This window comes from Abramis brama (assembly GCF_963993115.1).
Source record: "Abramis brama genome assembly, chromosome: 4".
In the NCBI taxonomy this organism is placed as follows: Eukaryota; Metazoa; Chordata; class Actinopteri; order Cypriniformes; family Leuciscidae; genus Abramis; species Abramis brama.
In genome coordinates this window covers 37,278,616-37,855,331 of record NC_139966.1, presented here as the reverse complement: position 1 = coordinate 37,855,331, position 576,716 = coordinate 37,278,616, and the positions used below count along the sequence as shown (strand labels likewise).

Genomic DNA, 576,716 nt, shown 5'->3' with positions numbered 1-576,716 from the left:
TCCTTTTTTTTAATAATTGTGTTTTTAGTGTGGCTTTTTTGTTTTGTTTTTTTGGCCTGCACATTAAATTTCAAATGTGATTATATTAAGCAGGGTTTTGTAATGCTCAAATGAACACTCAAAATGACCCGAAAAGAGGATTAAGGTCTTGTTTAAAAGGTATACAAGTATTTCAAAACCATGAAACCAAAATTACATTTCGACTTCTAAAGGCCCGTTCACACCAAGAACAATAACTATAAAGAAAACTATATTAGCATCCACACCAGCGGACGATATCGTTCTGTTTATTCTACGTGTGCTTGTCTGTAGCTTTAAATGCTCGAGCTCGTTACAGCAGGATGGATTCTGATTGGCTGTCAATGTTTTATTGTTCATCAGCTGGATAAAATCGCTCTGAAAGTGATTCTAACGTTATTGTTTCTCTGTACTGTTATCATTATAGCTGTGGTGTGAACTCAGCTATTCTTTCATTTTAAGAATGATTTTTAGAACTATATCTTTATCGTTATTTTTATAGTTTTCGACCTTGGTGTGAACGGGCCTTAAGGCACATGTGTTTTAAACTATATTATTTTATTGAGCGGATTCTTATTTGTCATTGACCCTACTACAAAAGACCTTGCAATTGTTTAATCTCATCTATAATGTTATTAGAAAATTGTAAGATTTATTTAAAGCAACTAAAGTTGATATGTTAAAGTAGACGCTTGGCCATTTTTTTTGTCACTGGACAATAAATGCAAAATCTACACACCATGAAACTCACCATATTTGAGCTAACATTAGAAATTCAAATGCCAATCAATCCTGGATTTTTGAATAGAAAAACAGTAAGCACTGAAAATAGGTCAGGATGTCTTCTGAGCTTCTTAAGAACACAAAGTCTGCCTCCACCTTCAGGGCAAGAGCGGAGTATGTAGAACTGACCTGTGCTATGCCTGGGCATGCAAGTGGAAGTGTCTCTTCCACTCACACACGTCAAGTCATCTTCATTTATATAGTGCTTTTAACAATGTAGAATGTTTCAAAGCAGCTTTACAGAGATAAGCGTATAATTTAAGGTAACGGAGATTGTTTTGGCTTTATGGCGGTTCTTTAATAAAGTTATTTTCCAGCTAAAGTTAGTTTTGATTGATTCGCTTCCATTGCAACGATCATTTGTTATTAAATTAGGGGCTGCTAAGACGACACCATTCTCATACACAGACTTTAAACGCGAACCTGTGATAAACGCTGATGGCGTTCACATGCGCATTAAGAATTAGTTCTATAGTTATGTGCGTTTGAATACTGTATATGTGCGCAGGTTTGGAATTCCCTACAAACCAAGCCTTAACAAAGTACTGGTCTTTCCATATAAATTTTGATACAGAATTTTATTTTATTTTATCACCTCGGGGTAGGTACGCGAAACAAATTTTCCGGCAACGCTTTATCTGTAGAGTGGTAAAGGGATCCTCCATAGGGAGAGACTAGTTGGCACTTCAGCACTGCGTTGTCATCGGGTCCAGGCGCAAGTCCTTCGTCAGATCTGGATACAGCCAGGATCCGGCAGGCTGCGGGAAAACCTTGGGATAAACAAAGACACTAAAATTAGCGTAGATGCCACCATATCTACAAGGACAGATTATGGTCTGACGAGGCTCCCAGTGGCACCAGCCATTACCATTTACCAGCCATTTGTAGATTCTCTCGTCACAAAAATGAGAAATAAAGCCTTGTTTGCAAAATCAAAAGTTGCAATTACAAGAATAAACACACCATGCACATTATATACATTAAAAAAAAAACAATACTATGACTAATATATAACATCAAAGCTTTAAAAAAAGGTGCGGTCACATTTACAGTTGGACAAATTTTCACAGTCAAAATCCAGTCATTTCAGTATAGCAATCCACGCGATCAGTAATTCAATGTGAATTTCAATGTGAATTTTGCAACAGGTTCAATGTTAGTCATGTGAATTCGCTGCACTGACCAACAGAAAGTTACTTGGTTTGAAAGCAACTTCTGTTTGAACTGCGCATTATGAATCGCCACATTATTGAATATAGACAATGGACTTATCCACAAAAGATGGAACTCACCCGTGTGTGCATGATGGGACACCATCAGTTTACTCCTTTAAATAATTTTCCAAACACTTGTAGAAAATTTTGGAAAAATCCATGAATTCTGCAGGTTCGCCTGATAAAAATGTGTAATGTGAAAAAACATTACTTTACTGATACAATAAACAATGGAGTTCTAATGGTGCGTAGTGCAGAGGAGTTAATCTGAGGATCAATATGTCAGTATTGCGATTCGAGTAGGCCTACTTGTCTTCTATGCAGGTCATTTCAAATTAGAAAGCTTCTGAAATGTAGCCAATGTGATTGTTTGCAGAGAAGTAAATACACATTAAATGCATTGAATTTTAGAAGCCGCATCCTGTTGTGCATCTCTTGTGCGCTCCATGCAAAAGCATGCACTTGCAAAGATCCTCTGAGTCTATGTTGTTATATATATAACTATGAATATATGTAACTATATATACTATGTTATAAGCATATAACAAAAATGTGTGCAAGCATAGCTACCTAACAATGTTGCCCGTCTGCAAATGGAAAGACACTTTTATGTGGGTGTTTAAAATTGCTTCTGCTAATTTGCATTGCAATCCTTTTACAGCACCCATTTGGCTAATTTAAAAAAAAGTCATTGACCTCACTGGAGACTCAGTGTAGCAGCAGACCTCCAACCTGAACACCCACACAAGTATGAAACGCATTATTATTCCAGAAAATAAAGCCTCACAGTTACATACATGGAACCTTAGAAACCATTATGCGTATGCTGAATGGTCATACATTTTTTTTCTCTGATTAAATGGTTACTTATGGACCAAAAATAAAGGAGAATTTTCCGGGTTCAATAGTTTTGGAAAAAAAGTTGCTTCCCAAATAACTAACTAAATAAACATTTCTCTCCCTCTTCATTTCTCTCTCTCAACAAATAACGCCTTTGGCCATCTCCAAGAAGACAGCTGGGCCCTGACCATTAAAAATGTATTGGACAGGAAATGGGTATTTAGATAGGCTGTCTGTCTTGTGAAGCACATGTACTGAAAGGAAATCCAATATTATATACAACATTTCAAGACACAAATCTAAATGAATATAGATGCAATTGACACACACTGCAGCAGATGAGTTGACAGGACGTCTTTATTGTTTGAAAGCAGTATTTGCTTACTTTTAACACAATTGTTTTTCAATATTGGCATAACTCATGTGGACCGTAAACAACGTTTAGCCCCGTTCCTGTTAGATTGTTACATGCTCAAGTACAAAAACCATTACCCAACTGCTTGAGCCAGGAATTGACATGATAGGACACATTTACAACTTAGCGGAGTAAAATGTACTTAAATACCTAAGATCCAAGCTCCCATGAGTTTCATCAGTGAATTTAAGTGAATAAAACAGTTGAGGTAAGCTCAGTTTCAGCAGGGCACACACCCTCATATGGCTCACAGGGCAAAACTTAAAATACATTAATAGTGAGTTTCTCAGTCAAAATCAGCTTCAAAAACCAATTACATATCACAGTCGTGCATGCCTACTTACAAACTACAACCTCACTCTTTCACAAAACTGAACAGCACAAAAAGGTGGAAAAAAATTAAGATAATCATCAGCTCCTGCATTTAACACTTTCCTAAGCTTCATGTACGATAAAGATGTGGTTTTATGCCAATTAAGCAATGTTAAAAAAATTACAGTAATGTACAGTATGTTGGTCCTTCAACAACCGCATGCTAAGATAATGTGAAACTTCCATCCAGGAATTTAACTTCACTCATCATAAATTATAAGTCTTTCTGCATTGTTACACATCAGCCTTGATTGAAAAATCCTAACAAAAAAACAAACAATTGAGGTTAAGTTTGAGGGAATAAAATAAATAATCCTTAGACTCAAAACTTGTCCTTGATAAAAATTATGTCCTTGGCCTTTTTTAATACTGATAAAGGCACTCATTGGCTTAAAGTGTGAACATATGGTAATGGTAATTTCTCAATACTCAAGATACTCAAATGACGGCACACATTTCCTTTGCTATCAGGGCAAACCTCAAGAAACCATTTAAAAACACTCCTCGGTCACATTCACCCCAAAATCTAAAGAAAAAAATTACCTTTTTAATGACAATTAATACTTCTGGAGGTACACATTTATGTATTTATGCAGCATTATTTGTTGTACATCCGTTCCTTTGTCATTTATTTCCCAAACACATTAAGATAATAAGAATATCAGGGAAAATTGTCAAATTGTCAGTTTCTTTTCTTTTCATTGGGGTGAAATGTGACCTGGTTGTTTTTTGGCAACGATTAAATAGCCTGCAGTAGGTCTAGGCCAACTTAGAAACATTAATGCACAAAACAGTCTACGCAAGAATGTGTACACAACCACTTCTAGCTAAAAATGTCAACACATTTCAGAATCAGGTCCAAGTCCACTTTTTTTGCCACAGAAGGCGCCATAGCGCAAGTTTTCTAATTCTACATTTAGAAAACTGACTGTAGAATTAGATGATGGAACAGTTTGAAGAAAATCTCACAAACCAAGTTCGTTAAACTGACGACATGTTTACAGCTAGCTATCTGAATGCTAACACACCTTCTTTAGATGGCAGAAACATTTAAAGGCAACTCCATTGTCAGAAAAAAAAAAAAAGTAAATGATATCATTTATATCATCATTTACACACCTTCATGTCGTTCTAAACCCTTAAGACAAACCTGAGAGATTTCGGTCTCTTCATTTAAAGTCCAAAACTTGGGCTACCAAAGTGCACCAAACTATTTAAAAAAGTTCAAGCGAGAACCAATGAGGTTTGTTCTCAGGTGTCAAGAAAGTACCATTGAGTTTCCGTTTATCATATTTGCCATGTGCTAAGCATGCATTGTTCTAAGCAATGTTCATAAATGAATAAAAGCCTAAATAAAATTATATGACGCCATCGTGCGCCTTTAGTAGACTTGGATTAAACCACTTGCTTGCTTTTATGATCTCTCTGTGAATATTTTAAAGCATCAAAGTGGAAGATTCCCTCTGAAAGTCCATTCAAGTTTTTCCTTGGACTTCATGAAATCTCTCAGGTTTCATAAAAAAAAAAAACTTCTGTGCTTTGAAGATAAACAAAAGTCTTAGGGGTAATTAATGAAAGAATATTCATTTTTGGTACTGAGGTTTCTGGCTTTATACATTATAGTGCATATTTCCTACAACTGTCTGTTAGTGATGTATATTCAGACTAACCTGGAGTGCATGCGTTACAGCTAGCACCTACAAGATTTAAACCTAATTCCCTGTGTGCAGTTTAACGCGCGCACACACACACACACACACACACACACACACACACACACACACACACACACACACACACACACACAAATGCCTATTAATAAGTCAAGGAAACATGTTACTGGGCAGACCACAAAATGGCTGCCATTACATTCAGAGAACCCATGATTCTTGTGGAAACAGTAACAAAACTGGTGATTGACTATTTACATGTTCCAAACCAGGTGTCCAGCACCTTAGCAGGCAAAAAAAACATTTATCGTATGATTGGTGCCCCTTCAACCATGTCACAATGGCTCATTCCACCACTGCGTAACATCAATGCCTGATTCCCAAACACATATAACACAAATGATAACTAAAGATGCTGCCACAGGAGTCACCCAGAAGGTTATCGCACTTTCATTGGCACGCGAACCATTCACTCCCTCTTCTATGGAATTTGTGCCTCGACGTCTTCCAAAGCCTTTCATCCATTGTTGTGGAAGTCTTCAAACTGGACGTGTTCTCTCAACCCATGACTTCCCAATCCAAACATGACAACTGTGTCATGTACAAAATCTATCTCACGACAGATCTAGACTGACAAGATGTTTCTCAGTAGAGGTCCCGTTTCACTGAACTTTAAAAATAAATAAAACCAGAAACACTTACTCACAATAATACATGAACCGGCAGCCTTCACTTTAAACCGGTTTCAAATTTATGAAATGGGTTTTTAAACGCTGGCTGTACAGCGTTTACATTCAATGTCCTTTTCCCTTTTACAGGCTAAACCTGTTTTTACACTGATTTGTATAAATTCAGACACTGCACGAACGATTTTCACATTATTCCTTTTCCCAGTTCCTCAAATCTCCAAAAGAATCAGTCCAAGACAAAAACAAAAAATATGCGATCAAAGCATTGCTCTCTTTTTCTGCTTTCCCATTTAAAGATCTTAAGACATTGTTTGAAGCAGCTCCTTCCCTAATCTATCTTTACATTAAGTGAACAAATAGCCCCTAGGTTCAAGGGTCCAACTGCTGGTAGATGCAGTTTAAATGCATATTTTAAATGCATTTAAAAGATGCATTTTATATGCGCACCCCCCCCCCCCCAATCCCCAATCACCCATCACCCCCGGTACTTCTACAGAAACACAAGCTTCCAGTGAGCGCATACATGAGGATGGGTACGCATGCAAGTCTTTTTCAACAGTCCCTTGGCAATAAGAGGGAAGGGTTTTAGTAGCAGTTGAGGGTCAAGCATATAGACACCAAAGAGAGGCCCAGATTGGGGGGGTGGGGCATCACCTCACAAGCCACAGTATTCTCATGCTAATCACAGGATGGCCGTCCTGTTCCTGTGGGGATAAATGGAGTTGCCCCTGGCAACCATTCCACTTATTTTTTGCTCTTCAGCTCCTGGGCCTCTTTCTCACAATTGCCGACCCGCATGCGCAGTGTGCCGCTCTTGTGCAAGTGCCAGAGTTGCAGGAACTCCTCAGGCATGGCGTGAAATCTCGAGGATGGGAGAATGTTGTCATAATAGTGGTGGCTGACCGGTCGCTCATTTAGCCCCACCGAAAATGGCCAAAAACCATAAGTGGTCACCTCTTCACACAAGCCAAGGGCAAGGCTCACCAAGAACAACCCTGTGGAGAGCCGTTTGCCATGGACGCCGTGGTTCTTCCAGAATCGACCGACATTTTTAAGGAAGTCTGGATTAGCAAAGAGGACGGTCTGGCTGGAGGCGGAGTCTGCAAGGGTATGGTATGCCCGCAGAGAGGGGTCAGTGCCGGGCTTCATAGAGAATGCTGGTATGTAGATGTAGCTGGAACCATATGCCTTCATGCTCTCTACAAAGGATTTGCGGGACCAAAGCAGGTTCTGAAAGCTGATGAGGAAAAAGAGGATTGATTAGATAAGTCAAAACAGTCATAGAATATAGGATAATAAGAAGATAAAAGGATCCTTATAAGATCATAATATCACTACTTTGGTACAAAACAATTGTGGATGTTGCCATTTTTGTGTAATATCCCTGCCAGTGTTTCATGTTTGAAAACTATCCTTTCTGTAACAATTGTTTCATTTTAAAGATTTTTTTTATTTTGTAATTTTCACTGTGGCCACAATGGATATTGTGAATTCTCTGATGGGATTTTATTTTTTTATATAATCTAACTGTCAGTCCATGAGCCATGGCTAACTTTAGCTCTTTATTTATACTGTATCTTCTTAGACATCCTTCTTTGGCATTGAGTGAATTTGAGTGAATAATAAAGTTATAATAAATAAAGTGCTTGAGCTGGTTTCTGAATTTCTGAAATACCTTACGAATACTTGTAATACTAGGGCTACTCGATTATGGCAAAAATTATAAATCACAATTAATTGTGGATCCAATATTGAAATCACAATTATTGGTAGGCGATGTGATCAAAGTCTTATTTCACAATACAAGTAATTTTTAATATCAGTAAAAATTCACAATTAATTCAGAAAAACTAATACTAGGTTAACTAACGTAAGAAAAAGGTCCTCAATTACATAAGGCAAGTAAACAGTCAGCAATACAATAAGAACAAAGAAACTACTTACAAACAAAACTGACAAATAAATAGGTACAACAGAACAAATACAAGTAATAGCCTACAACACAAAATGTAATAATCATATGTAAAATAACACTGCATAGTCTTACTGTACACAGTAAATATAGATTAATTCTTATTAAAGGTACTTAAGTTATTCCTTTGTTGTTTGATTATCATTAATGACAGACTGCAGCAGGTTTATTAAGCTGCTGTCACTTTAAGAGCTAATGCACGGATCCAATATACTGTTACACACGTGTTTTCTTTCTCAACCGTGTACGTTTACTTAAGACATAACCCACAGTGTTTACATAAATACTCTCCAATAAGGCATTTTGACATTTTATCCGCATTCAGCTCCAACTTGGAACGTGCACACAGAAAGCCGACCTGGGGAACAGTGTATCTTTTGTGGATTAATGCGCTTTTAATAACACTGCTTAATATCAAACGTCCCGCAGTTTGCCAAAAGCAGACTGCATTTTACAACACTAACTTGTTTGGCAGATTTGGATGTTGAGTTTGGGCTTTTAGGGTGGAACGAAAGAACACTGCTGTGAAGGAAAGGAAGATGCGCTGGATGGAATGCGGCAGTGGCGCAACAATTGTTTGACCTCAATTATCTTAATTTCATAATCGATGGAAGCCAAAAATCAATTACGATTAATCGCATAGCCCTAATTAGAACACAAGCATATTAATAAAAATAAATAATTAAATTTAAAATATTTGACCATGGTAGTACTAAAACCAATGCACTTGAGACTAGAGATCTCATGCCAGCTAATGCAAGAAGTAAAAGAGATAATCCACTAAGAAAGGTCAATATCCATCCCTCAAGACATGTAGGCTGTTTGGGGAACTGAGAGTCCTTTTCGGACAATTCTGTCATGCTGTTTGCCGCATGCTACTGACTTCCCCAGAAGCCACAAATAGCTTCTGGCGGTTTCACAAAGAAGAATTATGAACTGTCAGACAACAGAATGCACTGTAATTGTAAAATAAGTTGAACAAGACATGGAACAGTCAGAAAAAAAGTGTGTGAGAGTGAGTGAGAGAAGCATTATTTTATTGAAACAACTACAGTCTTGTGGGTGGACAAAGACAAAAATAAAGTGCCAAATCAAAACAACAACTCAATTTATCCGAGTTTGACTTTAGAGATGAAAAAATGGATTTATGTGTGCCCATTAGTGATGTCAAAAGTTTCAATACAATGTTAATACTAAAATAATAATCATAAAAAAGCTAACAAACAAAAGCTAATTCAATTAAACAATTTTAATATATGCCACTTTGGAATCCAAATCATTGTTATTGTTATCCAATATGGAATTGTTGGTATTGTGATTAAATAATCATATAAACCCTCCCAAAATAAAGTGAGGAGAAGACAACATACCTCTTTTCAATAATGCTAGGATTTGCGCTCACCAGGTGTGTTCTGGTACCAACATCAGCGGTGTACTCTTTGGACAGAGGAGGAAGGTTACATCTAGAGGTAGAGGAGATGAAGAGGGATTGAAGAAAAATGGTTGTTGGGAGTGATGTTACTCTATGTCATAAAACATGTCATTAAAACAACAAAGTCTTACATTTATTAATTAAATACAGTAATGAAAGTCTGGAAGGACCAGAGCATCTAAATAATGACAGAATCAGCAGTCTTCAGAATCTAAAAACACTGCATGAAAAGTGGCCCTCCAGTATGAAAGCTTATGAGTAGCAATATTCAATTTGAAATGCAAAATCACAATGCAATATGTAAAATGGCAATGCATTTCTGTATTTAAATTTAAATTTTCCAATACATTTGTGAAACTTTTGGTGCAAAATGAAAATGAAAATTCAATTATATAATTTACATTTGCCATTTCATACACTAGTTTTAATATGTAAATTGAATACATATTTTAACGCTTTATAAGTTGCAAAATTTAAATTGAAATGTATTACAGAAATGATTAGATGCGTTTAACATGTTCAAGCAAAAATTGTAGCAAAATTGTAATTTAAATGTAATTTTTTCTTAATTGCATTTACACTCACAGTTAAGACACTTGCAATTGCATTTCCATTAAGTGTCCCGCAATGAATGTAGCAAAATTCAATGTGCAATTTGAAAATGCATTCTGAGCCGATCACGTGCCCGTCCCGCCCTGTCAATGGCCCATAAGCAATGAAATGAAATTGCATTTTATCACAATTAGCAATGACATTTGCTACCCATAAGCTTCCATACTCCAGGAGCAGGATTGGACTCTCCTGGGTTAGCACATAGCGACACACTCTAGCCCCTGAGACACAATCTAACCCCAATGCCCAGCTTCCATCTCTGCATGCCCTTCAGACAACTTGTCCTGGATATGGAAACACTCCACTGTCTACTTGTAGCTGCCTAATACAAATTCAAGGATTTTGATTATGGCCTTGAGGACTGCCCTTTCACTCCTCTTACAGCCGTTTCACACATACTCCGTTTGCGGTGCGTATTTTTTTCTGCACCCATGTTAACAGGTTAGAGCTTTCACACTGCACACGGATGTGGTCTGGCAATGCGTTCCAGGTGCGGTGCGTATACAGCAGTGCAGCGATCGTTTCCGCACCGAGTCTATTTTTGCTGTGCTGCACGCGCTGAATTAAAGTGACAGCGCATGGTTCGTGGTCAAACTGAACACAGATAGACATGAAAATATAATAATCTCACCATAAATGCATTTAATTAAATAAAATGTAGTAATCTCACCATAAATGTATTTAATTAAATACTACTGTTTTTCACAGTCATCTTTTTACTTTAAAGGGCACCTATTATGCAAAATTCACTTTTACATGGTGTTTGAACATAAATGTGTGTTGGCAGTGTGTGAGCAAAACCACCCTAGAATGATAAAAATCCACCCAGTGGTTTTTTTTACAATCTCAATAAATCATAAGCACTCTCTCAGAATGAGCTGTTCTCAGATTCTATGCAATGTGACGTAGAATTGCACAGGCCCCTCCCACGACTGTTGATTGACACTTCAGTTTGAGCATAGACCCACCCTGAGTGAGCTGGACAAAGAGTCTGCCATTGTTTCGATGCTTGAGCAGCTGTAGACAAGAATGTCTCCTAAGCGATTGAGGTGTGTTGTTGTTGGATGTAAGAATGAACATAGCAGTCTTCATTTACTCCCGTTGTTACTCAAGGATGGATCTGTGCTGTTCGTGATCCAGCTTACAGTCTTCAGAGCGACAGGACTAACATTACTGACCACGGCAGAAATTAAAGTGAGAGCACGCTCTTTATGACAGCTCATCGAGTCATTTTACGGATATAAGGTTTACCAGTTTATTAAGCACCCACTGAAAAGGTGTGTATATATTTGTTTACTGTTAGTTGTAATGAGTGTTTATGGATAAGACTTTAATGCTCACTTCTTACACTGTGTTTATTCAGCTCTTACAGTGATTCTCTGGAGTAAAACTAACGCTTCATCTTTTGTGTGATGTACAATAAACTTCACTGAACTCGTCAGTATATTTTGGTCATCATTCGGACGGGTTTTGCTACAGCAGGCTTGTATTAATAGTGGATAAAAGCAGATGACAAATAAGTTATAACCGTAATTAAACTAAACTATACCTGTTCTATCTCCATACAGCATATATTCTCTGGCTCTGTGGGCATTATTGTGTGACTCAGAGTCGAAATGAACACCGCAACAGAGTTTCTGTTGAGATTGTCCTTCTGGTTCTGAGCGGGAGCTTGTGAGGCTCCGCCCCCTGGGCCGTGCAGCAGCAGTTAATTTGCATTTAAAGGGATACATACTAAAACAGCGCTTTTTTCTGAGCCCCAAAAAATTACAATTTAAACATGCTGTAAAAAATGATCTGTTGGGTATTTTGAGCTAAAACTTCACATACATACTCTGGGGACATCAGAGACTTATTTTACATCTTGTGAAAAGAGTCATAATAGGTGCCCTTTAAGACCGGGGTAAAGCAAGGAAAACTATACTATTTACCTCAACAAGGTGACATAATGAACAACACTCGTCTCATTCGTGGAAGTGGAAAAACAAGTTCTTTGTGACATGCAAGATTTATTATATAAAAATTTAAATGCAAAAGAAAAGGCATGAGAGTCGGCTGTTTTTGTCAATTTTAAGTTTTAATTTAAAATGTTTGCAATTTTAATATAAGTGCATGGTTAAATATTTGACCACTTGCTTGAGCAACTTCATATATATAGAAGTAATGCATGGAATAATACGTTGTTTTAATTGTGTTTAAACGTGCATACGTCCATTAAAGAGTGTGTGCAAAGAGAATCGCAATGCTGACAAAACTTTTTTTAAATAAAAGTTGCTGCATAACTTCTCGATTTGAAATAAAAATAGTGAGAATGTGTTTGTGGTACAGCCGTGGATCAGTTACACTCTGCAAATGCAGCATATGTGAAAGCACTATAGCGCGAGCTGCTCCTGCACCGCATACGCACTGCAAACAGAGTATGTGTGAAACGGGCATTAGATGGAACGAACTGCCTACCTTCACGCAATTTGCTGAAACCATCTCTACTTTCAAGAAACAGTTAAAGTCATTCCTTTTCTGCAACCACATTCATAAAGAAATTTACTATTAAAGGTAGGGTAGGTAGGATTTTTATAAAAAACTTTTTTTCAAATTTGTTTAAACTGTCTTTATATACCAATACATAATTAAAATGTAAGTGCTCTGAAAAAGAGAGTTTAAAAATCGAGTGACTGTAGACCTTTTAATCTGCAATAAACACAGCTCATTATTTCCATCCGGGACGAAACAATTGATTGGTTTGGGCGACTGTCACTCACTCTCGCAACCATGGCTACCACCACTGTTGCTAGATCTGCCCATATGCGCGCACACCCGTTTGATTTGAGGAGTGCAAGAGAGGCGCGGAACCTACGAAGAGTAAAATTATGGCAGAGAAAAAGAGCATTAAAAATTCAAAGCACCTGCATATGCAGTCAGCGAAGGCAAACAAGGCAAAAACTACTTCCTCGGACCCTGGTTGCCCGCACTCTTGAACGACCTCCTCTGCTTCGCCCTCGACCCCGGACCTGTCCTTGAACCGACGATGCGATACTTGTCACCGGAGTGTAACGTTAGTCCTCATCAGAGTCAACAATGTTTTCATCATGAAAACTCTTACATGCAAAACACCGTATATGTTATGACTCTTACACGAAATTCACCTTCATCACAGTTTAACTCAGTGGTTCTCAAACCTGTCCTGGAGGACCCCCAACACTGCACGTTTTCTTTCTCTCACTAATCAAACACACCTGATTCAACTCATCAGCTCATTAACCCATGTGATAATGAGCTGATGAGTTGAATCAGGTGTGTTTGATTAGGGAGAGAAAGAAAATGTGCAGTGTTGGGGGTCCTCCAGGACAGGTTTGAGAACCACTGGTTTAACTGATGGTAATGGAAAAACGTGTATCAGTGCAACCTGTTTTTAGCTTTGCCTTATAAATATAGCTCGTTACCTATAGCCTAAATATAGCTCGTTACCAAATCAAACAAAATATATTTTAAACTTTACCAGTATCGATATGCTAGCTTGATAGTGAGTACTAAAAGACATCTTATTTGTTTATATTTATAGTGATAAAGTTAGGTATTTTATTATGTGATTCTGACATGATGTCACTGCATGCACTGCGCTCCTTCCTCTGCACTCGTCTCAGGTAAATAAATGCGTCTTCCTGAGCCTGAGCATTTGGCGTCGCGCGTTCATGTGTTTTGGGGGCGTGGCTTTGGAAGGAGCCCAGAAGGGAGGGGGTGGGAGTGAATGGAAATAATTAGCTGTGTTTACAACAGTCGTGAGAGGTCTACAGACACTCGATTTTTATACTCTCTTTTTCAGAGTACTTATATTTTAATTATGTATTGGTATATAAAGACAGTTTAAACAAATTTGGAATGTTTTTTTTTTTAGAAAAATCCTACCCTACCCTACCTTTAAATAAAATATTTACTATTATAAGTGAGTTCTCTGCATTTCACCTTTGTTCTAGCTTGTGTACATGCAAATATGTTTATATATAAACTTGACATGTTCTGCAAATATTAGGGAAGTAACAATATATCGAAATACAAAAATGTGTATCAACAATATGCATCATGTATAGTTCGCACAAAATGAAAATTACTGAGAAAAAAATTCAAGTTTTCAGAGTTAGGCCTAGTCAGTACTACATTAAACTGCTATATATAATGTTGAATATAATGCATAATAATGCAATGGGGGAATATTTGTGGGTCCTGATAATGTCAAATGTCCTATGTTACCAGTAAAAAATGGCATTATTTTAAACATATCTAGTCAGTGACAGAGTGCAAGCATATTCGTCTAAAATAATTCTGTATTTTCAGCTTCAGAATCATGATATTTTTATTCTGGTGTCACCATTGTCCCGTGCATTGGGTTTCCAGCACCAAGTCCAAGCCTATTCATTTCCACCAAATTTAGCATTTGAACCAACAGTACATTTTTTGTTAACCTTTTACCATGTCTTAGAGTATCGCAATAATACCGTATTGTGAGTTCAGTATTGTGATATGTATCGAATCGTGACATGAGGGTATCATTACACCCCTCATTTTTTATTTAATTTGACACGCTCACCAAGTCCATAACAAGAAAATATTACCATCTTCTCACCTCATGATAAAGTCAGCTTGGTCAATTTCATTTCCACAACCACTGTGTTTCAGGACCCCTCCATTGCCCACAACCGAACACTTCTTTAGAGGAAGATGCAATGGTGTATCCTAGCAACACAAAAATCGTGGGAGTTACACAAGTGGGTCAAAGAATAAAGAGTCACACACAAATTACATTTCCATTGTTTTCTTTTGATGAATACATATTCAAATCAAGGATACTTCAATATTCACATACTTCAAAGAGTAGTGAACCTCTGAGTGAAACTGAATCAATGAAAAGACCCTTTGTAAAACCCCTGGTGATCCATTAGCATCACAGGCCAGCATTTTCATCTCACTCGCATACATAATTAAACGCTCATCATCAGACATTTGCCTTCTAAATGAGTTGTAGGATTTCCTTGGTTTAAATCTACAAATCAAAACCAGATTCTGAAAGAAAATATACTATCAAAGGCGCCCTGAGTAGTTATTCGTGTATTGCAAAGTGGCTGCTAAGGTATTCTGGGTAGTTCCTATGGTATTGCTAAGAGGTTTCTTACTGGTCCAAGCCAAAAGAGCTTAGCTTGGGTCTTTTTATTTATATGTGTGTCAATACAGAAGTAATAAGAGGTGCAGCTACATCATGCATTGGCTCTCTCACAGTTGGTATATGGTTTGAAAAGTGGCTCATTCAGTCATAATTATGATGCATTACTGTTTGGAGTCTTACCCAATACATACAATAAATCAAGTACAAAACTGGACACTTATATAATTATAATCATTCAGAGTGTAATTTTGACTGAAACGAATATCCATTTGCTCAGACACACATAATATACATATACTATATATATTATAATATTTATAGCACTATTACAATATTATATATATTTTGGAAGATAAAGAAAAGTATCCACCTGGCAGCGCAGCATGTGTACTCCTGCCATCATATGCGGGACAAAGGCTGAACACTCTTTTTCCTTTATAACTGCTCTCTGTATTCATTTACTTAGTCTTTTATGTTAATTGTGATAACATTTATGTATAATATGATTATGGACACATATGTTTTTCCTGCTTTTATTTATCTAGATGTTCGTATCTATTGCTTTGGCAATATTGTGCTATTTCACACATTCACCCCAATAAAGCTCATTTGAATTGGAAATAAATATACATGACATTACCATAAGCATATGGTACTTTGACTTAAGCGAGATAATGAGATGAATTACAACTGTAAATCCCACAATCAATCAATAAACCAACCAACCAGCCAACCAATCAATCAATAGCATTCACTTTGAAACCAGTAAGTGAACATTCATGCAAAAATCCCTCAGGAAAATTAAGCTCTTGTATGATCAAGTGCATATGCTGTGATAAACACATTACATGGTTTTTTTTCTTCTGCAGATTAAAAGGATAAATTAAATTACAGGAAGTCTGCCGTATGCTGACACTCTTGTTCTTCTGAAACCTGATACTGAGATTGACAGTGAGCATCGTGTAGGTTTTCTAGACACAAATGACCAATTTATAACACATTCTACTATAAAATTCAGAGGAAAAAAAAGACATTGAGTCCACAGTAATAAGTCCTCATTACCCATAGATCTCATTGAATAATCACAGTGTAACTAGATTAGAAAAACGTGGGGGCTTTTGAGAGTGTGTGTAGGATATTGCTTTGTGCGTTTGTGTATGCATCAATGGCCACATACACACTACACTGCAGCTAAATTCGTTAACAATTCACCCTTTTGTGCTGTAAACACACAGTTCAGTTATTTACAGAAGGAACCAAAAAATGCAGGTAGTGACAACCGCATTTACAAAAATTCTGCGCAGTGCGTACGAATTGAACTACTAATTGTTAATGACATATGATTAGAGAGATGAATAAATAGAAATACTTAGCTGAAAATAAGACCGAAATATCGCGACCCTTTCCCCGCCATGGACGGAATTTTTCCGGCTTTCCATGTTTTCACTGTTATACGGTAGGGGGCGCTATGATGCATCTTCTGAAAGAGTACTGAATCTCCTGATCAAAACGCATGCGAAGACGACGCAGAAACAAGCAATAGCATATGTAATAATATGCATATGTAAAATAACGCGATCAACAACAATAAACACTACATAAATCATAGTACATAGTCTGACAAAAAAGTGATTTTTTCAGCTTTTTGCTCAAAATGTTGCCTTTTTTTATGAAACTCACCCACATTCAACCTTTGATAAAAAAGAATGCATTATGCTAGAATAAAAATGGGTTTTTGTTTAAAAGCAGAGGGTCTGTTCTTTCTTTTGATATATTGCATGTTCAGATATTCATACAACAAAATATACCGGGGGCCATAAAAATTGTGAAAATGATCAAAAACGCTAGCCTGGTTAAAACCAGACAATTCTCAGTAGTAACTGAGTTATGGTCTGGCAAAGCTTCATTAATAACTCATTTCCAAAGGGCGTCACCAACGGACGTCGCTCAAATGCCTCTGGGCGCAACTGGATAGACCTAAAACCAATCAGAGCGATCGTCATCGTGTAAAGCCATATGCTGCGTCCCAATTCGCCTAAGTTACACTACGCCATAAAAGTATGTACTCTTTTTGTGAAGAAAAGGTATTTACTTTTGAATGTGTAGCAAAAAAGTAGGCAAGCTTTGGGACATACTACTTCGTCATCTTTATCGGACGGATCTGTCGCGTGCATCCTGTCACGTAAACTGCCCTGTCAATCATCTTGTCACAGTTAAAATCCTCTATTAAATCTAATTTAATTTCCTACCGTTTCGGAGAGAAATGTAGTAGCACGTTCATCTGCCAGTGGGTCTTTCATGGAGACTGTCCTCATGTGTTTGCAATTTGCATATAATAATGCATTTAAAAGTTGGTGCGCTTCACCAACGGACGTCGCTCAAATGCCTCTGGGCGCAATTGGATAGACCTAAAACCAATCAGAGCGATCGTCATCGTGTAAAGCCCGCCTCAACGTTTCTGATTGGTGCCTCGATTTGGACGGATTAGAAATCGGCTTGAATGGGCTCTTTGCCAGACTAACTTGCAGAGCAAATCTAAATTTGCCAGAAGTTTGTCTGGGTTATCCCAGGCTACAAAAACACACTGTTTAAAAAAAAAAAAAAGCGCTGGTGGGGAAAGCGTTAATAATTACATAAACTGAAGCTGAAACAACAACCCCAAAAAAGCTTCAGCTTTTCAGCAAAGTTCAGCACATAGAACGATAATTTAAGGGATTCACTCCTGCATTTAAATGCGTTTTTCACTCCTGAAACTTTACAGTGTGTATTTGGCCAAAAATGAGCGTGGGCTCTGAGACAGTGTAGGAGGAACATTGCGACTGAAAGGCGGCATGGTGCCCAGTACAATCAGGACCCATGCGAGTGTCTCTCCCATGCCTGTTTATTTTTAGAAGGCAGAGCGCAATGCTGAGCCTCATGGAGAGTGGGGGTGGAAAAAAAAAATACAAATCTGGACCAACTGCTTCTCTTCCAAACACTTCCACATTCATAGCTACATTTTATAGTAAATTTTATCTGAAGCAACATGGGACTTTGATTTAAAACACCACGAGTGGAAATATGCCATTGCTTTTATAAGCTAGTCATTTTTGGGGGCTCTTCTTTCTATGAAAGACGGTACCTGAACAAATAACGGGTAGGTTTCATTGTTGACCGTGTGGTAATGGTAGATCTCCCCATCATACCACAAGACTTTGCCTATTGGAGAGTTCTCCTTAGTAATCGCAAACATCTTCTTTGGATCACAGCATTCTGTCAGCAGCTTCCTGCCAAACAAGACAAAAAAACATTAGCAGAAGGGACAACAGAAAAGGGCTTGTGAAAATGTCCTTTCTAATTGACTGAGAACAAGCACACATTCTTGAAAGCATAAAGTCTTTTATTTAGCAGAACAATGGCTGTGCATTACACAAACTAATCTGAAGACCAAATTGAAAGCAAGCACAAACGGAAAGCAAAAGAATATTCAAATGAATAATTTTGGCATCCACTGTCCAAACAGGTTCCAGTAATGTTTCACAGCCGGTCTTTTCGATTGTGACCAACAGATTTATTTCTAATTTAACAAAATACTGACATGAATCATTTTGCAACTGTTAACTTGTCCCAATAAATTTCAAACCAAAATCTAATGACACGCACACAATATACCAGGTCAGAACATTACTATTTTTTATGTTTTTGAAAGAAGTCTCTTATGCTTATCAAGCCTGCATTTATTTGATCAAAAATACAGAAAAAAACAGCAATATTGTGAAATATTATTACAATTTAAAATAACTCTACCGTTCAACTGTTTGGGGTCAGTAATTTTTTTCTTTCTTTTTTTGTGAAAGAAATGAATACTTTTATTCAGCAAGGATGTGTTAAATTGATAAAAAGTGTTAGTAAAGATTTATTGTTAGAAAAGATTTCTCTTGAATGTTTTGAAATGTCACACGTTATTTTATGACATTACTTTTATGTCAATGAAGTACATTTTTTTTTCTATTAATTACCATGTCTAATGGAGTTTCTCATAACTGAAGCCTTTTTACATTTAAATAAACTATTAAATGAGTTAAATCAAACTAGGAAGCACAACAAATGTTTTATATAAAAACTTCACATTTTAAATGCGAACATTTTTTTGCATTCCATTCATGAGAATGATATTTTTGTGTTGTGCATTATGGTAATAAGAATTTGGAGGGAAAATGTGCCTAATGGTTATGAAATTAAATGCCACACCGCAAAACAACCATAACGTCCATATGTATGAAGGACTAAAAATGACAGAACGAAAAATAAATAAATAAATAAATAAAAGTAGAAATAAATAAATAAATGCAGAAATAATAGTGAAAATAAATACATTTTGGTAATATAAATGGCTATTTCTGTATTTTTACATGTATTTATTTATTTATTTATGCTTTTCTATATGTATTTATTTATGTATTTATACATTTACTTATATATTTATTTATTTATATATTTATATATGTATTTATTTATTTCTGTATTTCCACATTTCTACATTTATTTATTTCTGTATTTCCACATTTCTACATTTATTTTTTTCTGTATTTCCACATTTCTACATTTATTTTTCCCTGCGCATGTATGTTAATTGACCTATGGCTAAGCCACGCCCCCAAACGCGATGAGCCAATCACAGTACGCATAGCTAACCCAATACACGGACATTCTCTGCTTCCGCGTCCATTGCAATGCATTGCAGTTAGTCAGTTTTCATTCGTTTTTATGTTTTTTCTTGTCATTTTGGCTTTTAAACAGTGTGTGTGTGATTTTGGTTGGGTGACAGTTGTAGGTTACAGTTTGACAAGAGTTTACAGTTTGACAAAAGCACAATGTTGTGTTTTACACAAATATAAGTAGGGTAAACACTTTGCAGTTTTAATTATGTCCTGTATGAACAAAATGGAGTATGTTTTTATGTTTCCACTGTTCGATCGCGCCCGCTCTCTGACACACACACACACACACACACACACATTCCAGTATTGCAATCTTGACATCGCAGCCTGTTCATTATTCTGCGCTCACACCAAACGCGAATAGAGCGTCAAATTCGCGCGTATCGCGTCTAGTTCGACGCTTGAACATTTTGAATCCAAAGCAAATAGGACACGCGTATAAAGCGAGCGTTTGAAGCGAAATAGCACCAAACTATAACGTTTACACTGTGAACTGTAAATCTTTGTCTGGAGCTGAAGCTTATCGACCTTCTCAACAATAAAATTATTAATATAACCCTCCAATGCATAGTTAAGGCCCCTTTGGTGACTTCGAGATGATATATAATCTTTCTGTCTCCAAAAAAATCATCAATTGCCTCCTGTGAAATGTCTCCTACTGTGACTGCTGCCATAGCGCCTGTTACCGAAAGTTGACTGAGTGAGTGGAGGGGGCGTGGCTTAGCCATAGTCAATTAGCATACATGCGCAGGGAAAAATAAATGTAGAAATGTGGAAATACAGAAAGAAAGAAATGTAGAAATGTGGAAATACAGAAATAAATAAATGTAGGAATAAATAAATGTAGAAATAAATACATATATAAATATATAAATAAATAAATATATAAATACATAAATATATAAATAAATGTATAAATACATAAATACATATAGAAATGCATAAATAAATAAATAAATACATGTAAAAATACAGAAATAGCCATTTATATTACCAAAATGTATTTATTTTCACTATTATTTCTGCATTTATTTATTTATTTCTACTTTTATTTATTTATTTATTTTTCGTTCTGTCATTTTTAGTCCTTCATACATATGCTTCGCTTTCTTTGTAAAATATAACTCAATATATCAATCATGAGATTTACCAAACAGAATCAACCTATTTATGACGTCACAATGCCCACCCTTTCTGGGAGTTCAGAGCGGGGACAGATAACGTTTCAAACAAATCTTCCCCCTATGCGCATGCGCGTTCTCATAATCGGTTTTCCTGGGAGATGTCTGCACTCTGCAATACTCATATCAGCATGAAAGCCAGATTACATGTACGAGATACTTTGTGCATTCAATCCATTTACTTAATTACAGTTACAGAGACAACTGACATTAAAATGCCATTTAAAATTCCATCACAGATAAGTGGCCTTGCCCATCATAGATGATTGAATGAAATGAATGCATGAATGTGATATTAAACGAATGGAAATACCTGTACAGATCTACTCCCGTTTGGTTTCTTCTCCATGTTTGTCCCTGCCGCAGAACCTCATCCACCATTTCCTTGTCACTGGGAATCCTGTACACGGGGAAGATATAGAGCCACAACAACGCCAGCACTCCCAGAGTGGCCCATATATACCTGCTCCTGTGACATCTCAAAGACACCATTCCGTCGGTCTGATCAGACAAACGTCTAGTTCAAAAGCACGTGCTCACGACCGACAGGTTTATTTTGGTGCCACTGCCAGCAAAAAGCCGCCTGAATACCGTTATCCTCCTATTTCCATAACGCGGCGTTACAGAGGCCAACAGTGGTGCATCAGTGTCAGATTTTCATGCATGCACGCCTTAAATTCCTCCTCATTCCCTGCTGATTTGCTGAAGGATGTTCTCACAATCACGGTCAGGATGTGGTGGATGAGGTCGGCTCCGTCTGGCCAAGCGGTTGGAATCTCACGGGGTTTTATACGGGATCCAGATATCTTCTCCCCCCATCACTTCTAATGCAAACCGTCTTGAACTCCCCAACAAATCTGATGCCTGCGCTATCCGGCTTCATTTTGCCTTTATCACCGCATCACGGTCATAATTTCACTGTGCAAATGATTTTTTAAAGGCCTTCCCTCCCAATCTGGCCGAGTCTGATGTAATCTTCCGAATAAATGAGAGACAAAGCTCAGTTTGTTGCGAGTGCTTTAGCACGCATCATTGCCCTCATTATTTGTTATGGTGCTGCCCCCTTCTGGTTAATCTAGTCACATGACAACGGATGTGCAGCCTACCTAGCGTATTTACTAATAGTCCAGGCAAAGTAACTCATTTTGGAGCCAAAAATAAAACTAATAGTAAAATATTTTTTTCCGCATAGATCATTTCTATAAGGTGTCCAGAACAACATACTAAAAGTCCTAAGAAATCCTAGTTGAGGAAATATGTTTAATTCTCATCAATCCAAGATGTGTGCCAGTAAGGCCAGACAATGGGGCTATTTTTTTTTTCCCTTACTCCTATCAAAATAAAACTTTATACAATGAAAGTATCCATGAAAAGTAACATTTTTTGTATTACAAGTTTCTCTGAAAATGAATATGCAAATGAGCTATACACTAATCGAATATCTAGGCTACCCAAAATATACCCGCATAGGCTTAATTTTTTCCTTTACTCCTACCACAATAAAACTTTACACAATGAAAGTCTACATGAAAAGTAAAACATTTTGTATTAGAAGTTTCTTTGAAAATGAATTTGAATATGCAAATGAGCAATATACTAATCGAATATGCCCAAAATAAACCCTAATGGGCTTATTAGCCATAAAGTCACAAGTAGAAAAAACGGGCCAAATAACTAACACATTCATGTCCATTCAGTAAGTTAACCTATGCCGATAAGTCACTTGCCACACTTACCTGGGTCACTTGCCACAAAAAGACTTCTATTGACCTTAAGAATTGATTGCACAATCTTGCCTCCAGTTGCTTTCTAAATTCTTTTTGTTTTTGTTTTTTTTGCGAACAAGCCTTACCTAATGACATTCCCCCACAGATAACATCAGAAGAAAGTCAGAATAGCCATCTCAGTCATTAGTAACGTGGCGAGTTTACATTTTGGGCTGGTAGATTTACAAATGATTGGTATTGTTGATAAGATTACGAGATTACAGGCAGAAGTCATTCTTGCCAACTAAACGATTCACTCTCACACAGAAGCCAGATGAAAAACCAGATAGACACACTTTCCAGACATTCCAGCTCTTTAAAATAATTTTGCCAGACACCAAAACGGCTTCTCTTTTTGTAGTTAGCAAGTATTTCAGACCAGGCGGGCCACACATCAGACTTCCACCGTTTGTAAAGTAGCTTTGCAGTGTTATGAGAAGCTAGCAACAGCAATATCTATAGAAACCCAATCGGAACATTTTAAGTTACCAACTCCTTTTTAACTAGACATTTTACTGTAGACACATTTTGCTTAAGGCCAAAACTACTTTTCATCTTGAAGTAGCATCGTAATAGTCTACTGAAACGAACTAACAAATTCTATTGGGCCTCATTTCATTGCTAGACAACACTGTTTTCTTTTCTTTTTTGTTTATGCAGTGTGTAATGTATGTAAACAGGGAGAAATGGAGAAGTGTAAAATATTTAATGAGTCATTCAGTGATGAAAACACATCGGTTGTTCTACGAGCAAAAGGCAGCAATGGTGTGAACTGTGCCAGTGCTCAACATGGAAGTAGCTTAGTGACAATTCCTGGAGACAAGAGTACACATCGAATGCCACCGCAGCTATTGTAAAGTAGAAAATATTGTACGTGATAATGTAATACCATCTTTGCAACAACCATAAATCAAACAATCTCTACTCAGAACAGAACTTAAATTTTCTGTGGACAACCAACTGAAATAGATAAGAAAAATAAGCAGAGAGAGAAAATTGATATCTACCCAGTAAGAACAGGAGACTTCCAGGAAATGATTGTGCAGGTTTGCCACTTAAGGAACGATGAATGGTCTGATACAGTTTTGGGGAGAATATCATACCTTCATGACCTTCATGCAGCCGATGCAATGTACCACAACATATGTAACACTAACTTTCGAAATATGAATAATATTCCGAGTCAATTCTCCGCAAACCCTGGCAACAAACCCAAAAGATTTAAAGTCGGAAGACCTGAAGATTATGAGAGAACAACAGCATTCCTAAAGGTGGCAAACTTTTTAGAAGAATACGATGATGAACAAATTACTATTCAAGACCTTATGGTAAAGATGACAGAGTACTTGCAAGACACAGGTTGTGAACCATATTGTGCAAAGTGGATGAAAATTAAAATAAAGGAACACTTTGGAGATAGAGTAATAATGACTGGCCTGGAAAATCAATATGTGGTCACTTTGCGAGACACAGCCCACTCAATTCTTCATGAATTTCACAAGCAACAAAAATCTAAGAATCCAGAAGACGAGAAGCTGAATATAATTAAAACCGCTGCAAAGTTAATTGGAAGTGATGTCAAATTCATGGAAGTCCTAAACGATTCTTACCCAGACTCAAGTGGCATTGCAGCTGCTGCAAGCTATGTTCCAGAGTCACTACAAGTTCTACTGAGGAATATGTTTGCTGGTAAAAACATTGATACAAAGGTTGCATCAATCGGACAGTCAATCATGCAAGCAATAAGACCAAGGATGATGATTGCACCTCTTCAGCTTGGCCTAGGGGTCCAGATGCATCACCATTTTGCGTCACGCTTTTTGGTAAACACACTCCATGAGCATGGTTTTGCCTGTTCAGAGTGCAGCAGTGGCACAAGAGACTGAGATCCCTGGATTCACAGAAGAGCATCATATACAATATGTTGCAGACAATGCCGACCACAATGTGGCAACCATTGATGGTACTGGGACGTTCCATGGAATGGGTATAATAGCTTGTATTACACCAGGAATGCAACAAAACAAACCTGTTCCAAAGATCCAAGTGACTGCTGCAGATATTGCTGCGGTTGGTTGCATAAACATTCAGTACATTAAGATTCCTCCTATACGTGAACCTATTGTATATCAGCCACTGGCTCTGTTGCCAGCAGATAAAACATCACAGCTGGATGTTTTGTGGAAGACATCCCTACTCCATCACTCTCAAAGGCCATCATGGTCTGGTATGATGCAGATGCTACATCTAGGTGAACACCCTGGGAGAGCTTCAGTAACATTCCTTCCAATGATTGATCTTGATCCCAGTGATGAATCCTGCATATACTCAACATTTTGTTTGTGGCAACTCAAGCTCTGCAGTATGATGTGATCCCTGTTCTGACGTTGACCAACCCCTTTTCTGGAAAGCCTTGACCATTATCCAGTCTCAGCCAAGCAACAATGAACTCAAGCGAATAGTCCTCAGGCTTGGGGGATTTCACATGCAAATGAGCTTCTTGCATAGCATTGGACATTTCATGGCAGGGTCTGGACTGGAGGAGCTACTAGAGGTGGTGTATGCTGGAAATACAGTGTGCCACATGATGTCTGGCAAGGCTGTGTCCAGGGCAGTTCGTGGTCACATGCTAGTAGATGCCGCACTTAACACCATGTTGCTGGCTGATGCTTACAATGTGCCACTACCAACCAAAGACACAGTAGAACAACCTCCAGTTGAGATGACGCCTGCCACTGATACTGAGCCAGATGAGGAAGGTCCCGATACCCAAGAAACAGTCACAACTGACTTGAGTATTGCAAGTGAGCTATATGACCAAGTCATGTCCTCTAATATGCCGATGGAAGAACTTTGTTCTGCTGAGGTTTTGGAGAGAATCCAGAGTGCACTCAACAACAAGAAGGAAACAATGCATATGAGGACAGCACAGCTTTGGCTGCAGTAAATGGACATGATTGATATTCTGAGAAACTTCATCAAAGCTGAGAGGACAGGCAACTGGAGATTGCACCTTCAGTGTGTTCATGATATGCTACCCTACTTTGCCGCTTCTGGACACAGACCATATGCAAAGTCAGCCTATGTGTACCTGTAAATTATGACAGCCCTTCCTGAAACACATCCAGACGTCCACAAGAAATTTGAGGAGGGATTTCACGTAGTGAGGCGGAGCAACAGGTATTGGGCTGGACTGTCAACTGATCTCATTATTGAGCAGGTGCTCATGAGAAGTGTAAAAACACATGGAGGCTTAACAAGAGGAAAAGGATTTACAGAGACTCAACGCTTGGTGTGAGTCCTCTCAATGCCAGCATGTGCAAACATCAACAATGCTATGCAGTCCTTCACGGGTGTCTCATATGAGACCAGTGACCAACATAAAGACCTGTCCAAGGCAAGGCAGACTAGAGATATCAGTGACACTCTTGCCCTGGTCACCTATCTCAAAGAGAAAGATCCATTCACTGAGAACCCTTCCCTGCACAACATTGCTAATGGTATGACAGCCCAGCAGGAAGTCAATGTTGAGAAATCAAGGGAAATTGGGTGCAAGATTTTGGAGTCTATGGTAGGGAAACCAGTGGAGGAATTCACCTTCAGGAAAGCTGACCAAGCAGTGACACTTGCATCTAGATTAAATGTCAAGATCAAAGGAGAGACAGTGGTAGTGGATCCACAGCTGTTATTCCAGCGGCTTGTAGCAGTGACAGACCATTGTGAAGATTTGCCATCACTGTTCAAGTATGAACTCTACAGTCACCCGCCTGCTTTGTTTGAATCATCCTACCTCCCCCTACAGGCAAACAAGGCAATTCTTGCTGATGTCCTCTGGAAATCTATTGAGCAGCAGCAAAGACAACCCAGCAGTGATGCCCATCATGTCCTTGATGGGGGTGCATTACTACATCGTCTACCATGGCCACAAGGGTCCACTTATGACAGTGTGTGTGAAATGTATGTCAGATATGTCACACAGAAATATGGTACGGCTACTGGCATAGTCTTTGATGGCTACAAAGAAGAACCAACAAGACGCCACTCAACTGCGTCGAACAGGTGTTATTCCCGGTGTGACTGTACACTTCTCTGGTGACATGATCATCCAATCCAAAAAGGACCAGTTCTATAAGGAAAACAAACAACGGTTCTTGGTTTATCTCGGAGATTAGTAGGTGATGACACAGACTTGTTAGTACTCTTGTTGCATCATGCTGATCTGAATGCACAGGAGCTGTTTCTGGCACCAGAACAAAAGAAAGCAACAAAAACAGGACGGATATGGTGCATAAAGCAGACGAAGGAGTTACTTGGTCCCAAGGGGTGTGACAATCTCCTCTTCATCCATGCAATTAGGCTGTGATTCTACGTCTCGCCTATTTGGCAAAGGAAAGGGAATGGCACTGAAAAAAGTAAAGAATGACACTAGCTTTCTCGAACAAGCTAAGGTGTTCAGCCAGTCACAGGAAAATGTGGGAAAAGGCATCATCATTGCAGCTGGTGAAAAAGCTCTAGTATCACTGTATGGGGGCGAAAAAGATGAATCACTGGATATGGTGAGATACAGGCGATTCTGTGAAAAAGTAACTCAGAACTCATCTCCAGTGGAACCTCAAACACTCCCTCCAACGTCAACAGCTGCAAAGTTCCATAGTCTTCGGGTCTTTTACCAAATGATGGAGTGGAAAGGGGGAAGTGAATGTATGGACCCAAAAGACTGGGGGTGGCATGTTTTGGATGGGAGATTTATGCCAATAATGACCGATCAGCCTGCGGCACCACCAGAAATACTAGATGTAGTCCGCTGTAGCTGCAAGAAAAACTGCAGCACAAAGAGATGCACATGCAAAAAACATGGACTCCCTTGCACTGCCATTTGTGGAGAATGTCGTAGTACTAGCTGCACAAACTCACAGTTGCCTGATTTATCAGATTAATATGACCCAGAGGGGAAGAACTAAGCAAAGAACAAACCAGGAACTGATATGATAGGGGGTGCCAGAACCAAGAGCCACAGAGAAGGGGTCGAGGATCCAGGCTGGATTAAAAAAAATCCAATAAAAAAAAAAACATTAAATTTTTTTTTAAAAAGAACAAAAAAAAAAAATCTAATAAAATAAAAAACACCAAAAAAAAAAAAAAACCTCCCCTGTTGTTGCTATCTTGTCGTGGTGGGGAGGCTTATGTGTCTCCGTGACCCTGAAGACTATACCAGTGGGGGTTATACCCCTGGCAGGTACTACCAAGCCAGGCAGTTTTCAGGTTAGAGGCCAGTCTAAAAGCAGCATTGCCATCACCCATTGTCAGTAGGATGATTGGATGAAGATTGGATGAAGATTGGATTTGTCATACGGTATTTCTGCCTATGCAAATTAGGAACATATTCAGTACGTGTGGAGCTCATGTGCATATTCAAATTCATTTCAAAAGAAACTTGTAATACAAAAAAAGTTACTTTTAATGTATACTTTTACTATGTAAAGTTTTATTGTGGTAGGAGTAAAGGAAAAAATTAAGCCTATTTGGGTGTGTTTTGGGCATATTCGATTAGTGTATAGCTCATTTGCATATTAAAATAAATTTTCAAAGAAACTTGTAATACAAATTTTTTTACTTGTCATGGGTACTTTCATTGTGTAAAGTTTCATTTTAATAGGAGTAATGGAAAAAAATAGCCCCATCGGGGTGTATTGTTGCCTGGCCTTATTGGCACACATCTCGGATTGATGAGAATTCAACATATTTCCTCAACTAGGATTTCTTAGGACTTTTAGTATGTTGTTCTGGACACCTGGACATATTTTAAACTCTACTAATGTGAGTTTAATCCTTATAATGATATATTGTTCTATTAAGAAACCCCAAAATGGTCATCTCTTGAATATGTTGTTAATTTCTTTATTTTATATCCAAAAAATTTCTTTAAGTTTTCCACTTTTTCTTGTTGAATTTACCTCTCGTTTCATCCCTCAGGCTTATAAATAACAAAAAAAGCATTTTTTTAATGTATTATGAAGAACCTTGTCATTGTTCTTTTTTCCTGTGTATAAAATATCATATTATGATGTACACAAACCCATGATCTTTATGTTTTCTGTTTTTTTTGTCATTACGATCATTCATTGTTAAAGATACAACCATAGTATCTTTCCCTGATCTTGTATGCAACTATAAGTTCTGCAATAAAAAATTATATGAGCAAAAGGTGCACTAACATCAGTAACTTGACAACCTAGAATGGTTTTCCACAGCATTTGTAATGTCTGCACAAAGGAGACGGGCAGCTGCTCGAAGATCTCACCTTAGGAGAAAACTGTTGATTTTATACTCGAAAAATGTAAGTATCACTCCTTAAAACTTATTATTACCTCAGAATGAATTGCATTGCTAGCCCACCCCAAAACTTAAACAAAATAATAATAATAAATGCTGACCAATACTTGTTACTTTTTTTTTTATACTGAAATTTAATTTAATAAAACAAGCAAAATGTAATTTGTTTTATTATATGACATGGCTATGCATGAATACACACTAGATAAACGCAGTGAAACATCACAATTTTCAGTCAAGCAATGAATGAATGCATACATTAATTAAATAAATACATTTTATATACTGACAACAATAAGAAACATGAATAAATTAGTAAAAGAACAAATAAAAGTAACCATCACAATAAACAAATGCATATACAAGTCAACAACACATGAAACAAAGCTTTATTCAAACTACAAGCATGTATTTACAGGCGCTGAACCCCAAATCCTACTGCCATCTCAACACAGCGGTTCCCATTCTGCGGCTTTATTCTGATGAATCAGCTGACCGCCAGAGGTGAGCTGTTCCTTCGTGCCGGAGGTTGTTGCGTGCTGCGCTGTGCTTCACAATCTGAGGCAATAACAGCAGGTGGATTGATGGAGGGTCTCATCCATGGCACCATTTCCAGGATTCAGCTCTGGGCTCATCCTCAGTGCTCGCACCAGTCTGCAGAGATTTCAGATCCTACAAAAATGCACAAACAGTTATACAAAAGCAGTCATTTTAACAGCACAATGTAATTTGATTTCTGTATTAAAAGTAACATAAATGACCTTACTTTATATTTTAGTAAAATCCCTAAAACTTTTTTTTCCCAACAAATGCCGCCATCATCTTTCCTTGCAGGTCCTGCTCCACCACAAAAGATCTGCAGCAAATGCACAGAAATCTCTGTTTGAAATGACAATAATTAAAATAAACTACAACTTAATATTTAATAGATTTTGTTATCCATTTCTGTAGTATACTCACTCAAAGCCTTTGATGGCAGCATTCAGCTTCATGAGCCACTCTCCACCGGATAAACACACATCTGTTCATCTGTCCCTGTAACATCCAGACAAGATTCACATTACCTCTGTGATTTATGTGCTCAATACTACATTTACATGTTGAGGTTGTCACTTTTTATCCAATTTAAATGTTCCTCAATTTATCAACAGTACTAAGGGACAAATACAATAGATAACTTATGTTCAGTTACTTTATAGATTTGTTTATTTACTTACAGCACATTTGTCTAATGTAAACAGTGTTGACTACAGTGAATTACATAATAGAACACATTCAACCACTCAGATGTCTATTTCAAGAAGTGATGTGCTCATCTGCAATACTTGTAGAAGATTTTCCTTTCAGATGTAAATAGACATTTAAAATAAGCGTCTTTAAAATGTAACGTTATATGGTTATGTAAATCCACTTCAGAGACGTACGTGTGTTTACTGGAGCTCCCCTGTTAGCTATACATATTAAAACATGTTTTTACAGCAAAATCACAACTATACTATACGGTCTAACACCTTTACACCTTCAACAGTTAAAAAGTTTAGGCTACAGTAGTTCAGCACATGCAATTTTAACACAAGGAACCGTGTTTACTCACATTTGAAAACACGTGTGTCGCTGATCTCCGCGATGTTCGATTATGGCGTATCCTCTCCCGTGGCCTCCTGGGATAGAAAAGTATCCATCGGACGAGCACTCGAAAATCTGTCTGGAAACAGTAAAATCTTCCAGGAACTTCTCGCCTACTCTTTTATGTATACTCATGTTTCGAACGTACTACTCCTTTCACTTACTGTTTTCTCCTACTATATAGTAGGAAAGTATATTCGAACACACTATAAGTATACGTACGTCTGAATCTCACGAGAATTAGTACGTCACCCAGGTAATTCTCGCCTAGTCTTTTATGAGTACTAAGGATTCGTACATACTCATTCGCTCGCCTGCTGCTTTTCCCCTACTATATAGTTGAGCAGTATGCGGTTTCGAACGCAGCCAGTGTGTTTGTCAACGGGGGCGTTCGGAGAACATCGGGGGGTGCTGGAAGCAATACTTTTTGAAAGGGGGGCGCTGAGGTGTTCCTGGGGGGGCTTTTGTTTAATGTGAGTTTACATTAAAGATTTACAGGCTGAAACTCATGACTACTTGCTAAAGAAAATGGTCTGCAACATTCTAACACTGTGGGTGCTTCTCAATTCTTACTTGTGCATCCTCATTTCCTTTCCTCGCGTGGGGAGGCTGCAAGGAAAGAAAATGAGGACGGAGGAATCGGAGGAAAGCTTATTTGCATTTTGGAATATTCTTGATCACTCGGGCGTCATCAGCTGCGCTTAATGGATCTGGCCTGATGTTGGTAAAGTTGGGTTATTTAAGAAATTAATAAATAAAGATAAAGCAAGATGCCCGGTTGACATGTGTGATATATGATTTATTTAAACTGCAAAGGTAAAGCATAAATTAAAATTATTGTGACAAGATGTGAAGGGGGAGGAGAATTTATACATGCGTCAGGTTTCTCGATAAGAAAGACTTCCGCATGGATACACCAGTGTATCTTCGCTCATAGCTCCTCTGGAAGCTTCCTCACTCCTCGTTCCTCGCGGTGCAATTAGAGACTTGAGATGTCCTTCAAGATGGCTGAGCTTGATCGGTTTCCGGGTCATAGGATGGAGGACGGAGGAGCGAGGAAACGAGGAGGGATATTGAGAAGCACCCCGTCTACAGCGGCGCATCCTTTGATACATCAAAGCTAACATTCCAAATACTTTTGTCTGTCAGTTGCGCAAGCGCACGGATCCAGTGCATCAGAAATAGAAAGTAGCATCCGTTCCCTTTCAATACGATTCGATTACTGAAGATTATAGAATAACGCAGTGAAACTTTTCCCTGTATAGGCTTTTCATGAGCCTATACAGGGTGTCCGCGCGGTAGTAAAAGGTAGTAAAAAGAATCTACCAAAATTAAGGCCCTTGAAAGGTAGTAAAAGGTAACAAACGCAATTTGACTTGGTAGTAAATTTTTCATCACCACCTCAATATATGAGTTTCCATTTTTTTGCTAAATATTTGTGTCTCCATATTTTAACTTCATCTAGCATAATTTAAAAAATATAGACGGTGCTAACAACAGGACCTGACGGGCTCGACATTAACGCTTGTCCGGGACAAGTGGATTTTTTTGAAGTAGGCTAAAAGAGAAAGCCCTTTAAAGGTGCAGATATGACAATATGCAGATTTAAATATATCAGAGCTGATTGAACACAGATGAGGATATTTCTTCAGAATAAATTATATTTACAGCACACACACACCAAAAAAATTCCGGACAAGCAACTTTTTTACTCTGACAAGTGAATGACAGATTTACTTGTCCAAAGGACAAGCACATGAAAAGGCTTAATGTCGAGCCCTGAAACAATGACAAAGTGCCAAGGTTATTATTCACCTTATTAGGGCTAAGGGCTATGGTTAGGATAACTCAAGGGCTAGGGTTAAGATAAGGACAACTGAAAGTCAACTCAACACTACAAAAAAAAAACATAATTGACAATGACAATACTTAATGATCACAATTAAACATTAGTGTACCTAATATGTATGATGGGTGTGACAGTGTCACACTTATACCTTATATAGTAAGTAGTAAGTGGTGCTTTGCATACCCCTCCCACTGTGTTTCCCCTGTGTTCTTTCTACGCGCAGACCAGCGCCCCTCTTCTGGCATGAGCGGCCTGGTCTTGTTCGGGGGATCTGAAGAGGATCTTCCTGAGCTCGAATTAGAGTAGTCTACCCTGAGGAGCCCAGACGCTTGGACAAATGGTTCCTGCTGGGGGCCAAGAGGCCCCTCGTCAGAGAGCAGCACCACTCTTCACGGAGGTCCATGATGAGCTCACCAAGTTGGGGCGCACCCCCTTCTCGGCGCGCCTTCGTACTTCCACCGCCCTCACCACAGGTGAGGAAAAGGGCTATGAGAACCAGAACCCAAAAATGCTTTTAAGAACTTGAAGGAAGGTGTGCTATTCATACAAGATTTCTCATGTTCCAGGGAAGAGCTTATGGACTGTAAACACTTGTGTGCTCCACTACCTGCTGACAAAGAAAACACGAATGATGAGCTCATGGAAAGCACTAACATTTACATGGACAACATTGATGAGCATCTCCCAGCAAGCCAATCTTTCCTGGACAACCTGAGAGAGCACCTCAAATCAGACTCAAATGTTTGCTCAAATGTCTTGAAAATGTGTCAGGACGGGTGGCCTGAGAAGCTTTACTGGTTAGAACTGTTCACGACGGCCTTCTTATAAAAGGGACAAGACTAGTTATTCCCTCTGCATTGTGGTGTGATGTCCTTGTCAAGCTGCACGTAGGGCATAAAGGAGTAATTAAATGGAGAGAACGTGCACGGCAAAGTGTGTGGTTCCCTTGCTTTACTGTCATACAGGTCAACTCCTCTTCACAATGGGTACAGCCCACCCCAGCTGCTCATGGGCTCCCTAGACTACTGGACACTTTGTTACCTGATAGTGCCACCATAAGTGTTCGGGAAAGAGAGGAAAGAAGTGCAGACATGAGAGATTTCAACAAACGTCATCAAGTGCATGACCTGAACACGCTCTCACTTGGCGATCAGGTGTGGGTCACGGATCAAAAGGTGCCGGGAACTGTGGTGGAGGAACATCCAATGCCAGGTTCTTACCAGGTGGATGTGTCTCATGGAACTGTTCATAGGAACCGCCATTTCCTCATTCCTATGGATGTAAAGCAGGGTGGTTGTGACACCCAGGCTTGTTCCCAGTTGTTTGAGAACATTACAGAGACACAAAATGCACCTCAAACATATTCTGTCAGTCCAAAAGGAGCAGTAACTAGAACCAGATATGAGAGGCCAGTCATGAAACCTACTGGATTTATAATCACTCTACTAGCCTTAGGGGAGAGTTTTCACAGTAGTCAGGCAGTTTATCCCTGGTTGAAAAAAAAGGGGAAATGTTGCTGTGATATTGAAAAAAAAATATATGTAACTGTGGGTAATGCGCTTTTCATAACTTTTTGTAGTCTGAAGTGAACAGTTTTCAGGTAATGTTCATCGGTACAAAAGATATTGTTTATTGCTCATTGTTGAGTTGTGTTCTAAGCAATGTCTATTAAGAATAAGATTTCAATGATGCTATGTTTTTCATTGTTTTCTCTTTGTTAAAAGGGGAGATGTGGGATAATCTTTGTGATAAAACTACATAATGATTTACATGGTTTGAACCCTGAATACTGTTTCTGCCCATGAGGGGGCGTTGTTGGGGTGTGGAATAAATGAAAGGCTAGATTAAGAGTCCAAAGGTGTGTGTGTGTGCGCGCTATTTACTCAAGTAATACACTACTAGAGAATACGACAGTTGAGATGTATTCTAAGCACATCCGTCTCTGGCTCTGCGCCAGCCAAACCTCAAAAGCACATGAATTTAGCAGTTGATCACGTGATGCACTGAACATTCTAATAATACTGGTGGGATCGCACGCGTCAAATGGTAATCTAATATATTTAGCGGGGCATTCAGTTACTTTTAAAAAGGACAAAACAGACGGTTGTCAGTGTATTTCGTTGGACTTTAACTTTGCCAGCTATAAAAACCTTGCATTCCCTCACGTTTTACCCCTGATTTTTAATGGGAGTCGGCATGGGACACTGACGGATGACAGTTTCTAACCCCCCTCTTCCTCTCCTGCCTTGCCCATACCACACCCTTCTTCACACAGCCATCCACGCCCATTTAAATGATGTTTCATAAACAAAGTTCGGGAGGAGCACGTTCAAATAATCAATCAATCAACTCGTCATCAAACAATTACCATGTCTATCAGCATGAGAGGAAGCATATTCACTCTGTCAACTCACCTAACATTCCTTGACAGTTTTCAGCATCCCTCCACCACCCCGACTCCTCACTATTGTCTTGTTCTTTCACAGCCAGGAATAGGGGGGGAGTAGCCTATGGGTTCGGGCCGAATACCGAGCCCGGAGCCCTCTCCTCAGACAGCAAGCCAAATACGCATTTATTCTATTATTTGTAAGTGTGAACTCGTGAAGTAGTATTTTTGAGGTAGAACTTCAACATTGCCAAAAGCTACAGAATCAGAACTGAAAATTAAAGCTAAATTAAATAAATCAATTACATTTATTGTCGAATCAATTTAAGGACTCCTTAAAGGGATAGTTCACCCAAAAAATAAATAAATCAGCCAGCCCATAATTTACTCACCCTGAAGCCATCCTAGCCCAGATAGCAAACAGTCATTGAAACTATGTTAAATCAACATTCCTTTTTCAACAATAAGTCATTGAATCAACATCGAACTCTGATGTTGATTCTACATCATTTGCACCCTGTTTTAATATTGAAACAACGTTGAAATCCTGTCCATAGATCAACGGAATTTCAATGGTATTTCAATTATCAGGAATATTGAAACAATGTTGAAATTTCAACTAAACTAAGGATCAACGTGATTTCAATGGAATTTCAATCGTTTTTAAATGTTAATTTTAAATGTAATGCCATAATTTAAATAGCCTGCTTTATCTACAGCCAGTAGTAATAGAACATGTAGCCTATAAAACACTGAACACACCACACTAAAACAAATTCATTTTTAATAGCCTTTTTATTTAATTATTTGTACTCTTTATTTACACTTCAATGTCCTCTGATGCCGAATATTTTGTCGTCCAGTCCCTCCTGCCCGGTCTGGCGCATAGCGCAGCCACTTTTGCACAGCCCGTGGGTGACGGCGGCTGTCCCCATCTGCTGAGTAGAGCATCTAAAACAGAAAATAAAATCACAATGCAAAAAATTAGCATTTAAGTTAAACAGAACACATATTTAAACACTTGGAACAAATTCAAAGTCAATATAGGCTAAATAACTGGATACTTATAACTAAGTTATAGTAAATGTATTGATTAGAGTTAGGCTACCAGACAAAAGATTTTTCCGGTCGACTAATTGCACATTTATATTAATTTCTGCTTAAATACTGTGTGCATGGAGGAATATAGCATATACGCCCGAGCACATGCGTAAATCTCACCGCAAATCTCAGGCAAAAACAGGCTAATAATAATAAATAGGCTATGTCTTTAAAATTAACGAGGCCAGTTGCCAGGCCTGGTTGGCGCTGACAGTGCGCGCGCGCTTCCCCGCGCTCAGAAAAGGTGCATGTCAGAACAGAACGCCAGTGAAATGTTTTCCTCAAAAGCAGATCTTGGAGAAGATCATCAAAAATCGTGATATCGCATAAGCACTAGTATAAAACGACTGTTATCATTTCTGAAAACAAACACAATTGAGTTACAAAACCCTGTAAGGGTACAAAACTGTATCGCACGCACATCGCAGCCCTGCTCGAGGATTATTATTTTATATTTGTATTACGACGATATGGTCTAATCGGCATTTCGTGGCGGTGCTGTGTTAATAGATTTCATGACACTAGCAATGGGTACAGACATGTATTTTGAGCTATCACAAAAATAGACTGGACTCGGAGGTTTTGCTAACTTTATAACCTAGAAGAGAACCACAAAATACGTTCGGCAGATTTTGACACATGGTAAAACAAAAATCTATTTCAGTGACCAGCACTGCGTCGGTTACTACATTAACCATCATGTCAGCCTAACAGTATTTGATTAGGTACAATTCATTCATATCGAACATTAAGCAAGCTTACCTGTACGCTTGTGCCAAGGGTCCAGAAATGAGCTGTGTCCGGTGCAGTAGCCTACGTTGGTGTTGATCTCTCGGTCAACCAAATATCGATAGATTTTCAATCACATTTCCCGGTCAACTATATATCGATGCATTTTCAATCATATTTCCCGGTCAACTATATGTCGATGACTTGTCAACAATGCGTCGTTTCCCGGTCAACTATAAATCAATGACTTTTCAACGCATTCAGCGATCGTCCGGTAAACCAAATATCAATGCTTAATCAATCATAAAGATAACTATAGATCAATGTTGTTCCAATATTGTTGCCATCAACATTAATAACATCAGGTTTTCATCGATATGGTAAATGGTGATTCAACATTTATTTTACATTGAAATTTCAATATCAACCATAATGATGATTCAGATGGAAAAACAATGTTTATTCAATGTTGGCTTGCTGTCTGGGAGGTGTATATGACATTATTCTTTCAGACGAATACAATCGGAGTTATATTAAAAAATGTCCTGGCTCTTCCAAGGATGGGATGTGAATGTCTTTGGAAGTCCATCAAAGCGCACCCATTCATGATTAAAGTGATCCACGTGTCTCCGGGGGTTAATAAAGGCCTTCTGAAGTGAAGCATTGTGTTTGTGTAAGAAAAATATCCATATTTAAAACTTTATCGACTGAAATAAGTAGCTTCCGGCAGACGGTCGTACACATCGATTTATGCCAAAGGAGTAGCCTAACCCTTAAACTTGACGCATAACATAATGACGAACACGGTTGCCCAGCCCTGTTAGTTTGAACCGCGAGAGGCGTCAAAGCGTACAAAGCTACACCTAGGCTACATCATACATCGTCAAGTGTTACTCTTTTGGCGTAAGCCCACTTGCGTAGACCATCTACTAATCATTTTCTACGTGATTCATTTAAATGCTTGCCTCCCATAAATTTTGCGTCTGAAAGGGAAACTCCAACAAATGCATATGCAATAAAGTCAGTCGCAAAAATACTCAGCACTAATTTTTCACTGCGTGTATTTAGTAAACCCTGACAGCAGCTTTTTAACGGCAAAAGAAGGTTTGCGCTGGGGCAAGGTGTTAGAAAATCTGGCTCTTATATATTGATCTATATACTGCAGGGAAACCCAATGTTCTATTCAATGAATATTACAGGTTAAATAAGTCAAGCTGATCTCTATTGAAAGTTACTGTTAACAGCATAAATTCAAACAAACTAAAAAAACAAAACAAACAAACAAACAAACAAGCAAAAAAAAAAAAAAAAAAAAAAAAATTAAAGCAAAAAAAAAAAAAAAAAAAACTAAAAAACAATAGTGACAGAAATGCAGTTACAGTGGGGTTTAAATATGTATCCGTCAATGTGTTTTCTTAGGCATAAAATAACTTGTGGGACAGATTTCACTCCCATATGATTTTATATACAGTGACATTATAAACTTAATACATGATTTTTATGTTTTTATTTTGGTTAACTCATTTCTGTCCAAGTGAAATCCTAATATTTAAAGGAGTGAACCTCCTCGGGTAAACATATGCATCTTTGTCATTAGTAGCACATCCACAGTGCAATGGAATCACTGGTCTAGACAAGAAAGAAAATAAATAAATAAATTAACAGATATAATTGCACATGAATCAAATGAAAAATTATTTGAAATCCATTTAAAAAAGAAAAGAAAAAAGTATTCATATTCATAGTATTCATGCTTTTATACAACAGTTCTATAAATAAGTAATGTGCCTGGATTTATTTGAGAAGATGAATGAACAATTTAATTTAGCATAGAATATATTATTTTTTTCATTTTAAATGACCATATCCAAAACTGCTTGAATAGCCATTAATCCTTCAAATATTTGTGTGAGAGGTGTTTAAAGGCAGTGATGCATTGAGCCATCAGTGGTCGCTGAGATGGATACTATAATAACGGTGGTGAGCAAGTTCTCCATAACTGTGTTGGGATCATGTTTCAGAATAAATAGCTAAGGCACCTGCTCTGGAACAATAGCTGCATGTCAGCAAGGTCATTAGTTTGCTTCTCATTGTTTTCCTTCCTTTGTGCTATTGCCATTGCGAACTAGTGTGTTTGAAATGTCACAATAAAGCTTACAAAGCTTTCCAGTCTCATAAATGGTTCTCTATAATGGTTTCTCACATTCACTGTGAAGAACAGTCATGTGTTTGTTGGTAGAGTAGACGGAATTCTTGCTTATTACAAATGTAGACATCTGACCTCTAAGTTGATCACTTCCTGCACAGGCAACTTTAGAAACATGCGTTCCGTGCATATAGAGCGTCGCTGGGTCTGATAATTTAGCAGGTGTAATTTCTTTAATTCTGAATGCATTTTTCTAAAACAAAATATGTACCATTGTTTTGATTGACATTAGTCCGGAATTTAATGAAACATCAACTATTCACAACACGTAAATACCATTATGGCATGTTCTATTTATTTTAATCAAAATTATGACAATGCTTACCTCAGCACCACCTCTTTAATAACTCAGTATGTCATTATGATTCAAATATAGGTAACACTTCATTTCTATAGTCCACTATAGACATTCTACTAACTATAAGTAACTTTTCAACTATGTCAACTACCAGTCATTAAAGTATTAGTAGACTGTCTGCTTAATATCTGTTAACACTAACCGTCTACTAATACTCTGAGAGTTAGTTGACACGTAGTTGCAAATAAAGTGTAAACCAAATATATATTGCAGTTAAACTTATATTATAAAATAAATGTTTATATTCCTTTTTAAAAAGCTACTTTATTATGTCCTGACTGACATAAGTATTAGTATTAATTAGTATTTCTTATAATTGTAAAAAAATAAATATTTTCCTAAATTTCCATTTGCAGCACCAGAAAAGTGTGGGCTGACTGTGGGCTAGCCCACACTAAGTAGAGTGGGCCCCCATTGGGGCCAGTTGTGGGCCCACAGCAAACCCCTTAGGGGCCCGTGTGGGACCACTGTGGGCAGCCCACTGTGGGCCCAGATACCAGCATGAAATGCGGGGCACATGTGGGCCCCATCGGGACAGCCCAAAGTGTGGGCTGACTGTGGGCTGGCCCACACTAAGTAGAGTGGGCCCCCATTGGGGCCAGTTGTGGGCCCACAGCAAGCCCACGCTATGGGCAAAGTGTGGGTATACTGTGGGTACATTGGGTTAAGTGTGGGCATACTGTGGGTACACTGTAAAAAGTGTGGGCATACTGTGGGTACACTGTGTGGTCATACTATGGGTACACTGGGAAAAGTGTGGGCCTACTGCGGACAATGCAAAGATGTATTGTAATATACCTGTGGCCTTAACAAACAACAAGATTAGTTTGGTTGTACTTTGCATTTGCCACAATACATGCAAAATAATTGCACTTGTTGAAAGTCGAAGTAGTACATTAGAAGTCATATGTTTCAAATAATTTCATTTATTCACAGTCATGTAAATATATATATATATACACAATACATTACCGTTCAAAAGTTTGGGGTCAGTACATTTTTTTTAAATACTTTTGAAAGAAATCCCTTCATCTCATCAAAGCTGCATTTATTTAATAAATACATTAAAAGGAGTAATATTCTGAAATATTGTTGCAACTTAAAATAACTGTTTTCTGGTTTAATCTATTTTACAAAGTAATTATTCCTGGGATGTTAAAAATTTATGTTAAGAATTTATTACAGTAGCCAGCATCCAGTCGTCAGCATGTAAATCGTGAAAACAAATCAGGAACGTTTGAACAGAACTGTTAAAAGAGCAGCATTTATTCTAAATAGATTTTGAGTAAAAAAAAAAAAAAAGCGTATAAAACCACATCACAACACATTGGTGGATTATGAATCCTCTAATACAATAAATCAATCCCCTCGGATACCAGAAGATCTTTGCCAGATCTCAAGTCTTCTGGTTCTTCTGCTCCTTCCACCATCCCAGTCTCTTGCATTATGATTTAACAGGATCAGGATCAACCCCTTCGGATGCTGCGGCCTGGCTCTAAAGTGAGAAAAAAACAACAACAATTGAAATGTTAACATACAAAAAATTACAAAAAAAAACAAAAACAAGGGTTGTTCCAAGTGTAATTTATATATGACTGGAGAAACCTGAGAATAATTTGAGTTCTGGAAAAATAGTTACAGGTGTTTTTTATTATTAAAAACTAATTTAGGCGGTGTTGTTGAAAGAGAAACATACAGAGAGTGAACAAATTGAGGGCATGATGAAATAAGAGCATGAGAACAGTTTACTAAAATTATCAACACAACGTAAAGAATATTTTTGTCAACTTGTACTCACACTCATGTCATTCCAAACCTGCATGATTTCTTCTGTGGAAGATGATATTTTGAAAACTCAATTAAAAGTCAATGGGATCCAATGGGATTTTCATTGTATGAACAAAACAGATTAAACATAATTCAAAATATCTTCTTTTGCATTCCACAGAAAAAAGTAAATAATACATGTTTGGAACAACATGAAGAACAATCCTTTTAATGTCTTTATCAATAAATCATTGATAGCTTTAACTTGCAGCCTGAATATGTCATTTTTATTTTAAAAAATAGAGGGAATGTGTCCGACAGTCAAAAATGTACTTGCACAGAAAAAGAATGACCTGTGCCTGAGTGGCTCTTTTGGGTTTATTATTTAGCTGTTTGACACACATCACAATTAAGGAAAAAAGAGAGAAGACAACTGAATATTAGTCAAATATTACATAAATCTATACAAATAAAAATTATTCTTTTTCATCAGTGATTGACTAATTAATATGTCAGGAGTTCTCAACTCTGGTCCTCGAAGTGCACTGTCTTGCAGTTTATGTCCAGACCTGATCAATCTCACTTGCTCTTTTAACCAAAAGAGCTTGATTAGCTTGTCCAGGCGTGCTGGACCAGGGTTGGTGCTAAAGTCTGCAGGACAGTGGTCCTCAAGGGCCAGAGCTGAGGTCCCCTGCAAAATGTTCTGAACATGACTAGATCGATCACTTACAGCAGTGGTGTCCAGTCCTGGTCATGGAGGAGTTTAGCTCCAGCCATGTCTGTAGTGTCTGCTGATCCTGAAGACCTCGATCAACTGGTTCAGGTCTGCTTAACTGGGGTTGGAGCTCAATTCTGCAATCAGGATTAGACTGCAATAAATACTGAAAAGAGAGAGGACAAACAACATTTCAAATACAGTATTTAATGTTGATATTAACTTTAAGATTAATAAATGCTGTAGAAGTAATTGTTCACTAATTGTTGGTTCATGTTAACTAAAGCTAACAAAATGAAACCTTATTATAAAGTGTTACCATTTTTTAATGAGAGAGTCGGCCATACGAATATAAAATTAATTAATAGGAATCTTAAACTGATTCAAACTAGGCTACTGTATTGTATATTCATGTTAATACTAGGCACAAATGACATTATAGCACTCCTTTCATTTGCCCTCCAGGTGGGCGTTCCTATAATGGTGTGAGTCGTGTGACGTCACGTGAAATCAATTAATTAACCTTTACGTTAAATAAATTAGTTTACTTTCATTCACACATTTGGAAATTGCCAGCAAAACCTTTACAATACTATCAAAATCTCTCATATACTGTACACATACAATGTGATTAAAAGCCTAAATTACAGCTCAAGTTAACCTGCCTCTAGCTAGTAACAGTTAGCTGCTACTGTTAACTTAACGGTTGAGATGCTAGCGGACTTTTCCTGAAGACACTAAATCATTTCTATAAAGTAAATATTCAACGGAAGCGTGTCATTTACATGAAAGAATGTGTCAGAAGCATTTGTATGTACTATTTGCAGGGCTGCCAACTTTTGAGTTTAGCTTGGAGTGAGATTTTTACATACCAAAATCTGGGGGGGGGGGGGGGGGGGGGGTATGTCAAAACAAATATTGCATCACAATAAGTGTAATTGTGATTGTCAAAACATTTGGTAACTAAATAGAATTTTATGAAGTTTAGTGACAACATGTTACAATGTTTACATTGTACAATGACTGGTATAGGATACAGTTTTTATTATTGCTTGACAAAAATTTCAAGATTTCAATTCCATTCTTGTGATTTGATTCCGATTTTGATTCAATATTGACTATTTTGGATACATGTTTATTTTAAATTTTATTTAAAAAAATAATCTCACCTAATGCTGTAAACATAGAGGGCCCAATCTGCTGGTATTATTAAAGGTTAACAATAATATTAAATTAAATATAATGCAGTTTTTGTTATAATAACAATTATTTAATGACATAAGTAAAAATATAATAAATATGTAAAGTGTTCAGCAAAATCTCCTCTCTAGCTATTTTTTCTATTTAATTAACATGCTATGGTCGTTAAATGGCTTTCCTGAGGTAAATGTAACGTTATGTGACATAATTGTTCTCCTGCTGTTATATTGACCTCTTTCCGTGGTTGAAAAACACTAATTGGTCGATATTATGTATACTTTCGGTAAGTTGTACTGCATCTTTAAATAAAAAAGTAACAGGTGATCGGTTCACGTGCACTTGAACTGAGGCGCTCAGCGATCTATCACGTCACATTTACAAGCGCCAAAGGTATTTTTGTCTGAATTTCGTAATAAAATTGACGGAATCTAAGAGCTGAGAATTAGTTTAATATTAAAAGTACCTCTTTGCTCCACAATTTTTCTGTGCGTGAGAAAATGGATGTGTGGCGTGAGAGCGTGTGAAAAGTGTCAATTGCGTGAGTCTCACGCTCAATGCGTGAGAGTTGGCAGCCCTGTATTTGTGTAAGTTTGGGGACTAAACTTACCTGAAAGTAGTGAAAACAGCAGTGAGAGACAGAGTTACTGCTTGTGTCAGTTGAGCTGTCGTTCCGTTTCCATGGTAACACCCTCCGCTCCAGTTCAAATCATAGACTGTAAAAGGTTCAAATGCGGCTCGAATGTTCAGCGCGAGCGCCCATTAAAACACGCAAAAGTCACGCAGCATTTACATAAACATAGAATTGATGGAGGGAATTATTTGATAATCAGATAAAATATCTTGAAAACTTTGGTTTGTTCCATTTGTTCCTATTTTAATAAAACCTGTTTAATTATAACCTCAGTGAGATCAATTATGCAACATAATAACTTAAAAATATCCATTAGGGAACGTTCTCTATAAATTACTTTTAGGTTATTAAAAAAATAACCACCCTGCAACGTTCTGGGAACGTTATTTTATGGTTGCAAAATAATAACTTAAAAATAACCATTAGGAAACGTTCTCTATAAGTTATTTTTAGGTTATTTAAAGTCCGCGTGAACCGGAAGTTGCAAACAACTTTTCTCCAGTGTTGTGACGTATTTCCCAGTGAAAAGGAATATTGAACAGAGGGCAGGGTTTTACCAGGCGGGAAGGAAGTCGACCGGAAGTTGAAGCCGGCCGCGTGCCACCATCTTGTAGCAGAACTTCACCTGCAGTTAGCATCCCATTGACTCCCATTCATTTTGGCGTCACTTTGACAGCGAATAACTTTACATCTGAGGCGTTTGAAGACTCCATTTGTCCATTATTTATTTCTAAAGAAACACGACAATGTATAAAATGCTCCATTACCTTGTAGCTTATGTTATGGCCCCGTAGAAGCGTTTTTTGTAAAAGTAGGCTAACGATTGCGTCATAACCACGCGACTCTCTGTCGCACAGTAGAGAGATTACCATATGGACGGGAGGAGACGCTCGCGGGCAATCGGGGGGACGTGGAGGCAAACTGACAATATAATTAATCAGAATACCTAGCAAAAGTTGCTCCTGCTCCAAGCTCATGGACACCTCCTACTCACACTCTCCGTCTCTGCAAGATTCGGAAGGGAATGATTCAGATTTCTCTTGGCACAGCTACTAGAAGACAGACGGGTTGCTCACGTGGTCCGTGTAACGCTTTGCTCGGTTTGAGTCTGCGCGTCAGGAAAGGAAGTGCTAAGAAATCGCTAAAAATGGGCTTCACTTGTCTCAATTGAGTTCCAATGGGGTCGCTGTGTCCATTTCTTTTACTGTCTATGGGTTTTACTCTAGCGCTCCTCCTCTCCATCTCTCGCTCATAACAGACTAACGTTTGAGGGGAGTGGTTAAGCGTTTCCCAACCCAAGTCCTCAAACCTACGTCATCAGGGAAGGTCCTCCAATGCAGAGGGGAGGGGCATTTTCAGATTTTGATTAAAGATTACGAAGCCAAACATTTTTTTTGTGTGGATTGACTTGCATGGATGAATTGTTCACCACTAAACGATCAATTTAGGCAAACAAAGTAAATATGGTCAATTTTGATTTCATGTGGACTTTAAAAGTAACCACCCAGCAACGTTCTGGGAACGTTATTTTATGGTTACATAAAAATAAAACCAAAAAAGAATGTTCCCCTAATGTTAGTATTTGGTTCCCAAAAAAATAACCAAACGGGAACCAAAAACTAACGTTAGGGAAATGTTCTGTGTTAACTGGGTGGTCTGTCTGACTTTATCATTCTGTCTGGGAACAGCTGCAACAAGCAAACAGGTAAAGATAGTACTTGTCTTGCTATCTTGTTGACTGTGTGCAGTTTTAGTTAAGTATGGGATAGACTGTTGAATGAAATAACATTTATGACATTTTACAGGATCGTTAAAATAGTTTGATTAACCCTGAGCTTCTAATCTTAAAACAATGATTTAACTGTACTGTTATGGTGGGTTGCCCACAGTAAACCCTCATGGTGGCCCCACAGTGAAAAACAGCTATGGGCCCCGCATGGGCTAACCCACTGGGGGCCCGTGTGGGTTTTCTGTGGGCAGTCCCACAGTGGGTTGCCCACAGTAAATCCTAATGGGGGCCCAAATGGGTAAAACTGCTATGCCCTGTATGGGCTAACCCACTGGGGGCCCGTGTGGGTTTTCTGTGGGCAGTCCCACAGTGGGTTGCCCACAGTAAATCCTAATGGGGGCCCAAATGGATAAAACTGCTATGGGCCCCACATGGGCTAACCCACTAGGGGCCCGTGTGGGTTTTCTTTGGGCAAGCCCACTGTGGGCTTGCCCACAGAAAGCCCACATGGGGCCCGAAAGGGTTTGCCCTTGCCCACACTGTCCCACAGAAAACCCACACTTACCCACAGTGGGCCCACACTGGCATGTTTGCTGGGCAGTGCTTCACATTGCCATCTAGCTGCCTGGAGTGCATACTACATCGAATTTCACACACTTTTGCGTCACCATATGCACACAGATTTCCCCCCCATAACGCTTGTCTAAACGCAGAATAAAAAGGCATAAATAAATATAAAAATAAAAATAACGCAACGCCACTTTTGCGTTTTCTCTTCAGATCGTTTCCGTGTAAACAGCCTTAGTTTGTATTTCATCAGTTCCTGTGTTTCTTTGTTTGTATTCCCACCACTCTTTAGTTTCCATGGTCACCCTCTTTATTTCTGAGTTCTTTTGTTTTAGCTGTATTAGATTAATTACCAAGTTTGAGTCACTATTTAAGCTGCAACCTTGTCCGGTCTCAATTACATTCATTCAGTTTAGTGTGTTTTGCTTCTGCCTGTTAGCCTGCCTAGTAGTATATTATTATTCAATTTTGTGTTTTGGAATTTAATTCATCTTCCTCTGCCTTCCTCTGCCTTCCTGCAAACACCCGAGACAATAATTCAGTAGATGGTACTGACCATTAGAAACCATTTTCAATTTATTCATTCATTGATTTTAAATAAGAATTTGCAACTTGACCTCATGAGAATTCGTAAGTATTCATAAGTATTGTACTCATGTTTTATCTACGAACCTATGATTATCCATCTCTGTCCTGATGTGGAGATGAGGGAATCGCAGACCAAGGCGGATGCGAGCAGGACGGAGGAACCACTGGACAAGCCGAGGGGTTCAAGGTAGACAGCGGAGGCGAGGGAGGCTTTGCAGGACCATCTGCAATGAAGGAGATTTGGAGTTGGGTTTGACCAGTGACAACTTTCTAGAGCACACATGCTAGTTTCCTTTTTGCAATCAGTACTCAAGAACCAACATGAGTTGCTATGAGGTTATTTTGGAAACCAAAGAATTTGAATACTGCCATCAAAAATTTCCATAGTGCCATAGCACATGGAATATACAAAGTAGTGGAACATGCAAAGTAATAGCACATACAAAGTCTTCAATTCATCCACAAGGAAATACGCCACAGCACACAGGGAAATTATAACACAAACACTATGTAGCTTATAATATGACAAAGTGATTTGAATTTGAATTTTAAATTTGAATTATTTGCAAGTGTAATGTAACAAAATTGAATTTTAGGTGGTAGTTTAAATAGTTCTGAATATTGAACATTTGAAATTTAACAAACTGAAATGTTTTTATGGCTGAATTTTATAGACATGTATTTTCAAACAGCTAGTTTTTTTGTTCTGAATTCTTATACTGCAAATATTCAGTTTAAAAAAATACAGATTCAAGTTTTCAAGATGAAGAAATTCAGAACTTCAAATTCAGTTTTCTAAAATTCAATCTCAAAAATTCAGATCTTACAGAAAGTAGGTCACAGGTCATCCACAGGGAAGAGTAAAGGATCTCAGAAAAGTCGAACAGAGCATTTTGGCTGCACTGCAGTAGTTTTCTGCCTCAAAGGTGGTGGTGGTTCAAGAGTATCCGTGTATCTTTCGTTCAGTCATTTTTTTTAAATTTAATATTAAGAGTAGAAAAATGAGAAAACAGCTTGAGTATTAGATTTCTAATATTCTAGTAGGCTAATAATAGCCCGCTGCAGCAGTTGCATGGAGCTTACAAAACTTAACGCGTGTATTGCAACTATAGGCTACATTTAATTTTCTCATCAAACAACTAGACTAACGAATGGCTCGGTACAACAGAAGAGCCTAGAAAGGGCTTTTTCTCTGTGTAGACCAGCAGTTGGTCTGAATTTGCTATAACCTATAGCCTATTTTCTGGACTGTATAGACTAAGTCACGTTTTATCATGAAACACGCTGTGATTTATTCCAAAGTGACTGAGATTGTTAACGTTAAACAATCTAAATGTTGACTTTCAAAAGTAGGTGCGCCAAGAAGGCTATTCTCTGTATTTTGGTTCATTTTTGGTGAGCGCCAGAAAGATCTAAAGAGACCGAGACGCGCTAATGCAGTGGGCATATAGTGTTAATAAGTGTTTTTGTTACCAAAAACACTGCACTACATTGATTTACTATTAGGCACATTAACAAATGACAGATGGATCTGAGTCAAATTATATAGAAAACTATATTTGACTACTATATTTGCATTTAACATTGCTTGCCCTGCTGTTCACAGAGAACAGACCTGCAATCCATTTTTGGGTCACACGACCCATCAGGAACTATTTTAAGAGGGTATATCAGCGTCTGGATGATAAATATCTATGGGGTCAATATTGTGTTTGATTGTGTGTGGGTTTATGAACTCAACTCCAGTCCAAAGAAAAGTCATCATGTATTCTTATGTATTGCTGTATTGTTACAGCTTTGCAGTTGGTGATATTTCATTTCTAGAGCACTGCCAAGGCATTCCTGGCGACAGAAACTATATCTGCCAGCCAGTGGCGGCTGGGCTATAAAATCCCTTTGTCTCAACACCCTGTTGTTCTGCCTTCTGTCCGTGGCCATCAACCAGATAGATACCAGGTACAGCATCCATGCTTACTTTAAAGAGTTGACTTTGTCTTGAGAACATTTTCAGTTTATTGTTTTCCTTATTTTGTAAGTTTCATCTGAAATCTCTTGAATTTCTTTTTTAGTTGTTCAGCAAGACGTCACAATGGGCGAGTAAGTACAAGTCTTTTTTTCCCCAAAGGTTATTCATTATTTAGCATTTTAACGTAAAGAATTTCATTCTTTTCCATGTAAAGTATGTGATACTGGTGCTACCAGTCACATTTATTTTTAATTTTAGTGAATATTTCAGAGTTCCTATCAAAAATGTCCTCCAATATTGAGCAGGAAAAAGATATACATTGATATTTTGTGACCACAAGCCTAACACAAAATTATGCAAAAAAAAAAAGATGATAAGCTTATGATAAGCTTAATTTGTCAGTACACATGTGCTTGAGAAATTGAACAGGCCACTCAAAGTGCATTATTTAGTGATCAATAAATGTTTCGAATTACTTCAGTCAAACAGTTTGATTACTCAAAATGCTTTAATAAATGCATACTGATGATTGTTTCCCTTTTTTGTTTCTTAACAAACGATACGGAATGGCAGGCAGGTAAGAATTTGTTTTCCATTCTGGTTTCCATATTTACATAAATGTTATATATTGCTTTTAGTATTTACATAAAAATATCAACTCAATATGCTTGCTTTCAAATGTGAACTATGCTTAATTTATATTGTCATATAGCAGATACGAAGGCCTGGAAATCCAAAAATGGACATCAAAGTACGTCTTGATTATTTTAAAAATCATGCCATGCCAATTAATATTGTATCAATATTCTACCAATACCTCATTTCCCTTACCTTTTTTAACAGCCTAAGTCAAAGATTTCAGCATCAAGGAAACTTTCTCTAAAGGTTAGATTTATTTTCATAACTTATTTCCTACTTTGTTGTGAAATTGTTATTAAAGCTCCTTTTCCATCTTCAATCAGATAATGCTTCTTAACAGAGCAATGGAGGATTTGGAAAACGAGAAACAGGACAGGGATGAAGAGAAAAATCGCTACCTCACAGAAAAACACCCTCCTTTGCAGTTATCTGGACTCTCTCTGGAGGAGTTACAGGTGATACATTCAGTCTGTTGAAGACAAAACATGCTGTTTAGCTTCATTCAATATTTCTTAAACCAGTTGTATTTACTAATGTTTTATATTCATCTTCAGAATCTGTGTAAGCAGCTCTACAAAAAAATCGATGTAGTAGATGAGGAGAGGTACGGCTATGAGGATAAAGTTATCAAGCACAACAAAGATGTAAGTCTAAACCAACAAATAAGATATATTCGGTATATACCCGGGGTGGGCAACTCCCAGTCTACATTTCATGGTGAGGCCAATGTAGGCACGACATTGGTTTGAGGTATTGGCCCCAAATGGATTTGTCCATGGGTTCCATACCAGCCCTATCTGAAAAAGTCTATATGAATCTCACGTAGAATCTAACTGGGGCAAATGCAGATAGGACCAACACGGAATCACAAACACGTTTGAGGCCCATACCTCAAGCCCATATCTTGCCTACATTGGCCCCAAAATGAGATGTTGGCTGGACTCTGGTCTTCAAGGTCTTCTGTAATGCAGAGTTTAACTTCAACCCAGAACAAACTCACCAGAACCAGTTTATCAAGGTCTTGAGGATTACTAAAATCAGGGGAACTTACAAAGATAGTGGACCCTGAGGGCCAGAGTTACCCACTCCTGACTATTCTCTACAGACCAGAGGTCTCCAAGGAGGTCCGCAGACCTGCACAGTTTATCTCTAATTAAACAAACCTGAACCAGCTAATCAAAGTCTTTGAGAGCTATAAACTTTCAGGATTGTGTATTAAAGCATTATTTCCAAACTCTGTTCCTGGAGGCACATTTACTTTACACATTTTCAAACTCTTCTAAATCAAACACACCTGAATCAACTCAACAGTTCATTAGCAGAGACTCTAAGACCTAAAATGGATGTGTCAGATAAGGGAAACATTAAAAAAGTGTACTTTTGGGGTATCTCCAGTAATAGGGTTGGGAAACACTGTGTTAGAGTGCTATAAGTGGGTGCTAAACCCTTCTGTGGTCCTCCAGGAAAAATGGATTATAGACAACTGGTATAGACATATCAGTATCCTAGACAAAACTTTTTTATTTTATGTAAGGCTGGTCATCCCCTCATGATGCTGCTATTTTTAGATTAGAAGAATAATAATCATTTCTTTAGCTAAACCACCTTACGTATAAATCATGTTTCTGCATCCACACCAAGTGGTGTCAGTATATAGTCAAAAACCACAGTTGTATCAGCTATCGAAAGAAGTTAATAAGGAAGCGCAATAAACTAGAGCACATTTACCTGGAATTTTCTAGTGAGATGAAGACCTTGATTAGCTGGTTCAGGTATGTTTACTTAGGGTGGGTCTTCTCCTGGAGCCAAGAGCTGAGTGATGTTGAATGAAAACTTTATTGAAAGCTAATCAACAGAAAACAATCAACAGTCTGTGGAGTCCTGGAACAAACAGCAGATAGAGAATCCGGGGGTGAATCAGGATCAAAGTCAGTGACAGGCAGGGGTCAATAACCAGGAAACAGTCAGAATCAGGAAGGGGTGCATTTCTCATTTATAGTTTCCAAACCTGCAGAATCTTTGTTTGCACATATGTTGTACAAACCACGTTGGTTCAACAATATAGAACTGTCATTAATGCCATCACGCAAGTGAACATGGCATCTGAGGACTATCTTTTTTGTCCTCTGTTGTTTTGCTCTATTTACAGATGTTTGAATCTTTTGCTTGTTCCCTCTTATTTCATACTCCACATACTCCAGGTCTTTAGAGTAGCTAGAGTAACTAGTCTAGAGCATATTCACACATGCATAGTGTTCAAAAATGCCGTTTTCATTCTCTTGACAAGATGTAAGGTAGAATGAAATTTGTATATGGAATGGAAGATATAAGCTGTGTCCCAATTCAGAGGCTGCATCCTTCGAAGGCTGCATTCAAAGACTGAATGCGCCATACCGGCATGACGAAGGCTGTCCCAATTCAAAGGCTCCTTCAAATGCGGCCTCGAAATGCGTCGGTAACACTTTACAATAAGGTTCATTAGTTAACATTAGTTAATGCACTGTGAACTAACATGAACAAACAATGAACAGCTGTATTTTTATTAACCAACATGAACAAAGATTAATAAATACTATAACAAATGTATTGCTCATTGTTAGTTCATGTTAGTTAATACATTAACTAATGTTAACTAATGAACCTTATTGTAAAGTGTTACCAATGCGTACTTCGTTTCCCAGGCTATAAAAGATACAACAGATGGCCCATCCACTGTGTACTGGTGATGATAGGATTTTTTTTTTTTTTTAAACTTCTAAATGTACTGTAAGTAAATACTTATACTCTGTATTGGGTTTTAACATACTGCAATATCTAACCATACAAATGTCACAAAAACACTTTAAAGCGGTTTAAATGTTGGCATATCTTACTAAGATGGAATATTACAAATAGTTTATACTTTTTATTATGTACATAAATGGACCAAGGGGAACATATTTAGACAGGTTGTGAACCCAGTTTTGCTTTCAGACAGTTGAATATAACTTTTTAAAATGTCCAGCACAAACGTCACTGTTGCCCGTCAATGGCAGCTGTCACAGAGGCTAGACAAGAGCAGCCCTCTGTAGGCTAGACGGTCCCATTTAACAACACTCGGTCTGAAATATGTTGCTTACAATGGAACTTGCTACAGTAATTGGCTGACAATGCTTTTGAGAAACGCACACTTGAACAAAGCAGAGGATCAAACCAGACTGACCAGAGACACAGTATGAAAGACTAACAGAATTGACAGGATTGTCAAGACCATCAGGACAGAAGCGAGACTGACAGTGAAGGTCAATAAACACTTTGGATCCAAGGAAACGCAGAGTGAGAGCAGATATAGTGTGACTACCAATTGCTGATGCCGTACAATCACCATATAGAGCAAGAAAACAAAAACAAACAGGACAAAAATGAACCAGACAGTGGGTTGCATACTTCTGAGGATGTACCAACCAACAAACTTCCACTGAGATGAATCAGAGTTCTAAGGGATAGCATTCTCTAGGTATTATGCCTCCTTGGTAATGGAAATTTTGTATTCACTTGATTAGATCAATGAACTTAAGCTGAAAGTTCAGGATCTAGGGGGGAAGTTCAAGAAACCCGCCCTGAGGAAGGTGCGTGTGTCTGCTGATGAGATGATGAGGGCTTTGCTGGGCTCCAAACACAAAGGCTCCATGGACCTCCGTGCAAATCTGAAGTCAGTCAAGAAGGAGGATATAAAGCAAGAAAAGGTAAGGCGATAAACATAAAACGTATATACCGAAATTAGCTAATACGAATAACTTTAGATTTTAAGCAAACGTCATGTTGTTTACATGTTGTTTTTTGATGTTGTGGTTTCTAGAGTCCAAATTATTGTATTTTTATTTCAATCTTTTTTACTGTTGTTGTAAAAAGTCTCAGTCGTAACAGATACTTAAATTCATCTCCACATTATGGAAATATTGAATGCCATAAATTTAACCATTTCAAATTTTACCATTACAATCTAATGCTTCTTTCTGTCAAATAGGTCTTGACCAGTGAAGTAGGTGACTGGCGTAAGAATGTGGAAGCCATGTCTGGCATGGAGGGAAGAAAGAAGATGTTTGATGCTTAAAATACGTCCAATAGCCACCCAAACACAGCCCTAGAGTCTAGGCTAAAACAAGGCAGAATTTGGGATGTCAGTGAAAATGTAATAGAGGTCTAACCATAGCGCAAGAATAGATGCACAGGCTACACATTAAACATGTCAAAGAAATTAAACCACACACCTTGTAATCACTGTTGACTTTGCTTATATGATTGAAGTTATTTTGGCCAAATGCCAAATTCAAGGTTATTTTGGCTAGAAGTGGGTTACTCATAGCTGGACTATATCGGGTCTATAGTTGGTCTATACTGAGATGGTGAAATGACGGCTATTGCTTGTTGTGTTATGTTGATCCAAACTCGAATTATGGTCTTATTTCTGTGTAACAGAAAAGTAGAATTTAGAAGACTGCTTACATGGCTATTTTCAATTCAATGACATGGGGCAAGCTTTAAAAATATGATTTTCCTTTAAAAATATGATTGACATCCCTTCTCTAAAGAGTTGATAGAGACATGAAATATGCCTTTGTATATTCTGGTGTTTTTGAGACCTATAGTCTGCATCCTATATTCTTTATAGTCTGCCATCATTTCATTCATTATGAATGCATGCATGATGAATATAAATATATAAAAAACAACTCAGTATAAGTTACACTGGGATATATGTGTGTTTTTGTGTGCTACATTGAAGTCTTAAATTGGCAATAAAAGTAGCAAAATTGGCTTAAACTCGTTTTCCCCCCTATTAATTTAGTATTCACAGTACTCAACAAATTTTGCTAAAGGTTCAAGATTTTTTAATAGCATTAAAATGTATGGAAATGCAGACACAATGGAATATGTAATGTAACTAATATTTGAACAGTAAAACATCTTTCTTTATACTTATTAGATGTACTCTTCAATGTATTTCTCCATGATTAATGATACACAACTGGTGCTTAAAGATGACAAATGATTATGTGTTTTGTTCAGTCAGTTACAATATGATATGATTCATTATCCAATCTTACTTTCTGACTTAAATATGATATTTCACTATGGTGAAGCTGAGAGGACCAGCTAAGCTAGCAGGTTAGGCGACGGGCCATCTTCCATGGTGACAGCAGTAAATAAAGAGGTCAAGCTGGCCATTGTTTCAGTACAGCACAGTTCATGCTGTATTTTTAGTTCTGTTGTACCCCATATCTAATCTGACTCAACCTTGAAGAGATGAACATTAAAAAGTGCACACGTCATTGGGAACCTAAAGCATGCAGGACAAGAAAGCTTTCCTGTTGTCACCTACATGGGTCGTTCACACCATAGCAGCACTGGGATTTCAGACGTGGTTGCCTGAGTGAACAGTGAGGTTTATGCTAAAAACAAACAATGACAAAAAAATGTCTTGACAACAGACACTTCTTGGGGTCTTTAACCCAACCCATGTATCAAATAGTGATGAACATTTCAAGTATGTTTGCTGACAAACTGGATCAATGAAAGATTCAGTTTAAAGGGTTAGTTCACATTCTGTCAGTAATTACTCACCCTCATGTTGTTCCAAACCCGTAAGACATTTTTGGATCATTTTCATTTTTGCTATTGACACAATGCCACAATTGTCAGATTTGAATTCTGTTCGCATCATTGATCGTTATCGTCCTGTTTTTCACTGTAAAGCTGCTTTGCATACCACATGGAAATAAAATACTTGTTATTGGCTGATTGACTAATGCTAGAGCTAAAGTAACTAAATTGCGACTGGATACTAAAATTCTTCGGTAGTAAGTTGAGAGGGTAGCGACTAAAGTTGGCATCATCTAAAGTGGTTCACACTATATTTTTAGATTATTTGTTTATTGCAACTAATCTCACTTACCCTTGAAGAACATTGAAGCACACGGTGAACTCAAAGGCACAAGAGAAAAAGACTGTGGGTCTTCATACATTAAATATACACTACTATTAAACAATTTGGGGTCACTGCAGTAAGGATGCATTAAAGTGACAGTAAAGACATATTTATTGAAGAATCATGTGACACTCAAGACAGAAAATTCAGGAATAAATTACATTTTGAAAAATATTAAAATAGAAAGCAGTTATTTTAAGTCTGTTCTGTTCTATTTCAGTTATCATGGACATTCAGTTCATTTTCACGTCACATGCCTTTGTTTGTATTCCCGCCATTTCTTAGTTACCATGATCACCTCATTATGAGTTAATTCTGTTCAGCTGTGTTGCTCGTTACCTAGTGTGTGTTCCTATATAAGTTCCTTTTCAGTCACTCCTTGTCTGTTCACCATCTTGGTTAGTGTGTGTTGCAACCTGATTGTCTGTTTGCCCGAATTACCATTCAACCTGTCATTTTGGACAGTAGCAATAATAATATTACTGTTTTAATAAAATAAATGCAGCCATTGTGAGCAGAAGACTTCCTTTAAAAACTTGGCCAGTAGCTAAACATACAAAAAACAAAACAAAAAAAAACAAACACTTGTGCAGTGTGCAGACCAAGCTGAATAAATAATAGATGATAACAAAAGATAATGACCAGCCTTCAGATATTTGTATAAGATTATTTTTTCCCGGGTTTGAGTAGGACTTTCTTTTATTTGACTTTGTGTGTGAGTGTTTGTTGTACAGAAAGTTAGGGCTGGTTCAGACAGAAGCTGTTTTCGCTGTTAAAAACACAATACACAGTTCAGTGGAATTAAAAAAAGTGAAACCAGTTCTAAAGATTTCCTGGTCATGTCAATCACATTGCTCACTGCCTACATAATGCGGAAACAAATACTAACCTCTAATCTACAATTCTAGTATTGAATTGGTTGCACATCCTGATATAGCATTATACTTTTGGTCTTGATCGATTAATCCATGATTTTCCTGAGCTCTGAGTTGAATCCATGAAGTCTGAGCATTTCTTGACAGGTGACTGCATGATTGAGTTTACCAATGATACGGCTGTGGGACGAGGTTTGCGCTTAACTGGTTTTGGAAAAAAAGAATCATTTGTATTTATCCTGGATTATTGTTTACCCACATTCCACGTTTGGAGTGGAAATGGTGTAAAAAATTCCGCAGGTGGAGTCGTTCCACCTCCAACCCATTGCTTAAGATTCTAAAAGAGAAAAATAAGAGGTTTAAAGATATATTTTAGGATAATATTTATTTATTTTTAAATTAAAGGTGCACTCAGTAATTAAAAAAAAATTTTTTTAGTCATAGTAACACCTATGGCATGTTTTTTTTTTACTTGTTTGCTTGTTTCAGTACTTTTGTTTGTGCTTTGTAAAGTGCCTTGAGCACTGTTTAAATCTGTATATATAAAGTAAACATATTATTATTATTATTATATTAGCAATAGTAGTAATACTAGTAACAAGCAATTGTATGACATGGTTAGTCATGTGATTTCAAAATGGTGGAGCAAACTCCTTGTAGAATAAACCAGCTTTTCCTGGAAGACTGATTATTCATCTCATGTGGTTGTTCATCACTGAAATAATATATATCAAAAGTTCTATAATTTCTTTAACTGACAAATTCGTTCAATTAGCGAAAAATTACTGAGTGCACAGGTGTAATCAACGAAACACTAGGAATGTTTTGATCATTTCAAAGACAATAGGCTTTCATTACCTGTCTAATAACTCCCAGTCTTCACCCCCCCATTTGTCTGTGAATTCTCTGGTGTTCATGCCACCAATACGGTCCATGTCTGACTTGTAGATTCCCATCAAACCATAACCAGCAATCTCCCAATAACCTATGGAAGAGCAGAGATATTTGAGCTTACTCAAACAATGTCATATTGAAAAACAAATAAAGAGTACAGTAGCATTGTTAGAAGATTTGCCAGCAAAGCAGGAAAAGTATAGTGTTAATGTTTTAGATAATCTTAGGTTTTGGTTTGGCATAAGAGCCACTTTGAAGAGTACCGGTACCATTTGGGACTCTTGATGAAGCGCCACAATCCAACCTCAACACCACTGGAGCATAAACCATCTTTCCCTCAATACAGTGTTTTCGAATACTGTTTATTATATTCACAGGATAGTAGAGGTGCAGGTCACACAGGAACAAAATACTGTGCTCATCCTGAGGAGGAAGGACCAAAATTAACTTTCCATTCATTCATCCAATAAAAGTAGCTTGACATCGGAAACATGAAGAGCTTTGATTGTTAAAATTAGGTTACCTACTTCAACAAGATCTATTCCAGCTTGAAGGCCACCTGTTCTTTGAAAATTACCCTCCATCCTCTTAAACTTGTAACTGTATATTTGAAGTGTGAATGTTGACACAATTAGCCATTGATATGGGCACTGAAAAACACATTTATATGTACAAAAAAAGTTTAAAACAAAGTGTTTTTACCTAGGTAATTTTGCCTTTTTGAGTCTTTTCTCAATATCCATGTCAGAGCTGCTGTAGTCTATAATTATTACATTAAAGTTTTTGTCCCCAGTTGCTCTGTACACTTTTTCCATTTCCCTGATAAACTGTATGATCCATCTGGCCTGATCTTTCACTGTTTGGAGACAAATGAAGCTTGAAAACACAGTATTTAAACACATACATGGACAATATCTGATGATGCAAATCAAAGTATTGTTGTATTCAGTTTATTTCGATAGTCCACTTTAGACATTCTACTAACTATATGTAACTTCATAAGTATAAGGAACTACATGTCAGCTAGCAGTCGTTAGAATATTAGTAGACTATCTGCTTAATATTTGCTAACACTTTATTTTGATGCTCCCCTAACAGACATTCTACTGACTATAAGCAATCCAAACCCTAACACCTGACCCTAACCTAACAGTCTACTAACAATCTACTCATCCTCTGAGATTTAGCTGACATGTAGTTGCAAAGGTACTTATGGTAAGTAGAATGTCTAAGGTGGACCATCGGAAAAAAAATGTAACAAGAATTTTTGACTAGGGAGAAACTTTGGTAACACTTTATTTTACGGTGTCCGTGTTACAGAGTAATTACTTAATTAATTACTTAGTAGTAGATGTTGTAATAACGTAACAAAATGTAATTAACATGTAACTAAGTTATGGAACAGCCTGTACTTATAGATTGTAATTACGCACATGTAATAGGCAGCTACTGTTACACATATGTAACAAGTCGAGATGGATAAGGTTTATAGATACACATGAAGTACACTTAAGTACAATCTTGATGCACTTTATTTTACGTAGCTTATCCCTGTGTAATATTATGTAATTGCAATGTAATTAGGAAGCTACTGCATGTATTTAAGCTGTGAACTAGTGAGTTTAAATCAAACTAAGGCAGAGATGCGAGGTATATATACACAAAGTACACTTAAGTACATTCTAGATACACTTTATTTTACGTAGCTTATCCCTGTGTAATATTATGTAATTGCAATGTAATTAGGAAGCTACAGTACTGCATGTATTTAAGCTGTGAACTAGTGAGTTTAAATCAAACTAAGGCAGAGATGGATAAGGTATGTATACACAAAGTACACTTAAGTACAATCTTGATACACTTTATTTTACGTAGCTTATACCTGTGTAACATTCTGTAATTTTAATGTAATTAAGAAGCTACTGCATGTATTTAAGCTGTAAACTAGTGGGTTAATTAAAATGGATAAGGTATGTAGATACACATGAAGTGCACTTAAGTACAATCTCTTGATACACTTTATTTTATGTTACATATGTGTAATGCTACAGAACGTACAAAATTACCATGTGTAACTGCAGGCTTTTCCTGACCTTAGTAGCCAAAGTACTTGTGTTACATTGTGTAGTACTAAGTACGTTCTTATATAATTACACTGTACCAAGTCTGTAACACGCATGTAACCGACTCAGCTTATTACATATGTGTAACAGTAGCTGCCTATTACATGTGCGTAATTACAATCTGTAAGTACAGGCTGTTCCATAACTTAGTTACATGTTAATTACATTTTGTTACATGTTATTACAACGTCTACTACTAAGTAATTAATTAATTACTCTGTAACACGGACACCGTAAAATAAAGTGTTACCGAAACTTTCACATTGTTGTCATTATTGTAGTTACAAGGTAATTACACAGTAAGTTCATTACATGACTTATTTCAGAGAGGTGTTTTTGGAAACGAAATTTCACATAGAATAAACAGAATTTACTCCTGTTTATTAGTACCTTAAGGAAACCCTTAATGCACCCTTCGAGGGTATTGTTTTCATTTTGTATTGTTTTTCATTCAGTTATTGAATTTCCACTTATTTTACTGCTTGATATAACTTAATCTTAATGCATTATTATAATCGTGTATTTGGCTTTTAAGAGGATCTATTTTGGTGTGTTGAGCATTTGGAGTCTAAAGACATGAATTGCTCCTAGTTGAATATCGAATTTGCAATTTTGTAAGTACTGTAATTCCAACAAGATTTGCAATACAGTTAAAATACAGATATTGATACATCTGATTAGTTTTACCTGCCACAATTATATGAACAGTAGCAGATGGGTTCCAGTTGAATGCTTTTGGACTGCAGAGAAACATTTGTTTCGATGAATCCTCAGCTTGTGCATAAACGTAACGTGAAACAAGAGCTTTCTGACTATGGGGGCCCACAAGTTCCAGTTCCACCAGATAACGACTGCCTACGTCCTTATCTTCACGCCTTACAACATTCACCACACGCAACAGGGAGTAACCACTGTGAAAATATAAAAACATAAAAAAGTAGCATAACTCCAAAGGTATGTGGACTTGACAAACCTACTTTGTGTGTGGTTATGTTTGAACAACAAAAATGGCCTCATCATTCTGGTTGTGGTTGAAAAGGCCAAACCTGCTAATCAGGAAGACATGTACATTATTTTACCAGAGGTAAACTGTCACTTAAATTATGCTTTAGTTGTCTATAACAGGGACTAGACAGAATCCCCAGCCCCACCTCCATGATATTCAAAACAAATGAATGTTCTAAATAAAGAAAAGTTAAATTCTTGATTGAAAATTGAAATATCCCTCCCCCACCTCCACCCCCTTTCAGGCTATTCTTGCGTGAGGAAGGTTGAAAGAGGTAAAAACTGGACAAACTTACCGTGTCTCTTCTCTTGAATGCAGTGCTTTCAAAAAGGCTCTAACGATGTGCATGGCATGATCTTGGGACATCACAATGTTTCCAGCTGTTCTGCAGAAATCTGCCACAACGGTAGTTTGCTTTGAAGCAGGATTGAGGGGTTTCACGTCATAGACACGCTGCCAAAAAGGACCTTCACCTGGGTATTGTAGAATGTTTTAGACAGGGTATCTTCAGATTAAATGTAATGCTTTTTAATGCCATTTTTTTTTACATTTTTAATGCCTTACACAACCCATGACTAACCATGGTATATATATATATATATATATATATATATATATATATATATATATATATATATATATATATATATATATATGTGCTGTCAATCGATTAAAAAAATTAACTCGATTAATCACACATTTTTTTCTGTGATTAATCGCAATTAAATTTGTATAGGTTCATTACATGACTTATTTCAGAGAGGTGTTTTTGGAAACGAAATTTCACATAGAATAAACAGAATTTACTCATGTTTATTAGTACCTTAAGGAAACCCTTAATGCACCCTTCGAGGGTAGATAAGGTATACAGCAATTTTTTCATTTTGTATTGTTTTTCATTCAGTGAAGTATTTCCACTTATTTTACTGCTTGATATAGCTTAATCTTAATGCATTATTATAATCGTGTATTTGGCTTTTAAGAGGATCTATTTTGGTGTGTTGAGCATTTGGAGTCTAAAGACATGAATTGCTCCTAGTTGAATATCGAATTTGTAATTTTGTAAGTACTGTAATTCCAACAAGACTTGCAATACAGATATAAAACAGATATTGATACATCTGATTAGTTTCACCTGCCACAATTATATGACCAGTAGCAGATGGGTTCCAGTTGAATGCTTTTGGACTGCAGAGAAACATTTGTTTCGATGAATCCTCAGCTTGTGCATAAACGTAACGTGAAACAAGAGCTTTCTGACTATGGGGGCCAGATAACAACTGCCCACGTCCTTATCTTCATGCCTTACAACATTCACCACACGCAACAGGTGTTAAATGTATTCCCTTATATCGGAATAATAGTTTTACCTGTATCTATCTTTTGTACATCAGAGTCTTCAACCTCAGTCAGGTAAGCAGCAAGTCCTTTACTAAAAAAGTAGTACAAGTAGCATACAGTTAGTTACAAACAAGAAATGCAGGTAAAACTGGTGAACTAATGTGAAGACTACAGAACAAGACAATATCAAGCAATACTGTATGCTTCATACTCTGCCTGAAATGATGGATCTTGCGTGTAAAAGCACATCTCATCATTGATATCATGAGTTTGCCTTGTGTAGTCATTTGGGTACACTGAAGAAAAATGAATCTATAAGAACAAGAAACAGGGCCAAATATATTAATTACAGGATCTGTCTCTTTAGAGTGGCAAGTTGTCACAATGTATACAATTTATCAATTTAATTACAACATTAAATACACAGGGCTAGATGATTAATGAGACAAGAAACAGTCGTGTAACTAATCCATGGAAACGAACAATGAATGACTGGGAACACAGGAACAGAACAAAACCAAACTCCTCCTTGCTACTTCGCGCGTAGCTAGGACTCCTCTCGCTAGGGAGAGTCATCTTACTGAGACCTCCGCTTCCCATAGCTCTGCTAGGACAGTGTTTTCGAGTTGTAGGCTCTCTGTGACCCTTCTTGCAAGAGATGTCCTGAGCATGGGCCATAGTTAGGTCTCCCCTCGATTTAGAGAATTGAGTCCTCCGCTTCTAGAGCTAAGTTGTTAGGCTCTCTGTGAGCTTCCTTTGCTACTGGAAGCGTTGTAAGGCATCCTCTTGCTCGAGAGAGTTATCTTAGGCCTCCGTTCCCCAGAGCTCCACTAGGATAGCTTTTGTGAGTTGTAGGCTCTCTGTGAGCCTCCTTACAAGATGTCCTGAGCGTGGAGGGTTTTTAGGTCTCCTCTCGATCTAGAGAGTTGTCATACTGAGGCCTCTACTTCTAGAGCTCAGCTAGACGGTAGGGTAGTATGCTAAGTTGTTAGGATCTCATATATATTTACATATAGAGGCCTGGTTGTACTCTAGAACCCTCCGACATCACCCACAGATAAATAACAAAACAAAAAACTTGGCGTTTAAATTTTAGAATCAGCAAAAATCAGTGGTTATAAAAGAAACTGAGAAGTTTTTGTTAGAATAAGAGCTTAGTTTATGCAGAGATTAAAAATGTTTAACTCACCAAATATACGCCTTGATATCGTTCAATCTGTTTAGTGAATACATAACTTGGTTTGTAATGGCATTCGGGAAACAAGTCTTTCAGGTAGGATTCATCTAGCATTTTGTCTGGTTAACAGAATGAGAACAGTTAAAATGTCATTCAGGCAATTGTAATCTTCAAATTTCCATGTAAATTGGAAATAATGCTGACATTTATAGATGTGATCCCGTGGGTCTTCTCTGATCTTTTCTCCTACAGGATGAGGTGACGAGGGAATCGACTCGAGGAGTCTATCGTAACTTGCTTTTGTTTGAGGTATGTGCTCAATATCTCCCATTTGTAGGGAAGATTCATCTGACAAAGAAATGAGTGTACATGTTTTCATGCTTTTTATAAGGAAAAAATATATTAAAGGTTAGTTCACCCAAAAAAAAAAAAAAATTCTGTTATTAATTACTCGGCCTCATGTCATTCCAAACCCATAATACTTTCATTTATCTTCGGAACACAAATTAAATAATGAAATCTGAATGCTTTCTGTCCCTCCATTGACAGCTACGCAACTACCACTTTCAAGCCCCAGAAAGGTAGTGAAGACATAATGAAAGTAACCTATTGTGTCGCTCCATAAAATTGAGGTTAAACCACTGGAGTCACATGGATTACATTAATTCTTAATGTCTTTACTACCTGGAGCTTGAAAGTGGTAGTCGCGTAAACTGTCAATGTAAGGACAGAAAGCTCTCAGATTTCATTAAAAATATCTTCATTTGTGTTCTGAAGCACATAACATCACATCAACAACATTTTGCAAAACTCTGAACATTTCTGTCATCAGGCTCATAATTTTGTAATTTTGCGACAAACATACCTTCATATAATGATAAAAACTCAGAGGTTATCACAGAAAAAGTGCCATTGTCATGGTTTAACCTCCACTGCAGAAGAAAAACAGAAACTGAGATCAACAAAATGTGCCATGTTAAGTTGATTGTACAAGCTAAACTTTTTTTGTAACACATGAAAACAGTACATACCGCAATTTCCAGATGATCAATTCCGATATTCTGTTTTAAAACAACTTCAAAAAAATATTTCATGTCTTTCACTAACCTAGGGAAGAAAAATAGACTGGCATCAGTTGGGTTCTAAAAAGTCTTTTTTGATAATTGTTTTGAAATATCAAAAAATGCAAAAATAAATATGCCGTACAAGAGAGGTTTGGATATCTGGGATGCAAATTTCCAATACTCGCCTGGAGCAGTCCATTCATTTCCTGTCTGATTCGTGAACAGAAACATGCCACAATCATAATTAGACACTCAAGTCACATTTTATGTCTGTATATAATAGTACAGTGGTTCCCAAACCTGTCCTGAAGGACCCCCAACACTGCACGTTTTCTTTGTCTCCCTAATCAAACACACCTGATTCAACTCATCAGCTCATTATCACATGGGTTAATGAGCTGATGAGTTGAATCAGGTGTGTTTGATGAGGGAGACAAAGAAAACGTGCAGTGTTGGGGGTCCTTCAGGACAGGTTTGGGAACCACTGTAATAGTATATACTAACATTTTAAACCAATTTGTAAATACATTATACAATAGCTTTTTTTCTATATATTTCATGATATATAGAATATTTAAGTATGTTTACAGTATCATTAATAGAAATGGTGCTTGGATTTATATATGGTACAACCAGTTATTAAACAATGAAATTAACTTTCCGAATTTGTAGTATTCATAAAACAGTACTTCAGGCGAAAAGTACCCATTTGACCTGCTTCCGGCAAGATTCTGAAGTGCGCATCTGATTGACACTTTACTATTCCATGAGGCCATGGGAGAGGATTTATGAATGGCAGTGAAGCGACACAACTGACAACGAAGGCCAAATGACAAAGCCAACATGGCAGATGTAGTACTACAAACATTTATCCACCTTATTCCAACGCCCCATGACGCTTTGCGCAAATTATGGGTGTAACTTCCGTTAAGCAGTAAACAATCAGTGAAACGCTCGCTCTATGAACGCAATACGTTAAAAAAAGTGTCACAATGAGATGACATTAATCTACTCAGCCCTTCAACCGTCGAACATTAAAAGGAAATTTAAAAGTGTAAAAGCATCAACAAGGTACTTTCAACAGATCAAACAACCCCAAAAGCGCGAGTCTTTGGTTAAATATCACTGTAGCAGTGGGGATTTCTTTAAGACTGCAAGGGAAGCTCGGCTTCCCCTACAATGTCAAAAAATTAATGGTCAAATATGTACTATTGTGTTAACATTTTATTGACTAAAATGGGTTAGAACACGTTCATCTTGAAGATGAGTTCGTTCAGAATCAGCTACATATAGCAGGTCGGCTGACTCGATTTCCATACATTCCCGTAGCGTCACATTGCATTTCCCTGTTGAAGCCTTGACTTCAATGGGGATGCTTTGAACAGTTTTTTTCAGTGCTTCGAAACTAGACGGTCATTCGATAAATGCTGCGATTATGTCCCGCTCACGGACACTCAGCATCTCTGGGGGTGAATGAGGAGTGGGCTGGCCTGGACTCCGGGCTTCTGCGTGATGATTGGAGGGTCTGTCGAAAGACTGCATCTCCTTTTGACTGACAGCGATTTTGTACTAAAAGGGTTAGGGTTAGGTTAGGGTTTTTTCAAATTGCAGATACGACAATGGATGATGATACACTGGATTGTGCCAAAGGCTTTGTGAAGAAACTGGAGGATTTTGAGTTTGTGTTCATGTTGTACACATATAAACAAATCTTCTCTGAGACTGATGTGGTCTTTGATATTGTCCAGCAGAGGGTGATGGATGTTCTTTACTGCAAAAAAAGAATTGAGTCTCTTCTTGCATTTGTCAAAGAGGTTTATGCCAAAACAGCAGATCTCACATCAGACCCACGAGATGAGCCCATGAGAAAGCACCGTCTGACCCAATTGCAGGATCCACATCTTGGAGCAGATTCTTCTACGTTTTTCAAATTTGGAAAGTATGCTCTTCTTAGAATTAGTCAATCCACGCGCCGAGTGCTTCGTGCCCTATCTAATATTCATACTTATGATAAAACGGATCTGAGGATCGTTATTATCTCTAAGTAGGCCAAGAAGTCCTGACGCCAGTGGTGTCGGGCTTTTGAGGGTACACCCCTCTTTGGGGAAGACGGTTTCCACCTCATTATACAGTGCCTGTCTACCCTCGGTGCCCTCAGGAGCCCAGTCTGCCAGCCCCGCCTTCATGCCGGGGTGCAGACTAGAGCTTAGATCGGGCCCAAAAAATCAAGCCCGACCCTACCCGAGCCCGTGCACGTTGTGTCCGAGCCCAGCCCGGCCTGACACATTAACTGTAATTATGAGCCCGAGCCCGACTGAAACCCGACCATTTTTTAATATGTGGGCCGTTACAACCAGGGGCAGCGCCAGATAATTTTTTTAACGCAGGTGCTGAGGGGGTACTAGATATATTATATATAATATTATTAATAAATGAGCAAAAATTGTCCACTTAATATTTAATATTCAATTATTTTAATTATCACAATTAAAGTATTACTTTTATTAAATTGAACAAGCACAACATTCAGCATTCAATCAAATATTATTAAAGATTTATTATTATTAATAATGTTATTTCAACATAATATCTCGTTATTTCGACATATGTGTGCGTGCAACAAGCAAGTTGTGTATTTTTGAAACTTCATCAAAAAGTCTCATATTCTGTCTAAAAACAGAATCTTCTTCCACTAGTGTGATACATTACATAATTTTATATTCAGTTCCACAGTAAATCTCACCCACTCACACACTTGAATCATTCACACGAGAAATTACCTCACCAACATAAGCAAGAAGTTGAATGTTTTCTGGACTTTCGTCTAAACTGAGCCAGAACTCCGAGTTATTATCAGAGGCGACAGCAAAAATAAATTCTTCTGTAAAACAGAAAAATATATCAGTGTATTTGTTTATTTTCTCTATATGTGTATAATTACATTCAATATACAAAAAAAATATTTTCATGCTGGACCTACCAGTTTCTGAAGGATGAAGATAGCCAAAGATTCTCAGACCATAATTGCTCCATTGAGGGGACACAGCAAGTCTGCTCACCGTAGTCCGCACCTTTACAAAACACAATGATATTATATTATACACTGAGACTATCATTGTTAATAGGATACAACTAAATGTGTGTAGAACTAACATTTGGAAATAGGGGATAGAGCAGGTTGTTCCTAAGTTGATCAAGGGATCCGCCGCAACAGTCTTCAAAAACGTGCATATTCACTCGACCCTGAGGGGAAGATAAAAATGTACCATAAAAAAGCAATCAAACTGTTGTCGTGAATAGGCACCAATATAACGCAATTGTTAACTCAATTATCTCCATAGTCCAACACAATGTAAGAGAGGTTTCCTCCAGTATTTCTGCTGTAATTATGAGAAAGATGCTTGTTTTCTACATTTTTATTTAACAGAAATTGGGAGTGTTGATATATTTACATGTTGATTGTTTTTAGCATTTCAACAAAGCTATATTATTTTAATATATTAATGATAATATTAAGAAATTAATAATAATATATGAATCTTATTTTAATTTTAATTTTGGGGGAACTTTTTGTATATTGTTTAATGCTTAAACATTTTCTCTAGATTCTAGTACCTATAGTGGGTCAGTGAACCAATTTAAATGAATCTTTTCATTTAACTGGTTAAAAAGGATCGATTCACTGAGATGACTCAAACCCCCCCACCAATTGCAAACATCATATTTTGCTGCAGACTTGTATTATAAATTACATTTGTTTTTTGCAATATGAGATATTTCTGCAACTATCTAATCTTTAAGTCTGAGTTAGTTTTTACTTTTATTTACCTTTTTTTTGACATGCTTATTTAGTTTATTTACAATGTACAATTACAACAGAGCACTTTTTACACCCCATACCCCTAATTAACTTTCAAAATAAATAATAGTGAAATGTATGATTTTTTACTCCAAAAAGGACAGCGTTATATGCAATTAATGTTAGATTCAGATATAACAACTAATGGCTTTGTACAAAATGATACTGGGGGTTTTATACAAAGTTGTTTAGTGTTTTAAAAATGTGTGTCACCATCTTGTGGCTGCTTACTTTGTCAAGATAATGTTTTTCAAAACTTTACAGAAAATGAAAATAATTATTCAGAATTCTGTTTTTCAAATTGAAATCACATTTAACTTAATAAAAGTAATCTTATACACACCTGATGTGTTTTGATTGGCTGTTGGTCATCAGCAGTCTTTTTTTTTATTTTTTTTTAGGAAAGTCACAGGAAAAATAAAATATTTATTTTAAATCAGGGAAATGTGACAAAAATTGTCTTGACTCTTGTTCAGATATTGTACATAAATCGTGATGATGACAAATCTCAACATGCTAATGACAATGTTAACAATCTTACCGGCATCCTGTGTGCCTCAGGAGGTTTATTTTTTAGAGGTGCTTCCCTTTTGTAGATATCTTGGTTCACATTTGTTTTTGCAGGACCTTGAGGATTCAAAAATATACAAAGCAAAAGTATGGAAATGCATCAAAGTTTGAATGGTTTGCATACTGGATTCACAATTGATGGTGGCATTTTACTCCCTAACCCTAACCCTTGCAGTTCAAGAGAGAACTTTTAATTATTTTGCACGGCCCCAGCCGTGTTGTACGTGGTTTCAGAATAGGCTTGTTTGAGATGAGCAAAATCCACGCAGAACTGATCACCAGTGATCACCCCGAGATGCATGCCGGTTAGAAATGTGTCCTAGTGCGGTCCGCCTTGCTCTGATGTCATGCTGTCACGGTTCATGGATCCGTATGCTCATTTCTGTGTGTATGTCTGTGTGTAGGTCCACTCGTTGGGCTTGTTAGGGTTAATTAATCACTGCGCACCTGATGAGTTAATCAGAGTGGGCACAGGTGTAACTCATCTGCACTGTCTTTATCTGGCTGGCGTTCTGTGTGTGTGTTATCGGATCGTTGTTGCTCATCTTGTCTTGCTCTCTGTCAGCTGTTCTCTCTGTCAGCTGTTCTAGTGACTTGAGTCTGTATTCAACTGCTTGCTGTTCTCTCATTCTCTGGATGGTGAGGACTGGATGAAGTTATTCCTTGTCTTTGCTGAAGACTTTGCACGGCCGGATTTATTCTGCACTTCTACTGAGACTGTGTGTTTGCAAACACACCTATATGCCAGGGATGTAAACGGTTAATCGATTATCGATTAATTGTCGACAAGAATTTACTCAATTAAATTAATTGTCGGCTAATTGAACATTGCGAACGTGACACAAGATTCTCGCGGGAGGTGAGAGACCCGACACAAACCTGAGGCGGCAAAAACGGACAAAATGTGGGAGCATTTCAAATTTGAGGCGAAGGAGGACGAAAAGTGCCACCATTGCGCATATGCTTTAGTTATTGTGAGTGAGAGATCTCAGGACTGGTGGGAGCATACTGGCTTTAAATATTGGCTTTAACGAGGAGCAGTGGGTCCGAATTTTTGTTGTGTACAGTACAACATGTCAACGTTTGTCCACATTCCTCTCCTACGACGACACAACGTTTCGTCGGGTCATCCGTCCCTTTGCAGATGCGCGTGGGTTTCTCTCGTCATTAAACCGCGGAGACGTTGCCTAATGCCTCAGAAAATCCGACCTGCCTGTTTACATGACAGTCGCATTGGCACATATCCGATTTATTTCCACATATGAATAAGGCCTGAAACCGATCTCGATATATCCGAATGCATGCGTTTTTTTTCCTGTTTACACTGTCATAGAAAAAATCGGAATTTGGTCACATTTCACTGATAGTGTAAACGAGGGACGCCCTCTAATTTTACTGTCACCTTCCTCAGGGATGATTTAAGTTGTGTTCAGTTCTATATTTGAAGTTTCCAGGTCTAGTAATCTTACTGTTACCTTTCTCAGACCAAGGGGGATTATAAGTGCTGCTGCTGCTAATGTTTCAAGTTTTTCATTCAAGTAGTTTACCATATAGATTATTATATGTAGGCTTAATATTGTAGGCTAAGCCTACCCATGTAGATTTTTATTTAAAATGTATTTTATGTTGCTTAATGTTTCACATACAACAGGTGAGCCAGCGCACAATTATTTTTTATGTATTTTAATTTTCTGTAGATAATTTGTTAAACTACATAAATGCCATTATCTGTACCGTATCCCAACTGTTACAATAAAACATCAATTGAGCAATATAACATGCATTTTTATTCAGTAGCCTATAAGCAATATTTTGCTTTTTATGTTAAAGACACTATTGATACCGTGAGAAATTTACATTCTCAGGAAAATAGCCGCTAATCAGTTAATCGAGCGATAAGGTCAATCAATGATTAATGAATTAATCGATAATTTGCATCCCTACTATATACATTTGAATGCTGCATTAAACAAATTCTTAAAGGGAAACAATGTAAATAATAAATCAACTCTATAGCTGATTACAAGTGATCAAGGGCTTAGGACGTTCCAGTTCAGCCCATTGCAGTTTCCGCCAGTAGTGGGCACTCGTGCATCGTAAGCAATGACGTGCATCCGAGTAAACGAGACGGAGGGAAGTTGGCGAGTGAAGGGCATGACAATTTTGGACTGGAATGCAGCCAAACTGCGCTCGACTGCAGAATTCGACACGTCTGCCTTGCGCTCGTGAGAGTTTTTTGACATACGTCAGCATGACATCAGAGCAAGGCGGACCGCACTAGGACACATTTCTAACCGGCATGCATCCATAGGTCTTGCCTGCGCTTTTTTCACTCCTCCCCTCACCCTCGCCTACATTTCAGGCGAGGCTAGGCCATAGACAGTAAAAGAAATGGACACAGCGACCCCACAGACTCCAACGGAGAAAAGTGAAGTCAATTAGAAGCACTCACTTCCTGATGGCTGAGCGTACTGCACAGACTCAAACTGAGCTTGACGAGTAGATGTGACGAGAGCAACCTGTCTCTCTTCTAGTAGCTGTGCCAAGAGAAATCTGAATCATTCCCTTCCGAATCTTGCAGAGACGGAGAGTGTGAGTAGGAGCTGTCCATGAGCTAGGAGCAGGGGCAACTTTTGCTAAGTATTCTGATTCATTATTTTGTCATTTTGCCTCCACGTCCCCCCGATTGCCTGCAAGCTTCTCCTCCTGTCTATATGGTAATTTCTCTACTGTGCGACAGAGAGTCACGTGGTTATGACGCAATAGTTGGCCTATTTTTACAAAAACGGCTTCTTCCCAGGGAAGGTATGCTTTCCAGGTGCTGGATTACCCCTTTGGGCTAGGCAAGGGCGTAGATTTGTTTTGAACATTGGGGGGGTTGAAGTTTGGGTCTGCATATTTTTCATGTGATCATGGTATAAATATTGGGGGGGGGTTGTAATGCATAGATTTAAATATTGGGGGGGGTTATCTCCCCCCCACAAACTACGCCCCTGGGGCTAGGCACATCAATGACTGTGAGATTAGGCTTGTTTGAGATGCGCCTTGCCTCGCCTATGTAGGTGAGAGTAGGCGGCTGCAGTGAGCGGAGGAGTGAAAAAAGTGCAGGCAAGACGGACAGATCTCTCTTCTCGCAGTGGATCAGACACCTGTGAGATCAAAGACGGATATCGCGGGATTCACGGGATTCACGCTTGTGCACGGTGTTGCCAATAAACTGGATGTAATTTAAGTTCTGTTGCTTTTATATGAAAATAAATATGAACAAGACACCCAACGTTTTATAATACACCCTATTTAATAATAATAATTTATTTCTCAACCAAGCGTAATACATTTTCCTCACCAAAACTCTAACCTTAATCTTTTCTGAATGTTAATTTTACAGTTTAAAAAAAAAAAAAAAAACTTCAGAGTATGTTTACATGACAGTGATGTAGGCTACTAAAAACTGAAAAGATGATACAGACAGACGATAACGTTGTCAAAACAATCCCTGTTCACGCGGATCCACCAAAACGACTAAAAATGCTGTATGATGCTGCCAGGCTATAGGAGTTGGTGATGTCACTACGCTCTCTACCAGAACAACAGGAACATCAACAAAATATTTTGTTCTATTTTTTAATTTTGTCTGTTCTTAAACTGATTAAATGATAACCTGCAACCTTCCCTCTAATATTTTTTTCGAAAGTCACGTCGCAACTTGTTTTCAAAACAATCTCTGAAACCGTAAAGACAACTAAATAGGCTTTATAGATAAATAAAGAGTGGAGTAGCTGAACAAACCTAATAAAACATTATACCTTACTTGCATAGCCTCGTACAGTAATTCATGTATGGATCTGACATTTTATGATTAGCTGTTGGAACAAATCAATTATATTCCTCCTAGTTTCTTGCTTTCAAACTGATCTTAGGACTTGGACTCCATTACATAAATAAATCACGTAGACTTAAGAGTATGAGAAAATTAATGTTTAAGAAAAACTAAAAAGCATAAAAAAATCAGCCAAAAGTTACATAAATTAATCCAGCCTAAATAATAAAATAAAGGTGACTCACCAGCAGGCACATTTTTTTCTCTTGCATCCACATGATGTGCTCCAAAGTATATGAAAACATAACATACAATACATATAATGAGTAGATAAAATGAATATAGCATAGTCTTGCGGTGGTTAAAAGCTCTCGCAACAAACATTTTGCTAGACACTGAGCCTGGTATGATGCACAGCATGTATTATACTTCCACTGTTAGTCACATACAAAAAACCAGCTTAACAAGATAGGTTAGGTTTTGTCATGGCTAGTTAAATACCCGTTTTCATGGAAATATAAAATTTCCTAGCTGAATGACTTAGGGTGAAAATAACATGATATGCTTATCTCTGGTCCTTTGAGAACTCCCATTTCTTGTTCTCATCTTTAACACTAGAAGTGCCCTGACGGTCATTTTGACCGTTTTGAATTTTACATCTGCAATAACTTGTTGAAAAATTAAATAAAATCCTGCTGGTACCTGACTTTTCCTAAAAGTGTCTGTATTTTAATTTGAAATGTTTTTCATATAAATTACACATAAGGCAATAAAAACAAATGAACATATTTATTTCGGCCATAGACGGTCATATTGACTGCACTGAATTTCGCGGTATTCTTTTGTTACATTTCCCGCGGTTGACCTTTGTCTCTCAGTAACTTGCAGAGGAGCTGAGAGCAGAGTTCATGGAGGAGAAAAGAGCAGTAGCCTATGGCAGTTGGCACAAGGTTCCAGTCAGCAGAAGTAGCAACCACCGCAGCAGACACCAAAGCGGAGGCAGTGCCAGGTTTGGAGAAGCTGCAGTCAAAACAAAACCCACCTGATGCAAATGCTGCAAACCCCTGTGTGGAAATTGTGCGAGGAGAAGAGAGGTCACTTGTCTTGACTGTGAAGCTTAAATAGCCAAGCACTATATTGATGTAAACAGTTAACATACAATTTGTAATATAGGCTAGTGTTGTTATGTTTCTGTAGCCTATGCTTCCTTGGTTCTTCTTTGTTTTGTTTTAGATCAGCTCGTTTCCAGCTTTTTCTATTAGCCTATTTTCTCTGTTATTATATATATATATAAAAAAGATTCAATAAGATACTTTTAGTTTTTATTATCTTGTTCTGAGTTATGTTGAATGGATATGGAAATATAGCCAATCTGTTGTGAATATGCAATAATTACGGTAAGGCTACTAATGATATTATTATTTCTAAATGTATAATTAAACTTGTTTAAATTTACAGTTTGGTGTTGTTTTGTTTTTAAAAGATATCCTAATACAATAAATGCATTAATCTCTCAATTGGGTATTTATCATTAAAGATATAGGGCCCTATTTTAACGATCTGAAACGCAAGTGTCAAAGCGCAAAGCGCAAGTACCTTTGTGGGCGGGTCTTGGCGCTGTTGCTATTTTCCCGGCGGGATAAATGACTCTTGCGCCAGGCGCAAATCTAAAATGGGTTGGTCTGAAGTAGCTTCATTATTCATAGGTGTGGTTTGGGCGTAACGTGAAATAAACCAATCAGAGCGTCATCTCACATTCCCTTTAAGAGCAGACGCGCTTTGTTCTAAAGCGGATTCCTATTATAACGGCGGATTTGCCAGACGCGCGCCAGGAGCGGTTCACAGCCGAGGAGAGCAACGCTCTTGTCAGGGACGTTTGGGATGGAGAAACCCACCCAAATTAACTTCGGTTAAAAAGGCGTATGATAATTTGGGTAAATGTGTAAGCTAGATGTATGCTTTTATAATAAATTGTCTATCTATCTATCTATCTATCTATCTATCTATCTATCTATCTATCTATCTATCTATCTATCGTAATAATGTATGATTTGCAAAAATGAAAACTGCTGCTTCTGTGTAGATGAGAATGCACACGCTACATTGATTATGGCCAAGCATGCGCCCTTAAAATAGCATATGAATAACATGCGCAACGCGCCACTGACTTTAAACTATTTTTTTCCTGGTTAGTGGCGCAATTGTTTTCTAAATCTGCAAAATAGCATGAAGGAACGTTTGCGCCGGAACACGCCTCCTTTTTTGCGCTGAACCGCCCAGGGAGCGCAAGTTCATTCCCTAGTTTAGCGACGTGCTTCTGTGGAGGGAAAAGCGCGCTTTGCGCGGGTGCAAAATAGGAATGATACATCCGTCAGTGTACAAAGTCAGTTGCGCTGGGTGCAAGATAGGGCCCATAGAGTTTGGAATCTAGTGCTTGCGGCAGTTCTAGTAGTTATGGAATTCTGGCACTTCTAGTGTTAAAAGCTTGTCACTGAATAAACATATTAGATACTAGTAAACTAAATAGAGTTTATATAATATAACTAACAACTAGTTTTCTAAATATAGACCTATAATTATCCGATTATATAAAATCAGTTATTTTAGTATCATTGAGATGAGTTTTTTTTTTGGGAACATTTTTAGCAATTTTGTTTTTGCAAGTTTGATTAGTTATTGTCGTTATTGTAGTTATTAGCGTGTCAATGTTTGCGCAGAGGTTTGCGCAGAGGTTCTCGAGAATTTTGAAGCCAAATCTTTAAAACGCAGTGCAGCTGTACAGCATACACAGATGAGCGGCGAGCGCAGTCATTGGCTGTGTTGCAGCAACTGCACAAACCTATGGCGAAGCTGCTCAGACGCGTGAACCAATCAGGACGCTTCGCACCCTAGCGCGTCAGAGCCCGCCAGAATTGGCGTGGCTTATGGCACCCATTCTTTGCCAAGGACCTCAGATTTTATCTCCTTCAGCGAAATCACCACTTCGCTGATCTCCGGATAGAAGCCTTCTCGCCGCCGTTGAAGAGCCTTCAGCGGAATAAGCAGTTGCATCGCAGATCTGAGGACGCCAGCTTCCTGTCGCCGCCTTCAGCCCGCTGTTCTGCTGTGCCATCCAGCGTGCCATATCCTTTTTCGCCGCTGTGTCACACTTTTCTAAAAAAGAATTTCCAGGCGTTGGAATTTCGCCTCGTGCAGAGGCCCTCTCGTAAGTGGAGACCGTCACATCCTCTGCGCTTCCTGTCTGGGCCGTGACCACGCGGAAGCTGCACTCGCCAAGGGCGACTGCCCTAAGTGCAACGTGATGGATCCCTCCACCCTGCGGGCTCAACTGGCCGTTTTCGCCGCTGACGACCCCGTGCTTCCCGCTCTCTCTCTCCCTGTGCATTCACCAAGGATGCCAGAGCAGATGCAAGTCCCCGCGTGCCTCGCTCTCTCCTGAGGAAACCCCCTCGCCGGTCCAGCCCCGCACCGTCAACACAAGCCAACACAAGAACGGGCTTTGATGCAGAGTTTCTCCACATGCTGACCAGGGCCGTCGAAGACCTTGGGCTTGAGTGGTCTTCGCCCGAGGAGCCCACGTACAGCAGGCTGGATGAGTGGTTCCCGGAGGGGCGCCAGCAGGCCCCTCAGCAGAGACCCGCCCCCTTCTTCCCAGAAGTGCACGACGAGCTGACCAAGTCGTGGAAAGCACCGCACTCAGCTCACTTAAAGCCTTCCTTCTCCTCGACACTCTCCTCTGTAGATGGTGCGACGGAAAAAGGCTACGAGGCGATTCCTCCCCTCAAGGAGGCGGTGGCCGCTCACCTCTGCCCACCCACCGCTACAGGATGGAATGCCAAAGCGTCACATCCATCGAAGCCTTGCCACACCACTTCCGCCACTGGCCAAGCTGCTTCGGCGCTTCACACCATGGCTGTCCTCCAGGTGTTTCAGGCCAAACTTCTCCGCTCAATGGACGAGTCTGGACCTGAACCGGAGGCTTTCAGGGACCTGTACAGCGCCACAGACCTGGCCCTGCGAGCCACAAAATCGTCAGCCCAGTCGATCGGTCGAAGCATGGCAAACCTGACAGTGCTTGAGCGGCACCTCTGGCTGAATTTGACGAACATGGAGGCAGACAGGGCAGCTTTCCTTGTCTTGGAACCCACCGTGCTCTGTGCTTTGATCAGGAGATCGCCTCAGTCGATTAAACCTGAGGTCCTTGGCAAAGAATGGGTGCACTGTTAAAAAAATCTGTAGAAATTACAGTATTATTGGCAGCTACTTGCCAGTAACTTACTGTAGATTTAAATTGATGTTATTTACTGGCAACAGTTTGTTCAAAGTTAAATGAACATTAAACATTAACAAGTCTTTATCTTTACAGAATAAAACTAAAATAACAGCCTCATGCAAAGCATTCTGGGAACCAAAATCTGAAGGAAAAAAACAGAAAAAGGTTGATGAAGATTTCTGGTTCCCAGAATGCTTTGCATTAGGTTGTTATTTTATAGTTTTATTCTGTAAAGACAAAGACTTGTTAATGTTTAATGTTCATTTAACTTTGAGCAAACTGTTGCCAGTAAATAACATCGATTTAAATCTACAGTAAGTTACTGGCAAACAGCTGCAAAACTACAGCAATTTTTTTACAGTGTGCTTATAAAGCCATAAGCCACACCCATTCTGGCGGGCTCTGACACTCCAGGGTGCGAAGCGTCCTTTTTTGTTCGCACATCTGAGCCGCCTTGCCATAGGTTTGTGCAGTTGCCGCAGCACAGCCAATGACCGCGCTCGCCGCTCATCTGTGTATGCTGTACAGCTGCACTGCGTTTTAAAGATTTGGCTTCAATATTCTCGAGAAAAGGAGTTTTCCCATAGCGTAAGCTAGCCTTAGTAACCGAGACGTTCTCGAGCCACCAGGCAATGTTTTGTGTGGATGGGTGGCCGGAGCGTGTTGAGGGTTTTCTGTTAGAACGGTGTCGTGTTAGCGGCCCCTAAGTTAATAACTAATGACCTTCGCAACGGAAGTGAATCAATCAATCAATCAAAACTAACTTTAGCTGGACAATTACTTTATCCTAGAGCTGCTGTAAAGCCAAAATCTGTGTGTAATTTTCCTATTATCACAGTGAAGCTGCTTTAAAACAATTCATATTGTTAAAAGCGGTATATAAATTAAGGTGACTTGACTATTGTTATTCTAGTCACACACTATTGTCAGTGACAGTACTCCCTATGGCCACTGCCTGAGCTATCATGCCTCAATGAGGAAGTACCTTCGTATAGTCACAGCAGGTTTGACTGGAGCTCAATAGAACCGGGGCTTCAGCAGAGAGACTAGAGGAAGCCAACTCACCCAACAAGATTATCAAGACGGATGACTCAGATAAGCGGAGGCATTATCAGAAAACTTCAAAGGCCCCCCAAGGGCTTGAAAATAGGGCTGCACAATGTATTCTCAATATTGAGAATACAATATTGAGAATAATAGAGCGCCCTTAACAACAGTTAATCAAAATCAATTGACACGATAGTAAAATTATTACCATATATTAATCACACAAATAATACATACAAACGTACGTCTGATTCGCGAACTAATGACTCCTTTGAACCGATTCACTTTAATGAATGGTTAAAACAATTGATCTGTCCAACACTGAACTCACGAGACGTCTGAATCGGTGTAGCCTATAACAAATCGGTAACACTTTACAATAATGTTCCATTTATTAAACTCTAGTTAACTACATTAGTTAACATTTACTATTAATAAACTGCACTTCTACAACATTGTTAATGTTAATTTCAACATTTAGGCTACTAATAGCCTGCATTATTGAAATCAAAAGTTGTATTTGTTAATGTACTGTGAAGTAACATGAACAAACAATGAACAGCTGTATTTGTATTAACTAAGATTAAGAAAGATTAATAAATACAGTAACAAATGTATTGCTCATGGTTAGTTCATAATACATTAACTAATGTTAACAAATCAGACCATATCGTAAAGTGTTACAAACAAATAATTTACTCAGAACACCTCTTAAAAGAGTGGTTAGCTTAACCGTAATGAATTTATAGTTATTTATTTAACCATTTATTTATGGTTATTTATATGACAATGTGTAGAAAAATTATCTAAAAAAATAATTTAGCCTATAGTTTAGACTGTAGTGAGGTGAAAACAGAAAAAAGTGCAAAGCAAGTTGTTGTTAGCTAGCTGTTAATTTTATTCAATTGTATATGGTAGAAAATTATTTCCTATTAGTCAAAATAAACTTTTTAATGCTACTTTTTTATTCTACTTTTTGATATTGATATGATTATATACCAAAATAGTTATCAGGTCTAGCAAAGAAGGATTTTATCCAGTGGTAAAATCACAGCTTTTTTTAAAAAAAAGAGGGCAAAAAAAAAAAAAAAGGATGACAGTGTCTGAATAACCTGAATACAGTTAGATTTACCTAAAAAAAATAATGCACTGTTTATTTCATTTATATCTTTGTTCTATTATCTATGCTTGTAATTGATTTATTACTTTCTATGCAGATTTACTCCATTACAAAATCACCCTAGTCATTCTAGAATGATTCATTCTTTCCAAATAGTGCTATTCAAGTCATCTGGTAAAATATAGTTATATATATCGCAGACAAATAAAATATCGCATTGTCATTTTTTCCCAATATCGTGCAGCCCTACTTGGAACCAACATCTTCACTGGGAAGGGATTCCTTTAATACTAACAATTTACAGGTGTTAGTATTTAATACAAAACCATTTAATACTAACAATTTACATTAAAAAACAAACAAAAAACAAACAAAAAAATAAACAGAAAAAACAGGTGGTACAGTTGGTGATAACTTTTGAACCATTAACTTATAAACACTTTAAACAAGACTGGCATTTTCTGAAGGAAATACAAGTGCAAGAGTTAGGTAAAATAATAGTTTAATAGTAGTTAACCCTCTGGGGACCAAGCTGTTTTTGGGGTCCTTGAGATGTTCTGACATGCCTTGACATTTGTGCTTTTTTCAGTTATTTATAAACATGTTAATGGCAAAGGTGTAAATTCACTCTATATAGCACAAACAGGGCTACCATAATATGCGAGCAACGTGTATGTAGATGTTTGTATTTTTAAGAGAATAATGTTTATGCGTGGTTATTGGAAAAAATTAAAATGAAAGTTGCTGAATTAAGACCACAAAACACATATTAAATATGTGTCCACAAGACTTTTGACTAATGGATGTTGTCCCTTTGAGTTCTAGCTTCAAAATGATGTAAAAATAGTCTTGCTTTATCGTTCACAAAAAAAAAATACATTGATTTAAATGGTGTAAAACAGGTTTTGCTTGGAAAGCCAATATGCGAGGGGGAGGAGTAGTTTACACCTTAGATTATGAATGTCCCACCCACTCTGCATAATGAGCCATTCACTCAGGTGTGAAACTGACTGAGCCACAATGCAAGGACAAAAGATGTATTTAGAAGAAGACTTATATTGACCATTTAAGATTTCGCTTACATCTCTCTTGTAAATATGTTTTGCTATTTTATTAAAAATGTTACAATTACAACAATAATTACAATTTCAACAATATTTCAAGTGTACTCTTTCTTTGTAAAAAAAAGAAAGAAAAAGATTATAGGCCTACATTTTATCATATGTATTCATTAGTTTGAATATAGCCAACATTGGAACATCTAACATCTTAGTCTATGAATTTATTTTTGACAAAAATAGTATTTTTTTTGCAGTTTAATACGTTGCTTATACAAATACATTTTATTTCAACATATTCCAGTCGATTTTTACTCATCTCAGTAGGCTATAGCAAAGCAGTTTATTCTTTCACACACAGACGCGCGATTCATATTTAGGCTAAACAGTCTTTACAAATATGTCCCCTTCATTCATCTCACAGAAAGGCGAGTCATATTATAGAAATGCGATTCATCTTTTTGCGGTTTACATAGGCCTACACTAACGTTATTCCATAACGTTATTCCACACGTGAGAAAAGAAAACAGCCTACCTCACTCCTCAGCGGAATCTGCTCCTCATTTCAGGAGATATTGCTCCTCATCAGCACTGTTCTGAGGAATCTTTTCTCCATAAGGTAGGCTATAATGTCTCACTCGCGAGGAGTCGCGACGCGCTTTGTTTACAGCTGATGTGGGCGTTTCACAGCTCTGAAATAGTTCTCAGAATTTGCGTTTGAATAGCACGCGCTCTCCGGGGAGTGGTCACATTACTGTGAATGAGCTCGTAATGAGCTCGACAGGAGTCGCTCTCTTTTTATACAGATTACAGAAGCTGAGAATATTAGTTTTTTATATAAATGACTTCATTTAAAAGATGCGATCTCAAGCTTTATGCCCGTGGGTCTGTTTGCCTGTTTGACTGAATTTTCGCGGAGTTATAGATCATTTTCGAACGCGTTTCAAATGGGAGTTTACTGACAGAGAGAAGGCAGAAATCGCATCATATTTATTTTTTTTTATTTGTCAAAAAGCAAAACACTTTATTTTTATTGTGAGTATACAGAAAAAAAATAGAAACTGAACAGGATCGATTGATGTATTACACGAAAATGAAAGATCAAAATTAACAGAGCATTTAGTGTTTATTTTCATTGCTAAAAAAAAAAAACGAGCAAAACGCGCGGGCGCGTTTGTGGTCCCCAGAGGGTTAAAGGTTAAAAAAAGTTTAATTTAAACAAAAGTAGATAAGAGAGAAGAGTTGAATTAGTAAGGGTGATTTAAAGGTGCAGTGTGTGATTTTTAGCAGCATCTAGTGGTGAGGTTACGAATTGCAACCAACAGAAGTTATGGCGGTCGACAGGAAAGATGTTGTTGTCTGAGACAGCAGAGTAGCCAGTTAAGCAATGAGGTTTCTTTACAAAGATGTTTACTTTATTATTCAGTAAAATTATATGTTATTGTGAATATTGTTGTTACTTGTTCATCATTGTGTCAGTGTTTTATTCGCTGACTGTATCTAGCTTCCTTGCACAAAGAACAACATAACGAAACGCGTTTGTCCATTTAGGGCTACTGTAGAAACTGTAGAAAATGTCGGTGCATTTCAATGTAAGGGGACCCGCTGTGTATGTAGATAGAAATGGCTCATTCTAAGGTAATAAAAGCATAAAGGTTCATTAAGTAATATCTTTATACATCACTGAAATTTTGCATTGCATTTCTGTCAACAGATCCTCCTAAATATTACACAATGCACCTTTAAAAATTGCCATTTTAAAGCTGTTATTGTAGTTTAAAAATATATATTTCGATAGCTGTAAACTTTTTATTGACAATCATTTTGTGGTAAATACATACAATACGTAAAACGATATATACACTATATATCTTCAAATTAAATGTAATGCTTTTTAATGGCATTTTTTTATTTTTAATGCCATACACGACCCATGACTAACCACGGATATTATATGTGCTGTCAATCGATTAAAAAAATGTACTCGATTAATCACACATTTTTTTCTGTGATTAATCGCAATTAAAAACACTAAAATTTGTATAGGTTTATATTAGTTTATATATTTTAGAATGTAATCATTTCACAGTTAATCTACAAATGAATGTAGAGACAACATAAAGGCCATTATCACTGATACTAATACAGCTAATTGATGTCTGGATAAAAATGATTTCCCCCCCCCTAATTTTAAACATTAATTATAGCGTTTTTTATAGCGTTTTTTTCCATTTTTTGGAAAAAATGGAGACGGCGCGTGTACACGGTTGGTGGGGCTCTGTGTTTTCTGCACTTGTTGAACTTTTTATTGAATTAACTTATTTATTATTATTATTCGAATTAAAGAATGGAGTTTCCTGCCCTGGATACCATGGGTCTGATCAACTTTTCAGCTCAGGAAGGTTGGTCAGACAGTGGTTCTGAAAGCTATACAGGACCTTAACACAACCTTCTCCAAAGACATTTATAATCTAGACACGGCTCTTCTTAAAAAATATAGTAGCATTTTGGTCCAGCCTCTCACCAATTTTTCAATATTTCAATATGGCAATTCCCAGATGGGTGGAAAAATGCTTTGGTAACACCTCTTTTTAAATCTGGAGATGATAAAATGTCTTGTAATTATAGACCTATTAGTCTTCTTAGTTTTTTCTAATGTCCTGGAGAAGATTGTCTCTGATGAACAACTGCTGCACTACATTGAGACAAATCATTTGAGTTCGAAAATATCAAACAATCACTTGACAAGGAAAATGTAGTTGGCGCAGTATTTCTAGATCTAAAAAAGGCATTTGATACAGTAAATCACAAATTTCCAAATTAGCTAAGTTCAATTTATCTAAACAGTCATTGTCTTGGTTTGAATCATATTTAAAAGGCTGCAAACAATGTGTTATAATTAATAAATCGAGATCGACCCTTCTCAAAACTGAAACAGGGATCCCTCAGGGCACTGTCTTGGGTCCTATACTTTTCAGTCTCTACATTAATGATTTGCCAGATGTATGTCCAGATATAGGTCTACAGATGTATGCAGATGACACAGTGGTGTATGCATCTGGTAATACCTGTATTCCTGTGGCCGATAAACTAAATGCCAACTTAGACAAAATATCATCTTGGCTGGCCTCATCTTGTTTAACTTTAAACACTAAAAAAACAAACTCTGTCTGCTTTTCCATTAAAAAACCTTTAACACAACTATTGAATGTAAAAATTAATGGGGAGCTTATTGAACAAGTATACTTCTGTTATATTAATTTTTACTAATGAATGTAAAAATTAATGGGGAGCTTATTGAACAAGTATACTTGTTCAATAAGCTCCCCATTAATTTTTACATTCAATAGTTGTGTTAAAGGTTTTTAATGGAAAAGCAGACAGAGTTTGTTTTTTTAGTGTTTAAAGTTAAAGATGAGGAGTGTTATTAATTAGTGAAGTATCTGGGAATAATTATAGACTATCAGTTGAATTTTAAAAGTCATATCAAGAAAATCAGTAAAACCATTAAGGCCAATTTGGGCTGTTTTATGATGATAAGAAACTGCTCGACTCTTGATTGTGCTTTTATTTTTATAAATTCTATGATTTTCTCACACATATCCTATGGCTTAACCACATGGCCCCAAGCTCACCAGTCATCAGTTAAGTCTATAGAGTGTCTTTATAACCGAGCCTTAAAAATCCTGGACAAGAAGAGAATAAGGTACCATCATTGCCAAATTCTAAGCAAATATAAGATTTTAAGTTTTGCTAATTTTATCTCCCCGCATTTTGTTAAATTGGTCTTCAAATGCCTAAATAACGCTGCTCCCCCACCCATTTGCAAAACAATAACAAGACAGCAAAAGTGTTACCAGACCCACCACCCGAGCAGCGTTAAGAGGCAATTGTAGTAACCCTTTTCGTAGAACATAATTTGCCCAAACTGCCTTTTCAGTAAATTATGGAACTCTCTACCAGACCACTTGAAATGTATTCCAACATTATCCATCTTAAAAAAAAAAAAAAAAAAAAAAAAATTAGGTCACTCTGATCTAAAAACAATATTGCTCTCATATTTAGTTTTGGCATTGTGCTCTCTCTGTATACTTTTTTTATTTTAATTTGTATTATTTACTTATTTTTGACCTACTAGGGACAAGTGTTGTGAATTAGCTTTAGCTAAAAACACTATGATATATACATCAGATGACTGTTTAAGTTTATCTATGTTTTTTGTATCTGTCCCTAAATAATCTAAATAAACTATAATAAATAATAATAATTAATAATAGCCATCCAACATTACAGTGTAATTGAAAGCAATCAATTTTTTAACATTAGGCTTCAAACAAATATAACAACTTTTAATTTAGTTTAATTTACTTAACAAACAATCCTCACATAAACCTATAATAAATGTCATATTTATATTTATCTTTGCCCTTCCTGTCTTAACAGGTAGGATGTATACAGAGATTGAATAAAGTTATCAAACAGTCTGCATGGCATAAATTATAAATTAAATATAGACTAATCCTTATTAAAGCTACAACAGTTATTTAGTCAATAGCAGTGAGTAATTTTCTCTGTTCCCTTTGTTCTGTGATTAACTTTACTGACAGAAAGCTTTATTGGCTGCTGTCCCTTTAAGACAGTGGTCTCAAACTCAATTCCTGGAGGGACAGCTCTGCACAGTTTAGCTCCAACCAGCTTCAACTCACACCCGCAAGGAAGTTTCTAGTAATCCTGAATACTTGATTAGCTGGATCAGGTGTGTTTGATTAGGGTTGGAGCAAGACCAGACACGCTGCTGCACAACACGTCTCACAGGCGCCTCATTCTCTCACAACTCTTTGCGTTCATTTAAGACTTTATTTAACTAATTTAAGACTGATCTTATGTTATGAGGATACTCGGCATAACAGACATTTTGGCATAATTGTTGTGTGTGTTGTTTGTTCAAGCGCGAAAGAGAACTGTTTTCTGGTGCGCGTCTCTCTCTCTCTCTCTCTCTCTCTCTCTCTCTCTCTCTTTGTGTGTCACATAGACAAGACATCCATAGGCAGCGCGTTTAAAAGCATTTGCATGAATAAAGCCTTTATACTTTCGCCTGGCTTTGCAGCGCGAGTCTCCGCTGACTGCGCGCGCACCTCCCCAAACGGACGAGGCGTTTAAAAAACCCTGATGGTAACCCCTGATTCCTGATGGTTTAGAGGAGAACTACTCGAGTCACTCCCTGTCCTTTCAAAGAATAGTTACAACGGCGAGCGTGTCAAGTATAAACGCCTCGTCCGTTTGGGTAGGTGCGCGCGCAGTCAGCGGACACTCGCGCTGCGGAGCCAGGCGAAAGTATAAACAAGGCTTATAATAAGCCTGTTTTATACTTCTGCATCGAACTCACGCCGTAGCTAATGATGGGCTGTAAGAAAGTGGCTGTTAGAAATGATGGGCTGCCTTGTTTATTTTGAAATTGGTTTGAGCTCTGTTTTTGGCAGGGAGTTAGGCAAGTTAAATGTATTTTGTTTTGTTATTGGATAAGGTTATTAATTTTCTCCTCTTTTCTATATTGTTTTGTTTGTCATTTTGGCCATTGGGACACCCTGAAGAGATGCTCTTTATTTCACTTGTTATTCTTTAATAAATGTATTACTTTTTCTGCTTAGATTTTGTGTATGTGTTTGATTATCGACCGGAGCGATTCGTTGCTGGGATTCCATTACCACAACCCAACATTATTTATTACGCCTCTTTAGAGTTTTCTATTCCCCTAGAGACTGGGCGTAGGCTAATAGAGCAGGATCATATAACGCTACCCAAAGGATGACAAAAATTAATCGCATATATAAATATATGTCAACATTAACACGTTAACGCATGCGATTATTTTTGTTTATATAATATATATTATACACATGCCTTTTGCTCCAGCCTGAAGCAATAACCAAACTGGTTCTGCGTGTTTATCACACTAAAGGCCTCATTATACTTCTGCGTCGGACCTACGCCGGAGCCTATACGCCGTAGGCAACGTGTTGGTTTTAATTTATACTTCTGCATCGTTGTCCGCGTTGACGCGCACCTAGGGATCATGTGAAACCCCGAGGGAGGGGTTCTGGCACACCAATCACAGCGCTTGCGTCCGCGTAGAATTGACGTGTTGTTACATTTTTGGAGAGGTTCACATCAGGGTACGCCGTAGGGTACGCGCGCTACACACAGCCTACGACGTAGCTACGGCGGCAGTTCGACGCAGAAGTATAAATAGGCCTTAACTGTGCGTTCACACCGCCGGCGGCGAGAGCGTCAAAGTAGCCGGAAGCCATACATTTTCAATGAGAGCCGGCGGCGAGCTCCGGCGAGGGCGGCGCGGCGCGTCTTGGACGGCGAGAGGAGTTGAAATCAAGTCAACTTTATGGTAATAAGCTATGACGCGGTTTGGCGGCAACCAATCGGAATGTAGAAGTCCTCCGCCTGAGAGGAAAAAAATCACGCATTCTAATCTACGTCAGAGCGTCCCCGAATCTTTCTACGGCGTCGGTGGCAGGGCTCTCGCCGGCGGCGGTGTGAACGTACAGTAATGTACATACTTTGCAACAGCAAATTAAAAGGATTAATTATGAAGGCTATATTCAAATAAATTGATAATACAAAGTTTTCTTCAAAACTATCTACATTTTTAATGCCTGTAGGATTAAAATGTAATGCTTTTTAATGCCATTTAAGGCCTTAATTTTCACAAAATCCATTTAATGACTTTTAATGCCCCATGGAAACCCTGTTGATTGTCTATCATCACAAAATGGGAATAGTTTGTCCATAGTCAGCTGTGTTCTTCATTTAAAAGAAAACCAAACTATAACCAGAACTACCAAACTATGACTTGGACTGATGGACTCAAAATAGTTGTTTAGTTTAAAAACCATGCAGGTCCTTCACATGTATGACCCAGTATCAGATTTACTAGAATACGTCATGGTGTTATTATAAGCAACTGAATTCCCAATTTCAGTATAGACACACCTAAAGTCTTTGGACACTTCCACCATTATTGGCCAGGAAACAAGATACAGTTCAGTGAACTCGATCATCTTTTGTGACAAAAACGGGGACAGTGTTGTCATACTATATGAGAGAAGTGATCACAAAGTGAAATGTCATTAAACAGGCTTTGCAGGCCCAGTGATCTAGTTCACAACAAGTTCACAACAAGCAAGATAACAATGTTGAACTGAAAAACATTCAATTCAATTCTGAAATTCTGAATTGTTTAGAAAAAGTTCAGATAACAGATAAAAAAGTACATACATTAAAATATTAAAATTAATATAATAGTAGTAGTTTACTGAATTTGTCACGGTTTAATTTTTCTAAAGGTCAGAAATCATGCTAATAATTTTATTTGATTTTATTATTAGTTTTATTTTTTTTACAGCATAAATCTGTCTTTATACATGAAAATGTAGTGGCCTGTATATTTTAGAAAATGGGTCTCTGGCAAGGAGATTATCATATTGTGTTTTAATAAGATATACAAGACTACTTCATTTATATAAACCCATGTACTGTAGATGCTAGTTAAATTTCCTACTGGCCCCATCTAGGGGCCAAAAAACCTTATACAGTTCACTACAGAATATATTTAAAATCTGAGAAGAAAGGTGAACCTGCTTATTCCATGAACAATGTCCTTTTTATTGTCACTGCATTGTTGTTTTATGTTTATCAGATTTTTCTTTTTTTCTGAGTTGTTTGAATAGCTAATGTAAGCTCTAAAGACAAGAAAAACACTTTTTTTTTGTGTTGAGCATAGAGAGGTATTGCCAGCTCATAGATCTTATTCAACACTTGTCATCGTTTCCATCTAATCATTGTTTTCTCTTTCCTCCAATCACACTGCTACACAAAAGGATGTTGCCATTCGCCAAGCTATCTCCATGGAAACAAGAGATAGATTGGGAAAGCCCGCTTCAGAGCATCCTTTTCATTTTTGTGATCTGGACCCTCAATACAAATGAGCCTGGCTGAAACGAAATAAAAAATATTAATAAATAAATACAAATGATAACAGTAAAAAAAGACCAAGACCTGATATGTTACCTACACAACACTTCAGAGGAGCTGCAAGTGATAAGACCCAGTCATTTTTCTTTGGTGTTCCCGAGACAGCCTCATCTGAGGTCTACGGGGGGAGGAAGAGGGGCCTGACAGTAAACAATTACCAGCATCTCTTCGTGTGGCCTCAGTTCATTTCACCCTTGGAGTCACCAGCATGTAATGAAAAACGAGAGGTTTACACAGCAGGGTGACAGCCACATCATCGTTGTGCCTGGGTTTGGGCATGTAGTGAGGCTGTCATTCAATAAAGACTGTGACAGAATGACAATGGGCTCTTAGAATAAAATAAGAGTATAACAGAAATGCCAGCTTATTTTCTTTATATGAAGGTCACATTAACAATCTAAATAGATTTTTTTCCCCCTAATGCCTTTTATGTATTGTTTTTATCCTTTTATCCTTCCCCCAGAACCAGAATATTGAATGAAATACGAAGTCAATTCAAATGTATTCAGGAAATGAATTTGAACGTGAAAGGCATTCTCAATTCAGAGCAGAACTAATTTGTTACAAATTAAACATTTTTAATGAAAGCCATTTTTTTTTAAAGCTGAAGCTCTACAACAGCCTAATGTTATTCGCTCTGAAACCAAAGGTAAGAGTATTGCAATTCACAAAAAAAAAAAAAAAAAAGAGCTCAAGATCAAAAAATGACATGTAACCGTATATCCGCCTTGTCCCAGCACCCTATCTTATGTCGGAGAGGAGGGTTAGGTAAGACGGTTGTTCGTTCAGAAGCTTCTGTGATGTTATTGCGAGGATGAGGTTGCGTCTGAATGAGCTTTGAAGTGAAGCAGCATTAGAGGTGGTAGGGGAATGCTTGTGTGTGTGTGTGTGTGGGGGTTGAGGTTCTCATTAAGACGGATAGATTCACAGGAAGCTGCTGAGCCTTGATTATAGGATTGGGGGAGTCATGTCTTTTGGGTGCTTAGTACCTCCCTTGCATCTCCAGGCAGCCGCCACACTTCAAATACAAATGCATTTGTGTGTCATCACCCACGTACCAGGCTTTCTTAGGACTCTGTGTTGCTAATCAAGCCAGTAACACACTGGTTATATGATGAAATGCTGGGAAAAGAGATTTGATTGGTACTGTATGATGACAGAGTGATCTTATTCGTATTCGTAGGTACGGTACTTGTGCGTCAATGGTACAAAGACAACACAATCTCATGGCATTTAATGTTTTGTTGAATTGGTGGCTAATTAATTTGAATTATCTATTTTTTCACATATCATATTTTTTTTAAAATACGCTTTGTACAAATCACATCATATGAAGATGTATACCAAATCGCTACCTTATAAAATATTTATGTTTTTTCAAGAGATTCAAAAGAATCTGTAAGTCCTTCTAATGCATTTAATTTATATGAAAATATAATTATGTTAAATCATATTATATAAAAATATACTTTATAAAAATGTACTTTTAGAATTTCAAGTACAGTTACTATTCCATGCACTTCTTTTACAAGTTGTCAAAGTAGCAGCAAAAAGGATCCAAAAAGCAAACAAACTGTATACACATGAAACAGCGCAAAACAATTCTCAATTATCATGACAAGCATAATCCTATTTCTTGTCAAATTCAAAGCAAACCAAACTGGGAGTGGGATTCATCACAAAAGTATCATCTTACACAGGAAACAAAACATCCTTGGATTGCAGGTGTTTATATGTCATGCAAAAAGATATGGTAAAGACGTGGCTTTAGTAATTGTTGAGAAAAGGGAAGGTATAGGATGTGACAGAAGCTTTGTTCCAGTACATGTGAGCTGCCTAAAATGACGCATATTTGTGATGTAAATATAGCCTACCTCCAGTATCCAAGGTTTTGTTTTCCATTTGTTTTCTCATAATGCTTGATAGAAAAGCTCAGTGAAAAAAAAAAAAAATCAATGTGAGAATGATATGAGGCAAATTACTGATTATAAATACACCAGCACTGAAAAATATTCATAAAAAAAACAATTCAAAATAATACAAATCTGATTATTATTGCAAAATATTATTGCAGTATTCTGTGTTAATATATTGTAAAATGTCATTTATTCATACAACAGCAATGCTGAATTTCCAGCAGCCACATGATCTGATCACACTTTAGTTTAGGGTCCAATTCTCACTATTAACTAACTATTAACTATGACTTTTGCCTTAAACTCCTAATTACTACTTATTAATAGTCAGTAAGGTAGTTGTTAAGTTTAGGTATTGGGTAAGATTAAGGTATGAAGAAAATGGTCATGCAGAATATGGCATTAATATGTGCTTTATGAGTACTAATAAACAGCAAATATCCTAGTGATATGCATGCTAATAAGCAACTAGTTATAAGTGAGAATTGGTCCCTAAACTAAAGTGTTACCCATGATCCTTCAGAAATCATTCTAAAATGTTGATTTGGTAAAATGTTGAAAATGTCTTATTATTATCAATAAAAAAAAAAAGCTGTGCTGTTTAATATTTTTGTGGAAACTATGATAATATTTTTCAGGATTCTTTGATGAAGTTCAAAAGAACAGCATTTATTTGAAATAGAAATTATTTGCAACATTATAAATGTCCTTATGGTCATTTTTGGTCAATTTAATACATCCTTGCTGAACAAAAATATTCATTTTTAGCAGGTGACAGCTGACCACATTGTAAACAAAACTGCCTGACTGAAGTGAGATGCAATGTTTTTGTTTTTGGCTAATTTATATTCATAACTTGCATATGTTGTAAAAATAAATGAATGATCACGAGGCTCTTCTAAGCTCTTGCTTGCTGGAGATCAGAGCTCAGAGACAGCCTCCAATCAATATTTCAAAATGTCTGTGTTTCTCATAGGACTTTTGACAGATGTCTGTGAACTCGTGACCACAATGGGGCAGCATTGACTCATCTATTTTACTTTGTTGGCTTCTCATGCAGATGGATATTAATTAGTGGCACAAATTTATGAATGTGCGAGGACAGGGAATAAGCTTTTATCTTAAATATTATTAATTCATATTCACACACACACACACACACACACACACACACACACACACACACACACACACACACACACACACACACACACACACACACACACAATGTACACTTATATACACTTTCTTAAAGCTGTAGTCCGTATCTTTTTTGGGTTAAAAATTATCCAAAATAAATTTGAGCAGGTACTTAACCAGCCAGTGTTCAAAACTATCTGCTTGCTTTAGCTCGATTCAAAACGGTAAGCTTGTAATAATGTTTTTAATTCCAGTGGTACTGGTGGATTTCCGCGGGAAATTCAAGCATTTCTTTGCATCATTGTCACATCTGTACCCATAAAGAAGGTGTCCCGGCTAGTAGGCTATATTGCGTGTGAGGATGTTGGTGGTGGAGATTTATAGCCTTTTCTCACAGCACTTATAAAATATAAACTTATCAATTTGATGGCGGATCCAGAAAGGTTCAAACGACAATCACCAGTGACAACTGGAGATTCACCCGTTGTAAAATGCAAAAGACTTCGGACTTCAGAGTGGCTACAGAAAAAAGGAGACTGCAACCGGCCCATGCGAAAACAAGGATAAATATCGGAAGGCCATTAAATGTAGTCACGCAATGCTGATGTTGTTAATATTAACAATTTGAGAACAAAGTATAATTTGCACGGTTTGACGTGATATGATAAGCGATTGTTAGATTTAATCAGCGCGATTTACTGCAATGCTTTTTTTCCCTTAGTTGGTCAGAACAAAAGTGTATGTTACTTACTTGTTCAGATGACATTTTCCGGTGAAAATTCTTATGTTGGTCATACTTCCAAAAAGTAGAATCTGTGATTCCGAATGACAGTATCCACACCGGCGTGGTGACTTACAGCCGGCAGCCGCACATTCTCCTCAAAACATTGGATTCATCCGCGCTGTGCCGAGGCACAACCCACGTAAAGTTGATAATTCCGCGAATAACTGCAATTGCAGATTTCGAGCAGAGATGGCAACAAAGAGGAAAAACTACGGACTGCAGCTTTAAGATATTGAGGTAACTATGATTATTTTATCTACCAGTAAGATGAAAAGATATTTGAGATTTCTGAGAATTCATCATAGCGCTGAAGCATGATTGTTCCTCTGTTACAAGGAGCTTTGTCTCTGTCACATCCACCAGCTCCCTAGTCTATTGCTACCATTTCATGAACTACATTTCCCATAACACATTGCCTGGACTCATTATTGTTTTATCATTTCCACATGTGTCTCATTATCTGGTTAAACTTTGCCTATATAAGCCCTGTATTTTCACTCTTACTTTTACGAAGTCTTGTTTGCTGTCACACTGCAATTCTGAGCGCTATCCTGGTTTCCCGTGTTCAAGGTTTTTTGATCTCCTACCTGGTTTCTTGGAATATCCTATTATCCTCACTGTTTTAATTGATCCAGCTATCCAGCCGCTAAACACTTCCACAATAAACTCCACGAAGGTGCAATTTATGAAGTCATGAAAAGTGTGAAACTACAAAGAAGAGAAAATACACAAGCATGAATTTCACAAAATAGATAAATCATCATATAAATGAGCATTCTCAAATACGCCTTGGGGCAATTCCACGCAAAACTGTCACATCCATAACGCCAACACAATGCCATTGTATTTAGTTGGCGTTATGGATGTGACAGTTTTGCGCGGAATTGCCCCTTGTTGTTATTGTTTGGATAGTCTGTCTAGTGTTTTGACATTTTGCCTGTTTTGGAGTTACGATTCTGGATTACTCTAATAAAGGAATACATTTTGATTCTCAGTCTTGGAGCAGTTCGAGACAGACTCATTTCATGCTCATTTTTAATAAAATACGTAAGTTAAAGGTGCTGTATGTAACTTTTTACTCTACTAAAGCATACAAATACCATAATATGTTTGCAGATATTTTGGAAACATGCTGAGGTCACATACTCGTTTATCTGAAAAACACTTCTACAGCCAGTTATTTTACTTTGAAATGTGCGTTCCGTGTTGGAATGTCTGTTTTTTTTTGGTCTGTGTGATCTCGTCCACTGCCAGTTCACACAATAGTATTTCAACGCCCCGGGATGCCAGTTGGCAGGAAATAAATCAACTCATCAACTTACAGTGTGTTAGTGTCCTCGGCTTTCATTGTCAATTGCACAAGTTGCTGTTACATATATTTTTAAACTGGCAACCCACGTGAGCGTTGAGTCTGAGGAGAAGGGGGTGGGGGAACAACGATCTCCGATATTTTGAATTTGGACAAGGTACTAGTGGTACCTATTTCGACCACTAGTTGTCATTCTTACAGACTGCAACTTTAAAGGAGACCAGAAGAAGGTATTTTGCTACTTCTGTGAAGATGAAACTGGAAACTTGGCACTGGAGACAGAACAATATAAAAAGTCCAAGTTGGGGAGTGTCAAATGAGCAGGTGACCAGTGATGGAAAACACCCTGATCGAGCCAGCGGAGAAGACCACAGCAGAGCCAGTGGAGAAAGGGACCAAGGCTTAGCTGGAGAGTCCAATGGAAGAGCCGGGAAAATGAAAAGACCATAGTGGAACCAGCAGAGTGGATGACCATGAGCTGGAGGGATGGAAACCCATGGCAGAGCTTGCTAGACTGCTGATCATGTCAGTGCCAGTGGATCAGAAGACTGAGGTAGAACCAGAGGAGGTGGAGACCAAGGTGGAGCCAGAGGAATGGAGGATCACAGCAACATTGCAGGCTCACCGGACCAAGGAGGAGCTAGAGGTTCTAAGGGAAGAGGAGGAGCCGGTGGGAGTGAGGACCAAGGTGGAGCTGAGGGATTGACGAGCCACATTGGAGCCGCAGGATCGGAGGGCCAAGGCAGAGTCATGTGCTCAGAGAGCCGAGGTGGAGCGGTCAGAAGTTTCTGGCAGAAGTCACAAATTTAAAGACCATGATGGAGTGGGCTGACCAGGAGTCACGCCGGTGGAGCACAAGGATGAGGAGAAGACAAAGTCTTTACCACCAATGCCAGTAAAGACTCTGGCGGCATTGGTGGAGAAAGAAGAGCCAGGGCCCTGGACGGGACCAGTGGAGGAGGAACCTTGTACCACGTAAGCTAAATCTAAAAACTTGCGTGTAGAATTCTTGGGTTGATCTAAAAACTTGCGTGTATAATTCTCTCCTTGCCTGCACGGTTTAGGTTTACTCGTGGGCCGATCTCAATCACGCGACACTGTTATTACAGCTCTGGGAGATCCAGTGAGAAAGCGTTTGAATTCACAGCAGAACTAATAACATCACAGCGAGATCTAATTGGAAGCATTCAAATTTGGCGCAGAATTCTGTTTTAAACCACACGTCAGATCAAACAGCGCTGACGTGGAAACCAGGACAACCTTAAAAGCTTCCACCCAACTCAGAAAAGGGTTTCGAATTACAAACTCTATCGCAACATTTATTGCCAAATCACTTCCATTTGTTTAATTAATAAAATATATTGGAAGTAAATTCATTATGGATCGTTACAAATACTTTGCTTTAAAAGTACCAAGTAGTCACACAGTGAGAAAAAATAAAATCTATATAGAAAAAAAGAAGCATCGATAATCATTTCATCATTATCTTACTTTATTACACAACTGTCTGTAATACTTCATTCTGACTGGTTAGACTGGGTAGCATTCAGTGATTAAATACTGTATGTTAGAGATAATGCAAGTCAGTTATTTGCATTTAATTATTTGTTTGTTATTTGCAATTAAATGAAAATGCATTATTCCGAGTCCAAGTATGTGAACACCTCCAAGTAGAACATCAAGGGCAGTAATCTCGTAATTATGATAATGATGACATGACATGATTTGTTTCTGTAGCAACTGATTATGTTCACCTGTGTCTTGTTTAGTTCCTCATTTAGTAAACTTATAATTTAACATTGAAAGTGAACTTTTTAAAAGTGTGTTAAGAAACATACTCATGAAAGTACATTTACAGTGAGGAAAATAAGTATTTCTCCCACTTGGAAATCATGGAGGGGTCTGAAATTGTCATCGCAGGTGCATGTCCACTGTGAGAGACATAATCTATAAAAAAAAATCCAGAAATCACAATATACGATTTTTTAACTATTTATTTGTATGATACAGCTGCAAATAAGTATTTGAACACCTGTCTATCAGCTAGAATTCTGACCCTCAAAGACCTGTTAGTCTGCCTTTAAAATGTCCACCTCCACTCCATTTATTATCCTAAATTAGATGCACCTGTTTGAGGTCGTTAGCTGCATAAAGACACCTGTCCCCACCCCATACAATCAGTAAGAATCCAACTACTAACATGGCCAAGACCAAAGAGCTGTCCAAAGACACTAGAGACAAAATTGTACACCTCCACAAGGCTGGAAAGGGCTACGGGGAAATTGCCAAGCAGCTTGGTGAAAAAAGGTCCACTGTTGGAGCAATCATTAGAAAATGGAAGAAGCTAAACATGACTGTCAATCTCCCTCGGACTGGGGCTCCATGCAAGATCTCACCTTGTGGGGTCACAATGATCCTAAGAAAGGTGAGAAATCAGCCCAGAACTACACGGGAGGAGCTGGTCAATGACCTGAAAAGAGCTGGGACCACCGTTTCCAAGGTTACTGTTGGTAATACACTAAGACGTCATGGTTTGAAATCATGCATGGCACGGAAGGTTCCCCTGCTTAAACCAGCACATGTCAAGGCCCGTCTTAAGTTTGCCAATGACCATTTGGATGATCCAGAGGAGTCATGGGAGAAAGTCATGTGGTCAGATGAGACCAAAATAGAACTTTTTGGTCATAATTCCACTAAACGTGTTTGGAGGAAGAAGAATGATGAGTACCATCCCAAGAACACCATCCCTACTGTGAAGCATGGGGGTGGGAGCATCATGCTTTGGGGGTGTTTTTCTGCACATGGGACAGGGCGACTGCACTGTATTAAGGAGAGGATGACCGGAGCCATGTATTGCGAGATTTTGGGGAACAACCTCCTTCCCTCAGTTAGAGCATTGAAGATTGGTCGAGGCTGGGTCTTCCAACATGACAATGACCCGAAGCACACAGCCAGGATAACCAAGGAGTGGCTCTGTAAGAAGCATATTAAGGTTCTGGCGTGGCCTAGCCAGTCTCCAGACCTAAACCCAATAGAGAATCTTTGGAGGGAGCTCAAACTCCGTGTTTCTCAGCGACAGCCCAGAAACCTGACTGATCTAGAGAAGATCTGTGTGGAGGAGTGGGCCAAAATCCCTCCTGCAGTGTGTGCAAACCTGGTGAAAAACTACAGGAAACGTTTGACCTCTGTAATTGCAAACAAAGGCTACTGTACCAAATATTAACATTGATTTTCTCAGGTGTTCAAATACTTATTTGCAGCTGTATCATACAAATAAATAGTTAAAAAATCATACATTGTGATTTCTGGATTTTTTTTTTAGATTATGTCTCTCACAGTGGACATCCACCTACGATGACAATTTCAGACCCCTCCATGATTTCTAAGTGGGAGAACTTGCAAAATAGCAGGGTGTTCAAATACTTATTTTCCTCACTGTACATTTACATTTAGTCATTTAGCAGACGCTTTTATCCAAAGCGACTTACAAACTAGGACTAGATTAAGCGAGTCATCATGAAGAGGCAAAAACAAAAACAACGCAAGAAGTGCTCAAGATACGAAGTTCAGACATTATTCAGAGTAGCATAAGCCCGATGAGTGAGGTTTTAGAGGGAAAGGGGAGTTTTTTTTTTTTTTTTTTTAAATGCTCACAGCTCAGTGCTCACGGAAGAGATGGGTTTTCAGCTGTCTTTTGAAGGTTGTCAGGGATTCTGCATTCCGGATGAGGGTGGGGAGAGCGTTCCACCAGCATGGAACTGTGAATGAGAATGTTCTGGAAAGTGATTTTGTGGCTCTCTGTGATGGAACCACGAGACGTCGCTCGTTGACCGATCGTAGGCTTCTGGTAGGGATGTAGGCTCGTAGTAGTGAGTGAAAGTAGGAGGGAGCTGAGCCTGTGATAGATCTGTAAGAAAGCGTCAATGCTTTGAACTTGATGCAAGCAGCGAGTGGTAGCCAGTGCAGAGAGATGAACAGAGGAGTGACATGGGCCCTCTTGGGCTCGTTGAAGACGAGACGAGCTGCAGCGTTCTGGATCATCTGTAGAGGTTTGGTTGCACATGATGGAAGTCCAGCCAGAAGAGCATTGCAGTAGTCAAGCCTAGAGATGACCAGGGCCTGGACGAGAAGTTGTGTTGCATGCTCAGTTAGGAAAGGCCTGATCTTCCTGATGTTGTACAGTGCAAACCTGCATGATCGAGCTGTCTTTGAAATGTGATCTGTGAAGGTCAGCTGGTCATCAAACGTTACTCCAAGATTTCTGACCGACCTTGATGGGGTGATTGATGATGAATCTAGCTGGATAGTGAAGTCGTGCTGTAGAGACGGATTGGCAGGGAGGACGAGAAGCTCAGTCTTTGCCAGGTTGAGCTGCAGGTGATGTTCCTTCATCCATGCCGAGATGTCCGCCAGACAGCTTGAGACCCGTGCAGCCACTGTGGGATCATCTGGTTGAAATGTGAGGAAGAGCTGTGTGTCATCAGCATAGCAGTGGTAGGAGAAACCGTGTGCTTGTATGATGTGTCCCAGTGATGTGGTGTAGATGGAGAAGAGGAGGGGACCAAGAACTGAACACTGGGGAACACCTGTGGTCAGTTGATGAGTTCTGGATACCTCGCCTCTCCATGCGACCCTGAAGGACCTACCTGTGAGATAGGACTCAAACCAGTGGAGTGAAGTTCCTGTGATGCCCAGTGATGAGAGGCTGGACAGAAGGATCTGATGATTCACAGTGTCGAAGGCAGCAGACAGATCCAGGAGAATGAGGACTGAAGATTTGGAAGCAGCTTTTGCGATCCGTAGGGCTTCTGTGACCAACAGTAGTGCAGTCTCAGTAGAATGCCCTTTCTTGAAGCCAGATTGGTTGACATCTAGCTGGTTGTTTAGGGACAAGAAGGATGTTACTTGGTTGAAAACAGCTCTTTCAAGTGTTTTCACAATGAATGGTAGGAGAGAGATAGGTCTGTAATTCTATACATATGATGTGTTTAGCGTTCACTGTAAAACTTTACTGTAAATTTACAGCGAATTTCCTACAGAATTGTACTGTATTTCCATAATACAGTATTAGGCTGTATCTTTTACAGAACAGCTGTAAATATACAGCACATTTCTGTTTTCAACCCGATAAATTCGTAATACAGTATCATACTGTAAAAGCACTGCATTGTGGGATTGATTTCTTTCGCGCTCAATTCAGTTCAAATGTGACGCGAGCAGACAGTATAGCTACTACAGGCAAACTTGATTTGTCAGCGGGATTCAACTGAATAGAATAATCATTCCTGTTAACAAGATAAACAGTGTCTGCGAATCTGTGAGCAATTTTTAAGCTTTTGTGAGCTTCGGTTCGTGTTTCAAACATTAGTTGCCTGTGACGCAGCAGAAAATGGGAGACATTAACGTTACATGAAGACGGATGGAAGAATTTGTCATCTGAATAACCTGCGCCTGTGACGATTAGTGGGATTTAGAGTTTGAGAAGATGGAAAATTGTTCAACTGAGTGATACGGTAAGCCAATATATTTTGTTTTTTTGCGTTCGCATTTCTAACGTACATTGATTTCACGAATGCTTATTTGGTTTGATTTTGCGAACACGGTTTTCTACCGCGGCCGCGCAAACAATTCACTCTGTTCCACCTGTTTACCAAGTAACGTTAACGTTAACTTCGATATTTCACATAATAGGCAACATATACCATGTTATTTGCATGACCTGCTTTTGATATATATATTTTTCGTTTCAGGCTTTGTAATCTGATGACGGTCCAGTGCTAATGTAAGTGCTTTTAAGTAGTGTTACAGTTATAGTCTATGTGGTAAAAAAAAATGCTATCATCAAATGCTGTCAGTTCTGTGATCGTGCTTTTGAATCGTTGTCAGAATTTTGCTAGCACAAGAAAATCCTTGTTCCTAATGCTGTTTTCAAATGTACGTTAGTATTCCTGATTGCCATGCCATGGTCCTACAACTAACAATTCAAAGAGAAGTTAGACGGTGTTATCCTTCAAGCGGATAAGTAGAGATTATTCAACAAATCTCATTAATCTGTAATATGTTTTATGTTTTGGTTCTGTTCATCATGGTTGTGCTGTCCTTTTTAAAAATTGTTTCAGGAATTTGCAACGCTGATGTCCAGCAATCTACACTTGCCAGAGAGTCCACGCATTATTTCCTGGTATGTAAACATTAAAGGGGTAGTTTAAACCTAAAATGAAAAGCCATCATTACTCACTCCACTGCAAAAATATGTTTTTCTTAATTAGTGTTTTTTTCTTGTTTCCAGTCCAGATATAAAATTCTTACATGAAGAAGCATTTAATAGACAAGTAAAAATTGTCTTGTTTTCTGAAAGAATAAGTCAAAATTTAGTGAGTTTATGCTTAAAACAAGCAAAATAATATGGCAGTGCGTTTTAGTGTTCTAACCCTAATCAATTTTAATTTTTAGGTGAAAATTTTAATTTATAGAACTATGAATAGATAGACAACTACATCGAACCACAGTGGAACCCACAATAGGTATTTTAATTATTAATATTATTTATTAATTCATTTTATTATTATTTTTTCAATTACAGGTCAATCTCTAAGCAACCAGTGCTGGACATTACGTTTGTAAGGTCAAGGTGTGTGTGAAAGGATCACAGCCTCTTCATCACTGGCCTGGCAGCGCTGTTTGCCTCCTCCTATAACTTCAGCTTGCAGTACCAGGAAGAGGCAGCACCTTGAGTTTGTTCAGAGGTTAGTCATTATCATATTTGCCATTCATATAAATATTAGACTGAATTGTGACTTGCCTTGACAGTATTTATTAAGCTGACTACTGGTATGAACAATATGGCCCTGGTTTCCATACTGGGCTTAGCTTAAGACAGGTCTAGGCCTTAATAAAATTAGGGTATTTAAGCAGCTTTTATAAAAATGTCTAATAAAAAAAAAACATTACTGGTGTGCATCTTGAGACAAAACAGTGGCAGTCACATATTTCAGATATGTCAGTGCAAGTTGTTTTCAGTTGAAGGATTAGTGAAAATTCTGCCATTAATTACTCACCCTCATGTTGTTCCAAACCTGTAAGACCTTCGTTCATCTTCAGAACACAAATGAAGATATTTTTGATGAAATCTGAGAGGTTTCTGAACCACCCATAGACAGAAACGTCTTTGCAACTTTCAAGGCCCAGAAAGGTAGTAAAAACATTGTTTAAATAATCTATGTAACTACAGTGGTGCAACCTTAATATTATGAAGCGATGAGAATACCTTTTGTGCACAAAAAAAACAAAATAACGACATTATTCAACAATCTCTACTCTTTCACGTCATTCTCCTACGCTGTTGATGTAGTGTAAACAGTGTCAAGTCACCTTCATTTATATAGCGCTTTTAACAATATAGATTGTTTCAAAGCAGCTTTACAGTGATAATAGGAAATTACAGTAACATAGATTGTTTTGGCTTTACAGCAGCTCTAGAATAAAGTTATTAGATCGACTATTTTTGACTGTCAAAAAAAGTTGTTAAAAATCTTTCTTTTTAGTTAACTCTGTGTACACAAACAATGTTCTCAATGCTGGAGTTCATGTATAGAGCCCCTGGTGATACTTCGAGCAAAGTTTCATGTTGTGTCGAGCCTTCTTAGTGTTTAAAAAAATAGCAATTTTTAATGCTATCATAGTCGTGCCACAAGCACTCCCATTCAAAAGGCAATTTGACCGAAAACGAAAATACGGTCAAACTTAAAAGTGGCGTTTCCATCCTAATTATGCTTTTAAACGAAAGTTTGCCACGGGTAGATTAACAAAAAGACCCTAGGTTGCATTTTGGCAAGAGTTATCCTTTAATACACTCCGGCCCACTCATCCTCACAAAACAGTGTAGGAGAATGACATGTAAAAGAAGAGATTATTCAACAATGTCGTTATTTTGGGGTTATTTTGCACACAAAAAGTATTCTCGTCACTTCATAATATTAAGGTTGAACCACTGTAGTTATATGTACTATTTACTGATGTTTTTACCACCTTTCTGGGCTTTGACAGTTGCAATGACATTGATGTCAATGGAGGGACAGAAACCTCCCAGATTTCATCAAAAATATCTTAATTTGTGTTCCGAAGATGAACGAAAGTCTTAAGGATGAGCAATAATGACAGAATTTTCATTTTTGGGTGCAAACATGCATTTTAGTCTGGTAAATGTCATGTTTAACATTATCATGTAGTCATGTATGCAATAAACATTGCAAGGCTTGCAATTAAAGTTCAATTATTTCTGTCACAAAGGTTTGGGCTGGATTCTGGCAATGTGCGCTCTACATAAACAGAGTCTATGGCTGCCTTTCCACTGATACTCTGATGGGACCTGATGAGGGGATGATATTAAAAGTTGTAGAATAAAACTTTAAATCTGGCAACCCCACTTCCAAAAGTTTAGTTAGTTTACAGTGCACATGTAAACAGACACATTGAATTGATGTATTTTAACCAGGGCAGAAAAAATATCAGTTATTGATCACGACATCCAACACTGCATTTTTTTTTTTCATGTTGTTCAGTTTTATCCAAACAGTTTAGTCGTTAAAACCGATATCTGGTTTTTATTTACACATCTTTTGTGCTGTCTCTCTCTGTCAAAATATATAAACTCAGTCCATAATATTTCATTGTTTTTTTTCCTTTCTTTTCTGCCTTTTAGACGATTTCCTGACATCAATCCTGAACGTGGATCAAAAACAAAGAAAGGACAAGTAACTTCAAAGAAAACTGGCCAAGTTGTGCAAAAAAAGAACACTGTAAGCCTACAGGTTTCCTCACTTCTGCGAACACTTGAAGACTTTGAATGGGATTTCGTTTGCACTTGTATGGACTTCAAAACAGAAACAGCAATTCACTGCCATTATAAAGCTTGGAAGAGCCAGGACTTTTTTAATATAACTCCGATTGTATTCGTCTGAAAGAAGAATGTCATATAGACCTAGGATGACTTTAGGGTGAGTAAATCATGAGCTAATTTAAATTTTTGGGTGAACTATCCCTTTAATTAAGTGCTAAGTGTTACCTGATGGTTGTTAAGTGTTAAAATTGCATTTTATGTTTAAAAAAAATTCAGCAAACATGTTCACAGAAGGCAATTTTCTGATCTTTGCTTTTAACCAAAATAAATGTTTTAAAACCCAGAAAATGTTGTTTTCTTTTTCCTAGTGTGACTACTATACAATTTATTGCTGTAGACAAGTTTAATATTGTAAAAGTATGTGGTATATACTGTATTTGGTAATTACAGTGGAGTACTGTAAATGCTGTTTACTGTACTAGTGCTGTAAAAATACAGTATGTGGCTGGCAACCCAGCTGCCAGTATTTTACTGTAAATTTACAGTACAATGTTTTACAGTACAATACTGTAAATGCTGTTTACAGTACTAGTTCTGTAAAAATACAGTATGTGGCTGGAAACCCAGCTGCCAGTATTTTACTGTAAATTTACAGTACAACGTTTTACAGTACAATACTGTAAATGCTGTTTACAGTACTAGTTCTGTAAAAATACAGTATGTGGCTGGAAACCCAGCTGCCAGTATTTTACTGTAAATTTACAGTGAAAAGTTTTACAGTGTTGGTTTTTTAAGCAGTGGAGTAACCCGAGCCTGCTTGAATGCTGTAGGGAAGGTGCCAGTATAGAGGGATGAGTTGATGATGTGTGTGAGTGCTGGGAGAAGTGTGGGAGAGATGGCTTGTAGAAGGTGTGAGGGGATGGGGTCAAGAGGGTAGGTGGTAGGATGACTGGAGAGGAGAAGTGTAGATACTTCTTCCTCGGGCTCTTTAAGTACACTTAAGTGGCGTTTTAATTCAATAATATTATATCATCTGCAAGAACAGTTTTTTTTTAAATATAATGATTTAAAGTAGGCTATACACTACAAGTGCACATTCAATACAATTAAGTGCACTTCTTTGTTCCAAGGGTAGACAACTCTGAGATTATACATATACACACACACACACACACACACACATTTGTTTGTTTTAAATTTTATATATATATTTAAAACAAACCAGAAATTAAAAAAAATAAGTCACAAAACCTTAATCATAATCAAAATGATAGTGTTAAGAAAATTGTTGCTTTAATTTGTTAATATGGGAAAATAACATAATTCAAAATCTCACCATATGAAATGTGATTGCCGATTTGTCGTTTTCCTTATCTCTACTGTATTTCATGCTGAATCTTCCCATACCATTTGTTTAAAAACATACTTGTCACATGTCTGTCTATTGAAATCACTCCCAGCCACCAGAGGGCACTGTCTACTGAAAAGTGAACTCTGTCCACTTCCTGTGCCATGACTTTTAATTACTACATAAAGTCTAAATCAAAGTTTGTTATATTAAATAGTATAGCAGAACCGGTAAGGTGGCAGTATTCGGCAAGGAGTGCTGCCCAGCAGAGATGCTCCATTTCTCTCATCTAAATATTCCATATTCTACAAACTTAAAGGGTTAGTTCACCCAAAAATTTAAATTCTGTAAGTAATTACTCACCCTCATGTTGTTCCAACCCCGTAAGACCTTCGTTCATCTTCGGAACACAAATTAAGATATTTTTGATGAAATCTGAGAGCTGGATCACTCCTCCATAGGCTTCTAAGGCATTATAACTTGCTGGCCCAGAAAATGTATTAAAGACATCATTAATATAGTCCAAGTGACTCCAGTGGCTCAATCTTAAGTTTATAAAGCGACTAGAATTCTTTTTGAATATTTGAATAATATTCAAAATACTTTTTGAATAATACCCTCGAGTTTTTTCACGTAGTATAACTGTGCAGCGCTTCTGTGTTGTACATCACACGCATCACACACATGACCAGCGTCGGCCAATAGTGAGCCTACGTGTGACGTACAACACAGATGCGCTGCGCAGTTATACTACGTGAAAAAACCCGAGGCCTAGAGAGAAGGAAATGAATATTGGAATAGTTGTTATTTTGGGGTTTTTTTGCGCACAAAAAGTATTCTCGTCGCTTTATAAACTTAAGATTGAGCCACTGTAGTCACTTGGACTATATTAACGATGTCCTTAATACATTTTCTGGGCCAGCAAGTTATAATGCCTTAGAAGCCTATGGAGGAGTGATCCAGCTCTCAGATTTAATCAAAAATATCTTAATTTGTGTTCCGAAGATGAACAAAGGTCTTACGGGGTTGGAACAACATGAGGGTGAGTAATTACTGACAGAATTTTTGGGTGAACTAACCCTTTAAAAGCACCAAACATGCTAATAAGACATGTGCATTTGAAGTATTTCTGATGAAAATGCATCTTATTTACCAACCACTCGCAGCCCGGTTTAACCAAGTGCTCTAAATTAGCACTGATATATCATTAGTATTCTTTTCACTAGTTTACTTTTGGCTCATAGTGTTTTCTTTAAGCAACATCAGTGACTGAATCCAGAGTGTATTTTAAATGGTCATTGCCTGAGAGTGGACATAACTTAATCACAACTCAATCTAGATAGAATTTGTCATGTCTAGTTAGATGCCATATTCTCCAGTGGCACTGCAAAAAGCATTTTTGGCCCAATATCCTTAAAAATCATGGCCTTTTGGATGGACAACTATGTAATTACTCTTTATGAGTCTGCAGCGGTGATCACATGATGAAAAAGGCCTGGCTAGTCTTTCATTTGCTGGGTTTCAAGGTCGGTGAGCATCTATGATTCAACTCTCTTGGATGTCAGTCAGTGTTTGCCATTATTTCTAGAGATCTGACATGAAAAACAAAACCAAGTGTTCTATTAAAAGAGGAAATTTCAAGGTATTCGTAAGTATTTGTATCGTTCCATAAGATGCATAAAAGAGTATAAGGCGCATTCAATGAATAGGGTAGGCTACCAAACAGGGCCTGAAATGAGGTGCTTAACCTTCAGAAAATGTTGATTATCCACTTCGGGAGATCAGTCTAAATATTATGAGCTGTTTTAGTGTCCTTGTGGTTTGCAATTTTTCTCAAATCCTGTTACCAAAATGTGGGACATTAAATGAACATCAATATCAAATAGACCATTAAAATATGTCAGATTTGGTAACAGGGTTGAAAATATAGCCTAAATCAAGCTAGTACATAGTAAAGGCTATAGCTAGGTCGGGACCAGAGGTCTATTATTTGAAGGCTTTTAGAATTGGTTAGAAATTCAAAAAATCCGTCATAATAAATAATCTATTATTACCATGTCATTTTAATTTTCATATTTGAATGATAATAAGACATTTAATAGGCTCTGTTTTTTGTTCACATTTTCATTTTTATGCATGAACTTACAGGACAAGCATATAGCCTAGACTAGATTATTCATTTATTTACTGTATTTATGAAGAGAAAGTTGAACAGAGACTTTGGATCACTTTTCAGGTTTCATCATGAATGTTTGTCAAATAAATCTCAATAAGCTTTGTGCTTTGTTATTTTCGATTTGAAACAAAGTCTCAGCTTTCAAATTATGTCCATTATATCATAAAATTCAAACAATAAGCTCCGTTTTGGCGCTCTTTAAAGTGGCGCGAGAGATAGCGCCTCAGTTCAAGTAAAGCAGATCGCGAGTAGTGAACGCGATTACTTCCTTCCTCTTTACTACGTTACAGAACGAAATAAACATGAATGAAAGCCAGGAAATTTGTTGATACAGTCCAACTTACCGAAATCCGTATCATGTCTCTCATGTAATCGCTCAATCAGTGTTTCAACCACAGAAAGACGTCAATAAAACAGCTTGTAAACAATATAAACTAACTCAGAAAAGCCCTTCGTTGACCATTAACTTGATAGTCCGACAGCAAGAGCGCACTCTCCACCAAGTGGTCAGGGGTGAGAATTACAGTTAAAAATGACCATACAGCCTCAGTGTAATCTTTCACTGCTAAAAAAAAATTCTGTCAATGACGAAACAGTTTTGGTTAAAGCGACCTCTGGTCGGGACCAAATGCTAGTTTGCATCTACTAACTTCTATTTCTTATAAAATACAGAACATAGGCCTATGTCTAATCTTTTCTTCTTCTTCTTACAATAACTCCGGTAACAGGGCTGAATGGTTGAATTTGATGATAATTTGTACAATTTGGGAAGATTAAAATTATTTACAGTATTTCTTTGTCCATCATGCAACAGAATGATCCTAATAATCTTAATTCTTGGGTGTCATAAAAAGAATCTTACTTTTTTTCTTTTTTTTTTAAATAAGATTGTCAGCCCAAATTGTTACTCTTTCACAAAGGCAATAAACAAACAAATATACATCTAATTTTATATTATTTTTAATAATACATCTAAAAGGTTGTGCCTCATTTGTTGGACCATAACATTCTATTGCATGTTATGCTGAATTGTATTTATTGATAAAATAACTCTCTACTGAATTTTTCTTGCTCATGTTGTCAGTTTGACTTTCATGCACTGCAACAAAAATTTTTTTACGTTATATGGCAAACATGACTAATTACCATTGTAAATATACTTGCAATTTTGAACTTGTAGCATTATCACACTTTAAATCCTGCAGCTTGTTGAGATAAACAATCTAAAAAAGTGTCATACTATAGACTCAGGTCATATCTATGGACCAGAATATCATAGAGACATGGCCGTGGGCCCTTTTGACTTGTTCTCTAAGCAACTGATGTTTTCATTTTGATTTAACTGGGGACCCTTGAGCTGCAAGCCATCTATCAAATTATAATATTAAAATGAATACTTTCTGTTGGGAGTAGCAACATTTTAAAATTGCAATACAGCCAACTTCTACTGTAACTCTTCTTGTGTTGACATGAGAAGAAAAAGACTGTATATGTAATATACAGTAGATGTGTAATACAAGAGACATCAAGTGAATGGCACTGGTGAAATATCTAGCACTCATTATACAAATAATCAACCACTCAATGCTGCAATTGGCCAATCAGAAGGATGTATTCAGAGCCATGTGATATAAGGGCATATGTTGCAGTAATAATGTGTGCAATGTCATTTACACTGATAATAAGATGGCTTATAATGCTGGACCTTATTATCAAACAGCAGCTGGTAGAGTCAGTGACTCAGCTCTGGAAGAAAACAGAAATGTAGCAGACTGCCTGACTCATATATTTAAGCTGTTAACAAGGAGAGGGAAAATAAACATTGTGTTGGGTCCGAGCCCACCTTGTTGAGTCCGAGTTGAGCGCAAATCCTTAATAAGTGGGAGATGTTTCTTAATGTCATGTCATATTGATTTTATGTTGTTACTTACTGTCTGAGACCATGTAAATTTTGAGTACAAGTCCACCCAAGACTGAATCCAAGGACCCCAATTAATAAATAGAAAAAACCCAATAAATCATTTTTTTCAGGTTTTCATTTTAAATGAACTTGCATATACTGTATCAATGACCTAAAAGGCAAGTGTTATTTAAATAAACTCCTGATGTACTTACAAACTTTCCAATGGCTCGTTTTATGAGTACAGAACCTATTTGTACTACTGTAGAAGTTTGGTACCATTCCGGGTACCATTTGGCTCGATGTCATGGTGCAAAGGACCCTAGGTTGATTTTACTTCGAACCTTCCCTTTAAAGGGATAGTTCACCTAAAAACACAAAAGAAGAACACAAAAGAAGACATGTTAAAGATTGTGTATATATTATATATTTTTTTAATTTTTTAATTTTTTTATATATATATATTATTTTTATTTTTTTCTGGAACAACTTGAGGGTGAGTACAGTGGTTACAGAATTTTCATTTTTTGGGTGAACTTTCCCTTTAATTGTGCTAGAGTATACTTTCAAGATTATGTTTCTTTATATATGTAATGTGATGGATTTTTTAATGAATAAAATAGTAAACTTTATCAAACTAATCATAATTCTAACCTCTAACCTCCTCCTTTTGGCCTAAAATTCCACCACTAGAACAAAATGTACTCTGAAGATTGTGTGGAAACAAGTGGAAAATTCTGAGATGCTGGCTAGACAATATCAAAAATATAACAGTCTTTTTAATGATTTTAGATCTAAGTTTGCTTCTACCTAGTAACAGAAGGTTTGCATATGAAGAACCAATCAAATTGTAGGGAAATTATGTAATGTATCATGTCATTTTTTTTGCCATGCTTCTATTCTATAAAAACTGTTGTATTATTTTTGCTGGTGGGATTCTCTCTGAAATTTGTCTAAGATCCCCAGCCATGATTAAAGCATGTTCAAATGCATGTTCAGAGGTGAACTCAACTGAGTATAATATTTTCAGGTGTCAGGGACATGGTTCAACCTAAATCAGGTGCGTAGGGGAAAAATCTACCACAGTAATTACAGTACAAGTACATTAAAAATATTACACTTATTTCGATGTGTTGACTAACATAGGCCTAAATCACATGTATGGGGGTGAACTTTCACTTTTTGGGTGAACTATCCCTTTAAGTATATTATTTTATATTATTTCCAAGTAGTCTTTAAAAAATACGTTACTTCTTTTTCACAAGGGTATATTAAGGTAATGGGGACATGAAAATGCACTGCCCAGGTAAACTTTTAATGTGGAAAAACTTTCTTAGTGCGCCTTTAAATTGATGTCACTATTGGACAATGTGTACTGCATGCAAACACGCATGTCTGTGATTGGCCACAGTTGCCTCATCATCCTCCGCAGCTCCTCCCCCAATCTCTCCTGCTTCAGCACCATCATCACTCGCATCCTTAGAGCTTCTCTCCACAGCACTTTCTCTTCATCCAGAAGACTCCAGCTCCATCCTGATCTAGCAGGCTTGAAGCTCTGAGATTACAGTAATGGAGAGCTTGCTGGATAACCCAATGAAAGCCGTGCTTTACCTCAAAGAACTGACCACTATCGTACAAAACCAGCAGAGTCTCATTCAAACCCAGCGGCAGCGGATCGACGATCTGGAGAGGAAGGTTGAGGATCTGATCGGCGAGAATCGCCAGCTGAGAGATCCGCATCAATACCACCACCATCATCCGCACCACCACCACCACCCACCCCCGCGGACCAGCAGCCCTCAGCCGGCCGCTCACCCGCACCAGCATTCGGCCACTCACGGTCAAGCCCAGCCGCAGCAACCGCAACCGCAACAGCAGCATCCGTCCAAACAACCGCAGCATCCTCCGGTAGCTCCCATCCATCACCCGCAGCATCTGCAGCTGGTACCTACATCCCCACCGACTCTCAAAGCGACCCAGTCCAGCCCCGAGTCCGCGGAGGAGGAGAAGAGAAGCCCGTCCTGCAAATCTCTGGTTCCGCAGACACCTTCGACACTTTGCCGGTCCGTTGGACTCGCCAGGAAACCAGAGTGAGTAAAAATCACACCGAGAAACGCACAGTTCAACACACACTCTGTTACTCTGTGATCATGCGGCATATGTATGCTTTAAGAAATCGGTACATTACAGTGTCTACGCCAAAAAATAAATAAAAAAAGGGAATGAAACGACATCCCTTTTTAAGATCTGTAGCCTATAGACTATAAATATTTAGTTTAATTAATATTAGCCCTATAACTATTATAACCGCAGCTTCATGGATACACGCTAGAAAATGATAATTATAATAAATAATAATAATTTAATTTAATTTGTATAGTACCTTTCAAACATCAAATGCAGCTCAAAAGGCTTCAAGTATTAGAAAATAAAAACTGTAAACATTAAGAATTAAAATGGTGTTTAAATAAAAAATAAAAAATTACAAACAATTAAAGGGTTATATGAACTATAGTATTAATAATGGCATCATATATACCTTTATAAAGCATTATATGCAGACTTGAAAAAAAAAAAAAAAAAAAAAAAAAGTCAGACATGCAGTTGTTAAAGGAGCTATTTTTACCTGATCTGTCTTTTTGTTAATGTAACCTCAGGTTGATTCATTCATACTAATTCAATAATCAATATATTTAGATATTACCATATGAAGCATAAACATCAGCTATAGACCTGCCTGTCAGGTCTATAGCTGTCAGGCAGGAACAAGTTTAAACGGAACAAGTTTCCGCATGACGCATGGCAAAAACTAGAATTTTTAGAACTAATATGACAATTATGATCTCCAACAACATTAAATATTCCTGTAGAACATCAAATTACATTTTAATCTTAAATTATTTCATCTTAATTGTAAAACTTCCATCCAAAACATACCTGTGATTTCCAGTAGGAGGGCAATTTCTTTAGGTGGGGATGTAGATGGGTTTTAAAGATTACTCCTAAATTCCTACAGGATTTATGACATAACACTAACAATATTTCATTATAAACCCTTCTACAAAATAATCCCATATTAAGCACATTGTGCTCATTATTATTCAGTGCTTATGTGCAATTACACAGTCAGACGGACACTTTAATGTACCCTAGAACAAAGACTTAGAAATCTTTTAATTTATTTGATTGCTTTATACACAAACTTCTGCAGAATGATGAATATTAATGATACACTGACAAACAACTGGACGTGAGTGTACTCTATATAGATTTTCTGGATCTTTTAACACACTGACTGGCTGTCGTCAACCCAGCTCACAGAAAACCAACTCATGCTGATTGCCTCAGCAAATCCTCTTTAATATCAAAGGCTTATTTTAGGGCTCTTTCTATGAAATCTGCTGAACAAATAATATCCGGCTTTATCCTGTTGTGGTGTAACTGGACTGATGACTCTTACAATCTGAAAGTGAGACAGTAAAATAATTGTCTTTAGGTATTAAAGCGCAACCTGATTAAGATAAAATCTAGGACGAATGTAAATACTGTAGAAAGTTATTAAACCAAATCAGTTGAGAAGATATTAAAGGGATATTCCGAGTTCAGTATAAGCTGACAGCACTTGTTGTGGCATAATGTTTATTGCCATGATAATTAATTTGAACTTGTTGCTCCTTTTCTTCTTCTTCTTAAAAAAAAAAATGCCTTACTGTGAGGCACTTGTTGAATGAGACCAGTCTATAAACTGTTTCAATATAGCCAGAAGATGTAAACAAAATGCATTGCATTTGCAACATGCAACAAAATTACTTAGCCTACTAATTTTACTGTGTGAACTTATATCCAACTTTGTTGCCTTGAAAACATAATACTAAAACCAAAAAACGATTGTAAAAATAATGATGTTCAACAGAGCCCAGCACATGACATACGAAAAAAAAAAAGTATATCGTGGTCATGATTTAACAATTCGTTCCAATGGCTTACTAACATGTCAGCACGTTTTACTAACTCGTTCCCTCGTTCTAAGTAATCGTGTGCACGAAAAATTTTGTTCCCTCGATTTACTACATCGTGGCCACGTTGTACTAATTCATTCCCATGTTTTAGTTAAATCAAAACGAGCAAAAAGCTTAGTTTCAAATTAGTTCAAATATTGGGAACAAATGTGACCCTGGACCACAAAACCAGTCACATGGGTCAATTTTCTGAAATTGAGATTTATACATCATCTGAAAGCTGAATAAATAAGTTTTCCATTGATGTATGGTTTGTTAGGATAGGACAATATTTGGTCGTGATAAAACTATTTGAAAATCGAAACATTGAGAAAATCGCCTTGAAAGCTGTTCATTTGAGTTCGCGATTGTGCTGCACTCACTCACAAAAATAAATGTTTTATATATTTATGCTAGGAAATTTACAAAATATCTTTAGCCGCGTTTCCACCGCAGGAACTTTCCCCAGGAACTAGGAACTTTGGGCTGGTACTCGATGTGTTTACACCGCAGGAACCAGGGTCTAAATGAAGTTCCGGGTAAATATTTCCCCCTCCGATAGTCGCTGCTCACGAGGTAGTACTTTTTCAAAGTTCAGGAACTTTCAGGGGTGGGACTTGTGCGCTGCACATGCTGATTGGTTGTGTTCACGCTGCATTTTGGTTGGATGACTCCACGCAGCATTTTATTTATTTTTAACCTCCCTTTTTAAAAAATCTATTGCGGTTCGTGTCGTGGCTTCATGCAGTAAGAGTTGTCTGTCTGCAAATATGGAATTTAATAAAAAAAACTGGTGGACTGGCGACGAGTTTCAGGCTTTATTTTGTGGAAGAGGAAACTTTCTGCGCGTTCGTCCCAGCCATCTCACGGTCAATGTCCGCAATAGCTGATAACATACAAATTTTATATCTAACGTTAGCATTACGAGCTTACTGAACACGCTTTATCAGTGCTCGTCTCTTTTCTGCCACAGCTTTTATTATTAAGTCATTATGTTTACACATTGTCATCTATTGCAAGGCACTCCAAACCATGTTATAAATTTACTATAACAGGATTGAAATAGCGCTTTGAGGTTAGTAACAAACAACTATTTACAAGACTGTCACTATTTATGATTGATAGACGGGGTTCAGGCTTTATTTTGTGGAAGAGGAAACTTTCTGCGCGTTCGTCCCAGCCATCTCACGGTCAATGTCCGCAATAGCTGATAACATACAAATTTTATATCTAACGTTAGCATTACGAGCTTACTGAACACGCTTTATCAGTGCTCGTCTCTTTTCTGCCACAGCTTTTATTATTAAGTCATTATGTTTACACATTGTCATCTATTGCAAGGCACTCCAAACCATGTTATAAATTTACTATAACAGGATTGAAATAGCGCTTTGAGGTTAGTAACAAACAAGTATTTACAAGACTGTCACTATTTATGATTGATAGACGGGGTTCAGGCTTTTTTTAAGCGTATTTGCGAAAGAGGAAATTTTTGCGCGTTTGTCCCAGGCATCTCACAATAACTGATAACATACGTTGTCTAATTTTATACGCATACGAGTTTTCTGAACACGCTTTAGTATCAGTGCTCGTCTATTTTGTTTTGTTGATTACCTCGTTAGTAAACCAATACATAACTGCAGCACAGTTTGAATCTCCTCCATACTTGAATCTACCTCCAATGTGGCGCTCAAAACTGATTACTGTCCGTCGCAGACTGGGAGGAGCAGTTGCGCGCAGTTTACCTTCCCGGTACTTTAGACCGCGGTGTAAACGCAGAAAGCCACCGGTCTGGGGCAAAAAAAGTTCCTGGGAAAAAAGTTCCTGGGACAAATTGTTCCGGGTAATTTCGGTGGAAACGCGGCTTTTATGGAACATGATCTTTACTTAATAACCTCATGAATTTTGGCATAAAAGAAAAATCGATAATTTTGACCCATACAATGTATTGTTGGCTATTGCCACAAATATACCCGTGCGACATGTTACTGGTTTTGTGATCCAGGGTCACAAATTCTTAATTTGTTGCCATGATATATTTTTGTCCACGTCAAGTGCGGGGTTTCGTAGTACGCAACAAGAGCTTTTATATATATAGATAAGCTTCCCTTTTTAAAATTGTCCTCTAAACTTCCATTCAAAATAGGCTCATTGAAATTTTATTTCTGTCATGAAACTCTAGATGGTGCAGGCTGATAGGTATCGATCTGCTTGCAATCACATAATTCTCTATAGGGCACAGCTGATTGGTTCCTGCTGTATCAGTGGCCAATGAGCTCGCTGCTCAACCTTTAAATACGTGATTAGCATTTGCCTTAGCAGTTTAGCGCACTTTTAGAAACCCTCCTCCTTCCCCAGCTCCACCTGTATAGATCTGCTACGGGTAACTCATGTACGCTATACTGTACAGCAGCAGCATGTCTTACTTGCTCACAGCAGTGTGTCATGCATGTATTGGCAATAGCAAGTCCTGTACTTGCTCTGCAGCAGCAGCAGCAATAACAGCAGCGTAGCAGATCTATTCCGCCAAGACCAAACATATCAACATTGTCACACCCATCACCATGCCAAACACTCAGAGAGTTGTCATGACAGAATTCCCAAAACTTCTTTCCACACAAATTATGTTTAAAGGAACAGATTATCAACGAACACAGATGAATACAGTCGCAACAAAAGAGTTCAAAGCAAGCTTAAATGGTATAGTTGCTTCAATTTAGCTCCTTCAGCAGCACTGGGAATGGAACATGCACTTGCATTGCATTATTATTTGCGCTCTGACTGACACATTTGAGTTTATTCGAGTTAGGCTCTATCTCTGATTTGAGGATTTATCTCCTTAAAACCATCCACTTAAGAAGGATATGGAATAAATTTGCATATACCAGATGACACAGTGAGTCACCACAGCTGGGATCTGAAAGGGCAGAGGTCAGATGAACCTGCGTGCTGTGGAATTAATGTGCAGGCTAAGATTAATGGCAGTCATAAATCACACTCGAAGGTTAAAATGGAAGGATTAAATAAGTAAGTCACCAGAATGTTGGTTTCCAGGGAATTGAATTTTGCTCAACCTGTTTATATATACATCTTCATTTTACAGTTTCACTAATGGAAAGTACTATTACATGGAATTGTTGATATTATGATGTCATAATAAAGATTTAAAAAAAAATAATAATGACATGTTTGAAATGAATCCTTAAGTTAATTATTGTATTTACAAAACTGTCAAGGTCAACACGTCTCTTAAAATCAGATAATTTGACCTTTTTATGACACGCAAGACATAGTTAGTTCAGGTTATTTTGTGCAACTCCTCAAAAACATAATGACACTTATGAATTAATCATTTATGACATTTAAAAGGAAACTTTTTATCGAAACACTTTCCCCCTCCCTTTGAATAAAGATTAAGATGTGTACCCTCACATTATCCTAACTCTCTTATACATCATTGAAACATATTGATGAAAAAAATCTTCAAAGTCTTCAAGAAACCTGATGCTTGTCAAGGTTTACTTGCATTTTGGCATCCAACGTCGACATGAAATCATTTTTAATGAGATGGCCAAACTAGTTCTCAATTTCTACCATCATATTTGGCATCATCTGCTCTTCCATGACAAGTTAGACCTGTTGAAGGCCAAAACAGTTTAAGATCTCAATAAGAGTCTGGTGTAACTGCTGGGCAGATGTGATTTTCATGCACTATACAGTAAATGACAGATGGCATACTTCAGAAAGATGTGATATTTCTGAATACATATTAAAAAAAACTAATATCCTTATGTTCTTTTACATCTCTTGGCCATATTACCTTTTTATACGGTTGTGCGGTACGGTAATAGAGGCGTTTATAGAGGACTTGGATTAGATGAATACTTAATTTGAATAATGCATATGCTAATTGTTGAAAAAACAATTCGAGGTCTACATATCTGTAGGCCAATATTTTCAGCTCAGCGGCTTAATATATTTCTCAGTTGATGTCACAGACCTCGAAGCACACACACGCTGAGGTTTGAACGCCATCTGTTGTATTTGGCATTTGTGCTCGCTGAAATATCCAGAAACACAGAATGATTAGAATGCTAAGAATGTGCTACTAAGATTTTTTTTGCCATTGAATACCATGAAACTGAATCTAAAATCAGTAAACGTTCTAAACCGACAACTTCTGTGGCTATAACGCATTTTATTGAAACTTCTGTTGTCCTAAATAAGCATCACAAATATATCTTTTATGCATCTATCTTTTGCTATGCAACGAGAGAAGACACTGTAATTACCTGTTATTAAACTGGTGATGTGAGATTGTTGTTCCAAGCCCACATGACTTTTCTTCCTTCTGCGGAATAGAAAAGATGTTAACCTTGTAAAAAAAGATCACATTTTAGCATTTTTAAAGAGTACCTTTTAGGGAAATAATATACTTTAAAAGAATATACTTAAGTGTGAACTGAATGTAATGATTTCAGACACTTACTTGCATATTACCATAATTTTATTTAAATGAATATGTATTAGCCTATAGTTCTAAATTGATATTAAATGCAATTAGCTGAACTCAAGTGTTTTTTCATCAATATGACCTACGTACATCTTCATATGTTATTTCATAATTACTTCTATTGTACTGCTGAATACTGACAAGCATTTACAGTAAACTGAAATACACTTTAATGTCATTTCTATTGAAACTTGTGTCATGTATATTTTTGTAATCACACATATAGTTGCAATTTAGTACATTTAATATATATATATATATAATGTAGAATTTTATACGTGTCAAATAATATATCAAAATAAGTGTTCTTTAAAGTGTGACAAAATATCATTAAAACAATGATTTAAATGAACTTTAGGTGAAACTTTTAAATATGACATTATTATAAAGTGCACTTTTCAAAAATTAAGAAACTAAGCCATGAAAGTACACTTAAAATATACTTTTAAGATTTGAAGTACTCTAGAAGTGCACATTAAATACAGTTAAGTGCACTTCTGTTTCACAAGGGTTATCAGAATGATAGACACTTTCTTTGTATGGAAAAACAGAGACTGACAGGCTGACAGCCAACATTCAGAATTGTTTTTTTTTTCATCATTCATCATTATACTTATAATCTCATACTTAGAGTCATTATTTTTTGGTGTCACTAGTGGTGCTGAAATTACACTCTTCCCTTAAAAGTTTATGCAGGTAAAAAAAAAAAAAAAAGCACAGTCATTTCCTCACTGAATATTTAAAGATGTCCTCAAAGTTTGTTCTCGTCTCTTTACGAGTGGCATCAGAGGATACAAGCTCTGAAAGCTGCATTTGAATCAACTCCAGACATGTTCTTGCCTTCGCTTTCTGCCTGGGACACAGGGTCACAACGCCGCCTTTGAGTTTGTCTCAAAGAAGGACAAGTTGTTCGTCTAATTTGGTTGTACTGCTCAGAACACATGTCCCTGCAGGGAGGGAGGAAAGGTTTCTATTTGAAATGTGATTGATGTGATGAAAAGATATAAGGACATGAGAGCCAGGAGATAGAAGTTTGTACTAATTTGACTTAATTCAATCATTGATGTGGTAATTTGATTTTATGGGACTCATTTCATTTTTATCCCATTTTTTATTGGCACATACAGTATAGCAAAGAATGGAATGCAAAATTATTGGGAAGAAAGAACTGAATAAGAATTTAGTATGGGTTGGGATCAAGCCTTCATCGTCCATATGAACAGTCTATGTTTTCAAACAAATATTGGTAACACTTTACAATAAGGTTTCATTTGTTAACATTAGTTAACAGTATTAACATTGGCTAACAATGAAAAAAAAAACCTTCTACAGTATGCAAAACAGTTGCAAGTGGTTGCAGGACACTGAACAAGTTCAAACTAGACATTTAAGGGATAAAGTTCAGTCATACCACTTATTACAAGGCTTTCAAGGATTTCATTTTCAATTAAATTGATTAATATAACTGGATAGATGGAATGCTATTCAGCGTTGTAGTTGACAACGGTTGTTAACGGGGAATAACAAACCTAGTAATCTAGCGTCTGACCAATCAGAATCAAGGATTCTAAGGAGCCGTGTAATAAAATGAGTAACTATTAACTACAAATTTTGCCTCAGTAAACTCCTAATTACTGCTTATTAATAGTCAGTAAGGTAGTTGTTATGTTTAGGTATTGTGTAAGTATAAGGGAAGTAGAATATGGTAATTCAGAACAAGGCATTAAAATGTGCTTTATAAGTACTAATAAACAGCCAATATACTAGTAATATGCATGCTAATAAGCCACTACTTAGCGAGAATTGGACCATAAACTAAAGTGTTACCATATATTTTCTTTCTTTTTACAAAACTTTCTTTTTACAAAAATAATAATATAATTATTTTTGTGGTAAAATATCACCTTGCCACAGTTCTAGACAGTCTATGTGGAAATAGATTTGGGCTATCCCATTTTGTAGATATACTTTTGTAAATTTGTAAAGTTCAACCTAATTTGTGACTTTACCCTCCATTTCTGTCCCTGCTTCCCATTGTAATTACCATTTTAATGTGTATGTGTGTGTGTGTGTGTGTGTGTGTGTGTGTGTGTGTGGGTGGGTGTGTGGAGCGGGCTCTTGAGGGACAGGTTGCTTTCGGGCGTCCCTCTGGCTCTGAGGTGAGAGTAGGCGATGTTGTGGGCCGCACCTGAGGCAGCACTTCAATTAGAACACACAGGTGTTCACCCAAGTGATCTGACATACACTTATGAGCACACACATTGACATCTACTGCAAACATGAACACAAACACTCACATATTCTGCCTGGCATACACAAACTCCCTGTCTGCTCCTTGGCTCCTATATGTGGCTCCTCGTTTCTCTCCATATTTGTCTGTAGCTGAGGAGCTACAGGTTAGCAGTGTGTAAGGAAATGGAAATGAAAAGAAATATGTAGTTGAGCGATTCAGATTCAACTTAACATTTCCAGTAACGATTCTTTAAGTTCTTTTGAGGAAGCACCAGATTATTAATCCTAACTATATTATACTATGTACGATGTACCATGTTTGAGTCACATAAGGTCAGAAATAAGACTTGAGGTTCACTGAGTCACATGGTAATTCAGTAACTAGCCTACTCAGACTGATTCAGTGAGTGAGCTAATTTGTGATTCATATTGACTGGTTTGTTTGCGACACATAGCAATAGGTAGATGCAATCTTTTTCATTGTTTCGTGACACCCAGTCTTTCTCTCTCATCATGTGCAATTCATCCTGCAAGTTTACCAAGCCAAAACATGATTTCTTTTGCCGCGGTGATGAACGTAGATTCAGTAGTGGTGTAGAAAAGACAGAGTGTTTTAGTACAGTGTTGTGTTCACACCAGCGGAAAAAATGCAGACGCTCAAGAACCAAACGTGATGAAAATCATTCGGTTTCAGTATTTTTACCTCAAAATGGAGCTCGTTCTGAATAAGAATCAATTCTCGATTCAAAAACCCTATAGCGCTGGTGCTAGAATTTTCTCAGTGTGGATGCTAGGCACGTCTGTGCGGTTATGACAGGGTGACTGGCTCTGGCTTTTTGCATGGCAGAAACCCAAATCATGAATATCACATTTTCTATTGAGTGCTTTTAGATTGCTTCATTTTTCTTTTTCCTTTTTTTCTGTGTCTGTGCAGTCAGCATCAGCAGCATCAGAAAAAGACTTGCACATCATTAGTCAGGGCCGTACGTGCGCAGAGACGGGAATGTGGGGGGAAGGGTGTGAAAAGGTGACTGTGCAAAGGTGACTTTCAAACATTCGCAGCACTCCCTGCTGCACCCAGTGGACAGAGAGAGAGAGATGGCGATTGGGAAAGGTCGCACAGCAGACGAATTCTAAGAGGCAGTGCGGCCAAATATTTGTACATTGTGGTCACACTTTTTTACTCACAAATAAGAAGGATCACGTGACATTGTGTGCTATTTCCATTTGGGATTCAAATAATCCCACATTAAACCTACCATGCAATATTAGTAATTTATATATAATTTTCTATTGGCTGTTATTCTCTATTGTCAGTGGTCTTATACAACATTAAAGCTAAATAAGAAACAGCAAAATCTCTGACAGTAACACTACTGACAGCTAAACCACTGACACCAATGTTACTGACAGCCACGTCACTGAGAACAATGCAATTTATAGAAATGCAATTGACAGGAATGCTACTGACAGTAATGCCACTAACAATATCAAAGTAACGCCACTGAAAGCATTGCCACTGACAGATTGACAGTAACCATTTTTATACGACACGACACGACAACGGCGTTTTGGGTGCCTGAAAACGCAAACTTTTGAAAACGTGTTTCAGAGTGCAAGTTTTTGAAAATGGTCTCTGTGTACACAACAAAAACGCTAATCTCTGTAGACGATGACATCATGCACATGCGCATTACGTGTTCAGTCTATAGTGTTTCATCGCCATCTAATGGCCTGGAAGCAGAATACAGCGTTTTTAGTCGTTTTCGCGGATCCGTGTGAATGGGAATCGTTTTGACAATGGTGTTGTCTGTACGCGGAAAAATCAAAGGAAAAACGTCTCTGTTTTAAGCATATCGTTGTTTTTAAAAACGATTTTAAAATAGATTTTTTTATTACAGAATCGATAATAATTCAAATTAAATTGCTTTATTTTTGTCCTTGCTTATAGACGAGGTTGACAGAAGTTGGCCACTTTCGTTCCAACAGAGGATGAAATGTGTCGTTATCTATGAGTGTTGAGTGACGTAATATCCCAAGTGGCATGAGACGTGAGACTGAATGCACTGAAAAGCCCTCGCGCTACTCATATGCTGAGAGAGAGATAAGACAATAGAGCTGCACGATTCATCTTTAAAAGACTGTGATTCAAACACCCACGCGATCTTCTTCCTTTTCGTCTGTCTATTAAACTTTATGACAAAATCATATCGCAACATTCAAATGATCTGTGTTGGCGCTGCCACTGAACCAGAGAGAGAAGTCATGCAACAGCTTCACAAACAGTCTTTTCAACCTCATAGTATCATTATTTCTGTGATACAATAGTTCAAATGATCCCAGAAGTACTGGGATAAAAGTTTAAAGTTCAAATATAAACACTGATGTCTATGATAGCGATCAAAATAGAGTACATTTATTATTGAATCATTTATTAAAGAGAATGTAGTACTGTATGATGCTTCTGAAATAAATCAGAAAGATGTGATGAATTGTTTTATGTAAATATGACTCATCTTATAACCATGTACAGTCTGTATAAGTGTATGATTTAACTTTTCTCCATGGTCTAGTGTAAAAAAAAAAAAAAACGCAATATATTGCAATATCGAATCGCAATACTTGTAGAATCGCAATTCTTAAAAAAATCGCAATACATATTGTATCGCACCCAAGTATCGTGATGGTATCGGGAGATAGGTCTATCGTCCCAGCCCTACTTAGAATACTGACAGTAATACCATCACTGACAAACTTCATGGATTTAGATGGAGTATGTTATACATACTGTCTCCCTCCTAAAATTCATCTGTGGCTCCCCTACACATAAATCTTGATATAGTTAGAAGATCTAGTATGTTGGATCCAAGGACAAATTTTTAGCTAATTCTTTAACGACAGGCAGATGATTATCTCTGTTTCATATATATTAATATTCCTTTTCAAATAATGCTTCAGTGAAAGTAGATGAAATATATTTGCATTTAGCCAATGTTTTATGGAGATCTGAGAGCTCTCCATAATCACTGCTATGCCGGCATGTTGACAGCGCAATCATTTCCCAGCATGGGCACCAGGAAGTTGGCAGCAGCTTTTCACTTGTGGAATGGCTAATTAGTAAAAAATGATAGTTGTTTTGTCCAAATGACTGATTTGGTATGCCATTTGCTTTATTATCATCTGAAAGGTCAAAGTAAAAAATATATAAATAAAAAATAGGTATTTACTGCATAATGCTGGGTTCAGACTACACTATCTTTGTCTGTTACGATAGTCACAGATTATGCGATTTTGACTCCTAAATTCTTGTCATGTCATGGACAAGAAACATGTCAGACTACAGTTGACAATCTTCACATGATGTTTTAATAACAATATTGGGAGGAACACATTCAAATGATCAATCCAATCAGCACGAGTGGAGGCCTATATTTATATACGACTCACCTATGTTCCTCAACAGTTTTCAGAATCCCTCCTGTATACGTCTGTATATGCATACTCTTTTACTCTATCTGATTATTTGTAAGTGTGAACTCATGAACTGCCACCTTTCTCGATGTGTGTGATGTCATAGAAAAGGTGGAACTAGCGACTGACTTCCAGAAACAAGAACGTAAACAAACTACTGAAGTAGCATGTTAGCTTAATGCTAATTCCATTACTTAGCCTTACTTAGCCTCTGCTATCATTCTGCTATCATCCTAGCATTTATCTTTTTTCACTCCGTTGTGGTATTCACTCGAATAAACATCATAAAGGAAGGAGTATTGTTGTCATAGCTCCACAAACCTTTCCTCCATTGCATATTTCCACCTAGCAGCACCAATACCATCATCTTTTCTCGTTTTGCCGTGTTTGAAAGCTGTATACGCTCCTATTGTTGAGTCACAGAGGGAAAAAAATAAACATGCTAGTTTTTCTGTCGTGACATTGGTTGTCATCCACTATGACACATTATACGAGATGAAATGAACGATTCTTGCATCTTGATGGGCTGCCAAATCAGGCTGATATTGTGTAGTCTGAACTACAAGGTAACCAGACTTGTGAATGGTTTTGTTGTGTTTAAGCAAAATTTTATTTCTTAACATTAACTCCTCTCTTATCTTATGAGAATGGAAATTAGTTTCTTCATTAAAGCAAAACATCTCTGTTGATTTCTGAGAGCATCCGCAGCTGTGGACTGCATGCACATGTGGTCAGTGCTGCAGTGCAGTTGTGCAGTGCTAATCGCTCTCAGCGCACTGACCTACGGAACTCTTTTTTTGTTACATCATCAGTTCATGTGGCGATGACTCAGGACTTAAACTGCATTGGTGCATGCGTGAACCTGTCCTTGCTGTAAAAGCACAAATAGTTTGCTATATGCAGGCATTTGAAGAAATTAGCACAGTTCTGAGAATGAAAAATTAATAGTAATATGAAGGTGCCTAGTGAATCTGTTAGTTATATAGTTTGACACACTCATAGGGGAGAGGCTTAACTTATTTTAAATGTAATTTTGGGCTCTTCATTTCAAGCCCCAGTGCTACCTATAGTTCAAAGTTCACATATGATTCAGCTTATTACTTTTGAACTGTGTGGCGTTGAAGCAAAATATTTCTCAATTTTCTTCAGATTCCTTTTGTTTTACTTTCCGGTAGATTTTATATTCCTATTTGATACTCCCTTTAAATTCTTACATAATACTAGTGTTGGAAACCATTTTCAAGCAGAAAGCAGTTCACCCGACGTGCTTTTTCAGACCTATCCTACAGCGTTCATCAAACCTTCTCCAAATATGTTGCGGACCCTGAGATCATGATGGTGAAAAAGTTATGAATTGTTTTTAGATAAAACAAATCATTTACATTTAACTTATCAACCTGACAGTGTCGTTAAACAGGAATTGTTGCTCTATCTTTCTTCAAATGAAACATTGAAAATAACCTTGGGACCATGTGATCAATATCCATTATTTTATGATTAGATTATCTGAATCAATTCTTTCTACATTTTTCTTAAACATTGTTGGTGGAATTATTCAACTTAGTACGGGTTAATAAAAAAAACCCTTTGTCAACATAACAATTTTCATTAGCGTTTATCTTGTTACCACAATGTTCCAACTCCAACCTCTCTTGGCTGAAAGTTGTTGTTGTTGTTGTTTTGCACTAGAAAAGGCTGAATGCTCATAATCAGCCTGAATTCTGTAGTCTCACAGCTGTTAGCAGGAAAAAATAGAAGCGACAGACAAACGTAATGAGCTGTGTGCATCCCGCATGCTTGACAGAAGGGTGAACCAGTGGCATCAATAGGAAACCCACGCATCCACAACCATAACATCATAATTTGCCTTGTGTCGATATTTCATGTGGGTGTTCTGGTCTTTTGTGAATGTAGTGCTTAGGGCTTAGTGTTATTTCGCCAAGTAGGACATGTGCATGGATCAACATCTTTGTGGGTCCTGGCGCAACATTCCCATCACCCGATCAGCTTAGTTTTAGGGATTCTGTGTTGTTTTTGCATTTTAAAGATGCCAGTAGGTTGTTTTCAAACTGATTCATATGTGAATCGCTTTTGACCACCAGAGTAGTAGTAGATCTCAAGTATGAAAGTGAAAGACAGGGAAGGTCTCTGGTAAAACATTACTTGTTTCATTTCTTATTCTAATTTAGAATAAGATAAATACAAAAAGAGGATGATTAATAAGGAAAAGAATCAGTTCTTTTATTTTGTACACTTTAATTCTCATAATTGTGGCTTTATATTTCACATTTGCCACTTTATTTATTACAATTATGGGCCCGGTTCCCCAAAACGTTCTTATCGCTAAGTAGTTCTTAACCTATTCCTTAACCTCTCTCTTAACGTTATGGCACGATTCCCGACACGTTCGTACGCTAAGTATATCTTCTGTAAGTCACACTTTCGTAAGGTTGGTCTGCACCACTCTTAGCTTTACCTTATCACTGTTGCAGGTCTATACGAATATAATTCTGAAGTTTTAATACACACAGACAGTGTTCAGTTAGGCTAATTCAAGAGTTTTCATGCAAAGAATAAAATTGTCATTACAATGATTGTTGTTAGATTTTTAATTATATTATTATACAATATTATTAATTTAATTAAAAAGCGCTTTAAAGGCCATTGAAAGCATAGGCTGCTATCAGTTAAGTCCTATTCAGACACTAATATTGTTTCTCATGGGCTTGTATGGTATTTTAAACATTTACAGGGGTGAGTCGGTGATTTTAGTGCCGTCCGAATCCGTAATATCAGTGTTTTTTCTCACCCAACCCACGTAAAAATCCCTGGCCAAATTAGTACCTACTGTTTTTTGACAAACAGGTCTTGTGGTAATTTAATTGCCGTCTGAATCCACATCTCTGAGTTTACAAGAAGAGATTCAAAATCCACTGTTTAAACCCTTTTTGATCACTGCCGAGCACTGAGATGTAGGCCTACACTTTTATTACTGAAATGCTGGAAAGTATTTCCAAGAACAATATTTCATCGCAGCTCCACCTCAGTGAACAAAAATGGGAAAGAGAAGAAAGCACGTACAAATTTGAAATGGTTATTATGGCAGCAATATATGATACAATTTAAAAATATGTAGGCTAGGCTATTATAGGCTATTATAGTTTGGATTATTTTTTATAATATCCCATGAGTCCTAATAAATGCAATTTCAACTATTTCTGAAGTGCTTCTTTTATAAAGAACAACGCTTTCTCACATAAACAGCCCCTGCAAGAGAGAATAATTGATTCTCGAGTCATCGATATCAACAAATTCAGCAGCATTGCCACGGACAGCACCCGGTAACGTCGCACGTAAGAAGGTATATCTTAAGCAGCTTCCTAAGGTATGGTTCGGGGAACACACTTAGGAACATAAACAACTTTGGTAAGATATATCTTTCGAGTCTTCTTAGCGCGCTAAGAGTGAGCGTTATCGGGGAACCGGGCCCTGGCTTTTTCCTCATAATTGTAGCTTTATATCTCACGATCACAACTTTATCTTTTCACATTTGAGACTTTTCTCATAATTGTGGATTATATATGACACATTTGCATCATTTTTGTCACATTTGCGTCTTTTTTACTCAAGATTGTGGCTTTATATCTCTTTATTTTTTTGCATTTGCTACTCAGAATCGCACCATTATATTGCACTTTATAGATTACAGTGTCAAATATGTTACGGTTGTGTTTTGTTCTATGGACTCTTATTTTGATATGCTGTTCTGTTTCCCTTAGTTCCTGTTTCCCTGCTCTGTTTAGTTTTGGTTTCCTTGGTTTTTGATCATGTCCCTGTTAGTTCCTTTTTCTTATTATTATTACTTATTATTGTCATCGGCTGTATGTTATTTAGTTCCCTTTTATCTCCTGCATATATACTCCCTGTTCAGTTCAGTACACTGTCAGTTTTTGTCTATGTGTTCCTGTGTTCTCCTAACAATCTATAATTAAAGACTTTAGTATTCCTCGTTCAAACGTGTTGCTTACTACACCAACTCGTTACAATATGTGACTTTATATATCACAATGTGGCTTTATTAATTTTTTTTCAGAATGAATGTTTTAATGTGGTTTTAATACTTTCTTTGTTTTGTTTCAAAATTGGTCTTACACTTATACTTACAATTTGCAATTAAAAAGTCTAAAATGTTTTAAATTTCATCCCCTTAAACCTCTTATTTACCTGCTGATTTTATTGGTAGAGTTGGGTTTAGAATTAGGGCCTATGTTTAGTTGATGGGAATGCTGTTTTAAAAGCAACAAATATGATCTAGAAACATACAGGAAGAGTTTATGTGTTCGCCTTAAGAAGATGGTTTCCAAACTGTGCTTAGAAAACCTACGTCACTGCACAGTGTTGTAAAGGCACAAACTTTTGGTTTGCTGCTTAAAACATCTCCTGAATTCTTAAAGTATTAACGTCCCAACTCTTTCCGTTCCTTTCTCACCCCATGCCCCGTTTTGCTTGTGTTGTGGGGAGAATGCAGAACCTTGCGAGACTGCTTTAGCCTTCCTGCTGATGCAAACCTTTCAAGGAGGCTTAGTGCTTTAATACTGAATGAGTGTATGTGTTTGTACGTTTGTGAATTTGAGAGATGGGGCTAAGTCTATTTTTAAAAGCTGATCCCCACAGGACTATCCAGATGCTATTCTTGCCTATTTTTAACGATTAATCCACCTTATGGACAGAGTAACATGATTTATGCATCATATTCTGTTCAACAGGACAAATTCAGCTGAGAATGTGAGCTTCGGCAGATGGTACTTCAAGAATGTTTTCATGCTAGAGTCTGACGTCTGTTTTTCTGTTTGTTTGGTTGGGCTGTTTTTCATGTGAAATCCAGTGGGTCACAAGTAGTATCCCAGCTAACAAATATATGTTCTAAGAACATTTTACTAACGTTCCCATTAAAGTCACCATGGAATAAAAATGGACTATTCTTGTTACAGTGACAAAATTATCTTTATCTGTATCTGTATTTGGATTATCCAGATGCTCACTAAAACTAACTGATAATTATAACTCTATTCTATTTATAGGCTCCATATAACAAATATGTTTTGTATAATTCATTCTCAATTTTTACATTTTATATGTATAAAAAAAAAAATAGGCTTACTGTTTTATATTTTTCTTTGCAGGTTACTGTGTTTGCTCTGTTTGAGAAAGAACTTGAGAAGTGAGTGAGATCCTAAAGCTTAATATTGTGTATCTCACTGGCATAGACTAGAGCTTAAATCGGGCCCAAAAAATCAAGCCCGACCCAACCCGAGCCCGAACACGTTGTGTCCGAGCCCGGCCCGACCCGACACGTTCACTGTAATTATGAGCCCGAGCCCGATTCAAACCCGACCATTTTTAATATGTGGGCCGTTATAACCAGGGGCGGTGCCAAAATTTTTTTTAAGCAGGTGCTGCTGTGCTCATTTAGGCTACAGGAGGGAGCTGCGCAGTTATATATATATTATAAATACTATTAATAAATGAGCAAAAATTGGCCACGCAATATTCAATATTCAATTATTTTAATTATCACAATTAAAGTTTTAATTTTATTAAATTGAACAAGCACAACATTCAGCATTCAATCAAATATTCTTAAATATTCATTATTATTAATAATGTTACTTCAACATATTGTTATTTCAACATAATATGTGTGAGCAACAAGCAAGATGTGCATTTGTAAATTCGGTGACAGCGTGTTTTACGAGTTTCAAATGGTGTGACCGTGGCGCGCCGGCGACTTCATGTCATGATTATAATATCTGCTATACTGCTTTTTATGTATTAAAACCAGGCAATTGGTTGATGGAAAATGTATTAAAATTAAGACACAATTTATACTAAACGAAATTCACTTTAAAGAAAAGCTTTCTTCAAAACAAAACTTAACAAACTTGAAACTATGTGCTTATTTAATGGCTAAAACACGTACTACAGACTCTCTTTTTGTACAAATTGCAGCACATTCATTTAATTCTGAATTTTGCACATGTAAGTTGAAAGGCATTTGTTTGTAGTAAAACATATCTGTAACATTTATCAAGTTCATAATTGTGCGTGCATTCATTAATTATTATCTTAATGAATAGACCTAATGCGACAAGGAAGAAGCATGCAAACTGCGTTGTTTGTTTATTCAGAAATAGTTGAATGGATCGGAAAACAAAGTAACAAAAGCGGATATTGAGGCCTGAGGCTGACTACTATAATAATTTCTGTCATGGCAAGACTGCTTGTCTGTTCATCGTGGAAGTCCCCGTTTTTTTTGTTTGCTGTCATAGGTGCGCATTTAATGCACGAGACAAAGCCAACACATTATGTTGTCACTCCCCACGACTAGTTTAAAATGTGTCCATACCTCCGATTTTCCTCCAAACTTGCTCAAAGTTAATTCTCCTGTTTTAATTTTTTTCTTTGCTTCTTCAAGATCCATGTCGCACTTAGAATAGCAACAGAATAGCCTACAGCACGCACAGCAGGTGTGATGCGTCACGCGTGCGAGACTGCGAGTGCGAGTGGACTAGACGCTGCACATGACACGTGACGTGCTTTATCAAGGGCCCGACCCAACCCGGCCCGAGGACAGTGGCGGGAAATATCGGCCCGACCCGGCCCGCGGGTCGGGTCGGGTCGAATCCGGGCTCGGGCTCGGGCAGAGAATTAAAGCTCTAGCATAGACACTGTAATATCTTTGTTTAAGGTTACTCTTGACAAGTTCGGATTTCTGACAACCATTTTCATTTATAAAGTTCACACTTTAGTAATCTTGGCTTCAGAGATTTCTCTTTGAGTTGTGGTGTAATTTTTGGATAAGTTCATTAAGCGTATTGCTTTATCCTTGTATCCTTTTTCTATTATTCTGCAGAATTTGTTCTGAAGTCATTATCCAAGCCTATAAGGTATTTGGCTTTGAGTACATCCCTAGAACCAAAGCTTACATTGTGTTAGAAGTGATACAAGATTTCATAAGAGTTTCTGTCTTCAAAATCCCATTGGTTCAGAATCCTCTGTATTAAATATCAAATATATTCTTATTGGATGTCAATGTGTCCCTGATCATTGTGGCGAGACAAATTACTTGTCACCCTGTGTCTGGTTAGGACACAATGTAAATGTCATCTTGATAGGTTTCACTTCTTTGGTGATCTGAAGCAACTTATGGCATAGCTTAATAATTGGATTCTTATTATAGTCAATCAAAGTGACGCCAAAAAAGAGTATTTTTTCCACATCAGTGGAGAATGATTTGAAACAAGAGGCCTTCACAAGATGACTCTGTGATTTTCCATACTTGCCCAACATATAAATAGGACAGACTCAAATAATGATGTTTTATTATGTTGTACCAATTTTTGCAGGTCTCTAATGGCTAATGGATAGCGTTGTCAAGGTATTACGGACCTCTTTGTCTTGGACTTTTCTTTGTCTTGGACATGCAAAACAACACTGGTTGTTTACTAGTGTTGGAAACCTAAATCATTGCTGCAAATTGGTTCTTTTTGAAAATTGTGTTTTAACTAGCCTACCAACACAAAATTAGTAACACAATTGTGTCATTACGAGATTATGCTATTACAATGTCATTACAAGACATTTCACATGCTGTTAAGGTGCTTTAATAATCATTTACATTGACAAATAGCTCTCAGTCTAGCATTGGATAAATCATTTAAATTTTAGTGAATGTTTTTGGGATCATTTTGAGTCTACTTTATACCCTAGTTCACCTGGTTCATTGAAAAGAACCCAAGAAATCAAAAGAATGATTCGTCAGCAAAGAATGAATACATGAAGACATGACATATGGAGCTGGGGGAAGATACTAACCAGCTGGAGCTTTATACATTTATTCTAGGAGGAAATAGATGTTTAACCTTTTGAAGGTGGGGCAGAACGTTTTCGAGATCAGATATTGTGCTCTATGTGTACTATCTTGGTTCAACCTGGAATACTAATGTTTGCCTTTATGGTCATTATGTCTGCTGTATTGTGATGAGCTCACAGGGCGATGACCTCATCACAGAGATGTGTATGTCGAAAATGAGCTTTTAGAGTGAAAGCTTTTCTTAAAAGAGATATGGAGAATATTTTATAGAAGTAATTTGGATGCTTTTAGTGCCTGACATCACCAAACGACTCATAATAAGTTGTATATTAATGCACTTTTATATTTTTAAAGAAAACGAGTGGTAAATGCTAGTGCAACAGTGGGTGGGTGTTGCCAATGCATTACAATGTGGTTGCTAAGGTGATCTCAGTGGTTGTAGCATGTTGCTATTTGGTTGTTTGGGTGTTACTGTTGATTTCTTGGGCATTGTTAAGCATTTCCCTAACAAAAAAGTATTATACTTTATCATATTACAAGTTCATTTTATAAACTTAAGTCCATTTTCCAAGTATACATATAAGTATACTCAAATCAGTGTACTAGAAGTAAAAAGTATTTCAGTAATTCTTGTTACTTAATTGTTCCACTTTTTAGTTTGATAAAAGGATACTATTTAACTGTACTTAAGTATATAGTTTATACACTCCAGTACATACACACACACACAGACACACACACACATATATATATATATATATATATATATATATATATATATATATATATATATAGCCTCAAAATTAATAAAAAAATCACATTTATGTTTTGTATTGAATTTCTAGCATTAAATACTATAATGTAATACTTTTTGTTGTTGTCAATTTTTAGACAAGTAATTTTTGGACAGTTTTTTGTAGTTAGCCCCTCAGACCATCAATTTAACGGACACAATATCATCAAAACAATAATTTAATGGGTGCCCTGTTATCAAACTAATAAACCAAATGATTTACCCAAATGAACACTATTCATTTATTTATTTATTTATTTATTTACTATAGATACAAATGGGGGAAAAATAAGATTGCCTGGGGCACTTGAGGGACATTCAGTGTTTTTGAAACATGAAAACATATTGCATTTCGCTCAAACAAACACAATTCAAACTTTAAAGTGATAAAACTTCAACTGTACAAACTTGGATCTAATGTTGTGTTTATGCATTTTAAAATGATGCATTTCTTCCTCTGCTGTCAGAAACATGACTTTCATCTTTTCATAGCCCTTGGGCAGGGAATGAGTAAAGAGTCCTTTGAAATATATATAATTTTATTCTGAATCAGATTACAGCGCTCTTGATCAATTCAAGCATGTCTTTACGTTTTAAACAGAATCATCCTGTCGAAAGTTAATGTTTATTTATTTCAAGCATACCATGGGTATCCTTTTGAATTTTAACATTTACTTTGGATTGTTAAATAACAGCCAGGTGTGTTTTTCAAGGTCACTGATTTTAATACTTGCTTAAGTTCCATTTACACAGCTTTTAATTCACTGAGCCTATTGACCAAATCCACGCTTTATGTCACCTCTATTCAAAAAGTCATTATCCGTGTCAACAGCAGTAAGTCTGGCTCTAGTAAATCTGCTCCCTTTTGAGACCTATAGTCCATAACCTATTAACAATCCAGTGTCAAGTCACACTTGTTAACAAAAACACAATTATAGGATCATTAACAATAGTAATTAATTAGCAGACACACTTTCATCCCCCACGCCACTTGGTAGCCACTGTGCTATATTTATTGTAGTAATCATGCTGAATTAACATGGGCAGCCTTATGTATCATTATGCTTTTTCTTTGTACCCATAACCTTATAATGTACCAACATGAAAGGGACTGTACGGGAAGGGTCCTCTGTAGAGGAAGATTACTTCCCAAGCTAAAAACTCATAATTTAAATGTTGGATTTTGAAATGTGGTCGTTATAAACCCAGTTGGCTGGTGCAAGATGTCATGTTTATTTACTTTCCCATTCCTATAGTTGCGCAGTTGGCATAGCAAGTATGTGATTTGAGTCAATCACCTGAGTTGCAAATGTCATGTGACTAATTACGTATAGAAAGATTATGTTCCAACAATTCTGATTGGCTTTTTGTACACCAACAAATACAAAGATTATTAATTTTGTGACACCAACTGTCAAAAATGGTGGAGAAAGCGGGATGGTCTCTGGATCCAGAGTCAGCAACTTGCACAGAGTGAATGGCAGCATGAAACAAAATCACTAGCATAGCATTTTGCAGTGCCATTTCTGACATAGTTGGTCCGGAGTTCATCCTGCAGCAAGATAATGACCCAAAACATACCTCCAGGCTATGGCAGAACTACATCAGAAGACATGAAGGCCTCAAATCATAGAATGGACAGTAGAGTCTTCAGACTTAAACCCCACGGAGCTGGATGAACTGGATAGAAGGGTAAAAGCAAAGCAACTTACAAGAGCAAAACAAAAAACAAAGCAAAAATGCTCTGATTTCAAAATACATTGAGATACATTTCAATAGAGTTGTTCCAAATATATCTCCCTTTGGGATAATAAGGTAACACTTAATTTTACAGTGTGCTTGATACACGTTACATGTAGTTACTATAGTAATAACTATAAATTATGCATAGTTACATGTGGTTAACCCTAAACCAAAACCTAATCCTAACCCTAATCCTATAATATTGTATGTACATGTAGATGACTACTCAGTACTTATGTAATTACACTGTAAAACAGACACCTCAATATAAAGGGTTACACTTTATTTTAAAGTGTCTTTATTACACTGTAATTATACATTTAAGTACTGAGTAATATTAAGTAAGTTTTTAAGTGCTGAGTAAATATTAACTACACTACATGTAATTAATATAGGGTTATGATTAGGGTTTGGTTTAGGGTTAGTTGCATGTAATTATGCATAATTTATAGTAATTACTATAGTAACTACAATGTGTAACAATGGCTGTAAAATAAAGTGTTAGCTAAAACGGCACTTAATATCAGAATAGTTTCTGGCGTTCCTTTCCTTTCCTAGTTCCTTTCCCTGAAGACCTCCTGCTGCTATATCCTTTAGTTGACATTAAATCCAGTAGTACTTCTCCAACAGGGATACGAATGAATCACTCTGAATCACTCTTCAAGTAATTGCAGAGAAGAGTTAAAGGGTTGAAATAGAGGTTGAAGGAGGAAGAGAGATGATCTGTCTTAGCAAATGGGATTTCTGCCCCCTACATGTCTAAAGTCCGTGAGCTAAAATAACAGCATAACTTTTATTAACTTAGCCATATGACATCCTGAGTAATACTACGTACCCTCTTTGTGCCAAATCCTCTTTTATCTGCTCTGACGGACTAGAGGACCAGCTGCACTAAAGGGGAAAAAATGAGGCAGAGGCTTTGGTGTGGATGAGGTGGTGTTCATGGACATGTTGTTTATGATGGCACACTCAGATTAAAGCAGTAAGCAGTCTGAGTGGGCACACAATGATGGTGTGAGCAATCAAAATATTGATTTTGAAGACGTTAAATGACAGTTTTGAGAATATTGTTGAGATATCAAATGAAAGCCAGATGTTGGATGTACTGGGGAAATGAGCTCTGGCGATGACAGCAATGATGGTAAAAAGCATCTACTCAAATTTAACCCATCCAAGTTCCAAAATGTAATGACATATGCTTTATATTACTCTCTTGTATTGCTATTAAAAATCAAGAGAGTTTTATACTATTGCGGTGGGTAGCGATCCATTCGTGTTAGATATAGATCCGGGTCACTAAAGACCCGCATTGTAATAATGATTGGCGAAACATTCATGCATTGAGGGGTTAAAAGTCCATTTTTGAGACATGACTGTGAAATGGGAGAAGGACATGACACAAGCCAGAATCGAACACAAATCTTCAGCATAAGCACCAGGGCACAGATATAGGCATAATAACGGCCAAGCCACACTGTAAAAAAAATTACATCCCCAAGTCAAAAATTTCAAGTGACCGATAACATCTAAATTTTTCAATTAGTCTGATGTATTATTTCTCATTGAGCCAATGTTAACAGACTATTGCAACAAGAATTTCACTTGGGCCAATTGAAAAATTCAGATGTTATTGGTCACTTGAAATTTTTGATTTGGGAGGGTTAGAAATTTTTTACAGTGCAAGCCACCAACCCTTTTTTCTTTCTTTCTTTCTTACTTTTTTTTTAAAGAAACCTTTCTAGAATGATCTCAGACACCATCATTATGCAATCAATAATCAAAATAATAATTGTAAAGTAAAAACAGTTCATCAAATATCCATATTCACCCACCGTCGAAACTGTAAACTCCTGTTTTAACTCCGGTACTATTGAATGTTATGGCTGCATAATGACATTGCAAAGAAAGTATTTCAAAACTGGCAAAGAATGTTGTTATAGACAGTTCATAGACAAGTTTAAATAGTAATGCATATCAGTCAGGTTTCCAAAAAAAAAAGAGAAACACATCCAAAAAATCACCATTTTGCTATTGTGTTTTATAGACCCTCTCCACTATTATTTCGCTGCATTATTGCATCTGTGTTTGCTCATTAAACTTTATTGTTGCCCATGATGTTTTATTGTAAAGATTCTATTGTGTGCAAAATTCAGGAAAACGACTCAAACAAACAGCAGTTAGCTCAGCAGATGGTGTTTAATGTTCTGGTAATCATGTCACGAAAACTGGGGAATCACAATCTCAGGCCCCTTTCAGTTTCCTGTCTGTATGAACTACCTTTGTGATAATGCTAATTATCACTATTATCTATATTTCAGGATCAACGTTACAGGAGTAGTTTACACAGATTTACAGATAGAAATAAGTACTTTTGAAAAATGTTTAAAACCATGTATGCTCATTCACATGAGAAAACGTGAGAGGACAGTCAAATTTGACAGTGTGAAGACTGATGCACTACTATACTTGTGTGGAAAGCTGTTCTAGGTCAGCTTCAAGTCTATTTGTGTCGCAGTACACCACTAAGTATGGTCTGCAATCAGATGATTACATTGTGTTTAATGTTTTACTTTGGAATATGACAATTTTGTATTGAATACTTAAAATTATTTTAAAATTAACTAGAGCCTCTGATCATGTGTATCAGCTACATGTAACTTAGAGACAAAGTGACACAGAATATACAATGACATTTTGATTGTTGCAAAGCCCTACCCTAAACCGAACCTATAGTGTCAAAGAGAGCAAACATGAGATCCAGTATCCATGCCATTTTAGCTTGCTTCTACAAGTCTTTTATCACTTTTATCACACTTACAAATCATGCACTATGATAAAAAAGTATTTTAAGGACTGAACATAGTATTGTGCAAGGAACAAGCAAAATTAAGTCTTTAATAATCAATAATTTGCCAATGTCATGTGAAATGGAGTAAAAGTCTGTGTTTTTCTGCCACTAGTGTTTAATCAAGCTGGAAATTGTAGTTAATTGTATATATAGGTATGTTTTTGGAGTCTTGCAAAAAATGTAGACAGAGGAACAAGCCTATGTTGATTCAAACGATATGTAGACCCACTTTAATTAGCATAACTAGCAGCTAAAGTATGATTTTTAATGCAAATGTGGTAGGTACTTTCTCCTACGCACCTGACTTAGGTTTACCTGGGACGTCTCTTAATCTCGTCCCCAATGAACACTATATATCACTTGGGAAATAAGGTGCTCCACTAACTTGCTGCGCAGCAAAAAAAACCCCAAAAAACAGACAAACTCCAGAAAATGCCATTGAATATGCTTTAATCGACCAGGAGTTCTCATAACAATCACATCATTTTCATCTAATATGATTGGCTCAATTTGTGGAAAACAGCATCCACCTACTCTGTTACTGGCAAGGGACATTTAGATATCAAAATCAACAGAATCATGAAAATCATGGGGTTATTATTTGTATGCTGATTACTCATTATGTAATGAGGATATTATATTTGGATTACTGCCTTAAGTTTTTCCCCTATTTCGACACACCAACCTTGATAAACAGTGTTGATACATTTTGTTCCCAATTGTTAAATGTTAGGCCTGCAAGGAAAAAGAAACGTTAGTTATGGTTAGTTCCATCAGAGTAACTTTCAGCACCTCAACAATATATCATACAGTTTCCATCACACAATTTCCTTGTTGGGGATTGAGGTATTGGCAAAAGGTCTGGTAGTTCAGTCCCTTGCTGCTTCTGTATTGACCCACTTTCATTCTACTTTATAATGAACAAGAGCTAGTTTGGGGAAAAGCCTTTAGCGTGACCATTTTCCTATCTCTTTTCTTTCAGAAACCAGACCGTTCTACACCAGTTCTGCTGTCCTGCTCCGGAAGCCCCTGAGTCTGAGTCTCAGGCCTGTGTACCCAGGTAGGTTGGTTGGTTGGTGCTTGCCACAGTAAAGACTGTGTTTCTGATGGTGTTAGGCAACACAGCTGCCCTAGTTATACCCGTCCTGAAGTGGTTTTGAGTCTTTTCATGCCTTGTCTCCCTACAGTAAATTCAGCCTCTATCATCACAGTTGACTGTGACCATGGCAAAGCAAACACTGATATGATTTCCCTCTAAATCAGGCCAAAAGAAAAACATGTGTATCTTATGTATATCTGCCATGTTTGTCGGGAGGCATAAGTTCCGCTCAGTTGGCTTAGCTAGAGACTAAAAAAAAAAAACCTCGGTCAGAGTAATTTCCCATTCTGTTGGCATTTCTGTGTTTACACAAGTATCGTGATAAGTATCTTGCTTTGTGATTATTGCTCAAATCAATCATCTGGAGATCCCCATCTCTAGCCTCTTCAGGCACTTAAAGTGTTTTAGGCAACAAAACTAAGAACAACAAACATAATATGATATTCAGGACAAAAACAAGTATAGACGCAAGTGTTGGTGCTGTCTAGCATGTACCATTAATCATCAATGATTCAACATTGATCATCTACCACAGGTTTACATATTAAGACCATTGTCAGATTAATCAACATTATTTATTTATAATCTTATTATCTTGTAATATAGCCCATTTATAAAACATTATAACCCCCAAAATTCCTATTGTTGTGCAGCTTTGCAAATTGGCGGGAAGGCATCAATAGTCATTAAGAAAAGCACTCCACAGACTGTAGATCCTGGGTGTTTGGAAAGGGAAGGGTCAAAGAAGAGATGAGCACAGCAACTAAAGCAAACTGGTATTGATGATGGCCTTTCTCTCCTGTAGCACTGGCCATTGTTAGTTTGGTTGGAACACTGCAGTCACCGACCGAGATGACTCTAAATCACACTGTAAACGCCACAGAGGGCACAAGTTATTGAATTAGACCCAGAAAGATTGCCAGAGTGGAGGATAGAAGAAAAATGCAATTGCACATCCCCCTTAGGTTTGTCTTGACAGTGTGCACTGCAGAGGTAGACATAACATGGCATTTATCCATTGGAATGTGTTTGTACGAGTTTAAAATCCTCTGTCACTCATGGGCTGAGAAAGAAGATTCAATAATTCCAACTGCACAAATGATTAGCTTAAGGATCTATTTCTACCTGATCTGAAACTTAGAAATTAATTTTGTTGTCAGAACTGAATTGCTTCATATTCAATTATAAAATAATGAACTAATATGGTTAAGGTTAGGGACAGGTTTGGTGGGATGGTTAGATTTATGGGTGGATTAAGATGTAAGGAAATGATCAACAGTGTAATTATAGATTTAATCATAGAAATGAATTATAGCTGTAATTACATGGAGGTATTTTTTTTTTAATATAAGTACAATGTAAAAACATGTATGTGCACAACAAGTGCATTGCAAATGATTAATTTAAATGTTTATACATAGTAGTGAAAGACACCTAATATAAAGAGGGACCGAAACTCCTATGTGATAGTATATTGGTCGTTTTGAATAATAATAAAATGTAGCTAGACCCGATTAATGAATGTTAATACTGTATTTAAAAACAAAACAAAAAAACAGATTGTTCCTGCAATAAGAATGCCTAATGTCCAATAACACAGAATTCAAGGAGCTCTCAGGTACAGAGAAGCAAACCACTTCAGACAGGGCACCGACGGCAGTTTTTGAGTTGCTGGTTGTTTGCTTTGAGAGAAAATTAGTTCTTGTTTTCTGTTGTCTGTCACTTTTGACTGTTTGTCAATGAGTCAGTGTTCATGTTTCTCTCCTCATCACACCGCTGCATTGACAAGCACCAAATCATTCACGTCATGTCTTGCTTACTCATAGTTCACCAATTCACCATATGTGTTATAATGTTGTTATTACAATGTAATAACAGCACTAGTGTAAGATATAAAACAGAACAACTCAGAACTGCTTAAGAATTCTCTCCCAAGGCTCATTCTGATACAGCTTGTTAAACCTCAAGGGTGATATAGATAGATAGATAGATAGATAGATAGATAGATAGATAGATAGATAGATAGATAGATAGATATTTGATCAACTACAGGAAAACTACAGTCAGACATTTTGGTCTTGGATTAGGGATTTTAAAATGAAATTGCAATAACAGCAAATTGGCATAAAACATCTTTGATTTCCATTGAAGTCATTTTACACATCATAATATCATGTTTCATCATTCATAGTCAGCTTTGAGGGGAAACCAGCAGTGGTGTTGCTGCATGTTAATGGCGTAGATTAGCGGCTCCTTGTTGTGTTTGTGTGTCTGCTTTTTATACACACCCTTGAAATAGTCATTTGCTACACAATTTTAGTAAATAATCACCAATAAATAGGGCTGAACAATAATGGTTAAACTGATAATCACTGATATGTTGCTAAAAAAACTATAGGTGTGCCTGCAGGTGGCACATGGACTTCATTTAACCAACTCTGATAGCTCCATCACACAGGAAATCAATACAATTAGATTTTGTTTTTTATTGATTACAATTGTATTGAGTAAATTGAACACTACTTACAATTAATAGGACTTCTGGTAATGCATGGTTTAAGTGAGTGCTTATTTTTCTTCACATTTGATATTTTATGAGAAGCAATTCAGTTGCGAATGAGACAAACCAGAGATTCAGATTGCTCCACAAATGCAATTTCGTACAGACAGACTGCAAAGAACGATACTTTTTCTTAGCCATTTCTATATTTGAAAACACTGCAACTTTCAACTTCTTTACATTCTAAAAACTAGTAAAACTTTAAAGCCGCTTTTCCACCATTGTGGCGAACAGTTCTAAGAATGTTAATGAATGGTTAAAGTTATGTTTCCACTTCACTTGAGCCTGGTACGGCACGATTACAAACCGTTCTCTGCTGATAGAATGTGTGCAGTGATGTCGCCACTCATGATTGGTCGCTTGTCTGTTGCTTGGACAGCAGTTTCTTTGTAGCTGACTAATTGACCGACGTTAACACAAATTAATAATAAAATCAAAAGAAATATCTGATCATCCTCCATAAGTCTGTCGCTATTTATATCTCATATCATCAGTAAACCGTTACGTTACCAAAGCAACGACTGACACATTTGTATAACATTCCAAAGAGTGGCCGTTATCAGTCCCACAGTGGAAAATGAAACAAATAGGCACGGAATGGAAAGAGAACGGTTTGGCCCGACGGTGGAAAAGTACCTTAAAAAACTTCTCTCAAAAGCTAAAATGTGAAAAATGCCTAATATTAATTCTAAATGATGTTAATTATTTTACTCTGTATTGTAGCACAGAGGTTGCACGGACCTCACCAACCATGATCGCAGACAATATGGTCAAGAATCATGTTTGGATTTATTACAGTTTCCACTTTTCCACAGATTTAGCAGCAAATCGCACAAACAGCCTTGTGAAAGAACACAGACTGGACGTATGACACTTTCATTCAAGCAGAATGTCACAATGAACATCGCTAAACTCCAACATACATGTTTGCCGTGTTGTCAGGTCTTTTATTCTTTTATTGCAGCGCAAAGAGAGCGAGTGCGCATGGTTGCCCGATTGAAAAGATTAAGTAAACACTGGGCAGAAAATGTATCCTTTTAAGAGAAAATCTCTGTTTGGGGGATTTATTCTCTTGACATCGGGCTAGCCCAATGAGGAACGAAAGTGCAGGCTTGTTAGCAATGCAAGATAACGGAAATGTATAAAAAAAAGAGACTGTCTGCAGCTTTTCCCTTTGGCTTGGGATTGCTGGAAGAGATATTGTTAGTTTAATATCTGCCAGGACCAGGAAGAAAGGAATCGCTGAGAGAAAAATTGCTTCAAGAAAACGCAACATGACAAGCAGCAGCTGCGGCCCTCCTAAAAACACACAGCACAGCCATTACGGCATTCGAGGGGACAGGACTTGTAGTCTTTTATTTAGAGTTACTAGTGGCTTTTGTCTTTTAAGACAACAAATCACACACAGGTTGCTGATAAAATGTATACTCTGAATGCACAGTTAGTTTGGATAAAAGTGTCTACCAAATCCATAAATGTAAACGCAAAAACTCACATAACTGAGGTTTAGAAAAAGAATCTTCAGATTTTTTTTTTCTCTAAATTTGGGTGAAAAATTCCGAAACATTTTTAAGTCAAGTCAAGTCAAGTCAAGTCAAGTTTATTTATATAGCGCTTTTCACAATACAGATTGTATCAAAGCAGCTTCACAGTATTAAATTAAAATAATACATCAATGCTTGTTTCTAGTGGAAAATGTCCACGTTTGGTAATGCTGATCAATAGTATTGTTGATTGATTAATTAAATTAAATATTTAAAATTAATATTTAATTTTAAGCATGGTAAAATGTGTATACCATACAACAGTGTTCTCTTATCAGTGGCTAAATGCGTCATAAAATAAGCCAATCAATTTAAAGAACGTGCAGTGAGGATCCCAGCTGTGATGGAAGCATTAAACTTCTGGGCAATTTACACTAAAAACAACCAATAAACCTCAAAACACCATAATTCAAGTTTAAATTTAACCAACAACAGCATTTCGCTAAATATTTTGCAACAGAAAGGACATCTGTACTGAGACTATGTGCTAGAATACACTTTATGGATAGGACTCAAACTACCTACGGATATTAGGTATTCATGAGATCATGTTTAAAATTTAAAATGTATTGCGTTTCAACTTGTAAATTAGGTACACTTTCTTTATTGAACTCCATTACTGTTGAGAAGCATGACAGTATTCATATTCTTGACTTTCTCAATTGAATACCACTTCCTCTCGGCACTTAGGCACGCTTTAATGAGATGTAGTATGCTAATTAGTTTGCACATTCTAGCATAATGATCCAAGTAACTGAACAGATAATCAGTCATTCAACTCTCATTAACGTCACTGAATATTAAGAACAGGTGACAACAACAATACAATAAGACTATTGAATATAGTCATTGATTAAAAAAATAAAATGCAATATATTACAATATATACAAATACATAAGTTGTTTGAGAGTGACAAACTACATCATTCACAATGCAAACAAAAAAATAAATAAATAATAGGAAGACACCGCTAAAGCTCTTGTTTATCGTTCCATGGATTCATCTGATTGGTTGATCTCTATTTAGTAGTGTATATAGTCTTATATTTAAAAAATCAGACATTTCAACAGATCTTTTCCTATGCAGGTGTACCTCTGTTTTAGTAGTGTTAATGGCAGAAGATACTCATTAGATTCAGTGATTCATATCATCAAATGCTCCAGGTTTCAGCACAGACTAATCCCGACACATTTGTTCCTGCTGTCTATGACAGTTGGTTCACTTAATGTGCTGGGTTTGCAGAGTGTTGTTAATTAATCACAATTAATTAGTATAACCATGCTGGGTGCTAAAAAATTAACCCGGTTCGACTACTCTGCACAGAATTTTTGCTATTTTGGTTACAAAAGTCATGTGTTTGTAACACAGATCTTTAACCCCTATACTTAGCCGTGCCATCACAAAATTTTACCAGGAATAAGTATTTTGAAATCACAATGAAATGGTTTGACAAGTGCTGTTTTCTTTACTGTGTTGACATAATTCCTGTTGAAACAGTTAAGGAGGAACATACTGAAGTAGGAAATTAGCATATACAATAGATAAGTGGTTCTTAATTGGTGGGTCGTGACTAAGGTCCTGTTTGCACTTGGTATTAAGATGCGTTTTGGACGTTTGGATCACAAGCAGACGAGGGAGACACATTCCCGTTTACACCTGGTGTTTTAACTTAAGTTGTCTCTTTTGTCCACTGTCAACCACTTCTCTCCTGATTTCTTTGAGGGGAGGGTCTATGGGCGGGTAAATGTATGGGCTTTTTCAGACCTTCGATCTAATGGACGAAAATAAGCTCTCGCAATTTACATATGAACACGACCAGAGACGACAGAAAAACATACAGAGAGCATAAGCTTTCATTTCTGCTCTGACTCAAGAGTGAGTGTTAGAAATCAGGAATGGTGAGAACATTGTGCTTGGGAAGTTTTTCAAAAACGCTTTAGACCCTGTTTACGCCTGTATTTAGCGCCGTGATCCGATCGACCAAAACACATCTTAATACCAGGTGTAAACAGGGCCTATGTTTGGGAACTGTGAACAAATTTGACAGATTAATCTTTTGAGCTGGTGAAAAAAACACACAAAAAACACCACTATCAAAATCTCTCAATCTCTCACTATCTCTCAAAAGCTGGTTAAATTAATAAATTAATGAAATGCACTTTTTTCTAAATATACAGATAGGGCCAGTTCATATATTGTATTTATGCCACCAGTAAAAGAATTCAGATTTAAGTAATTTGTTGTTAATTGTTACTATTAAGGAGTCGTTAAGAGAATTGAGAAGATTCTCGAGAATAAAATTCGTCGTAACTGCTATTTTCTTCTTATTTTCTAACTGAAGAATATTTTGTATTCGCAAACACATTTCTTAACGTTTTTCTTAAGATTGTTCTAAAAGCAAAACTGAATTCCTGAAAAGAATGTTCTTAAAAAACGTCATATAATCAGAAAACATCAAATCTTGTCATTTTCATCTTAAGAAAAAAATATGGGTTACACTTTATTTTAAGGTGCCATTGTTACGGTGTAATTATATATTTAAGTACTTAGTAATATTAATGAACATCATGTACTTACTAAATGGTCTAGGTAGGATTAGGATTTTTTTTAGGGTTAGTTGCATGTAATTATGCATACAATTTTGTTATTACTATGGTAATTACATGTAGCATAACAAGGACACTGTGAAATAAAGTGTTACCAAAATATGTTTTTAAGAAAATGTTTGAGAACCTAAGAATTTTTCAATGATTGCACTTAGAATTTATCTTAAGACTTAACTTCATTCAAATAAAAACTATGTAAAATGGAAAATACTAAAGTAATATGCACAATTAAATTGCAAAATTGACAATTTTCCCATTTGGCTTATATCATGTATATAATTGTGCATATTTTTTAAAAAATGGGCCAATTCAGTCCATAGTAATAATGCATTTATACAGACATCCAACCATACAGTCTCCAATGCATTCTTAACGAGACCATCTAGAAGTAAAACAGTTGTCTTTCGTAATGATACGGTCAGGTGTTAGACAGAAACAGAGCAATTACACTGAGTTAAAGGTCATATTTCAGGTGCTGTGAAATGCCCACTCAAGACACAGAGGTTAACGAGCACACAAATGCACTAGTAATTAGAACCCCACGTGCTAATTTTTCTTAATCACTGTTTTTATAAACTTTAATTTCTATGTCTGACCTTCTTTCCTTTGGCACATAGTCTCAAAATGATTTCACGTGTTGACGCTACCTGTGACCTTGCTGGCTTGTCTTGCTGTTGTCATGGGAATAGAGGACACAGCAGGAGGATGTGCAGACATGCCCGCTTTCACAGGCAGGCTTTAAAAAGAAAAGACAATCTCAGGTGCGTGTGCGTGTGTGTGTGTGTGTGTGGCTGAATGTGTTTAGAAAGTGAGAAAAAGACTTCCTGAGTCATGCTTTGAAATGTGAAAACATCTGCCCACCTTTTCCTAGTTTAAGAGTCACCACAACCTCTTCATAAATGATTTGCCTTTCCACCTCGCTCTCTTGTGTATTGAAAAAACAGATATATGTGCACAAAGAATCATAGAAATATATACAGTACAGAATGATTTGTTTAACCCTTAAACACATACCTCGGGTCTTTAGTAACCCGTGACGTCATTCACTACCCTCCTCCTCATTCATATTTTTAAAGTTAGACATCAGCCTTCTTAGTATTCTTCGGTCAATTCATTATAAACAATTTAACAAGAAAAAAATGATGACCCGAGGTGTGTAATGGTGAAAGTATATTTTTTTCTGCACGATAATAATTGAATCTTTGATGACTGAATAAGTAGCCTGACGTCGTCATACTCAGATTCTAGTCAGAATGTGAGTCTGATACTGCTCCATTGAGATTTGATTATGGGGCGTGTTTCAACCGAACCAGGAAAAAAAATGCCTCTGCACTCAATTGGATAGACCTACAACCAATCAGAGCAACGGAGTAAGTGACGTATGTTTTTCATTCATGTTTCCGATCGCGGTTCTCTGTTCCTCTTTTAAAATTAATGCGCTGTCGATATCTTCTATAACAGACGCGATGGCGGAATCTACACATGATGTTTTATAAACAAAGTTCAGGAGGAGCACATTCAAATAATCAATCCAATCAACCGTCTACGGTCTACACTATCAGCATGAGAGGAAGCATATATTTATTCACTCTGTCAACTCACCTAACATTCCTTGACAGTTTTCAGCATCCCTCCACTCACTCTCGGCTTCCACAGCCTGGAATACGGGGGGAGTACTTTGGGTTCGGGCCGAAAACCGAGCCCGAAGCCTCTCCTCGGACAGCACGCCAAATATGCATTTATTCTATCTGACTTATTTGTAAGCGTGAACTCGTGAAATCTCAATTCTTCAGCGGCAGTCATTTGAATTCAACCCAAGTGCTCGTTGATGACGTGGATGATTACGTTACCGTTGCTCATCTGTCCATCATCGTATAAAGCCCGCCCTGACAATTTGATTGGTCCGAACAATTTTTGTTCGGGCATAATAGCTCCTCAACGGAACGAGTCCAGACCGAACTTCCCGACCTAAAAAAATTGCTAAGTTCGGCTGGCATCCAGGCTACTGAATAAGTGAAATTCACCTTTATTCCACAAGGTGTCAATGTCTGATACACAATGATGAAGTGAGGTTTCACTCATAGTTATCACAAGCAGAAAACAAAAGAATAGGAAGAATCATCAGCAAAACTTGAAATGGCTCAGCAATTTACTGCAGAGCAAGTACTGAACGCAATCAAATATTAGTGTCACTGTCACTTAATGGTAGATCTGGTGAAGAAGCTTTCAGCGATCAAAATATTGATTTTGAAGATGTTGAAAATTATAGTTTTGAGAATACGTTTGAGATCATGAATATGAGCAGATGCTGAATGTACATGGGAAATGAACTTTGATGAGGACAGTGATGAATGTATAAAACATTTGCTCAAACTGAACCCTTCCAAGCTCCAAAAGGTAACAAAATATGATTTATTTTATTCTTCTGTAATTGCTGCTCTAATATCAGGAGAGTTTTATATTATCACGACAGGTAGAGATCAATCCGTGTTATATATAGATCCGGGTCGCTAAAGACCCGAATATGTAATAATGATTGGCGAAACATTCATGCTGGGTTAAGGGCGAGATTTCATCCAAAATAGCCAGCAGCCAAAATGTAGTTATTTCGAGCTGGCTAGTGAGGCACTTATAATCTGTTTATAATCCGATCCGATTAAGATTGATCGGAATAAAATTTCATTCCGATTGAAAGGGGGTGGTGTAGATCTTAATCTGTTCAACAGAAAAATTTCAGCCAGATATACCCTTGAATCCGACCACTTTCTCAAACATATTCAAAAGTACTTTGTGTGAATGTGTAGTGCCATGATGACCGTGATTGATAACTATATTTCACAAGCTGGTGTAAAAATACAACACAGTGACAGGCAAACAAACAACACTTTCAGTTCAGTTAATCTGACCAAATCAAGATGATACAATCACTGTGGCCACATTTATATTACATGGTTCAAGTGATCCAATTCCTATTTTTTTCCCTCCCTTGTGGCTCAGATTGGATACGACCCACAAATGTGTAAGCAAGAAATAAGCACATGGATTCTGATTTTCTCTGATCGGATACGTGCATTTGCATGTGCATTTAAGTGGACAGATTGGATATTTCCCTGTCAATGCGAGTTGTACATCATTGAAAAAGCGATGGTGGCGAATGACGTCAACTCAGGTGGACACCAACCGCGATCACATGACGCTTTTCAATGGCGCAATGGAGGATGAAGTCTCAACCCAATGTTTTGCTGACCTTTAAAGATGGTGCAGAAAGCAAAAGCTTGTATTATCATTTCATCTGTGTCCCCTGCATATCGCCCCGTTTTTACTTCCTTTTTGGCCAAAGCTTTTCCGGGTCAACTTGGGTTGTATAGTGTAAATGCAGATATTGGATATGGGTCACTTTTAAAAGAAGATATAAGTTGGTCGTCAAAAAAAAATCAGATCTATTCAACAAATCGGAATTGTTCATCAAGACAAGATGTAAATGTGGCCTCTATGGCTATAGTTTGCATGCGTTCTGTATATTACCATTTGGATGTAAATGTGATCCCCCTCCTCATATTAATTAGATTTCATAATGATAATTTATTTAATTATTTTGAATGGCACAGTGAAGTAACCCAGAACTCATTTCATTTTTCATATACGCTTGCTAGTGCTTCTTACTTGGGTGCATTGTGAAACAGGCTCAAAGAAGGGGTGAACAATAGTGATGAAAAAGTAAAATAGGACTGTTTTTGACATTAAACATTATAATTGGTCCTCAGTGGGGGAAAACAGTATGAAGTGACCTATTTAAAGCAATGTCAAAATGTTCTCTGTATTTTAACATCAATGCAGATGAAGAGTGTATGCAGATAAACAAACAATTATCATCTTGAACTTGAGAACATGCTATGTTATAATCTATCTAATCAAGTAATGCACCCACTGACTTTCATTGTACGGACAAATACAGTTTGGGAACTTTCATGTTTTTTTTTATTTTTTATTTTTTTATTGTGTTCCGCAGAAAAAATAAAATCACACAGGTTTGGAACGACATGAGGGTAAGTACATTCCATGAGAACACACTTTCATGAAAATGCTAAACTATTTTCGGTTTTGGTGAATTGGTATGAATTGAATTGATGAATTGAATACTTGCGTTTTCTAATGACGTGAGGTTCATAAAAGATGACACAATTTTCATTTTTTTCACAATTTTCAAAAATGTCATGGATCATTATCAAATTCAAAAGTCCATAAAGACTTTTAATGTTGACTTGACAAATCATTGAAATAACCCTAAAAAAAAAGATACACTCAGAAATGTTGTCTTTTGTGGTTTCTCACCATGCTGTCATATTAGTTTGATGTGTAATTGGACGACTCCCTCAAACACACTTGTATGCAAAAAAGAAGTTAGTTTACCAACATCCTTGTCTGAAGTGGTGAACCAATTCATATTAATGCTATGCATAAGCTTTCACTGATGGGAGAATGCACCTGGGAAGCAATAGCCATTTCAACTGAATAAATCTTTCATTCACATAGTGTCTAGAGATTTGGGAGCCAATTGAAAAGTGAATGACTGTTAAATAGAGAGAGGGCAGATGCTCACCTGCAATGCAGTGCAGTGTTTGGAAGCACTTCAACATCCATTTTGAAGCAGATGGTGTGTACAAAAGTATATGTGTTTATTGCAGCTGATGCGGCACATTCAAGATCACTTACTGGCCAACCTCCAAGTCTCTATGATGTTCTAATCTCTAGATCTGGCTCAGGTTCTTCCTTTAATGTAAGTCAATGGGGTTTTACATTAAAGAAAAAAGACTGACCTGAAATCATAATGAAAAATGTATCTAATTACATTTGTTTTTCAAAAGAAACATTTTTGTATTGAGCCAGGCAAAAAACAACAACAACAACAACAAAAAAAACTATAAAAAGACATCACGCAGCACTTCTCATACGGAAGTAAACATGGATAACATTAAAGTAACTGATTATGCCTTTGTTTTCAGTGTGATCTGCCGTCGAAGCCAGCAAATTTACATGCAGGCAATATAAAAAAACTGAGTTTTTAAGCATTTACTTACAAATAACACAACACTGTCCTTCCACTGACTACCTTTTGCAACTGTCTTGATAATGTTGGGTATCTAAAATCTTTGAAGTGACTCCCATGAGTGCAGAATTGTGATGAATGTTGCTCTAGAGTGACATAAAAGTCGCATGAATTCCGATATGAGGTCGCGTTGCAAACCATCTGACCTGTATCGGATTTAGTACACATATGGAAGTGACACAAATCGGAATAGAAAAGATCAGATTCCATGTGGTTTGTGCTGTTCACAATGTCATGAGTAAAACAGATCTGAGTCACATGTGAGCAAAAAAAATTTTTGGCCCACATTTACCTGCAGCCTGACTCTGAATATATAGCCTAAGAGCACTGGATTTACTTTTGGATGCAACCAACTCGAATTTGAATCTGTCTTTTTCCAATCCCCTCCCCATTTCTTTTACCCTGGATACTCATTGACCCTTGTATTGAGACTTCTACAAGTATCTACTGAGTTGGGTTCATTGTTTCTGAAAAACAAAACAAAAAACAACAACTTGTTTTTACCGCCATAACAAATGGATTTCTTCCAAAATGGATGTCTGGCGGAGCTATTTTATCACTGAGCTATTTTAAGCTTAATTACTGTGGTATTTAAGTGCTAGTTTGTAACAAGCCCAGATAGCCGATAAACAGTTGTGAGAAGTGAGAAAAAACTCTGTCTCAAATTGGGTCCCTTGAGAGTTCTCATGAGGGAAAGTGAAGTTAATGAGCAGGGCACTTTTACCGCAGTGAAGTGTCCTCAAACTAAAGCTCAATCTCCCCAGTCACCAAGCTGCTTGTAAACTGCAGGTTTACACTTATCTGTTGCACTTCCTTCTTTCTTACTAATGACCTGTTGTGAGATAGCTCATGGCTAAAGGAGCAGAGAGGAAGCTGCGTGTCAATAAACCGTCCCACTGCTGGTTTCGACACTCTGTGACCAAGCGCCTCACCAAGACTATATATCAATAAGAACTTGATGAAGATTGATTAGGTCGCTGATTTGGGATAAAGTTGAATTTGCAAGTGTAGTGGAGCTGAAAGTAACTGCCCAAAAGGGGAAAAAAATATTGATCGGAAATTGCCTTTTGGCAGTTCCTTTAAGGATCAACTTTTCTTTAAAAATTCTGTAGGGGAAATACAAATAGAAAAAATTGCTAACATACATCAAGAGTATAGAGATGTAAAATACATGTAAACTGCACAATCAAATAATTTTAAATTGAAATCTCTTACTTTTGATTGCTATCCGTCTCAGAAAACAAAAAACAAAAAAACAACTGAGACAGAAGATTTCAATGTAGAAAGGAGTTGTAGAAAAACAACAACTTGCATCACAATAGGTGTAATTGTGACTGTCAAAACATTTGGTAACTAAGCAGAATTGTACACACTTTTTACGATTTCAAATTCAATTCTTGGGATTTGATTTCAATCTCGATTCATTATTGACTCTTTGGATAAATATTAGGTAGGCTACAGTAGATAGATTTCTCAAGAAAAAATATATCTCACATAATGCTGTAAACATACAGAGAGCCCTGTCAACTGGTATTATTAAAGGTTAAAAATTAACAAATTAAATTAAATATAATTTGGTTTTCATTATAATAACAATTATGACACAAGTAAAAATATAATACAAATGTAATATAGTGCACATATTTAGCAAAATACTCCTCCGTGGTTGAAAAACTCTGATTGATCGATATTATGTATGAGGCATAAATACCTTTCGGTAAGTTGTACTGTATCTTTAAATAAAAAGTAACAGATGATCGGTTTACTTGAACTGAGGCGCTACAGCGATCGGTCACGTCACATTTACAAGCACCAAAACAGTATTTATTGTCTGAATTTCGTAATAAAATGGACAGAACCTGAGAGCTGAGAATTTTTTTCATATCAAAAGTAACCTGCTCTGTCTAGTCTGTCGTTGTCAGTGTCCTCTTTGCTCCGCGATTTTTCTCAGCGTGAGAAAATGGATGGGTGGCGCGAGAGCGCCAGAGTGTAGACAGCCCTGCTTTTAGAAGGGGGATAAATCGTCGGCAGCGTTCCTCCTTCCGCCATGCTTCTTCTCCATGTGAGGACTCATTACATTAGACTAGAGTGCGCAGTGCGCCGCATGCACACAGTGCTTCATGTGGTGGGGATTGTTTACATCAGAGTGCACACGTGTTTCGCGCAGCATATGCGCAGTGTTTGTTTAAAAGCCTTGTTTATACTTTCGCCTGGCTCCGCAGCGCGAGTCTCCGCAGACTGTGCGCACCTCCCCAAACGGACGAGGCGTTTATACTTGACACGCTCGCCGTTGTACTATTCTTTGAAACGACAGGGGGCAACTCGAGTAATTGTCATCTAAACCATCAGGAATCAGCGGTGAGAAGAAGAAAGCTATACACACGTGACAATGTTTATTTTAGTACACCACCACCAATACCACACTATAAAAAGAATCGTGTAAAACCCAGTAAACCCTGAGATTATTACTTGTGACAATAAAACAAAATATATGGATTTGAGAATGTGTATACAACTAAATTAACGATCTCTTACATATTTTCTAATTTCACCAAACATTTCATTAAGTTTCGTGAACATTTTTATTAAACATGGACCTTTATGTTCATTAAAAATACTTTTTTAAATACATTTTTTAAATGTAATCAACTCATTTGACGTGCAAACTGGGTGCCGTTGTGGTGAGAAGTTCGAACTCGGCCAGATTCAGCTCGAAGTCGTTCATCTTCGGATGCGGCGCCGCGTGCATTGTTACAAAAAATGTCGCGCACACCGCCAGGCGAAATTGGGTCTTGCGAACCCAACGCGCACGACCACCCACACCACAATGACGTCATTTTTGCCACTCGTGCGGACGCATCGAGTATAAACCAGGCTTAAGCGGTTGATGGAAAATAAGCTAATGCGCGTTCTATAAATATAAATTCTGAAAATTATTTTTCACGGTATTTTGAAGTGCCCGTGATAACAATATCGTGCATATTCATTACCGCGATTTATCGCATACCGGCACATGTCTAGTTGCCACACATTTTATGGATGTACATGTTTTTACCAGAGCACACAATAATGTTGTGTTTACCAGTTAAAAGGCTGCTTCAATTAGTCTTTCTAATTACTGTCATCTGTCCAAATTTGACAGGTTTGTGGCATCAGATCTTTGAAAGAAATTTATTTGAGGCTGTTAGCAGTACATCTGTGCTTTTGATTGTTTTCAGAGTTTGTCTTTGTAATTACTTGTGTAATTGCATAGTCATTTTGTAGTAATTTCTCATAGATTAAGAGTTTTGATCTACACACATTTTTGTGTGTGTGTGTTATTTTTTGATGGATAATCATAAGTCTGATAATTTGCTACATTTGATACATTTTTAACTCTAGGGTGATTTCAACCTATAGGCTCATTGGAAAAAACCTGCTTACATTTGTGCAAAACTCCAAATACAATACATTCACTGCATTTTCCAGTTGAAATGAACACTAAACACTAATACATTTTATTACTTTTCATTATTATAAGGGCAGATAATCAAGTAATAAAGACTTATTTTCACATGGTATCCTTGCACAGGTCTATGTTATGACCTTAAAACACTTTTACCATAGTGCATGATTTGTATAATAATACATTGGGATACACACTTGGGATATGGAGCACTTTGGGACGAGTCCTGTAAAATACAAGCCATGATACAAGAGCTCAAAGACTGCTGATTTTGTGATACAACTACCAACATAATAAAAATCTGTTTTGGATAAAACTGTAAAACTGAGCATGCTTTTAGCACCACTCAATGGACATCTCACTTTGAAAGTGTTGCAAAATATGCAAGAAGCAATATTATACATAATTTTTTGTTGTTGTTGCAGAAATGTCGCCATAGGCGACATGAGCCTGATTTGGGTGTTTTATATTGCTCATTGTTGGCTATTGCTTGTTGCAGCCTCTCAACTGCGAATGGCATATGTTAATAATAATTTGTCAGGCATGTTTGCCACCTGCCCCACAGTATGTGTGGCACATTTGCAAACTCTCTGGAGAAGTGCAGTGGTCCTTGCCCTTGTGTTTGCCAACTCAAGCCAGATTGTGCCACTCTAATACATGAGAAATGGATTCACTTGACTTGTCTGCACATTTCCTTTTAGGACGGGATCCAGAAACAGGCAGTGAATGATGATTGAAATCCTCAAAGTCTCTTGCAAACAACAGAAGTCTGTAATCCAGCAGCAAGTATCGTAGGACCCTATGCAAATTCAAATTGAAAAGGAAATGGGAAAATATCCTCAGAGGAGAAACTGACAGACAAGGAAGTAGTCTGACATGGATATTGTGTAAATGTGCCAGTCAAGAGCTGATATGGTCCCATCAATCAAAAAAGAGAAGGGGAAATGGCATAAGATACATTTCACCACACTGGAGTACAATTGTAAAAGTGCTCTGCATGGCTGCAGTCTGCTTCATGTACTGTAACTCATTATTTTCATGTGCGGACAGAGTCAACCAAGGAGTTCTATTAGGAGAGAGCAATTCCCATTAATTTCAATGTCAGTTGCTTGGTTGAAATGTCTAGTAAATGGCCCTGAAAGCGCGTTCAATTTTCAATGAAACAGATGAACATGAACATGGCATCATTTTATTTTGTTGGTAGTTGTATGTATCGCAGCAGTCCAGAAATGAAATGTTCTGTGAGTCCCGCTAAAAGGTTAATGCTCTATCGCGTTTAGAAATAGCATACCAACTACTACACTAAACCGTGTTAACAAAAGCAAAGGTGAGATAAAAGTGCACTTGCTGAAGCAACAAGTCTACAAGTCTTTGAGCTGTTTTATGGAGGGTTGTGACTCTTGTTTCATGGGACTTGAGCTCTGAGCACTCCGTATCGCAAATGCATACAAGGTGAGCTATCAAGCAAGTTTACAACATCAGAAAAGCCATGCATATGGATCAGGAAATGTAATGCAAATATCAAAATGTATTAGTTTGTAATTCATGCAGGAAAATGTTTTTAGGTCATAATAGTATTGTGCAATATAAAAAACAAGTCTTAAATAAATCTCTTCACGCCAGTTATTTTGTTGACTTGCTTACATCTCTTTGGAGGGTGGGATTTTGACTATTTTATTTTATGAAACTCTAAGTTTGAGTAAGCAGAATTTTGTACACTGTAAAGAAAAAATGTAGATTTAAATTTAAATTGTAAAAAGTACAATCAACTTTGTTTGTAATTACTGACTTTTTTAAAAAATATGTTGAATCTTGTATAACTTATCAAAATAAGCAATTTTCAACTTAAATCAATGTAATGTAAAATCATATGTTGTCATAACTTATTGATCATATAATTTTCACTGTTTACTCATACATTTGATTTGCTTTTAACTTGAAATATTTGAGTAAGCTAATTTGTACATTTAAATTAAAATTGTCATGTAATCTCAATGTAAATATTTTTGGTAGTGGAAGCTAGCTTTAACTAGGTGATTCAGTAAATGCTAACTTAATGCGTTGATAGCATTAGCATAGCATAGCATAACAGTTGCTGAGTGAGTGTATAACATTTTACATTTATCTGTTCTACTGCGGTAAAATATTATATAACACAAAATTTTTGCATTTACTCTCACTTTCCAGTGTCATGGCAAAGCATGCTGGATAATATAAAACCAAGCCCAGTTTCAGTTAAATTTAGGTTTGTCTAAATTAAAAGAAGCAAGTTCATAAAACTCAAAACAATGAAACTATTCAGATTACTTAAAATGTGTCATTTTTATCTCGATAAAAAGAAAGTTAATTTGATCTAACTAATTTGTTTAATTTAAGTTTACCCTACTCAAACAAATGAATTGATTTGCTCTTTCATACAACAATTTTGTTGTTGTTGCAGTAATTATGTCTAAAAATGTCATTATGTATTCAACACTACATGGTCTGGTGCATTACACAAACTCATCAAATTGTATTTTAACTGCCTATTTTTTGGGTTAATATGATATATCCAGAATTACCATTGAAAATGAATAAATGGGAATGCTTACTGATAGCTCTTGTCATATACCTCCTTGGTTGCAAAGATAAGCAGTTGAAATTTGTAACATAAATTTGCCAGTGCCAGGCCTGAGTAGATCATACTGTACATTCATATATAATTTAGATAGAGACAACAGCAATGCTAAGGATACTGTGAGTCACTGTACTGCTTTTTATGGTTGCTCAGCTCTAACAGATTTAGCATATTTCAAACCCACTAATAAATTGTTGAGTCACAGACTGCCAAACGCATCTGCTTCACTAGACACAGAGAGCAGCTGATTGTCAACTAAATCATGATTCAGTCTTCATCAAAGATGTTCCAACATGTGCTGATGTGATGTCACTTTCTCACTGGGCCATGCCTTTGTTGGATATTCATGTCAGTTGTTTAAACATGTCACTTCCTGTCCTGTCACAAGGAGACGGTTGTCAAGATGTGACAAGACGTTACAAGACTGAATGCGCCAGCTGAGAGACTTGAAATGTTTTTTTATTATATATATATATATATATATATATATATATATATATATATATATATATATATATATATATATATATATTGTAGAAGTAGTGTTTGTTCAGAAAATAGCTCTGAATGCCTGCAAGTAAGAACGCTGAATTAAGTAATTTACAGTATTGAAATGTTGTTTTTCAGAGAAGTTTTTTTTTACTGGCTAGGGATTTCATTTCACTTGTTTGTTTTTTTTTGGTTTAAACACATTCTGGCTAAGTATGCATGTAATTATTTTTTTGCCCTACTACATAGAAAAAGGCAGCAAACCTCCTGTGACGAAAAGCAATGTTTCTGTTATAGAGCAATATTTAATTACTTCGATTAATTTATAGTCTATTTGTAATTTTATACAGTAAAGGGGGCCGCATACACATTTTTTGTTCTTGTGCGATTATTGTAAGTGGACAAATGTTCTAAAATGTTGTCGTAGGTCTTTTTTTTTTGCATTTCTTATCCTTTTCACTTCAATATTTGTAGCTTCCCTAATTCCCAGCTCTTTGCACTCGCTATGGTTTGTGATTTCACTATGGTATCTCTCTGTGATTTGTGGTTTGCAGCGATAGAGGCAGAGCTGATTGGATTGTGTTTTATGTTCTCTCAGTTTGGTGTACCACCTGTGTGTGTGTGGAGCGTGCTATAGTACCTGCCAGTGTATTTACTGTGACAGCAGACAGTACTTACACACCTGATGGAACGTATTGGAATTGTGATGTAAAATGCAATCCTTTGACCTCAAAACTACTTAAAATATTAAATATATACTGATAATATAATAAATTATGTTGAATACACCCTTTTCCATGCACGGAAAATGTCAAAATCCATCAAATTTAACAAGCTCTTCTGTACTTAAGGAATATTTGCAACTTAGATTTACTAAAGACACACAGTGAAAAATTTGTTCTGAAAAGGCGTGGACAGGGTTATTTTTGCGGCTGACCTTATTGCATATGCCTTTGTAGGAGTTTCTAGCCTGGCAAGCCAGATCCACATCAAGATGTTGGGTCTGGGAACTCACCATTGGCAGGGCTCAATCCAAGGGGCGGGATAAACGATTGTCTTTCAAATTCCCTCTGCACGAAATAGGATAGCGTTACAACCAACCAGAGCGTTTTCCCACCAGCGGAGCTAGTTGATTGAACTTTTGCCGTATCTGGTCGGCAAAACTACGAACACATCTTCCTTTTTTTAAGAATGACTTAAGTGCCGTTCTTTGTTCTTTTCTCAAAGAAAAGCTTAACTCCAAGTCCTCTAGAGTCGCGGCCAAAGCCGATTTCGAAAGACCGCTGTTCGCCAGCAGCAGCCATTCTTTGTTTTCAAGTAGCAGGGAATTCACACGGAACCGTCACAGCTCTGTCGTCATTATGTTAAGCCCACCCACCGACTCTATACACTATGTGATTGGCCTGACTAGAGTTTGGTTTTTCCAGCTCGAAAGCCAACGGAGAGTTGCTAGACCACCCTGGCTGCAAAATAAAATTTGCTGCCGCTAGCGTGCGTCTAGATTTCTAGTCTAAGGAGTTTCCCTTTCAGACGCAAAATTTATGGGAGGAGAGTATTTCAATGAATCACACAAGGTTATTTAATAAGGTTGGCGCTAGTCAATTTACTGGTTTTCGCACTGCTCCGGGTGTGTGTGTCACGGTTTGCAGTGTGTGTGTGTGTGTGTGTGTTCACTACTCACTACTCCTAATGTGTGTGCACTAACTTGGATAGGTTAAATTCAGAGGACAAATTCCAAGTATGGGTTACCATACTCTGCCTTCATGGCATGCCACTTTTTAAAGGGGTCATCGGATGCAAATTCACTTTTATATGGTGTTTGCATATAACTGTGTCTTTACAGTATGGGGACACAACCACCATACAATGAACACTAAACACTCTCAATAATCAAGCTGTTTGGATTTTCTTAGAAATATGATGTCATATTGCTCATGCTCCGCCCACGACCACTGACGGACTGTCCCGTATTAGCATATTTCCTGTATTAGCATATTTCTTCCTTCAGCCATTTGTTTACTGTCTGCCAAGACAGCACTTTACATGTCCTGTGTCGACACACCCCATGGAAGAGAGGGGTGAGCAGTTGCTCATTATCAGTTAAAGAGACATGCACCAAAACGGGTCGCTGTGAACAGAGCTGTTTTTGAGGAGGTAAAAAGGGTGTTGTTTAACACAACCATTGAGGGATTTTAACCAAAGTGTGTTACAAACTTTACATGAAGACCCTAAAGTATCATACCAACTTGTGGAAAATGGGCATCCGATGACCCCTTTAAAAATTGTTTTGAGGTCACCATGCAAAAATAAGTCTTTATTAATCGATCACATGCAAAATTCACTGGCAATTTCTGAGTGAAAATTGTTTTTAAAGTAAGTCCTACACCATTTTTTCACCATTTTTTAACGTTTTTGGAGTTTTGCAAAAAATGTAGGTAGCATATGTTGAATATTTGAGGTATGAACTGATGTTTTTCCTCCATCTTTTCTTCCTGACTTATAATCAGACTGTCAAATCACGTTTCCTGTCTTTTGCACTCCCCCGCAGAAGCAGCCCATTCCCTCCCTTACTGTGTGGACAAGCAAAAATAGCCTAACGCAGATGTGTTTACTGAGATTTGAATTAACAAAGGCGGATTAATAATGGCTCTTCTTGAGTATTAGTTTCAAAGCAAGGCTCAATCTCTGTAATGCGATTAGTGATAGTTCACCCAAATATGTCAAAATTTACTCACAATTTACTCACAAATCTTGATGGTTTTCAGTTCTGAGTAAACTCAAGAGTAGAGGTTGGATCTGCAATTATTTTTTTGGATAAATGTTTTGCTCAGAACCCAGAAATAACCCCCTTTAGCTGCACATCTTGTGTTATTTACAAATGAGCTCATGTCAATTATAAAGTCCCTGCTGTTCCATTGAGCCTGGACTGCACCTGCTCTGGCTCAACTCAACCTTCATTGTCCAAATCTGTTGAAACAGATTGAATGGCATGTGTTGGTCAGATTTATTTCAATTAAATGTGTTGGGTGTATTGTTTTCTATTAAAATGTCTTCTTCTTAAAATACAGACTGCAAGTACATCTAAGCAAGCCATTCATAGCGCTGTCGAAACATTATTGTTTGTTTGAGCATCTTGACCAGCCTGACACAGCAAGCTATTTCAATTATTTTCAATTATTGTTTTCACTTAACCAATGGGCTGCTCTATCCTTGATGCTTTAACTTTTGCTTTGATTCTTAGTGATGCACTTATTGGAGCTTGACAGACATGGTCACCATCATCTGGCATACATTTCCTTTTGTATTTTATACATAGCGATATGGTTTAGACTAGAGTAACATCAGGGTGAGTAGAGTATGACAGAATTTTTGGTGAACTACTCTTGTGATGGACTGAACATTTGTCTAGGCCAGGGTATATCCCTGCCTCCAGCCCGAGACTCTGAGATTTGGAAAATGGATGTATTCCTTTAATATGGCACCTGGAAAGAATTGATTGATTGATTTGATTGATTGTCATTTTATAAGGCAGTTTCTGATTAGGACCAAAACTTATATTGTATGAAAGAAAATGCTGTTAATGTTTTCACAGCATTTTAACCAATAAGACGGTTTAACATAACTTCACTGAAAGTTGAATGCACCTTGAATGCAATGTAAGTCCCATTGTACAAAAGCATCTACCAATTGCATAAATGTAAACGTGAAATCTAAATGTACAATATTGTAAACATTTTCCTAATTTCTAGTTGCTTTGAATGCTTTACAATCCCCCCCCCCCCAATCGGACATTCATTACCTTTTTTCAGAAGTACTAGATGCAGACTATTGGTGTGAAAAAATAAAGCAGTGCTATTTATAAGAGACCAGAAGTGGCTATAAAAAGAAGAAAAAATTAGACTTTGCAGCATTGCTCCATTTGTGTCAAAAATTGTGGAGCCCAACGCTTTTGTGTGAGAGTGCTGATGTGAAGTATTGTATGAGTTTGATTATACTTTGTCAAATCAAGAAAAAGTGTATTTTTATACTGTATGTATATACTGTATGTAATGTGTCTGCATATAGCAAATGATATGTTTATGTGTGTGTAGAATATTAAAGGGATAGTTCACCCAAAAATGAAAATGCTGTCATCATTTACTCTTCCTCAAGTTGTTCCAAACCTGTATGACTTACTTTCTTCCGTGAACACAAAAGAAGATATTTTGAAGAAAGTCGGTAACCAAACGACTGATGGACCCAATTGACTTCCATAGTAGGAAAAATAAATCAGGGCTGCGTTCTCCGAAACTACCTTAACGCTACGTCGTTCTTAAGTTGTACCTTAAGAAGTACCTTATCGTTAATACGTGTTTTCCGAAACCTTCTTAGTTAAGTATACCTTCTGTAAGTCATACGTTCGTAAGGTTGGTCTGGAGCGCTCTTAGCTATACCTTATCGCTGCTGACGGTTCATACCGCTAGTGGCCACCACTACGCAAAAAGCTTTTTTACATCGCAGTTTAATTACACATAGAAAATTTTATATGAACATTTAATATAAAATCTGATTTAGTATTAAAATTACATTTTTACTTTACTTTAAAATTTTACACATAAAATACTTAAGTTGTTATAGCCTACACCCAGTGTATGGAAGTGTTTTCATTAATAAAGTTTCCATACACTAATGGTTGTTAGCTTTTTTAATTACTATCCTAAGGCACATCAGCTGGCGAACCATTTGACAGAAAAGGCTTAGGAGTCTATATAAAGAAAGATGAGTTTACACAAACTTTATAGCTATGGCAGCGCTGGCAAAATCGTGCCATTTTTTACGGATCACGTCCCACTGTCTCAATGGGCAGGAACCAGACGCTGCCAATTTCATGTAGTTCTTTTTTTTTTTGTTGGAGACCGTTGTGCGGAAACTAGCGAATAATACACCTTTGTGGTGTTCCACCTCATCCAGCAGTATAGACATTTCGGAAGCAGTGAAGCTGGGCGATCTCTTTTTGCGGACTTTTTTTCCCGACATAGTGAATGTCGGTATGTCTCTCATGTTTGCGCTTTTATTGAGGAAATCATCCAATTACACAAATGAGCGATTTACGCCAATAATGTGATATGGCTGGTGGATAATCAGCATACGTTGTGGAGAACATTAACACACTTATGGCCGTGAGGGTTTGGGATTGCACACTTGCTAAATTATAAACACATACTCATATTTATTTCTGCATGTACATATTTCAATGAGCCCCGATAAATGCAGTTTGTACTATTTCTAAAACGCTTCTTTATAAAGAACATTGTTTTCTCAATACTTTACCTATACCACTGTGAAGGAAAGAGCGCACAATCGATCATCGAGGCATCGATATCAACCTATTCAGCACCTCCACCATGGACAGCACCTGCTAAGGTCGAACTTAAGAAGGTTTACCTTAAGCAACATCCTAAGGTATAGTTCGGAGAACACACGTAGGAAATGTATACCTGTAGTTAAGGTGTACCTTTTGAGTCTTCGTAGCGCGCTAAGAGACAACGTTATCGGAGAACGCAGCCCAGGTCAATGGGAACCAGCAACTGTTTAATTACCAACCTTCTTTAAAATATCTTATTTTGTGTTCAGCAGAAGAAAGAAAGTCATACAGGTTTGGAACAACTTGAGGAAGAGTAAATGATGACAGCATTTTCATTTTTGGGTGAACTATCCCTTTAATAACGTGTAATGTACTCCAGTGAAATGTCACTAGTCTGTAAATAACAGCATCCTGGTCTTGCTTTTATGAAGAGAGGTTATTTATTTTCTTCTCCTCAATCCTTTATTTCTGTTTTTGGCCCTGGCAGCTTGCTGTAGCCATCCATTACCATTACCATCATTTTGTGAACATGTTAATTGAAAAGAGCTACTAGTTACCTCAAAAGAACGAATTTAACATTGCAATGGCACGTTTTACTCTACACAAGCACTTTCAGCAGTATTTAATTTAAATTTTAAAGCAGATCATGTACACTACTAATGTATTTTATAACACAATCTCATGGCAATCTCATCACTTTTAATGTGGACTAGTATGGCCTCTAGGGTTGGGTACCGAAACCCGGTTCCAATAGGGAACCGGTTCCGACGTAAACGGTAGTAACGAGACCGAATAAGAACGAAACTTTCGGTGCCTGATTTCGGTGCCTGACTTTTTTTTTACCGCCCCTATAAAACATCTCGCGCCACGAATGTTCATATAATAAAGCATTTACAGTTAACCAGCAGAGCATTCATTTTGTTCGTTTGTTAAATAAGAGACGATCAAGCGCTGAAATGTGTTTTTTAAATCAAGTGATTAAAGTGCTCGTTGCCGCGGCGATCAGTGGCGCTGATACAGTGTTTTCTTTTGTGGCTCGCGCACACCGCACCGTCTTTACTCGGACGCGCGCTTCAATACGTTGCGGAGACTCTCTATTCGTTACGGTGACTCTCTATTCGTTACGGTGAAATCAAAATATAATGCACACAAACCTGTCCCTGCTTGATATACAACCACTGATGAGCATAATCGGTTTAAAAAAAAAATGTACGAATGCGGATTAGAACACTTGACGAAAGTTCAAGTTCAGCTGCCAGTGTCGTGGTGGACATGGTGAGTCTAGTATTTTAACTGCAAATCTTGCATATCAAGTATGAAGTACATCAAGTAGGCCTATATTTATTTGAGGCTATCTCTATCTCTTGAGGCTATCTCTAATCTCTTTAAAGATTTAAGTTAATATTGTGTCCAGTTTGGACACACACACACACACACACACACACACACACACACACACACAGAGGTATTATTTTTTTGATAAAGTGTGTGCGGTTTCGTTTTCTTAAGTACCGGTTCAAGAACCGGAACCGTTTAAAAAATACCGAGTAGGTACTGGTATCGGATAAAACCCAACCAATACCCAACCCTAATGGCCTCTAAATGGCACATACTGTATATAAACTGAGACTGAATGCTTTCCATCAGATGACTCTTCCTGTCTAAGTTGGTCAGAAAAAGCTATGTACCAGACTTTGCAGTCTAGTCAAAAGTCTGGTTATTTTATATTTTATTACATAGACAGAATTCACTTTGTTGATGGATTTATCAAACATGAGCTACTGCAGATGTGTTATAACCATGCCAGATCTTCACTCATGATGAATAATTGTTCAAAGGATTAGAGAATTACAGAGAATAACAAATATTGTGATGGTACAGGATACAGGATCTGAAAGCACGTGTAGCATAATAAAGAATCAACCCTTATGGAGACACTTTCCACATTTCCATTTCAACAGATTTCTTTCAGGGATGGTTGGTGAATCAATTCACTTTGAGCCATGTTATCGCTTAGTCAGTGTTCATCCCATTGGGTCATGGCTTTAAAAAATGTATCTGTTGCCTAGATGTAGTGATGATGTTCAAAAGTAATCTATCTAAAAGATGAATTGCTGATGACACTAATAACAGCTCTGAGAAATCACTTTATGGATGTCACTTTTGGAGGAAGGATGTCAACATGTTAATCCTTCTGCAGTCTTTTCTTTATGTTTCTTTATGTTTTTAGGTTATAGAAATTATATTGCGAATCAACACCCATGTCAGATTAAAGATATACACTATAGGATCGAAAATACAGTATGTATGCAGAGTTGCATAACGCAAGTCAATAATGTGACACTCATTATTTGGTTTTATCTAACAATTTAATAAAAAATACCAACTTAAAGGTATAGGGTGAGACCAGCATACAGAATATATATAACAGGAAATAATAATTGACTGTCCCAAGAACTAAAACAAATTATGTGGACACATTTGATACTCAATTTGGTGCAAAAATATGTTCTAGCGAATGGTAGCAACAGTTTTAGGATGATTGGCACTTATTCAGCAAACCCAAACTTGTGGGAGTAGCAGTTCTTGCCCAGAATAAGCTGAAGATCTTTGGCTATTAATCAGTGAGGATGAATAGCTTTGAGAAAGATGCACAAGGTCATGCAAGTTTGTAGAGAAATAAGTAGGTTATAGTAATGACAGGGAATTAGGGGAAATAAAAGAACAAGAAATCTCCAGATTTTGGAACATCCCAAGCAAAAAATAAAGCCTATCTAAGAAATTGAAAATTTGAACAATAGAACCAATAACAGCTAACTACAGTATCCTGTCGACCAAATGGTTATAGATTGTGTCAGGTTGTTATGAACTCAATTTAACTATAAGCGGCAGCGCACTATGGAAACCCACTATTATTTCTTACCACAATAGTCTCTTTTGCAGTTTAATAATTGCACAAGGCCATATCACGATTTTGCAGTGCAGTGCAAACATGTAACCTTTGTGCAAATATTTAGACCTTCATTGAATTTACCTCTCTGTAAAGGGTGATGTTTAAAACAATGGATGTTAAAAGGCCCTTGTTATTGGCACCCTGGATTATGGGGCCCTCCATAGCATATTGTTGAGAAAGGACACTCTATTCCAAGCCCCATGGGCCCCCAGAAGTCGTTCCTACCTTTCCCTCCTAAACAACGCTTCTGCTCCAGATAAAATAAAATAAACACCCTTGTCTTAGAGGGTGGCTTTTAATTGAGGCCCCTGGGAGTTCAGAGGCCCCAGGCCATGTGCCACAAATTGCAACATTTTCGGAAAAACCAATAACTGTTTTTAGGATAAATTTGACTTTGTTGAAAGTGCATGAGACAGATTCAGAAATGATGTGTCATTCACATGTTACAAATTGTCTCGCAAAATTACACTCTTTTGTTTGGATTTGTAAGGAATCACACATTAGATGAGTTGGTGCCTGTTTTGGCAAATAAGAATTCCTTCCAACACCCTAAGTTTCATTATATATCTTTTTTTAAAGGTTGCCAAGAGTGCTGTAGTTTGAGTCATACATATTGTGTGTGGGTAGGGGATTGTAAAAAAAAAGAAAAAAAAAAAGAAGAAGCTCTTTCTCTCCGCAGGCACTTGAGCTGATTCTGTGACAGTGCGGGGGCCGGAGCAGCAGGGAGTCACATACGCACAGAAATACACACACAAGCAAAACACACGCTCACCCCGCAGAACTACAGGAGCACGGATTCATCCCCCACATGCTCACTAATGCCTGCACTGTGTCGCAGTAGTAAAGCCAGCTGTAGTTGGTGCAGTGTGCACCCTATCTATCACAGTGCCGAGTCGCTGCTACAGTCTTTGTTGTGTACTGAGCAAACAAACTGTCTTTGACAGTTTTAAACTTTAGTTTGTGTCTCTCCTCAAAGTTCATCTGCTCTGCTGTTATTCTCAGGAAATGGTGCCATTTCAGCTAGAAAATGTAACTTTTTTTCTTATTTATTGTTTTATTGTACCAATTATTAGTTGTATACTTATATAATTCTATTTTATTATTTATTTTTAACCGTTTATCATTAATTTTGAAAATGGATACTCAGATAGTATTTCCTCTCCATTTGTTACAAAAGAAAAAAAAAATTCCTCATGTCATTCTAAACCTGCATTTTTCTTTTTCTTTTGTGCGAACACAAAAGAAGATACTTCATCTAAGTTTACCCAATGCTTCAACTTATTAAAACAATGCCCCAAGAAGCCCTGGTTTAAAGTGAATTTAGAACGGCCAAAGTCTTTTTAGGCACTCTCCACTGTAAACGATGGGTTCACGGGGTATATTGCGTTTATTAAATATTTAGTCCATAAAAATATTTATTTTAATATTTATTTGGTGTATGTTTGTAGACTAATTTACAATGGCTTCAAGCATGGCTCATCCAATCAGAATCAAGGACCAGAAGTACAGTGGGGAGAATAAGTATTTGATACACTGCCGATTTTTCAGGTTTTCCCACTTACAAAGCATGTAGAAGTCTGTAATTGTTATCATAGGTACACTTCAACTGTGAGTGACGGAATCTAAAACAAAAATCCAGAAAATCACATTCTATGATTTTTAAATAATTAATTAGCATTTTATTGCATGACAGAAAAGCAGAACTTAATATTTGGTACAGAAAACCTTTGTTTGCAATTACAGAGATCATACGTTTCCTGTAGTTCTTGACCAGGTTTGCACACACTGCAGCAGGGATTTTGGCCCACTCCTCCATACAGACCTTCTCCAGATCCTTCAGGTTTCAGGGCTGTCGCTGGGCAATACGGACTTTCAGCTCCCTCCAAAGATTTTCTATTGGGTTCAGGTCTGGAGACTGGCTAGGCCACTCCTGGACCTTGAGATGCTTCTTACGGAGCCACTCCTTAGTTGCCCTGGCTGTGTGTTTCGGGTCGTTGTCATGCTGGAAGACCCAGCCACGACCCATCTTCAATGCTCTTACTGAGGGAAGGAGGTTGTTGGCCAAGATCTTGCGATACATGGCCCCATCCATCCTTCCCTCAATACGGTGCAGTCGTCCTGTCCCCTTTGCAGAAAAGCATCCCCAAAGAATGATGTTTCCACCTCCATGCTTCACGGTTGGGATGGTGTTCTTGGGGTTGTACTCATCCTTCTTCTTCCTCCAAACACGGCGAGTGGAGTTTAGACCAAAAAGCTCTATTTTTGTCTCATCAGACCACATGACCTTCTCCCATTTCTCCTCTGGATCATCCAGATGGTCATTGGCAAACTTCAGACGGGCCTGGACATGCGCTGGCTTGAGCAGGGGGACCTTGCGTGCGCTGCAGGATTTTAATCCATGACGGCGTAGTGTGTTACTAATGGTTTTCTTTGAGACTGTGGTCCCAGCTCTCTTCAGGTCATTGACCAGGTCCTTCCGTGTAGTTCTGTGCTGATCCCTCACCTTCCTCATGATCATTGATGCCCCACGAGGTGAGATCTTGCATGGTGCCCCAGACAGAGGGAGATTGACTGTCATCTTGAACTTCTTCCATTTTCTAATAATTGCACCAACAGTTATTGCCTTCTCACCAAGCTGCTTGCCTATTGTCCTGTAGCCCATCCTAGCCTTGTGCAGGTCTACACTTTTAGCCCTGATGTCCTTACACAGCTCTCTGGTCTTGGCCATTGTGGAGAGGTTGGAGTCTGTTTGATTGAGTGTGTGGACAGGTGTCTTTTATACAGGTAACGAGTTCAAACAGGTGCAGTTAATACAGGTAATGAGTGGAGAACAGGAGGGCTTCTTAAAGAAAAACTAACAGGTCTGTGAGAGCCGGAATTCTTACTGGTTGGTAGGTGATCAAATACTTATGTCATGCAATAAAATGCAAATTAATTATTTAAAAATCATACAATGTGATTTTCTGGATTTTTGTCTTTCACAGTTGAAGTGTACCTATGATAACAATTACAGACCTCTACATGCTTTGTAAGTAGGAAAACCTGCAAAATCGGCAGTGTATCAAATACTTCTCCCCACTGTATCTGTTTTATAAATATAAATATACAGTACTTCAATGGCTTTTACTGTCATTGTACACACAAACTCACATACACTTTGTCTATAGAATTGTATGTGTGTTAGTAGATGTTTGGCATGGCACCAGCCTTTCTTTATGGTCTTACTTGGAATGTGTGTTTGTGTGTTTACACACTTTGTGTTTTGATGTCCCAGCAGCGCTTCCCTCTGTATGCCTGCTTTTACATCCTCTCACCCTTTTATTTTGTTTGCTCTCAGTCTGTCCTCGAGAAAACAGTGTGCATTCAATGAAAAAAAAAAAAAAAGCAAAAAAAAACATTATTAAGCAGTTGTTCAAGCTGTTCTATTTACAAGTTGCAAACATTAGAACCGTCAATAAAAAAAAATAAAAAAAAATAATGAGCACTCTGTGTTTTTAGCACTGTCTATTTTTGCTCCCTAGCTGTGCCACCTGCTGAGAGGAAGCTTTATTTCAACATCTATTATTCACAGCTACCACTTCTTTGGAACTTTCAATTGAATGGATTCAACTTACTTAATTCTTTTTCAGTCCACTGGACTGACTCTAAGTGCCTATGAATCGTGAAATATGGAGCACAGTTTCTCTTTTAACATAGACACCCTAGACACACCCATAGACACATAGATTCATATGGTTTACACTTGGCAGGTTTGGTTCGATTAAAACTAATTCTGGTGCGATTGCTCTGTTAGTGATGTTCGATTGAATAAGTGTGAAAGCTGCCATTCAAATCCTAGTGTGCACCAAAGGGTCTTGGTCCGCTTCCAAACTAACTCTGGTGCAGTTCAAATAAAATATGAACGCAACACGGACCAAAGACATATAAATGAACCAAAAACAGGACGCAATGTCACAAGATGCGACCCTAAAATGGATAGAATGCTCAAGCATACCCTGTTTTTCTCGTCATAGGAGCTAAATTGTCCATTACAGTTCGGTACAGGAATTCATGCCACTGTTTTGACTCCTTTACACATTTTATAAGCTCTTTATGAGGTCTCAGCTGGTAAAAATACTATTTGTACTCACATACAACGAGCCCAGAGCATTGTTTTGGATGTTCGGTAAGTTCTGTTGCAAAATACACTTCATAAAAGCCCTTTTTTTGGTTTGTTAAAAATGACAGTGTGGACTCTAATTGAACCAGGACTAAATGTTAATTTTCTTTTTTGGTCAGAACTAGACATGTGCCGGTATTCGGTAATGCGATAAATCGCGGTAATGAATATGCACGATATTGTTATCGCGGGCACTTCAAAATACCGTGAAAAATAATAGATCAGAATTTATATTTATAGAACGCGCATTAGCTTATTTTCCATCAAACCGCTTAAACAAACACTGCGTATATGCTGCGCGAAACACGTGCGCACTCTGATGTAAACAATCCCCACATGAAGCACTGTGTGCATGCAGTGCAGTGCGCACTCTAGTCTAATGTAATGAATCCTCACATGGAGAAGCACGGCGGAAGGAGGACTGCCGACGATTTATCCCCCTTCTAAAAGCAGGGCTGCCAACTCTACGCATTCAGTGTGAGACTCACGCAATTTACACTTTTCACACGCTTTATACAAAACTTTACACAAAAATCACGGAGCAAAGAGGACACTGACACCCGACAGACTAGACAGAGCAGGTTACTTTTGATATGAAAACAATTCTCAGCTCTCAGGTTCTGTGTCCATTTTATTATGAAATTCAGACAATAAATACCGTTTTGGCGCTTGTAAATGTGACGTGACCGATCGCTGTAGCGCCTCAGTTCAAGTAAACCGATCATCTGTTACTTTTTATTTAAAGATACAGTACAACTTACCGAAAAGTATTTATGCCTCATACATAATATCGATCAATCAGTGTTTTTCAACCACGGAAAGAGGTCAATAAAACTGCAGGTGAACAATTATGTCACAGAACGTTACATTTACCTCAGGAAAGCCATTTAATGACCAACACGTCGTTAGTTGACTAGAAAAAATAGCTATAGAGGAGTATTTTGCTAAATATGTGCACTATATTACATTTGTATTATATTTTTACTTGTGTCATAATTGTTATTATAATTAAAACCAAATTATATTTAATTTAATTTGTTAATTTTTTACCTTTAATAATACCAGCTGACAGGGCTCTCTGTATGTTTACAGCATTATGTGAGATATATTTTTTCTTGAGAAAAATTAACATGTAGGCTATCTACTATAGCCTACCTAATATTTATCCAAAGAGTCAATATTGAATCAAGATTGAAATCAAATCCCAAGAACTGAATTGAAATTGTGTAAAATTCTGTTTAGTTACCAAATGTTTTGACAATCACAATTACACCTATTGTGATGCAAGTTGTTTTTTTTCTACATCCCTCCCCCAATACATCCGTTTCTCTTGAGCAATTAAAATATCGTGATAATACCGTATACCGTGATAAAAGCTCAATCAATTAATCGCAGCATGAAAATTTGATACCGGCACATGCCTAGTCAGAACCAAAAAAACCAACAGAAACGAACTACAAGTGTGAACACACCCTAAGCATGTTTCTGTGCCTCCAGTGAAACCAAACAGAATTGCAAAATGACATTATTTGGACAAACATGTAGCCCTGCCCCAAACTTATAATTGAGATAATATTGGCATGTTTGGCTGGTTGGGATGCTCAAACAAACAGAATAATGTTTTGAAAGTGCCACATATACTTTTTGCAGGACTCAACGTAGCCTTATAGTCTGCAAATTAATCTGGGAAAAGATTACATAGTTCCGCTTTTACACAGTTCACAAATGACAATAAATAAACCTATATTTTTCTTATTGTTGATGTTGTACACTTTGTACCAACCTAATAAAATGACAAGCAATAAATCCTAAGATCTAAGATTTTGCCCTAAATAAGATCACTAGAAGTGATCCAAATTTGTTGGACACTTTTGTATTTCTGTAGCACTGGGTATCCCCACCAGCATTCAAATCTTTAATTTTATTACTACACCCTTATGCGGGCAAGAGGCATGTTCATCCATCGATCGCCATTCCAAAGTAACTGAGTGCTATTTAATTTGTTTTAAACGGGATCTAAAAGACTATGGAAACATTTATGCTGTCTGTGTTATAAGCCTACATATTCTAATATGTAACTTATATGCAGAATTATCCATTGCTGAGCCTGAACAAGTGTTTTTTTCCCTCGTATTCAGAGGATGAATGGATTAGCAGTATTTTCTCCCTGAACAAGCTCTCCACTTTTCACTTTTATTCCTCCAATCCTTTCCCCCCTTGGGGATATCCTGTGTGTGTGTGTGTGTGTGTGTGTGCAATGCTGCATACGCCGCCTGTAATGTTCTGATTTCGTGCTCACTGACTCCTGTCTTATCGCCTTAGCCATTTCTGGAAGGAGTTGATCCTTATCGCCCCTTTCAATCCCGCCAGCGACGCTACAAACGCATGTTGAAATAAGATACAGGCACTGTACTCTGCAAACCATTTCCAACATATGTCTTGTGAGTCTTACTTTCCCAATATTTCTTGCTTGATTCCTGGATACAAGCTTTTAAACCCCTTTCATGTTTGAATATGTTGGTTTGTTAGTTAGAGGGAGGTTTTAGTTTGGATTTCCTTTTACTGTAAATGCATTGGTGTCCACCAGACCAGCAAGGAAATGTATCATATTTTGAAATAGTGACAACTCAGTTCTGTTTTGCTGAAACAATCCATCTCTGCTCTAAAACCTAGTAAGCTGCATTGGTATCTACCTACAGTACCACATAGACAGCTACCTTTGAAGTCAGCATCCTAATCACAATGGAACTTCATAAGTTTTCAAACACTCTATTTGGCAGCATCTCTGGGCATCAGACAACTAGTCAAGATGCTAGCATGCTAGCATATTGACTCTAATAGCAGCACTCTAATACGCTTAAAAATGCATGCTGCCCACACATATTGGTTAACATAGTCATTTTTGGTTAATATTTGTTTGGTATCAAGTGGCAAAGGGTAAGTAGATTTAAAATTTCAAAATTTCTCTCTAGTTTCTGCCAACTTTTTCTTTAATTTGGTCCCAGTACTAATTGCAATGCATTCTGGGATTGGCCTCTCATGCATGCAGTGCTGCCTTAGATTTTGGCCAAACAAAAGTATCTTAGTAGATCATACCTTTTGGCCTTCATGTCAGGAGTGGATTCATGATGCCTTAAAATATTGTCTAGGTAGGCATCTCGCTATAGGGTTTGGCCATTTTTAATTCATGCTAAATTCTTTTCAGTTCGCTCCCTTCCAAACTATGTGGGGGGCACATATCCCCCTCTACCTCAAATCTCTGTGCCATCCTTGCTTGCTGTTCTTTAGGAAAGCATTGCCTATCAAACATCAAATCCAAATCCATTTACAATCAGCAGATTTTTTTTTTTTTTTTTTTTTTTTTTTTTTTGTCGCCCCAATTTCCGTGTCATGGATGGAAAGATAATTGAATTTTGCTGCTTCATGCATACATTGATGCCAGCAGAGCCTTTTAAAAGCTTGTCTGTGTGCAGAACTCTGACTATGACCTGTCCTGGACCACTAGCACTCTGTGATATTAGACTGTGCTTAGACAAACGCATACAGGCCCTGAGTGCTCCTAATGTCTCTCAGTGCTTCACACACCACACATACGCAGTCACACTCGCCCATGCTTAAAGAAAGAAACATGTGAGTGGGTAGAGGGCGCAAGGGACTGAAAGGGTAGAACCTAGAAAGAAAAACAGGGGTGGATATAAATGGAGAGAGTGATCTAATGTGACATGGAGAAAGAGGGGAGTTAAAACAGAGAGGGTGATGAGAGCCGAGAGATCCATGGTCCCATTACAAAAGCAAAATAAAAGCCCCTACTGTCATCTGCATCCCAAAAGGCTTGTAGAGACTTAACTCCAGGGCTAAAGGTAGGCCACTGAATTATGGGACAACCTCACAGCCCTTCATGGGATAATTAGCCCATTAAATTCTGGTACAATTTGTCATCTTTACACTGCAAATGAAGCTACATCTTAACTGGTGGTGGTTGAGGAGATTTCCCCCTTCCATGTAAAGCGCTTTGAGTACCCAGAAAAGCGCTATATAAATGTAACAAATTATTATTATTATTATTATTATTATTAACTGGCATGACACCACACAAAGGTCCACTTAGTCTTTTAATGCGTTTACAGTATCTACATTAACATGCAGCCTAATAATTTGAAAGCTTTCTTGACATATTTTTAGATATGCTACAATTTTGAGGTGTCATGCTGAGTTTCCTAACATCTGTAGTCAGCTGACTGTTGCTTTCTCTGACAGGACCATTCCGAGGGCTCAAAAGCTTCTCACTGTTATTGTAAAGTTGACTCTAAATTGACACTGGTTTGTGGGTGGGGCTCCATCTCATAGGGGTCCATAAGATTTGTGGGATGCCGCTGAGTTAGCCTGAAAAATTCCATAGCTACCATAGGTCACAGAACAACACCACAGAAGAGCAGTAAATTTACCACACTGATAGCTGCATGACTGTGTCTGTCATGTCTGTGTGTGTCATGTTGGGTGTTGCAAAGTCACTGTGTGTCCCATCCTCCCCCTCTGGTTGTCTGGTAACTCTCGAGTCCATCCTGGAATGGACAGTAGGGGCTACAACCCCAAGACAATCGCTTCATCTCTTTCTCTTTGCCCCGAAGGGCACAGTTGATGAGAGAAAAGGGAGGGAGAGATTGGCATTGACCCATCCAGGCCACGCCCCCCCCCCCCCCTGAGCTGGAGGACAAGGTCAAATGGTGCCTGGGCTGCAGGCTGACTCTTCGTTTTCTCCTCCTTTCCGCAGTGAAGAGCCACCCTCCCCTTCTCCCATTGCAACCCCATCACCTGCCGCATCGCCATCACCCGAGGTGACCACCACCAGTGCCTCCCAGCCCGAGGTCCAGGTGGAACCTCAGGTTGCAGGGAGCACTGTGACATCTGTCGATGCAGGAGGGGGAGATGAGGATCGAGATGGAGATGGAGATGGAGGTGAACCTCAAGAGAGAGAGAGTGCAGAAGTGGAGAAGGAAGAGGTGATGGCACAAGAGATAGAGCAGGAGGAAGAAAAACCTCAGGAGCAACTGCATCAACCAATACAGGAGGAGCTGAAAAAGGAGCCAGAGGAGCAGGAGAGGGAAGCAGCAAGTACGGGAGGCACTGGAAGGAGGCCAAGCTTACATCACACTGCTTCACCAATCAGAGTACAGAGGAATGGAGCATGCAGCCACTCCACCACCTCCGACTATGAACTCTCGCTCGACCTCAAAAACAAGCAGGTAGGGAGCAAGGCACTGTGGGATTGCGGTCTTGAGGACGTGTGAATGTATGCTTCAGGCTCTTGAGGATTGGCTGCTGTGCGTCCGATGGTTGCTTTTTAGTGGCTGAGTGTGTTGGAGTGTGTTGAAGCTGGTACAGGGCGCTGGGCCTTATTGAAGTTGGATGTTTACAGGTTGATCATCCATCCTCATCTCATACGCATCCATTACTATCTCCATCAGCTTTCTAACTTATCTCAAAGCCCTCATGGAATCTGCTCTGAATTATGTGGAAATTTGGTAAAATGTGTTTAACTGAACTAAAGAATATCGGAGGCCATTCACTCAAGATGTGTTCTTGCATTAATCAAAATTAAACAGAAGGTGCGTATATAGCCACATTTACAACAATACACTCTTAAAATAATCCAATACATTAAAGGTTATTAAAACGATTAATTATTTCAACTTTTAATTTGACACAGCAATTTAGAAGCAAACCAAACACGTACCTCCAGCGAATGTTTACATTAGTCAACAATGAAGAAGAAAACAGATGAAATGCAAGAACACATTCTTTGTAAATGGCTCCATACACTTCAAATGAGCAAACAATATTTTATAAGCGCAAGTGAGAGAATTCTGTGGGGCTTTCTGCAAGATTCACAGATTCCATGCAGGCCTACCTGTCATTCTTTTTTAATTGTTTGGGGACAGAGTAGATAAAACATCTCTAGTTCTGTTACAAAACCCAGTGAACTGCCTGCCTAAACAGCATTTTAAGAAATCATAGGTGTGCACAATATGCAACAGCTGTACCACAAGGTAGGAAGCATGATTATGCTTGTACTATGATAAACTCATTTGGCTGAATACCAAAATCCATTGCAACAAGCAAGATGGTGGATGAGTCGAGTAAAATGCTGATTACAAATGTCTTTCATTCAGTAATCAAACGTGTTTATATTAATAGTATGATCTAATTAAATATTCACTATTTTCCCCAATTTTTATGTTGTCTCTGTATTTTTATGCTTATTAGAGTATCACATTGTTAGCTTAGCAACATGCTAATGCAACATATATTGGAATCAATTGTGGGTTTAGTCTCCTATACCGATTACGGAAACTATACTTTTTGAATAGTGTGTGAAATTGCTGCCTATGTAGAATGTTCCAAATTAGACATGGTTAGGATACAGCCTATGTACACAGTAGACTTCATGACAGCTTGCTATGTTTTGGAACAGAGTTATACCTATACTGTGGCTTAATTAGAGCACAGACATGTGTATTTACAGTACTTTAAAGACTGAACAGAAAAGACCAAGGCAGCCTTATTCAGGGGCTACCAGAGCCTCTTGGGACATGGGAGAGAAGTAGATTGAGATGACAGAGATAGAGAGGGCAAAAGCGACAGCAAGGGAGATGGATGGGAGAGGAAGGATGAGAAGGTTGAGTTGTCATGGTAACACAGAGGTGCCCTTAAAAACTCCATTCCTCATTTGTTGTAATTTTCTTGCTGAGTGTTCATAATGTGAATTGCATTCCCCATCCCCCATTGTTTTTTTGCTGAGAATTATCTAATAGAATTATGTTTGCATCACAAAATGCCTGACAGTGATTCATTCTGCGTTTACAGTACAAAATCAAATCATATCTAAATAGAAATAAATTCTGAAAGGGTAGTGTTACAGATAATTTAGCATAAAAATAAACATGATTACATATAGCTAATGCTGGGGCTAAGGTTTTGCAAAGTATATTTTAATATATATTTTCATTCATTCATTCATACATTCATTCATTCATTCTAAAATTCCAGGTCGATTTTTTTTTTTTTTTTTTTTTTTTTCTATTAATTGTGTGCAACATATTACATTTAATTGATAGGTAGGCATTCATTCATTCATTCATTCATTCATTCATTCATTCATTCATTCATTCAATTAAAGGTTGTTTAATGGCAGGGTTAACCCATGCAGTGTGACAATAAACCCAGCTAATGGATGCAAAAAACAATTTTGTAATTTGGCAGGTTTTTATTAATTTATAAATTTTTACAACAGAAAGATTTGTTCCTGCATGTTCTGTGACACCTCAGCCTACCTGAAAAATGCATTTTGCCTTTTTCAGGTTGATGAAGTGCTCAGACATGTGAGGTAACATATCAATAGCCATTGTAAAATTGGTTAAAGCCATCCACACTGCTTCCGCTGCTTTCTTGCACTGTCATATATAGCACATACAGATTTCTATGTATGCTATTAAGTTAAATAATTTGGGTTCGGAGTACCTCACTAATGCATTATTTAATATACAGTATATTAACATGTTATTGATGTATAGTTACAATTTGGGCATCATACACATCACTATATTATATATTGTTAGTCATAGGTTCAAATCACAGAGAAGCAGCTGGCTTTGTATGTTGAATGAGCCAATCACAATCCACAACCGTCTACAGTCATAGCAGTAGCCATTAGTACAGTCACAGTAGTACAGTGAAATCAGTAGCTATGGTAATGCAATGACTATATGTTTAAGCGGGAAGGAAGATGTTGTGGTGATGAAGTTCTTTGTCATGGCAGTAAGCTGATTATAATTATAAGTTAAGTAAGCTGATTATAAGTAAAATGATGATACAATTTCATGTAATAGCAAATAGGGCATGGCAATATAGTCATAATGAGTGGCATGTGCAGGGTTGGACTGGGGCTAAAATCCAGCCCATCTGGCCCACGAGTTCCCCCATGAATGTTTTTGGTTGGGTTAGGTCCTTAAATTGGAGTGAATAAATGAATAAATAAAACTACAAAAGGGATAAATAATGATAGATATTATTGCATTTACTGCAAATGCAGTTAACAAATTGAATATTGCACTTTTGTCACATAGAAATGCACTTGACAGTAAAACACTGATTTTGAGCTACGATGCCGTAAAGTAAATGTACTGCTATTAAATGCTACTCGCCCTCATGTCATTACAAACCTGTATGACTTTCTTTCTTCTGTGAAACACAAAAGAAGATATTTTGAAGAATGTTGGCAGCAAAATCAATCATTATGGTTAGGTTGCCCTTGACTTTTATTTTATGGACAAAACAAAACAGACTCAAATGTTTTCCTTTATGTTCCACGGAAAGAAAGTCATTCAGGTTTGGAATGACATTAGGGTGAGTAAATGATGACATTTTGGGTTGAAATATCCCTTTAAAAACAATAACATTTGTGAAGAGTTAACACCTAATTTATGTAATACACTGATATCTATCTTTCATGAGGCTCTCATTGAATAAACCTTTTACTTCAATTAAAATTCATTAGAACTATAATTCATAAAACAAAAGCTTGTCCTTAATTCATGGGACCTAGGCTTTAAAGCTATTTTGTTAAATTATACTTCAATTGCCCTAATGTAATTTACCATGGTTCCAGAGTTTAACTGTAGTATTATTTAACTGTTAGATCATGGTAGACACAGGTAAAACCATATTTAATACAATGGGTGACTAATACGGAAATACGAAAACCGCATTATTTTTCCGCAATATTTAACACAAGTAATATTAGCAACATTTTAAATAAATACTTTTTTGCCAAAACAGTAACACTTTAGTTTAGGGTCCAATTCTCACTATTAACTAGTTGTTTTTTAGCATGCATATTACTTGGATATTGGCTGTTTATTAGTACTTATAAAGCTCATATTAATGCCTTATTCTGCATGATCATATTCTACACCCTTTAATCCTACCCAACACCTAAATTTACTACCTTACTAACTATTAATAAGCAGTAATTAGGAGTTAATTGAGGCAACAGTCATAGTTAATAATTAGTTAATAGTGAGAATTGGACCCTAATCTAAGTGACCGCCAAAACACATTATTTCTTCACTGTTAATAGCTACAAGGTAAATTACTATAAAGGTGGTGGTGCTGGATTGACAAGCTTGTAGTTGTGTCTATTGGTGATTTCTAATTTACCTCATCAAACATGGTTGCGGGTGTTTTCAGCTAGATGTTCCAAAATCACACACGACTGTATAAAACAAAATTCTGGGTCAAATCTGAATTAAGGTGAGACACTGCAGGCAAAAACATAGTTTTTTTTTTACTGGTCAATTTTGAGTCTTCTTTCAGACTTGTGGTGAAAAAAAGTCCGAAATACACATTTAGGTCTTTATTTTATTACACTTTGTCTGTTTGCGTCTGTAGATTTCTCATAAATTCAACAAAAGTTTGCGTTCTTAATCAACGTGCTCCTCCGCGATCGCTGCCGGCAACCTGTCATCACAAGCACCGTTAAGAAGCTCTCTCTCTCCTGTACAATCCTGTCGGATCCAAATATGGTCATTTCCTTTTTATCAGCAACCAATCGTGAAAGTAAAAGGGCTGAATGCGCAATCTCATTGGCTGATGATAAATCTTTAAAGCCCGTTTTCTCAAAATGACTTTTCTCTCATACTCCAAGTTCGAAATCTCGACTTCAGTAGCACCTATATACACCAAACTTTCCAGTCTTGTAAATAGTTATAGTCATTTACAGAGGGATTTGTAAATATATTATTCCTAGCCTGATTTATATAACATTTTATTCCAAAAAACATGGCGAAAATCATTTTTTTAAGGCTATTGACAGTATTTTCTGATTTACAGGATAACAAAAGTAGATATCCATAAATCCCTCTATAATTTTTTTCCCATCTAATATGTGAACACACTGAAAAAATAATTTTTAACCTGGCTTTATCCAATACTCAGATTTCGTTTTTTTAAATATATGCAAATTAGTGCATATTTAATTAGATATAGGCTAATTTGCATATTTAAACATTAAATTACAGAAAACATGTAATACATTTTTTTTCTCATCTTAATGTAGGTAATCAACTGGGAAAGTTTCATGGTGATATCTGCTTGTTAAATTTTTTACCCTATTCACCTGTAGTGTCTCGCCTTAAGCCACTTGCTTTTTATGTAGTTTATGACTTCATAGAAAGTGTCAGCCCACAGGGAAAATGCCCGGTATGCCATATTACCAATCCAGCTGTGGTCATGTGGTTGTACTGAAATCAATGTGTTGATATAAATGTGGCTGCAGTGTAAGACACGGTGCTATGAAAAGACGTGTGTGTGTGTGTGTGTGCCAGCATTTGAGCTTGAGAAGTAGAGTATATGCATTCACTTTTACGGTTCTTTGTGTGTCGGCATTATGCTATTGATCTTATGTCTGTAGAGGTGTGAAATCTCTCCTGAAGGCAGATAAGGGTGCAGAGTCTGACACTGCGGATTAGTACTAGAGAATACTAGCATATTTCTCTCTCTCTCTCTCTCTCTCTCTCTCTCTCTCTCACACACACACACACATGTACACAGATTTATCTGAAACACAAATGCACCTTTATCTCGCTTAGTGTCAGTAGTGGTTGCAGGAATGAAGATTTCAGGCAGGATCTAAGCACAGCAGTAACTTTTAATAACAAAAATCAAACCACTAAACAACTTACAAAAATGGACAAAGAGCAACTAAAACTGAGGGCTATATAGCCTATAGTCAGGCTAACTGAGGAAGGAAACAAGTGGTGAGGCTAATCAATCAAAGAATGAGTAACTATGACAGCAAATGAAAACATACTTCAAAACCATGACAATCAAGGAGACAGAAAGGAAAAACAGAAAAACTAAAAGTCCGTTCGATCATGCATTCTTGTGTTCTTGTACTACGTCATCTTCAACCGTCGAAGTTCAATTCCAATACTCAAGAACGCAAGTACAGAGGACACATGGAAGTACCTGGATGTGTTCCTGACATCGAGTATGCATCGAATGCAGACTTGAGAGAATCTAACCATTAGAAATCCCAGCCTGTAAGCTATAACATTTTCGTTCTCACTTAAGATATTCCCGCTGCAAGCTCGCAAATACGTGACGGCTTGTGGAAGTAAACATGAGTCGTTTTGTTTTGCTTAAATTTTATCAAAAGAATGTTAGGTTAGGGTTAGGGCTTGTAGAATAAGTTGACATATTTGCAAAGGTGCTTATAGTCAGTAAAATATCTGTTGGGGAGCATCAAAATAAAGTGTGACCAGATATTAAGCAGACAGTCTACTAATACTCTAATGACTGGTAGTTGACATGTAGTTGCAAAGTTACTTATAGTTAGTAGAATGTCTAAAGTGGACTAGCGAAATAAAGTGTTACCAGCAAATTCTATATTGCGAATATTGGAGTCAGAAAGCCACAGCTGTGCTTAATACATTGCTATTCACACTTCACCACCAATATGTCATCCGGGAGAAATTACCTAACCAGCAGAATCAGCTCGGATATTCTCAATCTTTTTGCCATTACACTTGTATCTGAGTGTCCTGTGCTTGCACAAGCTCAAAGTGTTACTGTTATAGCTTTGTTCACACATAAAATGTCCAACTACCAGCGCTGACAAATTATCAGAGCTGAGACTGCTGGCATTTTGATGCATATAGGCTTATACAGATATATGCTGAAAAATGCTGATAAAATTACAACAGTAGATCTGTAAGTGCCCATTAGTTAGCGATTATATGCATTACCATTAAATATAAATGCATTTAATTTTTCATGTCATGTATTTATGAATACAATCAGCTGGCTGTTAAACAAGTTTATTCAGTAGAGTGCTTTACTCCAGGTCTTCATTGACGCATATTAGTCAGCTTGCTTGAACTTATGTCCAATGCCACTCAGGATTAGGACATTACTGACTGATCATGTTCGCAACCCTTTCTAGAGAATTCCTGTCTTCTCTTATGGTAATTGGTTTTCACAAGTGCTCCAGAGACTTCCACGAAGGCCATGGCATCGGTCTTGGAGTAGAAATCAAAGACTGTTTATCTTTTTTTTTTTTTTTTTCAGCATTGCAGATAATCTTTAGCATGCAATGCATTAGTTTGAACTTCCTCTTACTATAATCACTCAGAGAAACCCATGCTAATGAAAAATGGGTATTCATGAGAAATTTGTCCATATCTCAGCCTACCGTTTTATAAATAGAACTAATCCGAATCCCCTCTGCAAAACTTTCTGACAGACTTTCCAAGCAGCGACACACAGGAAAGTTTGATGTGTTTACGTGCACTCGCGTCCCTGAACTGCTGATGTTTCAAAAAACTAAAAAGGTGGATTAGCAAATTTGATGACATGGGTGCTGAGAACAGTGAAAATAGATTGTATCCTGTGTTCCCTCTCCTATCTTGGTTACAGTGTTTTCTGAAAAAATGTTTAACCAGTCTGAGATTAATATATTGAGAAGTGGGCACAGTAAAGCCCTTTTGGGATCATCTTTAGTCATTTTTGGTATGTGTGTAATTTTCATGACACGCATCTGAAGCTATTACTTTTTTTCCCCTCAGATCCAAATCTATTATTAGATAAATATCTCAGACTTTATTTCTAAAAAAAGAAAAGAAATGAACAAATAACAATAATACAAGTAATTGAGAAGTCTTTTAGAATATTTATTCACTGTAAAAAAAAAATTACATCCCCAAGTCAAAAATTTCAAGTGACCGATAACATCTAAATTTTTCAATTAGTCTGACGTATTATTTCTCATTGAGCCAATGTTAACAGACTATTGCAACAAGAATTTCACTTGGGCCAATTGAAAAATGTAGATGTTATCGGTCACTTGAAATTTTTGATTTGGGAGGGTTAGAAATTTTTTACAGTGTTGATATGAAATATAATTATTTATTTCTCATTCTAGCAAATGACATTTACATCGCTTACTACTTGGCACAAGCTGATTGGTTCCTGTCACATATGCAGCCAACGAGCTTGCTGCTCAACATTTATATAGCTGTTTAGCATTTGCTATAGCAGTTTGCAGCATACTTTCAAAGTTCCTCTGAAACCCTCCACCTTCCCCAGCTCCACCTGTATAGATCTGCTACAGGTAATGTTATGCTATTTGTGCAGCATATCAGTGTTTGTATTAGCAGTAGCAAGTCCCTGTACTTGCTCTGCAGCAGCAGCAGCAGAAATAAATCTTCGACAACAGCAATAATGCTGGGATGTGGATGCTTTAAAAAAAATGGTAATTATGGTAATTCCAACAAGCTATGTGGGAACATCTATTAGGAATTCCAATGCGGTCACAGGTGTGTGTATTTATTGCTATTTTACAATGGCTTTCTATCCTTTAAGAACTATCCTGACTGACAAGGTTGAAATGCTCAGCTAAATGCTTTGAGCCATGATCCACTGTCAGCAAAGTCAGCTCCCTCAGAGGGTGTCTGAGTGCTGATAATCTGGCTTTAGTGACTCTAGACACGATCTCTCAGAGGCTGATGGTTCCATAGATAACTACTACAGCACCTCTTCTGTGTGATTGCCTCTTTATGCTAATGAAGGTATGCCTAATTTCCCAATGAGACCTTTGATTATCCTGTCTTATGCTGATGGCCTCATAAATATACATGTATCCTTGAGACACAAATCAATGCAAATGAGAAACTAATGTCAAGCACCAAAATATGAACAGATATGTGACAGAAAGCAGCTAAGATCAATTGAGCCTTTTCTAGTGGGTGCCCTTTGATTTCAATATTACATTATCAATATCTTGCTTAGAGTATGCTAGATTAGCCGGCTAACTTGTCGGATTTCTAATTGGAAGCTATAATCAAAACAAATTGACAAGGTGTTTAATTTCACACATTTTTAGCTTTGATGAATTACTGGTATATTTTAGGATTTCTAACAAGAAAACAAATGGAATACCCCAAAAAGTTCTTTCAGCCAGGGGAATCACATAGGGGTCTAATTAGGGTAGGATTTTAACGTTATCGTAGGGTTTCTGTTTAACACCTGCCTCTATCACCTTTCTTGTGTAGTTTATGTAGGCCTGTCTTATTTGGATATGTATGATATGTCATTTTCTGCTGGGATAGTGAAAAAGTGAGCGTGGACAGAGTGCTGATCCAGCTGTCAAGTCTGATTTGCCTGGGCTGAGTTGATAGGGAGCAGTGTCATTGCTATACCTCCATCCTTTACGGCTGCAGTGGTTTCGGAATGATCTCTCTCCCCGGTGCCGCTTAGTGAAGTGATCGGGAACGGACCTGACAGCTGGTTAATGGGTGGATTTGCAGCAGGACTGCATTCGTTACACGCTTTCTTGTCTCTTTGTCTTATGCTCTCACCCTCTTTCATGCCCCTGCTCTGTTACAGACTTGTTTTTCCATGGTGTTCTTTCCACACCTTAGGGTTATGGCGATCAGTGTTTTTTTGTGATCCCAGCAATCAAATTTGTCTCTGTTTCCTCTCACTCTCTTTGTCATCTCGTTGCGTTTCAACTATTCTGTCATTTCCTTTCCTTTCCTTTCCAAGAACTCTAAAAAATGAATAACACTGATGGTCAGAGATATCTGGTCTGTGAAACAGTGGCACCAATTTTGATTTATACACCATCATATTTCAAAGCACATAAAAAAAAAAAATACATTGGAAATGGTGGCATCCTTTTTGAAACCCCATTGTGTGTCCAAGGCCACAACTGCTATTTCATCCCTTGCTTTCAATAAAGTTCCAGTTCTGAGGTGTTATGCTCGAATACAGCCTGATTTGTTGCAACAAGTCTTTCTTTTAAGGTTGAAATGTACTTATGAAGAGAGGGTCCATTGTTGTACATCTGCACCAATGGAACATTTAATAATGAATATTAAAGGCAGGTTCTGAACTACCTAGGAGGGTTGAAGGCAGTAGAGTTCCCAGCTCATAGCTTTTTCTGAAAAGAAACTCAGGCCCTATTCAGAACTTAATATTCCCCAGACATATATCTCCTTTCTAACCTAGTCTGAGACAAATGTAGATTGCTAAGATAAGATGGCTTTCTGGTGTTATTCAAACTTCTCTCAGGGAGTTTGAATCCGTAACAGTGACTGATTGCATCAGCTCACTTTGTCTTATCAGAACGTTTTGAAACGGTAGGACTTGAATGACCTCTAATCTGAGCTCACCCAGGAAAGGACAAGACCACTGACAGCTGATGGAAACACAAAAGGAGACTAGCTGGTGAAATCCAGCTTCAGATATCAGTTAGAGTCTTGAATTCACTTTCAAACCATTCTAGAAAGAATCCAAAGATTGATTGTACAAATGAATACTCTTACCCTCAGCATAGAAAGTAATATTGGGACTACAAATGGAATCTTATGAAGTCAGAGTTGCTGTCTGGTTATACCGTAATGCCCTAATCTTGCTGTGATGAACAAAAGTGAAATTTGAATCTAGTTTAGCAGCCAAAACCAAAGCTCCAATGGCAACTTCACGTTTAGGGCCCTATCTTACACTTATAGGCGGGTCCACAACGCGCGTACACTCTGCTTATTAAACACACAGGGACGCACAGCAGCACACAAACATGCTAAATATTTAAAATAAAAGGATTACAATGTAAAAGATTATTATTGTGTACATAAAAGTGTACATATAAATATGATGGAATCCGGCTTGTCCCGTAGATGGTCGGCCTGTGCACTTTTACCTTGCGCATGGGCAGTTCCGTTTGTGCTCTGGAGATGCGTTCAGTCTTTCCACTATCAAATTCCGTCATGTAAATAGCGAATCTGCCATGGTGCGAGTGCAACTGGCATTTAAAGGGAATGGGAGATGAGACCTTGAATGGTTTAACGTACGTAAATCCCAAAACACACCCATTACTCATTATGAGAATAGGGACAATCCTTTAAGACCATGCGCCTGGCGCACCGACCATTTTTCCAGTCGTTAAACTAGCAAAAGTGGATTCGGACACGCCCTAAGTGAACTTGCGCCCTGCGCTTTAGACCATGCATTTAGATTGTTAAAATAGGGCCCTTAATGTTGTAGATTTTACTGGTCCATCACTCCCCTTCTGGGACATTTAAAGTGAAATCTATGAAAGGCTGGAGCATGCAGCACAAATCTGTCAATCTTAATGATGTTTTATTAACAAAGTTCGGGAGGAGCACATTCAGATAATTAAACCTAATTAAACAAATGTGGAGCACATTCAGACAATCAAACCTAGTTAGACACGAGTGGACCACACTCTGTTAATCAACCCAATCAACGAGGTAAGAGGTGTATATATACTGCAAACTTACCTCCGTTCGTTGACAGTTTAACAGCATCCCTCCACCACCCCATCTCCTCACTTCTAGTCCTAAATACTCTTACAACAACGGGGGAGTACTCTGGGTTCGGGTAAAATTTCCGACCTCGGAGCCCTCCCCGGAAAGCACGCCAAATATGCATAATCTTTATTCTGTTTAATTGATGTAAGGGTGAACTTGTGAAATAATAATAAAAAAATGTGACAAACAAGATCATTTAATTTCTTCGCAAAATAAAGTCATTTATCATCTTATTTTTAACTGAAATGTGTTTTAGATGCCACAGTCTATTAGACAATGATTAGAGGCAGAGAGAAACAAATGATTGGAGAAGATGACAGTGGCTAATATGCCCCTAATGGCAGGAAATGTCTTGTGCGTAAATGGCACGTTGCTGTGTGATTGACTGGCCACTGCCTATGGTGTTTCACTGTCTATGGCCCGAGACAATGGGATTAGCTCCAGTATCCTCTTGACCCTACATAGGACAAGCGATTTGGAAAATAGATGGATGGTGGCAGGCAAAGCCAAACTGTTCTGAACACATTGGTACTCAAAATCAAATAATTTCTGAAAGTGCTTGTTGATTTTCGGCCAAACAGCTCCCAGAGTATGTCCTTTTTCAAGGGACACAAGCTGGAAAAATAATCTCAAGAATGAGTGTAGCTATATCAAAGTTTTGGCTGTGTAAATGTCTAGACAAAATTATCATGTACTACACAACAAGTTATTCTTGTCCTGCAAGGTCAAATCACAGTTTGACTGTATTATCTACGCTTTCACCTCCACAAATTATTTAATCAAATGTTTATTCAAAATTAATGTTGGAGTGAGTGAAACAGTTTTTAATGCCCAAAGCATATAATGTAGTCTAGTTAACCCAACTGGAAATGCACCGCTTCAAGACTTTTATTCATGGTGAGGTAATTGCTTTGGTTGTTGTATACAGTGTATTGGCATATTGGCATATTTCAAGAATTTTTGCATGAACAACAAGTCGAAGACTGGAAAATTGGTTTGTCTCAGCATGTCATGATATTTAGCAATCTGTAGTCAGTCTTGTGATTGATTTAATTTCACGCTGTCATCTCTTACTGTGGGTATTTTTCTGTGATTGTCATAATATTGCCTTATCTGACATCGTTTCTCATCTCTTTCTTTTCAGATCGAAATGTTAGAGCACAAATATGGGGGCCACCTCATCTCACGGCGCGCCGCTTGCAAGATTCAGACAGCCTTTCGCCAGTATCAGCTCAGCAAAAACTTTGAGAAGATCCGAAACTCCCTCCTTGAAAGTCGTTTGCCACGCCGTATCTCCCTGCGAAAAGTGCGAGTGCAAAATACAGAGGGTATCTCAGCTGAACGGGCGCTGGCTGAAGGCTGCAATTTAGCAAGTATCCCCCTTGTCCGGTCCCCATCCCTGCCCACCACAGTAGGTGGCTCCCTCACTGATCTTGAAGATTCTTTCAATGAGCAAGTCCAGTCTCTTGCTAAATCCATCGATGATGCACTTAGCAACTGGAGCATGAAGACCATGTGTTCACTCCAAGAAGGTGGCACCTACCAGTTTAGCTCAGAGGCATTTAGTACAGCTGGTGATAAATCTGGGTTGGCAGGGACAGTCAGAGAAGGTGGCCTCACAGACCCTGCCACATTCCATAGCGGAACTGGCCAAGTGGACAACTCTGAGAATATGGCCCGGAGTGCCAGCAAGCTGATGATGGCCTTCCGGGATGTAACAGTTCAAATTGATAGCCAGAACTTTCGCATGTCCTCTTCCGTTATGGAGTCCTCCACTTCTGTTTCTCTTGGTAATTGTGTCCAGCAGGGGACCATAATTACTGAGAGTCCACAGCAACCTCTGTTTAATTATGCAAATGAACAACCTCAACAAGGACAGCCACCACCATCTCCCCAGGATCCAGCTCCTCCACCTCCAGAGCTGGATGTTGAGGAAATACCAGATGGCGACTTCCCAGCCCCTCCACCAAGTGAGGAGGAACTTGGGGAGGATCTACCACCTCTGGTGCTGGACAAACAGGAACTTCCAGAACCAGCAATTCCAGCACAGACAGCAATAACCTCTGAAACCTTGTCTCCACCAGAGGTTGCAGAGAAACCAGTCACCCCAATTGTAGAAGTTTTGGAAGCTAAACGTATTGAGTCAGACACAGCGGACAACAGCTCAGAGCAGATGAGTAGCAGCAGTACATCCACGTCGGCCCGGTCAACTTCAGAGGTCTCGTCCAAAGAAGCTTTACAGGCCATGATTCTTAGCTTGCCCAGGTACCACTGCGAAAACCCAACCAGTTGCAAATCTCCTACCCTCTCCACTGACGTCATGCGAAAACGCCTATATCGTATTGGTCTAAACCTCTTCAACATGTGAGTACCATGAGAACCTTTTATCTCCAATCATAAGGGCCCTTGACTCTTTACATCACATTTGCTTAAAGTGACTAATGTCAGAAATTTTAGCCTATAAAACCATTTTCTCTCTCCATGTATCAAGTTGTCCTCTCCTATCACTAATATAGCTTCTTTTCAAAACTCACTACATCCCAGTCTTTCTCTGTCTCACTTCCCAGTCTCACTCCTGTCATCCAATTCTGTCTCCAGCTGTGGCTAACACCCCCTCCCTGATGCCTGTCACCTTGGGTTTGTCTGACGCTATTAATAGCACTGCTTTTATTCAAAGTGCTGTCTCACTCCCTTTTCCCTAATCTCATCTAACTCCATTGAAAACATGAAGACATTTTAAAAGTTAAAACTTTGTCTAATAATTGTATAGCACACTACTACAATAACTAGACTATGGTGTTTATCTGGGTTATAGTTTTTTTTGTGCATGAGAGATATATAAGGAAAATGACGAGCAAATGAGGGGAAAAATATTTAGCGGCCAAGCACTGTAGGTGTAGACACTAGGGATGCTTATATTGACTGTTTAACCGTTAACCGAAAGTAAAAAATTGACCGATTAATACTATCAGTTAAAGGATAATTCCGGTATTTAGCACTTTGAGTCTCTTTTCTGGTTTGTTTTGGATGAACTAGAGTGGTGGACACAGAAATTTTGATGATGGGTCATGTCTCGACTTTTTGACTCGTTTAGAATTGCCTTTGACTGCTTCAGAGTGGCTGGCTACGGCATGCACAAACATGTCCTTAAAACAACCCTTAATGTTCGTTTTCAAAACTGTGCAACTCACCGAGTGGTTAGTGGTGTTCGTTTATGATTAAAAACAAATATATCGGCGCAATGTATGATTTCAATCCGTGTTATTTGCTATAGTGGAACTATTTTTTCAGATACCTCACAACCGTGTATAAACTTCCGCTCGATATTTGAGTCTGAAGCGTTAGCACGCGCCAAATAAAACACGACAGAAACTGTATTTCGCTACTCTACTTGTTTTGGAACATCAACGAACATCATTAACCACTCGGTGAGTTGCACAGTTTTGAAAACGAACGTTAAGGGTTGTTTTAAGGACGTTTGTGCATGCCTGTAGCCAGCGATTCTAAACGAGTCAAAAAGTCGAGACAGGACCCATCGTCAAAATTTCTGTGTCCACCACTCTAGTTCATCCAAAACAAACCAGAAAAGAGACTCAAAGTGCTAAATACCGGAATTATCTTTTAAACGGTTTAAAAGTTAAAAGGTTTTTTTTCTTCTTTTTTCCCCCGCTTTTTTTTGTTTTGTTTGCTGCAAAACATTAGCCTGGCAAGCCAGACCTACATCAAGATGTTGGGTCTGGCAACTCACCATAGACACGGCTCAATCCGAGGGGCGGGATAAACGGCTGTCTTTCAAATTCCCTCTGCACGCAATAGGACAGCGCTTCAACCAACCAGAGCGTTTTCCCAACAGCGGAGCTAGTTGATAGATTCAACTTTTGCCATATCTGGCCGGCAAAACTACGAACACATCTTCCTTTTTTTAAGAATGACTTAAGTGTCGTTCTATGCTCTTTTCTCAAAGAAAAACCTAACTCCAAGTCCTCCAGAGTCGCGGACAAAGCCGATTCGAAAGATGTTCGCCAGCAGCAGCCGTCATTCTTTGTTTTCAAGTGGCAGGTAACCGTCGCAGCTCTGTCGTCATTATGTTAAGCCCGCCCCACCTACTCTATACACGACGTGATTGGCCTGACCCAATTTAGGTTTTTGCAGCTCGAAAGTCAATGGAGAGTTGCTAGACTGCCCTGGCTGCAAAATACATTTTGCTGCCGCTAGGGTGCGTCTAGATTTCTAGGCTAGCAAAACATACTATATAGCCTATATTTGTTAACTCACGGGGTACGACGATACACGCAGCCACACGTGCCTACAGACATATTTCGCTGAGCAAGCAAAATGAAGCAAGCGAAAAGGAGTACTGTGTGGGACCATTTCGACAGAAAGGGCGACGAAGTTACTTGCAAAATATGCTACGCGGTATTAAAATAATACCGTACAAGTAGTACAAGTACAATGCAATATCACTTGAGAAGCAAACATCAACAAGCATCGATTGATGAAGGGCAACAAACTTTGCCCTCCATGTTATCAGGGAGAAGATGCGATGCACGGCGATCTGAGGAGATAATGCAGAGAATCTGTTCAATGAAATAAAAGACACTTTGCCCATCAGTGTCGTCTGTGGTGAAGGTTTTCAAGAGCTACTGGGCTATATTTAGCCCAATTACGAAATCCCATCAAGATGTACTATTACCCGTAGAATTGAAGCCCGTTTTGAGCAGAGAAAAAATTTGGATGTCTTCATTTTCAGGCGCACCCAATTTAGGTCTTGCACTCCCTTCTAATGGGCTGATGAGATGAATCAGGTGTGTCAGATGAGGGTGACAAACAAATTGTATTGTGGTTGGGGGTCCAACACATTTGGGAAACACTGCTTTATACAGTAGGTATCATTGTCATAATGTCCACATAAATATTGACCACCAACTATTCAAAAGTTATAAAATGTAATTGCTGCTGGCAGCTATGTTTAATATTCTATTATTTTACTATTAATAGCAAAGATCTTTATAGCAGGGTAAGATCTCATCTCTATCCTGTTTCCTGCATTCCTTATTGTTATACCTAATTACATATAGCAATTATCTCCATTCTGTATGTATTTTTTGATCCAAATAACTTCTGGCTAATTTCCTCAAGCTCATTTCACCGAAACCTAATTTTAACATGTTTTGTTCAGATTTAATTTTTTAATACAGGACCAGTTTGTTCTTTTATTCATACATAATGGATTTTATAAGGATTAGATAACATCAAGATTATGTCAGTTTACTAGCAAGGAACATAATTTCAAAAATTCATGCATGACTGCAATATGGCAATCTCCCTCAAGGCATTCAGATATTATTTTGCTGCAGTGCCAGAAATCAGATGCTACAATAAGTGTCTGATTAGAAATTGTAAAGCTTGTGTATAGAGTAAATTCAAGTAAAATGGCACCGTTTCTAAGATGAATGTGATAGGTAAACACAAATATATATATATATATAAATTAATGTAATGTGTATTTAATTTGTGTATTTTGTGTATCATATTGAGTTTTTAATTAGTTTTATAGCTGTTTATTAATTTTGTATTGTTGTACTTCATTATCTACTAATTTGAGTTTTCAAAAGAGATGTCTCTCTTTCTTTTTCTATTTACCTCTTGTATTAATTTCAGTAATATTAACATGCAGAGTAATTGTCTGCTCTTGTAACTGTCATATCATCCACATACACCATTCCAACAAGGACATCTGTAATTCAAAGCTGGAGAAATGCAGCTCCACTTTACAAATCTTACTGGCTTTATTTCTGCAGTGTCACATTGCTACCAATTAAAATTCTGCTCCCGCATGTGTATTGTCTATGTTCAGCCAAGAGTGACTGAGGCAGAGTTTGATAAGAGCTCTCTGTACGCAAAACATCACAGAGGAGCATGATGGGAAAGGTTGAATCAGGACTGTGCTGAACTATGTGCAGTGCTTGAAGTGGAAAAAAATAAAGTGCCGGTACTCACCAAAGGGTATGGGGCATTGTTGGCGGGGAGGGGGCGAGGGGGTCATGGGGGGATTGGTTGTCTCCCTATGTAGTTTTGGTTTGGGGGAGGGATGGGGGGGAGGGGGGGAGGGAGGGGGGTTGAAGTGTAAAGTAGCCATAAAGTAGCCACATTGGCCAAAAGTGCAATGGGAAGTCAAACTATATTTACTTATAATATATTTTTCCTAATATCAGTATTAGCGGAATACATTTTATACATGGGGAAAACCAATTGTTTAGTCGATAATTCAAGAAGGTCCATATTCTCCATAGCTCTTTCTAACTTGTGCTCGGCCTTAAAACTAACATAGTACTTGTAATTGTTTAACTATAGCATTTGTTACTATAAGGATTTAATTACAAGTAAGAATATTGTTGGCTCCTCATTACTATGGCCTTGCTTAGGCCAATGTTAACTTTTTTCTTTCTTTTATTATCTATAGCATTTGTTATGAAAAATAGCAACCTATGCATTTAGAAACTATAACAATTATCTATTATAAATTCTACAACTACTCAAAATTTACCACAATGAATTCAATAGAAAAAGCTTTCTAATTTATGTTGGTGCAGGATGATGTTTTCCTTTTTTTCATCAGTCTTTTTAGTGGCTGTTTTAGATCATGTTCTCTGTAGTGTTTTACTACATTCTCAATAAAATTCAAATGGGTTGCACATTTTATCATCAGCGTCACGATAGGAACAGTTTGCACAAGTCTTATCATTCTTGGAGCGCGCTGGTGAACGCACCTTTGGTGATTTGCACGCCACTAATGCAAAATTAAACAATTGGTCTTCAGTCACATTCATATTGTGCAGATAATTGATCCGTTCAGTTCGTACTGCTTATAAAAGCCCAGAATGCACGATGTGTACAATGAATTAATTGCCTGAAAAACTGAGGGTACGCTTCTGATAAAAATATATAATTAAAATATATGCTTACCGGTCCACTTCGAGCACTGACTATGTGTCATAAATGTAAAACATTAAGGTCAGAAACGTTTCTACTCAAATGCAGATGTGAATGCTGACATATTGTATGCATGCGGTCCCTTTGTACATGGTAGCAGCAAACCTTAGCACATAGCTACAGGATAAACATGTTGACAGTTTATAGGAATGTGATTCAGCAAGATTATTCTCTCAGGACCCCTCAAGGTTGTGTAGTTTGTGTGCACTAACATTGAAGAGGTCTCAGACATGAACTTGGGATGTCGACTCAAGGACATGTTAGCCCGGAGTAGCATGAACATCCAAACTATAAAACATACATCACAAGACACACTGCAAGAGAGTGCCTTTTGCCAAATCCCTGGAGGATGCAACCCCCCTGGTAGAATGAGCCCTAAGTCCTAGAGGTGAAGCTTGTCCACGCCTCATAGGCTAGGGCAATGGCATCCCTCACCCAATGTGACATTGTTTGCTTGTGCCGTTGTACATTGTGCCGCTGTCCCCCCCGTTTGCAGCCCCCATAGCAAAAGAAAAGTTGTTCTGAATTATGCCACTGGCTAGTGCGGTGGACGTAAGTCTGGAGAGCACAAACTGGAAACAGTAAATGGAGTTTCTCCTGCTCTGGCGTTGTGGACGGCGGAGGACAGAAGGCTTCAATAATGACCGGATGCACAGTAGAAAATTTAACTTTAGGAAGGTGGAAGGCAACAAGCCTTCATCAATCCAGGGGCAAGGTCTAAGCTGGGTGGCTAGATCGGCAGAGCCTGCAAATCCCCAATCTTTAGCTTGACAGGAGCTGACTCTAGTGGCTCAAAAGGGGTCTCGACCAGCTTCACTTTGATGGGAGGCCTCAGCTGCCTAGCTCCACAAATGAAGCGGGCGATCAGAGGGCGTTTCCCCATTGGAGCCCCGTCGATCAGGACGTGACAAGCTGATATGGTGGCGACCAATACCCTGAGAGTAGCGGGACATGTGCCTGTTGACAACTTTTCCTGCAGAAACTCCAGCACTGAAACAATCTGGCAGTACACTACCTTTCAAAGACACAACATTTAAGGGCATAAATTCTTCTAGTGGATTGGGCCATGGCACAATAGTCTGTACTACATCAACTGGAAGCCCATCATCTCTTAGCTGGTCCCCTTCAGGGGCTAAACGTGAAGGTTCCAAAGCCCATGCCGGGGATGAAATATTGTCCCCAAACTCTAGTCAGCCAACGAGTTGCTACCAATAAAAGAGAAGACCCTTGTTGACAGACCTTGGCCAGGACTCCCGGTAGCAGTGCGATCGGTGGAAACATAAGATGCATTCTTAGCCATCCATGGCGTCCAGACTTATGCTGGCTTATTTGACGTTGAGCTCCCAGGGGAGAGATAGCCCACGGGCATTTCTTCCACCTGAGGCATCATCATATAAGCATGTGCCCATGCACTCACGATAGTCGAATAAGTCGACATCGAGAACACGAAGACACGCTATGAATATGGTTTCCCTCATGAACAGTTTAACTCCTCATGGAGGTCCTTGAAAAAGGTGAGAGACCGTCGCTCTGGCCTGTCCCCTTGGCCACTGGACAGAAATCGGTCTTCTAACTTTGAGCGCTTGTGGGTCTCTTGTTCTTGTGGCCAGTCTAGCTGTAACCTGGCCACTGCACGATTCACCACCTTGATTAAGGGACAGACGTTGAGCAGTGAGAACAGCTCGCAGTGCTCACACTCGCCATGCTCGTACGCAAGGGCAGAATGCTCTTCCCCCAAGCACCCCAAAGCAGAACTCATGTGTATTGTAATCAGGGATGGGACGTGAACATGGAGGTAAGGATCTCCTGATTGTTTGCAACATGATGTTCTCTTTACTTTTTTTTGCACAAAATGACACCCCTTGTGGCAATGCTGAGAATGCAACATGTTAAATGGTGTTTTGACACATACTATTCAATGTACTTATTGTGTACAAGTTGTAATGGAAAACACTTTTGCTGCTATTGGGGTGGGATGTGGGTAAGGTTAGGGACAAGTTTAATGGTATGGTTGGGTTTAAGGCTGAGTTAAGGTGTAAGGTAAGGGTCAATAGTGTATTTATAGATGTAATTACAGAAATTGTAATTACATTAAATGTAATTAAAGGACTTAATATAAAGTTGGTTTGCTGTTCTGTGTCCTCTTTTCTATTTTACCATCTATTTTAAAAGAAAATTGAAGATCCCACCCCAATAATTGAAGAAGTAGATGACATTTACCCTTACTTCTGCATTTATTTCCCCATGACCTTGCAGTGGCACTTCAGGGTAATTTGTAGTTCCTTTAAAGCATTGCCATACTCTGAAGATAGAGAGCCTAATTAAAAGTTCTTCATCAGCTATAAAAATCCACTGGCGGAATGTGGCTTTAAAAAGTTAAAAGCTCATTCAGATGAAGTACTGCTTTTCTTTAGTACACCATAAAAGATCTCCATGATTTCCCTTTCATTGTTGTCTCAGCGTCCATGGTGAAACGCATTGTTTTTACCTTTTAATGAATGCATTTTGTACTGAAAGTAATTGTGTGCATGTAATAGCACAGGCAAATAAAGGAGTAGATCTGAGTCATGAGTGAAAAAAAAGTTTTTCTTTAAATTCACATTTCCAGACAGCATCTAACAGTGTGTTCCTGACATGGTAGCTTACATAACTTGCAAATAGGCTTGCATCTATGCACAACGGCTCTTTGTCCATATTGCAAAAGGAAAGGTGCAAAATCTACAAATTTGTTTTCCATCTTCACCATATGAAACCTTTTTTTGCCCTGCATTGATGGTGGCAATATACACGGTAGAAAGTAACAGAGGGAATACATCTGCTTTATGGGTGAGTGAATGTATGTGTGCACTTGATTATGAATCAGCTGGGCTATATACTGCTTGCCAAGTTGAGTGGGAGGCTGTTTATTTTCCACCCGCTCATCAGATTTCTTTTAAATAAAGAAAAGTACTGTGATCATTTTGAACATATGGCTATATCCCTCAAATAACTCAGCTTCAACTGTCATTCAAGAAATAGTTTGCCCAAAAATGAAAATTTTGTGATAATTTCTCTCATGATGTCATTTACTCTCATCTACCCTCTTGTTGTTCAAAACCCATATAATTGATTTCTTCTTTGGAACAGTTTTGTCAATGAATAAATAATGTTTTACATTTTCACATTTTTTGGGTGGTCAATTTTTAATAACATTTTGTGGGAAAAAGTGTTCATTTGAGGGTATGTTTACACAACAACGATGTTCTAAAAACAAACAAAAAAAGTTTTCCTTTGCTTTTTTTAAAAGATTCATGTACAGATGACAACGTTGTCAAAATTATCCCCATTCACATGGATCTGTATTAAAACGCTGTATTATTCATGCCAGGCCAGTAGTTGGCGATGTCACTTTGTAAAGAAATACTTAGCACCTATAGACTGAACACGTAATACGTATGCGCATGACATCACCGATTTCACAAATTCACTTTTTTGTAGATTACACAGAGGCGATAATGCTATCATTTCCAAAAACATGCACTTTCAAACCTGTTTTCAGAATGGCCAAAGCGCATGTTGAAATCGGTGTCATGTAAAAGCCCCTCTAAAATGAAGCTATTGTTTTACTTTTGAATCTGTTCAGATTTGTCCACTGACCCTTTCTAGAGGTTACATCTTTAGGCCAGTAGTTGGTGACAACTGACTTATAGCATGAGTGAGTCATTTGAATCATTCACTTAACCAATTTGTTAAGCAAACAACAACAGCAAAACCATTGAGTAATTCATGACTTAATTCAAGTTTTTATACAATTTAATAAAATGTGTGTACATACATTTCATCTACATAGGGACTCCAAAGAAAGTGTTTAAGCATCCTGCAAAAAAAAAGAAAAAAAGAATTGTTCACAAACAAGACTCTATTGGCGCTTTTCCATTACCAGTACCAGCTCAACTCGACTCGACTCGCCTTGGCTTGGCTCGGCTCGCTTTTCGCTCTGTTTTCCATTGCAGATAGTACCTCCACAATAGGACCTGGTCGTCATAGCGATGCCGCAGGAAACTGCCGTGACTTAATCTTCTACGCGAGACACAACCGCTACCCACACACACAGGACAATGGAGGAAATCGAGTGTATGCTGTTTTTGGATGTTTTTGCTGTTTTTTATTCAGGATACTCCGTCTGGCGCGTGCAATGATGACGCAGTGAATAGTGACGATTCTCTCTGACCAATCAGCAGTATGCCGTGTTTTTACGTCACATTTTAGTATTGCCTCAGCTCGCTTAGAACCTCGCCGGAGGTGGTACGAAAAAAAGTACCTGGAAGCAGGTACAGGTACAACTTTTACACAGTGGAAAACCAAACAAAGCCGAGTCGAGTCGAGGCGAGCTGGTACTGTGTAGTGGAAAAGCGCCATATTACTTTATGCAGCCTGCAGAAATGGCATACACCATATCTCACTCAGAAGCTTTACAACATTATTATGGACATTTTATACATGCATGATATAGTATCATGTTTAATATTGTTTAATACATGTTTAATTAGTTTAATATTATTCTACTTTGGATTTATGTGATATGCAAAATACAATAGTTTGATTAAATCTGTTAATCGATCAACTTTTATCACTATCAAAGAAAGCTAAATAAAAATAAACAAGTCTCTCCCTTACCCTCACGTCATCACCTCAAACATCCCGACAGATAAGGATAAGCCAATTTTTAATCAAATGGAGGTTTTGCTCCAAGAGAGTGAGTGAAAAGAGAGAGGGGTTGTCATTAGTTCCAGCAGTTCATTTTCTGCAGGGTAGCCTAATACCTGTGACAGCTCAGACTGAATCTAAAGCAGGTAGGTGTGTGTGTGTGTGTGTGTGTGCTCTGGGACGAGACACTGAAATCTGAGTTTGGATTAACAGAGAGATTTGGGGACTGGAAAGTGCTTTCCCTAAACAGATAATTAGGAGAAGGATTATGGGGGCAGTGCAGTGTGTGTATACGTTGGAAAGAGTATGTAAAGGACATATAGAGGACGTTGATGCGTGAACAGGGGGGCGCTGGTAAGCGGAGTGAGTATACCGCCCTAAATTGAGTTTTCACCTGCCTCGTGAATGGAATGGGAATGTTTCTTTTCCTCAAAAGAGAGGAAAACAGCAGGAGAGCGGAGAAAGGAAAACATGGAGGTTTGTGTGTGGGTTTGAACATAGATGTCTGATTCTGTCTGTGTGTGTGTTTGTGTCTAAAGAAAGGGGACTGGCCATGATCGCCTCAAAAAGCTGCACTCTTCCTGTCTTGTAAGTGTCATGTTTTAAGCAGGGCTTGTGCCAGCAGTTCACCTGCCCCCTTTTTTCTTAAAATGTCAGAATAGAATCAGAGCACAGATGTTAGTTGAGTGTTAGGTGAATGTAGCTTGTGTAGCTACATGTAGCTAAAGCTCTTTCTGTCTCTCTGGATGTGAAGATATGAAGACATTTCTTCAAATGGAAGCACCTTTGGCCCTGTGTACTTTTAGATAATTCACTCCCCAAAACACACTTTTTAGACTCTCACTAGTTTATTTAATTCACACTAAAGTGAAAGGCAGTTTTCTATTCACACCGTCTTTGCTCAGACAGTTCACCCTTAAAGGGATAGTTCACCCAAAAATTTAAATTAGCCCATGATTTACTCACCCTGAAGCCATCCTAGGTGTATATGACATTCATGAGTTATATTAAAAAATGTCCTGTCTCTTCCAAGCTTTATAAAGGGAGTGAAAAGCTGGTGAAAATCTGAAGCATTTTCATATAAAGTAATCCATATGGTTCCAATAAAGGCCTTCTGAAGTGAAGCCATGTGTTTGTGTAAGGAACTTTATAAACTATAATCACTGGCTTCCGACAGACGGCCGTACGGTGGAAGACTAACCCCTGACCCCTACGCACGGGTTCTTTGGCTTGAAACAATAGCAGAACCCTTTTTGGTGCTTAATAGAACCCTTTTAATAAGGTTTCATAAAGAACTATGCTTTGAAAGTGCTATATAGAACCTTAATGGTGTTATAAATAACCTTTTCAACAATATTTATATCTTGTTGCCTCTATTTGGGTTTTACATAAAAAAAAAACAATAAAAAAAACCCAGCATGTTCTTGTTCATGTACTTTTATTTTTTATTGACATGGCAGATTGTAGCAAAAATGACAGTGCTCTAATAACAGTTGTTTGCTTAATACATTAATAAATATCAATTGACATTGAACACGATATAGATGTAATAAAAACCAAGTTCCAGTGAAATATCTTCACAATCCCCTGATGTCTTTACGTCTTTCATTATGTGTGTATTCTGAGTGGCAGTTTCTCTCTGCAGATGATGAGGTTATGGTACGGGACAGCATCTGAAATAAACAATTTAGTTTAGAGTTACATTGTGTCTCTTCCATTTGATTATGTAAAAACAATTATGTTCATGAAGGCCAAAATTAGCAAAAACGGACAGAATGAGCCCTTTACCATGTTAAAAGGAAAAAGTGATATAAAGTCATGGTATAGCTTTAATGTTTTTTTGTGATTGGGTATGTTTAGGCATAAAGTCATAATTGAAAAAAAAAAATCTAACAATATGGATCATAAATTCCATATCTCTGTTACTTACTTTGTGTAGAAGAGAAGATGAGTATCCTTAACTGAACAGAGCTGCTCACGCTACATGTTCTGTTAAACTATTTCTATTAAAGAGAATAAAACATGATTGTTAGGAAATGATTGTTACAATTTTTTAAAGTTATAAGTTATAGACATTTTAATAAAGACATAATTTAACTGTTGAGAGTATGTTGACAGTCTGTGTAGTAAATGTAGTTGTATAGCTGAGCTCCAGAAAATCAGTAATAACCCAGCAAACACATTTACGTTGTGGCAACGTCTGTGGCATGTTGCACTTCTACTATGGCAACGTCGCTGTCTACGTGCTCGCAACATTGTAACAACGTGGAATTGTAAGACGCGACAGGGCTGTAGCAACGTTGTTGCACGACATTCAGCAACTGAGAGACGATGTTCTGACAATACATTTTTTTTTATGCTAGATATAGATATCCCCCATTTAGCATGTTTTGTTTTGTGGTTCATTTTTTATTAGTCATATGTTAGATAATTTCATACTTTTTAAATATTGTTTATCCTTATTATTATTTATGGGCCTAACAGTAAATTAATTATAATCAACACCTGTAAGTGTACACTTTGAAGAGTAAAAATTACATAGAAGGTTAGATAATTCAACTTTATTAAAACTGCATATGGTAATCAAATTGCACTTCCAAAAGTAATACATCCGTGAGAAAAAAAAGAAAACCCCCCCCCCCAAAAAAAACCATTATATAATACTAGAGTTACTAACGTTAACTAGCATAGGCAGACATGAGAAAATCTTGCAAATAAACGAATGAGACGACAAATCAAAGGAAAAAATAAACAGGTGCATTACAAATATGTTTTTTTCTCTGTGCGTTTCCAAAAAAAGGAAAAAAAACATTAAAGGAGTGCTGAAATGAATTACTCATCATTAAAATCATTTTAGAAAATTTTATAAATATATAAGTCATATAATAAATGCCTCATTCATTCATTCATTTTGGCTTCATTATGGCTTATAACTTTTGGCATAGAGTTAAATATTCGTCATACCTGACCAGAAGATGTTAAAATAAATGTCACATTAGACAAGGAAGTTGTAGATTGTGTTTGAATAATTACGTATCTTATTTTGCTGAGGTCAATTAAACGCGATTCTCTCGTATCATTGTTTGATAAAGAATGAGACGGGCCAATGGTCAGTTGAATTTTAAAAGGCTAATTTTCGCACTTCAGGGCAGTGACGAGTACACATGTCGTCCAGTGGTTGTCCAGACACCTTAGGCACAACCTTAAGCAATGTCCCTGAATGGTGGTTCAATGTCAACATTGTGACAATGCTGTAACAATCGTCACCACACAACGTAGTTATAGCAACCTTTTGGCCATAAAACGTTAGAAGGTTGGGTACGTTGTGCCAACGTTCTGGGTTATATTTCACAGATGTACTTTATGATTATGTAAATCTGTGTTTTTCTTACACAACCTCATTGAAAATTCCAGGGCAAGTTACCTACTGTTTTTCGTCGAACTTTGAGAAATCTAATCTGTGTGCAAATGTCTGTGATTGCTGATATTGTATTATACTAATGCTTCTCCTCATGTGTTTTTTTTTTAATGTTTTTTTTTTTTTACCTATACCTGAGCTACCGTTTGCGCACCAATCTTTCACATGTTTTCATTACATTTCAACATGGATGGTATCCGATGAAATTTGTATTTTTTTTCAAACATTCCAAATCGTGGAAACTGTAAATACTGCCCATTTTAATATCAGTGTCAGGTAAGATACTTGTCTAGATGTCTCTGCTCACTTAAACTTATGCTATTTGAAGTTTATTTAAATAGGGTTTTAATAAGAAATAAAAGTTATATCAAGTAATTCATAAAAAAAAAAAAAAAAAACTAGTCCCATCCGAATAGGGCTTTTGTCTGATCTTGTCTGTGTATCCCACTTAGTTACCCTGAGAAGTGTTATTTTGAGTTTGATTTAATTAAAAAGAACTGCTTGCAATTATATCCAACTCATTTATTTCCATCCTTGCTGCAACCGCCACAGACACGTTATTATTAAATAAATGAATTAATCTGCATTTTAAACACAGGACACTTCCTATCTAATGGAAGGAGCTAAACTTTCCAAATTAAATTCATGCATCTAATGTAATATATTTTTAACATACAGTTAACCTATTAAGTTTTTACTATAGCATTTATATATGTTTTCTGCAAAAATTACAACCATTTTTACTTGATAGAAAGTTTAAATGAACAGATGCACTCTAGGGATGTATGGGCCATTTAACTTGTTTAATGAATCACCAGAGTCAATTTTTTTTTCCTGTTTTCTCCATCACAATAAACAGACAAAAGAAAAACAGCATAACCCTTCCAGAATCTAATATCATTCAATTGCATATCATTTCAATGCCCTTACAGTAAAACATAGTAACAGGCTTTTTATTGTAACTGACAAACAGGCTGTTCATAATAATCATGTTCCCCTCAGTAAAGCTAGACTGTGTCAGCAAGAGTCGTGCATTTATTATAAGGAGTAAATCAGTGTAATGAATAGGGAAGAAGCTGTGAAATAGGGATATTGTAGAATGCAGTCAGAGAACGTGGTTTTCTCAGCATGTGGATGAATGAAAGTTTATTGTACCCTCTATAAATCCATGTACTTTTTTCCCCCCAGGGCAAAGACTTAGCAATGAGAATGCTGACCAGAGGAATAAAGCAACTCTATAAAGTACAGCTGAGAAGCTTCTTTCTGTCCCTCGTTGTCACTTTTATTGTCTGAAGGCAGGAAAGCGTTGACATTCTGGTTATTGATAAGGCACTGAATGGAAAAATAGAGGTTATTAATGCGCACTTGGCTTCTGTGGAATGTGAAAGTGTCTTTCCTTTCAAGAGAGCCTAACAGACCTGTTTCATCATGGCATGTGCATATTTCTACATTTTTATATCTGAAAGGCTTCTGGTTTCATCCACTTCCATTTATTTCAGCTGTACAAAAACTGTCCATTATGTTGCTTGATATTGCAAACTGTTGTTTGTTATCGTAATCATAAACACACTGGTTTGAAGCGCAAATTATTTGATAATTTACTACCTTTTGTTATTCTTACAGTTATTAACTATAGGCTAATGAATCGGAAGTGTCCACACAATCACAGAAAATTACTTCTGTGTTGCTAAATAAGGTGAATAAGTGCACTGTAGGACATCATAAAATTAGTCCATACAACTGTTGATATCTTCTGAAGTCATAAAATAGCTTTGTGTGGGGAACAGACAAATTTTTTAATTGCTGTTCACTAATAATCTTGTGTTAACTAATAATGTGTTAACAATACTAATATGTTTCTCTCTCTCTCTCTTTGTCCCAACTCCCAACTCCCATCTGCTATCTACCTCTTTTTCTTTGAATTGAACAGAAATCCAGACAAGGGCCTTCAGTTTCTCATCTCTCGTGGTTTCATTCCGGATACACCCATAGGTGTGGCGCACTTCCTGCTCCAGAGGAAGGGGCTGAGCCGACAGATGATCGGCGAGTTTCTTGGCAACAGCAAGAAGCCGTTTAACAGAGATGTGTTAGAGTGAGTATATGAAAATCCTACCATAATCCATAGCTCAAGAAAAAGATCAATGAGAATCTGTAGCTGTGTGCAAAATATATCGTAAAAGAGAGAATATTTACACTTTTAAATGGAAGCAATTGTTTTTTTCTCTGTGGATTTTGGAGAGTCGTGGCATTTTTTTAATGAGATCTCCCTTGGCTGCTGAGCTCCCACAGTCAAACTGCAGAGCTTTGCACTTGGAAATTATGCTCTCTTGAGACCTCTTAGCAGATTCTCTCTCTCTCTGTGTGTGTGTGTGTGCAGTGCAGTGCAGTATATTTGAGGTTTCTGAAGTGATGATCTTCTAGCCCCAAATTAGTAAATACATCTATTCTTATATTAGGCCCTGTGTAAACTTAAAGGTGCTGTATGTAAGTTTTTGACTGTACTAAAGCATAAAAATACCATAATATGTTTGCAGATATTTAGGAAACATGCTGAGTGCACATACTTGTTTCTCTGAAAAATAAAAAAATAAAAATAACACAGCCGGTTATTTTTTTTGAAATGTGTGTTCTGTGTTGGAATGTTTGTTTTTGTTTTGGTCTGTGTGATCTCGCCCACTGCCAGTTCACCCAATAGTATTTCGACACCCCGGGATGCCAATTGGCTGAAAACACAACATATTGCAGCCATGGAAGCCAGCTAACAAACTGGGTCAGAGATCGCAGATTCTACCCGACCTAAAAAGCCTCCGCACCCATCTAAAAATCTCTATGAACGGGAGCATATTAAAACGTGATATCAACTCATCAACTTACAGTGTCAACTCATCAATTTACAGTGTGCAAGTCTCCTCGCCTTCCATTGTCAATTGCGCCTTCTACAGCCCATACTTCATTGTACCCAAGAAAGGTGGTGAGTTACGGCCAATCTTGGACCTGCGAGTCTTGAATCGGGCCCTACACAAGCTTCCGTTCAAGATACTAATGCAGAAACGCATTTTCAAGTGCATCCGTCCCCGGATTGGTTTGCAGCGATCGACCTGAAGGACGCATACTTTCATGTCTCCATCCTGCCGGACTGCAAGCCGTGTAACCGCTTCCTGGGCGCTGGCGCAGGGTGCCTCGCTAACAGATGTTTGTAGAGCTGTGGGCTTGGCGACACCTAACACGTTTGCTAGATTCTATAGCCTACTTGTCGAGCTGGTTGCTTCCCATGTGCTCTCTTCACATAGAAGCCAGTTAACACCGTAAGCCCCGCTCGATGTGTCGGCTTGCTGCACCATTCCCCTCCTATGGACTGGATATGTGCGCCATTCTTGCTCCAGTTGAGTTCCCCTTTGGTCGGACCCTGTTGAGCTCCTCCACACCCCTTCAGCATTTGACGTGGCGGAGCGTCCGATGCTAGGCCTACCACTCATATGCACAGGTGGAACTTGTGCTAGGCTGGGTCCATATGTTGTGATCCCTACGGCGATCCCATATGTGTATTATCCACGGTACGGCTCCCTGAGGCAAGCCCGTGTCTTTCTCTTGGCAGAGCTTGCTCTGCCGTTGCTGACGGTTGAGTCTCCCCCCTGTTATAGGCTGGAGCCACCTCAGTGACATTCCATATGTTGTACTGCCTGGTAATTCGCCCAGTCCATATGTGTCTCCTCCACATGTTATCTCCATGCGGGCTGGGTGTGGCTTTTGTAGCATCCCTCCTTCCATTGAAAAGGCACGCTTTACCAGTATTATCCAAGTCTAACTGAGTGGGTCTTACGGAACAGCGGTGACTTCCCTGACCTAAGCCCTGTCCTATCTCCGCCTCAATAATGCAGGGGGTCAGGAGGCTTTTGTCTAGGCACTGGAAGGTGGCAGCACTAGTGGTGTTTTAATAGGGATCCCAATCAGTTGACACGTCGACTACGCCGAACGTGAGCGACAGAAAGGGAACGTCTCGGTTACGTATGTAACCCTCATTCCCTGAAGGAGGGAGCGGAGACGTAGTCCCGTCGCCACTACTGCTGGTCCACCACTGACTCCGGGCTCCGCTCGGCTCCTCAGCGAAAAACAAGTGGTGCGTGCATCCGCTTCCGTGTTTATACCCGCGCTGCTAGGCGGAGCGCGAGATGCAAATCTCGCACGCCAATGTGCATTGGCTCGTTTTATCAATACTCAAAGATGACAGGCTCCCTAAGCGAGATCCCAATCAATCAACACGTCGACTACGTCACCGTTCCCTTCTTCAGGGAAAGAGGGTTACATACGTAACCGAGACGTTTCCCTTTCAGACGCAAAATAAATTTAAAATTTATAAAATTTATGGGAGGAGAGTATTTAAATGAAATAATACTTAATCAGTGACCATTAAAATACCTGTAATGTAAAATACTAGATCATAATATTGCATTTAATTCAAGATGTCAATAAGAATGTTACGTTTGGAAGTAAAGAAGTAACTTCACCTTGATAGATTTTTGGAGCATTTGGGAGCTTTATTATTTCCCCATAGAACCATGGAAAGGTCTTTTTCAAATACTCCCCAGAAAGCTTTGCAATGCTCTGGTAATCCATCAATCCCTGGTGCTTATAATCTTTTTTTCTGTTCTTGCCCAACATCTCCGCAAAAGCTTGATTTTTTTTTTTTTTTTTTTGCAAAGGTCAAGGTAGGCTTAGTATTAAAATGTCAGTAGAAGAAAATAGTTTTATTTTTTATTTTTTACTGTGCAGTGATGATCAGAGAAAAAAAAAGAGTTACAATAATAAGAAATATACAGTGCTGGTCAGAATGATTTGCCCCCTTGGTAAATATGATCACAGATGGCTGTAAAAAATAAATCTGTATTGTTTATCCTTTTGATATTTTAAATCTAACCTTTTACTGAAGTAAAAGAATTGAAAGTGGGGCGTAGGATCACCTTATATAATAAATGTTTTTCTCCAAAACACAATGGGAACAATTATTTGCCCCCTTTTATTAAATACTTTTTGCAACCTCCTTTTTCCAAGATAACAGCTCTGAGTCTTCTCCTTTAATGCCTGATGCGTTTGACACCTGACAAGAGATCAGAGACCATTCCTCCATACAGAATCTCTCCAAATCCTTCAGATTCCCAGATCCATGTTGGTGCTTCTTCTCTTCAGTTCAGCCCACTCATTTTCCAACCCCATATTAAGTGTTTGCTGCCATAAAGCTCTTTTTATTTTTGTTTCATCTGACCATAGAACATTTGAAAAGTAACTGACACTACTGGAACTTCAAACGGGACAGGTTCTATGGTCAGATGAAACAAACAAAAAATGCATTTTTGGCAGCAAACACTTAAGATGGATTTGGTTCATACAGGGATAAAAAAGTACCCCATGTGTAAAATGAAATGCTCTGCTGTATCTTCAATGCTGTGGGCCTAATTTTCTGCCAGAGGTCTTGGACATCTTGTTCAGATAGGCTACATGGCATCATGGATTCGATCAAATATCAACAGTTAAAAAATCTAAACCTGACAACCTCTTCTAGAAATCTTATAATGGGCCATGTTTGGATCTTCCAACAGGACAATGATCCAAAAACAAACATCTAAATCAAAACAAAACTGGGTCACTGAGCACAAAACCAAGCATCTGCAATGGCCATCCCAGTCCCCAGACCTGAACCCTATAGAAAATGAGTGGGCTGAACTGAAGAGAAGAAGCGCCAACATGGATCTGAGAATCTGAAGGATCTGGAGAGATTCTGTATGGAGGAATAGTCTCTGATCTCTTGTCAGATGTTCTCCAAACTCATCAGGCATTATAGGAGAAGACTCATAGCTGTTATGTTGGAAAAAGGAGGTTGCAAAAAGTAATAATAAAAAAAATAATAATAAAAGGGGGCAAATAATTGTTCCCAATGTGTTTTGGAGAAAAATATTTATTTCATAATGTGATATTCCCCCCACTTTCAATTATTTTACTTCAATGAAAGGTTAAATTTTTTATATATATATGTATGTATATATATGTATGGACATATTTATATATATACCACACATCGAATGTATTTTGTATACCTCATTGGTTTCATAGCTGAATAGTGCATACTCTTCCACTACAAACCTACAGGATTTACCTATTTTTAATTAATTTAAATAAATTTAATACATTCCATCTCAATACACATTTACCCGTGAGTACCCTGGGAACCGGGACATACAAAGTAAAACAGGGTGTTTGAAAAATACATTGGTATTAGAAAACAGCAGAGAAAAAGCCAGATCCAAGTGAGCACTTATTTTAAATTACATCTTGTAGACTAGTGTTTTAACTTGACAGTTTTTGCTCCTTATCTAATCGCCGTTGTATATTTCTTCAGTCCATGTATTTGCTGTGGCAGCAGTTTCAGGCTGCTTTCCCAATGTGTGTTTTTTTGCAAACTCCTTTGGGTCTGGGGCAAATCTCCCTAATTCTCTAGCAGTATTTCTCTTTGTTGTATCTTAAAAAAAAAAAAAAAAAAAGCATTTATCACCTTCGGTAGGCTGCAATAGGCAAAATTTGACAAAAGTGCAGGCTAATTATAACTTTCATGCACAACAAAAAATGTCTGGAGTTAATAAAGCCTAAAATCGAAGTTCTGCTGTGTTACTAACTAATTTGGTGGTAAAACAAAATGGAGCACTTGGTATTTACTAATACAAAATCGGTAATTAGAGAGTATTAACAACAATACGGGTTTCATGCACTGCCCTTGGCTGGACAACATTAGTATCTCTAATAATCCATCTTCAACCAAATATTAATGTATAGTTAGGCATAAAAAAGTAATGTTTCAGCTCATTTTAATCACAGGTCTGCTATACCTACCACTTTAAGATATGAGATAATGACATGCAACACAACAAATCAAAGACTTCTTCTAGAATGTGATGAATATTTCATGCTGATATTATAAATGGACATTCATATTTTAATTTCCCTCAGTCCAGTGCAAGCTTATTGAGAGTTCTGCATAGAAGCTGTCGTGCTGTTTGTTTGCGGTGTAGACATGCTGCCGTTGCATATTAAAACAAATGCCTTTGCTATTAAAATGGCCTCAGAACACATACAAAAGGGAAAGAAAAACACCTAATACTTTCAAAGAAGCATGAAATAAACCATCAATCTGGATTCCTTCTTGGGATCTCCTGACTGACCTGTCCTTTAACCCCTACCATTTTCCAGCAGACAAGCTTTGTTCTTCTGTGGCTCACTCTTTATTTGGACTGGCAGAGCAATTATTCGCAATATCCCCACATTAAAACAGAGCAAACACTCCATGTTTGCATGAACCTCTCTCCAGAGGGAGAGAAACAATATTGAGTAGATGCCGTAGCTCATTTACAAGGTCATGCAAAGCAAGGCTCATTCCCTTTATTACTACAGTATGTTATTTAAGTGCCTATATGAAAAGATGAGAGTTGTGCACAAAAATGTAAAAAACTTAAATATGTTTATTTAAGTTTTAGGTTATTGGGGGGCGGGGGGGGGGGGGGGGTGTGAGGGAATGGTCAACAGTGTAACTACAGAGTATTTACAGATTTTAAATAATATTTTAACAGTGCAGTTTGATCCAGTGAGAAGCGTTCAAGTTTGGCGCAGATGTCTTCCATACAAACTACAAATGTCTCAGATTTTTTTATTTAAAGCCAGATGGAACAGAGCGGACATTCTCAACAACACTGACTCGGAAAACAAAACTTTGTGCAACAACAATTCTTTTTCTTTCTTTTTTTTTTATTGAAAAACAATTCAATTCTTTTCAATCCACAAATCACCAACATTTACCATGGATTTACTTTAGTAACACTTATCATATCAAATTTGATTATATGTAGACATGTATTAAATGTATTAAAGGAGTAATGAAACACATTGAATATACATTTGAGACCCCTGATGTACACAATAAGTGCACTGGGTTACAGTTTATTTTACAGTGTCCTTGTTACATTTGTTACATGTACTTACTATAATAATAACAGTAAATTAGGCATAATTACATGCAACAAACCTTCAACCAATTCTAATCCTACCCTAACCCTATAGTAAGTACATGTAGTTAATATTACTCAGTACTTAAATATATAAGTACACTGTAACAACAACACTTTAAATAAAGTGTAACCGTGCACTGTATCAAATGATTAATTTAAAAGTTAAAAGGAGTACAGTATTAACCCTGAACCTAACCCTAAACCTAACCTTAACCCATATTGTCCAAATGGCTCCTTATATTACTCAGTACATTCTTGTGTAAGTACGCTGTAATTACACTGTAATTGCACATTCTGTAAAAAAAATGCAACTATAAAAGTGTATGGTGATCAGGTGCGGTCAAGCTAAAAAAATGTATCATGAAAGTAGTCTTCCAAAGCTATACAAAACAAAACAAAAAACAAAATTCTTTGCACGAGCTGCAGACTGGGATTTAAGTGGAAGCTGGGACATTCTGCTACTGTAAAATTCAACATGAAAGTGAATAATTTTCATTTCAAACTTTTCCTTTCTCACTTTGTTTAGATAATGGATTTTGGGGAAATACACAAGTAAAAAGATAAAGAGACCAAACAAAAAGTCACAGCTAATTGGGAATTGAGAGAAGGAAAAAACTATTTTCTATTGATTATAAGCAATGTCCCTTTCAAGGAAAGTCTGTTCACTTGGCAGCCATGTTTGCAACACTTTCTGGCAGCTATTTCGGGCATCCTAGACCAAGCCCTATCTATTTGAATGGGGGAATCCTGAAATCTCAAAAACTTAGCATATTTCAAATCAGCAACAAAATGTGACATGACCATTCCCATACATATTGTTTCTTATACTCAAATAGCGTTAAAAGCATATTTTTCAGGCTAGACCAGCCAATGCGCGTGTGCAGTTCTAAGCGTGAGTCTCTTCTAACTTCTAACGGCAGCTGCAGTGACGCAATGACTTTACCATTCAGAGATTGTCTCTTTTATGTAGAAGGCGGGACATATTCCATCATATTGTGTGTTGCAGTTTCTCATATTCATAAGTAGTAGGAGTGCATCGTCTTTGTATATCTATACTCTTTTTTATAAGTTTGCCTTGGTAGCAATGTGACTTCCTGCTGCAACAGCTCCCCAAGTGTTTTGTTTTTGTATAAAATACTTAGATTGTAGATGTGCATTTTCTTGCTTTTTCTGGACTTTGGAATACTTTTTTTGACAATGGACTGCAAGGCATGCATGGAAGAATTTATTGAGTATATGGGAAAGCAAATTGTAATCAGGTACAGTGCACTGTTGGTTAGGTTACTAGAATAGGTGGGCTTTTCAAGTAGATTTCAAGTTATCTTGTCTACTTTCTAGAAAGATAGTTCCCAGAAATACACCTGACGCAGTTGACAGATTTCATATACCCTGTCCAAAAAGAAGCTCCACCGAGAGCAGCAAGACAATTTATGATTGATGCTTGTCATGTTATATAAAAATGACCCCAGTGAGATCTTGGATAGAAGCCAAGGCAGACTGTGCAACCTCAACAATCTTTTGTCAAAGATGTCACTGTTTCAAACTGGGCTGCGTTTCCCAAAAGCATTGTAAGCCTAAGTAGATCGTAAAATGATTGCACGAATCATTTTAGACTTCCGGGCCATTTCCCAAAAAACATCTTAATTTAAGTAGTAATTGAAAATCTTTGTATAACTACGAGTTCTCTGAAGTAATCGTAAATCCCTAAGTGCATCGTAAGGAGACAGAGTAATGAGGTCACATGCAGGACAACTGGCAAATTGCACCTAAACTTTACTCCTGTCCAATTTGACTTCAAAGGGCACCTATTATGCAAAGTTAACTCTTACATGGTGTTTGAACATAAATGTGTTGGCAGAGTGTGTACACAACCATCCTATAATGATAAAAATCCACCCAGTGCTTTTTTGCAGTGTCTCAGAACAAGCTGTTTTCAGATTCTGGGCATGTGACGTACTTTTGCACAAGCCCCTCCCACGACTGTTGACTGACACTGCAGTTTTAGCATAGACCCGCCCTGAGTGAGCTGTACACAGTCCGCCATTGTTTCGACGCCGGAGCAGCTGTAGACAAGAATATCTTCTAAGCGATTGAGGTGTTTTGTTATAAGATGTAAGAATGAACATAGCAGTCGTCATTTACTCTCGTTGTTACTCGAGGATGGATCTGTACCAACTGTTCATGATCCAGCTTACAGTCTCCGGATCGATACTGGTCATGGCAGTAATGAAAGGGAGAGCGCGCACTTTATTACATTTCATAGGAGTTGTTTTACAGATACAAAGTTTACCAGTTTATTAAACACCCCCTGAAAAGGTGTGTGTATGTATTTGTTTACTGTTAGTTGTAACAAGTGTTTTGTGTAATTCGCTGTGTATGTTGATGATAATGAAAGGGAGAGAGAGAGTTTATGGATAAGACTTTAATGTGCACTTCTTATACTGTGTTTATTCAGCTCTTACCGTGATTTTCTGGAGTAAAACTGACGATTAAACTCATCCGAATATTTTTGGCCATCATTCGGACGGGGTCCACTACAGCAAGCTTGTATTAATAGTGGAAAAAAGCAGATGACAAATAAGTTATAACCGTAATTAAACTAAACTATACCTGTTCTATCTCCATACAGCATATATTCTCTGCCTCTGTAGGCATTATTGTCCGACTCCGGGTCTAAATGAACACCACTGCTGAGAATTTCTGTTTTGATATTATCATTCCGTGAGATGAGATTGTCCTGCCACTGAGCTTGTGAGGCTCCGCCCTCTGTGCCGGCAGCAACAGCTCATTTGCATTTAAATGGATACACACTAAAACGTGGTGTTTTTCTCAGCCCCAAAAAGTGACAATTTAAACATGCTGTAAAAAATGATCTGTTGCATATTTTGGGCTAAAACTTCACATATACACTCTGGGGACATCAGAGACTTATTTTACATCTTGTAAAAAGGGGATATTTTAATACTTTAATATTGTTTTTGTTTATTTGTTTATTAGTTTTTTAACTTGTTTTTTGTTTGCTTAAATTCATTTAACATAATTCAATAAAGAAATAATAATGAATAAAAAAGTAAAAAATATTACTGCATAAATTAAGGAATGAAAAAGTACACTGCTGTATATGGACATTTCAAGGAGAGTAGGCCTACAAATGTTATATTTAACAGGGAAATGGCTAGTGTGCTTTAAAGACTGGGGAAAAATAAAGGAGGAAATAAAAAACGTGTCAATGACATGTTGGCATGCACGAAACTCAGCTATGTATTGAACATGTGTTGGTTGTTCATCACAATGTCTCATGCCATCTTCGTTCTCTTCCTCCACCTTTTTGTCTTCCTCCCTGACGTCCAAGGGCACTCTCGCATGAACTGCAATGTTGTGCAACAATGATATTACAGCACAGCACTTTTGTGGCGCACAGGGAAGACACCCACTGGACTTCTGAAAAGCCCGGAAACGTAGCTTCCACCTCCCTAAAGTGCGCTTCACAATACTTTGGGCAATACGGTGAGCCTCATTGAAATCTGCTTCCCTGTTATTGGCAGGATTATACAGGGGTGAACAGATATGCCCTCAGTGGAGATCCGCTGTCCCCAAGCAGCCTCCACTGTCCCTGCGAGTTTTGGGCCTCTTGACCCACAGTTGAGTTGGTAAAGATAAAGGAGTCATGCATGTTTGCTTCCAGGCCACCTTGCCACAATGTCTGTTATCAAATATATATATCAAATATATATAAGTCCATCACCAAGTACCTGAATGAAACTGCCTGTTGCAAAAATCAGCTGAGGCCCAATGACATTGAGCAGTTGGACTATTTCTCCTTGTGGCAGACGGTATCCATCAATGACAGCCATATCATCAAGCACATCCAGAGGATTTTGATGCTGCCAAATGAAGGCATTTATAGTAAACTGTATACTCCGTGGTCATCTCTGTCTTTCTCTTTGCCTTTCTCTTTCTCTCACTCTCAATTGAAGAACACGGTGTAGTGCAGACATTATTTCCTCTGCAAGACTACTGAAGTGTGAACTTTATTTACTATCCCAAAATTGCTCATAGGAACCATATGATTAAAGGTTTTCAGGCTGTGATAATATTCACATATCACACACTGCTTATCATCTATTCCACTAATTGCAAAAGGCCAAAGATTGTACTTTTATAAATATATACATTTATATAAAGAACAGTGAAGCGCGTGTGCGTAGGCAGACTGATGAAGACAAAGACAAATAAAGCTCCAATACAAGGTTTAGTATAATAATCCAAACATGTATAAATCCAAACAGGTAGCAGTGCACACACACAAACTGAAATGAGACCGGACAACTGAAGAGAAACACACATAAAATTAAATGCCAAAAATAACGAGGTGCACACACCTGAACAGAATGACAAATCATAGGTAACCTTGACAACAAAGGGTAGCGGGAGCTGAATTGAAAGAAAACGGGAACTAATGAATACCAACTAAAAGTCCATTAAAACGAAACTAAGACAAGAAAACTGAATGTTGCTTACATAACGCCCCTTCCCGGTAGGCGAGACCTCGCCCCGTAACAAAAAGGAAGAGGGAGGGTGGGTGGCGGCTTTGGAGGTGGACGAGGAGATGGAGAAGGGATGGTAAGAGGAGGCGAAGGGATGGTAAACACAGGCAGAGGAAATCAGGGTGGAGTTGATGGTGGCAGCAGCCAGAGAGGAGATGAAGGGGTGAGTGTCTGGGTGCTGCTGACCCAAAGCGCTCCCAGGATGATAGCCAGCGAGTTGATGGAGCCAGGGTGGCGATTTGGTGGGTGACATCCTGGCGACGATCAACGGCAAGGTTGCCGTTGGAAGAAGAGCCCCTCGCACAGACGTAGAGCCGAGGGAGCGAATAATAAGGGCTCTTCACACCCCGGAGGAGTTGGCTCCCAGCGGATCAACGGTGTTACATGCTACTGAGAGGAGGATGAGGTGACACCACAGGACTGATGGGAGATGATGACAATTGGGTGGTAAGGGTGGCTGAGGACTGGAGGGAAGATAGGAGTGTAGCGAAAAACCCGACAAAAAACAGAGCATTTTCCATGGTAATTTGGAGAGGTGGTGGGAGAGGGAGGCTGGGCGGGGCTAACAGGACTGAAGACGACAATATACCTTCTGGTAAAATTAAGGGATACAGGGAATTCATCTCTCCACACCATAACTATCACCATAAGGTTTAGTGTGCTGGAAAGGAATGTCTTGTTGCTCAAGTCCGCTTCCACTTTAGATGGTGTGGCACAGGGGCTAAAACTTAGGAGCACGTATATAAGGAACTATCCATGATTTGGAGTATTCCCTTAGTACACTTGAACAAGGCATTTAACCCAAGGTTGCTCCAATTGTATTGTCTCTGTAATAAGTGCATGCTGCAGCCATGGCTCCAGAGTCTTTTGTAATCGGCCACCGGAAGCTCAGAAATTGTACTAACCAGCTCTTTGGGGATGCTCACTACCTCTTCTCTCTCCCCAAACCTGATGATCCCCCAGCTCTGCAAAATTTGTTGCAGTTGTTGTACCTAAGTAAGGGCAGCGCAACACCCATAAGGACCCTAAAACAGTTTCTCAAGTCAAGTCAAGTCACCTTCATTAACAATATGAATTGTTTCAAAGCAGCTTTACATTGAACTTCTGCAACCGCTGCGATCTTCTTCTCCTGGATCAGGGATCCTAAGTACTTGAAATTTTTCACTTGTTCGATTTTAATCCTCTGGAGGTGAACGTTTACCGGTGATCCCTCGGTGGTGAGTGCCTTGGTCTTATCGATGTTGATCTTCAGCCTGAGTGGTTCAGCAAATCTGGCAACATCGTATAAGGTGTCGGTTGCCTCGGCTTCCATCCTGGCCAATATGGTTCTGTCATCTACAAACGCCAGGTCGGTTGTGTAGCCGTCGATGCCTTATTGGACTCCTCAGTTGTCCCTGAATGTTTTTCTCATGATCGAGTTGATCACTGCGTTGAACAAGATTGGGGAGGTGACATCTCCTTGACGCACCCCAGTTGAAATCTACTAACTCTACTAACTAGCTCAAGAGCTGAATCAGTCATTCACTTTTCTCTTTATTAGTCTACTTATGAGTGAAACTAACGAGTCAGATAATTTCAGACACTGAGTGCACCAGAAGCCAGAGCTGCAGATTCCATCTTCTGCCGAGACGTGGGAATTCATTTGGTGTGACCATCACAGTGCTTGGATATTTTCTAGCTGAATGTATATTGGTTGTACAATCATGAATTTGATATTTTTCACTATGATTTTGGACACCACTACAACTGGTAATCCCATCAAATAGAGCACTATAAAAGGGTAAAGGGGGCTATTTCGGACACATCCATACACAGTGTTTGGGGGCTCTAGGACCAGTGTTGGAAATCACTTGTGTTAGACCAACTGGGTTTGCTAACAGGTTGCAGTTTATAAAGATTACTGGGTTTCCTGCAGAAACTGGATCCACTCCCTCTCTATTTTTTTCTGATTGATATATTGCATACCATAGAGAGTTAACCTGTTGATGTCAAGTTGTACTTCATGATAGCAGATACAGTAATTTGTATGGTAGTTTGAAAAAAGAATCTATACATGAAAGGCCAGAAAAGGCTTGTACAACTGCTATTTAAGTCATCCAGAAACACAGTCAACTAGTAGGCCACATGTCTGTGCAGCTTTAGTTGTCTTTAGCTGTTTCTAATAATTCCAACACTTTGTTGACTGAAAATACAAAAGTGATGAGGATGTATGTGGAGCTGGAGATGATGCAGATAAGACTTGTGATAAATGGTGAAAAAACAGACCTTTCCAGACATTACAGTTTGTAACGACCTCTGGGCATCACTTGATTGGTAACAGCGACATTTGCATTAATTTCATATGCAAACACTCCAGATAAAAGCAGACCATCTTAGATGTCTTCAGCTCCAGGTTTTTGTTATTTTCACTTTCACATAATTCCAACATTAATGAACAGAGGAACTTTCCTCCTGCTGGTCTCCTTACTGTAGAAATGCAACTTCAGTCATGATCCACAATGTTCAGCAAGTGGCTAATCTGTTAATCCAGAGAGTACCACAGTACTACTCTGTCAATTTACAATACAACGACTCAGTGGGTAGCACTGTTGCCTAATGAAAGAAGGTCTCTAGTCCTGGCTGAGCTATAAGACCTTGGTATTTCTCCTCGGCATGCATAATAGGTGAATTATAGATACTAAACATTGCCTGTGGGTCTAAATTAATTTATGTGTTAGCCCTGTGATGAACTCACCATCCATCCAGGGTGTTTCCTTGATTTCCACCTAAGACACTGGGATAGGCTTCATCATCCCCGCTACCCAACATAGGACAGCATTTTGGAACATGGATGGATGTCTGATCTCTGTACAATAGTAATATTTCTGTATCTAAAACTCTACTATGAATACCCTACATTCATACTTCTGCAATGCAGTATCCAAGTACATTTTGACCATTCTGAAGCTGCATGCTGAAAAGCAAAAATGTGTTCTGCTTTTGACGCAGAAACAGTAGATTCGGGTTTCAATTTCAATTTCTACTACGTCAAAACAGATGGGGGGAAATTAAATTAGTATTAATGTTTAATGCAGTCCTTAGTATACAAAGCATCATTGTGAACAAGCTTTTAGAGAAGATTTTCCAGTGTTTTTCTGCTAGTAATTTTTCATGATTTTTTCTACTCTGCTAGAGCAACAACAAAACCCAAGTGAGACCAAGCACTTGTTTTTTCACATTTTCCAAACTGAGTCTCACAGGCATATTTCGCTGTAGAGTGAAGAACCACATTTCAGAAAACTCTTTTTATCCAAAAAAGGTAATTGATGGGAATTCTGATTCTTTTATGATCTGAGTCCCATCAGTGGAAAGATAACAGGTCAGACGGGATGGACGTTACTTTAAAGTCTTTCTCTCCTGTTCTTTGTTTTTCCATCTCTCTGAGGAGAAATATAAGGAACACATGGTCTGTGAGTGGAAAACTTTTAGATTATCAATAAAAAACATAATGCAGTGTTATTTTTTGCTCCCTTTTTTGCATTTTATTGTTAAACAGCATTTATGTTGTCTGATGTTTAAATTGTATTTGCTGTTAATGAGATATCATTTTTAATTTGTATTCTCTGAACTTGTGTTCACAAAAAAATAAACTGATAAAAGCATAACTGTGATACAAATGGTCTGAATTGGATTTGCCCCAGTGTGTTTGGTAAATTGGTAAAGTGGGTTTGATACGGAGATATGCTTTTTATCTACATTGTGAGGGAGAACGCTTGGGCTTTTTAAATATAAGGGAGTGTTATATATTTGTCGCTTTATGAGTGAGTGTTCTTCATACTACTTAATATTTCTTCATACTGAAAAAATGGCTGCTGAAAATTCACTCAACCATTCATATATTTGTTTGCATCTGTTCGGTGCTGAGGGAACTGACTAGCAGTGACTTCCTGTGGGTCTTAAGCTTAGGGTATACAGTATCGAGGGCAAAATTGTTTTTTTCTTCACAGAGTAGGGTGGAATGGAGTAAAAAAGTGACTTTATGTACATATGAACATATACATGCACATTAAAGAGATGTTAATTATGGACTTTATTAGAAATACAAGTATATTTAAATGTAAATAATGGTATGTGCCTGTTTAAAATGTTTATGCTTTTCAGATATGTGATCTTTGCGTGTGTAAATACACTATTGTCCATTCAGCTTTGTTTCTCATTTTGAAAGGATATTCTTCAGCAGCATTATAGAGAGAGAGAGAGAGAGAGAGAGACAAGCGGTGAACAGATTGTCTTACTGTTCTTGGATATTTATTTCCCTGTAGAAATGTGTTACTCTCTCTCTCTCTCTGTTTCCCTGTGCACCCGCTCTAAAATTGACAGCCGTTTCTCTTTCTGAAACCTCCAGCTGGCAGCTCAGCATAATAAACATGCAAACATGGGTGGAAGAAAAAATAATTCTCGTTTATTTTTCTATTTTAAATTTTATGGAATAAACATTTCCATGGTTCCGAATTAGTCAATCCAGAGTGAGGCTTCAGTTGTTTCTGAGGCTGGGAACGGAAACATTTTTGCCATTAAATGTATATTTTGAACCCCAAAAAAAGAACATTCTGTCATCATTTACTAATGTTCATGTCATTGCAAACATTTACGAAACAGAACTATTACCAATATCCACAAAAAAAAAAGCATCCGAAAAGTCTCATAAAAGTAGTCCACTCATAAAGTTGACCGTAGAGTCACCCCTTGTAGGGTCCATAAGCTTTCACATGTCTGCTTAATACCTTGTTTTTTCTTGCACTATCTCTCCCTCTCTCAAATTCTGTCTGTTCCTTCATTTTGATAGCTGTGTAGTGGATGAGATGGATTTCTCTGGGATGGAGTTGGATGAGGCTCTGAGGAAGTTTCAGGCTCATATCCGTGTGCAGGGTGAAGCGCAGAAAGTGGAGAGACTGATAGAGGCATTCAGGTGAGACTCCAGACACTGTTACACTCTCTTGCACACACACACATAAACGCTCTAGCCACCTTCATGTGTGAGGGGAAGATAAGAGTAGAGGCTGATGGGATATCTGTGCTTATGAACTTTTTTCATCCCTGTAGCACTAAAGGATAAAAATGCAAGCTGAACGCTCTCCATAAATCAATCGCATTTTCAAGGAATATGGCGCTGTGTTACATAAAAGTAGAAGCTGTTGCACTGCTGCAATAGTTACTTTCTGTTTAGATTGGAAAGCAATTGAGTAGTTGACATGAAACATTTTTGGAAGTTTATGCAGTGTAACATTGTTTCGAATAGTGTTTTGCTAATTATGCTAAAATGATTAAGATTACACTTAAAATATTAATTTTATTTTATTTTTTATTTTAAATAGCTTCAATTTCATTTGTTTCATTTTACTTTAGTTTTAGTCATTTTGCCATGTGCCTTCGCCATTCTTACTAGTTTAGTAATTTTAAACTTCAATTTAAACTTTTTTTTTTAGTAAGTTGCCAAGGCAACATTTAATTTTTTTATTTTCAATCTAATAAAAATATATTTTATTTCATCTGTATTTCAATTTAAACAACTTTTAATAGTTTTAGCTGTAGTTAGTTTAACAATAACAATACTGCATATGTGATATCACTTTAATCTGTGCAAGTGTAGAACGTTTCTCCTTTGAGACAGATGGGAGCGCGGGTTTCCTTGACAATGATGATCTGATAATCCAAATAATCATCTTGCTAGAACAATTACTTTCCATTCATACGCAGCAGAGGCTCTTATTGCGATTTTGAATCATATTGCAGTTGAAGCTATCAACGCTTCTGGGGTGATAGCCAAATATGCTTTTGTTTCCAGCACTGGAAATAACAAGTCTGCTGATGATCCTTATGCTGTGTGTGCGAGAGTGTTGCACACGTCTGCATCTGTCTGCGAGACACTGGTTTATAAATAACTGTGGTTGCATAACACAATCCAGCCTGTTCCCGGCTGTCTCTCCTGCATTGCCTTTGATATTTCCCAAATCTATAAAAAGAATGAGAGAAGGGGTAAATGGATGTAAAATATAACATTTACAAACAACAATACGACTTTTTAATGAATAAAAGGCATTCCTCATTACTGTAGTTCACTAAGTATCACTACTATTGCTAACACTTAGGGTTAGGGATTCTAACAGACCTGAAATTTTAAACGTCAGTGCACCACTCATCCTGCACCATGTGTCCTACAGTCATAAATACACTATAGAAAAATTGGAAACATTGGAAAAACGTGCGTATACTTCTGCACAAACGTGCTTGCAATTCACTGCAGTTTCCAGCTGAAATGAACACTAGAGGCTGTAAAAAACCAGCAACTTGTATTCGTTTTCACTCAAATTATGATTACAGGAGCAGATAATGGATTAATAAAGACTTATTTTCGCCATGTTCCTTTTGACGCTTGTGTCACAATTTGTATGGATTTTCAAATATAGTAAACTTGCTCGGAAGCAAGTTGTGGGATTTTAACACTATTAGTTAGTGTTAAAATCCCACATTGACTTACACTGAAGGAGAGAGACAAGTCATATTAGGAGAATATTGTAGAATATCAGTCATAGAATAGTGGAACCTATTGACTCTATGCCAATGAGCAACTATCTAGCAACACCCTACCCAGAGAGCAATACAGTGTCAGCCCAGATCCGGCCCACATCTGGTACGTATGGAATCCACGTGTACCAGATGTAGGCCGGATCTGGGCCGATTCTATGTTGCTGACTGGTTAGCAACCAACCCCAGCACTCCAGCAAGCACTTAACAAATCCCTGATCCATCCATTGATACCCTGATGATGTTGTGGGAAGTTTTGCAAAAACTTTCATTTTTTAACAATTCAGCCATTTTAAGGCACAATACAATATACTTAATCATGTAATGATTAAGTTTTACTTCCAAAGTTGAGATTTTTTTAATTTTTTTTATACATTGGAAAAATTCAATTGGATAAACACATTTTTGCAGTGTATATGATAGAAAAAAAAGTAATAAATAAACATACAAATAAATAAAAATAACACACAGTACAGCGCTTTTAATAACCTGTTGTTACACATGGACAATCACAGATGCAAATGATTTATGACCATAAAAGCTAAGCAGCAGAAGAGTCTATTAAATTTTTTTTTTTAAATAATAAACTTAGCTGTTGTTTGTCTCTTTATTGTTTCCTGTTGTTCTCAGTCAGCGTTACTGTATGTGTAACCCAGACGTGGTGCAGCAGTTCCACAATCCTGACACAATCTTCATCCTTGCATTTGCCATCATCCTCCTGAACACGGACATGTACAGTCCCAACATCAAACCTGACCGTAAGATGATGCTGGAAGACTTCATCCGCAACCTAAGAGGTGAGACATAAGGAAGATGTCTTAAAATTAGCAAATTCATTAAAATTGATCAAGGCTTGACCAAATACAAAACTTGTAGTCTATTCTTAAAAGTATATTAAAAAACTGCACTTGAAGATATTATAATATCAATGAAGGCCACTTAAGTGTACACTCTAAAATTAAGCAAAATATTTACTAATTTTGACTATAATGCATTTTCAATTAATTACAATTGACAATTAAGTATAAGAAAGTATGAAATTCAGTTTATGTTATGTCAAGGTTTATGTTCTGTGTTATTGTGTTTTTGTTTCTGTGTCTTTTGTTTCAGTTCAGTTTGACCTTTGTCCTGAGTATTTTGGTTTTGTGGATTAAAGACTGTTTATATTGTAATTCTGAGTAATTTGAGTTGGATTGTACATTTACATTTACATTTAGTCATTTGGCAGACGCTTTTATCCAAAGCGACTTACAAAGCAGGACTAGATTAAGCGAATCATCATGAAGAGGCAAAAACCAAAGCTACGCAAGGAGTGCTCAAGATACAAAGTTCAGGCATTATTCAGAGTAGCATAAGCCCGATAAGTGAGGTTTTTAGAGGGAAAGGGGAGGGTTTTTTTTTTTTTTTTTTTTTTTTTTTTTTTATGTGGTTAAGTGCTGTATGGTTAAGTGCTGTATGGATTGTACCATAATAGTGACAGTTGAACCCACCCTCACAACAAATATAGTAAAATGGATTGCCCATCGCAACATGGATGATCTCTGGAGGAATATGCAGAGGAGGTCCTGGAGTTGTACCATGAAGCGTGCTGGGATGACGAATCTCTCAAGTACATCTTTTGAAGCTGAATGGAGAACATCTTAGGCCAGATGCTGTGGTTGGAGGAGGACCACTTTCCCCTTTGTTGACTTCATCAGCTATGCTCTGTGAGTGTGTGGATCCTCACAGAGGCAGTTTTTGAGGAAGTGAATCAACTCCGACTCCCTAGAGCCTGTACCATCGCCAGCAGCCATCTCCCTGCTTGCTCCAGACCAGAAGCCTCATCTTCCCAGCCCAGAGAGCCATGGAACTACTGGAAGACCTTCCCCCAAGGATCCAGTGATGACACCTGAGCCTGCCACAGAACAAGAGACTGAGCCCGCCATGGACTACAAGCTTGAGCCACCTCCAGCCACAGAGCAAGAGCTGGCCACCATGTCCATCCCGGAGCTATAGCCATTTTCCACATCCATTCCAAGGCTGGAAGCCACCGTTAGGTCCATCCCAGAGTCGGTGTCATTGGGACAATCCACACCTCATTGACTTTGAGATAGTGCCAGCTTCCACCCTTATCCCTGCTCCTGAACTTGATATTCCTCAGCCGTCCCCTAGAAATTTCATCTGGACTCACCTGCACCCGCTGGTGCCTTGCAGCTCCTCAGCTTCACCTGCACAGCTATCACTCCAGCTCTCCAGCTCAGCCTCGGGCCCCTTCACCACCAGCATGCTCTGTGAGGCGGATCCCCAGGCTACACCTCAGTACTTCAAGCCCATATCTCCACCTGGGCCTGTCAGCCCTTCTGCTCAGCCTTGGCTCTGCGCTCCCTCAGCTCAGCCATGGTCCGCCATCTCTCGGGCTCCACTGGGCTCCCACATCCCTCCAGCTCTGCCTTGGTCAATTGTCCTGGTTTCGCCACAGACTTTTGGGCCTCCAGCTGTGCCTCAGCCATCCACCCCTTCGACTTCACCTTCCTTCTGGCTCCTCCATTGTCCTCACTCCCTTCAGTGTCACCCCATTCTGCCAGGTCATCATCTCCACCTCGGTCCCTCAAGCAGACGGCTCCACCTCGGAGCCCGAGGCCCTCGTCCCCACGATTTCACTGGGCTCTCCACCCTGTCCAGCTCCTCCTCAATTGGTCGACCCCCAGGCTACGCTCAGGAGGTCCATCTGGTCTCCACCTTGGCTCCTTCCTCCGTCGGTTCTGGCGTTCCCTTCTGCAAACTCCTCCAGTTCCCTTTCCATCCCTCCACCTTTGGACTATAGGTTGCGTCACAAGGACACGCCTTGTGGGCTTGGGGAATACTGTCAGGTTTATGTTCTGTATTATTGTGTTTTTGTTCTTGTGTCTTTAAGTTCAGATTGACCTTAAATATTCTCTGTTAGTTTCCTTGGTTACTGATTAGCCCCACCTGTGTCTCATTTAGTTCTTCCTGTATATGAATCATTATATGAATCAACTGAATCATTCATGTTGTATTGCACCATGACATTGACACTTAGTATATTATTTTAAAGTATATTAATTCCGTAATAAGTACTCTTTTTGAAAGTATGTTAAAGTGTACTTTTTCCACAAGTGTCATTTCTCATGCTTTGCATTTTTCCTGCCTTTCATTTTGTAAATGCAAATTGTTGTTTTCCAATTGGTATAAAGCATATACACACATACGCTTACACTTTCATTTCATCATAAGTTGGGTCAGGATCATTTCACATGACTAACTGAGTGGGCGAAACCTAATTAAGCATCAAAATATAATGCTATTGAAAGTGCCCTATGGCACATTAATTTAATGAAAACCGCCCAGTGACATCAGGGCTCTGTTAATCTCACAGTGTAGACTTTAATTTTCCATTACTCTGTGACACAAAAAAATCTCTGTACATTAGCAGATCTCACTTGGTCTCCCTGTATTGCTTTTTTTCCTATAAACTCCAAAAACTCCTACCACATGATCTACTCTGCTGCCAATCCCACAATCCCACACATCACTCAGCCCTCTCCCGTAGGCTAAGAAAAAAAAAAATTATATTTAGAATTTCCACCTCTTCATCTATCTCCTCATCTGATTTTGCATAACATTCCCTGATGTTTTCGTGACTCCTCAAGTCTCCCTATAATTTCATTAGGCAAATCTGTTTTGCTGCATATTATGTTCATAATGCAGATCTAGCCTAGTAGTTAGATCAACCACTTTCTCTTCAGACAAATTCATACAATGGAAAATACATATTAATTTTTACGCAGTTTGCAAAAATACCTTGACTATTCTTTTAGACTCAGTGTAAACAAATCAATACTTATTAACAAAAGAACAGGTTGATGAAGTTTAATAGAACTTAAACTCTGTTGACAGAACATGTGGCACATAATGCAGATGAGGCGATGAAAAACACCACAGGAATGTTGTGGACAAAGAACCGTGGAATTTTATTTATTTGTCTGTTTGTTTGTTGAAATGTTATATTACACAGAAATACAATTAGATGTGCCTACAAGATGTTTATTTTGTTGTGTGTTAAAGGCTGTTGCCTGGCAGGATGTATAATATTATGTAAAAATGTATTTATTTTTCTGTTAATTTATACTATTCCATACTTTTTGTGTTTTATGTAATCAAATTTTATATACTTTATGTGTTTTTACTTAGGGGTTGATGACGGTGCAGATATTCCACGGGACATGGTAGTGGGAATATATGAGCGTATTCAGCTGAGGGAATTGCGATCGAATGAAGACCACGTCACTTATGTCACTAAGGTGGAGCAAAGCATTGTGGGAATGAAAACGGTAGGTTTTCATTTTGGGCTTTTCTTTGCAGGTAATATCCGTATCAGACTGCATCCAAATATTTCTACATGACACTTGAATTTTTCACCATTCCTCCAACATAACTGAACATTACAAGTTATTATTTTGACATGCATACAGTATACCACCCTGGGACCATATTAAAATACGATAGGTGTCCTGCTGTTTCACCTCTACCATCTCTAAATGCTGCATGCATGGAGTGGCTTAATATAATAATTCATTGGGCAGCTGGTGATTCATTGCAGCTCATGCCTGTAGCATTGCTGCCATTCCTCATTACTGCAACAGAATAACTGTGGCATTGAATAACCTCATTGGCCTTTTTTTCTTCATTTACCTTACTTCACATTCACCCCTCACTGTAAGCTGTTTCCCACACTATAACTATGCGACATGTGAAAATTAACCAATATATTTTTGCCAGTAAAAACATCTTAATCATGCAAATTTTACTTGAGAAGGAAGATGATATATTATGATTGTAGAGCATACTTTGATATTTTAGAGTAAATTATTTGCATGTTTTTACTTTTTCGTTCTAAAATGTGTTTGAAATATGCTTAAAAACAAGAATTTAATGGAAGATATTATTTTCTAGTGGGGTAAGAAAAAATAAACTATTCTCTGAAAACACTTCTTAAGATCTTATACAGCTTTGCTCCTCAAGTTAATGTATGTTGTTTAAGGATGTTTTCCTCCCGGAGGAGGGAGGAGCCAGGGTGGGGACGAAGGCGAGAGTTGCTAGGGTAGATACGTAGGCAGGATTAACCATGGCGGAGACGAAGGTGGGAGGAGCCAAGGAGTAACCCTCAGCAGGAGAATCAGGATGCAGGCCCACTTAGAGGAAGTACCAGGTGGGACAAGAGGGACAACTTACTGAGACTGAGCTGGTGGTATTGGAGACCCAGGCGGAGCCGAAGGGGCCGGAGAGACCAGGTGACATCAAAGGATCTTGAGAACAAGGCGGAGCCGCAGCAACGAGCAGCCGAGATGGAGCCAAAGTTACCGCTGACTAAGGTGAAGCCGGAGGGAAGAAGGAGCCTGACCCAGCCAAAGGGGTGGAGGGACGAATCGCAGATGAAGGGCGACGACTGACCAAGGTGGAGCCGAGGAGGCAAGGAGCCAAGGTGGAGCTGATGGGGTGAGGTAAATTGATGGGTTTGGAGGTTCTAGGCAGTGCCAGAGGGATGACACTCCAGGGCGTAGCTGGCAAACTGGAAGCCCCAGGCTGGTCCAGGATATTAGATACAGACAGTTTAGGTGGAGCCGAAGGGCTGGAAGGAGCCAGCAAAGACAGGGACAAAGAACTGGGTAGCACAGACAGGGGTTTACAAAACCGCCTCCTTGACCAATACAGGGCAGGAAGAGTTTTAAAGCGGGCTCCTTGGTCGACACGGGACAGACAGATACTTCAGGAATGGCCCTCTTGGCCGACACGGGACAGGCAGATAATTCAGCCTGGGCACATGCTCGGCTCATGTGATCCTCCTCCATCTCACCAATGGTAAAGGGGAATCCGCAATGAAACCAGACCTAGTCCATGGCCGTCTCTGGGCAAGCGTGCTTTAGTCCGTGGATTCAAACCTTCCCAGAAAAGAGGCTGGCGTCATCATAGTGGATGAGATGTTGCAGATCCAAAAACCTCCACATGTGTTCCTTGAAGGACAGAGCCCCCTGTGCGAGGAGGAGGATCTTTACTGCCGCTATATCCATTGTGCTGGGTCTGTTCTTCTGTCACACTCACGATTGATGCAAATAAATAAAAGAGCTGGATCTAAACACAGGCAATTGGTTTTAATTCGATGGATACTAAGACTTGGCAGAACAACAGACAATAAACTGAAAGAAACACAGGGCTTAAATATCCAAACAAGCTAATCAACTAAACAATCAACAGGTGTCCAATGTGATCAATCAAATGAAAAACAATGGAAACAAACTCAACCACATGAAACGGAACCAAAACACGTGCTAAATCCACATAAAACAAACACAAGAACAGATCATCCGTGATAATCATCCTCATTATTTCTGCCCTATTCATCAGTACTGGCTCAAAGATAAAAAGCTATTTCTCTATAGGTCATTTAAATCACTCTATCTCTCTGTTCAGATTTATCTTCTTTTTTTTTTTTACACAGATTTATGAGCACACCTGCCGCTGTCATTAAAAAGCCTTTTAATGGTTTTATTGTTTTGTTCTCATAATGTCTGGTAGAGGACAATGCCTTAATCCAGAAATGGGTGCAGTAATGCAGTGTGTGTAGTAAGATTAAGTGATCAACTAGAATGAGGATTTTGTTCTCAGAAAACAGTTAATGCTGCAATTGTAGATCTTTCTCTTTGTTTTGAATCAGTTACATGTACGGCACTTTACCACATGTGTGTTTTAAATATGTTTTGTTATTTACTGGGTTTGCTGCTGATGTGGCTCAGGGCTGCATTTTCCAAAAGCATTGTAAACCTAAGTAGATTGTAAAGACCATAGGTTCTGGACCATTGGTTTTCCAAAACATAGTAAGCAGCCTATCTGGACTGCAATTTTAGGCATCATATGTGCCATTGCAACAAAAATAAAATAAAATAAAATAAAATAAATAACTAAAATTCAACATAGTGACTGCTCGAGAGAAATGTTGACTATAAAATACTTTTTAACTATGCTCGGTTTAAAAAATCGATTGTAAATCATGCCCTAATGCTCATTATCATAGTCATTGTATGGCAACTGATCATTTGAAATCTTTTTACTGGATATGTTTTTAATTCTGGCAAACATATTCCTATAGTATTTAAGCAAAGGCAATGTAGAATGAAATCTTCTGTTGCTAGTCAGTCTCTCTCAAGGTTCTGCTATTGAAGATATTCTCCATTTGCTGCAATGCAGTCTTTCTCTAGTGCTTAGCAACTTAGCGATCATAGAAATCAGGGACTTTTATTTATTGAAATCCTTTCACATTCACCAACAGCACAACTCTAACTGACTTACAAAAATGTTTCATTCTCTCATAGCCGGTTGTCATATTTATTCACCTTACACCGAAAAGCAAACAGAAAACAGCTGATTTAAATAAGACATGTTCATCTCATAGGCATGAATGGATTATCAGAATAAATTTGGTAGTATCATTTTTGATAGTATAATTTTGACAATATATATATATATATATATTTTTTTTTTTTAATTAAATTTATTTGTTTTTTTAGATGAAAATTTTCATTAAAGAATAAGCAAATAAACCAACCCTAAATAAACCCAATTTCTGCTGCTGAGATTTTGGGCTTAAAATCCTTATGGAGAAGCACTACTGCTCAATATAATATATAATTAATTGTGAATGATTTAATCCTGCAGCCCTCCAAGAAATATGGAATAATTAAATTGCCACCAGCAGCTTTTATTTTATATATAAGCTAAATATATATATTTTTTACTATATATATATATATATGTAATATGGGATCTGCAGTGAAAGTATCAGTATCCATAAAATATTCAAATAAAATATGAAATTTGACCTTATTCAGAGTAGCACCATGACAGGGTTGAAAGCGAGGCGGTGAGGGATAGACTTACCATGTTTTCAATGGCATCTGCTGTAAAAAGCTGTAAAAAGCTCATTCTCTTAGAATTTTCCACAGCTCATTTTGTCTGGAGTTTTTTGTATACTGAAATTTCCTGGAACGATATTATTCCAGTGTTTCGGCAGCAAAACAATCCAAAAACACATTAAATAACAGTACAACCCACTGAAGAGATGTTTGTTTGTCGCTTTCATTCCCGTTAAAAATCAAAGATGGCACTGCTGTGAATAAGGTCTATAAAATGTCAATGTCTTGAATATGAAACCTTTGCATTTTCATGAAACATCCGGCCCACAGTTTGGTAAATGTAATAATTGAAGTCTCCTTATACTTTCTATTAATGTTGCAATCTCCTGTTTTCAAAAGTGTGATTTCTGTATGAAATAGCTTGTGATAATCTTCTTATATGTCATACATTTATACTGCACTAGGCTTTTTTTATTGTATTGTCGTAGCTAATTTGATTTCTGCCGCAGTTTGCGCAGAATTCAACTGACCCAAATGATGTGTGGGAATCGAGTTCTGTCCTGTAATCATACCCTTACTTCTTCTTAGAGTTGATAAAGATGTCTCTGGTCTCTCTCTTCCCCTCACATCTCATTCATCACCTCTCTCTTCTTTTCCCAACCTCTCCATGGTTGGGCTTTTCTGGTTTTGCTGCCGTTGGGGTTTTTGCAGGTCATGTCCCAAGTTTGCAGAAGGGCAAATGTGGAGCAGACCTGCTGATTCTGATGTTGTCCTAGAACTTTTTTTGCTTGCTATGATGTGAAAGTGCATCAAATGCAATGTCACTGTTTTCGCCAGGAGGTCCTAAATAACATTTATATAATAGTCATGATTAACGTGGTCGACATTTATACAGAATAACAAACCCTGCCTACCAAGACATCACTGGCATATTCCCACTATTCCAGAAAGTTGCAAAACAATTTAATAAAAAAATTATGCTCCTTTATAAAATATGAATCTAATTATTTTTGTTAAATTCTGTTTGCTCTTTACTTTTATGCCTGTTAGACCAATCTATTTTGTTGTTAGCTTAGATGCTAATCACTTGAAACTCAAGCCTCCCACTTGAGGTGTCGAATGTTTTTTTTTTTTAAATACTTTATTTATTTGTTTGATTGTTTGTTTGTTTGTTTCAGACTTTAGGTGCTGCCATGTAGCAAGATAGTAAGGCAGCTCATTGGATCACCGCTATTGGAAAACAGCTAATATGTTTGCTAAAATACAAAGTTCTGTCATGAAACTCTAGATGGCGCAGGCTGATTGGGTCATTAACTCAATTACATCGTTCTCTATAGGGCACAGCTGATTGGTTCCTGCTGTATCAGTAGCCAATGAGCTCGCTACTCAACCTTCAAATACTTGGTTAGCATTTTCCAGTAGAAACCCTCCTCCTTCCCCAGCTCCACATGTATAGATCTGCTACGGGTAATTCATGTGCACTATATTGTACAGCAGCAGCATGTCTTAGGGGCCGATCACACCTGACGCGTTTTTCAGGTTCGAAAACGCGAGGTGCACAGCACTTTACATTACAAAGAACGAGCAGTGCGCTGCGTTTTTTATGTTGCTAGGCAACCAATGAAACAGCTGTGCTGTCAGTCAAGTAAACATCAAATCAGCCTTTTTATTACCTTTATTTACTTTCTGTTAACATTGTGGTAGTTACGGTTCGTGAAGTCGTTAAGCTCCTGGTAACCCGCGAGAGCACCACAAGTTTATCCTCTATCATTGCACTCTCCTGGCGTTCAAGCAACTGTAGCTTTCATCACTTAAACGGAAGGCCTGCCTCTCACTTCATTCGATTGGACAGTGGAAAAAAACGCGATGACGTCGGGCGCTTTTTCCGCTCGGAGTTGCTTTTTTTTCAACTTCAAAAATGCGAGGCGCAGCTGGCGGTAAAACGCGAGGCGCAGCAGGCGCATAAACAGCACGCAGAACGCTCGCTGCCATAGGAAACCAATTGAAAATAGGCGCCTCTCACTGCAAAAAACGCGTCAGGTGTGATCAGCCCCTTACTTGCTCACAGCTGCGTGCCGTATGTATGTTGGCGGTAGCAAGTCTCTACTTGCTCTGCAGCAGCAGCAGCAATAACCAACAGTAGCAGCAGCATAGCAGATCTATTCCACCAAGACCAAACATTTCAACATATCCATTACCATGCCAAAACACAGAGTGTTGACATGACAGAAATACAATTAACTAAATAATGTACTATGACTGTTCATGAGTGTCTATGTACACTAAGAGCAAATAGCCAGCCTTGTTGGCAGAGGCTATTCACACTAACTCTGCCCACTGACGTTTGGTTGGGCCAGACAAAATTACGGAAGACGCGGGATTCTCGGCAGCAGCAATAGTGTATTGCGTGGCATCCATTTAATAATTTTAATAAATATAATAATTTACACTATGTTATTATTGCATACTGTTTAATGTACAACAACACTGAGGTGCAAATAGTATATGCCACTATTTATAAGTATAAATAGCATCTAACCACTATTTCTACTTATTGCAAAGAAAATGCTGCTAATTGTATATAGTGTAAATAGAATCTATCACTATTTTCATTAAGTTTAAATAGCATATTGCTAAGAAAATGCTGCTATTTTCACTTTAATGCCGCTGCCATTAAAATATTGTGTGCTGAGAAATAGATATCAGCATTATTTAATATCAGTGGTTCTTAATGAGGGAAACACCAGCATGATTTAAGAGTACTTGAATTAATATGTTATTATTAATTATAAAAAATAAAAGATATATCTTGAGTCTTTGAGTCAAAAAGGCTGAGATTAAGAACTGCTGATTTAGATGTATTTGGATATAACAAATGAATAAATTTCACTCATGTATCTTCTCTTTTAGTGAAGTCATTTTACATGTGTCCACTCTCAGGTCCTGTCAGTGCCACACAGAAGACTGGTGTGCTGCAGTCGGCTGTTTGAAGTGACTGACATCAACAAAGCCCAAAAGCAAGCTGCTCACCAGAGAGAGGTCTTCCTCTTCAACGACCTACTTGTGGTAACAACAAGACACATTTCATTATGTAGAATGTTTCATGTAGTCACTTCTTGTCCTTTATTGATTGATTGCTGTTAATCATGACAAGGAAAAAGAGAAGATGACAAAATATAAGACATGCATTTTCCTTGTATTTATGGTCTACTACATTTTATTCACAATTACAGTGGAATTCTATATCCAACTATATGCAATGTACTCAACTTGATCTTCCATCAACTCTCCCACAACTCCTCAAATAATTTAGTCAAAGCCACAAAGTACAGCCCTTGAAATTAATCAAAGATTAAATGTCTGTTATAATTAATGGAGGGCATTAGACTGACTGAAAGGCTATCACAGAAATGTATTAAACTATTCTCATAATTACAAGAGCTCATTTTAATCTGGCCATAAAAAAGGGAAGAGAAAACCTCAAAACACATTTTCCCATTACAATCATGGGTGAAACTGGGGGAAAGCAGGCTTTTTCAAAAATACAGATGACCTTTGCGAAATGAAACACTCTCTATACATTGTGTGTGAAATGGAAAACTGAAAAATATAACAGGAATATATAAAATCCAAAAATATCAGGCCATTATATATTATTAAGTTTTGTGGCAATATTGATTATCATATCTGCTTTTCCAACTTTGCTCAGAGAAGCTTTGGCATTAATTGTGTTGAGAAATGAGTTGGCTCAGTGATTATTCTTCTCCTTCAAGAGGGTCTCCTGCCACCCATAGATTTGTGGCAGAATGAAATATAGGTTCAATATTGTGGTATTGTGAGTAAACCAGTAGGGAGTCTGGTAAGTAGACTCTTAACACCACACTAATCTATGTGGCCTTCTATTTCTCACATGCACTCAAACATTTTCAATCTTAACACTGACTTTGATTTTGATAGATAGCAGTGTTAATGACTATTCAGAATTGAAGAGAGTCAGTTGAGAATTCAATTCCTGGATTTGAATTGAATTAAGCTAGTAAACATGATGAATAATTTTAATTTGAATGTAATGAAGTAGAAATAAAATGTGTCGAAAATTCAACTAATTTGGTAACACTTTAGTTTAGGGTCCAATTCTCCCTATGATCTATTTGTTTATTAACTTGCATATTACTAGGAAATTGGCTGTTTATTATTACTTATAAAGCTCATATAAGGGGCTTTTCGCTTCTGGTAGTTCTAGGAACTTAGTTATAGGAACTAGCCACCAGGGTGGTTCCCTGAGAACTAATGGTTCCTATTCCCTTAGGAATGTTTTCCTGGTTGCATTCGCACCGCCAGTAGGAACTCTGAAGTGACATAAGCCGCGGTTGTTGTTGTGACTTTTATTTTGACGGCGCGGCAGACTTTTATTTTGACGGTGCTGAGAACGCCAGAACCTGAGCACACATTCTCCGTGTTCATTAGTTTACGATCTGTCTAACAGTCCTGTCTAATACGTTATTGGATAGAACTGTTATACATAGAAAGTAAACAGTATATGAAAAGGCATTAGCGTATGCCGTGTGGTTAATGTCCAGTGTTGCTAAGCAGAAATACATAATCATGTTTGGCTTGGTTCCCTCAAAGTTGCGTTGGATTTTCTATTTAGCTTAAAAGTTAAGAGGCCCATCTATCACTGTTTTACATGTCCGTAGAATTAAATATATATGCTATAATCTGTGTGTTTACATAGCTTTTTTAAAAATGGCTGGTGCTGGTGTTTCGTGTGTGCTCAGCCAATCAGCGTACACTAAAGTCACTGGTAGTTCCTATTGTGCTGGGTTAGACACTAATCTGAAGTAGGAGCTAAATTAGTTCCTCCAAAAGGAGTTGCTAGAACTAAAATCGTTCCTAGTTCCTAGAGTACCAACACGCCAAAATCCGGGTACTTCCGCCAGTAGTTCTAGGAACTATGAAAAGATTCCTCCGGTGCGAAAGCCCCTATTAATGCCTAAATATTAATAAGAAGTAATTAGGAGTTTATTGAGGCAAAATTCATAGTTAATAGTTAATTAATAGTGAGAATTGGACCCTAAACTAAAGTATGACCACTAATTTTAATTACTGTAGAAAGATATATGTGTTTTTTCTTGAGGAGCACTATTTGCGTGGCGTGCTGCGTTCTAAAGCACTTATGAGGTATATTTCAATTAAACTGCCTTAGAAGGTTGACAGTAGCAAGACAGCACACTAGGTTTTGGAACAAAGCTTGTGTTTACCATTCTTAAGTCCCTATACTCACAGCAATGTTCTTTTTCGTTCTTTGTTTAGAGGTAAAACAGCATCTTAGTGAACATCCGACACCGCCCACAGTGATGAGAGCGGCGTCTAGATTAATATGTTAATGTGTGCTGTGCGCTTTCCTCTCAATAACAAAATTAACACAAACAAAATTGAGAGAACAGCAAGCATTTTTTTAAATAAAGCATCAGAGAAGCATCCGATCATAGCAACGTGGATATGTTTGCACGAGCTCTGCAATTCGGCACTGTAGTAAAGTCACGTCAGGTTTATATACATATAGCACTTTATACAATAGATTGCTTAAAATCAAGCAGCTTTACCATATTAAACATGAAAAACAGTGTCAGTGTCTCATTTCTACTATAAAGCAGCTGTCCAGTGTGTTAATGTTTTCACTCGCTTACGTCTGACCTATTCGGGCTCAACGGGAGAAATGAACTGGAAAAGATTTCGACGAGAAAGAAGGCGGAGCCTCCTAACTATTATGTAATCGCCACGGACCAATGGCAGTCCAAAGGATTTTACCAGACGGAGCGAACCTTTCCAGAAAGTTCGTTTTGGCAAACTGTTTCAAACTCCCAAATCGAACTCCAAACAAAGTTCGTCTTGGCCTAATTTTGTTCAAAATGACGTCACATCTGTGATTTCGCTTGAAGTATATGAGGGGCCTTATACTCTTTTTGATAGTGAACCTAATTAACATCTCTATCTCTTTCCTTCACAGATATTGAAATTGTGTCCAAAGAAGAAGAGTTCTGCTGCCTACACCTTCTGCAAGGCCACAGGGTTACTGGGCATGCAGTTCCACCTGTTTGAGAATGAATGTAAGATCCTACAGCTCATGTGGTTAATCCAGCCAGGCTTATTGGTAAAACGTGCCTCTATCTACATTTTTGCAAAACTACAAAAATGTACCTATACATAAAATTCACTGCAGTTTCCATCTGAAATTAGCACTAGTGACAGTAAAACAACAACTTTTATTCCTTTTCACATAAATTATGGTTACAGGGCAGATTACTGATTAATTAAGACTTATTTTCGTGTGGTTCCCACTATACTATATGACATCAAAACACTTTTACCATAGTGCATGATTTGTAAACTAATATATTCTGACATTTGCATAAAAAAACAGCTCCACACAGTATGAATGGCTTTTCCGATGTAGTAAACTTGCTCGAAAGCTCACCTGGTACAGCATTGCACGTATTTAAGTCGCTTTAAAAACAAATCACAATAAAACAGCTTAAAGACTTGTAGAAGCAAGCTAAATGGCATTGCTGCTTCAGCAAATGTGTTTTTTAATCTCACATTTGCTTATGTTAACAGTAACTGTAATGTTTAGGGTAGGGTTTAATGTACATGGTACGTTATTTTCAAATGTTATAGAGCATTTACCTTTTGGTGTCACTCACCTTACATTTCATTTCCAAACTGCCATGGTATGTACAACAACCAACATAATAAAAGGTTGTCAGATTAATGTTCATCTGTTTCATATAAAGCTAAATACAATTTTAGTGACACTCACTGGACATTCATTTCAACTTTCACTCAAAATGTTCCACTAATAACGCAATGTATTATATTATACTATATAATTATAATATAGTAGATAATGTCATATGTAGTAAGTATAATATATCAAAAGATAGGAAAACTCACCGGAACTCTCAGACTTTTGGACCCCATTTGGAACTTTTGTCTCAACAATATTCAGATTCAGAGAATATTGTTATACGATCAAAATTCAATTTAAAAGCATTTTTCCCCCTCGGGTTTAGAATTGTGTAGGATTGTTTTTTTTTTTTTTTGGTTTTTTAGCTTTGTAGGGCAGTGTAAGTAACCTGGTCACTATGGAGTGAAGAAAAACTTCATGCAAGATCCAGACAATTATGTGCCTTTCAAACGCCCACTTCACTGATTTACTTCCAACAAAAAGAATACCACATGATAAATGAAGATGACAGGCACCCTCTCATTTTCCAATTAAGGTGGCCACAAGCATTTCTGTCTTCCTCCCACTCTTTTGCTTTCTCTCACACACACACAAACATTCATGGCAGCTGGGCTGTAATTAAGCGAGATGTGAGTGTTATGGCTCATGCTCATATTTCGCCCCTCTCGAATCTGTAATGATTGACTGAAGAGACTGTATGTGATAGGAGAGACACAAATGAGTAAATCAACAAGTAAACAAACATGTTTTCAGCCACAACCTCAGACAATAAAAGACACAGAATGATTGCTGAGTGGCCAGTCACTGTAGTGATGGAGTTTATAAGGGTTATGCTAAAAGTGCAAGAAATCAGAAATGGTATTATAAAAGTGTTATTAATGTGTTATAAATGCATTATAATGGTATTTCTTAACCTGCAATGACATAAGAAGTTTCCAAGCCAGTCAGAATATATCTGATGCTTAACAAAACATCATCCTGGCATCTTTAATCAACTGATGGTTATGCTAACATCACTTGGGTTGTGTGGGCTATTCGTGAATATTATCTAATATAGCCAACTAACTATTTAGGCAGTGTTTTAAGTTACTGTTGTAGGTAATTCTTTCTAAAACATTGCCAATTTCATGATGAAGGTTATGGAAATTATTAAAATAACCAATAACAGTTGATTTAAAAATGAAGCATTACACCCATGCACTCAAAAAAAAAGAAAGAAAAAAAGTACAATCAACTTGGATGTTTAAGTCATTTCAACTTAAATTGCATTAAACTGACTTTAACATTAGTTGAATCTTGTATAACTTATAAAGACTTGTCAAACATATTATATTATAACTTATTATATATATATATATATATATATATACAGTGTGAATATGTTGAGTTGCTCACTTGCTCTCAAGGGTAAACGTCACCAGCCTCCAAATCTAAAAACTCCTCAAAAGTGGGTCCCTATGGCTAAAAGTTTTTTGTTTTGGTTCTCAGATGATTAAGGAATAGTTCAATTCTGTCATTATTCACTCACCTTCTCGTCATTTTAAAATTATCAAATGTAATGAAAGAAATGACTTTCTTTCTTGCGTGAGACATAAAAGTAGAATTTTTTTAAGAATCTTCAAACTGTTCTTTAGTACCAGTTTGTGACCATATCTTTTTTTAAAGCTCCAAACAGTGCAAAAACACACCAAAAAGTATCCTTAAAGGATAAAACACATGAGATCTATTTACATTGTACTGTTTTCATTTACATTGATGAAGCATTTTTGAATCTGGATGTAAACACGTTCTAGATGTGACCTTTATCAGAGACTAAGATTGTCAGTGAATAACAGCCTACATTTTTGCTAATATAATGCCTCTTTTTTCTCTCATTGTTTTTCAGTCTATCCTCACGCCATCACTATTGTGTCTCCGTGTTCGGGTTCTGATAAGAAGCAGGTGTTGAATTTCTGTGCTCAGAGCGCAGAGGAGCTCCTCAAGTTCGTAGAGGACCTGAAGGAGTCCATCGCCGAGGTGTCAGAGATGGAACAGATACGTATTGAATGTGAGTGGGCTGTGTGTCAAAACATCAAGTGCATGTGTGCAAGAGAATTTTAATGTGTATCTCATTCCACATCATTTTGGGCTTGTTTAGGAAAAGTCGTTACATTTCTAAGCAAATGGTTTCCCTCTGACTGACAAAACCCTTGTCTTTATAGACAGACTTACCTTGAAGGAAGGACCCGAACTATAGGACTCGTGCCTATAGCTCAGGTCCTTCCTTCAAGGTAAGTCTGTCTTGTATCATAGACTTGTGGGTGGGCTCTTTTGACTGGGGCTATTAATCAATCAAGTCAATAAATACTTTTTCATTTTTTCTTGCTTCGTGATGTGAATCAGCAGTCTTCTCTTGAATACTGCACAGTGTTCCCATGGTAACACTGGATAATGCTGTCCATTTGCTGGGTTAACAGAAGAAACCCAGTTGTTTGTAGCCAGCAGCAGTGAAACAGATGCTGAGACACTTATGATTAATAAAACTAAATGTCCGGAAGAAAATGTGAGTGGCTCTTGCCCATGCAAATCTCTCCACCACAATGCTAGGGTGTTGTAAGTGGTTTCCAGGGTGTTTACATTTATGCATTTTCTTTTGACACACCCTTTTATCTAAAGCAACTTGAAATGCATTTAAAGCATACAGTTCATGCCTTCCCTGGGAATCAAACCCATGACCTTGGTGTTGCCAATGCCATGCACTACTGTTTGAGCTACAGAAAAGTTGCTAAGCATGCAACAGTTTATGCACTTTCAAATATTTTCACATTACACCATTAAACTTGAAATGAACTAAATATTACATTAAGGAGCTTATGTTTTACCTGACAAACTTAAATAATTTAAACATACAGTACTGTTACGATCTGGCTGTGTAGACACATCGCACGACGAAGGAGAATAAACACAACAGTCTTTATTAAATCCACTGACAGAAACACAGGAGTTAGCTGGAGAATAATATTAACACAATCACTTAAACATAGACAATGACCGAAAACAAACTGAAACAAACAGGAAGTATTTATACACAAGGAACATGAGGGAACTAAATGGAAACATCTGGACGAGAATTAACTGATTAGTAACCATAGAGACTAACAGAAATGGCAGGAATTAACCAAACAGAACATAATTGTGACACATGTACGGCAAAATGACGTTGATACACACATTTATATTTTAAGTAAGAGTGTCTCATTACTTCTGTATGTTTCAACACACACAAAAAAAAAATATATAAATTGTATATACATTAAAAATATATATTATTTTAGTTTTATATATTATTCCATATTAAAAAAAGGTCTAATATTAAATATTATTTTATATATAGTTCCTTAATAAATATTTACACACACTACCATTCAAAGTTTGGTATAAACTTAATATTACAAGTTTTAGCACTTAATATTTTAAGTTTTAAGTTGCAAAAAGAGTTGCAGCAGGTGAAATAAAGAGATGGATTTAAGGCAGCAGTACAGATATAATAACAAAATTCAACAATAACAAAATACTCAGGATTTCTCACAAATAACTTATAAACAGAACCATCAAACACACGGATGGGAACGGACCAAGAACTGAACAAACACATGGCTTAAGTACAAACTCAAACCAATCAAGGGAACAAGCAACAGGTGTGACTGATAATCAAACAATGAGCAAAGCAAAGAAACTCCAGAAACCAACAAAGGAAACCGAACTAAAGATAGACAAAACCCAGCCATAAACAGAAACAAACACAGAAGATAACCGTAACAGCGACAAATTTATGTATTTATTTATTTATCCTCATTTTGCGGTCTTGGCTCTTCTACTGTTTATTTGTGCAACATTTTTGAAAAAATTCTGTGTATATATTTGCTTTCCCTGTGCGTTTGTCCTTTAGGAATCTCACTGTTTTGATATTCCATAATAAATGAAAAATTTCATTTGTACATTGCAGTCAGGCTTTCAAATATTATCTGAAGGAATTGAGGAGGAAAGAAAGGGAAGCAGGAACAGAGAAATGTCTTTTGGTTTCCATGAGGTAGAAAGACAAAAAGAGAAAGAGAGAGAAAGAGAAAGGGGCTGAGTGCCACTGGACATCAAAGCATGTATTCTGCTGAGGCCAGTTGGTTTTCATTACATCCTGTGCTAGAGAGAGCAAGGGTCCATGGAAAGTCTTGTGCTGTTTTGGATCCGTGTCAGCAGTTTCACTGAGAACAGAGAGATAAGCACCTTTACTCTCTTTCAGGAATACAGCTGTAGTTGAACTGAGAGCTGTCATCTACACAGCTACACATCTTTTCTTTTCCACATAAAAGGAACTTCTCTTTACAACCAAAGCATGAATAAATCCACTTGTGCATTTATACTTTTACTTGTATTTCATGTCTTTGTCTTTATTTTACAAAAAGCACGTAAAGGCAACCTTTTGAGGCAGGTAATCTGTTATCCAAATGAGGCTTCATTCTAGAGCTCTTGCTATGCAATAGTTTCTCTCAATCTAACTTTAAAATGACAGAAAACTACAAAAATAAACCGAGGGTTCAAGGAGAATATCTCAAAGAATAGTAAGGGGATAAATAGTCTTTAATAAATAACTCAGAAGATCACTAAAGATACTTTGGAGATAAACAAACCACACAAACATGGGGGTTTACATGACACCCTTTTGCAAATAAAAACGGAAAACTTTTTATGTGTTTTGGCCATTCATTTACACGACAGCGGCGTTTTGGGGGCCTGAAAAACACAAACTTTTGAAAACGGGTTTCAAAGTGCAAGTTTTTGTAAACGATACGTAGTCGTCTCCATGTAAACTACAAAAATGTGAATTTGTGAAAACTGTGATGTCATGCGCATGCGTATTACGTGTTCAGTCTATAGGCACGTAGTGTTTCTGTACAGAGTGACATCGCCAACTACTGGCCTGGCATGAATAATAAAATCTCATTTTAGTTGTTTTCACAGATCCATGAGAACGGAAATCATTTTGACAACGTTGTCGTCTGTTCATCTAAATTTTATACAAGTGATACTAATTGGTAACCAAGGTAACTAAGGGTACGTTTACACAACAATGATATGCTTAAAGCTGAGATGTTTTTCCTTTGAGTTTTCCACGTACATACGACACCATTGTCAAAACGATCCCCCATTTATATCCGCAAAAACGACTAAAAACGCTGTATTCTGCTGCCAAGCCATTAGATGGCGATGCAACACTATAGACTGAACATGTAATATGCATGAGAATATGCAGAGATTCGCATTTTTGTTGTTTACACAGAGACCGTTTTCAAAAACTTCCACTTTGAAACTCGTTTTCAAAAGTATGCGTTTTCAGGCCTCCAAAACGCCGTTGTCGTGTAAACGAATGGCCAAAATGCGTAAAAGGTTTTAAGTTTTTAGTTGAAAATGGTGTCGTACATAACCCCTGACAGTTAAACTGACAGTTTAATTTTGACTTTCAGAAACACATAGATCAACCTGAAAAAAATACAATAATATTTATAGCCATACTTATATTACTTTGACTCTCTGTTTACACAATCATTATATGAAAAATGACATGAAACCTTTGGTTGAAAATGGTATAAATTTTTTTTATAAACCCACTCAAATCAACATAAAACCTAAACTAGATTTAAAAAAAATCATCATCATTATTGTTATTATTATTATTAATTGTCATATACAGTATTTTCTTTCAATTGCTGTCTGCATACCTTCTCTATTCTCAGGAATCTCTCTATTCTCCTTTTATCCTTCAACGTATTATGGTAATAAATATGTTTAACTATGTAGCATACTCTGTTTTAGTATCCAGATGATTTGTTGTCAGCTATTCTTTGTGCACTCACAGGTTTTATCGAGGCTTATTCCTTTCTAATGGTTTCATTAAATCAGAAGGCATATTTCCCTTTAAAAAGTCCTAATGTAGAGCCAGAGCTTTCTTACAATTATGTCGGAGAAGGGAAAAACTCTTTTGTAGCCTGATTAGAAATGACAGGCAATTATCATCAAGCCCTGGGTGTAAGTATAGTGAATTGGAGCTCTGCTGTTTAGGGCCAGACGGCTCAAGGTTTAGAGCATGTAAGCAAATTGTTGTATGTGTTTAGCTGTTTTGTGCCTGTTTGTTGGTCCGTATAGAGAGTGTGTGTATGTATGTGTTTCTGGCATGGACTTACAACTCTTACAACCCTCTTTTTAGGGGAGTTGGAGAAACAACAGGGAGCCAAAACTCACTCCATCAAAAACAACGGGACTCAACTTGAGTTGAAGGGAAGACAAGGTTCTCCAGGTAATTTACAACAAACAACACTCAGACACACATTTATCTGCTGTATTTCTTACCATTTGCATTTAACATCTGTTCAGGTATTACCTAGCAGGATTCACAGAGTGTGCTATACATTTAAAATATCATCAAAACTCAAAAAACAAAAGAGAGAAAAAAACAAAACAAAATTCAGTTCCAGACAATATTGTTCCCCCCCAGGCATCACAGAGACCAGAAATATGCTGCTTTCTGAGATACCCTATTTTGGTGTAATTTTAAATCAGAATCAAATGTATTCTCTGCAGATAAAGCAATCCCAGAAACCACTGCGATAAGATAGCGGATAAAATCATTAAATATGCATGAAGGATTAAATGAATATACTAGCATTTCATCCCAAACTCAAAAGCATGAACAAAAATTAGCTCAGAAATGGAATATTTTACCCAATATTTGTGTGCACTGTTTGATATGCTTACAAGGCTTCATTAGCCTAGCAACTTGCTGACGGCAAACTCTTGTGCACACACTATTTGTTTGCTGTACGAAGTTGCTGTTTGTTTACAGTGTTTCAGATGAGTCACTTAAAAGTTCCATTAGTTAGCTTAATGCTTTAGACGCTAGCTTACTTAGACACAGGCCGGCACCACGGAGGGACATTGCCCCCTCAGATGTGATTTGTGCCCCCTCAGTTTTAATTTGACCTCCACCTCCAAAACATGATCGATTTAACGATTTAATGCGTACAATCACAACAGTGTGATTAGAAAATTCAGTGTGTCACGTGATCAGCTGCAAAATTCAAATGTGTTTTCGCGCTCAACGCTTTTCATATATCACAACCATTCAGGGTTTTCAACCACATAATGTTTATTTTATGTTTCAGACATTTAAATACACATAAGTACCAGCAAAAATATATATATAGTTTGTTAAATACACACTGAAGTCTATGAAAGCAGCAACAATAATCCTTTCAATTATAATTTAACGAAGTGTGTTATTTATATCAGATACATATTGTGTTGGTAACTATAAAGTTCACTCTATTCTTCATCCAGTTCTCCGGGCACTTACTTTTATGTATTTCGGGAGCAGTGGATGAATTAACGTGATGTAAATCTGACAGATCCGATTGAATTGCAGCGCAATCTAACATGGCGGACGCCCATCGCACGTTACAGATCAACATGATCATTATAAAGAAGTTTGAACTACAAAACACATTCACTTACATGTTTTTGACAATCTGAATTATATCAGATAGTTCATGATATAATTCACAAGTTTGTGAATATTTTAAATAAAAAATGAAAACAAAATAAAAGCGATACATCTGTCAGCGCTATTGTGGAAGCGGTTCCTTCCTCCCCTCCGACATGCACCCCTGGAACGTGATTTTAACTGAGGGGGACCCAACTGAACAACCACCCCGCAAGATGGCGCCCTTAAGAATTATGAATGCCCCAGTTCGGCTCTGCCTAGACAGTAGATGAGGTAAAAGTGAGTTAGTTAGGTTATGGAACAGAGTTCGAGAGTTTTTTTGAGATGGAGACAGGATGATTACATGCATTCTACATCTGTGCTTTTTTACTGTAAGCAATAGAGAGACAGTGTGATTTTGTCTAGGGTTGTATTATTGATGTGAGTTTCAATACAGTAGTGTATTGAAACCTAAAACACCCCTCAAAAGTCAAACAAAAATACAGTCTACTGAACCAGCCTCCAGACTTCAGTCCAGTAGACCAATGTTTGGGTGAATCTAAAAAAAAACACCAGGTATAATTCACTACAAAAATAAACATAAAAAAATTATATTTCTCTTAATATTATTGATTTGACTGCAATGACACTATTGGGTGAGGACTGAACTGAGCTTGATGATGACATCACTGTTTTCTGCAGAACTGCTCTATAGGTGAAATGAGCAAATTTAATATTTGATGATCTTTTCAATGAAACTAATTCAACACTGAACTGACTTCAAATGAACAATCACACATTTTTCTTTTAGAGCTGCTGTACAGCCGAAATTACGTGTTTGAATCATTGAATAATTTTCCTGTTATCACTGTAAAGCTGCTTTGAAACAATCTCTATTGTATAAAGCACTGTATAAATAAAGGTGACTTGATTTGACATAATATAAAAAAAAAGAAAAATGAAAAAGAAGCCTATTCTTGAGACAATAAAGCACTTATTCCATTTTTTTTTGTGTGATTTAAATAGAGATATTTAAATTGCAAAGTACTTAGAACTACTTGTAGTATTTGTTTCATTTATACTTATTTAAATAATTGTATTTTTTGTCATTTTTGACTGTATTACAGTAATGAGAATCATAGTTTAGAAGATTTAATAAGAATTCCAAAACAAAACAAAAAACTCAACTAACAATTTATTAATTATAATAATTTGGGGCAGAATATATACTTAAGTGGCACAGTGAACCACCACTGATAAATATAGCATTTGTTTGTTAAATTCATGCTGCTTTAAATTGTATTTTAAATAATTCAAACAACAATTTTGTTGTAGAATAAGAAAAAATATCCAGACGAACATTTTGTTGTAGTGATTAAACCTAATTCCAAGCATATTTACTCAAACTATCATCTTGTACTGTATGTATCCAACCATTCCTTAATCTTTAGTCTGACCTGGATTTCTTTTCTCACAGGCAAACAGGAATTGAACACATCACAGAGCGGACACAATGCAGTAGAGGTAAGAGCTCAGTGTTCTCGCAGGTAAGTCTCTACAGACCCCTAGAAGCATCCGTCAAACAGCGTGGGTAGCTTACAGCGCATAGAACACATTAAGTTAGTGAACAGGAATTAACAAGCTACAACAGCCATATGTTCCTGCTGGAGTGAAAAAGCAGTGTCCTCAACCAGACGACCTTCCACTTCCCCTCAAGCCAATCTAAACGTTATCGCCGCCAAACCCAAAATCATCAGAAGCCCCCTGGAGGTAAAACTCATCTGTGCACTGCTGCCCCCTCCTGTTAAATTAACACTGCAGTGTGGAGGAGACTTTCAAGAGCATTGCCAACAGAGGCACAGCTTTATTCAAGTGTGAAGAAAACAGTTCAGCAGAATCAAACTGTTCAGGAGAAAATGGAGAGTGTTTCAATGCACGTTATGAAAGCTTTCCATCATTGCGGTAGCGCTTATGAGGGAGTGTTTTTTTTTTGCCAAAAATACGCAAACAGCATGACTAAACTCTCACTCAGACATGACTATATGTCTGTTTTTTATTATATGGAAAAATCCAGCTGTGATAATTGTTAGTCTATGTACATAAGCTTGTGGTGTGTTTTTAAGTCACCATATTAAGTTTAAAAGTAGTTAGAAAAAATAGGTCTTGAAACTCAAACTGCATCATATCAAGTTATTAGGGCAAGTTATTATATTTGTGTACAGTCGAAATATATATAAAAAAAAAAAAAAAATATAGCTGCGAGCAGCGATGGAGGGCCCAAGCCGGTGGCACCGCCACCCTGGTGCCTTAGGCACCGGGGTGGCGGTGCCACTGGCTTGGGCCCGCAATCGCTGCTCGCAGCTATATTTATATATATATATATATATATATATATATATATATATATATATATATATATATATATATATATATATATATATATATATATATATATATTGATTGAACCTAAGTAAAATAGTTTCTAAAAAGTGTCTAAATAGTTTCCTAAAAATAGTCTTAAAATATACTTTTAAGACTGGAAGACTTCTTTTTCACAATTGACCGTTCGCAAAGACCCGCCCCCTTTAGTTACTGTTGCTATGTCCGACAAGGCATGCCGCTCTCACGCCACACATGTTCTCATGCAGTGAAAAATACACTGCGGAGCAGAGAGGACACTGACAACGAGCCAACAGACAAAAAAGACCAGGTTACTTTTGGTATGAAACAAAGTCTCAACTTTCAAATTTGGTCAATTAAAGAAATGTAAATAAATACCGTTTTGTGGCTCTTCAATGTGTTGTGACAGATCGCTGTAGCGCCTCAGTTAAAGCTGTACGTGAACTGATCATCTCTTCCTTCTAGTTAATTTCTAGCATCAAATAAACATGAATGAACATCAGAAGTAATGTTATTTCAACAGTGGTAATACGTCAATCAAACTCCCTGCGAAGGGGGAACTGACGACATGAATTAAGGCTGTGACATACCAAGCCGACATAAATTAACTAGCGGTGAGGAAAGTACTAGCGGACAAAAAGCTGCGCTTGAACACACCAAAAGAAGAGAACTAAAAAGAACTAAAGGCGACTGTGAACTAGAACATGCGTTTTGTGCTTGTGTGTAAGTAAATATCTGTCTATATCAGCAGGTATCAATTCATCATTCAAAAAGGGAAACCGAAAATAGGACTGCAGATATACAAACTGTAAACAAAGCAGCCCTCACTTACCATTTTGAATATCAATCATGCTCATGCTGATGGCTCATGCTGTTATGAAAATATTCACACATTTGAATGTTCAGATAAGATGACATTAAATTAGAACAGCCTTCTGTCTGTGTTGTCTTGACTTCTTTGCTCGCTTCTTTTCTCATGCACTCGTTCACTAAGATGAACAGCCAATCAGAGTTCTCTCTCAGACGGCCGCCGATTCAACATGCACAATTGGCCAAAAAAACAAACAAAGGGGGTGCGGAACACACAGCAAAAATGGTGTGACCGTCGGCTTGGCGTATCAAGGACTAAACAGATTCAGTTTTTATTCGCAAACTTACACTCAATGCTAACTAGACGTTCAACAGTTCAAACAAGCCCCAGTTAACTCTAACATAAATCTGATGTAGCATCCTCTCTGCAGGGTTATTAAAGACACTGTAGCAGACAAACTCTGCATAAAATACATTACCCAGAGGGCCATGTGATTAGCATCATGATGTAGCACCATCTTCTGTGCACATGAGGGAACTCAAGGACACAGTGTCAAACAAGCACTGGGCATAGACCAGTAAATGAAATGGAGCAAACTGACCGGTGACCTTTTTAGGAATGACAGTATGTGGTCTAAATGGCAATGCATGTAGAATAATAATAAATAATAAAAAAGTCAAAACGACAAAAAGATCTGTCACTGTTGAAATAGAAAGTTTGTATATATGGGGGTGGGCGGGGGTAATAAAAATGGTAAAAGCACATAACAAAAATACTAAAACTAAAAAAGGTTTATACACTTTATATTAAATTTCATTAACAAACATTATATAATGCTTAACCGATCCTTAGTTAATATATATTCACAAAGCTAGAAATATATTAACGTGCTTGTTAATGTTTACTAATGAACTTATTAAACATTACATGTTGATTGATTACAATATCATTATTTAATGTAAATTAAAATGCAGCAGACTTTAAGTATACCAATTTAGTGTACCAACAGTAAAATTGCAGGGTATTTATATTAAGCACATAAATATGTACATTTATTTGTAGTATACTTAGCATAAAATAAATGTATTTCAAATACATTCTGGTATATTTATTTTTAGGGTGAATTCAGGTCACCTTTGCCATTGAGATGACTGACCATAAAGATATTAAATTATTAGTAAATAATGAATAGTTTAAACTTTAGTGGGTTTAGTTGGGTACTGCAAAAACATGAACAAATAATTAATAAATGATTTGTAAAAAAATAAATAAAAATACACACCACAACAAACAAAGACCAAATATATGACCTTTAAGACTGTGGTTGAGTTAATGAATAATATATTATCATGAATAGTGTGTGAAGTGCCTAAAATTACTAATTAAACTATTTTTATCAATATTTGAAAAGTGGATTAGGTAATATATTATGAACTTTAATGAACTAATGGAGAGTTGCTGAGCTTCAGCATAGTCACATTTATACAGAATTCAGTGTTATTTCATAATTTATCAGCAGTTTGCAGTATGACACTTTTTTAATGAGATTTGTTAGCATTTTATCAGATGTAACCATCTGTTACTCATTATGTAACCTTTAATATGTTTATATAAACATTAACACGCACGTTATCTAACAGCTATTTGAGTATATTAACGAATGGCCCGTTAAGCATTATTTAATGTTTGTTAATGATTTATCTTTCAATCATTGTAAAACATCTGTCAAAATAATTTGTAGCTTTAAAAAAAAAAAAAGTGCATGATCATATGAATTGAAAGTTTAATGGCATTTGTAAGCATTTCAGTTCACATTAAATAACAATCATTATGTAATGTTCATAATGTAAAGTTTAGTAAACATTAACAAGCTCATTATCTCATATTTCTAGCTATGTGAATATATATTAACTAATGGTCTGTTAAGCATTATATAATGTTTGTTAATTATTTATTTCTGAATGTTAATATAAAGTGTTACCAAAACAGATAACTCAAACACTCTCTTTACAAACAGGAAATATGAATAACAACTACTCTTGGCATTTCAAGATTCTGATTCAACAAATCAGAAGGATCCTAAAGAAATTGCTTAAGAAAATATATACCATATTTGGTCACACTTTAGAATAGGGTCCAATTCTCACTATTAACTATTAACTACGACTTAATAAACTTCTAATTACTGCTTGTTAATAGTCAGTAAGGTAGTTGTTAAATTTAGGTATTAGGATTAAGGGATGTAGAATATGCAGAATAAAGGGGGTCGCACACCGGACGCGCAGCTCAGCGCCGCGCCGCGCAGCGCCACGTCTTTTAAATTCGAACACATTATTCTCTATGAGAGTACACACACCGGCGGCGCCTTTCGGCGTCTGTCCGCGGCGCCCAGCAACGGCTCAGGACCGTGTTCAAAATCCTGCCGCACCACAGAGCGCCATTTACATAGTTTTATATTAAATTTACATTTATGTGTCTCAAATCGTAGTTAATGTATATACGGACTTCACCCTATGCTGCAATATACATTTAGTTTTTTATTTATTTACAGAAATCAGAAAATTGCTGATGTTATCGGATTTTCAGGTGAGAGTTGTCCTAGACGTGGCGCGGCGCGGCGCTGAGCTGCGCGTCCGGTGTGCGACCCCCTTAAGGCATTAATATGTGCTTTATAAGTACTAATAAACAGCCAATATGCTAACAAGTAACTAGTTAATAGGGAGAATTGGACCCTAAATTAAAGTGTTAACCAATTTTTTATTAGAATTACCAAAAATCAACAGCTACCATTAGATGTAACATATTAGTAGCCTGAACATGATCAGAGTGGCAGCGACTTCCTGTCTGGCACTGAAAACCCTCACCTTAATCATGCCACATGTAAATGTCAGCACCCCACGAACCCCTGAAGGGCACCGGCTGTCAGAACACATCGCAGGCAGTAGAGGGGTCAGAGGAAACGCCAGCCACATCCTGGAGGAGAGGGCGAAAGAGAGAAAGAGAGAAAGAGAGAGAGAAACAAGGTGTCTAACCACTATAGACTAGTTGAGCCACCTGCCAATTTACACATGGTAGTACCGCCATCACATTTAATAAAACATGCTCTAGCTGTTATGGATGGCAGTGATTGACACATGATAGCTGGACAGGTATATAAGGTTGAGATGGACTTGACCTGAAAAGTGCAGACACAAACTTTTGATAAAAGAGACAAAAATGGAAGCTGAAGTGTGTTGGAGGGTTGCTGAGCTTCAGCATAGTCACATTTATGCAGAATTCATTGTTATTTCATAATTTATCAGCAGTTTGCAGTATGAAATATTTTTTTTTTTGCACTTTATGTATTCATGAAGTCAGATTTGGAATATGCAGATTTGAAAAAACAACAACATTTCAAATCCATTTAACTAAAATAATAATAAAATAAAAAACATTTTTAATGTTTTAGTGCTGAACTAAGGCAGCCCTAACAATCTAAAACTAAAATACCAATGCTATCTCACGACCAATTCGTACAAATTCGTACGATTTGTCAAATAGGTTTAGTGGCCGGGTCAGGGGTAGGTGATTCGTACAAATTCATACGAATTAGGCAATTTGTAAAATATCTATGATTTAGCAACAATCGTACGAATTCGTGTGAGTGAAGTCGTATGAATTCGTACGAATTAGCCACCTCGTAAATTACGTACGAATTGCCGTGAGATTGTGCTTGAAAATACCTAAAACTAGGTAAAACTTACGGAATCATCATACTAGAAACTTCTGTTCACCAATACAGTTTTTACCTCACCTGAAACCCCCCACACTCTCTGTTCTCAGACAAAGTGGTGCACTGCCAGTCAATTCGTGCCCTAACTCCAACAGTCAGGAAGATTGATTCACAAGATGAAGATGTCCTCACTTTAGCCCTCAAGCTAAACCTTGAGAGCCACCATCTATCCTGAGACCAAGCTAGACTAACTCACTTTTTCACATGTTCATCACTCCTCAAAGTCATCAATCCCAGAAGCGTGTCTGTATCCCACAGACAACCGTGGAGACATTTCATTAGAGCCCAGGAGATGGTTAGAAAGAATGAGAGAGTTGTTTGCAAGTCATGGCAAACTCTTGTTTAAGCCCCGAACCTTAAGTGTTAGAAATAGTGATGGCATGCGTTCAGATGTGTGTCGTCTGTAGTTGTCCAACTACACCCTTCCCATTGTTTAACCTGTCCCACCCTTTCTTGTCCCCCTTCTTCCCTGAATCGTTCTTCATTCTCTATTCCTAAAATGCTCAAGTGGTTTCCAAGGGAGACACAGGGGCCCTCAGTGTCCTCTTAATAACCACCACGCACCTTAGAGACACAAACACACGGCCCCCGAAACCCTCCACATCTGCATCCCCAATTCCAGCTTCCCACCCTCTGTCCGAGTTGCAAGACACCGAGCAAACCCCTTGTGCCACCCAACACTTTACGCATGTCTTTTGTGATGTGTGTTCACCGGAGGGCTGATGGCGGTAGAAGGAGAACAGTCTTATAACATATGATGCTATCTCTGACTGTTTTCTAAACTAGGTGTCAATTCACAACAGGCTTCAGACGTACCAGCTCAACACGGCACCGTCGAGCCCTGAGAGCGCCGCCCTTCTCAACCACCAGAGGGAGCTCTTCCAGCAGCCTCCATTGCAGCACGCCAGCCCCACACCCTCGCACTCCTACCAGCCCGTGGCACTGACCGAGATACGACCAGACACGCTCATCCAGTGCCAGCAAATCGTCAAGGTCATCGTCTTGGACAAAGGCGGTCACGGCCGCATGGAGGCGTTCCTCAGCCAGAGCCCCACTCATCACCAGCTCATCCAGTCTGTGCTCTCCACACCAGTGCATTCACCCGACAGCGGAGGCAACCAGGGGGGGAACGACGGCTCACAACCTCCATTGCCTCCACCACCACCACCATATAACCACCCTCACCAGTATATACCCCCAGATCCCCGCCTTGCACTGCAGAGGACACCAAGTGGCTCTCGTAGCCTAATGTAGAGTTAAAATCGACAAAACTGCAGGCGCACTTTTACAGTATTTATCTACATATGTATATATATGAAAGAAATATAATGAAAAAAGTTATCTCTATACATATATTTAAGGTAACAGACATGAAGATATGAAGACTTTATTGACTTTGCAGATATGTGTAAACAACTAATAAGAAAATACGATTTACTTAATCGCGGTGTATTTTGAAACGTTATGTAGTTTTAAAAAATTTCTTAACGGTTTTCGTCTTTCTGGACACTCTCTGAGATTATATTGCTGAGTACTTGTCCTCGACAGGATTTCTCTGGTGCATTTTGTTATAGACAAAATGATTTCACGAAAGAAATGTGATACCCGACAACATTCGTTTCAATTCCACTGACACTTGCTTTTGTGTGGGAGCTGGTTTTAAGTGTAAAATCACCCTTTTGGCTTTTATTATCCTACTGATGTCTATTTAGTGTGTATGTGTGTGTATGCTTTTGACTGGAAAATGATGTGCGTGCCAAAACGAGGATACCCTCCACCGTGGACTTTTTGCACTCTTGAACGCTTAGGGCTAGAGAAAACATTTGTGCTTATATCGATCATTTAGATTCCCTACAGGTATACAAACATTTGAAGAAAAAAAAAAATATATATATATATATAATATACATTTAAGCAGTACCATTTGCCACAAACTGTTTCTTCCCCCACTTATGTGGCTGATGTTGTATCCCTGTGAAATGTGATTTACTTCCTTATCACCTATCTTTGAAAATGTCTTTTATGTCACTTCTTTTAACTTATATATGTGTGTAAATTAAGAATGTAGAAAGTAATAAGGCTCTTTCACATGACTCGTACCATTGTTCCCAAGTGTGTTGAGGCTTGGGTCAAACGTTGGAACACGACTCCCAAAATGAAGACAATTTCAACTTTGACCTCATTTTCTGCTGTTCTTTTAAAATATAATATAATTACCAGAAAATTTGCATGACTTATCATCACGTGAGCAGTGCCAATGCAACAAATGAAAACGTTTTCAATATTCAAGGGGAATTCGCTAATGGATTGCACCCACCTTTAGCACCATTAATTTGCATGTTCTTGTTTTAGCACCTGATTTGCAAATCTTGGCACAAACATTGTCAAAAATCATATTAAATACATTATTTCGTCACAATCCCAGCGGACTACCACAATCTGGCATGCTTTACAAGGAAAGTACAGCATTGCTCCGGTGGACTGAATGGCCATTTATGACACTCTTCTCCATTGTTTGATCATCATTTGATGCATTATAGATGCCATCCCTGACAGCAACGTGTCAGGGATGACACGCAGATAGTGTTGGCCCAGATCTGGGCCACATGTGGATTCCATGCTTACCAGATGTGGGCCGGATCTGGGCTGGGTTTCCCAAAAGCATTGACTTTCTGCTAGCATTTTTTTTTTTTTTTTTAAGTTGCCAGTCACCGCCAGCGTTTTTGATCATTTTGACAAAAATGTAATGGACCCAAAAATATTTAGTTGTATGAATATCTGAACATGCAATATATCAAAAGAAAGAATAGAGCATCTGCTTTTAAACAACACAAACAACATTATATTCTAGCTTCATGCATTCTTTCTTTATCAGCACTTGTCTGTGGGTAAGTTTCATAAAAAAGCAAATTGTTGAACAATAGAAAATCGTGTTTATTTTTCTCCAAAGTCTACAACATGCATAAGCAATGCTTTTATTGCTTGTTTCTGTTCCTTTTTCGCCTGTGTTCTGATCCAGAGATTCAGTACTCTTTCAGAAGATGTGTAATAGCACCCCCTACCGTATAACAGTGAAAACACAGAAAGCCAGAAAATTCCGTCAATGGCGGGGAAGCGTTGTCTCATAAATGATGGAAAATTCCGTCAATGGCGGGGAAAGAGTTAAGCTCAAATACATGTCACCTCTTCCGTTGGCTTTCACTATGTTCACTGTTTACTACCTAGCAATTTCGTAAAATAGCCTTTGCGAAGGTCAAAGCGTGCAGAGGGCTGTGTTAAAGCCCTGACACGAGTCATGTGAAAGGGCTTTTAGTATGTGGCAATGTATCCCGGCTCAACAATAGAAAAAAGAGCCAATCACAGCCAGCGAACCCTGTTTGCAACGGCTATAGTTCTCACGCTCAGGAATTTCAGAGAGTACCTGAAAGAAGACTGAGATCTTTTAATGCTTGTACTTGAACTTTATGTAGCAACTTGGAACGTATAAGGCCATTGTGAAAAGGCCATTCGATCCCAGCAACCATCTTTGGACACGTTGTATGTTTGTCTGACATTTTGTGAAAAGATGACAGAATGCTGCATTACTGTCGTCACATGACTCAGACAATGTAACATGGTTTCATTGTGATATTCCTTCATCAATACTCACAACTACATAAAACGCCCAAGAGACACATCGTCAGAATTATCTCTGCTGTTTCACTCCTAAAACTCTTGTTTGAAGATTTTCGAGAGCCAAGTGAAGCTTGGAACATCAACTGAGATGCACATTGTTGGCACAAAACACTTTAACCTAAATGTTTGTCTGGCTTTATCTAGTTGTTTTTCCCCAGCTGAATGGAAAACATTTAAATGGTTTATTTTTGTTTTGCTTGTATGTAGCTCATATATCAGCATATAAAGCAGCAAAGAATTAGCTCTGATAAATGTTAACTACCCACAATACATCCATTTCTGATAAAAGCTGTCATTGAAACATTAAAGTCAACATGAAACAGAATTCACCACCTATTTTGCTTCCACTGTGTAATGTGTTAAGGATGTGTAAAGTGATACATGATATTTAGTGAAAATTTTGATTGGACCATGAAAAGTGGGTGTTACCATAATGGAGCCAGACATAAATTTATGTTTAGAAACGTAAAGGTGAAAATCATGCTCGATGACCCACATTGGTGATTCTTTTTTACGTTATTTTCTATTATTGTCGTAATTTTTATTAAATTAACGTTAATGTACTGTAAGCATTGCCTAAATAGCTGTTTGCAATATCACATAGGAGAAACTAATTTGTTTTAGAGGCACAGAAACCATGAATGTGTAGTAATTTGATTTCATGTTGACTTTAAGCTGAATTTGTAATCGTAACACCATTGATATGCCATAGTTAGCAGTGTGTCCTGTTTCCTCTGTTTTCTTATGATTGGGCATTTGTTTCATAATTATATTGCTGCTGTTTGGAGCTCCGAATCTCATTTTTGTTTCCTCTTCTCATTGTGTCTTTATTTCCATGTACAATGACGATTTGTACACCAGGTGTTTCATTTATATAGAAACTCAACTGTACAACCTGGACATTAGAGAATTGTCTATTCCTCTGAATGAACGCTGCATCATTTTGTTTCTCACACATTTTCATTCAAAAATAGAATTTCTGTCATTATTTAATCTTCATATCAAAGCCTGTTGTTGTGTCAGCTTAAAAAAAAAAAAAAAAAAAAAAAAAAAAAAAAAAACAATAAACAAGTTAATTGTGACTTTATGTCACAGAATTATGATTTCATATCTCATAACTGCAATATTTGTGACTTTATTATGCTTTCAACAACTCAGACTCATTGGAAAAAAATGCATTTGGTGACATCTGCAAAATGATATGATGTTCTCGCATGTCGCTGCACAATGAAAGTGAAATGTTCAGTGGATGGCACTAAAAGCGCGTTCAGTTTTCTCTGAAACCGATGGTTATGAATGTGGCAAGATATGCATGTATTTCTGCAGTTTGGAAATGAAATGTCCAGTGAGTGGCAATAAACGGTTAATGCGCTATAGCGTTTTAAAATAATGTACCACTTACATTAAACCATACCCTAAACCTAACCGATAGTGTTAACAGAAGCAAACGTGAGATAAAAATGTGTTTCCTGAAATAATCCATTGCCATTTTATCTTGCTTCTACAATTCTTTGAGCCCTTTTGTCGAGTGTCATGACTTGTGTTTCATGCATTGCAAGTGTGCAACCTGCTGAGCAAACAAGCAAGTTTTTGTGAAAAAAGAATAAAAGTTGTAGCCTGGCAAGCCAGACCTACATCAAGATGTTAGGTCTGGCAACTCACCATAGTCACGGCTCAATCCGAGGGGCGGGATAAACGGCTGTCTTTCAAAATTCGAATGACTTAAGTGCCGTTCTTTGCTCTTTTCTCAAAGAAAAACTTAACTCCAAGTCCTCCAGAGTCGCGGCCAAAGCCGATTCGAAAGACTGTTCTCCAGCAGCAGCCATTCTTTGTTTTCAAGTAGCAGGAACCGTCGCAACTCTGTCATCATTATGTTAAGCCCGCCCCGCCTACTCTATACATGACGTGATTGGACTGACCCAATTTAGGTTTTTCCAGCATGAAAATCAACGGAGAGTTGCTAGACTACCCTGGCTGCAAAATACATTTTGCTGCCGCTAGGGTGCGTCTAGATTTCTAGGCTATAAAAGTTGTGTTTTATTGCCACTAGTGGTCATTTCAACATACAAGCATACATTTCCAATGAGCCTTTGTTGGATTCATAGATTTCACTATTGTATCGGAAAAAGCGATGTGAATATTCTTCAAAATATTTCCTGCATACAAAATAATAGTTTGGAACAACATGAGAGTGTGTAAATAATGACAGAATACTTCACAGATCCAGCCTTAGAGTAACAGACAGCTGTCATGCAGATTGATCAAAAAATTTCAACAGCAGCTTAGTCTGGAAAATAAGTGTGTTGGAGAATGGCACAACCTGCTTGAAAAATGGTGAATGGTTTCCTTTCTAAGTAATACTGAGTGACAGGAGTTCACTTTTTGTCTTTCTCTCTTCGTAGCCTTGCATTTCACCCCTGAGGGAGTTGGCGTGGAGGTGATGGAAACAGGGAGCCAGATGAATTGTGCATGACCCCGGTTTTGAGGAGTTTATTATGCTTGAGCGAATGTGCCCTGGCTAGCAAATAAGATGTGATCTAACCCAACACATGAGTGTTGAATTAAAGCCTTCACACAACCAAAGGCTATAATGCTAATGCTAACCTTGGTTTAGCCTGCAGAAGGGCTATTGCACTGGTGTGCAATGCAGCCTTCAAGTCATACCAGAATGATGGTATTTTAGAGATGACTGCACTCGAGAGACACCATGATGTCGTAATCATCATTAGCTTGTATGCTAACTACTCATTTAGCTGTTTTTTTTTAAAAACTATTATTATTATTGAAGAGACATTCTTGTGTGATAAAACCGTTTCTCATCATTCTTTGGGGCAGCACAAGAATTATAAAATACATAGATGAGGCATTAACTATACACTAATGTGCATCCTTTTGTTTTGTAGCAGTACAGCTAAAAAGCTAACTGTTTTTGTTCGGAAGTAAAGACAGGAAGAAAAAAAATGCTTAAAGCGCACATTTTATTCCAAACAAGATCACTTGAACACACATCATGTTTTACTGATGATTTCACAACTCATTAAAACATCCCTGGAGAACTTGAAAACAGCATAGCATCAACGTTTATTAGCACTACTTTTGACAGCGAGTTATTGTGAGTTAGCAAGTTATTTAAAAGTGTGTTTGAAAGGCCCATTATACAGTTGTGTGTTTTACTCTGCCTATATGATAGATTTATTATATTAAACATGATTTCTGTCTATTCCAGGCCTACATGTGTGGTCTGGTTATTTCTTTACTCTCCATTTCAGACTGACATGAGTGGTTTGTTGTATCAGTAAATGATGGCGCCTTTTTGCAACTGTAATACAGAGCCATGGATCAACACAGGTCAGAGGTCAGCAAACTAATAATATCTATTTTTCCTGTCAGAACTGCTGCTAAAATGGAAGGCAGTAATAAAATATCACTGTGCATATTGGTTTTGGCTTCAATACTGCTGCTTTGCTCTACTGGATTGTTAGTGTATATCAAAGTATGCGAGAAATAAAGACCATAGTTCCTCTCAAGACATTCTTATTGTTTAATTTTCTGATGTTTTTTTTAAAAAAAAATGTTTTTTATTAATCACTAACTGTTTTTGCTTTTATACAATTTGAAACTAATCAACAAATTATTTTGTGAGGATAAAAACAAATACAATCATCACAATAAACGTTATCTTTGTAGCTTTGGTAACACTTCACATAGACCTTGATCAGAGCACATGGCATAGGCCCATTTAATTTGATGTAAAATGAAAAAGAGACTATATTGAATAAATTCAATATGCTGTACGATGTTAAAGACTCCATGAAATCAATGTTTTAGTTCATGTCTATGAAAGCTTGAGACCTTCGATATGTCCCACCCAAACTTCAACAGGAAATACGTCAGGACCGCATGCTAAGGACCGCAGTGTCTAGCATCAGTCGCTAGCATGCCTCTTAAGGCCTGGGGAGTGAGGTTTACTCGCACAGCTCTTACTAGTTTGCTTCTGTTACACTCAACCCCCTAAACCTCACTCCCATCCGGGTCAAGGCACCAAATGTAACCAGTCCTACTCGACCCACTCCGATCGGGATTTGAACCGGTGTCTCCAGCATGGGAAGTGGGCGTGCTAACAAGGACGCTAAAGACCAGTCTCTAGTTTCAGTCACTAGTGCGCCTCTTGAGGCCAGGAGAGTGAGGTTTACATGCACAACTATTAGCTTGCTTCCGTTACACATGCATAATATAGCATTTAGTTGTTTTTGTGGATCTGTGTGAACGGGGATTGTTTTGACAACGTTGTCGGCTGCAAAGGCAAACTTTTCCATTTTTAGTACATTATTGTTGTGTTAACGTAGCTTAAATGATTAACAGTTAAATTGATTTTACAGATAGGACTCTCATAGCCTTATTTCCATTATTTCAAATTGAATGTCGTCTACTTTAAAAATATTGTCTATTACAGTGTATGTTACACATATTATATGTAAATAGAATTAGATACAATACTAATAATCCTGATGTATTCACAAGCATGCTCAGAAAAAAAGTTATATGAAGTATGTACATTAGCATGACTTAGTTCTTACTACACTTTAACATGAATGCTGTAATGTAAATGCTGAAATGAATGAAAACAATGCATGGTTTACACAATCTTTTTGTTTTCCATTTGATTAAAACAATATTGCCATCTAACAAATGATGCCCAGAAAAAAAAAAAACAGAAACCCAGAAAGTCTTCGAGGTTCACAGAAAAGACATTTTATGATGTAAAACCTGTTTAAGGAGCAGTTTTAATAATAAATCAGATGAGAAAATGACTTTTTTCACATGAACAAATCAATACGTTGCAAACAAAACTAATTTACACAACTTTTTTGAGTTAAGTTTTTCAAGATACTAGATTTTCAGTCTGTTTTATATGATATCTCATTTAGGTTTCATTAGACCATAACCTTATACTTTTGTGAAGTTTACATTTCTTGCAGTATGACATACAAACCTCCATCTGAATCTATTTTACTAGTTTGCTAATGCTTTTCTAATTATTATTATTATTATTATTATGCATGCAGCCTTTATCACCTCATATTAATTGAGGGACTAATTGTACTGCAAAATTTGGCACACTGCAAGGCCATATAAAATGAGCTTGTAAAGGCAAAAAGTTATTAAAATGGTGAAAAATAAATGGTGGACAGTTACGGGACCTATACACTCTCCCTTATACATTCAATTTTGAACCTAAAATCTTAATGTTGATAAAAAAAAAAAACAGTGTACATGTGTTGTGTCAACTACCTTGTGTCAATTTCATTCTGTCATTCCAGTTCTTTCAAAAATACAAATGGATTTCCTGTAGTTAAATTAGTTCAATACATTGTAACAAGAATAATCATACATGGCCTTTTGAGCCACTATAATATTACCATATATGCTGAAACCAAGAGAAACAGACCTCTAAACACATGCATTCACTCACCAACTTGAGGTACAGTAAATACTGTGAGAAATTGTATATTACACAGGAATGCAACGGTTACGTAGGCCTTCCAGTGGCCTATCAACTGCCTGGATTATTTCTAGCTTTATACTGAGAGTCACTGAAATTTATTTCTCCTCTCAAGACAGACTATATTCTGACTAATATTCTGAATGTTCTGATCCAATCTGACTACTGACCTGTAATGCTGCCTGGATCATAATCATACACTTTTCGCTTGTTGGCCAGAGGAGAACTGGCCCCCGACTGAGCCTGGTTTCTCCCAAGGTTTTTTTCTCCATTCTGTCACCTTGATGGAGTTTTGGTTCCTTGCCACTGTTGCCTTGGCTTTTGGCTTGCTTAGTTGGGGACATTTAATATTCAACAATATTACTGATCTGCCTTACTTAAGGTGGACGATGACACAATTTTCTTCTAGAAACAAACTTTGTTGTATTATTTTCATGTTATCACTGTGAAGCTGCTTTGATACAATCTGTATTGTAAAAAGCGCTATATAAATAAACGTGACTTGACTTGACAGGCTGCAGCCCCCCCTCATATTACGTGATGCAACATCAGAGAGGGATGTAGAGAAAGAAATGCAAGAAAACAGATGAACGTGCGTAATCCACTTCAATCTGCTGTAGATTCTCCAACAGAAAAAAAAAGAATGGAATGGAGGAATAGTTATTTTGCCATTGGTTTAATGGCCATTGTACAGGAAAGAGGAAATGATGTCAGACTGAAGCTTCATCCATACTTCCTGTCCGTGAGGATTGTTGTGCGAGATCATTGGCATCCGAAATTGGGACCTCTCTGGGTTTGGTCATCTTGTGCCAGCGCTGAGAGGGAAAAATAATAACCAATGACAATTATTGTACTTTACTACAGAATGAGAGAGAGAGAGAGAGAGAGAGAGAGAGAGAGAGAGAGAGAGAGAGAGAGAGAGAGAAATTGTTGGAAGGAAGGAATTTTAGAAGGAAGTACATTTGGAATTTCCAAATGAAGGAAGTATGCAAGTTTGGAAAAAATACATCCAGAGTGAAGTAAGTTTATTTGCAAGTTTGTTCAGGAGGAAGAATGAAAGAAGGGAGAAAAGAGGTTTAGCTGAAAGGAAGTTCATGTGGGAGTATATTTGAAAGTTCGGAAGTTTGTTTGTTCAGAAGGGAAGTTTGAAAGGAAAGGACTTTCAAAGTTTTGACAAGGTTTTTCAAAGGTTTGAAGGTTTGCAAGTTTATTCTGAAGGAAGGAAGAACAGAAGGAAGGATGTATTTTTAATTATTCAGAGGTTGGTTTGCTTGGAACGAAGGAAGGAAGATTCGAAGGAAGTGGGGAAAGGAGTTAATAAGAAAGAAAGTACATTTGGAAGTTCAGAACTTGTTACCCTGTTTGAAAGGAAGGAAGTTTGTGAGATCAAAATGAAGGATGTTTTGAATTCAGAAGGAAGTTGGGAAGGAAGGGGGTTTATAGAGAAGGAAGTACATTTGGAAGCCGTTGGCAAAGAAGCAACTGTGACAAAATGTAAAAATTGTTGGGCCAGAAACAAACTGTCAGAAAAATTGTAATAAAAATAAAATACTTTTAGGGGTACAGCAGTTTGTCACTGGGGCAGTTCCTTTAAAAGGACAACTTTGTACCTTATCAACCCCTAAAAGTATTGTATGTAGCCTTAAGGCACTACAATTAACTTGTATGGCTAAATAACGTACAAAGACGTCCCTTTATGTGTACTGCCCAAGTGACAGGCTGTTGTACCCCAAAAGGTACAAGTTTTATAATATTTATCTGAGAGGTCTTGCCTGTCGGATGCTGCCTTTGGTAGTGATGAACATATAGATGATATATCCGGGTATAAGAATCATGGAAGAAAGCGACATTAGCCAGCCGATGCCCTGACCCCAGGCCGGGTACACATACTTCCCTAATGTCAGAGGAGTCATTTCTATGGCACTGAATGTGAAAACACCCTACAATCAGGAAACACATAAGACAAATCAATCCTCAGTTCATTAAGGACATGAGTGTTTAACTGGAAAACCAATTACGTAATTCACCATACAGTTGAATGAAAGGATAAAAGTGATTTAATTCATAGGATGTGTTCACACTTGGCATGTTTGGTTCGATTAAAAAGAGCCATGGTCCGATTGCTCTGTTAATGCGGTTCAAGTGTGAACGCTACCATCCGAAACCTGGTGTGCACCAAACAAGTGAACCCAAATTGCTAAAAAATGAGTCTCGGTCCGCTTTTAAACGAACTCTGGTGCGGTTCGAATGAAATATCAATGCAACACGAACCAAAGACAGGTCAACGAACCAAAAACAGGACATGAAGTCACAAGATGCAACCCTAAAAAGTAGAAGTCAACTGATTATTCGGTTTTGCCGATTAACAGATAACGATTACCAATTACACTCGATTACGGCACAGATAACCGATTGCTGGTGCAATTGGTTATTAGAAAAAATCTATACTGATACTTTTTCCGGGTTGCATCTGTTGCTGGATCAGCTGAGAAGGGCCCAATATCATTATACAGTACGAGAGCGGCCTCTAGAGGCGAAATAAAAACTAGCACTGACGCTTCGAGGAGTTTGTTTTGACGTCAGGCAGCACGCTGCAGCGGGACATTTCAGATGTGGATTTAAAACAGACAACGAAACGGTATGTATACAGTACACTACAGTACGTTTTCATATCATTATGAAGTAATTCATTTGTTGACTAGATGCTGCATTAGTGTAGAACAGCAGCATGTTTGTCGTTGAGGCTGAGAGGACGCTAACATTAGTATCATAAGCGGTTAAAACAATGTGACAAAAACACACACAAGTCCAACCCAAATGTTTAATGTCATGATTGTTAGCATCTATTTGAATTAATTTACATCCTGTTGGTCGCTTTTATGCATTCATTCTCCAGCGAAGTTGCATATTTAAAGCTAGTGACATAAGAAAGCAAATATGTATGTTCATGCAGGCAACAGAAACATATCAGAAACCAATTTCAGTTCTTTTTTATCTTCTCTGTAATAGATAATTTGTTATTTTGATTAGATAATCATCAAGTGTTCTAAAATAGAAGCAAGTAAAGTGTGATATATACCTACAATACACATGTGTATCTAATTTCAATGCTATGGCCTTTGTGTAGATATGTAAAGAGCGCCACCTTCAAGCATAACTGTTTGGATTTATATGAAATGATAACAATAAGAGTCCATTTGTAACCTTGACTAAGGTTAATAAAAGTATTTTCATTGATAATTTCAACATTTACTAATACATTTTTACATTTTAAAGTTGTGTCTCTTAACATTAGGTAATGCACTATGAATTAACATGAATGATCAAGGTATAAATAATAAATTAGTATTATTTATATTTAGAAAAGTACAGTATATTTTCATGGTCCATTACTGTTGTTTTATTTCTATAATAAAGTTCAGCACTATTTTATATGTTATGTTGGTTTTATTCATTATCCATTTAAAAAATAATTGGTTGATTAATCGGTTAATCGGCATTGGTAAAATCCATTATTGCTCGACCTCTACTAAAAAGGACAGAATGCTCAAGCATACCTGGTTTTTACAAGTTGTCAGCTCCACCATATACCATCATATGTACGCACATACAACGAGCACATTTAGCCCAGTGCACAGTATTGTTTTGGTTATATTGTTATATACATTCGACAAGCAACATGTTTGTGTGTGTAGTTTTAAATATTTCGGTGTTAAAAGTTATAGTGCAAACCAGGACTTTTTTGGTCCGGACCAAAAGGACCAAGTGAACCAAACTACAAGTGTGAACGCATCTTTCAATTGCAACCCTGTCTAGTTTAAAGTAGTTCAACTTTGAAAACATATCAAAGATGTTGCAAGTTGCAAGTGATATACTTACCAAACAAATTGTTGGAGTAAAGTACATCCAGCATTGTTTCCAAAAGCCACAAGGCCGATAACCAATCATGTCTTCAATATTTTTATAAAATTTCTCTGCACCTAGAGAGAGAGAACAGAACACACACACACACACACACACACACACACACACACACACACACACACACACACACACACACACACACACACACACACACACACACACACACACACACACACACACACAGCCATGTTTATGTGATTTGTGAGGACATTCCATAGGCGTAATGGTTTTTATACTGTACAAACTGTATATTCTATCCCCTTACACTGCCCCTATCCCTAAACCTACCCATCACAGGAAACATTCTGCATTTTTACATAAAAAAAAACACTGCTTAGTATGTTTTTAAAGCCATTTGAAAAATGAGGACACCCAAAATGTCCTCATATATCACCTATTTTCCCGAGTGTCCTCATTTGCAGGTGTGTTATCATAAAAATGTCCTCAGTTGTCATGAAAACAAACTCACACACACACACACACACACACACACACACACACACACACACACACGGGTTCAGGGACCTACATGTAGCCTATTAACTTTCATATATGACTCCCTCATATTTAAACACAGTATTTACAATAATGCACTTCCAATGGAAATCAATGCATCAAAATATATAACTTCATACAGAACAATTTAACAATTAATGTACACATACTGTATCTTTAAAGACTTTCTCATACCTTTTTATTCCAAACTGAAGGTGTGGTCAAATTAGCAGAATTTTTATGAAATTTTGCGGGCACAAAAAATCCTTTATCTATTGTTATTAGTGCAATGATGTTTGAAGCACTGCTCTCACAGAAGCCACTTTCAAATCAAGTCAACGTGGCAAATCTGCATGACCAACTTTAACAAATGTAAAATCTACATAGGGAAATCGTTTGCCCTCAAGTGAAATTCACAATCGCTATTGAAAAGCCTGTGAAAATTCATCAAATAAAGGTAAATGTGTCCGCACCTTGAGCTTAAACTGTATTTAACCCAGAATATTCCTTTAACATTATTGTACAGAGTTTAGCTTGAACTGTTCATTTTTAAGAAACTTTCGATCACATTCACATCTATATATATATATATGTATACATATATTTGTCAAACTAAAAATGTCTCAACCCTGTGTAGTCTAGTCTAAGTTTATATTAGGAGATGTACCGTAAAACCAAGAAATGGAGGTTGTCTCAAAGAAGATCAAGAACAGAAGACACATTCCACTGGCCGAGTAGTAGTCAAACAATTTGAATACGTATAAGCCGCCCTAAAAAAAAGAGCACACACATTACTATAAGATCATAACTTACTGTCTGACGCTGAAGAGAACAGACAGTTATAAAACACTAATACAACAGTTTTCAGGCAGTCATCTTTACCTGGGTGATGTTGGAGAAGCCGATGATGAAGGATACAATGCAGACAATGAGGATGAAGACTTTCTTTCTCTTCCTCAGGACTGTGGGATATTCGTCCATTAGAGCGGTTATGAAGCCTTCCACTGTACAAAACTGTCACAGACAAGTGTGCAAACAGTGCTTTCATGACGGTTGACCGCTGGGCACTTTTATAAAAACGTACTGGAAACCATGTTTGAGCAATTCCACTTCACACATCAACATAATATATTAAATTATTAGCATTTTTAGTAGTTAGCTATTTTAAAACTACACTGTAAACAAAAGTTGCTGCCTTAAATTTTTAAGTACAATCACCTTGGATGTTTAAGTCATTTCAACTGACAAAAAAAAAAAAAAAGACTTTAAAAACTTATTTTGATGAGTTAAAGCAATGTAAAAAACATATGTTATCATAACTTATTGATCATATAATTTTTTACAGTGCAGGAAATAGAAACAAATTTCTGCAGCAAAGCTTTGGAGTAACTTTAAAATTGTATGCTTTTTGTTACCTTTTTTTTTTAAGTAAATGAATGAGTTTCAAAATTTGGGCCAAAATAACTCTAAAACAAAATATTTATTAATTATTTATTATTAATATTTTCAAGTAAGATTTGTATGATAAAATTGTTTAAGTTTGTTTTTAAGTTTCAAAGAGTCAGTGCCTATGGTGTTACAGCAGTTACTTATTAATAGAAAGTAAACACAAAAAAAATAACTGTTGCTATACTTTATGTTTCTATGTTCTCTAACAATAGCTAAAATGGCTATGTGAAGAGACTAAATTTTATGTGCTGAATTCTCTTGTGATCAATTCTATCACTGGCATAACTGTCACACACCTAACACAACAAAGCTAAAATAACACTACATGAATTATATGTAAATTGTTTAATTCGAATAATTAAAAAAATCATTAAGCTCTGAAATCTATAGAAGAATAATGGTGCGTGCAATGCTGCTAAATGTACCATTAGAGGAGTATTGTGGGTTCAATAAACCTCAAGCTCTAGCGATAGCATAAAAATAATGCCATAGTGTCTGTGGAATAATGTCGGCTACTACAAATAATAAATTATTTTGATTTGTCAAATAGATTGCAAATAGAATGTGTGTGTGTGTGTGTGTGTGTGTGTGTGTGTGTGTGTGTGTGTGTGTGTGTGTGGTACCTGACTGTCCAATCCCAGCATCATGAGCATTGAGAAGAAGAGAATAGACCAGAGTGAAGACATGGGAAGCTGTGTGACTGCTTGTGGATAGGCCAGAAATGCCAAACCAGGACCTAAACATCATAAGTGTAAATATGAGTCTAATTTCACCATTTCAAACTTTACCAAAAAAAAAAAGAAAAAAGAAAGCATGTCATGTTCATGCCAAATCATCAAGTCATGATTGCTTTAAATACAATGTTCTGTAATAACTATTTTTAAAAATATGCTATAGTTAGGTTGAGTTAAGTTGCTAAAGTTTGCAATAATGGAATTTGTAAATGTGTAAGAGACATAATGACCTGAAGCAGCCAGTTCTTCAATGGGTCTCTTTGTGATGTGCGACATAAAGCCCACAATGGAAAATATGACGATCCCCGCAAACATACTGGTGCAGGAGTTTATACAGCACACAATGATAGAATCTCTATAGATGGAACAACAATCAGGTCAACTGAATCAAAAGTGAAAAAATGGTACACCATAATTTCAGAGAAAAGGCAATTCTGCACATCAGATTGCATGACAAGTACACACCACATGTACATAATGTCTGAACATCTGGACAGAGACTAGTATTTCTTACTTGTAGACATTATTGTTGTAGGAGTTGTAACTTCCCAGAGCAATGAGAGAACCTAAACCCAGACCATACGAGAAGAAGATCTGAGTGGCAGCATCCAACCACACCTGAGAAGAAATGCAAAATGAGAAATATTGATAGGATCAGAACTGTCAGTGCATATTACCATTTTTGTTAGTTACATGCATTTGATTTATGATTTAGCCAACCTGAAGATTTCTGTAAACTACTTAAGCTCTTCTTAAAGTAAAGCTTGGCATGTTGCAAGATAAGAGAGAACAGAAATATTGAGGATACCATATCTTTGAATAATAATGTCTGGAAAATACTGAAGCTAAAATGGCATCCTCCGTGGACACAGAAAAGAGTAAAAGCTTGTCTGTGAAATTTACGGACAGCAACAGTTAAAGTCTCAGTAATATTTTAAGGGGGGCTTAGAGTATGGTCATTTAGAGTTAAAACATTTTGGGTTTGCTCACTTACTCAGAAAAATGCTTATCCTAAAGCTTCAAATATGTCTCAAATATTAACAGTAATTATGTTATAAAATTTAAAACATCATTGAATTAATCTAGAAATACAAAAAGGCTGATTACCTTCATTACACCCACACTGTATAATTGAAACAGTGGTTACAGTAAATGAAAAATAGTAAGGTGTGCATACTATTGATAGTCAAAATAAACACATTCTCAAACACTGTATCATCCTGTTATGAAGTGAAGGCTATATTAGTCTATCTAATATTTAATAATAAAAGATTCATTCTATCACACGTGGTTATTGGCTCAGGATCTGTGTATTGAAAATTGAATATGTAGGCTACTTGTAACTTCATATATTTAAGTAAAAAAATGTACTTGTAGATAATATAATATTGATAAAATAAAAGGCCATTTAAGTGTAAAGAGGGTTCAGTTTCATGGATATGTTTCTTTGCAAGTTCTCTTTTGTTAAGATGCTTATCACATTTTAAATCATTATATTTTAATAATCTTGTGTTGTGCTTTAAAAATAAGTTCACTTATTTTGATATGTTGATGAACATACTAAAGCACATGCAAAATTCTTTAACAGATATTACATTTAAAGTTTATATATTTTAAATGTACTAAATTGCAAATTTATCAGTACAAATGTAACTACAAAAATATTTTGTATAGTTGAATAGTAATGATATTATATTTCAGTTTACCATAAATGCTTGTTAGTACATTCAGCAGAACACTATATTTAACTATATTTAAAAGAAAATGGACATAATTATGAAATCACAAAAAAGCACTTCAGCTAATTGCATTTAATATAAAATTAAACTAGAAAATGTTTTCATTTAATTACAACTAACATACAATTAACATTACATTCAGTTCACATTTAGGTAATGTTCTTTTAAATATACTATTTAAAATATATAATTTTAAATATTCTACTCTGCTCTAATCATTTCCATGATAATTTATTTTATTATCATACTCAAAAGTGTTTTCCACAAGGGTGTGAAAACACAAAGGTGTTTATGTTTTAGATTACCTTAATGTCAATATTGTTTAACTTAGTGTCTATCATTGATGAAAAATGTGAATATCTATGAATATGAGCATGGTCCTGTGAAATCAGCTGTCAATCCGCTGAATGTTATTCCCCAGCACTTTCAAACATGAATGTTCTGAAATGATGTACATGTGTTTTAAGTTTTCAAATTCAAGATGTCATATTTTAATATATCAAATATCATTCAAAATCTAAAATACATTTCAGGATTTTTACCTCAGATTTTAAAAGCTTTTTGAAGTCTGGGGTGATATAAAAGCGAACGCCATCTATCGCCCCAGGGAGAGTGACTCCACGGAAAAACAGAATAAAGAGCATGAAGTAGGGATATGTGGCTGAGAAATACACCACCTGAGGAGGCCAAGAGATAAATGAAAAGAGAGAGAGAGTTACAGAGTGAATCATTTTAAAGTAGGTGTAGAGGACAACATTATTAATATGTTAGTGTAATGCTTTCTCTGGCTTCTGTTTGATGATTGGTAGGAACGTGTTTTTGCTGTGTAGGATAATGATTGTCCTTAATTAGTTATGTCCATCAAGGTTATAGAGTGTCGGAAAATGTATGTCTTCTTCCCCAGAGCAGAGATCACATTAAAATTCAATTATCCACAGAGAAAGGGCAGATAAAGAGAGCCATTTTCCCTTCTCTCCAGGAAAATAAATAAATAAATAAATAATTAAAATGGCTTACAATTTAAGACATGTCCGTCGGCTACTCATCATAGTGCTTAAACTGCAATTTCTGCAACACTTATGTCAAAAAATGGACTTGGACAACAAGAATGTATAATATGCTAAATAAATACATTATGTATATCGAGAAAGTAATGAGATCGAACTGAGCTTCCACAGTTGAGTTTCCTGCTTCTTTTTCCTAAGGGGAAAAACAGTTCTGAAGAGATCGCAAAACTGTGCTCAGATTTGCCAAAGTCTGCAATTTAAAGTTAAAGATCTGAACTCATCAAGATTTCTCATCAAATGCTTCCAAGACTCTTTTTTTTTTAGTTCTCCTGTGGATTTGTAGAAAGAAACAACACAATACATAAAACATGATTTATAACTTCATGAAGTCAACTGGGCTTTGAAAAATCAACCTCTGATCAATAAAGCTTGCCCTGAAATGGAAAAAACAAGAAGAAACCAAAAGCAAGCCTGTGAATAAATGAGATAAAAGAGAAGGCAAGTATGCGCAAAGGGGGTGAGGATAGGTAATACAACATTCTGGGTTGTTGTCTATGAGGAATAGAAATAATATCACACCTTCCCCGTCCACTCCACTCCTTTCCAGATTGAGAAATAAACAAGAATCCAAGACAACGCCAAAGTTCCAACCAACGGCCAGCGCAATTCCCCTGGTTCCTCCAAACCATTTGTTAACTGATGCATGTTCCTCCTATAGAGTTAACAAATATCTGTTAGTTAGGCATTAAACATGATTATGCTTTTGTTGGTCAATGTTTTGAACGGGAAAGAAAGAAATAGTTAAAGAAACAGTATAACCAATGCTATCTCACAAACAATTCGTACGAATTCGTACATGTGAGTATGAGGTGGCTAATTTGTACGAATTCGTACAACCTCACTCTGACGATTTGTCTAAACCCCAGTGATGGGTAGGTTTAGGGGCGGGGTCAGGGCTAGGTCATTCGTACGAATTCATACGAATTGGACAACTCGTAAAATATGTATACGATTTAGCAAAAATCATACGAATTCGTACGAGTGAGGTCACATGAATTCATACGAATTAGCCACCTCGTAAAAATGCGTACAAATTGTCGTGAGATTGGGTTGGTAACACATTTGCACATTCAAACATACACGTCAGGGTTTGATGTCAATGATTCCAAACTTGATTTCAATCTTGTGCATGACATAACCTATCAAATTTGTGCAAAGGCCTTCTTGTACACGACCAAATTTGAGATTATGAGTTCTGTGGTCAAGACATATTCATAATGTAGAAAAGGGCAGTGTGAACATTGTTCCAACTATTGTGCTCCACAGATGAAAGTAAATGATAACAAAACAAGAAAATTATTCTTGAAGGAATCAGAAAAAGTCTAACCACTTGTGCTAACCACTAAGCACAGCTCAGACAGGGAAATATCTATTTGATCAGTGCAACAGGATTTTAGCTTACAATACAACTGTTTGGTTTAACACCAAAGTGTTAAAATCACAATTGTGTTGACTCACTCCCAGAACTCAGTGACGGCGCTGGTCAGGTTGGTGGTGTCCATCAAACTGTAGTTGGAAAAGCAGCGATCAGTGTTCCAAGGGTGATCACAAGTTTGCCATGGTAACTCCTAAGGAGAGACAGAGTATTAAAATGGGTGAAGATTTGGAATACCCTTGTGAAAGGAAAGTGTGCTTCATTGTTGTCACATGTTCTATTATGTTCCTGTGTTTTCCCTGAGTTTGCAGTTATCATCAGTTTTCCTGGTTGTTAATTAGTTCCTGCACCTGTTCTGTTCACACTTGTAGTGTGCTTCAATAATTAAAATAATATTTAACAAATTGTACTTGCAGATAATATAATAATTAAAAGACCGCTTAAGTGTATTTAAGGAGAGTACACTTTCATGCCTATGTTTCTTAATGTAACCCAGTGTAATAATTTACAAGGTTTTTTTATATACATGTTTATATTTCATGTGCATTCTATAAATGTATATGGTTGTGAATAAGTTCTATGTTAATTAAGTTGATATTTATTATTTTTATTATTTTTGTATTTTGATATTTCTATTGTTTATCCAATCGAATTCACTTGTCCATGTTGGGTGTCCAATCAATGCTCTAGATTAAGGTGAAGGGGGCGGGAAGAATTGAGGGCAAAGTTGAACGAGGAAGAATTGGGAGAGCACGAGAGAGAAGAGCGTGCGCTCATCTGGTGTGATATTGTTTCACAAAATATATAGTATAACTAATACTATAATGTGTTTCAATAGTTAATGTAGTTAGTGTGTTGTCAAAACGAGAACAGAAACTTATACTACAGAGACGGGTAAGAATTATTTCTCCACAAAATATTTCTGGTTGTAGTTATTCCAGCCTCCATTTACTAATACAGCGAATGGACTATTTAAAGAGACTGAACCGTGTCTATCTTGCTCGGATGGATTGTGTGTTTAGTTGGCGAGTCGTCAGCATGAGGATTCGTGGCAGTTTCAGATGAGGATGAGTCCAGATGACTTGAGTTAACGTGAGTGCTCGGAATTCCTGTGGCCTTATAAGGAAATCGCCGCGATCGTGGGGTTGACGGACATCTAACGTCGTGAGGTGAAACACGCTCTTCTGATTGGGGATATTAAGGTATTTTTTTTGTTTGTTGCTCATTGTTGAGTGAAGCGGTCTTTTGTTGGTTTGTTGACCACAACGTACCCCAGCATCAAACAGGCCTGCAACGTGACAATGAAAGACTTACCGATTGAAGGTTAAGTGTGAGCTCATATTGCCGGCTTAGTATTTGGTTAAAGAGTATTTTGAATTTGAGAGAGTTTGGGGACTCAAGTTTGAAGTATACCCAAAAAGAGGGAAACAAATAACTATTTACAAAATTGTGAATATGTGAAATGTGTATTTGATTTATTTTTTTTGATTCATCTCTGTGAATTGTTGAAATTCCTGAAACTTGATCCTTTTACATTTTTTTCAGTAAATTGTTATTTAACTTACAGTATACTTGAGTGTTTTCAATTTATTATTATTTGAGGTAACATAAGGGATATAAATATACATTGAGATTTATTTATTTTTGGTTAAACAATTACTTTATTAACAGAAGTTAAATTCTAAAATCCTAATTCATAATTGTTTATGTGATTTTTATTTTAAAGTTTAAGGGACCCAAGGAGTTAAGTAACAAACACAGTTACACAGAATAAGTTGAAGTGAGTAAATAGGCACACATAGCTCACAATAGTTGATAAAACAAAGTTTATTCATACGAACTCAGAGCGCTCCATTATCTAACCATGTAGGAAAGGGTTGAAAGCGCTACATTAACATATTTACGTACTTAATTAAATGATAATTCAATTTCCATTTAGTTGCAATTAGCATGCAAATAAGTGTACGAAAATATTGCATTGAGATTGCACTTAAGTATATTCTTTTAAAGTAGCCTATATTATTTGTGTTATAAGATAATAATCTTTTGGAAAGTATGCTAAGTAAGTGTTCTTCTTTGAAGTTGTTTTTTATTTGGTTACTATGCAGTTGCTAGGGTTTAAGGTGGTTACCAGGGCGTTGCTATGCTTAGTAGTTTATTATCGTCACATGCCATTTTGGTCATTTAGGTGTTCTTGGTTGTTGCTAGATGGAATGTGTTCTGACTGGTTACGGTCCCTCCTCCAATGTAAGCCTACAAGATTTTTCCCCACTCCATTTCAGTCCATCAGACAAATGTTTTAAAAATTATTTGTTCAAATATATATATATATATATATATATGGAAAATAAAAAGCATTACAAAATAACAGCACAATGCATTCACAAAACAAAGGCCTTTTTTGTTTCAGATTCCCTCTGCACTGCTTTAGAGACAAGCTCTTATTCCCATGGCAGAAACTGCACTTCGATTTCCACAAAACAGAGGCAGTTATTATTTCTGTGGAGCCTTTAAAACACTCTCTAGAGCAAAGACAGAGCCACAGAAAGCTTAAGGGGGTCAAGGAGGCGGAGAGGGATACAGAGAAAAGGGAGGAAGAGAGAACTTGAAAGAAGGAACAATTCTGAGAAGACTTTCAAGAAATTCCAGGCAAGTGAAGCTCAATTCACTGGAGCAGATAAAGACACGGATGGTGAGAATTAACACCACAAAACCTATTTGACCAATGAATGCAATTAAAAAATCATTGTGATAGCCTAACATTTTTTTCATTAAGTAATCAAATGATTATTTAGAGATCAAAGGATAACATATAACAAATAAAACCCCCACATTCTTATGCAAAAAGTTGATGAGTCATTTTTAACTTATAGTAGACAAAATACATTTTGATTTTGAGAGAGAGAGAGAGAGAGAGAGAGAGAGAGAGAGAGAGAGAGTAGAATGCACATTGGTGACTTTGTGCTTTTTGATAGACACTCACCGCTTTGAAAGAGCTGAAGAGGTAGTAGAGAGCCCAGGCAATGATGATGATGTAATAGATGTTGAGCCAGAAGGACAGAACCACAGCAGCCAGACCCACACCTGACACAAGAGGAGCTTATGAGTGAAACCTCAGGTGATGAAGCACAAATAACCAAAAAAAAGAAAGTTTATGCCAAGACACATAGATTGTAGAAGCCTTGCAGGATAAACAAAGTGAATGAATGTTGCATGTGACTTTCAGAGAACCATCTAGACACAACTGAAAATAGTAGCCACTATCTTTAAATTAAATATCACTGCTGTTTGCAGAAATGGTAAGATTATATGCTATTCAAATTTTAGCCAGTGGCTGTTTCTCAATATGCGTTCTCATGTGATCTTGTGTCCTTGTGTTCTCGTACCATTGATGTTCAATTCCAATACTGAAGAACGCAAGAACAGAGGATGCGTGGAAGTACCCAGATGTGTTCTTGATATCAAAGATGCATTGAGTGCAGACTTGAGAGAATCAAACCTTTAGAAATCCCACAAGTTCTTTCGTTCCTAAAATTGACAACAGATAGGTCCTATGCAATCTGCTAGCAATCACATAATTTACCACATGACAAAAGCTGATTGGTCTTTGCAGATTCTGCAGCCAGTGAGCTTGCTTTTTCAACATTTAAATAGTCTGGTTCAGTGTTTGCTGTAAGCTGGTCCTGCAGTGCGCTATCAGATATTCTCTGTGTACCCTCTACCTCCCCCAGCTCCACCGATCTGCTTCAGGATTTATATATGCCTATTCATGCTGCAGCAGCATATCTTAAATGTTCACTGCAGCTTGTCTGTGTATCATTGGCATACCTGCTCAGCAACAGCATGCTCATCCGATCTAGTCGCCAATACCAAATACATTTACATTGTCATATCCATTAACATGCTAAAACTATTGTGAGAGTGAATTTTTCCGAAACACTCTTGAAACTGTTGACTAATCACAACTGGTCCATTCGATTCATAACTAAAGAGAGTGTTACAGGGAAGAGAGGAGCTGCAATAATGTAAAATATGTAAAAATAAAATTAAAAATAAAATAAAATTAATGCATGAAGACCTATTCTAGTAGAAAACAAAAAACAAAATCAAGACTGAAAAAGTTCATAATAGGTCCTGTCTGCGCTGTTAGAGTCACCAAATAGAACTACAAAACTATTGACTCAAAAAAGTTTCAAACACACCCCATCTGCCATTGGTTGAAAAAACAAGTAGTTCCACCACTAGACATTGATTTAATGTTATTATGTATAACAAATTCTGGCTGCTAAAACAGATTGTAATTTGATGACGATACAAAACATACAGTGAGGCAATGGTACTCAGTAAGAACTCCCCAAATAGCTAATGTGTATGTAAATATTTCTCACCTTTCATCATGGGTATTAATTTCCATACTCCCAGTCCCCCTACTGATGTGTACTGTCCTAATGATGTCTCTAGCAGAAAGAGCGGGATACCAGCAAACACCAGAGTAGTGAAGTATGGGATGAGAAAAGCTCCTAAAGACAAAGTAATACAAAATTCACTAGAGTTTCTATATGCAAAATTAGCATCTTGAAGAAAAGAAAAATAATTGGAGCATGATTCTGTGTGCCATTTGGTCAATCACCTTTTGGATAGCTGAAATGTATTTTAGTGTTCTACAGTAGAAACTTATGAAATCATTTCACTTGGAATGGCTAGTTGTCTTGCCGGTCAAGCTAGTTAAGAAATCTGATAAGAACCAAGGCACACCAACATCCCATGGTACGGACCAGCACCATAAATGTAACATAATGCTAGTGATCATCCATGCAGTCAGTCTGTCTCACATCCATTGTTCAAGCCACATTGGTTCAACAATATATAACTGGCATTAATGGCATTATCACACAGGCAGTGGAGTAATAACTTATGCTAATGTATCTGTATGAAATCAAGTAAATGTCAGATTATTGCTGTAACAAATATGGCATCTGAGGACTATTCCTACTACAGAATTTTACTATATATATGCACTACAAACTATAGATTGTACTGCATATTAGCTTTCTTACTTTGATCAAGAGCTTGATCTAAGTCCATGTCATACTAACAATAAACTGTGTTTATAATCAATTTTCCATGATGTTTGCGAATGTTTGTTGGAACTATGATTTTGGGAAACACATTCAACTAACAACGGAACTTGCAACCATAGTTGGTATGCTTTTGGGAAACACACCGCTGGTCTTTTCCGTAGTAAAAACTGGGTTGATATTCTACAATATAAAATTACACATGCCCATCTAGCTTCTTCAAACTGTTTCTGGGTCATGGGAACAACATTTCTTGGCCCTGGTACAATATTCTTGTCAAACTAAGTCCTATTCCTATCCCACACCTAAACTAACCATTAACTACACCTAAAATCAGAGGCAAATGTTTGATTAAATGACAAGAATGTTATTCAAACCCCAACCCCAACCCTAAACCTACTCCAAAAACTTGGAAAGTGTATTGATCCAACCAGGCATATCTTCTCAGCAGCTTATAGGAACATGCCGAATTTTGGGACTTTAGCTTATTCACCATATCCCCCAGAGTTAGATAAGTCCATACATACCCTTTTCATCTCCGTGCGTGCCGTAACTCTGTCTGACGCACCCACCGCTAGCCTAGCTTAGCACAAAACTGGAGGTAAATGGCTCCAGCTAGCATACTGCTCCCAATAAGTGACAAAATAACACCAACATTTACCTATTTACATGTTGTGATTTATAGTCATAGCGTGTACAAATGAGTACACGCTACGCCTTCTGAGAATATAGTTCCCAGTATGTATACAGTTTTGAAGATGGCTGTGTCTCATGTGACCTTGTTATTTGTACACACTGTGACTATACAAATCACAACATGTAAATAGGAAAATGTTGGTGTTATTTTGACACTTATTTGGAGCAGTAGGCTAGCTGGAGCCGTTTACCTCCAGTCTTTCTGCTAAGCTAGGCTAGCGGTGGGTGTGTCAGACAGAGTTATGGCACGTATGGAGATGAGAAGGGTATGTATGGACTTATCTAACTCTGGGGGATACGGTGAATAAACTAAAGTCCCAAAACCTCGGCATGTTCCTTTAACAGTAATAGCTTTGTCAGTCTTCTCTTACCTCCACCATTCTTTCCGCAAAGATATGGGAACCTCCACACATTTCCAAGCCCAATGGCATATCCAACGCAGGACAGCAGAAAGTCAAATTTTCCCTTCCACGCTCCTCTGTCTGGTACTTTATTCTCCTTCTCCTCTTCTACAGGAACACTGTTGTGACGAAGGTCCTCAAATGGGATAGCCTGCTTCACGTCTGAGGGTGAGTTGAGGTCCACCGTGCTCTGGCCAGTCTTCCCCATCACAGGAACACTGTCACACCACCGTCAGATAATAATCCACCTCAGTCCAGTAATGTATTATTGAGTTGTCAAGTGCAGGGCTACTGACTGTGAATGTTTGCTCATTCAAACTCAATACTTTGAATGGGATTTCTGGGAAAAAAATTATGTCACAGTGTAAAAAAGCAAAGATTAAAAAAAATATTTAACAGTAATATCTTGCTGTAAATTCTGCATTTAGAATTTTACTGTGAAATCAATGCAGGTTGGATATTTGTTTCTGCAGTAAACCATTGATCAGAACTGGAAGTGGTAATGTTGTACTAAATTATAGTATAGAATTGTATAATTGTATGTATAAACAACTGGGGTTATAACATAGTTATGTTATCACACTATTAATGTGTAAATACACTGTATGAGATAATTGCAATGTAGACATGGATAATCATTGTGATTCCACAGCACAATGGTGTTACATCAATCATCATGTCCTGCTATACTTCACTGTGATGACAGTTGTCGAAAATTACTATTGTAAAAGATATAAAAAATTAACTGTAAAGTAGTGTAAAAGTGTAGAAAATGTTCTATGTATGTTTTTATGTAAACAATAACATAAAGGCTCATAATTTTGTACAAGGATTACATAGGCCCTGTCCCAAATGGCTCCCTAAACACTCGTGGTCTTCCTACGAGTCCGCACTTTCGTGACGTAACGCTGCTTTGACTGTCGGGAAGAAGTCTGCTGCGGAGCTCGCTTCAAACCTCAGAACTCAAACCCTACGGTTTCATGGACTTAATGGACACGCGCACGCGGCAGCCATTTTAAGTCCACAAGACTGTATAAAGTATGCCATTTGTGACAGCGCCATAGTGGTGTATAGGTTAATATTTACAATGTCTTATACTGTCAACTTATGCTTTGTGATCAACATACAGTAAGATACAGAATTAAAACGACATGTTTTTGTATGTCTGTTTGTTTTTTTGCATATGTTTTACTTCTATAGCATCTGTGTAAATTGTCCTAGCTCTACTCAACCTTGTAATTTCACTTTAAATCCAATTAAACCACCTTCATTCTACAGACGGGGCAGTTCAAGAGAATCATTAACTTTCCTGACAGACGTGCTGATTATCAGATTGACTTAATGAAGACACTAATTCTTGTCCATGTCCGACTGATGTGTTGAATTCATCAACATTTATTTGTGATTAACTGAAACCTTGAAAGTCTCCAACCTGCATGCCAATGCATAACAAAATCACCCTCAGATTCCTCATTGTTTTCATTTAAAGAACAGTCATTATACATCTGGAAACAGTATCATTAAACCATGGTAGTTCACAGTAAGCAATTCAATGTGAATCAAGTTTGCTTCAGGCTCGCAGAGTATTTGAAAAATCTCCAACATTTCCTCTGCATCCTTTAACGGGCTTTTAAGTGGCTACAAGCTTCAGAGGAAATTGAATACAGACGTATTGATCAAGGTTTGCATCAATAGACAATAGAGTTCCCAGCTCATAAAATTTTACCACACTATAAAAGAAGGAAATAACTGTACCTCTGAGACGTCTTTATTCGGCAGTCAGGTGAGTCGAGATGCCACCAGCTATAGGTGAACTCAAATGTATCCACAAGTGACTTAACAGATCTTAACTGTTGGACTATACCAACTACCCAGCGCCTTCATTCACAACAGAACCAAAAGAAACTGACCCAATGTCCCAGCTAGGGCAAAAAGTTTCCCTTTCTCTCTCTCGCTCTATGTATCTGGAGGGGCCCTCTATGCCCTGGTGTTCCTGTGGCTGGTATTGAGCTGCAGATAATAAACTTCGACCTGTTGTTTGATAGAATTATCGTTTTACCACACTGAGAGCCCGAGGCTACCAAATAAGAGTCGATTGCCGTGATCCAATATTTTATGCGCGTGTGTGTGTATTAGTTGTGTATCAGTGTGTGCTTTTGTGTGCAACGACTCTTGTGCCAGTCTGGTTGCCATGGGATATCCCCTTAGAAAAGTGCTCCGTTCTAACATTGAAAGAGCTTGTAAGGATTTGAAAATGAAGCAGGCATAGTGCCTAAAATACAGACAGCATGATGTCTCCCAAAATTGACCTCAAAGGCATGACTTTATCAGTTCCTATGTATACCAGGCTCCTATTTATGACTGATACATTTATAATTGGCTTGTAAAAGTTATTGAGGTGAATAAAATAGATTTGAAAATCAATAAATGCTTGATAGGCCTATACTGTAATGCAACAGTTTAACTGACCATATGTGTGGTTTACAAAATTTTATTAGATGAGGATACGTTTGCTTAAAGGTGCATTGCGCAACATTTCATGTTAAAAATACCCGTTTTTCTAACCCATACATGCTTGCCTGATGGGCTGAATGAGCCCTTCTCTGATCACTGCGATTGCCTCTATAATCCTGTACAGTAAAATAAATAAGAGGGATTCGGGACGGAATTTGAGACTGGGTGTGACGTCATGCGCGTTCATGCTCACCTGGTAATGTCTGGCAGGTTTGTGTATTCGCTGCCATTCTCCGTATCAGCGAAGACAACTCGAGCGACAAAACTTTAGTCAACTTTCGACAAAAGTAGAAGATGGATTCAAAGAGACTTGCTTGTAGTTCATTCCAAACCCCAACGCAAACTCCACGTAAGACAAAGAAAAGAAAACTTTTGTCTAGTGCCACAGGCGTCGGAATAAGACGAGAGTCAACATCGGGAAGGCTTTCAACAAATGGAGAGATCTCCGGTCTGCACACACTAGGAAGCGCCCGCGCCCTCAGATCACTTGGACGTGGCTGTGTACAAAAGGTAAAAAAGATATAAATACTGCTCGTTGGAATCTTCGGTCTGCTCTAGGGCTCAAACGGGATCCTCAGTTGGCTTTTTTCTTGATAAAATGGTAAGATATAGTCCAGTCTCTAATGTCTGATACGGCAAATCTATGACAACAAATGATGTAACTTAGCTGCTAATAATCTATGAATATTAACGTTACCTTGAGACATTTGAGTGTACTTTGTTGACCAACTGTGTATGGTATGATTATTATTTTGAGCTTTTACAAAGTAATAACTTATATTGTTCATGAACGTGTTTCCATAATAACGTTAATACAATCATAAGTGGATACAGTAAACACATAAAACAGTTCAACATGGAGATAACGTTAGATGGAAAGAAAAAACGAAGTTTTCTACTACCCCCGTTTTCCCCTCACACATGTGTAATTTACTCAAATACCTTTCCTTTCACATATTTAAAATTACTTGCAGATTTATAACTTTATTACCTCTGAAAACATTATGACTGTAAACAAAAGATTTGTGCGGCTGATGCTCCTTTGGTTATGAACAGCTTGTGCAAGCATGCGTGTGGTCCATGAGCGTGCACACCTCTGGTTGCAGTTTCGCTTGTCGCCAGAGGGGGCATAGTTCTGCAAAAACTCAGAGACTTGCGCAATGCACCTTTAAAGATGTGAAATAAAATATTAATGAAGACAATAATGTGAAATTCTGTTGCCAAGATTGTATGTACTGTTGTAGTAATAACATAGTAATTACTAGCAATACATTGAGTTATAAGGCGCATCTACATCTACTAAATCTCACATGATTACAGAGTACAAATGATAATGAACTCTTTTATTTGAAAGTAAGATGATGAGTCTTTGAGTAAGGTGTGAATGTATAGTTTGTTGTAGCAACACATCTGTCCCAATTAGTCTCTACTATAGCCAGGGACACACCAAGCTGATGGTCGGCTGTTGGGTAACTTCAGGCCATTATTGAGTGTCGTCCGACTTAGTTTTTTCAGTGTGTTCCGCACCGTTGGCTGTAGTCTGACGTCATCTGTTTTTTATTTATTTTTTGGTCGATTTAACACGTAGAATCGGCGTCAGCCCATCGGTGAGAGAGAGAACTCTGATTGGCTGTTCAAGTTTAGCAAACGAGCCACCTTGATGCACACTGCAGCCCAAATGTTCTCCAAAGCATCTGCCTGGAAGATTTCAGTAATGCCAAAAGATTGAAAAGTAATTCAGAGAAACCCAGACTCATTCGAAAAAACATACCTGTGGCAACCTTTTTGCAAAATGCAAAATACATTGCGTCAAGCACATTTCTCAACAGTTTCTAAAGTGAAATGTCCAGTGAGTGGCGCTAAAAACGTATTTAGTTTTTTTCCGGAAAAGATGAACGTGAATATGGCAATGTATTATTACATCAGAGTTTGTACGTATCACTGCAGTTCTGAATTGAAATGTCAGGTGTGTGGCACTAAAAGATTAATGTTCCATCACGTTTCATAATAACGTACACCAACACTATATTATTATACCCTAAACCTACCCGATAGTGTTTACAAAAGCAAATGCGACATAAAAATGTAATCGTAACCATGGTATTTAAACTTGTTTTTTTAACTTTGAGCTCTCATATCGTGACTCGTCTTTCACGGGATTCGTACCCGAGCTCTTCGCATCATAAGTACAATTCTGTACCAACTGAGCTACTGAGCAAGCTTAATAAGTCAGTAAAACTGAACATATGGAGCTGGTTAGGTGATGCAAACTCCAAAATATATTAGTTTACAAATCATGCACTATGGTAAAAAGTGTTTTGAGGTCCATAATTATGCAAGGACAAGGTCTTTATTAATCCATAATCTGCCTCTGTAATCATGATTTGTTTGTGAAAACGATTAAAAGTGTTTGCTGTTTTTCTGCCTCTAGAGTTCATTTCTTTTAGAAACTGCAGTGATATGTAAGTATTGGTATGTATTTTGCATTTTGCTAAAATGTTGCCACAGGAACGTTTTTCCAATGAGTATGGTATTTGTTTAGGACTGGAGCTAAACTCTGTAGGAAAGGGGCTGTCCAAGAGGACACCCCTAATAACAATGTGCCTCCATGCAGGAATGACAAAGATCACGGCCAAGAAGAGTATGCGGATACCCAAACACCACATTTTTATTTGCTTGTTGCACATTTAATTATAAAATCATGGACATGAACGGAAAGTTTGTCCTCCCTTTGCTGCCAGTACAGTTTTCCACTACAGTAGATGGTGGAACATGGCTCCGGGGATTTGATCCCATTCAGACACAAGAGCATCCAGTGAGGTCATACACTGATGCTGGGTGATGGGCAAAAAAAAAAAAAAAAAAATCCCACAAACATGACGGCACAAAGTGGGGTGAGATAAGTTAACTCCAAAGTTTAAAACTAGAGTTAGAGTTTTGTTGAGCAATAGTCTTACTCATTTAAAATGTGTGAAAATCTGGGGAAACTGCCCAGAACTGTCTGTCCATACAGGTATCTGGTCCATTTCTAGCAAGAGAGGTCATAATAGCAACTGATTTACAGTTTTATTTCTGCCAAGATATGAAATTTTGACAATGTGTGCGATAACAACAGTATGCACACCTCATAAATCTGTCTGGGTGGAAAGAAGAAACGTCCAACATTCCAGTTGGAGTTTGCCTGAAGTCATGTCTCAAAATGTCTTAAAAATGCCCAAAAAGTCACTAGCTATGTTTCCATCCACATATTTGTATGCAAATTTTGGGATATAAAACCTATCCGCTCAATTGACGAGAATTTATTTTATCTGATAAGAAGACATACATAAACTATGCTGGAAACACAAACATTTGGATGGGACTTTGCAGATCATGTGATTGGATAATTGTTTTAGAAAAATTGCTCAGAAAACTGGTTTTGCTGACGGCAAATGTCTCCCCCACAACTCTGGTTTTGGTGCATGTGGCTAATGTATACAGTGCAATGACAATGCATTTTTTTTCTGCCAGAACTGGGGGATGGTGGAACGGCATAACTGGACTAACCAGCAGACTGATCTCATTACACACCATCTCAAATGTTGTTTTAATCATTCTGAAATGCCTGAACCAAAGAGTGTCATCAAAATGATTTGGTATAATTACCTCCTAGAACTGTCTCACACGATTGCATTCCCAAACATCAGGCATCCGCCTCCAAACGCTGTCATGTTATATTGAGTTTCATCTGTTTGCTCTGAAGCGCAAGTAATTTATTATGTAGGAATAAAGAGCCACATTGGCTTCCCCGTTTGCAGCAACCTCCACTTTTATTATTGATACTTTGCGCCAGTTTCCCAGGAAGTGACACATGGGATGGAAACAGTGCTTTATTCACAGATGTTTTTTTTGCATACGTTAAATTTTAAACACGGCAACACTGATTCAACCAAAAACTTTGGTAACACTTTATTTTGATGGTCCCTTTTGAACATTCTGTTAACTATAAGTAACTTTGCAACTACATGTCAACTAACTCTCATTAGAGTATTAGTGTACTGTCTGCTTAATATCTGATAACTCTGTGATGGTCTTCCAACAGACACTCTACTAACTATAAGTAACTTTGCAACTATGTCAACTTATTCTAACTCTACCAGTCTACTAATACTCTACTAATACTCTAATGAGAGTTACTAGGCATGTAGGTGCAATGTTTCTTATTAGACAACAAAATGTGTTAAAGGGACCATCAAAATAAAGTGAAACCATAACTTCAGTTTGCAGTATGCTTGACTATCTGTTCGCTGACCAGTGGCAGATGGGGTCAATGTTTGGGGTAATCCACTGCCAAAGCAATCTCTTTAAAGTCTCAATCAAATGCTGGGTGAGTAACCTCAGAATTCCATGTGTCCTGTTAACAGAATTGGACAGCTCTCATAAAAGAAGTCAGCTTTACAAAAGCACCTCTCCTATGAGTAATATTTGGGAAACTGACCAAGAACACTGGTATGAATCCCATCCATTTCATTTGTGTCTATGTTGTGTGAAGCACAACACTCTACCACTCTCTGGGCAAATGGCATATGGGTTTGGAATGTGTAAAAATATGTTCCAACGGCAAATTCTGTCAATGGATTAAAGGCCTAGTGCTTTTAATTAAATTAATCATTAAAATGAAAAGGTAATGTGTGTTTCGAACTGTAAAAGAACTGCAGGAGTCAATCTGAAATCTTTTGGTGTGGTATTTTTTATTTAATTTTTTTCCATTAGCCCTTTATTACATTATTAGATTGAATTATATAATATACGCCAAGCAATGACACAACTTCAATGTCAATGTCTATTGCCAACCACTATAATTTTACTTCAAACTGACCTCATGTGAACATAAAATCTTTAAAGGTTAAAGAGGCTCTTCTGGTTGGCTTAAAGGGTGGGAGCCTGATGCATTATGTGACGACAAGGGAAAGCTATTAAGAGTGTTACATCAATGTATATGTAATTGAATATTCATATATCATGGGGCTAGCCAAGACACTGAGTTACTTCAAGGGCATATTTTAGTAGTTTCTGTGTCTCTATCAAAACTGGCCGCCAAGAGAAGCACGACTTAGGAAATTTCATTGCCAGTAGACAACTTAACAAAGCGAATGAGAGTGGCAATAGATATCTGTACAATGTTAATTCACACTCTTCGTCACTTTTCTTGGAATAAAAAGACATATATCCAAATGCAGCCACAATGTCAACAACTCTTTGTCACTTTTCTTGGGAATGAAAAGACTTATATCCAAATGCAGCCACAATGTCAACAGCAAATCAGAGGTTACTCACATTAGGTTTGTCATTGCCTGCAATCGTTAAGCGACAGGCACAGAATTGGAGTTGTCAGAATTGGTTTTCATCACTTTGTTGTACGCTGCCCTCAAATCAATAGAGGCTAATTACACCCCACAATGAACCGGCGAGGCTCGTGGTGACAACAAAACGTGATTACATAGGGGGAAACTGTTAACATACAACCAAAAATGGTGCACTACCCATTCAGTTTGCTTGTTCACATCTTGTAAAGCATGAACAGCCAATGTGAACGTTCATTTAATTAACGTACCACCTATACTAAACCCTGTCGTAAACCTAACCGATGCTGTTAAGAAAAGCAAACGTGAGATAAAAATGAGTTTACTGAAGCAACCAAGCTATTTACGCTTGCTTCTACAAGTCTTTGAGCTCTTTTTGTGATAATCATAATTTGTCTGGAAAAAAAAGCAAAAGTTGTTGGTGTTTTACTGGCACTAGTGTTCATTTTAGCTGGAAACTGCAGTGAATTGAACATAGGAACGTACCTAAGTAGAGGAATGTTTTTTCAAATTGATCTGTGTTGCTTGTCTAGTATATTCATCTCGTTTTAAGGATTTTAAAACATTTTAACTGCATAATTAGACACAAATACTCATTGGGAAGACGATTTGTTTGCAGTGTTAGAGGTTGTGTACAGCTTCTCATTGTGCATGTGTGGCCTGCAGATGCGTTAAATCAATGCAGAGGTTATTGAGCTGCATGGGTCCCTGGCATGCACAGATAGCAGGACAACTTTGAGGAATTTCATCTTTTAATACTGTGACAGGGGACATAAATCTACATCACAGGACCTGCAAAGAGAAGGAGAGCGTGTGTATTTGAGAGACAAGAGGGAGGGAATGAGAGATGCTCAGATGACAGTGTTGTGTGATTTGCCACTAACCCTGCAGCAATTTTGCACCTTCAGCAAATTGTCCCTCCTGAGCCTCATTGAGTGGAATTCCAATTTCTTGCTGCACTTTGAGATCAGGTCTCTTGTAGAAAATGTATGCTATCTGGAAAGAGAATGATGCCCCCAAGTGTAGTTAATATGAATTTTTCACTGCAGATTGCGGTCATAAAAGTTGCATTAGGCATACAATACACAGAGATTACAGAGGATTCGGACAAAGATCCAGAACGGTCAGTGCACTTTATAGTCTTATCGTTCCATATTACGTAAGGAATAATTGACGACAGGCCATTGAATTATTAGAAAAATAATGCACATCCGAGGTGGTAATGGGGTCACGACGCGAAGCGAAGTGTTAAATGTCTTTAACTATTGTGCACACTGTAAAATGGTAAAAGACTGTAAAAACGCTATCAGTAAAACACTTTACAATTCTCTTATAGTTTCCAAACGTTATATGGTGAAAAATTGTAATAGATCTAATGGGACATTTCATAATGGGACAGTAAAATAATGTTAAATGTATAGTCACGTATTTGTGTAACAGTAATAACATTGCAAGCACTATGGCATTATAGTATACTAAAATAATTGCCTCAAAAACTATTTCCACATGTGTTACACTATAATGCTATGATAAAAAATGATATTTTACAGAGTCATTGTTACATGTTACATGTATACTAATAAATTATGCATAATTACATGCAACAAACCTAAACCAAACCAAACCCTAATCCTAACCCTATAGCAAGTACATGTAGTTTATTAATATTACTCAGCACTTAAATGTATGATCACAGTGTCACGGTTGTTTTTGTTTCATGTTCATGTTTCACCTTAAAATAAAAAGTAACCCTTTTTTACAGTCCTGTTCTACATGTGTGTACTATGTATTCAATAACTATGTACTAAACCTGATCATACCCCTAAATCTGAAACCATATTAAGTCCAAGTAATATCAACTACATTGTTTTATAAAGTTACATCAACTAGTTATACTATCTTACGTAAGTACAATGAAGTTAAAGCCTAAGCACAGATACTGTAAAATAATCCATCATTTATTTTAAAGAAAGATAGCACAAGCACACTTTTTAAGTGATTTATTCTAAAAGAATAAAGAACATACACATTTAACAAATAGTGTCAAAATATAGAGCTAATAATTAACCATGAGAACTTGGTTAACTTGCAATGTCCAGAAACCATCCTAGACGCTCCACCCTTCGAGAGCCGCCTCCTATTGGTCCCCCAGAGTAAATTCCTCCATTAAGCCCCTCCCTTGTGCTATGACAGGCAGTGAAACACCCCTAAGCCATCACATGACATTATCTGTTAATTGAATGTCCCTTCAGATTACATGGATGAGAGACTCAAATGAGGAAAGCTAATGACTAACTGGAAGAAAAAGAGAGATTGAACTCCCAGTACAGGAAATATGATTAACAAATATTCAAGCAATATCTTGATTGTGCACCTGTATTAAAAACTGTTCTAATCAGTTAGTTAGTTGGAGTTTTGGAGGGGGTGTCCACTTATATAGTGTAATAATATAGTCGCAACAAAGAATAGATGGGAAAAAGTCCTAAATCAAACAAATTATTTGTCCAGTTGAAGTAAAAAAAAAAAGTATATATATTGTTACGGGTGTGGTGCAGGTAGAAGGAGACTCAAAGTCCAAAGGCTTCAATACAAACGATTTACTTCAAACTTACTCACAGATACAGACCGGCAGGAACACGCACACTAAACACCGTACTGACAAAGTAGAACCGACACAGAACAAGGCAACACTCAGGGCTTAAATACATGGGAGAACTGATCAGGGAAACAAGACACAGCTGACAAGACTAACGAGGAACCAGGTGTGACAGATGAACTAAATGACAGTTACCGTGGAAACCAAGGAGTGGCGGGAAAACAGAACAAAGGAAGACATGTGATCAGTGAAAACAATTCTCAGACAGAACAGAACTGTGACATATATATGGATGAAATACATTTGAATTAAAGGAAACATTTCAAATATGTCAGATATTATATTACTTATAGAAATGGTATATGAAATGTTATAGTGCTTCAGTCACCAATATAATGACAGAGACAAATGAGAAAATGCATATACAAATATAGCAAGATAACAATGTAAACAGATAAATTAGAACAAGATAAATTAACATATCTAGAATCTATGAACATGCAATTATGTCACTTAAAATTTCATATATAAAGTTGCCAATAACTAAAAAAATTTGTACTGCATAAAATGGTAATTTTAAAACTTGAAATATATCAATAAATATATAACCCCAAACTTAGAATACTATGGAAATATTTATTTTTGGCACAGTATTTTTTAGCACTTTATTTACCAAACTATGGTAATATCTCCACTCCAATCTTGAATACTGAGGCTGAACATTATTTTTCAGAATAAGTGTTTTCTTTCTCAAAACATATATTTAATTGTTTTAAATTGCCTTGGCTGCAGTAACCCTCAATTTGAACTCATGGAAACAGTTCTAGTTCTCCTAAAAAAATCACATTGAATAATAATAAAATCAATAATCAGCCTTCTCAAACTCCACTGGTGTGTTCTGTGTTTGCTTTCTCTGCTCCATCTTCCTGGATGTGTCGAGATATCTGTGCTTTAATGATTACACGATTAAACAGTGTGAGGCGTGGACTGTTTGGTCGGAGCTGCTTCAGGTCACCAGAGGGGGTGATGATGTCACGACCCTGAGGAGATGGAAAGGAGATTGAACATTAATTTCCTTAAAAGGGCACTATTATGCTTTTTCATTTTTTCAACTTTAGCTAGTGTGTAATGTTGCTGTTTGAGCATAAAAAGATCTGCAAAGTCTTTAAAGCTCATAGTCCACTCCAAAGATAGATATTTTATTTAACAGAATCCACTTTCCAAGAACTACAATGAACGGCTCGTTTGGATTACAACGCGTTTTTTCCGGGCTTTAAGAAGTACTCGCAGTATGATACGCAGTATGATAACTGTGCTCGTTAAAATTACAAATGACTTACTTTTAGCTTCTGACCAAGGCTGTATCTCAATACTACTTTTACTTGATCTCTATAGATCATAAAATACTCTTAGATCGACTACAAAATTACACTGGTATTCAGGGACAGGCATTTAGATTGTACCTATCAGACTGTTACTATTTTGCCTTTTTAAAAGGGAAAAACCTAAGATAACGTCAGTAAATTATGGAGTGCCGCAAGGATCTGTGTTAGGCCCTCTGCTATTTTCAATATGCTGCCACTTGTTAATATTATAAGAAAACATGGAATTAGTTTCCACTGTTATGCCGATAACACTCATATGCCGATAATACATCTCATCTTATCTCATCACAACCAGATGAAATCTCTAAATTATTCAAGTTGACAGAGTGTGTAAAAGATATAAAATATTGAATGACCTGTCATGTTCTTCTATTCAGATAAGACTGAGGTATTACTTATTGGATCAAAAACCTGTACACAGAATCTCTTAGAATACAATTTGCATTTAGAAGGGTGTCCTGTAACTTCATCCTCTACAGTTAAAGACCTGGGTGTTATATTAGACAGCAACTTGTTTTTTGAAAATCATATTTCATATATTACAAAAACAGTCTTCTTCCACCTCAGAAACATCGCTAAGCTCTGGAACATCTGTTTCTGATGCAGAAAAGTTAAGTTCATGCATTCATGACCTCTAGACTAGATTACTGTAATGCATTACTAGCTGGTTGTCCTGCATCCTAAATAAACAAGCTACAATTAGTCCAAAATGAAGTTGATAGAGTTCTTACTAGGTCAAGAAAATATGATCATATAACACCAATTTTATCATCTCTACACTGGTTACCTATTAAGTTCCGTATCAATTACAAAGTATTGCTACTGACCTATAAGGCCCTAAATGGTTTAGCTTCTTCTATCTTCTGGGCATCTTCTATTGCCCTACAATCCATTACACTCTTTAAGGTCACAAAACTCTGATCTTTTGGTTGTACATAGGATATCCAAGAGCGATCTCACATTTGGCTCCTAAACTCTGGAATAGCCTTACTGATAATGTTCGGGGCTTAGACTTACTCTCCAGTTTAAATCTAGATTAAAGATGCATCTCATAACCTTATATTCCATATATCGCAGATCAAATGCACATGATTATCTTTGCTTAATGTTATGAACAGCAGCTACGCTAATTATATTCCATTTGCTTTTCTGTTTTATCTCGGGATGCCCATTCTGAGGTAACTAGAGAGTATGTCAGCTCCAGTTTGGATCTCAACACCCGTGAAGAGACTGCGCCAACTCCAGCGAAGACTTTAGATGAAGCAAGCTATGAATCAACATGCACCAATGCTAAATTTTTTTTAACAAACATGTATTCATCACTTCAATGAGCTCATTGTTTCAGCCTTAAATTAATACAGGTACATTGTTTAAATTAATACATTATTGCAAACTGTGTGATTTGTATATGCACATTTCTAAAACGCATAACTTGGACATAGCCACCCTTTGATAACAGATCACTCTAAATTGTAATGTAGACACATGCATTTTCTGTAATGCTGCTTTGAAACGATATGTATTGTGAAAAGCGCTATACAAATAAGTGTAAATTGAAATGTGAATTGTATGAGAACTGAACTGAGCTGGACTATGACATAACTGTTTTCTCTAGAGCGGCTGTATAGATAAATTAACTAAATGAAAAACATTTTACAACAGAAATGAACCATCAGCTTACTTAAGCTGGACTATTTTAGCAAAAATTGACGCTAAAGGGGTACCCTATGCGTTAAAAAGTGACATCAAGATGTCTTAACCTAGCATCCATATGTGACGAGCTGGGAGTGAGAATGAATCAATATCAGTACTTAAGAATAGAGAACAGTTGCTGCGACAGATGGAATCAAATGAGATACATGAAAAAGGAGGAATGAATGAATGAATGAATGCATGACTGGATTATGAACGGATGGGTTGGACTGATTGATGGCTTTCTCTTACCCTTCTTAAAGAGATGAACAGGAAGATTGGGATGCAGACCATAGGAATGACTGTGAGTAGAGGTGCAAACTTGTAACTCCAGTGTGGCACAAATTGATCAACTGAAGACACAGATTTACTACCCAGCAGGCTATACAGCAGGGTAGACTGAGGGCAAAAAAGAAACACATTCCTGTATTTCAAAATGTATACTGGATTCGATAAAGAACTTAATTCACAATGGTTAATCAACTATGTTGTATACAAGGGCGTAGATTTGGTTTGAACATTGGAGGGGTTGAAGTTTGGGTATGCCTCCTGATGCCTCCTTTTCATGTGATCATGGTATAAATATTATCTCCCCCCCAACCCCCCCACAAATTACGCCCCTGGTTGTATATGAATGTGCATATTAAACTGAATACATGTAATTTCCTGAACATACTATATAGTTAATGTACCTCAAAAAGCCTGCATGAGCTCTGCAAAACCAGCCTCAAAAAGACCACTGAATTATTTTTTTTTTTTTTCATTTGAAAATAGCTTTGGATAAAAGTGTCAGCTAAATGAGTAAATCTAAATGTATGTAGTTATAGATTTCCACTAGTTGATTTAAAAGTGTGTTAAAAAAGATCAATAAAAATAAAAGAGTAAATAAAAAACGTGAAACGTGAAATAGTCAATGAAACGTGAAATAATCAATGGTAAAATAATGAGAAAACTATGCAATTTTGGGACAATAAACCAAAAACGTTACCAAAGAGTGAGACAGTGCTAGAGACAAAATGTGAACTCACGGCACAGATGAGAGGGGTAATGAAGAGCCAGCAGTACTTCAGCACAGGGAATGGTGCGTATCCTATCATATCTTCAATGTTGTCGTAGAAACGGTTTGCACCTGCAAACCAGTCATTCTTGTGACATATTTTTTCTTGTTTATTTTACACCCATTTCGAAAATGTATTTCTTATTGCAGTTATTACACAGTTTTAGTTTTGTGTGTGTTGTCCTTTTAAACCCATGTTAAGGGGACAAAATGTCTATATATAATATATATAGTACATTATAATTTTATGTATTTGATATATACTGTAAAGGATGTAGTTCAAAAAGAATGTTCAATAAGAATTATAATTAAAAAAGATTTTCTTACTTTACAGAGTATTGTACCCTATGTCAAATAGGTATTTCACAGGAAAGTGTTAATGTCTCCTACCATAGACCCATGCGACAACAATCGTTTCAAAGCAGGCGATAAAGAGCAAGTTAATTCCACTCAGGCCATAGGTGTTCATCACAGTGAACAAATGGATTCCTCCCTACAATATGGCACAAATAAAAGTTAGATCTATCTATCTATCTATCTATCTATCTATCTATCTATCTATCTATCTATCTATCTATCTATCTATCTATCTATCTATCTATCTATCTATCTATCTATCTATCTATCTATCTATCTATCTATCTATCTATCTATCTATCGTCTTCTTCTTTATACCTTTGTGATGAATGGCAGTCCTAGTAAGAAGCAGATGACGGCGATTCCCAACACCAAAAGCTTTCGCCGCTTCCTTAGAACTCCAGGAAACAGGTCTATGAGAGCTGTGGCTAAACTCTCCACACACACAAACTTTAAAAGACATAAATATAACACTTTACACTTGTGGTCAACCCTAAAGTCTAAAAAATGATATACTATATGTGCATAAGAGATGTTGCATAACTGTACCTGGCTGTCAAGGCCCAGCAGGAGGACCATAAGAAAGAAAAGAACAGACCAGAACTGATGTCCGGGTAACAGAGAGAGGGCTCGAGGATATGCTATGAAAGTTAATTCAGCACCTGCAAGAAAATAATCATAATACATATTCTTTTTTAATTAATGTTTCATAACTTTGACTATTAATGCATGTTTTAATTTTAAAAATCTAATTATTATTATTATTATTTTTGTATTATATTTCACGTTTATGTATTTTTTTTAAATCTAATTTTATTTATGAATTACATAAATATTTTGTGTCCAAATAACATTCAGACTATGCAAGCTACAAGTGTTGGTCTGAGATGCACTCTTGTGGTTATCACCAACATAGCAAGCGACCATAATACACTACAGGGTCTGGCTCACAATTGGATTTCCAATTCATCCCAAAAGTGTTCAGTGAGGTTCTGATCTGGGATTTGTGCAGGTCTTTTTTTATTTATTTATTAGATTCATTATTTCCATTTACACACACACACACACACATTATATATATATATATATATATATATATATATATATCATTCCGGTATTTAGCACTTTGAGTCTCTTTTCTGGTTTGTTTTGGATGAACTAGAGTGGTGGACACATACATTTTGACGATGGGTCCTGTCTCGACTTTTTGACTCGTTTAGAATCGCCTTTGACCGCTTCAGAGTGGCCGGCTACGGGCATGCACGAACATGTCCTTAAAACAACCCTTAACGTTCGTTTTCAAAACTGTGCAACTCACCGAGTGGTTAGTGATGTTCGTTGATGATTAAAAACAAATGTGTCGGCGCAATGTATGATTTCAATCCGTGTTATTTGCTATATTGCTATATATTTTTTACTATAAAAAATATAAACTTCCGCTCGATATTTGAGTCTGAAGCGCAGTAATATCAACGAGCAATGAGTCCTACAACAGAAATCAATGGGATTTTACAAAATGCCAAATAAAACACGACAGAAACTGTATTTCGCTACTCTACTTGTTTTGGAACATCAACGAACACCACTAACCACTCGGTGAGTTGCACAGTTTTGAAAACAAACGTTAAGGGTTGTTTTAAGGACATGTTCGTGCATGCCCGTAGCCAGCCACTCTGAAGCGGTCAAAGGTGATTCTAAACGAGTCAAAAAGTCGAGACAGCACCCATCGTCAAAATTTCTGTGTCCACCACTCTAGTTCATCCAAAACAAACCAGAAAAGAGACTCAAAGTGCTAAATACCGGAATTATCCTTTAAGTGATATGTCAATAAATATGTTAATGGATTTGAAGTATACTGTAATGTAAATGTATTTTAAGTAGATTTCGGTGTAGTTTTTTTTTTTTTTTTTACTAGGGTAATGCAGTGTATACCTGATGATACTACGTCTTCCATGGGTAGACCTAGCTGATGGGCCATGAACCCCAGAATAGAAAAGACCACAAACCCAGCAAAGATGCTAGTGCCGCTATTCAGAAAACAGAGTGCTACACAGTCCCTGTGGAACATAGAATATACACTGATAAATGATGACTGTTATATGAATCAGGGAGTGAAATGGGTGGGGTGCTGAACATTAATGCAGGAGGTTACTGACTTGTAGCAGTCATTGTTGTATTTGTTATAACTGCCCAGTGCTGTAAGGACTCCTTGACACATGGCATATGAGAAAAACACCTGAGTGCCTGCATCACACCATACCTGCAGAAAAAGAGATGAAGAATGTATGTAAGAGCAAATCTTGCAGTTTTAACACTGAAAAAATTGCTTTATATGTACATGATTTATGCACACATCAACATTTTTTTTCTCCCAGTTAAGTTTCCCTTGAAAAAGTAATACACTTTAGAATACTTTAAACGAGTACTTATTACACTTATTACTTATAACTTATAAGTAGCTAGCAGTACATGTTAGCATGCTAATAATCACACACACACACACACACACACACACGCACACACACACACACACACACACACACACACACACACACACACACACACACACACACACACACACACACACACACACACACACATTATAATACAAAGAAAAAATATACCATTGCGGTAGTATTGTTAGGGTATGTTTGGATCAGGATATTCATTTTTCCTGATACATTTTTTCCCATTCATTCATTTTTGATAATTGGAATTATATTTTTTGTTCCTTTTTTGCGTTATAAGAATTAGAATGTGGAGGGCGGGGGGTGTACTTGATAAATAGGCTTAACTTGATGTATGCAAAATATAATTTATTGTTTTTAATTTAGATTTTGGAGTGAAATTTGCCCCAGGCATTTCTTTCTAAGATTCACATCAGATATTTACTGTAGACTGTTTTGTTTGCACCAGTTTGAGCAAGGCCCTCCTATATTGGGCCTCTAATCTGCTGCACATCTGGTTACTATAAGCAGGGTTACAGGGTTGACATCCTTCAATTCGGTTTCGTAATGCACGTGTTTATTAACTTTTCCAAGATTGTATATACATGATACCCTATCTGCCTATATATTTATACACACTTACACACACCAGTCGATAAAGTTTCATAGGAAGACATCTATTTTATTGCCTCCTTTAAGCTTATTGTGTTCTCATTGAGGTCCCAAACAGGGGGGAGATTGTGATTTCGAAGGTAAACTCTGAAATCTGGCTGTGATTCTGGTGTATCCCGATCTTCTTCCAAAACAAAGCTTTGAAGTGGCACTCCGTTCTAAAAACCGTTGAACTTTTTCAGTGAGTACAATTGCTAAATGTGTGTACTGGGTCAAAGGTGCTGTTGTTAATTATAATGATTTGTGAAAAAAAAAAGACCTTCTACAAAATATTCTTGGTTAAACTATATTTTAAGGTGTCCTTGTTACTGTGTAATTATACATTTAAGTGCTTAGTAATATAAATTCATAACATGTACTTACTGTAGGGTTAGGATTATGGTTAGTTGCATGCAATTATGCATAATTTGGTTAGCATGTAACCTGTAACAAAGACACTGTAAAATAAAGTGTTCTTATTCTTACCATTGTCACAGTCATTCATTCATTGTGCTATTCTGTTTAATTTCTAGTCATGGTTTTCTTTGTCTCTGTTCTAGTTAATTATTAGTTGTCATGGTTTCTGTTTACTGTCACACCTGTTCCCTGTTCTGTTAATGATCTTCCTTCGTGTATTTAAGCCCTTAGTCTGCCTCAGTTTTATTATTCTGCTCTAACATTTATGGTTTATGCGCAGTGTTGTTACCCTTTGTGTTTTATTAAAGTATATTTTATCGTGTGTTTGTCTATGGAAAGTCCCCATAAAACATGAAAACGCAACGTGTGTGTGTGTTCTAATTCTATTCCTATTCCAAAAATAATCTTTTATGCCCATCTGCTAAAACATCAAATAGCATAAACATATATTCATATTAGACTCAAAAACGAGTGTGAACTCTGCTTCTTCAATTCCGATGAATAATGAACGGAGGACACCCTAAAACAACAATTTGACTGTTACATAACCCAGAATCGAAGATTAGTTATCTGCTTCTTCCCAACCCTACTTGTTCAGATGCCTTGTTGAATACAACAAACTTCCCTAATGTAATGCATATCCAGAACAAAACCCACGGGACAACCATGGCTCCCCTCCAAAACCAAAAGCACACCTCCCATGCATTCCATCGCCTTTGTGCTTCATTTTCTCATCAAACTTTATTTTGTTTGCGGTAAAAGCGAAGAAAATCCCTCTCTAAGATAATAACTATTTATAATGAGAATGTTGTCACTTGCATTGTGAAAAGAATTCCTACTGTAGATAATTTCCAAAAACAAAAGATATTTTATATCTTTATAAGAGATATGCATATTTTGGTCTCCATGCGCATCTGTTTTCCCTTCTAGTTCTAGAGACCCAGTGATAGCAGCTATGCCTGAGGATCACAGAAACAAACCTCCCAGTCTGAAACCATTACAAAATCATCACAGTCAACAACTTCTTAAGACCATTAATAGGCCATTTTCATGGAATCAATTACATGGATTTGGATCCAACCAAACCACCCTCATGAGCCAGATTTACACATTTGGACCTTTCTACACATGCTACATCAAAGAAACAGAATATATACTTACAAGTCAACATAACAGTGTACTGTTCCATGTGTACTGAAAGTGTACTTGTGCTTTTTTTTGTTGGTATTTGATGCAGGGTTCTGTCACTTCTGTCTGTTTATTCTTGGTTTGGTGACACTGACACTCCTATTGTCTTGTCATGGTGAGCCTGCGGTTCTGAGTTCACTCAGGCCGTGCATGGGGTTCGGATTCCTGCACTTCAGTCTAATTTGGTTTTGGTTCTGTGAGCATTCGCTTATTCTCCATGTGCTCTGGTCTCATTGTGTGCCAGTTCATCTTTGAATGTACCACTCAAGTCCTGTCTAGCACTGCCTGATCCTGTTTGCCTTGCACAGTCCAGCCTTGGGCTAGGGTCAGGATAAGGTTAGGGTAGTTAGGGTAAGCCCATTATGATCTTTGATTTGAAAGTGATGTGAACTTTCCCTTTTGTCAATTACATTTTTCAACCCCTATTTCCATCCATAGTTTCACAGCTGGTAAATTTACTAAAAAAAAAAAAAAAACTCAGCAAAAAAAGTTGTTCTTCTTATATATACAGTTTCATTCTTAAATCAGCACATTGCAGAAGTAAATATGGGTTGTAAGTAGGGCTTGCATAGACTAGTCAAGTAGTCGAGAGATCATTGGCCTTTTATTGTGGCCAGCCTAAGGCACACCTGTGCAATAATCATGCTGTCTAATCAGCATCTTGATATGCCACACCTGTGAGGTAAATGAATTATCTCGGCAAAGGAGAAGTGCTCACTAACACAGATTAAGACAGATTTGTGAACAATATTTGAGAGAAATAGACCTTTTGTGTACATAGAAAAAGTCTTAGATCAGTTCAGCAAAAGTGTTACGTTTATAATTTTGTTCAGTGTACTTATACAAACTCATCCAAGAAACTTCCTGACATCAGAATATAGTTCATAAAAACACTTTTCACGTGATTTGTTTCGCGTTTCAGAACTTCTATTAAGGAAACATAATGAGCATTGATGCTCCCTGGTTTTCAAGGTGCACTGTGGGACTTTTTAGGGAGCAAACGTTTCAGTGCACTGTTAGGATTTTAAGATTGAGACAGCCCATAAAATGGCAGGCTCCCTGATCAGTACCCTGACTACTGAACTGGGGAGCTGATTGAGACACACCCAGGGTAACACTTTATTTCGATTTAAAACGGAGAAGTATTTGCTTTGAGTTTTCCGCTTACAGATGAAACCATTATCAAAACGATCCCCATTCACACGGATCCGCGAAAAAGACTAGAAACGCTGTATTCTGCTGCCAGGCCATTAGATGGCGATGAAACACTACAGACTTAACACGTAATACACGTGCATGACGTCATCATCTTCAGAGATTCACGTTTTTGTTGTTTACACAGAGACCATTTTCAAAAACTTGCACTTTGAAACCCATTTTCAGAACTTTCAAAATGAGTTTTCAGGCACCCAAAATGCTGTTGTCATGCAAAACGAATGGCCAAAACACATAAAAAGTTTTCCGTTTTTAGTTGAAAGCGGTGTCGTGTAAACAGCCCCTAATTGTCATTAGAGTAGTAGACTGTCTACTTAATATTTGCTAAGACTTTATTTTGATACTCCCCCAACATTCACAACAATGTCAACCTGATCCATAACACATAACCTAACTTAACAGTCTACTAACAGTCTACTAATACTCTAGTGCAAGTTAGATGACATGTAGATGCAAAGTTAATTAGTAAATGGAATGTCTAAAGTGGACCATCGAAAAAAAAAAATGAACCAAAGGGAGATCTCCAGGAACAGTACCCATGAGTACCCATGACATATTCTACCCAGAACCACACATTTGCTATTTCCAATTTTCCCTACTTACTCTATACCTTCAATCATGCCAAACTTTTCCAATGAGAATTGTAATTGTGTGTAGCAGAAGAGAAGGCAAGAGTAGGCAAATTTTGGGACATACTAAACGTCATAAAATTGGAACTACTTTGTCGCATAGCGTCCATCCAGGCTGTCAGTCAACTTGTCACAGTTAAAATCCTCATACAGACTCCTCATTTCATTTACACTACTTAATTTCTTCCAACCAAATATTAAAATGTGGGTCTTTCATCCAGATAATTGTTCCTGTTTATTTTGCATAATGATGCATTTAACAGTTAATGGCCAAATGTTTCTCTCAGTGCTGAAGTTGAGACCAGCTCGCTCAAGACCGAGACCAGAAGAGGGTCTGAATAATTCAGAGAGTGTAAATATGCTTTCATGTGGTAGGGAATGAGACCTGATTTCACGCTGATGTTACAGGAACCTCTGCAGTACACAACCAGTGTGGTCCCATCCAGAGACACAATAGCACAGAGCAGATTATATACGCAAGTCTGCATAAACTACAAAATGTATCCACAGTGTTGCTTCCGAGTCCATGACAAGACCAAGACCGTGAAAATATGGTCTTGGATTTGAGACAGTAACTCTGGCCCTCAAATCAACTTAGCTCCAACCCTAATCAAACACGCCTGAACAAGCTAATCAAGTTGTTCAGGATTCCTAGAAAGCTACAGACAGTTGAGTTTGATTAGGCAAACCCTGCAGGAACATTGATTTTGAGGGCCAGAGTTGCCCAGTCCTGCATTAGAGTGTGCATGGATCTGCACTTCGAAAACCATCTGGGTATCTTTGGGATACTCATTTCAACATACCATAATTTGTGATTTACTAATTCTAATCTCGGACACTATTTAGGGTGGATAGCATGCGGATTGGGATGCAGGAATTGTGTTCCACTTACATCAGGACTGGAGAGTTTACTGATGTCAGGATACAGGTAATAAGAAATCCCAGTTGCAGCCCCTGGCAGAGTCACTCCTCTGATGCAAAGGATGAACAGCATTAAGTAGGGGAACGTAGCAGTGAAGTACACAACCTGTGAAACATTGACACACGTATAACAATAATTAAGAGACTTTAATATAATACTCAAGTCCCATTTTATGATCTTCTAGTGATCTTTCTGCAGTGTTACATACATAAAAAGACTTGGCGCGACCGTTGTTGTGTTATGTCGCACAGCAACAGATTGAGGCTGCATTTGTGGGTGGTTGTCATTACAGATTTTAAAATGTATATAAAGCAGCCTACTTGTGATTATTTTTTAATTTTTTATCAGCTGTTTGTCCACAACAGAGGCTTTCCAAATGAAGTGCACTCTTTAACAGACATCTTGGAATGTCACATACAGTACATGTGCTATCTAGAATATTGCTATAGTATGTGCTCGCTAAGATATTTGGTGGTTGCTAGTTGTTTGCTAAGGTGTTTTGTTTTAGCATGCTGCTATACTGCAGGTTGTTCTGAGAGGTTTCTATGGTATGTCTATGTGGTTTTTGAGGTGTTCTGGGCTGTTTTTAGTTTGATAGTACATTGTTGGGTGGTTTGAGTGGTTACTATGCTGTTGCTAAAATGACTGTTAGCATGCTACAGTACTATTCGGTCTCAGCTCCTTCAATGTAAGTCTATGGGTTTTCATTGCTAGTTTTTGTTTATGATGAGTACAAAATATGACATTGTTTTCTCTTGATTATTTCATGAGCAAACGGTTGTACAAGCATGAGCATCAGCTGACCTTGCCTATGGTCTTCACTCCTTTAAAGATGCAGAAATAAGAGATGACCCAAGCCAACAGAAGACACATGGAAAGATCAGCATTTACGCTCCCCAGACCACTGCTGTTTGTCCCCCGCAACATACGATGGCTGAGGGTACACAGACACACAGACACAGACACACACACACACACACACACACAGAGACACACACACACACACACACACACACACACACACACATATTATGAACAATTTTCATTTTACTTCCATGCATGTCAGAACAGATTTATTTTTTCTGTGATTTAGTTTTGTGGGGGTTAGTTAAGGAAACTGCACAAACTATAAACACATTGTTTTCATCATGTTCTCTGGCTCAGTTCTTCAGCCCAGATTTCTCAATACCCCTGCGTGGTGAAACTTTAAAGGTCTTTGTCTCACAGATGTTGGATGTTTTTCACTTTGTCCCACCCTTTAAAAGGGTAGGGGTTATCTCACTCATAGTCCAGGACTTGGGAGAGAACTAACACTAAATTATGTGAATTTTCTGACATTACCAAAAAAGTTTCTAAAGTAGCTGACTAAAGCAAGTTCAACATAGTTAAAATGGAAAATTTGCAGTTTCCTCCTTATATAGATACTATATCATTACAATAAATATGTAGTATATTATTATGCACTATAAATGTAGGATTTTAATTTAATTAATAAATGTTTACATGCATAAATCCAGAAGGTAGATTTAGGTTGCTGAGAACCAAAGAAATGTGTGTACAGTATTTGATATGTTTAGGAAATTATGTATCTTACAACCAATACTCTTGTTCGGAGGAGGTCACTGTAAAAGTTGGCCATTCTGATTCATTTTGGAAACTGATGAAAGAAAGACAAAAAGAGAGTGAGTTCACCAAAGCCTTTCAATGGCATTTTTTTCAAACAAAAGCAACATTGTATCTGTTTCTGAATTATGATAAGTTATCTACACTAAAATCTCTTTCTATTAAAAAAAAAAAAAAAAAAAATTGGTGTTCTGTTCTTAGCTGGTATAAGATGGTCTAGTTGGTCTCCAAATAATGTTTAAAGCTACTTTCTTTAATCAGCACATTAACAGAAAAACACAAAGAGCTATATATTATAATGTATAAAACATACAATATTGGATTTCAGTGAAATGTTAACTCTCTAGGCCATATTCAAATACACCTGCATTTATATGTGGGTTCTTTTAATTTTCCTGTTATGTAAGTCCAAACAAAAAATAAATAATTCTTTCTAAATGCATTACAAAAGGGACTTTGTTTAGGGAACTTTTCCTACAAGTGTGTTTGTAATCATCTAAAGCTTGAACTCAAAGAACATCTTCCATGACCATTTAAACATCTGGGAGAACCACAGACAGTGCACGTGTTTTTATCAACCCGATCTCACAGCAATTTGTACGAATTTTACGAGGTGGCTAATTCGTACGAATTTTACGAGGTGGCTAATTCGTACGAATTCATACGACCTCACTCATACGCATTTGTACGATTTTTGCTAAATCGTAAATATTTTACGAGTTGCCCAATTCGTATGAATTCGTACCAATGATCTACCCCTGACCCCGCCCCCAAACCTACCCATCACTGCGGTTTAGACAAATCGTACAAATTCGTACGAATTGGTTGTGAGATAGCGTTGGTTTTTATTTTGTACTCTGTTGTTAAGTGAGGTTACCTCATGTTGTAGTTGTCACCATATATATACGTCTCATTGTACAGGAAAGACCAGTCAGCATCAGGTCTGTGCACACCTGTGTATGTACCACTTATATTCTGGCAGGACACTGTTGATAAAATGGGAGATCAAAGTGAATTCAAAATTGATATGGGGATGAAAATCTGTATTACGTAATTGTGAATTTATTTCATGAAAATTTCATCTTTGGTTCTTGTAATTGCGACTTTGTCTCAGAATTGTAACTTTATTTCTTGTGACTGTGGCTTTACTTGCAATTGTGACTATTTCTTGTAATTGTAAGTATATGTCTTATATTTCAACTTTACTTACAAATTACAACTTACAACTTTTTATCTCACAATTACAACTTTGTTTTATGTCTTTTATATTTTCTCTCAATTGTGACTTCACTGTAATTACAACATTAATTGTCATAATTGTGACTTATTTTTTGTAATGTGACGTCATATCACAACTGCAATTCTATAACAATGTGACTTCATATTTCACATTTTTTTTTCTTTTTTTTCTTCTCATAATTGCAACCTTAGTTCTTGTAATTGTAACTTTATTTATTGTAACTGTGACTTTATATCTCAAAGGCAAATGTATTTCTCATAATAGCAACTTTATTACTCATTGCGATTTTATTTATTGTAATTGTGACATTGTCTTACATTTGCAACTTTGCTTCTCGAAATTGTGGCTATTTCTTATGTGACTATTTCTCATTGAGACTTGTCTTTTGTAATTGCAATTAATATTTTTTATCTCACAATTACAACTTTATTTCAAGTAATTGACTTTCTCATGATTGTGATTTTATTTATTGTAACTATGACTTTGTTTCTCGTAATTGCAACATTATTTCTCATTATTGTGATTTTATTTCTTGTAATTGAAACTTTATATCTTACAATGTGACTTATTATCTCATAATTGCACATTTATTTTACATGATTGCATCTTTATACATTAACCACAACTTTTTACCTTGCAATCAGATTTTATTTTTTATAATTTAGAACGTTCTCACAATTAACTATTTTATTTTTTACGCAGATGCATTTCACAAACATCTCTTTCATAGAAAACCACAAGTCTGATTATTTAGAAAAGTGCTAATTTTCCTCAACAAATGTCTCATTCATGTCAGCACAAACAGTGCGGAACGAACTACAGACCAAAAGTTTTGCAGCATGATCAACAGCAGTGATGCTTGCCTAAGCAAAAAACAGTTGTTGATATTGCTGTATTGAGAGCTGCAACGTTAAGATTCAGTGTCTTAAGCCCATATGAATACAGTTTAGAAATGCATTACATAACACACCTGTGTTCCAATAGTTGTCACAGGAAGTCCAAGGTAGAGTACTCCAGAAACAGTTGAATAGATAAAACAGAGCCCAGGCCAGGATCACAATGTAATATATATTTAGATAAATCACTATAACTTGGGACGCAACACCTACGCCTGTGAACAAAAAACAGTTTGTGTGAGAAAATCCACATGTGCAAAATAATAATCAGTCATCACCATAAATTACAGCAATTAAAGCTGCATTATGCAGCTTTGCCGATTTCTTCGCTTTTTGCTCGCGGGTTTCTCTATAGAGCTCCCCCTACAGCTTCGGAATAGATATTTGACAACACTGTCGTCAAAACTCGTTGGCTCGTCCCATCTTCTCCCGCTGGTCATGTGCATTTGTTTTCAAAGAAGCTGGCGAACGCACGGAGCCATGTCCACTGAGGTATGTATAATACACAGAAGGCTAGCATATAAATGTTTAGATAGTATATGTGTGCAGTGCCGTAAAGCAGTTTGTTACATCGCGAGACCTGATATCACGCGATACTTCCTGACGCTGCGGCCGGCGGCCCGCCGGCCCAAAGTTACAAGGGTGGTTTTTCGTCTCACAGGCGCTCGAGGGGTGCGAGAAGACCACCATTCAACCCGAAAACAGTCATATAACCATTCCAATGACTCCGAAGCTGTTCGGTTAAGATAAAAAAGTTACTTAGTTCACCTTTAAAGACATGGGGCCTTATTTTAACAATCTAAGCGCATGGTGTAAAGCGCAGGACGCAAGTGCACTTAGGTCGTGTCCGAATCCACTTTTGCTAGTTTAACGACGGGAAAAATGGTCGGCGCTTCCGGCGCATGGTCTAAAAGGATTGTCTCTATTCTCTTAATGAGTAATGGGTGTGTTTTGGGCGTAGCGTGCAATAAACCAATCAGAGTGTAATTTCCCATTCCCTTTAAAAGCCAGTTGTGCTCGCGCCATGGCAGATTTGCTATTTACATGGGCGCGCAAATGCATTTGCTATTTAAACAACATGGCGCAGGACATGAAAATGATAACTGCGTCGGGCTGAAGCTAGCAAAACACACTTGCGTCGCGCCTGGCGCTGCATTGCACCGGGTGTATGATAGGGCCCATGGACTTTATTGTGTAGATCCATTTATGAAAGCATAAGTCACCTTCAAACATGGGGCAGATTTTTCTCCAAGCAGTGATGCCCCCTTCACTGGTGTATTGACCTAACGCTGTCTCAAGGAAAAATATTGGGAGTCCACAAAAGAAGAGAAAGATGAAATAAGGAATGAAGAAAACACCTGGAGAGACCAAAAATGAGTTAGATTTTACCTTATATAGGCTCAAAAGTCTTGTTGCCAGTTGCCGTTATCTTTAAGGGTTGTAACAGAACATACCAATAACATAACATTAAATAAACCATGCTCTGGGAGATACTGTAGCTTCTCTGGATCACATGTGAAAAAGGAGCTTAAGGGTAAATGTTAGAAAACTTTGAAATAATTTGTTTCTCAAGATCTTAAAAACCATTTAATAGATAGATAGATACTTTATTAATCCTTCTTAGGAGATTAGATTTGTTACAATAGCAGCAACCACATTCAATCCTCGCACACAGACAACATCAATCTATCTACCTTACTACATTAATAAAACAAAAACTTTCACTAAAGCATTCTATACCCTATAATATATTAACTAAAAAACATGCTATATCCTATAATGATAATTCTAAAAACAAATACACAAACAAAATTAACTAAAGCATAAAACCCCTATTTTAATAATACAAAAAATAGGTAATACAATTTTAATCTAAAGGATTCTGTTTTTTAACAAATATAACTTTTTTTTTTACAAAATAATTTTTATTAATAAGATAGTATTAATGTGTGTGTGTTAAATTTTGTTTAGTTTTATGAATTAGTTGAGAGAAGCCCAGAGTGTGCAGAGCTGCAATCTAGGTGGCTAAAATATAAGTATGAAAATATAAATATAATAATATTTGTAGCACAATTTTTGTTAATTTATTGAGTTAGGGATTTGAAGAAAATACAATGGTAATAGTGATGTTTTGTTTGCAAGCCCCAATAAAAAGCAAAAAATGGTCGTATCAGAATGTGCTCGGGGAAACAGTCAATGATGTGTAACAAAAATTAGTTCTGAGCATTGCTGAAGAACACAGAGCTCTATTGATTACGTTATAAAGCATGGGCTTCTGTTGGAATTTAAGGTCAAATCCATCTCATGGTGCAGAGGATCAAAACGCTGCAGGCTTAATGCCTCTTTTTTATTTCTTTATTTCTATCATGCACTTCTTCAACAGCCCTAATTTCCAACCTTCTCTCTCACACAAACTTTCTCTTACCACCTCCATTTTTGTAGCACAGGTAAGGGAAGCGCACCACGTTCCCCAGGCCGATAATCTCTCCAGCCATGGACAGCAGGAACTCAGTCTTGTTGGCCCATTTCTCCCTGGCCTGGGGTCTGCTTTCTGCACCCCCTTTCTGAGCCTCAGGCTCCATAGCTTCCCCATCAGCAATGCCTCCGTCTCTAGTCTCCTCCATGGATCTTTTCTATATTTATCTCTCTGTGAACATTCAGTTTATTACAAGGTATTAAAAGTCCATCAGCATGCAGAAAAGTGAGTTTTTGCAAAGGATTTTTTTTTTTGCTTTGAACTAATGAATCATAGATGCTTAAATTCAGTAATGGAACAAACATTTACAACTTAACAAAATTTTTTTATTTTGTACCTACAAACCGTTTGTCAGGAAATGGACAAACAGTGAAGGAATGTTTACATGGAATTATTAAATAAATCTCACTCTACAAAGAGAAATGATACATAAACAGTTTTAAATTAATAATAATTAGAAATCCGGACAAGAAAAAAAAAGTCCTTGAACTTACCAAAGTTTGTGAACAGCTCCCTATCAGACATGCACACAGAACATCAGTGGAGAGTTCAGTATTCTTGAGTTATGCACGCGATAAAGAAGTGGGAGAGGGCGGGACGCAATGGTCAGGGGTGCACAAGCCATGTGAAAACACGCTTCTTGCCAAAATACTGTGCTATGTCTATATCAATAAACGGACGGACGGACGGACGGACGGACGGACGGACAGACAGACAGACAGACAGACAGACAGACAGACAGACAGACAGACAGATAGATAGATAGATAGATAGATAGATAGATAGATAGATAGATAGATAGATAGATAGATACTCTTCTTGCAGCAACACGTGACTAGTAGGCTGTTCTCGGCAATTCGTATTCAAGAATACGACCTCACTCGTACGAATTTTGCTAAATCGTACATATTTTACGAGTTGCCCAATTCGTATGAATATGAATGACCTACCCTTGATAGTCCAGTCATTTTAAGCCAAAATGGGGGTCAACCTTGAACAAATTGCAACAGAAGCAAGCAAACTCAACTGATTTTGTATCCTCAATATGTCCTAAGGAAAAAAAAAGCACCGAAGAATCCCATTAGGGGAAAGTTTCGAAAAAGACCCAAATATACCTTATTCATACGCCTATTCATTTTTTTTCTTACGTGAATAGGGTAAAAATTTTAACCTTTAGATAGGCTATCACCATGAAAATTATTAATTGCTTTGAATTCCCTGTTCCCTCCAACTTTAGTTTAATGCATTTAAACACTGACCAAGCTGAATGCGCGATTAATTATGGTAATGGGGTTTGGTTTAAAACTTTAAAATACAGAAGTTAAAATGAATTAATGTTTTATTACTGCTGCTTGTTGGCAAACAAAAAGGTCACGATTAGGACAAATGAAATGTGTAGCAAATAAAAAAAAATTACGATATTTGATTTTGGTGTATTTTTTATAGTTTAATGGAGTAAAAATAAAATAAAATGAAGGACGTGGGTGGTTTTGAAAACAATGTTTGAACTGCCGAGGACGTTTTGAGTTCTGAAACTTAAAGAAAAATGTGTTTCCTCATGACATGATCCCTCTAAAGAAGGAACATTTTATATTTTTAGTAGGAAGGCCTTTTGCTGTGAAATGCAAAAGCAATGAATCCATATTATTTAATAGTTGTATTATTATAATTACTATTATTGCATTTTGAAGCTTATTAATCCATCTATCTCCTTCGGTTTTGTTTTTTATTATTATTTATTTTAGGTTGGGTATTATTATTGAATAATGTTAGTAGTTGAAGGACGCATGACGTCACAGCTGCGAATGCGGAAGTGAAGCGCACAACAACAAGAGATTGAGGAAAACGAAACAGAACCAGTAATCAGACTAGAAACAATGTTGCACGAATTTAGATGAAATCGACATTGTTCAAAACAACAAGAGGAACGAGGCTTTTTCGAAAGGTATTCACAATGCATTAATACTATTCAATGCAAGAAGTATCTATATTGTATCACTGCAGCATGTTTTAGTAAACAAATATCCTTTATTAATGAGATCGCGACCGGTAAAATCAAATTAGATGAATTACACGAGTAAAGTTTGTAAATGAACGTTGATGTAGGCTGGAGAAAGCCTAGTCTGAAAGATTAAAATAGTTCAAACGAAAGATTGATGAATGGATGATGAGTATATGGATGGACTGGACCGACGCTAAATTGTGTGACGTTTACATCACTGACACCTAGTCAACATAGTTAGAAAGTATAACTTAACTATATTTGATCATTCCAGCATGTTTTAGTTACAAAATATGTTGTTTGAATGAGATCGCGTCCTTTGAAATCAAACAGATGTATAATTGTTTCAATGAATAATTACTTGTTATTAATGAAGCATGTTGTCATACAATTGAAAGTTTACCAAATGGTCATATTTGTGTATTTGCTTTACAGATGCACTGTGTGGCTACTGAAAAACATCTGGAGAGCTCAGGGGTCCTCCAGAAGCCCCCTGATGAGGAATCATGTGAGGAGGAAATGGACACATCAGAGACGAAGTGGCACTGGTTTTACCTTGCCGAGTGTGGCGTCTGGCACATGTTTGAAGTATGTACTGCGCTTTATAAAACTGCAGTCTGATAGATTAGACTAATATGAATGACAATTCATAAGTTGCCTTTTTGCTGATCACGTCATGCTGTTTTCCTTTTCACTACAGGAAGTGCCGAGCACAGGGTGTTCTGTCACCAATGAGCAAATTGAACAAAACTACTGCAAGAATCAGCATGCTTCAATGGACTTCTATACTGCTAAATATACCTATAAATTAGACTTTTCTGGTCAGTTACCTAGCAAAGCCTAGATTTTTGTTATCTAGATTTGTGGTAATAAATGCCATGAGGGCTGTGATATGCATCTTTACTGTAATTTTCTCAACTCTATCATGTCACTAGCTATGAAACAAGTCAATGTGACTACTGGAAAAGAAAGGCCAATCAAAAGGGCATTGCATTCAGCTACTGACTTTAGGTAAGCTCTTTTATACAGCTTTTATTATTATAATATTTATATTGTAATGTTTTATATTATACATTTGTATATATATATATTTTAATTTTGTGTTTCACAGATTTATCTGTGATAACCCAGCTCTTCCTGTACCCAGTCACTGGGAAAGAATTAATACAGAGGAACCCTATCAGGTAAAAAAAAAAATATATATATATATATATAAAGTTAAATTAATGACACAGAATGCACTACACTTAATTACAGTGGTTTGCATCATACCTAGAGGATTCAATGTTTTTTTTTGTTAATTTGAGATTTTTTTTCCCATCTGCTTCTTGTGGTGTGCCTCAGGGATCCATTTTGGGACCTTTATTGTTTTCCCTTTATATGCTTCCTTTGGCCTACATTTTCTTCAGAAATGCAACATTCCTTATTACTGTTAAGATGACAATTCTCAGTTTTACCTTCCAGTAAGGCTTGACACTGCTGTTTCTTTTGATGTTTTATGGAAATGCATACATTATATTGACAGTTGGATGGAGGGATGCTAGAATAGGGGAAATTCTAGCATCCCTCCACTGGCTTCCCATTAAATTCAGGGTTGATTTTAAAATTCTCATGTTTGTATATGAGGCGTTGTTTGGCTGTGCACCAAAATATATAATAGTTCATAGTGTTTAAATAAGCTTTATGAATAAATGTTGTTGTTGTTGTTTGACTGTGACTGTTTCTCTCCAGCTTATTGCTCTATGCAGAGATACGTTTGAGTACAAAGAAGTGGCCCGGTTATATGAGAGAACCATGACCCAGTCCATCAGATCCATTCAGAGAATACAGAACCTGGATTTGTGGGAGTTTTTCTGCAGGTTGACTCATTTCCAATATTTGAAACAAACCTGAAAAGGTTTATATTGCAATAATGACTCTCTGTCTGCATATCACACTTATTACAAGGTTTCTAAGCAAATACAGTGTTATTCATTTTCATTTTAAATGTTTTTGGACCATTTCATTTATGACAGAGTCAAACTTGAATTTAAATATATTACACGTATATATTTTTAAATATATTATTAAAAAAATGCAAATATATTACAGGAAAAAGGCCCAGCTGAGAAAGATAAAACATGCTGTAAACGTTGAAGAAAAGATGCTTTTTCACGGAACTGGCCACAGTAACATACAGGCCATATGTACATACAACTTTGATTGGCGTCTCACAGGAAGTCATGGTGACGTCTATGGCAAAGGTACAGTCCATGAGTCTTTTTGCATTAAAGGGATGATTCACAAAAGATGACAACTGTGTCATTATTTATCCTCATGTCAGTCCAAACCTGTATGACTTCTATCTTTCATTGAACACAAAAAGTGACGCTTTGAAGAATGTTCACGCTGCTCTTTTACATACAGTGGCAGAGTGGATGTGGATAGGGCTGTCAAGCTCTAACAAGCATGAAATAAAAGTCATTCATACATCCAGTGTCCTGAAGCCAAATTATAATTTTGTCAACTTTTTCACTGAAAATATGCCATGGTCACCATCCACGATCATTCTGTGGATAAGAACAGCTTAAACATTTGCGTATAAATGATAAAAAAATTATTTTATTTCCACAGTTAAAAATATACAGGTTTCGAAAGACATGATGGAATGTGGCTAAATAATGACTTTATAAAAAATTGTTTCTGTAAATACTGCAACATCCTAAATTATGTACATATTTAGACTGCATTTTTTAAATATGTTATATATGGAAGCCCATTTCTTCCACATATGAAAAAAAATGCTTTTAAGTCATAATAATGAGATAAGTTGCAATTATGACATACAAGTCGAAATTATGACATAAGTATCAAAATTGACATAAAAAGTCATGATGACAAAAAAGTCGCTCTTTATCGTTATTCACATTTTTGTCTCAAATATGAGAATAAGTCACAATTATGTCATAAGTCATAATTGTCTTTTTGTCATAATTTGACTTTTTTACATAATTTAGACTTTATCTCAATATGACTTAGTATATCACAATTTTGACTTATTATCTTAGCTCATAATTATCTTAGCATTGCATATTTTTTTGGTGACTTTTTATGTCACAATTCCAGCTTTGGATGAGATAAAAATATGCAAATACGAGTTGCAAATAATTATTTTGACTTTTTATATAATACTTTTGAATTTGTATCTCCTCATCATTTACTGAAGCATATTTCTTTTCTTATGGGGTGAAATTTGACTTTTTATTGGAATAAAACTTTAGTTGCCTATTTTTTGTTGTAGGGTTAATTGTAAACATTCCACTACTGTTGAAATGTCATTATATAAACATTTTACACTGTATACATACATTTTTTGTCTTCACAGGAAGCTATTTTGCACGCGACGCAAGATATTCCAGCAAGTTTTGCCATTCGACTAGCAAGCATAACTTTATCCTACAGAGACATGGTATGGCACCCGCTATTTTCCAGAGTGACCCGCCTTACAAGTGCATGTTCCTGGCCCGGGTTCTAGTTGGGGAGTACACACTGGGTCACCCCCAGTACTGCAGACCTCCTTCTAAAGACACGAGCATTGCCAACTTTTTCGACAGCTGTGTGGATGACATGATAAACCCTAAGATCTTCGTTATATTCGACAGCAACCAGATCTATCCGGAATACCTAATTGAATTTTACTGATGTCAAAGACCAAAAGAAAGTCAGCATAAACTGTGTTAACGGAACTTACTGTACCGTGGAGTTGTGAGTTTTAGAGCAGAGTGCTGTAACAGTGCTGAGGACGGTTACTGCAAAAGTGCCTTTGGTGAAAAACTATGAAATATATAACTATGTACTGTAGGGGGCTGAGAAAAAAAAAAAAAAAACATATATATGGGTAATATATTTATTGTTTAAATGGATTATATCAACTTGATGTTTTTCATAACATTTATTTTAATGTTGAACTGGGAACCAGTTTTTCCTCTTAATTTTCTTCTTTTTTTTTTTTCATTTAAAAAGGCCATAACTTGTACTATTTACTTGTGTAATATCAAGAAATCCTGCCTTGTGGAAGAAAAAAAAAATGTTGGCAAAAAGTGATTCCATAAAGACTGAGTTCTCAGTTTATGTTTTTCAAATTTGCACATGTAACATTATTAGTTTTATTATTCCATAGTCTACCTCTCCATAATTCTACCTCTTGTGTATTTTCAAAAACAAAGGCAAAAATCTCTTTTGTTAAACATTCATTTTCTGGAAATCAGATGACATATTAGTAGCGATGAAACTAAGTTAGTGACAGATCTTTTCTTCCGTATTGTGACTTATAGCCTATCCGAGTGAAACAAATTATTGAAGAAGAAACAAAAATGTAGTGTGGGGACTTGGTTCTGTCCATCGGTTGTTGATTGGGTGGAGGCAGATCTCTTGCAGTCCATTGGAAGATTGGATGATTGAAGAAGCCTGGCGTAAATCAACAAAGAAAAGTCTGTAATTTCATGGAACATCAAGTTGACATTTTGAATAAAACTTACAATGTCACAAAAAAGAAAGAAAATGAAACATGCATGGATGAATCACAATAAGATTAATGCATTTATAATTGGATTTTTTTCTACTATACATCCCCTGCCTTATAAAATAAATGAAAAAAAAAAAAAAATATATATATATATAAACATTTATTTGGTTATATATATTACTAAGGTCTAATGCCTCAGTATTGTTCTGCTGGGTGGTTTCTTCCCAAATAAATCAAGCATTTTCAATTTATGAATGTTGAGTACGATGGGCGATGGCGTTAAATCACTTAAATTCCATACAGCCTGATCACAATGAAATCACGTTACAAAGAATGTGATACCTATCAGATTTATCTCCATATACAGTACGATTCGAATTCAAAATGTTATGTTCAAAGTGATCACTCTGATATCCTAAATAGATCTGTCACATATGAGGAAGAAAGATCGATTCGGGTCACACTAAGCTTGTTTGCCTCTATACTATAGAGTATGTCAAGAATTTGTGAATCTCAAATCAACTAGTATCTCAAAGGTGCCTGGATCGCATTCTCTGTGCATGTTGGTTGGAATAATCCTAATGGAATACTGGCTTTTGATATTACTTTACAATCAACAATGTACAGTACATACTTGACACGTAAAAGTACGCCAGTTGGGAAAGCAGCCATGATCAAATGAATGAAAAGCAGACAATATACAATGCAACAAAACAAAATGAAACATTATGATTTTCATGGAAATTCCAAGAACATAGCTAGGAGAATTGGATTGGTGGAGGAGAAGCTATTTTAGAGATGTATGATCAAACCTGAGCTGTCTTTGTGGTTTAGTAGAACATAGAGCGTAAATGTGTGTTAAGAAGGACATGGCTGGAATTCCTGATCTATTCAGTCTAATCAGACTTTTTACCAAATAGTTACCTCCAATACAGAGTTACACTTTTGTTCCTCCTCTCAATGAGAGATAAATTAGTAAATAATCCTTGATCATATTTTAGTTTTATAAACAACATATGTCTACTTGTAAAATACTGCATGCCTATATATAATGTAACCCAGACAGCAACATAGTGTCGGCCCAAATCCGGGCCACATCTGGTACGCGTGGATTCAACTTGTACCAGATGTGGGCCAGATTTGGGCCGACACTATGTTGCTGTCTGGGAAATGAAATTCAAAGAACTTAATCCTGTTTTTGTTCTTTAAAAAAAAAAAAAAAATACATAAATAAATCATATTATGTATAACATATTGACCCAATATATTCATCCATAAAAATGCACACACTTCTGAATTTATTTCCAAAGGATTTATTTGTCACTTTTCAGACCTGATTTATCAAATCCACTGAAACATTATGAATTGTTACAGTAGTTTCTCAGCCAATTGTTGTGATATCCATAGGGCTGATGTGAAGAGAATTATATTTAGTGTATTACTAGATATTAATATTTTCTGTACTTTTTTCATCCATGGTTGTGCTTAAAATACAGCAAAATGTAGCCTAAATGTTTGATGTATAATGACATTAAAATGTAATTCCAGATGTATTTGTATACAATTATAAATAACCAAAGAATATATGCACATTTAAGATTATAATAAACATACATTTTATGCATAGTTGATTAGGTTTCAGAATTGCACTAAAATGCATACTTTGTTGATCCTGGAACAACATTTCTGTCCGAAAATTTTGTCGTAACCCTATCCCTACCCCTAAACCTAACCCTACCCATAAGTTTTCCCAAAAATCAGAGGGTAATGATTGGTGAATAACACTGATGTAGAAGAACCTAACCCTGGTTGTAAGCCGAAACTTGACATAAACTGTAAGCTTGTCCCTTAAATCTGATTGGTTGATTGGAATGTTGTTCCAGGATCAACAAAGAAATTTATCCAGGAACATGTTGCACTTGGTTAAATCAGGTTGTGCTGTCAGTACATGCTATACAACACTATACTAAGTATATATTTAAAGTGCTTTAGAATGTATTACACAATTGCACACTTAGCTTTGCTCAAGTGCTACTAAAGTGTCAAAAAGCCCCCAAAGTTGAACTTGTTGCATATTAGTCAAATTTGAACAGTAATTCCATATCACTTACATACTGTAAAATGAAGTTGCAACGCCATAAGTCGTTAATACGTAACCCCATAAAGCCTACTGAATCATGTTTCATACACAGATTTTAAGGCCTCAAAACTGATCAACACTTTGCTGAAAAACGTCAAGACAATCTACTACATGCCTGATGTTGTCTGATTGATAGTTTATACTTTTTAGCAAGTAATATGCCTTTTAGTATATAATTGTGGTCCATGAGCCCTTTTGCTTTGAAATCGTTACTGTTTTTCATAAAGTAAACATACAAATAAATATATGTTATATTGTTAGAAATATTTCAAGATGAACACTTACTAGGTATACCTGATTAATTTTGAGAAAAGTCATGTTAAAATGTGAGAATCAAATTTGATACATAGGAACGTTTATTTGTACATCTCTAAGTCGCCATTGTATTGCATTACATTATATGTTTTGACCCCCACAAAATAAAATAAAAATCCAGAGCTTTGAACATAAACTAAGCATTTAAATATAATCTTACTAAGACATATTATTGAGAGATAGAGTGACAATTGATATTTATATGTATTTTAAGTTGTCTATACTGTTATTGTTACTGTTTTGCTCAGTTTGGGCCTTTTTTTCTTCTTTTTTTTCTACTTGAGTATAATCTCCATATTCTCCTGTATCGTACTATTTAAGCCATACAAACCTGATGTATCAAATATGAAACTCAACAAAAACATTTTCATTATTTTTAGACTTTGTCCAAAGGTTTAATAAACTGTTCCATTCCAATACATTTTCAAATATTTTTTTGGGACTATTATGTCATATGTCATGACATAAAACATATGTCAGGCTTATCATGGGTGAGTATGTGCAGTTAGATACATCAACTTTGAAAGTATACATTACTTTTATAGTAAGCACTCTTTTTAAAAGTACACTTTTCACAAGTGCAATTTTACAGTTGATCCAAAAGAAAGTAAAAACCCAGGATAGAGGGGCTGAGTGAATGTGGTCTGGACTCTGTGGATGAGGGTCATTGTGTCAGAGACGCTGTAGAAGGACAGAGTTCCTGCACTGTGATCCACATACACTCCTATTCTACAGCCGCTGGTTGGTACAGAGAGTTTAATCCGTTTCTTATCGGAGTAAAATAAGCAACCGGACAGATCATAGAACAATCTCCAGGACTGCCGATTAAACCCAAACACGCACTTATCGGAAGACCCCTTCCTACTAATGCTCTTATATGACACTGATATACCAACACCACCATCGCCACTCCACTCCAATTCCCAGTAGCAGCGTCCACACACACTCTCTCTACACAACACCTGAAGAGGACAATCAAATCTGTCTGGATGATCAGGATACTGCTGAACTGTACCATTGTCAGCGGCCATTTTGTTTGCTTCAGATAGACGAAGGCGTTTATGCACTGTGTTTGGATCCAGGGTGAGCTGACAGAAATCTGGAGAAAATAAAAGATCTATTATCAAATATATACATTCAAATATATAATTTAACAGTATACACATTTACTTAAAATTTAATTAAGATTATTTTCAACATTTTTGTTATTTACAACATGTAATTTTGTGTATGTTTATTTGTACATCTGTCCATCATCATTGTATTGCATTACATTATATGTTTTGACCCCCACAATAAAAAAACCACAGCGCTTTGGTCATATAAAATAAGCAGTTAAATATCATCTTACTAAGACATACAATTGGAAGATATTCAGTGACAACTGATATGAATATGCATTTTTTGTAAGTAGTCTGCTATACTGTTACAAATATTTAATTGCTTTACATAACAAGCTTAGATTCTTGTCTGAGGGTGAGTTTACACAACAACGATGTACTAAAAACAGAAAAAATGTTCCTTCGCATTTTTCGCATACAGGCGACCATGTTGTCAAAACGATCCCCGTTCACACGGATCTATGAAAACGACTAATAACGCTGTATTATGCATGCCAGGCCAGTAGTTGGCGATGTAACTTTGTAATGAAACACTACACGCCTATAGACTGAACACGTAATACGCATGCACATGACGTCACCGTGTTCACAAATTCACGTTTTTGTAGTTTACATGGAGACAATAACGGTATCGTTTTTTAAAACCTTGCTGTTTGAAACCTTTTTTCAAAAGTTTTCCCCCAAAACGCTGTTGTTGTGTAAATGAACGATTAAAACGCATTAAACGTTTTGTTGACACTTATTTGAATGTGTCCTTGTTACAAGTTACATGTATTTACTATAGTAACAACAAAAAATTTGGCATAATTACATGCAACTAACCCTAAACCAAACCCTAATCCTACCCTAAACCTATAGTAAGTACTATACATGTAGTTAATTAATAATAAAAAGTACTTATTTGTGCAGTTACACTGTAACAACGTCACTTTAAAGTAAAGTGTAACCGACATTTGTAAAACAGAATCAAACAGCTTCAGATTTAATCTCAGTTGGAAAAAAAAGCAAGTGCTCTTACATTGTAAGAATTCATCCCTGGTCTTGGGGTCTGCGGTGGAAATGATCTGGATGTATGTCACTATAACAAGCCAACAGAGATTTCAAGTGTTTTTATGCAATTACATCTACATGTTACATAATGCAGTCTAATATTTGAACAAAAATAAACCTTCACCTCTTCCCAATATCATTTCTATCTCCTGTTTGCAGAAATCCTCAAGTTTCTCTCTAAGCAGGGAGACAGATTTTGCCACATCATCAAAGAAAATTGTAGAGGAGGAAGTGATGGGTACATCTGTATATTCAGGAGGAACAGAGTAATACTGGAAACTCTATAGACAAAGACAAACATAACATAACAGACACATAAATTCTACTTTTCACAAAATGAACAGAATAAATGAAACCAGATTTCCCAGCCATTTTTATACACTGTGTTTAAAAGTAATGTTCATTGTTTTTGTTTTTGTTTGAAGAAATTGATACTTTTATTTAGCAAGGAGGCATTAAATGAATGATTCACCGTCCTTCGGGTAAGACGTAAAACCGAGGTCCTGACTCTCTGTGGTCATTAAAAATCCCATGGCACTTCTTGTAAAAGAGTAGGGGTGTAACCCCGGTGTCCTGGCCACATTCCCTCCAATGGCCCTTCCCAATCATGGCCTCCTAATAATCCCCATCCACTGAATTGGCTCTATCACTCTCTCTCCTCTCTCCACCTGTATCTGGTGTGTGGTGAGCGCACTTGCGCCGTTGTACTGTGGCTGCCGTCGCATCATCCAAGTGGATGCTGCACACTGGTGGTGGTTGAGGAGAGACCCCGACATGACTGTAAAGCACTTTGGGTGTACAGTAGTACATATGAAAAGCACTATATAAATGTCTAATTCATTCATTCATTCAAATTGATCAAAAGTGACAGTAAAAACATTTATAATGTTATAAAAGATTTATATTCCAATTAAATTATGTTCTTTTGAACTGTCTATTTATCAAACAATCCTGAAATCTGTATCATGTATCATTTCCATCGGGCACTTCCCCCCAACAGTCACCCGTGACAGAAGACAGGACCAATACCGAAAAGAATGGACTCACCAGTGGTGCATCTCCTTCTCCACACTGAACAGAGGAGCCTGCTGGAGTATTTGGGCTGGGTGCTCCAGCACGGCGGGATTACCATTACCAGCCCAGCTCCACACTGAGGGAACAGCAAGTCCCAGTCCTAAAGTACAGATACGATGCCAGAGCCCACCACAGACAGATAATCTGAGCCTGCCACCATGAACGAGCTGGAGCCTACAATAACGGAGCTTGAGGCTCGCAAGATGTCTGACCAGGTGTGTGAGCAGACAACATCGTCCGTGACTGTGGAAGTCCATGTGGAGTTCCTGAGATTGAAGAAAGATCCCACCCACATTCCCGCTGCAGTGGGTGAGTTGAAGTTGGCTTCTGGTGCCGTCCAGTTCTCCTGCGTTTCTGCTGGTCCCTCACTGCTTCAAGCCTCCTGCATCTCCTATGATATCTCCCAGCCTCCCTCTCCCACCTCCTCTTCAAATTCCAGTTTCCAAATTCCAAATTCCTCTGCCCAGTCTCAGCTGTCTCCCGTCAGCCCCTCGTCAGCCCAGCCCCTCCTCTACCGTCCCTCTGTGGCGTGGATCCACCTCTGGCCTTACAGCATCCAGCTCTTCCTGGACAAAGGGACCCCCTAGCTCCGTCACCAGCCGCTGATCCCATCACTCCACCTCGGTCCGTCATCCAGACTCCACTGCCTTGGCTCCTCCCTCCCTCGGCTCCACCTTGGGACTATCGGCCTTACTGCTCCACTGGGCTCCCTCGATCCTCTGGCTCAACCTCTGTCGGACGCTGCCTCGCCTGCACCACAGACTTGTGAGCCATCCGCTCCGTCTCTCCACCCCTACGGCTCCGTCTGTCTCCCCCTCCCTCCGCCTCTACCTCGGCCCTCAGTCGCTCTGGTTCCACCTCAGCCTTCCGGTACCCTGGTTCCACCTTTGGAGGGGTCATTGCCACGCCTCCGTCATGGCCTCTGAAGTCTGCGGTCTTGTGCTGATCCATCAAAATCTCCACCATGGCTTCTCCCTATCTTGACGCCACCATAGGCTACTTCCTGGCTGGTCCCTGGGTCATCGTCCAGCTCCCTCTGCTCCTGGCTACTCCCTCCTTCAGTGTTAAGATGTTGTTTCATGCATTTTGCTATTATTGGTGGATTAAAGACTATTCCCTGGAATTCTTCTTCATTGTGTGCTTTGAAAGATTATGTGTATTTTCAGTCGTCTTTAGTCAGATGCATTTACATTGTGACTGTGCCTTAGATGCAATCAACTCTATGTGTGTCTGTAAAGGTTTGAACCAAATGGCCCATACAGACCCATGACCCATGAAACTGACGGGCGCGAATGACAAAGAAACAGCTTTGCTCAGAATAGATTGCTGGGTAGATCAATCTCCTGTGGGAGGTCCTAACAGTTTTATTGTATGCAGCCCTTTTGTCTTCATGTATAAAGTTCTGTCACACAGACAGACAGAACTTTGGGTTAAGATTGTTTGAAGGTCGACACGCTAACATCGCAGCTGAAGAACTGTGCAACACTACTACCTTCAATAAATTCTTATCCCCACTAGAACTCTTGTCAAGCTTGCTTATTTTATGTATTAGCAAAATCTAATAGATAGCCAAATATAGAGAAATCTAACAGCTTGCTTGCAACAGCCTCAGTTGAAAATATTTTACAGTATTACTACTTTTACTGTATTTCTGTGATGTCAAAGCTGAAATTGAACAACTGTGGTGTGCATTTCAATGTATTTTGGGCAAAATAATGAAGGCTACTTTTTTAAAGTAGCAAATAACTTTTCTACTTTGCTTATTTCTTTTTTCACAAATATCGAGTGTTTACATGCACAACAACATTCTGACAACTATCAAAAAGCAACTTGTACTAAGCAACTTTTGCGCTCATGTTCTCCGACTTCGCGTGCAGCCGTGCACAAGCGCAAAACCTCACAACACCCACCCCCTGTCGGTGATTGGTTGGAACACTATTTATTTTGGTTTTTAGTGGTTGGTGAAACCAATTGTTTTTGTGTGCAGATCTCAGAGCCTAGGCTGCCTACAGAGACGCGTTTTTTTGACGGCCTGCTTATGGGGCGGGCAGCTAGCGGATCGTTAGGAAAGATTAGATGAATGTGATAATTTATGTTTGGGCCTTTTTTGGGCCTGAAATCGCTGATACAACCTTTAAAGAGTAATTGAATTTAGTAAACATTAATTGCAAATCAGAATTTAACTAAAGACCTGCTTTAAGAATAACGTTACCTGGAGGAAATTGCTGTGATTGTCTGTGTGTGAAAGCTGCTCTAGCTCAGCGTCTGTCCTCCTCAGATCATCGATCTCTTGCTCCAGTCGCCTCAAGAGTCCTTCAGCTCGACTCACTGCAGCTTTTTCCTGATCTCTGATCCGCTGTGTGAACTCAGAACGTCTTTTCTCAATGGAGCGGATCAGCTCAGTAAAGATCTTCTCACTGTCCTCCACCGCTGCCAGTGCAGAGCGCTGTTATACGACACACAGTCCTGACATTAATCCAACAGTGAACACAGATGTTGTTCGTCTCATGTGCTCAAAACTCACCTTGTGTGACTTTACAGTCTCTCTCAGCTCCTGAACCTGTTTCTCTTTCTGCTGGATGCTCTTTTTAAACTCAGTCTGTGTCTTTCTCAGCTCTTCCTACAGGACAAAAATGCAATGTGCAAGTTGTAGTATAGTGCAAATATTTTAAAATACTCAATTTATTTTGATGTAAGTAAAAAGTGGAATCTAAAGAATTTTCGATCTATAAGTCATACACAGTCTATAATTTATTTTTTTTTTTGCATAGGTTTCTCTATATCATTTTTAGAAATTACAGTAGCTATACTTGAATAAATGAATAAATGAACCAATGAACAACAAAAAAAGAAAATCCCCACTAATTATTGTGGTTTAGATCATAAATTACTTTGTCTATAGATACTGTAGATAGATAGATAGATAGATAGATAGATAGATAGATAGATAGATAGATAGATAGATAGATAGATAGATAGATAGATAGATTGATTGATTTAAGTTTTAAAACTATCATACATCTATGATATACAGTACAATGCTTAGCACTGATAAATAATGAAATATTGATTGATTGTACATAAAAAGAGTAAAGCAGCTAAAATAAATGTTTGCATTAGAATGTATGTGTTCATCATACCTGCTTCTCCATCCTCTCTTCTACAGCTGTTACAGTGTCATGGTTTTTGTGTGCATCCATTCCACACAGATAACAAATGCACTGCTGGTCAGTACGACAGTAGATGTCCAAAAGTTTATCATGTTTACGGCAGATCACCTCCTGTAGTTTGCAGGTGGCATCCATCAAGTTGTGCTTCTTACCTTTAAAAAAATGATCGTGTTGCTCGAGGTGATTTTGACAGTAGGAGTTGAGACACACTAAACAGGACTTGATGGCTGTGTATTTTGTTCCAGTGCAAATGTCACACTCCACATCTCCTGGTCCAGCGTAGCAGTGAGCAGGAACAACTGCATGGAGCTTTGTCTTCTTCAATTTCTCCACCATTTCAGCAAACACCACATTTTTACATATGACAGGTCTTGGAGTGAAGGTCTGCCTGCACTGAGGGCAGCTGTAAACTCCCTTCGGATCCTCCTGATTCCAGCAGTCTGTAATACAGTTCATACAGTAACTGTGTCCACAGGGAATGGTCACTGGATCCTTCAGTAGATCCAGACAAACTGAACAGCTGAACTGGTCCTGAGCCACTAAAATGTTGGCTTCTGCCATTTTACAGAAACGTAAAGCAGCAGCTCAATAATCTCTTCCCGTGAATTGACGAGTTTTCTAGTTTCTTCTTTGAGGAAGTGAAACTGTGAGGGTGCAGAACTACAGTCAGCCGATAGAGGGCGCTCAAGTCTCAAACACTATTTTCTACTTCTGTCTGTGATTTTATGCTCTCCAACTACAGGTAATTTTGTGTCCTTGGCCTTTTTCTGTAAATAAATAAACAAACAAATGCACAAATAAATTGTCATTATGAAGTTCATGCTCCTAGTAACCACCAAATCTTGCCCCTGTTTTCTTTTAAAAATGTCTTTGCAAGGCTGTTTATTAGCAGATTTTGCAGTTTTATGCTTGTCCCCAAGCCAGACTGGCCCTCTTTGAATGCCAAAAAATTATATTAAAGGATCGATTTAAAAATATTTTTACCATGTTTGTCTTAAGGACAAATAAAATAATATCATACCATCGAAATTCTATATATCACAATTTTAAACTATTTTTGGAATAAAATAAGTCTGTCCCCAGGTTTACCGTCATTTCCACCTCCCTCAACAAAATCCACTTTAATAGATCCACCTTAAATATTTTATTTACTTGGTAACCATGGAAATAATAGTGAAAAGGATGAATTAGTTGAAGATGAAACTTCAAACACATGTGCTCTTCAGCACAAGAAAATAAATCAAGGTAACTCAAGCTTTTATACAGAGTATTTTTATTCGGCGTCATTTCCACCTTGGCTGTAGTTCGGTTGAATTAGCCTATGTACAACAAATATAAAAATAATGTATTTATTTCTATTACGAGTAAACAACATGCTAAGTCCAAAAGTAGCTAAGCCTGACATGAGGGTGTGCTAATATTGCAGAAAAAGTCCTAAAATGTCATTTCCACCTCTGAGAAATTACAGGCAAAGCTTTGGACATGATATATGGCATTTTTGTGTGCTATATGCATGTTCTCATGACATATTTGTGCTTTTGGACTGAGAACTTTAGGCTATATATCACCATTCCAGTACACTCTATATTTATTTTTAATTATCTATATTTATATGAATGTTTTGAGCAGGTTCATATAATTTGCATACCATTTGTAATCATTATTTTTTAAAACTTTTAGGTATACTGTTCAACTCATTATGTTAAATAATAAAATACATGGTTAAAAATATTTTGGACTGGCAATTTAAGTAAAAATAAACAGAAACAATCTTTCCACCATAAACTGTCATTTCCACCACTTTCCACCACTACAGTTTTTAAGAAAAAAAATAAATAAATAATAACCAATGATGTGAATCTTATTGTAAAGTGTTTTTAATACTACAGTTTCCATCTTTGTAACCATGATATACACTTTAATATATGTAAATTTAATCTAAATTAAGCTTTGGTACCGAAATTGGTACCGAGAACCGTGGATTTTCACTGGTATTGGTACCGAATACTGAAATTTTGGTACCGTGACAACACTAGTAGCTCTGTTAGCTCGGTAATTTAGACAATAGGCTGTTGACAGAGTAATGTTAACGTTGGTAATGGCTGTTATGTTATTTTCTTTTCAATGATGTTCCTTGTTACATGTTCATTGCTGGATTTATGGAAAAACATCAACCAATATTGCATATCCATTATTATAATGGATATAATTAAAGAATACTTACACTATAACGTAAATTAGAAGTGTAACGCAAAAAAAAAATTGGATTTTTACACCTATTTTTAATTTTACTCGAATACAAATACAAATACAAATACTTTTCCCCCCTCAACAAATACAAATACAGATACAAATACCAGCTGCTTTGCACACCCCTATTAGGTAGCACTGTTGTTGACTGATACATAATCTTATATAATCAGTTTTACAATAGTATATTGTAATAAAATACATAAATTGAAAAGTGGTGGAAATTACATCTTTGAAACCCATACAGAAATGTAATATATGTCAATATATGTAAATTACATATATAATGTCAGTGCCCATGTATGTCTGCTGCCTATATGAGAATGCAAAATATGTAAAACACATAGACATATATGAAACATATATTTCAAAATATAGCAAAAATGGCCGTTTTCATGTAAGTGCCATATATTTTCCCGTATATGCACATAAATGTGAAATATATGTAAGACGCATATATGTATACATGCATATATGTACTTATTTCCATAGTACATACTTTCACTTATATTAGGGATACAAATCTTATATCTGAATGCTTTGTAATTAAATGCCTATAGTTGGAGATTTTGTGTCTGTATTGTGTGAATACCAAATATGGTATTTTTAATACTGTAATAATAATGCAGTGTTTTCTTTGTCATTTTTGACAAATACATCCACAAAGTACCATATGCCACAGCTTTAAAAATGCATCAGTATCACATGCTTATAACATACATTTATTAAATATGTGGAAAACAAATATGTATGTCACATATTTACACTTAATGCTGTCCATATATGCGAGAAACCAATACTATACTGTAATATATGCAGATATATGGTATCATATGGATGAACTCAAATATTTTCTTCACATGTTTGGACACATAAATGTTCATATATGTTGCAGGCATATATTGTGTTCTCAGATAAGTCAAATATATAGATATATGTCATGCTATTTAAAATATAAGTACATGCAGTATATGGCCATATATTACATTTTTGAAAGTGCTCTTCAAAAAAACTGTTAAAAATAATAATATTCCATGGAATTCTAAAACTGCCCACTGTTATGTGTTAAAATTGTGAAAATGTGTATGCTCTTCATAAACAATAATAGTGGCATATAATAGTGGTAATCAAACATGATTTTTGTTTGTCCCCCCAGCCCTGATTCCACTGTGGTTGAATCAGTTTTTTTCTCTGTACAAAAATCCAATTACAAAATCAGGTCTTCATTTTTTAACCTTGTTTTCAGTTTGCAGAACTTTGCACCATATAGTTGAGTTTGTTGTCATTGTTTCAGATTAGTTATCATTCATATCAGTCATCAGTTTGTGTCAGTGTGTCATCAGTGTGTGTCATTAATTATCCGTGTTTTTACGTGTACATAAGATCCTCTGATTCTGATCATTGCTGTCTGAATATAGATGTGTTGTATGCTGCTCGTTTTGTGTGGATTTATTAAAGACTGCCTTTCATCTTCATCATTGTGTTCGTGTATTTCCACAACATTGTGTAGTGACAGAAGACCGGACACAGAAGTGATTACACTGTGTTCTGTCATCACATGTTGTTTTTTTTTTGGCTTTTTTTTTTTTTTTTTTTTTTTCACCATGGACAATCTTGCTTTTTTTGTTAATCAGCCCTGAACAAAGGAATCGCTTCCTTGAGGAACATTTTTGAGGATTTTCTCTTTCATGCTGACCTATAAGGCTTCCTGGACAATTGCCTCTGCACATTTCTGTATGTCGGCCTGCAACGCATTCTCATCCTAGGGCGTCACTATACTGACGCTTTTGACATTTCGTCTACACTCAACGCACATGGCACCTTTTAGCGTCAATATGAGACGCACAGAGCTTTGTTCGGTTATGGGTAGGTTTAGGTCTGGGGTAGGATTAGGGTTAGACCGCTAGGAGGCGCCTTCTGGCCCATATCTATCTGCGTCTCATATTGACGCTAAAGGGTGCCATGTGCGTTGAGTGTAGACGAAATGTCAAAAGCGTCAGTATATGACGCCTTGGGATGAGAACGGGCTGCGGCCTGAACACCGCCACCAAGGAGCAGTTGTCTGGGGAAGGTCCTTGGGGGAGCTTCACTAATTATGTGGAGTGGGTGCTGGTATCCTGTGGATCATCACTAACCATCGGACCAGCTGCAGACAATACCAGCCCCACTCCTAACCCAGTGCCCAGCCCAGTACCATCCCACTGGGAGAAATGACAGCATGAGCCCACTGCAAATGGAGAGACCACCTCAGCTGTGATTTTAGAGCCCACTCCAGGAGGAGCGATCAAGCCTGACATCACATCAGATCCTGAGGGAAGCCCGTTTGACCAGGTGTGTGAGCCAAATGTACCATCCATTGTCGTAGGAGTCCTCGTGGAAGCAAGCCCGGCCCACCCTCCCACCACTGAGACTGAGTCCCAGCTGGATTTAAAGGACAGTGTGGATGTGTGTGGAGAGATGAGTTCCCTGTGTCCCTTCATTATGCCCAAATGTGAAATCTTTATCTTCAGTCCAGCCTCCCTCTCCCACCACCCCTCGAATCTACCATTTGGAATGCTTTTTTGTTGGTTTTACACTTTTCTTCAGTCTCTGCTTCAGCCTTCAGCCACTCCTGCCACCCAGTCATCACTGTCTCCCATCAGCCCCTCAGTACCACCTCAGCCTCCTCTCAGTGGCAAGGATACACCTCGGGAATGCTGGGAGCCATCTCCTCCTAGGCGTGAGGATCTTGTGGTTCTGCCTTTGGCCTCAGAGCGCTTCACTTAAACCCGTCCCCCTGGATCCTGCACTCCTTTCTCCCTTGACTCCAGCAGTGACCATCGGGCATTTGGCCTTGCCAGGGTCCCTTGGTACGGCTCCACCTGGGTTAGACATCCCTGACAGCCCTGATTGCACCATTTCTAGTTGAGTTTGTTTTAGAAGCAGATCTTCTATATGTGGTAAATGCCTCACCTCTCTCTGGGAGTTTTCCAAACTCCCTGAAAACTGCAGTTGTCAAGCCCCTCCTGAAAAAGAGCTATCTGGATAAGACAACTATATTAAGCAACTATAGACCCATCTCAAATCTTCCTTTCATAGGCAAGATCATTGAAAAAGTTGTCTTCAATCAGCTGAACAAATTCCTGAGCTTGAATGGATCATTCAATCAGTTTTCAATCTGGTTTCCGACCGCACAGCACAGAGACAGCGCTCATAAAGATAATAAACGATATTCGCTTAAATACTGATACAGGCAAATTATCGGTGCTGGTACTACTCGACCTCAGTGCTGCATTTGACACTCGATCATAACATAATTCTTGACAGGCTGAAAAACTGGGTGGGGCTTTCTGGGATAGTCTTAAAATGGTTCAGGTCATACTTAGATGGGAGAGGTTATTATGTGAGTATAGGAGACCATAAGTCTGAGTGGACATCCATGACATGCGGAGTCCCTCAAGGCTCAATTCTTGCGCCACTTCTGTTCAACCTGTATATGCTCCCAATGAGCCAAATAATGAGAAAGAACCAAATTGCTTACCACAGCTATGCAGACGACACACAGATCTACTTAGCCCTATCGCCTAATGACTACAGCCCCATTGATTCCCTGTGCCAATGCATTGACGAAGTCAACAGTTGGATGTGTCAAAACTTTCTTCAGTTAAACAAAGACAAAACTGAAGTCATTGCGTTTGGAAACAAAGATGAAGTTCTCAAGGTGAACGCATACCTTCACTCTAGGGGTCAAACAACTAAACATCAAGTCAGGAATCTTGGTGTGACACTAGAGTCAGACCTTAGTTTCAGTAGTCATGTCAAAGCAATAACTAAATCAGCTTACTATCATCTGAAAAATATTGCAAGAATAAGATGCTTTGTTTCCAGACAAGACTTAGAGAAACTTGTGCATGCTTTCATCACCAGCAGGGTGGATTATTGTAATGGACTCCTCACTGGCCTTCCCAAAAAGACCATAAGACAGTTGCAGCTCATACAGAACGCTGCTGCCAGGATTCTGAGCAGAACCAGAAAATACGAACATATCACACTAGTCCTCAGGTCTTTACACTGGCTCCCAGTTAAATTTAGGATTGATTTTAAAGTATTATTACTGGTGTATAAATCATTAAATGGCCTAGGACCTCAATACATTGCAGATATGCTCACTGAATATAAACCCAGCAGATCACTCAGATCATTAGGATCATATTAGCTAGAAATACCAAGGGTTCACTCTAAGCATGGCGAGTCCGCTTTTAGCTATTATGCCAGCCGCAGCTGGAACCAGCTTCCAGAGGAGATCAGACGTGCTCCTATAGTAGACACATTCAAATCCAGACTCAAAACACATCTGTTTAGCTATGCATTTACTGATTGAGCACTGTGCCACTGTTCGTCCGACTGTTTGTACTGTACTGTATTTTATTTTTCTAAACCGTTTTAATTATTCTTATTTCTTTTTATTATTTTAATTTCTTCTATGTAAAGCACTTTGAATTGCCATTGTGTATGAAATGTGCTATATAAATAAACTTGCCTTGTCTTGCCTTGTTATGGTTTCAGATTAGTTGTCTTTTCACGAGTTCACACTTACAAATAATCAGATAGAGTAAAGTAGTACGCGTATTTGGCGTGCTGTCCGAGGGGAAGGCTCCGAGCTTAGAATATGGACCGAACCCTGAGTACTCCCCCCGTATTTCTGGTTAGGAAAGTAACCAGGTGAGTGTGGAGACGGAGTGGTGGAGGAATGCCGAAAACTGTCAAGGAACAGGTGGGTCGACTGTGTTTATATAGGTCTCCACTCATGCTGATTGGGTAGACATGTTGGATACTGACTGCTGGTTTGGAATGACGTGATGATTGGATGGATCATTTGATCATGTTACTCCCGAACTTTGGTAATAAAACATAATTTAGTTCAGGTGTGTGTCATTAATTTTCCTTGTTTGCACGTGTACTTAAGTTCCTCTGATTCTGTTCATTGCTGTCAGGTCTCGTCTGTGTTTAGATGTGTTGTATGCTGCTCATTTGGTTTAGATTGCTTACATGTGGATTCATTAAAGACTGCCTTTCATCTTAATCATCGTGCTCTTGTACTTTCCACAACACAGCGTTGTGACAGTCAGACATTATGAGATGACATAAAAAGGGTGCATTACCTAAAAAGATGTTTTTTTGGATATTAAGTCATACCGTATTTTCCGGACTATAAGTCGCACTTTTTTTCATAGTTTGGCTGGTCCTGCGACTTATATTCAGGTGCGACTTATATATCAAAATTAATTCAGACTGAGATGAACCAAGAGAAAACATTACCGTCTACAGCCGCGAGAGGGCGCTCTAGTTGGCGGAGTTATTCAGAAGCGACACCATATGAAGAAAATTCAATGGATTCAGTGATGTGGAATGAGATCGCGGGAGGTGGTGAACTTGTTTACTGGTACTTGCTTGTTGGACTCCCTGGCTTATGTTAATTTAGCCTATTCAGCCTCCCAGGTATATGTTCTTTATGCTATTGTGTAGCTGAATAACTGTTAATGTGTTGCGTTAACATACCGGACACCTACTCAGCCTGTTGTTCTGTGTGCTACTGTGTAGTTAAATAACTTGCCTTTCCAGATTAAATGTCTGTTCTTGGTCTTGGATTTTGTGAAATAAATTTCTAAATAAATGCGACTTATACTCCAGTGCGACTTATATATGTTTTTTTCCTCTTCATGACGCATTTTTTGACTGATGCGACTTATACTCCGGAGCGACTTATAGTCCGGAAAATACGGTAATAATTATATGAGATAAAAAGTCAAACTTTGACATGTCATAATTACTAGATAAAAAGATCAAAATTATGATGTAAAAACACAGGATAGAACAAATGATAATCATTAAATAACGTCCAAATTTGATGTAAAAGTATGGGCTTCCACAGAATCACAGGCAGAAGCAGAAAATAGTTTGAGACTTTACCCTCTATTGGCTGACTGCACTTCTGCACCCTCCCAGTTTCACTTTCTCAAAGACAGAACCAGGAAAATCTTCAATTAAGTGCATTGTTGAGCTGAGATTGCTGAGCTGCTTTACGTCTCTGTAAAATGGCAAGAGCCAGCATTTTAGTGGCTCAAGACATGTTCAGCTGTTCAGTTTGTCAGGATCTACTGAAGGATCCAGTGACCATTCCCTGTGGACACAGTTACTGTATGAACTGTATTACAAACTGCTGGAATCAGGAGGATCTGAAGGGAGTTTACAGCTGCCCTCAGTGCAGACAGACCTTCACTCCAAGACCTGTCTTAGGTAAAAATGTGGTGTTTGCTGAAATGATGGAGAAATTGAATACAGAACTACGCCGCTACGATGAACCTGGAGATGGTGAGTGTGACATTTGTACTGGAACAAAATACAAGTCTCAACTCCTACTGTCAAAATCACCTCTAACAACACCTCTAAAACCTTTTTTAAAGGTAAGAAGGACAACTTGATGGATGCCACTGGCAGACCACAGAAGATCTTGAGTAATATTGGCTCCATTCTTCTCACTGCGCAAGAAAACGAAGTGCTCTTTAAACACCTGGGCAGGAAATGCAGGGTAAGTTCTCAAGCATTTGCTTGATTTCTTTGCCAGATTTTGTTCCCAACTCAAACTGCAATGAATGTATCACTAATGATTCCATTGGAATGGAACACTCAAATGATCTTACTTGTACATGCAACCAAATAATACATTATTAATCGGATTGACGGCTCAATCGGACTGAAAAGCCTTCATGTAAACACATTAATCGATCCAACTGAGCTCGATCCAAATGAAATTTTGATCAGATTGAAAGGGGTGGCTAGTTCCTTTTCTAATGTGATCGTAATAAACATGCAAATACTTGATCAGATTGAAAACCGAAACTGGAATGATGACGATGACGTGCAAATGGCATAATGTATAACGCACAGAAAGAGCTACAGTTATCAGGCTTGTTCGACTTTATGCAGTGCTTTACGCAGACCGATCAGCGGCTGACTTGAAGCAGTGCATGTTTAGAAATTCTGTCCGAATTGAGGTTAAAAATTCTGTCCGAATTGAGCGCAGATGCCACGTCACCGGACGTATGCCATCAAAGCACCAAGAGAGTGATTCAAGAGCAGACGACAGACTGAGTCGGCATAGCTTCTAAAAGGTCTCTGAAACATCTGTGTATTTGACAAATATTGCATTTATTTCTCTTCAGCTGTGATAAAGTGTGCAAACACAGCACGAGCATAACTACGGGAAGCAGAAAGTGTCCGACTTCATGTCTCCGATTTCAGCCCCTCCCCAACTGCAATGACTGTCGTGTAAAATTCTCCTAACACTCGTCGAGGGCAGTCAGGTTTCCATAGGGCCATAGGGAATCAGGCATGCGTAAACTGGACTTGCTGGACTTGTTTCTTGACACAGGCTCTTGAATGGTTCACATTCCCAGCGGCGTTGGATGGTGACAGTTCTGTGCTTATCATGTACTTGCAATATCAATGCATTCCAGAGGCTCAGTCACCTTTTGACATTTATTTTGTAAGCCTTTTTCTATTCAAGCGGTGTGTTGTGGCATGATTGAAGTGGTTGTGTTGTCCTCGAGGGGGTTGAGTGTGAGCATTGTGAGCATTTGCCTCTTAGTACGCTTCGCTCCCGGCTGGCGCTGTTCGATCAAAGCAGCCAGCTCTGTGCCTCACGCGGTGTGGGTCCTGCGGTTGCCGAGGCAACCCGGCGGCTTTACTCGTGGGGATCACAGATGGATCTAGGGGAGGGGTTTGAGACGGCTCCGCGGCTTCTTCCGCCTCGAACGAAGGCTTGACGCTGGGCTTATCTTCTTCTGAGGAAGCTGATGTGCTCAGCATGGAAGGTGGTGATTTGGGTGATTCGCCAGCCCAATCACCACAGTATGAGGAGTTATTGGAGGTTATAACTCGTGCCATGGCCAGGTTAAATATTCAATGGCCGGCCGAGAAGCAGGAATCTCAGTCAAAAAGCAAATTAGATGAGCGTTTTCTAAAACAGAAACAGAATGGTTATAGTGTGATGCCAAAGATAGAGGAGATTTTGTCAGCTTATTTAGCACCAGACGCTGCGTCCTCACTTAAAGCCCTGGCATTTCCCTCCAAACCATGCCACATAACTTCTTCTTTGGTGGGCAAAGGGTACATGGCAGCAGGTCAGGCAGGTGTCTGTTTACACACTATGGCCATTCTTCAAGCTTATCAGGCCGACCTGCTAGGAGATTTAGATAAGGGGGAGAATATCGATATTGAAGATATTAAAGAGTTGAGAAGAGCCACTGATTTATCTCTCCGCGCTACCAAGCAGACGGCCCGCGCAATCGGCCGCTACATGGCAGCCCTGGCAGCTACAGAGAGACACCTATGGTTAAATCTGTCTGGCAAAAACAAAAACAAAAACTAAGCTTCCCTTTTCAAATGAGGGCAGTCAGGTTTCCATAGGGCCATAGGGAATCAGGCATGCGTAAACTGGACTTGCTGGACTTGTTTCTTGACACAGGCTCTTGAATGGTTCACATTCTTGGCGGCGTTGGATGGTGACAGTTCTGTGCTTATCATGTACTTGCAATATCAATGCATTCCAGAGGCTCAGTCACCTTTTGACATTTATTTCGTAAGCCTTTTTCTATTCAAGCGGTGTGTTGTGGCATGATTGAAGTGGTTGTGTTGTCCACATCGCTCCTCTGAGGAATCAATTTAATTGCTCTGAATCACAGAACCATGAGCTGAAACTTCAGAACTCATTAATTTTTGTTAGTATTCTAAGGGAGCTCTACTAAATGCACACACCCTAGAGCAGGACTGCTCTGTCAGCCCACCCTGAGGATGTGGTGCGGTGGGCCATGGTGATTTTTCTACTCTTTCTGGCAGTATGTGATTCTCCTCATGCATGTGAATGAATGTGGGTGTTGGAGAACCAGTCCTCTTAGGTAGTCCTTCCTGCTGGTCAAGTTTCTTATAACTATAAGGACTCCCCATGGACAAAATCAAGCCCACCCTACATTTGTTCTTGTTTGCAAAGCCGTTTCACTCAGATATACATCACAATAGGAAAGAAAAGACTAGCACAACTTCAGTTTCATGCCGACTTTAATTATCTCATTTCGTGTAATATAAAACACTTATCTACGATATAATATAAAATGATCTATGATAATGGGCTGTGCTCATCTCTAAAAGCTTCGACTACAGACGTAATGCACATAATGTGCCATGTGCCTCATTCTCATCATGATTAGTCTGAGAGAGTGTTTTCATTCACTGGCATTGTGACCGGCAGCTTCGTGTGGAGACTGTCAAAGGCGTTTTACCATGAGTTCTGTACTTAAATTGTCATGAGGCTTTCGGGCGGTTTTATGACACTGCGGTATAATCATGTCTTTTACAGATTAACCACCGTATGTCCAGAGTGGATCAAAGAAAGAGACAGAGCCTTCCTTCTCGATGCCCCGCTTGCGCCTCCTGGTCTCTTCTGCGACGCCGTTAGCTCTGTCGTCGAGAGATTTCAGGAGGCAAAGAAGCAAACAACGCCATTTCAGAAATTCATCCCCCGCCTCCAGAAATCTCATGGGGCTGCTGTCAAGGGACATCCCCAGACATGTACGTCTGGCTCCTTGTACAGACAAAGGCAGACAGAGTGTTGCTAATCGAGCCCCTCCGCAACGATCTCAGGGCTCGAGTCAGAAAACGGATTTGAGGACCATTATTCTGACAAAACGGGCTTTTGGTAAAGAGATGATGGTCAGATCAGGCCTCTGAGGGTGCCCCCTCCGGGGGTGGAGCGAATTACACCTGCTCCTCCGCGGAGCCCTCAGGAAATCGATTTGTTAACCCCGCCGCTCATGGTGCTTTGGGGTGCAACGATTTCTGATGAACACAATCCTCGACTTCCGCTCGTCAAGAAGAAAATAGCAGTTGTGGGGAGTTCGTTCTCCATAGAGAGGCCTGTAGAAAAATTTGTTCGGTTAGTTCCTGCCGGGAATTCGCTTCAGGACACCGAAGCTGCTCTTCAAGATACTCCGAACATCAGCTCAGAGGCTCAGAGCTCAGATTCAGAGGCTGGTTTCGCTAGCAAATTTCCTGCACGCCTGGGAAGCCCTACCCAATATATCTCAGTGGGTAGTGCATACCATTCGCAAAGGGTACAGACTTCAATTCAGGTCTCGACCACTGAAATTCAAGGGAATTCTAAAAACAGTGGTAGCCCCCAAACACATGCAGGTTATGGAGCAGGAAGGCCATAGATCTCATTCCTCCCGCAGAGAGAAACACCGGGTTCTACAGCCAGTATTTTATAGTTCCAAAAAAGGATGGAGGGTTACGTCCCATTGTAGATCTTCACCACTTGAACCAATCTCTGAGATTCAAGTTCAAGATGCTAACGATTCCCATTATCGTGAGCCAAATCAAGTTCGAGGACTGGTTTGTCACGATAGATCTAAAAGATACGTATTTCCATATCTCCATCCTGCCAGAACACAGGAAGTTCCTGAGGTTCCTGAGGTACCAGTATCGGGTTCTTCCATTTGGCCTAGCACTATCCCCACGCACCTTCACAAAATGCATGGACGCAGCCCTGGCGCTACTCAGACTGCAGGGTATAAGAGCTCTCAACTATTTAGACGACTGGTTGATACTAGCTAAGTCTCAGGAAATGGCGGCACGGCATTGAGATGTCATGCTCGATCACATGAGGTGTTTGGGGCTGAGGCTCAACGTGAAAAAGAGCATGCTCACTCTTGTCCAAAGGACGGCATATTTAGGAGTAGTGTGGGACTCGGTCACGATGCGGGCAGAACTGTCTCCTGCACGTATCGAGTCAATTCTGGCCATAGTGTCCAGAATAAAGCTAGGCCAACGCATCACTGTAAAACAGTTCCAGAAACTGTTAGGCCTCATAGCGTCAGCGTCCAACGTGATACCTTTTGGCCTGCTGCACATGAGACAACTACAGTGGTGGCTCAGAACCAAGGGGTTCTCCCCGAGGGGCAACCCTTTTCGCATGATCAAGGTTATGCACAGGTGCATTCGTTCCTTGGTCATGTGGAAGAAAGCTTGGTTCTTAGCCCAAGGTCCTGTGTTAGGAGCACCATGTCAGTGCAAGATATTGTCGACAGATGCGTCCTGCATAGGGAGGGAGGCGGTGATGGAGGGCCACTCAACCCAGGGTCTGTGGAAGGAACATCATATATCTTGACACATAAACTGTCTAGAGATGTTAGCGGTTCTGTAAGGCACTTTCTCCCAGACCTCAGAGGCCATCATGTTCTGGTGAGAACAGACGTCGGTGGTCTCGTATATACACCATCAAGGGGGTCTGAGATCGCGCCCTCTGTGCAGACTGACACATCAGATTCTCTTATGGGCCCAAGGGAAGATTCTCTTGCTGAGAGCAATCTATATTCTGGGCCAACTAAATGTGGGAGCAGATATCCTGTTGAGGAAGGGGCTGAGGCCCGGGGAATGGAGGCTGCAACCCGAGATGGTGCAGTTAATCTGGAGGAAGTTTGGCCAGGCGGACGTGGACCTGTTTGCATCTCAAGAGAACTCACATTGTCCCCTCCGGTTTTCCCTCACTTATCCAGCCCCTCTGGGACTGGATGCCATGGTACAGCCGTGGCTTCGGCTGTATGCATTTCCCCCGATCGCTCTGCTCCCGGGAGTTCTAGAGGAAATTTGCCAGGGCAGGGACCAAGTCTTATTGGTAGTCCCATGCTGGCCGGCCCAAGTTTGGTTTTCGGACCTGATAGCCCTCCTGGACGGCATCAGGAGATTCCCGTCAGGAGGGACCTTCTAACTCAGGCCGGGGGCACGATATTTCACCACCCGCCGGAGATGTTGAAATTATGGGTCTGGCCCCTGAGGGGGATCAGTTCCTGAATGCCGGTCTCTCGACTGAGGTAGTGGAGACCAACTTAAACTCTAGAGCTCCCTCCACGAGGAAACTATATGTGCTGAAGTGGAGAGTATTCACTTCATGGTGTACAGAGCTGGAGTTCCTGCAGGGTCATTTCTCGGCCAGCCTTTCCCCCTCTACACTAAAGGTGTATGTGGCAGCAGTGGCTGCTTTCCATGACTCTCTGGATGGCAGCTTACTGGGAAGGCATCATCTTATTACTCGTTTCCTTCGTGGTACTCGGAGGATGAGGCCTCCGGCTCAGGTTAGAGTCCCCACTTGGGACTTAGAAGGGTTATCCTTGGCACCCTTCGAGCCTCTGGACACGGCATCAGACAAGTGCCTAGCCTTAAAGATGGCGTTTCTGCTGACTATGTTATCTCTCAAGAGAATAGAAGATTTACAGGTTTTGTAGGTTGCTCCTTCCTGTCTAGAATTTGCTCCGGGGGGAGTGAAAGCTATTCTTTACCCAAGATCTGGGTATGTACCTAAGGTGCCCACTAATGTGGTCCGGCCAGTTGTCCTCCAGGCCTTCCATCCTGCACAAGTGTCGGCGGAACAAGAGAAGCTCAGGTTGCTTTGCCTGGTCAGGGCCCTTGAGATGTATGTTAGGAAGACATCCCAGAGGAGAAAATCTGACCAGCTCTTGGTATGCTTCGGGCACCCGGAAGAAGAAGGGCTGCCCGGCTACTAAACAGACTGTAAGCAGGTAGATCGTTGAAGCCATCTCTATGGCTTATGAGGTGAGCGGGCTGCCCTCACCTCTGTCAGTTAGAGCTCATTCTACCCGAAGCATGGCTTCTTCAAAGGCTCTGTGGTTGGGGGCATCACTCCAAGATGTATGTGATGCGGCAGGGTATTCCTCACCACATAGGTGAGGTCTGTTGAATATGTCACTGTTGAATCTGTCTCATGTCAGATTCAACAGTTTGGACCTTCCGGCAATCCCGGGGTCTCAACAATCATGTCCTGAGTTGTGCCTTAATTCACAACGAGATAGACGTTCGTCAGCATGGCGAAGTGGGCATATCGTTCCCCAAAGTGTTGTCATTGCGACGCAGCACGAGTTCCCTCAAAAGGGAACATTTAGGGTTACCCATGTAACCATGCTTCCCTGAAAAGGGAACGAGACGCTGCGTCCCTCTGCCATGCTTCCGCACACCCGAGAGAGGCTTGCTTCAGCCGATCAGAAGGCTGAAAGCAGCTGTGACGCCGACTCCCTTTATAGCTTCCGCATTCCGCCAGCACGCGTCACAGGATGACGTTGCACCAATCAGGATTGGACTAAGTTGCACATGTGATTTCAGGAGTGCTGACGCTGAAGGGATTCCCCATAGTGTCGTCATTGCGATGCAGTGCCTTGTTCCCTTCTTAGGGAACCATGGTTACATGGGTAACCTGAGACGTTTCTATTTATTGACCATTGTGGAGACATTTATGGCACATCCACTAATAAACAAGAACCAAAAAGCATTTTTATTGTGTGTTTTTTTGTTGTTGTTGTTTTGGACATGGGCATTTTTTTCATTTTTATTTTATTAAAGGGGTCCAATTATATTTTTTTCCCCATATTCAACTTTCTTTAGTATGTAATGTTGCTGAGTCCCTCCAAAGGCAGTTATTCTCTATATCAGTGCGCACTGTTTCTGAACTCCTTGAAACTCCTCCGTTGTAGTCTTGAGTGTTCTTCTGGGAATGAACATGAGACTCGCATATGCAACTAAAGTGTCATGCTAGGCGACTAAATAATGCCAATCATTAGCCATTGGCTAATAAATTGTTAGATTTCACTCGCCAGTGTTTGAGCTAAGCTAAGAGTAAGTTTAGCACATATATATTTTCACTCGTCTTGAACACTCTGACTGAGTGCTTGAGAGTTTTGCACTATTCCAATTCATCTCAATGGATGCGCAGCCTATTTGACACACCTTTAAACTCTTGCGTGAAAGCACCTGACTTGCAGTTGCTTAGCTGAGAGTGCTCAGTGTTTCTCTCACACACAAAGAGAGAGAGAGAGAGAGAGAGAGAGAGAGAGAGAGAGAGAGAGAGTCTAACATACCACATAATATTTACACGTTACATGTAAATGGTACTCTTTGATGTATTTTCCAGTCAAAATAATGAAGTTCAGCCTTAGTTTAAAACAAGCAGAAGCCACTGCCGGGTTCTTCGATAGTGGGCAGAATGTGCTAATGGCAATTTCATTGGCTAGCGCTCACCTATTACTGTCACTGTTTTGATTTCAGCAAATCAGTTTCGCGAACACTGTCAACACGATTAATATTCATTATCCCAGCAGCATCTTTTGAATATTCATAGTGGCATAATTTTCCCTTTTATGGTCCCTTTTAAAATTCATTCTTAAAATAATACCATGCACAATTGTTCATAATTCACAATTGTAGAGTTAGTTTAATTCGTTTTATAAATTAGTTTAATTTAGTTTTATTTCGTTTTTGTGTCCACAGAGTTTGTGTTCAGCAGTGGTACAGGTCTATGGAGCCGACAAAAACTCGTCCTGGGTGAAGAAGTGCAGTGGTGTGGCCTGTCTGGTGAAAGACAGCACTCAGAGGTCTTTCTTTATCAGGGTGTTTGATATAAAAGTAAGTCAGCAGATGCCCCATGCGGGTCAGATGTGTTTTTTATGATTCCCCATATATCATCTTGCTATTAGTATTAAGTTAATGGTTTCTTATTCTGGTTTGACAGGAGGGAAAAATCTTGTTTGATCACGATTTGATCAGCACCTTTACAATAAACTGCTCCAGACCTGACTTTATCACATTTGCTGGAGATGTAAGTGCTCAGATCTTGAACCAACATCCCCTTTGCGTGTGTCTGTCCATGTGTTCATATCTACAGTGAACGGGAGGGGACATGTTCAGTTCACTTAGTTTTGTCGTGGCCACAACATCCACGACCACGATAACTCGTGGGAACGTGATAATGTGTTGTGGCCACAAGGTATTAATTAGTGCAAACTTCATATTAACGAACTTGATAAGTCGTGGCCACGAGATCATTTTGTTGAGGTAACGACATTCTTATGCCATGGCCACATGATGTAAAGTCGATATATTTTTCTCGTGGCTACGACTTTTTTGTGTTGAGGGAACGACATCTATTTCTCATGGCCACGAGTTAAATGCAAACAACCTGTTCGACCATAGCAACCTGGAATTATCAAAAATGGATAGACCTATAATAATACTTATTTTTAATTAAGGAAAAGCGTGGAATTAAGAAATTATTATATTAACATATTGTCCATTATATTGAATTGCTCACAATTGTGCACCAGCTGTTCAGGGGGCTAGGGAGGTCTGGTCAGGGGCTTGAGCCATTGTGTGTGCAGCTCACACACACAAAAAAGCCGTGGCCACAATGAGCAGCACTGCACACACTGGAGACTCTGGTGTGGCGGCCATGTTGGCTGAAGACTCTTGCGTGGTGGCCACTTTACGGGAATTTAACATATTAGGCTATATATTTATTTTTATGTAGGTTTAATAGGCATAATAATAATAATAAAGACACAATCAGTGAATGGTTTTAAAAGGCAGTGAGATGGGATAGATAAAAATGTTTTCTTGTAGGCCTATATTATCTTATGTTCTTACATATTCTTTTATCATTTATTGATAATAACAAACTTCATTCAAATGCTGTTTATAGGCAACATCATGCATAATATAATAGGCTATATAATATATAACCATTTCTTAATTAAAAATAAATATTGTTATAGGCCTATCTTTTTTTTGATAATTCCAGGTTGCTATGGTCACGCAGGTTGTTTATGCATTTAACTCCTCGCCATGAGAAAAATATATCGCTCCTTTAAACATTGGATCTCGAGACCACAACTTTACATCATGTGGCCACGACCTAAGGATCTTGTTTCCTTGACAAAATTATCACGTTCCTACGAGTTAATATGACGTTTCCACAACTTAATATGTCGTGGCCCCGACAAAACTAAGTGAACCCAACATGTCCCCTCCCGTTCACCGTACATATCGGTTTTGTACACTTGTACTTCACCTCAGCAGACGCAAGGAATGTGCCGCAGCCTGATAAAGCTGGAGATAAAGTAGATGTGAAACTGAAATCTGCTTTCTGATAATAATATCAGAAAGCATTATAAAATATTTTCTGATAGTATTGCCTTCAACACATTCAAACCTAAACCTGCTTTAAACTTAAAACTACTTCAAACTGAAAACCTTCAAACTTGAAGCTTTTAAAACTTTTTTTAAAAGAAATTGGTCAGGATTTCTCAAGTCAACTTCAGTTTTTGGGCAACTTTTTAATCTAGTTTAATATTGTTTTACTCTTTAATGCAGCTTATTACACATGTAAAATGAGTTGCAAATAGCTTTTTTTCTTTCTTTTTTTAAACAAAATGTTCTGTTGACATTTGTTTTGATTCATGACTTATTGTCTGTCTGCTGTTTCACGACAAGCAGAGTATATAAAGCAACTTTACTATGTGTTCATCCTCAGGTGCTCCAGTTCGGTCTAAATTTTGACAGTGAAGAGGAAGCCAAGAGCTTCAGTTCTGTAGCTAATGAACTTCTGGTTAGAAAATTGAGGAAAAGCGGTAAATACAACAGCAAAGCAGGCTGTATCTTTACTTTACTTCACTTGTGTCCCTCAGCTGGAAAAAACATTATCATTTGGTTTTCTTCTGACATGATTCAGTGCAGTGAATTTATTAAGAACCGTTGTCTTAATTTTGTCTTGCAGAAAAAAGAAGTGACCAACCCAGTAAGTTAACAACATTAATTCTGTCTAGACTAAACTTACAAAGGACTGACGACAAAGTTTACCAGTTAAAATGTCTTCATGTCTGCAGATTCTTTGAAGATGCTAGTAGTTTATGAACATGTTTAATAATCAGACTGAATTGTGCAAAAATTATCCGGGTCATATTTCAACCCCCCCCCAAAAAAAATCAAAAAATCAAATAAAAAACAGGAAATTATATTTTACTAAAAGAAAATAACAAGTGTTTTTAGGATCATGACAGTTTTGTATTGTGGCACACAATATATATATATATATATATATATATAAATCTCCTCCCCCATCATGAGTGCATATGTCCCCTTGCTTGGTTCAAACCACTTTCAGTAGCGTTTCTTAGAAATCACTTACTGTATCTTTAAATGCATACAGGCAAACACTGTAGCAAATATAATTCACAAGCACACATGCCACCCCCCTCATGTACAATGTCAAAACTTGATCTTCACAGTGTTGATGGTCTTTTCACTATATGACCCTCAGGGGCTGTCAACTACCCTACCAAACTAACGTAGCCTATGTTAACAGTTTATTTTCGTTTTACTATCCACCCCACACAGCAAAAATTCTCCTGGGAGTTTATTTGACTCCACACTCAAGATTGTTGAAGTCTTAAAATATGAGTGTTAAATTAACACTGAAGCAGTGTTAAAGTGAATGATTAATATCCAAGTGATTAATTGAGTGATGATTGAGCTTTATTGAAGACACCTGATGTTAACAAGCAGAATCACTGAAGGAGAAAATCAAAATTTGTAAGCCGGTTATCAGTATTTGCTTTAGTTGGGCTCTTGACCCTTATTCTATTAACATTAGATTTTCTTTGGCTGCTGTAACTGAGTTAAAACTGCCAGATGAACAAAGAGGAAAGGTGATCAGATGGTTTTGGTTACGTTTTGACATAATCATCATTTGACTTGACTCATTTTGAGCCTTATCTCTGACTTAGATTTATATTGTTGATTACAGCATCACTGTGATTCTACAACATAAGATCCAGAATTTTCAATATAATCCAATGGATTTCTTAAAAGTTGTTCTGAATAAAAAAAAAAAAAAAAAATAAAAAAAAAATATATATATATATATATATATATATATATATATATATATATATATATATATATATATACTGTATATATTTTAGGCACACACAGACATCAAGAATCAGTGTATGAATCTCAACAATGGTGACAAAAAGAATATTCAATTAGGAAAAGGAAATTACTAAAACAATTCAGATCATAAATAATTAATACCGTAATGCATGATTGGTGCCATGATTGAGTTTTGATTGATGGCACCCAGAATGCACTGCAACATGCTTTTTTATTGTCACCATTGTTGAGATTCACAGGCTGATTCTTGATGTCTGTGTGTCTAAATAAAAGTATTTTGATCAGAACAAATTTTAAGAAATGATTATATTGAAAATGCTGAAAATCATATGCTGTAGAATCACAGGGCTGCTGTAATCAACAAGGTTAATCTAACTCTCTAAATGAGTTTAGCGTTTCAGATCACAACATGATGATTGTCAAAACATAACCAACACCCTCAATTTAATACTCATGAGTGTGGAATCAAATAAACTCCCAGGAGAGATAATTCAACACTGGAGTTTTTCCTGTAGCCAGATTTTCCAGTATTACCAGTATATATGCAGAGGCAGACTCCAGACTCCAAACTGGCTCCTTTGTCACTACCATCCTATACTGAGCAGTGCCAAAGTTTTTAAGTAACACAAAGATGAAATGAGGTTTATGAGATGGGTTTGGGTTAGTTTTTTTGTTTGTTTTTGTTTTTATAAAACCAGACTATTTTTGGTGTGTTAAACTGCTGTTTACACAGCAACCAAGGTTGGTGATTCATGTTTACAGTCTTCAGTGTCACGTGATCCTTCAGAAATCATTCTGATATGCTGAATTACTGCTCAGAAAATATTTCTGATTATTATCAATGTTGAAAACAGTTGTTGTGCTACATTTTTGGAAACTGTGGTACACTACCATTAACATGTTTGGGGTAAGTAAGAAAAATACTGAAAATCAATTATGTCTATGTGGTGTTTTTAATATGCTTTAAGCAAACCATGTCACAAGTCAATGCCATTTCTTAGTATGTTCTCCTTAAAACTGCAGTGAAAAAAAAGACACGGTTTTGAAAAGACACAGTGTTTCTTACGTCACAAACTACCTTTATATTAACCACTAAACTTTATATTCATCAAAGAATCCTGAAAAATAAAATTCATCACTGTTTCCAGAAAAAAATATTAAGCAGGAAAAAACTGGGGACATTAATAATAAGAACCATTTTTAATAATTGAGCATCAATAATAATTGATAATAAGGATCATGTGACACTGAAGACTGGAGTAGTGGCTGTTAAACATTCAGCTTTGCCATTACAGAAATAAATTACATTTTATAATAGATGTTAAAATAGAAAACAGTTCTTTTGAAATTGAAAAAAAATTATTCACTTTGGTATACAAGCATGAAATTTGGCACAGATACTCTCTAAGGGCCACTATTTTGGAAAAAGGCATTGGGCACTCAAAAATTCAATATGGCGGCCATCTTAAAAAATGGCCGCCATATTGAATTTTTGAGTGCCCAATTTCTTTTTTTAGCATTGCTATTCAATGCTTATTATATCAATTATTCAAACAGTGATCCAAGCATAACATTTTATACAAATACTCTCTAAAGGACATGTTAATGGAAAAAGATGCTTGTCCCTCAAAAATTCAAGATGGCCGCCATTTTTAAAGATGGCCACCTTTCCTGTCGAATATTAATTATTTCAATTGTTCAAATGGTTATGCAAGCATACAATTAGGCAGAAATACTCTTCAAGGAACACTCTTTTGGAAAAAGGTATATGTTATTGATTCAGGAGATATGTTATCACAAAGCAAGCAAACTGTCACATGCCTGTCCTATCTTGTGCTGCACATGGGTGTTTTGTTATTTTGGGCCATGTGCTTGGGTCATTGTCTGATTCCTCCCCCTTGTTATCTGATTATTGTTTGAGTTCATTCACCTGTTCCCTTCTGATTAGTTTCTCTTTATAAGTCCCTTCTTGTTTGCAGTCTGTGTCGGTACGTTGTCTTATGTTTTCTGTTCCCTGTGATCCTCCAGTAAGTTTCATGTTCTGTTTTAGTTTTGTATTTATTAGTTATGTTTTCCCCCTCATGGGTTTTGGTTTGTGTTTGTTTTCTTTTGGAAATAAATATCATTTCTCCTGCACTTGAGTCCTCGCACCTTTTTGCATTGCACCCAGCCGTGACACAAACCTGATCATATAGACTTTTCTGCATCATTGTTCTGCAACGCTTTGTTTGGCCTTCATCTGTCTCACTACATTGAGCATTGGATTGTTGCTTCTGGGCACGAAGTAACTTTGTGTTGTTGAACCGAAGTCGACAATTGTAGTGATACTTCGCTTAGTTCCTTCTCAAAGTAGCTTCTATACCACCACCTTCATCCAGTCATTCCAGGTCCAGAATCATTGGCATTTTGTTCATCTTGTGAAAGAGTGGAATGTTGGTGGCAATCATTTTATAGCCATCATGTTGAGAAACATGATGGGAAGGTGGTGATTGGAGGGGTTCCTTTGTGTCTGTCTGACAAAGACAACATTCACCATTTGAAAAAAAGATGTAAGGATTCAAGAGAAATGGTGGCCATCTTGAAAAATGATTGCCATCTTGAATTTTTGAGGGACAAGCACCGTTTTCCAAAAAAACATTCTGAAGAGAGTATTTTCACAAAATGTTATGCCTACATCACTGTTTGAACGATTGACATAATGAGCATTTGACAGAAATAGCGGCCATCTTGAAAAAATGCCCGCCATGTTGAATTTTTGGGTGGCCAACACCTTTTTCCCAAAAAGTGACCCTTACAGAGTATCTGTGCCAAATTGCATGCTTGTATACCAATTTGAACGATTCTCTTGAGATATGCCATTAATCTGCTGCACTATAATAATGTTTCACCAAATTACTGTTTTTAATGTACTATTGATCAAATAAATGCAGCCTTTGTGAGAATTAGAGAACACTGTATGGCATTGTATCTCAAATATAGTAAAATATATAGTTAATATATATTTAACTATATAGCGGGCGCTGTATAGTTAAATACACTAAACAGATCAGGGAAACGAGACACAGCCTTGGCAAATAAACTAACGAGTAATTAACAAGATAACAGGTTAAATGGGATAAAACATTAAACGTGACAAACAGGCTATAAAAAACCCCATTAATTTTTAAAAAAAGTGTTTGATCACATCAGTCAATGAATAATTAAAAAATGTTTTGATTGTGACTGTTTCAGGAAATCTGCTGAAATCGGCTGAAATCGGCACCCCAAACCATTTTCAGTAAGTTTGCTTTTAAGCTCAGACCAACTTGTGTTTTAGTTTTTGTTTTTGTTTGTTTCCATCCACCACCAGGTGTTTTTGGTCATTTTCACAAAATTGTTATGGCCCCCAGAATATTTAGTTGTATAGCCTATGAATATCTGAACATGCAATATATCAATAGAAAAAACAGACTTCTCTGCTTTTAAACAAAAAACAAAACAAAAATGTGGTGTGGGTAAAAACAAGCTTCATAAAAACAACATTCTGAGTAAAAAGCTGAGAAAATCGTGTTTTTGTCAAAGACTTAAAAAAGATTAAAATAGCCCCACATCATCACATAGCCTTCACCATATTGGCATGGTTTTATTTCAGTTAGCCTAATAGCTGGTTTGATTTGCATTGAGAGATGATCTTATGGAAAGTACTCCATGCCAATCTCTAGGTATGGTGAAGGCTATGTGATGATGTCGGGCTATTTTAATTCCAAAGGCCAAGGGAACTTTATCAGGATGCATAGTATCCTGGATCCATGAAGTAACTGGCCTTTAAAAATAAAAATCTGCCTGCCTCTATGGGAATTTAACATAGGGGTGTCCAAACTTATGCACCCTGTATTTTAAGGAAGAACATTTATTTATTTACGATACATTATTCATTCACAAAGAAAATTGGTGTCCTTAAAGGTTGGATTTTTCCTTTTTTTTTTTTAATTAAGGTATTCAGTTCAATTTCCAAAAGATGATTTTTTATTCCTCTTTTTAGTCAACTTTAGCATGGGTGTCTAAACTTATGCATAGCACTGTACCCCCTACCTTATAACAGTGATAACATGGATAGCTGGAAAATCTAGTCAATGGCAGGGAAATGTTTTTTCATAAAAGACAAGATATGTTTTGGTTGATCGGATGAAAAGTAGTCGAGGGAGACACATTTCCATTTACACCTGGTGTTTTAATCTGTTTCTTTTTATCCACTTGCTCAATATCCTATAAAACAGAGCACTAACTGGAATTCTATTAGCAATACCCTTACTGTAAGCTCTCCAAGAGAACCCTACCACTATAGTGAACAGCCACATGGTGCAAGATTCCAGCAAAATGATTTCCAGTCCAGTCAGTGGCATGCAAACCCTTCAACTATGATGGACCTAGCAAAATATCTACTACAACTTGAGATGGTAAGCTCAGGTTTATTAAAATTTGACAATCATCCGAAAATTACTGGGCTTGGAAGCCATCCTTTCTTAGTGCCACTGAAGATTTGAATCTCACAGCCACAGAGAAGCTTAATTTGCTTTGTAAATGGCTTTGGCCATCATCCTCTGAACAAGCTAGGATAATCTTAGCAGTTCACAATCACAATGCCAAAGCTGGCCTTAGAATGGTATGGCAAAGAGACAACCTTAAAGTGAAGGAACTGGGCAATACTCTGTTGGAACTTGAAGCAGCATGAGCTGATGGATACTTACCGGGAGTCAACATGTCACGTGAAGTCAATCCTATTGTGCAGAAACTTCCATTATACCTACAAGAGAAATGGAACACAGTAGGATCACTTTATAAAGAACAAAATGGTGTGCCTTACACTCCATTTTCAGTCTTTGTGAGGTTTGTCTTTGATCAGGCTAAGTGTCGCCTATATAGCAGTTGGAATTTGAAGCGCTGTTAAGATAGAGAGAGGTCCTCCATGTAAGCCATATTTAAAACTTACAGTAGCCGCCAGGAAAAGTCTCTGCAGATCTTGGAAAGGCTTATTTAAAGGCTTCAGAGGAAAAGGTAAATGACCCTAATAAGCAATGTCCTCTGCATAACAAACCCCATCCATTGAGGAAATGCTGAAGCTTCAGAGGCAAAATGTTAGATGAGAGGAAAACTTACCTCAAAGACATGAACATCTGATTTAGATGCTGTGCATCATCCAGCCATTTTACCAAAAACTGCGATAGACTTGTACAGTGTAAAGAATGTAAAAGCAATCAGCATCCCACTGCCTTACATCTAGGTCCAGCACCTTGAAAAGTTAGCAAATGTGCCACGACTGAAGACCAGGGCATAGAGCAGCCAACAATTGATTCCTTGTTAGTGACATCCAAATGCACTGAAATTTGTGGGAATGGATCAACAACCAAAACAGTATGTCTTGGCCGACTGTGAGTACATAAGGTTCTAGAACAGTGCAGCGGACCTCACAACGCGCCATTCGGGCAAAGTCTAGATCTTCCGGGTAATGGTCGTTCATCCATCCTTTCGCCATATACAAGTAGCAAATATGTGAAAGAGAAGTTTGACAACACAGTGTTGCATTACAATCCTCAAAGCAATGTTGCTACAGCTATTTATGATGCAGTGGAACTTGGCAGCAGTGTATTCCAAAGTACTTCCCATGATGACAAAGTACGAATGTCAATTGAGAACTCCCTGACATTATGGACAGAGAGGTCTACATGAATGACTCTAATTCATGGGTTGGGCCATTGCCCTTCAAACCTAATAAGCATCACCTAATAACAGGTGCCAAGCTGTGAAACGCCTTGAATCTCTTCTACACTCTCTAAAAAGCCAAACCTGCAGGTTGGATATGTTGTGCTTTTAAAACATGCATCACTCAAGAGAAATGAATGACCTACAGGGGGTGTGGTAAATGCCATCCCTAGTCAAGACTTCAGAGTATGTAAAGTAGTTGTTATCAAACAAGGCACTCCCAAAGTATATTTAAGATCAGATTCGGAGGTGGTGTTGTTGTACAAAGGGACAGTGGTACAAAACATTATACCAGACGGGGAGTGTGCCGACAAGTGTAATCAGATGGACACTTTTTTTAATCCCATGTAATATGTCCCAGACATGATAATCTGGCAGATTTATTCCAGGAATCATGTTAAAGAGGGATGAGACCTCCTTAACCATGACAATGTTAATGTTTGATGATGTCCTTTAAACTCTTTTTAACGCATTTTCAGTTTCTGAGCTGTGTTTGGTGAATGTGTCTGCTTGTGTGTCTTAAAAGGTCTTTTTTTTTTCAGGCACATTGGGCATGAAGGATGGGATCCCAACACAGGCTTTGATGTAAGTATTTCCGCCACTGCATGTTGGCATGTTAGCATTTATTGTGAAACGCTTAAAGTTGTGATGTTTGATGTTGCATGCATGTCATCTTAAGATGCAGTTGTTTATACGATTTCATCACAGTCAGGAGGTCATGAAGGGATGTGATTCAAGTCATCTCTTACACAAAGTGATTGCAGGGGGTATATCTTCATAATCTGAAGTAATCCTTCACCCAAAAATCAAGGATCATATTTCACTCATTGAGCTGGCAGTGTGTATTAGATCTGTGTGCGCTATTTTTTTATTTGAACTCCCCTGAATGAGAGATTACTTAAAGGGCATTTATTCTGGGTAAAATGCTGGTCAAGTCAAGTCAAGTCATCTTCATTTATATAGCGCTTTTAACAATGTAGATTGTTTTAAAGCAGCTTTACAGAGATAAGCGTATAATTTAAGATAACAGAGATTGTGTTGGCTTTATAGCAGTTCTTTAATTAAGTTATTTTCCATCTAAAGTTAGATTTGATTGATTTGTTTCTGTCGCAACGATCATTTGTTATTAAATTAGGGGCCGCTAAGACGACACCATTCTCTCTACACAGACTTTAAACGCAAACCTGTGAGAAACGCTGATGGCGTTCACATGCGCATTTAGAATGGGTTCTATTAGTTATGTGCGTTTGAATATACGCAGGTTTGGAATTCCCTACAAGCCAAGCCTAAACAAAGTACTTGTCTTTCCTTATAAATTTTGATAAAGAATTTTATTTTATTTTGTCGCTTTGGGGTAGGAACGCGAAACGAATTTTCCCGACAACGCCTTATCTGTAGAGTGGTAAAGGGATCCTCCATAGGGAGAGACTAGTTGGCACTTCAGCACTGCGTTGTCATCGGTCCAGGCGAAGGTCCTTCGTCAGATCTGGATACGGCCCGGATCCGGCAGGCTGCAGGAAAACCTCGGGATAAACACAGACACTAAAATTAGCGTAGATGCCATTCTTCTCATGATGTAACGAGTACATCAGGATTTATGGGAAGTGTTCCCGGTTCCGGCTGACCTAATCTATGCAGCCTAACATTGGATTATAGAAGTCTATAATGTATAATGTGAATGCTAGGTCAAAGAGATGTGTCTTTAATCTGGCTTTGAACTGACAGAGTGTGTCTGCTTCCCGGACAATGGTAGGAAGACTGTTCCAGAGTTTTGGTGCTAAATAGGAAAAGGATCTACCGCCAGCAGTCGATTTTGATATTCTAGGTATTATTAACTGGCCGGAATTTTGAGATTGCAATAGACGTGAAGGACTATAATGCGTTAAGAGCTCGCTCAAGTACTGCGGAGCTAAACCATTTAGTGCTTTGTAAGTAATCAGCAATATTTTAAAATTTATGCGATGTTTAATAGGGAGCCAATGCAGTTTTGACAGAACTGGGCTAATGTGGTCATACTTCCTGGTTCTGGTAAGAACTCGAGCTGCTGCGTTTTGAACTAGCTGTAGTTTGTTTATTAAGCGTGCAGGGCAACCACCCAGTAGAGCATTACAATAATCTAGCCTTGAGGTCATGAACGCATGAACTAATTGTTCCGCATTTCTCAATGAGAGCATATGTGCAGATGCAGATACTAGACACGTGACTTTCAAATGAAAGATTGGTATCAAAGAGCACACCCAGGTTCCTAACCGACAACAAAGACTTAACAGAGCAGCCATCAAGTGTTAGACTGTATTCTAGGTTATTACGTGAGGAAGTTTTTTGTCCAATAATTAGAAACTCTTTTTTTTTTAGAATTTAGAAGTAGGAAATTACGAGTCATCCAATTTTTTATATCCGCTACGCATTCCGTTAATTTTGTGAATTGATAAGTTTCGTTAGGTTTTGAAGAAATATACAGCTGAGTATCGTCAGCATAACAGTGAAAGCTAATTCCATGTTTCCTAATGATATCTCCTAAGGGTAGCATGTACAGAGTGAACAGCAGCGGTCCTAGTACTGAGCCTTGTGGTACGCCATACTGAACTTGCGATCGATGAGACATCTCATCATTTACTGCTACAAACTGATAACGGTCAGATAAGTATGATTTAAACCATGCTAGTGCATTTCCCCTAATGCCAACATAATGTTCTAGTCTATTTAAAAGAACGTTGTGGTCAATGGTGTCAAATACAGCACTAAGATCGAGTAACACTAATAGCGAGATACAACCACGATCGGATGATAAGAGCAAATCTGTCACGGTTCACGGATTCATTGACTCTCCCTCGCTATGTGTGTGCGTGTTGAATGAATGGGCGCGGCTCATCAGATGGCTCGTTATCCACTGATGAGCCGATCAGCGCCAGCTGTTCTGAATGAGGATGTCCTATATATTGTTTGCTCACTCGTCTTGTCTTTGTCAGATGGTTGTGGAGGTTCTCCTGGGTCTGAGCGATTGTTTCTCCTGTTCCTGTTCTGTTTCCATGACGCTTCATTGAGGATCTTCGTCTCTACGTTGGATCTGCAGTCCGCCCACTGAGTTCCTGCGTTGCCGAGCCTGCCCGAGTTGCCAGAGGATTATCTACCACTCCGACCCTGAGTTTCCCTGAGGACCTTCTATATTCTTCTCCGAGTTCACTTGAGATTATCTGCTATTTCAACTCTGAGTCATCCATGTGGATGCTGCCTGTCGAATTGAGTCTCTTGTCTTCTCTTTTTGACTTTAATAAATACTTATTCACTCGCATCTGAATCCTTGACTATTTTCCAGCCCGCCATGACAGAACCATCTGACCGCCTTCTCATGGATTCAGCGAGTGCTCCCGATTTTGAGCAGATGTTCGCCGGAAACCACGCACGGATGGATCGCCAGGACGAGCAGATCGGAGCTTCGGGGCGGGCGATACAGGCTTTGGTAACGCAGGTGTCCGAGCTCACCTCTCAATTCCAACGCCTGAGAGTTCCCACTGCGCCAGCACCGCCCCCGCCTGTTCCCCAAGGGATTTTCCATCAGCCAGAGCCGCGCACCCTCGCACCAGAACCGCGCATTCCAGCACCAGAACCGCGCATTCCAGCACCAGAGAGGTATTCGGGCGAACCTAATCTTTGCAGAACGTTTCTAACCAAGTGCTCTATTTATTTCTCGCTTCAACCTGTGACATTTGCTTCTGAGGATTCGAAGGTAGCCCTGGTGATGACACTACTTTCTGGTCGCGCGGCTCAGTGGGGAACGGCGGTGTGGCAGAACAAACATCCGTGCTGCTCCTCGTTCCAGGCACTCGAGCTAGAGATGACACGGGTATTCGACCGCGCCGTCGCTGGACGCGAGGCGGCCCGCCAGCTCGCCGACCTTCGCCAGGACCAACAGTCAGTCTCTGACTATTCCATAGAGTTCCGGACATTGGCGGCCGAGTGCAAATGGAACGAGGAGGCGCAGTGGGACATGTTCCTGCATGGGTTGGCTGACCGCGTTCAGAGGGAGATTTATACTTTGGAGCTGCCCAAGACACTGGATGGACTGATCGAGCTAGCATTACGGGTCGATGCACGTCTTCAACAGAGAGAGAGCCGACCGTACCGGATGCCTGCGGCCGATTTCACCATGAGTTCCAGTGGCCGGAGTATGAACGCGGTCAGCCCCTCTAACGATCCTGAACCCATGCAGGTAGGTCGAGCTCGGCTTTCCCGGGAGGAGAGAGAACACCGCCGCTCGAGGGGTCTATGTCTCTACTGCGGGGAGCCTGGACATTTCATCAACACCTGTCCTTTAAAAGGCCAAGCCCGGCGGTAGGAGGGCGACTACTGTCGGGCGGGCTCTCCTTGATCGGACCCTCGAGCGCCACTCTCCTTCCGGTTAGACTCCAGTGGGCGGAACACTCCTTCTGCTGCCATGCGTTGGTGGATTCGGGAGCGGAGGGAAACCTTATGGACTTCTCTTTGGCACGTAAACTTCACCTTCCCATCACTGCTTTGGAGAACACTATCACCATCAACGCACTCAATGGGCAAGAACTTCCGGGCATCACTCACTCCACTGGACTTATCACACTGATCACCTCGGGGAATCACACTGAAAGGACTTCACTCTACCTCACACAGTCACCCCACGCGCCTATTGTCCTGGGTCACCCGTGGTTGGTGAAGCACGGACCCAGGATAGAGTGGGGTCAAGATTCTGTCTCAGCTTGGAGTGATAACTGTTATGCCTCATGTCTTTCGTCTGCCGTTCCATCTGTTTCTCGTTCTGTGTTGCAGGAGGAGTCGGTGAATCTGTCTAACGTGCCACCGGAGTACCGCGACCTGAAGGAGGTGTTCAGTAAGTCTCGGGCTGCTTCTCTCCCTCCTCATCGTCCCTATGACTGTGCAATAGATTTACTGCCAGGTACGTCTCCGCCTAAGGGCAAGTTATATTCGCTTTCTGCTCCAGAAAGGGAGGCTATGGAGAAATATATTTCTGATTCTCTGGCTACTGGGTTCATCCGCCCTTCCTCTTCTCCAGCGGGGGCGGGATTCTTTTTTGTGGGGAAGAAGGATGGTTCTCTACGACCTTGTATTGATTACCGGGGGTTGAATAACATCACGGTAAAGAATACTTATCCTTTGCCGTTGATGTCTTCAGCTTTCGAGAGGTTGCAGGGAGCATCAATCTTCACAAAATTGGATTTACGTAATGCATATCATTTGGTTCGCATCAGGAAGGGGGATGAATGGAAGACCGCGTTCAATACCCCCAGGGGGCACTTTGAATATTTGGTTATGCCGTTCGGGCTTTCCAACTCCCCAGCGGTTTTCCAGGCACTCGTCAATGATGTGTTGAGAGACATGGTAGACCAGTTCATATATGTTTACCTGGATGACATATTGATTTTTTCTTCGTCTCTCCAGGAGCACGTTCAACACGTCAGACGAGTGCTTCAGAGGTTGCTAGAGAATGGGCTTTTTGTCAAGGCGGAGAAATGCGCTTTTCATGCACAGTCTGTTCCTTTCCTAGGGTACATCATTTCGTCTGAGGGAGTACGCATGGATCCTGAGAAGGTTAAGGCTGTGGTAGAGTGGCCAAGTCCAGATTCCCGTAAGGCCCTACAGAGGTTTCTGGGGTTCGCCAACTTCTATCGGCGTTTTATTCGCAACTTCAGCCAACTAGCCGCACCTCTGACCGCCTTGACCTCCCCCAGAACTGCGTTCAGGTGGTCAGACACAGCTGAGGCTGTGTTTGCCAAACTGAAAGGCTGCTTTGTTTCAGCTCCCATCTTGATAGCCCCTGATTCTTCACGTCAGTTTGTGGTGGAGGTCGACGCATCAGAGGTGGGGGTAGGAGCAGTGCTTTCCCAGCGTTCTCTCACGGACGACAAGATGCATCCCTGCGCGTTTTTGTCTCGTCGTTTATCTCCGGCCGAACGTAACTATGACATTGGTAACAGAGAATTGTTGGCAGTTAAGTTAGCGTTGGAAGAATGGCGTCATTGGTTAGAAGGGTCTGGGGTACCTTTTATCGTCTGGACCGATCATAAGAACCTGGAATATATCAGAACCGCTAAAAGATTGAACTCCAGGCAGGCTCGGTGGGCACTTTTTTTCGGACGTTTTGACTTTTCTCTCTCGTACCGCCCGGGTTCCAAAAACATCAAACCCGATTCTTTGTCGCGTATTTTTGACCGTTCCGAACGCCCGTCTACTCCCGAGTGCATTTTACCCGAGACCCTATTTGTCTCCACACTCACATGGGAGATCGAGTCGAAGGTCAAGACGGCCTTAGAAGGGGTAACGCCTCCGCCCGGTTGCCCACCGAATCGTTTATTTGTGCCGGAGGGATTACGGTCAGACGTTATTCAGTGGGGGCATTGTTCCAACGTAGCTTGCCATCCAGGGGTAAATCGCACCAGTTTTATGGTCAAGCAACGATTCTGGTGGCCACTTATGGCACGCGACATTCACAGTTTTGTTTTGGCTTGCTCTGTCTGTGCCACTGGTAAGACTTCCAATCGACCCCCAGATGGGTTACTCCAACCGCTGCCTGTCCCTTCGAGACCCTGGTCCCACATTGCGCTAGATTTTATCACCGCCCTCCCACCCTCTCAAGGGTACACGGTAGTTTTGACCGTGGTGGACCGATTCTCGAAGGCGGCTCACTTTATTCCCTTGCCCAAATTACCCTCAGCCAAGGAGACAGCGGTGACCGTTGTAGATCACGTCTTTCGCATACATGGCCTCCCGATAGACGTGGTTTCCGACCGAGGACCCCAATTTGTGTCCAAATTTTGGCGAGAGTTTTGTAGATTACTGGGAGCGACCGTTAGTCTGTCCTCAGGGTTTCACCCCCAGAGCAATGGCCAGACCGAGAGGGCCAACCAGGATTTGGAGAGAGTGTTGCGTTGTTTGGCTGCCAGGAATCCTTCCTCCTGGAGCCAACATATCTCTATGGTGGAGTACGCCCACAATGCATTACCAGTGTCATCCACGGGCCTATCTCCGTTTGAATGTAGTTTAGGTTACCAGCCACCTATTTTTCCCAGTCTGGAATCCGAAGTCGCGGTCCCCTCCGCTCACGCATTCGTCCAGAGGTGTCACCGCACATGGACCAGAGCCCGTGAGACTCTACTCCAAGTGGGGGCGCGCACCAAGGCTAAGGCCGATCGCCACCGGTCGAGGCCACCCGTATACGTCGCTGGTCAAAAAGTGTGGCTTTCTACTAAAAACATTCCTCTCCGTTCCGTCTCTAATAAGTTAGCTCCTAAATTCATTGGCCCGTTCACTATCACCAAAATTATTAGTCCGGTGACAGTCCGCCTCAACCTTCCTCTTGCGTACAAGAGAATTCATCCCGCCTTTCATGTCTCCAAAATTAAACCCGTCTTTCGATCGCATCTTAATCCGCCTGCTCCGGTTCCCCCCCCGCCGCGACTCGTTGATGGGGAGCCTACTTATTCGGTTAACCGGATCCTGGACTCGAGACGGAGGGGACGCGGATTCCAGTACTTGGTGGACTGGGAAGGTTACGGTCCGGAGGAGAGAAGTTGGGTTCCTGCCAGGGACATTCTGGATCACTCCCTTATCGATGATTACAATCGACAGGTAAGGGGGTCTGGGAACGCCAGGCGGCGTTCCTAGGAGGAGGGGTACTGTCACGGTTCACGGATTCATTGACTCTCCCTCGCTATGTGTGTGCGTGTTGAATGAATGGGCGCGGCTCATCAGATGGCTCGTTATCCACTGATGAGCCGATCAGCGCCAGCTGTTCTGAATGAGGATGTCCTATATATTGTTTGCTCACTCGTCTTGTCTTTGTCAGATGGTTGTGGAGGTTCTCCTGGGTCTGAGCGATTGTTTCTCCTGTTCCTGTTCTGTTTCCATGACGCTTCATTGAGGATCTTCGTCTCTACGTTGGATCTGCAGTCCGCCCACTGAGTTCCTGCGTTGAAGAGCCTGCCCGAGTTGCCAGAGGATTATCTACCACTCCGACCCTGAGTTTCCCTGAGGACCTTCTATATTCTTCTCCGAGTTCACTTGAGATTATCTGCTATTTCAACTCTGAGTCATCCATGTGGATGCTGCCTGTCGAATTGAGTCTCTTGTCTTCTCTTTTTGACTTTAATAAATACTTATTCACTCGCATCTGAATCCTTGACTATTTTCCAGCCCGCCATGACAAAATCATTTGTGACTCTTAACGAGAGCTGTCTCGGTACTATGGTACGGTCTAAATCCGGACTGGAAATCCTCGCAGATATCATTTATTTCAAGAAAGGAACACAGTTGTGAGGATACAGCCTTTTCTAATATCTTTGACAGAAAAGGTAGATTAGAGATCGGCCTGTAATTGACTAATTCTGTAGGATCAAGTTGCGTTTTTTTAACAAGCGGTTTAATCATAGCTAGCTTAAAGTTTTTTGGTACGTATCCTAGAGACAAAGACGAATTAATGATATTAAGAAGAGGATCTATGCCCTCTGGCAGCATCTCTTTCAGTAGCTTAGTCGGTATAGGGTCTAGCATACATGTTGTCGATTTAGATGATTTAATGAGTTTAGTAAATTCTTCCTCTCCTATAGCAACGAATGAATCAAATTTTTCCTCAGGGAGACTACAATGCACTGCCTGATGCGATACTGTAGTAGACGGTTGCATAGTTATAATTTTGTCCCTAATATTATCAATCTTATAAGTGAATATAAGTAAACTATCTGCAGGAGTGCTAGGAGACACTGGAGTTTTTCCCTCTTTTGCACCTCGCTTTTAAATTGCTAATTTGAGTAAAATGCACATGGTGAAGCTCAACTTCAATTGGAATGAACTGAAAATTCTGAACTCGAGGGTGGCAATTATTAAAAGGTGGGTTCATTATTATTCTTAATGAAAAACACAACAACTATAAAAACACAACTAATCCGTTGCAGGTTCACTATTAGCACTGGGTTTATTCTCTTTTTGAATAAAAGTATTAATTAACTTAAAGAAAAACTGTCCCCAAACCTTTGAATAATAATGTACAGTATGTTCAAAGTTAATGAACTACAAAATCATGACTTACAAATGAGGAAGACTGCAACACAAGAAGCAGAAGTTAATTCTGATTTTATTTAGATTTGATTTGTATTTTGATTCTTTCCAGTCATTTGTTGATGGTTCAATTCTTGTCTTTTCTCAGTTGAATAACCTGGACCCAGAGCTAAAGCAGTTGTTTGACATGTGTGGCATTTCTGAGGACCAGCTCAAAGACAAAGAGGCGTCGAAGGTCATTTTTGACCTTGCTTCGAAGGAACTTCGACAAGGTGAGTCCAAGAGTTTGGGTGCATCTACCAGGTTTTGATATTATAACTTATCTAAGCAAGAAAGATGATATGTTGTACTACAATAGAGTAATATTTAAATAATTGGTCCAGGTGGTGTGGTAGGTAACTTTCCCCTTTTGCATGAGTCTGCAGTGATAAAAACAAAACAATAGGTTACTGTCGTAACCCCGGTTCTCTGAAACATCGAGTGGAGAGATCCACCTATGGGAAGGGCATCCGTACCTGACCTCTGCAGAAGCATCCAATTGCCCCAAGTCTGGCTAGACAGACAGAAGCGCACAGCCAATGCCAGGTAAGGCCACACCCCCTTACCTAGGCATATAACTTCTCCGCGCACTGCTATTCCTCAGTAAGTATATTCGCTTCTCGTGCGGCAAGCGGGGCAACGCTGGTGGATCTCTCCACTCGATGTTTCAGAGAACCGGGGTAACGACAGTAACCTATTGTTCTCTTTCATCATCTCGTTTCGAGATCCACCTATGGGAGAGACATGGACAGCTCCCCGATTGCCCAATACACTCACAGTGAGGTTCTGAAGGCCAGAGAAGGACGGTCACCTCAGAGAGGCGGTGCCTGACACGTCCCACAAACATGACCCTGCAAGGGTGACGCCACGCTAAACTGCTGTGGACAAGCAAGGCATGAAACATGCACGAGACACATACATGATAATGGCCCCCGCACCACCAATGCACATAGCTAAACCCAAGAAGGAATGCGAATGCTTGGTGACAGGAATGAACATGGCCAGCCGGCCCATTCACTCCTCGTTGGTTAACCCAACGGGGCTGTGGGAAAGGGCTAAGAGGACCCTACCCCTAGGACCGAGTGTGCCACCGAGGTTCTGGTGACATCCAACCGGTAGTAACGCTCAAAGGTATGAGGAGAGGCCCAGCTGGCAGCGGAGCAGATGTCCTGCAGTGGCACTCTCCTGAACAAAGCCCAAGAGGCGGCTAAGCCCCTTGTGGAATGAGCTCTGATGCCCCCTGGGGGCTGCACTCCCTTTGCTTCATAAGCCATAGTATAGCGTCCACAAGCCAATGTGAGAGGCATTGCTTTGAAATGGGACTCCCCTTGTGCGAGGGAGCCCTTGAAACAAAGAGCTGGTCGCTCTTGCAAGGTAGTGGTCCTGGTCATATATGCTTGCAGAGCACGGACGTGACACAGAGCATTCAGCCCCTGATCCTCCGGGGAGACAAAGGGTGGAGGGTGAAAAGCGGATAGCTCCAAAACCTCCGAAGTGAACGCAGGGAAGCATTTCGGCATGAAGCCGGGTTAGGCTTAAGGGAAACCTTATCTTAGGAAGAATTTGGCGCACGAGGGGTGAACCGAGAGCGCATGTAGCTCACTGACCCGTATAGCAGATGCCAAGGCCGAGAGCAAAGCTGTCTTGAGGGACAGCAGCTTAAGGGAAATACTCCCCAGATGCTCAAAAGGATACAGAGATTGCGCTTCCAGCACCATGGAGAGGTCCCACTCTGGAACAGATCTCCTGATGACCGGCAAAGAGCGGCGTGCACCCTTCATAAAACTGCGGGTTAGAGGGTGCTGCCTGACGGTGGAGCCCTCAAAACCCACATGACAGGCTGAAAACGCAGCCAGGTAGACCTTAATGGTGGAAAAGGACCTGCCTCTTTCCATGAGGTCTTGCAGGAAACACAAAATATCAGGCACCGAGCTCTGATAAGATGTGAGACCACGCCCATCACACCACCCTTCGAACACTTGCCACTTACAGCCATATAGGGATCGTGTGGAAACAACCCTGGCATTCTGAGTAGTGGCGATTACACGCGGTGTGAGCCCCAGTGCATTTAGGTTCGTCCTCTCACGGGCCAGGCCCAGAGAGCCACCCTGTCCGGGTGGGGGTGGTAAATCTCCCCGTTGGCTTGGGACAGTATGTCCGTGTGAGGGGGGAGGCGCCATGGCTCGGCGTATAACAGAGGGATTATCTCTGCCAGCCACGGGGCTTTGGGCCACCTGGGTGCTATCAGAATGAGAGACAGGCCGTGCTCTCTCACCCTGGCCAGTGTGAAATTATCAGGCACGGGGAGGAAAAGCATACAGCCGCACTTTGGGCCATGGGTGGGCCAGTGCGTTGCCCCGAGGGGCGCGTCGACGTCCTTTAGTGAGAAGAACATAGGACAGTGGTGGTTTTCGCGAAAAGATCTACGGCTGCCTGTCCGAATCTCATCCATAACATCTTCACTATCTGCGGGTGAAGACGCCAATCCCCGTAGATTGGGTTTCCCCTCGATAGCAGATCCGCGCCTCTTTTCAGAATGCCCGGAACATGAGTCACGCGTAATGACAGAAAAACCCGTCTGCTCCACACCAAAAGCCTGTAAGCTAGAGCGTGGAGTTTCGACGAGCGCATGCCGCCCTGACGGTTGATATAAGCCACTGCCGTGGTATTATCGCACCGTACTAGAACGGGATGTCCCTGCAGGCGAGGCAGAAAATGATTCAGAGCTTTCCAAATGGTAAAAGCTCTAAATAGTTAATGTGCGCTGAACGTAGTCTGCTCAGCCACAGACCGTTCACCGTTCTGCCTTCCTGGGTGGTTCCCCAGTCTGTTAAGGACGCATCTGTCGTCAAAATTTTTCACATCGTAACCATCCCGAGGGGGGTTCCCCGTGCGTAAAAGTTCTCACTCTCCCAATGGCGCAGGGCCGCCGAGTCACCGTTAGCCGAGCGGCAGAGATCGCGAATCGGGCTGAAATGTAGTGACAAAACCCATTTCGTGAACGCTCTCATTCTCAGGAGACCCAATGGCACAACTTGGATAGATGAAGCCATGAGACCCTGCAGCCTGAGGCATGCGCGATATTGTACTCTCGCCCCTTCTCTGAACTGCGACAGACAGTCCATCAGCGAGCGAACGCGCTCTTGAGAGAGACGCGCTCGCATGGAGACTGAGTTCAATTCCAAGCTCAGGAAAATGACATTCTGACTGGGAGTCAGATTGCTTTTGTTCGCATTCACCTTGAACCCGAGGGATGTAATGTGCGCGAGCACCCGGCCGGTGACCGGCGACACCTTCTCCTTCGATTTGGCTATGATGAGCCAATCGTCTATGCAAGTCAGAATTCTCAGCACTGATAGTCTCAGGGGCGCCACGCCCGCCTCCGCACACAGACAGAAAGTTCGGGGACTCAAATTGTGCCCGAACGGAAGAACTGTGAATTCGTAACAAATGCCTTGATAGGCGAACGAAGATATTTCCTGTGTGGAGGGTAGATGCTTATGTGAAAGAAAGCATCTTTCAGATCGACTGATGTGAACCAGTCATTCTGCTTTATGGCACAGGCGAGAGAGCCTTGTGTCACATTCTGAAATTGTATTTCCTCAAATGTTTGTTCAACACTCGAAGATCCAATATAGGGCGGGGGGCGCCACGCCTTTTGGATAATGAAAATACCAGGAATAAAAACCATGGTTTATCAGATTGGGTGGCACCATCTGAATCGCTCCCTTGTTTAGGAGGGAGGAAATTTCCTCTTTCAGAATGTGTGAGGTGTTTTCTTCTGTGTGAGAAGAGAGAACGCCGTTGAAAAGCGGAGGTTTTATTGCAAACTGCAGCCAGTAACCCTGGGTTACGGTACGCAAAACCCACTCGGGCGCTGAAACGGCTTGCCAAGCCGCTTCGTGACTCGCGAGCGCCCCCGCTCGGGCCGGAGCCGGGCTGTATGGGCCCAGCTGGTTCATTTGTGATGCAAAGGCGCCATCTAGTGGGCACACTAGAGGCGACATGCAGGGGTTCGGAGGGATTTCCTCTCTCTGCAGTGAGAAGTTTTCTCTGTGGAGAGAGGTCTTCTCTCCAAAATGAATTCATTTGATACGTAACTTTGTGTGTTTTGTGTTGGGCAAACACTGGGGCCGAAGCCTTTATTGACAGAGTGAGGGGAACATAGTGTGGTGTCCACTGTGCTAAACTTTCCCTCCTGATTTTCCCTGCCCCCTGATTTTTAAGTGGGGGAAAAACACACATCTCCTGAACACATGAACTGGGCAGTCTCAAGTGCAGGCAGAAAAATAATATCCACGGAGAGAGATACTCTCTCTGTAACGGATTTATTTAATTCGTTTGTTTTAAAGTGTTATTTAGTAATGTGTGTGTTTTGTGTAGGGGAACACAGGGGCCGAAGCCTTCCACACACAACGTCCACTAAAACACATGGGCTGGGCAGCCGCAACTGAGCTGTGTGAGCCCAACTGGTTGATTTGTGAGGCAATGGCGCCCTCTTGTGGACGGACTCATGCATGGGATCAGAGAGATTTGCTCTCTATGTTGGCAGATATATAAATCTGCACGAATTCATTTGATTAGTTTGTTAAATGTGTTGTTTAGTAATGTATGTGTTTTGTGTTGGGAAAACACTGGGGCCGAAGCCTTTAATAACTGGGTGAGGGGAACCAAGTGCGTGCGGTGTGGTAACACTGCTTATGTACTTCTCCTCATGACAGCGTCACTAAACACACGGGCTGGGCAGCCACGAGACGGGATTAACCGACCGTCCGCGGGAGACCCTGTGTCTTTTGGACAGGGGTTCCGGGACCGGGAGAGAATCCGGAGGGCTCGTGGCCCGTGAAAGCGGGCTCGATACTCCCAACGGTCGAACAACAGGCAGGCCGCTTGCGTTCGGGGCCGCCTTCCTAGGAAGGCATAAATTGAAAGCCTCAACACGTAATCGTAACACATCAAAGCCTGTGAGACCGTGTTAACAGTCTAGCGGGACGCTCCATCCGTGCTGGAGTTGTTTCCTCCTGTGGAGCTGGCCACACAATGTTGAGACAAACGGCCGCTCGCTCACAAACTTCCAGGAGGATGGACTGAGGCAAAGCCGCGTGAGCGCTAGCCTAGGGAACGCTAAAAGGACCGCGTCATCCCCGTCATCGGAACCGGGCGGTTCGTCAACAAGTGAGGTTTTCCCACGAATATGTCCTCTTCAGGGAATGCGGATTGGGCTGATGTCAGCTCAAATATTTTAGAGAGGTGGCGCTCCGGGAGTCCCCCGGTAGCGCGTCATCATCACAGTGTCCTCCATCCGAGTCAGAAAGGCCGAGCACGGCGCGCTGGGTCGTGCAACTAAAAGCCGGGCTTAGTAAAAGCTAACGTTACACGGACAGCAATTACAATGACCGCAATTCTCCGGGTTCTCCAAAGCTTCTTGAGCGTGTAAAGCCCAAGCAGACCGCGCAGAACGAGAGAGTCCTTAGCGGCAATGAGAGCACCACACGCGGCCGGGTAGGCTCGTCGTGATAGGCTGTTCCCCGGAGAAGCGGCGGTTTAGGTGGTCACATAGCCATGGGTGGGCCAGCGGTGAAGAACTCGGAAAAATCCGTGGCAGGCAGCCATGTAAGGAGGAGCAGGTGAAGGACAGTGAGAGCGCGGGCGGCTCCGGATGCAAAAAACACAGCGGATAGGCTGAAGAAACGACTGTCACTCACGTCTGGCGGAGGCTGATCTGGCGATATGTCCTCCTGAAGACTCGAAAGTGAGCAGCGTAACGTTAATCCAACCGAACTGTGTCAATGCAGAGATTGCGAGAAGCGAATGTCAACTGAGGAATAGCAGAGCGCGGAGAAGTTATATGCCTAGGTAATGGGGTGTGGCCTTACCTAGCATTGGCTGCGCGCTTCTGTCTGTCTAGCCAGACTTGGTGCAATTGGATGCTTCTGCAGAGGTCAGGTACGGATGCCCTTCCCATAGGTGGATCTCGAAACGAGATGATGAAAGAGAACCATTTTTTTTGCAGTGAACAAATCAGAAGGCCCAACGTATTGTTACTACAGGTTTATGTGAGCTGATGATGTGTGTATATTTAGGAAATAATTGTAGTGCCTCTAGTCAGAACCTTAATTCAATAGTCAAGACCTTAAGTTACACCAAAACTAGACCTCGAAATTCCCAGATTTAAACCTAACCCTGTTGGTTCAAAAACAGGTTGAAATTCTAAAAATCTTGGGTCAGGTTGTTAATGTCCAGGTTATATTAACCACACAATCAAAAAAGAAAAAAAAGAAAAGAAAAAGAAAAACATAAGAAACTTAGGCTTCATTAGTCTTCATTCACAAATGTTTCATTAGTCATTAAAATTATATATATATATATATATACTGTATATATATATATATCTCATCCTCTCACCCAACCCTTCAAAAGGATAGTCTGATATATATATATATATATATATATATATATATATATGCTTCCTCAGTTGATTGGATTGATTATTTGAACGTGCTCCTCCCAAACTTTATGAAACATCATTAAAAGAACCCAGGAAATTTGCCGCATCATATTGCTGGCTTTAACGGTTATGTAAAAAATCCATGTTGTGTAAAATTTGCTGGGGTTAAAAGAGGGCGGGACTTTATGGTGTACAGCAGCCTTCACATGCTGGCAGAGAAAAGGGAGATCAGCCTGAATCAGACATACCTGCATCGTGTTTTGCACCCCCTTTTTGTCAGCGCCAACTGATAAGATACTAGATGGGGCTTTGGATTTAGGAGGCTGCTCTGCGGTGTAGTAATGTGTCTTACTTCCACAGGACGAGCTGTTCGGTCCTGTTGTGGCAAAAATTCTCATTAAACAATCATCACTGTGTAAGAGACACTCTGAATCAAATGATCATTCAAAAAGTATTTATTCTTGCAAGAATAGGCCCAGTTGCCGCACAGCAGTGACTAACGCCAAACGGTTTTGTATCAGTGCATCTCTTAACTGTCTCATTTCATCATTTATCAATGTCAAAGCATTTTCTGTGCTATTAGTAATTGCTAGTACAGTCCAGGATAACCCATTTATCTTGTTAATTGTTACCGCTGTACCCACCCCTAAGAAAAGTGACCACCCCACATTTGCTCCTGGTGTTGTCCATGGATCAGATAACGTGTACCCTGCATAGTGACTTGGCAATGCCCCAGGTAAAATATTAACACCTCTTTTCTGTCTACCCACCCCCATCAATTTATTTGGTAGATACACAAAAGTCCCCACATTCATCAAAGCTGGATAACAACACCTCAGCCACCCCTTCTTAGGCAGTCGATGAAATGCCCTGTCGCCACACACCCATACTGCAGCTGGTGAAGTCTCGTTCGGTGCAGTGAATGGGCATGTGAAGCTGACTTCTTTGCCGTTGATGGTCACAGTGCAATTGTCCGCTGTTCCGTCCTTTACGTCGATTCTGACCCTGCAGTCAGAACACCCCACTTTAAACAGTCTTGGTTTATTCAAACAAACGCACACGTCACCTTGCACATGTGTCACTCTCAAAGGTGGAATCGCTATGTTGGTATGGTTGTATTGCGTGGTCCCAGTTTTCTGCAGTCTGCTTCGTCGGTGTCTTTCCTTTTTCTAAATCAGCAACAGCTCTGAGCACATCAGTCATTTGTTGTGGAATCAGACACTTTGTATCTTTGGCTGTCGTCGCTACAGTCAGTGGGACAGCTTTAAAGGCGTGAGACATTTGCAGACAAAGCCAGCAGTTTGTTGATATCCCCAGTTCCTCCTTTTGCAGCACTGCCAGCGCACAGGCTTTGTTCCCTTGACACTTTGACATGGCTTTTTGCACCTCAGGATTCATTTGATCTTTTATTTGTGTCTTTGTTTCCCAACCAAACCATCTCCTCATCTGTTGCTGGTTCAAGTTCAGGTATTACAGGAGGAATCATTGTCATTGTTGGCTCTGCTTTAGTTATCATAATGTCTATTGTCTCATACCAGTCAGTTCCTTGCTTGTCCAGGGCGCAGTAATACCTGCCCTGGTCAGAAAGCCTTGCTTCCTTTAGTTCGACCGTCATCCCGTACCTGTTGTTGCTCATCATGTTATTTGCATACACTGTGAATCTCGGGTCGCGTCCTTGATTGTAGTCGTAGTAGTACGCCATGACTTCGTCCCAGCCACATTTGCCACGGAAAAATATGGAGTCGCGTACTCCTCGTTGACCCCCCTGCAGTTTGGACAGTTCGTTTGAAACGGGTTGCAGACGAATTTTACACTTGTGCCTTCTTGAATTGTGATGATGCTCCCCTCCGTACCTTGCGCTGGTCACACTATCACTCCCTCTCTTTTAATACACTGGTGGACGGTGACATTCAACACAGCTGTCTCATTCCAGAGATATTCTGTTGCCACGGGTTCGTTTTCTTAATTCCAGTGGAGTCCTCCTGGCCCTGATGCAGCCGGCTCTTCTCTCTCAATTCTGCGAGGTAAGACTGAAGCCTGATGCTTCAGGATAATCAATCGCCGTGTCTGCGTTTCAGGTCCAGAAAGCCTCCAAGGAATCCCACTGTTCTGACACCAAATTGTTGTGGCAAAAATTCTCATTAAACAATCATCACTGCATAAGAGACACTCTGAATCAAATGATCATTCAAAAAGTATTTATTCTTGCAAGAATAGGCCCAGCTGCCACACAGCAGTGACACAAGGTTACTCTGCGAAGCAAGTGCGACAGGGGAGGGGGGACAGAGCAGTCTTTTATATTGCCTTCTCAAGGTTTCTGCAGGCTTTCTTATCCATAGATGGGAAGGTTTCTTAGCTAGTGATTGATTTTGCTGAGTTTATGCTGAGCCTATGCTTCAGGCTCCCCGGTCCTAAATCGGACCACCTCAAACCGCGCTTTGACATTCAATCACTGGCGCTCGTGTTTAGAATCCGTATTGCTAACGTTTCAATATTTTATTGAATATAAGTGAGCTATGCTCATATTCTGATTTTAAAATGTCATCCCATTGATATTACCAGAGCATTGAGCAGTTGAAGTAAATAAAAAACTCGGCTCATAACATGGACACCGTTATTGCTTGGACGGAGCAAGAACAATGTAAGTGTCTTGAAAAAAATAACACAGTTCAACTGAAAGTTAAAGCTCGCCCTCTTTAACAATACAGTTAAACTAAATGTACGAAGCAAACTTTGTACAAAGCTGAAAAACGGTCAACAACAGTGAAATAAGATAGCATGATTTGTCTGTCAATCAGATGTAGGCTTCCAGCACATTTTCGGTAGAACGAAATAAAAGAGCATTTAAATTTATTTACGAATGTACCAATACAAATAAACTTTTACCCCACTTATTTTTTTTTTTTGTTATTTTTTTACTGGCACTTTTTTATTCATACTACATCTCTCTTTTTTTATCGGACCTTTCACTTAACCTTCTTTGCTTTCAATTATGAAATTATTCAAATAAAAACATTCAAATGATCTTACCTGGACTTTTAAAGATTAGTAATAAAACATTTTCTCTTGACAACAGGGAAAGCTAGTATGTTTGCTTAGCATACCGTCAAAAACTACAATTTAGGCTATGAGTTTAATATCATGTTTTGCTTCAAAATCTAAATTACTTGAAATTACTTCTGTGGTTTCATGTGTGAGAATATATTATTTTATTAAATTCTATAATACAGGCTATGTTGATTAGCATTGCATTAATGGGTTAGTTCACCCAAAAATGAAAATTAGCCCATGATTTACTCACACATAATTAATATAAATGTCCTGGCTCCTCCAAGTTTTATGATGGCAGTGAATGGCTTGAAAAAAATTAAAACCCAAAAAAGTGCATTCATTCATAATAAAAAAAAAAAAAATACTCCACATTGCTCCAGTGGGTTAATAAAGGCCTTCGGAAGCGAAGCCATGGGTTTTTGAAAAATACCCATATTTATAACTTTATAATCTAAAATAACTAGCTTCCGCCAGACGATCGTACGCATACTAAGCAAATTGACTTGCGCCACAAGAGTAACCTGTGACACATGTATGATGTAGAATGTAGGAGTATCGTAAGCTTAGACGCCTCTCGTGGTTTAAACAAATAGGGCTGTGCAACAAACTGAAGCTCCTCTTCTATAATATATATACGTTGTGCGTCGAGTCAGGGGTTAGTCTTCCACCGTAAATCGATGCGTATGGTCGGTCGTCTGGCTGAAGCTAGTTATTTTAGATTATAAAGTTATAAATATGGGTATTTTCCTTACACAAACACATGGCTTCACTTCAGAAGGCCTTTATTAACCCCCTGGAGTAAAAGTGGAGCACTTTTATCATGGATGGGTGCACTTTTTTGGGCTTCAAATTTTCTCTAGCCATTCACTGCCATTATAAAACTTGGAAGAGCCAGGACATTTTTTAATATAACTCTGATTGTATTCATCTGAAAGAAGAATGTCATATACACATAGGATGGCTTGAGGGTGAATAAATCAGGGGCTAATTTTCCTTTTTTGGTGAACTATCCCTTTAAAGACATACATCATTCTTATGAAAATACCTAAGATATTGCTATCACGTGTTTGTCTTCATGTTTCTTCAGTCAAATGACTCTATTTGCATGTTATTATATCCATATGGGCATTTCCTGAAACGTCATAAGTGAATCACTTCTATGAATCTCACTTGTGGACTTTCTGTGTGAGGTATGAATCAGTGTGTACTGGGCTTCCAGTATGAATGAAACAGATATGACATGAGAGTGTTTAGCGCTCCATATCACTATCATATCCCCATTTTGGGTAAACATAGAAAAATAATACTAAAGTACTTTGTAACGCAATTACTTTAGTAGTTTTTAAGCAAAATACTTATTTACCCTTACTTGAGTCATATTATTTTTCAGTACTTCTACTTGTACTCAAGTAAATTATCACTTAAGTAGCAATACTTTTACTTAAGTACAATTATTTAGTACTCTTTCCACCACTGTTTATTTAAACTGAAGAATACACGGAACAGTGTGCTAGTGCACAAACAGAGTGCTAACACAAACATTGACCAACAACTGAAGAGTGAGAAGGGAGAACTAAATACACAGATGATGAGAACAGAACAGATGATGACGATGATTACAAAATAACTGATTATACTAGACAGGTGCAGACACTGAAGTAATGATGATATTGATAATTAACTAAACAGTTGAAGACAGTGATGAAGGTGAAAACAAACTGAAAGTCCATGAAAACGTGACACTGACAGTTATAAACAGGCTATAAAAAAAGTGTTTGATTGCATCAGTGAATGCATCATTTGTAAATTAATTCGATGTTGACTGTTCCAGGACCATCGGGACCATCAGGATTTTCAGAACCAACACATCTAATGGCAACGGAGGACATGAAAAACCCAGAGATCAACAATCAGCATTATCAAAATAAGAAGAAAATATCCAAAGCTGAAATCAGCAGCCCGTACAATTTTCGGTGAGTTCACTTTTATGTTCAGACCCACATGGAATTGGTACTAAGATGCGTTTGGTCGATCCGATCACAAGTAGACGAGGGAGACACATTCCTGTTTACACCTGCCATTTTAATCCGTCGCTTTTAACCACTTTCAACCACTTCTGTTCTGTCCTGATTTCTTTGAGGGCAGGGTAAATGTATGGTTTTTTTTTAGATCTTTCGATCTAATGGTCAATAAGATCACACAATTGACATACAATCGCGAAAGGAGACGATGGAAAAACACACGGAGAGCAGCAGCTTTTGTTTCTGCTCTGATAGCCACAAGACCATGCAGAACGCTGTGAGTGTGTGTTATAAATCAGGAATGGCGAGAGAACTTTGTGTTTGGTACGTTTTTGTCTTCAAACCAAACTTGGGTCTTCAGTAGACAAAGTTTAAATCCTGTCTGCCTTGTGCGCTTCCCATAATGTTTACGCAAGTCAGTAGGCGGAGAGTAGGTGGCCTTTTATGGCTGTTCAAACACATTCGACCACATAAGCGTTTACACGACGAACGCAATCCGGTCAAATGCGTTTTCAACAACCTCTGGAATTTCTCAAAAGTGGACAGGCTAAAAAAATTTAAGACCCCATTTACACCTGTATTTAGCATTGTACGCTTATTATCCGATCAACCAAAACCCATCTTAAAGGTGCAATGTATGATATTTCTGAGGATCTATTGACAGAAATGCAATATAAGATCCATAACTATGTTTTCAGTGGTGTATAAAGGCCTTACTTAATGAACCGTTATGTTTTTGTATTACCTTAGAATGAGTCATTTATATGTACATAACCGCGGCCACCCCCTTCTATGAAGGTCGACATATTGTGATGTCATGTTTCTACCGTAGCCGACAGTGAACAAACAGGCTACAGAGCGCGTTTCGTCACTAACTTGAATGAGAAGCAGCAGAAAAAGACGCAGCAGAATACTCAGGTTGTCCCTGACTCTTCCTGACTCAAAACATGCTGTCTGAACGACGCCTCGGACATCGTAACGTTAGCTATTTCCCCTTACCTAGCTGCTTTGATGCTCTTATCCAACTAGCATGGAAACAGGCTTTGGTAAAGTCAGTGAATAAAAGACTAACACAATGATGAACAAGTAAAAATAACAATCGCAATAACATGTGGTTTTACTGAATAATTAAGTAAATATAATTTAATATAAAATATAATATAAAGAAACCTCACTTGCTACTTGACTTGCTACTCTCTGCTGACTCAGACGACGACATCTTCCGATCCTACGTCGGCCACCGTAGCTTCTCTTTAGAGTTTTCAATTTGAAGGATGGGCCATGAGCGACTGTCTGTTTGCAATTCGCAAACCTCACCACTAGATGCCGCTAAAAATCACACACTGCACCTTTAATACCAGGTACTATATTGTAATACTATGTTGTGATAGGAAGTGCAATCAGATGGACACTTGTTTTTAATATATCCCAGATGTAATAATCTGGCGGCTGTATTCCAGGAATCATGTTAAAGGTGCTCTAAGTGATGTTGGGTGATGTCACTTCTTGTTGACGTTCAAAGTATTGTCAAACAAAATGGAGGCTAGCTAGACCCTCCCTCCTCCTCATCCGCACACTAACCCCCCAAACCCCACCCCCAAATAATTCTTGTCAGTTATTGGCTGGAACAGTTTGTTATGTTTTCGTGGTGCGGGTGAGCCCAGTTTGTTTTTGTTGCTGTTTGTGGAGCCTGTGGTGTCTAGAGAGACCGCGTTTTTTTACAGTGTGTTCAGGGGACAGGCAGCTAGCGGATGGTGAGGAGATGTTTGCTGTATGTGACAAAAAATATTTTGGCCTAAAAAACGTGTGACATCACTTAGAGCACCTTTAAAGATGAGATATATATATATATATATATATATATATATATATATATATATATATATATATATTATTATATTTATTTATTTTTTCAGGCACATTGGCCATGTAGGATGGGATCCCAACATAGGCTTTGATGTAAGTATTTCCACCACTGCATGTTAGCATTTATGATACATGCATGTCATTTTAAGATGCAGTTGTTTACACGATTTCATCACAGTCAGGAGGTCATGACGGGATGTGATTCAAGTCATCTCTTATACAAAGTGATTGCAGGGGGTATATCTTCATAATCCAAAGCAATCCTTCACCTAAAAATCAAGGATCATATTTCACTCATTGAGCTGGCAGTGTGTATTAGATCTGTGTGCGCTATATTTTAACTCCCCTGAATGAGAGATTACATAAAGGGCATTTATTCTGGGTTATGGTGGGATTGTGCTGGTAACTATCTGCAGGAATGCTGGGAAGTTTTTCATTATCAGAGGAAATAATTATTAACTTTAAGCAGCACATTGGTTGAAGAATTTGATGAAATATTACTCCAGTCTTCAGTGTGACATGATCCTTCAGAAACCATTCTAATATGCTGATTTGCTGCTCAAGGAAATTTTGTAATAATAATTAAAAAAAACTGTCCCCAAACTTTTGAAGTATAATGTATGTCCAAAGTTAATGTGATGAACTATAAAAGCATGACTTACAAATGAGGAGGACTGCAACAAAAGAAGCAGAAGTTAATTCAGATTTTATTTAGATTTGATTTGTATTTTGATTCTTTCCAGTCATTTGTTGATGTGTCAGGTTTTTGGGTGAGGGATGAAGCGAGGACTCAAGTGCAGAGTTGATGGGCTTTATTTTAATAATAAAATTAAAACGAAATACAAACAAAACTACCCAGAGGGGGACTTGACTTGACTTGACTTGAGTTATTGGGGCAACCAATAATCAGGTAAAAAGGTGGGTGGGGTTAGACAATAGACATGAGAGCACATGGCACAAGGAAACATGACAAGCCATGTGCTCACACCAAACATGACAAAAGCACAAGCACAAAATGAGACATGAACACGCAGCTAATGAAAACTCATAAGCCACGTGTTCACACAAAACATGTACACAGCACACAGCTAGTGTAAAACAGACAAAACATGACATGCGGCCAATATAAACACGAACTGCGAGCTACACAAAACACAAGAGCGGACAAGAGCGTACAGCCTGAGTGAACTCGAAACCACACACTCACACGACAAGACAGAGCACACAAGAAGGAGCGTAAGCTCATCCTGTGCGCTCACAACAGAAAACAAACACGCGGAGCATGGATGTCTGAATCCTGACACAGATCCGAAAACCAAACTAGACCGACGTGCCGGGATCCAAACACCATGCCCCGCACACGTAACAAGGCATGTAGACAAGTGAGTGCACGGCTCGAGCACACTACCGTGCACTCAGACAAAGACGAGACAAAACCGGGAATGTCAGAGCTCTGTCACAAAACCAAGAATTGAACTAGACAGAAGTGACAGAACCTTGACATGATGGTTCACTTCTTGTCTTTTCTCAGTTGACTGATGTGGACCCAGAGCTAAAGCAGTTGTTTGATATGTGTGGCATAACTGAGGACCAGCTCAAAGACAAAGAGATATCTAAGGTCATTTACGACTTCATTGAGAAGAAAGGAGGAGTAGAGGCTGTAAAAAAGGAACTTCAACAAGGTGAGTCCAAGAGTTTGGGTGCAGCTACCAGGTTGTGATATTAGAACTAATCTAAGCAAGAAAGATTGTATGTTGTACTACTAGAGTATTATTTAAATAATTTGTCCTTCAGGACCCTGAGGTGGTGTGGTGGGTAACTTTCCCCTTTTGCATGAGTCTGCAGTGATAAAAACAAAACCATTTTTTTGCAGTGACCCAATCAGAAGGCTTGCATCCAAACTATTGTTACTACAAGATTTCTGTGGACTGATGATGTGTGTTTATCTAGGAAATACTTGTAGTGCCTCTAGTAAGAAGTTGGAATTGGAGTCAAGACCTTAAGTCACACCAAAACTAGACCTCAAGAACCCTGGAGTGACATTTATTTATACGTTGGGTTTGACTTTAAAGTGCATTTGCAAGTCGTTGGACAAGGATATTGGATGCTATTTGTTTAACACATTGTTTGGGTGGGAAATACGAGCAAAATATTACATCAATGTATTGTAATAAACTACTGTTCAATTTTTTTTTACAGTAATTAAGGTTTGTATGCATACACTACTGTATAAATGAGTCAGAAGTCGAAATGACAACACGTGATGTCATATTTGGAGCTGTTCTGTTAATGACCTTAACAGAATGAACTAATAACAGTAACCATAGAAACAAAGGAGTGGCTGGAAAATCAAACGAATGAACACATTAAGGCGGGCGTACACGGTGCGAGTTCGGACCAGGATCGGACACTCGGGAGGTCGTGAGATATTGCACACATTGCGAGTCAGTTTAACTGATAATCGCGTCAAAGCAGCTGGTACACGGCACGACTGTCCTGCACAAATTTTATCCTGAGCCGGCAGCAATTACGTGAGCTTTCGCGCTAAACACAGAGACCGTCAATGTTGCATGCAGGCAAAGCTTCAGATAGAAAAAATGACAGAAATCCCAGTCAGCAAATTACCTTTGGCAAAGATGTGGGCCAGATAAACAGCTGAGCTGTGGCCCAGATTAGTTTGTGTTTGCCGGCCCAGATATGGCCCACATCTCCTTTGCCAGAACTGAACCAAAGGACTGCCATAACTCCACCAAGCATGAGCCAAATACTACAATTTCATGTGGCCCATATGTGGGCCTGGTATGCAACTTTAGTATGGTTGAGTTCTGTTAAAATCTAACGGCCCTTATGTGGCCCACATGCAGCTGACAGTATTTAAAGTCTTATTAACTCACAGGTAAATTAAACACTCAACAACAAATGCACTCAAAACTATTTATTTTGACAAGCATTTAAATAATTACAGCTAAAGTGTTGTACTTAATTACAGCAGTATTCAGTTGAAAACATTTCATAAAAATAAATATAATTACAGCAAGAGTTGAATAATAACAGTAGTATTCAGTTGAAAACATTTCATAAAAATAAATATAATTACAGCAAGAGTTGAATAATAACAGTAGTATTCAGTTGAAAACATTTCATAAAAATAAATATAATTACAGCAACAGAGTTGAATTATAATAACAGTAGTATTCAGTTGAAAACATTTATCAAAATAAATATAATTACAGCAACAGAGTTGAATTTAATAATTACAGTAGTATTCAGTTGAAAACATTTAAGAATACATAATTACAGCTACTCAGTTGTACTTATTTTAAGTAGAATTCAGTTGAAAACATTTAAGAATACAAATTAATAATATAAATAGCATTCAAAGCTAATTTTTTACACCAGAGTTCAAAACACTCGATCAAAGCGTGTATTAATGTTATGTTTAATTAGTCCAATGAGAGTAATACAAATAAATCACAGTTGGTAAAGAGAACTTTAAAGAGAAATTGAGAAAGTTAAAGCAAACTTGAAAGGTAAAGAGTTGAGAAGTGTGTTGATGTGCAGAGAAGTCTCCAATGAGGGTCGGCAATGTGTTGACCTTTTCCAGTAAGGGGATTCTGCCTGACTGCACCTGCAATAAAGAAGAATTTAAATAATGTTAGCAGCAATACAACCTGGAAGCTAGAGCTGCAGGAGAATGAAGAAAAAATCATTAATGTAAATATCCTTTAATATTTTAATTGCAATTATTAACAAATTAAACACCTCTGAATTACCAGTGTATGAAAGTTTTTTCCAGTAAATTTTCAAAAGGAATTGCAAATTGTATTTTTCAATATGTGGGCAAGAATTATACCGTAATTCCTTATGACAAATTATTTCAATTTTTAGAATACTTTTGCACCAACAACCGGTTAAAATTTACAGCACTGCATGTATTCTGCTTCTTTTTAAAAAAAAAGACATGCACACTCTAATGTAAAAACACACCAACACAGATAGCATTAATGTCATGTTTTAGTCCAAAGACAGAGTCTACAAAAATAAGTGTTTTTACTAACACAAAATAAACTCAAGACAATCTGCAATGATGCGAGACAATTTGGAAGCAGAAACACACAAACAATAATGGGCCAAGTACTGAATGCAAGGAGGAACATAAAGGGTTAGTTCGCCCAAAAATGAAAATTCTATCTGTAATTACCCTCAAGTTTTTCCAACTTCTGTGTTGTACGTCAGAGCATAGACTCACTATTGGCCAAAGCTGGTCATGTGTGGGATGCTGGCCAATCGTGAGCCTACGTTCTGACGTACAACACAGAAGCGCTGTGCTGTTACACTACGTTGAATAAAGTCTTTATTTTAGCTTGTTTTGCGCACAATTTTTTTTTTTTTAATAAATAATTTATTTTCGACACTTGATAAACTTAAGGTTCAGCCATTGTATTCTTGGACTATTTTAACAATGTCTTTACTAACTTTCTGGGCTGGCAAGTTTCAATAACAGAGAAGCCTATGGAGGAGTGAGACAGCTCTCAGATTTCATCATATAAATCTTAATTTGTGTTCCGAAGATGAACGAAGGTCTTACGGGGGTGGAACAACATGGGTGAGTAATTACTGACAGAATTTTCATTTTTGGGTAAACTAACCTTTTAAATACACAGTGATAATGAACTAAATACAGATAGTTGTAGGCATGCGCTGGTATGAGACTTTGACAGAATGATAATCTTATATTGTGATTACAGCTTTAAAATGTATAATTGAAACGATATGATTCGCAATATATAAAAAATAACTTTCTTTAAAAACAAAACATAAAACTTCTAAATAAAAAATGCAGTCACTTAAGTGAGCCACGGATGTGATCAGGTAATGACAAAAAAAGTTGTTTGGTTCGATACTGAGATAACAGAAATAAAAATACAATGTTCTGTAAAGCGGTTTTGAAAAGTTGTGTATTGTGCAAAGTGCTATACAAATAAAAGTGACTTCTAAAAAAGGTCTCACCAATGACAACTTCCTTTACGACCAGGCGTTGGACACCAATCTTCCCATTGACTTCTCTCCAATTCTTAACGTGCCACAGCAGTTGTAAAAGTGGCTTTCAGCACTCTCCACACGGTGTTATCCAGGTCAGAGCCACCAACCAGACCCAGATAGGTAATCTGATAGAAAAAAAAAACATTGTGTAAGTGGTTGAAATATGCATTTAAATAGACCACCCTAAAATGAAAGTGCTTTTATATTCAAAAATGAACTATAAACTATTACTTACTCCATCTGAAACCATATTTTCTAGGTTTTTAATATGGAAATTATTGTCATTGCCCCACCCATACCACACATTAGGGCTGGGTGACAGTATACCATAGCATGGTATATAATCTCTATCGTGAGAAATTAGAGTAATTATAAAAATGTCCTGCCTCTTCCAAGCTTTATAATGGCAGTGAATGGGTGCTCAATTAATTGATAGTTAACAGAAATACAGCAATTCATTGTTTGTTCATGTTAGTTCACAGTGCATACTAAAGTTAACAAGTACAATTTTTTATATTGAATGTGTTAGTAAATGTTGAAATTAACATTAACACATATTAATATATGCAGTAGAAGTGCAGTTCATTATTAGTTCATGTTAATGTTCAGGTATTGTATTGAAAGTCATAATTTTGGTATTGTGACTTGACACTAATAGCCTAACGTTAACATTACAACTTTAATTTTAAAGAGGGAAAAGTCATGAGAAAAAGTCTTGGTTGAATATCATTTCAGAGTTAAATAAAGATACATACAATAATGCACACGTATTAATGTGTTTATTTTTGGCATTTTTATATTATTATGATTAGTTGAATGATTGTGAACACAAATTAGGATTTAGGTTTTTTGACAAACAGTAACACCAACATTGGACCGCGTCGCCTTCACGTTAATTCACAAATAGGCTACTACATATGACAAACTATACTATTTTATTGTGTACGACAGTGAGCTGTTGATTTATAAACAAAAACATCTTAATTTAAAACGACAAACCAGCGAACTGCTATAGCCGAAGTTAACGGTTAAGTTACATTAAACTTATTGTAAGTTATAGCAGTAAACTGAGGAAAATATTAGCTAGTTCAACCCCTTCCTCGATGAAACGAATAACTAAACGCATAATAACATGCAATATTGACACATAATGCTGCATATTTCATTTATATGACTTTAAAATGCCAAAACATCACTTACCTGAATGTACACAGTCGTGAGGAAAGCAGAGTAAATGGCGTCAGCTGCCCAGCGTCGCAGTCAAACTCGCGCCGTAGTCTCACTCCACCAATAGGAGGGAAGATGCAGAGCAACCTGAGGTGTGGAACGGCGGATGTTTGCCGCACTTGATTTCAGGATTCCTGTGTTTTTCCACGTATAAGCCAAATGTTTACCACAAGTCGGTGTTTCTCACTGTGTGCCATAGCTCAACCACATATGGTCCTCATGTGTTCGTTGTTATCTGGGCCATATACCTCAATATCAGTTGTGAACCAAGACAGCATTTCCCGCAGATTTTAAAGTTATGGCAAAACAAATATGGCTACGATATGGCCCATATCTGTTCAGCCATGCCACATCTAGGCCATATGTGCCAGATAATACCCACATGTGGCCCAAATGTAATTGCTATCTGGGATGTGTGTGCAAATGATTTGCTGAAAAGCAGAGAACAGTAGCCATTCGTTTCAACATAAAAACTAGAGAGAGAGAGAGAGAGAGAGAGAGAGAGAGAGAGATAGGGGTGTGTGTGTGTGTGTGACAGACAGTGACAGTGTATGCGCATGCTGTATGGTTGCTGCCACTGAGGTATAGCCCCACGTGGTTGTGTATGATTAGCAATAGGGGACAGCTGGTGAAAATCGGCCGACTCCCCGAATTTTTTAAACATGTTTAAAAATTATCGGGAGGTCGGGGAGGTGCTCATAACGTGCTCGGCTCGGCTCGTAATTCCTCTCACACGCTGCGAGCCGCGACCATGCGAGCATCACCGATTCCACTCGATTTCTCCCGAGTGAAAAAAATCATCTGCGAGCTCGTAAAAACAGCAAAAATCGCACCGTGTACGCCCGCCTTAAGATGAATGAAACAAACAAAAAGTCCATGATAACTAAGACAAACTGAACATAGCTGTGACAGACTGGGAGTTTTCAATCACTAAGAAACCTTACATTTAAAGTTATGCAGTGGTGAATTTAGTAATAATCGTTATCTTAATTTTGTCTTGCAGAAAAAAGACAAGGCCCACCTAATGGTAAGTTGTTTACTAATGAATTACATGAATGTTAATTCTGTCTAGACTAAACTTTACATAGGACTGACAAAGTTTACCAGTTAAAATATGTTTATGTCTGCTTTATTTTATGTGTTTATTTTACTGAAAGAAAATAAGTAGTGTTTTTTACGACCATAACAATTTTTTATTGAGGCATTATTATTATGACAGTTAGCCCCCAAATTATAATTACTCATAATCGATTATAAATATGAAATAAATAAAATGCTGTCAAGGAGCTATAATCTATCATCTCTGAACACCTGACGCTGGTAACAATTCAGCAGCAAGTCAAAATCAATTCAAAGAAAGACCAGCCAAAATGCGAATTTCCAAAAACGTTTACTCCAATTTCAATTTAATAAGAAACAACTGAAATCACATAACTCCCTTTTTACGCTACTTGCTCTGGCCAGCGTAGCGCAAATTGCTCTGAATCTGAAGGGCTGCACTGCAAATTTACATGCACCGTTATCTTATTTATTTCTGAGCCTTAAGACTTTTTTTTTCTATTCTTTTAATTACTAAATAATTAGTTTTTCTCTCAGAAGATTTGGTGTTGATAGAGGAGGCAGCATCAAGTAAAAACCTTAAACCTTCCAATGATGCAACATCACCCAGTGTTAAACATCACCCTCAGGAGGTACACAAGCAAAAGCTAAATTGAACATTGTCAATTATCAATTACTTTTACAAAATTGGCCATTCAAATCTTTTTTGTCTTCAATTTTTAGGTACTTGAGGCCCAGTGCACAATATGCACAGTAACATTTCCAGTGTCAGAATTAGAATTGCATGCCAGCTTTTGTGGAGAAAGGTAATGGTAATAGTGACTTGCATTAAAGCTTAAAAACACCTAAAATTATTGTTCTCTGAAGCCATATGATCATTGTGTGATGAACAGACCTACATTAAATTCTATACAGTGACCAAATTAAATGTGGCAGTGCCAAAAACACAATCTTCATAAAAAAATAAACATAAAAGTTATTTCTCTGGGTCTTGAATGGCATGAGGTTGAGTGTTCCCATTTAGTCTGTTCACTCGGTACAACACATGACTATGGGATATTGTGCTCTTGCACCATCTGCTGAAGAAACCTTTATTTGTGCCTCATTAACCATGTTCTTCAGCTCTTCACCGTGTTGCTAGAACACCATCATTCCACATTTTTCCAGAAGAAGAAAATCATGCCACAAGAAGAAAAGTCAACGGTAGTGATTCTTGTCGAAACTAAGGCAGAAAAGAGAAAGCTTTTAGCAAGTTTAGCTTTACTAACAAATGACTAATAAGCTTTTCTCAAACTAAATGTTCCAACACGCCACCTTCACAAGAAAACCCACGGTGGGGACTCTTGTTGAAGGAAAAGGCATAAAATAAAAGTTTTTAGCTTGAGTTTAGCACAACTAACAAATGGATAATAAACTTTATCATGAAAAATATCTGAACATATGTTCTCGCCCCTGTCCTATGGCATGTGGGTGTTTATGGTATACTCATGAGCGCTGTCCAGTGTGTTTGGAATAGTCCTGCGGTTTCTTTTGTGCTCCCCTCTGTTTCAGTGGAGTAATTGCAACTTTTGTGTCTGAGAGGGCTTCCCCAGTACTGAGAGAGAAAATCTGTGTTCTCCTCAGCAAAGTGCCTTTACTTCCACCCTATCTTAGATTTGGAAACAGCAAACTGTTCCTGGCTGCAGACAGCAGGCTGTCGACTGCGCTGTAAAAGAGTCACATAATTTGTTTGAAGTAGTTCTCCTGGTGCTGGAACACTTGGCCCAGCAGGGCAAACGTGTTAGTGAAAATGAAAAATATGACAGTGGTGTGGTAAATAAGCAGGCATGGGGTACTCCATCTCTTTATCCGCTGCAATTGGCATGGGCGCTCTTGATATGGGGCAGACCTGTGGACCTGGTGCGGCGTGTGCAGTCTCGAGAAGTGGCACAGATCTGGGATCGGTTTCGGCAGGGCCAATGTGGTTCTTTTTGCGTCTGCAGAAAACACGTGTCCTCCTCTGTTTTCTTGATTATGGACAGGAATCCCCCACTGGGGGTGGATGCTCTGTCGCATGTATAGCCTAGGACTCTGCTGGACGCAGAATGGTCTTTCATTGATTTTGGTGGCGTCTTGCTGGGTGGCGAAGTCATAGTGCGCGAACATCATGACGTTGCTGTTAAAGGGATAGTTCGGCCAAAAATGATATTAAACCCATGATTTACTCACCCTCAAGCCGTTCGAGATGCATGTCAATCATTTTTCAGTAAATCCATTCGGCTCCAGGGAGATAAACGAAGGCCTTCTGAGGGTAATCCGTGCGGTTTTGTCGTAAAAATATACATATTTAAAACTTTATAAATAAAAATAACTGGCTTCCGGCAACGGTCGACGTGCATTCACGGGAGATGGATGCCAGCGTAGGACGTAGCGTTTGATTTAGCTATACTTCGTTCTACGTCACGACGCTTCCTACGCTACGTCCTACGTCATACGTCAGCATCCATCTCCCCTTTATTTTTACAACAAAACTGCACGGATTACCCTCAGAAGGCCTTCGTTTATCCCCCTGGAGCCGGATGGATTACTTTTGTGAAGGATGCATGCACATTTTTGGGACTTGAAGGAGGTGGACCCCATAACTTGACATTATAACCACTGAAAGATCTAAGACATTTTCTAAAATAACTGAAAATGTGTTCGTCTGAAAAATGATTGACATATGCATCTCGAACGGCTTGAGGGTGAGTAAATCATGGGTTTAATATCATTTTTGGCTGAACTATCCCTTTAAGGACACTGTCTTTCCCTATGCAGGGACCTGCTGTATATGTCTAAAGTCATGTCAGGAGTGAGCTCTCATTCGAGCTGCATGCCCTGTAAAATCTCTGACTCAGAGGAAGACAGGAGACTTGCTTTGTGTCCTGTGCGAGTTGTATGCAGGTACATTTGGCAGATGCAGGTTATGTGCTCGTCTGACCAGCTTGTTGCCATGTTTTTCAGCTCGGCCAGTGGGAAGCGGAGCTATTTAAACCACATCTTTCGCATTGGATTGTAGAGAGCTATATCTATAGCATATAAGGAGTTGATTCCGCCTGGAGGGGTGTGTGTGCACTCTACGAAGGCATGGAAATGTCATGGGCACGGTTTAAGATTTTCATGCGGATGCCAGTTGGGTGTCACTCTGCACATTTGTCCGGTTCACCAGCTAGATTACACTGCAGCGACGTTAGCTCAGTCCATGCTCACCACAGGGTTTTTTATAACCAGGGGCCGTCGCTCCCTTAGTAAAGGGGTGTGTTGCGGTGCTGGTTCCTTACGTTTAGTTGAGCAACTTGGCGGGGCGTGAATATATGTCCCATAGTCATGTGTTGTACCGAATGAACCGACTGAATGAGTTGTGCATATACAGTAACTACTGTTTTCTCAGAAGGAGGGAAACAAGGTATAACACCTCTGAGCCCCGTGCAGTTGGAGGCTCGGTGAAGAGCTGGACTGAACAAGGGGAATGACGTGGTAGCCCTGTTCACGTCATCATACGTCATTAGCCTTTCAGGCATGACAAGGTGTCTTCAGCAGATGGCTCTAGAGCACGATATCCTATAGTCATTTGTTGTACCTCGTTTCCCTCCTTCTGAGAACAGTAGTTATATGCATAACTCAACGATCATTTTTGGGTTTAACATTTATTTAATATTTGTTTATACTATTGCTGAAGTGTTTCAGTAAACAACTGTATATACATGAATTAATATCTTTTTGCTTTGTTTTTAGCATTAGTCCAGATGGAGGTCCAGAAAAACTACCGTGCTCTGATTTGGATAATATCTCATGGTAACCTGACATTGCTTTGGTCCAAAACAGTACATTGCAAAGGTCATAAAAATATATATATGTATTTTTTTTTTTTTTTACAGTGAGGAGGATGTGATTCGTCATGCAGCAGCACAAATAAACACCACAAATACATTTGAAATCTGTGTGTCACGAGACAACATGGTTGAGAGAGGTCTGAAGCTGTGGAAACGTCAAAAAACAGGAAGCCCTGTCAATCCTTTGAAAATCACCTTCATGGGAGAGCCAGGAGTTGACACAGGGGCACTGAGGAAAGAATTTCTGTCCAGTGTGTAGTTTGATTTAATCATGCATTTAGTAGACATGTAGAAATTTTTAAACCATTCCTACAATTTCATTATTCTAAAAAATACACTTTCTGCATCTGAAATGATCAGGTGTTTTTTTTTTTTTTCAATGCCCCTCTCTTGCCTAATGATATTTTATAATTTTTTTTCTGGATTTAGCAATGGTTGCTGGCATTGAAAAACGTCTCTTTGAAGGTGATGCTAAGAAAGGAAAAATGCCTAAGTACTCCCTCAATGATCTGGATAATGAGCTGTTCAAGTATGTGTCTTGCCTTTGGATTTTGAGTTTGCATCCTATTCACACAATTAATTCTCAATCATTTACTCACCATCGTGGTATTCCAAACTTTTCTTTCTTCTGCAGAAGCAAAACACAAAATAACGTTTCAACTGTTTTTGTCCATATAATACAGTTGGGTTTTAAACCTCATTGATTTTTATTAAATGCACAAAAACAGATGAGACATTACTTAAATTACAGATTTATTTTCTTTATTTGAAGTAACATACAGTGCTTACACACAGACGTTTATACAAATACACCACTCTATACTAGTGCCAAGAACTGTTGTCCATATATAAAACAATATATATATCTCTAGAGTTGCAGGTCAAATATTTGCTGTGAGCATTGCCCAAGGAGGACCGGCACCACGGTTTATGCAAGAGTGGTGTTACGAATACCTTGTAACTGGTAACATTAAAGGGAATGATGTACATGACACAGAGATATCACCACTAATCAAACTGGTAGGTTTTGTTGACAGAATTTCATTACATATAAGGTCTCTGTTAATGATTGCCCATTAGTAAATTAGTTTGCTGGAATAACTGTTATCATGTTATAAAGCCACTGACAAATTTGTTTTGCTCTAAAATTAAATTAAATTAAATTCACCGTTATTTAGCGCTTTTCACAATACAAATAGTTTCAAAGCATCTTTACAGAAAATGCATGAGTCTACATTACAATTTAGAGTGATCTGTTATCAGAGGTGACTATGTCCAAGTTATGTATTTCAGAAATGTACATATACAAATCACACAGTAAGCTAATAATGTATTAATTTAAACAACATATTAATTTAAGGCAGAAACAATGAGCTCATTGAAGTAATGAATACATGTTTGTTAACAAATGATTAGGATATATAGAAAAATGTTTTGTTTTGTACGTTTTGCTTGACCCCAAAGGAGTTTAGTAAATCTGTAAAATATTTTATCTTATATTCGAGTGTAACATTTAGTACAAGCACTTCAAAAAAGTTAAATCTGTGTCCTGTTTTCTGAGTAACATTAAGAATATCTCTATAGATAGTTGCAACACCGCCGCAATGAGGGGCTTGTGCTTATAACAGTAGCCTGATGGAGTGGACTCATTAAGACTGAAATAATAATTTGGTATAAGCCAGGTTTCAGTCAGGCAGAGTACATAAAAACTATAATCTGTTATCATTTAATTTACAATAACTGCCTTTGGTGTGAGTGATCTAATGTTTAGGAGACCTAGTTTTAGAAATTGTTTTTGATCACTAATTATGAGATTTTTTCAGTCGATTTATTGTTTGATCTCAATACGTTTCAATATAATGTACTACACTCGCACTTTTATCAATTAGGTGGGTGAAAAAAAGACTGTGATTTGTGCTTTGACTTACTAGTCATACGTAGCGTCTTGGAGATGTTCGACAGACAATGTTGTCCATCAGACAAATTTAGCAGTGAAGCATGCTTGTCAATATTTATTAAAGGTAAAATATTACTTGTAGATTGAGGATGCATCTGATCTGTCCAACTACACAAAAGAAATCCTGGAATGTGGCTACACTGGACCAATCAACATTGACCACAAGAAAAGCATATTAAGGTATGTCAGCACTGAGAAAAAAATTGTCAGTTGTTATTGTTCATTTACATAAATATCAACTCTTACCAGTATTTCGATGCACGCTGTGTTGTAATATAGTACATATGAAGCAGATGAAATTGAGCAATATCACACTCGCAATTATAGACTTGCTTGATGGGAGCTATGAGTCTTTCTATATATACACACTCATACATATTAGTAGTTCCCTTTCAGTCAGTCACGTTTGACGTTACGTGAGAACGGAGCTGACCAATTGGGATCTTGCCTGAGAGCCCAATCACCTTCAAGTGTAAACTAAACAAGCAAATGGATATTGGCGTACGAGATTTGCATCACGAACCCCAGTGCGAAGAGGAGTATGAATGCTTGTGCGCTTGCATCGCACATTCAAGCTTTCGCTTCTGAGCCAAGCGTTTCTCACGATTCTGCTCTGCAGTCATCATTCGAGTATGTATAACGATCCAAAAAGATGCTCCTCAGATAGTGTTGGTGTGATGGCGCTTCAGCGGTGGTCGAAAATTCCTCTGCATTTATTGCAGTTCATCTAAAAGAGCATTGTGCACGCTGCAGGCTTATCAAAACATTCTTGCACGCTGTGCAGCGACCGTTCCCCCTGTATGCCTCAGCACTAAAAGAGCCTTTTCCCTAATGGTGCGTTCACACCGGACGCGAATAGCGCGTCAGGCGCGAGTGATTTCAATGTTAAGTCAACATTAGCGCGGCGCGGTAGATGCGAATTCGCCTCATTCGCGCGTCAAGTTCGTGCGAATTACGCGAATTGAGCGTCCTGGCGCGTTAAGCGCGAATGATTTTATTAGTGCTTTTTGTGCATTCACGCGTTTGACGCGAATTCGCGTCTGCCGCCCGAGTTGAAAAATCTGAACTTCTGCGTCAATTCGCGCCGCGTTAACCAATCAGGAGCCTGCTTGCTGCTGTCACGTGGTGAACTGACAGTTTATAATGTTTTTTTATGTTTGGCCTCAATACATTATTTTGTAATATGACTAAAATGCACAACAAAGCAAATCTTTCACATAAAAACTCGATTTCAATATGAGAGATACTCATTTTGTATTTAATGCTATTTATTCCATATCTATTCTAGATTATATGAAACTTTATTAATCTAATGTAAAGACAACAAACACAGTTTAGTGTATAAAAACTTTTACAAAAAAATCACAGGACAGGTTTCACTTTTGGAGGCTGGCTCCATTTATTATCAAAACAAAAATAAATGACAGATTAGGTGCGGGCGAGGGTGAACCTCGCGCCGGGCTGTAGAGCACGGGCTCGTCAGGCAGCGACCACTCGAGGCCGAGGCCTATACTGCCTACGCTGTCCTCGTCAGCGTCCTCACCGTTAGGTCCAGCAAACCTACCTCCTGGAGCAAATTGTGAAACTCCTGAAACCCTCCGGGAGGTTTGGTGGACCCGAGTACAGCGACGATGTCCCCTACGCAGCTGTTTCTGCTCTCCAGAGCATATACAAGCGGTGACTCTCTCGATTAATGCTAATGCTCGATAAAAGATGGTCGCCAACAGGTTTCGAAACTTTCGCCTCCGGATTTCGCCTCTGACGCGCGTAAAATCAAAAGTTTAAAGCGAAATTTACGCGCGTCAGAGGCGAAAGTTTCGAAACCTGTTGGCAGCCATCTTTTACGGCCATCGTCAATTTCGCTCTTGACGCGCGAATGCACACAAAGTGGTCAAGCGTATAACTAGACGCGGCAGGCGCGAATTTGACGCGCTATTCGCGTCCGGTGTGAACGCACAGTAAAAGAGCAAGCGTAAAGTGAGTGTATTAATGCCCCATCCGTGCATTTCAGGATGCGGTCGTTTCCTGTCCTCATCTGACGGCCATGATTGCTGTCTCACATGCCTTGGTAAAAGCATAAGACGGCGTTCGTGGGTGGTTCATGTTCTCGCATGAGAGCATAGCCACTTCGACATGCCGGTCGCGACTCTTCTTTATCCGGAAAGCTTGAGTACCTTCTGCTGTTGACCAGTCGCCGCTTGTGTGTAAAAGCACAGGTCTGTTAGACACTTTGGGAGATCGAGGATCTCAGCGAGAGCTTATCCGCCGGGCAAAATCCCCTTGAACCTCCCGCTCCTCAGCAATGTGCTGTCGAGCCGCCGGCTGTCATGGCAACCCAGCGCGTTGCTCGCCACTCTAGATAAGGATCAGATGTCGATTGCTGCATCGGAGAGAGGGCTATTATGCTCTATTATGAAGATAATACTGAGCTTCCCTCTGTTCATGCTTAATCGGATTTGACAGCCATGCTTTCCCGGGCTGCTGTGCGCTCAGTCTCGTTCTGAACTTTCGTGGCTAGTGTTTGGGGGCGCAGCGTGACGCGTAAATCGCCTTTCCCCGTCCCTTTGCCTTTCTTCCCAGATGTGCATGAAGAACTTTGGCAGTATGGAAGCATAATTGGTTCCAATATGGAACGCCAAAGATGCCAAAATCTGCTTAAAAAGTTTTTCCTCTCTCGCTACCCTTGATGGTGGGGCGTTCAGGGGGTTCGTGGGGATTCCCCAGATGGAGTGTGCTGTTGCAGTGCATCCCCGCAATGTGCTGCACCTGGTGGGGTCATCCACAGCTCCCATCCAGCACCTGTGAGACATCAGCCGCTTTCACTGCTGGGGCTTACAGTGCTGCTGGTCAGGCCACCTACGCTCAGCATGCGATGGCACCCTGCAAGTCTACTAAGCCAAAGCACTCTTATGCACAAGGGTAGTTCTGAGCCGGAGTTCCTGCAACTGCACATGATGACTGACCGTGATCAAGTCACTGTGCAGGCCCTCGGCCAGATGATGTCCACCTTGGTGGTCCTGAAGTGCCCCCTGACTAAACCTTGTAGGGGTGCGAGATGTCGATAAAGTGTGCTTTCTCGATGCTCCCATCTCACAAGGTGGCCTTTTTGGCAATGCTGTTGAGGAGTGTGCCCAGCAGTTCTCGGCAGTCCAGAAGCAGGATGAGGCAATCAAGAGCTAGGCCATCATGAGCTGCCCCTCAGTCTGCTCTTCGCCAAGGGCATCCATTCCCCTGCAGCAAAAAAAAAGAAAAGAAAAGAAAAAAAAAACAGGCGCAGCCAGCTCAGCCATGACGTCAGGTAAGTTTTACACCGCACACGCCACTCCGGGATGCTGTGCCTTCCCGGTCGGGTCCCTGCACTCTACCTCGCTGCCCCACTGCCCCTTACTGCAAGAAGGGCTGGAGCGAAGGCTGTCTCCCTCCACCCTGAAAGTGTATGTTGCCGCTATCGCCGCACATTATGACGCAATCTGTGGGAAAACAGTCTGTTTGTCTGTTATGGAGGACAGTAGAAGGAAAAGGCTGTCTCAAAGCAGATGTTGGCCCACTGGATAGTGGATGGAATCCACTAATTTCTCCCTATGGGAGGGGCTGGAAAGCGCAGCAATAGTGGCACTTTAGGAGGGATCGCAATACATCAGCTCCGTTCTGATGTAACATCGAACGTGACTGACTGAAATGTAATGTCTAGGTTACTTATGTAACCTTGTTCCCTGAAGGAGGGTACGTAGACGTTACATCCCGTTACCACAACTGCTGTGCCCCCTCTGGATGGCCGGCACACACCGTCTTGGCTCCTCAGCGGGAAACTTGAAATCCAATCATACCCCTCTTCGCGGGGTGGGGTGCACGATACACTTCGAAGGTAATTGGGCTCTCAGGCAAGATCGCAATTCGTCAGCTGATGTAACGTCTCTGTTCCCTCCTTTATTAAACGTTCTTTAAACAAAGAATTAATTTCAATTCTACAAATAACTTGTATAATCTGCTTTGGAGTTTTGAATGACCTGCTTTTAAATATGAAGCATTTTAATCCATTTTTATTTTTGTCTTTATTTTTGTTATGCCAGAGCACTTTCTCTACATATTACAACAAAACGCATTCCAATGCTGCAACAACTGCGTGAGGGCCTTGAGATATACGATCTTATTAAAGTCATGGAGAGAAGGCCACAGGAGTGTCACAATCTCTTTGTTATAGGATATAATGACAGAGTATGTAGAAATACAGTTTTGAGCATTTACTTATTTTGGTTATTGTAGTATGGCACAAATGACAAATATTAAAATCCATTTTTATGCTTTTATTTTTGGTGTTTAGGTTGACTCCCATTACATTTTATCCCACCTGGCCCCAGAGATGAGCCCAACTGGTTCGACTAAACAAGTGAAAGAATCAAAAATCATGGAATTCTTTCAAGATTTCCTTCTTGAACTTGAAGGTATGGACTAATATATAGTATAATGTTGCTGCTGTAGTTTCCATTGTAAAAGGGAATGAATAAACTAAAACATTAATTCTAATTTCATCTCTTTATTTATTCTAAAGACACACAACCAGAAGATGGGGCAGAAGGAGAAACCTTGTCTGAACCAACGATAATGCAATGGATTACTGGGCAAGCTCACAGGCATCTGCTTGTATCAGAAAGGGAGAAATTTAAAATTGTTATTAAATTTGACCATTACTGTCTACAGCACATGCCAAAACACACTGTGTGTTACCCAGTTGTCAGTGCTTGCACCAATACCATAACATTCCCCGTAGTCCATATGGTAGATTACGAGTCTTTCAAAACACTCTTGCAAACTGCTGTTACATATGGGGAAAGCTTTGACAGAATATAGCAAATTTGCTGGAATTGTCTACTGTAGAAATCCACAGTTCAATGATTCATGTATACCAAAGCATTAGTTCTTACAATGTTCACGCTTTACTCTACGGAATGTTGTAACTTTACTCTCTGGAATATTTTTAAAGGGATAGTTAATTTACACCAAATCATTAGTTCTTACAATCTTCACTCTTTACTAGCCTTACTCTTGTTGTTTACTCTTTAGTAACTTTACTCTTTGGAAGGTTTTTAAAGGGATAATTCATGTATACCAAAGCATTAGTTATTATAATGTTCACTCTTTACTAGCTTTACTCTTTGGAAGGTTTTTAAAGGCATAGTTCATTTATATCAAAGCATTAGTTATTATAATGTTCACTCTTTACTCACTTTACTCACTGGAATGTTTTTAAAGGGATGGTTCATGTATATCAAAGCATTAGTTATTATAATGTTCAATCTTTACTCACTTTACTCTTTGGAATGTTTTTAAAGGGACGGTTCATGTATATCAAAGCATTAGTTCATATGATGTTCACTCTTAACTCACTTTACTCTTTGGAAGGTTTTTAAAGGCATAGTTCATGTATATCAAAGCATTAGTTATTATAGACCTTATGCGCCAGAGAAACAAGGGCACCGCCATCTTTAGAATATTGTCTTTGAACTTCCGTTTTTGCAGTCGCTCTGTTTATTCCTATGGCATTGCTGTCCAGGAGTAATTAGCTTTTGAAGTGGATTTACTTAATATAAAGTTAACAAAAGTTATCATGAGGATTGTAATGTTTAAACCAGATGTCTTAACAAATGTCAGTCGACCGGGAAGATTTTAAAACGAGCCATTCATTCATAAATACGCAAGATCGCTGTGAAAATAAAACCGGAAGTCAAAAGACAACGAGCGCAGCGCTGAAAAGGGGCGGGGCTACATAAGGTCTATAATGTTCACTCTTTACTAGCTTTACTGGTAACACTTTAGAATACTGTTTCATACTTCCTGCATAACTAATAAGGAATTACTGAAGAACTAATAGGTAATTATTTATTAACACTTAAGTCACTATTGTTAACTAATAAGGAAGACGTGTTAACTAATCAGTGTGTAATAGAATTTTATGATTGTGTTAAGTATCAGTTAGTCAATCAATAACTAATGAAATATGTCATACCTCCTGAAGAACTACTATTAATTATCTACTAATTAAGGTTCAGTAAAAATAACTATGAAGTAACTACTAATGAACAGTCACTACAATAATCCGTTTTTTTTTTTAGCAGTGGAGTGGTGGATGAAGAACACAAATCAAGTACTTGAGTAAAAGTACAAATACCCCAATAAAATATTACTCCAGAAAAATTATAATGAGGCCTATTCATTTTCAAAATTACCTTAGTAAAAGTAAAAAGGTAATACATTTTTAAAGTACTTAAAAAGTAGAACCCAGCTCCCGCAAGAGATCCAGCACCACTATACTGTGGAAACGGGAGAACAGAGACCGGTTGATTACACTTGAATTGCTTTTAAAGTCCACATGAAATCAAAATTGACCATATTTACTTTGTTTGCCTAAATTGATCGTTTTGTGGTAAACAATTCATCCATGCAAGTCAATCCACACAAAAAATGTTTTTGGCTTCGTAATCTTTAATCAAAATCTGAAAATGCCCCTCCCCTCTGCATTGGAGGACCTTCCATGATGACAGGTTTGAGGACTTGGGTTGGGAAACGCTTAACCACTCCCCTCAAACCGTTAGTCTGTTATGAGCGAGAGATGGAGAGGAGGAGCGCTAGAGTAAAACCCTGCCCTCTGTTCAATATTCCTTTTCACTGGGAAATACGTCACAACACTGGAGAAAAGTCGTTTGCAACTTCCGGTTCACGCGGACTTTAAAGGTTTAACTTTTGATTTTAAAATGTTTGTTAAACGAGTTTAAATGTAGGCAGTATTGTACATTTTAAAATAAAATAAAATATATGCTGTATTAAGAAATGTTCTCATCTGAAATAAAGGAAGATATCGTAGCCTAAACAAGTCATTGTCTTATATTTTACAAAGGTTTAGATGATTACGTTAATAGTGTTTTTTTTTTACAGTAAGTTTGATTTGAGTCAGAATTATGTGGTAATTCTTTATTTATTACTTATGGGTTCCTTATATTTTCACTTTAGAATACAGTTTCAGGTTATAAGTAATTCCTGAAGAATTATCTAATAATTATTTATTAATTACTAATAAATTCCCTATATTTTCACTTTAGAATACTGTTGCATGTTATAAGTAGCCTAATTCCTGGATAATTATTTGATCATTCTTTATTAAGTACTAATGGGTTCCCTATATTTTCACTTTAGAAAACTGTTTCAGGTTATAAGTAATTCCTGAAGAATTTTTTGATACTTATTTATTAATTACTAATAAGTGCCCTATATTTTCAGTTTCCCTCAGTCGTTCAAATACATGAATTTACTCAATGGCATTCTATGCTGACGAATACAGACACACACAGTACTTTATATAAAATATGAAAACTAATCTTGTCAGGTTTGTGTAGGGAGCCGAGGACGAGGACACAGGAACTGCGGTTTAGGTAATTTATTTACAAACTTAACTTCTATAAACATACAGGAACAAGAGAAAAGAAACTCCAGGACTTCAAAACTCACAACCATTAAATGATGACGACCAACAAACACTGAGGGAAAACACAGGGCTTAAAAGAACTGGGACTAATGAGATAATTAACAGAACACAGGTGATGGGCATTTCTAATCAAACAGACAGGGAAAAACTAATAGGACTAAACCAAAATCACAAAGACAGGGGGAAACAAGATCACAGAACAGAACTCAACACATCAAAACGTGACAAATCTGAGGTTAGTTATGGCAAGGCACTTGAGTGCAGGGTTCCTTTCTGAAGCTGATTTCTTACAGAACACACTCACAAAATCACACAGGCAAAAACCTCTTTAACATTTACATGTATTTGTTAAAATTGTATTTTCATAATACTACTATTAATAACATTAAATAAGGAAGGTCACAACTCAATGTAGTTTTGTATGACTGTTCATTGTTACTTCTTAGTTATTTTTCTTGAACCTTAATTAGTAGATAATTAATGTGGTTCTTCAGGATATGACAATTCATTAGTTATTAACTAACTGATACTTAACACAATCATACAATTATACTGATTAGTTAACACATCTTCCTTAGTAGATAACAGTAGTGAAGAAGTAGACAATGAAGAATTACCTATTAGTTCTTCAATAATTCCTTATTAGTTATGCAGTAAGTATTCTACAGTGTTACCACTTTACTCTTTGGAATGTTTTTAAAGGCATAGTAAATTTATACCAAAGCATTAGTTCTTACAATGTTCACTCTTTACTTCAAGTTTACATTCATTCATCTTTGGAGCAGAAATAAAGATCTTTTTGATGAAATCTGAGAGCTTTCTGTCATTCCATAGACATGTTCATATGAACAAATTTCATAAAGAGATCGTAAAACTAATCCATATTTTTGAATTGAAGAATTGAGCGGTTTAGCCCAAAATTCTCTTAAGAGAAATTATCGCTTTATATGATGAACAGATTGAATTTAGACTTTTTACCTTTAGACATAGCATATTTCTTATTGTGACTGAGCTGAGGCAAGTGGCTTTCGGTTTATTTTCGTGACGCGCAGTTCCCGGAGACAGAGGGTGTTTCTCAATATGCGTTCTTCAGCGATCTTGCGTCCTTGTGTTCTCGTTTTACGTCATCATTAACCGTCGAAGTTCAGACCCAATTCTCAAGAACGCAAGTACAGAGGACGCATGAAAGAACCCGGATGTGTTCTTGATACCGAGGATGCATCGAATGCAGACTTGAGCTAGTACTCGCCTGGTGTCCCAGAAGTCATTGCGGCCGGTTCCGAGTTCGTTCTTCCAAGGAAGCTTGGCAAGACCGGTCTCCACCAAGGGTGCAGGGATTTGTATTATTTTGAAGGTACCCCCGGACGCCGCCATTGGCTAACGGAACCCCACCTGCAGTTAGCATCCCATTGACTCCCATTCATTTTGGCGTCACTTTGACAGCGAATAACTTCACATCTGAGGCGTTTAAAGACTCCATTTGTCCATTATTTATTTCTAAAGAAACACGACAATGTATAAAATGCTCCATTACCTTGTAGCTTATGTTATGGCCCTGTAGAAGCAGTTTTTGTAAAAGTAGGCTAACGATTGCGTCACAGCCACGCGACTCTCTGTCGCACAGTAAGAAATTACCGTATGGACCGGAGGAGAAGCTCGCGCGCAATCGGGAGGACCTGGAGGCAAAATGACAAAGTAATTAATCAGAACACCTACTAAAAGTTTTTCCTGCTCCTCGCTCATGGACAGCTCCTACTCACGCTCTCCGTCTCTGCAAGTTTCGGAAGGGAATGATTCAGATTTCTCTTGGCACAGCTACTAGAAGACAGACGGTTTGCTCACGTCACATCTACGTCGTCAAGCTCAGCTTGAGTCTGCGCAGTACGCTGGACCCCCAGGAAGTAAGAGTTTCTAATGGGCTTCACTTTGTCTCCGTTGAATCCAATGGGGTCGCTGTGTCCATTTCTTTTACTGTCTATGGTCTCCACGAGAACACAAGTCCGTTCTCTGCGTTCTTGGAGTTGAGAAACAGCCAGAGACAACAGACAAACTTTTGCGACATTTTGAAAAGCCACGCATGCTTTACGGCCACTGGAACCACGAACTTAACTGAAACGCTGGTTCTGATTTTATTGTTTGTTGTTTAAACGTGCGTGTTGCATATCTTTATTTTTTTTATTTTATATATATATATATATATTTTAACAGAACTGCTTTTGAAATTACGATTGGAATTATTATAGGCTACATATGTAAAGTCATTCTGTTGTATAATTTTTGTTCCTTAGTGTAAAATGGAAATGCATGCAATTTTATTTTATAAATAAACAGAAAACTATGGTGTAGGCCTAACAGAGTTTTAGAACTAGACAAATCTCACTGCATCAATAAAAGGCTATAAAATGCATTAATAGGCTAATATAGAAATTACAATAGTCCATGTTGGTTCGGGATTTGAACCCCTGTCATCAAAATGATCGAAACGTACGACGTTCTAATCAGCTTCATTGCACATAATCTATTTCTGTTTGTTATTTTTGTTATAAATTTGTTTTTGTTTTTTGTTATGGCACTGCTCCCCCGGGGAATAGGCTTGTCGCCCACCGACGTCTAGGCCTACAATATGAAATATAGGTTATATTGTTCTCGTCTCTATTTTTAACTTTTTATTCTATTTTTCTGTCCTTAAAAAAAAAAAAAAAAAAAAAATCTATTCTGTTTACCATAGTTGTAGTATTTCATCCTTACTGTTAATTGACATCAACCCCCACTTACATTTCGGCAATTGAAAAAATGGACAATTGCTGCTGTTTTGCACAAAATCCCTTTGCGCCACATGACGGTCATTTCGCGAATGACTTTGAAATGCGACTGGTTTATTTTTGCCGCGGTGGTTTTGCCACGGCGGCTGGCGCGGCGGTAATAGGCATTCTGGTTGACTACCTACTGGTCTTGAACACTTTGTAGTGTGCAGTGTAAGTGCTGACTGGTGAGGGTATAGATATCTTTCTTCTCTGACACACATGGACTCTTTAACTGCTGTGCACCTGATGTGAGCATCAGTGGAAGGTAAAACGGTTCATCACTAGATCCCACACACTCCTCCACACAGAACACAAGTATGTACAGATAAAAGGATTTATCATAACCCACTGGAATACCTTGACTGTACGGCATTTATAAATGTTTATCCGATTCAAAACAAATAAATTACTCTTCTTAAAAATACTGATTTAGCATATCTGCATGATGGTGCATTTAAACAGACCAGCGTACAACTTAACGATACATCAATAAATTATATACTGAACATTTACAAATGGTTTGTTCATCATTTGTTCACGATTAACCATTGTTTATTGAGATAATCATACTAAAACAATTTTGACAAATAATTAATGATTTACAAATGATGTATCATATAAAAACTTATAAACCATCTACTTATGATCTGTTTTTTCCCCATAATTTACAATTTAAGATAACATGTACATAGTAAATAGTTTGCATACAGTTTACATTTGTAAATAGTTAGCACACAATGTATTAATAATTCCTGACTGTATAGTCATATTTTGTAAATGATTAATTCATCAACTAATAATTTATAAAAGACTTAGCCTATAACTTATTTAAATTTTGTTTTTTAAAGGTGCTCTAAGTGATGCCGGGAGTGTTGACATTCGAATTGTTGTCAAACAAAACGGAGGCTAGCTAGACCCTCCCTCCTCCTCATCCCGTCTCCTCCCTTCTCCCTCCTCCCCTCCCTTCTGGCATAAAGGAAAGTCAAAGTAGTCACTAAAAACAAAGTTAAGTTTTACTGATACTTCATTCAATGTGTAATGTCACCAAGTTAGATAAATGCTTTTATATATTGCAGAACAGAATGCAGAAAAAGAGAAACTTAAAATCTTAAAGTCTTAAAATAGTTTTGCCACCTGAGGTTATAACTATAACGTTAGCTCTAATACAAGGACGCAATAATAGCAAGATAACGTTAGCTTCGCGTTTCCCAGTCAGCATAAACAACGGCGGCGGTGTAAACAAATTTAGTCAAAGTTGTCAATAGCCTATAAATGAACATTCAAATCCATAACAAACAGTGCATGAAAACAATCATTCACACAAATTGTCACCCTACTGTGAATTTGCTTGACCATTTACAATAGAGATTGATCGCTAGCTGCTAGAAACATATGTTGTATTCACCAAAGCTAACACTGACTGCATAGTTCTAGCTAATTACATCCTTGTGTTGGTTTGGCGAACATGAACGTCAATTTAGAAAGAAAAATGTATTTACCTGTTCTGCAAAAACAGAGTAACTGAATGTCGGATCGGAAGCCCTTCTGCCAGCAGAGTTCTCGCCACCTTTCGAGGGTTTTTCCGATTTAAATTCGAGACTTCGCACGTTCCTTATCCTTGTCCCTCTTCTTTGCAATTTGTTCATCGGAACGTCGTCTCTTTGGTCGTGTGTCGGCCATAATTCAAACTTCCCTCTTCATGCTTCTCTCTCCTCCACACACCCCCTTCTTGTGCACGCGCACTAACCCCCAAACCCCACCCTTGGCTGGACACTGTTTGTTGTGTTTCGTGGTGCGGGTGAGCCCAGTTTGTTTTTGTTGCCGTTTGTGGAGCCTGTGGTATCTACAGAGACCGCGTTTTTTTACAGTGTGTTCAGGGGACAGGCAGCTAGCGGATAGTGAGGAGATGTTTGCTGTATGTGACAAAAAATGTTTTGGCCTAAAAAACGCGTGACATCACTTAGAGCACCTTTAAATGTTAGCATAGCGGGAAAACGTAGTGGGCGTGGCCAACTTGTCATTTCTGTCATGAATTTGAGGATGAACCCAAGCGCAGACAGGATGCTTGACATACAGTGAGGAAAATAAGTATTTGAACACCCTGCTATTTTGCAAGTTCTCCCACTTGGAAATCATGGAGGGGTCTGAAATTGTCATCGTAGGTGCATGTCCACTGTGAGAGACATAATCTAAAAAAGAAAAATCCAGAAATCACAATATATTATTTTTTAACTATTTATTTGTATGATACAGCTGCAAATAAGTATTTGAACACCTGTCTATCAGCTAGAATTCTGACCCTCAAAGACCTGTTAGTCTGCCTTTAAAATGTCCACCTCCACTCCATTTATTATCATAAATTAGATGCACCTGTTTGAGGTCGTTAGCTGCATAAAGACACCTGTCCACCCCATACAATCAGTAAGAATCCAACTACTAACATGGCCAAGACCAAAGAGCTGTCCAAAGACACTAGAGACAAAATTGTACACCTCCACAAGGCTGGAAAGGGCTACGGGGAAATTGCCAAGCAGCTTGGTGAAAAAAGGTCCACTGTTGGAGCAATCATTAGAAAATGGAAGAAGCTAAACATGACTGTCAATCTCCCTCGGACTGGGGCTCCATGCAAGATCTCACCTCGTGGGGTCTCAATGATCCTAAGAAAGGTGAGAAATCAGCCCAGAACAACACGGGAGGAGCTGGTCAATGACCTGAAAAGAGCTGGGACCACCGTTTCCAAGGTTACTGTTGGTAATACACTAAGACGTCATGGTTTGAAATCATGCATGGCACGGAAGGTTCCCCTGCTTAAACCAGCACATGTCAAGGCCCGTCTTAAGTTTGCCAATGACCATTTGGATGATCCAGATGAGTCATGGGAGAAAGTCATGTGGTCAGATGAGACCAAAATAGAACTTTTTGGTCATAATTCCACTAAACGTGTTTGGAGGAAGAAGAATGATGAGTACCATCCCAAGAACACCATCCCTACTGTGAAGCATGGGGGTGGTAGCATCATGCTTTGGGGGTGTTTTTCTGCACATGGGACAGGGCGACTGCACTGTATTAAGGAGAGGATGACCGGGGCCATGTATTGCGAGATTTTGGGGAACAACCTCCTTCCCTCAGTTAGAGCATTGAAGATGGGTCGAGGCTGGGTCTTCCAACATGACAATGACCCGAAGCACGCAGCCAGGATAACCAAGGAGTGGCTCTGTAAGAAGCATATCAAGGTTCTGGCGTGGCCTAGCCAGTCTCCAGACCTAAACCCAATAGAGAATCTTTGGAGGGAGCTCAAACTCCGTGTTTCTCAGCGACAGCCCAGAAACCTGACTGATCTAGAGAAGATCTGTGTGGAGGAGTGGGCCAAAATCCCTCCTGCAGTGTGTGCAAACCTGGTGAAAAACTACAGGAAACGTTTGACCTCTGTAATTGCAAACAAAGGCTACTGTACCAAATATTAACATTGATTTTCTCAGGTGTTCAAATACTTATTTGCAGCTGTATCATACAAATAAATAGTTAAAAAAATCATACATTGTGATTTCTGGATTTTTTTTTTTAGATTATGTCTCTCACAGTGGACATGCACCTACGATGACAATTTCAGACCCCTCCATGATTTCTAAGTGGGAGAACTTGCAAAATAGCAGGGTGTTCAAATACTTATTTTCCTCACTGTAGTTTATTTATGGACAAAAAACAAAACCCACGAGGGGGCAAACCATGGACAGGACAAGGAGTGACTAAACTAGACTAAGACTTGGCAGATAACTAGACGATAAACCAACAGCAAATACAGAATCAGAACTTTCTCTAGACAATACTCTTGACAGGATACTCACAAGGTATGATAATGAACCGACACAGGACAGCAAACACAAGGGGATTAAATAGGGAGACTAATGATAACATAACAGGTGACACAGGTAAAGCAATAATGATAAAAGCAATAACGAGGATAACAAGGGGGCGGGGTAAAGTAACGAGACAACACAAGCAAATGGCCCAAACAAAAGGCTATGTGCTTGCACACAAAACATGGGTCTGTCATGATCCTGCCTCAAGACTAGCGAAAATCAAGGACAAGAAGGCAGAATCATGACAATTTCAATCGAGAGTGACCAATAGAGGCCTTTCATCCTGGTGGCTAGAGACCACCCACTGGGATGCAGTTTCACTCGTAAGCAAAACTTTTCAACTCTCAAGGTCAGTATGTTTGATTGAATAAAAAAAGACAAAAAGGAAACGCCATAGTACGGCAGCCATTAATTAATGAAAAGCAGACAATATAGGCTACAGTACAACAAAACAAAATGAAACATGATTTTCATGGAAAGTCCAAGAACACAGCTAGGAGAGTTGGATAGGTGGAGGAGAAGCTAAATTGGAGATGTTCTTTGCAGGATATTGTAGATGTATGATCAAAGATGTCTTTGAGGTTAGTAAACCCTATTGAGTGTAAATGTGTGTTAAAGGGGTCATATGATGCCATTTTTGTACAAGCTAATATGATTCAAAAGTTTGTATTCTCATTAGTATTGTAAGAAAACACTCATTTTACCTGGTCAACAACAGCTCTGTTTTCAGCACGCCGTTTACGTGCATGTGTCTTTAAATGATAATGAGCTTTGCTCACCCCGCCCCTCTGTTCTGTGCGTACACCGTTTGTAACACAATAACACAATAACCATAACGCGTTGTTCATTATAAACGTGGGATTATGAATTATATTGAGAACCTCGTACATAGAAAACATGCTGTAATGTACCCTGAGTGTAAACCTTAGCCGAATTCATCGTGAAGCGTGCTAGTGATTTGCAAAGATTAATATAAATATTAATATAAAGGTTAATAAAAAGTTACACTCACTTCTTCTTCTGGAGGTGCAGCAGGACCACGGATAGTTGGTACCGGTTCGTTTTTCAGGAGCAGCTTCTTAGCAAAACCAGCTTTATACAGACCCTCGTCTGGGGCCGGTTTCACAAAGATAGACTTTGACTATGGCTTAGATATAGTAGATAGTCAGACTTCAGATAGACATCTAAATCAGACCGTTGCACAAAACACTTAAGACTCTGACTATCTTAAGTAGGACTACACTGCAATGCATTCTGGGTAAAATAAGACATTTTTCAAAACAAAAATGTCCACTGAGACTATGAAAGGGAGCGCGTCGATCGTTGCTCGCGTTGACTATGTAACGGCCCTAACAGTTACAAGGACATTTTACTTGGGAATGTAGTAACAAGAAGAAATGTTTAAATTATGAGCCATTTTCCCTTTTCTTTTGGCTGTTTGTAATGTAGGCTAACTGATTGTTACTGCTGGTTGCCAAGGTAACATAGAGTCTTAAACCTAAGATAGCCTGGGGGTAAGGTGTCTAATTTTTTTGGTCTAAATTAAGTCAGTCTTTATTTTTGTGAAACAGTCTAACTTGCATTAGACTAGTCTATGAGCAAATTTTAGACTAGTCTAACACTATAGACCAGTCTAAAATAGCTTTGTGAAACCGGCCCCTGGTGTGTGAAATGATTCGCGCAAACATGAAAGCATTGACGTTGATCGTGGGGAATATTCCCTTCGAAAACAAAACTCAGCCACTGCGTCTTCAGCGGTTCGGATTTAGGAACATCAAAATGACTGCTGTGTCCGTTATTACACCCAAGAACAGAACACCACAATTGCTTAGACGCCATTCTGCTCATAGACAGTGCTCCAGTGTATCAACAATGACCGCGCCGGTCCGTGCGGACTATGATTGACAACTCGCTCACGAGTGAGGGCGGGTCTGTGTTGAAACGCTGCTGTCAATCAACAATCGTGGGAGGGGCGTCGATTTTGTGACGTCACAAAATCGAACGGCTTGATTTGAGACAGGGGAAAAAAAATCTTTTTAAGGAGATTAAAAAAAAAAAACACTGGATGGATTTTTATAATTTTATGATGGTTGTGTACAGGCACTGCCAACACACATTTCAGTACAATCAACTTCTAAAAGTGCATGTACCATTATATGACCTCTTTAAGAACGACATGGTTGCTCCCGATCCCGACACGGAAACCCTCCCAGCAGCTTCTTCGCCCAAAGCTCAAGCTGTCTGTTTTTGAGGAAGTGGATGTGCTCAGCATCAGCGCAGGGGATATTGAAGACTCGCCGCTTCAATACCCCGCCTGTAAGTAGCTCGTGGAGTTAGTGACTCAGGCTGTGGCTAAATTAAATATCAGCTGGCCTCGTGAGAGGCAGGAAAAGCAAAAGCATAGCAAATTGGATGAGTGCTTCCTGCAGCACAGATCACAGCCTCCACATCAGGACTTACCTTTCTTTCCCGACTTGCACAATGAGTTGTGTAAGTCGTGGAAAAGACCATTCTCAGTTTTGGAATACAGTACCATTCTAGGGGTGAAAGAGAACGGTTATAGGAGGATGCCGCGGGTTGAAGAGGCTTTGGCCTGCTACCTCTCACCTAGTCTCAGCCTCAGACGTCACGCCCACGGAACGCTGGCTGAACGTCTGATGCATATGCACACTTTTCTAGAAACACTTCAGGAGTTTCGAAGTTGCGATCTGATTGGTTGAATTCTACAGGATGTCCGGGAGACGTGTGTGTCACGTTGTTTCTTGCCTGGAAACAAATGCAGTGACCCCAAAACCCCTCGTGGAAGAAGAAAGCCGTTGTGTTTACAACTGTGACAATGAGCGATTTCCAGGATCAACTAAAACTGGATTTTCAAAAGTATGTGAAGTTTGGCAAATACACAAAAGTATGACTCTTAGACATTATAATGTCAAAGTATGTTTGAACATCCCAGTTCTTGCATGGCCAGCATACTCACCGAACATGTCACCCACTGAGCATGCTTGGGATGCTCTGGATCGGCGTATACAACAAGCGTGTTCCAGGTCCTGCCAATATCCAGCAACTTCGCACAGCCATTGAAGAGGAGTGGACCAACATTCCACAGGCCACAGTCAACAACCTGATCAACTCTATGCCAAGGAGATGTGTTCCACTGTGTGAGGCAAATGGTGGTAACACCAGATACTGACTGGTTTTGGGATCCCCCCAGTAAAAAAAAAACTGGACATTTTAGAGTGGCCTTTTATTGTGGCCAGCCTAAGGCACGCCTGTGCAATAATCATGCTGTCTAATCAGCATCTTGATATGCCACACCTGTGAGGTGGATGGAATATCTCGGCAAAGGAGAAGTGCTCACTAACACAGATTTAGACAGATTTGTGAACAATATTTGAGAGAAATAGGCCTTTTGTGTACATAAAAAAAGTCTTAGATCTTTGAGTTCAACTCATGAAAAATGGGGGCAAAAACAAAAGTGTTGCGTTTATAATTTTGTTCAGTGTATTAAAAAGCAACTTTTGCTAAAAACCCAACAATGCAAGAAAGACATGTTTACTTGTTCTGTGTATAATTGTTACTTGCTTACACCAACTGCAGTCAATTAACGATTAAAGAGTCAGTGAATTTAGTAAACATTACTTGCAAATCAGAATTTAACTAAAGACCTGTTTTAAGATTAATGTTACCTGGAGGAAATTGCTGTGATTGTCTGTGTGTGAAAGCTGCTCTAGCTCAGCGTCTGTCCTCCTCAGATCATCGATCTCTTGCTCCAGTCGCCTCAAGAGTCCTTCAGCTCGACTCACTGCAGCTTTTTCCTTATTCCTGATCTCCTGATCTCCGCTGTGTAAACTCAGAACGTCTTCTCTCAATGGAGTGGATCAGCTCAGTAAAGATCTTCTCACTGTCCTCCACCGCTGCCAGTGCAGAGCGCTGTTATACGACACACAGTTCTGACATTAATCCAACAGTGAACACAGATGTTGTTCGTCTCATGTGCTCAAAACTCACCTTGTGTGACTTTACAGTCTCTCTCTGCTCCTGAACCTGTTTCTCTTTCTGCTGGATGCTCTTTTTAAACTCAGTCTGTGTCTTTCTCAGCTCTTCCTACAGGACAAAAATGCAATGTGCAAGTTATAGTATAGTGCAAATATTTTAAAATACTCCATTTATTTTGATGTTAGTAAAAAGTGAAATCTAAAGAATTTTAGATCTATAATTCATACAAAAAAAAAAAAGAAAATTAAAAAAATTATTCACAAAAATCCACACTAATTATAGTGGTTTAGATCATAAATTACTTTGTCTATAGATAGATAGATAGATAGATAGATAGATAGATAGATAGATAGATAGATTTAAGTTTTAAAACTATCATACATCTATGAAAAGATATACAGTACAATGCTTAGCACTGATAAATAATGAAATATTGATTGATTGTACATAAAAAGAGTAAAGCAGATAAAATAAATGTTTGCATTAGAATGTATGTGTTCATCATACCTGCTTCTCCATCCTCTCTTCTACAGCTGTTACAGTGTCATGGTTTTTGTGTGCATCCATTCCACACAGATAACAAATGCACTGCTGGTCAGTACGACAGTAGATGTCCAAAAGTTTATCATGTTTACGGCAGATCACCTCCTGTAGTTTGCAGGTGGCATCCATCAAGTTGTGCTTCTTACCTTTAAAAAAATGATCGTTTTGCTCGAGGTGATTTTGACAGTAGGAGTTGAGACAAAACTAAACAGGACTTGATGGCTTTGTATTTTGTTCCAGTGTAAATGTCACACTCCACATCTCCTGGTCCAGCGTAGCAGTGAGCAGGAACAACAGCATGGAGTTTTGTCTTCTTCAATTTCTCCACCATTTCAGCAAACACCACATTTTTACATATGACAGGTCTTGGAGTGAAGGTCTGTCTGCACTGAGGGCAGCTGTAAACTCCCTTCGGATCCTCCTGATTCCAGCAGTCTGTAATACAGTTCATACAGTAACTGGGCAATTCTTAGACTACGGGCACTTTCATATCCTTTGATCATATTTTATAAAAAAACATTTAATTTTGAAAAATTCACACTTTCATAGTTAAATTTACAATGAGAGTACTTTAGGAAAATTTTACCGGTAGTCTATGATGATTTTTTCACCTTTTTAAACATCATTATACATGCAAATATTGCTGTTTTGTGCTTGTCCCACACCCAGACTTCTGATCTTCAATAATGAAAAAGAAGTGTAAAAAAAATATTTATCTATTTTTTTTTAATATGACTGACTAAAGTATCAGTAAAAGAATCAAAACATAATTGAGGTATTTAAGGTCAGACAACTATTAATGTGATTTTATATACAAAATGTAGTTGTCCCACAGTATTGCCGTAATTTCCACCACAACGCTGTAATGTCCCTTTAAAAAGTTTTTTTGAAAGATTTTTTGGGTAGTTTCTATGGAGATGAACAATGACATCACAGCACATGTCTAACATGGAGGAGATTTTGAATTTCCTCAGCAACTTGGAGAAGAAAACTCAAGGTAAATATTGCTTGAAATGCAGCAGATTTTCTAGTGTCATGTATTGTTTTCCACCTTGTATTTCTTCTAACGCCATTCTTTCTTCCTCATATCTTTTACAATTTAATAAAATGTGTTTTGCTTTCTCTTGAGTGTTATAGTGGGTGCAAAGTCCAGTGGAGTGTTTTCCTATTCTATGTAATGTGAACTTTAAACCAGCATGACCTATTCTAAGTCGTGTAATTATCATTTCTTCCTTTGGATTCCTGCACTGCCTAAAACTTATGTCTACTTGTTTTTGTACATTATACAAATGTCAAACCTTGAATTCACTGCCCCATCAGTCCACACCCCAAAACCCCATTTGTTCGGAAGCTCTAGGAATGGAATCAATCCAATCCGCACCCCACAGAACCTCGAGTTTAATCATGTCAAACTCTCTACTCCACCACAGACCCAGGTCACCAGCATGGTTTCATCTCTCAAGTTCCCAAATTAAAGGGATGCTGATAATGACAGCATTATAATGCATTATTCTTAGAACAGCCAGTAGGAGGAGACAAACTACCAACCGATCATTTACTCTTTAATTATTGTTAACGCTGTCAATTATTGTAACAGAACACTCCCCGTCTGGCGTGATTGAGCGCCACCACTAAGTAACTGCTTGTTGACACACTACTTTAACTTTTGAGAGTCCAAGGAAGGAGTACAACAATCTCTGTTACTGGTATAAGGAAGAGCTTGGTGCCATCTTGAAACCCTTATTTCCATCTTGCGAACTTTTCCTTCTTTGCTTGGAAAGGTCTGCGTAATTATTCCCATTGGCCATTAATTTCTTTTGGCTTGGCTATATTTGAGGAGCACAATGCTAATGGGATCAACATTGGGTCGGTCAGATTGCCACTTCCTACGTGTCTGTAGTGAACACAGATACTGTTTCCTCCATTCATCCCAGAATATGTTAGCCAGATGTTGGACCTGTTGCCATTGACACTGGAAAAGATCTTTGGTTCCAAAGTCACCAGCAGGGTCAATTGGATCAGTAGACACCGGCACCAGGGGTCTAGCAATGATGATGGCAGTTACTTCAGCCATAAAAGTAGTGAGCACTTCATATGTGCCCTAGCTGAAGGAACATGGAGTCTAGTATCTTCCTTGCCATCCCTATCATTCTTTCCCAGGAGCCACCCATGAAGGAGGCATGAGGAGGATTGAATATCCAAGAGCAACCATGTTCTGCTAGGTATTTTTGAACACTATTATCATCGATTTTCGATCGTCCCACAATCTGAACGAATTTGTTTTACTGGTCCTCTGAGAGCAAAGAAGCGCCTGAGAGCATTAATAAAACTGAAGGTATCCAACGACTCAATTATTTCAATATGGACTGCCCTGACGCTGAGACAAGTGAAGATTACCGTCCCTCTTTTGTCATGTGCCAGGCATCCTCTTGTCCGATGTGCGTAGATGGATCATGGGCCAAATACATCTAGGCCTACGTTGGTGAACGGAGGATCTGTACATATCCGGTCTGATAGAAGAAAAGCCATCTTCTGAATTTAGAAGTGGCCACAAAGTTTTCGACAAAGGACACAATTGTACAGGATGTTATTCACAAGCCTCTTGCCTCGAATGATCCATAAACTAGCTGCACAGATAGCTCCTTCAGTGAGCAAGCGTTCTTGATGCTGGGTTTGTTGGGGATGATAATGCCTTACCAAAAGTATCCAACGTGGTCCTTGCCAGGAACGATTTGAAATTACGTTTTAATCCTTATCCAGTTTCGCTGCTGAAATGCGACCTCCAACTCTCAGAAGGCCCTGTTCATCAGTGAATGGATTCAGTGACTAGTTTTAGGAAGATTTTTCCCACTCTTCATGCATGACATTTCTGTTGCATAGGTTTCTTCCTGTACGGCAGGAAGTATTACAATCTCAGCCTTTTGTGAAGTTTTCTGCAGAGCAAGCTGTTGGACAATAATGACAACCTCTACTCTGATTTTATTTTGAGATACCAATTTCCAGTGTCTAGGAAAGAATTTAATCTAGTTATCTCTTTGGAAATGTGTATGCTCTTCAGAAACAATAATAGTGGCTCAATGATTTTTGTTTGTCCCCCCAGCCCTGAATCCCCTGTGGTTGGATCTATTTGTTTCTCTGTACAAAAATCCAATTACAAAATCAGGTCTTTATTTTTTAACCTTGTTTTCAGTTTGCACCGTTTCTTCTTCTTCTTCTTCTTCTTCTTCTTCTTTTAATTTTTATTGGTGGTTGGCAAACCAACTTAAATGTACATTACCGCCACCTACTGGACTTGAGTTTGGACAGCAGCTTGACAAGAGGGAAGGATAAAAAAATAAAAAAACTTTATATTCATATTACATTCTTTCACTTATCACAATATTTTATTAATAATTAATAAAATAATGAATAAATAATTCATTAGGAGACTATACATTTTTTCCCAGCAGATTTTCTAGTGTCATGTATTGTTTTCCACCTTGCATTTCTTCTAATGCCATTCTTTCTTCCTCATATCCTTTACAATCTAATACAATGTGTTTTATTGTCTCCTGTGTGTTATAGTGGGTGCAAAGTGTTTTCCTATTCTATGTAATGGGAACTTTAAAGGTGCCATAGAATGGATTATTTTATTATTTTATAATGTTTCCTGGGGTGCCCTTATAATGTTAGTATGTTTTTTAGATCAAAATTTGTTATAATTTAGAAATAAAAGGCATATTTCCTAGCCTGATTTCATCCATTGATTTGAACACTCTGTTTGAAGGGGCGTGTCTGCTGTGAGACTTCAGTGTTGTTGCCCACTGCTGTGATTGGCTGACATGCTTGCATATGAAATATCTGGCATTACATGTAGAGCTATCTGGAAAACTTTTACTATTACAGCTTTTATATGTTTTTACTATTACAGCTATCGGGATTAACGAATCATGAGAAGTTTTTTTTTAAGTATTTAGATCTATTCCCATCACATAAAAGGTTTCAGTGATGAGCACTGAGCAGATGACAGCCTGTTGATCGCGTGAATGAAGATCTTATCACTGCAACGCGATATACTGATGCATAAACAGTGTTGAACGACTTTGAAAGAAAGATTATCTGTCTGAATTTGAACAATTACACATCAGAAATTCACATAACCCACTGGTTCTCCAGAGGCTCGGATGAAGGAGCAAAAAAATATTTTTGTGTTCATTTGTACAACCAAACACTGAGCAACTGCCATGCTTCGTTCGCTCGTTTGCAAGCCATGATGTCTCTCGAGGAAAAAACAATATCGCGCTGGATCTAGATAACACAATGTAAATTATCGTTAATAAAATCCCTACTTGCCGCTTGCGGGAATATAACGTTAGTTGAAATTGCCCCCTTCGTCCGTTTGAGACGCCGAGAGAAGCCTGGCTGCTTGATATTGTTGTAACAGTCCGTGGTGAAATGGGCAGAGCAACTAAACAACTTCGAATTAAACTGTAGCGGTATCCGATTATAGATAGATAGATTATAGATAGATCTGCCATTTTCCCTATGATCCTCCTCCTGCTTGTTTCTTCACCTGCAGAACTTCTGATGATTCGGCTGTGCAGTTTCGCCTGGCACTGAGCATGGGCTGGCATATGCAAATTTTTAGAGGCGTACATATTAATGATCCCATCGGTTTCGTCACAGTTGGTGTTATGTGGAGATTCGCCCGTTTTTCAGGGGTGTTTTTCAAAAACGAGATTTAAATAAGAAAGAGAAAACTATGGTGTTTGAGACTCACTGTATGTCATGTCCATGTACTGAACTCTTGTTATTTAACTATGCCAAGATAAATTCAATTTCACATTCTATGGCACCTTTAAACCAGCATGACCTATTCTAAGTCGTGTAATTATCATTTCTTCCTTTGGATTCCTGCCCTGTCTAAAACGTATGTCTACTTGTTTTTGTACATTATACAAATGTTGTCCAGTGCCAGCTATGTACCAGTATTCTGGTGATGATTTAAATGCTCTAATACAAATCCGTTTTTTGAGGTTTGATTCTGCTGCTGACATATATGCTAGGCAACCATAATCTAACGCTGCTCTTAAAAGAGCCTGATATAGATGTTTATGAGCGATGTTCTGCTTGCTCCCCATCTTGCCCTGACAGACACCTCAAAACATTATTAATCTGTTTACATTTATTCCTAGGCAAGGCAAGTTTATTTATATAGCACATTACATACACTATGACAATTCAAAGTGCTTTACAGAAAGGAATTAAAATAATCACAAAATAAAAGCAAGGAAAATTAAAACAGTTATAAAATGAATTAAAAGAGTAAAAAGATGATACATAGATAAACTTCTCATCTGACAAAACACTGGTGTATCATATTTTTCACAACTCCCAGTTTTACTCTGAGATTTTCCCATGGTGGTTACACTGTGTCTGTGGTGTTCTTTCGGCACGCCTAAGAAATCTATTGGACGTCTCCGATGGACCCGATTTTTCCCTAAAATCGGACAGGAGGAGCTCTAGGACTGACTCACGGGGTAACCTTGGATTCACTGCACCATCACACCCCAAAAACCCATTTGTTCGGAATCTCTAGGAATGGAATCAATCCAGTCCGCACCCCACAGAACCTCGAGTTTAATCATGTCAAACTCTCTCCACCACAGACCCAGGTCATCAGCATGGTTTCATCTCTCAAGTTCCCCAATTAAAGGGATGGTTCGGAGTAAAATCAACCTAGTGTCCTTTGCACCATGACCTCAATGAGGATATTCTTCCTCATATCTTTTACAATCTAATAAAATGTGTTTTGCTGTCTCTTGCGTGTTATAGCGGGTGCAAAGTCCAGTGGAGTGTTTTCCTATTCTATGTAATGTGAACTTTAAACCAGCATGACCTATTCTAAGTCGTGTAATTCTTCCTTTGGATTCCTGCTCTGCCTAAAACTTTACATATACATTACATTATACAAATGTTGTCCAGTGTCCCAGTATTCTTGCCATATTTTGTTTGTATGTCCCTTTATTATGGTTTTTATTTCCGCTCTACATAATGGTACTTATCAACTGTTTTATTGATCCTTTTGCCAAAACATCTAAAATCTCATTTCCTTCCACCCCTACATGGGCAGGAACCCAAAAGAAGGAGATCTTGCCCTCTATCATACAGTATTAAAAGCAAGTGGAATATATGGTATATTATATCTTGTCTGCATGATGCTTTCCCAGATTGTATACTAGATAATGCAGATTAGCTGTCAGAAGATATGTCTACATTTTGGTTCTATTTATTTTCTACCAACCACTGTATTGCCAATAAAATTCCTAAAAGCTCTGCCGTGTATACCGATAAATTATCTGTTGTTCTTTTTTGGACTGCTATTTCATAATGAGGAATGAAGAAAGCAGCACCAGTATGGCCTGTCTCTGGCTGCTTTGATCCATCTGTAAATATGAATAGTTTGTCTTGATAAAGGTCCATATAGTTTTGAACTATTATCCTCTGTGGCATAATTATAGATTTTTCTTTTAACATTTGTTGAAGGCTTATATCTACAGATGGTTTTGAGAATTTCCAAGGTGGCACAGTTGAAAATGCCACCGTGGGGCCGAGTAATCTTGTAAGGTGACCTTGGTGGGATGTATCCCACTATGTCCTAGTACTGTAAATATATCCAATACACCAGCATGATCTTGACCCTCCTTATACGTAAAGGTATCTCTCCTGCCTCAACCTGTAATGCAGTCACTGGTAATGATTTAAATGCTCTAGTACAAATCCAAAGTGCCTGTGCCTGTTCCCCATCAAGTTTTTTGAGGTTTGATTCTGCTGCTGACATATATGCTAGGCAACCATAATCTAACGCTGCTCTTAAAAGAGCCTGATATAGATGTTCATGAGCGATGTTCTGCTTGCTCCCCATCTTGGCCTGACAGACACCTCAAAACATTATTAATCTTTTTACATTTATTCCTAACTTTATCAATATGTTGACACCATCAAAGAACACTCCCAATAATCTTACAACCTTCACCTGTTCAAGATCTTGCCCATACAGTTTAAGTGGTACTGTTTTAGGACGTTTAGAAAAACATATAACTTGTGATTTTGAGATTGAAATTTTAAATCCCCATTTATTTGTCCACTGTTCTACTTTCCCTATTACATTTTGCATTTTCCTTCTTAAAAATTATATATTCCGACCTCTAACCCAGAGTGCCCCATCGTCCGCATAAAGTGACTTGCCTATGTTTCCTTCAACCTGATCAAATAAGTTTGCTCTATGTCCATAGTTGAGTTTGTTGTCATTGTTTCAGATTAGTTATTATTTAGTTCAGGTGTGTGTCATTAATTATCCTTGTTTGCACGTGTACTTAAGTTCCTCTGATTCTGTTTATTGCTGTTGGGTCTCGTCTGTGTCTAGATGTGTTGTATGCTGCTCATTTTGTTTAGATTACTTATGTGTGGATTCATTAAAGACTGCCTTTCATCTTAATCATCGTGTTCTTGTACTTTCCACAACACAGCGTTGTGACAGTCAAACATTATGAGATGACATAAAAGGGTAAATTACCTAAAAAGATGAATTTTTTGGATATTAAGTCATAATTATATGAGATAAAAAGTCGAACTTTGACATATCTTGTAATAATTACTAGATAAAAATATTAAAATTATGATGTAAAAACTATGACATAAAATGTCAAAACACAGGATATAACACATGATAATTATTGAATAACATCCAAATTTGATGTAAAAGTATGGGCTTCCATAGATGTTTAAAGCATAAAATGACAGGCAGAAGCATAAAATAGTTTGAGACTTTACCCTCTATTGGCTGACTGCACTTCTGCACCCTCCCAGTTTCACCTTCTCAAAGACAGAACCAGGAAACTCTTCAGTTAATTGGACTGTTGAGCTGAGATTGCTGAGCTGCTTTACGTCTCTGTAAAATGGCAGAAGCCAGCATTTTAGTGGCTCAGGAAAAGTTCAGCTGTTCAGTTTGTCTGGATCTACTGAAGGATCCAGTGACCATTCCCTGTGGACACAGTTACTGTATGAACTGTATTACAGACTGCTGGAATCAGGAGGATCCGAAGGGAGTTTACAGCTGCCCTCAGTGCAGACAGACCTTCACTCCAAGACCTGTCATATGTAAAAATGTGGTGTTTGCTGAAATTATGGAGAAATTGAATACAAAACTAAGCTTCTACGCTGGACCTGGAGATGGTGAGTGTGACATTTGTACTGGAACAAAATACATGGAACATGAAGTCTCAACTCCTACTGTCAAAATCACCTCTAACAACATGAGAAAACCTTTTTTAAAGGTCAGAAGCACAACTTGATGGATGCCACTGGCAGACCACAGAAGACCTTGAGGAATATTGGCTCCATTCTTCTCACCGCGCAAGAAAACGAAGTGCTCTTTAAACACCTGGGCAGGAAATGCACAGTAAGTTCTCAAGCATTTGCTTGATTTCTTTGCCAGATTTGGTTCAGTCATGATGAGGTCTGATGTTCCCAACTCAAACTGCAATGAATGTATCACTAATGATTCCATTGGAATGGAACACTCAAATGATCTTACTTGTACATGCAACCAAATAATACATTATTAATCGGATTGACTGCTCAGTCGGACTGAAAAGTCTTCATGTAACCACCTTAATCGATCCAATTGAGCTCGATCCAAATAAAATTTTGATCAGATTGAAAGGGGTGGTTAGATCCTTTTCTAATCTGATCAGAAAAAAAGAAGAAAAAAAAACATGTAAATACTTGATCGGATTGAAAACTGAAACTGGAATAGACACATGTACAAATGGCATAATGTATAACGCACAGAACGAGCTACAGTTATCAGGCTTGTTGAACTTTATGCAGCACTTTACGCAGACCGATCAGCGGCTGACTTGAAGCAGCGCATGTTTCGAAATTCTGTCCGAATTGAGGGTAAAAATTCTGTCCGAATTGAGCGCAGATGCCACGTCACCGGACGTATGCCATCAAAGTACCAAGAGAGTGATTCAAGAGCAGACAACAGACTGAGTCGTCATAGCTTCTCATAAGCGGCTACACAAGCTCTGATGAAAAAACAGCTGTTTCATGGTCGGATTCACTTCATGACAACGATCACGTGTGTTTTGTGTTTATTTGGACACCTTCAGTTCCACTAATGCTTATTATTTTCAATGCAGATTCACTCCTCAATTCTTTTCAGAGCTATTTAAATCATCTGGTGAAATTGTTTTTATATCACAATATATATTGCAGAAAAACAAAATATCGCACAATATTTTTCCAATATGGTGCAGCCCTAATATATATATATATATATATATATCTTTTGAACATTCATAGTGGCATAATAGGTCCCTTTTAAAATTCATTCTTAAAATAATAATTGGGTGGCTGTTTTCACCATGCACAATTGTTCATAATTCACAATTGCAGAGTTAGTTTAATTCATTTTATAAATTAGTTTAATTTTGTTTTATTTTGTTTTTGTGTCCACAGAGTTTGTGTTCAGCAGTGGTACAGGTCTATGGAGCCGACAAAAACTCGTCCTGGGTGAAGAAGTGCAGTGGTGTGGCCTGTCTGGTGAAAGACAGCACTCAGAGGTCTTACTTTATCAGGGTGTTTGATATAAAAGTAAGTCAGCAGATGCCCCATGCGGGTCAGATGTGTTTTTTATGATTCCCCATTTATCATCTTGCTATTAGTATTAAGTTAATGGTTTCTTATTCTGGTTTGACAGGAGGGAAAAATCTTGTTTGATCAAGATTTGATGAGCACCTTTACAATAAACTGCTCCAGGTCTGACTTTATCACATTTGCTGGAGATGTAAGTGCTCAGATCTTGAACCAACATCCCCTTTGCGTGTGTCTGTCCATGTGTTCATATCTACAGTGAACGGGAGGGGACATGTTCAGTTCACTTAGTTTTGTTGTGGCCATAACATAACTCGTGGGAACGTGATAATGTGTTGTGGCCACAAGATATCAATTAGTGCGAACTTCACATTAACTTGTGGGGACATGATAAGTCGTGGCCACGAGATCATTTTGTCGAGGTAAAGCCATTCTTATGCCATGACTATACAATGTAAAGTTCCCTTGTTGAGGGAATGATATATTTTCTCATGGCCACGACTTTTTTGTGTTGAGGGAACGACATCTATTTCTCATGGCCACGAGTTAAATGCATAAACAACCTGTTCGACCATAGCAAACTGGAATTATCAAAAATGGATAGACCTATAATAATACTTATTTTTAATTAAGGAAAAGCGTGGAATTAAGAAATGATTATATTAACATTATATTGTACTGGCAGTTCAGGGGGCTAGGGAGGTCTGGTCAGGAGCTTGAGCCATTGTGACTGTGCCTATATTATCTTATGTTCTTACATATTCTTTTATCATTTATTGATTTTTTTTTTTTTTTTTTTTTTTTTTTTTTTTTTATTGGAATATGCAAGATGTACATAAATTGGGATCACAAACAGGGAAAACAAATAAACAAACAAACAAACAAGCAAAACAAAGCCAATACAGTCAGGAACTGACAGGTGCGTGCGTTTGTGTGTGTGCGTGCGTGCATGTGTGCATGTAAAGGTAACTGGGTGGACGTGTCACAGTACATACTTTGAAAAACAAGAGATAGAGAGAGAAAAAAAAACAACAAAAAAAACGATATATATATATTAAAATAAACATACATAAACATGGATAAGTCAGTATATGAAAACAAATAACAGATATTAATAAAACAAATATAAAGAAATCAATCTGTGGTAATGAGTGACTACTAAAAATACTATAACGTCTGCTACTACAACTACTACTTCAACTACCACAACTACAACAGTCTCTACTTCTACAATAACTGCTACAACTACAACCACAACTACTACTACAATCTCTACTACTACATTAACTGCAACTACTACTTCAACAACCACAACTACTACTAGTCTCTACTTCTACAGTAACTGCTACAACTACAACCACAATTATTACTACAATCTCTACTACTACATTAACTGCTACTACTACTATACATCAGCAACTTGAATAATGACAATGGTATAAATACTTGATAGTAATGATAATAAGATAACAGAAGGACAAATCAGAACAGTAATAACAGTAATGAAAACAAAAGTATAAGTAATATTGATGATAGTAATGATATTAATGATAGTAATGAAGAGGTGAGGTGAGGTTAGGAAGTCAGGGAGGGGACTAATAATAATAATAATAATAATAATAATAATAATAATAATAATAATAATAGGAAAAGGAAAGAGAAAAAAAAAAAAAAAAAAAAATTAAATAAATAAATAAATAAGGAGTATATATATATATATATATATACACATATACATATATATATATATATACACACACATACACACACATATATACACACACATACACATATATATACACATATATACACATACATACACACACACACACACACATACATACATACACACACACACACACATATATATATACACACATATACATATATATATACATACATACACATATATATATACATATATACATATACATATACATACACACATATTACAATAATAATAATAATAATAATAATAGTATTAGTAGTAGTAATAATAAGATTGAAAGAGGAAAATAGTAATAATTAGAATATACTCATATTGATAATAATAATAAAATAACAACATTAATAATTATATGAGGAGGTGGAAGTTATATGATCAACCTTGAAGTGCATAGTGCGTGTCAGTTGCTTTGTGATGCATTAAAAAGGTGTGACGTTCAGCATGGATCAGTCCGGTACAATGCCCAGCTTGCCATGCCCCCGTCACCCTTACCCTCTGAATGAAGCTTTTTTTTTTTTTTTTTCTTCCCCTTTCTCTTCCACCCTCCTCCTCCTTCCCCTCCTTCTTCTTTCCCTTCCCTTCTTTTCCTTCTTTCTTCTCCGTCTTCCTTCTCACCCCCCCCCTCCTATTTTTTCCTTCTTTTTTTCCTTTCCTCTTTCAATCTGTCAAGAAAAAAAAAAAAAAAAAAAAAAAAAAAAAGGGTTGGGAAATAAAGCAGTACGTAAGCTCTTTCTTTTTTTTTCTTTTTCTTCCCCCTTTCCCTCCTTTCTCTCTTTCCTCCTTCCTTCTCCCCTTCCCTCCCTCCTCCTTCCCCCCTTCCCTCCCTCCTCCTTCCCCTTCCCCTTCCCCTTCCCCTCCCCCTCCCCCTTATCATTTATTGATAACAAACTTCATTCAGATGCTGTCTATAGGCAACATCGTGCGTAATATATAATAGGCTATATAATATATAACCATTTCTTAATTAAAAATAAATATTGTTATAGGCCTATCTTTTTTCGATAATTCCAGGTTGCTATGTAGGTTGTTTATGCAGTTAACTCCTCGCCATGAGAAAAATATATCGCTCCCTTAAACATAGGATCTCAAGACCACAACTTTACATCGTGTATCTTGTTTCCTCGACAAAATGATCACGTTCCCACGAGTTATTATGATGTTTCCACAAATTAATATCTTGTGGCCACAACACATTATCACGGTCCCACGTCTTAATATGTCATGGCCACCACGACAAAACTAAGTGAACTGAACATGTCCCCTCTCGTTCACCATACATATCTGTTTTGTACACTTGTACTTCACCTCAGCAGACATAAGGAATGTGCCACAGCCTGAGAAAGCTGGAGTTAAAAAGTCAATGTGAAACTGAAATTGCTTTTTTCACTTACATCTCTGCAATATATATATATTTTTTTACAAAATGCTCTGTTGACATTTGTCAGTGCAAGCAGCTTTCCTGTTTGAATAACTCTTCTGAATCATCTGTGTTTTGATTCATGACTTATTGTCTGTATGCTGTTTCACGAGTGTATATAAAGCATCTTTACTGTGTTTTCATCCTCAGGCGTTCCAGTTTGGTCTCAATTTTGAGAGTGAAGAGGAAGCCAAGCGCTTCAGTTCTGCAGCTAATAAACTTCTGGTTAGAAAAGGGAGTAAAAAAAGCGGTAAATGCAACAGCACAGCAGGCACAAGTGACACTTCACTTGTGTCCCTCTGCTAGAAAAAACATTATCATCTGGTTTTCTTCTGACATGATTCATTCTATCACTCTTTCTGTAACACTATATGCTGCGCTCCCATTTTTTTTTTCTAACTAAGGCTACTCAACCAGTTGTTTGTTTCCTCATGCCTGTTTCTTCCGCGTTCTGCTCTTTGATGTATTTGGGACCCACAGGGGTCTGTTCATGTCAGTCTGCTTAGTCTTCTTTTTAACCACTTCCCCTCTGTGTGTCGAGTTTACCAGTTAAAATGTCTTTATGTCTGCGGATTCTTTGAAAATATGCTAGTTGTTTATGAACATATGCTGAATAATCAGATTGAATTGTGCAAATAATTATCTGGGTCATATTTCACCCCAAAATCAAAAAAAAAAATCAAAATCAAAAATAGGAAATTATATTTTACTAAAAGAAAATAACAAGTGTTTTTAGGAGCATTACAGTTTTGTATTGTGGCATTATTATTGTGACAGTTAGCCCCAACATTACAATTACTTTTAAATTAATAAAATGCTGCCATGCTGTATAGGCATACTTGAACTTTACAAATATTATGTATTAGATATTATTTATGAAACAATAACAAAATTGTATGTCTTAATTTTATGTAACAGCCTTCAAATGCTGCTAGAGAAAAGCGAGAGCAGCCTGAATCAGACATACCTGCATCGTGGATGTCTGCATGCGTTTAGAGATGATGTTCTGCTCCACCTTTTTTGTCAGTACCGACTGATAAGACACTAAATGGGGCTTTGGATTTGGGAGACTGCCTGGCTCCCCCCTGCAATGCCTCTTACTCACACAGGACGAGCTGTTCGGTTCGTTCTCCGACCCCGCGGCTAACCTGCGACACAGTGAGCGCACTTGTGGTGATGGGTAAAATCCTGAACGTTGGTTTAGGGGTGGAGACATTAGCGGGGACAGTATAGCAATGATAACAGACACTGAACAGGACAAAACACAGGGCTTAAATACACTGAACAGATCAGGGACACGAGACACAGCAGGGCCAAATGAACTAACGAGTAATTAACAAGATAACAGGTGAAAGGGATCAAATCAATGAAACACATGGACAAACTGGGTGTGACAGGCAAACATAACATGAACACAAACATTAAACGTGACAGAACCTCCCCCTCCTACAAGGCGCAGCCTCGCCCCATATTACATCAACAGGCTGGGTGGGCGCCCTGGAGGCTGAAGAGGGCATGGCTTACTCTGAACAAGAAGCCTCCAGGGCGCTCCGGCAGTTCAGGGGCCTAGGGCGGTGCTGGAAGTTCAGTGCTGAGTGTCTCGGGGACGGCCTCCGTGGACGGGTAGCCCCCCCAAAAATGTTTTTCTTGCGCCGAGCTGTGGACTCTGGAGCGAGCTCGGGGACTGAAGTCCTCTCTGGACACTGGACGGGGGACGGAGTCCTCTCTGGACTCTCCTGGATGGGAGACAGAGTCCTCTCTGGACTCTCCTGGACGGGGGACAGAGTCCTCTCTGGACTCTCCTGGACGAGACACAGAGTCCTCTCTAATGGGGACAGGGACTGGAGTCACCTCTGGACTCTCCTGGATGGGGACAGGGACTGGAGTCACCTCTGGACTCTGGACAGGGACTGGACATTCAGGCGCGGTAACGGCCATCTTGGCAGAGGGCTCTGGTGTGGCAGCAGAGGGCTCTAGCGTGGCAGCGGCCATCTCTGGACGCTGGTCAGGGGCTGGAGCCATCACTGGCGTGATGGTGATGCAGAGACCTCTCTCGATCAGAAGCCTGATGAGGTAGTCAGTCAGGTCATGGCCAGTCAAGTCCATCTTTACTGCTGCTAGATCCAATGTTGTAAGTAGTAAGTAGTCGGAGCTTGTGTCGAGAAAAAATGGGCGTGCCAGATGAAGCCGCGATTCGAGGCTTGTGTTGTTAACGTGAAAATCATGTGACTAATGTCAAATGAGGCCTCGGTTTGTGTGGATACGTCATTGGTTCGGTCTGAGTGTCGCTTCCGGAAAAAGGGGGTTCGAAACTCGCGCCACCTTGTGGGTGTTGTCAGGAGTAGTAGAAGCAGTTGTAGTAGTGTTAGAGAGTCAGAGAGTTAGATAACTATCATTGTCATTATCGTTATTGTGTCATATGTGTTAGGGCTGTATATTATTACATTATCAGGTTAGAATAGTTATAGTATATTGTTATTATTAATTATAGTAGCTATATCATAGTCTTGTTATATTAATTAGATAAGATTATTTGGATTGCTTTGGATTTTTGGATCTGGACTGGACTGCTTTTTGATTTGGATTGCCCTTTTGGATTTGTTTGCTTTTTGTGACCTCTTCCTTTTTCCTGGTAATGGAGCCAGCAAGAAAGAAGAAATCCTCCCCTGTCTGGGCTCAACAGAAGCATCAGTATCCTCATTTATACAAACTGGCACTGGCCTTTTTATGTTCCCCTGCATCCTCTGTTCCTTGTGAAAGGATCTTTTCCAAGGCTGGAGAGATTTTGTCCGACAAGAGGAATCGTCTAAACCCCAACACCCAAAAATCTATTGTAATCCTTCCTTCCAGACTATTCTGTTGCAGTTTACTTTATTACACTCCCTCCAACATAAGCACTGCACTTAACACACAGGGAGCACTGGTTCAGAATTAAATAATTTGTCTGCTATTTCTTTGCACAGTAGCTAGGTGTCACTAGTGAGCAATGCTGAATGAAACTTTGAGTAATGAACCTTTGGCTGAAGCAATGGGCTGCGAGGTCTCAGTGGTTCAGGAAGCCTCATTTTGCCATCACTAGTTGTAAGGTCTGACGTTCTGTCATACGCAGGTTGAAGCAGGGAAGGATGCAGGATCTACTTGCAGAAGCTCAACTTTATTTTCAATGATCATAAAAGAAACCAAACACTCGTGACATCAAACAGAACAACCAAACGTATAGCAACGACGACAGACACTGAACAGGACAAAACACAGGGCTTAAATACACTGAACAGATCAGGGAAACGAGACACAGCTGGGGCAAATGAACTAATGAGTAATTAACAAGATAACGTGAAAGGGATCAAATCAATGAAACACATGGGCAAACTGTCACAGGCAGACATAACATGAACACAAACATTAAACGTGACAAACAGGCTATAAAAAACAAACAAACATTAATAAAAAAAAATAAAAAAAGTGTTTGATCGCATCAGTCAATGAATATTTAAAAATTGTTTTGATTGTGACTGTTTCAGGACAATCGGGTCTTTCAGGAAATCTGCTGAAATCGTCTGAAATCGGCACCCCGAACCATTCTTGGTAGGTTTGCTTTTAAGTTCAGACCAACTTGGAATTGGTCTTGTTTTTTTAGTTTTTTTTTTTAGTTTCCATCCACCGTCAGGTGTTTTTGGTCATTTTCACAAAAATGTTATGGTCCCCAGAATATTTTGTTGTATAGCCTATGAATATCTGAACGTGCAATATATCAAAAGAAAAACAGACTTTTTCAACAGAAAAAATTTAAAAATAAATGTTTGAAACAAAAACACTTGAATGTGGGTAAGTTTCATAAAAACAACATTTTGAGTAAAAAGCTGAGAAAATCGTGTTTTTGTCAAAGACTACGTCAGGATCAGTTTCAGTACAATGATCAAAACATAGATGGAGTAGATCGAGTCCATCAACATCCCCAAAGCTTCACAGTCCAGTTACTGTGGATCGACATTTCATTCATTAATGTTAGGCAGTTTTGATTTATATACTGTTTAATGTTGATGATCGCGTTATTTTTTATATGCGTCTGCTATATGCTATCGATTGTTTCTGCTGCTTCTTTGCCTGTGTTTTGATCTGGAGATTCAGTACTCATTCAGGAGATGCGTAATAGATGAGTAATACCCCCTACCTTAAAACAGTGATAACATGTAAAGCTGGAAAATCTAGTCAATGGCAGGGAAACATTTTCTCAAAAAAGACAAAAGATGCGTTTTGGTTGATCGGATGAAAAGTAGTCGAGGGAGACACATTTCCATTTGCACCTGGTGTTTTAATCTGTCTCTTTTTATCCACTTGCTCAACATCCTATAAAACAGAGCACTAACTAGAATTCTATTAGAAATACCCTTACTGTAAGCTCTCCAAGAGAACCCTACCACTTGTATTATTTATTGCTTTATATTTTACTGTGTTTTATCTAATCCGTTTGAAATTGTACAGCACTAAGCTCTCCAAGAGAACCCTACCACTATAGTGAACAGCCACATGGTGAAAGATTCCAGCATAATGATTTCCAGTCCAGTCAGTGGCAAGCAAACCCTTCAACTATGATGGACCTAACAAAATATCTACTACAGCTTGGGGTGGTAAGCTCTGGAATGTAAAAGCAATCAGCATCCCACTGCCTTACATCCAGGTCCAGCACCTTGAAAAGTTAGCAAATGTGCCTCGACTGAAGACCAGGGCATAGAGCAGCCAACAATTGATTCCTTGTCAAATGCACTGAAATTTGTGGGAATGGATCAACAACCAAGACAGTATGTCTTGGCTCCACGGCCAAGACATACTGCGAGTGCATAAGGTTCTAGAACAGTGCAGCAGACCTCACAACGCGCCATTCAGGCAATGTCTAGATCTTCTGAGTAATGGTCGTTCATCCAAACTTTCATACTTCTGTGCAAGGAGCAAATATGTGAAAGAGAAGTTTGACAACACAGTGTTGCATTACAATCCTCAAAGCAATGTTGCTACAGCTGTTTCTGATGCAGTGGAACTTGGCAGCAGTGTATTCCAAAGTACTTCCCATGATGACAAATTAGGAATGTCAATTGAGGACAGAGTGTTCCCTGACATTATGGACAGAGAGGTCTACATGAATGAATCTAATTCATTTGTTGCGCCATTGCCCTTCAAACCAAATAAGCCTAACCTAATAACAGGTGCCAAGCTGTGAAACGCCTTGAATCTCTTCTACACACTCTGAAAAGCCAAACCTGCAGGTCGGATATGTTGTGCTTTTAAAACATGCATCACTCAAGAGAAATGAATGACCTACAGGGGTTGTGGTAAATGCCATCCCTAGTCAAGACCTCAGAGTATGTAAAGTAGACGTAAAAGTTATCAAACAAGGCACTCCCAAAGTATATTTAAGGTCAGTTTCGGAGGTGGTGTTGTTGTACAAAGGGACAGTGGTATAAAACATTATACCAGATGGGGAGTGTGCCAACCTCAATTGAAGTCTGTCATCTGAGTCTTTCCTGAGTTTCTGCTCTGACAGCTGCAAGACCACACCAAACGCTGTGAGTGAGTGTTAGAAATCAGGAATGGGGAGAGAACATTGTGCTTGAACATTTTTCGTCTTCAAACTAAACCTACAAAGTTTCCCATCTGGCTAGCGCACATCCCATAATGTTTACGCATCAAGTCAGTAGGTGGTCTTTTGTGGCTGTTCGACTGCATTTGACCACATGAGCATTTACACTATGAAAGTAATCTGGTCAAATGCGTTTTCAACAACCTCTGGAAATGCTTGAAAGTGGACGAGCTCAAAACGTTTTACACTTGTATTTAGCGTTGTCCATTTATGATCCGATCAACCAAAAGCCATCTTAATACCAGGTATAAACAGGGCCTATGTTGTGATAAGTGTAATCAGATGGACACTTTTTTTAATCCCATGTAATATGTCCCAGACATGATAATCTGGCAGATTTATTCCAGGAATCATGTTAAAGAGGGATGAGACCTCCTTAACCATGACCATGTTTATGTTTGATGATGTCCTTTAAACTCTTTTTAATGCATTTTCAGTTTCTGAGCTGTGTTTGGTGAATGTTTCTGCTTGTGTGTCTTAAAAGGCCTTTTTTTTTCAGGCACATTGGGCATGAAGGATGGGATCCCAACCCAGGTTTAGATGTAAGTATTTCCGCCACTGCATGTTTGCATGTTAGCATTTATTGTGAAACGCATAAAGCCGTGATGTTCGATGTTGCATGCATGTCATCTTAAGATGCAGTTGTTTACACTATTTCATCACAGTCAGGAGGTCATGACGGGATGTGATTCAAGTCATCTCTTACACAAAGTGATTGCAGGGGGTATATCTTCATAATCTAAAGCAATCCTTCACCCAAAAATCAAGGATCCTATTTCACTCATTGAGCTGGCAGTGTGTATTAGATCTGTGTGCGCTAGTTTTTAATTTTAACTCCCCTGAATGAGAGATTACATAAAGGGCATTTATTCTGGGTTATGGTGGGATTGTGCTGGTAAACTATCTGCAGGAGTGCTAGGAGACAATGGAGTTTTTCCCTCTTTTGCACCTCGCTTTTAAATTGCTAATTTGAGTAAAATGCACATGGTGAAGCTCAACTTCCATTGGAATGAACTGAAAATTCTGAACTCTGGGGCGGCAATTACTTAAAAGGTGGGTTCATTATTATTATTAATGAAAAACACAACAACTAGAAAAACACAACTAATCCGTTGCAGGTTCACTCTTAGCACTGGGTTTAGATTCAAAATATTACCAATGGGCACTTTTACATTTTGCTTCGAAACAAAATCTTCTGCCATCGTCTTGCAGTCGCTAGTGACTCTCGTTACATGTTAAATGAAATCTGGCTCCTGCTGCTGATCTGCGACTCTCGTTCGGCTCGCGCTGCATTGAGCAGACACGTGCAGTTTTTAATTGTACTGTCTGTTCTCTAACTGAACTAAATTATTTTTATCTAAACGACGGTGGAGTGGTGGGCAAGTGATGTAACTGGTGTTGCAGCTGAACACTGTTAACACAGACTATTGTATCAAGCCTATTCCAAACCCGTAAGACTTTCGGGTTTAGAATAGGAACAGAATCTTTGGAACACAAATGAAGATTTATTTGATGAAATCTGAGAGATTTCTATCCCTCCAAGCCTAAATTAAATCGATCATGTCTCTTCAGAAAATTTTGAACTAAACGCTTGATTCATATGGATTTGTTTTATGATCTCTTTATGAACTTTTTGAAGCTTCAAAGCTTCAGTTGTGTAGCTGCCAATGGAGGGACAGAAAGCTCTCAGATTTCATCGAAAATATCTTCATTTGTGTTCCGAAGATGAACTAAAGTCTTGCGGTTTTGGAACGATATGAGGGTGAGTAATTAATGATAGATTTTAATTTTTTGGGGTTAACTAACCCTTTAAATAACAAATGAGCAAACAGAGCCACATTTGTTTTAAAATAAGATGGCCCAAGCAAATGTTTTCGAGCAAAACATTGCGCAAGAAGTGAAATTTAGTGAAAGAAAAAATAGATATACTGTTCAAAATGAAGACTACTGGAATACACTACCATTTAAACGTTTGGGGTTGGTGGGATTTAATAAAAATGTTATTAAGTCTATTCTCACCAAGGCTGCATTTATTTGATCTAAAATACAGTAAATATTGTGAAATATCAATACAATTTAAAATGTCTGTTTTCTTTGTGAATATATTTTAAACCTTAATTTATTCCTGTGATCAAAGCTGAATTTTCAGCATCATTAGTCCAGTCTTCAGTGTCACATGATCCTTCAGAAATCATTCTAATACGCTGATTTGCTTCATTTCTAATAGTATTATTAAATAGAAATATGTTGTAATATTATACATATTTAATGTGTCTTTTGAATAAAAGTATTAATTCATTTAAAGAAAAACTGTCCCCAAACCTTTGAATAATAATGTATGTTCAAAGTTAATGTGATGAACTACAAAAGCATGACTTACAAATGAGGAGGACTGCAACACAAGAAGCAGAAGTTAATTCAGATTTTATTTAGATTTGATTTGTATTTTGATTCTTTCCAGTCATTTGTTGATGGTTCACTTCTTGTCTTTACTCAGTTGAATAACCTGGACCCAGAGCTAAAGCAGTTGTTTGACATGTGTGGCATAACTGAGGATCAGCTCAAAGACAAAGAGATATCTCAGGTCATTTTCGACTTCATTGAGAAGAAAGGAGGAGTAGAGGCTGTAAAAAAGGAACTTCGACAAGGTGAGTCCAAGAGTTTGGGTGCAGCTACCAGGTTGTAATAACTTATCTAAGCAAGAAAGATTATATGTTGTACTACAATAGAGTAATATTTAAATAATTTGTCCTTCAGGACCCCCGAGGTGGTGTAGTAGGTTACACAGTCTGCAGTGATAAAAACAAAACCTTGCAAAAAAGGCTTGCAACCAAAGTATTGTTACTACAAGATTTCTGTGGGCTGATGATGTGGATATATTTAGGAAATACTTGTAGTGCCTCTAGTAAGAACCTTAAGTTACACCAAAACAAGACTTACAAATTCCCAGATGCAAACCTAACCCTGATGGTTCAAAAAACAGGCTGAAATACAAAAAATCTTGGATCAGGTTGTAAATGTCCAGGTTATATTAACCACACAATAAAATAAATTAAAATACAAGAAAAAAACAAGAAAAAAAAACCCCATAAGAAACATAGGTTTCATTAGTCTTCATTCACATATTGTTTCATTAGTCATTAAAATGATATATATATATACACATATATAACACACATATATAACACAGGAGGGATATGGGCCCCCCCTCCCCTTGGGGCAACGGTGACAACGGTGACGATGGTGGTGACGTGACGACGGTGACGGTATCTCGTCCTCTCACCCAACCTTTCAAAAGGATATAAGCCCGGCCTCTCATGCTCAACACCCGGTCCACTTTCCTTACAGCAGGGAGCTTCGGCCACTCTCATGATATGCAGTTCCCTGCCTCCGAGCGGTGATCCATCATGTATAAAGTGCAGAACATTCCAGCCACTCACTCGCCGTGCAATATAAGCAGTCCCCCGTCTCAAAGCGGCGGTCTGTCCTATAGAGGGTTTGCACCTACGTCACGGTTTGGTCAGGTACCCGGATGTGCGGTCATATTGGAGATACTCGGATGTAAACAACAGCATGGATTACACTGTTTATGTACTACTGAACACATTGTCACACTAATTTATGATGTCTAAACCATGGAAAAAACACGTTGAAGCTGCTAAATCATATAGAGAAGGACTTAGAAAGCAGGAAAGAGCGCGAAATTTACAAACTAAAGTTAATATGTGGTAAAGATCTGAACGAGATAGCTTCATAGTCGTGGACTGACGACCCGACAATTCTTACTTCCATTTCTTATCCCGACATAGGCTACATTCAAATTGTCAGTCAAAATCCGATTTTTGTTCATATCCGATTGAAATCTGATCAGAATTAGCTAACGTGAACAGCAAAAAAATCACATGAAATCTGTTTCAAGCTACATCCATATGTGGTTTGAAATCCTATTCAAATCACATATCAGGAAATCTGATTCAGTCTGAACGCTCTGATCGGATTTCACGTGGTTTATGTGGCTTTCTCATGCCATGTAAAATGTAAATGTCATACATTGTTATAGGAAACATGTCAAGTCGCTGCCGAAACAAGGCTGTGTTGTTGCAAAGTGCCGGATGAAAAGAAAATTATTATTTTTGAAACATATTTTGAAACCGGAGACAAGAGCGCGGAAAAAAGCTGTGCATACCAGCCTCCTACAGTTCTGCAGCAGGCTTCTACAGAGCCGGACAATAACGGAGTACATTTACTTGAGTACAGTACTTAAGTACAATTTTGAGGGATCTGTACTTTACTCGAGTATCATTTTTGGGGAGTACTCATGACTTTACTCAAGTACATTTGAGAGGCAAATATTGTACTCTTTACTCCACTACATTTCTATCCATAACCGTGAGTACCCGTTACTTCTTCTAAAAAAAAAAGAAAAATCTCGGAAACCCTCAATTTGTTGGTTCCCTCTCAAACATGATTGGATTGTGCAGGCGCCACTGATTGGGACAGCCTATCAGCAATCACCTTCAGCTTTCCGCCAAAGTCAACTCCATGGCCAGATTTAGATAAGAGACGAAACCATGGACGAAACAATGGATGAAGACGCAGCAGGTCCATCCCGGGAATGTGCCAACCAGTGGCCCCACCTCGCCAGACTATTTCAATTTTCTGAACAAGTTAATGATAGTTTTTGCTTCAAGTGTTTGCTGTGTTTACCAATGTAACCACTGTGGCAGTAGTAATGCAATATTTAGAAAATGTACTCTTGTACTCTTGATACTCAAGTACTTTTAAAAACAAGTACTTTAGTACTTTTACTTAAGTAGACATCTGACTGTAGTACTTTTACTTGTACTTGAGTAAAATTTAGCAAGGGGTATCTGTACTTTTACTTAAGTAATGAAGCTGATGTAAAGTAGTTCACTATGGCTACGTTCACACTGTCAGTCCAAATCCGATTATTTTTGTGTCCGATTGGAATCTGATCTAAAATGATGTCCACACTGTGCATCGCAACTGTTCAGATCCGATTTGTGTGTCCATGCAGCTCTTTAGTTTTCCGGAATATCTGCATTGGTTTCTATGGCAATGACGTTGCGTTGATGGAGGGGTTTGCATTTGCAATAGAGATGTTGTCTTATTTAAATTTTACAACATGGAAATGTTTAGCCGCCGCGCTGGACTACTGCGGACATCATTTTAGATCAGATTCCAATCGGACACAAAAATAATCGGATTTGGACTGACAGTGTGAACGTAGCCATAGTGAACTACTTTACATCCACATTTTAACTATCAACGCTTCATTTACACATGTGGTTTATGAGCTGATGCTGTGCCTCTCTCATCCACAATCGCCTTTCATCAGTTTTTTGCACTCTTCTTTTTAACTTTTTGCAGTCTATAGAACTCCAAATGTTTTTCCCGGTGCGACCGATTAGTACAGACCAAAACACGACCATTTTTCATCAGCCAAATTTGCGAGTCCGTTCAGTTCAGTGGCATTGTTTACGTTCAGTCCCGCCAATATGGCCGACTACCGGATTGATGACGTTTTGTAAAAACGTGCTGTGTATAAAATGCTCTGGTCGTGACTTCTGTGTTAACACCGGCTTTGCCGCTGTCTTCTCATATGAGTGTGAACTTGTGAAGTACTGCTTACACTAGCCATTATGCATGCCGCCATGACCGCTGTCCATCGCTTTCTACGACAAACTGGAAGTCTATGGTCTAGCAGCAAATGTTAAAAAATGTCAACGCATCTGAATCTCAAATCGGATCCGAAATTTCTGCATTCGCATATGATCGGAACTCCAGGCAGATCCCGTACTACTCTCCATTGGAAATGAATGACTTCCAGTCCAACTGCTGATGTTTGTTGTGTGCAGTGGAAAGGCGGCTTTAGTTTTGATTGCGTTGCGATGGGACCAGAGGAAAATAGGAATATAGGAAGTGTGATAAAGGCCTATTATTATTGTTGTGTTTCCTCATCATTGTCCTTTCATGAGTTCACACTTACAAATAAGTCAGATAGAATAAATGCGTATTTGGCTTGCTGTCTGAGGAGAGGGCTCCGGGCTCAGTATTCGGCCCAAACCCAGAGTACTCCCCCCGTATTCCTGGCTGTGAAAGATCAAGCCAAGAGTGAGGAGTCGGGGGGGTGGAGGGATGCTGAAAACAGTCAAGGAATGTTAGGTGAGTTGACAGAGTGATATATATGCTTCCTCTCATGCTGATAGGGTAGACATGGTAATTGTTTGATGACAAGTTGATTGGATTGATTATTTGAACGTGCTCCTCCCGAACTTTGTGTATGAAACATCATTAAAAGAACCCAGGAAATTTGTCGAATCTTTTTGCTGGCTTTAACGGTTATGTAAAAATCCATGTTGTGTATAATTTGCTGGGATTAAAAGAGGGCGGGACTTTATGGTGTACAGCAGACTTCAAATGCTGTCAGAGAAAAGTGAGAGCAGCCTGAATCAGACATACCTGCATCGTGTTTTGCACCACCTTTTTGTCAGCGCCAACTGATAAGATACTAGATGGGGCTTTGGATTTAGGAGGCTGCCCTGCAATGTCTCTTACTTCCACAGGACGAGCTGTTCGGTCCGTTCTCCGACCCCGCGGCTAACCTGCGACACAGTGAACCCACGTGTTGTGATGGATAAAATCCTGAACGTGGGTTTAGGGGTGGAGACATTAGCGGGAGCTGTAGTCCGTCGGTTTTACTCTCGCCTGCGTTCAGTGTCGAGTGCGAGGACGCAGGTAGGTTGCGACCTGAGATGTTTTGTGAAGTTCGTCTGAGGACTTAAATAATTGGACAAGATGAAAAAAAGATGATTGGGCGGTTTAGTCTGAATGCAGTTTCTTATGTTCAGTGCATTAAACCTAAACATCATCCCCACTTTTGAGCATTGATGTGAAATTGATTGGTCTCTTTTTAAAGAAGATTATTGTGAAAGCATGAAAGTGTAAAAATGTTATAGAAGTTTAAGTTTACTGTAAAGCAAATATACTGAACTAAATATTTATTTCGTTTTTCATTTTATTCAAAATTTTACAAAAAAAAAAAAAATCATTTGGACACTAAAATTGCTAGAAAATCAAATCCATATGTGTAACAAAGTTGTTTTCCAAAATTTGAAGTTGATATCACAAAAATTCCGTCCGCGGTAACACTTTATAATAACGTTCAGTTGTAAGTAATTTATAAGTGGTTAGTTAATGATGAACTAATCATTTACAAAACATTAATAAATGATTAGCAAGTGATATACTAACATTTTATGTATATTCTGTTCAAGTGATTAGTAAATGATTATGCATAGTAGTAAAACATACGAAACATGACTATGCATTCATAAATGATTAATAAGTGATATGTTCATTATTTTATGTACGTTTTGTAGATTCAGTTATTTCAGTCATTTGCATTTGATTAGTTAAATGTACAATATGTAGTTTTTTTGCTTTAAAAATAGCAAAAATCACTATATCTATGTTATATATTTTTTTTAGTTGTGTACTTACATTATCCCGACTGTTTCCAACCACTTTCAAACCAGGAGAAATTTGTAATTTAATTCGAAGACACGGACCGTTTCTTTATTTCCGTTTTGTCGCTGTCAATGGCGTCATATCAGCGTTCTCCCTGGTTTCCGCTCGTACTGCCATAGTAACCAGAGCCCTCTGATAGTAACCAAGGCGACAGACGTGGACAACTGTGTAGTTCGTAATGTCTATATGCACGCTGTTGTTGTTTCGTTCAAACATTATGGACCATGGCAAGCAGACTTTGGATAAAAAAGGAGAACTAAAACGAGAATCAATATCAGTGCGGTGTTTTCGAGATGCCGAGAGCTCCACGTCCGAGACTTTGACCGCTCCTACATGTACTTTATTAAACAGGTGAGCACATTTACATAAAACTAATCAATGTTATATAGTTCAACAATGATAAAATGTTAGAATATGATCTGTATGTTATTCTAATGTTGATCTAGCTTACTGCTAGTCTCATACAGACAAACTAACACATACATTTCAACACATTCAAATGCAGTTTAGTGTGATAGTGTAATGTTAGACCAAGTGAAACAGCGCTGCGTTACCTCACAAGTTTAATTTGTCTAATAAACTGACCTGTGAGTAGTAATTCTGCACTTGCGTGTAGTTCGGTAGAATGAAATGTCCATATTCCTTTTATATCCGCGGGACTCGCGTCGCGTGTGGAGCTGATAGCTGTCTCTTAGCAATCCCGACCTGCTTCATATCACAGTCATGACAAAAACATCGATGTATTTACTCATCCATAAACATTATTAGATCGGTCGGCTTGACGTTGACGACAAGATCCATAATTCTTAGCAAATGTTGCGTCATCAAACTGCGCCTTTGTTATTGTAAGAGGTTAGCGACCCCTAGCGGCGAAAAAATTACATATTGTACGTTTAATGATTAACTAATCATTTACAAAACATGACTATGCATTTCATAAATGTTTAATAAATTGTTACTTTTTTTGTATGTTTTGCTCACATCAGATGCACAGTGGTTAAAGACTCCATGTGTTTCAGAGAAGACAGCTGTCTATACCCTCACCAGTCAGCACTTACACTGCAGCACACACTACAGATGTGTAAACGCATGAATAAATCATTTACAACACTTTCTGCATCCCCTAATCTAAAGTGTAAACTATTCATCACTTGTAAATGTGTTACACATCATTCGTAGATCTTATGCCTTATTGATTCTTGAAGTGGTAATCTACGAATGATGTGTAACACATTTACAAGTGATGAATAGTTTACACTTTAGATTAGGGGATGCAGAAAGTGTTGTAAATGATTTATTCATATGTTTAGACATCATTGTGTTGAACACTGTTACTTACCTGTTACAAATGATCTGTACTTGTATACAAGGCATTTGCAACACTTTCTGCACCCTCTAATTGCTACATACATACAAAAAAAACATAATTTATTAAACATTTATGAAACGCATATTCATATTTTGTAAATGATTAGTTAATCATTAACTAATCAATTGTAAATGACTTATAACTGAATCTACAAAACATACATACGATAATTAACATATCACTTATTAATCATTTATGAATGCATAGTCATGTTTCGTAAATAGTTAGTTAATCATTTACTAATCACTTGTAAATGACTTGTAACAGAATTTACAAAACATTCATAAAATGTTAGTATAACACTTGCTAATCATTTATGAATGTTTTGTAAACAATTAGTTCATCATTAACTAACCACTTATATATGACTTACAACTGAATGTTATTATAAAGTGTTACCAAAACGGGATTCAATTTTTTTTTTGATTGCATCAGTGAATGCATAATTTAAAAATGTATTCGATTTTGACTGTTCCAGGACCATCAGGACCATCAGGACTTTCAGAAACAACACTTCCAATGGCAACGGTGGACAAGAAAAACCCAGAGATCAACAATCAGCGTTATCAAAATAAGAAGAAAATATCCAAAGCTGATATCGGCACCCCATACAATTTTCAGTGAGTTCACTTTTATGTTCAAACCCACATGGAATTGGTACTAAGATGCGTTGAGTCGATCGGATCACAAGTAGACGAGGGAGACACATTCCTGTTTACACCTGCCATTTTAATCCGTCGCTTTTGTCCACTTTTAACCACTTCTGTTCTGTCCTGATTTCTTTGAGGGGAGGGTAAATGTATGTTTTTCTTTAGATCTTACGATCTAATTGTCAATAAAGCTCACACAATTGACATACAATCGCGAAAGGAGACGATGGAAAAACACACGGAGAGCAGCAGCTTTTGTTTCTGCTCTGATAGCCACAAGACCATGCAGAACGCTGTGAGTGTGTGTTATAAATCAGGAATGGCGAGAGAACATTGTGCTTGGTACGTTTTCGTCTTCAAACCAAACTTGGGTCTTCAGTCGACAAAGTTTAAATCCTGTCTGGCTTGCGCGCTTCACATAATGCTTACGCAAGTCAGTAGGCGGAGAGTAGGTGGCCTTTTATGGCTGTTCAAACACTTTCGACCACATAAGCGTTTACACGACGAATGCAATCCGGTCAAATGCCTTTTCAACAACCTCTGGAATTTCTCGAAAGTGGACAGGCTCAAAACATTTAAGACCCGATATACACCTGTATTTAGCATTGTACGCTTATTATCCGATCAACCAAAACCCATCTTAATACCAGGTACTATATTGTAATACTATGTTGTGATAGGAAGTGCAATCAGATGGACACTTGTTTTTAATATATCCCAGACGTAATAATCTGGCGGCTGTATTCCAGGAATCATGTTAAAGATGAGTGAAATATATATATATATATATATTTTTTATTTTTTTTCAGGCACATTGGCCATGTAGGATGGGATCCCAACATAGGCTTTGATGTAAGTATTTCCGCCACTGCATGTTAGCATTTATTGCGAAATGCATAAAGTCGTGATGTTCGCAGTTGCATGCATGTCATTTTAAGATGCAGTTGTTGACACTATTTCATCACAGTCAGGAGGTCATGACGGGATGTGATTCAAGTCATCTCTTACACAAAGTGATTGCAGGGGGTATATCTTCATAATCTAAAGCAATCCTTCACCCAAAAATCAAGGATCATATTTCACTCATTGAGCTGGCAGTGTGTATTAGATCTGTGTGTGCTAGTTTTTAATTTTAACTCCTCTGAATGAGAGATTACATAAAGGGCATTTATTATGGCTTATGGTGGGATTGTGCTGGTAACTATCTGCAGGAGTGCTGGGAAGTTTTTCATTATCAGAGGAAATAATTATTAACTTTAAGCAGCACATTCGTCTGTTTCTGTGGTTGAAGAATTTGCTGAAATATTGTGACCACCGAAAATACATGTTTTCTATATGAATATATTAAAAACGTCAATTTATTACTGTGATCAGAACTGAATTTTCAGCAGCATTACTCCAGCATTACCAGTCTAACATTACCCAAGTCACATGATCCTTCAGAAATCATTCTAATATCCTGATTTGCTGCTCAAGAAGCGGAAGTTAATTCAGATTTTATTTAGATTTTATTTGTATTTTGATTCTTTCCAGTCATTTGTTGATGGTTCACTTCTTGTCTTTTCTCAGATGAATAAACTGGACCCAGAGCTAAAGCAGTTGTTTGACATGTGTGGCATAACTGAGGATCAGCTCAAAGACAAAGAGATATCTATGTTCATTTATGACTTCATTGAGAAGAAAGGAGGAGTAGAGGCTGTAAAAAAGGAACTTCGACAAGGTGAGTCCAAGAGTTTGGGTGCAGCTACCAGGTTGTAATAACTTATCTAAGCAAGAAAGATGATATGTTGTACTACAATAGAGTAATATTTAAATAATTTGTCCTTCAGGACCCCTGAGGTGGTGTAGTAGGTAACTTTCCCCTTTTGCATGAGTCTGCAGTGATAAAAACAAAACCATTTTTTTTGCAGTGACCCAATCAGAAGGCTTGCATCCAAACTATTGTTACTACAAGATTTCTGTGGGCTGATGATGTGTGTATATCTAGGAAATACTTGTAGTGCCTCTAGTAAGAATTTGGAGTTGGAGTCAAGACCTTAAGTCACACCAAAACTAGACCTTTCCGGATTCAAGAACCCCGGAGTGACATTTATTTCTACATTGGGTTTGACTTTAAAGGGGTGGTTGATTGCAATTTCACTTTTTTCATTTTAAATAGTGTGTAATGTTGCTGTTGGTGCATGAACAGTATCTGCAAAGTTGCTGCGCTGAAAGTTCAACGTAAGCAGAGATATCGTCTTTTAAAAATCAGGAAGTTTAATGCCTACAAAAACGACTCGAATGGGACTACAACGAGATACTTCCTGGGTTTTATACGTAACTAACCCATAAATTTACATCAACCCTCCCTCCGGAATATGCAAAAAAGGGGGCATGGCCATATTTCTGCGGCTTTGTCGAAGAGGAAGAGTTATAGTGGAGAGCTGTAGCCATGCCGTCGAAAATGTGTTATTTTCACCCAGCTGTCAGGTCTTCTGTGTTCGGGCTTCCTACGGACGCTGTAGTTCGTCAACAATGGCTAAAATTTATGTTTGATTATGTTCCTGAAAATTACAATCGTAATTTAACTCTCTGTGCTGCGCATTTTACGGAAGACAGCTTCCAGAATCTCCACGAATTCAATGCCGGATTCAACAAGAAACTGTTACTAAAACATGAAGCAGTTCCAACTTTAAAACCAGAGGCAGCAGTTGTTGGGCCAAAACCTGTAAGTAAGACTTAATAATTTTAAATGTATTTGCATGTATAATTTCAGACGTAATGTTTTAGTTTTATCAAGGACGTAAACAAATGCCAGCGCTGGCTTTAGTAGCCACTTAGTTATGCTATTTCGTGTGTCTATGACAAACGCGTACAAACATTTTGGACCTGAATTTGTAATTATGTACTAATTTTGTAAATGTATTTTCCATGTATACTTTATGACGTAATTTTTCGATTTGAAGAACGTAAACCAATGCCAATGCTGTTTGTTTATAGTAGCCAATTAGTTCGATGCTATTTTGTGTGTATAAGACAAACGTGTATAAAGTTCAAAAAATGATATGTAATCGCAACAGCAAGTAACAGTGTATCAAAATTCTTATATAATAATAGTAGAATAGAATAGAATAGTAATAATAATAAAAAAATGTACCATTCAGAAACGTTTTGTAAGAGCCGTGTTTGGGGAGGTTCTGCTTGACTCTCTTCATTGCCGCTTTCTGGGTCTGATTCTGGCTCAAACTGATACAGCAGTATTGACACCATTATTTACATTTGACCAGAGCACATGCAACTTTCGCCCGTAAAGGTAATGGGTGTGAAGATTCCAGACAACGTGCACTACGCAGTTTAGCCAATTACAACACACCGGCCCAACTAACCAATCTGAGCCCATTGCCTGTTTCTGAGGGAGTGGTTTCATAGAATCAGGAAGTCAATCGGTTGTTCAAATGACAGAGGAGAAAGCGGCTTACAATAAAGGTGAAATTTATGAAAAATAAGGCTTTTTAAAAATAAAAAAAACACGAAGACATGTTATATTGCACCCCATAAACACAATCATGCAAAGAAAAAAAGCAGTAAACCACCCCTTTAAAGTGGACTTTAAAGTGCATTAGCAAGTTGTTGGACAAGGATATTGGATGCTATTTGTTTAACACATTGTTTGGGTGGGAAATATGAGCAAAATATTACATCAATGTATTGATGAAATTTTTGGGGGGGTAATTAAGGTTTTTATGCGTTCACTACTGTTTAAATGAGTCAGAAGTCGAGATGATAACACGTGATGTTATATTCGGAGCTGTCCACATCCTGACTGTGTCACGGGGGGTTGCAGGCAAACAGACGAAGATGAAGAATAGAGTTCCAACAAAAATTTTAATAATAATAAGCAGGCAAACTGGCAGAGCAACACACACTAAATGTTAGAGTGACTGGAAATTGAAAGAGTATAAAGGAAGAACTTAAGTAATGACTCAAACAAGATAATTAATGACGTGCACCTTAACAGAATGAACTAATAACAGTAACCATAGAAACAAAGGAGTGGCGGGAAAATCAAACAAATAAACACATAAGATGAATGAAACAAACAAAAAGTCCATGATAACTAAGACAAACTGAACATAACTGTGACAGACTGGGAGCAAATTCCAATCACTAAGAAACCTTACACTTTAAGTCATGCAGTTGTGAATTTAGTAATAATCGTCATCTTAATTTTATCTTGCAGAAAAACGACGAGACCCACCTAATGGTAAGTTGTTTACTAATGAATTACATGAATGTTAATTCTGTCTAGACTAAACTTTACATAGGACTGACAAAGTTTACCAGTTAAAATGTGTTTATGTCTGCTTTATTTTCTGTGTTTATTTTATTGAAAGAAAATTTTTAGGACCATAACGATTTTTTATTGTGGCATTATTATTATGACAGTTAGTGTCATTATTATAATTATAATTACTTATAATCGATTATAAATATAAAATAAATAAAATGCTGTCAAGGAGCTATAATCTATCATCTCTGAACATATGGTGCTGTTAAATGCAGCTATATACTATTGGGGGCTCTGGCAGCTATCTATACAGTTGGGCAATCAAATCTATTCACCGGAAACACTAACTACAGACTGGTTTAGCCAACGTTACGTATTTAGATGGTAGAGCATAAGTAGAGAGAATAATTCAGTACACTTGTCACTGAGTTTATGATATTAAATTAGTTATCTTACCCAGTATATGAGAAGCGGGAAAACGCAGTGGGCGTGGCCAACCTGCCACTTCAATCGATAGTGACCAATAGAAATTGCTTTTCATCCTGGTGGGTACAGACCGTCCACTGAGAAACAGCCTCACTCGCAAGCAAAACTTTTCAACTCGCAAGCCAAAGATTTAGACCCGCAAAAAAAAAAAAAAAAAGAGCAAAATTTGTGGGTTTGTGATGAAAAGTGTTTGAAGAGCACAAAGAAAAATAAAGATTTTCAAAGATTTACATGCACTGCAAATTTACATGCACTGTTATCAACTTATTTATTTCTGAGCCTTAAGAAGACTTTTTCCCCCTCTTTTTTATTATTTTAATTACAAAATAATTTGTTTTTCTCTCAGAAGATTTGGTGTTGATAGAGGAGGCAGCATCTTCAAGGAAAAACCTTAGACCTTCCAATGATTCAACATCATCCAGTGTTAAACATCACCCTCAGGAGGTACACAAGCAAAAGCTAAATTGAACATTGTCAATTATCAATTACTTTTACAAAATTGGCCCTGCAAATATTTTTTGTTTTTGATTTTTAGGTACTTGAGGCCCAGTGCCCAGTATGCACAGTAACATTTCCAGTGTCAGAATTAGAATTGCATGCCAGCTTTTGTGGAGAAAGGTAATGGTAATAGTGACTTGCATTAAAACTTAAAAACACCTCAAATTATTGTTCTCTGAAGCCATATGATCATTGTGTGATGAACAGGCCTACATTAAACTGTATACAGAGACCAAATTAAATGTGGCAGTGCCAAAAACACAATCTTTATAAAAAACAAAACAAAAAAAACCCATAAAAGTTGTTTCTCTGGGTCTTGAACGGCATGAGGTTGAGTGTTCCCATTCAGTCGGTTCACTTGGTACAACACATGACTATGGGATATTGTGCTCTTGCACCATCTGCTGAAGAAACCTTTATTCGTGCCTCATTAACCATGTTCTTCAGCTCTTCACCGTGCTGCTAGAACACCATCATGCCACTTTTTTCCACAAGAAGAAAATCATGTCACAAGAAGAAAAGTCAATGGTAGTGATTCTTGTCGAAACTAAGGCAGAAAAGAGAAAGCTTTTAGCAAGTTTAGCTTTGCTAACAAATGACTAATAAGCTTTTCTCAAACTAAATGTTCCAACACGCCAACTTCACAAGAAAACTCACGGTGGGGACTCTTGTTGAAGGAAAAGGCATAAAAGAAAAGTTTTTAGCTTGAGTTTAGCACAACTAACAAATGGATAATAAACTTTATATCTGAACATATGTTCTCGCCCCTGTCCTATGGCATGTGGGTGTTTATGGTATACTCATGAGCACTGTCCAGCGTGTTTGGAATAGTCCTGCGGTTTCTTTTGTGCTCCCCTCTGTTTCAGTGGAGTAATTGCAACTTTTGTTTCTGAGAGGGCTTCCCCAAGTACTGAGAGAGAAAATCTGTGTTCTCCTCAGCAAAGTGCCTTTACTTCCACCCTATCTTAGATTTGCGACAAACAGCAAACTGTTCCTGGCTGCAGACAGCAGGGAACAAGTAGCGCCACAAACATTTGCACTTGTTTTCCATTTACAAGCTCTGGAATTCCTGATAAATCTCAAAAGGGGCTGTTATATCTTGGTCTGGAGATAGATTCCGAGCAGAGCCGACAGAGGATTTTTGCAGCTGTCTGCCTAAGTTAGGCTGTGGAGGCGCTGGACATTCAGTAGTGCATGCCACGCGACATTTAAGCTTGTGTCAATAACGCCGTTGTGCATTCAGGCCCAGATCCCCTGGGAAACCTAAATCTGTTGACAGAAATGATCTCCCTGGGCAGGGTTATGTCATGTGTAGTAGTGACAACAAATGTGTCAGAGAAACTCTGTAAGAAGAGAGTGGTCGACTACGCTTTAAAAGAGTCACATAATTTGTTTGAAGTAGTTCTCCTGGTGCTGAAACACTTGGCCCAGCAGGGCAAACATGTGTTAGTGAAAATGAAAAATACGACAGTGGTGTGGTAAATAAGCAGGCAAGGGGTACTCCCTCTCTTTCTCCACTGCAATTGGCATGGACGCTCTTAATACGGGGCAGACCTGTGGACCTGGAGTGGCGTGTGAAGTCTTGAGAAGTGGCACAGATCTGGGATTGGTTTCGGCAGGGCCAATGTGGTTCTTTTTAAGTCTGCAGAAAACACGTGTCCCCCTCTGTTTTCTTGATTATGGACAGGAATGCCCCACTGGGGGTGGATGCTCTGTCGCATGTATAGCCTAGGACTCTGCTGGACGCAAAATGGTCTTTCACTCTTTTTGGTGGCGTCTTGCTGGCCAGCGAAGTCATGGTGCGTGAGCATCATGACGTTGCTGCTAAGGACACCGTCTTTCCCTATGCAGTGTATATGCCTAAAGTCATGTCGGGAGTGCGCTCTCATTCGAGCTGCATGCCCTGTAAAATCTCTGACTCAGAGGAAGACAGGAGACTTACTTTGTGTCCTGTGCGAGTTGTATGCAGGTACATTTGGCAGATGCAGGTTATGTGCTCGTCTGACCAGCTTGTTGCCATGTTTTTCAACTCGGCCAGTAGGAAGCGGAGCTATCTAAACCACATCTTTCGCATTGGATTGTAGAGAGCTATATCTATAGCATATAAGGAGTTGGTTCCACCTGGAGGGGTGTGTGTGCACTCTACGAAGGCATGGAATTGTCATGGGCACGGTTTAAGATTTTCATGCGGATGCCAGTTGGGTGTCACTCTGCACGTTTGTCTGGTTCACCAGCTAGATGACACTGCAGCGAGGTTAGCACAGTCCATGCTCACCGCAGGGGTTTTTATAACCAGGGGCCATCACTCCCTTGATAAAGGGGTGTGTTGCAGTGCTGGTCCCTTACGTTTAGTTGAGCAACTTGGCGGGGCGTGAATATATGTCCCATAGTCATGTGTTGTACCGAATGAACCGACTGAATGAGTTATTCATATAACTACTGTTTTCTCAGAAGAAGGGAAACAAGGTATAACACCTCTGAGCCCGTGCAGTTGGAGGCTCGGTGAAGAGCTGGACTGAACAAGGGGAATGACGTGGTAGCCCCGTCCACGTCGTCATATGTCATTAGCCTTTCAGGCATGACAAGGTGTCTTCAGCAGATGGCGCTAGAGCACGATATCCCATAGTCATGTGTTGTACCTCGTTTCCCTCCTTCTGAGAACAGTAGTTATATGCATAACTCAACGATCATTTATTTAATATTTGATTATACTATTGCTGAAGTGTTTTAGTAAACAACTGTATATACATGAATTAATATCTTTTTGCTTGGTTTTTTAGCATTAGTGCAGATGGAGGTCCAGAAAAACTACCGTGCTCTGATTTGGATAATATCTCATGGTAACCTGACTATGTTCATTGCTTTGGTTCAAAACAGTACATTGCAAAGGTCATAAAAATATCTTCTTTTTTTTTTTTTTACAGTGAGGAGGATGTGATTCGTCATGTAGCAGCACAAATAAACACAACAAATACATTTGAAATCTGTGTGTCACGAGACAACATGGTTGAGAGAGGTCTGAAGCTGTGGAAACGTCAAAAAACAGGAAGCCCTGTCAATCCCTTGAAAATCACCTTCATGGGAGAGCCAGGAGTTGACACAGGGGCACTGAGGAAAGAATTTCTGTCCAGTGTGTAGTTTGATTTAATCATGCATTTAGTAGACATGTAGAAATGTTTAAATCATTCCAACAATTTCATTATTCTAAAAAATACACTTTCTGCATCTGAAATGATCACAGATGTTTTTTCTGTTTTTTTTCCAATGACCCTCTCTAGCCTAATGATATATATATATATATTTTTTTTTTTCTGGATTTAGCAATGGTTGCTGGCATTGAAAAACGTCTCTTTGAAGGTGATGCTAAGAAAGGAAAAATGCCTAAGTACTCCCTCAATGATCTGGATAATGAGCTGTTCAAGTATGTGTCTTGCCTTTGGATTTTGAGTTTGCTTCATATTCACACAATTAATTCTCAATCATTTACTCACCATCGTGGTATTCCAAACTTTTCTTTCTTCTGCAGAAGCAAAGCACAAAATAACGTTTCAGCTGTTTATGTCCATATAATACAATTTAGTTGGGTTACCTCATTGATTTTTATTAAATGCACAAAAACAGATGAGACATTATTCAGATTATCTTTTTTTTTTCTGTAAAAGAAAGAAAATGTTGTAATTGCCCAAGAGTAAATAAATTACAGATTTATTTTCTTTATTTGAAGTAGCATACAGTGCTTACACACAGACGTTTATACAAATACACCACTCTATACTAGTGCCAAGAACTGTTGTCCATATATAAAGCAATATATATCTCTAGAGTTGCAGGTCAAATATTTGCTGTGAGCATTGCCCAAGGAGGACCGGCAGCACGGTTTATGCAAGAGTGGTGTTACGAATACCTTGTAACTGGTAACATTAAAGGGAATGATGTACATGACACAGAGATATCACCACTAATCAAAATGGTAGGTTTTGTTGACAGAATTCCATTACATATAAGGTCTCTATTAATGATTGCCCATTAGTAAATTAGTTTGCTGGAATAACTGTTATCATGTTATAAAGCCACTGACAAATTTGTTTTGCTCTAAAATTCAATTCAATTCAATTCAATTCACAGTTATTTAGTGCTTTTCACAATACATATTGTTTCAAAGCATCTTTACAGAAAATGTATGCGTCTACATTACAATTTAGAGTGATCTGTTATCAGGTGACTATGTCCAAGTTATGTATTTCAGAAATGTACATATACAAATCACACAGTAAGCTAATAATGTATTAATTTAAACAATGTATTAATTTAAGGCAGAAATAATGAGCTCATTGAATTAATGAATACATGTTTGTTAACAAATGATTAGGATATATAGAATTTTTTTTTTTTTTTGTACGTTTTGCTTGACCTCAAAGGAGTTTAGTAAATCTGTAAAAGTGTTTTTCTTAAATTCGAGTGTAACATTTAGTATAAGCACTTCAAAAGAGTTAAATCTGTGTCCTGTTTTCTGAGTAACATTAAGGGCCCTATTTTAACGATCTGAAATGCAAGTATCAAGCGCGAAACGCAAGTAACATTGTGGGCGGGTCTTGGGCGCTGTTGCTATTATACCGGCGGGATAAATGACTCTTGCGCCCGACGCAAATCTAAAATGGGTTGATCTGAAGTAGCTTCATTATTCATAGGTGTATTGTTTGTTACGTGTAGTTTGAGCGTAACGTGAAATAAACCAATCAGAGTGACATCTCACATTCCTTTTACGAGCAGGCGCGCTTGTTCCATGGCGGATTGCTATTATAACGGCGGATTTGCCAGGCGCACGCCAGGAGCGGTTCACAGCCGAGGAGACCGACGTTCTCGTCAGGGCCGTAAAAGACAGAGAAGTGACATTGGGGATGGGAGAAACCCACCCAAATTAGCTTCGGTTAAACAGGCGTATACAAATTTGGGTAAATGTGCAAGCTAGATTTATGCCTATTTTTTCACATCTTCATGGACACAACGATTTCCCTCGTGTGTTAATATTTTTCCTTGTAATAATGTATGGTTTTCTAAAAATGAGAACTGCTGCGTCTGTGTGTAGATGAGATAAGCAAAGTGCATGCGTGTTGTGCACACGCTACATTGATTATGGCCAAGCATGCGCCCTTAAAATAGCATATGAATAACATGCGCAACGCGCCACTGACTTTAGACTAGGTGTTTCCTGGTCAGTGGCGGAATTGTTTTCTAAACCTGCAAAATAGCACCAGGGAACGTTTGTGCCGGAACACGCCCCCTCTTTGCGCTGAACCGCCCCCGGAAGCGCAAGTTAATTTCCTAATTTACCGACGTGCGTCTGTGGAGGGAAAAGTCCGCTGTGCGTGGGTGCAAAATAGGAATGATACATGCGTCGGTGTACAAAGTCAATTGCGCTGGGTGCAAGATAGGGCCCTAAGAATGTCTCTATAGATAGTTGCAACACCGCCGCAACGAGAGGCTTGTGCTTATAACAGTAGCCTGATGGAGTGGACTCATTAAGACTGAAAAAATAATTTGGTATAAGCCAGGTTTCAGTCAGGCAGAGTACATCAAAACTATAATCTGTTATCATTTCATTTACAATAACTGCCTTTGGTGTGATTGATCTAATGTTTAGGAGACCTAGTTTTAGAAATTGTTTTTGTTCACTAATTATGAGATTTTTTCTAGGTCGATTTATTGTTTGATCTCACTAATTGAGTAATAGACAACGTTTCAATATAATGTACTACACTCGCACTTCTATCAATTAGGTGGGTAAAAAAAAAAGACTGTGATTTGAGCTTTGACTTACTAGTCATACGGTGCATAGCGTCTTGGAGACGTTCGACAGACAATGTTGTCCAGCAGACAAATTCAGCAGTGAACCATGCTTGTCAATATTTATTAAAGGTAAAATATTACTTGTAGATTGAGGATGCATCTGATCTGTCCAACTACACAAAAGAAATCCTGGAATGTGGCTACACTGGACCAATCAACATTGACCACAAGAAAAGCATATTAAGGTATGTCAGCACTGAGAAAATAATTGTCAGTTGTTATTGTTCATTTACATAAATATCAACTCTTACCAGTATTGCAATGCACACTGTGCTGTAATATAGTACATATGAAGCAGATGAAATTGAGCAATATCACACTCGCAATTATAGACTTGCTTGATGGGAGCTATGAGTCTTTCTATATATACAGACTCATACATTTTAGTAGTTCCCTTTCAGTCAGTCACGTTTGACGTTACGTGAGAACGGAGCTGACCAATTGGGATCTTGCCTGAGAGCCCAATCACCTTCAAGTGTAAACTAAACAAGCAAATAGATATTGGCATACGAGATTTGCATCACGCACCCCACCCTGCGAAGAGGAGTATGTATGCTTGTGCGCTTGTGTCGCACATTCAAGCTTTCGCTTCTGAGCCGAGCGTTTCTCACGATTCTGCTGTGAAATCATCATTCGAGTATGTACAACGAACCAAAAAGATGCTCCTCAGAGAGTGTTGGTGTGATGGCGCTTCAACGGTGGTCACTAATAAAAGAGCTTTCCTCTGCATTTATTGCAGTTCATCTAAAAGAGCATTGTGCACGCTGCAGGCTTATCAAAACATTCTTGCACGCTGTGCAGTGACCATTCCCCCTGTGTGCCTCAGCACTAAAAGAGCCTTTTCCCTAAAAGAGCAAGTGTAAGGTAAGTGTATTAATGCTCCATCCGTGCATTTCAGGATGCGGTCGTTTCCTGTCCTCATCTGACAGCCATCATTGCTGTCTCACATGCCTTGGCAAAAGCATAAGATGGCGTTCGTGGGTGGTTCATGTTCTCGCATGAGAACATAACCACTTCGGCATGCCGGTTGCGACTCTTCTTTACCCGGAAAGCTTGAGTACCTTCTGCTGTTGACCAACTTGTGTGTAAAAGCACAGGTCTGTTAGACACTTTAGGAGATCGAGGCTCTCAGCGGGAGCTTATCCGCCGGGCAAAATCCCCTTGAACCTCCCACTCCTCAGCGTGTCGTGTGCTGTCGAGCCGCTGGCTGTCACGGCAACCCAGCGCTCACCACTCTAGATAAGAATCAGATGTGAAGCTCGATTGCTGCATCGGAGAGAGGGCTATTATGCTCTATTATGAAGATGATGCTGAGCTTCCCACTGTTCATGCTTAATCGGATTTGACAGCCATGCTTTCCCAGGATTTTCCTCGTTCTGAGCTTTCGTGGCTAGTGTTTGGGGGTGCAGCATGACCTTTCTTTGCCTTTCTTCCCAGATGTGCATGAAGAACTTTGGCAGTATGGAAGCATATTGGTGCCAATATGGAACACCAAAAATGCCAAAATCTGCTTAAAAAGTTTTTCCTTTCTCGCTACCCTCGATTGCCGCCAGATGGAGTGTGCTGTTGCAGTGCATCCCTGCAATGTGCTGCCACTTGGTGGGGTCATCCACAGCTCCCATCCAGCACCTGTGAGACATCAGCCGCTTTCACTGCTGGGGCTTACAGTGCTGCTGGTCAGGCCACCTACGCTCAGCATGCGATGGCACCCTGCAAGTCTACTAAGCCAAAGCACTCTTATGCACGAGGGTAGTTCTGAGCCGGAGTTCCTGCAACTGCACATGATGACTGACCATGATCAAGTCACTGTGCAGGCCCTTGGCTGGATGATGTCCACCTTGGTGGTCCTGAAGTGCCCCCTGACTAAACCTTGTAGGCGTGCGAGATGTCGATAAAGTGTGCTTTCTCGATGCTCCCATCTCACAAGGTGGCCTTTTTGGCAATGCTGTCGAGGAGTGTGCCCAGCAGTTCTCGGCAGTCCAGAAGCAGGCTAAGGCAATCAAGAGCTAGGGAAAGCGCAGGGAAAAAAAGCGAATCGTGCCTAGATTTCGGACTGGCCAACTCTCATGTATTCCTGAGACCCCGACCCAGATACGTGTCCCGGATACGTGTGATACACTCCCTTCATGGATCAGGTGGTGAACCTGGTAGCGCTGCCACTGGAGGAGGCAGACCCAGCCCTTGCTTAGCTGTCCCATCCGCGCTTTGCGCCTGTACGTGACCCGAACGCAGAGCTTCAGGACCTCAGACTAGCTCTTTATCTGTTATGGAGGACAGTAGAAGGGAAAGCGCGGGTGCACGGAGCCTCACTAGCAGACATTTGTAGAGCTGCTGGCTGGGCGACAGCTAGCCCAAAGCTACCCCAGAGATCTTCCATATGTTGCACTGCCCTCTTGGTCAGTCCATATGTGTAATCTCACATTATACCTCCCTATGGGAGGGGCTGGAAGGGGCAGCTTTAGGAGGCACTTTAGGATGGATCCCAATACATCAGCTCCGTACTGATGTAACATCGAACGTGACTGACTGAAATGGAATGTCTAGGTTACTTATGTAACCTCTTTCCCTGAAGGAGGGTACATAGACGTTACGTCCTGTTGCCACAACTGCTGTACCCCCTCTGGATGGCCGGGACACACTGTCTCAGTATGTCCTCAGTGGAAAACTTGAATTCCATTCATACCCCTCTTCACGGGGTGGGGTGCGCGATGCAAATCTCGCACGCCAATGTCCATTGGCTCATTTAGTTTACACTTCGAAGGTAATTGGGCTCTCAGGCAAGATCGCAATTCGTCAGCTCCGTTCCGATGTAACGTCTCTGTTCCCTCCTTCATTAAATGTTCTTTAAACAAGGAATTCATTTAAATTCTACAAATAACGTGTATAATCTGCTTTGGAGTTTTGAATGCCCTGCTTTTAAATATGAAGCATTTTAATCCATTTTTATTTTTATTTTTGTTATGCCAGATCACTTGCTCTACATATTACAACAAAACGCATCCCAATGCTGCAACAACTGCGTGAGGGCCTTGAGATATACGATCTTATTAAAGTCATGCAGAGAAAGCCACAGGAGTGTCACAATCTCTTTGTTATAGGATATAATGACAAAGTATGTAGAAATACAGTTTTGAGCATTTACTTATTTTGGTTATTGTAGTATGGCACAAATGACAAATATTAAAATCCATTTTTATGCTTTTATTTTTGGTGTTTAGGTTGACTCCCATTACATTTTATCCCACCTGGCCCCAGAGATGAGCCCAACTGGTTCGACTAAACAAGTGAAAGAATCAAAAATCATGGAATTCTTTCAAGATTTCCTTCTTGAACTTGAGGGTATGGACTAATATATAGTATAATGTTGCTGCTGTAGTTTCCATTGTAAAATTGAATGAATAAACTAAAACATTAATTCTAATTTCATCTCTTTATTTATTCTAAAGACACACAACCAGAAGATGGGGCAGAAGGAGAAACCTTGTCAGAACCAAAGATAATGCAGTGGATTACTGGGCAAGCTCACAGGCATCTGCTTGTATCAGAAAGGGAGAAATTTAAAATAGTTATTAAATTTGACCATTGCTGTCTACAGCACATGCCAAAACACACTGTGTGTTACCCAGTTGTCAGTGCTTGCACCAATACCATAACATTCCCCGTAGTCCATATGGTAGATTACGAGTCTTTCAAAACACTCTTGCAAACTGCTGTTACATATGGGGAAAGCTTTGACAGAAAGTAGCAAATTTGCTGGAATTGTCTACTGTAGAAATCCACAGTTAAATGATTCATGTATATCCTTTATAGCATTAGCTCTTACGATGTTCACGTTTTACTAACTTTACTCTTTGTATGGTTTTAAAGGGATAGTTCATGTATACCAAAGCATTAGTTCTTACAATGTTCAACATTTTACTCTATGGAATGTTGTTCACTCTTTACTAACTTTACTCACTGGAATATTTTTAAAGGGATAGTTATATTACACCAAATCATTAGTTCTGGTGATCTTCACTCTTTACTACAGTAGCCTTACTCTTGTTGTTTACTCTTTACTAACTTTACTCTCTGGAATGATTTTAAAGGGATAGTTCATTTATACCAAAGCATTAGTTCTTATGATGTTCACTTTTTACTAGCTTTACTCTTTGGAAGGTTTTTAAAGGGATAATTAATGTATACCAAAGCATATTATTATAATATTCACTCTTTGCTAGCTTTACTCTTTGGAAGGTTTTTAAAGGCAAAATTAATGTATACCAAAGCATTCGTTCTTATGATGTTCACTCTTTACTAACTTTACTGTCTGGAATGTTTTTAAAGGCATAGTTCATTTATACCAAAGCTTTAGTTCCTATGATGTTCACTCTTTACTCACTTTACTCTTTGAAAGGTTTTAAAAGGGATAGCATTAGTCATTATAATGTTCACTCTTTACTAGTTTACTTTTTGGAATGTTTTTAAAGGGACGATTCATGTATATTAAAGCATTAGTTATGATTTATAAGTAACACATGATGTATCATATAAAAACTTATAAACCATCTACTTATGATCTGGGTTTTTTTTTTCATAATTTACAATTTAAGATAACATGTACATAGTAAATAGTTTGCATACAGTTTACATTTGTAAATAGTTAGCACATAACGTATTAATAATTCCTGACTGTATAGTCATATTTTGTAAATGATTAGTTCATCATTAACTAATAATTTATAAAAGACTTATAACTAATTATTTTTTTAAAAAATGTTAGCATACCGCTTCTAAATCATTTATGAACATATAGTCCTGTTTTGTAAATTATTAGTTCATCAATTACTAATAGCTTATAAGTGGCATAACTGAATTTACAAAACATTCATAAAATGTTAACGTCACTTATTATTCATCTATGAACATAGTCATGTTTTGTAAATTATTAGTTCATCAGTAACTAATGACTTATAACTAAACATTATTATAAAGTGTTACCAAAAACTTTAACTTTAAATATGAATAAGAAAAAATATGAAAAAGTTTAAATGCACTTACATAACAGCAGCAAAAACTCTGGTGGGAAAAATATGAAGAGTTCAGATGCAAAAGCCTCTAAGTGCCATCTGAAATTTTCTTCTTGAATGATCATTTTTATCAAGCTCGTATATTTAAGTTCAGTAATTTCACTTAAATAGCACTGAAAATTACCTATTAATTGTCATTTAAGTGAAATTACTGAACTTAAATGTACAAGCTTGATAAAAATGATCATTCTAGAAGACAATTTCAGATGGCACTTAGAGGCTTTTGCATCTGAACTCTTCATATCTAAAAAAAAATGTATTGCTAGATAAGTGCATGTAAAACAATTTTATCTATATATCATTAAAGAAATAAATATTACGTCTAGCCCAGCTAGATAAACACCAATCATGCGCACAATCAGCTTCCGGGTAGTCTAATGACAGCAGACAGCAGTCCTTTTTTTTTTTTTATTCAAGCAACATACATTTTGTACAAAAACAAGTATTAAACATTATGCATACACTACAAAAAAGCAAGGGAAAAAAGCAACTATATAAAAAAGAAAAGAAAAAGAAAAGGGTGCCAGGGGATAATAACAAAAATATCAGAATAAAGGTGCATTCACGTATGGACGCCAGCAATCCTCACTCGCTCTTCTCTCAGACGGACGCTGGCAGTAGCGGGAAAACGTAGTGGGTGTGGCCAACATGTCATTTCAATTGAGAGTGACCAATAGAAAAAAGGCCTTTCATCCTGGTGGCTAGAGACCACCCACTGAGATGCAGCTTGACTCGCAAGCAAAACTTTTCAACTCTCAAGGTCAGTATGTTTGATTGAATAAAAAAGACACAAAGGAAACTCCATAGTATGGCAGCCATGGTCAAATTAATGAAAAGCAGACAATATAGGCTTACAGTACAACAAAATGAAAAATGAAATTTGATTTTCATGGAAAGTCCAAGAACATAGCTAGGATAGTTGGGTAGGTGGAGGAGAAGCTAAATTGGAGATGTTCTTTGCAGGATATTGTAGATGTATGGTTGCTCCCGATCCTGACAAGGAAACCCTCCCAGCAGCTTCTTCGCCCGGGGCTCGAGCTGTCTGCTTCTGAGGAAGTGGATGTGCTCAGCATCGGCGCGGGGGATATTGAAGACTCGCCGCTTCAATACCCCACCTGTGAGCAGCTAGTGGAGGTAGTGACTCAGGCTGTGGCTAAATTAAATATCAGCTGGCCTCGTGAGAGGCAGGAAAAGCAAAAGCAGAGCAAATTGGATGAGCGCTTCCTGCAGCACAGATCACAGCCTCCACATCAGGACTTACCTTTCTTTCCCGACTTGCACAATGAGTTGTGTAAGTCGTGGAAAAGACCATTCTCAGTTTTGGAATACAGTACCATTCTAGGGGCGAAAGAGAACAGTTATAGGAGGATGCCGCGGGTTGAAGAGGCTTTGGCTAGCTATCTCTTACCTAGTCTCAGCCTCAGACGTCACGCCCACGGATCGTTGGCTGAACGTCTGATGCATAATATGGCACACTTTTCTAGAAATACTTCAGGAGTTTCGAAGTCGCAATCTGATTGGTTGAATTCTACAGGATGTCCGGGAGACGTGTGTGTCGCGTTCTTTATCGGTCCGCCTGGAAACAAATGCAGTGAAATCAAAACCCCTCGTGGAAGAAGAAAGCCGTTGTGTTTACAACTGTGACAATGAGCGATTTCCAGGATCAACTAAAACTGGATTTTCACAAGTACGTGAAGTTTGCGGCTCCATTGTCAGCATGTTCCAGGTCCTGCCAATATCCAGCAACTTCGCACAGCCATTGAAGAGGAGTGGACCAACATTCCACAGACCACAGTCAACAACCTGATCAACTCTATGCCAAGGAGATGTGTTGCACTGTGTGAGGCAAATGGTGGTCACACCAGATACTGACTGGTTTTGGGATCCCCCCAGTAAAAAAAAAAGTGGACATTTCGTCCCCTTGGAATTATAAGGTTCTATCTGCGTTCTGAGCAGTTTTGAGATATTGAGCTTTAAAGTTTTTGCATTCCATTCGACTGTGAAGAAAGAACCTTTTTATTTTCTAAATAAAAAGTTCCAAAATGTACACAACTTAAAAAACAACATCACATAATGTAAAGAAGTGGTCACAGAATTAGAATTGTATGTGAATAACTAAATTTTGACAAAAATGTCAGATAGAACCTTATAGTTCCAAGGGGACGATTTTAGAGTGGCCTTTTATTGTGGCCAGCCTAAGGCACACCTGTGCAATAATCATGCTGTCTAATCAGCATCTTGATATGCCACATCTGTGAGGTGGATGGAATAACTCGGCAAAGGAGAAGTGCTCACTAACACAGATTTAGACAGATTTGTGAACAATATTTGAGACAAATAGGCCTTTTGTGTACATAAAAAAGTCTTAGATCTTTGAGTTCTACTCATGAAAAATGGGGGCAAAAACAAAAGTGTTGTGTTTATAATTTTGTTCACTGTATTAAAAAGCAACTTTTGCTAAAAAACCAACAATGCAAGAAAGACGTTTACTTGTTCTGTGTATGATTGTTACTTGCTTACACCAACTGCAGTCAATTAACGATTAAAAAGAGTCAGTGAATTTAGTAAACATTACTTTCAAATCAGAATTTAACTAAAGACCTGCTTTAAGAATAACGTTACCTGGAGGAAATTGCTGTGATTGTCTGTGTGTGAAAGCTGCTCTAGCTCAGCGTCTGTCCTCCTCAGATCATCGATCTCTTGCTCCAGTCGCCTCAAGAGTCCTTCAGCTCGACTCACTGCAGCTTTTTCCTGATCTCTGATCCGCTGTGTGAACTCAGAACGTCTTCTCTCAATGGAGCGGATCAGCTCAGTAAAGATCTTCTCACTGTCCTCCACCGCTGCCAGTGCAGAGCGCTGTTATACGACACACAGTCCTGACATTAATCCAACAGTGAACACAGATGTTGTTCATCTCATGTGCTCAAAACTCAACTTTACAGTCTCTCTCAGCTCCTGAACCTGTTTCTCTCAGCTCCTGAACCTGTTTCTCTTTCTGCTGGATTTTCTTTTAAAATGCAGTGTGCAAGTTGTAGTATAGTGCAAATATTTTAAAATATTCCATTTATTTTGAGGTTATAAGTCATAAGTTTATCTATAAGTCAGTACAAAGTCTATATATAATTTTTTTTTTTTTTTTGCATAGGTTTCCCTATATCATTTTGAGAAATTACAGTAGCAATACTTGAATGAACAACAAAGAAATTAACAAATTAAATCATAAATTACTTTGTCTTTATTTACCACAAATCCTTTCTATATCTATCTATCTTTATAGACATACAGACAGACATAGACTAGCACTAATAAATAATGAAATATTGATTGATTGTACATAAAAAGAGTAAAGCAGCTAAAATAAATGTTTGCATTAGAATGTATGTGTTCATCATACCTGCTTCTCCATCCTCTCTTCTACAGCTGTTACAGTGTCATGGTTTTTGTGTGCATCCATTCCACACAGATAACAAATGCACTGCTGGTCAAAACGACAGTAGATGTCCAAAAGTTTAACATGTTTACGGCAGATCACCTGTAGTTTGCAGGTGGCATCCATCAAGTTGTGCTTCTTACTTTAAAAAAAATTCTCATGTTGTTCGAGGTGATTTAGACAGTAGGAGTTGAGACACACTAAACAGGACTTGATGGCTGTGTATTTTGTTCCAGTGCAAATGTCACACTCCACATCTCCTGGTCCAGCGTAGCAATGAGCAGGAACAACATGGAGTTTTGTCTTCTTCAATTTCTCCACCATTTCAGCAAACACCACATTTTTACAAATGACAGGTCTTGGAGTGAAGGTCTGTCTGCACTGAGGGCAGCTGTAAACTCCCTTCGGATCCAGCAGTTTGTAATACAGTTCATACAGTAACTGTGTCCACGGGGAATGGTCATACCTGTCAACACTCCCGTTTTCCCCGGGAGTCTCCCGTATTTTACACCCATTTCCCGCCCCCCTCCCGTTTTGTTATTTCTCCCGTGAAACTCACGTTATTTGTATGGCCCAAACGTCGTTATATGAATAATCACATCAATTGGCTATTGTTTAGACTATACACAGGTGATGTGTAATATTCAGTACCAGTAAACTCCACCCGCTGGAACAGTTTCTTACAGTAGGCTAACTGAATATTACACAACATCACCTGTTCAGTTGTGAAAACTGTAGCCTAGCCTACTCACAGATTTGTGGCCTATAGGCTACCTTATTTTAGAAATCTGTTTTTCTGTAGGCTATATTGATTTGTTGTGTATTGTTAAGATGAATACAACTGCAGCTCAGTTATCTCTTTCCGTGATTTGATGAGTTTCCTGGTTTCGTTTTTGAGAAAGTGAAACGGTGAGGGTGCAGAACTGCAGTCAGCAGATAGAGGGCGCTCAAGTCTCAAACACTACTTTCTACTTCAGCCTGTGATTTTATGCTATAAACGTCTATGGAAGCCTATAGTTTTACGTTCGGAATTAATTTCATAATTATCATTTGTTATATTCTAATTTCGACTTTTTATGTTATAGTTTTTACTTTTATATCATAATTTTTTTTCATTTTATCTCATAATTTAAAAGACTTAATATCTAATATGTTCAGCTTTTTAATGTACCCTTTTTATGTCATCTCATGATTACGATTTACTAAAGCCATGGTTTATTTATTTTTGCTTGTTTTTTAAAACAAACTTTTTTTTTCTTTTCTTTTTTTTCTGTAAATCAATTCGAATAATAAAAAATGTATTTACTAATTGATGTAGGCCTATCTTTTCTCAAATATTTTGCAGAATAGTCTCAAGAATTGGAGCAGAGAATATTTTTACACAGTTTCATAGCATAAACTGAAAAATGCCGAGATGCAATCAGAAAATCGAGACCAAGCAAGCCCCTCGGCCAAAATGCATTTACAATAAAATACTCCCTGAGGTATGACGCGCTTATATGCGTCATGTATGCTATTTACAACTTTTCACGTGACTTTGGTCACACAATGTTTACAATGATCGCCTGGTGTGGTTTGTATATTCTACCAGTAAGTTTCCATTTCTCTGCTACTCCCACGTCACTGAATTGCATAATAACAATGTGAGATTTTCATAGGTGCGCCGTTTGCTTTCAGTTTGTGTCTTTCAAAATGCGTCTCGTATCTATATTGATGCTATGTTTACTCAGTTTGTTTTCCCAGTTTAGAAATATGGGTTGCTAGTTGAGTTTTCAATTAAAACCACTTTCTCATTTTGTTACCTATTACCTGTTAAAATGTTAGGTGAGTTTGCTGAATTGTCACTGGAGGATAAAGTGGAATATATGGACACATCTGAAACGCAATGGTGCTGGTATTACAAGGCAACGTGTGGTGTCTGGCACAGAGTTGAGGTAATGTCTTATTTATACAGTATGTTTCATTGCAACTGATTGCCTTCATAATATATTAAAAAATGTTTGTTGTAGGATGACCCAGAAAACTTTATGTTCAGTGATGATCTGGAGAGATATTACCTCAGAAACCCACAAGGGGTTATAAACATGACTGCTGCTGGAGTCCAGATACAGATTAACTTTGCAGGTAAACAGTTTCTACAGACCATAACCTTATGATCATATCTAGGGGGAATAATTTTAGGAATAATATTTAAACAAATTTAGAAATAATAGCTGCTCTTTGAGGTAGCAATATATAATGTAAATCAAATAACTAATAGCCTTGTTGTATTATACACCCTTGACAGACCTCATGAACAGTGTTGGGGAAAGTTACTTTGAAAAGTAATGCATTACAATATTGTGTTACTCCCTTAAAAAGTAACTAAATGCATAACTCACTTGGCCTTGTTTCGAGGTTTTTAAATAACAAAAAAAGTTATATTTTGGGGCAAATGTAAAGGCCCTTTCACACCAAAATTGAAATAATAAGTCTAAAGAAAATGCAAATTCACGTGTGTATGTGCAAACCTTTCTCAAACAAACAAGCTTGTCTCAAACAAACAAGTTTCGTACTCAAACAAACCTTTCAGCTGTGCTGCCATTCTGGATTGCAGTAAAAGAAAGTTTAACACTTACTTCACCAAAAAAAAAAAAAAAATTATATATATATATATATATATATATATATATATATATATATATATATATATATATATAAAGTCATTTTGCTTACGGTTTAACTGAATCATCATGGAAGGTCAGCAGCAAGTATATTGGTCAATAAAGTGAGATTAAATGCATACAAAATTATGTTTTATTTAACATTAATTATTGGAGGTTTGCTTAGTTTTCTGATTTTGCATTTCACTGATTTTATTCATTTTGAGGAATACTGAATCTGTTTTTGTGCAAGTGAGATGAGTAAATTCATGCTCACATTTAATCCAGAACTACAATAAACATAATTTTTAAATACAACGCCTCTGCTCTTACTCACAATTTTTCTCAGCATGGGGACAAAAAGCTGTCAGTCATGGGAAAGCTAAGTAACTTGTGTTACTTATTTGAAAAAAGTAACTCAGATATTTAGTTGTAGATGGAAAAGTAATTAGTTACTTCACTAGTTACTTGAAAAAAGTAATCCGATTACATAAATCGAGTTACTTGTAATGCGTTACCCCCCAACACTGCTCATAATTGTGGCTGAATATCAATATCTAAACTCATGTCATTGTTTTATTTTTTATTAATATGTGTTAATTTAGCAAGGACACAGGTCAACCTAAAAACTGGGAAAACAAGGCAGATTAAACGCTCATTTCTGACTGAGATTGGCTTCAGGTGAGATATTAATTAAAACATTTTCAGTAAAAAAGTATTTGGACACTTAAGCCACACGTTTTAGGCAAAACATTTGACAAAAAGAAACCGTTTGGGAACGAAATTATAAAAAGCAATAGATATCCTGTTGAAATTTAGAGAAACTTTGGTGTAATTAATACTACCACTTGGCTCAAAAAACAATAAGTGTATAAATAAGTGTATAAAAGTACAGTCAAGTTCCATGTTGCATTCATTCCATTTCTCTTTCAACGAAACGAAGAGAAGCCAACCTTATAAGACGTATGTTTTGTGTGACAGATGCAAATGTGATGACATTTTCCAATCTCCACCAGAACACTGGGAGGATTTTGATCCCAAAAAACCTTATCAGGTGACAGGAAGTGCTTATCATAATGCAACACTCTCTTCTTTGTTTACAGTCTATTGGTTGGAACTGTGGTGACTTTCTCTTTGAAAATGTTCTCTTATCTCAATCAGTTAATCTCTCTGAGAAAAGATAGCAGCGAATATCAGAAGATGGAGAGATTCGTCAGGGATGTCGGCTTACTGCACGATCCCATGATCGTATCCATCAACAGAATACAAAACATGGATCTTTGGGAATTGTTTTGTAGGTAATAAGAATGTCTTGCTCCATCTAGGACCATTTAGTGAATCTCATGAAAACCTAAAACCGTAAAATAATAATACTAAATCAAAATAAATCAATGAATAAAACATATTATTTTTATATTATCGTTTTACTTGCATGTGGAAAAATAAATTCACATTAATAAAATGTATTGCCTGAATTTTGGATTCTTAGGAAAAAAATCCAGATGATGAGGATAAAAGGACAATCAGAAATTGAAGAGCAAATGCTTTTTCACGGCACAAGCGCGAAAAACGTGCACTCTATTTGCACATTTAATTTCAATTGTAGACTATCAGACCAGAGAAGAAGGGGACACGTATTAGGGAAAGGTGGGTTGTGGTTCTGATATTTTCTTAGTTGTTTTCACATTTAAAAAAGTTTAAAATAACAACTGATTTTATTTTTGTTGCAGGAACCTACTTTGCAAAACACGCATCCTTAGCTAACAAATATAGTGAAAATGGCAGCCAAAGTACCAAAGTAATGCTGATCGCCCGCGTTCTTGTCGGGAAGTACAAAAACGGCCGTCGAGATTATTGTACACCTGATGATGACCAGGATGAAAACATACATGATAGTTGTGTAGATGATGCAAACTGTCCAAGGGTTTTTGTTATCTTTGATTCCAATCAGATATTTCCCGAGTATGTGCTTGAATATCGCTGAAGATAAACGTATCACTGCAACTATGAATGCTGAAGAATTAGAGACCAGAATGTATTATAAAGGCATAAAGGTGTCTTTGGGGAAATATTTTTGCAAAACTTTGGGATTTTATGCATTTTAGAGGACAAAGTACTGTTTTATTTTCATCCAGATACAGTAAACGCATCAGAAGCTCACATTAAGAAGTGCGTTTCCTGCGACGCTTGGCCAAGAATGTTCTCGTCATTTGGATAAAAGAATTAAGAGAGAACAGATCTTCACAATCTTGATGAGATCAAGAGGATTTTATTCACATCATCAATTCAATCACAGAATTGATCACCAAATGTTCATTTTGGGAGACACGTATCCCAAAAATCTGAAAGTTACTTAAATTATTACTTGACTCATGACGTGAGAACAAAGGACTTCCAAATCAAGAATCAAATAAACGTATATTACTTAGCACCTCAATATCATGTTTTTTCTTACACTATCTCAATGTGCATTAACTTCTAAATGTTCTTTATTCCTTAAAAGAAAAGTTCACCCAAAAATTTAAATTTCGCCCAAATAACTCGATCACTTTCACAGTTGCTTCAAACACGTAGGACTTTTTTTTACTTTTGTGGAATGCAAAACTGAGAAATTTTGAACAATGTACCAGTCAGTCTTTTGCATGCAAATACAATGAACTGGAACTAGAGCTTTCAAGCTTTAAAAAGGACATAAAAGTGTCATCAATACAAATTATCCTCTACAGTTTGAGTCTACTAATGCCAGATTTGTGTGATGAATGGAATTTATCATCAATAAAAGCAGTACATACAGGTGAAACTCGAAAAATTTGAATATCGTGCAAAAGTTTGTGTATTTCAGTATTTCAAATTAAAAGGTGAAACTAATATATTTAGTAACTATATACATATGCATGATTATACTTTTCAGAGGGCCGACATTTCTGTATTTAAAATCCTTTTATTATTGATTTCATGTTATATTCTAATTTTCTGAGATTTTGAATTTGGGGTTTTCATAAGCTGTAAGCCATAATCATCAAAATTATAACTTTTGCACGATATTCAAATTTTTCGAGTTCCACCTGTATGACCAAAATGAGAAGCTGACCAAAATTTCAATCATCATTAAGTGAAAATCTTCACATCCAGAACATGAGTTGGATCTTTTCAATTAATCAGTTAATAACAAAACCATTTGTTCAGGATTGATCAGATTGTCAAGATCAACTCACTGATGATTTGGTCACATTGTTTAACAGGAAATAATAACTCACATTTTGGTTGGCTGCTCATATTGACAGATATGGTTTTAGAAGACTTGGAATTTAGTTAATGGTGCACTTCTATAATGCTTTTGTTAGGCATTATATATATTTTTGTGCGACTACGATATTATTCAAAATATCCATCCGTGTTCCACAAATTCAAGCCTTATAAGCTTAGAGCGACATGAGGGCGAGTAAATAATGAAATTCACTTTTGGGTGAACTACTCTTTTAAATCAACAATTTTGCGAAATTTTTGCAGATTTTGCAGAATTGCGGTCTGTTTGTTTGCAAGCCCAGAACGACAGTATTGGCTCGTCCAAAGGCAACAGATTGTGGTGGGACTTCTTGTCTTGCTGAGAATGATGGAAGATTGAGGGAGTGTTTGAAAATCTTTTTATTTTTGCAATTCTGTTTGGTGCTGCTAGTGGAACAGAATTCACACAGTGCTTTAAAGTATAACTTACTCATCTCTCTGTGATTGGCTAACCAGGAAGATTCAGTCAAAGTAGTCTTCAATGTCAATATTAGGATTAAGAAGCTCTTCGCCATATCGGGATAGGTCCATTTGGTTGAGAATGAGGTTTTCGAAGGTTTCCTCCAGATCCGTCTCTCCGATAAGGACGGCCCCCACCATTCGGCCCCCGGTCAGAACCACCTTAGCATACTCCTGCCCTTTTGTACAGCGCACAAGAAGCTCATGGTCAAATCCCAAACCCTGAGCGTTAAACTTCCCAAGCAAAACCACCTAAAAAACAAACAGACAAACAGACATTAAATGCTTGCTAAAGGGATTGTCAAAACTGAAAACTACTTTTTTGCAGTTCATTAATTAATAAGCTAGTAAGCTAGCAAACAGGCTGCATAATTATGTATTATAATATTATTTGGTAACACTTTATTTTACAGTGTCCTTGTTACATATGTTACATGTACTTGCCATAGTAATAACAGTAAATTATGCATAATTACATATAAGTAACCCCTTAACCAAATCCTAATCCTACCCTAACCCTATAGTAAGTACATGTAGTTACTTAATATTACTCAGTACTGTAACAATGACACCTTAAAATAAAGTGTTTTATATAATTAATTAATTAATGGTTACAAAATTATTTAAAAAATCATGTAACTGCAAATTACCCATTGACATGTTATGGGACAACATATGAAGGATTTACAAAAAACAACAGATTAATATTTTACAATGATTTAAATATCTTTTTTTTATATATATATATATATATATATATATATACATAAAGTGTAAGTCAATTATGCATGCACCTTAAAGAAGTTATTCACATTAAAATAAATTGTTTGATTTCTTTAAAGCTTTGTCATATTGCCATATTATGAACATTTAACATTTACAATATTAAAATATGTATGTGCTAAAATATTGATATTTCAATAATAATCAATAGTTCATCTACATATTCAGGGATGCAATGTGAAGCTTTGATGTCTCCCTGTGGTTTTCCACCAAAAATAACCATTTGAAAGCAAAGAAATTAAGACAGATATAAATATTAGTATCGCAATTTTACGGTTGTTCCTTTAAATATAATAATTATTACTATTATTATTGTTGTTATTATTAACTCATTTTTATTGTATAGTACAAAAGTTTTATTACTATAGTATTTCTTATTATAGTATGTATATCTGTATTGGTTTGTTTAATTTTATTCACTTAATAAAAAAAAAAAAAAAAAAAAAAAATCAAAATTATTGAATACTTATTTTGAATGGGTTCCATAAAAACAATAGTGTGAATATGGCCTGAAACAACTGAAGTAGTGGAAGCTTTTTAAACTTTCATCTTTACCACCTTTTTCACTCCTGATGAGTTTGCATCTCCAATATTAATTTTCATATAAAGTTTCCTCTGCGTACATTTCTTTGAATTTTAATGAAGTAAATTCCTTCTGTCATTCCATTTCGGACTCAACTTAAATTCTAAATTCTCAAATTCAGATTGTTCAGGCATTTAGTCAAAGAATGAGACAATATATGAAATTAAAAAAAGGGAGTTACCAACAAGAAAAGAACACATTTCTGAAGAAACAGAAAAAACAGAAGTACTCACCTTGTAGTTGAAGAACTTGGTGATGTGTGTGAACAGCTCAAAGCAGAAGTCCAGCTCTATGGGCTCCTCCAGCACATCTGCAGCCATACACCGCGCCGCGTACCAGCCCATCTGACGCGCCTGAGTCCACAATCGCATCTTCACGGAACAGGAGAGACGATTTAGAGAAGTTAATCTTCAGTGCATTACAGTAAAAAGAATCACTGACCCAGAATTGTAACCATTGTGTCTATAACAAGTATCAGGTATAAGTATAGTGTGTGTTCTCATGTCACAGAAGTATGAGATGAAATGCACAAATACAGCAACTGAGGCGCAGTTGTACCTGTTGCCAGAGAGCGCTGGGCTTCCAGCCGGCAGTACACACATCACCAGCCGCATACACATCCTGTTCGGACGTCCGCATGTGATCATCCACTCTCAGACCGTGATCTTCTGCAAGATCAAACTAGAATGGGAAAAAAAAATTAAACGCATAAGGAATATAATAAAGAGGCCACTTGCTATTCATTTCACTGAGACAAGTAGCTCAATTTGCCAAAATGTACCCTACAAAAGTAGAACATATACATTGCTTTGCATGGCATGTATGATATGCTTTTTATTAGGGATACACTGATAACAACAAGCCAATAATTCAAATTCTATAGTATTTTGTCTAAATAAAAGAAAAATAAAACACGTAAAACAATGTAATTAATAGTGTTTTTAAAGATTAACGTCTAGGTTACTAATGTAACCCCCATTCCCTGAAGGAGGGAACAGGCATTACATTATATTTTATTTATTTATATATATATATATATATATATATTCATTATATTTGAGTTTCCTATCAGTCACATCCTAATATATATATATATATATATATATATATATATATATATAGACACATACTGATTATTACTACTAATTTGCACATTTTATGATAATAATAATAATAGTAAAAATAATGGTAAAATCTAAATTTAAATTACTGAAAATATTGTGGTTTTGAAGACTTTACTATTACTTGAAAATGTTGCAAGTACAACAAAATTTTAGATAATTTTTTTTAATGAATAAAATCCAATATTTACCAATAAGGATAATTAGACAATACTATTTTACTTTTACTTTATCCTTACATATCCTTATATACTATATATATATATATATATATATACATATATATATACACATACATACATACATACATACATATATATATATATATATATATATATATATATATATATATATACTTAAAATTGAAAATTGAAATAAATGTGTCAATTCAGATGCATATTTATTTTTACATTGTTGCCATGGAGAAAAGGTTCAGTGTTCGGCACGACACCTGTTGCGCTGACAACGAAATCACAGCCATAAACCTTCCCATTGTTAAACTGGACATAAGCTGGCCACATCCCTATGGAAAGTAAAAAAAATAAATATATATATATATATATATATGTTTTACAGATAATATATATATATATATATATATATATATATATATATATATATATATATATATTATCTGTAAAACACTGAGGGTTAATTTTTGTTTAAATTAATGATTTTATTTAGAATAACCTAATTCAGATTTCTTTGTGCTGAGTTTGGACTGCAAAAACTCCTGTTGGGTGAAGATCTCATCAACCTCACACTCATATTCTATATGGACTCCACTGGAACTCTGAGAGATGAAAAAGAAAAAGAAAAAAAAAAGAATGAGAATTAAGTGACAAAAGATTATTTTCACCATTTTAAGGTGGCTAATGTACAAATGCAAAAATGTATACAAACCTGCTCTGCTCCTCTTAATTCAATCCCTTCATGCCAATCTGGGCCCAAAGCACTGCCAAGCTCTCCAGAAGCCCCACTGTGGCCTGCTATGAAACATACATATGCACAATTAATAATTTCATGTCCTTTAAATTGGCTGGGAATTACTGAAAATATTGTGGGTTTTGAATAAAGATGATGTTTTTTATTGTAAGTAGATGTGAGAACAGAATAATGTTTTACAATTATTAATATTAATATTATTATTATTATAAAATGTGCAAAATAGACGCATATAATGAGTATATGACTTTTGACTAACTGGTAGTGTACATACTACATACTACATACATACTGTATAATATACAAACATATGTGACCCTGGATCACATAACCTATCACAAGTAGCATGGGTATATTTGTGGCAATAGCCAACAATACATTGTATGGGTCAAAATTATTGTTTTTTTCTTTTATGCCAAAAATCATTAGGATATTAAGTAAAGATCATGTTCCAAATTTCCTACCGTAAATATATAAAACCTTTATTTTTGTGAGTGAATGCAGCACAATCGCGAACATAAATGGACAACTTTAAAGGTGATTTTCTCAATGTTTTGATTTTTTTGCACCCTTAGATTCCAGATTTTCAAATAGTTGTATCTCGGCAAAATATTGTCATATTGTCAATTCACCTAAATTTACCCGTAAAAATATACCTTGATTTCTATGGCATGTATGATATGCTATTTATTAGGGATGCACTGCCACTGACAATACCATCAACAATAAAGTGTCATAGTATTTTGTCTGAGGGGCCGTTTATATGACATCGTTTTCAACTAAAAAAATGGAACGGAAAACTTTTTATGTGTTCTAGCAGTTCATTTACACGACAACAGCGTTTTGGGGGCCTGAAATCAAACTGTTTCACGTTGAGAACGTGTTTCAAAGTGCAAGTTTTTTCAAACCAATACCTCTATCTTCTCCATGTAAACTACAAAAAATGTGAATTTGTGAAAACGGTGACGTCATGCGCATGCGTATTCCGTGTTCAGTCTATAGGCGCGTAGTGTTTCTTTACAAAACGACATCGCCAACTACTGGCCTGGCATGAATATTACAGCATGTTTAGTCGTTTTCACTGATCCATTTGAACAGGGATCGTTTTGACAATTTGTCGCCTTTTCAAAAATACATCGTTGTTGTGTAAACATACCCTCAAAAAATTTAAAATAAAACAACACTAAAATAGGTGAATTTAAGTGAAACGTTATAATGTTCATTATAGTATATAACAGAATATAACATTGATTTTGAGATCTGAATGTAATTATTGGTTTGTGTTTTTTTTTTAAGATTAACTTTAAGTGCACATTTCATTAAATTGTATTAATTATTAAAATAAAATGTTATCAGTTTATATTTTATTAGCGAGAAAACAGGCTTTTCCCTTTTCCCCCTTTGCTTTATAACAGTAGCACTCAAATCCTGGCAGAAGAGGGCAGCAGTGCACAGTGTGTGTGAGAATGTAAATCAGTGTGTAAGGTGGATTCATACCTCCGGTCTTGTCAGTAGTGTAGCGTGACCTCTTGCATGGCAATGATGACCTGTCTTTCTTTTCAGCCTCCAGTGAGGGAATGAAAAACTGAGCAGCTCCTGCATCAAAGAATGTGTTTCCTATGGCTTTATCCTTTATAGCCCAGATCACCTCACAACCCTCCACTTCATACCTACAGCAACAGACAGCGGGTATTATAGAAGATCCTTCTCAATAAATCTCTATTAGGGCCTAGATTTCACACCTAATCATACTTTGATTGTTACTATTTTCCACAATATTCATAGAAAAATCATCAAAATATAAATCATTTCAAGCATTTAATCAGAAGCCTTTGGATAAAAGTACTGTTAGTGTGTTTTTTTGTGTGTTTGCTGTGTAGATTCTTTATTGTTAATACGTTTTAGGGTTGATACAGATACTTACACCAATTCTAATGCGATTCCTCCATTGCCGATGACAACTATCCGTTTAGCCTTTGATAAGCGCTTTTGAAAATCCTGTGAAAATAGCATCAATGCACAGTTTTTTTTTTTTTTATAAATAACCATCTAAATAATTATGCATCACACTCATGTTTGTTGACACCTCAGCATTATATTCATATACATACACTAAATAGACAAAAGCATTGCGACCCCTGAACATTACACAAAAAGAGACTGGATTCATGTGGATTTGGTCACCCCTTTGCGGCTATAATAGTACTTTTAACTCTTCTGGAAAGGCTTTCCACATGATTTTGGAGTGTTTCTTTGGGAATGTTTTGCCCATTTATCCAGTAGAGCATTTGTGAGTCCAGAAAACTTACGTTGGACAAGAAAGCAATCTCCGTTCAAGTTCATCCCAAAGGTGTTTGATGGGGTTGAGGTCAGCAATGGGTCTGATTGAAACACCTGAATTCAGTAATTAAGAGGTGTGTCCCAATACATTTGTCCATATAATGTATATTCATTATTAATAAGCTCCAGTGTACCTGAGCACTGTCTGTGTCTCGTATGCCCAGCACATGAGGTTTGTCTTGGATAAGAAGCTTGGGTCTGCCTCCACTGCAGACACACAACTTTTTATAATGGAAAGTCTGGCCATTCTCTGCTTGTAAAAGCTGCAGAAAATGTGAGAGGGGTTAATATTAATATTTGAATATAGAAAATATATTGAATATTGAATATATCGGAATATTGAATATAGAAAAAGAAACAAGGTGTGTGTCTTAACATACATGTTCCTTAGCTCGCAGGAGTTTGACTGCAGATTGTATGACTTTCAGATTGGGATACTTTTCTTCTAAAACGCTAGATGGCTGTTCCTCGATATCAAATTCTTCCAAGGTCTTCGACACCTACATGGAGAAAGGTAGTTGACAGATAACTTTTTAATTCAATATAAAGATTACTGAGAGATTTAAAGATTACTTATATAACTGCATTTAATATACAGTAAATTTAAACTATAGCCTAATACGTTTTCATTTAATTGTCAATAACATGAAATTAAGTGTCTGAAAACATTACATTCAGTATAAATTTATGCATATTCTTATAAAGAAAATGATTTCCAAAATACATACTTTTTTTTTTTTTTTTAAGGGACAGTGATTTGTATATTAATAATAAGTATATTCTTTCAAAGCAGGCTTTATTATTTCCATGATAGTTTTCAGGTTTAGGATCGTAACACATTTGTATTAGATTCATCACATTTTTCTCACCCTTTAACTGAACTTTGTGAGTAAAATTTGTTTGTTTGTTTTTGTTTTTCAAGACTTTGAATTTTGAAGTTTCATTTTCCCAGAATAAATGGACAAAGTGCTGAAAGAAAAAGACACAAAATGTCAATGTGAAATATCAAACCTGTTTGAAATTTATAACCGTCTTCACTAAGGGAGAGGCTGTCAGAAGATGAACTTCATCTGATGGGAATTGCGATGCGATCTGCAAAAATTATGAGATTATACAATTATATTGACAGATCAGCCATTAGATCATCAGTTGTCGTTTTTTAATGTGTTCATACCTGTTCTGCACACGTTACACCAGCGATTCCTCCACCTACGATGACAAATGTGGCTTGTTTATCTGAAGCCATTGAACTTCAGCACATGTCCGCAGCTCGAACTACGAACTTATATCAGGCTGAAAGAAACCACTATTGAGCTGCTCAGTTCTTGACTCCTTCTCGATATCTTGTGGTCTCTGTCTCAGCTAGAATCACATTAATCACTTAAAAAGACACGTATAAAGAGCAATCTCATTCCGACTATATTTAGACAGAATGAACTTCCGTGTTTACCTTCTTTCAGATGACTACAGAAAGCGTTGAGGGTCAAACAGTACGCGCTACGATATACGAGGTACGTACTGTAGTGTAGAGCCGTTATGAATCCCTGTTCATCCCCGCTGTTCACGCATACTTATTGATATAATAAAGATAACCCTTGTGGAATAAAGACATGTGCTCAGTTGTATTGAATGTGCCCTTGTAGTCTACTTTAAATTAAAAATATATACTTGTTGATTATATAATAATGAAAAAAGGCCACTAAAGTGTACTTAAACTAAAGGGAGTACACTTTGACAGATGTTTCTTAAAACTATTGTCAGTAGCTACAAATTGGCAGCACATTTAATCCATTTAAAAGACAACCGAAATAATTATGACATTACATATAGCCTACACTGTAAAAAAAAAAGAAGAAAAAAAAGTTGCTGCCTTAAACATCCAAGTTGATTGTACTTAAAAATGTAAGTCATTTCAACTTAAATTACATTAAACTGACATTTAAAAAAATGTGTTGATTCTTGTAACTTATAAAGAAATTGAAAAATGCTTAACTTGTTTTGATGAGTTAATGCAGTGTAAAAACATGTTGCTATAGCTTATTGATTATATAATTTTTAAAGTGTAAACATGTACTTAAGTAGGCCTATTACTTAAGAAAAGAAAGCACTGTTAATATCAATTTAAACTATAATACATTTTAAATTAATTTTGAATTAAAGTATGATAAAGTGTACTTCTTTTTCAAAAGGGACAGTAAATTATTATAAACTTATATTTGTGTACATTTTGATGTTTGAAGTTGTGATACATTTGTGTAACGTGTGTAGTAGGCAACACGCACGAGAAGGGAATGATCAAAATTGACTTTAATGACGGACGTAGGAGAACAGACAGAGGACTGAACAGAACAGGGAGCATATATGAGGGAGATAATATTGAACTAAATAAGACACAGCTGATAATCATAAGTAATAGAAACTAATAGGGACATGATCATAAACCTAAACTAAACAGCAGGAAAACAGAAACTTAAGGTAAACACAACAGAATATCAGTCCGAGTACGAGACTGTGACAGGTTGGTTTGGGACTGGTTTTGGGGTTGGTTGGATAATTGTATGACTATTGTAAAAAAATGTTCATAGCCTATAAAATAATTTATTAATCAGAATTCTGAATTAAAGAATTTATTATGAATTGTCATATGTTAATACAGCAATATCACACAAGCAAGTGTTGTTATATCAGCACTGCTGTGAGTGCTGCAGGTAATTACATAGCCGTGACCGGTATAATACATGTAATGTCCTCTGATTTTTATGTCTGAAGAGTGTTGCTTTCATGAGTCACAGACTGAAAATAAACCAAGAGTGTCAAATGTGTCAAAACAAGAGAAAAAATATCAGAATAACATACATGGACACAGAAGTGTTATCTGAATGACTGCCTGCCCTGCCATGCCCCTTAAATGTTGATATGTTGATAATGTTGATATGCCCCTTAGACATGTTAAAACATTGCCCCAAATGTGGCACATCAACCCCCTTATTTGATCCACACAGAAACCGCTGCCCCTGGACATGAGGATAACGTAAGTTCACTGGACAGGAGAGTTCACATGGTAATGTTCTCTTCTCCGAATATGCCCATGTAATTTTAACCTAATGAACTGCATGTGTGGCGCGCTGTTTATTCTTTAGGCTAATATTCCATTGTAACTGAGCTTACTGCAATCTCATCTCTCAAGAAAGTGTAACATATACTTTCATAACATAACATACTTTCATGATAGATGAGATCAATCACGAGTAATCGGTTTGACAGCACTAAGAAAAGCACAAGTACCAGCTGAAAGTAAGTTAAGCTGTACAAGTAAGCTGCTCTTAGCAACTGCTTTCTTCGCGGAAGCTTTGCGTTTAAAGGGCTGTTAAAATATTTCTACTTGGATCATATTTCATATCTAATTATTTACTTATGTGGCAAGTAGCCGTGTGTAATAATGTACCTCCGCTTCGCGTCAGGGTCCTGATCACCCTGTCGGGGTTTATTCTGCGATAACAACCGACTGGATCTACATTATCCCTTACTTAAAGTTTATTATATTCGTCTTAATTATTATATTTAAAATGCTGATTAAATTAGTTAGAAATCCTGGTAAAGATACCAGCGTCCAGAACACAAGATATGATGGTGATCAGTAGTGCTGGTCAACAGGGATGAGATTTGTTGGTTACACTTTATTTTAAGGTGTCATTGTTACAGTGTAATTTTATATTTAAGTACTCAGTAATATCCTCCTGGGACCCAGGAATAGACTTTTGTCTACTGTAGTGGACATTATATTTTAGTGAATTTCTCTGACATCATACATGTCACATGTCACAACCTGGGTGTCCTGTAAAGAGCACATTCAGGACTTTTCAGAGACACCAAATGTTTGGAGGTTTCACCATGAAAAACTTCTCCTCGGTCTTTAAAAATGTCTGACATTAATTTAGTGATCAAATGTAGGAAATATGATAATATATTGTAATTATAATTTAAATCGGACTACTTTTCAAATTGTATTTCATAAACCAACATCTCAGGAAAATGTTATGGGGTTTCAAATAAAAAAAAAATGACTTTCTGTTACAGAACAGGGCATTGATTTCATACAGGTCCACTGTAAAGGACATCAGGACTTAAATCAGGCATTTTGGGAGACACAAGAAGTGAATATGGAAATAAATTATACATCAATATTCCTATGAAATATTAGATATTATTATTAAAATGTTGCCAATTATTACTCCAATTATTACACTTCTTTTTTCATTAAATGTTGCTCCAAGAACACATTAATGTGCAAATTAGATACAGTGAGATACATTGCATTGACTGGGAATATTAATTTATGGCCATTTTACCCACATATTGCATAAAGTAAAATGGTGTATCAATTAATTCCATTATTTCTTTCATAACATAGTTGAGAATCCTCTTTATACAAATTTTGGTTAAAAAAATATCCTGAAACCCCATAATTTATTGGTGATTGAAAAAAAAATCCCATTGTTTTTGCCTATACATATAATTTCATGTCATAACAACTTAGTCCTGGTGCCACTACAGAGGACATAGCATAATGTATGAATAAAATATTATTTTTCAAAAATGTTTTTTTACCATTTGTTTCTTGTGCTCTAAACAATGTGATGACATGGAAAAAAACTAAATTCAAAACCCCTTTTTTTTTCTGGGTCTCAGCAACTACATGTAGCCTACTTACTATAGGGTTAGGGTAGGATTAGGGTTTGGTTGAGGGTTAGTTGCATGTAATTATGACTAATTAACAGTTAATACTATGGTAAGTACGTATAACATATGTAACAAGGACACTGTAAAATAAAGTGTTACCGATTTGTTTAATATTATAAAAATATTTTGCTAATGAGAAACATACGAGACAAAGTTGATGCTTAAATAAAATAAACTTTTCCAAGTTCTGCAAATAAAACCTCCAAAAAGAAAGCAGGGATGAGATATGAAACATCAGTTGCACTGGACAAAATGACACACTATTAACTAACTTTCCATTGGCCTAATTAAAAAGTACAAGTTAATTATCCAGATTACATGAGTCACACTGGAACTCAAGCTCTCATCTCCTCTGTCTAGTCTGTGTACGTAATGGATCTGATGGCCCTGTATCTCAGCCATATTAACTGCACTGAACAGCGGCTGTAGCCTTTAACCTCTTTGTGGACACCTACGTCATTATGACAGATATATCAACCGCCAAATTATCCGTGACCGCAGCCAATCCTATTATTTCCTGTTTTATTAATACAGGAATCATCCTGTTTGATACGCTGTTTGATACGCTTAGATCAGAATAGAAATGATGTCACACTGGAACAAAAACATATTTCGTACAACGTCAGGATAATTAGGATGTTCATTTTAAGAGGAAATTATATGAAGTGCTTCAGTGTTGACCATAAAAACACATTCAGGTCATATTTCACCTCAAAACCGATTGTTAACATTGTGATATTATTTTAAATGCATTTGATTACACTTTATTTGGTAACACTTTATTTTACAGTGTCCTTGTTACATATGTTACACATACTTACCATAGTAATAACAGTAAATTATGCATAATTACAACTAACCCTCAACTAATCCCTAATCCTATACCCTAACCCTATGGTAAGTGCATTTAGTTGATTAATATTACTCAGCACTTAAATATATAATTACACTGTAGCAATGACACCTTAAAATAAAGTGTATAGCCCTTTTTAAGGTGATATAGTTACATTGTACTTTCATAAGTACTGATTAATATTAATTAACTACATGTACTATAGATTTATGGTTAGGTTTATAGGGTTTGGGGTTACACTTTATTTTAAGGTGCCATTGTTACAGTGTAATTATGTATTTAAGTACTGAGTAATAATAATTAACTACATCTACTTACTATAGGGTTAGGGTAGGATTAGGATTTGGTTGAGGGTTGTAATTATGCATAATGTACTGTTATTACTATACTAGTACGTGTAGTAACGTGTAACTAGTCACCTTAAAATTAAGTGTTACTGCACATTTACACTAATTCTCTAATGTGTCTTTGGAGGTGTTAAAACATATTTGACAAACTAGCTATATATATATATATATATATATATATATATATATATATATATATATATATATATCATGACCACAAAAACATGGTAGTATTTTTTCCAATATTTTTAGTATTTTAAACATAAATTATGTTCATGACATTTATTTCATCATTACAGATGCCCATCTTGTGGACTGTGTGAAAATGTATTGCTGAAACTTTCATTAGGCTTTACCTGTCCATCTCTGTTGCTGATGATGCATCAGTCATTATCTGAAATGCCACTGATGTATTTTTGTGCTTGATTGATTCATGTGTATTGCGGCTGACCCTTCCACATTTATGTATTTCATCTATTTCTGTCTCTATAACATCTTTTTATCAGAGCAGCCACAGAATGTGTGCGACTGCTCACACTGGTGGACATTCGCCATCAAAGAGAAGAGGAAAAATGAACAGGATATTTTGATGTGATTGCCAGTTCAAACATGTGGACAAAATGATAGTCGCTGATAATGACAAATGTTTTGTTTTAGAGTTGGCTGCGATATTGAAACAGGTGTCAAAAGAGAAGACATTTTCACTCTAACTTTTTTGTGCCAATGGTGCATTTATTTTATTTTATTTTATTTTATTTTATTTAGTGTGTGTTTAATAAGCACTTTGAAATTTAAATATCTCTGACATGTACACTCAAAACAGCATTTTTCTCAATTAGCTGAATATAGTTTGCCATTATGCAAACTATATTCTCAAATTTGTTTTTAGGAATCAAATCAAAGTTATATTTTTAAAAAGATAATACGTTCATTTTGCATAGGACCTTTCCACATATTCCACAGCATTAGAACATAAACCATTGGCCCAATTATATGCATTGTATGGATTATTAAGATGAAATTACCTCCTCTTCATATTTTAAGACACAATGAAAATTTAGCAATGGTGATCTATAATACGCATTTTTCAAAAACTTTCGCCAATGACCGATTTCTAGATAAAGACAATATGAACGGAAACAATATGCTCGGTTAAAGTCTTGTTTTAGATCTTCATCTTTAGCTTTGAGCGAAATTTAAGCTAAAATTAAGATACATTTTTGTCAAGGTACAAGAGCCAAACTGTTTTCTGTTACTGTTTTTGTACCTCCTCCGTTTTACCATCAGCACATGTGTTATAAGCAAGAATCTGCAGGGTCAGAGGTCTATTATGACCTAGATTGGTGCACAAATTGAATGTATTTTATGGCTATAATAGCCTACAGTAATCAATGTGTACAACCACTTGATGTTGGTGTGCATTAGCTTATCTGTGTGCTCATCAAAACAGAGATATAGTGAAGCTGCACATCCAATCAGATGGTGTAAACAAAGTTCTAATGGCTAATGGTTGTGGTATATTTAACCACATTTGCAATACATGGTACTTTATCAGTGTCTGTTAGGGGTTATTTATAATTTAAATCTTTAACAAAAATGAATGACTGGTTTAAAATGACAGATTTAAAAGATAGGTCTTTCTTGCTGTATTGCTTTGTAATTTGGCTAGCAAAAATAAAACAGAAAAACATGTAGACTATGGGTTTATTGACCTTAGTCAATTATAATGACATAGAGCAGAAAAGTGTGTTATCATTTTTGGCTTTTATTAGAAAATAAATCATATGTCAATTCTCCTTTGCTATTCATGCACTTTTTATAATACATTTTATTCATTGGCCATCATGATACCATGTTGCAAAACACTATATGTTGTCTGAAAACCTTAATGTCATGCAAGGTTTTCCAGAAACTAAAAATGCTGCAAACATTTTACACCAAAAGGCACTGGCTTTTGTGTACACTGAAAAAAAAAAAAAAAAATGCTATAATATACAAACAGAATCATTTTCATCATTATCATACATATTACATTTATTTTACTATAGGGGAATGATTCTCGCTTTGGGATTCCCAGGTTCAAATCCCGGACGAGCCCCCGATTGTGTTGCCATTTGAACTATAGGGGCAGGTAAATAGGTGACTGCTGCAGGTCTCTCTTTCCATAAGTGTTGGATCCAACGTTGGTTGGCGCATAGACGGTGCCGATGGTGTTGCTGGATCGGATGAGAAAATCTGCTAATCTCTGAGTAACGCAGGTAGCTGTATTACACCTCCTCTTTTCCATGTGATGACTGTAGGGTAGGATAGAAGGGTATTCAGTTGTTAGTCGTATGCCTAAATAAATTACAATTAATTCCCTTACAAATTTTTTCACAATTAGTCACCATGAAATCAAAATTGACAATTCTTGTTTTTATGGAATATTATTAATGATTTCTCTGACGACATTTACTGGCGTGATGGTGGGGCAACCAGTCACTCACATGAGATAACTACAAACTCCAAAGATTCAATCAATTCCCGATGGACAAAATCAAATCCAGCCCAACATTTTTTCTTGTTCAAGAAGCCGTTTCACTTGGATATACTTCACAATAGGTAATAAAAAACTATCGCAACTTCCGTTTCATGCTGACAGATTTCGCAGGCAAATAAGGTCCATTGTCGTTTATCTATAGTGTAGTGATGAATGAAATACGAATCACAGCTCATACAGAAGTCACTCTCATTCCAAGCAGCTTTTTGTTAGTGTAGGTTGCAAGACCTTTTCGCCTGATTTTCGCCTGATTGCTTGGATTCCTATTGAAATGACTGAATTTCGACAACGAAAATTTGTTGAGTAACAGCATAAATGTGACTGCGGCATAATGGGTAATAATGACTAAATAACATGAATCAATGAAAATAGTCCCAATAAAAAAAAAAAAATTCAATTCAATTACGAAATAGTACATTGATGGTACTACCTACAAAAATGGCAACATCTTAAACAATGAATCATAATTGACACAATTAATTTTGCACAAGTACCTGTTCACTGCTCTGAGACCCCTTGGGGGCCGTGGCCTTGTAAAACTCACAAAGGGATTGTCAGATAGATCTGTAACCAGCCATCCATCGGCCTCTTGCAAGTCATCCGGCTGCTCATTGGACGAAAGGGAGTACCTGTCGACAAGAAGAGTGCCACAAAGCACCATCTCAATAAGAACTGCTTATAGAGTGCCACTCTCCCTAACCATTACAATCTTCTGAAGTGGAGATGTGTTGCAAGTGGATCATTTGGGTCCCCTGGTCATATCACTCTCACACACTTCTACACACTTGCAACACAGGTGTTACATCTCAAAGATAGAACAAATAATGTGCTCTCTCAAATTGAAAATCTTTGGTCAGGTAACCTAAAATCTGTTTGATGTGATGCCATCACACTTGCTATAGAAGAATCTTTCAGTGAACTGTTCTTAAAAGAACCATTTTTCTTAGTGTGAAGAATAGTTTTAAAATCTAAAAAACCTTTTTCCACTATAATGAACCTTTTGTGTAACATCCAGGTTTCAGGGATGTTAAATGTTCTTCATGGAATCATCAATACTAATAAAGAACCTTAATTTTTAGGAGTGTAACATTAGCCAACATTATTAAATTAAATTAATTTAATTTAACTTTCACATTAAAAAAATCTATATCAATTGACTACATTTAGACACCAACAAAAGTCAAATGTAATGGTCAAATCAACTAGAAATACAGCTGTACATTTTTACTTGTACTTACCAGTAAATAGTTGGACACTTAATCTTTCTTATCACTGATTCCCACATTTTATAATATTAGTGTCATCAAAGCTATAAAATTACACAAACAGAAGTATGGGAATTATTTAGTTGCCATGTAAAAAAAAAAAAAAAAAAATTAAATATAGATTGGCTTCTTCAAAGTTGCCACCATTTCTGCACACCTTGCTTTTCTTTTAGTATCCGCTCAAATGAATGTATTTAAAAATGAATTTAAATTAATTGAAGGGTGCACCATTGAAATTCTGGCCAATAGCGATAAGAGATCAATTCATTTTAATAAATGATAACTAATAGCTGATATTATACTACTTTCTTGCAGGTTATGTCTGCAAACTATGATGATTCATGAACATGTCTTCCAAAAGGCAAAATCACAGTGAACTGTAAACTGGTCACTCACATCTGATTGAAATGTTGTTACAGGATAAACAAAGATGTTGATCCAGGAATGTGTTGCATTTGGTAAAATCACATTCTGCCTGTCTGCACATATGCACACCATGTACTGTACATTCATGCTCTTAAAGCACAAGATCAGAAGCTTCTTAAAATCATGAAAAACCTAAATCCAAACGTTTGACTGCATGGTAGTAATGTTATCATTACAGAACAAATAATGTTGTGGATGATTATTAATATCTTCATATACACAGAAATTGTAAAAATACATAACCTGCCATTTTTCTCCTATAGAGCAACTTCTACCCGATTTAACCCCTAAATATTAATTTGACTTAAAACCAGTTTAGTTAGATGTTATCATTTTTAGGTTACCGTTGTTTTTTTTATTGTTATCATTGTACTCATTAGACAAATATATTACATAAATAGGATATATTAAATATTCAGTAATTTCTTTATTCTAAAAAGTAAAGCATTCAATAGACTACGTTTTAAAACGTTTGCCAGATAAAACGTGTCAGCCTATGATATAATTTGAATGAACTTATTTTAAGTGAAATATATTATCTATTATATTACAATATTATATTATATTATTCTAAATCAGCCTAATTACATTTGGTTACACATTTTTAAGGGTTGGTTAGGGGCATCCTAAAAAATAGATAAAAAATCAGATCAAAAATACATCCCAACACCTAACATTTTGACTTTGTACAATGAGTTAGAAGACATACCTGTTGTGAGGGACTGTGGCGACACAATGCAGCATCACGAGGAAGATCAGGATCTGGGAGGACAGTTTCAGATGATGCATGGCAGACTGCAATACTTTCAATGTTCTTGGGCAAAAGACATGGGGAAAAAAAGAGCATAAGCATGAGTAAAATTGCATTTCAGATGAGTAGAAGAGTTATTGAGCCTAATGATACTACAAAAAGTTTCCAGATATTTCACTGAAAGAGTAACAGTACTCACTTCCAGCGGTTTCAAACCAGTGGACAGCAGCTCCAGAAGGTGCTGGCGATGTCTCTGTTTTTCACACAAACACTCACACCACTCCATTCGCTCTGTTATAGGCTCCTACCCTCAACCACTTGTGACATCATCACACTCCTCCAAATATAGCTCTCAATTTACAGCAGAGATCAGGGGTATATGGAGAGGGGGGTTAGCTTGAAGAATTCAAACTCACAGAAAGGGTCAAAAGCGGCGTTGACGCTTGTCATGACGTTCGACGTGGACATCATCATCGACAGCCTTCACGTCAAAATGTATCGAATGACTTTGAGTAAAAAAGTCCTTCCTGCAATGGAAAAACAAGTACTTTTTGCTCATGTTAATGATTGTTTCTGGAGAAAAATCAATTCTATACCTGGAAAAAACTTCTAAATATTTTAGATGTTGGGTCAGGCCTTGTTTTCCTTTTTGTTCTTGTTCATTCAATATGCTTTAAAAGTGCCAGACTTTGTTCAAAACTTGTAGCTCAATATTTTCCCTTTCCCAGGGATTCAAGTATAGAAATGACTCACTCTTTATTTTAAGTCAGAGAACAAAAAGAAGTTTCAGCCAAAACCCACAAACATCCACAGCAGATATGGCATGACATCTAACAGACTGGATAAAGTTGAATTATTTAGGGATAGCAAAACTCACTACTACCATGTTTGTCTGTGGTTACCAGGGCGTTGCTATGCTGTTGGTGTTCTGAATGTTTTTAACACATTGCTATGTGGTTGCTATAGGGTGTTCTTGTTACTTCTGTAGTGTCTTTTAGAACATTCAGTACTCAAGTAGTTAGCCAACACTACAAATTATAATTTCTAAATGTTTTGAGTTGCAATTTATCATAACAAACACCATTTGTTTTGTAGACTTGTACTTACATTGATCCAACCATAAATTAAGACTTGATTTTGCCAGTGTTTATGATCTTACTACACGGTTAATATAGAGTATACTGTAGGTGCAGTACAAGAACTGTGCCAAACATGTTGCATGCTGGCCTAACAATATCACCCACAGTTGTCTAAATAAACATGATGGTCAGCAGTCGTTCTTTGAAATATACCGCCACCATGTGTTTCAAACCACCCATTGCATCAGACTGAAAAAACTGCAGATTACAGATTAATACATATGTGAAGTACTTGTACACACTGTATCACACACGCGCGCGCACACACACACACACACGCACGTATGCGCACACACATACAGGGTATTTTGGTTTTCAATCTGTAAATGTCATATAAATGGTATAGATGAAGGCCAAGTAGATGGATAATAGATTTCCAGGCACCTGGCTAATAAAAATAATATAATTATATATATTTTTTGTTGACATAATCAGAGCTGTAGTTAGGGTATCCAGGGCTCCGAGATTCATCAGCAACTTTCTCCCCTCTAGCAATGGCCCTGTTCATAATAAGTGTTGCAGTTCAACTGTTAAAAAAAAGAAGAAAAAAAAAAGAAAGAAAAAAAAAAGAAAAGAAATCTAATTCAAAGTTCATTATCCGACCACTCAGGAACATACCCAGAGCCACAGGCGGAATAGACGTCACTCCTACATATAAAGTATAAATATTCAAATATAAGCACATATTTAGACAGCCAGAAATAAGCTTAAATGAAAAAAAAAAAAAAAACTCTAATGTAACTACGCCTGAGTAATCACAGCAGCTGTCATCTATGAGAAAGTTGGTCTTGGATGCACTTTGCCCTAATGCACTAATAGGCTTGCCAGTGTTATTCTAACTACCTGCAAGATCCCCTTTATGACATGCTATAAAACAAAGTGTGCTTTGTATTTTATTTTTCTGAATTTTGTAAAATATATCATATGCTTTTCCATATATAACTATGCATTACCGGACACAAGCTGTTGAACAGTATTCTGGGTGTCAGATGAGCATGTGGATCTCACTGTGAAATGATCAGCATCATTAGTGTGGGCGGCAGCTGTATTGTACTTGTACCTGTCAGAAAGAAAAAAAACGAGGATTTTTATTAATCCTCAGTATATACTAAATATGAGTATGATGTGAAGCTTGTTTTTGTCTTATGTATTACTTTACTCTAAATTACATTAAAATGCAATTCACGTTATCACATACTCAAAAACACCTCTTTTATGATATGATGTTTTTAATTTCTGACTTTTTTGTGAGGCTGTTCAGTCATAGTACAACTGATATAACTATTCTGATATGTTTAAAATTGATTTTTAAACTCACTGTCATGTAATTAAATAAGGTAAATCCATTAACAGTTCCCTGTCAGTCAGTCATGTATGTTACATCAGAACGACTGACGTGTTGGGATCTCGCTTGAGAGCCCAATCACCTTCGAGTGGTAACACAACAAGCCAATGGACATTGAGATTTGCATCGCAAACCATTCCCAGTGACACACTGACACGGGTATACAAAGAAGTGTGCAGCTCATTTAAGCTTTCGCGGTCGGTGAAAGGGAGACCAGGAGGGGCAACCTGGAGATGGAGGAAGCTGCTCTTCCCCCGGAGAAGGCCCGGGCGAAGAATCTTTTGTTTTGTCAAAATTCTGTTCCGTCGCTGGCCTCACGGTCAGTAGTATGCAAATTTTCAACAAAAGAGCAGTTTGCTCAATCTCTGCTGAGCTTTGCCACTCTCATCCCCCTCTTCTATCGGCAGTAGACAGGAGTCTGCGGTTCGAGGACACAACGCCTTCTCATGCGTCTCCTGCCATTCCCTCATGGGAACCATGGAGACAGGTAAGTGTTGCACCGCACAGTTGGTCCCCACCCTGTGCTCCACTTCGCTGCCCCATTGCGGGTACATCTGTATTCCCACTGGTTCCACTTGCACGGTGTCTGGGAGCCTGGCTAGTGCTTCCCAGCCCATCTTGCTGGCTCACTCGGACGATCAGATTTGGCATTGCGAATCAGATCGCCCCATGTCCCCCCAGGTCCAGCGGCATCCGGTTTACTGGCATACAAAGCATACAAGGATGCTCCTGTTCTACGTACAGATATCGCAGTCCTACTGGTGATAGAGCCGGTCCCTCCAGCCGATATAAAGTCAGGGTTTTACAGCCCTTACTTTATTGTACCCAAGAAAGGCGGTCAAGAAGCTGATGCAGAAATGCATTCTTGAGTTCGGACAGGACCTCGACTGCAGTGGCATATCAATTGCCTCGAGTTGCTAGCAGTAATGATCACCCTGCGCTGGATCAGACCATTGCTACAGGACAAGCATGTGCTGGTCCGGACGCCCAACACAACAACCGTTGCGTACATCAACCATCAGGGTGGTCTATGCTCCTGTCGCATTTCACAACTTGCCCGCCATCTCCTCCTCTGGAGTCAGAAGCATCTGAGATCGCTTCATGCCATTTACATTCCGGGCAAGCTCAATTGTGCAGCCGACGCGTCTGCACGACAGCTTACCTTCACGGGAGAATGGAGACTCCACCTCCAGGTGGTCCAGCTGATTCGAAGACGCCTCTGAGCCACACAGGTAGACCTGTTTGCCTCTCCGGACACGTCCACTGCCAGTTGCTTCCAATTCATCAGTCATTCTGACATAACGTCTCCGCTCCCTCCTTCAGGGAACAGGGGTTAAATTAATAACCTAGACATTACCCATCAGCAGGATCCCTGCTCCAATGATCTTGGGTCTGTGAAAATTAGCGCTGAAGTAGCTACCACAATAATGACCAATATTACCTGCAAGCAAATTGAACTGTCCTTATTTAACCTATAATGTTTGGTTATGATTTATGGCATAAAATAAATTATCAGTCTCTGCACCAAGAACAGAATGCACAAGAAGGAACAGTAATTCAGTCACATTGCAACACAGTGGTGTGACTCACTGCTATAAGTATTCATCTAATTGGTGAACCTCTGCCCTCATTTTCAATGCAGCTCGACACATCTCAACTCACCCATTTCAAAACTGCCACCGATGATACAGTACCAACAGTGGAGCTTGGGATCTCAAACCGCCTCTCAATCTGAGTGATGGTGCTTGGCAGATGGCAATGACACCCATTGTGCTCCACCAGTAAAACTATTGATCATCATTTTGTATGTTCAGTGTAGATATTACAACCTACAGTATGCAATGCCACTGAAAACCAGAGTGACACATTTTAGAGAAAAATAAATAAAAATAACTTACAACGTATACGTTATGACAAATATATGTCATAACTTATATGTAACCTAACTCCATATGTCACAGTCATGTTTATTTTTCTCTCTTGTTCAGTTTTAATCTTAGTTTTCACTGTCTTTGTCATTTTCTGAGTTCTAGTCATTCATCTGTTGTCATAGTTTCTAACTATTCATCACCTGTTCCTGTTCTGTTGATTACCTTCATTGTGTATTTTAGCCTTCTGTCTTCCTCAGTTATTTGTCTTTAGTTGAAGTTGTTAGTTTTTGTATGCTTTGTGTTTATTAAAAGTTAATGCCTATTATTCGTTCATCCTGCATCATGCATCTTTCTTGAATTATATACACAGCCAACCCCTGACAACATAAGTGTGCACACACTTTTATAATTGGGTATGTGGCTGTGATCAGAATTCACTAATCATCATGCACATACTAGTAGTACTTACCTGTCTTCACTTGGTCCAAACTCAGTTCCCGGAGGGCCACTGTCCAGCAGAGTTTAGCTCCAACCAGCTCCAACTCGCGTGCCTGGAAATCCTGAAGATCTTGACTAGCTGGATCAGGTATGTTTAATTAGGGTTGGAGCTAAACTCTGAAGGACAGTGGTCCTCCGGGAACTGAGTTTGAGACCTATGGCTTACGGAGAATCAACATGATCTCATTGTTGGATGGTAATTCTTAAAAACCTACTTTTTCTAACTCCTCCAAGGCCATTGGTCTGATCTTCACCAAAATAGGCACACAGCAGCTAGGGACAGTGCTGGCAAAAATGTATCAAAAGAAATTCGATTAGTTAATTTAAGTTAAGCCAACATCCATTTGTATGCATTAACCTATAGCTGTGAAACACAATGTCCAAGATTAACTTGACACACATAGACAAAAGGACATTCTGAGGATTCACACCAAGTTTCTTATAATTCCACCTACAGGGCTACAAAAAACAGTATAAGTCCGTAACCGTATGATCCATGAAGTTGACATTTTGTATGGGTCTTCTTTGGTGGACATCCTAACATGTCCGATAATATGACTTGGGTTCTTCAAAAAATATGCCCGCTAGCAGCTAAGCAAATTTCAAAAGCTAATAACAGTAAATCTGAATGGCCTACCGTTACAAAAATGTATATATTTGTACACTGAGTATCCTTGGAGAATGCCTGTTAACTTTAAGACTGGACGATACTCGGCCAATAATGGTGTGTGGTACAAGTATGCACAAGCCTGTTAGCCTCTGGAAGGATCTCTGAAGTAACTTTCTTTATTAAATCAGTTGTCCAAACTATAAAATCTATGAATGTGCGCTGAAAGTACTGGCCTGCCATGGCACATAACACCTCAGAAGCTAGCACTAAGAAGAAACCACACTCCTAGTGTGGTGTGATTGATGCATAGAGGTGAAGCATGCTTTTGAAGAGAAGGTGAGCACCACACTCTGGTAGCTATACGCTGAGAGGAGATTTGGCAGTAACTCAGCCGGAGAATACCGCTCCCCAAAACACCAGAGGTGACAGGGTAAGCAGAGTAGTCTCTTCAGGGCTTCGAAGAAGAGATGAAGCATGTTGTAGTGGTGCCACGGTCTCTTCCCTGAGGGGACATGACCTAGATGCAAAAACGTAATAGGCGTGTGCATGTGCGGGCAGTGAGACACTCGTGTGCGCAGGTTGCGGGAGAATAAAATGATTTGTGGGGCTCCCGAAATATCTAAAAACAAATAAATTGTTGTTCATCTATTGCACAAAAGCAACAAGAACAACTAAAATATAATAACAATGATTTACAGGTGCAAACATAGGCGGAGTGTGCTGCTCCTTCTGATTGCTTTTAGAGGGAAACGCTGCCCATAACTGCTGTTCTAGGATCAGTTTTCTCCATAATAATAGCATATTGGTGAAATAGATTTGGCATGCAATCCAGTGTGCTCTGGAAAGCTTCATATACTCTATTTACAACACGTTTTTGCAGCGTTGAGCCAATTCCAAACATCTGTTGAATTATTGAATGCAATGGCTAATCAGACATGTTTAAGTTGGAATCCACTCACCGCTCAAAACATCTGAGTTTTTCTGTAGTGCCAAGTTCTGCACGCTTCTCATAAAAACAAACAAAGCGTAGACATTATAAAAAATGCAATGTCAGCTTCATTGAATATAATCGAACTTTGTGAGACAATGGATTAACTAAAATGAGTGACAGCTTTTTAATGATCTTTGAATGCTTTGTGCCATGCCAATCACACATGCAGTGCAAGTGGCTTATGCTTGCTTCTGTTAAAATTAGGTTTGTGAATGTAGATGCTTTAATTATAAATTATTTAATGGGAGCGTGTTGCTGGGATGTGTAGGTTGTTGAGACACGTACTGAAACACATACGCAAGGACTGAAAAAAAATAAACGATGTATACTTTTACCTGCAGGGTGTTGCGGGCGGGAGCGGAACAAAACATAAATGTTGCGGGTCGCAACAGAAGAAGGTAACATCCTGAAGGTAACAAGGAGTACGGGAGTGGAACTGAAACGGCTTCAGTTAACGGCCATAAAGTGTGAGATAAAATGTAAGTAGCTAAACCAAACATTTTATATTTGATAGCTGTTTTAGGATAGAATGTTAATTAATCAGTCAATTAATCTCATTAATAATGAGACTGAGAGAGAAAAAGAGTGATGGAGATGAGGAGAGAGCAGGTATTGACAAATAATCTACTGCCCACTGACATGGTTTTAAAGCTATTTCTTATCCATTTTTTGTCCTTCAAACATCTTGAAATGCATATAGATCAGAGAAATCTAAATTTTCTCTGGGGAGCATGACCTTGAATCCCCTAAACTAGCTCAAATTTGGGACCTCTGTGATTATAAAACCCTGCCTACGACCCTGACTGCTACTAGCAAAAAGGGTGAAATGTTTCTCGGACTAACAATAATTGCGAACGCAAAAGCATTGAAATATAATTTTTCCTTCCATCTGACATTTTTTCCCATTACTATATCCCGCTATGTTGAATAGTTCACCAGAGAGGTTTGCCAAAACACAATTTTTTTTTTTTTTGGTAAGGGTCCTACTCACAGCCGCTCTTCATGGTACTCCTTTTTTTGTGATCAAATTTTTATTGAGTTACAGAATATTATTGTACAGAAGCGAAAAGCACATCATTCTGAACACTTCTCTTTTCTTTTCCCCCTCCCACATTCCCAAGGCGACCATGTCCCCCCACCCCCCTCTCCCAAGGATACATTCAGAGTATACATAGTCTAAGAAAAAGTGCAGATCAAAATCCAAATACAATAAATAAAAAATTTAGAACATGAGATAAGGATCTTAAAGATGCTCCTTAATTTTGGAAATGGCATGTAACCATGCTGAAATAGTCCTCTTAGAAGCTCCATGTAGTCTTGCCACTGAGAGCTCCATGTTCGCAATGTCCAAGAAAGAGTGCATCCAGTGAGTCCACGCAAGAGAGTGTGGAGGTTTCCAGCGCAAGGCAAGCATAACTTTTTCTGAGTTAGAGAGAGAGTATAAGAGGAATCATCACTTAGAAGCAAGAGTCTCGGACAGCATGATATCTCCAACTCCAAAATGTCCTTCAGTGTGGTGGTAACCCGTCTCCAAAACTCACTGACCTCAGGGCAATCCCAAAACATGTGCATATATGTCCCTATGCACCCAGTAGAGCACAAGTCACATTTAGGAGAGGTGGACAGCTTCATTAAGTGACGTTTCCTGGGAGTGAGATACATCCTATGAATCATCTTGAAATGAATCAATTGATGATTAGGATTTTTAGAGACATGTTTGAGGTTAGACCATATTGAGTCCCAACATATGTCAATACTGTCCTCTGAATCAGTCCCATAAATATCCCTGTGCCAAATGTCCACCACAGGTAACCTTTTATAAGAAGCCTCCAAAACCATATTACCATATGAAGTAAGCAACTTATGCAAAGTAAGACAGTGAATACTAGAGCCCCAAGGAACCCCATATGCACGCATGGCAGATCTCAGGCGCAAATAAAAGAAAAATGAAGTGCCTGGTAATTTATATTCTGCACGTAGATCATTAAACATGCGTAAACCATTGTCCCCCCAAATATCAGCCAAAGCATTAATCCCTCTATCACAGTCTGAGAAAACAAAAGGTTTATTGCCCGATAAAAGATTATGGTTACGAAATAATGGAGAATTTGAATGCCATTTATGGTCATCGCGGGTGAACTTTGAAGCCGCCCGCCAGGTAGAAAGAAGATAAGCTATTATTGGGCCAAAATGCTGCTTCGCACTCTTTAACGGAATGTTACAATAAATCAAATCCTGTAGTCTATAAGGTAAAGCCAGATTAAATTCAATCGGTTGCCAAGATACAACAGAACCAGGATTCAACCATACTGTAAGAGGGCGTAATGTAAAAGCCCAATGATAAAGCCTAAAGTCAGGTAATGCAAGTCCGCCGGCATCCTTGCAACGCTGCAGTGTTAAATACTTTATACGGGGGGCCTTGCCGTTCCATATGAACTTAGAAACTAATTTTTGCAATTTAGACCAGAAATCTAAAGGTGGTGACAGAGGTATCATAGCAGAAAAAAATTTTATGCGAGGCAAAATATCCATTTTGATGATAGAAATCCGAGCTTGTAAAGATAGAGGAAGCGATGACCAACGAGTCAGGTCCATCTCTACACGATTATATATACCCTGGAAATTTTTTAGAGCTATTGTGTGCAGAGATGGATATATGTCCACACCCAAATATCTAAAGCTGGTTACTATTGGTATAAAAGATGGTAAAACAGAATTAGAAGATTAATTATTTAAATGCATCAATGAAGATTTGTTCCAATTAATCTTATACCCAGAAAACTGGCTAAAACTAAATACTGACAAAATATGATGAATAGACTCAGCTGTATCACTAACATATAAAAGAATGTCGTCTGCATATAACGAAATTCTATGAGAAGTGTTACTAAAAATTATAGGGCTAACCAAGGAATGCTGACGAATTTTCTGTGCAAGAGGCTCAAGAGAGAGTGCAAACAAGAGTGGTGAGAGAGGGCATCCCTGACGAGTCCCACGTAATATAGAAAACTTTGGAGAGGTGATGCCCCCTGTCATAACCACAGCAGAAGGGTTGGCATATAGTACTTTAATCATATTAATATAATTTCTGCCTAAACCAAAGTGCTCCAAAACTGACCAGAGGTAACGCCATTCAAGCCGGTCAAAGGCCTTCTCAGCATCCAAAGACAAATTATCGGCCGCAAGGCGAGATTTAATGAAACCAGTCTGATCGTTATGCACCAATTTAGTCATGAGCAAATCTAAACGAGAGGACAAAACTTTGGCAAACAGTTTCACATCACAATTTAAAAGAGACAAAGGTCTATAATTCCCGCATTGAGTCAAATCTTTATTAGGCTTTGGTAAAAGAGTAATAATGGCCATATTCGCACTATTATTAAATGAACCCACTTGAATAGAATAAAGAATCATATTCAACAAAGGTTGTCCCAGCTCATCCCAGAAAGAGAGGTATAGTTCAGGTGGGATACCATCCCATCCCGGAGACTTACCCCTCTTCATATGTACAAGAGCATCTTTTAACTCATCCAATGAGATAGGAGAGTCCAAAGATGTGGCCTCTGCTTCAGAGAGACATGTAAGAGTCAAATCTTGAAAAAAGTTGTCGCACAAAGTCTGACTGAAAACTAAATCCGGCCTGTATAAACTCTGATAGAAATCTTTAAACTCTTGATTTATACCTTTGGGTTCACTTATCAAACCATTAGAAGATTGAATTGCCATAATATTTGAATACTTTTCACCATTCTTTAATCGAAGAGCTAAAAGGTGACTTGGCTTAGCGCCATTGAAATAATAAGTTCTTCTAACTTTGTGCATTATAAACTCCGCCCTATGCCGTAACCGTGAGTTAAGTTCTGTACGCATCACTTTTATTTCATTCTGAACATCCTCAGTGTGACAAATTTGCTGACAATTCTCCAGCCTATTTAGTTTTGATTCGAGAGTGCTTATTTCCTTCAATCTCGATTTATTTAATTGGGATGCAAAAGAAATAGAAGACGACCGGATGCAACCCTTAATAGCATCCCAAAGAAAGCGGGGATCATCCACCGAACCAGTATTTATCTCTATAAACCATCTCAACTCTTTCTTGAGCATTGCACAGAAATCTTTATTTTGTAGTAGTGTGGTATTAAAACGCCAACGTGATGCTCTAGTAGGTGCAGACACAAGAGAAATTTTAGCTGAGACCACATTATGATCAGATAAAGGGCATGACTTTTTATTGACACTGTGTATTACTGAGTGTGCAGCATGAGATATAAGAATATAATCCAATCTAGAATAACTTTTATGTCTGGCCGAGTAGAAGGTGTACTGTTTTTTTGTAGGATAAAAAATGCGATATACATCAATTAGACTAAAATCAGACATAAATTTACATAGTTCAATAGATGATAAAGATGACGCTGAATAATTCTGCGCACAAGAACGATCAAGAGAGACATCAACCACCGCTTTCATATCTGCACCTATGATAAGAAAACAATCTTGAATGCGCAGTAATGTTGTAGTGAGGGCAGAAAAAAATTGGGGTCAAAATGAGGAGGAGCATAAATTGAAATAAATGCAAAATTCTTACCCGCGATAACTGTTTTAATGTATGACACTCTGCCTTCTTCACAGCTATATCTTTCTAGAATATTAAAAGAAAGCTTTCGTTTTAACACGACCAGAGTTCCCCTCGATTTACTATCCAATGAAGACGAGGCGGCTACAAAATAAAATTTGTTAGAAAACCTCTGAACATCTGACTTTCTTAAATGTGATTCCTGGATAAATGCCAAATCAACATGTTGCCTATGCAAGTAATCCAGACATGCAGTACGTTTAATGGGACCGTTCAGTCCATTTACGTTCCAGGTGACTATATGAAGTGTTTCTGTAGCCATAAATTAGCTATAAAAGAGACCAAGAAAACAATTACCTGAATATAGAAAAAAAAAGAGAGAATGCATCACAGACATATATACTCTTTAAAGGGAGAAATTCCCACCCACCCTGGTCGCCACAATCCATAAGAACACCCAAAATCCCCAAATAAAGCAAATAAACCTCTAACAGAACATCTAATAAAAAGGAAAAGTAATAATAAAAAAAAACTGAAAAAGAAAAAGAAAAACAAGTGAAACATTAACCACCTTATGAACAACGTGACCCCGAGGAAGGCGGCAGACACAACGTCCCCCGCACCCCACCCATTATTAAGTAAACGAAATTAACAGATGTGTTTTATCCTTAAGGGACCGATTGTGACATTCAATTTACGCTAGACAATCAATCTGGAAGAACAAACAAAAGCAGAAGGAGGAAAACCACTAGTGTAGTATAAAGTAATGTAATTTCACCCTTCCTCATTCTCCTGTGTGGCCAAACCATTCAAAAAGTCCTCAACCTCCAAAGGGGACTTAAAGATGTGCTGAGTCGAGCCTCGCGTTAACTTCAGCTGTGCGGGGTACATCAAAAAGGTCTGAAAGCCCATTTTCTGAGACTTGTTGGTTACCTCCATGAAGGAACGGCGCCGGTTCATAGTGAACGCACTATAGTCTGCGGCAAATCTGACGTCTTTCCCCTCCACCGTGATTGGAGATTTCCTAGATGCTCGGAGAATTGAGTCACGATCGGTATAACGTAGCATCTTCATAATGACCGTACGAGGCCTGCCAGAGTTGTTGGGTGGGCCGATGCGATGAACTCTCATGTTCTCCGGTTTAGCATCGGTCAACGAAGGGAACCATACCGGTAGAGATTCCGAGATATATGTCGTGAGATTTGTGGTTTCCACGCCTTCCGGGAGATTCATAATACGAACGTTATCCCTGCGGCTCCAGTCTTCCAAATCAGCCATCTTTTCCTCTAAGGTCGTCAATCTGGCGGCAGATTTGTCGTGATTTTTCTCCACTTTGCCGACTCGGCTGTTCAAACTGGAATATCGATCACGCAGTTCTCTAAACAGTTGGAAAGCTCCGACTGAATATTATCCAGCCTGTCTTGCAACGTTTTAAACTGCGCTTCAATAAACTGTTGCTGTTTATCCATAGCTGAGGCGATCATGGCAGCTAGCGAATCCTCCATTTTTTCTGCCTCGTGCGCTTGATCACGCTGCGCTTTACTGGCCGCTTTTCCTTGACGAGATGACATCCTGTCGATGCCCAAAGTCAAAACATAAACCAAAGTGTCGAGCAATTGGCAAAAAAACGTGGATATATAAATGAAAATGAGTAGGGTCGGCGGACTCAGAACACTATGCTGCCATCATGCTCACAGGTCACGTGCTTCGCTCTTCATGGTACTCCTGACAGTGATTATCAACTTTGACCCCAGCCTATCCGCTCACTGAAATGTTACCCACAAAGATAATAAGGCCGTGGCCTCTTTGCTAATGAAATGGGTACTTGAGATGGTGAACACATCCTCTTCATTACCTCAACAACTCTCGTTGATGGGTTAGTCAAGGTCAGAACTCTAATTTTCAATCAGGAGTAGAAATATGGACTGAATATAACATTTCCAGGCTATCCTAAATACCTCTTGTAAAGACCAAGAGCTTTATTGTTTTGTTGGCTGTGTGTATATATATATATATATATATATATATATGCATAACAAAAATGCCTTCCAGCTATACGTAAAAATCTTTAAAGTGATAAATCACCCAAAATTGAAAATCCTGTCAACCCTCATGTCATTTCCAAACCTGTATACCTGTATTCTTTCTTTTGCATAACACAAAAGAAGATATTTCAAGAAGAGTTACAAATCACACTTTTAGGATTTGGGGTGTTAATTAAAGAGGCAGGCATTACATCAATTAACAACAGCAAGTACACAGCAAGCAATTTGCCCTAAAGCAACAAGCCTCATGGCTATGAGTGATCCCCTTAAAAATGTTATGCCCTTCCCTAAGTAGACTTACTCATCATTTGCTGTACAAATTTAAGGATTACTACATGTTTGTGAGGTACTGTATAGAACCGGTCATTTTACAATGTGTTTAAATTGTATACTGTTGAACAAAACAGTATATGTTTCACACATGCATTTTTGATTCCAGAGTCCATGCCATGAAAGATGAGTTCAACAGCAAAGTTCAAGGTTAAAAACACAATACTTTAAAAACCTAGGGCAACTTGACTTTTGATCTTCATCTTTATTTTATTTATGAATCAATGAAGCAAGGGTCACACACTGATCAAGCAAATTGATTATACCATTAAACATTATTAACATTAATATTAAACAGTGTAACTCTGGTGACATGAGCCATTAACCAAGTCAAAATTTTAAATCTAAAGTTATATTTGTAACATTAATATTGTGGAGTTATATCTAACTTTTTTTTTTCTTTTTTTCTTTTTCTATTTCTATTTCTATTTGCAAAACACTTTTTTAACATTGATAACAATAAAATAATTTATAATAATACCTTTTTAATATAAATTAATTAAATATAAATATAAATAATGGGACAAAAGATTATCAGTCTCCTGGCCACAGAAATAATATGACCAAGGAACAAACTAAAATAAAACAAAGCACATAAAAAAAAAACACACACACACACATAAACAAATACAAAATAAAATAATGCAGAACATTATTTTAGAGTATTCTGCTGTCCTGGACCATACAACACAGGCTCCTGCAGTTCTTTGTCCTTGGACTTCTGTTTATCATTCTGTACTTTCCTTTTAATCTGTGTGATGGCCACCCATAACAGGATATATCCTAACAACCGGAGACAGTTGACCAGTCCCAGAAACAGGAACCTAATGAGGGTCACATTACATTTTAGCATGCATCAGTTGGGGCTACATAGAATACTCCTGCCAGATTTGCTCACCTAAAAGTCTCAGTGGCATACATTCTGCAAGCACCTCTTCCACCACATTTCTTGTGACCCCATTTCAGACAGGTAGAGTCAATAAGAGCCCCAAAGTAAATGGGAGCAGGAATACCACCTTTAAAAGAGTGAAATTACATTAAAAACAATGCTGTGCCAGACCTTAAAGTCCCTGTAAAGGCAATTCTAAAAAAAAATTCTAAACACATTATAAATGTTAGAAATGTATATGCTAAAACATATTACAAAGGCTGTGAACTGTGAAGTGCTGAATTGTGGAGTTAGACCGTTAAACAGTTTTTCACCATTGCTGTTTTACGGATTTTCTGGGCGGGGCTAAAACGGGGGCTCGATGACGCACTGAAGCCCCCTGAGCTATTGGACACGCCCCTACTTGATGACGCACTGGAGCCCCTGACGCTGCCCCTCCCCTAACAATATAAATAGAGCAGATTCACATCAGTTTGCCGCTCAATCGCGAGTTACTGTCAGTATTATTTACTACAGCTTTCCTATTAGACATTCTCTGCTACAGCCTACAGTTTGCTAACTAGCTATGCCTTCGTCACGGAAATGCGTACTACCTGGATGCGATCGCGTTCAAAAGAGATCGGTGTCCTTGTTTAAGTTTCCGAAAAACGATCACATCAAGAAAAGGTGGATTCATTTTGTGAAGAGCCAACTTGATGGAGAGTTGAGGATCACCACCAAAACCCGCCTTTGTAGTGATCATTTTACACCAGATAGTTTTATAAACTTTAGTCAGAGACAACTGGGTTCTCTTACGAGAGGTTCTCTCGTATTGCGTAAGCTTGCTTACGCTGCGGGAAAGTCTTCTTTTCTCGAGATACTGAAGCCAAAAATTATCCTTAATTTCATATTTTGTCAACGCAGTGCAGCTGCGGGCAGCTGAGCTAGAGCGGCATACTGCACGCTCATTGGCTGCCGCGCGGCAACTGCTTAAGCCTACCAGTGAGCCTGGCGTGACGTCACGCCCAATGAGGGCGCGCGCGCCCTCGCGCGTCACAGCCCGCCAGAATGGGCGGCGTCAGAGCGTATATAAGGAAGGCTCGTAGGCTATATTCTCTGATTTCTGTCTTTTCAGCGAAGCACTCGCATCGCTGAACTCTGAGAGGAAGCCGTCGCCGTTGTCCTGCAAGGAACAGCTAACGAGCCAGCTTAGGACAGCCTGAGGAAGCCGGACGAATCTTCGCCGCCTTCAGCCTGCCGTGCCAGCTCAGCTATCCGGCGATATCCTTTACAAAAGCTCTTTCTGTGTGTTTTGCTTCCGCAGCACTATCTAAAAGAGCGGAGGCGTTGTTGCAAATGCCTCGCACCACGTGCGGCTCATGCCGCTCTACACTCAGCGACAGAGACCGCCATCTTATCTGCGCTCTCTGCCTGGGCCGGGACCACGCAGCCGTCGCGCTTTCCACGGGCGGCTGCACCTTCTGTGAAGAGCTGCCGATGTCGACCCTGCGGGCTCGACTCGCCCTCTTCACAGAGCCTGCTCCAACCGTCGTTGGGCCGCGAAAGAAGAAACGCCGCTCTCAACGACCACCGGAGCCCGAGACTCGAGCCAGGGCCTCGCCGGAGCCTCTCCCGCGAGCCTCGCTCTCTCCTTCTCCGCCCCCGCTTCCCGACGCGCAGCCGACGGCTCTCGCCCTCGATGCCGTCGCCTCAGGGGATGATGCGGATGACAACGCGCTACTGGACACGTGCTCATTAATGGCGTCGGACAGCGAGGGATGGTCCGGTTCTGTCCGCTCCGCTTCTTCCACCAGAGCGTCCAGCAGGACTCACGCCAGTGTGGACGCCGAGCTTCTCCGCCTCCTCACTTTGGCAGTCGAGCACCTGGGCCTCGAATGGTCTCCGCCAGCGGTGTCCCCGCCCAACAGGCTCGACGGATGCTTCCTGCCCGCCAGTCGACAAGCTCCAGCGTCCAGACCAGCGCCTTTTCTACCGGAGCTTCACGAGGAGCTTGCTAAATCGTGGAATGCTCCAGTTTCGGCCAGACTCCGCTCTCCGGCCTCATCAGCTCTTTCGCCCGTGGATGGAGCCACGGAGAAGGGGTATGACCGGATCCCACCGGTCGAACAGGCGATTGCAGCGCATCTTTGCCCCCCATCCGCTAGATGGCGTTCAAAGACTGCCCTCCCGTCTAAGGCCTGCAGGACTACTTCGCCGTTTGTCAGCCGCGCTTTCTCCGCCGCTGGGCAAGCCGCCTCAGCCCTGCACACAATGGCGGTCCTTCAAGTTCTCCAAGCCGACCTCCTCCGCCAGCTCGACGAGGGAGAACTGAATAAGTCTGCCTTGACCGACCTGCGCAGTGCGACGGATCTCTCCCTTCGCACGACGAAGACAGCGGCCCAAGCTATCGGACGTTCCATGGCTTCGCTGACCGTCATAGAGCGCCACCTCTGGCTAACGCTAGCCGACATGGGGGAACAAGAGCGGTCCGTGTTTCTCAACGCCCCGCTCTCACCCACCGGTCTCTTCGGCCCTGCGGTGAGTGGCCTCGTGGACCGCTTCTCTTAAGTACAGAAGGCGTCACAGGCCATGAACCTCTTTCTGCCCCGCCGCTCGAGCTCCGCTGCAGGCCGCTCTAACACTCAGCCTCCTGCACGCAGCTCCACGCAGCGCCCGTCTCGACCTCCAGCTTCGCAGCAGCGCCAGCGCGGCCGACCCAGGTCCCGCTCCACCAGCCAGCACAGGCCGCTACCCCCGCGGGGTCCCCGGCCTAGAGTTTCGCTGAAACCCGAGCCTGCGAAGTCCTCCTAGCACTCGTCGAGAGGAAAAGACGGTTGAGTCCCGCCGCGGCCGGACCGCCGTCAAAGCTAACTTGTATACCTCTGCCAGTCCCCTTGATAAAGGCTACTGCAGTAGTGTCCACCGCAGCCAACGAGCCAGTTTCTCAACTCTCTCGCCTGCACACAAACGCCGTTCTTACGGCGACCCAGATAAATCAAATAAAGAGTGTAAAATCTGGTCAATCGGCTCACGCCGTCAGTGTTATGAGTGTAGTAAACATGCCCACGTCCCAGTGTTCATTGCTACACACAAGCACAATCTCCCCTGTGTACCCCACAGAGCGCACTCACATAAAGCGCGCTACGGCCGCTCGAGTGTTAGTTGTAGGTCACGTGCCCACGCCCCAGTGCTCACACCTACACAGTGCTCGCTCTGTCTCACACATTCGGGGTCCAGAGCAATCCGTCACCGGCTGTGTGTTAATAAAGAGCCCTGTGCCCGCTACACAGCACGCACACTCTCATGTGAACACTCACGAGCCCGCCCCGCTTCCGCGCCGCGAGCCGTCACACACAACGCTCTCTCACAGCGTCACCCTGCTGCTATCAGCGAGCCCCCGTCTCCCCTCACTGCCACTGCGCGACTCGCGCACATACCGCCACAGGCTCCTTGTCCCGCGCTGTGCGGCGGGCGGGAACCGGAGGCGATTCGACCCCTAGCTATGAGTGCGAATGCATGGAAAGCTATTCCGGGAGTGTCGAAGTGGGTACTAAACACAGTGATAAAGGGCTATTCGCTTCAATTCGCTCGCCGCCCCCCGCACTTTCGCGCCCGGGTCGAGACTCAGGTGAAGGCGGATGCAGCTCATCTGCTTCACGCAGAAATAGCGAATTTGCTGCACAAAGGGGCGATAGAACGAGTTCAGCCGCCGGTTACCGAGGCAGGCTTATACAGCCGTTATTTCCTCGTACCCAAGAAAGGCGGAGCGCTCAGACCTATATTAGATCTGAGACATTTGAACAAAGCGCTCATGAAACGACCGTTCAAAATGCTCACGACCAGTCAAATCCTCGCGCAGATTCGCCCGGGGGACTGGTTCATCTCTCTCGATCTGAAAGACGCGTATTTTCAGATTCAGATTATACCCCGTCACAGGCCATTCTTGAGATTCGCCTTCGACGGTCAGGTATATCAGTACACCGTCCTGCCGTTCGGCCTGTCCCTGGCACCCCGTACATTTACGAAGTGCATGGATGCGGCTCTCGCTCCCCTGAGATCGAAGGGAATGCGAATTCTGAACTATCTGGACAATTGGCTCATTATAGCGCACTCAACAGAGGAACTAGTTTCTCACAAGACAGCGCTTCTCGGTCATTTGGAAAGTCTGGGTCTTTCCGTGAACTGGGACAAGAGCTCTCTAACCCCCAGCCAGTCTATCACTTTCCTGGGTATAGATCTGGATTTGGCGGCGATGACGGCCAGATTGTCAACACAGCGCGCACGCTGTGTTCGACACCTCGCCGCTTCCATTCAAGTGGGGAAAGTTTTTCCCCTGAAAACCTTTCAGAGGCTTTTGGGCCATATGGCGTCAGCCGCAGCGGTCCTGCAGCTGGGTTTACTTCGAATGCGCCCGCTTCAATGCTGGCTAAAGTCGGAAGTGCCCCGCAATGCATGGTTTTCGGGCCGCGCACCAGTCAGAGTGACTCAGCGCTGTGTCTCAGCCCTGCAGCCCTGGCTGGCGGCCGAATGGTATCAGCGGGGAGTGACGATGGGGGTCATCGCACACCGCAAAGTGGTCTCGACAGACGCGTCCAACATGGGTTGGGGAGCGACTCACGAGGGCAGTCCGATTTGCGGCCCATGGTCGAATACGGAGAAAAGCCTTCACATAAACTGTCTAGAGATGCTGGCGGTCGAGAAAGCGCTGAAGCACTTTCTACCGCTTCTACGGGGACACCATGTGCTAGTTCGCTCGGACAACATGTCAGTGGTGTCTTACGTGAACCGCCAGGGCGGAATCAGATCCAGAACCCTGCGCGCTCTCACAGAGCGCCTCCTATCCTGGGCTCAGGGACCGCTGCGCTCCCTAAGGGCAGCTCATGTACCCGGTCGTCTGAACGACGGCCCGGACAGACTGTCCAGGGACAACGTTCCCCCAGGGGAATGGTCTCTACACCGCCAGACGGTCCAATCGCTTTGGCGTCGTTTCGGCGAAGCGGAGATCGACCTCTTCGCCGCGAGCGAGAACGCTCAGTGCCAGAGGTTTTTCTCAAAACACGAGGACGCGCTGGCTCAGACATGGCCCAGCGTTCCGCTGTATGCGTTCCCACCGATCTCGATGCTGCCTCAAGTGCTAGCGAGGATCAGGGAGGCGGACTGCGCAGTGCTCCTCATAGCTCCGCGCTGGGAAAACCAACCGTGGTTCCCCGAGCTAATGAGGCTGGCAGACACAGCCCCATGGCCGATTCTGGTGAGGAGAGATCTTCTCTCTCAAGCCCGAGGATCGATTCTGCATCCCCATCCAGAGCACTGGTCTCTGCATGCGTGGGAAATCAACGGATATTCGTTGATCTGCCAGAAGGGGTAATTAACACGATCACGCAGTCCAGAGCCCCCTCGACGAGGCGGCTCTATGCGTCTAAATGGTCGGTGTTTAGCAAATGGTGTGTGGAAAAGGGTTCTAATGCTCAGTCCTGTGGAGTTCCACAGGTATTAAACTTCCTCCAAGAGATGTTGGACGCGGGCAGGTCCCCCTCCACGCTCAAAGTGTACGTCGCGGCCATAGCAGCGTTCGCCGATTCGGCGCGCAGCCGCTCGCTGGGCAGGAACGAACTCATTACCCGCTTTCTGCGCGGGGCCAGGAGGATGAACCCTCCTCGGCCCCCGTCAGTCCCTATTTGGGACCTGTCTCTGGTCCTAGAGTCCCTAAAAGTGCATCCCTTCGAGCCTTTGGACTCTGTGGAGTTGAAATACTTGACGCTTAAAACCGTTTTTCTGCTAGCTCTGGCTTCAGTCAAACGAGTGGGTGATTTGCATGCGCTGTCCGTCAGCGCGTCGTGCCTCGAGTTTGGACCTAACGACTCGTTAGCCATTCTCAAGCCGAAGCACGGTTATGTCCCCAAAGTGTTAGGTACTCCCTTTAGGGCTCAAGTCATTACCCTATCGGCCCTGCCGTCATCCGGCAGCGAGGAGGGTGTTAACCGCCTTTGCCCGGTCAGGGCGTTAAGGGGTTATGTCATGCGCTCTGCAGCCTTCAGGCTCTCAGAGCAGCTTTTCGTCTCGTTTGGAGGGCGCGCTAAGGGTCGCGCCGCCTCGAAACAGACGCTATCCAGATGGATAGTGGATGCTATTGCAGCAGCATATGCGTCAAAAGACCTGCAATGCCCGTTGGGCATACGGGCTCATTCCACCAGAGGCATGGCCTCATCGTGGGCATGGTCCAGCGGGATTTCCATTCATGACATTTGTATGGCGGCGGGCTGGGCGTCCCCCTCTACATTTGTTAGGTTCCCGCCCTGCAGGCTAAACTTCTGTCAGTCTAGTCGTGTTCATGTCCTGCTCATGTGCGCAGGCTGTATTATCGATTAGCTTGTCTGTTGAGCTGCACGCTCAGGGTATCAGTATGCATAGACCGGCCGTACCGTTCTTGTGTTCCCTGGGTGTGCTTATGAACATGTGTTGGCCCGCACCGCTGGCCACCTGTCATTTCACCTCTATGCTTTTCATAAAGAGTCATATGTGATCGTTAGGCGCGCACGGCGTGGACAAGGGGTTCCCGCAGCGTAAGCAAGCTTACGCAATACGAGAGAACCTCACGTAAGAGAACGATACTTGGTTACTCACGTAACCTCGGTTCTCTCTAGAGAGGGAACGAGTATTGCGTTCCCTGCCGTGCTTAAAGCCTATAGCTCGTGTCGCTTCATTCGACAGAAAACAGAGAATATAGCCTACGAGCCTTCCTTATATACGCTCTGACGCCGCCCATTCTGGCAGGCTGTGACGCGCGAGGGCGCGCGCGCCCTCATTGGGCGTGACGTCACGCCAGGCTCACTGGTAGGCTTAAGCAGTTGCCGCGCGGCAGCCAATGAGCGTGCAGTATGCCGCTCTAGCTCAGCTGCCCACAGCTGCACTGCGTTGACAAAATATGAAATTAAGGATAATTTTTGGCTTCAGTATCTCGAGAAAAGAAGACTTTCCCGCAGCGTAAGCAAGCTTACGCAATACTCGTTCCCTCTCTAGAGAGAACCGAGGTTACGTGAGTAACCAAGTATCGATTTACTGATAATCCGCTGTTACTGGTAAATGGGGCCGAACCGACTATCTCCCGCCTCGGCCTTCATCCTTCCGTCGCGCCGACAACTGGTGCCATCATCGGCAGTGCGTGCCCACCAATGAGTGTAAGTTGCCTTGTGTGCTTGCTTAATATGTTATAATTATAGTTGGTAGTCCACCGTAACTACTAAATTGTGAAACACTCTAACGTGATTTTTTTCTTGTTTGTTTATGCATCAATATGATTCCTTAGTCAAGTAATTTCAACTATTATCTCTTCACAAAGCAGTCCCTTCCAACCACAAGAGAGACAGAGTTCCAGTGTGACAACATGCAAAAAGTCACCCGAGAAGTTGGATGTCAGACAGATTACTTTGTGGGGAAAAGGACTGTGGCCACACAACTGTCTAAAAGAACACTAGCCAACAGAAAGAATACAGGTATGTTGAGAGGTAAAGTGCCTAGTTTGTACGTGTTTTGTCTTGCTTGTTTTCACATTCAATAGATTTTAAACCATTTCATCGCTAAAAGAGGAAAAAGATAATTTTTTATCATTCAAATTTGGCTGGGTGGCTAATAACACATTTTTCTGTGGTGTGATAAACTCAGAACACATACTTAATTTTGACTTTACAGGGACTTTAATGTGAAAAACATCTGTAATTTAATTTAAATTATTGGGACACTTCTTCTAAGTAAACCAAAACATTACACAATCAGGCACTTCAATGTGAACTTACCCAAAACTCTTAAAACTAACAGTAGCACGCCCATTGAGAGAGACTTCAGCTCAGGATCCACAATTCTGCAAGGATATATTAAACATTTAATTCAAATTTCATCCATATAAATATGGTATATATTATACCATTGTGGAATAAAACAAAGTTGTGATTAATCACTGCAAGATATGTTGTAAAGTAATTAAACAGAACCTCAATGAGATGATGAAGAAGGGAACAATGCCCAGACAGTACACAAAGAAGGCGAAAGATTGCAGCGCCAGATAGATGTAGAACATTATAGTACATCTGCTTTCTCGTGAACACTGTCCAAGCACTGCAGAGGAGTTCCCAGCACTCATTCCCCAGCTCTGGACACATGTACAGTGGTGGAATGTCTGACAAACACATGCAAATGAAAAAAAAATAAAGGAAAAGACACTCAAACACATGTCATAATGATTTTGAGGTCAAGAGTTAAAGATAGTTGTTCACCATATTCTGTCCTGTGCCATGAGTGGAACTGCAGCCTGCGTGACAAGGAGAGATGTAGGTCACTCCATTCTGTCCACACACTGGATCCCATTGGAAGTCAGGACACCCACAGTCGGCATTGCAAGAAGTGAGGACATCACTTCTTATATTCTGAACTTCTACAGTTCTGCTACATAAACAATTGATTATATTATATTACATATTTATATGACCCTAGATAGGGCAAGCAGTTTGTTAAGGATAGATTAAATTGATGGATAATGTATAGTTTCCATAATGCAATAAGATGTATACAAAGAGTATCACTAGAAATGAAAGTACCCTTGATAGGGCACCGTGACCCCAGCGATATCTGTATTTTCACAGCTAAGAGCAAAGCAAGGTATGGTGAGAAACAATGCGGCAATTGCAGTGAAAAAGGACATTCTTGCAGATCCCAGCAGATCCAGTTTAAACCTCTTCATTATCCACCCACTCAGGAATATACCCAGAGCCGCTGGCGGAATAGATGTCACTCCTACAGAAATATATAAGCACACTCAGTTTAAACAGCCAAAAAAAAAAAAAAAAAAAAAAAAAAAAAAACATGGCCATAATCATGGCAGTTGTCACCTATGAGAAAGTTGGTCTTGGATGCACTTTGTCCAAACTGTTGTTCCAAATACTTTGGTGTATATGTTATTAATATGGTAAAGGCATTGAATGCCGCTAGATTGAAAACCAGGTAGAGGAGATAGATCTTGTTTGTGAGCAGACGCTTCAGAGATGGCCCAAAATCTAGAAAACAAGCAAATAGGCATTTTTGAGAACAATCTCTTTTACTTTTTTAATAGAATAAAAAAAAATACTCCATTAGTTTCCTGCAAACTTATACTTTTCCAAACCTGTATTACGGTGATCTGTTACATAACAGTTGATTTTCTGGAGGATCTCCTGGCCACCTTTTCAATATTTATAATTGACCTATGGCTAAGCCACGCCCCCTCCACTCACTCGGACAGTCAACATTCGGTAACAGGCGCTGGCTGTCACAGTAGGAGACATTTCACAGGAGGCAATTGATGATTTTTGGAGACAGAAAGATTATATATCATCTCGAAGTCACCAAAAGGGCCTTAACTATGCATTGGAGGGTTATATTAATAATTGTATTGTTGAGAAGGTCGATGAAAAGCTTCAGCTCCAGACAAAGATTTACAGGTCACAGTGTAAACGTTATAGTTTGGTGCTATTTCGCTTCAAACGCTCGCTTTATACGCGCGTCCTATTCGCTTTGGACGCGCAAATGGATTCAAAATGTTCAGGCGTCGAACTAGACGCGATACGCGCGAAATTGACGCTCTATTCGCGTTTGGTGTGAACGCAGCATAATGAACAGGCTGCGATGTCAAGATTGCAATGCTGTAATGTGTGTGTGTGTGTGTGACATCATTCGAATGCGCATGCGTCGCGTCTGAACGCGTTGTTGTCTTTGGAGCTCCATCGATTGATTTATAATTCTTGATTTCTCTTTAAACTCACTTACAACGAACATTTTCTATTTTTCCTCACCTCATAGTTACAACGCGGACTGTTGAGCAGACGCGTCTCAAGCCTAGTGATCCAACGCTGGATACTCTTATAGGTTACGTCCGTGGATCACGGCTGAACGCGTCTTCTCCGCACTCATTTACAAACAAACATTTTTTTTCGCCTATCGTGCGTCTACTCCACACCCGTACCACTAAAAAGACGGATTATATCCAAGACTTAAGCCATAAATTAGTATTAATATTGATAGCATCACTGGTAGCGTCGTTGCTAACTTAACTTACTGTCCATCTGTTAAAATGGCGAATATATCAGATGTAAGTAGTCTACCTTTTGGTGCAGGTGAGGACACATTTGAGCTGCACGCGGTACAGTCTGAGCTGGAAGCTGTTGAGAAACAGATCCACGACCTTTTAGTGAGAAAAGCCGAGCTGATAGACCGGCGTTTGGCTCTTGAAACATCACGCGCCGATGCACACAAATCAGTGATTAACGTTACTAACCCGCTGACTCCGACCTCGTCTACTCCGTGCGTTTCTCAACATCGGTCACGAGCGTCGAGGTCGCGATCAGCTATGGTCTCGTTTACGCCGGCTCCAACATGCCACCACGAAGCCTGGATATTTCCGCAGCGGAAGACGCGAGTCAGGTCTAGACCAAGAAAACTCTCTCCGACCCTCCCGGTTTTCGAGATATCCACACAAAACCGCTTCTCCCCTCTTCGCGAAACAGAACGCGATGCTGTGATCATCGGTGATTCCATCGTTCGACACGTACACGCTACGTTAAATAAAAATAAGGTGCATAGTCACTGCTTTCCTGGTGCTCGTGTTTCTGAAATCGCTGCTCACGTTCCCGAGATTCTGAACGAGCGCGTCGGAACTGTGGTCCTGTACGCGGGAGGGGCCGACATCAGGCTGCGCCAGACGGAGGTTCTGAAGAAAGACTTCAGGAATCTGATCGATACGGTACGCAGCACATCGCCTGATATAACGATCATTGTGTCAGGACCGCTTCCCACGTACCGACTAGTTCTTAAAAAGTTTAGTAGATTATTTGCACTAAATGAATGGTTAATATCATGGTGCAATGAGCAGAAACTGCTCTTTGTAAATAATTGGAATCTGTTTTGGGAGCGTCCTAGGCTTTACCGTGCTGATGGCTTACACCCAAGCAGATTCGGATCGGATCTTCTGTCAGATAACATCTCCAAAATGTTAAATACCTTTTGACTAGTAACCAAAAGTCCAAATCATAGTCTCTGCTGCACCAAATTAACTGATATAAATAGTGTAGAACATTGCATAGAAACTGTGTCTATTCCTCGTTTAGTGAGATCAAATAATAATTCTACTGCAGGATCTAGAAAAAATCTAATTGTTATTAAACCAGAAAATGTTGCTATTAGTAATCAAAAACAATTTCTAAAGCTAGGTCTTCTAAACATTAGATCACTCACACCTAAGGCAGTTATTGTAAATGAAATAGTCACAGATAATAGCTTCGATGTACTTTGCCTTACTGAAACTTGGCTTAAACCTAATGATTATTTCGGTCTAAATGAGTCTACTCCATCTGGATACTCCTATAAGCACGAACCCCGTCTGATTGGTCGTGGCGGCGGTGTTGCAGCGGTCTATAGAGATATTCTCAATGTTACTCAGAAAACGGGTTATAAGTTTATTTCGTTTGAAATACTTGTACTAAATGTTACGCTCTTAGATGTTAGAAAAAAATCCATATTATCTCTAGCCTTGGCTACCGTATATAGACCGCCTGGGCCTTACGCTGATTTCCTAAAAGAGTTTGCAGATTTTCTCTCAGATCTATTGGTCAATGTAGATAAAGCATTAATTGTTGGAGATTTTAACATACACGTAGATAATTCAAATGATGCGTTAGGGGCTGCGTTTATAGATTTATTAAATTCCTTTGGGGTCAAGCAAAACGTCACCGGACCAACTCATCGTCTTAATCACACACTCGATTTAATTATATCATATGGAACCGATCCAACCGATATAGATATCATTCCACAAAGTGATGATGTCACTGACCATTACTTGGTAACTTGCATATTACGTACTGCTGTAATATGTCATGCGGCGCCGCGTTATCGACCAGGCAGAACAATCCTTCCATCCACCATAGATAATTTCTCAAATTGCTTATCTAATCTGTCTCAGCTGCTGCCTGAACCCAAACAAACAGATGAACTAGAAGAACTAACTAGCACTATGAGCACCATTCTCTCTAGAACATTGGATGTTGTTGCACCCATTAAATTAAAAAAGGTCAGAGAGAAAATTAAAGCACCATGGTACAATAATACTACGCATGTTCTAAAGAGAGAAACCCGTAATTTAGAGCGTAAATGGAAACAAACTAATTTAGAGGTCTTTAGAATCGCGTGGAAAGACAGTATGTCACGTTATAAAAAGGCCCTAAAAGCGGCCAGGGCTGAGCACCTCCGCAAACTAATAGAAAACAACCAAAACAATCCTAGGTTTTTATTTAACACCGTGGCTAGACTAACAAATAAACAGACGTCACCCTAACAAAATATCCCGTTACAGTTCAGTAGTAATGATTTCATGAACTTCTTCACTGAGAAAATAGAAAACATCAGAACAACAATTGTAAACGTTCAATCCTCAATCGCACCTTATAATTCAGCCTCAATTATCCCCCCGCAAGAACAATTACAGTGCTTTACAACTATAGAACAAAAAGAGTTAAATAAACTTATCACTTCATCTAAAACAACAACATGTTTATTAGATCCTATACCAACTAAACTACTGAAAGAAGTGTTACCTATAGTAGAAGAGCCTCTCCTCAATATTATTAACTCATCTTTATCTTTAGGTCATGTTCCAAGAACATTTAAACTGGCAGTTATAAAACCTCTCATTAAGAAACCACAATTAGATCATAATAATCTAGCAAATTATAGACCCATTTCAAATCTACCTTTTATGTCTAAAATACTAGAAAAAGTTGTGTCCACTCAACTGGGCTCTTTCTTGCAAGAAAATGATATCTATGAAAAGTTTCAGTCAGGATTCAGGCCGCATCATAGCACTGAAACTGCGCTCGTTAAAATCACAAATGATTTACTCTTAGCTTCTGACCAAGGCTGTATCTCAATACTAGTTTTACTTGATCTAAGTGCTGCGTTCGATACTATAGATCATACAATACTCTTAGATCGACTACAAAATTATACTGGTGTTCAAGGACAAGCATTAAGCTGGTTTAGATCATACTTATCTGACCGCTACCATTTTGTCTATTTAAATGGAGAAAAATCGATCATAATTCCAGTAAACTATGGAGTGCCGCAGGGATCTGTGTTGGGCCCTCTATTATTCTCAATATATATGATGCCACTTGGAAATATTATAAGGAAACATGGAATTAATTGCCATTGTTATGCTGATGACACTCAAATATATATTTCATCACGGCCTGATGAAAACGCTAAATTATCCAAATTGACAGAGTGTGTTAAAGATATAAAAGATTGGATGACGCGTAATTTTCTTTTATTAAATCCAGACAAGACAGAGGTAATACTTATCGGTTCAAAAAACCGCCCACAGAACCTCTCACAATACAACTTTGACATCGTAGGATGTCCTGTTACTTTATCCTCTACAGTAAAAGACCTGGGTGTTATACTCGATTGTAACCTGTCTTTTGAAAATCATATTTCGTATGTTACAAAAACAGCCTTTTTCCACCTTAGAAACATTGCTAAGCTACGTAATATGCTATCAGTTTCTGATGCAGAAAAGTTAGTTCATGCATTCATGACCTCGAGACTAGATTACTGTAATGCTTTATTAGCTGGTTGTCCTGCATCCTCAATAAACAAGCTACAGTTAGTCCAAAATGCAGCTGCTAGAGTTCTTACTAGATCAAGAAAATATGATCATATAACACCGATTTTATCATCACTACATTGGCTACCTATAAAGTTCCGTATTAATTATAAGGTATTGCTACTGACTTATAAAGCCCTAAACGGCTTAGCTCCAGTCTATTTAACGGATCTTCTATCACCCTATAATCCATCGCGCTCTTTAAGATCAATAAATTCAAGGCTTTTGGTCATACCTAGGATATCCAGATCAACCAAAGGAGGGAGAGCATTTTCACATTTGGCTCCGAAACTCTGGAATAGCCTTCCTGATACTGTTCGTTGCTCGGACTCACTCTCCCAGTTTAAAACTAGATTAAAGACGCATCTTTTCAGCCAGGCATTCATATAATATTGTTAATCTCACAGTTTCAAACTACAATCCGGCCTCTAGTTCATAAATGCCAGAGGAGAACTGGCCCCCGACTGAGCCTGGGTTCTCCCAAGGTTTTTTTTTTCTCCATTAGGTCACCTGATGGAGTTTTAGGACACCATTAGGTCACTTGATGGAGTTTTTTCGGTTCCTTGCCACTGTTGCCTTTGGCTTGCTCAGTTGGGGATATTTTGGGGATATTTTGGGGATATTTAATTTTATTCTATCAATCAATAAATTCCACTAGAAACAAACTTTGTTGTATTATTTTATTTTAATACTGTGAAGCTGCTTTGATACAATCTGTATTGTGAAAAGCGCTATACAAATATACTTGATTTGATTTGATTTGTGTGTGTCAGAGAGAGAGAGGCGCGGGCGCGCTCGAACAGTGGAAACATAAAAACATACTCCATCATTTTGTTAAGTTAGAAGCTAGGCTAACATTAGCCTAACGTTACGTTAGAGATGTTAAAGATAACGTTCAAATGCGTTGTTGACTTACCTTAGAACAGATGTAGAACTTTTTTTTTAAATTATCCATGTTTAGTTGGTGTTGTGGTCTAAGTTACCGCATAACTTAATCCAGAGCAGACACTTATCTCGGTTGAGATGTGGCTTGGGAAAGGGTAAAAAATACACACCGTCGCCCAGCCTCTCAGGATACCTAGTGTCGGAGTTGCATGTACCCCATGCACACCGTTTGACCATTTTAAACTTAAAATGACAAGAAAAAACATATAAAAACAAATGAAAACTGACTAACTGCAATGCATTTCAATGGACGTGGAAGCAGAGAATGTCCAAGTGTTTTGGGTTAGCTATGCACACTGTGATTGGCTCATCGCGTTTGGGGGCGTGGCTTAGTCATAGGTCAATAAGAAGAAACTGAAACTGCCAAGCTCCATAATGACACACACACACACACACACACACTCACGCACGCATGCACTCTGTAAGGTTACCATACCTTTAGCTATCTCTGTAATGCTGGGTGTGTGTTTATGTTGTTTTGAGGGGTTGTCTAGCAGCTCATAGGTTTGGGGGTTTTCAGGTAAAGCTCTTGGCAGGAACCAGAGAGGCAAAGCAGCAAGCAGAGTCAACAGCCCAGAAACCACATAACCCAACCACCAGGCCCCAACCCAGCGAGAGTCCTGAGGGGTGATGGTCACACTCTCTGATAATGAGAAGAAAATATACAAATAAACAATTTATGTGAATATATATTAAAACCTCCACCGGGCTCACCACCTTATTTCACTATTCGCCCACTCCATATATTCTATCACACCTGCTGTTAAGAACAGCATTTATACTCTACAGTCACTCAGTGTCTGATCTCTGATAAGAACAAATGGACTTCTCTGTTCTTAGTTAGTAGATTTACTTATCGCTTGTCCATCTCAGCTTTCCTTCATCGAAAGACTCCTTATCTTCATCTGTTCTCCATCTGTGTGGTTCCTATCTTACCTGTCTTGCAATCCCAACTGTTATCATCCTTACCTGTTCACTATCCATAAACTTAAAAAAAAAGACCCTGCACTTGGGTTCCCCATCAAACTGCATGTGACGTCTACTTGAAAGAAGACCAGGCCTTTATTATGAACCCAGCAGGATCTTAACTTCTCCCAGAGGACAAGCTGATAACACTCCCTCCTTTATCTTAACCACAGAGTGCAACCAGATCTTTGTCCCTGCCATCTCTGTTGTTGAAATCACCCATTCTTCTTTCCGTTCTGCCAGTGAGGTCTTCCCTGAGTCCCTTTCCCTGACCATAGAGGCCACTCATGGGCTATTCTCTCAGGTAACAGGAGTCTCATTTGAACCTTTTTTTCTGGCCACAAAGATCAACCCAAATCCTCCTTCACCGAATCCTCCTACTACTCCACCAGCTCCTACAGTTGATCACCATGTCCTCATGTGTTGGGCTCCCCTAATTCTGTTTAGTCTTGTTTTTCCCAAGGTACCAAAGTGGTCTGTTCTCTTGGTGACAGTAATGGAGGGTGTATTCAGTCTATCTATAGCCTGAAGTCCACCTCAGTGGTCCAAGCTGCAGTGGTCCGAACCTTCCCCTGAAGCAGTGGCAATCCCTGTGGCACCACCCACACCGCTGGTTATGGTGGGTTTCATTGTTTTGTCTGGTTCTCCTCGTCTTTGACATGACCAAATCTTCTTAAAGAGTTAGTACGCCCAAAAATGAAAATTATCTTATAATTTACTAACTCAACCTCAAGCCATCCTACACTGTAAAAAATCCAACTTACGTTTTGTATGACAAACTCAGTTTTTAAAGTTTATTCAACTATTTGACATAAAAAAGTTGAGATAACTCAAACACCTAAGTTGAGAAAACTCAAAAATGTCCTGCAGCTGGTTGCCTTAAACTTTTAAGTTTTCTCAACTTTTTTTTTTTTTACAGTGTAGGTGTTTATGACTTTCTTCTTTATAAACTATAATCTCTAGCTTCCGGTAACAACAGTCCACGAGTCTAGTTCCGGCTGAAGAGTGAACTCTGACCCAACGCATGACGTAGGATGTAGGAGTATTGTAAGCTTAGGTGAGAATAGACACCAGTCCTCTCGTGGTTCAAACAAATAGGGCTGGGCAACAAACTCAAGCTCCTAGACTTCCAATTCATGACCTGTGTTTTGTTTTGCTCTATCCTCTGTGCTTCTGCGTTCGTCAATACGCCAAGCGTCGGGTCAGAGTTCACTCTTGCACCTCGTCTCGCACCTCGTCTCACTCTTGCACCTCATCTCGTGGTTGAACAACTGTTCTGCCACGGTGGTTCCAGTTCTGCCATGGTGGTCTTCTACTCTGACAGTGCTTCTGTGGTAGTCCCCTGTTTTCCAGCTTGAGACCCTACCGACCCTCTGACCCCACCCTGGTACATTACCATATTCATATACAGTACCATGGTATTTGTCATGGTATCTCAAGGTACTTCAAAGAGGCAGTACTACCATGGTACAGATCAAAACAAACTAAGTAATACTGCACTTCCTTTTGGTAGTTTCTTGTTAGTGACTTCTAAGTTATAACAATTTTAACTCACCTCTACTTATTGAGCCAATGTCCACGTAAATAATAGCACACAGAGATCCAAGCGAGTAACCGAAAATTGACCCAATGACTCCAAGTGTGTGCAGGCAACCTACAGAGAAAAAAAAAATGGACTAAGGGACAAGGGTACTTCAGTTTGAGAAAAAAAAAAAAAAAAAACACACACACACACAATAATTTTCTCACCAATGTAAAAAGCAGAGTTTTCTGGGTGTGCATAATCATCTATGAAAGACATTCCCAAAGGAACGATGCTGGCTTCCCCGATGCCACGAATAATGTTTCCCAACAGCACAATCACCCATGTGGGCGAGCTTTCCTCTTCCCCTTTTTGGCATCCTATTCAACCCATATAGAGTGCTCTGTTGGGTATTTTACTGCTTTTTACAATTAAAATATCCCACATGCTTTTCCACATATAACCATGCATTACCGGACACAAGCTGTTGAACAGTATTCTGGGTGTCAGATGAGCATGTGGATCTCACTGTGAAATTATCAGCATCATTAGTGTGGGCGGCAGCTGTATCATACTTGTACCTGTCAGAAACAAACAGACACATAAATAATAAAAGCATTTAAAATACAGATCTTGAAGAATACTTATCATTATGAGGTGGATCTTTATTAAATATTTTAGTATGGATATACTGATTATGTCATGGCCATCAATTAATTTATTCAATATTACATTAATATAATTGATAGATACAATGTCTTGAAAACACATATTTTACAATCAACAAATCTTTTAAAATATCAGATAAGGAACATTTTACTTAATGCTTGGACTAAATACAAATTCAAGTTCCCATGATGTCATTAAATTTGAACTTTTCATGAAAATGTTATAAAAGTGTTCTAAAATCATATGAAACTAAACATGAATACAAAGAGTGAAATTCTAGGGACTTTTTAGTATTATATATATAATATTTTTTCTGTTCTTCATCACAGACACCCTCATTTGTCATTGACCCATGAACGTTACTCACCGGTCCATAATGAAGTGAGGTAAAGCCATTATCAGTGTCCCTATACCCATCAGCAGGACCCCTGCTCCAATGATCTTGGGCCTATGAAACTTAGCGCCAAAGTAGCTTACCACAGTGATGACCAACAGATTACCTGCAAGCAAATGTGATGTTATTTAACAAGTTTGTTGTTTCATAGCATACCATCAATCAACTGTCCCATTTTTAAAGTATGAACGGAAATTCAGTCACATTACAGCCTCAGTGGTGTGACTCACTGCTATAAGTACTCATCTAATGGGTGAACCTCGGCCGTCATTTCTCAGTGCAGCTCGACACATCTCAACTCACCCATTTCAAAACTGCCATCGATGATACCAACAGTAGAACTTGGGATCTCAAACCGCCTCTCAATTTGAGTGATGGCGCTTTTGGTGTAAGCCCCCGTCAGGGATTTGGAGAAATAACAGAAGGCAAGTACACCAATAAAGATCTTTCCGGTCACAAGGGTAGAAAAAAGATTAAGGCAGAAGATTTAACTTTTTTTTTTTTTGTCAGAAGTATAACAGCTATTATACACCACTATTAAAACAGATAATCAGCTAATAGTGGTTCTACACTTGTTGCTCGGTTAAACATGCATATGGTCAAAGACAATGTCTCTTGCCTTTAGGCTTGGGGAGCAGCATTTGGCCTGAGATGTTTTCTTATTACTGTCTGAATGCTCCATTGGTCTGGACTCAAAGAACCCCTCTGGGCTGCCCTCCTCTGTCATGGTGAACAATGGTTTAGTGAATAGGTAAACAAAGTTGTGTTCGTATGTGGAAAAATGAAAAATGGAAAAAAACAATAATAAGTATAAAAATATTAATAAAATACAAAATAACATTATTGAAACAAATAAAATAAAATTCTAATAATAAAATGTTGACAGGCTAAACTATTTTACCTTTCTTAAAAAATAGACAAAAAAAAAAAAAATACAGTTGAGAACCATTGCTTTACATCATACGTTCGATCCTGATGTTACAGTTTCTTTTAAATATATAAATTTAGGCTATCCATCCACTTCTATCATCTCAGAGATGATCCTAGGCTAAATGCATTTTAATCAAATGCAAACACTTTTGAAACACTCACATGTCTAGATGTGTCTTTGAGAGGAAGCAGTTGAATATGCAGTTGAAGTATGCCCAAAGCGGGATCTCTGAAAGTGTTTTTTATGTTCACCTACAAGTCATTAGACAGTTTTATTAACCTTTAACTTGCACTGAGTGTTCCTTTAACCCAATTGTAGATCAATCAAAAACTATCACATTTACAAGCTGTTACAGTTATGTTCAGTTTGTTTTAGTTTTCATGGACATCTAGTTTGTTTTCATCAGTCACATGTTCTTTGTCTTTGTTTCCCGCCACTCATCTGTTTCCATGGACACTAACCACAAATCTCAGCTGCTCATCATTTAGTTCGTCACCACTGTGTATTTAAATTCTTCCTTGTTCACTCTTCAGTTGTCGGTTATTATTTGTGTTAGTGCACACTGCTATGCCTGCTGCCTTCTAGTTTAATAAACCTTGTTGATATTTTATAATCATGTCGTCTGTCTTGATGTCCTTGATGATATGATCATGTCATCTTCTCCAGACCCCGTGTGACACATACAGTAGGTTTTTAACAAGTTTACATGTTGAAGCCTTTTTGAAAGAGCAAAAATTCAACACTTTTCACCAAACTGAAATTGACTAAATGTCTATATATGTGTTGCAAAAATAGGTTTTTGAGATGCATCGAAATGTACTTCTGAGACACTTTACATTCTTTATACTGAGTAATAACAATGTAATAAATGCATCTTGAATACATGTATGCTGAGTTACTGTTAGGATGCAATATTGGTCAGTGAGAGGGTTTACTTTTATTTAAGTTCAAAAAGGAATTTCTGGTCCAAAAAAGTTACAAAATGCATTCTTAAGGGAAAAAAAGAATGTGCTCAAATGGAATGTTTAAATATGCTACCAATTTATATACTACCAGATAGAATGTGAACCAAGTTAGAGGCCGTTTACACGACACCGTTTTAAACTAAAAATAGAAAACTTTTTATGCGTTTTGGCTGTTCATTTACACAACATTAGCATTTTGGGGGTCTGAAAATGCAAACTTTTGAAAACAGTGACATCATGCGCATGCGTAATACATGTTCTGTCTATAGGAGCATAGTGTTTCTTTACAAAGGGACATCGCTAACTACAGGCATGGCATGAATAATACAGCATTACTAATCGTTTTCGTGGATCTGTGTGAATGGGGATCGTTTTGACAATGTTTTCGTCTGCACGCAAAAAAACGCAAAGGAAAAACTAAGTATGACTTTAATTTAGACATTATTCTTGTCTTTTTATGAGTATTTATATGGCAAAACATGTAAAACACCATATTCACAGAGAGAAAATTTACTTTAGACAGATATAAAATTAATAATGAATTAAAGCAAGATGAGCCATTAACAGCATCAAAAACACGCAGTGACACCAACCACTCACTTTCTTACAAATAATTGCAGGTCGCAACAGGTTTGCAATGCTTCAACAGTTTTTCAGATACTGGCAAACACAGTGCCCTGTCAGAACGTTTTGGCGTCCTATACTCAATGTACCAGTTAGTCATTTGTAGGTACTCTTTGGCCATTTCATGACTTACTAATTGACAAAGTATGGTTGACATCTATGGTTGCCAACTATGGTTGACATCTATGGTTGCCGACAATCTTCATTCTTTATTGGAACAGGAAGGCAGTTCCCAATCCTGGTCCTGTACATTCAATAACATGTGATGTGAACATGTGAACATTTTACATCTACATTACATTATTGATATAATTAAAATAAAATGTCAGCTATCTGATATTCTGTGTTTTTTTTATTAAACACTAACTTGCACTAAAACCAGTTCTATTGCCAGTTGATGAGGTCAGATGACCTTGTGTGTTTCGTCACCAATACCATAAAAGGGCAGCTACATCATCACATCCCCAGTTTTCTACTGAAGGAAGACGTGCAGGCATGCCTGCAGTATGACAAGACTCAACGTCTCGTTCCCTACTCAGGGAACCAGGGTTATATGCATAACTGAGATGTTCCCTTTCATAGGTACAGTAACTCAACGCTGCATCATGAGCTGATGCTAAGATGAAGTTTAGCACAAGTTTAGCACAAGTTTTGTGAGCAAATGAATGAATCAACCCAGAAGGGCCTGGGATCAAATTCATATCTACAAGACCTAAAGAATGTGCGGGGAAGCCATATAAACAGCATATAAAGGCGCCACCTTGGAAGAGGCTACACTACTGGTGGAGTTGGCCCTAACCAACAACAGAACCAACTTAAGGGTCAGAAATCAGAAAGAGTCAGGTCGGGGCAACTTGTTTTCCGACAAACGGAAGATTGGCAGAATGTTTGAGGAAACTGCTTGAAAGCAGGTAGTATTTCAGCAATTACAGTTGTTGCCACATTTACATTATAACTGTACCATTCCAAGAAAATAATAATAATAATTATGTAAAATAATGTACAGAGCCACATATTAAAGAATGTAGATTTATTTTTTTCAAATAGAGAAACAAACTTTGGATAATGAAACAGATAGTACAGTAGAAGAGAATAAAAAGTGTTATGGAAAGTGACATTGTTTTCCATATGGCCCGCGGTTCTGGTCACTGAATTTATTATTAGTTCTCCACCCATTTCCGTCTCAGCAATGTCTCCTGAATTCCCTGAAAGAGTTACATAGCGATGTTGATGAGCGGTGCTCATCGCTAGCCTTCAGTATTGGTTGCTTCTGTTTTTTCTGTGGTATCAGTTTTAGATCCATCATGGTGGCGCTTCTCTGGGGCCTGAAGTTCAATTTCATGTTGTTTGCTGGCTGTTTGCTGTAATGCTTTGACCTCTTCTTTACTAAACTGCTTCCGCAGCAGCACGATGACAGCAATGATGAAGAAGTATGAGCATCCCCTTAAACATGTGGTCAGGCTCAAGAAGATTACTCTGAAAACACGACACCAAGGTTTTTGCACAGACATCCAAGGTTTTCCAAATGTGAGCTTTAGGACTTTTTTTTAGTAAATATCCAATATATCTAAATGGGCATTTAAAGACTTTATAAGCATCAGATGCTTTTTCCCATTTTTTATACCAATAAAGACAATGGCATATAATTACATACACAAATACACACCTGTACATATCCGAGTCGTACATACGGCAGGCTCCTCGCCCCCCGCACTTCTTCATTCCCCATTTTAAACACGTTGAGTCAATGAGAGCTCCAAAATATACCGGAGCAGGAATACCACCTCCAGAAAAATATTAGACATTAATGCAGTTTGCACAAAACATAAAATGCATAAAAAAATACAGTACAATATTGCCTAGCTTATAAGTGTGTATACATGTATGATTTCTCACCTTAATAGCTAAAGTAACACTGAATAGCAATGAACTTAATATTAATTGTACCTAGAGTTCGCATCACAAGAGTTTGAATACCCAATGCCAGTGACTTCAGCTCAGGGGTAATGCATCTAAAAACACGTTATATACAGTAAATACATAACATACAGGGATGGAATTTTATGTACATTTAATCTGTAACACTTTAGTTTGGGGAACACATTCACTATTAAGTACAACTTTTGCCTCAATAAACTCCTAATTTACTTTTTATTAATAGTTAGTAAGGTAGTTGTTAAATGTAGGTATTGGGTAGGATTAAGGGATGTAGAATATGGTCATGCAGATTAAGGCATTAATATGTGCTTAATAAACAGCCAATATACTAGTAATATGCACACTAATAAGCAACTAATTAATAGTGAGAATCGGACCTTAAATTATAAAGGCCTGTTCACACCGGGACGAATTTCGCGCGCGCGATATTCGCCGACGTTTAACGCCTCGTGACTAAACAAAGGACGCCAATGTGAGTGTGCACACCGACACGAAAAACGCCACGCGTAAAAGCGTCATTTTTAAAAAAAAAAACGCCTCGGGTTCGTTTTTTTGGTTTGACGCGCCGCGTCAAAAACTATCCGACCAATGAGATTGGCGCTTTTGCTCACGTGTCTGGAGTTTCTGAAGTTACAGTAAAACACAACTTGGGGGCGCTCAAACCCAAAACGGTCTTGCCGAGTACACATACGTAACGGCGAAGAAGATATACGCCAAGTAGCGTCCACTGCCGCCGGGAGGAAATAAGACGAGGAAGATGCAAGGCAAGATGAATGTAGAGCTGCTGGTCTCGTTGGTGTCGGAACATAAAGAACTATATGACAAACGCGACAGTGACTACAAAAATCTTGATAAAAAAGAACTGTTATGGAATGGTATTGCAGAGCAAATGGACCTTACCGGGGTATTTCTGTTTTACATTAAGCGCCATCTAATGTCAGGGAATGAATTTGCATGTTCACTCGGCTCATCGTCAGCGAAAGTCGCTTGGGTGTGAACACAAAAAACGCGTTGAAAAACGCTGGCGAATAACGCGAGCCGATATTCGTCCCGGTGTGTACGGCCCTTAAAGATCCCAATATCTAATATATACTTATATATTTTTTCACAAGCACACACACACACACACACACACACACACACACACAATAAATATTAAATACAATCCACCGGTTTCACAGACAAGGTTCAAGCCTAGTCCCAGACTAAAACACGTTTTAGCTGTTTTAACTGAAAGCAACTTGTATAAGCAACTGATATAGGCTATCTTAAAATTTGTCACTGCCATTGTTTTGTCTCAAGATAAACATCAGTAATATTGTTTCTAAGGCACTTTTATAAAAGCTACTTAGATTTCCTAATTAAACTAGAGCCTAATCCTGGCATAATCTAAGTCCTGTCTGTGAAACCAAGCCTATATGTATTTATTATATTTTACAATTTTATTACAATTATTACAGTTTTTTTTTTTTTTAACAATAGCTAGGACACATTTCTCAATCCTTTTTGGTCACTTTTTCAAAACTCTTCACACAGTTCTCCTAACCACATTTCAGCTTTGCACAGCAGTTCAAAGCACTCTAACAAAACACTTCATTCATGTCTCAAATAAACTCATACTTCCATAACACTGGCAACGATTTTCATCCACCAAAACAAAGTTTGTCACTCATAAAACAAACAACGCTCTGCCTTTTGTAAAGTAGGTATTACTTACGTAGGTATTATGCAATGTTTTCTTTTGTAAAATTTATTTACAAAGCAAGAATGACACTCTCTATTGTTTATAATTCACAACAGTGCATTGCATGGTCAGTGTAGTACAAGAAGTTTAACTGTAGAAGTTTTCCCCTTTTGTATACTGTACATGGTAATGAAACTGAAAGACTAACATCTGTGTTCAGCTACATCTAATTGTTTTGATAGTATTTCAGGTTATAGATTCGGAAAAATATTTCAATATGGGATTACTGTAGAAATTGCGGTCTTTTTCATTTGCACTATGTTAGGTTTTGAACTTAAGCTAAACTTGTGAAAAGAGTATGTAAAAGTGCAAATTCTTCTGTAGGTTCGTAGAGTTTTGGTGGTGTTTGTGTCTAAGTGAGAAAACAATTCATGTAAACTGAAAGATGTCGTCATTGAATTAATTTTGTGCCAAAGCAATGATAAATGATCGATAGTTTAGCCCACATAAACTGCTGTTGTCCTCACTGTGAAGAGATTTGAAAAAGTGACCTAAGTATCAAGAAATGTGTCCTAGCGATTGTAAAAAAAAAAGAAAAAGAAAAAAAAAAACACATTCGTTCTACCACATTCTTGCCTTACCAGAGATCAATAACTAAATTATATATTGGTGGTAACTGACCGTATAGTGATCATGTATCCAGGAGTAGTGCCCAGAGAGCTAATGAAGGAGCTGAGGACAGTTACAGCCATGTAAGAGGTGAAACTCCGGGTACATGCTGGCCCACGGGGACACTGGCCCAGAGACACAGATCTGCTGCCCTCTACTGGTGAGGGGGTTAAGACACAGCTGCAGTTCTGGAAAACCTGTGAAAATCAAACGTAAACGAGAAGAAAAAAATACCATGTTTGTTCAAATTACAGTATGTAAACGACGGCTTGCAATACTCCTTTGGTGCCTTGGATTTAGAAAAAGAGTTTAAGAAAAATAGATCCAATTATACTAGAGATAGGCCTACCGTGTTTTTGCCGTGTCCAGTGGAGGCGGTGCATCCTGCCAAACAGGGTGACACGTATGTAATGCCACTGTCAGAGCACACAGGATCCCATTCAGACGTAGAGCAGGAACAGTTCTGGTTACACTGAGACATGAGGGAGCGCTCATCATAAGATGTATCAGGAGTCCTGGGGAGGAATTCTGAGATTGGTGATTGTTTCCAGATTTGAAACACAGTGGCTATATATTCCGGCTGAGAGCCAATGTTCACTTATAACAGTGGTTCTCAATTGTGTTTTCAACCCACTGTCTGCATTTGAAATCGCTAAAAACATTATGTGACAAAATAAGTATGTCAGAATTCTCTAAACTCATTAAAGAAAAAGTACCTGGATTACCTACTTCTTCCGACGAGATTCTGAAGTGCGCATGCGATGGACACTTTACTATCCCATGAGGCCACGGGAGAGGATTTATGAATGACAGTGAAGCAACACAACTGATGCTGGTAGGTAACATGATAATGAGAACATAATGAATGTAGAATTTCCATATTACATTCATACTACACAGATTCATACTACAGTATATAGAACATACTTTTTTAGTGGTCGTGAAGTAATTGCTTATTTAAAATAAGTACCTACTCAAGAGAGTATGCGATTTTTTAATCTATTGTCAAAGATTTGAACGTGGGGAAGTGAATTAGATTTGAGAGTGTATTCCTCCGCACCCCACACATTTTGAGAACCACTGACTTACAGAGGTATACAAACATTTTACCCATTGTAGGACACAGTGAGCCCCGCCACAGGCAAATTGTCACACTTTGTGCCGAAATGGAGGAGGAGGAGAAGGAAGGCAGAGAAGGAGGTGATGAAGGAGAGCTGAGCCCCTGCAACAACGCTCAACTTGTATCTTTTCATTAACAAACCACCCAAAAATATTCCCACGGCAACCACAGGCAGGATCAGGACACCTGCGGGACATGACAGGTCCTTAGTTTCAATTAATGTCAAGCCTGACAAACTTCTGTGTGTGAGTTATGCTGTATGCTTCGGTTTCTTGGGTTCAGTCTGACAGATGAATTTGCACCAAAATACTGTAACTGAATTTGACAAAAGATATGAGAAGTCGAAAAAAATTGTTAAAAGTTTTACTTCAAATAACATGTTAAATCATGTTTTAATAATCTTTTCTCATGCTGTATGTTGATGCATTGACAAACATACTAAAACACATGTAAAGTACTTGATTTTTACTGTAGTGTGTTATTCAATAGTGTACATTTAATGTATTAATTTATTTTAAAATGTACTAAACTGCAAGTTTATCATTACAAATGGGTAATTACAAATATATTTAAGCACATGACATACAAGTTTCATAAGACATGGCTATTAGTCTACCATAAATGATTGTCAGTACATTTGACAGTACTTTAATATTTCAAAGACAACAAAAGTATTTATGAAATTACATATGAAGATGTACTCAAGTCTTACTTAAGTGGGTCAAAAAGCATTCTAAAGTTCAGCTAATTGCATTTAATATCAATTAAATAAATGTAAAATGATTTGCAATTAACATTCAATTATTTTTTTCAAAAACATTACATTCAGTTACAAACTTGTGACAGATTTTAAAGTAATATTTCTATATATAAGTTATAAGTACTCTTTTTTAAAAGTATGCTAAAGTGTACTTATTTCAAAATGAATGAAATATAAAAGATGTACATAAAATTCCATATATAAACTGGAATAACATTGAGAAAAATAACAATAAAAGTTTGCATGTAAAATAATTGTTAAAAAGTCAGATTTGCCACTAAACACTAGTATTTTATTCATTTGTTTTTTCTGCCAAAAAAAGCTATTTGTATTATTATTATTATTATTATTATTTTATTTTGGTATATCATTTATGTATTGTTAAATATAAATCTACATTTTAAATATAAATCTAAATATTACATTGAAATACACATCTTAAATTCATATTTGGAATTCAAAATGGTAGGGGTTGTTCATAACCCCAATTAGGCACCAGACACTGAACAAAATGGACATTTACTTGAAAAAACTTCTTACCAATAAGGAAGTTTGCTCTGGATGCAGACTGGCCAAACTGTTGCTCCATGTATTTGGCTTTGAAGGTGAGCAGTCCGATGAAAGAGTTGAACTTCAAAACAGTCCCACACAGCAACAGGAAGTATGCGGGAGTGCACAGTAGTCTTTTCAGGGAAGGCAAGAATCCTTAACATTTACAAATAGAATACAGAGAGTGAGATTTGCATAGATGTAAGCTTAACTTCAGTTAAAACATGTGATCATCTTTAAAATACCTGTTTAAAAGGTACCTGTCTTACAAATTAGAGTGACTCCTCGTGAAGTACTGCTATTTTTAACATGAATTTGTTAGTTTTAAAGAGAGAAGGGAAAAGGAATAGAAAAACAAATAGTTCAAACAATACTGCATTTATTAAAATGGTGGAAGGAAGTTGCCTTTTGCAATGTCGGACAGGTTCATTGAATTTGTGGTTGGGAGGACAGGTTGCTCTTTGTTTCCCTGATCCATGGTAGAGTTTTCCTTCCCTTCCTCTCCTTGTTTGGTTAAAGACCTGGGCAGGAACCAAAAAGGAATACCAGCAAGTAGTAAGATGGCAGATGACACGAAGAAGCCCAGCCACCAAGCGCCAACCCAGCGCGCATCCTGTGGAGTAATGGTCACGCTGTCTGCAGGAGAATGAGGGAACATATATGAATACACTATATGTGAAACTATATGAATACACACAGCACTGGTGGCACTAATTAAACTGATTACTTACCAACACTGACAAATCCAATATCCACATACAGTCTGGCACACATAGAGCCCAGTATGAATCCAAACATGGGACCCAGCAGCATAATGGTCTGAAGACATGCTAAAAATCAAAACAGAGTTTTTAACTGAACATAAATAAAATGAAAATAAATAAAAAATATTGCGCTGAGTTTGCTCATCCCTTGTGAAAAAGAAGTATACTTTAGCATACTTTATACTTTAGCAGAATATACTTAAGTGTGAAGTAAATGTAATGTTTTCGGACACTTAATTGCATGTTAATTGCATTTAAATGAAAATGTATTTAAATTTATAATAAATGTAGTTAGCTGAACTATACATGTAATTTCATAATAATTACTTCTTTTGACTTTTAAATTTGGTTACATTTATGGAAAAGTATACTTTTTTACAGCACAACAAAATATTAAAACATCTTTTAAATTTACTTTAAAGTAAAACTTTCAATTTGACATTATTGCATTTAAGTGTGTTAATAAAAGTATAGCCTACTCTCTTTATGTACACTTACAGCAAGTGGCCTTTTTATTTCAGTGCAGTTTTTGTAAATATACTTAAATATTTGAAGTACACTACAAGTGCACATTCAATTAAATTAGGCACTATTATTTTTCACAAGGGTTTAAAAGCTCACAAACACAACTGCTGACATGCAGAGATAGCTATAAAATGTATGTGGATTGCATAATCCAGATATCGTTTTTTGTTGTGCTAATGTAATTTATACTTCTATGCTGTAACACAATAGAGTTTCTGACTTCTAGTAAAAATAATAATAAATAAAATCTCCAAATTTTACTTACAAATGTAAAATGCTGAGTTTTCTGCTTTTGCAAAGTCATCAATGTAAGATATGCCGAGCGGTGTGACTGGAGTCTCTCCGATTCCTCTGAGCGCATTACCCAAGAACACATAGATCCACATACTAGATCCAGGGTCCTTCACGCAGTCTATGGTTAAAATTGTAGAAATCATGTTCATGAAGTACTTAGAACTTTCAGTGTGTGTTTGTGATCATGGTCAACTCTGTTTTAATAGATTTCTGAAAGAAATTTATATGTTGACATTTTTTGAAGAAAATGTGGTGAGCTGTTTGACAATTGTTCAAATCCTGGAACCTAAGACGGGTTCTTATTTCTTTATGCTACGGGGCTGTTGAAAGCTTGATTCTGATTGGTTGATGCTTGTTCTAAGCTGTGCATTTATTTTCAGGAAATGCACAGCTGCTGGAAGTAGCGTTTAGATGAATATGTAAATATGTGCTGCACGCTTTCCTCTCAATAACAAAATAAGTATACAACAAAAATTACAGTGGTGAGAACTTATATGAGTCTAATCATAGCGATGTGGAGAAATGTTTGCACAATCTCATCTGGTACTCCAGTCAAGTCATGTCACTTGACTCTCACTTCGCTTTGGAAAGCTGTTTTAAACTCCTGAAACGAACTCCAAACTAATTTAATTTTATGTCGAAATGACGTCACACCAGTTCACTTGAAATATACCAGGACCTATATCAGGCTATGGGGTAAATGTAAAGCAGTTACCTGTTCCAATGTTATTAGAAGGCTTGATGTGTGCATTTGAATAATTGTTTGGAACCATGGGATACTGACAAGGAGATATACTGACAGTCTTGTTTAAAGAGCCTTGCATTACAGAGTCATACTTGTACCTGTAACCAACAGGGAGAAAGAAAGAAACATGAGAAACTTTATAAGAAATGATAAACTAAGCTAACTGTGTTTAGAAATAATATGCATGTATGAATGAATTTACCGCCCCATGAAAAAGTGTGGCAGTCCAGTGAGAGCTGAGCCAATGGCCATGAGGAAACAGCCCATTCCTATGAGCCGTGGCCTGTGCAGTCTCGCTCCAAAATGACTAACCGCTGCCAGAAAGAGCAGGTTGCCTGCAGAAAAGCATCCAGAGAACAATCAGTTAATCAAGAAAATGAAAATACACAAAGCATATAAGCACACTTATTTTAGCATGAAATGGACAATCCACGGTCCATTCACTGTTGAATTGTGCAACCCAGGCTCATTGAAAAAATTTCCTGTGACAACATTATTGCAAAAATGACACTATGTTGCTTCTTGCACATTTTGTGACAATTTTATAGTGAAATGCCCACATTGTGGCGCTTAAAGCATGTTCAGTTTTATCTGAAACAGATGAACATGAAACTGACAACATTTTATTACGTTGGTTGTCATGTGTATCATGGCAGTTTGGAAATGAAATGTCCAGTTAACGGTGCTAAAAAGTGTTAAAAACAACGAATGACCTACAGTACATTAAACCCTATACCCTAAATCGGCCTGACATATAGCAAACGGAAGATAAAAACTGATTTGCTGAAACAACTATGCCATTTTAGTTTGCTTTTATCATGAAATGCAATGCTGTACCAGGTGAGCCTTGGAGTTTACAACATCAGAAAAGCTATACCTATGCAGATGGTTATGTAATGCAAACGTATTACTTGTATTACTTTACAAATCATGCACTACGGTAAAAGAGTTTTGAGGTTATAACATAGTATGTAATGTTTTAAATTTAAAAAAAAAAAATGTAGGTAGAGTCCTGGTTTTCCAATGAGCCTATGTTGGTAGTTTGGACAATATCTGGCACAGTAGGGGGCAAAAAAGCCCTATTCAGATTTCTAGAATGTTTTACAACATTCCAAAATAAAATGTTAAAATACTTAAACATTTTTTTATTATTATTACTTTACACTAGTTATGATTTTTGCAATTAATAGGCCATTTTTTGTTGAGCCATTGTGGGATCCTTATACAAACCCATTTCAAAACTTCCATCAACGAGGCCCACGGCAGAGCTGGAAAGGTCAAATCTCCTCTCAATCTGAGTGATTGTGCTTTTCATGTAGGTCCCACACAGAGATTTGGAGAAGTAGGCGAAGGAGAGGGCCACAATGAAAATCTTGAAGAAAAGTTACAATGGAAAGAGAACTGATTTATCAGACTTGTGATAAATACTAGACAGTAATTAAATTATCTTTATTCAAATTAAGACTGATTCAAATTACCACATACACAATTTTTTTTTTTTACACCCACACTCAGTAAAGTACAAGTACCTTTAGACTCGAGCAGCAAGAGTCTTTTGGGGGCCCTTTTTCTGGAATGCAAAGGTCTTGTTGGCTGGTCGGCTTTCCATTGTCCTCTGCAGTAGGCTCAGACATTTTGCTGTCATGATATTATCAAACAATTATATTTTAGTATTTTCAGTCAAGCTTCACCTCATTAGATTGTATTCTGACTTTTCTGCATTTCAGTTAATTTATGAATTCATTTTAAATTTATGCTTATTGTAACTTTCCCTTATTTCTCTGAGTTTAACAGTTGCTTTATAAATCCTTCTCCCTTTAATAATATTCACTGGGTAAATCCACAAGATTACAACCAGGTACATATAACCGCACATTGACATTCTGCTTGACGTACATTCACGTGTATAGACGAGACCGGACTAAGGTGAACTGAGCACACACAGTAGTCCATTACAGATTTGCGCAAAACTTTTAAAATATTTTCTAAATGTTGATAAAAAACTTTTGCAAAATGACAGCGTTTCCATTAACCGATGTTATGCAACTAAAACATAATTTTTTCCTCTTGCGATAAGTCATTCCAAAATATCATGACAATAGATCTTGGTAGGTTTATGTACACTGAACAAAATACACTGAACGCAACACTTTTGTTTTTGTCCCCATTTAAAAAAACAAAAAAACAATAAAAAACAGTCAGTATCTGGTGTGACCACCATTTGCCTCACGCAGTGCAACACATCTCCTTCGCATAGAGTTGATCAGGTTGTTGATTGTGGCCTGTGGAATGTTGGTCTACTCCTCTTCAATGGCTGTGCGAAGTTGCTGGATATTGGCAGGACCTGGAACACGCTGTCGTATATGCCGATCCAGAGCATCCCAAACATACTCAATGAGTGACATGTCTGGTGAATATGTTGGCCATGCAAAAACTGGCATGTTTTCAGCTTCCAGGAATTGTGTACAGATCCTTGCAACATGGGGCCGTGCATTATCATGCTGCAACATGAGGTGATGGTCGTGGATGAATGATCCCCTCAGGATCCCATCACGGTATCTCTGTGCATTCAAAATGCCATCAATAAAATGCACCTATGTTCGTTGTCCATAACATACGCCTGCCCATACCATAACCCCACCGCCACCATGGGCCACTCGATCCACAACGTTGACATCAGTAAACCGCTCACGCACACGACGCCATACACGCTGTCTGCCATCTGCCCTGTACAGTGAAAACTGGGATTCATTCGTGAAGAGAACACCTCTCCAAATTGCCAGAGGCCATCGAATGTGAGCATTTGTCCATAGTCGGTTACGACGACGAACTGCAGTCAGGTCGAGACCCCGATGAGGATGACGAGCATGCAGATGAGCTACCCTGAAACGTTTTCTGACAGTTTGTGCAGAAATGTTTGGTTATGCAAATCGATTGTTGCAGCAGCTGTCCAGGTGGCTGGTCTCTGGATCCAGATGCTGGATGTGGAGGTCCTGGGCTGGTGTGGTTACACGTGGTCTGTGGTTGTGAGGGTTGGATGTACTGCCAAATTCTCTGAAACGCCTTTGGAGACGGCTTATGGTAGAGAAATTAAAATTCAATTCACGGGCAACAGCTCTGGTGGACATTCCTGCAGTCAGCATGCCAATTGCACGCACTCTCAAAATTTGCGACATCTGTGGCATTGTGCTGTGTGATAAAACTGCACATTTTAGAGTGGCCTTTTATTGTGGCCAGCCTAAGGCACACCTGTGCAATAATCATGCTGTCTAATCAGCATCTTGATATGCCACATCTGTGAGGTGGATGGATTATCTCGGCAAAGGAGAAGTGCTCACTAACACAGATTTAAACAGATTTGTGAACAATATTTGAGAGAAATAGGCCTTTTGTGAACATAGAAAAAGTCTTAGATCTTTGAGTTCAGCTCATGAAAAATGGGGGCAAAAACAAAAGTGTTGCATTTATAATTTTGTTCAGTGTATATCCCAGCAAACCGCACTAGCCATTATTTTTAATCGAAGGAGACGTAGGCATGTTATCCAAATGGCAAGGAAAGCCCCTTATACTTGGGAGCGGCACATCCTCTATGAGATGTTTCTTCCTACTGTCTGATTTAAGGTCTTGATAAATTGTGGCATTTCTTTGTTGTTTAGAATCCAGTATTCCTGTGATACTTTTGTCTTTTATGAGTTTAATAAAGAACTCTGTCTCATGTTGTCAAAACATACCGCATCATCTTTAGAGAATGAATGACTTTTCCGTACGCCAGGGATCTGTAAATGCGATTTTTCCATTTTTCCGTTTCCATTGCAAAATGTTTCTTTTCAGAATTGCCTGAAAATTGCCACCTCATGCGAGCGTAAAAACTTTTTTGCGATATATGGGATTTTTTGCAAAATTGTTTCCATTTGGCGTATTTTCATTTCGCAATTTCAATTTGCACAATTTGAAGGGTAATGATTACAGGTGACAGCTGAATCTGATAATGAATCAAATAGTAATTATAGTGACATCTAGTGATGGGAACAGTGTGATATTGTGACATTAAGCCCCCTCCCGGAAAGGCGCGACCTTGCGCCGGCAGATGAATGGAGGAGGTTTCAGTGGAGGACGGGAATCTGGGAGAGGGATGGAATGAAAGGAGGTCCAGGGTGGTGCCGGTGGTGGTGTAATCAAGGTGATGGCCTTGAGCATGAATGGCACTCCAGGCTACAGCCAGGACGGCGTCACACGGTGACGTTACTGGATGGAGGAGCCATGGTGGTGAAGGTCTCCACGCCACCCTGGGGATGAGTGGAGGTAACAGAGCCGATGGAGGTGGACAGACAGAGAGCCGAAGGAGTGGAGTGACACTGAAGGTCCCTGAGTCCACGATGAGCTGCAGAGACGACCCCCCTGGATGGAAACAAGTCATTCCAGTTCCATCTCAACCCTCCGAGATGGAACTGGAATGACTGAGGGCTGAGGCATAGCTTGAGGGAGGCAAATGGAGCCGTGGGGTGGAGGGACTGAGAAAAGCGAACTGCCCACAAGTATGTGGCGAAATGATGGCGATGTCTGAGCTAGGTAGAGCCAATGGTCTGAGGGAGTCCAGCAGAGCTGAGAGCTCAATGGTTGCTGTTGGAGTCAAGGGAGGAAGGAGAGAAGGTGGAGGAGTCAGGGAGTTGGGCCGAGGTGGCACGCCGGGATCTGAGGCCGGAGGTGGAGGCATGGAATCTCCACGCCTAGGGGAAGCTGGCTCACAGCGGGCCCCAGGTGTGGCCGCACCACTGAGAGGAGGCTGATGAGGAACTAAGGGGCTGATGGGAGACAGTGAGGGCTGGGTAGCAGGTGTGGCTGGGGACAGGAGAAGGAGGAACCAATGAACTGGCAAAAAACAAAATATTCTGGGCAAAAGTCTGGAGAGGAGGTGGGAGAGGGAGGCTGGGCCAGACCAGTGAGTCCAAAATAGAACAGACAGGCTCAGGAGAGATTAAAAGGGGAAGGGGTACTTCCTCTCCAAAATCAAAATAACTGTTCATAGTGCGGGCCAGAAACGCACTCTCTGTGGAGGGAGTATGGACGGAGATTCATTATTTCCTCACAAACTCCTTCAGATGATGCAGCCAGCTTGCAAACCTGGTCAGACACGCGAAGCGCCTAGCTCCGGCTTGGGGGGATGTTTAGCTCAGCCGTTCCTTTAATCGCTGGCTTCTGCATCGTGGTCGAGGCAGGCTCTCTGTCTGCTGTGGGCTCATGCTGCCACTCCTTGCCATCCGGTGGCTCCTGGTTGGGCAATGGGAGTGGGGCTGGTGTCATCGTCGTAGGGTTCGACAGTGAAAGGTGATCCACATGATGCCAGCACCCACTCCGCAAAGTGGCAGTTGTGGTCTAATATTCGGACTTGTAGAGTCGGAACAACTAACCCGAGGGTCGCAGGTTCGCGTCTCAGTACTGGAAGGTAGGTGGGGGGAGTGAATGAACAGCGCACTCTTCCACTCTTATTACTCTCAACTAAGGTGCCCTTGAGCAAGACACCTAACCACCAATCGCTCCTCAGGTGCTGCAGCAATAATGGCTGCCCACTGCTCCGGATGTGTGTTCAAGGCGTGTGCTCAATACTCACTGCTGTGCGATGCATTTGGGTGGGTGAACTGCAGTAAACAAATTCTGAGTGGCTAAATATCACGTCACTTTAATTTTCTCTTTCCCTCGAAGTCCTTCCCTGGACAACTGTGCCTTAGTCGATGAAAGAAGTCGTACAAAGAAGAATGAACAAAGGCAGTTGTCCGGGAAGCTTGACTGATGTGCTAGGTCGAGGAATTCTGTCACATGTGCCTCGAGGGAGTGATTTCCCTGCTCAAAGCACAATAACAGGAACGAGGGAGAGTCCACGGTGACGGGGAAAAATAAACACGAAAACACTGACACAAAACAAAACAAAAACACACCGTAATCTCTATATTAACACTTTTGGGTCCAGTCTTCTTTCACGGCTTTGCTGCATACAAAGGCCTGAAGACGAAGATGAAAGGTTAAAATATTTAATAATATCCACAGGGTAAATCGACAAGATTACAAGCAGGTACACACAACCGCATGTTGACGTTCTGCTGACGCACATTCACGTTGATAGACAAGACTGGACAAATGTGAACTGAGATGGTTAGTTCACCCAAAAATTTTAATTCTGTCAGTAATTACTCACCCTCATGTTGTTCCAACCCGTAAGACTTTCGTTCATCTTCGGAACTTTGGTGATGACGTACAACACAGAAGTGCTGCGCTGTTACACTATGTGAATTCACTCAGAGGCCCACACAGAAAAAAAATGAATAGTTTAATAAAGTCGTTGTTTTTTTTATTTAATTTTTGCGCACAAAAAGTATTCTCATTGCTTGATAAACTTATTGCTGAGCCACTGTAGTCACTTGGACTATTTTAATGATGTCTTTACTAACTTTACTGGGCCGGCAAGTTTCGACCCCATAGAAGCCTATCGAGCAGTGATTCAGCTCTCAGATTTAATCAAAAATAGGTAACACTTTATTTTGATGGTCCCTTTTGAACATTCTGTTGTCTATAAGTAACTTTGCAACTACATGTCAACTTATTCTAATCCTAACCCTACCAGTCTACTAATACTCTAATGAGAGTTAGTAGACATGTAGGTGCAATGTTACTTCTAGACAACAGAATGTGTTAAAGGGACCATCAAAATAAAGTGAAACCCAAAAATATCTTAATTTGTATTCCGAAGATGAACGAAAGTCTTACAGGTTTGGAACAACATGAGGGTGAGTGATTACTGACAGAATTTTCATTTTTGGGTGAACTAACCCTTGAAGACACAGGAATGAAGTACACAGACAAACAAGGTGATTAAAGGTTACACCGCTGATTGTGATAATGAATCAAATAACTATATTGACATTTAGTGACGGGAAATGGTGCAAACTGAGTCCATATGGTGATATTGTGACAGACATGTTTTTGGCAGTCTGGTGAAAAATTAAAAAATGAACACTGTTAGTATTAGATATGCACTAATTGTATGTGCCAATGCTGATTATTGTCCAAATATCAAACAACATCAGCTGATACTGATAATTTCTGCTTTATGAATCACTGAGAATGAATTACACAACATCAATATATATATATATATATATATATATATATATATATATATATATATATATATATATTTGTAATTATTTATTTTACATTTACAGTGCTTACCATTTAATTTTAATTAGAAAATGTGATAAACAAATCACAACTCTGCTGTAATTTTTCCAGAGACATTTTATTCAGCATGAGTTTGTTACTTTATTATTGATGCATTTTTTCTGCCCCCTATTGGGCATAATTGGCCCTGCTCTTTAAAATAATTGGCCAATGCCTAATTTTTGGCCTACACTATATGATAGGACGATACATTAGTGCATTGCTAGCTAATACAGTGAGCAATTAAAGGCTTATTTTAAGAAAGAAATGTGTAGGAGTTAAGATTCCGAGGAATTACTTACTAGCCTTTACCTAATTTTCTAAATTATTTGCACATTAATCTGAACATATGTAGTGAACATATAATAAGATTCAAATACCACCATGTACATGAAAAGGAATTCCTCTATAACAAGAAGCTTCTAGTCAAATCCAAGTTTAATGGCCACTGTCTCAAATTTCAAAACAGTTGAAACTTCATTCAAATGTAAAAGGAATTTAAAAAAAATCATAACTTACCTTATATTTAAACTTTCAGAAAGACTGAAATATTCCAATCTTTGCAGCAGGCAAAGGTTAGCTTCTGTTCTTTTGCTCCATCTTCAGAATAGTTGAAGGGGAAGACAAATACAAACATTTTAAATACAAAGACTACCACTATTACTACTATTACTACTTCTACTACTAAAAATAATAATAATAAATATATACAAATAAAAAAAGAAACAAGGAAAAGCCAACCTCGTGAAACAGAGAAAGCCTTTTACTGTGTTTTTATGACTTACTCAGATAATCCTCTCAGAATTAGTTCGGTTTAAATCTCCCCTCCCAGTCAGAAACCCTTCAACCAGCCATTCATCTAAGGCAGAGAAAATTAAAGTTAGGGGGTTCTGAGAAAACAAAGGGACCAAGAGAAACAAATCATGTGCCAAAGTGTGCTGTACCTGACATGGGCACAGGGAATATCCTCCTCTTGGAGAGAAGACGTGTTTCTGGGTCTCTACAAAAGCCTGTGATTTCTTCTCAAAGCTCATCCACACAAAAGCTCAGCACATTTCTATTCCAACAACGTGCCAGCTCAAGAGACACCAACAGCTCAACACATGCTGCTAAAAGAGAATGGTTTTGCTCCAAGAAAAACTTTTTACAGCCTTCATTCTCATAACATGCTTATATTTATATTGTAAATTATTTTATTTAAATAGAGGACACCAGTGGAAGATTCATTTTAGTTGTTAGCTGCTTTAGATTTTCATATGGATCAATTCAGGATTTGACATAAATTAAGATAATTCATTGTGTGTCTTCCTTAAAAAGTTTTTAAGAATGGTTTAAACCAGCAGGTTGGCTAAACCCCACTGAGTGTGGTCAGGCCGTGGCCCTGCTGCAGTTGAGCTGGAGCCAGGGAAATGTGCTATTATGTTGCCTTCACGTGCTATCAGAAATTTCCTACTTCTGTGATTACGAGCTCATCACATTCAAGAACAGGAACCATGGAGGACACCAGATTAATTCTTGCCTAATTGGGAAAATCTTATTCAAAATTAGCCAAAATTATATTTTGTGTCCCATTTATTGACAATCATATACATTCATCATGGTAGTCAGCTTGCGGACAATTCTGGAATTTCAGTCAAATGGCTATTTTAATACACTTCAAATGATTAATCATATGTATTGTAAATATGCACAACATTAACGACAAGACAAGATGATGTAGCGGTTGTGGAAAAACTAAGTGTACCAGTCACAGCAGCAATCGTTCTTCCTTCCGCCATGTTTAAAGTTTGTGGCCTGCCCATCTCGGGAACTTACTTGGGTATCAAAATTATCCCCACACTTCCCAGTGGTAAATACAACTTGAGAGGGCATTAATTTCCAATTTTTAACTGGGTAACTCGTATAGCTTTAAACAATAGTAGCATCAGTGTTATTTTAATGTCACTGAGATTCTATTAGAGTTTTTATTAATATTTTGAATTTGTTAGTTATTTTAGTACATCAAATTAAACCAAATAGAAGGTAATATTTTACTTTATTTTAATATATTTGAATGTAATATTTTACTATAATTTATTTATAAAATTAGATGTCTTTCCAAAAAACAGTACACTTTAATAACCAAATGATATAAGAAGTCCATATAATTCATAAATGTATGCACACCAAAGCACCCATAAAAACACATTACAGAAAAAAAAAAAACTTTTCAGAATTCACAGTGTATAGTATGTGTAAAGTGCAACAGCAAAGAGCTTATTTACATTTTAGACAAGTCAAGTTGCAATACTGAGCAGAACCACATGGAGGTTTCTTGATGCCAAAAAAACCCTAAGGGCCTGTTCACATATCGCGTCTTTTGCGCGCTCAAGTTCGTTATTTCAAATGTTTCGCGGTATGCGCGCTCATAATGGAAGCGACGCGGTCTACCTTTTACAATGTGCAATCAGTGCGTCGACAGCACACATACACGGTTTGGTTGCGCATTAATATTACAGCCTTGTTTATTCTTTCGCCTGGTTCCGCACCGCAAGTCTCCGCTTACTGCCAAAACAGACGAGGTGTTTATACTTGATGAGCTCGCCGTTGTACTATTCTTTGAAACGACAGGGGGCGACTCTGAGTACTTGTCCTCTTAAACTATCAGGAAGCAGCGGTGAGAAGCAGTAAGGTACACAAGTGTTGATGTTTGTCTTTATTACATCACCAAACCCACACTACAAATGAACCAAATAATCGTGTAAAACCCTGTAAACCTTAAGATTATTACTTGTAACATTAGAACCAAATATATGGATATGAGAACATATTTATGAAATTACCTAGTTCTGGCATGAAACTCTAGATGGTGCAGGCTGATAGGTCTTAAACTCATTTGGTAGCGATCACGTCATTATCTACATAGCTGTTTGGTTGTTGTTGCTTCAGCGGCCAGTGAACTTCGGCTCAACATTCAAACAAATACCGGTAGTGTTGCTGGTAGCTGGTCTGCAGCACGCTTTCATAAACCCTCCACCTTCCCCAGCTCCACCTGTGTAGATCTGCCAGGGGGTTAATTCATGTATGTTACATGTGCAGCAGCAGTAGCATGTTTTACATGCTTACAGCAGTCTGTGAATGTTTTGGCAGTAGCAAGTCTTGGTACTTGCTCTGCAGCAGCAAGCAGTGTTAGCAGTTCCTTGCCTTGGGTCCCACTCTATGTGTGTCTTGCCGTCGCAGAATGCTAACAACAGATGCCTCCCTGTTGGGCTGGGTAGCAGTCTTAAGTGGTCATCCAGCCTAAGGGATCTGGGGAGGAATCATCTTGATTGGCACATCAATTGCCTCGAATTGATGGCTGTATTTCTGGCCCTGAAGTACTTTCTCCAGCAGTTAAGGGGCTAACATGTCCTAGTGGGAGTCCTGGCCAAGGTTTGTCATCAAAGGTCCTTGCCTCTTACTGATAGCGCCTTGTTGGCTGAACAGAGTTTAGTTCTCGGGAATAATATCTCTCCTCGACGGCTTGCACTTGGCGATACCGAACCGGATACCGAACTGGATACTGGGGACAATATCCCCAGCCCGAGTTGTGGAACCTTCATGCTTGGCCGTGGAAGGGTACTGAGGGACACTGGGTTTTCAGCTGATATCATAGAGACCATTCTCAATGCTAAGGCTCCCTCCACTAGAGGATGTTATGCCAATAAATGGGGTGTCTTTAAAAGGTGGTGTACTGCACGTAATGCAGATCCAGTTAACTGCCAGATTGCTTCAGTTCTGCACTTCCTGCAAAGAATTTTTTTATCAGCAGACCCTCCCAGGGTTTATGTGGCCGCTTTATCTTCTTGCCATGCCTTGATTGATGGGGTACCACTTGAGAAACATCCTCTGCTTGCCTGCTTCGTTCATGGAGCCTGGTGGTTGAGGCTTCCTGTTAAAACCAAGATCCCTTCATAAGACTTAGCTATAGTCCTGGAGGGTCTGGTTGAGACCCCCTTTGAACCTCTAGGGCCAGCGTCTGATAAACTTCTGACTTTTAAGATGTTTTTTCTTATGGCTATCACTTCTTTAAAAAGAATCTTGCATCCTCATTCTGACTACCCTAAGGTCCCCTTCTCGACCTTATATCTGGTCACTCTTGAGGCCTTCTGCCCTCCGCCGTTCACAACGGTGGGTCAAGAGAGACTTCACAGACTGTCCAGTCCGTGCTCTTCAGACCTACGTCCACCACAGTAGCCAGTGGTGTAAGTCAGAGCAACTATTTGTTTGTCATGGAGGCCGTAACAGAGGCGGCCGCCACAAAACAGACAGTTTCACAATGGGTGAGAGATGCTATTACCCTTGCCTATGAGGTGCCCAGTCAAGCTTTGCATGTAGGCTTCAGGGCTCATTCTACTAGGGGGGGTCACTTCTTCCCAAGCCTTGGTGGGGGGTGCTCCCCTACAGCATGTTTGTGATGCGGCAGGCTGGTCCTCTCCGCACACATCCATGACCTCTGTCTGAAGAAAATGTTACTTTAATTCAAGTGTATACTGACCACGGGGAGCTATACAAAAATATATTTGATTGAGTAAGCGCGAATAGCCAATTACCTCTGTTTATCTTCACCCACTTATCGGAACCTGTCATTGGACCAATTGGGCAGGCCTTACACAGGCATGCTAGAGGCATTCCCATAGTGTCATCATTGGAGGCAGTGCCTTGTTCCACTCTCAGGGAACCATGGTTACATGCTTAACCTGATTTTTTTTTATTTTTTTTTATGGTTTTAGTTTTAGTTAACTATAATAACCCTGAGCAGCATGAGCCTGCAGACGGCCAAGTCATTCAAGCAGCTTTGCTCTCATAAGTGAGGATTAAGATTTAACAGTGGATGCATTCCTGAACATAAATCACAGAAATGGGAATGTTTTTTGTTTTTTGTTTGTTTGTTCATTTTATATGCTTTATAAAAATATTTGTGTCTCCAAACATCACAATTTGTTTCCTATTCTGGAATGATTATTTATTAGTTGGAGGATTTGTGGAAGGATTATTTCTGAAAAAAAAAAAAAAAAAAAAAAAGATTTCAGAGCAAATATATGAATGCTAAATTTATTTGCCATAGGTCATTCATTGATTCCAGAAGATATGAGATTGGAATCGAAAACAAAATGTGGTGCCAGTTATGCTATTGATATGCTATTTTTCCCCTGTCATTTAATTTAATTTCTGAACTTTTAGGACATCAAATATGGGTTTTTCAAATGTAAATTTTTAAAGTATTTAACTATTCCTAAACTGTTAAATGTTGAATTTTTGCATAGTTAACCCTAACACCCTAACTGTGAATTATAATTTCAATTGAATAAATTGTGTATAAGTTAAAATATGTTTTGTGCTAACCTTAAATATTTTTTTATTTCCCCTGTAAAGATGTATTATAATGAGAGCTGGAAGTTGGCTTAATGAGACAAATATTTAAAACTGTAAACATAATGAAATATGGACAATAAAGGTTGTTTACTTATTTAAACCTGTGCAGAAAATGTCACTCATGTCATATGTCATCTCTAATGTCACTCACTCAATGTCACACAATTTGATGTCATTAAGACATAATTTCACCAGAACATTATTTTAAAAATTGGATGTCACAGCATAACAGGGTTGAGAGCAGGGGCACAGACAAATTAGTTTATTCTAAAGGACTTACAAAGAAATAATTTTAATTTCATAAGCAATGTTGCAAAATGATCCAATTTTCCATGTACATGGCATACTGTCCATTATTTACAGCTGCATACGTACAATTTTATTCCATCCAGAATTTTTACAAAACAGTGCAATATACAAAATATGATGATGTGACCCAAATGTATATGATAATGACTTGACAAGCAGCTCCTAAGAAACAGGAAACAGTGAGCTCACAATGACCTGACACTATAACAGTGATTCTACGTAACAATGTTCTGGTCTGAGGAAACACATTATCCATACATACAGTAGGCATGTTTTCTTTGAGTATAATGTATTACTTTCTAGCTTAGTTGTTGGATTGGATACTGCTTGAATGTTGTTCTTTAAATGTGTGAATGATACAAATAAATGTATTCGATCCAGTAAAATATCTGAAAATGAAGGTGAAATTGAACCTAATCTAGAAAGTCTGTAGATGAGTTCACAAACAGCATTTAATACTCTTATCAATAAATGTACAAGTGGCAGTTGTAACTTCACAAACACTCTATTACTTTGGTGCAACACACACATTTGACTTTGCAGTTGTATTGGAACTTGACATACAGTAGTATGACATACTGTAGTAGTCTCTTCAGATAGTAGTCTCCTGGTCTGGATTTTCATTGCATTTTACAATAGCTGAAGGGGCATTCATATTGCCATTAGAAACCCCACTGCCATCCTGTTCTGGAGCTTTTAACTGATCCTTTAGTGCAAGCTTCTTTTCACGACGAGACAGTCTATTGTACATGATCCCCCACAACAGGTAGGATGAGGCATAAAGGCCATAAATAAGACCCAAGAAAGTATTTCTGTAGGGCAAAAAAAGAGAGACCAGAATCTGTAGTTAGAAAATAAACATGTTGTACACTACTGGTCAAAAGTCTGGAATAATTATGTTTGTTTTTTAAATGTTTTTGAAGTCTGATGCTCACCAAGGCTGCATTTATTTGATTAAAAATGTAGCTATAGCCAAAAGCATTGGAAGTGACAGAAAAAAATTGTTTGCAAAGTTTGCTTTTTCAGTGGTGATGATTCACAATGCCCTTTAGCCCTGGCACAAAATAACAAGCTAACATCATTTCACTAATCGTATCATCAGAACATGGGAAAGTGAGAAAAAGTACTAGTCAGGTAAAACCACTGTCATTTGGATGGTGTCATGGTCTCACCAGGCTCCACTGTCTCACACAGCCAATGCTCACTCTCACCTGAATACTGATCACCTGCACCTGTCCCTCCTAAGCATGCCAATCAGGACCTAGCACAAACCTCACAGTCAAACTTTGTCTGGTCTCCAACGTGGATTTACCGACTCCTTACCTGTTATACTCACCTAACAATATTCCAAGTGATCTCCTTGTAAGACTCCTAATATCTACCTGTGATCCTTCTGCTTAAGAAGCAGTCAATAGCTCTGAAACTTGGTAAAGAAACAAAGACTCTGGTTATTCTACATTTATCTCGTCATTGTGCTCTTGTGTTACCAATGGTTACCTCCAAAAAAAGATGTGCAACCATCATTGCTTTGCATCAAAATAGCCTCACATGCAAGGAAATTGTCTAGACTCAGCTACGGAATTGTGTCACCACCACCAGTGCAGAGCTTGCTCAGTTTCTTACTCAAGACTTTAGGACAATGGCCTTGTGTCAAGAAGGGCTGCAAAGGAGCCACTTCTCACCAAGAAAAACATCAAGGACAGACTGGAATTCTGAAGGATTTACAAGGATTGGACAGCAGAAAACTGGGGCAAATTTATTTTCTCTGATGAAGCCCCCTTCTGACTGTTTGGGACATCTGGAAAATGGATTGTCCGGAGAAGAAAAGGTGAACGCTATCATGAGTCCTGCTTTCATATCAACAGTGAAGCATCCTGAGACCATCCATGTGTGGGTTGCTATTCATCCAAGGAAGTAGGCTTATGAAGAAGATGGGACAGTTGACAGAGACGGAGATGATGGAGGTGAAGACCCAAGCGGTGCAGAAGAGTCGCTGAGACCAAGCGACAATGAAGGTTCAGGAGACTGAGGTAGAGCCACAACAACAAGCATCCTGCACCCATGGTACGGGAGGATAGCGGCAGAGCCGGAGGGAAGGTGGAGCCCAATGGAGCCGAAGGGGTGGAGGGACGAAGCAAAGCTGATGGCCCGGAAGTCCATGGCGAAGGCAGAGCGATGTCTGACCAAGGCAGAGCTGGAGGGACGAGGGAGCCCAGAAGATCCGAGGCGCATCCACGCAGCATATTGAGGAGCAAAGGAGGAGCCGAGGAGCTGAAGGGAACCAGCAGAGGCGGGGCAGATAGACTGGCTGGCTTTGGAAGAGGAGGCTATTCTTTCTTCCAAATCCTCATAATATAACTGTATAGGCCAAACTCAGCATACCCTCAGTGGTGGGAGTGTGAGCGGGGCTTTCCTCCATGTCCTCGTACACTACTAGCAGCCACAGACAATGTAGCCGGCTCGCATACCTGGTCAGACTTATTATCGAGCTCGGGCTCCAGGGCGATGGTCGGCTTAGTCACTCTCTTTGGCCTTATCATCGTGGCAGGCTCAGGCTCGCTGTCTGCGGTGGGCTCTGGCATAATGTCATACAGAGTGGCTGGCTGGGCTCTGGGTCTCACGTGGGGCTGGTGACGTCCTCCTCAGATGGGCAGATGGTGAAAGCAGACCCGCAGTTCACCAGCACAGACTCCACAAACCCCAGAGGACCATCACCTTGGTGCATTCATACCATATTGTAAGATAGAACACACACAGGGAGTGATCCGGGAAGTTAGACAAGACACTTACAAAAATCCTATTGTGTGGTCCTCGAGGGATTGCTGCTTCTGCTCTTTGGAGACACAGAAGATTTGGAGCTGGGCAGGGCCAGCAGAGACGCAGGAGACCATTCAAAAGTTTGGGGTAAGTAAGATTACAAAATAATCCTTTGATTCATCAAGGGTGCAGTAAATTGTTCAAATGTGACAGTAAGGCATTTATAATGTTACAAAATATGGTAACACTTTATAATAAGTATATAGTAATAAAGTACTTACAAATCATTAATACTAATTCATATTTAAAATATTGTATTTAAATTTTTCCATCTTCCTAATCTAAAGTGAGAACTATTTACAGTTAATTAGTTGTTAAAAAAAACATAAAAAAAACATAATTTAACTCTTTACATATGAGCTAATTAAACAATATTAATTTGGTTAATTACAGTGACAAATAATAAACACTGGGGAAATACAAAACCACATACTACATGGAGGAGAACTGACAAGGGAATAAATATGACAGGAAACTTAAATACAAGATGAACACAATGACTGACAGGTGTAAATAATACGTAATCAGACACAAATGAGGAGACAATCGTTAACCACTGAAACAGGAACTAAACAGAGTAGGCCAAACAGGAACTAACAAAACAGAATAACAAAATAGAAGTCCATAATCATGACAACTATTTTGTATATAGCCTATTAATATATTACCAATGTAGAGACAACAATTAACTATGAATTGACTATAAACTAATAGTTTGAAAGTTATTTGTAAGTACATTTATTTTATTACTGTACAGTTATTATAAAGTGTTACCAAAGTTACTTTAAATTGTAATAATATTACAATATAACTGTTTTTACTGTTTTTCGAATCAAATGTAGCCTCGGTGAGCATAAGAGATGTTTTTCTTTCAAAAACATGAACAAATATTAATTATTCAAAGCTTTATATATAGACATCACATTAATATTTTATGACTGCAAACAGTCAAGATGGTGGTAATATCATACACCTTTGGTGTTTTGCCACTTAAAAAGTTGTGACTATAAAATTCCATTTGGTAACATACATGTTATTGGAAATAGACTTCAGATAACCTTTGCCATTTACCTTACTTCATACACCAATAAATAAGATAAAGCTATTAATTAATTGTACTGTAATTGCCTACTAGCTGCAAACAAATGGTTCACAGTCATGGCAAGTTGCCATGTTTTCAGAAGGATCATAGTTTTTTTTCAAATGAATAAGAATTTGCCTGCTGTGCGGCAAATATTTCATGCTTGTCATGAAAGCTTTTCGTCAAATGAAATTTAAGGTCATATCATTTGTTTGTTAATGTTATAATGCTTTCACCTTTCCCAGTACTATTTGGAAAGATGACTACGATGACTGGTAGGCTAATTTCCCCAAAAGTGCAAAAAAAGGGACTTGAAATTGTTTTTGCCAATGGCTGTGAGATTTGGGTCAAGTTATCTTTTTGTCTGACCAATGATACAAGGAGTGTTTTGAAAGCATATTAGCAAGAATTATGATATGTACAAGTTTGTTTCAAGGTGATAGTGGTGCAGAAATTTCACATTCACCTAAGGAAGACTTGGTTTAATTTTTATCTGTTCAACTTCTTAGAACAGTGTAAGTTTCCAGTACTAACCTGAAGGCGCCTGTTTCATAGATACGACACGCTCCTTTCCCTCCACATTGTTTTGTTCCCCATTTCAGACAAGTCCTGTCAATCAAGGCTCCGAAATAAATTGGAGGGGGAATGCCACCTAGAAAAGTTTCTCAGATCAGCTGAAGATTCTTTATTTCTGCTGTTTTACAATCTTGCGTTAAGAACAAAACATGTTTTAAAAAAAAATCCTCTTACCCAGTGTCCGAACAACCAAAGTATGCATACCAAGAGCAAAAGACTTCAGTTCTGGTTTTATGGATCTAGGAAACAGTAAATCATGAGGACATTTATTATCATTAAAAACAAATCTGTATTATCTGTATGTATGTATGTATGGAAAGAACAGGGAGGAATATCTAACAGGGTGGAATAGGCTAAGATAAAATACAACTTGAAAAAGGTCTGTTTGCTATGATACACATTATGTATTTTTAAGGAAATGTTGGTGTTACTTCAATCTCATTAGTCTACCTATTAACCCTGTTATTCCTTTTCACATATTGTGAAAAGGAATAACAGGGTTAACAGGTAGACTAACCTGTCATGCATTATAATAACTAAAATTGGGTTAAAACTCTTACAGGAACATACTTATGAAAAAGTTAGAACAATCAAATTAAAGGACTGCGTTTTGTAACAGTAATGTTTATGTTTCCTAAGGCGACTTATTTTTGTCTTTGTGCCCTTTAATGAGGATGAAAAGGCACCATGAAGGACCCACATATTGCATTGTACAGTTTCCCTCAAATACATTCATGTCTCTCAAATGAGTGTGTTGTAGCACTGTTGGGAACATTTGTTACCTGAGCAGAATAATGTAACTTGGTGTTGCCCCACAAGCTGAGAGAAAGGCACCAATGACTGATACCCCCATGTAGAACTTAAACATGTAGTCACAATCATTCTTTCGAGGACACTGGCCCAGCACTGCTGACATATTTGCATAGGGGAAAGACGACTCTCCAATACAGGTGCAGTTGTGGAATACCTTTGAAAAGAATGAGACTATGTTAGCAAATGCAATACCAGCCAATGCAGTGGGGTCCAAACATCTTGGAATTTTTCCATTAATGTCTGTAATGAAGAAATTAAGTTTAAACAAATATGTAACAGCAATTCTGGGACACTAATCAAATGTAAATAAACCATGTTCACTTGTTTGTACAAAAGATCAGCTTCCTCCACTGAGGCTCACAACTTGCTCTTTGGAACATTCTTACATCATGCTGGCATAATACTCAGGTTTACATAAACTAGTCCATGCTGGAGTGAGTTTAACTGCCTAATGGGGGACATACTTAACCCTTTGATATTGTTCAGTTGGGAGTCACACTTGTGGTCAAAAGTGACTAAACACCTGATGTAACTTTTTTTTTATTTTCAGTAAAATCAATGTAAGATATCTTTGCTCAATAATATTTTTTATTTATTTTTATTTTGTATTTTGAGAGAGTTTCATTGTACTTAGTAATATTTATGCAATAATTATGATCATATTTTCCCCATTGGAAAAAATAAATAAATGTTTTATTACTTTCAATTAAAGCTATATTTCATGTTAAAATAGGCACAACTTTTAAAATCTAATTTTTTAACGTAAATTATTGCCATCTGGTGGGAGTAAAAACAGAAAAACGTGTAATGCCGTGGTGTAACCACTAGATTCATATATGACTATATAAAAAAGCATACAAATTCTCTAGTTGATTTTAGACATAAATACTTGTTTTGATTATTTGATCTTCTGGTTGTGGATTTAGAAATATACTGTATTCAGACATTCTTGAAGACTACTTTTTGTCAAGGTTTTTGAAATCTTGATTTGAAGTGTCAGTTTTTAAATTAATTTTACTAACCAGAGAAAGGCATTTTGTTACACATAACATCAAAATTCAATAGAAATGTAACAAAAATGAACACATTTTTTTTATTTTTTTTATTTTTTATTTTTTTTCAGAGCTTAATCAACCTGATTTTAACCTCTTATTTGAGTCTTCTGGTTGAACTTTGCCATATCGTTACAGCTACAGTGTCTATTTTTCGATCTTGATATTTTAGGGTGTCACCCTTTCATTGCTGTGCACTTTTTTCTACATTGTTGCTGATTTGTAGATTGTACACACAAAAAAATCTCTGTGTTTTTGTAATTTTGCCTATTTCCCATTCAATGTCTATGCAAGTCATTTTTGACCACGAGCAACAAGAGTGTGATTATTCTTTCTTTTTTTTTACGACCATTAAGTGTTTTTGAATTGAAGCCCACGATTTTTATTAAAAAAAATAAATAAAAAATTGTCGTCACATGGCAAATGCCACAAAAGTCACAGAGGTTTGTAACATTCCGATGATGGAGGAATTTATTTATTTTTTTTGGTCTAAAATGACCATACAACAACAGAGGGTTAATACCAAAACATTACAAATTTGCTAAATAGAATCAGTTTCACAAGTGGTCTTAGACTTTTGGACCCCATGGTCTAAAAATAAATGCAAATTAAGGAGTTCACAATATTTCGCAACTAGGTTTTACTTTTAGTTAACTATAATGATCCTTGTTCATGTTCTATGATTCAATCAAATCATCATGACTAAAATCTGTCAGCATGACAGCAGTTTCACGTCGTTTCTAATAGATTGTTTACTCAAATGTGTTATAGTACAGATGTTGTATACTATCACAATAACACCCCAGACAGCAACATAGTGTCGGACCAGATCCGGGTACAGATGTGGGCCGGATCTGGGCCAACACTATGTTGCTGTCTGGGACACACACAAATAAAATTGGTATAAAAGTATAGAGGTTTGTGGCCAAAACAGATTCAGCAACAGGCATGTAGTTATCTGGAAAAGTGTGAATAGCTTACCATCTCCTTGCCAACCCCAGTAGAGGTTTGGCAGCCAGCGAGGCAGGGGGAGACATATGTCACGCCATTGCTGGCGCATATCGGATCCCAGTGCTTGAGAGAGCAGGAGCAACCAATGTTACACTGAGAGAGTAGTGTGTTCGTCTGGTAGGACACCTCTGGAGCCCTGTTAGAAAAAAACAGAATGATAAAACCACTTATTCAATATACAGTTGTACTTATGGACTTAAAAATGATTCTCGGCTTACAAAAAAAACTGAATTATTGTTCAAAGGCGGCAAAGTCCAATTAAATGCCTCAAAATGCATAACAAATTTGTTTTCCTAATCTTATTTAAACTTTTGATTTGATTAGAGGAAATTATAAAAGAAATGGCACCAAAAGAAGTTAATGTCAAAATTGCTACTGAACAAATCTGGGCCTCTGAGACTCAAATAGGACATGAGAGTTAAAAGACACCATTCATCAATTCCATTGACCACTCAAAGCTGCCACAGAAAAAGATGATCACCAACACAATGAACTGTAGGACTATTTATGGAGTGTTTACCCTTGATATGACACTGTAAGTCCAGCCACTTGTGAGTTGTCACACTGCAGGAAATACTGAATGATCAGCGTAATGAAAGCCATAATAGAGGCACCAATGCAGATCTTGGCAGCTCCGAGAACATTCAGTTTGAACTTCTTCATTATAAACCCTCCAGTGATGATTCCAAAGGCCACAGCTGGTAGATTCATAATGCCTGAAAAGATGATTGAAGATTGTTATACATGTGTTTCAATTGAGTCCTCAAACTTATAACACAGTTCATTTTCGAAAGGGAACTCGCATTGGTCCTCTAGGGGTCGCTATGAGGAATGCCTCTCGCATGTCCACTGTCTGAAGTATGAGTCTAAACACGACAATGAACATGACATTGGCAGGCGGCAGCCTATGACATCACCACTGGTATAAAAGGGCACCTGTGCAATACGTCATCCTCTTCTAGTCTTCAGGATCCGTCTGTTTGAATGTGTGTCTAAACGAAGATAAAGTCGTTAGGCTAAAGATCCACTTCCTAGAGCTCCGCTCAGATAGCGCCATCAAGTAGTTGGCTCTATGTAGTCGTCATGTTGAGGCCTCTGCCTCTAGAGCTTAGCCAGGCAGTTTGTTAAGTTTTTAGGCTTTCTGTGAGCCTCCTGGGCTACTACGAGCATCGTTAGGCCACCTCTCGCTAGAGAGCGTTTTCTTACTGAGGCTTCCGCTCGTCAGAGCTCGGCCCGGATAGCAACGTTGAATAGCTAGTCTCGCTGTGAGCCTCCTTGGTAGCTGTCCTTGGCGTAGGACATAGTTAGGCCTCCTCTCAGTTCGTAGAGTCGTTATGCTGAGGCCTCTGTCCTCAGAGCTCTACCAGTAGTGCTGAGTTGTTAGGCTCTCCCTAAGCCTGCTTGATCACTGCCTTTACGGCCTCTTCTCACCATAGAGAGTCGCTTTATAGAGGTCTCCGCTTCTCAGAGCTACGCCCGATAGCGATCTCAAGTCAAGTCAAGTCAAGTCATCTTCATTTATATAGCGCTTTTAACAATGTAGATCCAAAGCGGCTTTACAGAGATACAAGGATAGTTTAAAGTAACAGAGATTGTTTTGGCTTTATAGCAGTTCTTGAATAAAGATATTTTCCAGCTAAAGTTAATTTGATTGATTCACTTCCATCACAACGATCATTAGTTATTAACTTAGGGGCCGCTAACACGACACCGTTTTATCAGGAAACTCTACAAAGACTTTAAACGCGAAACCTGTGAGAACGCTGATAGCGTGCACATGCGTATTACGAGTTAAGTCTATTGGTATGCGCGTTTGAATATATGTTCCCAGGTTTGTAATTCCCTACAAAGCAAGCCTTAAAAAACTACTTGTCTGGCCTTAACCTTTTTTGATACAGAATTTTATCACTTTGCGGTAGATACGCAAACCGAATTTTCCAGACAACGCTTTATCTGTAGAGTAGTAAAGGGATCCTCCATAAGGAGAAACTAGTTGGCACTTTAGCACCCCGCTATGACATCGGGTCCAGGCGCAGGTCCTTCATCAGATCTGGATACAGCCTGGATCCGGCAGGCTGCGGGAAAACCTCGGGATAAACAAAAACACTAAAATTAGTGTAGATGCCATTCTTCTTATGATGTAACGAGTATATCAGGATTTATGGGAAGTGTTCCCGGTTCCGGCTGACCTGATCTATGCAGCCTAACATTGAATTATAGAAGTCTATAATGTGTTATTTGTATGCTAGGTCAAAGAGATGTGTTTTTAGTCTAGCTTTGAACTGAGAGAGTGTGTCTGCTTCCCGGACAATGGTAGGAAGACTGTTCCAAAGTTCCGGTGCTAAATAGGAGAAAAAATCTACCGCCAGCAGTCGATTTTGATATTCTAGGTATTATCAACTGGCCGGAATTTTGAGATCGCAATAGACATAAAGGACTATAATGCGTTAAGAGCTCGCTCAAGTACTGCAGAGCTAAACCATTTAGTGCTTTGTAAGTAATCAGCAATATTTTAAAATGTATACAATGTTTAATAGGGAGCCAATGCAGTGTTGACAGAACAGGGCTAATATGGTCATACTTCCTGGTTCTGGTAAGAACTCGAGCTGCTGCGTTTTGGACCAGCTGTAGTTTGTTTATTAAGCGTGCAGGGCAACCACCCAGTAGAGCATTACAATAATCTAGCTTTGAGGTCATGAAGGCATGAACTAATTGTTCCGCATTTGTCAATGAGAACATATGGCGTAATTTAGCTATATTTTTAAGATGGAATAATGCGGTTTTACAGATACTAGACACGTGACTTTCAAATGAAAGATTGGTATCAAAGAGCACACCCAGGTTCCTAACCGACGACAAAGACTTAACAGAGCAGCCATCAAGTGTTAGACAGTATTCAAGGTTATTACGCGAGGACGTTTTTTGTCCAATAATTAGAATCTCTGTTTTTTCAGAATTTAGTAGTAGGAAATTACTAGTCATCCAATTTTTTATATCAGCTATGCATTCCGTTAATTTTGTGAATTGGTAGTTTTCGTTAGGTTGTGAAGAAATATAGAGCTGAGTATCACCGGCATAACAGTGAAAGCTAATTCCATGCTTCCTAATGATATCTCCTAATGGTAGCATGTACAGAGTGAACAGCAGTGGTCCTAGTACTGAGCCTTGTGGTACGCCATACTGAACTTGTGATCGATAAGACATCTCTTCATTTACTGCTACAAACTGACAATGGTCAGATAAGGATTAGGCTCTCAGTGAGTCTACTTGTAGCAGTCGCGTGTGTAGGCCATAGTTAAGCCTCCTTTCACTTTGGAGAGTCTTTATGCTGAGGCCTCCGCCCATGGGGCTCGACCAGGCAGTACTGCCTTTACATGGAGCATTGTCAGGCCTCCTCTTGCTTTAGAGAGTCGCGTTATAGAGGTAGTTAGGCTCTCTGTGAACAAGTAGTTAGGCTCTCTGTGAGCCTGCTTGTAAGCTGTCGTGGGTGTAGGATGTAGTTAGGCCTCCTCTCATTTTGGAGAGTCTTTATGCTGAGGCCCCTGCTCCTAGAGCTCGGCTAGCGGTAAGGTATTATGCTAGGTCGTTAGGCTCTCTTGGAGCCTCCTTGGCCTCAGTGAGAGTCTTCATATTGAGGCCTCCACTCTGTGGAGCTTCGCGGACCAGCTAGACTGAGTTTAGCTCTTTTGAGCTTTCTCTGTACTGCCTTTGAGTTAGAGTGTTGCCGACCTCCACACTTAAAGGTTGTCTGATAGAGGTTCTGGGTAACATACACAAGACCCATCTTGGTCCAGGTTTAACCCAGCCAACATTTGTATGTGGGGCCCATGTGGTTTTGAAATGAGCTGAAAAATGGGTTCTATATGGGATTGTCTGCGTCTTCCTTAATGGCCCCATGTTAATTGCCCAGATGGATTTCATGCAGGATTGCACTTGCTACTAGGTGGGACCCAAGTAGGCAACATGCACAAGACCCATCTCGGTCCCAGCTTGAATGAGACGCTGCGTCCCTTTGCCATGCTTTCGGTATTCCTGCAGATGTCTCCTTTAGATGAGAAGAGGATGATGTATTGCACAGGTGCCCTTTTATACCAGTGGTGACCTCATAGGCTACTGCCTGCCAATTTCAAGTTCATTGTTGTGTTTAGAGTCATACTTGAGACACCGGACATGCCGGAGGCATTCCCCATAGGGGAAGCAGCGTCTCATTCCCTTTTCTCAGGGAACCAGACGTTTTGTTATATATATATATATATATATATATATATATATATATATATGTATATATATATATATATATGTATATATAAGATAGGGATGGATTATTGGATTATTGTTGATGTGTCAACATCAGCTAGATTTTGTGAAAGCATTTTTTTTACATATAAATAAGAGGGACACGATTGGCCTCACTATGTGTTTTATATGGAAATTCATATTTAAGAGGCTTAAACAAAGTCAGTTAATGTAAAATAAATGTAAACCCACCTATCAAAAATATGGCCCTTGATGGTGATTGACCATAAGTTTGCTCCATGAACTTTGGTTTGAATGTGATCATTCCTATGAAACCATTGACTTGCACAAAAGCAGTGCCCAGGAGGAGCAGGTAAATCTGGTTGCTGAAGAGTTTCTTCAGTGCTGGCAGAAAATCTAAAAACATCAAGAAGCTTTACACAAGGGTCATGTATGCTCAATGTCTCAAAGATATCATAGTAACAAACATATTGCAAAATATATATTAATGAAATGCACACCTTTAGCCAGAGCTGTCATGGAAACCGGAGGTTTGTTGGGAGGAGTACTGTGTTTGTTGTTGTCAGGAATGAAGCGGTCCTGCTCGCCCTCTAGAACATTCAACTTTTTCTCAGTTTCAGTCTCACTCTGCTTAAGAAGAGACTTGGGGAGGAACCAAAAGGGAATTCCAGCCAGTAGCATCACTCCACCAGTTATCAAAAAACCCAGCCACCAGGCGCCTACCCAACGTGAGTCTTTGTGGTTGATGGTGATGTTATCTTCAGAAAAAAACAGACATTGACATTTTGTTCACAAATCAGGCAGTTTATAGTTTGAAATCCAAATGAACAGGATGACCGAAGACCCTTTATGTCAGAGGGTAACTAACTTAGTCAGCCAGTAAGTAATTATATAGAAGACTAGTTGAATTTTACTCATAACACACTGTGAATGTGTCACATATATGCATATCATAAAGTCATGTCATTCATTAACATCACATAAGAACACTGACTTCATGTATAATACTGCATGCAGGGTTATGATCTAGAATCCTCTTGAGCAAACAGAGTGCTTTTTAAAGTTAACCTTCTGAACCAACTGACCAAGTGACCTAACCAATCGATTAGACTAAAGTACAAACATTTACTTTTCACATTATTTGCATGCAACAAGCAACTATGACACAGTAAAACTGAAGGCACAAGTGCTAGTTTGTATGTCAAACGCCTTTCAGAAAGGTTGCTGGGAGTTTTTTTTAGAAATGTGCAGAAAATTATTATCATGTCAGTTTTGGTCAATTTGATTTTTTGCAGTGCCATAAATCATTTAAACATTATTAAAACATATAAAATATTAAGGTGTTCAAAGAATATATACTATACTGTACAAAGTAAAAATTGCCAATTGGGTAATAGAAATAAAAATTAAATAAATAAGATAAATAGATAAGTGCATGAATTTTTTGCACAAACACATTTTAGGGATATTTTAATGAAAATAACATTATTATATTATATTATATTATATTATATTATATTATATTATATTATATTATATTATATTATATTATATTATATTATATTATATTATATTATATTATATTATATTATATATAAATAAAACATTTATTTAGATTTTTTTATTAACCAAAAATGTAATTTAATGTATAAAATATGTTTGTATGTTTTATATATTTTCTTCCCATATTTTATAACCATGACAAGTTCTTAAATCACCAATTTGGCCTCGATATAGGCATATGTAAGATCAGTTTAGGTCAAAGAGCCATTATCAGTTCCAGTCTTCATTGGTTGAACAGGTGAATACCAGCATCTGATTGTTTACAGTTTGAAAGAGCAGTGTTACCTAAGTCCACTGCTCCGATGTCCACATAGAGCTTGGCACAGAAAGATCCTAACATGAATCCGAACATGGGCCCCATTATTCCCACCGTCTGTATGAGAGCTGAAGAAAACAAGACCTCAATCAGTACAAAAATGCTGATTCACACTGACATTGTCTTAATCAGAAAAAGAGCAGGAGGGTGATGTTTATCACATGTCAAGAAAATGTTGAGAACCCATTATATTTCACTCCCTCCCTCAGTACCCCACCCCAATCCCCCCTCCAAATGAAATTTTTGCCTGACATTTTCATAACATTTCATAAATCAAGCACAGTACGCTATTAAAATAAGGAACAATTGTCTTGAAAAGTTTCAATTGCGTAATGAGGTTGCAATAATCTTATGAGGTTGCTTTGCAACTAGCAGGATGTTAATAGGCTTAAATGTATGACAGAATTGGCAATATAATACTCAAAACCAGCAATCAATCATACCCAGGTAAAAAGCAGTGTTTTCCTGCTTCGAAAAGTCATCTAGGTAAGACAACCCAAGAGGCATGACAGGTGTCTCCCCCACCCCACGAAGCATGTTCCCGAGAAAGACGCAGAGCCACATGGAGGAACTGGTTGCTTTCTCACACTCTGAAGAAACAAAAACACCACAAATGAACAACTACACACAAGACTCTGCTAACATACCTCAAAGCATCTCAATGAAAGATCAAAGTCTAAGTATCAATTACATAAAAAGCGATCAATTTCAAAATATTGGGCCTCCAACAGGTCAGAGTTCAGAAATACAAAGCTAGATAAGCAATCTAGAGCGGTAGGCCAATGTTGGTAGTACATTCATATTACAAGCCAAACATGAAAACTGATTTTACAGCTCCACTTTCCCAACTTATGTCTGGTGTCTTCTCAGAATAACTGTTCTTTCATAAGAATGTGGATGCCAGTATTAAGTTGAATGTCTGGCTCATATTTCTGTTACTTAAATCAAATTTAATGCAATTTTTAGAATTTAATTTAATATAAATTATTCGATTTTTATTGGATTTTTGGAAGAAGAAACTTAAGTGGAGAGGCTTGATCTTATCAACGAACTTTGTGAAGGAAGGCCCATCAACTTAATATCTTATCGCAGGTCTGTGTCAGGTTCAAGATCGAACAACTTACCAGCTTGAACTTCCATTGTGTGAATTTCATTAGCTGGTGAATGACTCTTATTGGTTAAGCATGGTAGAATACTCTCTGTCCCATTGGAGGCAGAAAAATGTGTAATTGTTGTCTCGTATTTGTACCTGTGGAATATAAACACACGTTTGACACATACTACCAGTATTTACTTGAATCCAGAAATGTGAACTTGCTGATACAAATACAGTAACCGAAGTGGGTTTAGTTGATCTGCATTTCTAAAAACCCTGCATTGTCAAATGTTAAAATATGTTTATCCACGTAAACTTACAGTCCTTGGAATAAATGTGGTGCCGCGGTTATGAAGGATCCTATGGCCATGAGTAAACATCCAGCTCCTATCAGTCGTGGTCTATGAAGCTGAGCGCCAAAGTAACTCACAAAAGCTATTACAATCAGATTACCTGAAAAGAACAACAATTGGTATCCTGTTAAAATCACTACTCATTTTATATTCCACAAGAGAGAAATATATTGCAAATTTACTCGCATTTACACAATAGACTTAAGGCCCCGATAACGTTTATCGAACATCTGACGCCGCCCTCACTGCTGAGAACGACGGTTAGATTAATCGAAAGCAGCGTTAGTTCAGACAGGCCACGTAGGCATAGGCCGTGATCAGCTGACATGGTCAGCTGTCAAATTGCTCCAACCACTACCAATTTCCTATGACCGGGAGGATATATATACATGGCACTACTGCCCGGGAAACATGCTCAAACTGCTCGCAACCCTCCCACCCTCCCTCTATAAGTATACTATCAAGCATACTTCCGTGCACCTTCTGGCAGTTGTCTTCTTTGTTTCAGATTACCAAGGCTTCCAAGTCCTAGCATCACGGACATCATCGCCAAGAGACGCTCATCCTCATGGCCAAGCTACAGTATAGACGTCCCGGATTTCACTGCTATGTCTACATGTTAAAACTGTTGCTTAAAGACATTACTAAAGTGTTTTAAATCTGTATATCACTCAAGCTGATGGTTTTATGAGGGGTTAATGCTAAAGCTCTGTATGTCATTAATTATGGAGCAAGAACCCCCATAAGGAACCATACCGCCAAAGATAAATTGTGTTCAATAAACTCAAGTAACTTGCCAAAGTGGTCTCGTCTGAAATATGTAAATATGTGCTGCGCGCTTTCCTCTCAATAACAAAATAAACAACACAATTGAGAAAACAGTAAGCATTTTTTATCAGAAAAGCATCTGGGCTGGGTTTCCCGATAACGTTGTCTCTTAGCGTGCTATGAAGACTCTTAAGGTATAACTTAACTGAAGGTATACCATTTCTAGGCGTGTTCCCCGAACCATACCTTAGGAAGCTGCTTAAGATATACCTTCTTACGGGCGACGTTACCAGGTGCTGTCCGTGGCGATGCTGCTGAATTTGTTGATATCGATGGCTCGAGAATCAATTATTCTCTCGTGCAGGGGCTGTTTATGTGAGAAAGCGGTGTTCTTTATAAAAGAAGCACTTCAGAAATAGTTGAAAATGCATTTAATAGGACTCATGGGACAATATAAAAAATAATCCAAATTATAATAGCCTATAATAGCCTAGCCTACATATTTTTAAATTGTATCATATATTGCTGCTATAATAACCATTTCAAATTTTTACGTGCTTTCTTCTCTTTCCCATTTTTGTTCGCTGAGATGGAGCTGTGATGAAATATTGTTCTTGTAAATACTTTCCAGCATTTCAGTAATAAAAGCGTACATCTAACGTACGGTGCTCGGCAGTGATCAAAAAGGATTTAAACAGTGAATTTTGAATCTCTTCTTGTAAACTCAGAGATGTGGATTCAGACGGCAATTAAATTACCACACGACCTGTTTGTCAAAAAACAGTAGGTACTAATTTGGCCAGGGATTTTTACACGTGTTGGGTGAGAAAAAACACTGATATTATGGATTCAGACGACACTAAAATCACCGACTTACCCCTGTAAATGTTTTAAATACCATACAAGCCCATGAGAAACAATTAGGACTTAACTGATAGCAGCCTATGCTTTCACTGGCCTTTAAAAGCGCTGTTTAATTAAATTAATAATATTGTATAATAATATAATTAAAAATCTAACAACAATCAGTGTAATGACAATTTTATTATTTGCATGAAAACACTTGAATTAGCCTAATTGAACACTGTCTGGGTATATTAAAACTTCAGAATTATATTCGTATAGACCTGCAACAGTGATAAGGTAAAGCTAAGAGTGGTGCAGACCAACCTTCCGAACGTATGACTTACAGAAGGTATACTTAACTAAGAACGTTTCGGGAAACACGTATTAACGATAAGGTACAGCTTAAGGTGTAACTTAAGAACGACGTAGCATTAAGGAGGTTTCGGGAAACCCAGCCCTGATCATAGCAACAATATATTTGCACAAGCTCTGCAATTCAGCACTCTAGTAAAGTCACTTCATGTTTATTTTATACAATACATTGGCTAAAATCAAGCAGCTTTACCGTATTAAACATGAAAAACATTATCAGTGTCTCATTTCATCAGTGTCTCATTTCATCGGAAGTACAACTTCATTTTTTCACTCGCCGGCGTATGACCTCGATGGACTGAACCGGAGAAATGAACCAGAGAAGATTTCCATGTGAAAGAAGGCAGAGCCTATTATGTAATCGCCACGGACCAATGGTAGTATAAGGCGTTTTAAGTCCAGCCAGAAGCGAACTCTTCCGGAAAGTTTGCTTTGGCAAGCTGTTTCAAACTCCCAAAACGATCTCCAAACAAAGTTAGTTTTGGCCTAATTTTGTTTCAAAATGATCAGTTCATTCTTTGATTTCGCTTAAGTATACCGGGGTCTTAATGAAACAGTGTGGCCCTTATACAATGTCCCTAAAAAGTATTTGGAGACTTAAGCCTCACTTAAAAATGTTTCAGTGTCACTGTATTAGATATTCATATTCAGAAATTCACTAAAACCACGTGGTTAAAAGTCCAAAATAGTTATGAATTAACATGAGTTGTTTTTGTTTAGTTTTTTTGTTATATGATGGTATTTGTTTAAAGCATTCTACTACATAAAGGCCCAACATATGTAATTTTGATTCTCACCAATTTCAAAACTTCCGTCAATGAATCCAATCAGCGAGCTAGGAATGTCAAAGCGTCTCTCAATCTGTGTGATGGAGCTCTTCATGTAGCTGCCCTGAAACGCTTTGGCAAAGAACACGAAGCACATGGCAGCCAAAAACATCTGAAAAAGAAAAACACAAGATTTTCTAGAAAACAAAAGTAAGCATAACAGTCCACCCCTAACCCTAACCTTAAAACTGACTGTATGTGGGGCAGTGAGCAGATCGTATAACAAATGAATGAGATTGTACCAGTTTGCCAAAACAGAATAAAAAAAGAATAAATTGTGCAAATTCTGAAAAGTGCCCTCTAAAACTAGCCTGACCAGCTACTGTACGTCCAATGCTAGTTTGAGCTGTTTAGCTGTACCATAATTTAATTATAATGCCGTGATTGTATGTTTTGTAGACAGTTCTGTGAAACCAATGACAATCGCTTACAAATTGCCCATTAAAAATAATAACTTTGATAATGACCCACAAAAAAAAGTGCTGTTTTGGAACACATGTATTTTGTAGGTCATGTCATATATGTATTCAATAACATATTGACATGGCAGTGACACATTACATATTGAGAGTTCACAGAAATTTAACCCACATTTTGATGACTAGTAAAACTAGTTTCTGCAAATTGTATGTTCATGTTGCACGAGTTAACCATTAAAATGTGTATGCTGTAGTTTGGGTCAGAAGCCATGTCATTGATTTGTTTAACCAAAAGGAAGTACACTAATCATCAACTGCCACTAAAACTGTGTCTCTGCCTCAAACATTGACCTTCTAGAGGGACTAATTTCTTAGTTTAGTATTTCCTAGTAGAGTATTGCTTGGGAATAGAAAGTTTGAGTAACGTTTTAATTCTTTTGCAGTTTGGGTCTAAAACTGAATAATTTACTCACTCTGGTGTCTTTACAAACCTGTATAACTTTCTGACTTTCTTCTAAAAAACGTATTTGGTTATACTTTATTTGGTAACATTTTATTTTACAGTGTCCTTGTTACACGTTACATGTAGTTATTGTAGTAATAACTATAAATTATGCAGAATTACATGCAATTAATCCTAAACCAAACTGTCATATTAACCCTAACCCTATAGTAAGAATATGTAGTTAATTTCTATTACTCTGTCTGCACATTACACTGTAATACTGACACCTTAAACTACTTATTTTAAGGTGTCCTTGTTAAACTGTAATTGTACATGTAGGTATACTGAGTAATATTAATTATCTACATGTACTCAGGGTTAGGATTAGGGTATGGTTTTAGTTTTAGTTTTTTAGTTTTTTTACATGTATGCATAATTTATAGTTATTACTATAGTAACTACATGTGACGGGTAACAAGGACACTATAAAATAAAGTGTTACCTTTTTTGGACCTCATTGACTGTCATTGCGTAGGAAGTCTTTTAAAATATCTTCTTTTGTTTTAAATATCTTCTTTTGAAAATAATGATTCAATGATGCAAACAGAATTTAATTCAGCTGTAAAGCAGCTCTTAAAGACAATAGTAAACGGTAATTATTCAGTTGAAATCAGTTCAGTGTTGATTCAGCTTACTTCATCAACTTTGTTAAGTTCATCAAATATGAGTACAATGAGCTCTGAAGAAAACAGTAATGTCATCATGTCAGCTCAGTTCAGTTCTCATGCAATAGTGTCAGTGCATTCAAGTCAATATATCGCCGAATATTAAGTGTCCCCAATTAAGCAAGCCAAAAGGCGACAGTGGCATCAGTGGATGTGAAGTCAGTCAAGTTCACACAGGTGGCTCAAATGGATAGTTTAGGCACCCCCCCCATAAAAAGTCATAATGTACTTCAAGTTGTTTCAAATCTGTATGAGTTTCACAAAAGAAGATATTTTAAAGAATCTTGGTAACCAGACAGTTGATGGACCCAATTGACTTACATAGGTTTTTTTTTTTTTTTTTTTTTTTTTTTTTCTATGAAGGATAATGGCTACCGTCAACTGTCTGGTTACTAACATTCTTCAAAATATCTGATTTTGTGTTCAACAGAAGAAAGAAACTCATACAGAGTTGAAACAAAATGAGGGTGAGTAAATTATGACAGAATTTTCATTTTTGGGTGAACTATCCCTTTAACAGGACAACCACAGGTTATTAACTATTAACATGATCCACTTAAGTTTGAAAAACAGAAAATACGTTGTCCAAATACTTTCTGTCAATATATATATATGCAATTTTTTATAGTTTAATATGCAATTTTCACTAAATGCTATTTCATAGTTTTTTAAAGATTTGCTCGGAAAATGTGCTAATGCTATTTTTATTTTTCCAAAATTCCACTTTTTTTATCATTATAATTACTGCATGTCTGTGTGTGACTTAATTGTCCAAATTTATTTTTGGGGCTACTATAAAAACTCTCAGGAGACGAACTGAAATTATGCAGAGAAAGTCAATAGAAAGTAAGTTGTTAATGGGATTAAATGGGCTGTTTCATGTCTTTGATCATAATGGGTCAATGTAATCAGGAAGTTCCAAAGCAGAAGAAAATGAATGAAAATTACCTTTAATTTGGAGCAGCATGGCTCTCGTGCCGTCTTCTGTTCCACGCTCATGATGCCCTGGAAGCACACGATACGAATGAAAGATGACAGAACGGTGCAGAGCGTGTTAACACCAGGACCATTATGTCCAGCATCATGTTATTGCAAACAGCATTTTTTTTTTTTTTCAGGGTCCATTGTTCGGGGTAAGAAAACATCATCTGAGGGAAAAGACCCCTGAGGGTGGAGCTGAGAGTGGATTCAGAAATTGCACCACATTTCCTGCCAGAGGAAGGGTGTTTTAAAAAAAATCAAAGTTTTCAAGAATCATGGACAGCAGGACAAACTTTGTTGATGTTGGTTTGATGCTGAAGACAATGAAATGTTGTGAGGAATATGTAAAAAAAATAAATTGCTTGACGCTGCAAGCAAAAAAAAAAAAAAAAGGAATTAGTTAAGCTGACTAGTTGTCACAAGTGGTTGCAAATCTAAATTATTATAAGGTTTAGAGTCAAAAGTCTAATAAATGCTCAGTTTAGAGGTTTGTACTGTACATTCACCAATTTTATCCTCTAAACTTATATGCAAAGATATATTTTTTTACAATGGTCATTTTTGCATACCTTTTAAATTCTACTGTTATGTTTTATAACTGTTAAACTCTTTATTTATTTATTTATTTGATGAAAATCATATAATAAGCTGTTTAATGGCAGATTGAGACCCCTTATAGTGTGACAAGCTTTTATAGACGTGTTACAAAATTCACAGATTCACAAAAAAAGTGGCAAATAGCTCTGGTATGTATAATTTAATAGAACAAAATGCATAATCACTACAGATAAATAGGTAGCACTTTACAGTGAAGTATCATCTGTTAACATTATTTGTAATTTAGGTAACACTTTACAACCGTAATTTATTAACTGTATTAACATGAACAAACAATGAGCAATTTGTTACAGTATTTATTCATCTTTGATAATGTTAGTTAATACATATACAGTCATTCTTTGTTTGTTCATGTTAGTTCACCGTGCATTACTTCATGTAACAAATATAACTTTTGGTTTTAATGTACAGTAGTTCAAATTTGAAGTGGATCAAAACCTTTAATCAAAGTTACACATGAATTTTGAACAATACCCGTTCTTGTCTATAGGACAACTTTGATGAACTTTTTTGATCCACTTCAAATGTTGACTACTGTATTAATGTTGAAATTAACATCAACTACTAAGATTAATAAATGCTGCAGTATTGTTCATTCTTAGTTCATGGTAACTAAAGTAGTTAAGTAATGAAACTTAATTGTAAAGTTACCGCTCTGCAAACAGGATATTCTTTTATAAACAACAAGAAATCAATCAGACTTATAGTAAAGACAGTAAGAGATGCAGAGATCATATGTACCTGTGCTGTTGCCGGTGTCCCTCGGTGGACGGATAGAGGACTCTGACACTTTGCTCACAGGTAAGGCCTTGTCACGCAATGTTATAACATTTCATCTAATAAGTAACCAAACAATCATGTCCATTTGCTAATCTTGTCAACAGACCACTTCTCTACAAGTGAGAGGGGGCTGGGGTTTCTCAGAGTTATACAAGGGGGCACAGCAGACCAACGCTGTCTCATAACGCTTGGACAAACATAGATGGGACGCTTCAGTCTAAAGTCACTGTTGCTGGAAGTAGTGTGTAAGGCTTTGGCTCAAATGCCTATACTGTCAAATGACCCTTCACTTCAATTTAAATACTCTATATGTCTGATAAGAATACTGCAGGTCCAGAAGTCCATCAAAATATCAATATTTATCAAGAATAATTTCATTATTATAAGAATAATAAAAACAGTAAATTGACAGTAAGTTATTATTATTATTATTAATGGAGTTTTTGTTCATTAGAACTAGAAATAAGCAAAGTAGTTAATCTCTCTGAGTATTTGGCGTAGTAATGGATATGACAATGTATACAGTATTTGGACTTGGTGGAATAAATACACTGCTATACACTAATATCGCTGCTGCTGCAGAGCAAGTACGGGACTTGCTACTGCCAATTCATACACCACACGCTGCTGTGAGCAAGTAAGACAAGCTGCTGCTGTACAGTATAGCGTACATGAGTTACCCGTAGCAGATCTATACAGGTGGAGCTGGGGAAGGTGGAGGGTTTCTGAAACTGCTACAGCTAGTGATGGGCGGATCGATCCTGAAGTATCGATACTTCGATACTGACGTGGTATCGAAAAGGATCGATCCTCACATAAAAATATCGATCCAAATGTGTGTTTTTTTACCAGTATTTTTTTTATTAATTTAGCACGCAATTCAGTGCGTAAAATAAGCTTCTAAGTGGAAAAATAAGCGAATGTTAGTGGATAATTGTGTAGGATAGAACTTTTTCTCCCAGTAATTTGGATACAAGACGAAACCAATCAATCACAGAGAGCGTTCGATGCTGGTGCTGCGCTGAGTTCACAGGCCCAGTGCGTTTGGCAAACGAAGCCTTGCTTAGATGACAGAGAAACAATCGGGAGTTATTTCGCAATAAACAAACCAAAAGTGTACATAACGGTTCAAAATGTTGATATCAGTAAGATTTTTTTAATGAAATTAATATTTTTATTCAACAAGGATCGATGCATTTAAATTGATCAAAAGTGACAGTCAAGGGTTTTACACTGTTAAAAAAAATCTACTTCATATAAATGGTGTTCTTTCAACTTTGTTCATCAAATAATTCTGCATAAAATGTATCATGGTTTCCACAAAAATATGAAACTGTTTTCAACATTGATAATAATAAGAAATGTTTCCTGAGCAGCAAATCAGCATATTAAAATTAATTATCATCATGACTGGAGTAATGATGCCGAAAATTTAGCTTTGATCACATGAATAAATTACAGTTTACTATGGCATAGAAAACAGATAGCCTATGTTAAATTGTAATATTACAGTTTTTACTGTATTTTTGATCAAATAAATGCAGAAGAGAATTAAAAATCTTACAGACCCCAAACTTTTGAACAGTAGGCTAGAACTAGTAGGTTAGTACTATAATTAGGGTAGTTTAGGTAAGTCACTGACTAATTACAGGCGAGTTGAGAGCACAAATCACAAAATATTTAGGCGTAGTAGTCATGAAAACATATTCAGATTTAGTATATTAATGATGCATTCACCTCATAAATCATGACATACTGCTCTAGCACAGGAAAGTGCATACAAGTTCAAGTGCATGCTTTTAAAATGAAAAAATATTGGTATCGGTATCGATATCGGCGATACTGGCCCTGTATTTACTTGGTATCGGATCGATACCGAAATTTGCAGTATCGCCCATCACTAGCTACAGCAAACTGACCAAGTATTTGAAGGTTGAGCAGCAAGCTCATTGGCTACTGTAATTGCAAGCAGATTGAGTTAATCAGCCTGAGCCATCTAGAGTTTCATGACAGAACTTTGTATTATTTTAACATGGAAAATAACAGTGGTTTTACTTAAAAATGTGAAAAGTTGTACGATTTTCTTGCTTTCACTGAAGCACTCAAGATGCTCTTTGAAACATTGGATCATAATATATATATATATATATTTTTTTTTTTTTTTTTTTGTGGTTCCTTTATGGTTCATAGCTGCTGCGGTCATTAAATAAAGGGGACATATAATGTGAAATTCACTTTTATAAAGGTGTTTAAATGTGTGTTCACCACAGTGTGTGTAAACAACCAGCCTATAATGGTAAAAATCCACCCATTCCTTTTTATAATCCCCATAAATCATAAACAGTCTCTTCAAAGGAGCAGTAAAAGCAGGGGGAAGCCTCGCCCATGACTGGTGATGGCAATTTGCCATATTGGCATATTTTATGCACTTAGTGAGCAGTCCGCCGTTTCCTCACTGTAGCAGTAGAGATACAAAACGTTACAAATGTTCTGTTATTTGATGTACCAAGAAACATAAGAATCTCCATAGACTCCCAATATCTGAGCCATTGAGGACACCATGGTTGAACTTTAATTTATTAAAGTGTTATATATTTGCGCTAATCATTTTATGCCAGACTGCTTCACAAATAGGGTGAGTTCTACGCTAGTCTAAGCCTTCGTTGGCTGAACGTCAGATGCATATAGAACAGGTCTGTGTGGTCCATATAAGCTGCGAATGCTCTGCATACCAAAGCCTTTCGTGGACTCGCTGATAAACGAAAATCACATTGTATTTGATAGAAAACTAACTAGACTAAATCAAGTGAAAAAAGTCATAACTGAAACTATTTTCACATTCTTTCATTTTCTCCATAAGGAAATTTCTTTTTAGCGAAAACTTATAAACTGCTAAAGACAGACCTACTGTGAGCAGACCCACTGTAACTATCTGAGGCTGTTAATCGATTGTCAGTGCATTTGTTAAAATGTTATCAATTTGCATTATTTCAACTTATATTTTTAAAGAGTACTTATATTTTATTATACTATTTATAATGTTATATTTCACTTATATTTATTTTATTTATAACAGGCATACATTTAAATTGACACATTCCATGGTGTTTCTTCACCATCATCTTTTTTTTTGTTGATTTAGATGTGTCCTCAGCCAATGCCGTTTAAATATGAAGCATCAATAAAAGGTCAAACATATTGGGAATAGTTTAGCTGTGTTGCTATGCATCAAGAGAGTAAGAAACTGAGCAGCTAACACTCTCTAGAGTGAACGTCTCTTATAATAAACCATCTGCAGGAGGTGCATTTTTGACATAACACCCAGCATGTCCTGTTAAATAAGTCACCGTTCGCCACTGATATAGAACACAAAATTGGAAAAACTTCAGGAGTTTCAAAGTAGTCATCTGATTGGTTGAATTCTACAGGATGTCTGGGAGACATGTGTGTTGCATTCTTTAATGGTCCGCCTAGAAACAAAGTCGCCATGATGCAAAACCCCCTTGTGGAAAAAGAAAGCCGACGTGTTTACAACTGTGACAATGAGTCCTTTTAGCATCAACTAAACGCTGCATATTCGCGCCGGTCTGTTATCGTAGGGACATTGACTTTACATTTCCACACCCCTAAACATGACGCGGAACAAAATGAACTGTGATTGGTTGCCTTACATGTCAATCAAACATCCTCTTGGGCGGTCCTTGGCCAATTAAAGCTGCAATGGTGTCCAGATATTCTGGCGTCAGTCTGAAGGTCTGGCTACGCATGACTAGTTCAACGCTTGATTTGAAGTTAAAGTTGTTTCTGAAAGATTTTTTAGATTAACATGACGATACATGCACAACACAACAACTACATAAATTTATTCACTAACCATTCAGAAATGTCCAGTTGCATTCTAAAAGTTGTAACTTCCTCCGGCTGCGTGAGATTCTCCTGTTTTGTTGTTGCTGGAGTATCTGAAGCATGAGCTGTAAAGGCTCCGCCCTCTTCTGAAAAGCTAATTTGCATTTAAAGGGACACGCACAAAAACAGCGTGTTTTTGCTCACACCCAGAGCCATAGAGAGAAAGAGTTGCGACACTCCCATAGACCTCCGTTGTAAAAAATGGCGGCGCTTTTAACCGCCTACTTCCGGGATTTGAAGATCGGATTAGTTCCAAACACTGTCATTTGGGCGTTGGACACCATTCACTTACATTGCTGCGCGTCGAGTTGTTCCAGAGTTAAGTTGCTGAAATATCGACCTATTTTGAATTGTCAACTGTCTATATTGTATCAGAGGCCATTTGCGATGCTTATACTGGTCTTCATTTGTACATGCACAGCGTAATTATTTATATTTTATGTTGGTTGTTTCAACCAATTTTCAAGCACTGCCTGCTAGCTAGTTAGCTAGCGCGACTTCGTCAGCTGTGACAATAAGAGTTTGGTAATGAATCGCTACCACCTTTATAGCAACTTTTATTTAATAAAATTTTTTGGGATATACTAACTTTTCATTATGTTTTATTGTCTTGAGTGAAGCGGCTTGTGAGAACAATGCTGGACCTCTAGGATTGTTATGGCCATCACCAGTCCTGTCTGTTTCATGGATCACCTGCCCCTGGTTTTTGTTTTTCTTGTTCACACACACTCACACAAGCACACATTTTTGTTGTCTGTCATTGTTTAATAAAAAATATTTTATTTGAAAACCTTCATTTGTATCAGCCATGCTTAATTGATGTCTCAAAAGCTGTAACATAAGTTACAAGTGTTTTGTTAGTTAATTGCTTAAGTTACTTGGATTGAGTTACAGCTACGCTTACTCTTAGCCTACTCTGTACACTAACCCAGAGCCATAGAGAAAAATCTTCACTCACTTACCTATAGACCCAAACATAAAGGCGTAAATTAGTTTTTAATCTGTTATAGTTTTGATAATGTGTATGGCTTAATCTTAAAATAATATTCTTAGTCTTAACATGATCATGTTTCACGTTGTGGTCCTGGGGGTGGCCACTTTCATCAGAAGAAGTGAGCTAGCTTCTAAGCGAATTCTGAACTGACCGCCACGGCAGACCTCTTTGTGTGATCACGAAGGTAGGCTAATGGCTGAATCAAAATTTATAAGCAAAATCACGGGAATCAATAGCCTAATACAGCCCAGTTGTGCTAAAATAAATATCATGAGACGTCCATCATCAGATGAATGATATGGAAAAGTTAAGTTAGAGCCGCTAAAGCCAGTGCTACTACCCATGCGAACATGAACACTAAGCTTTTCCCTCCAATATAGCCTAAAACTTATCTCCAAATGCAAAACTGACATTAACAAAATGCAATAATGCAATAACAGCTGAAAAAGTACTTGGGTGTGTGTTTTATTTTATATTTAACGTTCAATAATGCAATCGCTGCTGTCTGTCCCATAGAAGAACATGACAGCCAGCGTATGTTTTGGAACTATTGGGGCTTACATGAACCACGTGACAGCCATAGCGGCGACATCAAAGAGTGTCGCAACTCTTTCTCTCTATGGCTCTGCTCACACCCAAATAGGGGCAAATTTGACAAGCTATAATAAATTATCTTTGGGGTATTTGGAGCTGAAACATCACAGACACATACTGGGGACACCAGAGACTTATATTACAATTTGTGAACGGGGGTAAAATAGGTCCTCTTCAAATAAATATGGAGACATACCAAATACTACAACTTTCTGAAATTCAGGTACGTTTATCAATTCAACTTTTATCACTTTTCACTCAAATATGTATGCTGATAATATAATGCTGATAATATAATTAATTATAATTAAAACTATATTATTCACTTAGAAAAATGCAGTATAGCAGCTTTAGTGGGCTCTGGTTTTGGATCCCACTGTAGTACATTTAAGATATCGTGTATATATTGTTTTATAACAGGGAAATGTGAAAGCAAACACTATAAAAACAACAAGTTTCATATTAATTTATTATCTAATTAATGATTATTATGAATTAAGAATCCAAAGTGGATTACAAAAGCCTCTGAGGCCTTGACACCTGATATCAGGTTACAATCACAGGTTTGATTTGGTCATGAAATCATTCAAAGTACAGATACATGACATTAAATCATTTGAGACATGGTCAGAAAACAGAATAGTTCAAATTAAAAGTGATGATTGAAAACGCTGTAAAATATATAGCACATAATTGCAGTAGGTTAGGCAAAAAATGCCGGGATTATTATTTACACAAGACAAATAATTGATTTTGGAACAGACTGCCAGACAGATGTTAGACAATCAATGAGGTTAAAGTTGATTCCCTTGAGCATTTCAAACCATAAAAAAAATTCAAATGACAGAAATATGTTTGGCTTAAAACTAAATCATCCCACACATCAGCAGCTAATTATTAATTATGCATAAACAACACACAGGCATGTTAATCACATGTAACTTTAACTAAGGTTTTCATTTGTATTTAGTTAACTTGACCTTCGGCCTTGCATTCACAGCCTGTGACATGTTTGTATGTGAAGTGGGTCAGAGAGCTTTTGCTGCAAGTCAGCGTTATATTTCTCATCACGTAACCTCTCTCCTTACAGCACTGGTGACTCTGTTCAAGCTGCAGCGTCCCGTTAGTATGAATCCAACTGCAAGAAAACACAACAAATAAGGATCTGAACCACGTGTAACCAGTCCTTCTCGAGGGATTCAAACCGACATCTCTGGAATGGGATATATATATATATATATATATATATATATATACACACATACAGACACACATTTTCTTTTTTTTAAGAAATAAATGTTTTTTTTAACAAGAACACATTAAATTAATCAGTGGCAGCAAAGACATTTATAATATTACAAGACACTTATTTTTAAAATAAATGTTGTTCTTTGAACTTTCCATGCATCAAAGAATCTGAATAATGTAAAATGTAAAAAAAAATCATGGTATCATATTATAAACTTTGGGACCTGAGTTAAGCACACTTTCCTTAAAGGAGAACTCCGGTCAATTTTACCATTGAGCTCATTTTTTAGTAAATTTGGAGTGCTGTCAATACAGAGAACAACGACAAAAATCGGTGTTGCCTACACCGTGTTATCCTCTTTTTAAAATTTGCACCCTGTTGACTTCAATGGGGCAAGTTTTAAACCTGCTTTTAGCCTCTTAACATCCTTGATGTGTCATTACAAGTGCACAGCCAATGTGAGTGATTCCTTCAGAGTGAACACGGGTGAATCTGACTGCAGTAGATGTGAAAGATATGAATAAAAGTGATGTTAATTCAGCCAGCGCACATACCTGTATTTACATCCTGTTTTCGGTCGAAGTCCATAGTAGTCGATTGTCGAGTTCACGCGCATAGGTTTAGTTACCTATGATCACGCGCGTGAACTCGACAATCGAGTAGGATGTTAAGAGGCTAAAAGCAGGTTTAAAACTTGCCCCATTGAAGTCAACAGGGTGCAAATTTTAAAAAGAGGATAACACGGTGTAGGCAACACAGATTTTTGTCGTTGTTCTCTGTATTGACAGCACTCCAAATTTACAAAAAAATTAGCTCAATGTTAAAATTGACCGGAGTTGTCCTTTAAGGGGGCCTTTAGTCCCATTGGACCCTATTATTTTTATTAGTAGTAGATTTTCTTTTTCTTTTTTCTTTACCCTAAATTTTACACTGTGTATTTTTCAATTTTCCATAATTTAAGCACATTGTTTTGCACTATAGTTTTGTGCATATAGTAAACTACAGCTGTACAGGGGAACAATACGGGGATGTGGCTCAATATTTTTACATTCATTCTTTCATTCATTCAAAAAAATGCTGCAAAATGACACATGTTCTGACAATACCCTCTAGTGGCCATAGAGCTGTTTGTCAAGGAAATAATTAATGTTTGATAGATGTGTGCTATTTGCTTTTAGTTGCATATTATCTGTGCCTTTAGCACACAATACTACAACAGACCTTCACATGATCGTCCAGCGTATTTTCTATGAAAGAGGCTTTGAAATACTTGCCTGTTGTGTGTCTTACACTGGCCATCACAAATGGGAAGCTCGACTTCCTGTGTGCAGTCAGCAATTGTTAGGTTCATTCTTGTCACTCTGGCAGCACATGTAACATTACCTGTGATACACAGAACAAAATTACAGTCAGCAACATACTAAAATCATGAGTAAAAAAAAATAATAATAATTGTATAACCTTAAAATGTCTACTAAAATGGATAGCATAAAATAATAATTGTTTGACTGAATGGTACAGTTCCAGCAACAGTGAAACATTTGTGTAAACCTACATGAATAGCAGCAATGATGGTCATCCCACACTCGTAACTCCTGGACACACACAAAAACATAATAATGCAGTGGTTTTATAGAAGATTCAACCAGAAAAAAACATGCACATGTGCAACAAACTTGATTTTGTTTTGTAATACTGATGTGATTTTGGTCTCTCACCTCGGCACAGGTTTGCAGTGGACACACAGTTTTCTCAACCTCAGTTCCTGTCGGACTACAGCTGAAAGATTCACACGGATTTGCAGGGTCTGTCCACCGCTCGCCCACCTGAAGAAAAAAACACAGTTAAATACATTTGTTAAATATGTTTTGTGCTAAATTTAGGTACAGAAAGGTCTTTTAAAGGGGCCTCTTAAACTTTACAAAACAGACAAAACTCCCATTGTGAGTAAATATGTGAACTATTTCCTTTACCTTGTAAGTCCTTCCATTGTACTCGCAATTCTTCTCAACTGTAAAAGCAAAGAAAACATACTCTGAATCTATTTTTGCAACAGTGGACCTCATGATATAATCAATGAAAAAATATATTTATTCCAAGCAACAGTGGCAGTCTACACTATGTGGTGCCAGAAATTACCGCAGATGTGATTGTCACAGCAGTCAGAAACCATAATGGAGAAGGCGCTGCAGACTGGAGTAGGTCCGGGAGGTTTGGGTACGCACTCTTCAGTTTTAGTCTGGTTATTACATGTGCATATGTGACAGTTTGATTCCCATACTGCCCCCACCTAACAGACAGACAGACAGAGGATTACTGTTATGCAGTATTCACATGTATTGTTTAAAAGAAGCTTGTGGTTGCATTAATAATTGATCTCTTACCGGCATGGGCTCACCCAATGGCCCTTTACACTCTGAAAAATAAATATGTGTGAAATTCATGTATGAATGACCCATTCTAGAGAATATCTGATTATTTAGGAAAATTGGCAAAGTATTTTTGCAATGTCAGTTTTGATAACAAATGAGTTTAGCTTAATAGGAATTTTCTCATTAGGTCATGAACTGCTTTTCATTTTATAGTTGTTAATTGTACCAAAAATAATAATTCTGTGTTGGAAATGTCACGGCCACTTTAATATATCAGTAATATTTAGTTGATCTTGGAATAATTATTGTTGAAAAATGTATTACAATAAAAAAAATAAAAAATAAAAATAAAAAATTAATTGTCATTATTATTATTATTATTATTATTATTATTATTATTATTATTATTATTATTATCATCATCATCATCATCATCATCATCATCATCATCATTATTATGATTATTGTTATCCTAAAACTTTCCCGATTTAAATGAAACAACAAACAAAACAATAATAATAATAAAAATTATAATAATTGAAAATTATTACAATTAAATAAAAATTATATTTTGATAAAATAACTCATTAATATTTAGTTGATTTTGGAACTATTATTGTTGACGAATTACATATTATTAAAATTAAATAAATGTATTAAATAAATTATTAATTGTGAACAATAATCATGTTTACAATATCAGCAATGAATCGATTTGTGGATATGAATTGCTTGTATTATTTACATGAATTCATTGATTAAAAACAATATTACTTTAAATCTTGAGCTTTAAAATAATAACAGTTGTTTTGAAATGTTTGGTTGAATCTGTCGTGTTGGTAAAGAAAGTCACTCACTAGTGCATTCAGACACACAGATTTGCTTGTGATCTTCTGCAAGCATTTGGCCATCAGGACAAAAGCAGCCTGATCTCAAACCAACCACAGACGTTGCAGGCACACGAACTCTGAGGAGACAATAGAGTGACGGCCGTGAAGCTAAAGGTAGAAAATCACGAACATGCGATCCTATACCTTACCATTACGAATAAAAAAAACTCTTTAAGTGACTAATGGAAAAATCTAGACAAAGCAAAAGGTGGAGCACTGGCATTTTTCCTTGAAACTCAATCTTTTAATTGAGAGGTGAAATATGAAGCACTGTGGGAATCATTTAAAGTAAAATCTTTCTCACCCGCCTCGACAGACATCATTTGGAGACTTGCGACACTCATCGTACATCATTCCTTCAGGACATGTGATCTCTAAAATATAGTGGCACAGGCAAATGCATATTGTTATTGAGGACTGTTTATATTTATTTTCCTTTATATTTAATGAATAAGATCCATGGGTTGAAACTATTACACCAAAGATGTGCAGATGGTTTATTCTTTTATTTAGATTTTTCAATACATTTTAAGCTAATGTGGCTACATGCTAATGCAAACACAAATAGTATGTAAAAAGAGGATTTCTTACGAGCTCAAAAACATGGAACTTATCATCAAAGTACATAATAGTGCAGAGTATGACTAAGCAGATTTGTATGCAGTAAGTGGCCCTTTAACCCGAGTGACCGAGTTCAATGCTCCCAATAATCCCAAGGGCAGTGGTTTTCAACCTTTTTGACTCCAAAGCCCACCATTGTCCACAAAAATATTAAAAAGTCTGACACTCCCAGTTTAAGAGTTCTTGAGGGTTCCCATTCTTTTTAACTAATACATTTGCCTATCTTTTTAAGTCGTTGGTAATTTACTGGATCTAGAAGGTATCTAGAAATCACGTTTAAAATTAGACTACTATGGCCTGGTGTCACAGATAAGGCTTAGATTAAGCCAGGATTAGGCTTTAGTTTAATTTTTTTATTTTTTTTAAAGCATTACTAGTGTGAATCTTGAGAGTAAACAATGGCACTGGCATATTTTGAGATATGTCAGTGCAAATTGCTTTCAGTTAAAACAGCTCAATAATGCATTTTAGTCTGGGATTAATCTTAAACCTTGTCTGCGAAACCGGGGGTTTATGCTTTCAAATTAGACTTACTTATGCAAGTTGTTGAGGGGGTGATTAAAATAAAAAATTCCTCGAATCTTAGTTGTTTTAGATTTTGTTTTAAGGTCCTTGCACACCGAGTCCGAAATTCTCGTCTGAAATTTTCGCATGTTAAAAAAATAAATACGACCTCATGTTGTGTCAATCACGTTTGACACACTGCCTCCGAAACTTTAATCCGTCATAAAAAAAAAAACAGATTGGGTTAAATGTTCCGCATTTTTCACATCCGTAGCAAAGAGCCATTGTACAAGCGAACGCCAAAATCCAGTACTGTTTAGTATCAATTGGTTCACAGAAATTGTTGGTCTTTTTTATAATATGTGGCTCCAGTATCGCTAGCAAAACATTAAACTGAGCCACTAGTATCCTGATGTAAACTTTGAATCATTTGGGATAATCCTATAATATATATATAATATTATATAATATTATATATCAGGATAGATCCTTGATGAGGAGGTGGAACTGTCCTTCCGCTATACGCAATCTCAGGATTGGATGGACCCAATATTTCATCTTTCTTTTTCTCTTTTTAAGAAGAGAGAGGACAATAAAATCATCCTCACTGCGTGAAGACTCCATTCTGTATTGTTTTGCGAATTTTTTTTGCGACTCAGTATGCAAGGACCTTTACTTATTTTGAAGTCTTCTTGGGGCCCTAGTGGACCCTGTTACCCCTTGTTGAGAACCACTGCATAACGGGACCCTTATTTATCAGTGTCCAAGAAAACTTTTAAATGGCAAATGCTCTTTGTATGGCTCAAATAATTACCTTCAAAGCTTAACCACAATTAAATGAAACGCAATAAATGCTATAAAGTATACCACCTATGAATTCCACAAATTCAATACTCAATGAAACTCAAAGGATTCATAAAGACTTGCAGGTCTCTAAAGTGATACGTAAAGGCTTAGGTTAGGTTTGAAGATGCTGACATGTTGATATTATATGTATCAGTGTCTAAACGTACAAAAATATAAGTGTACTACTACTTTCTGAAACTATAATTTCATTCTGTTCACTTACCACATGAGCCATTGGTAAGGTATCTCCAGTCCACACAAATACCAATCCTCTTGCACTCTGATGCTGCATATTCCAGAGAGGAACAGGCATCAACACTGGTGTTGGATGAACAGTAGTCAAACTGGCAGTTCTTCTCCACTGACGTAAGATTGATCCTTTCACTGCACTCCGCAAACACCCTGAGTAAAAGGCAAAGATGTTAACAACACCAATTATATTCGCAATTATAGTCGCAATGCAACAGGCCAATTTGTTTATCCTTTTGCTATGAAAAAAAAAGAAAAGAAAAAAAGATTTTAACTTCCGAAACACTACTGTTATGCTTATTGACCTCAGTTGATATAAAAAATACCATACAGTGGCTTACTCATGGTGAAGAAGGTCACATATTGGAGGATTGCAGGGAGGTGGGGGTGGGGGTGGAGGTGTAGGTATGACAGGGAAACAAGGAACATTGATGGGTGCAGATTTGCAGTAGGGTTTCAGAGGGTCTTCTACGACCCAGTCATATGCAGTCTTATCACAGCAGTTGTCATCTTCAACTACTCCATTTCTTCGTATGCATGACTGACCACCACAAACACCTGAAAAAAGTCAAATGGAGCAAGTTTGCCCGGGGTTACAGCCATTATATACACTATTTATATCTTTTTTAGTTCTATAGTCTGTGATATAGGAACCATATTGTATATCATGTATCAATTCCCAGACAGCAACATAGTGTCGGCCCAGATCCAGGCCACATCTAGGCCACATCTGGTACATGTGGATTCAACGCTGTCGTTCAATGTTGCTGTCTGGGTTACTTTTAATCGTACAATCAAATTATTGTAATTACTTACCGCACTGTCCTATGGTGTTGTTTTGGAAGTGCTCTAATGCCAGGTTGATTAACAGATTGTTGAATGTCGAAAGAGAAACATAGGAACGGATAGGTTTGATGTAGATGTAGACCTGGCTATCACTGCTTTCAAACTTGAACACCTGATTTTCATACGGTGGCTTTATGATTTCCTGGTTCAAAGTAGACTGAAAAAAAAAAAGACAATCTGCTCATCATCCAAGTTAAAGTGAACTATAATCTCCAGTCATTCACAGAAATACAAATACCGGCAGAGAACTGTAGGCTGTGGCAAAAATCTGTTTTGTTGAGTTTAGGATGTGTCAGTTAAAGAATAATGGTGATTTTGGTATTGATAATAAAAGGTTTATTGACCAGCTTAGGCTATACACAATTTATATAGACTACTGTTGATTAAGAAAGCTTAAATATTATTTACAAAAAACTGTTGCATTTAACAATTGCAATTTCTGAAAGATGGTTTCCAAACTTTCAATAGCAACTTTAGTCCACCAGAAACAAAGAAACAAAAGCCTATTACAATTGCTTAATGTATTAAAAATTAGTTTTCATGAGGACTGGCTAGATCAGTTTAACTTTCTTTGTGGAATCATATTTTAAAATCTTCACTTTGCTTTTTTTTCAAACTATCCTTTTCATATTATTGGCTAGAGTAAGGTGAAATGTGGACCACACATTATACCTAGATTCAAATGTATGGCTCTGGGAGACTGATACATTACAACATTAGAAGAATCACATATTTTAAAAGTTTTTATTATTATGAACCTACCTCCACTGTGTACTCCTCTGTTACCATAAGTGTGACAATGTCATTCCAGTACTTTAATGTGATGCCCCTAGAGCAGGAATTATCAATTTCCTCGATACAGTAATAGTTGTCTACAGTAATGCTTAATCTGTGTTGCGGTTCTTTCTCATCCACTAGAGTGTAGGTGCAGTTGTCCATGAAGTCAAATGCAATACCCTGGAAGGAAATGTAGTGAGGGTCTCCATAAATCTGACACTGGCCTGAAAAAGGAAACAGGAAAATACAATTACGATTGGTAAAATTCGTAAAAGTCACTCTTATTGTTTTTCATTGGCTGGACAAATAGATAGCCCCACCACTAACTAATCCAACTGGATGAGTCATTGTTTATATGGCAGGTTGGTTTACTTACAGTCACACTTCAAGCTCTCACAGCAAGTCTCTTTATCTGTAACCAAAGACATCTTGTCTCTAGGGCAATCCGTCCTGATTTTGGGTGTTGGGCAGGTTATGGATTTTACCTCAATCACTCCAGCCTTACAGTCTTTATCAGCACAATCCTCTCTCCAAGTTTCTCCACATGACCAGCTTTGATTTCGCCTCACATCTTTGCACTCGCACACTGATTAAAAAATTACATAAAAATAAGATCCCTTTAATCAACACATGTAGCACATATAATTGAGTTTGAGGACTGTATGGTGAACATACTGTAATTCACGTGGATTTTAAATCTGAGAAATTGTTCCATATGTAGTCGTAGGCCCTGGAGTTGTGTTATAATGTAGAATTTTATTTGTGAGTAGTAGTTGTACCTGGAGTTGTGTGTTCAGTGGTAGGTATTGTAGTATTGGATACAGGCGTCATCGTTGAAGGGGTTACCGTTGAAGGTATCACCGTTGAAGGGGTCACTGTTGAAGGTATCACCGTTGAAGGGGTCATCGTTGAAGGGGTCACCGTTGAAGGTATCACCGTTGAAGGGGTCATCGTTGACGGGGTCATCGTTGTCGGATTTATAGTCGTAGTGTTCAAATATTGATTTGAGGATGATATTTCAGTTGTAGTTGTGATAGTAGGGCCAGTGACTATTGTAAAATCTAGTGGGAATGAGAGAAAAAAAGTCCACTAAAAACAATATACATTTGAATGGCAGTTTTAAGAGGTTTTTTTTCCAGTTATCATCACATTATTGGCTTTATATTAAGAAACCTTTGTTTAAATGTTAATTATAGCACAAGTCAATTGTATATTTGTAGTGGGTTCCATACCTGGTGTGGTCACTGTTGACACTGGAGTGGAATATTTTACTGAGGTAGTAGCTTCAGTTGTTGGCTGTATTGTGGTTGGTTGAGTGCTCTCACGTGTTAGTGGTCGTGTTGTGGTTTTATATTCTGTTGTGCTCTCAGTTGTTGGTCGTTGTGTTGTGGTTGGTTCTTCCACTGGAGTTGTGTATGATTCTACTGTGCTCTCAGATGTTGATAGTTGTGTTGTTGTTGTGTACTCTGTTGTCTTCTTTGAAGTTTGTGGTTGTGTTGTGGTTGTGTCTTCCACTAAAGTTGTATGAGATTCTGTTGTGCTCTCAGTTGTTGGTAGTTGTGTTGTGCTCTGTGAAGTTGGTTGCTGTGTTGTTGTTTCATCCAAAATAGTTGTATATTCTTCTGTTGTCGCCCTTGTGGTTGGTTTTTGTGTTGTGTATTCTCTTGTACTCTGTGAAGCTGGGGGTTGTGTTGTTGTTCCTTCCATTGGAGTTGTATATGATTCTGTTGTGCTCTCAGTTGTTGGTAGTTGTGTTGTGTATTTTGTTGTGCTCTGTGAAGCTGGGGGTTGTGTTGTTGTTCCTTCCATTGGAGTTGTATATGATTCTGTTGTGCTCTCAGTTGTTGGTAGTTGTGATGTGCTCTGTGAAGTTGGTTGCTGAGTTGTTGTTTCATCCAAAGGAGTTGTATATTCTTCTGTTGTCGTCCTTGTGGTTGGTTTTTGTGTTGTGTATTCTCTTGTGCTCTGTGAAGCTGGGGGTTGTGTTGTTGTTCCTTCCATTGGAGTTGTATATGATTCTGTTGTGCTCTCAGTTGTTGGTAGTTGTGTTGTGCTCTGTGAAGTTGGTTGCTGAGTTGTTGTTTCATCCAAAGGAGTTGTATATTCTTCTGTTGTCGTCCTTGTGGTTGGTTTTTGTGTTGTGTATTCTGTTGTGCTCTGTGAAGCTGGGGGTTGTGTTGTTGTTCCTTCCATTGGAGTTGTATATGATTCTGTTGTGCTCTCAGTTGTTGGTAGTTGTGTTGTGCTCTGTGAAGTTGGTTGCTGAGTTGTTGTTTCATCCAAAGGAGTTGTATATTCTTCTGTTGTCGTCCTTGTGGTTGGTTTTTGTGTTGTGTATTCTGTTGTGCTCTGTGAAGTTGGGGGTTGTGTTGTTGTTCCTTCCATTGGAGTTGTATATGATTCTGTTGAGCTCTCAGTTGTTGGTAGTTGTGTTGTGCTCTGTGAAGTTGGTTGCTGAGTTGTTGTTTCATCCAAAGGAGTTGTATATTCTTCTGTTGTTGTCCTTGTGGTTGGTAGTTGTGTTGTGTATTCTGTTGTGCTCTGTGAAGTTGGGGGTTGTGTTGTTGTTCCTTCTGTTGTATATGATTCTGTTGTGCTCTCAGTTGTTGGTACTTGTGTTGTGGATTCTTTTGTGCTCTTTGAAGTTAGTGGTTGTGTTGTGGTCGTGTCTTCCACTGTAGTTGTATATGATTCTGATGTGTGCTCAGTTGTTGGTAGTTGTGTTGTGTATTCTGTTGTGCTTTGTGAAGTTGGTGGCTGTGTTGTTGTTTCTTTTACTGGAGTTGTATATGATTCTGTTGTGCTCTCAGTTGTTGATGGATGTGTTGTGGTTGTGTATTCTGTTGTGCTCTCATTTGGTGGTAGCTGTGTTGTGGTTGTGTATTCTGTTGTGCTCACAGCTGTTGGTAGTTGTGTTCCAGTTGTTTCTTTAACTGGAGTTGCATATGATTCTGTTGTTGATGTTTGCACTGTGTATTTGGTTGTTTTCACAGTTGTTGATGATTGTGTTATGTATTTTGTTGTGCTTTGAGTTGTTGGTGATTGTGTTGTGTATTTTGTTGTGCTTTGAGTTGTTGGTGATTGTGTTGTGTATTTTGTTGTGCTTTGAGTTGTTGGTGATTGTGTTGTGTATTTTGTTGTGCTTTGACTTGTTGGTGGTTGTGTTGTGGTTATGTGGGTCATTGCAGTTGTAGATGGCTGAGCTGTTGATGTGTAAGAAATTGTAGTCGTAGTTGGAGCCGTAGTTGTTGGAGTGCAGACGATTTGTCCATCAAAGCATTTACTAAGGAAAAAGAATATAAACTATAATGAATGTGAACGGTATGTGTATAGTTCTTTAAACCTTTGATCTAAAATGTCTATCCAGCATTACAACAAGAGTCTACAAAATGGCTTACCAGCATTTATAGGGAGTGCACATTTCATCAGGAGGTGACAACACTCTGTTCATGATGTTACAAGTGCAGTTGTCCAAAGTGGTGCATTTACCTATGTTTTCATCATAATATGGGGTCTCCTCAGGGCATCTTGGATAGCAACCTGAAAGTTTCATGCAGTGCTTTATGAAAACCAAAGACATTTGGGGCATTTAAACTGTTTTCATATTTCTAATTTCTAGCAGTACTGACCCAGACAGCAACATAGTGTCGGCCCAGATCCAGGCCACATCTGGTACTGTACATGTGGATTTAACGCGTACCAGATGTGGGCCGGATCTGTGCCGACACTATGTTGCTGTCTGGGGATACATCTAGATCAAGAAGCAGAAGCAAGAAGGTACACAAATACCTTCAAGTTTTCCTGTAAAGCGTTTATTAGTGCCACAGGTCTTAACCTGGCCACAGGGATCGTAATGCCAGGTGCTTTGGCCCACATCATTGTAATAGTCACAATACACCGCTGTGGAGATGAACAAACACTGTAATCACTTGACTAACTCAATAATAGCCCAGGTATGTCTTTACCAGGAAATGCTCATTCTGGGAAATTCTTAATAACAATAGAATACAATACATACGACACAAATCTGGGGATCTCCATTTGATGCAAACGTCCTTTGCACTACATGCCTCTGCGTAAGATGAGACAGCAGTACAGAAACCGAGAAACTTTCCTTCAAACTCACAAGAACAGGACTCCAAAACACAGGCCTGGTAATAAGGTTCTGGATCCACCTAGTAGTCATACGAATGCAACAATTATTGGCTGATTTCCTCATGGGGAAAAAATCAATTACGAGCACCTGAACCAACTATCAAACCTAGAAACCGTTTGATGAACTTGAACAAAAAGGTCGTAATTGGTTGATATATAAACAGTGATTTGTTGTTAATGAACCAAGATTAACTTCAAGCAACAAACATCAGAAACGACATTATTTAGTTGACTAACGTCACTGCAAGGTACCTTCAGATGGCAATCTTTAAAGGTGTCCGATCTCAGGATCATACATCGCCGCTGAGCCCAGGCTGCACAGTAGGAGTGACGTTCACAGGGAAATATTTCATGGGTCACATCAGAGCATGGTGGATCTGCTCTCTTCCAACTATTCCCAAAGTCCAGAACATTGAAAACTTCTGAGGAGCTGCTCGTCAGAAGGTCGTTTGTCACCTTTCCATCAAAGTTCCCACAGAGTCCCAACACTCGGCCCTAATGTTCCACAGTTAAAAGAGAATATTGCATGTCTTTACCGCTCAGTAGTACCAGCAAAGTTTGCTGAAAGCTGCTGACTGAATGAATCGCATATAAAGCCCACAGGAGAACACCAATAACTGTACCTACTGCATGTAGGCGTAATTTAAAAAAATAAGCATCTTTCTGTTGTTTCTAGTAAATGCAGTGAGTTATGTCTTTGTACAGGAAACTTGCCCCTGATTAAGTCACAATGTGAGGATTGAATATGAAACTTAGACATAATTAAATGTGATTCCTTACTCTCCACTGAGGCTCTAGTTGGATGGTGACCCTGGTGTGTTTGTCCCAGATTACAGTGATGCCCAGCCTGGGAGCTGTGGTGATGATGATGTAGAGGCCCACAGTGTGGATGGAATAAAGGGGCTCTGCCAACAATGCATTCCCTGCCTGAAGTTTCTCAGTTACCTTCATATCACTCAACATCAGAGTCACTGTACCCTGTCAAACATTGAGCAAGTATGCATTACAATTTTTACTTGATAGAAAGTTGAAATATTGACAACATCCAACAACCATTTATATTCACAGAAGATCATATACCAGGAGCTCCACTGAGATTGCGCGGGAACACGTCAAAGACTCGTCACAGCAAGGAACGCTCTCAGATTTAATTGCAAACTGTCCACTTGAACCTGCGTCCTTTTACAAGAAATATTAGAGGTTAAAACATGTTTGGCACGTGTTTGAGAATTTTACTAGTACGCTGTACAAACACTAATTAAAAGTCAGGAATATGTTGAGCAATATTCAATAATTTGGGCATTGGTTGTTTTTTATTCACATTTGACTGTCATTGTTTCATTTTTATTGATTTAGTAGCTGTTTGACAAAAGCAACTTCTGCTAAGTTTAAAATACTTATACTCTTACTGTATTATGTATCGAACTCCAAGGTCACCCCAAAAGGGTAATTTATCACATGGCAAACACTCACCTTCACTAGAGTGTACTGACAGTGGCCATCGAATTTGTACCATTTGGAGTCAAAGGTGTGGTAATGCCCATTCCCGAAAACCTCGCATACTCCTGAACATGCCTCATCAATACAAGACCACTCACCACCTCTACATGTGCTGTGAGACACAAAATCATATCATTCAAATCCAGTGAACCCATGTTACCAATAAAAGGGTTATTGTATTTTTATTGGGCAGGGTATCTCAATTGTAATTTTTTAATCTCAATTCATTTACATTCCCAGTCTGGGGGAAAAACAGCTTTAGCATTCTGCAAAATATCTACTTTTTTGTACCACAAAAACAAAACCATATGGGTTTGGAACAATTATTCCTTTAAAATATGTGAACCTAGAAGACAAAGCTCTTACCATATTTTACAGTTTGTCTCCACACTCTGCCCAGTTTCATACACCCTCCCACTGAATTCACAGGTGCAGTTTTCATGAGTCACACAACCACCATTATGATCTTCAAAAAGTCCCCCAGGACAATAACACCCACTGATACAGCTGTTATCATCAGTCTGTAAATATATAGCATCAATTTCACTCCGACTCTTGCAGAAAAGGAACACTTTAATACTTGCATATGGTAGGATGTCATAATGTCAAAATTTTGAAAAATGCTCACCACGGGTTTGGTCAAGCTTTCACATGTCCTATGGGCAGTATTCACGGGTATTTGTAAACAATCCACACAAATCTTTCCCACTGTGCAATCTAGAAAAAAAAGCATAGAACTTCATAGAAATCTTAGGTAATGATTCTTGGATTTGCAAATTTCAATGTTGATTTGTCAGTGTTATATTAGTTGAAAACTCAAGGGTGGAGTTCACTAAGAAAGTAATCTTGTGATTCAGTCCGTATGTAAAAAATCGGTATTAAAAACCACTATGGAATTCCGCAGTGCCGCTTCAATTTAAATACAAATACTAAATGGAGTACCAAACCAGAACAGATAGCATCTGCTGTTTAGTGGATTAACCCCTGAATGTAGTATTTTGTCAAATGTACAAACTTGGGAAGAAAAAAAAAAACTTACTGCAAAATTTGGGACAATGAAGTTGTCCATTTTCACACAAGCTGTAATACAAGACAAACATTGTATACACAGATTCAGCTAAAAATTTTACTCAAAGACATTGTTTAAGCCTTGTTTTTATCCTTACCATTGGCGTCCACCGATAACCACTGGGCCTGGAGGTGTGACGCCTCCTGGGTGGTGGCAGCTGCACTGTGAGCGAGGACTGCAGGTCAGTTGGTTGCTCAGGTGAGAGTCTGATGTGCATCCACACCCTTCCACAGGGTCGTCCACCACCTCACAGGTGGGATCAGGGCCCGAGAGGGAACGGCATGTACGGTTACATGCCAAAGTGGCGTAAGTAAACCTCAGGTTGCCCATGCATGAAGGAACTGAAAAGCACAATGATAATTTGTAGAGTGGGTACTTAGCCATACATAGATGCTGACACATAATAATAATAAAAAGTAATAATAATAATAAAAAATAATTTCACATGGTGATGTAACCATAAGAACTTTTTGTAATCATACAGTAGATACTGTATTCGTAGATACATAAACAAAACATGAAATGTACATATCACAAAAATGTTAGTTTATTATTATTATTATTTTTTTTTAAATAATTAAGTTGAATAGTGGATAGTATGATGGGTGCTTTCTAAACACTGCTTGGTGAAGCTTCGAAACCTTTGCAAATCATTTGTTTCGAACCAGTGATTCGAAGCGCGTATCAAATCGCCAAAGTCACGTAATTTCAGTAAACGAGGCTTCGTTACTTCATAACTGTTTTGAAACGTTCCGAAATTCCAATGGTTCCCAGCTAGGAGGCCATCTCGAATTTGACCTGATCTCAGGTCAATTTAATACATTTGTTCACATTTGAATGACAAATTTTTATGATAAAAAGATGAGTTGTAGTTAGTCTTTAATTGGCCAGATTAACCAATCTACCAATAAAAAAAATCAAGCCTTACAAATGAATAAAAGAACATATTAAAAAGACACTTCATATTTAATGGTATTAGGTGATTTGCTAATACTATTTAATAGTTTACTCTTTCAATATAGCATTTGCAATTGGTTTGTAAAAGGTGTTATGTATGTTTAAGCGGAGTCTTCGCTGCATTTACACCATTTTGACCAGCAGGCATCACCAGTGTGTCACTTCTAAACAGTGAATCGTTTTGCAAAGCAATTGCTTAAGTTGTTTCAAAGAGTTGGAAATTTTTGTTTCTCTCAAAACTAGTGGAAAGTAATTCCCAACATGTGTTTGTCGTAGTCAGGTTACAGCAAAGAAGAGTTGAGGCAGAATAGACTGCAAGAGACCAGCAACCAACATAACATAGTTGAGAACAGACCAAGAACAACTGAAAATGAGGGCTACTGTATATACACACACACAGGGACAAACTAGGAAGTAAACGAGACAACTGACAAGACACAGGTGTGACACATAAGGGCAAAACAAAAACCATAGCAACTAACTAATGAGGGCTCAATTCACTACAAAAACAAGAGAAACACGGATGAAACCTTATGTTTGTAATGTTTCCAATTAAAACCTAATTCAAAACTGGTGCACAAGTTGCAACCTCCAGTCATATGCACTTTTTTCGAGAAGTTTGGGGAAAAAAGGTTGAAACTCAACGAGACATTTCAACTTTATACAATATTTTTGAAAAAAACAACTCTTTGTGACATGAAAACCTAAATACCTTTAAAAACAACAAACCTGAATGTCACCATATTATTTTCGCACTGAATAAAAGCTTGTCACTCACTGCAGTTTGTTTCTGATCTCCAGTCCTCAACAGTGATCCCTTGAGTTGCACAGGCTTTTGCATAGTTTCCAAAGGAGACACACAAACATCCCTGTAATGCAGCCGAGCACTGACATGTTCTCTTTATACAAGCCTGAGAAGAATCAAACACAGATTAATAACAAGAAAACAACCATGAATTTCAAACGCATCAAATATGTTTATGGATAGGAATATATCTGTACCTCGACAAAGGGCGAAACATGTACATAATCGTGACACACAGCAAACACTCCTTCTGGATCTTTCAGTTGGTCACAGTTGTCCTCAGCAAATATCTCTGCAAATGGAATGAATATTAGTGGTCATCTTTAAAAATAACGTTATATTGTTAAGTAGTTAAGCAAAAACATCCTTACCATTGTCAGTGTTGATGCATCCAGTAATTGGGGTACAACTGCCCATTGACCAGGACTGGGCAAAAAGCTGAGCCGAACTTTCTATGATGCCACTAAAAGTGGTGAAGTCATCGCTGGTGTCATTATTAAAAGTTCCACAGAGACCTATTATAATAAAAATAATAAAAATTAAATAAAACTTTCAAATTTGATTTTTTTGACCAATCGATTTTTGACCAAGATCAAATTTGACTCTATATATAATTATATTTTTCTGAAACTTGTTTGAATATGACTTATTCAAACCTTTGGTATTTTCGGTTGGTGGCAAATTCAAATATATTTGAATTTCTGGAGAGATTTGAACTTGCATTTTCAGGCCAAATGAAGTCTGAACTTGAATGAACATTGAAGACTGCCAAAAGACTGTGGCTGACTCTGAAACAAAACCCAATTACATATACAGTATAAGGAGAAAGTAATTTTTCAAAGCTTATGTTAATATTGCACATTTCGTCAAGCTTGTATATGAATATTTCAAACTCATGAATCTAAAACATTCCAAAAGAGCCTACCAGTCTGTGACAGGTCACTGATTTCAATATTGTTCATTTGTATGCTGTTTGCAGAGAAGGTATATCTTTCCTGGAATGAAAATAGCATTATTTATTTTATAAGAGCAGTGCATTTCATGATAAAGAATAATGTTTTTCCAATATGCCATTATGAAATTTTAAAAAAATGTAACTACAGCCCACCCTACTGTAGTATATCTGCAGTGTTGAAATGCAAATAATAATCTCATTTTTATTGATAATTATTAAGTTACAATGAAATATTATACAACAAAAGTTATGCAAATGTTAAAAAAGAAAGGAATGTAGATGGAAAACAGACAAACCTGGTTGATATTAAGATATGCCTTTTCTATGACAACAGTTTGCACAGAATACTGAATGCTCAATGTCCAGTTAAGCCCCTGGGTGATATACCAAATAGTATACATTTTAATATCAGTAAATCTCAAAATATCATATTTTAGTGAAATCTTTCAATTTCACTTACCCTTGCAGCCACAAATGTGCATCTGTCAAGTAGAGAATACTGTTTGCCATCAAATGTAGTGATGAATTGGCCCTCAATAATACATTTGGCTGGACATGTGTTTGCAGAACATGCCCATTTGCCTCTAATGCAGGTACTAAGGGGATAAAAACAACAAAAATGTCTCAAGCAGTTTTCATTTTTTTTTCCTACAGAATATATTCAAATCCCACATTTTTTACTTACAAAGACTGTCTTTTAATAAACCTTGTTTATATTCTTAACAAATAATAATAATAATACTATTATCAGGTTAATGTTCTCTTTTCTGGACTAGTTTCTTCTTCATTGTTTCCCTGTGTTTCTGTTCCTGTGCCCTATGTTCTCGCTTCTCATTTGTTGTCATTATTTCATTTGGTTTCCCTTATTATTTATTCCTGTCACCTCTCATCTAGTGTCCTTGTTAGCGCTGTAAATTTAATCCCTCAGTGTGAGTTAGCCTATTGTCCTGTATTTTCTATGATGTTGCGTGCGTTAGTTTGCTTCTGGTATTTCTCATATACTTCTGGTTTAGGATTATCTTCTTTGTTTTGTTCAATAAACTACATTCCTTTTCCTTGCCTGCTCTGCACGTAACAGAATACAGGACGGACCAAGAGAAGATTTAAACATGGATCTGCCAGTCGTTCACCTCCTCCTCCTCACCCAGGATGATCAAGGACCACACTAGAGATTTTTTTGGACCTCGTCTATCTTACTCACTTTTTCATTTCTCTCTTTTTTCTTTGACTAGACTTAATGAGAACTTAAAATAACTTGTTCCCCTGCCCGTTTATGGTATTTCGAGGGAGGTTTCAGGACTTTGTTAAGCTAGTGCTCTTGCAGAGTGGTTCCTCTTTCAACGTGGGTGAGGCGGAGGAGGACCATCTATGCCACTCACACGCTATGGACCCTGAGCCTGACCCCACGCCCCCCACAAACATAGAGCCAGAGCCTAAACCCGCAGAGGACCCTGTGTCAGTGGAGAGTTCGACCCTGGAGCCAGTGCCTGCAGCCATGTCCATCCTAGAGGATGTGCTAGTAGAGCTTGACATCCTGGAGCTGATTCCCATTCATCACCCCAGGAGCTTTATTAATAACAGGAGCTTTAGTTTGCTCCTGTTATTTCTCCTATGTTTCTTGACATCCTGGAGCTGATTCCTATTCATCACCCCAGCCCTGAGGTTGAATTGTTCCCTCCAGTCCAAGTGAATGTAATGGACTCTCTGGTCCTGACCAGTTCCCTGGCCCTTCCTCCTCCACTGGTCCCATCTAGCATCCAAGTCTCCTGTGTCTCCTCTGGTCCCGCCCAGCTCCAAGTGTCCTTCGTAGCTAATGATTTCACCTAGCTTTCTTCTCCCACCTACCTATGACAGCCAGTTCCTTAGTCCTGCCTCTGCTGGATCCTTTCAGTTCCTCGGTTTCTCTTCTTTTTGCTGCGCATATCCACCTCGGGTCTTCCGGTCACCAGCTCCACCTTTGCAAGTAGATCCCCTGGCCCATAACTCCACCTCGCCCTGTTGACCAGTTGGCTCCTTGCCCCCACGGTCCACCTGGGACCGTCGTCCTCACGGCTTCACCGGGCTCCCTTGTCCCGGCTCCACCTTGGTCAGTTGTCGTTCTGCCTGAGGCATGGACTTCCAGTCCTTTGGATGTGCCATGTCCCTCCACCCCTTCAGCTTTGTTGGGCTCTACCTTCCCTCCAGCTCCACCTTGCTCCACGGCTCCACCTTGGCCTCCAGGACTTACGGTGACACCCGGTCTCTGTGTTTCTTCGGCTCCGCCTGGTTCTCCAGCTCTCCTGGCTCCATTGCTGGTGGTCGGACCTCTGACTCCAACATGGCTCCTCCCTCAATTGGTTTCACCATGGACCCTCATCCTTGCTATACTCTGGGTTGTCAGCTATTTCCTCCCTCTTTCATCTCCTCCATGGCTTCTCCCTTCACCCACTCACCCTTAGACTATTCCTCCCATTCCCCCATGAACTCTTCCTTCCCCAATTGATTTCCCCCACCACCACCACTACCGGAAGGGGGGGATGATGTCTGGTCTATGTTCTTTTTTATGGACTTTTAGTTTGTTTTTCATTGTTTCTCTGTGTTTCTGTTACTGTTCCCTTTGTTCCTGCTTTTAGTTTGTTGTCATAGTTACTGATTTGGTCTCCCTCATTATTGATTCTTTTGACCTGTGTTCCATCAAGTTTCCTTGTTAGCTTTGCATATTTAAGCCCTCAGTTTCAGTTAGCCAATTGTTGGATGCACTGTACATAACAACTATTCCATATATATTATAAAAAAAAAAAAATACATAAATAGATTTTATATAACCAGAATTATCTAAAATATTGTTGCCAAATCAGTTATCCAGAATTAGAGGAGGAATCTATTGAGAAAAAATTCTAGTTCTCACCATGTCTGACACTTTGTTCTACGTTCCTGCCTTGGAGCATACGTTATCTTTGCATGTACACATGGACATTCTTCCACATTTATGGAATGGTAACCATCAGCATGATCATTCAGGACCTTTCCTGAAATTGCGTAAGAAGAACATTTTTGCAAATTATAAAATTAATCAAATAAAACTAGATTTTTTGCAACATCTGAAAAGTGAATGGTTATTTAAGGCATCATTGATGAAGTTAAATGCTTAAGGTTACAGACTTGTTCTAAAAATAAAAATAAATAATAATAAAAAAATCAATTAAATTAAAGTAAAATATCTGTGAAAACAAATTTCCTTTTTAAATGCTAATCAAGGACCAACCTTTAGCTGGCAGGCAGGTGCTAGTCAATTCTGTGGTGTAATTCTGTGGGTTGCTGCAGGTTGGTGGGAAAGCGCTACCTATCTCCTCATAGTGCAGGTCTCCAGGACAAAGAGGTTGGGCTGCAAACACGATGAATTCTTACTATTTAATATATATATATATATATATATATATATATATATATATATATATATATATATATATATACATATACATATAAAACTGTTAAAACTGTGGTTCTTACAGCAGTTGCTTTTCGATCTCCATACTGTCAAAAATGGATCGGAGGTCCTACACATAAGTGAGATCTCTTTAAAAAAGGAGCAGTTTGCTTCCTTATGCCACAAGCCATTCATATTTTTTTTACATAGCTCAGAGTATATGCTACGTTGTTTGCCAAGACATTCCTGAGCATGGGAAATAACATCAGTACAAACCTAAACAAAAAAATACAGATGTGGTTAGTAGGCAATCAATGCATTTTAAAATATATTATAGTTTATAATACAGTACATCATGTAATCCTTTGCATATTGTACAAATATAAACCATAAGGCAATGCATTATAGGATTATAAAGGATAACTTTATAATTCATTTTATGTACAGGCTTCATAGAAAGAACAACACTGTAAACAGTTCTGGGTAGTAATTGATTATATGTAATCTGGATTACCTAATCAGATTAAAAAGAAAATACATTTTAAAATACTCATAATCATAATACAATTACTTTTTATTGATTACATTATTTAATATTCACAAAATGGCAAGAAATAAAATAATATTTATTTTTCTTTATATATATATATATATATTTTTTTTTTTTTATCTATATGGTACAATATTATACTATTCAATCAATGGTTTAAACAAGTTAGGTCAAAATAAATAGTAAATAAGTAAATTTTATTGCAGTCCTAAACTTTTGCTACAGTATTTTTTTATGGTAAAGGGCTGGCAATTTAACCAGCTTTTTTTTTTTTTTTACCTCAAATTTCATGTTATTTTTATCAGTTTACTGTTCATATTTGTTCAGCTGTGCAGAAACTCACATTGTTTTGCAGTGCAACAGAGTCTTGTGTCAGGCATTGCCCATCAGAGAGAACACTGGCAGATATCAGCTGCTGCATAGTTTCTATGAACAAAACACCATCAAAAATTATTATATTATTATATCTTGACACTCTTTATTTAAACAGTACATACCAATTGAGCACACTTACCTGAGCTGTTCTTGTGCCCACAAAGTCCACTCATACTGTCCACTAAAACCTGGTCCAGTTCCACCTATAAAAGATGTCCTCAAAGATTAAAATATAGTACAGTCAGAGTTGTATAAAGACGCGCAATAATGCAACAATACATATTTTTGGTTCAATTATGTTTTGTTAAATCAGTAAAGAATTTTGAATCTTTCAGACCGTTGTCTTTAAAGGAAACTCACCCAGAGTGAACTGACGCCTTTAGAGACACTGTACCAGGTGACAGACAATGGCAAAACTTTGCTTTGGAGCCTGGTATAGATTCCATAATGAAACACATACTGATAAGTGTGGTCGTATGGAAGCGGAATTCTGTGAAAAGATCAACAATTTTTATTTTATTTTATGTGTGCTTTAAAAAAAAAAAACTGCCTTAATTATTTAAGTTCAATCAACTTGGATGTTTAAGTCATTTCAACTTAAATTACATTAAAACAAGTTAAATCTTGTATAACTTATAAAAAGAAGTGAACTTATTTTGATGAGTTAAAGCAATGTAAAAAACATATGTTGTCATAACATTACTTTTTTTTTTTTTACTGTGCAGAAATACTTAATAATTACAAGGAATACTTCTAAAAATGTGGCGCATATATTTATTTAAAGGCTTCAAAATGGTATCCTGCATGATATAGTATTAATAAAAATGTAAATATGTTTTTGATTAATTTCATGTCAAGCTTTTATATATTCTAGCAAAAACCCAATTCGGAAAATCTGTGATTTCGGTCGTCAAATATTTGATTTGATAATTATATGCTAATGTCATAAAATCATAAATACAAGAAATTACAAAACAATTACAAGTAGTTCTATACAAATACAGAAATTGTATTCAACTCATCTAAATTTAGAAATGCCAAACCTGCTGCCTTCCACTGTAACAGTGTTATTGTGAATGAGAGTCGTGATTTTATTGACAATGATCTCCACTCTGTCCATCAGGCCGTTCGGTCCACGCTGGACGATGATATGACAGTTCACTCCAGCATGAGTGAACCGTGTGAGCGTTACAGGACATGTCGACTTCAGATGAAATGCGGTTTTGTTGAAGGTATAAAAGACGCCGCTGCCATACGTCTTACACACATCTAGAAAAAAAAGAAACCAAAACAAATAGGACCAAAGTAGACATAACAGCTCATTACTGAAATTTATGTATTTATTGTGACAAATGGTTTGTCTCATAACAAAACCAAGTCTATTTTTTTTCTCACTATAATACTAACACATTTATAATTGGACAAGTAATCAAGCATGTATTAAAGTAGATAAAATGCAATACTTTCTTACTTTGAGCTGCAAACCCAGAGTAGATTTGGCCTGCAAATTAAATGAGAAAAAAGTTTAAATTCCTTTTTTTTTTTTAAATAAATGTTAAAGTAAAAACAATTAACTAGATTAATCATTAGTCAATATAGCACATTACTTACATGCTTTAATAAATTAAACTATATAAATAATTTAAGTAATCAAAATGAACCAACCTGAGAATACAACAATTATTCCTAAAAATATTGCCTGTTGCAGAGCCATGGTAGCCGATAACCTGATAATCTGCTCACTGGTGCATCAGGACTACAGAAATGTGTCTTGAAGCCCTTTTATGGTGAGATCCACTTCACCAATTTGAATAGCATGAGGAAATAGCCACTAGATTAAACATTGACTATATGTACATGAACTAATAATGGGGTATGTAACACAAGAGCAAACAAAGTGTTTGCAAATCTCTTTATTTGACACTGCTTTGTTGTTTACCTGTAATGGCACGTAGGTCATTCTCTATTTCACAAAGTTCCTGGTTCTGCTCTGTGAACAGGTGGATTTGATTACAGGAACTTAGCTTGCTGATGGGAATAAGATCCCATAACTCAATCACGGAAAATGTTAATCTTTTTTTTTTTCAAATGTGCATTTAAAGAACATACGCAACTCTAATCCCAAACATTCCAAAAGGGAAATTTTTGCAGCGATGCCATGGAAGAAGCGTTTTTGATTCCAGAACCTTTCAGTGAACAGTTCTTAAAATAACCTTTTTTTTTTTCTCTGTGAGAATAACATTAATAATCTAAAGCAGCGGTTTTCAATAGGTGAGGCGTGCCTCCCCTGGGGGGCGCCAAAGAGCCACAGGGGAGGCGCTGGCACAACACGCAAAGAAAAAATAAGGCTATTCAGCTCTATTGATATCGGTAATTGTGTGTGCGAGTATTATCTTTAAAATGCGTCGTTTCCTTGTCCCAAGTCAACAGAAGTCAGCATCAAGGAAGGAGACAGGACCCAGCAAAAAACGTAGGAAATATGATCCTGAGTACTTAAAGTTAGGTTTCACCTGGTCGGGGTCCGAGGCTGCACCACTGCCGCAGTGTGTGGTCTGCAAGGAGGTGTTAGCAAATGATAGCATAAGACCACGCAAACTTCGCCGTCACATTGAAACTAAGTGCACGAATTTAGTGAACAAGCCAGTTGAGTTTTTTGAGATGAAACGTGATGATTTGCAGTCACAAAAAAGTATAATAAAGTCGTTTGGCACTATTAACATGAAGGCGACAGAAGCATCTTATCGTGTCGCGCTACGTATAGCGAAGGCAGGCAAACCCCATAACATTGGCGAAACATTGCTACTCCCTGCAGCTAGAGATATGTGTTCAGTGATGCTGGGAGAAGCAGCTGCTGCTAAACTTGACACGATCCCTATCTCTGACAATACCATCCAGCGACGAATATCAGACATGCACTGTAAACCCAGATTTTGTTTCTAATTAAACTTACGAGTGATCATTACTTATTATTTTATGTTTAGTAAAAACCTGCTATCATTACTAAACAACATTAGTTGTTTGTACTATTTAACTGAAAGATTCATTGCACTAATCAGGTTTAGCAGAGATAACTTGGTATGTTTAGTTTCATAAGGAAGGGGAGGGGCCAAATCAAAAACCTGCCTGGTCACGTGAAAAGACCCGCGTCTAACCAAGGGGCTCTACACCTGGCGGGACGAGTATTGAGAATTGTATTGAGTATTGAGAAGCAGACGGTATTGAGAATTAACAGAGGTTTAGATGTTGATGAATTATTGTTTAATTTGTAGTCACCATAATGGTGATAAGTGTTGGCTTTAGTTGGGCTCTTGCCCTTGACAATTGAACATTAGTTTTTCTCTGGCTGCTTTACCTGTGTGTTTAAAAGGCACAATTGTTATAGCAAAAAAGCCAAGAGTATAGTGATCCAGTGACTATGACTGCATATTGATGTAGTCATCTATAAAGATTATAAGTCATCAGCACCTC

The 576,716-nt window shown here is 38.3% G+C and overlaps 20 protein-coding genes and 3 long non-coding RNA genes across 32 annotated transcripts; 10 read left to right on the top strand and 13 right to left on the bottom strand.

The window, feature by feature from the left end:
* Positions 1–3,194: 3,194 nt before the first annotated feature.
* On the bottom strand, positions 3,195–22,178 carry st8sia1 (ST8 alpha-N-acetyl-neuraminide alpha-2,8-sialyltransferase 1). The gene is made up of 5 exons (XM_084111638.1): positions 21,367–22,178; positions 18,294–18,438; positions 14,636–14,745; positions 9,344–9,436; positions 3,195–7,238 (listed from the first exon to the last, which is right to left on the bottom strand). Exons 1-5 carry the CDS (start codon positions 21,543–21,545, stop codon positions 6,746–6,748), a joined length of 1,020 nt encoding a protein of 339 aa, XP_083967764.1. The 5' UTR covers positions 21,546–22,178; the 3' UTR covers positions 3,195–6,745.
* Positions 22,179–48,454: 26,276 nt separating this feature from the next.
* Positions 48,455–54,253, top strand: tnni1d (troponin I, skeletal, slow d). Of its 2 annotated transcripts, none has more exons than XM_084111640.1 (8): positions 48,455–48,560; positions 48,674–48,705; positions 49,283–49,321; positions 49,414–49,455; positions 49,533–49,664; positions 49,764–49,853; positions 52,752–52,934; positions 53,216–54,228. In XM_084111640.1, the coding sequence occupies exons 3-8, from the start codon at positions 49,310–49,312 to the stop codon at positions 53,300–53,302; spliced, it is 546 nt and encodes a 181-aa protein (XP_083967766.1). In that variant the 5' UTR covers positions 48,455–48,560; positions 48,674–48,705; positions 49,283–49,309; the 3' UTR covers positions 53,303–54,228. The 2 variants fall into 2 exon arrangements, with proteins under 2 accessions (XP_083967766.1, XP_083967765.1); XM_084111639.1 differs by having other exon boundaries at positions 48,505–48,560; positions 48,674–48,702; positions 53,216–54,253.
* A 1,018-nt stretch (positions 54,254–55,271) lies between these two features.
* On the bottom strand, positions 55,272–72,297 carry b4galnt3a (beta-1,4-N-acetyl-galactosaminyl transferase 3a). 2 transcript variants are annotated; one of them, XM_084112748.1, is made up of 20 exons: positions 72,152–72,297; positions 68,058–68,143; positions 67,860–67,895; positions 66,811–66,900; positions 66,638–66,728; positions 66,438–66,538; positions 63,800–63,867; positions 63,625–63,700; positions 63,459–63,525; positions 62,798–62,941; positions 62,606–62,712; positions 61,628–61,728; positions 61,446–61,507; positions 60,371–60,548; positions 59,757–59,980; positions 57,649–57,802; positions 57,474–57,546; positions 57,216–57,369; positions 56,911–57,037; positions 55,272–56,389 (listed from the first exon to the last, which is right to left on the bottom strand). In XM_084112748.1, the coding sequence occupies exons 1-20, from the start codon at positions 72,288–72,290 to the stop codon at positions 56,287–56,289; spliced, it is 2,181 nt and encodes a 726-aa protein (XP_083968874.1). In that variant the 5' UTR covers positions 72,291–72,297; the 3' UTR covers positions 55,272–56,286. The 2 variants fall into 2 exon arrangements, with proteins under 2 accessions (XP_083968874.1, XP_083968873.1); XM_084112747.1 differs by lacking the exon at positions 67,860–67,895.
* Positions 72,298–97,608: 25,311 nt separating this feature from the next.
* Positions 97,609–98,774, top strand: LOC311080512. Its single transcript, XR_014605624.1, has 3 exons — positions 97,609–98,112; positions 98,350–98,381; positions 98,543–98,774. It is a non-coding gene; the product is annotated as an uncharacterized lncRNA (long non-coding RNA).
* Positions 98,775–108,307: 9,533 nt separating this feature from the next.
* Positions 108,308–247,494, top strand: iqsec3a (IQ motif and Sec7 domain ArfGEF 3a). Of its 2 annotated transcripts, none has more exons than XM_084111731.1 (14): positions 108,308–108,952; positions 135,316–135,393; positions 171,029–171,500; positions 183,790–185,009; positions 199,673–199,834; positions 215,163–215,285; positions 217,532–217,698; positions 221,093–221,232; positions 227,749–227,874; positions 230,819–230,918; positions 233,442–233,603; positions 237,795–237,884; positions 240,544–240,590; positions 246,853–247,494. In XM_084111731.1, exons 1-14 carry the CDS (start codon positions 108,432–108,434, stop codon positions 246,892–246,894), a joined length of 3,450 nt encoding a protein of 1,149 aa, XP_083967857.1. In that variant the 5' UTR covers positions 108,308–108,431; the 3' UTR covers positions 246,895–247,494. The 2 variants fall into 2 exon arrangements, with proteins under 2 accessions (XP_083967857.1, XP_083967856.1); XM_084111730.1 differs by having other exon boundaries at positions 246,836–247,494.
* Positions 247,495–254,453: 6,959 nt separating this feature from the next.
* Positions 254,454–274,151, bottom strand: slc6a1l (solute carrier family 6 member 1, like). 2 transcript variants are annotated; one of them, XM_084111734.1, is made up of 15 exons: positions 273,941–274,151; positions 272,156–272,525; positions 270,399–270,530; positions 268,994–269,094; positions 266,094–266,203; positions 265,155–265,287; positions 264,111–264,245; positions 262,344–262,447; positions 262,060–262,184; positions 261,719–261,831; positions 260,529–260,660; positions 260,314–260,416; positions 259,107–259,207; positions 257,000–257,167; positions 254,454–256,042 (listed from the first exon to the last, which is right to left on the bottom strand). In XM_084111734.1, the coding sequence occupies exons 2-15, from the start codon at positions 272,391–272,393 to the stop codon at positions 255,938–255,940; spliced, it is 1,800 nt and encodes a 599-aa protein (XP_083967860.1). In that variant the 5' UTR covers positions 272,394–272,525; positions 273,941–274,151; the 3' UTR covers positions 254,454–255,937. The 2 variants fall into 2 exon arrangements, with proteins under 2 accessions (XP_083967860.1, XP_083967861.1); XM_084111735.1 differs by lacking the exon at positions 273,941–274,151 and having other exon boundaries at positions 272,156–273,339.
* On the top strand, positions 266,734–267,579 carry LOC311081275. Its single transcript, XR_014605847.1, has 2 exons — positions 266,734–266,904; positions 267,033–267,579. It is a non-coding gene; the product is annotated as an uncharacterized lncRNA (long non-coding RNA).
* Positions 274,152–282,623: 8,472 nt separating the features above from the next.
* On the bottom strand, positions 282,624–301,393 carry LOC311081273 (sodium- and chloride-dependent GABA transporter 2-like). The gene is made up of 16 exons (XM_084111733.1): positions 301,327–301,393; positions 300,782–301,003; positions 299,580–299,714; positions 298,431–298,571; positions 297,098–297,206; positions 296,192–296,254; positions 295,402–295,531; positions 294,568–294,702; positions 289,285–289,388; positions 289,061–289,185; positions 287,678–287,790; positions 287,447–287,578; positions 287,162–287,264; positions 286,743–286,843; positions 285,967–286,113; positions 282,624–283,677 (listed from the first exon to the last, which is right to left on the bottom strand). The coding sequence occupies exons 2-16, from the start codon at positions 300,978–300,980 to the stop codon at positions 283,516–283,518; spliced, it is 1,899 nt and encodes a 632-aa protein (XP_083967859.1). The 5' UTR covers positions 300,981–301,003; positions 301,327–301,393; the 3' UTR covers positions 282,624–283,515.
* Positions 301,394–302,624: 1,231 nt separating this feature from the next.
* On the top strand, positions 302,625–306,939 carry LOC311081047 (protein mono-ADP-ribosyltransferase PARP11-like). The gene is made up of 8 exons (XM_084111444.1): positions 302,625–302,777; positions 303,270–303,422; positions 303,535–303,655; positions 303,770–303,845; positions 303,946–304,018; positions 304,566–304,693; positions 304,926–305,077; positions 306,199–306,939. Exons 1-8 carry the CDS (start codon positions 302,727–302,729, stop codon positions 306,513–306,515), a joined length of 1,071 nt encoding a protein of 356 aa, XP_083967570.1. The 5' UTR covers positions 302,625–302,726; the 3' UTR covers positions 306,516–306,939.
* Positions 306,940–308,642: 1,703 nt separating this feature from the next.
* On the bottom strand, positions 308,643–316,848 carry ftr64 (finTRIM family, member 64). The gene is made up of 6 exons (XM_084111336.1): positions 316,179–316,848; positions 315,563–315,658; positions 315,251–315,484; positions 312,089–312,245; positions 311,933–311,992; positions 308,643–310,892 (listed from the first exon to the last, which is right to left on the bottom strand). The coding sequence occupies exons 1-6, from the start codon at positions 316,767–316,769 to the stop codon at positions 310,366–310,368; spliced, it is 1,665 nt and encodes a 554-aa protein (XP_083967462.1). The 5' UTR covers positions 316,770–316,848; the 3' UTR covers positions 308,643–310,365.
* A 7,639-nt stretch (positions 316,849–324,487) lies between these two features.
* On the top strand, positions 324,488–366,496 carry LOC311082182 (uncharacterized protein; the record flags this gene model as incomplete). Its single annotated transcript, XM_084112921.1, has 13 exons — positions 324,488–324,809; positions 324,902–325,026; positions 332,829–332,963; positions 333,070–333,156; positions 334,867–334,963; positions 335,110–335,130; positions 339,519–339,564; positions 342,569–342,611; positions 351,217–351,340; positions 362,438–362,579; positions 365,800–365,875; positions 366,025–366,175; positions 366,444–366,496. Exons 1-13 carry the CDS (start codon positions 324,533–324,535, stop codon positions 366,494–366,496), a joined length of 1,377 nt encoding a protein of 458 aa, XP_083969047.1. The 5' UTR covers positions 324,488–324,532.
* Positions 366,497–372,365: 5,869 nt separating this feature from the next.
* On the top strand, positions 372,366–380,810 carry LOC311082181 (uncharacterized protein; the record flags this gene model as incomplete). Its single annotated transcript, XM_084112920.1, has 8 exons — positions 372,366–372,454; positions 372,546–372,628; positions 375,576–375,635; positions 375,719–375,924; positions 376,103–376,202; positions 376,546–376,728; positions 380,374–380,678; positions 380,728–380,810. Exons 4-8 carry the CDS (start codon positions 375,798–375,800, stop codon positions 380,808–380,810), a joined length of 798 nt encoding a protein of 265 aa, XP_083969046.1. The 5' UTR covers positions 372,366–372,454; positions 372,546–372,628; positions 375,576–375,635; positions 375,719–375,797.
* A 14,777-nt stretch (positions 380,811–395,587) lies between these two features.
* Positions 395,588–396,461, bottom strand: LOC311081428 (uncharacterized protein; the record flags this gene model as incomplete). Its single annotated transcript, XM_084111965.1, has 3 exons — positions 396,275–396,461; positions 395,780–395,875; positions 395,588–395,701 (listed from the first exon to the last, which is right to left on the bottom strand). Exons 1-3 carry the CDS (start codon positions 396,437–396,439, stop codon positions 395,588–395,590), a joined length of 375 nt encoding a protein of 124 aa, XP_083968091.1. The 5' UTR covers positions 396,440–396,461.
* Positions 396,462–431,344: 34,883 nt separating this feature from the next.
* LOC311081427 (G2/M phase-specific E3 ubiquitin-protein ligase-like) lies at positions 431,345–436,560 on the top strand (the record flags this gene model as incomplete). The annotated part of the gene is made up of 7 exons (XM_084111964.1): positions 431,345–431,517; positions 432,329–432,388; positions 432,473–432,678; positions 432,870–432,969; positions 433,371–433,518; positions 435,483–435,580; positions 436,488–436,560. 7 exons carry the CDS (start codon positions 431,345–431,347, stop codon positions 436,558–436,560), a joined length of 858 nt encoding a protein of 285 aa, XP_083968090.1.
* Positions 436,561–438,366: 1,806 nt separating this feature from the next.
* LOC311081207 lies at positions 438,367–439,257 on the top strand. Its single transcript, XR_014605831.1, has 3 exons — positions 438,367–438,507; positions 438,614–438,734; positions 438,842–439,257. It is a non-coding gene; the product is annotated as an uncharacterized lncRNA (long non-coding RNA).
* A 1,700-nt stretch (positions 439,258–440,957) lies between these two features.
* Positions 440,958–445,434, bottom strand: LOC311081204 (uncharacterized protein). The gene is made up of 3 exons (XM_084111620.1): positions 443,859–445,434; positions 443,087–443,320; positions 440,958–442,040 (listed from the first exon to the last, which is right to left on the bottom strand). The coding sequence occupies exons 1-3, from the start codon at positions 444,018–444,020 to the stop codon at positions 442,029–442,031; spliced, it is 408 nt and encodes a 135-aa protein (XP_083967746.1). The 5' UTR covers positions 444,021–445,434; the 3' UTR covers positions 440,958–442,028.
* Positions 445,434–448,967, top strand: parp11 (poly(ADP-ribose) polymerase family member 11). 3 transcript variants are annotated; one of them, XM_084111618.1, is made up of 8 exons: positions 445,434–445,484; positions 445,719–445,828; positions 445,904–446,018; positions 447,142–447,217; positions 447,518–447,590; positions 447,698–447,834; positions 448,026–448,183; positions 448,267–448,967. In XM_084111618.1, exons 2-8 carry the CDS (start codon positions 445,760–445,762, stop codon positions 448,518–448,520), a joined length of 882 nt encoding a protein of 293 aa, XP_083967744.1. In that variant the 5' UTR covers positions 445,434–445,484; positions 445,719–445,759; the 3' UTR covers positions 448,521–448,967. The 3 variants fall into 3 exon arrangements, with proteins under 3 accessions (XP_083967744.1, XP_083967745.1, XP_083967743.1); XM_084111619.1 differs by lacking the exon at positions 445,434–445,484 and adding an exon at positions 445,538–445,552; XM_084111617.1 differs by lacking the exon at positions 445,434–445,484 and having other exon boundaries at positions 445,559–445,828.
* On the bottom strand, positions 448,777–457,530 carry pyroxd1 (pyridine nucleotide-disulphide oxidoreductase domain 1). Its single transcript, XM_084111616.1, has 12 exons — positions 457,227–457,530; positions 457,064–457,144; positions 456,433–456,552; positions 456,187–456,315; positions 455,637–455,710; positions 455,210–455,382; positions 453,671–453,756; positions 453,458–453,560; positions 453,178–453,290; positions 452,205–452,327; positions 451,880–452,017; positions 448,777–450,532 (listed from the first exon to the last, which is right to left on the bottom strand). The coding sequence occupies exons 1-12, from the start codon at positions 457,296–457,298 to the stop codon at positions 450,284–450,286; spliced, it is 1,461 nt and encodes a 486-aa protein (XP_083967742.1). The 5' UTR covers positions 457,299–457,530; the 3' UTR covers positions 448,777–450,283.
* Positions 457,531–463,757: 6,227 nt separating this feature from the next.
* On the bottom strand, positions 463,758–467,239 carry iapp (islet amyloid polypeptide). The gene is made up of 4 exons (XM_084111621.1): positions 467,173–467,239; positions 466,932–467,036; positions 465,026–465,160; positions 463,758–464,286 (listed from the first exon to the last, which is right to left on the bottom strand). The coding sequence occupies exons 2-4, from the start codon at positions 467,009–467,011 to the stop codon at positions 464,112–464,114; spliced, it is 390 nt and encodes a 129-aa protein (XP_083967747.1). The 5' UTR covers positions 467,012–467,036; positions 467,173–467,239; the 3' UTR covers positions 463,758–464,111.
* Positions 467,240–480,957: 13,718 nt separating this feature from the next.
* Positions 480,958–500,162, bottom strand: LOC311081206 (solute carrier organic anion transporter family member 1C1-like). The gene is made up of 14 exons (XM_084111622.1): positions 500,049–500,162; positions 499,733–499,874; positions 499,403–499,535; positions 498,841–498,947; positions 498,594–498,746; positions 498,400–498,498; positions 496,315–496,521; positions 490,129–490,293; positions 489,838–490,033; positions 489,517–489,682; positions 489,235–489,419; positions 489,040–489,104; positions 481,277–481,394; positions 480,958–481,202 (listed from the first exon to the last, which is right to left on the bottom strand). Exons 1-14 carry the CDS (start codon positions 500,154–500,156, stop codon positions 481,031–481,033), a joined length of 2,016 nt encoding a protein of 671 aa, XP_083967748.1. The 5' UTR covers positions 500,157–500,162; the 3' UTR covers positions 480,958–481,030.
* Positions 500,163–502,970: 2,808 nt separating this feature from the next.
* Positions 502,971–519,131, bottom strand: slco1e1 (solute carrier organic anion transporter family, member 1E1). Of its 4 annotated transcripts, none has more exons than XM_084111609.1 (17): positions 518,995–519,131; positions 518,729–518,809; positions 516,931–516,994; positions 512,527–512,635; positions 512,228–512,369; positions 511,200–511,332; positions 510,968–511,095; positions 510,224–510,370; positions 509,401–509,499; positions 509,075–509,305; positions 508,661–508,825; positions 507,351–507,546; positions 506,590–506,755; positions 506,253–506,437; positions 503,897–503,961; positions 503,616–503,733; positions 502,971–503,425 (listed from the first exon to the last, which is right to left on the bottom strand). In XM_084111609.1, exons 4-17 carry the CDS (start codon positions 512,629–512,631, stop codon positions 503,197–503,199), a joined length of 2,109 nt encoding a protein of 702 aa, XP_083967735.1. In that variant the 5' UTR covers positions 512,632–512,635; positions 516,931–516,994; positions 518,729–518,809; positions 518,995–519,131; the 3' UTR covers positions 502,971–503,196. The 4 variants fall into 4 exon arrangements, with proteins under 4 accessions (XP_083967735.1, XP_083967734.1, XP_083967737.1 ...); XM_084111608.1 differs by having other exon boundaries at positions 518,951–518,996; XM_084111611.1 differs by lacking the exon at positions 516,931–516,994.
* A 4,719-nt stretch (positions 519,132–523,850) lies between these two features.
* On the bottom strand, positions 523,851–545,818 carry slco1d1 (solute carrier organic anion transporter family, member 1D1). The gene is made up of 15 exons (XM_084111613.1): positions 545,590–545,818; positions 544,198–544,254; positions 541,631–541,772; positions 538,815–538,947; positions 538,523–538,647; positions 537,842–537,988; positions 537,368–537,466; positions 536,020–536,277; positions 535,751–535,915; positions 531,783–531,978; positions 531,233–531,398; positions 529,169–529,353; positions 528,561–528,625; positions 528,345–528,462; positions 523,851–524,724 (listed from the first exon to the last, which is right to left on the bottom strand). The coding sequence occupies exons 2-15, from the start codon at positions 544,246–544,248 to the stop codon at positions 524,505–524,507; spliced, it is 2,070 nt and encodes a 689-aa protein (XP_083967739.1). The 5' UTR covers positions 544,249–544,254; positions 545,590–545,818; the 3' UTR covers positions 523,851–524,504.
* A 5,756-nt stretch (positions 545,819–551,574) lies between these two features.
* Positions 551,575–572,534, bottom strand: LOC311081196 (uncharacterized protein). The gene is made up of 37 exons (XM_084111607.1): positions 572,407–572,534; positions 572,162–572,281; positions 571,805–571,925; positions 569,378–569,513; positions 569,214–569,291; positions 568,888–568,957; positions 568,619–568,750; positions 568,334–568,477; positions 568,160–568,254; positions 567,936–568,068; positions 566,298–566,541; positions 566,171–566,211; positions 565,760–565,848; positions 565,498–565,652; positions 565,105–565,243; positions 564,712–564,810; positions 564,412–564,609; positions 563,884–564,126; positions 563,495–563,651; positions 563,266–563,376; positions 562,875–563,016; positions 560,709–562,759; positions 560,256–560,537; positions 559,853–560,062; positions 559,462–559,700; positions 558,670–558,856; positions 558,195–558,411; positions 557,828–558,006; positions 555,938–556,007; positions 555,601–555,710; positions 554,756–554,787; positions 554,511–554,661; positions 554,345–554,382; positions 554,090–554,197; positions 553,927–553,966; positions 553,646–553,754; positions 551,575–552,260 (listed from the first exon to the last, which is right to left on the bottom strand). The coding sequence occupies exons 1-37, from the start codon at positions 572,516–572,518 to the stop codon at positions 552,089–552,091; spliced, it is 6,954 nt and encodes a 2,317-aa protein (XP_083967733.1). The 5' UTR covers positions 572,519–572,534; the 3' UTR covers positions 551,575–552,088.
* Positions 572,535–576,716: the final 4,182 nt, after the last annotated feature.

What these genes read in the sequence shown, in the direction of transcription:
- st8sia1 (XM_084111638.1), bottom strand. Translation starts at nt 21,545, where the DNA reads ATGGTGTCTTTGAGATGTCACAGGAGCAGGTATATATGGGCCACTCTG. An exon ending in ACGGGAGTAGATCTGTACAG is followed by an intron (nt 18,439 to 21,366) that starts GTATTTCCATTC and finishes CTTGTTTGGCAG; the next exon opens with GAAGCTGCTGACAGAATGCT. An exon ending in CCTAGCATTATTGAAAAGAG is followed by an intron (nt 7,239 to 9,343) that starts GTATGTTGTCTT and finishes TTTCCTCATCAG; the next exon opens with CTTTCAGAACCTGCTTTGGT.
- tnni1d (XM_084111639.1), top strand. An exon ending in TTATCAAGCACAACAAAGAT is followed by an intron (nt 49,854 to 52,751) that starts GTAAGTCTAAAC and finishes TCACTTGATTAG; the next exon opens with ATCAATGAACTTAAGCTGAA. An exon ending in AGGATATAAAGCAAGAAAAG is followed by an intron (nt 52,935 to 53,215) that starts GTAAGGCGATAA and finishes TCTGTCAAATAG; the next exon opens with GTCTTGACCAGTGAAGTAGG.
- b4galnt3a (XM_084112748.1), bottom strand. Translation starts at nt 72,290, where the DNA reads ATGTTTGTTGCGAGAGCTTTTAACCACCGCAAGACTATGCTATATTCA. An exon ending in TGTACAAAAGATAGATACAG is followed by an intron (nt 60,549 to 61,445) that starts GTAAAACTATTA and finishes TACAATACCCAG; the next exon opens with GTGAAGGTCCTTTTTGGCAG. An exon ending in TGTTCATATAATTGTGGCAG is followed by an intron (nt 57,803 to 59,756) that starts GTAAAACTAATC and finishes GTCTCCAAACAG; the next exon opens with TGAAAGATCAGGCCAGATGG.
- iqsec3a (XM_084111730.1), top strand. Translation starts at nt 108,432, where the DNA reads ATGGAGAGCTTGCTGGATAACCCAATGAAAGCCGTGCTTTACCTCAAA. An exon ending in GGACTCGCCAGGAAACCAGA is followed by an intron (nt 108,953 to 135,315) that starts GTGAGTAAAAAT and finishes CTTTTCTTTCAG; the next exon opens with AAACCAGACCGTTCTACACC. An exon ending in TCGACCTCAAAAACAAGCAG is followed by an intron (nt 171,501 to 183,789) that starts GTAGGGAGCAAG and finishes CTTTCTTTTCAG; the next exon opens with ATCGAAATGTTAGAGCACAA.
- slc6a1l (XM_084111734.1), bottom strand. Translation starts at nt 272,393, where the DNA reads ATGGGGAAGACTGGCCAGAGCACGGTGGACCTCAACTCACCCTCAGAC. An exon ending in ATTAATACCCATGATGAAAG is followed by an intron (nt 269,095 to 270,398) that starts GTGAGAAATATT and finishes CTCTTGTGTCAG; the next exon opens with GTGTGGGTCTGGCTGCTGTG. An exon ending in TGCTGGGATTGGACAGTCAG is followed by an intron (nt 260,661 to 261,718) that starts GTACCACACACA and finishes TGTCTGTGACAG; the next exon opens with TTTTGTACAGTGGAAGGCTT.
- LOC311081273 (XM_084111733.1), bottom strand. Translation starts at nt 300,980, where the DNA reads ATGGAGGAGACTAGAGACGGAGGCATTGCTGATGGGGAAGCTATGGAG. An exon ending in GTGCTACAAAAATGGAGGTG is followed by an intron (nt 299,715 to 300,781) that starts GTAAGAGAAAGT and finishes TGGTCTCTCCAG; the next exon opens with GTGTTTTCTTCATTCCTTAT. An exon ending in TGACAACTATTGGAACACAG is followed by an intron (nt 297,207 to 298,430) that starts GTGTGTTATGTA and finishes TTTTATCAACAG; the next exon opens with TGTCCTGCCAGAATATAAGT.
- LOC311081047 (XM_084111444.1), top strand. Translation starts at nt 302,727, where the DNA reads ATGAAATCGACATTGTTCAAAACAACAAGAGGAACGAGGCTTTTTCGA. An exon ending in GAACGAGGCTTTTTCGAAAG is followed by an intron (nt 302,778 to 303,269) that starts GTATTCACAATG and finishes TTTGCTTTACAG; the next exon opens with ATGCACTGTGTGGCTACTGA. An exon ending in ATACAGAGGAACCCTATCAG is followed by an intron (nt 304,019 to 304,565) that starts GTAAAAAAAAAA and finishes GTTTCTCTCCAG; the next exon opens with CTTATTGCTCTATGCAGAGA.
- ftr64 (XM_084111336.1), bottom strand. Translation starts at nt 316,769, where the DNA reads ATGGCAGAAGCCAACATTTTAGTGGCTCAGGACCAGTTCAGCTGTTCA. An exon ending in AGAAATGATATTGGGAAGAG is followed by an intron (nt 311,993 to 312,088) that starts GTGAAGGTTTAT and finishes GGCTTGTTATAG; the next exon opens with TGACATACATCCAGATCATT. An exon ending in CAGGGATGAATTCTTACAAT is followed by an intron (nt 310,893 to 311,932) that starts GTAAGAGCACTT and finishes TATTTTCTCCAG; the next exon opens with ATTTCTGTCAGCTCACCCTG.
- LOC311081204 (XM_084111620.1), bottom strand. Translation starts at nt 444,020, where the DNA reads ATGGATGCCACCTGCAAACTACAGGTGATCTGCCGTAAACATGTTAAA. An exon ending in AAGAGAGGATGGAGAAGCAG is followed by an intron (nt 443,321 to 443,858) that starts GTATGATGAACA and finishes GTCGTATAACAG; the next exon opens with CGCTCTGCACTGGCAGCGGT.
- parp11 (XM_084111617.1), top strand. Translation starts at nt 445,712, where the DNA reads ATGTTAGGTGAGTTTGCTGAATTGTCACTGGAGGATAAAGTGGAATAT. An exon ending in GTGTCTGGCACAGAGTTGAG is followed by an intron (nt 445,829 to 445,903) that starts GTAATGTCTTAT and finishes TGTTTGTTGTAG; the next exon opens with GATGACCCAGAAAACTTTAT. An exon ending in GATACAGATTAACTTTGCAG is followed by an intron (nt 446,019 to 447,141) that starts GTAAACAGTTTC and finishes GTGTTAATTTAG; the next exon opens with CAAGGACACAGGTCAACCTA.
- pyroxd1 (XM_084111616.1), bottom strand. Translation starts at nt 457,298, where the DNA reads ATGGCTTCAGATAAACAAGCCACATTTGTCATCGTAGGTGGAGGAATC. An exon ending in CGGTTATAAATTTCAAACAG is followed by an intron (nt 456,553 to 457,063) that starts GTTTGATATTTC and finishes TTCTCCATGTAG; the next exon opens with GTGTCGAAGACCTTGGAAGA. An exon ending in GGAATCGCATTAGAATTGGT is followed by an intron (nt 455,383 to 455,636) that starts GTAAGTATCTGT and finishes CTGTTGCTGTAG; the next exon opens with GTATGAAGTGGAGGGTTGTG.
- iapp (XM_084111621.1), bottom strand. Translation starts at nt 467,011, where the DNA reads ATGCATCATCTGAAACTGTCCTCCCAGATCCTGATCTTCCTCGTGATG. An exon ending in GCCACAGTCCCTCACAACAG is followed by an intron (nt 465,161 to 466,931) that starts GTATGTCTTCTA and finishes TCTTGTCGACAG; the next exon opens with GTACTCCCTTTCGTCCAATG. An exon ending in GGTCTCAGAGCAGTGAACAG is followed by an intron (nt 464,287 to 465,025) that starts GTACTTGTGCAA and finishes CCTACCCTACAG; the next exon opens with TCATCACATGGAAAAGAGGA.
- LOC311081206 (XM_084111622.1), bottom strand. Translation starts at nt 500,156, where the DNA reads ATGACAGAGGAGGGCAGCCCAGAGGGGTTCTTTGAGTCCAGACCAATG. An exon ending in CAAGACCAACTTTCTCATAG is followed by an intron (nt 490,034 to 490,128) that starts GTGACAACTGCC and finishes ATATTTCTGTAG; the next exon opens with GAGTGACATCTATTCCGCCA. An exon ending in ATGGCACAGGACAGAATATG is followed by an intron (nt 489,420 to 489,516) that starts GTGAACAACTAT and finishes TGTGTTTGTCAG; the next exon opens with ACATTCCACCACTGTACATG.
- slco1e1 (XM_084111609.1), bottom strand. Translation starts at nt 512,631, where the DNA reads ATGTCTGAGCCTACTGCAGAGGACAATGGAAAGCCGACCAGCCAACAA. An exon ending in CAGAGCAAACTTCCTTATTG is followed by an intron (nt 507,547 to 508,660) that starts GTAAGAAGTTTT and finishes CATGTCCCGCAG; the next exon opens with GTGTCCTGATCCTGCCTGTG. An exon ending in CTCACTGTGTCCTACAATGG is followed by an intron (nt 506,756 to 507,350) that starts GTAAAATGTTTG and finishes ATTCCTCCCCAG; the next exon opens with GACTCCTGATACATCTTATG.
- slco1d1 (XM_084111613.1), bottom strand. Translation starts at nt 544,248, where the DNA reads ATGAGCGTGGAACAGAAGACGGCACGAGAGCCATGCTGCTCCAAATTA. An exon ending in CCACATTTATTCCAAGGACT is followed by an intron (nt 538,648 to 538,814) that starts GTAAGTTTACGT and finishes TATATTCCACAG; the next exon opens with GTACAAATACGAGACAACAA. An exon ending in CATCGGAGCAGTGGACTTAG is followed by an intron (nt 536,278 to 537,367) that starts GTAACACTGCTC and finishes TTTTTTCTGAAG; the next exon opens with ATAACATCACCATCAACCAC.
- LOC311081196 (XM_084111607.1), bottom strand. Translation starts at nt 572,518, where the DNA reads ATGAATGGCTTGTGGCATAAGGAAGCAAACTGCTCCTTTTTTAAAGAG. An exon ending in GAGATCAGAAACAAACTGCA is followed by an intron (nt 566,542 to 567,935) that starts GTGAGTGACAAG and finishes TGTGCTTTTCAG; the next exon opens with TTCCTTCATGCATGGGCAAC. An exon ending in GTTATCGGTGGACGCCAATG is followed by an intron (nt 566,212 to 566,297) that starts GTAAGGATAAAA and finishes CTTGTATTACAG; the next exon opens with CTTGTGTGAAAATGGACAAC.